Source organism: Daphnia pulex, chromosome 1, assembly GCF_021134715.1.
Source record: "Daphnia pulex isolate KAP4 chromosome 1, ASM2113471v1".
NCBI classification, from domain to species: domain Eukaryota; kingdom Metazoa; phylum Arthropoda; class Branchiopoda; order Diplostraca; family Daphniidae; genus Daphnia; species Daphnia pulex.
In genome coordinates this window covers 2,300,465-2,803,033 of record NC_060017.1, presented here as the reverse complement: position 1 = coordinate 2,803,033, position 502,569 = coordinate 2,300,465, and the positions used below count along the sequence as shown (strand labels likewise).

Genomic DNA, 502,569 nt, shown 5'->3' with positions numbered 1-502,569 from the left:
TAAGCCTCTATTTCAAACAAGTATTGCTGCGGTAGGTTTATGTGTAGGGTGGTAAACTTGGTATATTGGCTATGGCGATGGCTCGTGAGTAAATGTTCGGTGGTTCATATGCGTTTACCATTACTGGAAGTTTAGGCAAAAAATATACTCAGCCAATAATTTTGGCATGTCGCGAATTCTTTTGAGAAGCGAAGAACAACTTTTTGATCCGATTCCTCCGATGTTTCCGCACATCAATATTTCTCTTATGCAACATTTAAGAGAAAAATAAAAGTTACGCAATGAAACCGCCAAAATGAACACGGTGACGGTCACGTGGGGCTTCTATAAGTATCGATTCGAAGAAATCTCACCGCCCAGCATCCAGCAGCAAACAACACACAGGCGACTTTTGGGAGACACTGTTGACGCAATCCCTGCAGCAACAGCCCCACCCGATGTTGTGCTGCTCCTTTCCTTGATATTATTACAGCACAGCATATGCAGCTAAAGCAGCATCCGGCCCGCAACTTTTAATATTCTTATACGACTTCCTCTCTGGTACTATAAAAGTAATGTCACAAACGCGGGAGCTAGACTATATACTACTACGTGTTAGCTATATAGAAAGGGTCTGTGTGACAATGCTCAGATGTGTCTGTTGCCTGTCTCTCCGCCTGTCATTTATCTTTTCTCCGATAGAATCTGACGTCTTCTCACCAAGTACTTTTCATCCCATCCCACTCCAGCCGCCGCCATGGCCTATCTCTTTGATATCAAGTGATGGACAAAGCAAAAAGGGTGGGCTGCATGGAAGAGGGGGTCGGACCGACCCTCGGCTTTCTATTTATTTGAAATGACTGCCTGTTTATACGCCTAGTTTGTGTGTCATCTGTTATGTTTTTTCGTACTCTTTCCCCCCTTCTTTTTTCTACCCCCGACTCCTTAAATTCATTATTGGCCGCGACTGAGTGAGCGATTTGATCATACGGAAACTCAAAAGAAAAACTTGTGTCTCAACCGAAAATTGCGCCCTGCAACAGTAGCCTGACAAATATGCGAGTTTATCTGTCTGGACAGTTGCACGCCGAGCGTCGCGTATTTATATATTTATTCTTTCAATCAGATTACTAGCTATAGTATATAGTGTGTAGATTTGGGTAATTTATTTATCGTTGGGATAATATACGTATTCCGCACGAATCTCTCGACACCCCGCAAGACACTTGACGGCGTAATGTTATATTGGCTAATGCGCTTGCGACTATAATAACATTTTGTTCCGCATCATGAAGCTTTTGATTCCTTCGTTATTATTCATTCCAGTCCTTCTCTGCTGTCTAGCGAGTCCCTATCGGCCGGATAAGTCTAGCTGCTGCGAGCTGCTGCGCGTTATACAGTTTTGATGGTGTCGCGCTTCAAAGATTAATCCGACCACGATTTATTCAATTTCCTCTACTAATGAACTTTCGGGGCGGCGGCTGTGCGTGTGTGTGTGTGTGTACAGGATGATGGCGTGAAAACCCTCACCAGCAAATCAGTGTTTCTCTATCGATTGTTCCCTCTTCGAATAGACCATCGATCCACGATGAGTAGCTCAACCGAATAGAACTCACGAAGTGCAAGAGGTATTTTGGAAAAGAGCTAATTATAATGAACAAAACGATGACATCATCTTTTTTTTCTTTCTCCAGGTCAATCTGGAAAAATGCTGCGCCGATATATATAGCGTCAAATTACGTCAAATGTCCAGCGTTGCAAGGCAAATAGTTGATCGGTTTCATTGATATGACGTAATACGTCCGATCTTCTAATTTATATGGGCTCCAGTTGTATTTGTATGTTGGCAGTCGTAATTCCTTTAGTCGGGGATTTTAAGCGATTTTAAGAATAAAACTGGGTGCGATCAATTTTTCAAGGACGTTTCTGTGTATGTATAGGCAAACGCGTTTCCTTGACTATGCCTGCCTCCCCACCCCCCCTCAGTCTATTGCCAATGTAAAGACGGACGGACTGTGTGTACCCAATAAAGTTTTTGACACGCCCTCCCACACTCATCAATCATCACTAACGTCAAACACGACCCCCCACATAAACCCGGGCAGGCCTATATACGCCGGGGCCCATCCAATGGCAGCATTGTGCCATCATGGAGGTTTATAAGAAATTTCACGAATCCCCGTTGAATAACTCACTTTTTCTCCTTGAGAAAATTGACCAGGCTCTGATTGTATGTAACAGTGGGAATGATTATGTGAGTCTACATATTACCAAGTATAGTATAGGCCCGTGTATATATACGCCCTGCAAACACTCTAGTTGATGGAATAATACCGAGAAAATGTCGCCCTAAAAATCCCGTCGCCATTCAAAAAGCAGACGTTGAAAGATCGGTTTGAAAAGCTTTTAGCGGCCGGAAACTTCTCTATAGCTTCTTCCTCGCTGTCTCCTTTGGTTTTTGGCTGTGCGCATTCTATGTGATGACGGGCTATAGGATATATAATCGCTATCTATCCGTCAACTGATTTCTTGTTCTGCCTTCCGAAGAAAAGCCAGTTTCGCCTCCGCCGGCTGCCGGCTGCCGGCTGCCGTCCCAGCAGCAGCCCAGCCGCACTCGACTGAATCAGAAGTGAATCAGCCTACTGTGAATAAGCCGCTTATAAAGTTTCACCGACGACGACCGTATACTACAGGCCTACATTACACTGGCAGCGTAGTAGCGAGTATTATAAAGAAAATGTTTGCAACGAGGGCGTGCCGACATGCGATAAAGATATATAAACTCGGCGGCCGCAGTCGAGCTGCCATGAAAGTGCATATATACAGGGCCCGCTTCTCGGTATAGGGCCAAAGCCTAAACGACCACCCCCCTCCCGTATATATGTACTATACACGTTGACTTGTATCAAGCGGGCCAGAGAAAGTGCTGGTCCAATATTTGCCTACGAGTACCGCCAGCCGCCTGTTACGGACTGATTGAATTGATGAATAAGGGCGGATATATAATATTCACATAACGCGCTGACATCAAATTATATACGCAACGTTTTCTTATTATACGAGCGCTCGCCACTTGTCATCTCCAGAGAGATATTACGCCATCTATGAGACGACGACTTTGTCCTCTTGGCGTACATCCGCCGCCGCCGCCGTTGCGTTGCGTAAGAGCAAGTCAAATGGGGCCAAAAGCGATCCGGCGGTGGGTGGCTGTTGAACCCTCCGGTATAGTTGATCGGCCGGCCGAGAGATGGTCTGCCGATGGCCGTTTGGGGAACGGAATCCATGGAAACCGAGGAAAAAAAAAAACTGCACGCGTGCACGTCTTCACGGATGCACCACTGTGTGCATGTACATACGTAATGGCATAATCGATTGTTATTGAAGTCGTTGTCTTGACAACAGCGATATGTTAAGGCACCGGCACAATAATAATAGATGCGCCGTCCCCGTCATTATTCGTCGAATCGATCGACGTGAATTAGATACGATAATATGATACCGTGTCGCAGATGGACAGCCAATATAAAGCGAAAGCATACACACACACACTACCTATGCACAGGGAATAAGTTAAGAAATGTTTATTGTTGTATTTGGGTTCATCCAAATTCTGGCTCTCGGATGCGGTAACTGTCGACATCTAGCGTTTGCACGAAGAATGACGCGGCGATCACAAACAGGTCCCGCGTTTCAAACGCCATCTGGTCGCCGGACACGCTTGTACTCCTGATAATTGACGAATCCGTCCTTGTCATTATCGCTGTCCTGAATCATCTTATCAATCATGCCTGTAAATAAGGAACCACACGCAATCGTCATTCCAAATCGTTTGCCATGGCGATTTATTTTCTAATTTTTGAAATAATATTCCCCCAGCTTTGCAAATTAAAGTTAATTCATCTTAGCCAAAAAAAAAAAGAAAAACGTTGTGATTTAGAATCTGTTAGAAGAACCCCTATATTCTTGGTAATTGATGAATCCGTCCTTGTCTGTGTCACTGTCTTCGACCATTTTATCAATCATTTCTGCAAAAATTGGAACCATAAATCGTTAATTTCTGATCCTCATTAAACCACCGCATTTCATTTATTCCATAATGGACATTCAGCTTAATTGCTATTGGATTTAACTATTTCAATGAGAAGAAGAGAAACAAAAACTGAACTGATATTCTTACTTGTAAAATGTTCAATCTGGTCGGCTTTGCTTTGCTGGGCCGCTTTTAATCTGAGCTGCTGTTCGGCGGTGAGGATATAGCCTTCTGGCTGGCGGCCCAAGTCCAAATCAGGATCGTGTGGTACGATGTGAGAAATGGCCGCCATGATTTCAATGCCGTCCAGCAGGTTGTTGTCGTCGTAATCGTGCAACCTTCAAACAGGACTGCCAGTCACGCACGAGAATATCATGTGTTGTCTTTTTGAACAACAAACAAAAAACGAGTTTCAACTCAAAGGGGAATTCGATTATACATACTTGAAGTAGTGAAATTCGATCTCATCCGTCGTCATCTTGAAGATCTCCTCTTCTGTATAAACGTCTTTCAAATCTTCTTTCAGATGCCTGTTACAACAAATTACGTCATTCACAAACCGTTCTGCACGAGTAAAAAATGAGAAATGGAACGTTAGAAGAGGGGGGAGGTCGGAAACTTTTCACCGGAATGACAAAACGAATTGCTTTTGTCTTTGAAGATTTTGTTACAGTTGCCCTAGGTTCTGGCTTTTGTATCAAACTACAAAACAATGTCGACATCTAAACTAAAATAAAACTAAACCTGTGCGGAAAAAAACGGACTGGGAAGACTGGAAACTTGGATATAAACAGGACAAACACATTCGCAAGAAATTCCGGAATTTGACGTATAGACGAGTCTTGAGAAAAAATCAAATGGCTTTAGGCCTATATAGTTTTTACTCGTGATCGTGGATTAATTTCTTATCCTGGAGAACCGACTGGACCGGACCCGACTCCTGTCGCTGCGGGACGTGATGTTGGTGACTGTTCTTCATGTGCTGATGGGAGCCATGGCCGCCTCGAAATTGGCCACTGGCCACGCTGGTCCCGATGCAACTTAAAATCAGGATGATTGTTGTGGATATTGAAAACATGATTCCGGCTTTAACACACGGCGCTGATGGCCAATAACGCTCTCGCAATGCACACAAAATCGCTATAACCGTGTCGTGACTCTGCTCGCGTCTAACTCTCTATGCCGTAACAAGGTCGACACACAAATTGACGAGATAAAGGTCTGTTTCTCCTCTGCAGATTAGGCGTCGGGCCTATATATCTCTTTATCAGCGAGAGCTATGACGTGATGAGAAGTCTGGTTTGGGTTCCTTTCAATAGGTTGCCCATTCGACCGAACATTTCGATGCTTTTTCAAAAGCATTATTATGTCATTAATTAACCCCAACTTGTATTCATACAGGCCTATATACTGAAAAAGTTATTACCGAGTTTCTGATTAAATCTGTTACGCGCAAATTTTGTCAGAGATTTTTTCGAATGACTTCCGGAATTTCTTATTAAAACTGTTGGATGTCATTTGATAATAAGCGATATTTCCGGCATAACCGAGACAGAATATGAACGGAGATGCAGTTCCACTGAAGTAAGACATAATACTTCCGGCTTCCTATATAGGCTCGTCTAGGAGGAGGGGGGAGGGGGCTTTCCTTCTCAATCTGTCGTTTTCACGCCAGGATCTTAAGACCCTGAAGTCGATGCTCTCAGGTTTGACGGATTCTATGCAAAGGGCGCTCGCTATACAGTGGTGGCGATTAGGTGTAGGCGCCAAAGATAGTACAGGATTTCCCTTTTAATGACTCTCGGTGTAGTATAGAGGTGACTGGCCCGGTTATGTAACAGGATTTATTATTATGACGGCCCTCTTTATTAATATACGGTCGACAACCTTGAAACTAATATGGGAAGGTAAAAACCTTTAGCTGAAATCGCAGAGGCACCAACAGCAGCAACAGTCTTTTAAATATGCCTTTTGATGAAAGTCCATTATTGTCGTCCGACGAAGACAAATAGCTAAAGAATAGCTCAAAGTAAATATATATGCTCACAGAGACGATAGCCACATACATAGAGCCAAGTTGATGGAAATGAATCAAAAAGGGGGAGACCGTATATATATGGGAGCTCAGCAGGAGTGCCGAATAAAAGGGAGAAAAGGCGATTGATTCGCTATGGGGGGAACGATGATGATGATCATGATGATGAGGTGGCGAACAAGTGCGTCTTTGTCGACACAGATAGAAACATGTCTGCTATATATGCCATGCTGTCCGCTACATCGCCCTCCACCCCACCTACCAGTGTGTTACGTCGGAAGGAAGAAGAAGAAAATGATTGTAGCAAAAAGCGGAATGGATAAAAAAGAGCGACAGATGCACAGGCGTGACGTACATATGCCTCTTTGGTGCGGCTAATACGTCCCCCTGTTGTCAATGTCCATATATGCATCGACCATTTGGGGATAGCAATTGAACTGTGTGTATAGTAGGTACATAGCTCCCCCTCATTTTCTATCAACTTCCCCTCCACCCGACTCGCTTCCAGCCCTCAGTGTCTTTCTATCCTTCAATGCTGGCCCCGCCTCACCGATCTGCTTTGAGTCCGTCCAACAGCCCAGCAGAGGACGCACATCCAGCAGGAGTGCAGCAGGGGAGGGTAAATTTCGATCCTGCTGGAATATATAAGGACGGCGGCTCTGGCGTTTGATCGAGGTGTGCGTATATAGTCGAGCTATGGTACATAGTCGACAATAGCTCTATCAATAAATAGACTCCACTGCCCTGTCTATTATTATATCGTTGAAAAGCTTGGCATGACAACATGCTCTATGGGGATCAAGTATGTGTGTGTGTGTGGAGATACACAGTACACACTTTGCATTGTATCGGCTACCGCAAATGATTTCCTCGTCGTCGGCGATAAATAATAGGACCCTCCTATACTGTATATAACAATTGACGCGTGCATTACTACTCACATCTTTGAATGCTAATTTGAGTCGAGACAGTGAATGATGAAGGCCTAACACTTGTTCGGTTAAACAGGTCAGTCTCATCTATACAAATTGTCATTTACATTCATTAAACCTTTAATCTGTTTTGAGTTGATAGGTTTGAACCTGTTGTACAATCGTGTCTAGGCCAATGTCGATTTCCAACTTGATCCAAAGTTTATTATGCAAGTGCCGGCTATTAAACCAATTCGTCGTTTGTCTCATACATTCTCGTAGTGTGGACGCTTTTGACTTTTGAACGACGGTCTTACCATCTGGGACTATACCAGACGCATGTATATGCAATCGTCACGGAGGAAACGTGGACTGTGACGACGTCTCTTTGCGCATTAATTCCGTCCTCTGATTGAATCAGCATCAGGACGAAAGAAAGAGAAAGACAGAACAGCATAGAGAGAGAGAGAGAACGTGGAAAGAACTGGCCGCTGTCGGCGATGAATCCAGCAGTGGACCGAGTACGACCGACGCCCTCGCACATCATTCCGCCGATGACCTAACCAGCACCAGACAGCCATCAGTTCGACAATAGTCTAACAACATTTACCACTTGTATAGAAAAAAATAAAGAAAGAAAGAAAATTCACTACTACGCCTCTTTATACTCTGCAGGAGATGATGGTGTTTGGGTCAAACGGCGAATAAGGTGGGCGGGAGTTTCAAAAAACAAATAAAACCAGGAAGAAAATATAGAGAGAAAAAAAAGGGAATTTTCTTTTTATTTAGTCGCATCTAAAGATTTGGTTTTTCTTTTCTTTTCGTGGAAGAAAAGGGCGAGCCAAGATGGCGAGAAAGAAGGCGTTTCCTTCTTCCACAACCGGGACTGGTTGCCTTGACGACGCCAACGAAGGCAGAGGCCAGCCAGCGGAGCTCGGCAAAAGGCAGCAGCACTTGATCATATCGTCGAGGGACCTCCTCCAGTATTGATTGATGGCATCTCTGCTGGTTATAGAGAAAGAGAGAGACGTTTCCTCCCATATACTATAGCTGCTGTGACTCTACTATATACCCTTGTCTTATGTATATGTATATAATGGCGAGCGCTATTGAATTTCAAACGGGGGGTTCCTCTATTTTCTCTTTCGGAGATGCCAGCATCGCCCTGCCGCCCGTTTGTCTTCTATAGATTTGACTGCCAACAACAGAATAACAAGGACAGCAGAGCGCCCAGCCCAGATAGCCCGGCCTTGCTGCTGCTGCTGCTGCAGTGTTCAACTCGCATCTTTATTGCGTCTATGCAGGACGCGTTCCTCGGGATTTCGTTTGATGCTTCACGCACCTCCCTCTCTCTCTCTCTCTCTCTCTCTCGGCTAATAGAAAAGTTTACATTTAGTTGCCGTTTCTTTTTTATATATACAAGAAAACGTATATTTTTCCTCCTATCTCTGTGTGCTATAACCCATCCGAGTTACACCATTTCCACATTGTCTTCTTTTCTTTTCTTTGATACGCAGCAGCACATGTATACTTGCGCTGAAAATGTCTTTGTCGTTTAACAATCCGCCTGTGCGCTGTGTATTCTCCCATCCGTGACAATTCGCTGTTTATTTATACGACGTTTGTTTTGCCCTAATACATATATACTTATGCATGAAGCACGTTATACAGTAGCAGCCGGAACTTACCTAATTATATCCCCGCTGTCTAACAAGGAAGTTGAACTTGAAGAAGAAATAGAACTTGAAAAAAGTCTTAGAAACTTGTTTTTCTTGTACATAACGTTTGGATTACTCGTTCATTAATGAAGAAATAAAACCCAACGTACGTAATTCGTTTAGATAAAAGAGGCTCAACCCGTTTAATGATGTGAAAGGGGCAAAAGTCCACGGAGGATGTGTACAACAAATCCTGGCCAAATTTCAGAAAACTCTAGAAATGTTATTCGATTATTTTCTTGATTGCCTATACCAGCAGCGCAAATTCCCCCCCGAAAAAAGATAAAAAGGTTTGCAGGCTTTTTTATATTGTTCCGCGAAAGAGTTATACACATCGGATGGTGATATCGACTATACGCGGCGGGATATACAATCTCGAATAAGAAGACACACAGCACTACTGCTGCATAGATATAGACCTGTCTATATATTTAGAGCTAGATAGATAGATAAAAGAAATTTAACCGAAAATATCTAAAATCAAAAAGAAAGAAAATGGGGAAAAGAAAAAGAAAAGAAGAAGATGAAGAAGAAAAGAGAGGACGAGATGATGAAAGGGCTTGAGGGAGAGCGAGGGAGAGATGTTGCGCTTCTGGGAGAGAGCGGGAGTTGGGTCGGGATAGAGAAGAGGAGGAGGGATATGTACTGCCGCCGCCGCCGCTCTGAGTTGTCGGGTAATGAAATTACCTTTCTTCCTCCCTTGCATTTCGCAGCAAAACCTCCCCTCAAGTCACTCGTGCCTTCTCCGACAACCACGTTAGCCTTCTCTCTCTCTCTCTCTCTCTCTCGCCTCCAGCGCTCCATGCCACTCCGATCCGATCCTTCCCGCTCTTGGCGTCTATAGTAGCAGGAACGCTCTCCAACGCAGACAGCATCCCCCCTCTCTCCTTCTTCCGCCGTTCGTTCTTATATTCATCCATGTATTTATACCGTATATAAGAAGACTTTTTCTATTTCTTATTCCCCTTCGTCTTGTTCTCCTGCTGTGTATATACAGACTCCCGCCTCAGACGAATAATAATAACCCCAGCTGTATATAGATCGCAAACTTAAAAGGTTATAGATCTAAAACTATTTGCCATCTCCGCCCCGTCAAATCAACTTGAATAATATTAGTTGGTTTTTGATTATCATTTATGACGTCAAAACATCAATCCTGATACTTTGAGATTTAAAAATAACAAAAAGTGGCGCATTTAAAGGTACTGGCGAGGAGCTATTTAATGTCAACGTCACCACATTAGCCCGGAAAATAGGGGGGTGGGGGACGAGCATCCAGCCGACATACAAATCGGGGTGGGGAATATAGAGTAGTATTCAAGGAAAAAAGAAATGAATTCATAATAGAACACGGGCGGTATAGGATATGAATGTGTAGTAGGGACTGTGGCGTTGCCATGTGTGTGGGCGTGTCGACTCTGCCTTGAATAGAGTTACAGAGTAGCGCGCAGGCAGTATATAGCAACATTGAAAGGAGAAGTGCAGCATAGAGGGGGGCGCGGTCAAAGGTCAGTAATAGCCAACGCTAGTAGTAGTAGTAGTAGTAGTAGATGTGTAATAATAGCCGGGAATTGTGTATACATACATCCACACATTCACGACTATTGCCTATCCGTCCTCCTTATATACTTGACACGGATGCAGGATCGTAGTAGAAGAGAGAATTCGTGTGTTTAATGTCGGCTTGTGCGCCAGCGCGGAGGCGGCTTTGAATCTCCCGCTGAGTTATCAATGGACGACAAGTCTATTAGCCCCCCACCACCTGTCACATAAATTTGTCGCTCTGTACAAACGTCGAGAGCGCCTCTGCTGTATTATTATTGTCCCGTATTTCTTTTTTTTTTTTAAATTCGGATTCAACACATTTCCGGAACGTCATTTCATTTTCAAGTTGAAACATTTATAAACGTACGCGCATAGTACACCTTTAGGGATATGATGTCTAGTCCTATATTGCGTTAGGTCTATAATGAAGACGACGCTTGATGCCACACACGGCACACGAGTTGATGTCTATTACGTCGACGTTTTTGTTACATTGTGAGACGGCTCTGTGTGTAGTAGATAGTAGCAGAGGTCTTTTGGTAAATTGTGTCTATTTCTCTTTCGTTTGACATTGGCTTTGTCCTCGCTCGTGTGTTTGATGTGTGGCACACAAAGCCGTTTCTTTTTCTTTCTTCTTCTTCTTCTTTTTTTTTTCTTTATTCTTTCGTGTCGGATCCATCTCGCGCTCCCATTTCTTATATATTTTCTCTCTCGTCCTCCCCAGTTCTTCTTCTTCTTTTCACTTTCCCATCCTCCTTTCCACTTACCGAGTCTTGATTGCCAAATCGCGCACCGATGGAGCGCACGCCTCCGATGCTCCCGGAGAGTCTCCCCTCCGCACAAAGGGATCCGCCACTCGGGTCCCGTGAATAAAAAAATTGGGAAAAAAAATGAAAAAAAAAATGAAAAAAATGAAAATAAAACACTTTTCTTTTCTTTCTATCGTGCTATTACTATATATCTATATACTCCCACTCGATTCTTTCTTGACGCTTGACGTTTTTATTTTTTTCCTTTTTTCTATATCCTATACAGAAATCCTCCAATCCCTCCTCGATCCCCGCGTTTGTACTGTATACACACTTCCTCCTCCCACTCCGGGCGGGACATTTGAAAGGGAAAAAGGAAACGAGTTTTGATACATTTTTCTCCCTTCGACGTTTCGTCGTTTCCTCCTCAACCAACGCCTTCTACCCACCTTCTCAGAGAAACCCCCCAACCTCCCTTTCGAATAGAGCTCTTTTTATTTTTATTTTCTTCTTCCCTTATTTTCTATCCCTTTGACGCTCCGGATTTTCTTATGATGATGCCGGGACTTGAAATACATATATTAAGGGACACACACGAGAGAGCCGAAATGACATTTGATGATGGGGGGGAAGGTGGGTAGAGAGGGAGACGTTTCTCCCCCCTCCCTTCCAGCAAGTGTGGGCGGCGTGACGATCAAAAAAAAGATAGGACGAATGTAGAACATCGGAAATTGATGATGAAGAACTTAAGAAATATAAAAGCGCAAAGGTACTTATATAAGAACAGCAGGGGAGGGGGTGGGGTTTAGGGACTCATATCAACAGGCGATTTATACTTGGAATCATTGGAACATTTATCGGCGACACACTTTCGCCGATGCCATTTCAGATAGCAATTAGATCAAAATTGGTTCATCCCATATGGAAGCAACACAATTGAGGCAGATTAAAAATGGGAAGTTTACCGCGTGATTGTGTGCAAAGAATAAACAATATTATAAAGGTTACAGTCCTTGACAACTTACTCCATTTATGTGTCAATAGAGGCCTATTGCTGTTTTCAGTAATAAATCATTTCGCTATCGCTGATAGCAGGATTCCCTACGATAATTCCATTTTTGATAGTGAACAATATTAATTACAGGGCGCTGCATCAATACGAGTGTCATATATCGTTATGCTAAATCCAGGCGAGGGAATTTAATTATTTTAAGGATTGCACATTAGTCATGCTAACGCGGGGTATGTTGATCTACTTATTCATTTTATTTTGTTGTTCAAATTAATCTAGTGTTTGTCATAAGATTTTTGAAAAGGTTGGGAGGCTTACTGGCACGAGCCATGATTTAAAATCACAGCGTCGTTGACCCTAAAACCAACAACCTGATTCGAAAATTAAAAAATGTTCGAACACAGAGAATGTAATTTAAGGGAAATACCTTCCCCAATAAAAAGTAGCATATACACTTAAACTACAAACTGTTTCGGATTTCATCCTAACAGATATGAAAGTTCGGCTAAGGCAATATACCTATTTGATTTAATTTATTTTAATCAAATTAGTAACGCTGACAAATGTTCATTTGTAATCAAATCAGAATTATTAGGAGAAACAGCAGTTGGATGAAAGTTAACAGATTTGAACGACGCATAGTTAGACTATTGGAGGGCATCCCATTCATTCGAACGCAAGTAGTCTATAGCTTTAGGGGTGTTATTTATTATGGGGGTTGTCAGTCTATTTCGCTAGCGTTGATAACAGGAACGGTAATAATTCCATTTTTGAAAGTGAACAACATTAATTACAGGGCGCGCCATCGATACAACTGTCATTATTCGATATTCAAATATCCAGGGGGATAACTTACTTGTTACAAATATTGCACATTAGTAACCTTATGTAGAGGTACTTGACCTACTTAATCATTTGATATTTAATGAAATTTTAGAATTGCATAGAGCGCCCCTGCTAATGCTCATAGGATTAACAGAGACCCACAACGTTTATAGTTTCTGCCTGTCGAACTCAATCATCAGACAGAAGAAAAACTTTCGACGCGTCATCTTGTTAAAACTGTCGCATCATTTTAGCACGGGCGCTTCAATAACTTAATTGTAAAAGAATTCATTCCATGTTATAAATTAATACAATCTTTAACTGCTGAGCGTTTCGGCTTTCATGTCAACAGAAATGAATGGTCGACAAATGCCGAAAAACTATATGAATTGTTTTACCTTACTTGAAATCGTTATACTGATAAATGTTCATTTGTTATCAAATCAGAATTATTTTGAAACATAGCTGTTGGATGAAAGTCTTCAGATATCGACGCATCGTTAGACAATTGGACGGCATCCTTTTCAGTCGAACGAAAGTAGGTTAAACGGTAGCTTAAGGGTTGTTTGGGGGGGGGGGGATTGTCAGTCTATTTAGTATTTACGTGTTTCGTTTACATTTTTACTCGTATCCTGTCCGTTCAGGTTGGGCTTGATGAAACTTGTCGAGAAAAACAATGTGATAACGACCAACCGCTTTTAACGTTTTTTGCGGCTTATTTTAGCAGGTTTTAGGGAAGGGGTTTATTTTCCTTGACTTTGGCGGGTGGTGAGAGGCGGGGAGGACGGATTTTATTATCGATATCTCAAATCTCAATCGTGATTAATTAGAAAATTTGTCGTCTGCTGTCATTTGTTTCACGTTCCGTAAAAGTCAAGATTTATTTTATTTTAGGAAACGTGTACGTGGTTGCAAGAGAACTAGATAAACATAATAAAATGTGGTCGGCGTGTAAACTTTGGTGTCGTGACTCCCCATGCCATTCCATGCTGTTTCTCAGGTAAATAAAACTAAGAATGTGAATGGAGTGATTTGGGGAGCTTATACAGAAGAGTTAAACCTGTTCCAAATTTGTGAAATGTTGGTGCCCGACAACAGTGATCGACTAGCATTTATCATGTATGCTCGTTGTCAATGCTTGGTAGAGTTTGTTTGCTCTATGTAACCTTTATACCTTTGTGCAGATTTCAGGCCTGAGCCAGCCATCGTAACCACAAGATGTGCAAGTTTTGATTCTGACCTGTCATCACCAGCAATTTCAGCATCATCAATTGGGTAATTTACAATAATTGATTTTGAATACTTTTATTAACCTCTGACTTGCCGTATATTTTAATGGTTCATGAAAGGGTAGGCTATTACACATAGACCTTGAGTTATCCTGTGTATTAACAATAAACAAAGGGGTTACTCAGCAATGTCTTCTTTCCAACTTTTCCTTACTTGTGTTGTCTCTGCAATATTTTTTTCGTAACCTATTTTTTATTTTTTGTTCAGATAAACAACTCCTTTTCTAATTGAAAAAAACTCTCTCCTCGTGTAAGGTGTATGGATATCCACGATTCCCCTCTTTTCCTATCCTGCCTGGCATCAACTTTATTCAGAATGGAGCACTGGCGGTGGCGGTGGATGCCTTGCTGTGGATTGCCCGTGCTTAAAGGTAGGACACACGTCTCTCTATTCTTCCTTTTTGTAACTATTCGGTGGCGTTGGTTTTAAAACGTAAGATAACAGGATCCACCTTGATAATTTTTGCAAGTGAACAATATCAATTACAGGGCGCTGCATCGATACGAGTATCATTAATCGTTATTTATACATACAAGCGATGTAATTTTCTTTTTTATGGATGGCACATTAGTAGTCCGATTGCGGGATAATTCGACCTACTTATTCACTTGAAATTAATTAACTCATCATTCAAGCGCTCGCCATTTGAGATCTGTGCTTATCTATAGCATCGATGTCTGTTGATCAGAATATCTCGCGTTTCGTATTAACGAGTATGACGTGATCGACATTCACAGCCCTGATACTGAAATTACTGCAAATAATGAAGAGCGCCTGGGTAACGTAATGAAATGGAAATTCCATCCATAATATAAAACAGTTTACACCCCTTAATTGAAAAGGGTATAGGCTGTCATGTTATCAGATGTGAATTGTCGACATTGACCGAAAGCATATTTTGTTAGAAGTATCTTAATGGATATTGTTACGTTGATAAATGTTCATTTATTGTAATTAAAATCATTTAATTATTTTGAGAAACAGCAGATGGATATAGATTATAGAAGTCTTCAGACTTGTACGACACATCGTTTTAGACAATTGACTCAGAGGGTATTCTTTTCAGTCTTACGAAGGTAAATAGTATAGCTTATTATACACAACAGCGGAACGTTAGAACCAAATATAAATAGCTCCCGCTTAGAAATTCAAACGGAGGCCATCATATCGTTTTGGCGTAGTTCAGAAATGTCAGCTGATGAGTAGAGAGTAAAAGTAACGAAAGAGCAAGGTCCTTAAACTATTACCATCCATTTATTAAAGAAGCACCGAGAAGCACATCAGTTACGTTAATTGACTATTCAGAATGCCGTGAAGGATGACACTTAGGCCTAACTGTTGTTAGAATCCATTTCACGTCACGACACTTGCTTTGAAATCTCTCTTGGTTAGTTTGAAAATCTCAAGGCAAGGCAATCTATAGGAAACGCACGAAGAAAATTGTGTATTAAAAAGAAAAAAATTAAATTAATGTCAAATAAGCCTCGCATGAAGCACTCCGATAAACTTAAGAAATGCTGTGATTGTGCGAGCCTGCCTTTATTACACAGACTCAAATTTTATGAAAACGGTGTGCACAGTGAAACCACAATGGGCCAATCACAGCACACACACTCGTGTTGCACGATGCGCCGAGTTATTAATTGTTAGTTGCGTCGTTGTTGTGACAAGGGAAGTCACCGCATTCAACACACCCCATGCACACTCCCTCTGCAAGTGTAAACACACCCCAGTTGTCGCGTGCCGTCATTTAAAAGATGGAGTGGGGGGGCCGGCACGGCACGCGACCGACACACTTCCAGGTTTCCAGCCACATCCGTTGGTGAGCAGGTGCCCATTTATGTACAAGCCACTTTGTATAGATCCGCAACTCTTGGTACCGTACAGGCCGCAGACAAACCCAGATTGTATCCGCAATCCACCGATCCATTCAAGCCCCGTGGTAAAGGGCCAATCAGAGCTGATAAATTTGGCGCCACATTTGAGCTCGTTTGTATAGGCTGAAATCAGGACAATAGTTACATCCTAGTGCTCGCTTATCAACATGTCAGTTTTGATTGACACGGCGGTAGATGTGTGAGCGCAGCAATTGTACAGAAAAGTTGGACAAATAAGAGCCAATGACGCAATAGGCAACACTTGACTTTTAATATATTAGGCTGCGTGTACACACAAAAGAGGCCATTATTAAAGACGCTTTTGTTATGAAGGCTGACGTATTTAACAACGTCGTTGAATACTCGTCAGCAATTCCATTCGATTAGGATTGATCAAAAGGTGATTTAGATGGATGACCTATGATGAAACGAAGTTAGCCATGCATGGCAGCAGACGCCTGCTCCTCTCCTCTGTGGATGAACGCCATTGACGTCGCTCTATGTTCTACTTTTATTTCTTCCTTTTCTCATCTTCTCTCCGCTTGACTATCGTGTGTCTGAGTGTGTGTAGAGCCGCTGCGCATATATACAGGAAGGATTTCGCGCGTCCGTCCAGCAGATGTAGTGTTCGGAACTAGGCTCTACTTCCTGTCTGCTGACGACTGATGTGTGCAGTCCATATATTTATAGCCCCGGCTACTACTACTAGAGTCTACTATAGAGGCTAGCCTATAACCGTTGCCTGATATATCTACTACTCTACACTCGTCTACATACTACACGATGACGCCCTGGTTTGATGCGATTTTCAATAGTTTGTTAGGTCCCTAATTGTGTAATCGCGTTGGAGGCGCGGGCGGCGTGCTGCGGAAAAGCGAATTTCATCCTTGCCGTTGATGGAATGCAGCAGCTGCTGCAGCATAGAGACACACGGGCGTCTCTTCTCAACCGGATCACAGCGCAGTCAATTTCATCCTTAATGCTCTTATGCAAACATCTGTGTGTGTGTATTTATAGGATTGGCCACCACATCAGCACGCTCCAATTATCATCGCAGAAATTCCCAACGAAATTAGGCAGATACAAAAAAACGAACTCCAAACAAACCAGGGCAGACTCTATTATTATTAGACCCTAGCTGATTCGATTATTATATTTATAGGCTACTTAGACTGTTCCGAAATAGTGTGTATAACGGGTAAGTTTTTCTTTCCTTGAAATCAACGGGATCTTATTACAGTCCATCTCGCCTTTTCGTCTATTATCTGGTGATTTTGACTTTTTTTGTGTTTTATGTATGTGTGTGCATCCATGACTCATTATTCGTTATAATATTACACACTGCGACTATAGAGTTCACGGAATCTCCTGCAAGACAAAAAAGAAACAGGTTCCACACACTTATTGATTCGGCCAGAGGAGCGGACGAGATGGGAGAGAGGCGCGGCATCCGATTTCGATCCATAGTTGTACGTGCAGACGATCGACGTCTGCGCCCGTCGTCGTGAAAGAGGAAGCGGATGCTGCTGCTGCTGCTGCTGCTGCGGAAGGGAGGAAGAAGGGGAGACTGGGGGAGCCTCCGCCCCTCTTGCACGTAATCAGCCACTGGGGGTCGGTTTGAGCCCGGCTGGTGGCTGGAGCGCGGGAGGGTACGGACGGCGGCGGTAGCGTGAATTCGTCGGAATCATCCAATCGGATGGGTCGGCTCCTCCCCCTCGGCTGGAGCGAGGGGCCGTTCCCCGTAGACCATCCGAGTCCATCCGAGTCACGGGTCCCGTCCTCTGCGCTATAAGACTTGAGCCTGACGGGCTAACTTTGTTACTTATCATTGAGGGCATCGTGTGTTCAGTGATTGTTTTGCGCGATTTGGAGCGGACCGAGTTGGCTGAACTTTTGTGCCCCGCATAGATCCCACACACGGCTGCTGTTTCGTCCTCCTTTCATTGCCCGCTGCTGACGAAGATGAAGTTAATTTGAGCCGCCGCAGCCCACAACAAGAGTCTAATACGATTGGACAGGTGTTACACTAGATTCCGTACAGCCTTTGCCTGTTTACCGTGCGTCTTTCCAGCCATCAGCCATCGCGCTATTTTCTCGCCCGGAAAGGAAAAGAAAGAAAGAAAAAACAAGAAAGGAAAGTCGTCATTCATTTCCTGGCTCCGGTTTCATCCCAACTCGAGTTATTCCTGGCCTATACTCTTGGTGGAACGTCTTGCTGATTAGACTTGACGAACCGCATCACATCTCTCCGCTTTTTTACCCGCTGGTGTCGATCGGTCGCCTGATTTTCGCTTCCCGTCATGGAGTCGTATTCTTCATCATCCAAGCTGGAACTTGGTAACAGTTTGCTGCATTCCGTTTCGGCCAGCAACGAGTCGTCGCCGCAGAGCTCCAACAACGGCGAAATGAAACGCAAGACGTGCAGTGGAGGCAGCGGCAACAACGGCAACAACGGACAGCAGCAGCACCTGATTCCGACCTCGGTGACCGGCCTAACATCTGACCTGAGCTCACTCTACGCTCTGGAGAACCTGCACCATCATCATCATCACCACCACTCGGCCGGCTTGTCCCATCACCACTCGCACCACTCGTCTCACCATCACAATCTGATCGGCGGAGGTAATTCCTCCATTACCAGCATCGCGCCGTCGACATCCAGCTCGCAGAGCATTCAATCCGGAGGCGGAGGCCTGCTGAATTCCGGAAACCCGCTTGGACTGCCTGGTAAGTTCCCAATTCAATTGATTTATACACCATATTCAATGTACTCTCCCCTCCAGTACTCCTGTTTTTTCTTTAAGTTTAACAATCGTGCCTAATCCTTTCGAGATTTGTATGGAAACAGCTTGGTCAATTTTTATAATCCGATAAATGTAAATCAGGGCTAGGCTGATAGTCTTTTACTGCATCTGCAAGGGGCGGGTTCAATTTGAATGAATGAATTCGCTGGTATTAATATCCGATTGCAAAAGAGTGTCGAATTTTCAATTCAACTATGTCAAAGACAGCAGGCCGATATTCGATAAACCCCATTTTTTCAATAGCTCACCTCTTTTTTTTTTTTTAAATAGCCACGCGTTACATTAATGCCATTCAGATGGTCATTCCGTGTTCCATCGGATTTACTGGTAATAATGTTACTTCAAAGAACTAGTCTGCCATTTTTAGAGTTTCTGTCATTTAACTGCATCAAGCGGGTGCTTGACTGCGATTCGGAGAAATATGTTCGTTGACAAAACCTTTTTTGTGTGGATGAGTTCTGACTTTTGATTCGTTTTAGATATTTAAGGTTACATCAGAAACTTGTCTGAAGCTTGTTAGAGGAGCGGTATGAGGTGGATGAAGCCTAAAGTTTGACACGTTTAAAAATAAAGCACAGGGGGATTCTTATAGGTACAAAGAGAGAAAGTGAAATCAAACAGGCCACACGCATCTGCATGCTGCTCTGCTGTGTCGTCCCTGGCTATATCGGAGATATAGCTGATCTTTATGGGAATAAGATCAAAGGAAGCGGAGAGCGAAATTCAGACACGGCGGTGAGCCGTGTAAAGTGCTCCGAGAAACGTGGAAAACTTTTTGTGCCCAGCATCAGCCAAAGTCATTAGATTGGCTACTCTATGCTGCACTTACAGGCCTTTCTGAAATAATATAATTGAGTTGATGGATGGATGGAACAGTTGAGACCCTTTCCAGTTATAGGTACCGAAAGTGTGTGTGATGTTGACATTTTACGGTTTCACATCTTTTGTCTTTCGGGTTTTTTACATTTTGCACATTTTATTTTGCTGTCATGTTTGGGTAGAGTAAAAGAATTCTTTGGCATTCATTCCACGTTGATAAAATTATTCCTCGGGAGAAAAAGATGTGAATTTTTATTTATATTTCAGTTTGTTAAATTTTATCTGAACGTCAAAAATCGAATAGCGTAATTCGTTTTCTTGATAATCGTTAAATAATCCGTCGGGATTGGTTGTTAACTATTGTAATGAAAAGTGTGTGGGCATTCATAAGAATGAGAGATTTGACAGCGGGTTCGCTTATAAGTGCCTAGGCCTACGATTGAACGTGACCGAAAAACTAACGCGACATTTCTTACGGTGATTGAAACTGTAGCGCGAATTTCAAAAGAGCGTGAACTATATTTGAAAAAATCATTAACCCCTTTGCGCAACAGAACAGGTTGTCAATCAGCATTCCGCCATTCGGCCTAATGAGCGAAATTGTCGCTTTCATTCAGTGAGGCAAAAGAACAAAGGTCTCTTTTTTTTTCCATCAATAATTCTTTTCATAGACGGCTGATAGTTAGGTTAGCCCCCGAGGCTTGTCAATTCTTTTCGGAAGCCGTTTCAACACTTCTGCTGTATAGCAACTTCATTAAATACAATATGTAAAAAGGGCGCACTGCGGGATTCCAGTCTTGTTCGATAGCGAAAAGAGTTGTTCAGACCGAACCATCTGCCGACCTCTGGGGTCAATTCACGTATAGTCTCTCTCTTTTTTTATTTATTTTTTTTTAAAAAGCTCCATCAGATCCAGTAACCCTTTTTGAGGGGGCTCTTTGAGCTGTTATATACTCACTCTTACCGATTTTCTATTGAAACTGGGGAGGATTAAAGAGGAGTGAGGCTCTCGATCCCCCTAAATACGTACACAGAGATGGGTCGTATAGACCGACGGGCGGCAGTCAAGTACAATCCGTCAATCTGCTTTTATAGAGGATGTTACATGTGGAGAGGGTAACACCAAAAGCTGGGCTTAGACAAATAAACGACGCTCTCTTATGTAACTATATATACTGAGTTGAATAGAATATCGAGCTTCTATTATAAATTTGCTATTGACGAGTGTAGAGAGAGAAATAGACCAGCACAAAAGGCGAGCAAATAAATAACAAGTGGCCAGCATATTGCCCATGATGGGACACGGACTCTCAACTCTTTTTGACTCGTTTCTCGAGTGTACTGCGACATCAAGCGTCACATATAGTCTTGAAGTACACACAAAGAGACCGGTTGCAAAATTCAATGGTTTTCTCATTTAAAATTCAATTTGCGTGTGAAAAAAAAAGGATGAGACTCTCTCCAGTGTTGCAGATGCGAGTGTCCATGAATAGAAATGAGAGCGGGCAAGAGAGTACCGTCATCTTCTTTCTCTTCTCACTTGATGATCTATTTGCATATTGTATACGGAGTGTGCTGTGTTAAGCGATTCACTTGCGATGCAATTCCCTGCAAGTAGATTCCATACACGCGCATTCAGTTTATAGTGTAAACAGAATTTTCAACAAGAAAGTCTTCATAAATGATTATTTCGCAGGTCCTGAAGGCGCTTTCAAGAAACTGAAATCGGAAAGTTCGTCGCTGGGCGGCGTCGGCCCTGGAGGCGGTGGGGGATCCAATAGTTGCGTCGGTAATTCGCACCTCCACAACCCGTCGGCGGCTTCTTGTCCGACTCCGGCGCGTCGCCGACATCGCACCACCTTCACTCAAGTAAGTTTCCATTTTTTCTCGAATCTCTCGTGAATTTTCAAATATTTTCGAGTAAGAAAATACAGGCCAGTCTGTAGAATTAGCTCTATAATGTAATATGAATTAGTGTGTAGACGTGAATTTGAATACGTCTAGGCCTACGTATGCTGTGTAGGCTGTATCGCACTATTATGTTAATCTGTTCAACGTTAATGCTGTTAGAAATAATTTGTTTGACAAAGCATTTACTTGCCAAATTCAAACGAATTAACCATGCAAAACGATGTGGAATGAGTCAAATACAATTTTGAGAATCGCATCATTCGTAATGCACAGTAAATTTTATTCTACACGACTTGTAATGGCATTGAAACACTGGGCTTGATTTCATTTTATTTGACGGGCGTTTGATGGCTACAACCAAATAGGCCTAATGGAATCTAATCTGGCGAAAGTTTATTACACATTAATCTCATGTATGCTCATATCATCAATTGTCTCTGTAAACCAATAGGAGCAGTTACAAGAACTGGAGGCCGCATTTGCCAAGAGTCACTACCCGGACATTTACTGCCGTGAGGAACTTGCCCGCGTCACCAAACTCAATGAAGCTCGTATTCAGGTAAATAAAAGCACAACACGCTTGTATAGACTTGAGTAGATCCTTAATACGGCTAACTGATTCAATCGGTCCTTCATCATCATCTTATACAAGTGAATATCGGCTGCCACCAATCTGTATTACATAATACCGGGTCTTGTAAATGCTGGGCGTGTAGAAGCAACGATCGATACTGGACGAAAATGTTGGCCAAAATTCGTTATCTTCCTTGTTGCTGATGAAAGACAGACCGAGACCGAGTTTGATATATCGATGGAAGTTGTGAAACTCAAGAACCGGATACGAACGCAAACTGTCAAAATGACGCCAGAAGGTGGAGTGGATACGGCCCGGCTCCCAAAAGGGAAATGCACGTGCAATTTGATGGGATGAACACAGGAGAGAGAGACGACTCAAATTCACCGTACACAAGTACCTCCTCGGCGGCGGGCCGTCGATACGACAACAGCAGGCAGATTTGTATTAGACGTGCACTGTGTCAGATGACCGCCGCCGCCGCTCGATCTGTGGTACTTGCTACTGCCACGTATATATTGTTTGATTAGGGTGTCGGGCATCGGCTTGAAATACAGTCATGTGTGCTCTGCGGGAGGGCATTTTTCACTTTATTAAGCAATTCGGGCTCGGCGAGCTGTAGATGAGGGGACTTGCTTATTCCCTTCCGCTTCCGCTGGCAAAGTACAGCGAGGGGACGACACAAATCTAGACATGTAGAAAGTCTATAGGATCTATAGAGAAAGAAGATATGTGTGGAGGGGATCATCATCAGCAGCAGCGAGTCGTGTGGACAGCCACTTGAATGAAGTACATGTCATGAATATTATCGATGCATTACTGGATAGATAAGGAGGATAAACTGGATAAAGTTATTGAGATCTTCCAAATCAATTTTAAACTTACATTTTTATTTAACATGACAGGTTTGGTTCCAGAATCGTCGAGCCAAGTACCGCAAACAGGAGAAACAACTGCAAAAAGCTTTGGCTCCGTCGGTTCTTCCGGCCTGCAATGGAGCGGCTATGATGCGGAACATTTATCCGACGGCTAGTCGCGGATATCAACCCTATCCACACCCCAACACCTTCCAGATGAACAGATATCCCCAGGTATGTCATATCTCAGACGATTAAATAACACCTGACTGCTGGGACGAGTCAATAAAAAGAAATTCAACTCATAGAATGAATTTTCGCAGTACTTATCGGATTTGACCCAGATGAACCACAGCGCTGCGGCTGCTTACACGTCGATGGCGCAACCCTTCGGAGTATCGGCTCATACTCCGCCTCACATGCCCACCGTTCGTCAAGATTCTATGAGTAAGTTAATGTTCTTTGGCAATAATCTATAGACTAAATCTCGTTAACAGGATTGAGTGCAGTCTATATTCTTTTAATCGAGTTATTACTTTAAAATTACAAAGTTCCATTTAATAGAAACACTGCGGTGATTATGTTCGCGAGATTGCCGCGCTTTTTAAAAACTAAAACACTTAAAACAAAATTCGAGAAATTGTTCAAGGGATAAAAACGATATTTCTTTCTAACAGCAGGCATGACCTCCGAGGACGAATGGTACAACAAAAGCTTGACTGCACTGCGCATGAACTCCGCCCACTCAGCAAACCTGACCACGCCCGTTCTTCAGTACCAATCTTAATCGCCTCACTTATTCGCTTCAAAAATTCAGCCGAGATCTCCAGTGAACGTAAGAAATCGCTCGTTCGTTCACTTTTCATTGACTGTGTTTTATCAGGGGCTTAAGACACAGTCAGTTCATGGCTAATTAAAAGAAAAGAAGAAGAAGACGTTAACTTGTTTACAAGTCAAATCCATCAAATACGAACTCGTTTAACATGGCTGGCTTTCGCCTCTCTGACGTGACTATTTATTGATCGGATTGGCGAATGGATGCAGTCGTGATTTCTAACACAATTATTTCGTGCTCATAATGTAATCAACAAGCGCGACCGTTTCTGTATTATAAACTCTCATTCTCAACGTAGCTGCCGACTTATTATTTCTGTTTCCAATATTTCATTTCTCCGTTTATTATATATTAATTGTGCAATAACCCTCGTAAAATTGATGAATGACTTTGTTTTATCCCTTCACTAAATCCTTCTGTGCGTTTGATGGTGTAAAAAAAATCCCTAGAAACTCTTCTTATTTGTCCCTGTCATTTCAAGATGATATTATTTGACATTTACACGTTACAACTTGACCTATCTACTGAATTTTCTTACATGTAATCTCTTATGGCAGCGTTTTCTATTAAACATTCCCCTGGTTTGTACTTTTTCATTTCTTTGTGACACATTTCGTTTTTTTTTTATCGCAACATTCGCTGTCCTACCAATTTGAATTTACATAGTTACACCGAAATTGTTCCATGACTACCAAAAAAAAACCCAAGTGTTTGTACTCTCTTTCTTGTAATGGCGAATACAGTAACAAATATCCCATCACGTCTTTAAATGTCTAGGTTGATTGTTTTCCTCACGTACATAACTATACACTTTAAAGAATTAGGATTTTCATTTTTATTTTATACGTTGGTTATTATACCTTTTTATAAAATGCAATCGATATAACGTTGGAGATAAGTGACGACAGATGCAACGTGATATTACAAGCTTAAAAGTAAATTAGGATAACTTAGGATAAGAATAAATTGGAGTTGTTACAAATGAATTGTTTTTAAATTAGCAAAAGGGAAGGTTGTTTAGAGTGGAATAGGCTACGAGTATACGACCTAGGTTGTCAACGCCGAGACACCAGTGTTTTATGGGTTACGATCTTTATTATAGACGTCCATTTTAGTAACAGGACGCCTATAAAATGATGAGTTTAGAAGTGAGATATATATTGCTACAAAAATCGTTGAGCGATGAGTGCACATCTCTAAGTGAATTTAATCGAGTCCCAATATTAGAATTATCCCATGATATGAGCAGCGTTTTCCCCTACAAATGGGAATACCCAGTATCCGAATTCCACACCATTCTAAATTAATTTGTAGATTAAAATCATATCATATTCGGGAAAGTCTTTATGAGAATACTATGAGTCTCTATATTCTCTAATAATAACTCCCGTAATTTGTAATACAATCGATTCCGTCAATCCGTCATCCTCATCCGGTTCATTCCGTTAGTCCGAAACATTTTTCTACAACCGGCATCATCGCAAAACTATACCACAGTCCACAGAGCACAGACATCACGGTGCAGACGAAATGGTTTATACAAGTCGAGTGGGTAGAACGAGTAAAGTGCTTTTGCTTATTCTTTCATTGTTTTTCAAAACTTATTAATCATGGCTTCAGTTATAGCACGTTCGATTATTATGAAGCAACATTCTGGTGCTCATCGGCTAAGTTTTGCAACATCTATTAAAGTAAGAGCCCATACAACTCAAGATTTGTCTGTATGTTGGAAGCTGTCGTATTTCAATCTTGTTGAGTCTTAATTCCTTTCATGTTATGTATTTTCTTAGATTAAATCATGCTATAGTTCATATGCAGCAAGTCCTAAAGAGAAATCTCCAGAAAACTATACTCGATACCATGAAGTTTCGTCTGAAAACTGGAAGTTTGTGGAACGATTAAGACCTCATTTGCTTGTGCCTTCTTATCCAACAGATGGAAACTATGCTTCTGATTGGATTCCCCCATCAGGTAAAGCCAGTTTGCTTTAAAGAAATGTTTTCTGCGGAGAAGATCAATTTAGATGATGAATAGATAAATGCAAAATAACCTATTTATGTTGTAATTCATCTTCACTACATTTGTTATTATTTAATTAAAAAAATTTACTTTAAATTACAGATACACCACCAAACTTGCCATATTTTGTGAAGAGAACTAAAAATTTTATGGTCCCTGTTTATTTAAATTTTGAAGAAGTAAGGAATGCAAGAAAAATCACCATCATCAGACATATTGAAGGAGACATTTGGGTAATTAATCTTTATTGTGTTGTTTTTTCTCTCTCTTTAATTAAAAGAAATTTATGTTTGATTAACCTTTCTTCTTGCTAATTAATCATTTAAAATTTATTTATAGGCATTAGAACAAGCTATCAAATCACATCTGGAAAATTTAACAAAGAAACCTGTGGTTTCTCGAGTACATGAAGTTGCCATGCATATTAAGTTTAGAGGTGACTATGTGAATGAAGTGAAAAAATGGTTAATGAATGCTGGTTTTTGAATAGCAATGAACAGTAAAAATACAGAAATTAGTAAAAAATATTAAATATGTATTGCATTTTTCACAGATCCATTAGTCCAAGCATTTGGTTAGCCAACATGAAGAAAAAGTGTACTCAGGGTGTAAAATCAAAAGAAAACTTGTGTTCCATGCGTTTTTTTTTTTTTTTGTTAGGTCAGTGTTAACAAAATTTCGGCATTAGTTCTTGTTTTAAGCAAGGGAACTGGGATTTTGCATTGATTCACCTGCAAGACAGACGCATCGAGTCTCATCTCAAAACGGGAATATACTGATCTTGAGGTGTTATTGCCATTCCTGACATTCGATTGTCCATAACGGAAAATCGGCAGAAGCATTGTGGGTCTGGCTGAATCTTTATCATTATTTACTTGGCCTTAGTTCTAAGGACTTTCTAATACTTTCTGCGAAACTAAAACATTCAGACGTTAACTGAATCGTCATCTTTGGTTCCTAAATCTTAAAAAAATCTTTCATTGAAAAATTGTCTCAGATTTTCATAAAAACTTTTAATTTTAAAAACACAATAAATTTAGAATTTGATGTTAGTTTAAAAGAAAAGTAACTGAAAAGGTAAAATACATTTATTAGTTACAAGTTACAACTTCAATCGTCTTGTCGTTCCACTGACCATGCCCACCCAATTCCAAGCAACGGAGGAATTATGTACAAGGATACAAATTGATTGGACAACCTACTAATGAGGCAGAAGAACACACAAAAAGGGTACAACCTAGTAAATTTTTTTCAGATAGACACCCTTTATAATTAAATATAATTCCTTGAAAATCGAACAACATTCAATTTTGCTCCCCAGCATTCATGAATCTCTGTACACGTCGGCGTCTTAATCTCTCTTGATCACTCAAATTTGTCTCTTCTTCAGGAGTCAAAACTTCATTTTCCGTTTCTGGAGGAGTAACGTTGATAATGGGCTCTTGCTCATTCGTCTGTGGAGCAGACGTCGCTGAAGCCTCTTCGCCTGCGCTCCTTAGAGTTTCAGTATTATTATTAGCCTCATGTTCTAAGCGAGACACTAGAATTCCATATTGATTCATCTGCAAGACTGCTGCATCGAGCAATACTTGAATATCTCTCAGAACACGAATTCTGGCTTCAAGGTGTCGTCTTTCCTGCCCTTCCATTGCTCGCAACTCAGCGTCACTGAGTGCACCAAGATTAGCAGGCGGTCTCGGAGGTGGAACAACTAACAAAATAAAAAAAAACAGAGATGACGATATTTCAATATCCACTTGATAAATTAAATACATACCAAATGGCATGAAAGGTGGGAGGGAAAATGGCGGAGGCATAGCTGGCCTTTGGCCATTTGCGTCCGGTGCGTATCGAGCGTCGTTTGCTGCAGCTTGTTGGGCGATATTCGGCAGGGGAAAAGGAAAAGTAAAAGGATGATGAGGGGGGATGAAAGGCTGTAGTGGTGGCTGAATCGGAGCTGCCGGGGGCATATTTGCTGCAGCCTAAAACATAATCATAAGTATAATAAAACATAAAAAATAAAAAATGAACTATAAGTTTTTGCGTTTCATTAAGTGCATTCATTAATACCTGAGGAGGTGGTGGCGCAGCTTGTGGTTGAGGTGGTCGCATATTAGCAGCGGCAGGTGCCGCTGCCGGGTTCCCAACTGGATTGCCCGGTGCACGCAGAACTTCAAGTCGGCAAGTTGGACAAGTTTGTTGTCTCTGGAACCAGGATCGAAGGCAAGTAGCATGGAAGATGTGGTTGCAAGGCAATTTTTTAGCTCCTATTGAAAGAATAAAAAAATTATCATTAGAGCCAAACAAATGATTTGTTGTGATGAATTACCAGTAACCATTTCTTCTCTGCAAATAATGCAGACAGTATCGGTGTTAGCCAAATCCTCTGTTGTGGCGTCGGGATACAATGTATTCAGATTGCGAATGGCTCGCCGAGAAAGGATTACGTCACTTAACGCTTTTTTGAATGACCTATTTCACAAGGCTAAAATTATAACACTATGACAATGAAATTGATCAAAGTTAGCTACCTCATCGCTAGGTACATCGGTCGGACAGCAAACAAGGGTAGAGTGTATACACGAATCATAATCAACATGAACATCATGTATAGAATGACTTTGATAAAACCTAAATTTTTTATAAAATTATTAAGCTTTTTACTCAGTAACTTCTCAGTGAAAAACATTACCAATGGCAAGTTCAGCATACAGCAAAAAGACTGCTTTATCTTCCCAAGGATTTTCACGATTGATGTCATAAGTGTGGAGAGCATATTTTACTGTAACCATTGCTACCATGGTCAACAGAATGGCATACTCAAAACCAAATACCAGTTGAACTGAAGCTCCTTGAGTTAAAGTAGCATAATATGCAACTTGGATAAAATGCCAGTCCAGAACCCCCAAGACCAAAAGTAATGCTGAATGAAAGATATTCAACATTCCTGTTACAATTCTATGTAGAAAGGTTATATATACTCTAACTTACATGTCACTCTAAAATGGAACAACCAAGATATTATGGGGCTTCGCTCCATCTAAAATTCAAATATACAAAATTATTTGAGATCATTAAAATATTTAAATAAAACAGTGAAGCTCTACGTACATAATCAACTCTGTCCTCAACAAGCCAATGGAAAGCTTTGAGGAAGAGTAGAACCGTGAAGAGGGCAACAAACTTGGTTGAAAAGTCTTCCCTAAACACAGTAAAAGCCAAACATGTTTCTGTGATTGCATACCATGATCGATCAATAAGATGCTGTAATTGGAATAATGAAAATTAGAAGTTGAACAAGATTATGCACAACATTTTGTAAATACATACCTCAACTTCTGCAGCTCGCAATTGGCCAAAAAACACTTTTTTCATCAATTTTCCCAGCAAAACCACAATGACTAGGGCTTGAATGTACATCACCTGTTGTAAAGTTTGTTTGTATTATGTGTTTTTATAACCAATATTTTTATGTTAAATGGTTACCATCATGCTAGGATTGGATTTAGTTATATGAACCACTGAAGGATAAAATTGCTTCTTTTGGTAATACGCATTTCCCACGACTGACGTAGACAAAACAAGACTGCCTAGAATAACTAATTCGATACGCATTTTCGATTACTTTCATTAGCCGTTTCAGAGAGAACTTTACATCACTTCTGTCGTTGACTTGAGTTGATGACGTGACGTTGAGGCTCGAAGCCTTTGAGCTTTGAGTGAACAACATCCCTTAGGCAAGAGTCATTTCTCTCCATCGTGTTTCGTGTCTTTAAATGTTTTGATCAAAAATTAAAAAATTTATTCGATATAAATTAGCCATTAAACATTTGAAAAAAAAAATTAAGCATAGGTATTTAATTTTTGATTTATTTAAAGTTTTTAACATTATATTCGGCGTTTTCTGATTGGACGACGGATCAGCGCGGTGTTCTACGACTTTCGAACAGGAAATGAAGGCAGCACATGGAGTGAAAACTGTTACTGAGGAACTGACCGTCGAGACGGAAAGACGTTGATTTGGTTCGTTAAAAGTCGTACCACCAAAGCTAAGCATTTTTGTTCTGAAAACAAGGTGAACTTAATTATTTTGAAACATGGTTATTGCAAATGTTGCCGTTAAGCGAGAAGAAACTGGTGTGTCTCCCTACAACAAACAGTACCATGCCGTTTCAGAGAGAAACGTAGGGCAGAACGAGTTTCGACTTGCTGTTGAAACAGTTCTTCCTCGATTGTTAGGACATTCCAAGCCTAAGCGAAAACACAATTTTCAAGATGAGGAGAATGCTTGCCCTAACACATACGTTGAAGCAGTTTATGATTTTGGTCGGTGGCTTGGCAGTGTAAGCAATAGCTTTCATCGTTATTGGACAAGGAAAACAAAGGTTGCGGAGGTCTCAGTTACTGCATCCCGTATGAAGGATTTCTTCATTTTGTTGGGTAAGTAACTGTCTATTTAATCGTATTCCTCACATACAAATTACGTTCGTGGAGGAGTTACATACAAAATATTGAAATTGCAGAAGATGGTCGTATTAAAGGCTTTCTGGAACAAGACAAATGCAAGATATTTGCTGATTCATACCTTCTGGCTATGGTGTTCACTTACTTTCTTCGAGCTGGTTTCGCTCACGAAGAATACAACTTTACAAACTTCTGTACCGCTTTGTAATCGAAAAATTCTTGCCTACACTTTATACCTAAGCGAATTAAGTTGTAATTGACAAAAAATTTTATTTAGATTTCTTGCCCACGAAATAGAAGAAGAAAACTTTTTGATTGAAGAATTGGTGGTGCAATGGGAGATGAAACAGATTGAAAACGACGACGAGGAGTACATTCCCATGCACCGTTTACGTTACGAGCTTTTTGTCCGTATGGATTATCGGGCCCTTGTCCCACGAAAAGTCTGCGAGGAAGTAATACTATCCTAGTTTAACCGCTTTTCAAATTGTTGTAGTTTTTTTGTTTTGTAGATAATGGCGATTTGTCCTGAGCATTGGGCATGGAAACGAAAGAGACACGAACGCCACTCTGGGGTGTACCAGGACAGACGTTGTAAGTGCAAAATCTGAACCCAGAAATGTTTAACATATTTTAACGAAGCCTTTAATTCCAGACCCTGCTCAGCATCCTCGCAAAGTTTCGCCATGGACATCCTTTCCTACTTTTTTTCGCCCCTGTGAACCATGTTTAAAGTATGGTCATTTGCTTATAATTTTACAGATGAAAAAAAAGTGTTAACTATATTGTTTTCATACCTAACTAGACTAGAACAAAAGAGCACAGCAATCACGGCCAAGAAGGAAGCAAGAAGCGCTGGCAATAGACTTACTCTTAGAAAACGCCAATACTCTCCCCACACCGATTTAAAGGATTGTTTCATGAACTTTTAAGTTTATATCGATAAAATCCTTCATTCAACAATCAAAGCAACAATGTCAAATGCAAACTTTTCAGTTAACACAACCAGAATTTAAGAGATTTGAATTTTTGCCCTTGTTTACCATATGTATTTTCAAGAACTATCATCTTCACTATCAAAGTCTTCATCTGAACTACCTAAACCATCCCAATCATCATCTTCATCTTCATCTTTGCCCTCTTTTTCTACTTGAAGCTTCAAAAGCTCAAGTCGCTTTTCAGCCTCTTCCATCCAGCTATTTGATTTCGGTTTTGTTTTTGTTTCCCCTGATGTTGTTTCACCATCATCATCTAAGAAAATAAACAAACATGGAAAACAAAAATTCGATCAAATTTCAGTTAAAATTAAACCAACCTTCATGCTTAACTTTGCCAAGTCGATCTAGATATCTCATGAATGTTCGGCGCTTCCTTTCAGACAAGGATTTCAATTCCATTTGGAATTTTGCCTCCATCTGTGCTTTTTCAGCTACAGTTGGTTCTGGTCGACAAACAATTTCTTCTTTTTTTCCACATTTGGCACATAACTAAATCAATAAAAACTGTAAATCATTTGGTTACAAAACAAGTAAGAAACCTTAAGACCTCCAATTTTTCAGCACAAGGTTGACAAAGAATCGAGTAGGCCTGCTTCACTGTCTTCTCTAGACATTTTGTGCATTTTGCAGGAGCACTCAGTATCTTATATTTGTTGTATTTTATCTTCCATTCCAACACATTCTTGCAATGAGAACAAACATTGCAAATCTATTCAACGAGTTTTAAAACATAATTTAAAAATTGTTCGTAACCGTAATATAGAATAGACTGACACGAATACCTGTAAACCATTTAATGCTTTCGTCTTCGGTGTTTCGCCATGCTTATTGTTCTTGAAGCTTATTGTGTTAGTATGCTTTTGCTTTCTTGTTCTAGACACATTACCTCGTTGAGAACTCATTTTATTCTTGGCAATTCAAAATTGTAATTTGTCCTTTCAATGGAATAACGACGTGCAACAAAACACAACGTGTTTGGACATGGACTGCTTACCAGTTGTCGTCTGCTCTCCCCCTTGTTTGCGAACGCACTCTTGCGGAATTCGCCGTTTGTTGCGACTTGCGAGTCCGTTCAGCAGTGCATGCCGGCCGCACAATGAATGACTGAAAAGTAATAAAAACATGATTTCTGTTTTCTAATTTATTTCGTGTACTTTCTCCGGCAGCTCTCTAGTCTCTAACCCCGACTAACCGACAAGAATTACCTAATGGGCTATAATGGCTAATGCATATAAATGCACACATAAATATGCATCACATATGTCTGCTTTTAAAACAACAATGGCCACCTAGGAATAGTTAAACGAACCGCCGTAACGAACACGGCGCACATTTTTGAAATGAGCAAGGACCGAGCAAAGAAAATATAACCTATAAACAAAATTCATAGTAAAAAAATGTTAAAATAGAGATAATTAAACAATGTGTGTGAAATTGAATTAAAGTCGATACAAAAGTAATTTCTAATGAATGAGAAAACAGTCGAAAGGTAAACGCGAAATTCTTTGCGAGAAGTGAGTTGCTCAACAAACATATCCTAACAAAGTCTATATATATTGGACTGAATTATAAGACACATATTGTCATATCGAAGATAATTTCAAGGAATTAGTTCAAAACCAAAATGGACTTAAATAAAATGGACGACTGCACTTCACCGCTGACTCCAGAATTTTACATCTTCCTATTATTCGGTATGTCATTGCCTTTGATTTTTTTCTTCCTGATAACCAAAAGAAGCCGGAATCAATCGAATGCTTGCTGGAGACTTTTGCAACACGTCTTCCAGGGAGCAATTAAATCTGAATTTATACCGGAATTACAAGAAGTACTTGCCATTCAAGGCCCAGAAATAACGACACTACCGGCAACTTCCCGCGACGAACACGAAACTACCCCCATGTTGACCGCCATCCAAAACGGATCTTGTGAAGTCGTCGTCTTTCTAAGGGAGCTTGGAGTTGATGTTAATCTCCATGGGACTTTCGAGTGGAGGGGAGTCAAGTATGACAATGTTTCACCTCTGTGCGCAGCCATAATAAGCCGTCAGGCGGACATTGTCGACGAATTTGTCGTCGTCGAAGAGGAGCAGTTGGATAAGGTCACCGCCGACATGGAGGGAATAAAGGCAAGTTCAATCCCTACGGAGCAGAAAATCGAAGCGCTGGAATTGATGGGAGCAGCCTACGTTTTTTACAGATACAGCCCAAGCCTAGTATCATCGAGTTACGCCATTTCTATCTGGAAAGAAGCCACGAGACTTCGTCTTTCGACTGTCGATGGAGAACAGGCGATTCCCAAAACAATTTCGCCTCCGTCTGATCTTTTTGTCAAGGCGATGGGCTTCACTTCCGAATTCCTGACATTGGAACACCTCGAGCAACTCGAAGCCCAGCTTGACTTTGATGATGACTACCCTGAATTGAATCTCTACACTCAGGCCTTGTTAGTCATTCAGAGGATTCTTGATCAATCAGATCCTGAGCAACACAAATATATTCTCCTGCAATTGTGCAATCATGCCGATCGATTGCACTGTGAAGACCACTACAATAGAGCCATAAACATCGGCATGTTCATGTTGGATGAGTTTCAAGGCTTTGAAGAATGGGATGACGAAGTTAACGACATAATCATCAGGACGATTGGAATTTTAGTTGAAAGTTTCGCAAAACTCAAAGACGTGCCCAGCTCCGAATTTACATTCACTAATGTGATGACCACACTCGAAAATACCTTAAAGGTCAATCACAATTTGGTTAACATCAGCGAATATCAAGAATTTGATTTGTTGATTTTTGACTTGATTGACTTTTTAACCGAAATGCTTCCAACATTAAGCAAGGAAGAAAGTCACCAATTCAAGCAGATCGTTTACGAGTTCATTCGCGCCGATTACAGGTTTGACAGAGTAGACAAGGGAAATATTCTACACCTGGCGTGTTGTAACTTATTTGCAGACTTGATAGGACCGAAACGCTTTCGGATCAACCTAATGAAATTGTTACTGGAACTCGATGTTGATCCAAATTTTACCTCTACCAATGGAAAAACAGCACTACATATTCTAGCGAACAGCTTCCAATGGGAACGCTGGTCGGAGACAACGAATATCACGGATGCAGTTCAGCTGCTGTTGGACTCGGGAGCCAATATCGATCAGCCAGATGGCAAAGGAAAAACATGTTTGGATCTTTTCAAACTCAAAGAAAAAGATTTGAATGATAAAGGAAAGCCAAGTAAATATCTTCAAAAGCTGATCAATAGAGTGCGGCTACGGCCACTTAAATGTTTAGCTGCTCAGGTGATTCGTCGAAATCGAATACCTTTCGTCCCCGGCGACCTGCCAAAAAGTCTACTCACGTTTGTAAACCGTCACTGAAAGATCACTTGTTAAATTGTAATATGCAAATCTTCTTGATCGAATTGTCTGAATAAACTCGTTTTCTAATATCTTTTCTACTATATTTTTGTGGATTACTATATCTAATAGTGGATTGTGTTGTATCCCGTTACGATATGAAAGCTTAGTTGTATATCAAAAACGTTATTACCAAATATTAATAAAGTGCTCTATAAATGATGAGCTTCAACAGAGCCAGATTACCCAAGTAACCCAAAGTAAAGCACACGCAACAGCCAAAGCAGACGAGAAAAAGTACGCAATAAGATATACTCGACACGTCACGGGGTGGTCACGTTCATACTCGTAACCAGGTAAGTAGAGCTTCACACGTAACTCGTGTGCTATTAGGTTATGTTTCCAGCGAATAACTTTCGCTCCTTTTAATACAGTATGAGACGAGAAATATTTTTCCAAAGTAACAAGAGCTGGAATACTTTTAACATGTTTTACCAGTCACAAAATAATATGAGTATAGGCATTGAATGTTTACGGAAAAAATTTTTGTATGGAAAAGGAATTAAAAATTGGAAGATTCAAAATAAATATCTAGGTTAAAGTCCCGAAGACAACTTGGCTGAAAAATTTTTCAATTGGCCAAGACGTAAGTAATAAGAAATAAGATATAACAGAAGATCACGGGTGAGCACCTACAATAAATCTTATGCAGAGAAGAATACTTACCGTATATTTTTTACGCAGAAATTGACTTATTTGAAAACAGAACAGGGCAGATACTTTCAAGTTTCACCTTTCATTAATGATGGCTTCATCGAAAACTTATAGATAAAGATCAAATTGATTCACCTGATCATTTACCTATGATATGAAAAGCATATATATATTTTTTTAAATTTGGGCTTGAATAGCCGATTTGCGCTAGATGGCTGTAGTTGTAATGGTCATCTAGCGAGACAATCGACAACTAATCCTTCCCACACAAAAAAAAAAAAATATGGCACTAGCTCCACTAGCACACCTACCTACTATTTTAAGAATCAAGCAAGTGAAGCAAGCAGTAACATCTTCATACAAACACATCGCAATAGACGACAACAACATTTTTTTGGGTCGCCATAATTCGTCATCGTCATCGTCATCGTCATCGTCTTTTAGGGACTAAACTGCGGAATGTGTTGTGGAAATCATGAATCGGCCACCAGAGGGAGCCTCTTGACTTCTACTTGGCATTTCGAACAACCACTACAGTTTTTTGTGGTTCGAACATGGTAGTACAAATATCTTTGAATGTCTAGCTCTATTAGCGTAATGCTAATGCAATTGGTGTAATGCATTAAATACTTAAAACTATATATTGACATTATGACTTATGAGTGCGATGATGTGATCCGTCCAAGATAAAATATACGTGGTGCTTAGTTATTATATTTTCATGTCACCTCTGGAAAATTATCTGTCTTTAATTTGATAGGAGAATACCTTGAATACGACTATATATTTATATATAACATTATATTGTTACATTATATATTAAAATATATATAATTATATGCAATATTATATAACCGCATATAATAATATTTAATATCACATGTTTTCATGGACGTGACCGTTCTACGTGCATATACGACTTTATATATTTATATATACCATTATATATTAAAATATATATAATTATATGCAATAATATATATCCGCATATAATCATATTTAATATCACATGCTTTGATGGACTTGGCTTTGACGGACTTGCTTCCGTATCTTGTGTACCCTCTTATATAAACGTATACACATGTATAAGACCCTATTTTATTTGCGAAATCCTAATTATAATTAGATTCTCAGAGGTTCTGATTGAAGCGTGGTTTTATAACTTGTTATAGGATGTCTAGTTATCTACGACAATCCGCCGACTATTTTTTCGGAATTAACGTCTATTTTTATTTTTAACGTTAGTTTGATGTTTTCTATGCGTGAATGTTTCAGAATACAGGAAAATTTTCTTCATTTTTTTGCATACAAAAATTCGATTTAATTCATTATTGCCTATTTTTAAAATAAAACAAGCATAAAAATCTAGATAAACTTGCACAACTTTAGCCTATGACTATTTGAAATCCAGTGGTGCCCCCTGGTGGCATCCACAGCGGATCCCGCATTTTAGCCCCCTATGGGCAGACGATGACGATGACGATGACGATGACGAATTATGGCGACCCCATTTTTTTTGTGAATTTGTATTATGTAGCAATGAGCTGTTTTTAAGTGCTTTGAAAAATAAGGTAAGAATCCTTACTGCATCTCTTGAATGAAAAATATTATGAAAGTCCTAAAGTTTTTGAGAGAAAATTTCCCGTGAAATCATTAGCTATTTTTGGTTCCTTTACGAGTTTTGGTTCCTGTTTCGAATTTACGTACCACTTGGATACATAAACTAAAAAATTCTCTGGATATTGTTGGTGCTTTTGACAAAAAAGAATCAAAAGATTTGTTTAATTGGTTTAATTCACTAAATCTGAAGTTTACTTCTGTTATTCTTTTCCTCAAATTTAGTAGTATTATTTCTGATAAAGTGAACAAAACAAACTTCACGTAACTTGACCTAAATAATATCTGAATTGCTGAAAAAATTGTTTATTAGTGAAATTGACATAAATTTTTCAGACATTTTAGTTGCACTATTTATAAATTTATTGGTTTATAATTTAAATTCAAGAATTTGTAAAATTGTGTAACATTATTTTTCATCTTTTAGAATTTAACAATGAGCAGTCAACAGCAATTAGGTCTTGTGTCACCACCCCTTGGATTAGGAGAAGTTGACCATGTACGATCTTTGTCAGACAATTTTAATGCCCTTCTTTTGAGTGACAATTACCAGGACATCACTCTCGTTGTTGAAAACCAGAGAATCCCAGCCCATAAGATCATTTTGGCATCAAGAAGTGAATATTTCAGGTATATGTCACTTGTATTTTGAAAGAAACGTCTCGTCCTTTTCGTAATGTGTACATTAAGGTTAATGCACCTAAATGCATGCGTGAGAGCGTGACTGATTTTTTTTTTTTTTAATTTTTGTGTTTTCCCTCTTGTTTCCTGGGGTATCTCAGTTAACATTTATTTTATTTTATTTGACAGGGCTTTACTTTTTGGCGGCTTATTGGAAAGCCAAAAAAGTGAGATTGAGCTGAAGGGTATTAGTGCTGCAGCTTTCCATGCTCTTCTTAAATATGTCTACACAGGATATGTCAGTCTTTGCAATATGAAGGTACACAATTAATGGTTAGCAAGAGTTAGTTGTTTCTGTTGATTTTCATCTTCATATGGGTCGTTTTATATAGGAGGAACTTGTCAAAGATCTGCTGGGACTAGCGCATCAGGTATAATAATATTTGAAATTTTCTTAACATCATCCATTTTACTCAGCCGTGTGTTTCGTCTGGATAGTATGCTTTTCCCGAATTGGAACAGTCTGTGTCCGAGTATTTGAAATCTATTCTTAGTCAAACCAATATGTGTTTGGTGTATGACGTGGCAAATCTGTATCAATTACGCGCCTTGATGGAGGCTTGCAGGCAATATGCTGATCGACATGCAACAGATATATTGCAGAGCGATGCTTTTCTCCAGCTATCCCCGGTAATGTTAAATATCACCGTTTTAATTAAATTTATGTATATTTCTAATTGATATATATATTCAGGGGACATTGTGTGATCTTCTTCAACGCGATTCCTTCTGCGTCACTGAAATTGAAATTTTTCGAGCTGTTTCGCGTTGGTGGCATCATAACAGCTACGATGACTCCGTCATTAAGGCAGATGCTACCAGTGAATTGAATGCCGTTCTAAACTCCGTGCGGCTACCATTAATCACGCTGTCTGAACTATTAAACGAAGTACGTCCTAGTCATTTAGTTTCTAGCGACGTTATCCTTGACGCGCTGAAATTTCGAACTGAGTCTCGAGATTCAGATCTTCCATACCGCGGCCAATTAAGTACGGTTCATCGCCATAAGTAATTATTTCTTACAAATTATTGACCTAGTAAATTTTATTTTTAGTGCCTGAGGTCAATGTAGCACATTCTCGACTTGGGGCTCAGGTCTTGCAAGGTGAAATGCGCACGGCCCTTTTAGATGGTGAGACTACTAATTATGATATGGAACGTGGTTTCACTCGACATCCAATTGAAGATGGCAATGTCGGTATTGTCGTTCGACTTGGACAGCCTTCTATCATAAATCATATAAAAGTTCTCCTTTGGGACCGAGATATGAGGTATTCAATTTGAAGAATAATTCTTAGAGCACCGCCTAAAAACGTTGTTGTTGAAAGGTCATACTCGTACTACATTGAAGTTTCTATGGATCAACGGGATTGGTTGCGCGTCGTTGATTATTCAAACTACCACTGCCGCTCGTGGCAGCGTGTCTATTTTCCCCAACGAGTCGTTCGCTTTATCAGAATAGTTGGTAAAGAAATTAATTTTTAAAATGAAGAAATATGAAACTTATTCACTTTTCTCTCCCCAATAGGAACTCATAATACCGTCAACAAAGTATTTCACGTTGTTTCTCTTGAAGCCTATTATTCTCCTACTATCGTCCGACTCGAAAAAGAGCTAATCGGTATTGCTATAACGTTAAGATTTTTTTTACTTCATCATCAGCAATAGTTCAAGAATTGTTCTTTTTTTCCATTTTCAGTGCCAAAGCATAATGTTGCTACAATCCAATTGTCCGCTTGTGTAGTGGAAGGTGTTAGTAGAAGCAGAAATGCATTGCTGAATGGAGACACAAAAAACTATGATTGGGACTCCGGTTATACTTGTCATCAGTTGGGATCAGGAGCGATTGTCGTTCAGTTAGCACAACCGTATATCGTCAGCTCAATGAGGTCCTCAATTCTTTTTATTTCTATAAATTTTGGGTTAACTGAATCTTACGATCAAATTCAATTACCACTTAAAGAATAGTTTTTCGCATAGCTAATCAACAGACTAAATTTATTACATTTTCTTCTACAGGCTTTTGCTTTGGGATTGTGATGATCGCCGATACAGTTTCTACGTGGAGGTATCAACAAATAATCGTGACTGGATTACGGTTTGTGATAGGAGTCGGCAGCCATGTCAATCTTGGCAAAGTATAAATTTCATCCCGCAGCCAGTTGTATACGTAAGAATTGTTGGAACTCAAAACACAGCGAACGATGTAATTACATTATCATTGTACTTCATCCGTTTGGAAACCTTACATGTTTTTGTTTGCTGCATCGGTTAGGTTTTTCACTGTGTTCACTTTGAATGTCCTGCTCAAGAGGATGGAAATGGATTTGAGGAGTTGGTGGGTTCAACTCCTCGCTTACCTATCGACGCGCCTTTGCCAAGCCCAAGTCTTTTAGTCGACGCCACTGCCCCACCTGTCCCACCTCCATTACCTGATAATTTTAATAATTTTAATCCAAGGCCACTTGATCGGGAACCTCGCAATATAGAGGAGGAAGAAGGAACCAATCTTCCCATCAGATTCACATCCAGCGTTGATGGTTCACACACTTCACAGCGTAGCCCTCGTCAATAATCTTCGTGGTTTCTGTCAATTGCATGAACCTTTGAACAATTTTGTTTGCCTCAAACGAGTGCCGTGTAGCCAATTATGCAGACTTTCATCGTGAAATATCTAAAATTCTTTTTCCGTCGATACATAACTACAGTCGTGCGCTACTCTTGATTGCTCGGATACAGTGCAATCTAAAAAGTTAGCCCCTCCCCCCGATATTGCCTATGTAGAAATAGAATTTATAATACTCATTGTGATTATTGAAATCGATTTGTTAGATTTTATGCGAGAGCTTGTTTCGGCACTAAGCGAAATGGCTTTAATATGAAAGCTATCCAAATCGATATGCTGGTCTTTTTGTTCATATTATTGGTTGAAAATTTGGTGCTGATATTAAAATATTTATACATGTAGAAAGGCTATTGGTTAACAATACATCGTTTGCATAGTGATATCCACTTTTTCCAACTCAGTTAAAGCTGCTTTTTACACGTCAATTTTTGTTTAATTTCATGCGTCAACAACTGCCTGCATGAACTCCCAAAGATTTTACGTGGACTTGCATTTTACGCGGACTGATGCGGGAGCACCAAAATACAACTTTCTCTAGCTCGGAGTCGAGAGAGTGAATCAATACTTGCGTACCTCTTTTCCACTACAGTGTACAGTCACGAGTCACGAGCAGAGTAAACGGGATTTTCACGATTTGACAACTCAGCGCTACTCTTGGGGCTCTCGCAGTTTTTTCTCTTGCAGTTGATTTCAGCTACTCTTCTATCCTTACACTTGACTCAGTTACGATCGTGTTTTCATTCTCATTCTCCAAATAACCACCTGAATTAACAGAAAATGGTAATAATCTTCTTAAACATTTCTTTACTAGCTTTCCCATCGTTCTACCAGCTGAGTTTCCGCTATTAAAATATTATTCTATCGTCTGATTCATTACATGGACTTCTGCTAGTTCATTGATCTAGAGATAAACATTGTCTCTAATTAGTGTTTATCATAGAACGCAGACGTTTAATTGTGTGATACTCGATTTTCATCAATTTCAAACGATGCTCTGCGAGATACAAGGATTATCTAATGATTTGATTTTTGAATACAGGGCAATGAAAGTTCACTTCCCATGGAGATGTGCTCAAACTGTAAGCTATATAAATCAATATCATAGTACATACTAAAATTTATGCATGATTACTAGTTGATGCTGATGAAATCCGAAGACTTGGGAAGCGTTTTCGGAAGTTAGATCTTGACAACTCCGGTTCACTAAGTGTGGATGAGTTTATGTCTTTGCCGGAGCTTCAACAAAATCCACTTGTTCAGAGAGTTATTGACATATTTGACCAAGATGGAAATGGAGAAGTAGACTTTAAAGGTAATTAATTGTTGTTGTAGTTAAGCAGATTTCAAATACTCTACTTTAAAGCTTATTTTTGTTTTAAAAACAGAATTCATTCAGGGTGTTTCTCAGTTCAGTGTCAAAGGTGATAAAGAATCAAAGCTGCGCTTTGCTTTTCGCATTTATGATATGGATAATGATGGAGCCATTTCAAATGGAGAACTGTTTCAAGTAATCTTGTCTTGTATTCTTGTATTTCATTTTTTAAGACTAAACAATTGTTTTCCTCTAGGTTTTGAAAATGATGGTGGGGAACAACTTGAAAGACACTCAGCTGCAGCAGATTGTTGACAAAACTATTCTCTTCGCAGACAAAGACGAAGACGGGAAAATCTCTTTTGAGGAATTTTGCGCTGTAAGTTGCGTCTAAATTTTCTTATTTTCACTTTCGCGATAGAAAATGGATAGCTAATTTTCCTGTGAAACTATTTCTCATTCAGGTGGTTGGAAACACAGACGTTCACAAAAAGATGGTTGTTGACGTATAAGAAATTAAACTATACTTCAACCAAGCGATATTTTTCATGTGTTGCACCGAGAGTTCCCTGTGGTTAAGCAAGAATTTTTTTATTGCGTGTCATATCTCGTCTTCGTGTTGCATGAGATAACTTCGATTGGATTGTTCATTTTTGCCCACTAGTTCTAGCAGGCGGATCGCCCGGAAGTATTATTTTTTTTTAATTGTTACTACTATGGGCGATCGACTGCGGATGTTTTCTTCTTAAGAGAAATCGCTCTTTTTTTGCGCGCGTCTGGTCCCCTAGGTTGTGTCTAGAGCGAATTTCGACTTTATCATTTAAAGTACTGTTTGCCTGCATTTGCCGTACTTCCTTTTTCCGTTGTGTATTTCAAATTGAAAATTTATAATTATTTTTCCGATCACCATGAAACCAGTCGATCCTTTTTCTGCTCTTCACGCCCGCTTTGACCCAGTTGGCTTTTTTTTTGTGTGTGTTATAAGAAATAGTCGGTGTATGGGGTTTTCAATCCCGTCCTCCATGACGTAACTTTTTTTCTTTTTTCAATCTATACATTTTTTAACCTGTCCATTTTCTCCTTTATATTCAATACTTACCTCTCCCGTTTTTCGATTTCAAATAAAATACACTTCGATTTTCTTGCAGAAAATGTTGACATGTTTTTTGGAAACTTTGATTGCCACTAAGCGATAATGAGTTATGCCAAAGCGGAGATTCCTTAGGTAAAATAAGATTTAAAGAGCTCGAGGATATCCTTGCTAAAAGTATCACGAATGAATCAAACATGAATTGCATTTTTAAAGCCATTGACTGAAACAGCAAAGGAATGTAAGGAAAAAAACATTAATTATTGAACGGGAATCGAACAACGTGCGTGAGTCGTGAGTTGTTTTCTGAGCTATTCTTTATTCATTTCAAATCGTGGAATCGATTGGTGCACTATTTCGGTTTTATCTTAAATCAAATAACATGGTAACGTTCCCCTCTAACGCTTCTAGTACCGTACGATCTTTCTAGTACGACTTTCGCGAACATCCTTCAGATTAATCCATAGAAACTTTATACGATACGACACGACAATAGGAGTTAGCCTCTTGAACAATGAAAAATTTTTTTATACACTTCCGCTCTTCAAATTTTTAAATAGTCAACGCAAATTATTTGTATGAATACTGCTATCGATTTCTACGCAATATATTTTTTTCCCGTCTCTTGCCTAATATCTTAGAACCTTCGCACGGCTTTCTGCCTCAAGACTCCGACAAGCCTATCCGCTCATTCTTTCAGCCTTTCTTCTTTGAACGTTGGATCCAGCAGTTCTAGAACATGCAATATCGTCACATAAACAGCAATACTATTTTGTTTTGTTTTTACATTCCCCTTGTATTGGCCAATCATTTGTTCAGTCGAGACGGACAGACTTGGGCAATATTCATCGCTCAATGCAGAACAACTGGAACAGCAACAAGCGAATTCATTCAGCTTTCATTCAGTTTGGCTTCCAGCGAAAAAAATAAAATAAAATAGCAAAACTTTGTTCGTACCTTCGTGCTTCGGAGACTTTATTATACATATATACGATGTTACCCCATCACTGTCTTTTATTTTATTACTCAGAGGTCGATAAACGATAACGCGTAGAACGGAGTGTAACCCGTAGCACGCAAACTGTAGATATACAAGTCTTATCTATACTCTTTTGTCTTTTGCTACTTCCGTGTGCATTAAATTCTTGCTTTTATTTTGTTTGACGAAAGGGGAAGAGAGTACCGTAAATACCGGGAATTAGCGTCTATAGAAAATTTTTACAAACACATTTTGCTTTGATGTAAAACGTTTCCTGATGCGACTTTTTTGTTCTAATTTGAGCTATCTCAAGATTGCCAGCTTCGAGCAAAAAGAGGAATAAATTGATTTATTTTTATTGTCATTAAATTACTCAATACAGTTTTACTGAGAAAAGGCACACGATCACATACAGCGCGAATTAAACGGGAAATCTCCTATGTACACTATTTTTGCTAATACTGGATGACGTGTCCACGCATAAACGTTTTACTTCGTCAGTATAGTAGTTTGTGTGTCGCAAGAAGTGGGCTCTGTGATTAACCTCTGAATAAAGAGCCGCAACATTATGGAAAAGAAAGATAACAGAGCCCGCTTTGAAGCCGTAAATGAGGTATCAATGCCAGCTCTAATCGATTCAAACAGGACGAATGGGGAAGACCGAATCGAAAGAGCTGACTTTGTTAGCTCATTTGCACCTCAAATTGTAGAGGGAAATGTAGCAAAAAGGGAGAAAGGAATTAATCTTTTGATAGAATTGCGGGAATAAACGAATCATTTTGCTTAGATAAGTTGATCATGCGACGAATTGTGGAATTCATTCCATCGGCTTGCAGGTGTATTGTTTGTGGCACACACCACTTCCTTTGCGGAACTCGATGGCCTCCTGAACGCCGTAGATGACATCTTCAAAGTCCGCATTGTAACCAGCAATTTCACTATAGAAAAAAAGCAAGCACAACGTTATTGAAAGTCAGACATATGTCAGACATTGACATAACAAGCGACAAACAAATAAAAAATGAGTTGCTTTGCACAAGTACATTCACCCGCCGCGTTCCCACTTTTTCACAGGCATTGCATTTTTCCGACAGAGATGGACAACTCCTCTAGGAAATTTCCATTTTTCTTTTTCCTTATTGCTTCTTTCCGTCATCCCTTAACGCAAACAATGTTGCTATCTAATGCCGTGGTATGCTGAGAATGCTGTTATAGGCCGACTTGTTGCAGGATGTACAAATGCACAGGTATTCTTTATATGCGATACCCACCGGGCTTTGATTGATTGAGGATAAAACAAAGATGACATGGATATTCAATCATTTCAACCTACTTTTTGAAGAGCTTAGCCCCCTTCACCAGCATCTTGGTGGCGGTCATGTATCTCTGCGCGGCTTCTGGCTCGTCACACGCCGTACGGTAGAGGCAGCTGTAGTCGTCGGTGGCCGAACCCAAGGCGTAGCTCATCACCATCATCAAATCGTTACGATCGATAAGGAATTCAGAGAACGACGGTGGCGACGACCGACGTCCGAAACTGCCCAGAAATCCAAAGCCAAAGATGATGGCTTTGATGACCAGCAGGACGACCAGATTTGTGATGTTGAGCGTCAACACCTCGCTGGTGGATGTGGCACGAGCTACTTGCTCCATTAGAAGGGCTTTGGTCATCTCGAGCATCGTTATCTTGTTGCTGGTCTTCCCGGAGCCGGTTAGATCGATCTCGTTATCGTCCTCGAGACTCGATTGGTGCTGAAGTGAAGCACTCATGGCACCGGCAGCCAAAGCCAGCAGGGCAATAGTTACGATGAAAACCCGTTTTGTCATTTTCCTGTGTAATTATCAAAACGAAATAGATGACATGAAAAAAGTTTGCCTTCTTTTGGTTCAAAAAGTTTCAACACCCACCTTGAGTAACTTGAGTAAATTCCTTAGTGACGTGCAATGCGAATAGACGAGAGTGATTGCACGAAAGGCTTGACGCGGGATAATCACGTGTTAAAAAACGAGGTGTTTAGTTTCGCACTCGGAGAAAGAAAATTTTAAACTTAATTTTGTTTCACTGACAAGTAAGTCGAAGAAGCATCTAGAGGACGGCGAACAAGTCAATGCATGCAACTGTGGAGTGTCACCGAGCTTTTTATATCGCACGTCTTCCTCTTATTTCCTTCTTTCTGTCTCACGTAGTATAGTAATGTCCATATAGCCTCTCGTCATCGCTAACGAATACACACACAACACCTGGCAGTATATTTCATTGCACGGTATTATTGACGCCCTCGTGAGTTTCCAACTCCAGCCATCCATCCGGACGGCAAAAAAATCATTCGCTGAAGGAAAAGCGGACAATAGAAACTCAACCACCGTATCATTTTCACAGTTTTCTCCCGAAACATTATAGAAACTGTCGAACGAATCTTTAACCTAGAGACATAGAAGAATATGAAAAGAGTATTCTTACGTTGAATGTTGACGCCAGAGGAAGGGTGTGGACGGATTCTTCCAAGGTTGAAGGTGTCGATACGTGACGAATCTTATTGTTTTTACATCAGCGACGCTTTCCCTTCCGCTGGATTCTCTTAGAGTCAATCGAATATTTCGTTTAGTCTGTGTTACTTGAAAAGGGGCCGGGTAGGGCCGGTAGTACAACGGGAAAAGGAAGCCGTTAAGTACTTTGAAGTGAATATCCAATTTTAAATGTTTGTGTCATACCACTGCGTGTAATATAGCCTATTAATCTGGTGGTACATCAAACGATGAAAAGAACATTCCATTTACTTCCCTTTTGTTACGCAAAGTGGTCGACGTCATAACACATTGGATGGCTAAAGGCTAATTGCTTCCGTTTGACAGACAGACGTGGTCTCTCTCTTGTAAAACTACAAAGTCATCTCTTTTAACGTACATACGTCAGTTATGTGAATGCAAATTACACACATTTATGTATTATTTTCTTGCCTACACTACCCGAAAAACCTAGCGTGATAAAAGTATTCAATGATTATTTGAATTTCTGTATCATCCGTGATCACGGGATTCGTGCAGAACTCCAATCAGTTTCATCACCTCTCATTCTCTCACGGAATTGACACAACGGTAGCGTTATTCGTTTGCTGCACAGAACGTTTGTTTCCTTCCCTGCCTTTTTTTTCTTCTCCCTAATATAACGGGATAGCCATCTATGACCATGTTACGATGTGGCGTTTCAGCAGGACAACAGCATGCCAAAAAAAACAGGAGAAGCGCATAGGCATTTGTTGCACACAAGGAAGAATAAGCTGCTGGAGTTTCTTTATTTTATTTTTATTGATGAAGGGTTTCGAACCTGCCAACCGTTAGAGTCGAACAATATTTTGTATTTGTCACCCCTCTGCTTGTTGATTCATTCGCCAAGTTTTGGGTATGTGTGTCACCTATTGTCTTTTTGTCAAAGTTATACGGTATGCCGTTCTATTCATTATTTCAATTATTCAACGTCTGTCAGTGTGCTTGCCATTATTACTCGTTCCATTCCATCAATTGATGGCTCACACTTTTGTGCTACTATAGCCGAATCTTCTTGATTTTTCGGTCAAAAAGTGGACAGTGTAGTGTTGGGAGGAAGAATATCGGTGGGAAGCAGGAAAGATGGTTGACTGACGGAAAACTTTTGCGACAAGCTCGAAACAGAAACAGAGGGAGAGATACCTATATACATAAGACGAGAGAAGAAACAAAAGTCTCTTTTACACCTTGGTGAGTTGTATAATATAATCAGGTTCGTTAGCCACAGCTAGAAATTATACGGTAAAATCGTGAAATATTTATTTTTCTTTCCTTGTAAGAACCGATGGTTGGAATACAATCTAGCAGCCATATACACAGGAAACGAAGGGAATAGAGGTTTCCGTAACAGGAAATTTCCAAGCAATTGCCGGCCTAATTATTTTCCTGTAGGGAATTCGTCTCCTTGGATATTATTACTTAGTAAAGTTGCGACAGGAAAATGACAGTCGTGCTGGAATAAAAACTTTGTGTATTGCGGATAGATCATCATAACCGAACGCGTCGTGAAAATTACAGTGTGTATATATTGACTCGAGACCTGCTGCGAGTTTTCGTTACATCCGATAAATTCCTGTGTGTTGTTTCTTCTTTTTTCTGCTGGCCTTGATTGTGGTAACAATAATAAAACGGGATTTAGTCACATAAAGGACAATTGCGGCATTTTGAGATAATGAAATGAAACACATGTTGATTAGCTACTTTAGTTCGTATACAGACACTATATGATAATAGAAGTACAGAAGGTTGTTGTTTAGAAATTAAGCAGCTGGCGACGGTCCTTCAGCCTCTGGATTGTGACTAACGGTTGTGTCATCAGTCGCAGTTGTGTCGTCGTCGATCTCCGCACCGTCCTCGTCTTTCGTGTCCGCCGTTTTCGTGCAATAAAATTCGCTGCACTTCTTCTTTTTGGCGGCAGTCAGCGACTGTTGCAACCATGGGTTTTTGTCCGCTTCAGGTGACAGACTGTAAAAATAACCCGTTAAATTAAATCGTATTCCCGGTTGATTTTATACATTTCAGAAATGAAAATAAACCAAAACAAAAGTATCGCTAGTCTAACTGCTGCTCTCGTTTGGCATAGATATATTTTTTGTTTGGTCTGTTTCCCAGCGTTATAAAACGTGCTTCTGTACATCCAACTTTGGTAATGCAATCGGCAATTCAATCGATCGAACCCGCCATGGCCTTGTTTGGTTTCTTAGGGAACGCTTGTATCCAAACTTTTGTTTAGCGTGATAATCCTAGAGGTAGTCGTGGTTTCAAAAACAATGCGCCGCTTAGTTGAATACGAATTTAAATTTATTCTTCCTCTATTGGACCGAATAAGTCTATCAAAAGAGTTCTAATCGCCAAAGGGTCAACAATTGGAAAACAACAAGAAAATCGCCTTCGAGTTGGATCGATTTGGGCGCGACAGCGCTGATGCCTTTATGTCGAGCCAGACCTTGATTCTCTCAGCATTCAGCACGTGATACCCTCACAAGGTTAATCTACAAACACACCCGTCCCGTGATTTTTCTCTGTTTCTCGGGACGTAATCTCATTGCTCGTGGCGCTGCACGATAGCCGCAATTGTCGTACTGGGGGTCGTTACGTGATTTCAACGGAATGCGAAGCCCATCACTTGGAGTTTGGTAGCCAAATGCGCAGCAAGCCGTCCGCCAACACGCATTTCCGAGTTCTATCGATGTGCTGTCGTGGGTGTCATATTTCATCATGAAGCAAAATAATAGGGGCTAGCGCAATATGTAAGGCATTTCAACAATCCTATACCGTATACCTATTGTCACGCAATGTGCAATTGTACACACACAGACGCGTTGCAATTTCTGTCTCTCTTGAATACGCTGAGTGGAATACATTTTTATGTTTCCGTCTCGATATAGCGTATACATATGCATCACAACGTTGCGACGCAATCAGGCCCGCCGCTTCCAAGGGCGCGACTGCAAATATAGACTGCGCTCAGCCGGTCTGGAGTCGGTTTGGGAATTTCACTCCGCCGAAGGCGTGCTGCACGCACGCCCCTACTGTGTGGCAATAAATAAAGGCGGTCTTCTATTTATACTGAGGACATATTTATAGTACGAGTATGTGCATTGCTTCAAATGGCGATCTCATCGAAGCAATAATGAAGAATAAGAACTTAAATCTACAGCACGACTTTGTGAAAGTAGGGCGCGATCGATTGGAAAGAACCAGGAGGTTATTGTCTACGTGACGTACATCAGACGGTGTTATTAGCGCTGTCAATAAGGACAACATGAAATGTTGCCTATAGGGGGAAACCGATGGACTTCAAAGGGTCATCCAACTCGGGTCCAAGCCTCTACCACAGTATTTTTTCTTTCTTAACCTGTAATTTGGTATTGTATCGATTATTGGAATGGTTGTGCATGAAACGGATGTCTGACCTGGAAAATTTATCGACTATATGGAAGTTTCCTAATCAGCCCATCGACATTTAGAAAACAAAAACTTTTAAATGGGTCTTTTTAAAAAAATAATCCCTTGATTTGCCCTGATTACTTTTCGTGTTCTAGGAATAACATTATCGACCTGCATGACTAAATTAATCCGATGCATCACTCGTTCACCATTTGGCTTTCAACGCAGATAATCTACTTATTCAGTAATTTGACCCCAAACCCGTTTTAATCGCACACTAAAATTCGGAGTGCTTTTTAATGTCCTTTTTTGTAAAAAAAATAAATAAATCCTAGTTCTCCTTATGTGGAAATTTCTTTACCGAACGCATATTGAAGACATCTGCTGGCCGCAAGAATGAACATATTGTCAGAACAAGACTGAAGACTTCGCGTGCTCGCAGGCGAATTCTTTCCTTAAATAATGTTTCAGGTATCTTAACATTATCCAATAGTTTTATTTTGGGGATTTTGTACGTGACTCAGGTTTATTCTAAGCCCTTTTCACCGTTGATTTCCGATAGGAGTTTTGGGGTTTCTATCGGGTTTCGAGCTAATATATTGATTCGAATAAATTAAGTATCAGATTTCGCCAACTACAAGCCACTAAGGAAAGAATGCTTCACGTCTGCGTTTATAAACGACGCAACCGACCGTTTTCTCCGTGAAAGCTACCGTCTATTCACCTCGGGGGGGGGGGATCACCTGTTGCCGGTGAACGGTGACACAGTTGCAACTTGGGAATGGGGAGTTCAACAGTTCACGTCACTCTATACATTATGGATGGACTTTGCGCACTTGGACCACTTGGCATCTTTACTTCGGTCAGCTGACAAACCGTTGTATTGTTTCCCTACTTGGCTTCAGTCTATCTAATCTATTTTTACCCGAGCTTGATATTGCAACATCATAAGGTTTCAAATAGAAAATGCCAATGAGGCACAGACACCTAAACTTTTGTGGAATCCTGCCGCCGAGATCCGCCCAATCCGTAAATGAATGCCTCGTTCCACATATACCGCGACGAATTTAACGCTGTCTCACGAGACTCTTCAGGTGACTGGTCATTCCTGTTTTCGATTGCATCATTGCGTTGCTCAACAGATTTTTTTTTTCTCACCAGAATTCAGACATAAAAAAAAAGGAACGACGCGATTTCCTTCCCATATCTGAGATCTTAGATATCCGCACAGATATGTCGGTAAAGCAAATCGAATAAGGAATGAATTAAATAAATGCAGATACTCACGCAGCATAGAAGAAGAGAAAGCTGTCCTGGAAAGGTGAGTCGTTGAGTTCAATCAAATTTTCACAGAAAGATTTCTGTAGGCATTCAGCATCGTTCATGGCTTCGGCAGTTGGTAGATAACGAGCTAGTTCCTTGCGCAATTTCTTGGGGATCGGGGCACCTTGAAAAGGTAGGCTATCAAATAAAGATGTGCTGCTGTTGCCCATTTGTAGAGACTTGTTCTCGGCGGCCACCGATGCTGACTCCAGTTTCGGATTAGGAATATACGAATCTTGCATCAAATCAGTCGATGGAATCAGTGCTAAATTGGCTACTGCGGCGTCGTTCGGTTGTCGGGTATCACGTTTTCTTCGACCTATTACTCCGGGAACGATGGGCGCTGCCGTAATAGCTCCTAATCCGCCCAGCAGGATGGCCCCCTTGTAGAAAAGTTTCTTGAGTTTCTTAGAAGCTTTTTCACCGCGCCCCATGATGGGTGGCCCAGAGTATTTGTACTGATATTGAATGTCTAGCTGAGGCTGCAAGACCTCAACGACGGTGTCAAACACTGGGTCATCTTGAGCCGGTGGATCGTTTGCCGGCGGATCGTTTGCCGGAGGTTGGTAGTAATTGTTGGACGGTGGAGCTCCGTAGCTGTTGGACGGGGCTGCGTAACTGTTGGACGGAGCTGAGAAACTGTTGTTGGATGGACCCTTACCTTTGCTCTTAAACTTGTCTTTTCCTTTTCCTTCTTTACCTTTGGCTTTAGCTTTGTTACCCTTTTGAGCTTTGAATCCCGGAACGCGCAAGACTTGCGTGGGATTAGCTGGCCGGTAAACGGGATCGAAAACTGCTCGAACCGGCTGAAGGACTGTTTGGACGACGGGCTGTAGAACTGGCTGTGCGGCTTGTTGGACCACCGTTTGGTAGGCAGGCTCGTATGATTGCTGGAACTGAACTGCTGGCTGTTGATAACTATCATAAGTATATTGTTGTTGTTGTTGTTGTTGTTGAACGTATACCGGTGCTTGTTGTTGGACGATGACGGGCCGCTGCTGCCGGACAATAACTGGTTGTTGTTGAACTAGGACAGGCTGCTGTTGCTGGACAAGGACGGGCCGCTGTTGCTGGACGACGATGGGTTGCTGTTGAACGAGAACAGGTTGTTGTTGCTGCTGAACGAGAACAGGCTGTTGTTGCTGAACCACAACTGGCCTCTGCTGCTGGACAACAATTTGCTGTTGCTGCGGCTGCTGCTGGACAATAATGGGTTGCTGCGGCTGCTGCTGTAGAATAATGGGTTGTTGCTGCTGTTGCTGGACAAAAACGGGTTGTTGTTGCTGTTGCTGGACAAAAACGGGTTGTTGCTGCTGCTGTACGTAAGTTACAGAAGGTGGTGATTGTGCGGCTAGCTGATAAGACGGACTGGATACCGGAATGGCATCCTGGAAAGTTTGTGCTGGAGGACTCGAAAAAGAAGAGCTGTAACTTGATGGAGGACCCACTGGGGGTGCTGGGGGTGCTGGGGGACTAGCCGGAGAAAGAACATAGCTGGGCAACTGTTGTTGTTGCTGCTGTTGTTGAGAGTTTGGTCGAATGGGGACACCAGCTAATCCAATGGGTTCTCCGTACGAATTAAAAAGACTTTGGGGTGGCGCAGGAGGTTGAGGAGGTGCTTGAGGTTGCGGCGGGCTAGAAAATTGTTGATTTGCTGGTGCGTAGTTATTGAAGTTTGAAGTTGCGGGTGGATTAAAAGATGGACTGAATGAAGGATTAAATGAATCGTAATTTAAAGAAGGCGGATTCGCTGGAGGGGCTGCGGGCGGACTACTGAAGGATGGCTGGTATGACGGCGGATTAGCCGGAGGATTGCTAAACGATTGCTGATAAGACGGTGGATTGGACGGCGGTGCTGCCGGTGGGCTACTGAAGGATTGCTGATATGACGGGGGATTCGCTGGTGGATTGCTAAAAGACTGTTGATAAGACGGTGGATTGGCTAGGGGTAAAGCGGGAGGATTACTGAAGGATTGCTGATATGACGGTGGATTCGCTGGTGGACTGCTAAAAGACTGCTGTTGATATGACGGAGGATTGGCTGGAGGTGCTGCCGGTGGGCTACTGAATGATTGCTGATATGACGGTGGATTAGCGGGAGGATTGCTAAAAGACTGTTGATAAGACGGTGGATTGGCTAGAGGTAAAGCGGGAGGATTACTGAAAGATTGTTCATATGATGGAGGATTTGCAGGAGGGGCAGCAGATGGACTACTAAAAGACTGTTGGTATGGTGGATTTGCTGGTGGACTGCTAAACGACTGCTGTTGATATGACGGAGGATTTGCAGGAGGTACTGCCGGTGGGCTACTGAAGGATTGCTGATATGACGGATTCGCTGGTGGACTGCTAAAAGACTGCTGTTGATATGACGGTGGATTGGCTAGAGGTAAAGCGGGAGGATTACTAAAAGATTGCTGATATGACGGTGGATTCGCTGGAGGTGCTGCTGGTGGATTGCTAAAAGACTGTTGATAAGACGGTGGATTGGCAGGAGGATTGAAAGAAGGTTGTCTACCGTAGTCTAATCCTGAATCACTTTGTTGGCCAGGAGAAGAGGGCGATCCTGAATATATAATGATCGTTGGCCCACTTGGTGTGTTCTGTTGCTGTTGTTGTTGCTGCTGAGGACTCGAAAAAGATGGGCTGTAACCTGATGGAGGCCCAACTGCAGCCAAGGGACTGGCTGCTGAAAGAACATAACTGGGAAACTGTTGTTCTTGTTGTTGTGGTTGTGGCTGCTGGTAAGATTGCGGCTGGGCGGATTGAGTTCCACTATTGGAAAATCCATAAGAGTCGGAATTAGCACTAAACAACGAAGGTGCGAATGTGAGAGGAGGAGCAGGAGGTTGTGGACTGAAAGGAACAAGTGAGCCGATCGTTGATCCAATCGTTGATCCTATCCCCGAGCCGATTCCGCCCGGAAGCAGTGAGCCTAACGTTGAACCAATTGTTGACCCTATCGTTGAACCGATCCCACCTGGACGAGTCGGACCGACGACAGGAGGAGCAGGAGGTCGGATTCCAGTAGGAGGAGGAGCTGGAGGGCCAACAATTGGAGGTGACGGAGGCCCCACTGGAGGAGCGGGACGTGATCCGCCGCCGCTAGTAGTGGCGTAATTGTTGCCACTATTGGTGATGGAAGAAATAATACCTGCGGCATCTGTCGATGGAGTCAAACTGGCGTGAAGTTGTGCCCATGTCAAGTGAACTTGATTATAATCTCCGTCGGATTGAGCATAGAGCACTGGAGCAGCCGGGCCAGGATTGGCAGGAGGAGAAGCCAAAGGAGGAGAAAAAGGAGGAGCTGGCGGAGCAGGAGAGTCAGGAATGTACCCCGGAGGTGCTGCTGGAGGATTCGACAGTAGTGAAATAGATGGCGGTGATGGTTCAAAATTCGACGATGAAGATGCCACGGGATATTTAAAATCATCCGAATTGGAGGGAGTGTCAAACAGCGATGGAGTTTTGGGGCGTTTAGTAGTGGCCGGCCATCCGTACGACGCACTTGGCAAACCAGGATTCTGCTGCACAGCTTTATTATCTTCGTACTCGGATTCCAAGTCGAAAAGACTGTCGTCTAATCGATCATAAACGGGTGGACTTGGCGGTTTGGGTTCGTTCGATACTCTGCTCGGGATGGTGTAATAATTCGGTTGGGCTTCTTGTCTGTTCTTGCTGTTGTTGACGACGATTCTTTGGATAACGCCAGCAGGAGGAATGACATTATCGTCAAATAAGGACGACGGGCCGTTGTTCACGCTCAACGATTCTTCCTTCTTTGGCTCAAAGGAGAGCGGCCGTTCATTGGCATCGAAAAGGGAACGATTGGCCGCATCGATTTCTGGATTTCTGTCAGGCGGAGGGAAAAAAATGGTTGGATTTTTCTTGGTGGACTCCCTTGGTGGTGGAATCGATGCAGACTGAGGCGGAAGGTAGTCCAAGCTGGGCTCTTCCACCGGTAGAACGAAACCAGGTGTAAAAACAACTGGAGCTGATTGTTGCACGGGCGGGGGTAGGAAGTTGGTGTCGAGTGCCGCCGTTTGCGACTCGTCGACCTCTTTTACAGTGTCCACAATTGCATCATCGGCAGGGTTTTTGTAAATGAGAAAAGAATGAGTCAACAATTGCTGTTGATTAAATTGCTTACGATTTGCGGGGGGTCGTTTGTTGCTGCCGCCGCTTCTGCCTCTTTTGACAACAACAATGCGAGACTCGTCATTCGTCTGATCCGCTCCCGCACAGATGGCCGTGAGGATTACCAACGCCGTTATGAAGTGGCAAAAGTTGCGTGTCCGCCACTGGCGATGCCCAATCTTCCGCATGATCCGGCGCTGCAGTTTGCCTTAGAAAACAACCACCTTTGTGCACCTTGCGGTTGAATAAATCAGCCCTTGAATAGACTTGAAGCTGCTGAAACACGAAAATAATAAGACTCTCGAAAGAAAAACTACGACGAGATATGCAGAAGCTGCAGCAATGTCTGTGGGATGATGCTGGCTATGACACTGAGAGATGAGAGACTTCTCCGGAGGCTGAACTGACTGGGTCCAGGGTTGACCTCAAACTGGCCCACTCGAGGTAGAAGAGAGCCCACGCTACTCTTTCAAAAAGTCTCCTCCTCGGTTGCTCGCTCGCTCGTCGCTTGGTGAATGCCATGCGAACCCGTACGCATTTCTTATTAAGAATATGTTAAACTCAATTCGACGTCTGCTCTCTCTCTCTCTCTCTCTCTCTCTCTCTTTCTTTTTGTTCTTCACTTCATTTTGTTTTTGTCAAACGTGACCTCATAACTTTAGTCCAATAAAGCCGAACGAAATGTAGACCTGTGAGTGTGTGACTATTATCAGAATCAGCACCCGCTTTCTGAAAAGAAAGTGGTGGCCAAAAAACAAAAAAAAAACTCTGAGAATATTCCATCAATGGACTGGTAGTATTTTGTATCTTTTTGTTTGAAACTGTAAATTGATATCGACCATACAGGTTCTTCTATATAAACCATTGATTGATGTGGGCCAGGAGTGGTTCTTGTATAGTGTGATTTGGCATTTCCTAACCGCATCTCTATCTTGGCTTGTTTAACATTGTGGAGCTGTAAAGCGGTCGGGTAAGTTTTCTCACTCTTTCACAACAATCTCTAATCAACTCTCTCCCGTCAACGAAGGTGGAGGGGATCACGCGATTGGCATTTCCTTGTGAGTTCATTGCGTACCTATGCGGGTTCTCGTAAATGACATCGTTCCTTCATTTATATAACTCGAATACGCAACGGCATTTTAAGAGAAAGGCGGAAACAATTAAGGGAAAGAATAAAAAAAAAGTTGTTTCGATAATAACACCGTATGCAAAATACTGGGATGAGTCTAGTCAGTCGTCCATCATCGAAATCGTAGAAAGCTAGCTCTCCTGCTCGTCCCTCGCATCTGTTGGATACAAGTTCGAATCCGAAAAGAGAATGGGGTCAGAAGGCTTCCAACTAATTCCATATTGCTAAGGCGGAGAGGCTGAACGTTGAATGGAGATAGAGTTCACACCCATAGAAAGGTTGTGCATAGGATATATATGGCAAAGGGGAGGTCACTCCCGCATACACACGTGATGGTAGATGAATACGGCACGGTAAATACATAAAGGTCGATGCTGAGTGACATGGACACAAAAAAGGATATCATTAGCGACCTTGAAATGTAGGTCAACAAATCGGTTAAAGGTCCGGTTAAGCCGTTTTTGGGTCTGTAATAAGGATGGCCCCTTTCATTTAAAAAATTCTTTCTCCGCATCTTCCTTGTTCTCTATATCTTCCTCTTTCTCTGTTTTCTTCTTATTTTTGAATTTCAAATAGAAAGCTTTAGCCCCAAACCCCTGTTCATAATTCAATCGCCATATCCGATCGGGAACCCCTCGGTGGTACGGCCACAAACCGATGAGGCACGAGGAGGTACGGGGAGAAAAAGACACACTGACCGAGTTTCCCCAACGGCGCAACGGAACACAGAAACATTTCTATGGACAAAAAAAAATTCCCTCGATTACCATCTTTTTGCTTCGAGGAACCAGCAGCGGAGAAAAAACGAAGGAGATGATAACGACAACTTGGTACGCCTGCAGCAGCGCCGCCACTCGAAGAATTCACGTGTACCTTGTGCGCTGCTGTGCGTATATAATCGTAAATTATTTATAGGGCCGCTAAATTAATCACAGATGTTAGATAGTGGCTATCTTTTACATTAAGGCGCTGTCAAACATAACGGATGATTTCTTGATGGCAGCGAGACAATTAATGCGCAGAGATTATTGCGGAGTATCAAATTCCAACAACCCAAAAAAAAAAAAACGAAAGACACTTTGGCACCGGTGATGATGATGCGCTCACGCAACTGCATCGGCGGGTGTTGACGCCACGAAACGCTGAGCTAGCGAGAAGGGAAAAAAACAACAATCTAAACATCGTCTTCATTGCCTCTGGCTGTAGGTTAGGGAGTTAACAGCCAGTTATCATTTTCTGTAACACGACAGCCATGATCACATCACTCGACGGGATCTTGGTCGTCTGATTCTTACGACCCAATGTGTGGAATAACAGCCATCACGCGATGTTTAATAATGATAAGAAGACCCTTGTCTTGATCCAACATAAAATCCTATCAGAAACTACCAAGGCCGGCAAAACTCACGGTGTTTTATTAGTAAAGAAAGGCCTTTGGCGAATTGCGTATGGTGTCGAAAACTGTAGGCACCGTCTGGGCGGTCCCACCATACATGCACTATGGATGAAGATTTAAAAAAAATAACGCCACTGGAAAGAATAAAAAAGGGATCTGATCGGTTATTCGTCATTGACGGAGCTTACCCGTACCCTCGGCCGCATAAGGAGCACTTCAATGCGAGATGAGGCTGACTGCTCTCTGATGGGGGATCCAAAAGAGTTATTCAATGTCAATGAAGTTCCCAGTACCATAGTAGTAGGTGGGACAGATGGAGTTCACCAACTTCATCAGTCATTTGATTGTCCAGCTGCCGAGACTCCGCCTTCTTTCTATGATGATTTAAATATATAATCTTGTCCAACGACTGTGAAATACAGCCATGAGTTGGATTGTCAAATTTCTCTTTGTTCTTCGGTGCAGCTTTCACATTTCACGCCTCGGCGAATCACGCGGCAGCGCTGTTGAGTAATGCGTCCAAACGTTGGCAGATGTATGGGATTTGTGCTCCTCAAATTCTTGTTTTACGGCGCGATATTCTTTGATCATGACGCAACAAAGAGCGGAAAAGTGGGCTTCGTACAAGTTATGCACTTCGTTAACTATTTTAATGTCAGCTTTGATTCAGCAACAATGGCCATTCAGTTCCCGAATTGCTAGCATTCACCTCTGCAATGAACAATTTATGTGCGCCCAATCCAAAACTTTAATACCAACTGGGAATTATTATTATTTTTTCTTGTAAAACATCCATTAAATCGCTTTGTTTTTGATTTGCCGAGTTGAGAACATTTATTCGTCCGATGAAATTGAGCGGAACCAACGGATTGAATTCTAGATTGTCTTGTCAGTAAAAATTGAATGGAAAATTAAATTTATGGTACGTGTATGATTGAAAGATATTCACCGTTGTCTCAGTAAAGCAGCAGTTGTTTCAAGTGAATGGTTGCGTCATGCTTTCTTGTGATAACGACTGCGTTCAATGTATGAGATTGAAACAGCGCTGAGTCATTCTTGCCCTATTGATGCGCTGCGCCTTTTTAGAGGTTTGATCCAAGTGTTTGACATATTTTCTATCCTTCCAACGAATAATATTTTAACAGCCAGCCATATAGCCTACTGCCCTAAAGAAGAAGACTCGAAAAATAAAGTTGGACATTTGTATTTTCAAACCGTTGTAAATATAGCGTTAGTAAATAAGTAGATCGGGCTGACGAACGAGAAAAACGTGTGCGGGTTACGTCGATGCAAAAAAATGAAGCAACAACCTTTGAGGCGACACACGAAACAAAACAGCACGAGATATAGAGGCGTTTTTTTTTTACTATAAAGTTAACTAATACTTCAGTTGCCAATTGCCGAAACCAGTTCGGAAATTGCGTTCGTATAATAAAATGGTTCTCTGACACTTTTGCTGTTTCTTCCAAGCTTTTGATGATAGTCCGAACTATAGAGAATTAGTCAATAATAAGTAATATATCATCAATAACTTATTAACGAAAGGCTTATTAAAAATAAGAAAAGAATGCACGCTGGAGACAAAAAACAAAAGTAATATAAGACCGAGACGCCGTTTGGGCGCTAATGTAAAGTAGCAGGTTGGAATTGCTCTTTTGTCTCTCGTGAATGTCGGCCGTTTTTACGGGGCGTATCACTGTTGTTGGGGATGGGGTTGAGCGCTACCGCAAACGAATGCTCGACAATTCCTACGGCGAATTCCATCCATCACGTCAGACGTCAGAGCTTGCAAATTGCGCGCCACGCCACTGTCCAGTCTGCAAATAAGAAAATAAAAACGAGACGTTAGTGTTGCCAATATCTTTGCTGACATTGTGACCGAAAACAGCCGCAAGGCTCGGGAGCCAACTTACAGACTGAGGAAGGTGGACATGCGTTTCTCCATGAGATTAATGGCGTCGTCATTTTGCTGGATCATGACGTCACAAAAGATTCGCTTGGCGCACGGCGTCTTCTGCCATTCGTCAAAGCCCGTCTGTTGCATCTGAGCCAGGAACGACTTTTGCGGGCCATTGAGGGCAGACAGGACGTGATTGAGGAGGTTCTCCTTTTCGTCGTCGACGAATTCGGATGCTGCCGGATAGCCTTCATCCTCATCGTCAGCGGAGCGGGCGACTCGACTAGTATTGCGGAACGGATGCAAAGCAGTGGTGATGCGTTCAGCCAGAGTCGAGTTGTCAATCTTGAGGGTCTTGAAGACGTTGTTCTTGGTGTCGGGATTGCTCAAATGGATGGCCGTGCCGAGACCGCCAAGGGCCAGAGCGGCGCCACCGACCATGGCCAAAGGGACGAGAATACCGGGAGTGGCAACCTTCTGATTGATCTGGTTAACGCGATCTGGCAGACCCAAATTAGTTGAGATCTTTTGTCCAGCTTCCATCAAAGGGTCGACCACCGGATCAGTAATTCCGTGCAACTTGTCCTTAGCTTTCTGGACCTGCTCCTTAAACTTGGCGCCAAGGAAGTCGAGTGGCTGCTGGGTCTGTTGCTGTTGTTTGTAATATTGTTGAGAGAACTGAGGAGGATACTGCTGGAAATTGTACGCGTACTGCGGCTGCTGTTGTTGAGAAGCATACTGCTGTTGAGCAGCATACTGCTGCTGATCGTATTGTTGTACGTACTGATCCCTGGGAACGGGAATGGGTACAGAGAAAGTCTGGCCTCCACTGGTGTAGGTCTGGTCTCGAATGACGAATGAATCTTGAGGTGCCGGAACAACGTTACCGGGCACAAAGCCATTTTGTTGGTAGTATCCAGTACGTTGTGGGTTGGCTTCCTGTTGATACTGCTGCTGAGATTGAGCTAATTGAAGTTTCTCTTGCTCCTGTTGTTGTTGAAGAAGAAGTTGCTGTTGGAGTTTCAATTGCTGATCCTGTTGTTGCTGGAGGAGTTGCTGTTGGTGCAATTTCAATTGCTGTTCTTGTTGGAGCTGAAGTTGCTTTTGTTCTTGTTGATGTTTCAATTTCATCTGCTGTTCCTCTTGCTGTTGCAGTTGCAATTGTTGCTGTTGTTGCTGCTCAAGTTGTTGCTGGTAGTATTGGACGTCTTGTTTAGAGACGGATTCCTGAGTAGAATAATCACTGGTGTAGTAGCTAGTCTGGTGCTGGGCCGGTTCGTATTCGTAGGGACTGCGGTCATCGTGGATTTCCTTGGCCTCTTCTGCTTTGACGTAGTAGGTAATGGGTCGAGCGCCAGAGCCGTATGAAGATCCTGGTTTCGCCTTGACGATGCCGGTGTTTTTCTTCTTAATGTTGAAGCCTCTCCCGTCGACATTGGGGTCTACTTCCGACACTGACTCAACGGCTTCGCTGGGATTGCTGGACGAATCTTCCTCGTCCGTCTCGACAGCCAACGAATCCGGAAGTTGGGGCTGTGCCGAGCTTTTGTCCTGGTAGAATCGCTGGTAGTAGTAAGCCGGGTAAGGCAACGACGGTGAGAAAGACGAGGTATCGGCTTGACTAGGCTGGAAATCGTCATTGAGAATGCGGACGGAGCTCGCAGGCCTGTAGATGAACATGTCTTGTTGTTCTTGAATGGCAGAGTTGTTGTCATCTCTCTGTTGCTGCTGCTGTTGTTTGTCGAGCAGGACGTTGTTTAAGACGCGAGCATTGCGCCAGGTTTTCGTGTCATTGGGGTCATCAGGCAGAACGACTCCGTGAACAATTGGGACGCCATCAGTATCAATTTCGACGCGGGGAATAACACCTTCTCCGTCGCCTTGTTCTTTGACGCCAACGGCGAAAGACACATCGACTGGCGCCGGTAGTAAAACGGTGGGTTCATCTCCTTGGTTCACTTCCTTGTTATTAGAAGCGACCGTGCTGGTGGCAATTAGATTGTCGTCGGGATGAAGCGTCGATTGCTCGGACGGGACGGCCTCTTGGCAAAACGCGGCTCCTACGAGGAGGAGCGCCATTATCAAGGCTTTCATCATTTTATAGATCCTGAAACGTCATAAAAAGATAAAAATGCGATTAAATTTGACATTGTTATAGCAGTTGTAAAAAAGAAAGTATCTATTGATCTTTTGCCCTGGAAAACCAATTCACGCAACCGCTGCGTGAAATGCTTCGATGAGCTTTCAGCCAGATTAGAGCCTCGAGGTAAAAACGTTACTAAAACAAACAGAGCGACTAAAGTAAAAATACTGAAGTCACACAAACTTGGCAATCGGCCTGCCTTTATCCGAAACGACATTGCGCTTCTATTTTGCCCAAATGTTGCAATAGTCTAAAATGATGAAGTATGGAAGTCGATGTGGAATAAGATGCTGGTACTCCGCTATTATCTGTCGGAATCTGCCACTCTGTTAAAAAATCTCAGACTGAATGTCGTCTAACCACTTGTCGAGTTCGAAACTGGTAGACTATCTCTCCGTTGTGTGAACTGTTATGAATAGAATATCCTTCTATCGCCGTGTAATATCTAATTGAATCAATCTTTGATTAAGAAGACGACTTACCTCTCTTTGTTTTCCTTGTTCTGTCACAAAAGATGAACTATGAATGAGGAATAAATAACTTGAGTTGTGCTTTGGTGGCTGGATGGCCAGTGAATGACTTGATGCAGCGACTGCGCCTCCTCTTTAAAGTGGCCGAGCGGAAGCGAAAAAAGTTTCTCCGATCTGGACCGCCTTCTCTTTCTCTTATGTTTACTCCGCCTGTCGAAGATGAATGTTGCAACGGCGGAACTCGAAAATGAAATTTTACGAGCAAAAGTATCGTTTTTGATGATTCCTTATTAGTTCTCCTGCGGCTAGAGATCGTTTCAGGCGCTGTTGGAAGGGGTTCCCGGCTGGCTGCTGGCCGTGGAAGCGACTGAATTCTGACTGCTGATCCGCTGACGCACGGGTTCCTTAAAATTGTTCAACCAGCCAACTTTCCCGGACCTTGTTGCCGGCAGTTGACCTACATTTTCTCTTCCATGGGGTGGACGAGTAGGTGGTGTGTGGGGTATAGCGAGAGGAGAAAAGGAGAGAAAAAGGTGAACAAGAGGAGAAGGAAGAGGAGGTAAATGATGAGAAATACGAGAAGAAGAGGCCACTGCGCATTGCCCTTACAGAAACATAGAAAATAAAGAACTTATACCTTTACACAGCCGTCCATCAGCGGAAGAAAAACTCCCTCCTACAGACACCTCGTTTCCCCCTTTAAAAAATAAAATAAAAAAGTAAAATTGAGGGGAAAAAACTTTTTTCTAGTCTTTTCTTTTGCATTTAGTCTTCCGCGTCGGTCACCCGCACAGCTCGCCCTTTCTCCAGCGCATTATTATTATCCTCCACTCAAATTGATAGCCATCTCCCGGATAGGCCCACGTTCGGCGAGGGCTGAGTCTTTTCTAGGCTAGGCGATCATATTCTGTCCTAGTTTCTATAATTTCCTTTCATCTCTCCTGACCTGAACATGTGTATGAAAGATACCAGAAAATATGAGTCAAGAGGGGAAGAAGAAGGGAGGTCGAAAGAGTGAATAAACATATGAAAGATAATCTTGTTTTTAAAAGTATGGGGATTTCTGCATTCACCTAGAGCGACTCCCACCTCGCTCTGTAATTCCAAGACCTCTTAAATAATACAATCTATTCATACTTGTTTGTACAACATTCTTGCTCTACAATGCGATTTTCCTGCGGCAAGGAGACGAATAAAGAAGCTGATGACCATATATGCACAACCGTTACGATATACGGTCCAATGTCGCATGGAGTAAACATTTCCAGTCAAGGCAACGCCCATTCAAGCGCCTTTTATTTATTTTTTGTCACGTCCACATCGATCGATTTACAGAGCTTTCGAGACTGAGATCCTGGGTTTTTTCTTATTCATTTCCCCATAAGAACGGCACAACAATAGCACATCCGTGAGAAACTCTGCCGACAAGTTTTGTATCGTTGGTTAGACACCAGGAATTAACTTTCACTTCTAGACTTTCGAGGCTTTAAAAAAAATACGAGATCCGGCTTCAAAACAGATCGTGTGTCAACTCACGTATAATGCAGCATCGCATAGCGTATTGTTCATATTTCTTATGGTTATTAGTCTGTTGGAATATTTAATTAAAGAAACATTAAAAAATACGAAATTCGCCAAAATTAAAAAACAAAACAAAAACAAAACGTTTGTTTGATAATTTCATTGGATGAGTAACCATTTGGGTGTTTTGTTATTCTTTTTATGACACGACCACGGAGAAAATGTTCGATGGTGAACTGGAGAAAGCAGCTAGTCTTCTTTTGTCTTTCTACTTCTTCGCCTTTACGTGATGGACGACGTTATTAACCTGAATGACTGAATAATTCTGGTCTTTTCCCTCTTGAAGCAGTCTTTTGGATTGCTTCCGATAGTCCCCTCATTTCCGATGACTAATTCAGACTTTCTCTCCCGGATAGGAGTAAAAGAATCGATGCCAAGCTCCCGCTTGGCATCCTCGCCGGCTGTCGATTCCGTGACTATCCCCCCTTGGTATTCTTGTTGTATTAGATATCGCATGATTTGATTTCTCCCAGTTTCCCGATCGTGGTTGAACAATTTTCTGGCAGATCAGTATAAGCACTCCACCATGTAACCATGAAATAACATCACCTGACACTACTTCCGTTACCGTCTTAAACTAATAAAACCAATGACCCAGTTGACGTCATCAAATCAGGTGATGTTAAGAAAGCACATCGGATCTATACAGTTCCGATTGCAAATTGTGAAAATGGAGAGTTCTTTTTTGGTTTTGTCAGAAAATTGGAATTTGGATTCGTCATCGAGGGTCGTTGTCCTCTCGGAGAAAGTGAACAAAGGTTTGGTGCTTTCGCAGGTAGAAAGAAAGGAGAGAAAGTTTTCACCACGTATTTCGGATGAGGTGTATTATTCCCTCCTCACTTCTTTGTGTCGGCCATTTTGGTGCCCTCTGTTATATCCTGGAGTTCAGCGTTTCCTCCTTCGTATTTTCCCTCTTGCTTTCTTTATTATGTCTTTGGAAGTTTGACCTCTCTTTCTTCTCGAGCTTTCCGGCACGCATTGGTAAACATGACACTACTCCCTTACTAGTTACTCAGGCTAGGAGAAAGTTGCTCGCAGTATTTTTCCCTTTTTCTGGAGAAAGGTAAAAAACAAGGAGAAACAAAGCGGTAGAAGGACCGAAATGTTGTTTTATATCTAGTCTCGAAAGATTGACGAAGAAAATACAACGTCGCCTTGCGCATTAAATTATATACAACGGGCTTTCTCCTCGGTTTCTCCGTTGGACCAGAATACGTCACGAACAGAGAGTCCTATAATGAACTATGAAACGACATTTCAAACCGATTTCTTCGCACGATATATTATTGCTTTTTATCTGCAATGCCATTGCAAAATGACATCGTGCCTCGTGTGTGCCAATTACACGCCAACTCAAATCGTTACGAAAAAATTCCCCTCCATTCAGCCGTCAGCTATTTTGAATTGCTGACAGCTAGCCATCGCATCCAATTCATCTCTCAATTCAATATTTATATGGGCACGATGATGCAGTTGGAAGCCTAGCGAACCATCTTGACGGCTTAAAGACGTTAAGATGACACATTTGTGATGTAGTGCGTGAATAAAACAGAATTTGTGTTGCGCTAGCGCAACGCTGCCAGTGACGTCCCTTATTCAAAGATAAGAATGGATCTACTTCTGTAGGCCAATTTAGCGGCCAACTTTTAGCTGTATAACATTACAAAATTAAATCCTCTATGCTTTCGATGTTTTCCTTATTTAACTGTGATTTAACCCGGTTTTCTGCGACTGTTTACCTGTTCAAGATAGTCACAAATTTATTTGCCGCTTCAGATTTCATCTGAATAAGGCGCTGTGAAGCCTCACAATTATTTAGGAAGACAAAGAAGCGATAAAAACCTGCTGTAATATTTTTCAAATTTTTCAAGCTAATGCTTAGAAAACTGGTTCTAAGTAGGTCGGCCATCTCTCGAGCTTTCACCAAACAACTCTAAGAACAGGCTTAGTTGCCTGATGTATCGCTAGATGACTACCAGACTACCTAGACAAACTACAAAGAAAGGCTTTTTAGTTTTAGATGAACCTTCCTAGGCAAGCTTGAACGGTAAAAAAAGACGAGTTAGAGCATGTTAGAGTTCAGTTACTTGACGACAAAAGGGAATCTCCGGATGTAAGAAAAACGATACCAGTTTCTGGACTTCTTAATTACTATCGCAACAGACAGTCTTATAGTGAAAAATTTTTGATATTTTTTAAATAACTAAAATGAGGAACTCTTTAAAAATGCTAGGCGACAAAAACCGGAATAAACTCCCGCAACATCGCACAATTTCAATCCGTTTCGCATGATTACCACTTAATTAAAATTCTTTCTAGTACGGAATTCAAATTCTTATTTTCCAACTTAAATACGAGGCCTACACGAAGTGGTGGTTAAGACATGCCGAAATGGATATGGTTGCTCAGAATTTATCAGTTCATTCAATTCTTATCATCAAATGACAAGCCTACCGACCCATTCGGACCGCAGTCCTGCTGTTTCGCATCTTGATGGTGTTTGGAATGAATATATATATATATATATATATATTCCAACCGATTGTGAGAATTGCAAACAATACAAGAAGAACAATGCTTCAACTTGTATGCAGCCTATACGATTATTTACAAATAGGCTTTTCACTGCCACTCTGCACCCTCTCTTAGACTATAGGCCATACAGAGAAACGCCCATGTTGTTTTCTTAAAAAACACTATCCACCCAATCAGCACGACTACACATACCCGTTTCGTCATTGTGTTGACCATATCCGTTTTCTTAAAAGAAAATCTCAAAGTAGATTCAATCAACAAGACAAATAACCCCAAACCAGCATTAGAAATTTAAGGATTGTGAGCTGACATTTTTTTTTTCTTTTCGTCATCAAACCCGCACCCATAAAGTGAACATCACGGTGAATACAAAGAATACACCTGGAAACAATAGGCCTAAAATGGACTGCTGGAAAGCCTTACAAGACAATATGAAAAGTAATAGAAAAGAAAAGAATGAATGAATGAAAGAACAAACAAAACTCAGAAAAATGCAGAATCGATTTTTTTAAACTAAGGATGACTGCATTTTTATGCATGGATGGGCGTGTTGATAGTTTTTATGACTAATGATAATTTGATTGTCGTTCTTACGAAAATAAGGACTAAGAATATCACAAAATAGAATAGCAATTAATTTTCGTGAACGTCATGCAATAACAAAAGTTGGCAACGAGGAGGTGCCGGTGTGGCGTCAGGTACCTCTTTACAATTTTATAGACTTTGATTATGTTTACCCGCAGACAAAGTTGTGAGGTATAAAACAAGCCTAATGTGCAGTCGCTCTACAAATGAGTTATTAAATTAACCTTGATTGAGATAACAGAAACGGCAAGAGAAAACTTGCAGTCAACTGTCTAGCTCAGGAATAATCGTACTCCGTAACGTTTTATAACCAACGCCACCAAATATAATTACAAAAAGGAAGAACAGAGAGACGTGTGTCCTGTGTCCTACCTTTAAGCACGGGAAATCCACAGCCAGGCGTCCACCAGTGCTCCATCCTCAGTAAAGTTGACGCCAGGCAAGATAGGAAAAGGGGGTCATCGTGAATATCCATACACCTTACACAGGACAGAGTTTTTCGATGAGCTGTTTATCTTAACAAAAAATAAAAAATGGGTTACGAAAAATATTGCAGAGACAAAAAGGAAGGAAAAGTTAGAGAGAAGACAGTGCTGTGTAACCCCTTATTGGTAATAAACAGGATTACTTAAGGTCTATGTGTAATAGCCTACCATTTCGTGCAAGTTTCAGGCACCATTAAAATATACGGCAGGTCACAGATTAATAAAAGTAATAAAAATCAATTATTATAAATTACCCAATTGATGATGACAGGTTAGTATCAAAACTTGCATATCTTGTGATTATAATGGCTGGCTCAGGCCTGAAGTCTGCACAAAGGTAAAAAGATTACAATATAATCAAACAAACTCTACCATGCAACGAAAACGAACATACATGATAAATGCTAGTCAATCACTGTTGTCGGGCACATACATTTCATGAATTCACAAATTTGGAACAGGTTTAACAAGCTCCCAAAATCATTCCATTTGCATTCTTAGTTTTATGTTTTATTTACCTGAGCTAGACAGCATGGAGTGGTGAGCATAGGGAGTCACGACATCAAAGTTCACACGCCGACCACATTTTATTATGTTCTGCTAGTTCTCTTGCAACCACGTACAAGCGTACAAGTTCCCTACCTACCAGTGATCCGTTTAGTTTCCTGTAATAAAAAAAAATCTTGACTTTTAGTTTTACGAAACTGTGAATCTGAAACAAAAACATAGCAGACGACAATATTCTACCACGATTAATAATAAGATATCGATATTGAAAATCTGCCCTCCTCGCCTCTCAACCGCCAAAATAAAATAAAATAAACCCCTTTCCCAAAAACCAAGCCGTAAAAAACGATAAAAGCCGTTTGATCGCCAGTGCTCACTGCTCAAGTCCGTCCGCTAGAGAGATCAGGAGTTTTTAATTTCAAATTGTTTTTCTCGACAAGTTTCATCAAGCCCAACCTGGGTGGACAGGATACGAGTATTAGAACGAGATTTAAACGAAACACGTAAATAGACTGACAAAACCCTCCCTGATAACACCCCTAAATAAAGCTACCTTAGACTACCTTCGTTCGACTGAAAAGGATGCTCTCCAATGGTCTAACCTGGTCTAACGATGCGTCATGCTAATCTGAAACTTTCATTCAACTGCTGTTTCTCCAAATAAATATGATTTATTAACACATGAACATTTATCAGCATAACGATTTCAATTTAGTGAAATCAATTCAAATAGTTTTTCGGCCACTGTCGACCGTTCATGTCTGTTAACTTGAAAACCGATACGTTCTTCAGTTTGAGGATATTAACTATTTTATAACATGGTTGGAGGTTACTTTAATTTATGTCATTTAGACGCACGTGCTGAACAATTGCATCAATTTGGCCAAATTTATCCATACCTGAGAAAGATTATCATGTGTCGGACGGCTATGTAGGACAGCATGAGAAATTTCGCATGGGAGGATTTCTTTACCAAATTTTTGGATCGACCAGCGTGCGTCAAATACACTTTAAAAATTATTGTAAATATCAAATGATTAAATAAGTCAAGTATTACCGAAATGAGTGACTAATGTGCAAACTATGCATCAAATAAATACCCTACCCTGGATATTTGAAAAACGAATAGAGATAGTTGTATCGATGCAGCGCCCTGTAATTAATGTTGTTCACTTTCAACAATGGAATTATTACCGTTCCTGTTATCAACGCTAGCGAAATAGACTGACAACCCCCATAATAAATAACACCCCTGTAGCAACCATAGACTTCGTTCGCCTGAAAAGGATGCCCTCCAATTGTCTAACGTCTAACGATGCGTCCTTCAAATTTGAAGAATTTCATCCAACTGATGTTTCTCCAAATATTCTTGATTTGATTACAAATGAACATTTATCAGAGTTACAATTTTGATTAAAATCACTCAAGTAACCTAGGTGTTTGGTCATTGTCGACCATTCATAAATGTTATCTTGAAAGTCAATACGTTCTTCAGTTGAGAATTCTAAACTAATTTAAACTAAACGAATTTTAATATTAATTTACGTTGTTAGACGCTCGTTCTCCAATACGTCAATTACGTCAATTGCTACGCTGACGTCATCGACGAAACCCCATTCCATTTTTTTCCATTTGTCTTTCCATTTTCTTCATTGGGAAGAGGCAACAAAAGTTTCCTGGGGATAAGCCATAGGACGAGCGTCAGAACGGCTCTAATTTTGGATGTTAATTTCAAAACTTATATAGGACAATAATTCTGCATTGGGTCAATATTTGGCGTTCACCGTATCAAGTAAATATCCTCGCCTAGATAGTTCGATAACAAATAATGACACTCGTATCTTTGCAGCGCTCTGTAATTGATATTGTTCACTTTCAAAAATGAAATTATCAAACATATTTCAAAATGATTGAACATGGTTTTCAAAATCTGCGCTGGAAAGAGGTTTTTTTTTGTGTCTGTGTGAAGCGTCTTGTCCACTCTGTCAATACAATAAACGGCCAATGGGCTGAATGACTCGGCAATCTAGCCCTCAATTACCAAAGCATTCCACTCATTCGCCAGCATCTATACACACAAATGACTATTTAACTCCTGGGTGTTGATCATCTTTACGATTTGAAGAATTATCAACCTAAGCGAGGGGTGGGAGCGAATCAACAGTACACGATAAGATGTCGGACAAAAGCCAGAAAGGGACCATAAACGAATAAATTTTGTGTTGTGTGTGTATATAGCGTTCTCTGTTATCTCCGGTTCTTCTTCGATTGATGCAAAGTGACGGTCTCAAGAGGTTCCAGCTGGCCTTTTACGACTCTGTTGTATGAGGAATGTGCGCAATCATCGGCCGGTTGTCTAATAATGTCCAAGTCATGATTGTCCATCCCGAGTTGTTTTCTTCAAGCTGAAGATGGGCCGAGAGCTCAACAAGAGAGGCTACAAGCTGCTGCTGCAACCTACCCATAGCCCCTGTGAACAGCCGTATAAAAACCTGCCGGTCAATTCAATTGCCTCAACTTATCGCAACAGAGCTTCTATCTTTACCCCATTTTCCATTCCATTCGCTAATGCTGTGTCGTCATCACTCAATTTGTCAACGGCACAAATAGTCGTGAACTTCAAGATTAATTAAATCCAAGCAAGAAAAATCCGTCCGCAATATTCGTTACTTTTATTCTTTTTTAATACTAAAGACGCAAAAGTTCTGCATGAATGTGAGTCCATATAATCCTAATTTGACATTAATTGAAGTGTATATACTAATTTAAAAATGTAAGGTTGAACAGGCTCACAAGAGTTGACACTAGGAGCCATCATTAAGACAGTAGATTTTTTTTTGCAGGAGCCCGTGCTTGGCAGAGTATTGCACTTGTACGGTCCGCAGGCGAGGAGCGAAAGAAGGTGATTAAGAACTCTAGAAAAACATGCATCTAAGATGTTAGCTACCGTGCAATGAAGTGTTGCTGGTGGACTATACACCCAAGAACCTCGGAGGATGATAATTTAATATCTCTCGGAGCGCACGACAACACGAATATACGTAGACGGAATAGACTTTTTTAAATGTAATACACGTTCGATGAATGCGTTATTCTCCGCGCTGTCTCTTTCTTCTCTCTCCGACTTACCCCATTGGTAGTCGTAGGGGAGCGAATCAGCAACTAGCGTCATATGCGAGATAGGCAAAGGAGCGACCCCAACACCACCCCAAGCTGAGTCGATTACGCATTCAGCCCAGCCCTCGATTTTTTCCTCCCCCCTCTCCCTACGCTACATGGCTGAATAATATATATATTTATTGATGAAAAAGTGTGAACGTTTTCAGCTCTTTCCACCGCGCTTTTGTGTCGGTTGAATTTTTTCCTCGTCTACATCTGTATACGTATTCATGTGAACTTTTAGAGAGATTGATAAGAGCAGAGAGCTAAAGGAAGAAGAATGGAAAAAAATGTTCCTCGTGCGAGTGGATGCGTGTGTGTGTGTGTATACTCTATGTGGCTGTTTGTTCGGTTGCAAAGTTTCCAGTTTCGACGTCGCCTCCCTCTCATTTCCATCACAAATGCAGTGGGAAGCCATACTTTTTTTCTTCTTCCTCTTCCATATATTTATAAACAACCCTGGCTTTGTGTGTTGTACGTCTGTGTGTGTTTGTGTCAGATGAACAAAAAAATAAATAAAAATGCCACTCTTGATCGTCCATCTTTCCCGCAAAATCTCGGGGAAATATCTAATAATGATATCGATTATTTGCGCATCGCGCTCTCGATCGGAGCCGAGCTGGAAATTGGACGACAGCAGCAGCCTCCATTCGACAGATTTCTGTCAGTTAGATGTATATATACTTGTGAAATGGGACTTCTTCTATACTTGGATGGTGGCTGAGATATATTGATGGGATGAGAGACTCGAGATGACGCCCGGCCGTGTTAACACAGGGCCAACTGTAAACAGGAAAAGCTCGTGGGAAATTTTGTCGAACCAATCGCCACCGATAGATCCAAGAGGAGAGTCGAGTGCCGAGCGATCCACTTTTCCTCTGGCTAACATTTTATAAATAAACTCGAAAATTGTCCTGATGTCCAAAGTGTGTTTTTTTTTTTTTAGAAATGATCAGCCGGACAGCTTCTTTTCTCGTGACGGGCGTCATTGTCAAGCGCGGCCCCTTCAATGTTGGCCGTCAACTCAGAGTCCAAACGATTCCAATTGATAGACTTCTTTGATTGTTTGCTAATGGCATTTTTATGTGGAGATGCTGCTGCTACGCAATTCCATTCGCTTCTTTGCCGTCCTGATGGCTTCGTGCCAAAGTCATTTCACGACTTAAGCTTTTCACTCGTTCGCGTGAAGATCGGTGAAGATTTCAGTTCTATTGAAGTAGCGGGGGAAAACGATTTTTACGGTGGAACTGAATCAACTGAATGGACAGCCATCTTCGCTGTCATTTTGTCGATGAACAGTCCAGCATATAATATGTAGGGGATGAACAGAGTCAGACAAAGCGTCCCCCCATAGGATCAATATAGTACGTAGTTTTTTCGTGAATTTGCAATCGTCGTCTCAGAGTAATTATGGCGTTCGTTCGGGCTAATCAGATTTCAGCCATTCCAGCAGCCGAACTCATGCATTCAGTTCAATATTCCGAGACCATTGTGTGCGGCCTGATTAAGGTTTTTTTGTCTAATAAAACGGAAGGGCCGTCGTCGTCCCGTTCACCTCCTAAAGATTAATGAAGACTCTATGTGCTGCCATGGGAAACGATAATTAGTGCGGCAGTTGACACACCCATGAGTGCCAAGATGGGGGGATGCGTCACAGATCCTCCAACGAATCAACGGCGCGCTGCAGTAGAATCCCACACTCGCCTGATTATCACCCATTGTCTCCCCTCTCTCTCTCTCTCTCTCCTCATTATATTTCAACTATGTGTAGTAGATGGATATATCTAAAGAGAGAGAGCAGTGTAGTGTGTGCGTGCGAGTGTGAAACACGCTGCGCTCCAAGTCTCTCCAAGTTGTCGCGATTGGCTGGCGACTGACAAGTCAGCTCCTCCCTCTGTAATGTCCATCCGTCGTCATCAGCAGCTTGACTCTTGTAGCTCCGTGTTGCCACTTGAAATGTCATTGCAATTTTCTACCCCGTATAGTATATATAGGCTATATAGTAGGAGTTGTATAGAGTAGTAGTAGTCGTAGTAGTAGTAGCCCGCCTGCCCGCCCCTCCTTTTTCCCTCATCACTCACTTCTTTTTCCCTTTTCTTTTCTCCCAAAAGCCCAAAAGCTTGTTTTGTGTCTCTTCTTATTTTCTTTCTCTCTCCATCCATCGCTGCTGCTGTGCCTTCCAATTTGGAACTCTATTTAGACGATGGGGGGCCTAATAGACTGCTAGTCCGAGCCAATGAACGTCTCAACGCCCAAAGTCCATCGTCGCCAGTCAGCACGGCACAGCAGCACTCCACTATGTATTCTCTCTCGGCTGCCGGGCTGTGTGTTAAGATAATATATATAGATGTCGGCCGGCTTATTCGGCTCCTCGTCCGCGGATGTCGCCCTATAGCGTCGGTAGCAGCTCAAGTCGGTTGTTAGGCCATTAAATTGGGTTTCCGCGATGCGCCCAGACGCGCCCTCTTTCCCTTTATTGCATCCCCTCAGCCTTGTAATTACTATTTTATATTTTATAGGCGGTCGTGAATGTGTTGGACTACATAGTGAACCAGTGCTTTATGGACAAAGGCTTGCTGGCAACATATAAATATAGGACACGATGAAAGCGTTATATTATCTTTCTTTTATCTCAAAATATTTTCCAACTCTAAAGGATCTCCCATGACGACGTCGCCCAATAGCGACATCTTCGTAGAATATGTAGCCTGACATGAATTACATCAAATCCGAGGGTATTATATGATGACTCAACCGTCTTGTGTATGGCTTCTCACACATGACGTATGACTGTATCTACGCGAACAATACAGAAGATGAGCGCTAACAAGCAAGGCACTTCTTTCGCACTGGACAAAGTCAATTGAACTATTCTATTCACACAAGTGCAGAAGCAGCAGCTGCTTTCATCTTTTTGGAGAGAGAGAAAAAATATGTCATAAAGTTTGAAATGTCAAGCTCGTTGGGATGTGAATCACGAATCTCTCACATATTACGCCAGCGCTATAACCACTACATCATTATTTGTCTTTGCAGTTTAACCATTATTCCATTGAAATGATTGTTGTGCGTCAGTGTCGTGTTGTGAAAAAAATTTCTTTGTCCAGATATTTTCTCCAATACCGAGTATTTACTATACATTCCCATTCAATTTCATGCAAATGATCACGATAAAGGATAAGGTTGAATGTAGGCTCGATTTACTTGACCTCAACTTGGGAAGCCATGGGAATAACCGGAATATATATAGCCACTATACCAGTACCAATCAAGGATATAAACCATAACATGAGCCTACCCTAGCATGTATTTGTTAATAGAGGCTTATTATTATTTTTAGTCATCAGTCATTTCGCTAGCGCTGATAACAGGATTCACCTCGATAATTCCGTTTTTGAAAGTGAACTATATCAATTACAGAGCGCTGCATCAATACGAGTGCCATTATTCTTTATTCAAGTATCCAAGCGAGGAAATTAACTTGTTACACGGATCGCACATTAGTTATCCTAATGTGGAATATCTCGCCCTATTTATTCGCTTGTTTTTTTGATGTAATTTAAGCCAGCGTAAGGCATGCATAACAACAGCAGCATTTGCAGCATGTGTAGCATCTCCTGAAACTTGTTTACTCAAATATCATATGGGTTTTAGACTATAGAGCCAAATCAACTATAGAGTCTAATCATTCCTATGACTATTTAGCGTAAGTTCAGTTGCACGAACGCCTGGATGTAGTAATTAAAATGGGAAAATAATCCATAATATAAAATAGTTTAAATCCCTCATCTGATGAGTGTATCGGTACTCATTTCAATAGATATGGACGGTCGACAATGGCCGAAAATATATTTAAAATTAAGTAAATCAATGAATATTGTAACGCTGATAAATGCTCATTTAAAATAGAACGAGCAATCGGTTGGTCGGTCCGTGATCTCGCAGACATACGCGGAAAAACTGAATGTCGGTGACTGTAACTTGGCATAGTGAATCTTATTCTTAATTTAAAGGACAAATTATGTTTTTTTATCTCGCCAAGATTCAACCTTGGCCTATGTTAGACACAGGAGGCAAAGAGTTTGTTATCGGTTTCAAAGTGAATATTGATCGAGTAATATTAAACAGGCCTAAGCCTGTAAACATTGTGTTTTACAACAACCCGAGCAAATTCCAAACGCAATCGATTTCTATGGACGTGTAAGTGTGTGGCGAGCTGTTGTGTTGTTCATTTTGAAAATAACATTTTTCATTGTGCGGAAGGAAAACGACCTCTTCTTTACGCCGTCGGTGTTTACTCCTTTTCAACTGGAAGCGAAATGTAGCATCTGCAGCTTACCCCATCAACCAACTGTAATCTGATTTTAACAAAAGAAATTGCGGTGATAAACAACCCAAAAAGTCCAGTATTAACAAATTCAACGTCATTCATTTATCCAACTAGTAACAAACACGAAACAAAATCTAGCCGACCAACAAGCAAGACAAAACTTTAACGGCGAAAACAACTAGGAAGCCTTATAATACTGTATGCGCTAGAAATTACCCAAGACAGTAAAGAATTAGCGACTTGTGAGTAGCTTAAATCAAGTCAATACACTTCAAAGACGGTTTTTCCCAACGTCGACAAACAAATGGTATTTTAGAATGTAGGCGAATTCCGTCCCCAGCAACTGTTGTGCAAAGCTAACTGGCATACACTTGAAACTTTGTTCTTGGTATCTCTCCTCTTGTTATCCTGACGTAATAATAGTTGGCTAGTGGCTCTCTGTCAATATGTATTTTGTCTAGAAGCCACGAGTTCATAGCCTCCGATTCCCCCAAAAAGTTCCTGACTTGACGAGTTGTGACTTGCAACACGGGCGACGGCCATCATGTTCCGCCATCACATGATGGCCTATAGCCGGGCACGGGGTTTTCGTAGGGACTATATAGACGCAAGAGTTCACGAGGGAGAAGCGGAGGGGGAAAAAAAAGATGGACGTATGTATAAGCATAAGGATGTACGACGAAATCCAGCTGGCGTGTTTGAGGACGTGGCAACAGCCAGCAGCAAGTAACCATCATGGACAAGCAGCATCAGACTTGTCAATCAGGAAACACTAAAAAAGAAGAGAGAGAAAAAATAGGAAGCGCATTTATGGTTGGAAGGAAAAAAAAATAAGATGACGACATTTTTCAGGAAAAAAGGGAAGAAGCCGACTTCCGCAGAAGACGAAAAACGGAAGTCGGCGAGGTGTATACTCACGAGACGCACTAAGGAGCGGACGGTTCAAAATAAAAAACGAGAGTTCAAAAGGTGATTCCTCTGTTTGCCGTACGTGGTCGTTATGTATCGGCGCAGCAGCATTTCCTTCCGGTAACTATGATGGAAAAATAGAAATAAAATTTCCTCCAATAGACTTGCGAAGACGCAAGTGTCACGGGCGACCTCTGCTGGGCAAACACGGTGAAACCCTGTTTAACTATTTTGACGCATATCCGGTCTGAGTTTCCTACGTCGTTGCGGAAGCCAATCGTCGTGAAAACTTGATTGAAGCCATCTCCAGTCGACATGCAGTCGGCAGCTCCGACTGGTGTGCCAATTAGTTTCACAAACCGTCGGCATCCCGCCGGCGACTCCGCCCATTGAATCGACGCGTGAGCGGAGACGTGTAAAAACAATACCAGTTATAAAACAATAGGACAGCACACGCCAATTGTCTTTCATTCCAGCCCAGGCCTATAACTATATATAACATGGGGCTTGATTGATTCGATCGCCCTTGGCTATTTGGGCAAATATGCCATGACGTAACTTCCTGTCAATCAACACAATTGAATGACAGTGTCTGATGTGAAAGCCGCGTTGTTGAAATAACAATCCACAACACTGCTGGGCCAATCAAGTTGACAGCGCTCATCGCTTATTAAACCTAACTAACGTGTATTGTATAATCCGACTAAAGTCGCCACAGTCTAGACGTGTGGGCGCGATTAATCAATAATTATCGCACTGTCATCGTTCATGTTTGCGCGGACATCAAAGTCGAGGTCGGTGAGAACTCTGGGAACAAGTAAAGAAGGCTAATAAAACAATAGTTCGACAATGGCAAACAGCGTGTCAAACCGTTGAGCCCAGAAGAACCCGTTGTCTGGTGACTGGTGGCAAATTTTGTTATTGGAGACACCACACCAACTCTATACGATGATGATATGGCGATGATGATGATGGGGGCGACGCCGTGACTATATATCGTATGCGTGTTCCTTTATTTCTTTTGACATTTTCAAAGCGTCAAGTCAACGACCAACCAGCACGGAACGGACATTCTATCGATTTAATTATCTCACCCTGTGGTGTGAAGTGGCACCTTACACGCACAAAGAACTGTACAATTCTCGCTATCTAGCTATCTGCTGCTGCCAAATACTTGTATGACGCCTACAGCAGCGTGAAGCTCAGCAGAAGCAGCTCGGAGAGGAATATGAAAACAGGAAAACGGATAACGCATGACAATGAAAACTAGCACCGCTGCACGAGAGCGTGCTCTCCTGTCCTAATAAAAATTATTATTCGGGGCTTTGAGATTCTCTTCAACAGAGGAAACGGAAATCTATTGACTTCTATAATGGCATTAGTCACATCACGGCCAGTAAGCAGCAAAATTGAGCACAGAAAGAATGATTGTTAATAACAAAGAATATAAAAATAACAGGGCGTGATGATGAGCTTTTCCTTTTTTTTTTCTCTTTCTCTTTCAATCAATTCGGAGCCCACCACAATTGCGATTGAAAGGTTTGAGTTGCAATACTATCAAGGTGAAAAATCAGGCTTTTATAAAAAGCTTGGAGCCATTCTTAAGCGTATTATTGTTTTAAGTTGTACAGCGCGCCTTGAAAGAGTTGAAAGGAATTTTTGTCGGTTTTGTTTCATATTGTTTGATTGTTATCGTCGTATTTAGCGAGGCAGGTGCTGTTATTTCATTCGAGTCGAATGGTGGTGTTTAAATTAGTGGGGGGTTACTTTGTTTTCGTTTTTTTTTTTTACAACGCCAAGACAACTGGGCGAGGAACATGTCGACTACTGTCGCCGTCATGTTGCTGACATCACGATTGATGGCCGAGATAAGATAAGTGCACACGAACTGGTAATATAGGACATCCGGCCGTAATATTCCTCACTTCCATCCAACAATATTAACGCTTGGAAAACACAAACGCACAGCAGACACACAAAAAGAAATGAAATTGCCTGAAATTCGGTTGAAACCGCCTCATTGCTGCCACGCAAAAACAAAGAACGAGAGCTGACTGTGAATAAACTTTTAAGATGAGGCGATACGGCAATGTGATGAACAGCCGAGTGCACAATGTCTCACCTCTAGGCCTATTTGACTCTCGTTTGTAGTTCCTGGCGGGCCTTGATTGCTTCTTTGACGTTATAAGGGAATAGTTAATGATTTGCTTGTCAACCAATCCTCTCTGCTCGTTACGGACCGTTTCTTTCCTCGTCCAACTCCTTTGAAGTGTAGCGCGAAAAATTTGGTTCGACATCAAACGCCATTTAGTAGCACAATGCCGAAGGAAAAGGCCGGAGAGAGAGAGATGAAACTGAAATACTTTTCAAACTGCTCCCACACAAAATGAGAAAATATTCTTACCCGCTCCTTATGCAAATGTTGGCCATCGTCGTTGAATCGAGCGCAATTGGGTTATTTTCTCGCGTTTTAAAATACGCGCGCTGATGAAATTCGTCCGAACTCGTCGAGGGACATTTTCGAGTCTCTCGTTTAGACCATACATTCGATCGGATTCAGGCGCATTATAGGCCGTTGAAACGAACTACTATGGAGACATTTTGTCCAAAGAATGTAGCTCATCATCGACTTCCGAAATTCGTTTTCCCCTTTCAACTTGTAGCTAGGCGGCATAAATAACTTGCGCGGACTCTGGAAAAGTATTGCAACTTTGATAGAATTTCACTTTGATCGAACCAAGACGTCGCGATGGGAGGAAAACGGGCAGCAACTGATGATGGGAAATTGTTGTCGAAGGGGCGCCAGCAGTGTCCACTCATGTGTGTATACATGGCGATCGAGTCCTTGCTGCTGCGTTGACACAAGTTCTCTCTCTCTCTCTCTCTCTCCATGAGCGTCAGAGTAGACGTAATTGAAGACGGACATCATCCAGGCGTAGTTTGATGGAGGGTCAAATTCTCTCATTGGTCGGCCTTAAACGCATTCAGCAGTTACATGCCCTCCAGAGTCTATAGCAGCAGCTACTGATTCTTCACAACATTTCCCAGCTCCAATCGTCGAATTTCAACGGACATTTTGAAGAGACAAAATTCCCGTCGATGGTGGCGCGTTGTGCAGTGATACGACCGACATTTCAATACGAGAAATAACGCCTAAAAATATTCTTTGTTTTATTTTCTAGTGGCGTTGAAGGCAGCAAAACAAAAGAAATGCGGAGAACTATGGGGAAACAACAACAAAAAAAGCAGCGGGCACCAAACGATTTTTTTTGTAAATGCATTATTATATCACCAGCGTGTCATACGAGCTCCGGTCGACACCGATTGCGGTTAATTACGACACAAGAAGAAAGAGAACTGAATCTTGGAAGGGTTATAGCAGCGCAGATGTCGTCTTCATTAGCAGTTTTTCCAGGTTTGTTTCCCTCCTTTTCCTAGTTTTTTTCCATGAAGGGAGAGAATAGATCGGCAGTTCCACGTAAGACAAATGACATTTCTCGAAAGAATAGGCTCTAAAAACGCGAGAGAAAAATAAAAGTGCGGGTCAACAAATGATATAAAAGAATAATAAATGAATATCCAAAAGAATAGGAAAGGGAGAGAAGGAGTTGACGACAAGAGGCCATATATGGTATCACCGTTAATAAAGACCGGATGACAATACGTGTTAACACGTGAAAATCGCGGCTCAAATAACCTCAAGGAGCATATATTACACGATTCGAAATCCAGCATACATCAGCATAGGATTTGATAGGAATTGCTTCATCAGCTGTGCGCAGCAGTTATACAGGCTATAGGCTGCAGCTAGTGCCATCGTTTCTCATCACATTTTAATTGTTCTCCCCATTCATCGTTTTAGGCTTGATAAGATGGCAGAGATACTAAGTCGATTTCATTCGTCAGCCAAACCGGATGGCCCAGTGCACTGATTTATACAGACACACACATATATATTTTTTAAAATATCTACTACTACATAAGCTCAAATGAAACAATCAAATCATTAATGACGACGCTCTTCTATAAAAGATGGGCGCGACATCTTGACGGAAGACTTCTCTCGCCGTCGGCTTGCTGCCGGGCTGGCTGGGCTGCTATACAACGTCGTCTTGGAAGGCGAACAAATTCTTCATTCTCGAATGAAGAAGCTTTTAATTATTGGATGCTGCACTGCTGCGCTGTGCCGTATATAGACGAGAGAAAAGACTCGACGTGATGATTATTGTATATGGTCGAGTTAGTAGAGTGCTGCTTGATGGCGAGAAAGACGCGAACTTTTGGTACTTTACTAAATGCTGCCCTTGTTCACATTAGTTCATCAGCAATGTGACGCGGCCAAACAGCCGGCTATAAGCTCAGCTGTGCAAGAAGGCAGCACATACACACAGGCCTATATGCATTTGATGGCGGGCAGATCGTGGGGGGAAAAAGCCGAGCAGCAACCCTCATCGTGATGGCCTCAACTTCAACTGGATGTTCTATAACGAGGCCGACTCGGCCCCATCGTTCGCCTATTGTCTTTGTTCTCTCGCCAAACAAGATGCAGGCTCTTTCTTTTTTTAATTCTTTCACTATGCCTTTCTTTCTCCTTAATGAAATGTCGCCCCCAGTTTTTAATGAATCTCAGGGCTGATTATTAATCAGCAACTTCCCAATTTCAGACTAGCTTCTCGACGATTTTTAATCACTGTATAGGCCTGCCGTATTACACACAAGAAGCGGCGCAAGAGATTTAACGAGAGAAAAAAAAAAGTGTTGAAGAGAGGCTTCGCATTCACTGCTGATTGTCGCTGCGGTTTTTAATCATTTTAGGACAGTCGTCAGCGCGCGTCATACAAACGAGATTCGGGAGGGGGAATGTCGAAAATTTTAGATTTAGTCATCAGTTGTGAAGTGACGTAGAGGACTTAGATTTCTGAGAACACGGATTGACAGCGTTGTGACGTGGTTGTTGCGGTTCGGTTGGAAACGACTTGGGTTATTATATCCAGCGGCAGCCTAAGGATATGGAATGATGGCCTATAATATACACACAAAATCGTACTCGTGTCAGAGATAGGCGCTATAGCAACCGTACCGACATGTGCATTTAATGCTGATTGGCTTATTATTATTCCACATTCTTTCGTTGTCGCGAACGCAATTTGTAATAGTGTCAGTTATTGACGATCTACTACTGTATGTGTGACCCCCCTACTAAGATGATATATAGGCAATGGGTATACGGGCTGCATCAATAAGGGTCTGATCCGAGTCTAATTGGTTTGGTTATGTCTACGTATAGTCGCCGGTTGTGCGAGAAGGAAATCCTATTCGGGAGAATACACACAGCAACAGTGAGTGATTTTCATGTGATTTGACACATCGGCGTCCGCGTACGTGACGTGTGGCTTCTCCACCGACTTGAAAACAAGACGATCCGCCAACACCCCCCAGCTCTGAAACAAGCTCCTCTCCATCCCTCACTACCCCCCTACCGATGATCTCTCGTCGTCTGCGATGCGATCCATTTATAGCTTATATATCCTATGTACTATACGTCGCTATATATAAATGCGGATCGATCGCTCGTTATCTCCGACGCAATAATAAGGAATGATGCTGTGCGCCCGAGTAATGAGGCAAGCGGAGAGATAGAGATAGAGAGTATATAATGATGCCGATTGGCTTGATGAACTCGCGGCATTGCCTCGATCGTCCCTTGGATACACACTAACCAGTTTCACTTATACTTCCTGTTATACAGTTCTTCCAGCAGAGAGAGATTTGATTCCACGAAGCCTAACAAAATTTCGACGAGAATAGTGTCATAATATCTACTTGATGATGCGAGTTAAATCATCGTTTTGTCACTTGATAATAATTTCAACGGCGCACAACGTTTGGTCTTGTCCTGTACCTTCTGGAATGCCGTGCTGCTGCTGTGTGCTGGCGTGGGAAAATGTCGTTAAAGTGGTCGAATAACAAGCCTAATACTTGTCCCATTCTCTCCTTTCCCAATTTCCCTTCCAGCCTTCGTTTACCATACGGCGCTGCTGTGTTATACTGCAGCAGGAGCGCCACTGTATTTCAATTAAAGTAACAGCCAGCAGTTGCCCTGGCGCGTAAGTGCATAATAATCAGAAGAAAAGAACGGAGCAGCGCTCTGTCCGTCTCTGTCTTGTCCTTGTAAAGGTTTCGTCTTGACCGCGCCACCCAAAGTAGGCCCAATCAACTCTGGCGACACTATATGTGTGGGATGGCAGCGACTAAAAGAAGACGAAGAAGAAGAAGAAGAAGAAAAGTATAGGAGGGAAGAAAAAGAAGGTCCAGCACTCCTCGAAGGAAAGAAGAAGAAGGGAAAAAGCAGCAAAGGGGGACGACGATCAATAGGTCTCAAGTTAATGGACGTGTCAGGTTTTTTATTTTATTTTGGAAAGTGTCGAAAATATGGCGCGTCATTCGCATCAGTTGGAGAGCAGCTCTATATATTTCTATTATCAATGTGTATACAACACAGCAGCGCTAGAGCTCCTTTTAAGACCTTTGCGAAAAATATAAGAAGAGTCGTCTTTCCCAGCAGCATGATGAGCGGTCTATTTCAATATTAGAGGCCATTAAACGCGTCCATCGTGGGTTCTGTGGCGAGAAAAAAAGGAAAGATTAAAAGGCAGGAAAAGGAACAAATCTCTTTTTCTTCTGTAATTTCCGTAATGTGTTGGTGAATAATCTTGTGCATTCATCCGAGGGTGTCTGTGGAAATGACCCAGCAACTCGACTGATTTATTAATGCGTCCGCATGCGGAAAATGACCCGAAGGAATAAGGCGAATAGTAAAAAAAAAAATTTCAGTTAAGAAAGAAAAGAAAAAAAAAATCTCTCTTCAATTGTGTATTTTATTTTTATTGGCCGTTTCGGACGTAATTATTACCCGCGCGTGAATGCCGAAATAGCTCAAAAGATGGCCGGCCGATTATTCTTAGTGGTGGATCCCTATATTTAACCCCTAAACATTTTTCTTTTCTTTTCTGTGCTGTCGTCATCGTTTGTTGTTGAGGAGACGCAGAAAGATTTCGGGAGCGCGCGCGTGCTGCGGCATTATTATATTCACGGGACTTTTTTTTTGTTTGGGTACTATATATATGCAGCGCGGATGGACGCAGCAGCAACGTCAGATGATCTCGGCCTGATATGGAAATTCTTTCCCCTCGGTTCTTTTCATGTTATATTCTCTGTATCTCTTTTTCTAATCGGCGTCGTTCAGCTGATGAATTTCTGGATAGGATATTTCCCTTCCATTTGCGTTGTGTGGCTGGCCGTCTACTATTACCGCATGATACAGTCACCGCTTTGAAACCCGCATGACTCTCATCTTATTCAACCAATTTAGATACAATCCCAGCAAAGGAAAACGAAGATGCTGCGCTGAATCAGCATTATTTTTCACATGCCAAAATAAATAATTCAAAATTTTGTAATTTCGCGCGAAAAGAAAAAAAAAATAATGATATCTGTGTAATAAATGGAAAATGATTGATGTATTACCGTCAAAGTCAATGAAGAGGAAGGTTGTTACTTAAGCCAATGTATTGAAGAGTCGGTTCGGGAGAGAAAACCAGCATCATTGATGCGCTGCGCGCCTTATACACGATTGGCTGTTAGCGGGCGGCCTTGTGTAGACCCCGGGCCGGAGCCGCCATTTTGGATCCAATGAAGAGCCGATTACATTCGACGTCACGTCGGCCTCGGGTCGACACACACAGGACGACAGGCGGGTGCCAAAAAGAAAATCAACGAGCTCTTTTCTGATTGGCTGAAACACCCTCCTCTTCTTATTTCTTTTCCCTTTCACCACCCCATCAGCCCCCGACCATCCCACCCACCCACCACCCCTACGTAGAGAGGGACCAAGTGGGGGACCGAATTTGGCAGTCCCACCGTGCGTACCCCGGACCCGAGAGAGTAGCGTCTGCAGTGCCACAACGAGTCCCACCACCGACCCTCCCCCTTGCAACCCTCCCACCCGCCCAACTTCCAACCAGAGAGCTCCGTCATTGGCGTCGACGTCGTGCTCGTGTTCCAACCTCCTCTGCACGTTAGAGACGGGCGAGGTACACGGGCGAGCAGATATAACCCATATATAATTGCCGTGGCTATATAGCAGCAGCCAGCCTTTGCCTAGCTGCTAGGAGCCCGAGTGTCAGGAGCGAGTCGTGTGTGCAGTCGACAGTCGATGGGAACTGGGCAGAGCGGTCGGAACCTCAGAGATTTCTTCCCCTTGCCATTGCCATTGCCCGCGCGTCGTCTCACACGCTCGCAGAAAGTGAAAAAAGGAGGAAACACGTGCGCGCGTGTTTTTCCCACCGCCACCACCACCAGCGTCGCATTCTCATTTCGCATTCACAAAGGCCGGCCGAGAGTCGGTCCGTCTCAGTCGCCAACGGGCATCAGTCACATCATCAGCGTCCGTCGATGCCACCACCACCACCAACAGTTTATACGATTATTCTTTCATGTTACGCAAGTGAATTGCCGCAGTTATTTATCATCCAGTGATTTGATAATTCCCGAAACGGTTGATTTTTCGTGACTCAATCGCCCCCGGCCAAAAAAAAAGTGTTGAATGATGAACTTACTTCAGCACCCCGATCGTAACATTCACATGTCCGCTCCAGGATTGCTGGGCGGCTTGTTGGCCGCATCCAGCGGCGTTTCGGGCGTTTCGGCCAACTCGTTGCCGCAGCGGTCGCCGTTTGCCATTCAGGAGCTGCTGGGTCTCAACACCAGCGGCTCTTCGGTTGGACATTCGTCGTCGCATCACCAGGGCGATCACGGCGTCGGTGGCGGGAACAGCCAGCAACACGTTTACAGTCACGCCATGATCGCCGCCGCTCACCATCACCACCACCATCACAGTCATCAGCACCCGGCGGCCGCCATGTTCGCCCATCCGGCCCATCAGCATCAGCCGCATCACCACAGCCATCACGGCAGTCCGGCCTCGGTGACCGGCGGGAGCCAGCAGTCGGGACAGGGCTCTGAGCTGGCCGGCCATCACCACCACCACAACAGCCTGCAGGCCCACCAGGCCCTTTCGGCCCTGTCGGCGGCGGCAGCGGCCAGTTACGCGTCGGCAACAGCGGCGGCGGCGGCAGCGGCTTCGGGCAGTCGATGCAGTGCAGCGGCGGCCTACAATTTCACGCACCACCACCAAAATTTCGCGGCGGCTGCAGCGGCTGCGGCCGCAATGGTCGGCGACCCGCTGAGCTCCGCCAGCCGGATGTATTTCAATCCGGCGGCTGCGGCGGCGGCGGCTTTCCTCCACCAGCCGACGGCGGCGGCCGTGGCGGCCGGAAGTATCGGCAGCGTTTCGGCCTCGGCTCCCGGTGCGTCGACAGCCGTCGGCAACGGCACGAGTGGCGGCGGCGTTTTCCCGTCGCCAGACAGCGCCGCAATGCGATCTGATACCAACGCTTCAGTCGGTAAGACAAACATTTTCCCCTTTTATTTTATTTCTTTACACGTTATGGTTGCCCGCCGTACTCTGCCGGGTTATTTTTTGGGTCCCGCACGCGACTGTCAACCGCCAGGAAATTCGAGTCACCAGTTATGGGCCCCATAAATGAGGCCTAAAGTCAACAGACTTTTTTCCGTAGTGGGGTGGTGGGGTGTCTAGTCGTCGACTTCCGACAATGTCTCGCTCGTTTCTTATATTTATCGGCTGCTACATCTTCGCCTCTGTTTTTTCATTAGGACTAAGTGTTGAGTCGATAACCGATGCGCGCGTTGGCTTGACCATCAATTCGTAATTCGTCGATGATTCGATTACGTGTGGCCGTTTGTGTGGGCTGAAATTGTTTGCCCGGAATATCATTCGTCCGACGAGAATATGAATTTTTTAGCGCTGGAACTTTTGGCTATTTTGGGACCGCAATTATTGGTAAAAGTAATAGGAATCGGATTGAGGTATAGAAATTTACTTTTAGAAAATAAGAAAATCCAGGGGGATTCGTTTTGTCAACGTTTGCCTTGAAAATGCATAGAAATTAAACGTAAGAAAAATTGTCGAACGCATCTCATTTAGGCCTTACATCAATTCGATCGGGCCTATAATGAAATTAACTGTCAAGTTAATCTCATCACCCCCAAACAGACGGCCTGATCCTTCTAGGCCTATCAAAACATAAACATGTATAGGGTGACCTCTTCTTGACCCTCAGCGTCGAGTGTTTACCAACAGGCCTATATACGGCCGAATATTGTCAATTGTCTGAATCGATCCCCATTTCAATTCCAAGAATTGTTTTCCCCCCTGACCTTTTTCGCCGACCGTTTGAAGGTTTCCAATTACTCATCACCGCCCACACGTAGCCCAAATTTTCCGAGTGAATCCTCTTGGACTATATCAGAAAAAGATGATTGAATTCAATTGAATCGCAACGACACTGCACCTACCGTCTTGGAGAATTTCCTACATTTCTTTTGATTCATCTCTACTTACTCGTCCCATGTATATTCGTTGCTGTCCCTGTTCTTGTTGAGGATTGAGGGCGTGTCGCTCATCTTTTCTTCGATTTATATGTCTGTGGCTCAATGCGACGATTGATGACAGTCCATTCTCGTTGTGATGACGTGCGGTTGTCTTTCCTCCCTTTTGAATTTTGATTTCCCAATCTATAGTTATTATTATTGGGTTTTCAGCGTTCAATAACATCCGCACATTCACACTGGCGGCCGCAGTAGTAGAGGCTTAGAGCGGCAGCTTATATAGATGGGCCAGCCTAGTAGTCCGAAACAGGACTACAAAACGCCCACATTGGAGCCACACACACACAAGCGATGACTCAAATCACAGTCGAATATATTCGAATCAAGAGGGGGACAATATGATGGGGGGGCCGGACGAAAGGTCCACCAAAAATCTGTCGATAGAATATATATAAAAACGGAAAAAAATGAGTATAAGCAAAGAGAGAGAGATAGGAGGAGGACAAAGTTGGTGGCGCTATAGTTATAGTAGGTATACATAGTAAGAGTCTATTGCTTATGTGTTGGTTTGTCCTGGATATTTGTTGTACACAGACATGTGACGATGGACCGGCCGGGCCATATAGAGGACCACAACAACAGTCGTAGTAGCTTTTGTTGTCCGTGCCGTTTCCGGCTATGGCCTTAGACACAACTCCCTCTTTCTCCGAGAGGACTTCCTATATATATATTTCTATCTATACGTGTGTGTGTGTGTGCTGTGTACATCCATAGGGTACGACTATAGAGTAGAGGATGTCCTGAACATGTCAGCACTTGTCAAAACTATTTCCCAGCAGCGCAGATCGCCTTTCAAGTCCGTCCAGCGCCTCTCTTTCTTATTCCCTTTTGTATTCCACCACCACCACCACGGGCAAATTCGTCTATTTACTATTTGACATGTTTTAGGCCGGTATAGACAGCAGACTAACGCCCGCTCTATTTATGCATCTATTTGATCATTAACTCTATGTCCAGCTGGCTATTTATGATGACCATTTGACTCAAATGTGATTTGTTTTCCAAAAGTAGCCGATTAAGAGATTATACTTTCCCCCGCAGTGTATAGTTAAATTTGATAGGCCATGGGTAGGAAATTATTCACCTCATTTCTGTTCTGTGCCTTTTTCCCTCGTACCCCATACACACGGTATACATATGGTGTGTGTATCGTGTGTGACCACTTAACGTCTTGAAGGGTGGAGTACACATCACATACCAGGGGGGGTTGAAGGGAAAAAAAAAAGGTGCGATGATTCTATCAAAGAAAAAACTTGGAGAAAACCCACATCGCCTTGGAGCGCATAGCACAACGGTGGGTGTGAAGAACCATAACACTACTATACTATCCTATACTATACACACAGAAGACGAAAAGTCTTTTGTCCTCAATATCATCTCTCTTCGCTTTAACTTGACGACGCCAAGACGAGAGAAGAGGAAAGAGAAAAAAAAAAAAAAGTTGAAGAAGAAAAAACAAGAAAACAAAAACTTGAAAGCAATCGAGCAACTCGATGCTCTTGTGCGATACGCTCGAAGGAGGAGGAGGGGGCCAAGACGCAAACAATAATAATAAGAAGAGAGAAGCGAAGAAGAAAAAACTCGTTGCCGTTACAGCACAGAGCCACAGAGGTGTGCAACATGACACGCTTGCGGGGTAACTCAAGAACTCGACGGGGTCGCTTGGCGTCGCCGTCCGTACCTTATTCCCTTGTGTGTGTGTATTATTATTTGATTTTTTTTTCTTCTCCCATTTATTTATATACTTGGATATTATTCACAGCAGTATATGCTACTCCTCCCTCTTTTCTATTTGCTTCCAAGTGTGTTTGTTGGTATACACACACAACAATCGGGCGCCCAGGAAAACCCACAACAATATTCGAAATCATTTTTCTTTTTTTTTTCTTATTCTACGCGCCACTTTCGCTGAGAATTCCTGCTGACGGCCAAGGGTTGAACGTCTTTTTAAGTTGGAAATTATAGGCCCTTGAATTTCTAGCCCATGGCGCAATTAAGTCGACGGGACTAGAGGCGACAGCCAGAATGAGCAAACTGAAAGTGATGACTGGATAATGACTACTTTTCGCCAAAATTTCTTATCAAATGTAAAACTCGAAACGAAAAAACTAATTTGTCATTGTGGCGGAGAAATAATGTAATAAATTCACCCGACTCATCGTCGTGACGATAATGGAAAAAAAGTATAGGAGGCTGAATATGTTGAAGACGGACCTCACATGACGAGGGAGTCAAAGTGAAAGGGGAAAATGGCTGCTGGGCCGCTTCCATCCATCGCGGATGATCATCTTTAAGTGATAAATTCCTTGTGTGTCCGGTTCGTCTGTCCGGTAGATATAGTATACCGCTTCATGTGTGTGTCTGCAGTCGGTACTAGACACACGCATGTCGAGGGTTGGACAAAATGTTTGAAAAGGAAGAAAGAGAAAGGAGAAATGGCTGATTGGATTGTCCGGTTTTTATCTTAATCGACTGTCACACAGCGCAGCTCGACATGGGCACTTGCTCCGGAGGTGGTCCTCCCACACTCTCCTGGATATGGACAGGACCCTGCTCCTGCCTGCTGCTGGATATATAGTCTACATACAAATGAAGACATTGTACAGTTTTTAGACTCTAACGGGCTGTATAGGCGGCCCATTTTTCTTTAGTTCTCCGACAATGTCAACATCTAGGCAGCAGCAGCAGCAGTGGCTTCAGTTGAGTTATTCTTCTCTCTCTAGCAGCAGCTACTGTCCATTGTAAGCCATTAAGTGTACACATATGGGGTGGACAAAAAAAGGAAGCGTCTTTAAAAAAACCAGCTAGGGGACGAAGAAAAAAAGATGACAGGAAGAAGAAGGGCGGTGGTACTACAAATCGCCCCGTGCGCCCAGAGTACAAATGCCCTGCTGATGTTTAACGTACGCTCTCTCGTCCTGGAGGTGATGGAACAAATCTATAAAGGCAGCCAGCACATTATTGTGTCTCCTGTGTGTCTCCATCGCGTACAACAATAACAGCAGCACGGGGACGCCGGTGTTGGCCGCCGCTGCTGTGTCCGAGGCCGGACACGCCTTTATAATTGTTTGAAAAATAATAAGAAAAAAAAAGAAAAGGGAAAATGTCGGATGGATGTAAGCGACGCTGTGTGAAGGGAGAAAATCTTTTTCTTTCTTTTTTAAATTGAATGCCGTGCTGCTGCGCAGAATCGAGTTGATACGATCGGCTTGGCATTGTGTAGACTATGGGTGTCCCCTTTTCATCACCTGGTGGAATCCTTGCCAGTTGTCTGAGCATGTGTAAGAATAGCTTATTAGTTGGCAGCAGCACTCGGATGCCCATCGATTCGTCATTAAGGTTCGCGGGCTAATTATTTTAACGGAATTTCTGGAAAACGACGCCAGCAGCGAGAAATTCGCTCGGATTGCCAGCCAGCCAGCAGCCATGGATGGCCAATAATCTTTTGCTTTTCCAACCGGAAAGGAGAAGACCAATCACTACATCTCACTACACAGAAAACTCGGAAATTTCACGTCCCACTTTGGCAGTGTAGCTCTAGGCCTATCGAAAAAAAAAAACTAAAAAACAATTTCTTCACGCACAATAGCCGAACGTGTCGTTTCGTTCGTTTACAATCGTCAATCCTTTGATACGATTGGTTCTTATTTTCAAAGCCAAACTCTATCGGATCTTTTTTTAAGGTCGACTGGAACACAAGCGCTTAAATGTCAAGCTGCCATCATTTTTTAGATTTAAAAGAAAAAAAGTATAGATTCAGCGCGGGGGTTTATGTATAGTACGAAGTAAGAGAGGCGGCCTAGTTCTATGGAAATGGACCTTGTATAAAGAGAAAGAGAGAGGCTGACTGCCATTGTTCCCTTTCCTTTTTATCAACATACAGGAGCCCAGCTTTTTTATATTTATTTCGGAATTATATTTTGATTGTTCTCTCTCTATCTCTTTCGGCTGGCAGCCATTTTGAATTTGACGCCATCTGCGTGATGCGCGTCCCTTTCGAATACATAAGAGGAACGCCGTTCGTCGTCTTGTGTATATGTACACAATAATAGAAGAGCAGGAGGAGACAGTGGCTGGCCCTTACCAATCGATTTCTCGCGTTCGAAATATCTGAGAAACGTTCGATTTGTTTCGGAATGGCTGGAAGCCATTTTCGGCCGCACACCCTTTTATCTGCCATCAACCCATCGGCGTGTTGGTGTCGTAGGTCTTTTCAATTTTAAATTGGCGTCCGACTGAAGTTTTTTCTTTTAACTGAAAAATCAATTCGTTTAAAAGAAATTGATAAAAATAGGTGGAATTTCTGTCTGCAGCGCTTATTGATAGGCCTATATACGCTACGTGAGTTTGGCTGATTGTGGCCCATTTCCTGTGTTTCCTCGGCCCCACTAAATAGGCCGGTGGATTTTCGCGAGATATATAAAGTGACGATTGATTGCACGTCGCCGTGGCTGTCTGTTGTGTGTTGAGCGTCAAGACTCGATATTAAAGGGAAGAGGCCAGGAAATGTCGATATCAAAGCCGTTGCGGAGCTGTGCTGTGCTGGCAAAGCTCAAAGAAGAAGGGAAAAAAAGAAAAAAAAAGTCGCGTTGAGGAAGTCGGGAGTTGCGAGTCGAGAGGGCGAATTGTCGTCTCGACCGGCCAATTGCTCGTTCACCCAATTGCTGGCGCGCGTTGGTTCGTGCCGTTGACTAAGTGGCGTATTAGGAAGTCGTTTTCACGAAAATTGTCACTGGCGTTTCCTCTCTCTCTCTCCCACCCTACTTCCAATCGCTATCCCACCTCCCTCAGAGCCAGACCACCGTCTGCTTTATCTCTTTCTCCGACGGCAGCAGTGGCAGCCTCTTGCCCAGCAGCAGTTCGATAAATCCATACGCGTCAACTCTCCACAGAACTTCGTCTCTTGGCTGCTCATCATCACACAGGCCTACACAGCCAGAAAGAGAAAAAAGACACCAGCATCTGACAGTTCTAGAAATATAATTTGTTTAATCATTTAATCAAAAGGACATAAATATAGACACCAGAAGCCGGGAAGAATTTTTGGTATTTATTAGGATCAACAGCAGCTTGGGTGAGGGAGTAAATAAGGGGGGTGAGCCCGAACTATGCGGCCGTTGCGTTGAAAATGATAATAAAAAAAGGTGCAGACAATAGGTGATTTATTGGCTAACAGGCGCATATTTGAGAGTCTGGTTCTTGCCAGACGGGCGCGAACGACGTTATAGGCTACATACCATTTTGATAAATATCTAGGGAGTGACGCCTGCCGTCCTACTGTGTACATCATTCCGTGTGATGTCTAAGGCCGTCATAATAGGCTCCATGCATGTACAGCAGCCAGATCCATATATTGCCTCTTTGATATCTCTCACCATCGCCACCACCACTCGATTGGGATCATTTGAATGTCAGGCATATTATAGCTAGATATAGCTACGACATGGCCTTATACATTTCAGCTTTTTAATCAACTGCACAAATGGGTTGACGGCTGCATACCGACGTCGGCGTCGTCCCCCCCCCCCTCCCTTTTCATCTCTTCTTCCAACCGACGACGACTCCATGAATCATATAATCTTCACTCTCTCTCGGTTATATATCCCCGGCACCCCTGCATGTGTCATCCTTTGCGGTGGGAAGTGCGTCGGGCGTATATTATAGAATGCACAGACATTCTCCGCGAGGGATTTGATTATATTCAATAAGCCGGTGAATGTCGTCGGCCGGGTCAATAATAATCCCCGACAACTCGATATTGGTTTCTAGTACTTTTTTATTTTATTTTCTTCTTAGCTCTCTCTTATTATTATTTTCGATTTTGTGTGATGTTTGAATGACGAATGACGAATGGCCCGTTTTGTTTTAATTGTGTGTTGGTTCAATCTGCTTAATAGGCCTAGAAGGACGTGGCGTCGGCGGTGACGGCAGCCATTGCAACAACTCGAAACTGGACGAGCTGAACGTCAGCGGAGGCGTCGGGTCCAACAGCAACGGAATCAACGGCGCCAACAACCCCAACCGGAAAAAGAAGAAAAAGAGAAGGCACAGGTTTGATTACGTATTTCAGCACCAAAAGAACAAACGCCAAAGCCAAAATGAGCCAAATGGTCTCGACTCCATCCGCACTCATCCATCAGGCGCAATATTTGAATGTTGCACAACAACCGCCGATAACAAACAAACAAAAAATCTGGCTGGCATTCCTCACCTTTTCCCCTTCATTATTCCCAACTTTATTTCAATCCTGTCAATTTGCCAGTTAATCAGCCCATTAAGGTCCGCTACTAAGGCCTAGAGGCTCATCAACTAATGATGCAATTGATCTACATACCTTATCCCTCCCTTATTATCAACCCCCGAGCACGGCACCCAAATTTCGAAAATGTTCAACTCAAAACTGACTGTCCATTTTTATGTTGCGCTTACAGGACCATCTTCACGAGTTACCAGCTAGAAGAGTTGGAAAAGGCCTTCAAGGAGGCTCATTATCCCGACGTCTATGCCCGTGAAATGCTCTCACTCAAGACGGACCTGCCCGAGGATCGCATTCAGGTCAGTCTGCACTCTGCAATTCTCTTTCATCTTGTAACAAAAATTAATGTAATAACAACTATATGGGTTATCAATATGACATTGTAAGCGCGACGGATTCAATCTTATCTATCCCTTTGGAGAGTGTCATTCATCTATAGGCTTATAGAAATATGGGACTGATGATGATTAGGTCTCGATTGAGCAAGAGCTTTGCGTGAACAAGTACTTGATTATATAGCAGCGCCTACAACTAGTAGTAGCACAGGCCTTTATGGCCCCTGCTATATCACAACACATGTACAGTATTTATCTCTGATTGATGAAGCACATGCTGCTCCCCCCTACATCAGTCCCGGGAGACTTTTACATACTACAGGGAGAGAAAAGAGGATAACTGTCAGGGTATTAGCAGGACGACACATAGATATAGGCAAGCAGAACAACCCCATTTAATAAAAGCAATATAGTCTAGCTTGCCAGAGTCTCTTTTGGCTCTTTTGTGTACATCGCCGTAGAGTGTATAAAGGGAAGCTACTGTATATCATCCAGGCCGAGATTCTAGGGAGAGTGGAAAATCCCGCGGGATCCATATTTACCCTGATTATGCGCACTCTACAACGACAGCTTTTACACCGCGTTAATTCACATGCTGAGGATGTCGTATAGATTATAATAGACTTTCTCATTTGTATATACGTGCGTAAGGGACCCGCACTATTAATCTATTACCATTATACCGTTAACACACACATATGTGTGATGCGGTCTATATTTAGGCTGCTTTATTGTGTATTGGCACAACTCTCGAGTGTTGATACCCGTTGATACCCCTCATTTACATAATAAGGGTTTATTATGATGCAATCTACTACGCTCTCGGTATGTGCGTAAGCAGCACTCGACATTTTCCCCGGTTCTGAAATTCATTTCAGTAATTATTACGCGCCACACAAAAGAGTCCAATCAGCCCCGGTTGGTCGTCTTTAATACAAGCGACAGAACTTTGTGGATAGCTGCTCCGTCCAATTTCTCTCTTTATTTGGTTAGCATTGTCGAGAAGAGATTGCAAATCTTTTTTTTTTCCTCCTCCGGGATGAGCCCTCGTTCGTCTAATATTGGATATTATATACCATCTCTATAAGCCTTCGGGGTGCAGTGTGTATAAAGCTGAGCTGCTACATTCTAGCAGTCACAACAGGAAATAAGTTCTGAAAGAGAAGAATCAATGTGCGACTCTATATGAAAGAAGAGGCCAGCCAAGAAAAAAAAAGGAAGGACAACAAAAAAAAATTGTTGTTGGGGAAATAAGGAAACGGAAGCTGTTGGTCCTCCACCCTAATACGAGCTGGCGGAGGGACCAGCAGAATAAACCTTGTTGTCATACACGTAGGTGACACAGAGCTTTTGTGTCTATTAAACATCTCGTCAGTGCCAGTCTCTCTGCAGATGGTTTCATGTCTATAGGCCCCATCTTCCTAAATCTATTTGTTAGTTACTAAGGGAAACATATTTTCCACTCTGTTTCTCTCACTGAATGGCGACTGCAAGTCTCTGACAAGAGTTTCGATTGTGCTCCTGCATCTATATGTATACAAGCACTTGAATCGCGTACTTATATATACAATTATTATATAAGGGAATCTATTTGTATCTAAGCGCGGGTTATATACATGCATGTTGTCTCTAGTAGGATAGCCAAAGCGGAACCGATCAAGCGCCAGTCCCCAAGCTGTATTGGGTATTCATACAGGCCACTAATGCCCACTTTCAATGACCGCCATCAATTAGGGATTAGACGAGAGAAATATAAGTCTCTAACCCTCCGTGCTGCTGTGTACGTTTGTACACAGGCCAAGGGGGGACCCTTTTTTGATCAATATTGATGGGCTCTTATCCGCCTATGCACTGGCTGCAATATCCATTTCTCGATTTAATCGAATCAAGACAAACAACAAAAAGGCTTTCAATTTTCCCTTTTTTTTTTGTTCTTTCTATCTATCTCCCCCCGTTGACGACGTTACAAATTTCTTGTCCTACATACAAAAGAAATTACTTTTTTTTTCTTTCTTCCTATAAAGCTCATCGATCCTTTTTTATAGTTGGCTGATGGCTTGGAACGGTCGTTGTATACCAGCAGGGACACCCAGGGCCATCCGCATTTGGATCTAATTGAATTACAAGCGTAACAGTTAGGCAGCCGAGCAGAGCGGTTAAAAACGAGCCATTGTTATACGTCGAGTGATGACTACTAGAGTAGTATCCCAAGTCAGAGGAGGGAATTGTGCGGTCCGCTCGATTGACCAGCCAAACTCGCTAATATTCAAATTCTGGCGCCCGCCCATTTTTACACTGTCTACTGATCTACTGCTACCAGACCATCGTCTAATATCCTCCTATCGATCGAGATGGAAATAATCCATGCGACCAAGAGCGGGGGAGAGCTAGTTGTACTACTGTACGATGGCAGATGCATTCCACACGAGATGGAAGGAAAAAAAAAGGCAACCGTCGCCTACCAGTCGTAGATCCATCAAGTAAAAATTCGTGTCCGAGTCATTGGCTTTTCTCTTTGGCTAGACCAGACCCTAGACAACGTGTAACTCTCCCCCACTCGACTCCTCCCTTGCCTATACCTTATATTCCTAGGCCTATATGGACTAGAGAGAGAGAGTCTATGGCAGTAAATTCTGGGTGATTCAGGACGACTCATTCGGGGCGAGCCGCAAAAGCCCCAAAAAGCTGAGCTGGGAATATATGGTGAACGGCCATGATGATGGCCGCTCTTGACGAGCCAAAAGCGAGCCGTGCAGCAGCAGCCAGCCAGCCATAGTCGCCCGAGAGAAAAGCCGTTCATCTTGATTATCTGTCAAAGTGGTTTGTAACCGGGAGCATCCCCCCGCCGAGCGCGTCAACGGCCAAGTGCTCGGGTCACGATAGGACATTGGGGGGAGGTCAGTGATTTTCTACCCGTCGTTTTGGTCTCCCCCCAAGCACCGCTCTCTCTCTCTCTCCCACAACAAATAATATTGCTGTATACATGTAACCATCATCGTAGGCCGATTAATGGATTGTCTACCCCCAGCACGGAGTGTATAGACCAGCAGACGACGCTGTCCCCCTCGCATAGATTTCCCTCTTTATTTTTTATGTTTTTACGTGTTATTATCAAGTCATTGCTTCTCGTTATCGTAGGAGCGGCTATGCTGTTCCAAAACATGAATATACGTCTAGTAGCACGCAGTAGCATCCCCCCTCTCAGCCGAGCAAAGAGAGGGGGCATACTGTGCGCCACATCAGAATAAGGAGATCCATCTTGTTGTTTGGCTTCCATTCGATTGTCAATTAGACGAGATGCCACAGTTCGACACGGTCCTCTCTTGTAGTACACCGAGAGGAACTCTTGCGCTTGTTTGTGTGTGTGTGTGTGTGTAGATGTTTTTTCACTGGCTGGGAGAGATAGATAATTGAAGAAGCTTCTTCTTCTCTGTTGAGGGCGGTAGCGATTCTTTGTCAACGACGCGTCTGATGTTGTTTACAAGGAGATCGCTTCTATTAGGACGATCTTGTTTGTTTTTTTCTTCTTCTTCTTTTCCTTGTTTGTTTGTTTTTCGGGGTGGCTGATCCTTGTCTTTTCATCGCGGGCGGGGTTTGTGTGTGTGTGTTTTTTTTTCGAAGGAAAAGGGCATCATCATACGAGCCTATTATCGCCTTTGCATCTTTTCTACTCTTTTGTTTCGACAATACCTAGACGACCCGCGCTCGCTCGGTGAAATCCGTGTGTGGATATTCAACAGAAGGGCAGCAGAGAAAAAAACGAGTGGAGACACTCGAGAATCTAAGACTTGTGTAAGATGTCGATTCCCGTGTTTGGAGCACTCGACGTACAGAATACCCAAAACATCAGCCAGCATCAGTCAGTCATACTTGTATTGCGTATAATTTACGCAATGCATACGACACACACATTTGAATGAACCGCGATTAATAAGATATCGATATTGAAAATCCGCCCTCCCCTCCCATCTCACTACCCGCCAAAATCAAATTTCCCTTCTCAAAACCAAACCGCAAAAAACGGGTTGATCGCCAGTGCTCAAGATCCGCTGGACAGATCGGGATTGTTTTCATATAAAATTGTTTTTCTCGACAAGTTTCATCTAGCCCACCCTGGACGCCGACAAGATACGAGTGAAAATTTAAACGAAACACGTAAATATATAGACTGGCAATCCCCCCTTATAACACCCCATAAGCTATCTTAGACTACCTTCGTTCGACTGAAAAGGATGCCCTCCAATTGTCTACCGATGCGTCGTTCAAATTTGAAGAGGCTTCATTCAACTATTGATTCTTTCAATAATAATTCTAATTTGATAACAAATGAACATTCATCAGTGTAAAATTCTTGAATTAGACAAATCATATCAAATAGGTTTTCGGCTATTGTCGACCATTTGTATCTTTCGACAGAAGAGCCCAGACGCTTTTCATATCTAAGATTTTAACTAATTTATATTATGGATGGATTTTCCATTTATTTACGGTAGTTCGACGTTCGTCACGTTTACTCGTCTCCAAGAACAGCTGGGATTTAGCCGGACTTGACTGATGAAGAAGCCCTCGTTTCTTGCATCCTTGGCCTAATTCTTCAGACGAAGAAAGAGGTGACGAACCTCCGAATAATTCAATCTCTATTTCAAGTGGATAAAGTGGCCAAAATATTCCGCATTAGGATGACTAATGCGCGATCCTTGTATCAAGCATAGATCTTCGCCTGGATATATCAATAACGAATAATGTTATTTATATCGATGCAGCGCTCTATAATTGATATTGATCACTTTCAAAAATAAATTTATCAAACATATTTCAAAATTATCGAACATGGTTTTCAAAATCTGCGCCGGAAAGAGTTTTTTGTGTCTGTGTGAAGCGTCTTGCCCACATCTGTCAATCCCAAATTTACTATAAATTTACCGATGAAATCTGAAGAATTTCATTCAACTACTTACTTCTGTTTCTTCAAATAATTTTAATTTGATAACAAATGAACATTCATCAACGTAAAAATTTCGTTCTAGACAGATCAAATCAGATAGATTTTCGGATATTGTCGACTATTCGTAACTATTGATATGAAAGCCCATACGCCTTTCATATTATGGATTTTGACTGATTCATATTATGGATGGATTTTCCACTTATTCACATTGTCTGGGTAACCGTCACGTCTTTACATCTCCACCGAACGAAGCGGATCAATTTGGTTCTGGCAGATGATATAGCTTGACGCATTGACCATCTTTAAGTTCAGTGCCTCATGACAAGGGACGAGGTGACGTGCCCCATATAAATCACAACTTAAATCAAGTGAATTAGTATACCAGAATATTCCGCATCAGGCTGACTAACATGCGATTCATGTATCAATTTAACTCCTCGCCTGGAAATTTCAAAAACAAATAATGTCGCTCGTATCGATGCAGCGCTCTGAAATTGATATTGTTCACTTTCAAAATGAATTTATCAAACATATTTCAAAATTATCGAACATGGTATTCAAAATCTGCGCTGGAAAGAGTATTTTTGTGTCTGGGAGAAGCGTCTTGTCCACATGTGTCAATCCCAAATTTCCTACAAATATACCGACCAAATCTGAAGAATTTCATTCAACTACTGTTTGTTCATATAAATGTAATTAAATAACTAATGAACATTTATCAGCATAATATTTTCGAGTATGACAAATGTAGTCAAAATGTTACCGGCCACTGTAAACCGCTTATGTCTTTTAACATGATACCCGGTACGCTCTTCGGTTGAGAGATCCGAAGTAATTTAAAATATGGCTAGATTTTTCTTAATTGCACGTTTCTTGACTCTCGTTCCCTTTACCGGAAATTCTAGTTTTTTGCAAACGACAAACAATTATTCCAATTGATTGTTATGCAATTGTCAAAACACAGAGAAAATACCGGCATTCCTCGAGATACGAGTGTCAGCAAAACTGTCATTCTTTAATAAAAATTCAAATGATTATATAGAACTTTTTCTTCTGCATTGGATGACTACTGTGCGTTCCTTGTTACAAGTAAATGCCCTCACCTAGATATTTCAATATCGAATAATGACACCCGTATCGATGCAGCGCCATGCAATTAATATTGTTCACTTTCAAATTGAGATTATAACACATATTTCAAAATTATCGAACATGGTGTTCAAAATCTCAAATTTAACGCCGGAGGCCATTGCATTCTTGCAAAAGTTGTCATAACTAGTGAATAGTGAGACTAATGAGTATAGTGGCTATGGTGCTGGCTTCGTGAAATAAAGTTGTGTGGTGTAAGCCTACTTTCCGACACTATCGTTTATCGTGATCATTTCCGTGTATTGGAATGTGTAGCAAAGGCTTGGTACGGACGAAATAACAAAATATCGTGATAAAAAAATTTTCACGCTAAAACACGACACTGACGCACAAATATAACCATTTCTATCGGAAAATATGATAATACATAAACAATAAATGGTGAAGTAGTTATAGCGCTGGCGTGATTCCAGTCAATTGCCAAAAACAAATTGCTCACAACTTTAAATGAATAATCAAAAAAATTAACAAAAAAAAATAGTTCACTCTGGCAAGATTCGGTTTGACAGGTTAAAGATTAACGGGCAAAATGAGACCGACGGGAAGCAGAGAAACAACAAAAAACCGACCGGAGAGACACTCGACAATCTCAGACTTTGCGTGTGGGGCGTGCGTAAGATTTCGATCCCGGTGTTTGGAGCACTCGACCAACTCCAAAACATCAGCCATCAGAGAGTCATATACTACTTGCAATGCGTATAATGTAGGCATGTGTAGTGCGGATGATATAGTCAAATATATAAGACACACACACAATAAGCTTCGGAATATGGCTGTGTCGAAAATGTACTTGTGCGTCAGGTAAAGGACCAAGTATCGAGCAGCGACTTGACGGGATACTTTTGACGCAATCGTCAACCTGTTCTATTATATTTTACTTTTTGTGGATATGCCAATTTACACCTTTTTTCCGGGAACTGCTTCTCTTCTCTTCTTTCTTTGTTTCTCTCAACAGTTGCGTGTTGGCGTCACGCAACCCTGTGTCGACTCTTGTTCTTTGGTCGAGTTATAATTAACAGAGACAAAAAAAAGCGACGTGGGTTTTGCTCGCCCTAATTAGCCATTGGCTTCTTCTCCTCTTCTTTTATACACACATGGCGTCGCCACTCGAATCGTTATCGAGATACTACACAATTTTTCAGACCGAGACAAGTGGACGAATATGCGATGCAGAGGATCGAAATCCTACGTGGGCGTACGTGGGAATTATAGATGGACTACATTCCTATCATGTTCTTTTTTTAGTTTTAAAAGATTGAAATCAACCGAATGACTTGGCTAATTATCAATTCAGAATTTAAAAAAAAAAAGTTGCTCAAATAATCCAAATGTCCAGGAATGAGCAAAACAAAATTTTTAAAAGTTCTCTATACACTTATTATTGGTCCCTTTATTACAACAGGACCAAACTATAGTCCTCCATGCGTGTATGACAGGAAAAACTTAGACAAAGAGTTGAATCATCGGAGTGACGCCATGGCGTTACATGACGGCCCATTGGATAAATTTCCGAGTATAGAATCAAAAATCGAGATGGGGGAGACGAGTTTCATGCTGCACACATATGAAATTATGGGGACGAAAATATTACGCAGAGAGAGAGAATAGTAAAATAAAATGAGCTCTATACGAGAATAGTATAGCGCTGGGGGTACATTAAGTTGCTGTCGAAAGGGAGAATGATATAAAAGAGAGTAGTCGGGAGCCGGGAAGTTCGAATGGGGTTCTCTTTTCTCTCTCGTCTATGTGTGCTCGTAATCGAATTATGAACAACTTTTCTTCTTTCCATGGGTTGGAGGGTGAAATTTCCCACTGCTGCGCCCGCGCAAGCAGAGGAAGAAGAAGGACGGACACACATATAAGAGGGATGCTGGTGAACTCAAAAAATAGAAAGAAAAAAGGAACGGGTTAGCTGGATATGGGAGGAGGCACTTGGCGGAATGGATGAACGCAGCCATTCGTCCTGTCGTTTTGCTGGCCGCTATTTTCTCCTTTTCTTTTTTGTTCCCCCCTTTTTGGCTCCGTTTGGCTCCTGTTTAGCCCGTCTCAAATTGTACCCTCGTCCAAATGGCTTGTAATAGACTCGCAGGCATCCATCAAGCGGACCCAAGTCTGACATTCTTTCGGCTAGACAAACTTTCTCAGTTTGTAATTGATCAATTGCCCTTGCCGCACAAAGAAATCGATTTCTAGCCTCTTTTTTTATTTCTTATTTCCATTAAAAAAAAAAGAAAATATTTCATACGTGTCATCGTGAAGAGTTGCCTCTCTCGATCCAATTTCTCGGCCGCCATCATCAGCTGGTTGTGCCCAGCAATCAACCAATCCTAGTTCGACCTCGTCTAGCCTCTCGTACTCCCTGCTGACTTGACTGTGCTATATGCGTACGTATAGAGTCGGTGAATCGGCATAGCCAAGCAAAATGAAGCACTCACGTACGACAGAAAACGTGAGATTTTCATTTTTCCTCAATTGATTTAGCCGTTTGCCGATTAACTTGGAAAGAAAAAAAAATCAAGTGCCGGCACATTCAATTCATCGGCCTCTTCTGCATAGACTTTGATGATGGGGAAAGTACTCCAAGAGCGCTCATTCAACGTCCTATATGTATGCGCGCACATTTTTCTTTTTGTCGCATTTGCCGCTAATATTTTCATTAACTTATCGGAGCGAAAAAAGTTAAGAAAGAAAAATCAGATTCCCCGTGAAATGACAGTGGGCGACAGGATTTTTGTGCACATGTGGGTGTGGCTGATGAAGAGTGAGTGAATGGGCGTTGGCATGACGACGAATCTAATCAGCCGAGCCGATCTGATTTGATGGAATATGTCACTGCAACATCTGAAAATCCAATGCGGAGGAGCCGGAGCACATTGGGGAGAAAAAAGTCCATTGCCCACATCAGTAGATGACGGGCTCATATAAAAGAGGCCATTCATCGTCATTTAATTCGACATCAAAAGTATATTAAGACGCTCGCTCAGACTCAGACTCAGATTCCGTCAGTTTGCCAAAGAAAAGAAATCAAAGGAAAGATGAATATTTTACTCTTTTAATATTATTATCATTAAATATGAAAGGTGGGTGTGGAATAAAAAGGTGTAATATCATCACAGTGTGTATGTATGCGAACGGGAATAAAAAGGAGGTGGGGGGGACGTGAGAGGTGGGTGTGAAATAATCAGCGCAGATTGAATGAATAGGGAATTATTAGAGTATTTTCTTGGAAGAAGAAGAAGAAGAAGAAGAAAAGAAATGCGCCGTTAAGGAAGCAGCAGCGAGGATGGATAGAAATACGAGATGGGAGATTGAGCTTGGCAGTTCTCACCTCGTTCCTCTGAATAGGATCAAAGAAAATAAAAAGTGGGAGAGATGTAGACGAGATTTTTAGAGAATAGGTATACATATAAAAGTACGAGATGGATTGCTGTTATATACACACACAGCGCGGTAATATCACATCCTGTTTGAGGGTGGGGAGAGCGAAAAAAAAAATCTAAATCAAAGACCGCACATATATCAGCAGCTCCACATAACGGACCATATGAAGGGGAGAGAAAGGATTTTTTTTTTGTCCATTTCAAGAGAAAACAAAAGTCCCTCTCGACCTCCTCACCTTTGCACACACACACACCCACACCCACTCAGCTAACCCCCCATCCTTTTTTACCCGTTTCCAATGATACAAAATACTTCACGATATATAGCTGAGAGAGAGAGAGAGAGTGTGGGGTGCGGCTATTGTCACTCGCATCTCTCGCCCCATGTTTTTCCTTTTTTCGGTGTGACGACGGAATAAAATAAACTCAGCGCATGTATGTATATTGTATACTACCGCTATAGCTGTGGGTTATTATTACGTGTCTACAGATTGTTTCGTGTGTCCTCGTCACATCATCACGCGCTCTGGAAATGAGTGGAGGATCATGTGACAAGTGGAGAGAGAGAGAGAGGGGGGGGCCACCAACCTTTTTCACACCCACCCTCAGTATTACTCTATTGAGACTCATTACTCTTTTGAGTTTTGTTAGAGGTTCTGTGTGACTACAATCAAGAGATATGAGATCCAACCGGAGCACAAAAATTGAATTAAAAAAAAAAAAAAAAAAAACGTTAAAGAATTATGCATAATAAGACGTTTGGGGGGATTTATATTAAGAAGCGAATAGTGCGGTGAAGAAAAACACGGATGAATGCCAAGGGATTTTTTAATAAAGAATTTCTAGATTTCCGTGTCAAATGAATTGTGTAGAATTTGAGAAGGATTTCCTCCTAGCTTTATTAATAAATGGAGTAGCATTAATGAATAATGAAGCTTCGATATAAGACAAGAGCCGGTGGATTTCCGATGAGTCGCCGGAAGAAAAAGAAAAGAGCTGCTGGTCATCAAATTGTATGCGGTAATAAAGTCGAATGATATGAGACTCTGACTCTGATGGCGCTCGCGCAGATATAATAATGTCACGTATAATCCATTATCACCTAGTTCCCTATTCTTTTTCCGTTCATTGACAAATCTGTAATAAAGTTCTTTTCTGCTGTCCGGGTAGGGAGAGAATATAAATGATAAGACGAGAGGAAGAAGGGGAGAAAAAAAGAGCTGATGAACGAGCGATTATGTCCCGCGAACCGATCAACCAATTGCATTCGCTATCCAAAATCTAATCGACACCGTTGTCTGAATTTCGCTGTTCCATTGGCAAGCAGCGCGCACGGGACAGATTAATAGGCGAGTTTGGTTGAATGATATATCGCCCCAAAACTGAAACTGGAGAATATATGAGCTGCGTCATCTTTTCAGTTGTGTCATCCCGTTCTGCCATTCGTCGACACTTTCTAAATTCTAATTTTCTTTGGTTGCGCGGATGCTGTGAGGTTGTTTCGGTTCATCGGCCACTTTCGTCGCGTTATTCGTAAATGACGAGCGTGAAATCTCATGATGTCGGCACTTTTCCCGACCAGAAACCCCCTCCTCCTCACTACATAATCGGATTTCATCTTTTCCCTAACATCTTTCGACCGAGATTATTTAAATTCAAAATCTAGGCAAATTATTTCCTCCAGTTTTCCGTACAACAGTTCCAAATTTTTGTTGTTGAAATATTTCTTTTTTAATAATTTTGGTCTAGTCTACTCATATAGTAATGACATGGGCACTACACTCCATGCAGAGCCAGAAGCTTTTCGAGATTTCAATAAGTCATTGCATAATATTCTCTCTCACTCGGCAGTCTGTAAATCCCGTCGTTTATTGTACGTACGAGTGAGGAGGAGTAAAAAGGAACATAAAGGAATTGAAGGGGGGAAATGAAATCAAAATTGGAGAGAGGGCGAAAAGGCGAAAAGCTCTGGGTCTTGACAATTTTTTAAAAGGCTGATGGCAGCAGCAACTTTGCGGGGGCAATCGAATTCATGGGGTCTTTCTCTCTCTCTCTCCCTTCTACAATATCGTTCACTCCTCCCTTATTCGTTCTATTATGTCTCCATCGTGGCCCTTTAGACACTACTAATGCACCATCCACACAGTGCTTCGGGGGGATCTATTCGTTCCATTGTTTTCTGGCTTTTCTATTGGCCATCAAAAGGATGATGACGTCAGGTTCCCGATATTTCTCCGCTCCACGCCTCGACACACAGAGCAGAGCAGAGCAGAGCAGCCAACGTTCTGTTCATTCTTTTTCTTTACCCTGGAAATGTGTTGGTGGGCAGCCAATCAGCGACGACCGAAATGCCACCAGCAGCTCATCTCCCGCTCCTGTTCTCTACTGCAGCTGACAGCAGAGAACAGTCTCTCCTATTGTAGACGACGATAAGAACTGCAGTCACTGATGGTGAACACAAAACTCTTGTCTATAGAGAATTCCAAAAAATCAAACAAGAAATTATATACACAGCAGCAGGAGCAGCAGCAAAGTCTATATACGTGTAGACGAGTAATCCCCCCTTCGAAATATACTATCGTGCAGCAGGAGAAAGACAATAAGCTCCTTCGTCCGAATGACGGAGAAGAAAAAGAGATGACTGGCGTCTTTTTTCCTTTTCTTTCTCTCCCACTCTGATTGCTTATTTCCCTCAAACATTCCCGTTAACCCTCTCTGCGAGCTGATGGCTCCTTATAGGAGCTGCTGCTCTCATATTGTTCTGCGGTCTTGATGGCTCATATATAAGCCATCAGCAGCAATAGACACGACGACATATTTTCCCTCTCTCCTACATCATCCGCCCTCCGCAGCGCTGTATCTATCTATATTACTCTGTCAACATGAAAGGATTCCAAATTAAAGGGAATGTAAAGACCCTGGAGTTGAGTCCTCCGTCTTTTCTCTTTGGTGTATATCTAGATATTATGGTAGAGTTAACATGGAGCCTAATTTGTTAGATCCTTATCACGTAGAAAGATGGGAGCAGCTGTGCGAATAGGAACGGACACAACGAGAAAGAAAGAAAGAAAAACAAAGAAGAAATATATGTGGGAGAGAAGAAGAAGCAAAAGTACATGGATATGTATGTAAGACAATACATCTGTGTGTAGTATGCGCTGCCTAGCTATATACAGTTCAGAGCGACGACTCTGTCCGGGCGGGCTTATAATGACCAATCAGAGAGCACGAGAGTTACACACAAGGTCCGTCTGTGTCGAGTGTGTAGGGCTACACTACACAAGAGCATATACGGGAAAGTGCCGGCTGTTTGAAGAGGGTTCGCAGAGTATCGTGTTGTAACGGACGGATCTCTGGCTGGATAGAGAGAGATGAAGAAAAAAAGGAGCCAAAAGAGGAGGAAGCGCCAAAAGAACAAACAGACGGACGTTAGGATATAGGAGCACAGAGAAAAAAGGGGCCAACAACAACAACAGCCGACGAGAGAAAAAAAATAAAATAAAAAAGAGAAGGAGCACTTGTGAGGGACCATCTACAGTTTCACGCGGGGGATCTCTCGCCATCCGCGGCTGGAACACAAAAAAGGAGTCACTGCAGAAAATGAGAGACGGCTGTGTGTGTGTATAAAGCCTACACGCACTTATTATATGAGAGTAGCGCACACTACTAGAGGCACACTACGCCAGTCTACAAGCTAAGAAGAGCCAAAACAACAACAAGAATGTACAAGAGCAGCACAGTGTGGCAGGCGGCCAGCAGACGTTGTCGTTTCTTAATTAAGAACCAATTAGTAGAGACGTCGCTCTCTTCTGGTCCTATCTAATGTGTGTCTGTGTGTGTGTGCACAGCCTTTTTTTGGGAGAGGGGGGTCCTTTCGGGGCCGGCCGAAATCCGAGTCGCACCCACCACCACCAGTGGACTGACGTCACCCAAAAGAAGAAGAAGAGAAGAAGAAGAAGAAGTGGTGTCTATTATAAAGTGAGCGTAGAGAGAGAAAAAGAAATGAAGTACATATAGGAGATGGAGACTTATTTCTTCTTTTCTTTTTCCTGAGCAGCACACATTGCTGATTACTTTTCTACACGCTACTTTCAACGCCCCTCCCCCCACCCTCCTTACAAACCAATTAATTGATTACAGTCTTCCCAATTTTTCTTTCTTTGGCTTCTTTTATTATTAGATAGCCAGCAGTCCAGCAGCGCAGGGTAGTATACGATACAGCGAGGGCCTTGGGAAATTGGTTTCCGCATTAATGGCGCCGCGCCTTATTTCTTTCCTGCTGTGTGTAGACGATTACTACCTACTACTCTGTACTAGCTATAGATGCGTATCCACGTATTTACGTGTAATGGGCGCGTGCCTGGCTGCTGTATTTCGCCTTTAACATCGATATATCGGAGGGGGTGCGAAAAACAAGATGGCTATGAATAAACATGAGCTGAGCAAATAATGGCCACACCAGGAAGGAAAAAGGAATGAATGAGGCTTCGTCATATGCCTATTATACTGTCTCCCCTTGTAAATACGCAGATAAATCCTCACCAATATTTGGCACAAGTTTACTCGCCATCGTACATCATCCCCCCTTCCAACGTCATTCGGTTGCGAATATACACGGACCCAGGCGTATAATACAAAGTGTCGGATTTGCGGCAATGGTGACACGCGACTGTCATTGCGTCATCCATTTCTTGAGAAATTCTATTAGGCCGTTAAATATATAGTCGCAGAAAATTCAATAACCTTTTGAACTGCGTTGTAGAATAGAATAGATTTTCTGTATGTGTATAGACCTATAGGGTATCGATGTTCGTGGTGTTACGTGCGTTTGCTGCCTGGGAAAAGAAAAGGGCCGTGTGGATGATGAGCCGGCCCTCGAAAGAATAAATCTCGACTCCTCCCACGTACATGTACCAGCAGCACTATACCGCAGCCGAGTTCACACACACTAGACGCGCCGGCCTCGTTATATGCGTTAGGTTATACAATAACAAGCCGGGCGCCAATTACGAATGCTCCCCGCTGAGAATAAGCCTTCCTCCGCCCGCTGTTACGCACTTGGCCACCTACACACGTCGCATTAAAAGCCCACAGGGTTATAAATATCATTTTTTTTATTTTCCCCCCGTGCACGGCATTTCACCGTTGTTCTGGGTGTTAGATTCGCTCCCCTTTTTTCTATATAATATCCGATAATGATATCCATTTTGGAAATGCGATCTACTACAATCAATCGTATTGGGCTCTAATTTTCTGTAATTTGTTTCCCATCGAAACTCACAATTTGGTGTCTCTTACGATTTTCAGGTGTGGTTTCAAAACCGACGGGCCAAGTGGCGCAAAACGGAGAAATGCTGGGGTCGGTCGACCATCATGGCCGAGTACGGACTCTACGGAGCCATGGTCCGCCACTCGTTGCCATTGCCGGACACGATCGTCAAATCGGCAAAGGAAAACGAATGCGTCGCCCCCTGGTTACTCGGTACGTTCCATTTTCATCTCGTTTCTTATCCATTCAATTGCTCATAATATAATTCTCGATAATAAGATGGACAACATTGGTAAGTGGACACAAAGAAATGACTTTTGAAATTATTTTTATATTTTCTCTCTCCGCCTTCAGGTATGCACCGGAAGTCGCTGGAAGCGGCGCATCAGCTGACGAGCGGCGACGAAAGTAATAAGGAAGACGACGACGAGAACGGCGGAGGCGTCGGCGGCGGAAGCGGCGAGCGGACGAGAGATTCGGGAAATGGGCCCAATGACGGCGGCGATCACTCGAGCGGCGACGAGCAGCAACAGTCGGAGAAAAGTGGTCACATCATCAGGGAATCCATCGGCGGCAATCATCACAATAAGCGCAACAAGCTCTCGCCGAGTGGCATCCAATCGGCGGGCGCGGTGGGTCAGCATCATCACGCCGCTCACCTTTCCCACCTGCACCCGCAACACACGTCGACGTCGTCGTCGTCGGAGGCCAGCACCTACATGGCGAGTTACGCCGCCGCTCAACTCCATCACGCCAACCGCTCGCCCGTCGACGACTTCCGCATGAACAGCGTGGCCGAATTGAGGGCCAAAGCGGCCGAGCACCAGGCCCGAATCGCCGGCGGATTCTCAGTCAGCCACCACCACCAGCAACAACTGCAGCACTTGCAACAACAACAACAACAACAGCAGCAACAACAGCAGCAGCAGCAAGCGCAGCAGCGGGACGGCGAGTTCCTCATTTCATCCGATTCTTCTTCCTCCTCATTTTGAAGGACTTGCCAACACCCAAACCCTGGACGACTTTGATACCTAATACGCAGAGATATAGAGCCAAAATAAAGAAAATCCCATTGTGTTTTTTTTAGAGTCTATAAATAATGCGACGAGTCAATAATTCTCGGCCAACCAGTTTTCAGCCGATTGGTTTCCGCGCCATTTGATGGGCGCAATGAAACAATTCGTCAATGACGAATGAAGGAACACGGAGAGGATTCGCCGTTGTTCTTGTTTCCTTTGATATTTGCCGATTATTCCCTGCACGCATTTATATGCGATACGTAATAGTGTGTGTGTGTATATATTGATACTATACCGGGAGAGTGAGTCTGCTGAGAGAATATCGCTTTGACCTTCTCTCGGATATATGTTTAACATCTTTCATGTCCTTTTTGTATGGAACGAGTTTGTTTTTTTTTTACTTTCATTCCTCCCCGCCGTTTTTTGGATATTCCACCACATTCGTATAATATTCGGTCAACCGAACGCGACCCCCATTGCATCCCTCACTCGATAGAATATGAATTCAAATTCAAATATTATTACGGGACTATATCTGCCCATCGCGTATATAGCAACTTTTGTACATACAAATATTATAGGCCTTGGGTACTGGCCAAAAGAGAAACAGGTCGAAATAATAAAAAAGAAAAAAAAAAAAAAAAGAAAGTGGCAGGATCGAAGCGAAACGATCGTAAAGAGACAACAAAATGGATTTCCCCTGTCTGATTATCTATTCCTTTTCGTTCGATGACGATTCACCACAAAATAATGGCGAAGAAGAATTCTTTGATGTTGTGTAAAGTTTTTTTTTCCCCCTTTTGTTTTGACGGTTGTGCCATGTTATATTCAATAAACCAAGACAGCCCCCACCATTAAATTTATATTATAGTGCATACATAATAATCTATTTGTGTCACTCTTCCGCGAGTGACCGAGTTTCTGAAAAAAATCTGGAAAATTGTTCAATTGTTTCCTCCCCATCTCAAAAGATTGCCGATCGATTGATATTAATTTCTCATGGGTCTTATTCATTTCTCAGTATCCTTCTAATTCTTCAAGACCCGCTGCTATAAATATTTCAAGAATCCGCAAAATGCCAAAGTCCAATTTTATTAATTCCCCCAATCCCATAAAAAAAAACTTTTTTTTTTAACGTGCGTGTTTTATATTTACAACCAGAAAATATGTATGAATGTACAATTAAATATTATAGAGAGAGAGAAAAAAAAAAACAGATTTTGTTTGATGTTGTTTGACAGTTCTTTTTGGTGACCGCGTTTTCCCCACCCATCATACAAATTCATATCCGAACATTTTGATGACATTCTTCACTGACAGACTCTCACATTTAATTTAGACTATATTACACCTATACCATGATTGTGTAATTGAGAAAAGCAAGTGCGAGGTTTAGACGGGAATGTGTCTGATATGTTTCCTTTTTTTTCTATATTTCTCATTATATAATATGATGTGATTCATCTGTTACATCGTGCTGTACATCGTGTTCACAAATTTGTTTTTCTGTTTTTCCCTTTTTTTTAGTTTCCAAATTGTTTGTTTGTTTTTGTTTGTATTTTTTTCCCCCCCAAGAAAACTCTTATTATTATTGGTCGATTCTTTTGTTCCTAGCGATTGTATCACGCGTGTTTGGTCTACAATATAATATCGTTCCACCGCCGCCACTTCTCTAGATATCGGATTGATAGTTTAACGATTCATCGGGCATGTCTCGTCTATACAGCTGCGACTGCCTTGTTATAAATTGACAGACAAATAATTAGGGCCAAAGACACTACCATATCCTAGCTAGTAGCTATATGTATATAATGTCGGATGGATGTCATATACAACGACACTCTTGTTGTATCCCGTCTTGAACGCCGTCAGTGTGTATATATTTATCACGGGCCTCATTACAAGCCAACTAGATATAATACGTTGACTATTCAACGAGGTCAATTTAAATAAGTGGGTTGCTCCTGAAAAAATAAAAATACGTGAAAACTGAATATAATAGGTCGTCGACACGGTTTCAAGAGGCCAGGCAACAGCAGCAGCAGCAGCAGTGCCGCTCAGGCTGATGTTGAATGTGTGTATAGACGCAACGCGGCATATTAGCTCTTCGGGTTCGTCTCTTTCTCTCTCGCTCTATTCCCGCGTGTAGGTGTACACGTGGAAAACTCTTTAGAATTTATAGTGCTAGAGACAATAGGAAGAGCCAAGAGGCTCGCAGGAAAGTCATGATTCCTATTAGCGAGTGAACAACACACAACAACAACTGCGTAGTACTATATCGCAGCAGAGTAGTTATCGTACGGGAAATATATATATACTCTACTACTTTTGTAATAAGCTAATAGTTTCACATAGTCTTGTTTGTTGGCTGTTTGGTCTTTGCTGGAGGACTGAGACGAGAGAAGGCAGTTGATATATTACTATACATCCTTGTCAACTAGAAATGTTCTCTTGCCTCCCGATGAAAAGTCGGACCCACTTTGACTTTTGAATTTGTTAAGTACGACGCGAAAGAGAGAGGAACACTCGGTTCCACGGCACTATCCCTATCGTTCCCCCTTTTTCTTTTCGTAGTGAATTTCAGTGAAACTTTTTTTTTATTTTCCTCAGAGGCGATGATGACAGTCCCGGCGCCACCATAGAGGAAGGAAATGAGAGAAAAAGGAGCCAGCGCGAACTAGAGCTCTTCAATCAGCCATTTTTCACACCCTGGCTGTTAGACGCGAGGCCTACTTTGCTCTCGTTGGTTCATCATCAAAGAAACTTGGCTCTCTATATTATCCCCCCTCCCTCTTCTCCCGTATACACACACACAGCAGAGAGAGTTATATTCGCCCTTTTTTCTCATCTCTCTCTCTAGTCTTTTCTCTTTCTGGCCTCACACTTCAACACGACTAATCACAACCATCTTACGTGGCGAAAAAGTCTCACTCTTCTTTTTTCTCTTTCTCTCTTTTTCCTCTATGCATGGCAGTGTCGGCTATATAGTCGCTCTCATGCATCCGACACTCCTCCCTCTTTCCCTTTTGGTTCATTGAGTTGTTATAGACGGATCGGCTTCTTCGATACGTCACGTTGTTCATCTCAGATCTAATGAACCCATCGCCTCGCCGCCACAGACGTCGTCGACCATATCAATTCATCACCAGCACCACCACTACCAGTCGGATCCAAAAATCAATCTTCCTCCAGCGCTGCTGGCAAAAAAAGAAGAAGAAGGAATAAAAGGTGAACTCGCACACACACAAAAGCCGCGATCATCATCTGTCGACATGATGAGAAATCGCATCAGTACCCTGCTGATGTCTTATAATGGATACATTGGAATGTTGTTAATGAAATCCTCTGCTTTCTTTTTCCTTATCTCGTCCACAGCAGCAGCCGCATTAGGTTATTTTCCTGCGGCTCCTAATATACTATAGTTGGAATATTAGTAAATAAATCTATACGCCATGCTGGGAGAGAGAAAGAGAAAAGGAATGTGTGTGCTGTTGTTGACTTGATAATTACACAGTTATGGCGGGACAATAACAGCAGAAGCGCCGCATGCAGAGTGCAGTGCCAGCTGCAGTTTTCGTCGCGTTTATCATGGTAATAACATCACTGTTGGTTACTATGTGCTGCCGATTTTTTCGCTTCACTCTTTACACCAGAATGTGTGGACACAGTCCTGGTAAATGTGTAATGTCTGCTGATGGGGATGTCTGGCTGAATATTTATTTTCCTCGTTTTTAAGGCTAATCGGAAAAGATGCAGATGGTCGGAATGAACAACCGCAGCCCAGATATTTAGGCACGGTATTCTACGTTGCGCCAGGGCTATAAGATCAAGAGGATGCATTAGATGAATTCACTTTCTTTCATAACGCCCACTACATTTCAATCTAATGATGGTCGTATTCACGGTGAATATTTATCGAGAAATTTTCACGTTGGAGAGTTTGTTTGTTATAGATTCAATCCTTCGAAAATTCTCGGATTTTGTTGTTCAAATATTCTTCTCGTTGCTCTCTGATTTTGTGGAGGATTCCGTTCATAACTTTTTAAAAAGAGAACCTGATTTGATGGGTTTGTTATGAAATGACTGCCCCAACTATTCAGTGAGATGTTTAGCAGTTTCTATTCAGAGCCGAGTTCTTTACATAACGCTGCCGTGCAGGCGTTCATGAAACCTATTGGCAGTCGACGTTGGCTGAATAGGGGGGTGGGCAATGGTGGTTGAATACACATCAGGAATCACGCACGCTTCACGACCGCACTCAGCAGAATTATTACACAACTACTACCAGAGAACCGGGTTGGTGAGAGCTGTGCTGCTGTGTGCAGGCACTTGGAGGCCATTCCCAACTCTCCTCCTTCCCCAATCCTATAGCCTTAGGCAGCTCCAATAATTGGCTGCTGCACGACAACGAATAGAAATTCAATCTCACCGGAGTGATTGCTTGCCAGCGTGAATCCGAGAACCTTTTTCTTCAATTCCTATTTATGATGTGCTCTCTACTTCAACTTTTTTTCACTCTCTCTCTCTCCCTTTCTTCATCCCTGACATGTTTAGATTATGTTGAGTGGTTTCCCAAGCATTTTAGCTTCATCCGAATCATTCCTTATAATCAAACTTCATTGTCGATTATGTTGAATATGTTGCAGTAAAAAAAAAGATATTAATAAATCTGATTAAATTTGAAATAGTCGTCAGACTTAATTTCAAAACAGTAAAAGTAAACAGACAAGGATATTACGCATCAACGCGTGTGTATTGTTACTTAGTTATATCCTTAACGTATTTAAAAGTTTGCGGCAGATTTTTGAATTGAAAGAAATTTTCACACTACTACCATCTACCGGTGTACAAACTCATCTCATTCGTTTCGGAATTTTTATAATGGTGTCGTCTTGTTGTTGACAAGTCGATTCCGTTTTCTGTATCAGAGTTCGCTGGATTTATCAGCAAATCGAGGCAAAGTCTTCGAGTTTTTAGTCTGAATCGTTCAACGCCATGGCAGCTCCATTAAAGCCGTGGGAAAGGGCTGGTGTAAATTCACGAGCTTTTGGTGGCGACATTGGCAACACCTTACCTACACCCATCGTCAGGTGCGTAATACATGTTGTGTTTAGTTCATTTGTTTGGTTTGTTACCTTCATCAATATCTGTTTTGATTATTTTAGTGGGGGTGGAGGAAGTGCTTTTACAGCTTCAGGGCCTGGCGTCCCACCACTGCCTCCTAGAGTACCCGGGGCAAACCCAACAAACAATGATTATGGTGCAGTTTCAAGCTATTCTCCATATCGAACAGGCATTTCAAGTTATTCAAGCCCTTACGGTTACAGTAGTGGATATGGGGGTTATTCGGGACTTTCTAGTGGCTATGGTACTAGTTATGGAGGCTATGGTAACAGCTATGGTGGATATGGAAGTTACAACTCTTATGGAGGGAGAAGTTATGGAGGGACAAGTGATAACAGGTAAAATTTTAAAAATTAAAATAATCATACTTACAACAATTCAACAATTTCATTATTTTTTCTCAAACAAGGTTTATTTCCATGGCAGAAGAGAGTTCTCAACCTGCATTTCAGAGCTTGGAATCAATTGTCCATGCATTTAGCTCCATTAGCATGATGCTGGATTCAACCTTGAATGCTGTTTACAGCTCTTTCAGAGCCGTATTGGGTATGGCTGATCAGTTTTCCCGAATGCGAACACATTTAAGCAAGGTGTTTTCTGCATTGGCCATATTTCGTACGGCAAAATGGGCTCTACACAAATTATTCTACATATTTGGTATGTCTGATTATGCAAATTCTCGACGCAGTAGTTGCAGCCATTGTTATCAACTAAACCCCCTTGTGTTTACAGGTTTGAGACGAGAAAATCCAATCAATACGGCATGGTCCACTGCCGTATCAAATTCGGATGCCTTATCTGCGGGTCTATTGACTGAAGCTGATATTAAAAAGTCCAGATCATCATGGCCCATCACCTTGTTCCTTGCCATAATCATTTCTGCCCCATATTTCATATGGAGGATCATATCTTCCCTAGACAGTGCTCCGGATGCACTAGGTGCGTTAACACACTAACTTTTGTTTCATAAACTCGCTTATTCAAATTATCTAATCTTTTAATGCTCTAGGAAAAAAGTGGGCTGATGGCCTAGGAGAATATTATACTGCTCAGGCAGATTATGATTTCAATGCCGGAAACGAACAAGAATTAAGTTTCAGAGCTGGCCAATCCCTACGCTTGGCTCCCCGTTCCCTTCAGCCTCGCATCAAAGGCTGGATGCTTGCCGGCACCGATTCACAACACACGGGCCTCGTACCTGCGAATTACATCAAAATTTTGGCCAAACACGAAAGTTCGACTCCCAAATAATTCATTTGACTGATATACAGTAGCTAAACCAAAGGAATAACCTTGTCCAAAAGTAAATTGTTAGCTGTTTGATGCCATTCAGTTATTTCGAGCTATATTTTTATCAGTCATGGAGTTGGGCCACTACTCATATTCAAAGCCTCAAAAACATTTAAGGCGTTTGAAATTATTGGCGGCCTTTGTGAAATTATTCAAATTTTTTTTACCCCAATTTTTAGAGGCTTGTGAATAGGAAACGCTCAAATGTTGACGAAATCGTACGATTAAGTGATGATGACTCCTTTTTGTTATGCTGGGTTTGTTTATTTGTAATTCAACAAATCAATATATATTGTGGGATATTAAAACTACTACTAATTGCTATGGATGATTTTTTCTTCGGAAGGTTATGTTCATGATCCTGTTTCGGTCCTTGGTCAAAATAATTAAAGGCTATGCAGATTTTACGAAGAAGTTTCCTTGGAGACACCAGACATTTCTGTCGTGGCCGAACCGACGCTCGAATCGTCGTTGGTAGGAACAGGCTCGTGAATGCAGAACCAGGGCATTTTCTTCTGCAGTTCCATGCTGAAAGGATGAAGAAAAATGTGGTAAGAATGACTGTCATTTCACTATGAATAAGATGTGTTACCGATAACGGGGATGGTTGATTGCATAGATCCATGGGTTGATGCAGGATACCAATTTACAACAACAGGCAGGCACCGTGCTCAGAAGTGGTGTCAGGACGGACCTGTGAAAAGATGACGATGGTGATTTATTTGAGAACAAATTTGTTGAAAGTATTATCTCACCTATTTCCAAAAGCGGCTGTGAGAGCCACAAAGGCATAAGGAGTCCAAGCGAAAACGAACAAGGTGGCGAGAGCAATTGCAACTTTAGCAATGCGAACCTCAGCTGATTTTTCATTTTGATCGCGGTTGCTGCGCAGGGAAGTAACGTTCATCTTTTTGGCCTGGTCACGGAGAGTCTTCTCGTGGTCACCAACGGATCTCACAATTTTGGAATAGTAGAAAATGAGCATTGCCAGCGGGATGACGTAGGAGTAGACGAAAATGGAGCCAACGAAGAACCTGGTCGAAGCGTCCTCCGTCATGTAGTCGAAGGTGCAAGTGGTCAGGAAACCCTCTTCAAATGTAATCAAATATTAAGAAACAAATTCCGTGCATTCTTTGATTCAGTACTAACTGACCAGGTACATATCTGCCCCAAATGCCCAAGAAAGGCATCACCGAAAAAGGTGTGGCCCAAGCCCAGATGGCCACAATCATCAAAGTAACTTGCTTGCGAGATAATTTGCCATCCAATGGACGAGAGATAGTACTGTGAAAACAACAGAATAAATTTTTTTGACTAACGATTTAACACTTTTTTAAAAAGCTTACCGGTGGCGATCGTAAGCAATAGCGGCGTTGTTCACTGCTGAACCAATTCCATTATAACTTCCCATAAGACCGAAAACGTCGCAGCCTAATTTTCCCCAGATAGGTCCTTCATTGTAGGAGTTAATGATCATAACGGGAGATTTCAACATCATGAGCATATCCAAAATCGCAAGATTGACGACCAGCATATTTGAAGGAGTCCGCAAACTCTTACAACTTTATAAGGAAACGAAAATTCTTTTAAAATAATTTTCAAAGTTATTAAATGAATTGATTAATCACTTCGTAAAGATCCAGATGACGACTCCATTTCCAGCGACGCAACAAAACATAAAAATGGTGTAGAGAAATCCAATCATGTAGAGAAGGAACGGGTTTGGGGCCTCGAAAGTCTTCCAATAGCTAAAATGGAATATGTTTCGCTCACATTACTTTCTAATCACAAAAATCTATTAAATGTGTTTATTACGGGTGAACGTAAGACATGTAGTCTTCTGGAGTATTCCATCCCAACATACGCCTTTCCGAACTGTCAATCAATTTACATGGTGTTTACTCTAGCTGCTATTGCACTTTTTTATTTGCTATACGAACCGAAACGCGTCGTAGGTGGAGACAAATGTGCTGTTTTGGGCCATTGCTAGGAAATTTGAGAAAATTGCGAGAAGTGCTAAGAAAGTTTATAAAGAAGTATAACTTTGCAGAGGCCAGCTGGTTAGCCGCTCCTCACTGAAAATTTGTAATATTTAAATACATTAAACTGATCGAATAAATTATGATAACTCTGAATACCTTGGTTCTTTTTCAGTAGCTGAACAGACTTCAGTCAATTGCGAATCTTTGGACATCAGGACGTTGCTTTTATACCACAACTTCATGTTTAATCCAGTTATCAAAGGGTATTCGCCTCGACGACTGTGTATTAAACAGAAGCTGTAAATGTGTATTCGTAGATGCATTGAAATCAAAATCCACGTAATTGGCTTATCAATTGTATCGAAAACCCAATTCTGTGATTTTACCACAAGACTCACAAAGATTTATAAATAAGATTAAACAGATGCAGACAGCGCTGTGTATTGTATATTAGAAGACTTCAGCCCTCATTTGGATCACCGTAGCAGAGGTATATGCCACTATCGCGCGTCAGCATTCGAAAGTGCATGGGATTTACAGTACATCGGGATCGGATAAAGTATCGTACACGGAAGTTACTTCCGCAATCAATCGCAACTATTATTAATATATTAATCTAATTTCGGCAAAATAACCCTACCTACGTCTTCGTCATTTGACATTTCATTCAAGATTTCATTATTTTCATACCATTGTACACAAAATTGCTGTATTTTTAACCTTGTATTTTTAATATCATTGATTTTTTGTTGTTGACGCGATATTTACAGCAAAATTCTTTAATTTGATCTTGATTAAAACAAAATTAAAGTTACTTAAAAAAAATAGATCGGAGCCGCGGAGCGCGGACGTGAGGGGCGTGACTGGGTTGCCTTATTTGGGTATTTGGCAACGTTGTGGAAAGGGAATGGTTAAAGCAAGAGCAGGTCTCAACGTGACTTCGACTTTTTACAGTAGCCCACGAAATCGAAATGTCCGGACCGATTATTGTTCTTAGTAAGTACTGTAATTTAGAAATAGTCTAAAATTGAAGTTAAATAACGTATTGTACTTACTTTGTTAAAGGCCAGAATACCAAGAGGGAGAGTGGAAAGAAGGTTCAGATAGATAATATCACAGCCGGCAAGGTAGGCCCATTACCGCATGGAACTTGTCAAAAATTTGTTTTAAGATTTAATTGTCGATATTCATTATGTTCTTTAAACTTTTTCACATTTTGACGTAAAGTTTTTAGTTTGCAAGTAGAGATACTGTTGGTATGAGAAGGGAAACTATTTTGACATATTCAATGCATTTTTCCTGTCAGTTTCCTTTGTTACGACATTTTTACTTCAACCAAATCTTGTTTAACAGTGTTATACTTAAATTGATTTTCTTAGACTGTGGCAGATGTCATTCGAACATGTCTTGGACCACGAGCAATGCTGAAAATGCTGATGGATCCTATGGGTGGTATTGTTTTAACTAATGATGGTAATGCCATTCTTAGAGAAATCACTGTCCAGCACCCAGCTGCTAAGTCTATGATTGAGATCTCTCGCACTCAGGATGAGGAGGTACCTAATTAACCTACCTGAAAGGCAGTATTTTTCTAGATGTTAAAATGTTTTATTCTTAGGTTGGAGATGGTACTACATCAGTTATTATTCTAGCTGGAGAAGTTCTTGCTGTTTCAGAACCCTTCTTGCAGCAACAAATGCATCCTACTTTAATCATTTCTGCCTACCGTCAAGCCTTGGAAGATGCTGTTACAGTTCTAAGGGATCAAATCAGGTATGATATCACTGGTTGTAAATATTAGGCTATTTTATTGAACAATTTTTTATTTAGCACGCCTGTGGATGTCAATGATCGGTCTCAGTTGTTGTCCATCATCAAATCATGCCTAGGAACTAAATTTATTAATCGCTGGTCTGAGCAAGCTTGTCAAATTGCTCTCGATGCCGTGAGCACAGTCGTAGTTGACGAGAATGGACGTCGGGAAATCGATATCAAGCGATACGCTAAAGTTGAAAAGGTCAGTTACAAACTATTTGTGTCGACGCATCTTCAAAACTAATTTTTTTAAATATTTAGGTTCCTGGAGGTACCATGGAAGATTCTTGCGTTTTGCGGGGAGTTATGTTGAACAAGGATGTTACTCACCCAAAAATGCGTCGTCATATCGTTAAACCACGCATATTATTGCTAGATTGCAACTTGGAATACAAGAAAGGAGAAAGTCAGGTATTGACTAAACCAAGATGTCTTAACTTGAAAACATTATTTTGAAACATTATTTGTTAGACAAACATCGAGATCATGAAAGAAGAAGATTTCACTCGTATTCTAGAACTTGAGGAAGAGTATGTCCAAAAAACATGCGAAGATATCATCCGAGTAAAGCCTGATGTCGTTTTCACTGAAAAGGGTGTATCAGATTTGGCTCAGCATTACCTGGTCAAGGTAATTTTGTTTTCTCTGATCCTTTTTGGTTGATAGTACTTCAAAATTGGATTTAAATTTTCAATGAAGGCCGGTATCACTGCTATCCGTCGCGTGAGGAAATCGGACAACAACCGTATTGCTCGTGCCTCTGGAGCTACAATTGTTAACCGTACTGATGAAATTCGCGAGGAAGACATCGGCACAAAAGCTGGTCTTTTTGAAATTAAAAAGGTAAACCTAAAATTTAAAAGTGACTTATCGACACTTATTTGACATACGTTTTCTTTATAAATAGATTGGCGATGAGTACTTCTGCTTTGTGGTCGAGTGCGAAGATCCCAAAGCTTGCACGATTCTTCTACGTGGAGCTTCAAAAGACGTTCTGAATGAAGTGGAGCGAAATTTGCAAGACGCCATGAACGTTACCCGAAATGTTCTTTTGGAACCTAAACTTGTTCCTGGAGGCGGTGCTTCTGAGATGGCTTTGGCATACGTATGTCAATTCTTTATTTCAGAATAGTATGTGTTTATTCAATTGATTTTACTGTATAGGCTCTGGCTGAGAAAGCAAAGAGTTTGACTGGTGTAACTCAGGCGCCTTACCGAGCAATTGCTCAAGCCCTCGAAGTGATTCCTAGAACTCTGGCACAAAACTGTGGTGCTACCGTCATTCGAACTCTGACTGCTCTGCGAGCCAAACATGCTACTGGCGAATCAACTTGGGGTATCAATGGCGAAACCGGTGAACTGGCTGATATGAAGGATCTAGGAATTTGGGATCCTCTTGCCGTTAAACTTCAAGTCCTTAAGACAGCTGTTGAGGTTAGTTAGTTTCAGACTTGCACACTATTACTATTGTACACAAATATTTACCAATTCTTTGTTTGTTTTAGACTGCAATTCTGCTTTTGCGTATCGACGACATCGTTTCGGGATCCAAAAAGAAGGGTGCTGATAGTTCAGCTCCTGCCCCCGGCGCCGCAGCTGATCAAGAGGCCATGCGTGAATAAGAAGCCAACATGATCCCGTGATCTTGTGGAACTCTCATGGCGAACGATAATAATAATACAATGGCTTCAATCATTCACGCTTCTGCTATGCGACTAACGTTTGGCTACATTTCGTTCTTGTCAACTTCCTGAGTAATTAATTGATCTTCTGTTGGCATAGTATGTCACGCTTGCATCATCTTCGTGAACAAAATACACCATTTTTGCTCATAGTAGATTTCGTATACGAAATAAACAATTAGCTTTGAAGTGAATTGAATGCTAGATTTGTTAGACCGTATATGTTGAACAAGGAAACATGCAATATGGCCTGAAAAGATGTCCCGTGTCCGAATATTTTGCAGTGTAAGTTAAAAGATAGCGTAGTAGTGGATTAAAAGCAGATTTCAAAGCACGTTGTTCTAGAGGGAAACGCGCGCAGCAAGGCGTGCACGTCGTTTTCGATAGAACATTCGCGAACCACCAAGGAAGACACCAAGTAAGGTAGCTTTCGTAGAATCGGCAATCACCACTCTTTAGTTAATTAAAAATGAAATATTTGTAGATAAAAATTTTTTAGATAATATGAAATAAAAGCTGAAAGGTTACAAACTTGCGATTTACGAATTAAAAACGAAAGACATTTTTTTTAAAGGTTGAATATTGCCAGTATGGCAACGTTTTGCTGAACCAAACAAAAACGTTACTTTACGAATTTGTCGTCTGAAGTCTAATGCGACGACCGGTCACAACTAATGATCAGCCTGTAGAAGCAGAATTTAGAATTTCTGATGGCGACAAACGTAAGATTTGTTTGAATTAATCAATTTTTTCCTTAACGTTCTATTGAAATGCCAATCCAAATCTTTTACGAAATCATTACCTCTTTATCTACCAATGCAGGTTAGCTTACCGGCTGTGTGCCCCTCGTGTGCTGCCGGCGGAATTCGTTCATCAGTGAAGCTGTACCAGATAAATCTGGAACAAGCTGCTGTTTTCTGTGAAAATACCTCAGTAAAGTCTTTATTTCATTTGTTAGCTATATGTACTAATGTATTATTTATGTTTTCCAGTGTCCCTTTCCACTGTTTTCACAGGATGTCTGCCCGTTAGTAGTGTCACATGTTGCAGCACCCATACCAGCTGCAAACTCTAAATTCAAAACAAGAAGCATGGATACAGAATCTATGACGTCAAGTTGCTCTGGTTAGTAATAAAAGAATTTTTTCAACTACTTCAACATTTGTAGAATTAGGAAGTGAATAAGAATTTCTTTGTAATTTTTTAATTTAAAGACAAATTTTCACCAACATTGTTGTGGAATGTAAATTTAAAAAATACTAAAATAATCTCTGGTTGCTTTGTTGTTTACCTAACCTTTTTGATTAATATGTTACTTTTAGAATTGCCAAAAATAATTATTGGAATTATACATTTTTTCCAGTTTCCTCTTGGGCGTCACATGGAAGTACTATAAGCAGTCTCTCAAGCAATGTAGCTACTCCACCACCATCAATAAGCAGCAAGCCCTTTACCTGGCCATCGAGTCAATATTCAGTTTACCAACCTAAAGCAACCATGGCTCCAAAGCAAAATAATGTTTTTGATTGGATAACTCCAATTTCTTCATCTCAGTCCAGTCCTGCGTCTTCCGTATTCAGCGTCAATGACAGAGAAGTGGAGATGGTAATGGACAAGTCAGCATGTCCTACTCCTAATTCTGGACTAACCCCAAGCCCAAGCCCTACTTTATCAGATATTTTGGAAGCTGTGGGAAGCCAACCATCAGATAACAATGATTCCTACATTGAGTCACTGTGCTCATTCTTTGATGAAGTGAGCGAGGCACCAACCCCCACCATCAACTCTCCTGCCAACGAGGAAACAACTTACACGGTGACAGAATTAGTCGGTGTGCAAAGTGCTACGGTTACGGATCTGCTGAGTCAGCAACTTCAAGAAGCTGCAACCCCAGTTCGTCAATCAACAAAACGAGTGAATGAAGGGAGTGATTTAGACGAATCTAACTCTCAATCGTTGGATTCAACCTCACCAGCCGTGGCTGCATGGAAAAACATTGAACTTCCGAAAAAGAAATCGTCAGTTATTCCGAAAAAGAAATCGTCAGTAATTCCGAAGAAACCTCAAACACCTCGAGTGAGAAAACCCCGCGCCAGATCTGGTTTAACTAGTTCAGACGAAAGCACATCTTCCTCAACACCTACTCCACAATCGCTTGTTTCTCAGCCTCAAGTAGCTGTAGCCGTGAATGAAGAAGGAACTACTGTCTTTACTATTAACTCCCTCGCACTCCCTTCAACGCCCCGACCACCATCATCCGCAAAGAAAGTAAAAGCCACCGATAGCCGTTCTCGCAGTCGTCGTCCTAGTAAATCTAGCAATCCTCCTAGAGCCGCCACTGTGAAACCTGCCGAAAAACATACTAAAAAAGATGCCTTCTGTGTCCAGTCTTTGGTTAACAAGTTTATTCTAGCAGCCAAAAACAAGAAACTCCCTTAGTCTGAAGCTCCATGACTTTCGATCAGAATTAAAGGCAAAGTTTTAATGCATTATTTAAGTGTATTCGAGATCTCTTTTCAACTGTTTGCATGATCAACTTGAACCTGAATGTTGAGTGATGACTAGATGGAATCCCCCATTTTTTTTTAATTCCTTTTTTTTCTCATTGATTTTCGTTCTGGCTTTCGCCACATTGCTCAAGTAGCCTCTGTTTCACAAATGTGTAGAACATGTATTCCATCGTCAAGTTATTTCGCAGAACCATTTGTAAGTCCTCGCGCAGCTGCCTTGGACGCCCGTAATTTTTATTTTTCTTTGGTTCTAGTAAAGATGAAACTATTTTACAAGGAAAAGTGCAAATTTTTGTTCGTTTGCCTTACCCAGAAGTTCGTTAAAATACAACTGTTGAACACCGCTGAAAAAAGTCCCGATTCTTTTTTCAGCCACCCGTAGAGTGCAGTTGAGTTGCTCCAGAACACCAACGACACGGAAGTGAAGCTCCACGTTACTCTTGGCCTGTTCCAGCGCTCTGGCATTGTTTAGTTGCCTGAAATTGCAAAGTAAACAAGAAAATCTAATATCGTTAAAGAATCGACTGTATCAATTTCTATTTTTACTTACGTGCAGTGTTCATCGTGTCCACAGAAGTAGGGAATTTGCAAATCGTAATGCTGACCTGTCACGAACGAGCATTCGGGTTCAGCTGCTTCTAAACATTCTTCCATTGTTTGAAACCGGTCTGCGTGATGAAGAACAATTATTGAAAAAGCTTTCCAAAAAAAGTGAGTCATCGGTATCGATCATCCAAAGTAAATTCCATTCCGTGAAAACCAGAAAAATATGCTGTGGTAACCTACAAGAAGTCGGTGGTGGAGTCGATATGTGGGGAGGAAGCTTAATGTCTGGTCTTGGGGTGGCTCGAGTGTAGTAGAATTGGGACACAATTCGATCTATGGGGTCACGTAGACTGCTGAAATAGTTCACCTTGATAGCCTCAGATGTCCTCTGAATTCCAGAGTATAAGCGCTCCAAGTCGGTGAAATATACGTGGCGATCGAAAGCCACAGGTAGTCCCTCGCTGACACTCAAAACTCCCAAGACTTCTTCACGCAAGTTCCGCTGTAAAATTTTGCAACAAATTACAAAATGCGTTCAAGTTGAACGAGTTTTTTCGGGATTGTCTTGTAATTTAACTGTTTCAGAAACCAGCGATGCAAGCAAACTGGTTTATGGCAACAAACTATTTTTATCCTTAATAATGATATATCCTACCGAAGCTTACCTGCTCGAACGTATCGAGGCGCCGATGAACGGTATTTTGCAAACGTACGTGACGAAAGCCATTGATGCCTTGGAGCCACTGTAACAGCAAAACTGTCATTTCACTACCAGTTTTGGGCACACGGAAAAAGAACAAAATTTCTTTGACTTTTTCTGGTTGGTCCAAACGATGGTGATTTGAGAGTCCGAAAATGCAGTTCCCATTAACCGAATGATAATACCAGCCAAGAACTGAGCACACGAGCATAGCCAGAAACAACATCCACTTGTTGGTCGCCATCATCGCATCCACTACTAACCAAACACCCACTCTTCCCTATACCTTAGGCAGGTAGCAGCCGAAGAAGATCCGTGTCAACACGAGTTGAAACGGGTCTATGGCGCGCCACGATGACCTACTTGTAGGGCGTTCGCTGGATAGAAAAAGCCCCATTATTCTAGTCTTTTTCCCGATAGGGGTCGTGTGGGTAGAATTTGCCTTTTCACTTCCGTCTTTTCCGATTTTACCCGCATGGAGAAGAAAAAAGAAACAAGAAACTTCGTGGTTTAACCGGATAATGCATGATTCGTTATTTCACTGGTGTTAGTAATGACTTTACGCACATCTTAGTTGTTTTAATCCAGCGGAACCCGTGACATCACGTTGTTATTATTTCTTGCTTTCCAAAGGGAAAAGAAACTCATTTTCACTTGCATGAGACCAGTAGAAAATTAGCTTTTTGTCACAGACATTTCGTAATGCATTGTAATGAAAGTTGTTTTTCCCCCCTCTTCACTTTCTCCTCCATATTTGTTCGGTCCTTCGTACCCACACGCTAAACTGACCGGAATATCCACAACTGAGTCCCGGTTTGCCTTGACTCTCGGTTATTCATCATGGGGTTTTCCCATCTATTTTTCCCTGCGTGGGCACTTGTATAGGGATGATTCGGCAAACCGGATTCGTATGTGATCCACTAATTTCTTGATGTCTATGGTTTGGCTCATCAACCAATAATGGTTTGTTAGCTCACTTGTTATTTGTTCAGCGATATGTGTCATTTATAATTTAAAAAACTGATCGATCGATATTTACCGAGTATTTGAACTCCATGTCCAGTTCAATTGTTTATTCACTGTTGGGAAAATCGATACTGTCAGCTGAACGTGAAGCCTAATAAACGACATTCACTGGGACAGGTATATTTCACTCTTTATTTTCTCGATTGCCAAGAGACGGAAGTTTGCGAAGGAGAAAGTTTAGACTACACGGTCCCATCGTTCTGAAAGTTGAATGTTCGTATGGGGAGGAGTTAGAGGGCGTCATGTATAAAGAGAGCAGGTACAAACTCGCTGGATCACAGTCCGTGTTGGAATTTCAAGACGTTCACTCTTGCTCCTTTTTCTTTCTCTAAGACACTTTTTCCTCGTTCTCCTGTCAACGAAAAACAAAATTTCCAGCAGTATTATTATTTGAGTGAGAATCGCTTTAGTTGACATTAAAGTGACAACGCAAATGGATTTCGAAACGATTGTGTAATTACTGATTGTTGCGTTACATGCGTGCCAGGCAAACCCACGTGCAGCAATTCAAGATATTTTGAAGTTTACCGAAACATAATATCTGCATTACGGTTAGTTGCTTAGAACTTTTTCTCACTAACTAAAGCGAAGAAAATATTTACTGGAGGCCTAGATATTTAGTCATTGTATTCCGACACATTTGTTTTGTAATGGTGCTTCGTTTTTTTCCGTTACATAAAATGTCTGTTGGAGCGCAACTTTTCGATCTCCCAAACTGTTACGCTTTCACGATTGAATGATTAGTTCACCGATTTCACTTTTGAGCTAAGATTGCAGATAGCTTTTTATTGTGTCAATTCCAGGTGGATATAGTCAAGCGAGAGAAATCTTGGGAAAAAAAAACCCGAAATAAGTATATAACTTTTAGCGCAAAATGATGTATCCTCTCGTTTTTTACGAGACGAAGCGGAACGAGCGTGGCAATGTGAAGGAAACTGTCGGCGTCGATTATTTGAATGGGAGTAGAAATAAAACGCCGAAAAAATATTACGCGTCATCAAATGGGACGGAAATTGCGCTCCAGTTGTGAATACTCTGGCGCTCCCGATCGCTTTTTTTTTCTCATAATCATCAATCAAAGATTCGGAATACTTGAAGTTCAATTTACGCTAGGCTCTTTTGATTTGATTTTGAACGTCATGATGAGAACGAGTTCACATGAGCGCCTAAGATATATTGATGGCCTTAATTTCCCCGACACATTTCATGCGCACCACCGTTGTATATTAAGAGCACATTGTTCATTCGTGCAAAACTATCGTTATCATCTCTTGAATAAATTAGCCTCCAATTTTTTTAAGTATATAGATGAGAACGAAATTTCTTGAGGCTTGACGCGAGACTACCATATTGTGAAGCTCATATTCTCGTTTACCATGTGACTTTATTCCCTCCAGGCAGTGCAGTTTGCATCGGACGAAAAAAAGCAAGTTAACGATTCGTTATCGACCAGCTATTCGACACGAAACCATGAAAGTCATTATTGTAGTTTTCCTCCTTTACCTAGTTTCGGGTAAGTAAAAACCTTCCAAGAGTTTCAAAGAAAAGTTGCAAATTCATCGTTTGACTTTCGCTGTAAATCGACAAATGAAATTGTCGATTGTGTTTGGTTTCTTTTGCGCACAGTCGGCTGTTATCAGGACACAAAGGAAGAAGGTGGTCATGCTTCTTTAGACACGCCTATGAGCGAAGAGTCTGATATCAGTAACACGACACAGCTGACAAGTGAAGAGGAGAAAGAAAATGACCGAAAGCTCATGGAACAATGGACCCGGATGTTCTTTAACATGGGTAGAACCCCGCAACAGGGAGAGCAAATTCTCATTTTCCCGGGGCTCTTCAGTAAGTAGTCGCGTCTATAATTACGTCTATCCGAGTGAATTATTAATCACACTGCCATACTTAAAACGCAGACGGTTCGACGACGGTGGAAGTGGCCAAACTGAGGGAGTTTCGCAGTTTCGACAATTAAACGACAACTAATAACATTACCGTCCTTCCTGCGTACTTAATTGATGGGCAGCCAGAGTTGTCAGAAGTCCCAACTCCAGCGAGTGCGACATCTCCAAGCTTTATTGTCCTTTCTAATGACAGCCGCTTATTCTTCCACGACGAGGAATACTTTTTTGAAGATGTCGAATCGCAAGACGAGGACCAGAGACAGCGACGACGTCTGCGCTCAGCACGCAACGAAATGAATCTTCTGAATGCCGATCACGAACATATTACTACCATGATCACGACCGTATTCAGTACGGCGAGGAATTACCTGAATAACGAAACTGTGAGATCAAATGTCGTGCAGTATCTGACGCACAAGATGCGCTCTTTTGGGCTAGTCACGGGCAATCAAATATTCCACCCCATAGAATTCGCCGCATTGGTACGTAGTACAAATTAAGCTTTCTAGGTATCAACTAAATGACGTCATCTGTCCAACTTTCTTCGTGTGACACACTTTCTCAAACATAATTGGATCGTACAGTTTTCAGAAGGGGATGAAGGAGACGTTCCTAGTGGGACGAATGTGATTGGCATATTGCCTGGTGAACTTTGGGGAAGTCAAGAAGATGAAGTCTTAGTTATTGGAGCCCATTGGGACACGGTTCCTTTCTCAGGTGGAATGGATGATAACGGGAGTGGGGTCACGGCTGTCCTGGAGGTGAGCACTTATTGAAAGAGATTTTCGATTAAAAGTGATGACATGTGTAATCATCTGATTAGGTTGCGCGAGCCATGACAGAAGGTGGTTGTCGCCCCAAGCACAGTGTCATCTTTGTTGCGTTTGATTTAGAAGAAGTCGGTTGCTTGGGAAGTATTTTTTTTGTGCGTGATTTTTTGATTCAACAAGTCCTTCAACCGCACGGGGCTAAGCTGAAGGGCGCTTTCATTCTGGATACAATAATGAATTATAATGAGACCCAGTTTTCACAGACACTGTCACCTGAATGGCAATCCGCCCTCCCTTTCTTTTGGGAAGATATACAGGTATGTGACGTCATCAACGTGATTATATCTTGAATTATTTAAATTAAACCTGCTGTATACCTGAATCGACAGGCCGAAAACAATACTGGGGACTTTTTAGCAGTTCTTTACAGAAAAGACGTAGATGCTTCGTTGGCAGACACTTTGGCTTCCAACTGGAAAAGTGATGGAAAACCAAGCAAGAAGAAATCTCAAAGAGATAATACGGTTGACAGAAATCCAAGAACGTTTCGAGTTAACAACAAAGAAATAACAATAATGAAAACACAAGGTTTATTTTTATTTTCTTTCATTTTGACATAGTGGTTCAAATTGGTTTTTGTTTCTCATAGATAAACCAATAGAGACAGTAAAATCAAGCAGCAGTAAATATCGCTTGAAAAAGGTACAAATGGACTTGGTAGCTGAGGTGGGAGAAGAGCTTGAGCTTCTGACTGGCTGGATTGATCTTTTGCGAAGCGACCATAGGTAAAAATTAAGTATAGTCTGATGCAAATTTTACCCAATTACTAAACAAATTGCTCATTTGTAATCGTAGTCGATTTTGGTACCACAACATCGAGAGCTATTCCCATTCCTTTCCAGCGGTACTCATTACAGATACAGGTAACGATTTCAGAAAATATTTATACGCTAAAATCGACATTTTGATTTTATGCATAAAAAAAAAATCCATTTTCAGCACCTTACCGTGGGATCATGCAGGAATGTTATCATCAAGAATGTAATGTTTACTTAGTTGGAAACTATTATAAGAGTGATTTTAATGAGTTTATTATTTTACAGGTGACTCATCATCTGCGAATGAGAATTTGAAATTTGCCAATATTCCATTCTTGACCAAAACGTGCCAGGCATTGATAGATACCATGGTAATTTAATTTCTGATGTCTACCGTAATCGTGCGATTGCTTATTTGCACCTTTTATTTTCTTCAGGTGAGCCTAAGTGAATCAAAGTGCCTATTCCAGTCTCAACAACAAGAGGGAACTAAAGGTCGTCGACAGGGTGCCAGTAAACAAAAAATTTCCTCTTATTCCTCCGGATCCCGCACAACATTTTTTCCTCAAATTCTTATGGTCACAATTGCATTATTGTCACTCAAATGACAATCATGTTAAGAAAGTGGTTGTAGTTCCTGTATTTTTCCATTGTAATTACCATATTTATTCCCAAGCGCCTTGACCCAAATTATTTTTCCAGACTCAAGATGCCAAAGGGCTCATAAAGATTTATCCGTTTTTAATCTAACTGTACAGTGTGCAATCTTGAAGATATGTGACTGTCAGTTTTCTCATGCGTTTTTCTTTTATTTCGATTTTTTTAAAAATTTTTGTTATAACCGTTACCTTACAATAAGTAAGCTACTAACTGTTCACCTGTGATTTATAAAGAATAAATTAGAATGTGGTTCCTATAATTCATTGTCTGTACCAAGGATTTAAATTCTTCACTTAATTATGCAACGCCTATGAAAGTTTATTATTCTTAACTGGATAAAAACACACAGTAAAAAGAAATACATAGACGGAATATTGGAAAAAATTCCATATCAAATTGAATTCGATGGCTGGTTTTCAACATTAAAAGGCATGCGGACATCAATCAATAATGAAAGCCCCAATCCCGACTAGTAGTAGGCACCTGGCCATGTCAACTAATTTTTGGCCGAACTCTTGAAATTCTGTACGAAAAAAAAACACCGAAATTCAAGTGGAAGATTCAAGATTACATCAAGAACAATGAAACGTTGACATCGAAAGAGAATTCAGGTAAAAATGCATTGTATGAAATTTGCGTCTATTGAACGACATGTGATCCGGCTAAGCCCTTACGGCGGCCAGGAGTTGTACCAAACCAAACCGTTTGTGAGAGGATGGCCAAATCTACGGCGATTTGAAGCGCTCCGCAAATGGAAAACTGAATCGGAGATTGTCTGGTGAGAAAGTAGAGCGTCTTGAATGAATCTCCGGCAAGCCACAAAAACACCATTGCCCGACTGCAATGAAACAAAATAACAGTTGTGATAAGAATAACACTTTCCGATCCAAAAGATGAATGAGCACATAATACCTCATTCCAAGCGTTGATTTCGAAACATAATTGTCGTAAAACTGCGGTATTCCCAGCATGGCTTCAATGAACAACGAAGTAAATCCAAGAGCTTCAACATAAATTACGTATCCGACCAACATATAGGTTAGTACAGAAGCCGAAAGAGTGAATGCAGCAATAAATTCCAGATAGCTTCGGAAGTCTGTCCATTTCCAGAAGAATCGCCAGTCAAAATCTAGTAAGATGAAATTATTTAAAGCACAATTATGTAATGTTTTAATTTTTTCCTAAAAAGATCATGCGTTACAAAAATATATAATTCCATAAAGAATAATGAGAAGAATTTTCCATGAAGAATAAAGAGAAGGTTGAAAGCGTCACGTGCACCACAGTGGAACTAAAAACCACCAAAACATTTATAGCTGCGAACTAACAAGTGATTTGGTGGCGATTGATTTTTAACGAATGAAATTGAAACCCAACATTTAAAATCTTGAAAACCATGTGCAATAATAAACATACCCCTAATAGTTACAGAGGAAGGAGATCCTGTGTCATCTGTTAAATTAGATTGCAAAGAATAAAATTCTTAAAAATGTTTAACAGCATATCGAGTGAAAAGATAGCTTAACGCAATGCCGCTGCATTGTTCTTAACTACAGGAACAGGTAAGTTTGAAAGAAGTGAAAACATTTAACATATCACCAATAAACCACCACCACCACAAGGGTTCAATTCACCAACTTGTTTGTATATGGTTTCTGAATTTTTGCCAAATAGAGTCCTTATAATGCAATTGAGTGGGTGTAATTATTATTAAAATAAGGTGGGAAAAATATAAAAACTCGAATTCTTACCAATGAACAACTTCTCCTTTCCACGAATTATTTGCTTGCTTTGCTTTACTTGAACACATAGTTGGATGATAGCTAGCATGGCAAAATTCATGAAAATCGATTGAATCAGCAGTGGTATTTCGTAATGATTTCCAAACCTAGAAAAGAATTTAAAAATAAAATTTAAAATGTGGAATGGTAATGTATAATAAAAAATTACCAAAAGAGAATTCTCAAAATGTTGGCAATTAGAAGTGTCAAGCAGACATAAAGAGAAAATCCATCAGCATTCTGTGTCTTTTTTATCTTTAAATACTGTGGAATGTATGGTAAAATACCGCCAACAATCATAGCAAGAGACGAAATCCAATCCAAAACAACCCATATTGTTACTTTCCCAAACAAACCTACGTCATCTTGGCCTTCCATCCCAAAAATCATAAAGCGAAGGACGTCTAAAGGATTTAACAGCGGATTTTTCAGCAATGGTCCAAAAGTCATGTTCTAACCCTCATTTCAATCATGAAAAACTGAATAATAGCAAACTAATTGGTAAAATATGGTAAATGACTTGTCGAATGCTAGAAAACAGTGTCGAAAAACTGATCACAACGAGAGCAGACGAAAAAAATATCTGCATTGCAGTCGAATCTGTCTGCTGTGGGCCGGCATAATTCGTCATCGTCATCGTCATCGTCATCGTCGTTTCGATACTAAATTGCGGAATGTGTTGCGGAAATCACGAATCGGCCACCAGAGGGAGCCGCTTGACTTCTACTTGGCATTTTGAACAACCACTACAGTTTTTTGTGGTTCGAACATGGTACATGATAGTACAAATATCTTTTAACATGCTAATGCAATTGGTGTAATGCATTAAATAATTCTTTTAAAACGAAGTGCGAATGCAAAATTAATTTAGAAAATGAACATTAAAGTAAAGAAAACACGGGGAAATGCTTATTAAAGCATTGACATCTCTTTTAGAAAGCTCAGCTTCTGCGCGCCAGAGTTTTAATAAAATCAAAACAATTAATATTCATGTTTTTAGTTAAAAAATGTTCGGATGTTTGATGTATGCTTATTGATGGTGGGTTGAAATTCACCGTATACAATTATGATTCGTTTTCTCATGACGAGAAAACCAAACTTCGTGGCTTTTCCAATGCCACCTGCCGCAGCAAAATATTTCTATCACGTACGTACATGAATCGATAAGTTCCATGATATATTGACATTATGAGTGCGATGATGTGATCCGTTCAGGATACGTGGTGCTTTGTTATTATCTTTTCATGTCACCTCTGGAAAATTATCTGTCTTTAATTTGATAGGAGCATACCTTGAATTTATATACGACTATATATTTATATATAACATTATATTGTTACATTCTATATTAAAATATATATAATTATATGCAATATTATATAACCGCATATAATAATATTAAATATCACATTTTTTTCATGGACTTGACCGTTCTACGTGCATATACAACATTATATATTTATATATAACATTATATATTAAAATATATATAATTATATGCAATAATATCCAACCGCATATAATCATATTTAATATCACATGCTTTGATGGACTTGACGGTTCTATGTGCTTCCGTATCTTGTGTACCCTATTATATAAACGTATACACATGTATAAGACCCTATTTTATTTGCGAAATCCTAATTATAATTAGATTCTCAGAGGTTCGGATTGCAGCGTGGTTTTATAACTTGTTATAGGATGTCTAGTTAGCTACGACAATCCGCCGACTATTTTTTTCGGAATTAACGTCTATTTTTATTTTTAACATTAGTTTGATGTTTTCTATGCGTGAATGTTTCAGAATACAGGAACATTTTCTTAATTTTTTGCATATAAAATTTTGATTGAATTCATTATTGCCTATTTTTAAAATAAAACAAGCATTAAATTCTAGATAAACATGCTCAACTTTAGCCTATGACGATTTGAAATCTAGTGGTGCCCCCTGGTGGCATCCACAGCGGATCCCGCATTTTAGCCCCCTATGGGCAGACGATGACGATGACGATGACGATGACGAATTATGCCGGCCCGTCTGCTGTCACAGTCAGTAGTTGTGTCAGCAGATGGTGACAAAGTAGGCTATGGCAAAGAACAAGAAAAACGACGACGAATTCGAACCTGGAGCTGCACAGTTTGGGAATTTCATCAATTATTATGAGTTTAATCCACCCAAAAATCGCCTAGCGTTATTTGAGGGAAAGTTCTGTGAATGTTTCTCATCAGACAAACGTAAAATACTTTGCCTAGATGTAGGCTGCAACACAGGGGTAAGCTTCTCAGTTCTCACATTAACCGTACAATTTTTGTTTATGTTTTTCGTTATTGTTGTAAACAGTTCCAAGTTGCCGTTTTCCTGGTAAAAATATTTTTAATCACTGATTCGCTTAAAAGATTATTTTTAGACTTTTTTCAGTAGGTTTTAATTTTGGGAATTTTGTGATCATTACAAGCAGTCGACTCGTTAAAATGTAAACTGCAGAGTGTGGACTGAAGTGCGTTCGTAAATCGTCAATTTACCAATGTTGAGAAAAATGCCGTGTTTTTTACTTATCTGCTTTTTCATCGTTAAAAATGCTCTCCTAATGACAGGAAACAACTAACTTTACTGTTAGACTTTGGTCATTAGTCACTAGTCAGAGTATTTGTTGGAATGTCGTTCAACAGATTTTCTACTCGTAATTTTGACATATAGATTGTTTATAATAACTAACTATCGGTCGGAATCGGCTGGCGGATAAAAATCATTTCCTAACCTATACGTTTACTAAAATACCCTTAACGACATCGTTGTGAATATCCGGCACGTTTCCGAGAATGAGAACCACATTATTTCAAACAACTGTTGACACAGTTGAACGCTTTTTAAAGAAACCAAGGAAAGAATGAGATGATTGCGAAGCACTCGATGTGGTCGACGTGATAGGCGAACGCCGATCAATTGGAACCGACCACCGAGTTAAGTATATCCAAGGGTTTTACACTAGCTGTTTTTAGTGGGAGCCTCAGCCTTCTATGGTGACATGTTCAATCCTCCTCCTAAATAACAACGGAATAACACGAAATCCCCCAAAAAAGCAGACACACGCAACTCTCCCCCCACTGGTATGTCCTTAAAGCGGGATCTAGCGAACTGGTTCCGGTTGGTCAAGCGGACACGTATCGCTCGGATAGGCGACTAACAAGTCAACAACTGCAGAGTTCTCTTTCCACACCATCTTCCATACTTAACGATTATTATTTTTTCTTCTTTGGGCAGCGTATCATCAGCGGATTATCAACCCCAACAGCGTCCGCGTCTGGAGACGTTCGCTGCCCTTAACTCAGTTATAAAAGAAAAGAAAAAGGAATGCCGTATTCTTTTCCCATCGGAGCTTGGGTTACACAGTATTCGAATGAGATTGCGATTCAATCGAGCATACAAAGAGACGCATTTGCACTAAACTTAAGCCTCATGTTACTTTACCGTTGCATTTTCTAATTCCGCATACTTGAAAGGTCGTCGAAATGAGTAACAGATGTACATAAGAATATTCCCGCATCAAAGACGACGTTTTATGTAAATCTCTGTATAATGACCATGTTTTTTGTTTGATAGGAACTGACTAGAGGATTGCACGAGATGCTGTCATCTGGCCAGGCTGCTGTCCGCATGATGGGCGTCGATCTGGACCCACAGCTGGTGCAAAGGGCCAAAGAGACGATAGCAAACGAACCGGAATCGGATGTGCAATTCCACGCGTTGAATGTAGTGACGCAAGTCGAGGAGCGCGACCAATTATGGAATCGATATTTGGAAAGTCAAGAGCCGGAGCGGAAGCGTTTTGATATTGCATTTTGCTTTTCAACGACCATGTGGATTCATTTGAATCACGGAGATGCTGGATTAGAATCATTGCTGGCCTGTCTCGCTACTTGGGCAGACAACGTTGTGATTGAGCCACAGCCTTGGAAATGTTACAGGAATGCGGCACGTCGTCTTCGACGCGCCAATCGCCCACCTTTTCCCTTATTCGATTCGTTAGTTCACCGCAGCAACGTGCAAGACCACATCGATGACATCTTTCGCAATCGACTGGGCATGGAGTTGCACACGCATCTGGGTCACTCGGAATGGCAACGGCCGGTCTTGTGGTACCGCCATAAACCAACAGCCAATTTAGCGATTTCAAACCAGGAGGAAAGTGGGCAGAGGAAATGAAAGAAAGAAAATACAACGCTCTTGAATTTTTACTGTTACTCAGAAGATTTTTATTTTCTTTCTCTTGAAAACTGCTCTGTACAGTCATTTTTCATGTGTGTCCCGTTGCTTCCCCCAAAAGAAAGAAAGAAAGGAACAACCCCCTAGCATCTGGAGGTAAGCGCGGATTTTTTCGATAACCATAACATATATTATTCAACAGGCTACGGGTTTTCAGCGGTTCGTTTTGCCCCAATGCGCAGTTATTACTAGTCTCAAGCTTCCTTCCAGCTAAACGTCCGGATCCCTGACACCCGGTAAGTACTTTATGGATAGCCGAATAAGGAGATCCAATTTCTTCTACTTTGAATCTGGTTGTTTAATCGAGTAGAAAAATGAGAGTCGAAGAAAATCTTGTCGTGATTTAAGATAATTGATCTTGTGATATGCAAATTTTTTTTAAGGATAAGGCCAATTAGTCTAGCCAGTGCCATTGATCGCAGAGTTGAAGCGGACATCAAGGGCCGGAACCGTAAAGGTCAATAACTGGTAAATACAAATTTTGGCGTCTCGACTAGAAATGTTTTCTGAACCGTCTCTCATGAAAAGGGAATTTAATAAGTCTTATCTTCTTTCTCTAGCAAATAGAAAAGAAAAAAATCTGTTCCCATCGCTTAGCACCTGTCTTACAACTTGCGCCGGTGACGGCGCGTGTGTACTTTCTCGCACCGAGCCTCTCGATTCAAACGGGTAACAATTCCTTATTTTTCTTTCACTCGAACGTGGTGACGCTGTAAGCCAAAAAGAAGGGAGCTGGGAGCTCTGTGTAACCACCTGCGAGTGTCCAGCTCCAGTGCAATGCACCTTCTCTGCTCCTGGGGAATAGCGCGGGTGAGTGAACAGGTAGAAGAATGGACAACGGTATAATTTCCTTGGCTATCCGACGCGCCATAGCAACACTGCAGCTTCACATCCGTGAGAGGTGGAATTGGAAGTCATCGCCGCTCAAGTTTTGGCTTTGTTACAGGAACAGTGATCGAATGGTCCCGTGGCGGTCCTCGAAGCTCTGCTTCTCTCTCCAACACCAAGATAAGGGCTCCTCCTCCACCTTCTGCTGCCCGGTCGCTCCTTGCCAGGTTTCTTCCGGCTTTCTGGCTCCCAAGTACTGCTGTTCTGGCCGATTTGACCAACAGTCTTTCGCCCGTCTTCCGATCGACAAGTCGTGCAGTCTCGAGTTCAAACATTGCAGAAGTGTCGCTTTGATTCTACTGGCTAGATTATCGTGGCCTTCGTGTTTTTAGTTCGTTTTGTCTTCTTCGCCAATCAAACGACATAAAGTGTTATTACATCATCTGAAGATTTAACGGACAACCATGGCGCGGAGCAGTTTCTCCTTCCTGTTCCTGTCCACTCTGATGCTGATTCATTCCGGTAAGTTGATTTCCCTACACATTTTTTGATGGGGCAGATGACGGATGTCATGTCCGGATGCCAAGGATGCTTATTGTCGATAAAGTGAAACGCAGCGTGATTCCGCCTCCAAAAGATTGCTCTAACAAGCTGCTGCCGAAGTTTCTGTTATATTATCAAGAACAATGACAAGAAATAAAGGAAAATAAAAGAAAAATTCTTCGTGGGCAGAATGGCGTTCAACGTCGTTTTTAAACCGTCAGCCTCAGGATTCCTTCTCTCGGGGGGCACTATAATCTAACGGTGTCGTCTAGCTGTACAGTCTTCCTCAAATTCTCATCTTCTTCTGCTCCGCTTAACACGATAGTATAAAAAAAAACTGTAAGAAAAGAAGAAGAAGCTCCAGGCAACAAAAGATAATTTCATCTCTAAATCGCGCATTTTTAACCAAGTAGATTTTAAACCGGATTCATCCATATTAGTAGCGACTAGACTGCCAAGGATCAAAATTGTCGACCATATTTCGCGCAAGAGGTGTATCATTGTGAAAAACAGAAATGTTTACCAATTAGTATGCAAGGTAGTGTTGTGACAGCAATCAGCCCAGATTATGGCCGGCACCCTGCAGCTTCGCACTGTCGATAAGTTTCTACCTGCCGAGGGCAGCGACCCCTCCTGTTTCGCATTATTCGTATAAGCTGTTGTGAGATAGAGAAAAAGTCGATGAGAATCAAAACTCTTGGCACCGAGACTAATATCTCTGGGCGTTTAACCTACTCAGATTGCCTTGACGTTGTTTCCCAATTTCCTATCCGAATTGCTTCACATCACGCGCTCGTGTATACCAAGATGCGCTCCAATGCTTCTGGTTGGTTCCTCCCATCTTGCCCATGCGGGTCGTGAGTAATGACGGTAGCTCGGAGCTCATTGTTCCGTTCTTTGTGACCCGAAGCGTCAAAAGAGTTTCAGAAACACGTAAGAAAAAAAGGATCACCGTCTCTCATGATCTCCAGATTCATAAATTATGGTCAAATGCCGACTCGTTGACGTATATTGCGCGTTGAAATTCAACCAAGCAAGGCACAAAATGTACCGTGTGATCCCGTGTTAAATGTTTTCGCTCTGATGACTATAGCCAATAGGTGTTGCTGAAAATTTGAACAAAATGAAAATTGTTTTCAAATGAATTGGTATTTTTAAATTCTAATATTTTTTTTTGGCTTTTGTTTGCAGTTACTAGCTGCGGGTATCCCGGTTCGCCATCTCACGCTGTCGTAACCTTCACGCCGGACAACATCAGACCCGGAACGGTAGCAACTTATGAATGTGAGCCCGGCTTTGAGCTTCTGGGTCCGTCTCGACGACTTTGCTCAACCAACGGCACTTGGACACCAGCTGGCATACCTTTCTGTGGTGAGTCTTTATATTTTTCTTCGTTCGCCTCTTACTTCCTTCTTTTGCGAAACAAATAGTCATCTCGCATCACCTTATTGTCGACATCATCACATTGTGATGTCCGGCTATGGCTTGACTGATTGTTGGGTCTCTGTGGGACAGCAAATTTAAACACGGAACTACTACGTCTTGTTTCATTCTTCTTTTCGTTTCCCTTGACTATTACTTGTTTAGCGTGTAATGTCGACACACGTTTTGATAGCGTATATGGCTGTGGCGCTGAACAAATTGGCACGCCACTGCGTCATCTTTATCAACAAATTAAACAACAATACAGGATCTGGTTTCCGATGAAAGAGAAATTTTCACCGTTAAAAATTGTTTATGACAATCGGCTCTTTGTCAATAGTTTTACGCATCAATTTTCCTTTCTCTCTATTTGAATTTCTTCCGTGTCTTTTTTTTTTCCTTTTCGAAATCATTCGTCTGTTACTTTAATTATCCAGCAAAGTAAAAAAGAATATAGCATGAAGATTACACTGCGTCACGAGATGGTAAGATTGGTAGCTATTTGATTGTTAGCGTTCGTTGCTTTTGCTCAAGTAGAGCAAACCGTTTTGATGCTGTGTTCTGTTTTCCTGCTCGTCGCCATGAGCCTGCGCTTATTCCAAAGTAATTCATAATTCTAGTCTGTTGTTAGTCGAACGTGAAACCACCACATCACAATGTTAGGGAAATGAATTAAGACCACAATCATACATCAACCAAGTAAATCTGTAACACGGGTATTACCGCTAGTGAAGCTATGCCCTCTTTTTTCTTCCTTAATGATTTCCAAGTGAAATAAAAAAAAAATACCTGGGCAACTAAGAAGGAACGAAATGCCACCACTTTTTTCTTTCTTTCATATTTACGGGAAACACGAGTATCACCGCGTTAGGGAAAGTAACGGTTTTAGAAGGCACGTTTGATTTCCTCTTCATTGCTGGCCTGCACTCGACCGCATACAATGATTCTCGGAACATCTGTCGTCTTCGACAATACCATCTGGCAGCCACCAACCGTACGGCCCCGCCGCATATCTTTCTCGGCTGCGTTCAGACGAAATCACGATGCATAATCTTATATTCTTTTTTCCACGGGGCATGTACAACTGTAACTGTTTTATCTACAGCAGTCAAAAATATGCGATTAACTAGCTGTGTATTCTGCGCATTTGTATATGCAATCCTTATTCCCGTTAGGTCACATATTCTCTTGTTATAATGACCACTCACGTTGCCATTTATTTTATTTTATGCACGCCGCCTTATATACAAAATCCCCTGAAGAAGATGACCTGATCTTTTTATTTTATTCATTTCCAGTTTTGAACGTGGCGGCTGGTAAGGCGCCAATGCAGTCTAGTGTCGCTGGAGGCGGTGTTCCCGAGCGAGCTGTCGATGGTAGCACCAGCAATTTCTTCACGCCGGAAACATGCAGCTTGACCGAAGTGGAGCGTGCACCCTGGTGGTACGTCAACCTTCTTGAGCCTTACATGGTCCAGCTGGTGCGACTAGACTTTGGCAAACCCTGCTGCGGTAAGAAAACCTATTTCTATCCGTGAGACAATAACCTTGTGTAAACGTAAAATCTTTTTTTGTGAAAAGTGACAGACTGTGCTTCTAATTCTTTACTTTTTGTGAAACCAAACAATAGAGGATGGTAAGCCTGCCACGATCGTTGTCAGAGTAGGCAACAGCAGGCCTGATATGGGAGTCAATGCCGTCTGTAACCGCTTCACTGGATTCATTGAAGAGGGCCGCCCACTCTTTTTACCGTGCAATCCTCCAATGGCTGGCGCTTTTGTTAGCGTTCACTTGGAAGGTCCAGCGGGCAATAGCCTCTCTATCTGCGAAGCTTTTGTCTACACCGATCAGGTAGGCTGCTGATTAATTATTTAAAAGATGTCTTATTTCATGGGAGGTATTGTCGTTTATGCTCATTCTTTCGTCTTGTTCGTTTCGTGAAGGCGTTGCCCATTGAAAGGTGCCCACAATTCCGCGACCAGGAGCCCGGCAGCAGCGCCACATACAACGGCAAGTGTTACCTGTTTCACGACAACCAGCCGCTCAATTTCAACGAGGCCCGCCAATTCTGCGAAGCTCGCGGCGGATCACTGATTGATGAAACCAATCCAGCCCTACAGGGATTCGTCAGTTGGGAATTATGGAGACGTCACAGGTTCGTTCGGTTAAATTCGTGAGTTCCCGTTCTTGTGTAACATGTCTAAACGCGTTGTTATTTAATTTTGTTTGGCGCCGTAGCCGCAACGATCCAAGTGGACAATATTGGTTGGGACTTATGCGCGATACAACCGATCGTTCGAATTGGAAATGGCTTTCGGGGAAAGATGTGAGCGTCTCGTTCTGGAATTTACCTGGCGGCGGAGAGAACTGCGCTCGCTACGACGGAACCAAAGGCTGGCTGTGGTCAGATACCAATTGCAACCGCAAACTCTTCTTCATTTGCCAACACCGTAAGATTTTATTCTATCCCAATCATTTCAACTTGTCGTCGTCAATTGAAGTGGCATTTGCTGAATGACGTTTAACTATGATTGATGGTAATTTGAAGGTCCGAAATCGTGCGGTCGACCTGAACAACCGGCTAACGGGACTGTGATCGCTGATAATTTTAACGTGGGCAATCGAGTGGAATACCGCTGCGACCCGGGTCACATGGCCGTCGGTCCAACCTTCAGGACTTGTCTCTCATCCGGTTTCTTCGGCGAATATCCGCCCGTATGCAAGTGTAAGTTGAAAATGCCTATACTATACGTCTTATTCATCGATCTGATGTATATAATCAACATCCCCAGATGTTCAATGCGGGATGCCGGCCAGAATTCCCAATGGCGGTTACCTATTGGTCAACGACACGCGTCACTATCTGAGCATGACCTCATACTCTTGCAACGACGGCTACCAACTCATCGGTCGTGGAGATCTGGTCTGTGATATCGACGGTCGCTGGAACGGACCTCCACCTCGTTGCGAACGTAAGTAGTTCGTGACAATGTCTTTTTTTTATTTTTTCTGCCGAGAAAATTTGGTTTATATCACGCGCGTGTTCTCATTTTTATTGTTTTCTCTATCGACAATACCCCACAAAAACAGCCGTGTATTGTCTCGAACCACCCATCATCAACAACGGCGGTTTCCGGCTCTCGACCAACTCAACCGTAGCCGGCACGGTGGTGGAATACTATTGCTTGAGCAACTCACGCTATCGTATGTCAGGCCCGAGCCGCATCGTCTGTCAGTCGGACGGCCATTACGACCGAGACCCACCGGTTTGCATAGGTATGTAATCTTTTTTCTTACGTATGATGATGACTGTATTATTATTGAAACGCCCTTTTAAAAACGTTTGACTTGAGCCGTTGTCTGTGCCCAAAAAATTATCTTCTTTATGCTGTTGTTGAACACGAATAACTTGACTTGCGTGACCGTGACTGGAAGACGAAACTTTATGACTCTTTTTCGAGCAACGGAACCACACTTGGTCTAACATTTCAAACATCTCACAAATCACATGCAATTAGTCGGCATTTTTTTTTTACAAGTGGTGTCATGCTAAGCCTTCAGCCATCTATCCTCCTTTGCACTATAGTGATTTCTTGGTAAATAGAAGGGTGGGAGCTAGCTAACAGTACCAAATTTTCTTGGTTCGACTTTGAATGGAGCGATGTCTCGTTTGAAATATGAATTTTGATAGGCGCACCAAACTTTTTACAAAAGAACTTGTATCCGATACAATTCGACGTGTTTCCTTTTTTCGCTGTTCTCTTATTTCCCATTCAATTTTTTGGGGCGGGGTCAGTTATTTCTTTTGATTATTTAAATTTCCTTAAACGAAACTAAAACTACGACAAAACCCTTGGAACTATTGAATTTCAAGACGGGGGAGACGAGGACGCTCGGCAGCCGGAAAAGAATGTGGTGCCGGTCGATCGTAAAATTGATCAACCACTCCAATCACACGAGACCGAGTACGTTGATGATTACGAATACTACGACGAGACGAGCCAGGAGGGTTTCATCCCGCCTAATTTTGCCAACAAATTCAACCCAACCACTAAAATCAGCACTACGCTTGCGCCCACTACCACCAGCGTGAGGCCCGTTAAGACTTCGAGCAGCACAGTATTTAGTACGACTAGCACTACGACACCGGCACCGAGCACCAGGAGCACTTCTTACGCCACTGCTCGCGCAACAAAGGCCACAAAAGTGGAGAGTACGGTTCGTTCGACTACTACGGTACGATCGAGAAGCACTACACCAATTTCTATGCCGACTGTACCTACTCGGAGACCATTCGACCCGACACGATTGACCAAGCTTAACAACAGACCCACTGGCACCAGCAATAGCCGGGCAGGCGTCTTTAACAATGACAACAACAGAGTTAAACCTGACGTTGCACTTAATGTTCCCAACGGCCCTGTCTATCTGTCTCCTCAAGATAACGAGATTGCCGACAGTTCCAATGTCAAGAACAACGTGCCACCCAATGTCAACGAGCCACAGAACACGGTCGAGTCCGAAAGCCAAGGATTCACGCCCAAACTTAATCTAGGTAAGCTATATTAAATGATTCGATTGTTCCATTCATTCATTATAAATATTGTATTTCGGTTTCCAGGGGGTATAATTGCGCTGGGAGTCTTTGGAGGTTTCGTCTTCCTATCGGCCATCATAACCACCTTTGTCATCGTCCTCCGCCGGTAAGTCCTCCTCATTATTTTTACCTGATTGGTTCTAACATCACCTAGTTCCTTCACCCATCACGCATGCTTGATTTCTGTAGAATTTTTAGATGTTTGCTTGAGTTGTCATTGACTGTAGTAAGTTAGTTTTATCAAATAAAAGCACCGAATCATTTGCTTTTGCCACTGTTTCGCCCAATTGAAAGCTGTAGTGCGGGAGAAAGTGGTTCTAAAGTCAATGCATCTTTCACTATTCTTCATAGACGTATTAATTAATTCGCAGGAAAGATACCGACTTTAATTTTTCAAGTAGATTTCTGTCATTGAAGTAAATATCTATAAAAACAATAACGACAATTATGCGAAAACATAAATTTGTGCAGTGTGTACTTCTATTCTATCGACGTATGTAAACTAATTCCAGTTGACTTATTTCTTGTCTGACTCGCTCCTGTACCTCTCCTTACCGCCCCATATGTCTCTCATATGACACAATGTAACAAATCAGTCTGCGACTACGGGGTGAGCCGATATCGCGAACGATCGAGAGCCAAACTTCTTCACGTTGGCTCGCCTTGCCTTTCCCGGACCAGACAGTCGGACGCGTTGACAAGTCTCTCTCGTCCAAATGCGGACCAAAAGCCGGACAATTCTCTGACGAAAAATCACCCATTACTACCACCGTTGCTGCATCAGAATCCTAAATTCTATTACCTTATTATACTCAACCAGAAGCCATAAACCCATTTTTATCTCTCTTTTCCTTATCGTCATTTCCCATCCAACAACCATATACGCCTCTTATATATCCCGTGCCTTGTTTCCTCGACGACCAAAATCCCAATCTGCTCCCTTGCTATCATCCTGAAAACGTATCTAACAGAAGACGACTGACGCTCTCTACTCAATATTATCCTCTTCGTCAACTAGTCGATTTCCAGGGTAAATAGCCAACTTAGTTTTCCACACCAACGACTTGATATTTCCAGATTGAAAATATCACGATCGAGATTCTATAAAGATCAAAATGCCCATTTGTGTACGTAGCATGCCTGAACAACATATGGACGGAAGTGAATCCGACAGTTGATATTTATCGATCCGGAAAGTCCGGTTTATGTTTGCAAAGAAAACATCTATACGACCCGAGTGCTTTTCCTTATTCAAAGAAGATTACTCTACGGATGCCGGCTTAATATCTATTACCTAAATTGTGCACCGCTAATAAAATCCAAAAAGGAGACACAGAAATGGACAGTAGTTTTTGAAACGCGCATGAGCTTTATCCGTACCTTTCCAATCATTTCTTCTTTAACACACAAACTATTTCGTCGTGAGTGTGGTGGAGGTATTATTAACATGCTAAATCTGACTGGTGGTCTGAGACAACACATTTCAGAACGACATACACGGTGATGGATCAGTCCTTCTTCTTCTTTAATGCTTTCACAGTAGCGGCTGATTAATTGCTTGGATTTCTAATTGCAAACTTTAAATTTTCGTTTCTTTTTTTTTCGATTTTGTAAAGCATACGTAACGATAAACGCTATCGACGACGAGGGGCGTCCAGTGAGACCCAAACAGCTGCTACATTCGATTCTTCCAGCGTCGATGGAGGAGCCGGAGGAACAGGAGGTGCTGGCCTAAGCAAATCTTACCGTCAGGCCTGGGATAACTTACGCGATCCTGAACAACCGAAGCGCAGCAAGAGTCATCACCATCACGCTCAAGCATCTCGCAAGGAAACACTCGATGACCCGAATTATCGAACACGCCACACTGAAGTCGTTCGTGAAGAGGGGGAAATGGTCGTCTCGGACGTCTACCCCAAATCGGGAGGCAAACACCACCACGGCGAAAAGAAACGCCATCACCATCATCACCACCACAAGCACAGCAAGCGTAACGCTAGCGGTGATTGGTAAACCAGAAGACGAAAGGTTTTGATGGAATTTTTTGCGAAACGAGCGCGTAATGTTGAACTGAATGGGACTGATTCGAAACAAACTTGATCCATTCACCATTGGGATAAATTACAGCTGAAATCCAAAATGTGTATTTATTCTATTTCCATAGTTATGTCGCCTTCTGTTTGACGATTCGTCTTCCCTCGTTTGCTCTTATTTTGATTCCTTTATCCCCCAATCCAGTTTTACCCATGAATTTACAGTAATGTGTTGAAAATACCTGCGTCAGGAAGATTGTTACAAGAATCGTTACAAATTGTCGTCATTTCAAATCAACTTTGGCGGTATAAGATTCGCCACAGTTTGTTAAGCTTCGTTTGTAAACATATACTATATGAATCGCTCATCAATTCAGCATCATTATACGACTGTGACCACAAGGGCATTGGCCGATTTGTCTTGCGTTTGTGGTGGACTCCTTCTGTTGTTATTTCCTTGTACATAATGCCATTTTCCTTATACCCATCTCTTACTACTACATAAGTGACTTAATATTTAACAACGATTGCTCCCCAGGCACTGCTGCACTACACTGCAGAGCAATTCTCTTTACGTTCGATTCTATAGTAATAACTTGCACACCATTTTATAGAATTAGTTTCCTTTATTGATTCCATTACATTTTATTCGTGTCACCTGTGTATTTAATTTACTGATGCTTTGCGTAAGAAATAAAATCATTTGGAAATTTAAAATGTTGCTTTGATTCAGAAATGGGAAATTAGTGTTTTTATATCATACATAGTTCTCGTGTGCATGAATTGAATTCAGTTTTTTGTCAATAGGAGACTTCCCATGTTGTGAATAAAAAAACATAGCTCAGTATTTCATGGATAAGAGTAGTTATTCTTGCGTGACTTAGATTTGTGAAGTAGTCACGCTACAATCGTTTTGTAAAGGAATTAATTGTATGAATTGCGACAGCATTCTACCGTAAAACGTTTTCATGTGAAACCATTTTGAAATCCCTGATTTCTTCTAAGAAAACCCACTCAAAATTACCACCTGTTACGTCCGAGTTTGAATATAGACTCGATACAAACCTCAGATTCTTTCAAGATTTATTGTGTACCATTTAAATACTGACATATTGTCTGTAATTACATCAAGGATTCAAGGCAGTAGCACCTCATTCTGGTTTCTAATCTAACAACGTTCCAATGGTGTCAAGAGGAAGACTTCCCTGCTCCAGTATAAAAACAAGAACAAATTTCACCATAGTAAAGAGAAAAGTAAATCCACGGAGAGTAGAATAAACCGTTTGACACATTGATGTGGAATTGTGGATTGACCTAAAAAAACAAACGCCAAAAGCGCGAATGTGTATTTTAATCCTTTATATAATGTGCGCTTTCCATTTTTGAAATGAAGCAGTGTTCGTGTTCGCCACACTTTGGCTGATAATTTATTTTTGTACGTGACGTATATAGAGACCCTTTCACAGAAATTGTTTTATGCAAGACCACCACTGACTTTTATTTGATGTGGGTTAATTCGTAACTTGTCGGTTTCTTTTCATATAAAGTACGATTGCGGAGTCACACTATGTACAGCAACAAGTGACGCGCAGAGAAAATTGCTTAGCTAGACTAGACCATCCTAGATTCAGCAGAGAATTAAAATAGCTATGATGAAATTAATATCAGTAATTTATTGTGTGAACCGGCGATTAGGCTACGGCTTCGCATCCGAATAAAGTTTTATGTTCAAGTCTAGGCTTTTCGTATGAACTACTATGTATGTTGATTTTGTATATAGTATATGTTTCACTCGTACGTTATTAGGATTATGGCTGCTTGTGCCGAAATTAAAAGGTTAGCGGTAAAATATGGAAAAATATTTTGCCTCCTATTTTGAGTCCGATTAAAATATTATCTAAAGTGGTACGTGATTTTATCGTTTCCGGTTTCTAGTATAGTGTCACGATGATACTAAATATCAAGATTCTGTTTGAACTTGAAGATAATGCCGACAGTTTGTGCCATAGCAACACAGACATAAGAAAACGCGTTATATCTTGATTTGAAATGTTTTTGCGTCACGAAGAAGCTTTAAAAACGTTGAAATATCAAAGTACTGGTTCAGTTCTTGGTTACAGTTCACCTAAAATAGTGAGTTTTACATTCGTTGCGTGTAACAAAGGCATCCAACACAGGCCCACGCTTTCGCATTTCAGCAAGCAATGAAGATATACCTGGTGCTCTTCTTAACGGTATTTACGGTAACTGCTACAGGTGAATTCAGTTTTGCAATGGTCAGGGGAGTTATGGTGCAATATTTTATTAACAAATACGTTTTTTGAAAGCAGCCAGCAGTCTCGCACGGTTTCCCTTGAGTGTTTTCCTTGATACTGAACTAATAAGAACTAAACGTGATGGACGCATCATCGGTGGAGCCGATGCGAAAGAAGGAGAATTCCCCTGGATGGTTCGTTAATTTTCTCTCGCTAAATTTGAAAATGTTGTCGTTATTTCTAGTATTGTGACTCATTGTTGGTACGTAACTCTTTTCTTCTTCATCCTTTAAAGGTTTCGTTGCAGAGAAATGGCTTTTTCGGGCGTTCTCATTTTTGTGCCGGTTCGATAGCAGATGCGAGCAGTATCATCACTGCGGCTCATTGTTTAGAAGAGTATAAGCAATACGTTTTAAATTTCACCAAGAGAAAGTTTGAATGATAATAACCGCAAGATTCACGTACTATATAGGCTTCATCCAATTGGAGTTTGGGCGGTTGCTGGCGAACACAGGTTAGATCTCGTTAGTGGTTATGAACAAGAGCTGAGAGCAGTCCAATTTGTTCTTCACGAAGAATATGACCCAGATTACCTGAGGAATGATATTGGAATAATTCGATTAAATGGAGCCTTCGTATTCAACTCTTACTTGAAACAAGTTAAACTTCCTAGATCCGGCTACTTTACTCATCCAGACACGGCCGTTACGGTCGCAGGTTGGGGAACCACAAAAGTACGCGTTTAATAATAAATTCATTAATTTAAGGCTCATCTCTTTTGAGAACTTTAAGCGCATGAATAATTTAAACTCGAGGATGCTGAAATAAATTCGCTTATGCAGGAAGGAGGGAATTTATCTAATGTGCTACTAAAAACGACAGTTCCTGTGGTATCCGACGAAGACTGCCGCTTAATTTATGGTGCAGGGCTAATTGTTGATTCCATGCTATGCGCTGGATATACATCCGGAGGCTATGATTCGTGTCAGGTATATGCAGAAAATTTAATTCTGATAAGTTAATTTAAGTCTGATATTAAATAATGACACCAAAATTTTACAAAAATATAGGGAGATTCTGGTGGACAGCTCATGTTGGGTGACAAAACTCTTGTTGGTATTGTGTCTTGGGGTAAAGGCTGTGGTCAACCTGATTATCCCGGTAAATTACAACACTTTGCAATAAATTTATTGAATGATCTTGTTGATTTTTCGCTATCTTTTAATAAGGTGTTTACACCGAAGTTTCGGCTTATATCGGATGGATTAATATGAAATTATCAACGGCGGAAGCTTCCACAACAACACAAACATCTCGTAATTGAATAATTAATAAAATGTGGCTAAATTTTAAAATAAAAAAATGGGCACGCAAATCTAACGATAAACATACGTAATTATTTTTGTACAATATTGAAATATCAAATATGAGAGAAACTTTGCTATCTGAATAAAATGTATGTAAATCAAATTTTCAAAAGGCAACAAACTTTCATTTTGCGTTACTAGTGAACACATGGTCCAATCCAATCCAATCCAAGGAAAACATCTGGTGGGGCGTCCATAATCCTACTTTTTTGCGTTATCGAAAAAAGGTAGCGTGGATGAATTTTGAAAAGTTTATTCCCCAATACTCCCAATAAACCCGTTTGTGTAGGCCTAATTAGAGAAAGCGAGAGAAAGAAAACGTACGGTACTTGATCGGACATTGGAGATCAAGATCCACATGAAAACGTATGCAAACATATTGATATCGTTGCATTTTGATCGACTGACAATATTTTGCCTTATTTATTTATGATATGGGAATATCTGCGCGATTGTGAGTTGATTGTGGAAGAAAAAATTGAAACACTTTATCCGTTTACCAATAGATGTCGAAAAATACGTCGTCTGCAGAACGTTATTTTCAAAACACGGCGAGACCTGAACCGCCTGAACTTCAACATGGCAAGGATCGTTCGCATTTTCAAAACCCTGCGAAATAATTGGAAGAAATCAACCGTTGGTTTTCTCCTCGTTTCTTATGGAGTAAACTATGGCGTCACAAAATTCAGGTACTCATAGAAGTGAAATGTATTTTACCAATGATTATGTCTTAAAATATTTCTCCCATTGGTGCAGGACTAAAGAGATGTTGAGACTTTATTGTGAGGAAGCTAAAAGCTATGGGGATGTTCCACTTCCTATAGGACTACCTGCTCGCCAAATAACTGTAGTGTTGAATCCCGCTTCAAATGGAGGGTGCTGCACTTAATATTTTCTCAAATCACTTTGACGTTTTTAAAAGTTAATTTTAAATGTGTATAGGAAAGGCAAATCAGAATTTGAGGATTATTGTGCTCCATTACTTTATCTTTCTGGAATGAAGGTTTGAGTCTCATTATTTATTTTTGTTTGACCTTAATAAGTTCTCATTCTCTATTCCAGGTCAGTGTGGTCAAAACTGAATCTGTTGGAGAAGCCAGGGGATTGATGGAAGTGATGGATAACTGTGATGCAGTAGTTGTTGCTGGTGGAGATGGAGCCATAACAGAAGCTGTAACTGGATTGCTGAGAAGGAATGATAGTGGGTTAGCAGTCCAACGATTTCCTATTGGTATCACAATGAATTATATATTTCCCTAAACATTTTGTTTGAAAATATGTTTCTTCTCCAGGTATCATCCCTGTAGGAAAACTCAATAACATTGCAAAATCTATCTTTAAAGAACATAAAGGTATGCAATATTTTGATGGTTTAAAAATGCAGCTTTTAATTGATTCTACTATTACCCCTTGGTCTCTTTTCAGATGATAGAATCAAACTCATGGCTGAAGCAACTATGGCAATAATAAGAGACTTTCAAAAACAGGTAGATGTTATGAAGGTAGAAATATTGGAAAATTCAGAAAATCCTACTGGAAAACCAGTTTACGCACTTGGTGAACTGAAATGGGGAGCATTTCGAGATGTCGAGGAAAGAATTGGGAAATACTGGTTGTGGGGACCACTGAAGTCATATGCCGCCTATTTCTTTGGAGCTTTCAAAAATCTCACGTGGGAGTGCAATGCACAGTTTCACTATACCGTACCGTGTGAGGGTTGTAATAACTGTATGAGAAACAATTTGCAAGATGCAAATGAGCTGAAATTTGGTTCGCAAGTACAGAATTCTCGATGGTGGCATGCTTTTATACCACGAACTAGATCCGTCAAAGGTAATTGTATTCCTTTTATCAGGTCATTCACGTTATCTTAACATATTATTTACAAATTTCTCTAGATACAAAACAAGTCAAAGATTATTCAAAAGTTGTTAATCCCGAATGTGGGGTATGGCATCAGAAGGATTTCTCATCCGTAGAGTTCCAAGTTCTAACCGAAAACAATGTAAATTTCAGTCCTCCAAATCTACCGAAACATTTGGAAGTCAATCTTGGTAAAACATCTTTTAAATAGCTGAAACCTGTGAGTGATAATTAAAAAAAAAATTCACTCTCTCACTTAGGACCTGAAAATATAAGTGGATTTGAGTTCGTGAAAGAGGGTTGGTTAAGGACCAAAACAGAGACCAGTCAAAATAATCGCGAAAAGATTCTCGTACGCCAATTTGAAATGATCCCTAAAATTGAAGAAAGTTCGATAGCGGAAAAGGAAACAACTGAAGAGGGAAAAAGTGTTGAAGTTGAAGAAAGGTGGTATTCGATAGACAATGACAACTACGAAGTTAAACCAATTCGAGTCACCGTTTTACCAGACGCCATTAAAGTTTTTAGCGCATCTACCAGTAGATAAATTGTATTTATAAGAAAATAAAACAATTTATATAGCTTTCACAATTCATTTTTTAATCTTGATCCCGATAAAGAAGGACCTTTAGATATTTTCTTTCTCACTTTCTTCTTTTCGACATTTTCGGGTAAAGGATCTGGTTTCTTTCGATTTGCCTCTGCGTATGGATTAAAATAATTTGATTCTCGTTCGACCAAATTTAATTCTTGCGCAACCTGCAATATTTTCAAATGTCAAGCATTAAGAAGATGAATAACACTAGAATGGTTTGATTAAAGAAACATTGAAATTTACCAAGTGCAGCATTTTCTTTGTTGCAGTGCTCAAAAAGACAGACTGTTGACAAATACTTAAACTCCATTTGAATATGGTATTCCATTCATTATTTTTAAGAAACGCTTTTGTTGCATCAGGTAAATAGAGCACAAGATCCCCCATAAATGCAGTATTTTCTATCATGCTTGACAGAGCTATTTTAAAATGCCTCATCATCATTAGCTATAATTTCAGAATAATAAAACCAATAAATAATACCATCACGAAGAGATTCATCTTGAGGAAAATCAGATTCTGGAAGATAGCCAGAGCTTTCCAGCTTGATTCTACTATGAGTTAGAACCTACAAAAACTTGAATTAATTACAGCCTTTTTCCGTTTTCTGAAATGTTAGTCTAACAACCTCCATGATTTTGGTTATGACAAGTTCCAGAAGCTTGCGTTGTTTTTCAATTGATTTGACTTCTGCAATCCGTTGAACTGCATCTTTCTGTTCACTTCTTTTAAGTTGGAACAATCTATCAACTAATGGAGACACAATTGAAAAGGCATGAATAACCAAGAAACTCACACTGGTGGGTACAAGGCTATTATAATGAGAGGAAACGTAATACTTACACAGAGCAACCGCGTTAGAATTTATATTTCCCCGAGTTACTGGAACAGTTTTCGTTTGATCTGAGGGACTTATTTTGTCGCCAGCACTTACCAATGATGCACAAAACAACAAAATGTAGCAAAAATTGTTCGAATGCCCCGCCATGTCAGAATTTTCCCAAAATCGCAGGTTGTTGTGAATTGTATGTCGTCTGCATTACTCGATTGATTTCTTTCCTGCAGATGGCGTCCTGTACTCCTGTTGCTTGCAGCAAGTGGTAACTGCGAGAGTGCGAGTGCGATCGAAGTAGTTGAATCACAAGCACGTGTGGTGCTTGCCAGAAATCGTGAATAAAAAAAAACTCGTTTGCTCTGTAAATTTGGAATATCCATTTACAGTTTCATCAGTATCCACCATCACTCGTCCCTAGGTGAGTTCTGATTACCAGATAATTACGTAGAGTTGTGTGTAGAGAGTTAAAACAATAATGGCGGCATGATTGCTTCATCGATCATCCATGAACACATTGATGTAAGTCACGTAACTTCTCTTGTAATTGTTTTTTTGTGACCCCCACGCTTTGACATTGAAACATAGTTATTAGACGGTTGGTTTTTTTAAATGTTACGTGTTATTTGGCAAGATCACAGAGCAAAAAGAAGTGTTACGCGAGTTGTAAAGTGTGAAAGTTCTCATCTTGAATGGTGATTCGAGAACGATTGCTGATGCTGTTGGCGTTCCAAAAATGTCTTAGGAAATATTTTTAGAACTAGTATGTCTTTGGCTCTTTGCAAACGAGCTGTTGGCTTGATTGATCGCGTTGTCTTTATCTGTTGAATCCAAAAGAAGGTAGCAAATGAAATCACAGAAATTCAAGAATCGCGAGAGATTTTCGAAGAAATTAGTCCGGTGTGTGTTAGCCAGCTGTTGTTGTTTGGACTGTAGACAAAGTAGAATGACAGTTTGATTTATGAATACGCATTACATGTAAAGCACGACGGTGGAGAACATTAAATGTGTGCGTTCGTATTCTGCTGGATTTGGGTACGGTGGTCACGACTCGTGTGAGTGTGCCGTACCCTGGCCAGCACGCAAAGGTCGAGCACGTCAAAAGTCTGTTATACTGTCGGCGAAGGACACCCGCCCGTTTCGTGGCCAAGTTCTTGGCAGCCGCTCTTGCGTGAGTCGAGTCCACCTTTCATTATATTATTGGGCCGCGATCAAGAGTAATAGTCTGCAGACTGCAAAGTCAGGTAACTAATGCATATATAACTATATAAAAGCGTTACCGTGTTGCTGCTCGGCCAGATGTGACACTGCTGTGCCCAGACTGCCCGAGTCGTGACGATAAACATCGACTCCATTTAATGTCTTTGATGGATGATCGCCGATCTTCACGGTTCTATACTTTGATTCAATTACGATGATAATGGCGGGATCTCATGAATGAGCTGGCAAGCACGCCATTTTAGTTAGGGCACCTTATATCTTTTTCTCTGTAGTTTCACATGGCACACCGAAGGTCGTAAACTTCAAAAGCCGTAAAAAAACAAAAAACTGCCCCTCCAGTGATGCTGAAAAGTGGTCAAACTTGATCTCCGCTATTATTCCGAAAGACTCTCTTGTTGCTGTCCGTTTTTTTTTTTCGTTCGCCATGCCACTGCTGGGTGTCTACTATTGAGAAAGGACGAATCCATCCATCGGGTTCGTTTTGTGTGTCATTTGAATATGCCCACAAATAATAATACGGAGCAAGGCCTTGTTCGCTATTGCTACTGTGCGCTTGATTCATGTCTTCATAATCGTCAACGAACCCAACTGTGGAAAAAGCAATCGCCCCAGCCGGGCATCGATTCCCAGAAATACGTCAATGCGCATTGCCCTGCCAGCCTGCTTTTTGTTGCTTCGGCGTGTCCCGCTACTTCACGTTCGTGACGCCGTCACGACAGCTTGATCGCGGGCAAATATAGTATAACTGCCGACAGCAGGGACCACCACTATGTCAAGGAAGATGGCGTGTGTTTGCGGCCAGTTAATAATATTTTATTTTCCATTTTTGTTCGCCCCTTTTGTGCTCGATAATTTAATTCACCGAGTTGTGAATTGCCGAGTTCTACTTATCGTCCCCTATTCTCCGACACGTGGATTAAATTTCCTCCTCTTTTGTCGATATTAATCTTGTTTTATAGACTGTTCCAGATAGCAGTGGAAACTCTGGTTTGGGTTGATCGATTTCTTGTTTTCCCGCCGTTCTTTTCGTGAATTTATGATTTCAACAAAAAATAATGAAGCGAAAAATCCGGTTCTTATCAATTCTGTGCGATGTGGTAGTAGTGAGACACTGCCACATTCTTGAGAGACTATGGCTCTCGAATTAAAAGAAGCGCGACTCTACTATAGGAGATGAGGAGGAATCGATGAGACGAACAAGTCAGTCATCGCTCACGGTACGGCGGCGGACGCCTGAACGCGAATAAGTAATAAGAAGGGGGGGAAGGCGTAGATGGAAGAGAGGAACGAGTGGCCTCTGTGTGTGTGTGTGTACGTACGTCATCACGTCGATGGGGACCAGCAGCAGCAGCGAGAAACTCTGCGCCTGCGTCGGGCTCGAGCGCTGCAAGCAGCACTGTGGCGTTCCAGATTGCCTCCGTTGCTTGCAAACTCTCTCTCGTACCTCTTCTATCCCCCCCAACACCCTCCCACAACCTCGCCCCGTTTCCCTCCTCCTTTTTTTCGTCCCGGGAGTCTATATAGCGGGGCAGTCGGTACCGGGACTGGGTTCAGTGTCACCTGAAACCTCCTACAGTGAACACAGGGAGGCGTTTTCTCCTCTCATCTTATCGTCCCTCATTTTGGTCTTATTCAAACATTTCCAACACGTCGATATTTTCTCCCCACACTTGTTATCGCTTATTTTCTGGGGGGGTTGGGGAGTTTCTATTAAAACGTCGAACGGGACGAAAATGACGGGTCAAGTGCCGCCACTTCAAATGTGAAATAATTAAAAAAGAAAAAAGTTGTTGTGAATTTTTCGCTGCCCATTTTCGTGTGTCGGGACGAACGAGGGGGGTCATCATTTGAACACGTCGCAAAAAGAAAAAGGTCACCGTCATTGGCCCGTTCTCTCGCACACCCTCGAACCGCCTCTTTTCTATTGGTCCTACCTCCTGGCCCGTGTACGTCTGATCAGACGTCACCTGTTTGGCTTGGCGTCAAAATCAGCGCCAGTCGAGTCGACGGGCTTCAGTGGTGTGGCCGTCGCCTGTACGACACAACGACACAATTCTTTTGTTTATTTTTCGCCCGTTGATAAGTGAAGACGTGAGGAGCCGTGGAGAACGGACTGGACCGACCGAGTCTTCTTATCGGATTCCTCCTTGTTGCGAAGTGTGTGTGTGTATAGAGGAGCGAATTTTTTCGGTCTGCAATCACGCCGTTCGTGAGTGCATTGTGCACGTTGTGACGTCTGAGCGGTGTGGGTGCGTGTTTGCGAGAGAGGGGGCTCGTAAATACTGGCGCAGATGTCCTCCTCCGTGACTGTGAACAAATCATGTGCAGCTGGTTTGTCGTCAGCCCGTCCGCCGTTGTTGTTGTTGTCGCCGCCGTCGTAGTCGTCGGTGCGAGCGCCGGAGCTATCCCTTTCGATTAGCCGTCGCCCGTCTCTTCTATTCCTCGTCTCTCTTGTTATTTGACGGATGCCGAATGAGATAACTAGACCGCTCCGCATTTGGCCTCCCCTACTGTTCTCTCTCTTGATTCGAGTCGACTGGCAGTGCAAGTTCATTTCCTGATGGGCAGCAAAAAGAGACGAAGACGAAGAAGAGAATAAAAGAAGGAATCTCGAGAGAGAGAGAAAAAACAAGAAAGAAAAAGAGGCAAACGTGTCGCGTGCACGCGGCTGTGCAACTCTCCTGTCCCGACCTCGGTCGTGTTATTCAATCTGCAGTTTGTGACATTGACTTGGCTGTTTGCGCCAAACAACTCCGCTTTTTCTTTTTTCTTTCTCTTTTTCGATCCCCTACATTTCCCATTCTGTACGTCCTATACCTCTCCCGTCGTTGTCGTCGTCGCTGTTGTTGTTATTGGGTGTCAGTGTGCAGATCACGTCGCCCTACGGCCACGAACCAGTGGCGCATTCGAGCGTCTTATCTCCCGTGTAGATCCATTCAATTCGAAACATCAGAAAGCGGACGCTTTGGCACAAACACACACAACTGTCGTCTGCCGTATAGCATACGGAAGCGGGCGAGATGGGCAGTTTGACAGCAGCTGGAGCCGGGCGGAGGTCGAGCTCTCGTCGCGGGAGTCGTTCGAGCGAATATCAACAGCAGCAGCAGCAACAGCAACTGAATCAGACCCCGAATCACAATAATAGAGACAATAACTGTCAAATCAGTGCCAGCGGCGGCGGCAGCGGCGGCGTTAGTCCGTACGTTTCCGTCGCCGTCCGCGTCCTGGAAAGCGGAAGCAGCCGCATCTTTGGATTTCGTGACGCATGCTCTTGGTGTCGCGACATTTGGCATTGGATAGAAGCGGCCGTGGAGCGGAGATGCCCTCCAAGATGGACACCTTGGATCCTGGCGGGTGGCTCGGTCATGGCCGGATCCTTCCTGGCCATTTTATGGGTCATCATGGACGTGGTGTGGATTTATTCCCAACTCTGCTCCCTAACTGTCCCCTTTTTCGCTCTCATGTCCGGATACTTGCTGCTAGCACTCGGCTTCCGCCATTCCTGGACACCCACCGGCATTTACTTGACATTTTGCGGCAGCATCATTGGAGAAACGCTCGGATTCTTCCTGTCGTCGGCACTAGACGCCCAGGTAGTAGCTTAGTAGTACTTTAATTTTTTCCCGGGACACGATCAAACTAGTTTACTCGTCCCCTCCTTGCCTTTTTCGTCCTTTGCCCTTGGTTAGAAATGCATCGGGTCCACGAATATCATTTGAATTTGTGACACCTAGTGGAATATAAAACAGGCTACCGTAGTAGTCGTCCGTAGAGTGTGGAATAATCAACGCAATCCAGCGGGTAGGGGGCCCTTTTATAGGTGTGCTGCGGTGGTGGTGTGGTAACGGCGGCCAGCTGGCGGTTCGGACGTGTTTGCGATCGATACAAAACTCTCACATACACTAACGCACCTTGTGACATACGCTGTACACATCCAACACGTCAAGTCGTTGACTTTTCGACCGTGAAAACGAACAGCGAAAAAAAAAACAAAATTTGGTTGGAAGAAAAAAAAGGTACAACACGCACGCAATACATACACACACACACAGAGAGAAAATCAAATTGGCCAGCCATGGCAACTGGGTGGCGAGATCAGCGCTATCGTCAACAAAACAAAGTCAATCTCCATAACAATGGGGGAGGAGGGAAAAAAAAGGGGAAAGTGTTATTATAATGTTGATTATGGGGGGCGCCGCTTAATGTTTCAGTTTATTTAATTCGCCGCAATTTATTCAGTTTCGTGTTTTTTTACTAGGATAGAGAAAGTCGATACAGAAACGGATGTAGAAATTCTCCAAGAAATAATCCGTCATTTTTTTTTGTATTTAAAAAAAGAAAAAAGAAATTCAAGAAAAGAGGATTTCTGGGTTATTTAGTCACCTGCATTTCCTTGGTGATGGAATGACGTTTGGCCGTCGCTCCATCACTCTTTTTTTTCTTGTCGGTGCTGCAATCGCAAAAATGACGTGAAACTGTTCATCCGAAAAATGCGGTGCGACGAGATTCCTCCCGTGGGTTTGTAGGACGTTGAGTCGTCGTGTCGCTTGGCCAGTTGCTGCTGCCGTCTTCTGTATAGCCCCGGCTAGTCCACGTTTGCCGGACTGGACAATAGTTGCTCAATCCGGAAGGAGCTGATTCCACTTCTGCTGGTGCAGCAGAAACAACAACAACAACACTGACGTTGCGATCCTGGCCCGCAGCCCAGATCTCTTTTTCTCTCTCTCTCTTGACCTTTTGAAATTTTTCTTTTCTGTCACTCGTCTTTCTCTTATTTCACGCTGGACAACCGCACACTTATATGGCGGTCAGAGAGTGCTTTTCTCTTTAAAGAAAAAAGCGAAGGGAGGATACCGTAATAGAAAAGAACGACAGTTGGGGTTGTTTTATTGATTTTCTAAATATTTGAATATTTGTATTTCTTCTCTTTTCGTTTTTTATTTTTTTGAAATTTAACTTGTGTTGTGTTTTGAACGTTTTTATTGTCTTATAATGGGCGGGTGAAGACAGTAGTAAGTATACATCTGAACTATTTTTAGCGGGGTGTGTTGTGGTTCCGTCCATCACAGACAACGAGCGCGGCCGGTCGTCTATTTTCGTCAGCGGGAAGCCCAAAAAACGTCGGTTGGACGGCCGCACGCCTATAGCTTTTTTTTCCACCCCCCTTCTTTTCTTTCCCTGCTTTTCACCTCTTACTGATTGATTTATACTGTCAAACAAAGATCCGTCTGCCGATATCGATGCGTGAGTGATTCAAAGGCGACGGTCAACTGTTTGTTTCTTTTTACGACTCGGCCCCTGCTGTTGGTCCGATGTCCGAGTCGTGTTTTACGACCAGCACTCTTTGCCGATCCCAGAACTTTGTGATGATTATTCAATTGATGCCATAATTCTTCCTTGCGTCCTCCTCATCCCCCTCCCTCTCCTCCCTTGGCTGATTTATCGCTCGAAATTCCAATGAATCACACCGGGGTTATACTATTTTTGAGTCCCTCAGGTCTCTTGTTCAAACGTGCAGTCGAAGCGTTTGCTTTGCCGACGATTGATTGCGAGCAATGGCAACAGGAGTGTAAACTTGGCATTGAAGAATGATAATTAGAAAATAGGGGGGGAAGAAAACCTTGGCCATAAACAAACAGGCTGAATCTTAATTTATACGACCAATGTCTCTAGATAACTTTTTGCGTAAGCCGACTATCAAAGAAGGAAAATCAAAAACGTGGTTTCAAAAGCGAGGTTGAAATTAGTGATGCCATTCACGGAGCGGTTCGGTGTCTGCTGTCGATTGGGTGTGTCTGTTCGGAATTTATTCGTCATGCCGCCGCCTGTCGGCAGCTGCTTTCATTTCTGACATTTAAAAAATTAAAAAAAAAGAGCCAAGTTGAAAATTTGACATTAAACGACGGAGGGAAATAACTTGGCCGCCTCTTAAAACTGAACTAGCCGAGAGATTGCAGCTAGCTAGCGTCTAATATCGTGTCGCGGCGAATATCTTCTTTTTTTTTCTCTATTTCTCTCGCAGAGAGGAAAAAGTGTGACGACACGTAAGTAGTAAGTCGACGAAGGAGCGTGACGAGGACGACACATTGCCATTTGTTGCATCACTTGAGGCCGTTAGCGACCCGTAACACATTCCTAATCGGACACGCGGAGCGCAGGTCCGTGTTCAGCAGCGTGTGATGGGGGGGAAAAAATGGAATGAAACCATTAGGAAATGTTGATGTTGGGTCAGTTTTTATTTTGTTTTCTTCGCGTCTTCTTTTTTCTTCACGGTGGGTGCTAACGATCCTGCCAGAAAAAACGAAACGAGGAAACAAGAAGACAAAAATGCGGGTCGTTTGCGTTGATTCTGTTTTTGTATTTCGCGCCAACTTGACGTGTCGTCCTTTTTCCCTTCCGTGTCGTTTGCGCTCGGTTGATCTCGGTGATGCCAGGGGGGAGGGGGGCCTAATTTTGGCAATGGCAAACGCAATAGAAATGGCTTGGGTTTTATTTTGCGCTCAGAGTTTAGTGCGCAAAAGTGGAGCATGGCTTCTATTTGACAAGGAATTCCTTGGACGGCAGCGAAAGGGAAGAAAGAAAGAAGAAGAATCTTTGAATCACCATATCGGAATGGCAATAAAGCGGATGGAATTGCAATGATAAATTTCTGGGAAAATATCCAACGTTATAGGTCATCAAGTTCACTTTGAGAGCCGTTACGACAGCCAGCTTATTGTATACACACACGTGCAGTAGTAGCCCAGAGTACGATAAATATGACGATGCGTTTCGGAATGAATTCTTCCTTATAAGACGGAATAACCAAACAACAAACGTCATATTAGACAATTTTTTCGCTCTATCCACATCGCAGCACGACGTCCGTGTGCTGTTTAACTGGATTGATGGTGCAAAAGTCCATTTCGTGACGTGGTTTCTCTTCTCTATTTCTTTCTTTAAACAGAATGGATGGGATGCCAGAGGAGCAGCAGCTGCTGCAGCTTCTGCTGTCCATTTTAACGAAGCTGGACATCATCAGCAGGAGAGCCGGCACCAGACGGAAGATGAAGGAGCCGCTGCTGCCGCGGTTGGCATCCAACTGGCCGGAATGACTCTGCCGCGCAGAGAAACGGCCCAGTTTCTCCTCCATCCACTTTACTTGCTGGCCTACACTTTGACGTTGGCGGCCACATCAAGATTGACCGACACTTTGTCCAGTTCGCAATCAACTTTCATCGTCGTGTCGGTCGTTCTCCTGCGCAGCGCCGGCTGTGTCACTCTGCCGTCTCTGCCGATCGTCCTCCGGCCGGCCGTCACTTACCTAGCCGGACTGCTGGGCATTTTGGTTGCCAAATTCACCGAGACGTCGCTGATTCAGCCCGACGTGGTGCCCATGTCATCAATGATCATCAACAGCAGCAGCAGCCTTCCCAATCCTCAATTGCCGTTGCAGACGGGCAGCAACGGAGGCAGCGGTGGCGGCAGCTTGAGCGGGAGTAGACGGACATCAGCAGTTGATCACGAATCTCGAGTTATGGCCGCCCGTCGTCGAAGGACATCGAGCGCCGCTTTGACGTCGACCCAGGCGTCGGCGGCCAGCTCAGTTGCAACCGGCCAGTCGGGCGCCAGCTCTCAAGGTGGTTGCAATACGACAGGCAACAACAAAGTAAGAAGGACATCTCTTCCGGCCTTGCTGGCCAACAAGAAGGACCACCTTTTGGTGTCGGTAAGTCCCCCCCCCTTCCAAATCAACTCGATTCGTTTTGTCACCAGTAAATCAACAGGCTCCTTTGCCTGTCCGTCGTAGCGCTTACAGACGAATGAATCAGTCAGGATCTTAATTATTCACCGACAGCAGTTGCCTTTTCTCTCTCAAGTTTCGCCGTCCTCGTATTTGTTTTTCGCCTTTTTTTTTTTAAATCTGCCAGTTGCCTGTATAGGAGCTCTATAGTGGCTGGTCGCCCCCCTTGTTTGGCAACTGGCATTGTCCGGCCCAGATGATTGGGCGCCAGTCAGTCTTCTGGCCTCCTCGGCTCCTATTTGGAATTGTAGACGCAACCTTGACGCTGGGCTGTCGCACGATGGCGACTTGATATCGACATTATTAATGGCTGGCAGTCAACGTTTTTCGAACGGGCTAACACAGATAAGCGCCTTCTGCTTCTGTCCTCCTCTTCATCGACACCAAAAGTCCTCAGCGCTGGCCGCTGGTCGAGTGGCGACGACGAGCTGGAAGCAGCCGTCGCCGAATCTCGTATTGTTATTGCTGTGTGTATGTAGCTGCTGGGCGATTGATGGAACGACACCTGTCTAACTGACGGGGCACATGGCCGTTCCAACAACAAAGGCGACGACTGTCAACAGCGTGTCAATTTGTCCGGTAGATCGAGGACCCGTTTGGAGGTCGAATAACCCGGTAATGGTCCCGCATATTGTTTCATCCCGTTCCTTGCACGTACGGCAGAAACAACACGCGGACCTGCTTTGGTATATAATAGGGACTAGAGAAAAATATCAAAGAAATAACATAAATAAAAGATAACAGCTGATGTAGAGTAGATGTAGAAAGGAGGTCGACCCAGCCACAAAAAGTCCCAGTTCATTGAGCAGCCATTTAAGGCACGAGCCTCGCTTTTCTCTCAATCTCCATCAATCTGTTGGTGCATTTTTTTTCTTGCTTCTCCATTTTCTTCTTCTTACCCGACTTTTTGATTTTTGCCATCCATTGGACTTGTGGTTAAGACGTTTTTTCTTTTTTTTTTACTTTTCGTATATCTGGTCAAACATGTGATGCCCGGTATATCCCTCCTTGTTTATTTGTCCATCGGTCATGCAAATATGGAGGTGCCCGACATGGTTCGAAGAAAAAAAAAACAACGGTCACGAATTTTTCTTTACAAATGTAATCGCGAAATTCCCCCCCAGAATTTGAATTTTTTTGTTGGGGGTATTCGAGGTTTTTCTCTTTTGGGAAAACAAAAAGTATTGACGCAATCACGACCAAGAATCGACACGATTTCCAGTCAATATTACAAACGGGAGCTGCTGCTGCGTGCTGTCGCGGTAAATTCTTCAAAAAAAAACAAAAAACGAAAAAGAAAAATGAACTGAAGTAAATCAAACAAAAAAAAAACAGCTAAAAGGCAGCTCTGGACGTTCGTGTTTTATTGAACGGCCGAGAAACACGCTCAGAATACACACGGTCCGATTGTCAGTGAACTGCTTCGCAGCACGCCTGGCGAATATGTGATGATGCTAGTAATGTTGGGAGGCAGGCTTATAGTGGAGCTATAGGTGGATTTTTTAAGAAACATCGACTGCCTGCCACTATACATAGACTCTACAAATAATCTTAAAAAACACCACCAAGTTTTCGACTGTTGGAGTTCATCCAGCAGGTTCTTCTCTGCGGGACCTACGTATAGGCCCGGCCCATTTTACTTTCTCCCAATAAACGAAAAAAGGGTGAAGATTAAAAAAAAATCCAAAGCTCTTGGACATTTTGAACCAGAGAAAGAAAATACAATTCACAGGAGAGAGTCTGGAAGTTTTCACGTCAGACCAACAACAGGGCAAGGCCGAAGGAACTCCGGGATTCTTTTTTTCCTTCCTTGCCGGCTCCGCTCTCTCTCTCATCCGCGCTATAAAGGGAGAGAGAGAGAGCAGCTCTATCGATCCGTTATAAGCGCTTTGTCTTCCTGAAACTATCCGCAAGTTGTAGAGAAGAGTATTTCGATATGTCAACCTTAATACGATTTTCAACTCGGAAGCCGCCGAGAACCGCTCGTTTATACTTTCATGTTAATGACAAATAGCCAACAGACGCATTCACACGGCTGGTTATCGCGGCGGAATCTTTGCTTACCAGACTCACTTGGACGTTCTCGTTCACCCCGTCGTGACGATGTGCAAACAGGGCGGATGACATTTCACCCGAAATTAAATTGAAAGAAAGAAATAAAGGTGCACAAGAAGAAGAAGAAGTTGCGCAATCGATTGATCCGACCCCCCTTTTCCTTTCATTCGTTTTTTCTTTCCCCCGGGTGACGTACTACGGGTGCAGTGCAACTCACATCACGTACACGTATATCGGATTTCGATTCCTTGCTGCTCTTGGTGCACGCAACAGTAACGTTCGCTTCTTTGTTCTCGGTCGTGCGGCCTTTTTCTCTGTCCGCTTGTCCAAGAGCTTTTGCCCTTTTTTCCTGCTCTCCTTCGATTGGGACATCGATTTCGCTGGTGGCTAACCGTCCGTTTCATCCGGCGGGATTTGCAATAAAAAGCAATTCAAAATATTAAGGCTCCCTATGAGAAAAAAAAATGAAATGAATAGGGGCCAGGCTTTTAAACCCTGGCGGGATTAAGAGGGGGGCCGACGGTGAATATATAAATTCACGCCAACTATGCAAACAACGTTGTAACCACCAGCTGTTACTGTAGGGGAGGAGGGCGCAGGATTGTCTTGTTTGATTAATCACGACCGGGAAGAAGTGGAAGAAGACGAAAGAATTTGAAATGGCCTGCTGCCCGTCCTGTCGGGGGCTATAGACAACATAGCAATAGCATCCGTGGTTTCGGGCGGGTAGATTACATCTCTTGCCATTTGTTCCCTTCTCTTGATTGCTTTGCTTATACTTTTTTTGTCGGGAACCTCCCTGATGCTCTCTCTCTCTCTCTCTCCGTACGTACATCAACGGTGGAATGGCCGGGCGTCTGGCGATGACGTCAAAGCACGAGATGGACCACAGCGTGTGATGGCTGCCAGTAGCAGCAGGCAGGCAGGCAGGCAGGCAGGCAGGACGAGAACCCGGAAAAAGAAACACTATATAACTACATGGTAGAAGTAGTAGTAGGATACTTTGCTATGCTATACATCCCTCCCTCCTCTTCTTTCCCACCCGCTAACCAGTCCCGGACCCCGTCGGCTCGCCCGCCTGTTCCGCTGAGTCCAGCCATAAATCCTGGCCGTCCAAGTTGCGCCGTTTCAGGCTTTTCTCCATTTAGTCTAGTGCTATTACGTACGTACATATAGTATCTATTTCTTTTTTCTTATTCTCCTTTTGCAAAACTTTTCTTTTTTTGATTTTTTGGAAGCGGGAAAAAAACAAAAAAGAAAAGTTTCGGGACGGGCCAAACGCAAAGAGAAAAGAAATGCTGCCGGTCTTTCTTGCCGGCTTTTATCGGTTGCGCATCCCGCGGACATCAAAAGACATGCGGAAAACTAACAAAGGGTGTCGTTTAAAAAGCCCAATTGAATTTGAGCGACATAGTAAACGCATTTGAGTATAGTCTGAAATAGGCGTCGGATAGTCTGAAGAAGATGAAACGAAAAGAGAAGAGTCAATCTCAGAGTCTAGTGATATGATAGAAGAGGAACCGAAAGCACAGTCTCTCTGAGTTCAGCTGGAGTATAAATGGCCAGACTGTTTGCTTGTCCTCCTCTTAGCTGACAGGCTTCGTCTTTGTTGATACAAAGGGACGGACCCGGAGTTATTGGCTGACTCGTTAGTGACTCTTGGGCAGATTTTTGTTTCGTTTTATCTCGGACTGGCTGGGCAATGGTGCGCGACTCTTTGACATTTTTCCGTCCAGGAAAAAAACACGCGAGAGTTTGAGAGGACGTCGTCCAGTTTGTGATGACGTCATTGGGACAAGAGGAAAAGAGATTGCATTACCGTCGTCCCCAGCACTTGTGCCGCTGCTCCCCCACCCAAAAAAAGTGGCTGGCTATTGTTCCTGCCGTCGGTTGGTCCCGTGAAGATTGGGATTCCACTTCATGCGCCGTCCGCTCACGCAGAAGCTAGCAGCAGCTAGATTATTACTGCTCCCCAGTGGACAATTAGTTCCGTATTAGATGGTTATTCTCTTAGAAACGAAATGCGTTCCCATGTTTTGGCTGGTAATTGTTTGGCGGTTGCTCTATGATTAGCTTAATGAATAAATATCGTCCCTCCCTCCCTCCCTCCTCAGCAGCAGCTCGTTTTAATTCCTCGTCGGCCGGCAAAATGTCAGAGGTGGAGGCTGAGCCTTAAGCCCAGCTCCCCCCCCCCCTTGGTGCACGCAGTGTTACATTGCACGACAAGGTGCAATGGAATACCTTCCCGGTAGTCAATATCCGGCGCTACTAACAATAACGTGCACGTAATGTGGGGGTTCGGTTGCTGTTTACTTGTTTCCCAACTACGGCTGTTATTATTAATTTGCTCTTCTTTTCTCACACACAGTGCGCCCACACACTAACACACACACATACACACTGCTACCGTGTAATCCCGGGTGTGCTGGTAGTGCATTTATGGTTCATTAGAAGTGTTAGCCGTGCGGCTTGGCTGTTCTCTCTCCGCGCGGTTGTCATCGATCGGATTTCCCCGGGCCGACGCAGTTGTTCAGCAACAGAGTCGTCGACAACCGGCAGATGAGAAACGCGTTGATGAAAAACTCTGATCGTACCTAATAAGTTGGATGCTGCAAGGATTAACTCGGTTATTATCTTTTTATATCTCCGCCGTGACGGAGGAGAGAAAGAGAAAGAGTTTCTGATTTCATCCCTTTCTTTTTACTTTGGTGGAGATTCTTCGTTTTCCGATAAGACTCTTGACGAATCCGCCAACCGTCATTCATTGTACTACGTGTGTGCGTCATCATTCAAGTCATCTGTCGTCAATTCCGTAGTGCCAGTCGGTTCTTCGCAACATCCATTATCGACTGAGCTGGCAAGTAATAAGTCTTACGCTCTAATCCCCCCGTAGATCGAAAATGTCGTGTGAGCGGGAATCGGACAAGTTTCAGGCTTAGTGTAAAGCTAAATAATATTAATATCCCGCGAATTGTGGGCGGCACTCGTTGCGAGGGAATTCGTGCCCGCTGCCTCCCACTTGAGATTCTAAAAGCTTGCGCTCATTCTTGTTCTCTCCCCCCTTTTTAAGTAAATATTTTCGATAAATCAAAGTTTTGGTTATTTAGAGGTAGACGCTGGCTCGTAGTCGCTTCCATTATTTTTATTGCGTAGATACGCCGGTTCGACCGCGTGCCGTTACCAAGGGAACCTGACCTGACCGTTGATATTCAATTCTTGCATTACCTTCTGACGCATTTCGGGTCAATGAATGATGCACAAGTGAAATTATTCACTCCCACTGGCAATCGTAAAAAAAGGATAATGAACGTCAGTTCGCGTTGGGGTTGCGTGAAGCCACAGCCAGTTGTGTTTTCTTGATGATGACATCTTGAAAAAACCAAAAAATCCATCCATCTTTTTGAAGCCAAAATTGGAGTTGGCATCATCCCATTTACCTTTCAAATGGGCTTTTCGAATAATCTCGACTTGTTTCGCCTTATGTCCTTGTTGAATTATTACCGAATCCGATTTCTAAATGCTGTTGTTGAGCGGTGATTGCCTTAACCGAATGAGACGAGAGTGTGTTGTTGCCTGCCATCTTCGGCCCTCTCCAAGCCGGAGAGCGGAGCGGGAATTTGCAATTCTTTTTGGTGTCCTCATTTTTGGACATTCTAGCAGGGGCTCACCGGGCCACCAGTGAGTAATGATATCCATCATCAGCAGCGCCAGCAGCAGCAGCAGGCTTTGGCAGACCTCTTGTTTCTTTAGCCATCTTCTCTTTTTCTTTTCTTCCTTCCTTCCTGCTCCCCAGTTTATAATGTGCGTTAGTTGTAGTAGGAGACCCGAGCCGGCAAAAGTATAGAAAATCGGAAGAGGAGAATAATGATGACCTGGGCTTATATAATGATGGTGGCGTTGACAGATCGTCAGTTGACAGATGATGCCGGGGACAAGGACGAGGAGCAGATTGGATCTTGGCATCCAACGCCGAGGGGAAAAAAAAGAAAAAAAAAATTCCCTCCTCAACGTGAAAAACACACAACACTCCGTACATTGTGCGTGTACGTGCGTGCCCGGCGTAGGAGGCGTTTGTTATCAAGGTATACACGTCTGCCATGCATCCATCGATCGCCCGTCGCCGTCCAACTCTACAACAAATCATTACTTTTGATTTCTCTTCCAAAAGTCTTGTTCCAATGGGCGCAGACCGGGGCCAGCAGCAAGTCTCGGTCGTCGACGATCGTGTCCTGTGATGGGCGAAGGAAAAAGAAGCAGCGAACTTGTTGAATTTCTCTCGATCGTATTCCGTCCTGCTCTTCTGCCGTATCTTCTTTCTTTCCCCGTCTAAATAGCCACGAATAGTTATTCCACCTTTTTTTTTTATTTTCCCGACTTTTGAATGTCGGAATCTACATTCTCCGTTTTCCATATGCATTTCTTTTGTTCCAGGCTCATCATCTTTTGTGGCTCTCGTTTGATTGTCTAAGAAAACGACAACGGCAAATTTGGCGCCCATTGTTTTTACTTGGCCATATTGCAATGTGGAGGACCTCACCACCACCACCATCGCACTCCATTCTTTTGGCCCCTTTTAGACGTTCGTTAAATCCAAACGCAGACACTTTGTAGACTTTTAAAAGGGACTCTCTTTCTCTTTCAAACTTCTCCGTAAAACCGTCCTGTCATAGGGGAGCCATCAGCGCATAGTCTGCGCATTGTTTAGCTAACGATAATAATAATAATAATAATATATTGCATTTCTATGAGGCGCACTTTTACATAAGCACAGATGATCAAAGGCGCCTTTTGGCTCACGACTGAAGCAGGGAAGTAATTATTTATACGCAATACAGAAAAAGTGAGTTTTAAGTGCAGTACGAAAGCGAGGAAGAGAAGAGGCTGAGCGAACAGACACAGGGAGTTTGTTCCAAACAGTAGGTGCATAATTAGAAAATGCTCTATTGCCGTAAGATTTTACATGAATCGAAGGCGGAACAAGATCATAAAGAGCAGAGGGGGCAACGGAGGACCTCAGAACACGACCACCTCGACCGTCGACTACACGGCGCGATATTAGGCTGGACAAGTAGGAAGGAGCACAACGATTGAGGCAGCGGTACGTCAGCACCGCGATCTTGAAGTCAACCCGATAAGGGACTGGCAGCCAGTGAAGCTCCCGCAGATGAGGGGTCATGGCATCGCGACGTCGGGCTCCGGTGACGACTCGAGCAGCAGCATACAAGACCTTCTTTATAGGTTCCAACCGAGATGACGGGAGTCCGGCGAGAAGAGAATTCCCATAGTCAATGTGAGACAGGACGAATGCGGAGACCAGTTGGACGGCAGCCGATCGTGAGAGGAATTTTCGAATTCTTGCAATCCTACGGAGGTGGAATAAGGCACTTCTACACGTCTTGTTGATCTGCAGATGCATAGTCAAGTGCTTATCAATGGTGATCCCAAGGTTTCGAACAGAATCGGACGGAGTGATGGACGCATCACCAATGGCAAGAGGAAAATCAGCAGGTTTACATCGGCTGGTCTTCGAGTACACGACGATTGCATCAGACTTTGAGTCATTGAACTTTATCCGATTTTCTGCCATCCACTGCTTTGTTTCACCAACGCAGGCGGAGAGTGTGGAGAAAGCCCGACGCTGCTCGGAGTAGTCAGGGGTAAGGTGGAATGAAACATACTTCTGGTCGTCGTCGGCATAGTAGTGATCCGTCACACCGTGCTTCAGCGAAATGGAATGGATAGGGCTGTTATACAGAGTAAAAAGGACGGGGCCAAGTACAGATCCTTGGGGCACGCCGAATGAAAGATAAACAGCAGCAGAAGTTACTCCAGAGATAGAAACAGATTGACAGCGATCGTAAAGATATGACCGAAACCAGGTAAGTACAGAGCCAGTAATCCCGAATCGACACGTGAGTCTACTCAAAAGGATTGAGTGGTCAATGGTATCAAAGGCTGCGCTCTGGTCCAGCAGGGCCAAAACAGCCGCATCACCACTATCCACACTCAGCAAGAGATCATTAAAAACCTTGAGCAATGCCGTCTCCGTTGAATGATTCGGCCTGTATGCCGACTGGACAGGGACGTAGAGATCACCGGCCAGTAAGTGACTTGAAAGTTGCTTGGCAACCACACGCTCGACAAGTTTAGATAGAAAAGAGAGCAGAGATACAGGTCGATAGTTATTAAGATCATCCACACAGAGGCTCGGTTTCTTCAGGAGAGGAGAGACAAAAGCAAGTTTCATTTCACCAGGCAAAATACCGGAGGACAGCGACAGATTCACAATAGAGGCAATAGGAACAGCAAGTACATCTGCAAATTTCTTTAGAAGAGAGGTGGGAATCGGATCACGAGAGGAGGATTTGGAAGGACATTCTTTAATTAGAGCAGCAATTTCACACACCGAAACACATTCAAACGAAGAGAAAGAGGGGACGTCGATGGACACATCAGCATCAGCAGTGGCAGTGGCAGAGGAGCAAAAAGCAACGTCGTCAAGGCTGGCCCTGATATCGGTCACCTTCTTCAGAAAGTGATCACTGAAACGGCTGACAAGATCAGGAAGGGAGTCATGGCGAGGAAGCTTAAGACCCGGTTTCTTAAGAAGAAACGAGTCGACGATATTGAAAAGTGACTTTTTTCCCTCAGCCTCCGCGATCTTTTCGTTGAGGAACGACGACTTCTCTTTCTTGAGCAGATGGCGTTTTTCTTTTAGCAGGTTACGGACGATCTCCCTGTCAATCTCGAGTGCTAGACCCTTTTTCTTCCGATTTCTCCATCGACGTTCCGATGCTCTGCACCTTCTTCTGATAGCCAAGACATCTGTAGACACCCAAGGATTTGCCGGCCGGACAGTTATCACCTTCGAACGCTCAGGCGCATGTTTGTCGAGTAGTAGTGAAAGGTCAGCGTTGTATTGTTCAAGCAGTATGTTGAGGTCATCAGATGGATCAGTAAAAAGAGAGAGACTGAGCAAATCAGACATGAAGCAGTCGGCATCAATTCGGTCTAGCTCACGATACGTAATTCTTTTCTGTGGGCGCACAGGCCGATGGGCACGAATGAGCGTATGAATGGCAAAATGATCTTCTATTAAAGCAGATATCATGCATTCACAGACGACGTTGTCGGAGATACGCGAGATAACGAGATCGAGAGTGTGGCCATCAAGATGAGTGATGCCTCGGATGTGTTGGGAGAGGCCAAAAGAGTCAAGAAGGGTGAGAAACTTACAGGCAGTGGAGTTTCCCGCCACGTCGACGTGAATGTTAAAATCGCCAACAATTAGCAACTTGCCGCTGGATACCACGAGCAATTGAAGAAAGCCGGAGAAATCCGACAGGAATTGGCCGTCGCTGCATTTCGTAGACTGAGAAGGGGGGCGATAGACGATAACGAGACGGATGCAGGTAGAATTGCACTGGAGAAGAACCATCAAGTACTCAAATGATGTGGCAGTGTATCCAAAGGAGACAACATGGGTCCGATAAGATTCACGGTAGATGAGAGCTACTCCTCCTCCTCTCCTTCCACCCAGTCTGGCGGAGTGAACGGCGCTGAACCCAGTGGGGCAGATGTTCAGCAGGTCATCGTCACCGTGGCGCTCGTTGAGCCAGGTCTCAGTGACGGCAAGCAAATCCAGATCATAAGTAATGAGATGATGAGTGATGACGTCAACCCTCTTGAGTAGGGATCTTGCGTTAACGAGAGCAAAGGGCACGAATTTCTTCGCCGCTCTTGCCCTCCTCGCCGCCTTGCCAGCTCTGACACCGCGCTTACCCGGACGTTTGACTCGAGAGTTGTAAACAACACCCAGGCCCATACCCGGTTCACGCGAGATACCAAGATTGCGGATGATATTAAGTATAGCATCATCGAGTTTTATCTGACTAGAAGTGGACGGTCGAAGAGAGAAGAGGCTTCTCCGAGACAATGCCTCAGGCACTTTACGTAAGTGACAGGTACAGTGGGTATGGAACAACAACACCAGCGAAATACCGAAATATTTAGCAAGATGGGGGCAGAAGCACAGCCAAATAGATTAAAACAGGATCACGACGAATTAACCTCACCAGAAATGTAAAGCACACGAAACTAGAAGCACTTTTTCACGTATAAACAAGACAAAAAGTCGAGAGCCGAAATCGCCGCAGCCACTAAGGGCGCAGGCGAGCAGACGACGTAAGTGACAGGGTAACGATCTGGGTCTCTCCGCTAAGATGAGGGTCGCAATGGTGGATGGGTGCAAAGCGAGTGGCCGGAGCGTGAAAAAGATCAACTTTTCTTCTTCTTCTTCTCTTCTTTCGATCTTCTGGCTAACATTTAGGATAAGATTTGTCCAGGGCTTCCTCCTTATAGAAGATATGATTGATATCAACTTTTCTTTCAATGGAAGTGACGTCCGTCAATTGAAGAGTAATACAAAAGAAAACAAAGTAACAACAACAATCCGGCCAAAGTTGGAGAGATTAGTTGTAGCAACTGCAATCGATCGATATTGAGACTCGAGAGAAACTCACAAAAAAAGGGGTGCTGGTAGTATCTTTCTTTCCTTCTCTTTAAAAACTTTAGATTCCGTTTGGCCTTTCTTATATGTATCGAACACCATCCAACACATCATTGGCAGACAACTTGAAGCTTTAGTGAATCATTGGTTGGGTCCTTTTTCCCTTTGTTCTATATTCCTCTTACTTCTTAGACATTCTAACAGCGAAACAAAAAGAAGGGAAACTTTGTCTCTTGTCTCTCCTACTACATTCAGCGCGTACATTTTCTTTTCCCGGCGTGAGTTTCTCTTCAATTGAATCTCCCCCAAATTCTAGGAGAAAGAAGTTTGACGAATTTTCGACGGCAAGGTGCTGGAAAACTATCATTCCTCTCTCTCAACAAAAGAGGAACGGCACGCTTGCGTGTTCAATTTGCCAATCTTTTTTTTTTCATTTTTCTTTTTATTGCTATAATTTCAATTCAACTTTGAAACATTTGATACGTTAACGCTAGATAAGTATTTTTTGGCGAATTCAAGAGAAGAATTTCCAAACATGGCACCGTGCGTTTGCCAACTTAAAGTTGACATTGCTACTCGCGTAGTATGGTTATATTCGCCGCTAGTTTTTATTCGAAAAAAGAAATACCCCTAGTGCCTCGCCCTTGATGTGTACGTAAACATCCACACACACTCCGTGATGGACGTGTAATGAAAAGGAAACAGCGTTCATTGGAGGGTCGCGAGAACAAAGAAGAGCGTAGGTTAAACAACGGAGGTTATACGGCGGAGAGTCTAAGCGAGTCGAGAGAACAATAGCGGGGGCAACTGCTGCGTCTACAGCAGAGCGGTGAGAGACTGCGTAGAGTCTTGCAGCTCTCCAAGAGAAGGTAATCAGCTGAAAATGTCTCGGCTCCCAAATGGTTCTAGCCCCGCGTTGGCCGAGTAATGCGAGTCAGCACGACGTGCATAATTCGATCCCCATCGGGCGGAGAGAAACCGACGGCCTGGCATATACTGCGTAATATGTCTAGACTTTGCCACTACACCACTACTAAATATACATCCCATCCTCCCCCCCCAAAAAATTGTATGCATATTTATTTATGTATAAATATATAGGTGTAAGATATACGACGTACGGCGTATACATCTACTATGTAGTATATTACATGTTGTGTCCGTGTACGTATATCTATTGCTCGGATGGATCGATTTTTTTTTTATTATTACCCAGCCAGGGAGAAACCAAGGAGAGAAAAAAGAAAAAAAATGAGGAAAACTTACTTTGGTTTACGTGCGGGTTTTTACTGCCCCGGCTGCAGACATTAAAGTTAAAAGGACTGGAGAGAGAAGGCTTCTATTATTCAGCCATTGGGTCAAGAAGGGAAGTCTGTTTGAGGGTCGATTTATTGTCTGCCGTGTTTTGTTTGGTTTCCTTTTTCCCCTTCCAGCTCAAAGTATTTACACTGGTCGTCGTTGTTTTCATTTTCTTTCTCCACTCACCAGCACCGCTGATTCGATTATCGTGGCCCCGTGAATGGCATAGCCAAATTAACGGTGGCCAACTGTCCATCACTTTTTTTTCTTTCTGGGAGGGTGGAATCGATACTTGTATAGATGAAGAGCACAAATAACGGATGGGACCTATTCTGCATTGTGAATGAATACATTCGAGGATAAGAGACACGTCAGAGGATAGAAACTGAATCGTCGCAGATGCCAACGGCGGCATAAAAAATGGACGGCGACACTGCGGGGAATCCGGCAGGGGACCACCTGTGTGACGCACTGTTGTGTGCGCTAGCTCCTCTCTCCACTTTATATGTATGCGCATCCAAAGAGAGAGAGGGATGGAAAAGAGCGCACATATAACAACAGCCCGGAATCACAAAACGAAATCTCGGTGATATTCATTGCCCCTCTTGGCGTGACGTCGGGCCTTTTTCCACAATGTACATACGGCAACTTTATTAAAGAGTTGCTGCTGCTGCTGCTGCTGCCATTGCCGGAGTTGAGGCTATATAGCCTCCTTGACTGGTCGCTAGGAGCAGTCAGGCCAGGATTGGGGTCGTTCCCATTTTGTCCATTTTTCTTGCCTTTTTCGCGCTGGCACATTTTCTCTCTGTGACTTTTGATGGGACAGGATGCCCCTGCCATCATGGAAAGGCATAATGCTCGCAGCGAGCACACAGCGATCCAAAGTACGACGATGACAGTAATAATAAAAAACAAACAAATGTGTGTACAAAAATAAAAAAAAATAAGAAAAAAAAAGACGATGGCGCCATTGGATTCTGTGGAATTTCGCGGCGACTCGCCTATTTCAACATATGCAAATAGAAAAATTGTTGATCCATGATTCAAAAGGAATGTCACTTTTGGAATTGTTTGTGACGTCCGCCCGGTCCGTTCTTTCTCCCCCCCCCCCTCCCTATACAGCCGTCACGTTGGGTTCAAAACACGGAGGTGAGATTTTTGACAGATTTGGCCGAGACTTGCAGAAGACATTTCTTATCGCGCAGATGTCGCCGTGTCCTAATCTCCTTCCCTGGCAACGGGCAGCAAAGAATTCAATTACGCTTAAGCTACACGCAGAAGGTCGGAACAACGCGAAGGAATTTCATTTACGACTTGCGTCTTTTGACTTTTGTTTTCCAGCGCCGAGTGATGGAATAAATCGTCTTGATTAGACTTGATGCACCTGTTGATCGGAACACACATTGTTGTTGTCGTCAGTTGTTTTTTTGTTTGTTGTTTTTGTTGTTGTACTGAACGGAAATTAATTACCCATTGTGTATTTTTCTTTTTCTTTTGTTGCGAGCAGAGTGCGGCTCTTTGGGGATTGGACGTGGCCCTTTTGTCCGAGGCTCACGGCCTGGTGACGGACTTGCTTCTCGAGTCGTCGACGATGCCGCCGCAATTGGCCAGCGGCTTGAAAGCTTTGGCCAGTTTGCTGAGTCCGCCGCTTCCCCATCAATCGAGTGGCGGGCCCATCATGGACAGGAGACCGCGCCACACGTTGCCTCACGTCGCCCTGTCGGACGTCCAGTACGCCTCTGACACGGAGGAGATCCCCTACACGGGCGAATCTCTATTCCAGCACCTCTCCAAGGTAAAATTGAAAAACAACAAATAACCTTAGATACCAGCAGTCCTCCTGTGTGTGTGCCCACGTATCCATCCAGTGACGTCTAGTTGTTGATGTCAAAAGTGAAATTTTTGGTTCCCCCCTCTATCCGCAACCGAACCATCCATCGTCGGTGCGACTGGCCTTATTGGGCCGTCCCTTGTGTCGTCTTAAATCTTTTGGGAGAGCCAGTAATGCTGCTGCTGCCTCCTTGACTCGTCGTCGTCGTCGTCGTCGCTGATGAATAAGATAGGCAACTGCTGCTGCTCGAATGAATAGGAGCCCCTTTTTGCTTCGTGCGTCATCGCTCTTTTTTCGGCGATGGATGAAGGGGACCCCATTTTATTCTCCAGGCTTCTGCCTCTTCTCTCTCTCTCTCTCCTGTATAGATTCTCTGTGTCCGTGCAGCGCGTTGACAAAACGGAGCTGGTAAAAATCATTTTCAATCATTTTGACGTACTACTCCCCCGTCTCTTTCTCCAATCACGGGAGATATTATATTAGTTGACTTCAAAAGCTTTTTGACCGAACATCATCCATCAAGCAGAAGGCGTCGTCGTGGCGCATCCAGTTTATATAAGAGTCGCCGAGACAATTTTTTTTTTGTAAATTGAATCAAGGGAGGCCGCAAACTTCGTGCGGAAATGGAGACTTAAATGGAGGAGGCAAAAGCGAATGGGAGAAGCTCATTGAAGCAAATTTGAAGACCGGTGATGGACTTGGGTGATGAATTGTATTCGCCGGATCGGCGGTAATTGGGTCCTTGCTCTTGGGGGTATTCAAGAGTCGCACAGCTGACGCCCATCCACAAAAACAGGATCTCGAGTGAGAGCAAACGTCCCTTGTCGTCGGCAAGCCCGGAGCCTTTTGCCTCTCTGCTCCAGTTGTCGTTGCATTATTCAAAGAGAATGTCATCTGTTCTCTCTCCCTTTCCATATATTTTTTTATTTTCAATTTCCATCCGCAGCGCTGTATGTACAGCTACACAGACAATTTGCATAAGCAATTTAGTATCACTTTCATGAACTAGGTTTCCCCGGTGGGCTCAACTGGCGAACGGATGGGGTGGGTGGCTGGGATTCTCTGTGCAATCAATCGAGAGTCGTCGGCCTCCGCTTGGTTTCATTCCGCAGAGATTGGATTCTTAAGTATTAAACAGTTGTGTTAAACGTATTTGCGCTAGAGTAAAATCATATTAGCCGACTAGCGTTAAACCAATCGACATGTTTTGTTGGTTTTTTCTCCCTTCGATGAACCGAAGATTTTCTTTTCTACGATTTGGTTTTTGAGCATTTCGCCTGTCATCTGGTCGGCGTTTCAGGGAATTTTCCTCTGCGCAGCCGACTGGATGGGCAGGCACGATGTTTGGCTGTCTTGCGATGCAAATGAGCCTGGCGCTGAGCTGGACGCCTAAAATATACGCACGATGCCAGTGACACGGGACAAACAAAAGCAAACACAAGCCCCCACTCCAGTGGGAGTAGAAGACTAGCTAATAGAAGAAGAACAACAACAAGTCAAGATAAAGAATGTCTTCCATGCTAGTGGTTTTTGGCTTTTGTCAAAAGCAACGCCCCTAAAAGACGGCCACGGGTTCAAATCTCGTCCATCAAAGACTCCCCCCTTTCGGCGGTCGTGATGAAAATTTCCCCATGACCTCCCAAGTGGCCTCCGAGAAAAAGAAAGAAGAAAGAAAAGAAATGCGGAAGAAAAAAAGGCGCAGACATCGATCTGTGCTCCGCTTCTACCCCGCGGTGCAGCAACGGCTGCCTCGCTGCCGATACTATTTATCTTGGGCGCGGTGCTGGCTGGCTCTACGCAAAAGCTTTCAGCACTTCAATTAGCATCTTGCGGTTGTGGGGGGGGGGGGGGGGAGGTATACGAATAAGAAATGGGAATCAAAGTCGGTGAAAGCCCGAGAAGAAGAAAAGAAAAGGACTAATAATCCGAATAACAACCACAACAAAAGAAATGTACCAGCAGAGCTGCAGAGCTGCTGCACGGGAGGATGTAGTATATGTATACATACATAGTAAAGAGTCTGCGTGTATCATCATCAGCGTGCGCTGCAGGGTATTACTAAATAGTGATCAAGGCATTCGCGCGTACGTGGGCAATGCAAGCCTCTTTATTCCCGTCTCTCTTTCTCTGGCGTATATATCGAGCGGTCGTTGTGTCCGCCCTCAGCTGCAGGAGCCGACAGCAAACAAGCACTATCAAGAGGAAGAAAATGGATATGAAAAGGGAAAAGAGGATTGCGCCGTACTTGTAACGGTCGGACGAAACTGCATGGGCGATATTGGCCGGCTGATGTAGGAGCTAGAACAATCGACGGAGCGGAGAGTTTGGCGGATGAAGAAAGTATATATCCGAGTCGACATTGGATTTGGCTTTGTTTCGTGTCCGCTACAACGACACGCTTCCGTATATATGTAGACACAGTTGGAAAACACTCGGCTGGATTGGTGTGTGCGACGTTACTGGGCTCGGTTTCGACCGTTTGAGACTTTTTTCTTCCTTCTCGCGTGGGCTCGTGCTGAACTCAATCGCTGCACCCCCTCAAAAAATAAAAAATCCGATCCTGTCTGTCTGTCTGGCTCGCTTGCCTTTGTAGTAATTTTATTGCCGCCGGCAAATGGATATCATCGGTCTCTTGTCTCTCTCTGTCCTGACGTAAATGCTAAGAGGATTCAATAGTTGATTGACGATGAATGACGGTTGAACTGATTGCCGACAAAGATGAGCCACCACGCCGAGTTCTGCGAAAGGTCAGTGCTGCTCTGCGATCCCGTTTAATAGACAGCTCGCCGAGACAGAGGCAGCGCCAGCGGCCCTTCCCCCTTAAAACCTTTCACGTCGCATGTTGAATGAGCATATTGATTTGTCGCTCCTCGGGAGGTGGTCCCCCCTAAGACGCGGATCGATGACGTCGAAATGAAACGTCCGTCAAGAGGTTCATTCGAGAGCAAAGGTGAGGAGAACAAGCCCGGCTCGAGAGTGTATTATAGAGATCTCTATTGGGGAAAAAAGAAGGCGAGAAACGCGATCGGAGAAAAAGATATCGTGTCTGCCAGCAGGCAAATATTATTAGGAAACGCCCACCAGGTTCGGAGAACACAGACGGCATGGAATATAATAGAGGAGAGTGGGGCGGAATCAAAAGGAGAGCTAGGCGAGTCGGAGAAAGATGGCCGATATCGACAGGAAATTGGGTAGCGCCCGGGAGATGATGCAACGGGAAAAAAAAGGAGTCGAATCATTGAATGAACTGAACCCTGGTAGTGTACGTGACTCTGTGTGTGTATATATATATTTATACACTGCTTCCGCATGGATAGATTTCCCTCCGTAAGCGACGGAAGCGGAATCAGGCTTCTGCCACTTTTTCTATCGTTGTAACCAGATTCGCAGCACCGGTTGATGATGATGGTACAGGGCTCGATTATATCGTTAAAACATAACGCGAATCTTGGAATAGTTGGACGCCAGTTGCTTGATGTAAAAACCCGTGGCCCAGCGAGGCGTGAAACGGCCTCGTTTTCTTCAGTCGACAGTTTTTGTGTGTCTTATCCCAACTATTCCGTCTTCTTCTTTCGGGAAGCGGAAGTGTGTGACATTTTCCACGAGGACGTATAGAACAGACGAGAGTACACACCTGCCGCCGTGATATTTCCTTTTTGATCTATTCTGCCTGTCGCTTCGGTTGCCGAGCATCCAGCGTGACATGTTAGACGCCATGCGAGAATTTCCCTGGGACGCTTGTTGGTTCTCGCTTATTTGTTTCCTCGAAATTTTCGCCCAGTTTCTTTTTCTTTTTTGTTTTCACGGTGGCAACGGCGCACTCATCCCAACGCGGCAATTCCAGTCTGTCGCCTCCTTCCGATATTGACTCTGTCACATCCTTTTCTCGCGATTCTTTGAATCTAATCTGTATTCATACATCATCATCATCAACATCATATGTGTGTGTTTGCCTCTTATATCAAACGCCAATGAACAAACACAAAGCGATGAAAGCCAATCGAGCGACGCCGACTAGGATTCCTTTCCCAATATCAAGTTGAGGCCAATGCACAGCAGCGTTATTGCCTTCTCTTTAGATGTCCTGTTTGCCGACGAAGAAGACGCCTTTTTCCACCGAGTAATCGTTTGCTCTAACAGGGAATGTCCGGCCGTGGGTTTTTTTTGTGTTTGTGTCTCCTATTTCCTTTTCATCCTTTGAAACGATATCCCGCCGGATTATATTTTGGTCGATATCTTTTGAATCGCTTATTGACTGGCGAATAACGTACAAAGGGAGAATTGGAAGGACCAAATAAAAGAAAGCCGAAGCGACCCACGTATAACAAAAGAAAAAAAAAACGAGTGACTAGAGGATAAACAATCGAAATAAAAAGCATCAGTTGTTTCCATTCTCACGGTCTTCTCTTTCTTTCTCTGTGTGTGTGTCTGTCCGTTCGTCATCTCCCCCCTCGCCCTCACTACAGTATGCAATGTATTCTCTCTATAAATAATACGGGAGATCTCTTTTATCTTTACTTGGGAGATTGATCCGAATCCTAGGAGACAACGGAGGAGAGGAGAAGATGGAAAACAAGAGAATTTGAGAGGCGTGGTCTTGATTTAATCCACGTTACAACTGTAGACGGTATAATACTATACACTGTAGAGCCGATCAATCGATATTGACGCTAGTCGCCGATTCGTGGTGCGTCTTCACTCGCATTCAGATTCGGAGCGGCGGACGCCCGTTCTATTTCCTCAACGCGCATTCTCTCCAGCAGCTTTGGAGAAGCAACTGTTAATATAAATCAAGGACTCGGATGTGCCATCTGAATGATGGCAAGGCACACAGCACACGAGTAGTCGAATTTTGCAGTCTGGTCGCTCGTTTAATTGACTTTCTAATGACTAGAATCGATGCCCTTCGCTGCGGACTATGTGAACCCTAAGAAAGAAAAAAACAAAACAAAAGAGTTTTTCTATAGAGTAGATCAGTTGGATCAAACTACTTTTGGGTCGTGTTGAATACAAGGCCGGGAGTGTGATGCAACACTCGGCTTATCGCATGCGATTTGAATTCGTCGTATTTTTAGGAGATAAAAACTATAGAAACATGACGAGGAGGTCCTACCATACAAAGGACCATTGATCCATTGTGTTGTCGAATCTGTTGTTGACCGTTCGATCCTGTTTCTTTTGTACGGGGGAGTCGAAAGTGCTTTCAATCCGCAGGAGCGACAGCAACAATGTTTATTCTTCCTTTTTTTCTTTTGATATTCTCGAGTTGAGTTGTGCATACAAACCCCTCGGCCGCTCTGTGTGCACTTTGTATAAGAGTGCGACGACGCTGTTTCAGACTTGACTGGCGTCGCTGGCCTTGGCCAAATTCAATTTGCGCGCCCTTTTTCGCGTTCCACTAACGGTCAATGTTGGTGTAACTTGTTAGCAACCCGGTGGACGGAACTGGTCTACACACACGCACACACACAAGAGTGTTCAACTGGGCAGATAAACCAATAAATAGCACCGACGTGGGACACACGTAGTAACACTTCTCCGAGGCTGTCATTTGGTTTATTGATTACTGATTGAAAATATTTCGGTGGTAGAATCGAGTCAGAAAAAAAAAGTTACTTACTATAGTTATGTCGTCGCGTCGCCTGTGAAACGTGACCGTTTATTCACTCCGTTTTTTGTTTTATGTTTTATTTTTGATAGAAAGGAAAACGTTTCGTGCCTCCTAATCTCTTGCGGAGGATGTCGACCAGCACGTGGACAACGACGACATCAGCCACCGGAATGCCGACCATTGAGCCGGAGCCTTGCCGGAAGCGCACCGCTAGTTTCAGGAGTGGATTAGGTAAGTTTGAAATAAATAAAAAAAAGTCTTACGACGCACGTTCCGGATTTTTCCCCCTCACTCCCGGTCTCACACACTCTATTCTTTATGCTACACCCGTATTATATAGCGAATAGCCTTTTATATCACCTTACGTACTGGGCCATTTTCCTGATAATAATATCCTTCGCTCCCGCTGTTGATGTGTTATTTAGACGGCCGTATAGTCCTAAACGCGTCCAAAATGTTTTTCCCCTTCTCCGCAACAACTTCCCCAACGGCCGGTCCAGCCCAAACGACTGCGGTCGTTTTGTCTTTGATGCTCCCTGCTCGCTTTCGTTCTTTTCATATTAGAGTGTTAAGTTAGGAAATAGAGGAATAACAGTAGGCCATACATATTATATTGTCTTTTCTCTTCCCCCTCGTCTACACCGTACACCACACACACACACACTGGGCCTTATTATATGGCCAGATAAGAATTTCGTCGTGCGGTGTGCGTCATGACGGCACCCGCTGCCGGTCTTTTTTTCTTTTTCCCATACGGGTCGCCGGTTATTGCTGCATAATATATAGCCCGAGACGCACAAAGTAAATAGTAAATAGAAGAAGAGAAAAAGGAAAAAGAAAAACGAGAATCCCACTGGATGAAGCGTATAGCCCTACCGCACATAGCCGTTAGTGTAGTAGTTGATCCGTTATTCTTTTATTTATTATTTGCCATTTCCCTTTTTCTTTTTTCTTTTTCTTTTCCACCTACCGGCGACTATAATATGTCTGATATTGCCCCTTGGCCCGCTCGACAGATTCAAAATGTAATATTCCTCCCGGTGTGTAAAGAGAGAAACGACTCTGGTAGAGCCTGCTGCCTGCTTCAGTTACATCCTCACGCACATCTAGACTTTATGGTGGAGCCGAGCTGCTATGGTAGTCATCGTATATCGTGCACGGAGCAGCATAGGAAAGAAAGAGAGAGGAAGGGACTATGACCGATCCCCCTGTGCATGTCCTCGGCACATTGTGTCTTTTTCCCGTCTGCTCAAACCTTGTTATCTCTTCAGAAAATATCGCCCATACTTTATGTAATGGAGTGAATTTTCTCGTCTCGCCCGGTCGCTGGCCGATTCAATAGAGGACGACCCCCCACTATTCCTCACCGTATTGACCTATATTTCTCCCCTCCAACTTTGATTACATGTGTTGCGTATAAATTTAGAGATCCGGTTGCGTCTCTCCACTCTCCCGCCGATACAAACGAAACTGAATTTCCAGGTAAAACGCGTCGGGCCTTTCACTACATCCATTGTAGCAGCGAGTTCATTAAGTCGGGCTGTATTATTTATCAATTGACTAATAGTACTTTGAGCTGGAATTTTCCGTGTGAGTGTAGGACGAGAAAGAAGGGTTCAATTTAATTAATTTCGTTTCTCTTTAGACTCTCTCTCACCCCTTCTCCGCCTTAGGTTCTCTTTCCACTTGAGCTTATTAGACATAATTCCATCCTGTTTGCATTCGGTACACGACGGCAGTGCTTTGTCGTGGTCGTACCCACACGAATTTTTTTTGTTGAATTGTGCTGCTCGACGCTCAAGTGTATAGAACGTGGGGTTGGCGTTATTTTTGAAACGCCCCGAGACCCAGGGCAAGTAAGTCGGCGGAATTTTCGGCACGAGCCGGAATTCATCCCAGGACGACGGTTCGAGAGAAGGGAGGCGGGGGAAGCGAAAAATCAGAAAAAGGCGAAGCCAATAAAGAAAGAAATTGGAAGGATATGAGAGGGGAAAAAAAAAAGAATCGTTATTGAGTTTGGATCATATAAGAGACGACGCCAGCGACGCTGTCGACGACTAGAGACGAATAGAAGGAAGCGAGGCTGACAACGAGGAGGGTTTGATAACTTCATTTCGGCACGCCATTGACTGTGTGCGCAAAGTGCTCACGATAAAATAGGCAAAGGCGCTCCCTGCAGCAGGACGACCAACGCGCGTGTAGGAGCAAGAAGACGACGAAGAGAAGATGCAAAGAGAAAAAAGGGTTAACAGCACGAGCGCATGTATATGCGCCACAAAATAGTAGATCGGCGGGAGCTCGTTGGCCGTGCGCTCTGGCGTGAACGCAAGTGCGTCTGCCTCTTTATTTTCTTCTTCTTCCTGTACTATATATTTAATCCCGCGACAATCCTAGTTGCCGCGTGAAATTGCCCTCGCATTTCTCTCTCGACTTTTTCTTTTTTATCCAGCTCGCAACTATTAGGCGCCCACTCGAGTTTCTCTCTGCGCATTTTGAGATGCGCGTTTTCTTTTCGTGATTTCATTTTATTTTGTTTTTGTCGTCGCGTTTATATTCCGCCTCAACTTCTTTTCGTTTCTTTCATTTTTTCCTCCTCCTCCGACGCGACGCCCGCTCACTTTATTATGTTTCTCTGAATTCCACAAACAGATAAAAATATGGAGGGGAGTGCATTATGGTGCCAGCCTGTTTTTCTTCTCCTATTTATTACGCGCCGAGCTATACACAGACGATTCAAATTCTTTTCCCATATAGATTCTCTCTATACATTGAGTTACTGCCATCGCGCGTATGTAAATAAGAGGCGGGCGGGGAAGAGATATCTTGCCATCAAAATCCCGGCCGCCGCCTTCGCAAGGAATCGACGACTTGGATCCGGGAGTCAAACGTTGATTGTATTCACGCTTCTGCGAAGAGCTCTGCATTTATAGATAATATACTATTCCGCGCTGGCGCTGGTTATTTTATCCGCATCGAAATAGCGAGCCAATCCAAAGACGAAGCTTATGTCTATGTCTATTTACGTGTGATCAGAGTTAGCAGTCTAAACGGGCTGGCGGCCCGATACCGAGAAAAACGGGAAATTTGACTCTTGGGAGCTGGAGTAATGCTCTTTGCTATACTCAACTGTCGCATGAAGGCAACCGTCAAAGAATAAAGTTGCGAGTTCCCAGCATCTCAGACGAATCCATTTGGCTCTCTTATTCAAATTGGAATCAGTCGTATAAGTGGTTGTGAATTTCGGGGGCTGTCGCGGGCCTCTACACGGACATGACCCTTATTTCGCGATCCAATATCCATCCAGACTTGACTGTCCATCATTTCGCAGGTTTTATTAGCCGCGGAGAAAATAAGCCGCCAGGTCTTGACGGTAGAAAGCGGCAGCTGATTGGCAATGACGACAAGAAGTGACGGCTCAATTTCCGACTTTTTGAGTGAAGGATTTTTTTTTTATTTTTCTACCCAGGCTCAAAATGTCGATGACGTCAATCTCGTCTTGCGTCAGGGACGCCGGCGATTCTCGACAATCTTGAGGGTTTCTTTTTCAATGAATAATCAAAAATCGCGCGGGCCTCCTTCCTCCTCCTCTAGCACTCTCGACGATAGAGTTTCGCTCGCTTTTTTACGCTCTCTTGATCTTATTTTTTCTCCATTTCATTTTGACTCCAAGGGAGACTGTCTAGTCTATACGGGACGAGAAACTTAAGTAGATAATGATTATGGACCTTGAAGACAGGCAATACATCCGGAGATGTTGCATATACAGTGAAGGGGTAGTAGTATATATCTACGGATATACTGTCAAGGTGAGTCATCCATCACGAACCCCCCCGTTATACAATCCCCCTGATGATGAGATGTGTGTACGGACTCTAGTGTGTGCGTAGGTCCGCATATAACACGAGTATAGTTGCAGGCTGCTGCGATATAGATATATATTATAAACATGGCGTGGTCTCTCTCTCTACTCGACTGGTAGAACTCGTCGTCCGTATAAGATGCTGGCTGCTCCCAGGCCATTATGGAAATGAGGAGGAGGATGAAAGGGCCACAAGGGGCATGGCCATATTATAGGGGCTGGATGGGAATTGATGGGCGATGAGCAAAGAAAAAGGAAAAAAGAAAACGAAACGAGTCCTGTATAATAATAATAATAATTCCCAAATGGAGCCGAGTAAGGAGCAGCTTTGCCCTGTCCACATTGTGTATATATACTTTAGGTTCGCGACGTGCAGCTTCATCATCTTTTCTTTTCCCGTTGCGGAGAGAAAATGAGAGAGAGAGGGAGAGATGTTGCGCACGAAAATGTGGATAGTCTTCAATTCATCCATCACATTCACTCGTTGGCATGAAAGAAGATCTCGGCCGTTGAATAAGCTCTTTGCTTGTGTGTGTATGTGTGTAAGTGTGAGTGCGTGTGTGCAGCCTCGTCCATATCGATTTGGCGACCGACGAAAAGGAGAGCAAGGACAAACGGGCGGATGGGCATGTAACGGACAGAGGAAATGGAAGGCAAGAGGTCGAATGACGAAACCTTCCTCTCGCTCCTTCTATATACTTTCTCCCCCCCCCCTTATTTCTTACTATACAGTATACACCAAGCATTGTGTGCTTGAACTGTCCTCAAAGACCTTTATAGTAGACGTGTCGGAAAAGGTGTTGCCTTATCGCCTCAACAGATTTACCGGCAAAATCAGATCTTGCGCGGTTGTTATCGAATCGAGAGAGAAATAATCACATTTAGTCCCATGGCCCAAGTTAATGAGTAACATTTCGGGTATTCCCCCCTCTCCGAAAAGCTGCGCTGGGTAGTAACAAAAATATCTAATGATTAAATCAGAGATGGTCATACGAGTATATGAGGAAGCGGCTCGGCAGCGACGGAGGATATTAACGAAATCCGATCTCCCATTTTCTTCTTCCTCTGTCATTTTTGTCTTTTCTTTTCTACGACCGGCCAGTCGTCCTTGGGCCGTCGTCATTTGGTTGACTAAGGCGGGCAACAGCGCGGCGATGGGTGCTGTGTATGGGCCGAATGGACTATTATCGACCGGGCGGTACAACTCGTGACATTAAACGCAAGTTTACACAACCGACCATTGCTTTTCTCTCTTTTCGACTCTAACCAACAATTGTAAAAGTGTTAAAGTCTAAAGCCTTAAGCAATCTCGTTACCATTTCGGGAGGGATTTTCTTCTCTGGCAAACAAGACGAGCGAAATCTCATTTGACAATCGACAAGGATTCTCCCGGACCTTCTTATTTCGACTGTGGTGTTGTGCGTGGTGTTGCGACAACAGCCCGCCGAATTCCCGACGCCCTTTTCGGATCAGTTTCGTGTGCTGGAGCAAAAAGGCAACCCAATGATTAAACTTTGCCACGTATATAGTAGTCTGTGCTGCTGCTGCTGTGCCATTGCTGTGTTAGGGGGGGGGGGGGAGAAGACGATTCGAGTGTCGGATCGATCGTGGAAAATGAAAACTAGGAAGAGGCGGAGGGCGAGATAAAAGGAAGGAGAAAGAAGAAAGTGAAAGATACTATGAAAATCTAGACGCATTCATCCACTTTTCTTTGCTCACGGTTCGTCATGTTTGCCAGGGCCTGTATGGCTGATTACAATAGGCGTGTGCGAATACTAATTCCACACAGTCGACGTGCCTCTGTTTTCTTTCACCGGGACTAGCACGACTCTTCGTCCACAACATGAAATATTGATATCACACCACACACACACACAGAAAAGGAAGAATATATTTTTCTTTGACTCTAGGATTTCTTTGTTCTTTTATGCATGACCTTATCCGAATCGTTGTTATCCAACTGACGTAATGATGTTTCGTCATTTTGAACGGCCGAGTTATTATTTAACCTTCACGCTTCGGTCGATCGCTAACGTTCTAGCGAATCAAAGACAAATCTGCATAATTACAGGGAAGTGCTGGGAAATGATTATTTCTGGAGTTAATTCAAATCCCCGTCGTTTTCTAATCTCTTCCAATCCCGCAACTAACTTTACGTACGTTTGTGTTTCATTTCTTTTTCTTTCTGTTTTTTGCTTCATTTTTTTCCTTTTTTTTGTAATCCAATCACTCAGTCAGATGTGGGGGGAAATTGTATAATACGAAGAAGTAGAACCGTTCAAATAATAACAAACAACTCGACAACTTCAAAAGTCTTACATATTTTCTTTTTTTTTCCAACGAAAGATTTTGATTCGTTCTTGATGACGCCAGCGCATGCTTGGTTGGTTTTCAATTAGCTTGAAGAGATTTCCCAGGAATCGGCATGTTGCTTGGTGATCATCGGTCACCCCTTTCCAAGTTTTCGTCTAATCAAAAACGTTGGAGCTCTGTAGCATGTATACACAAGTTGTAATTTTCTTTTGCTTTGATGTCGGTTCATCTTCTTTTCTCTCTCTCTTGCACCACCATCTCCCTTCCGGCTCCCTTCACAATTCCGTTGATCCTTGTGAATTCCGACAGTAGTCTTTTCATCATTCCAACCCCCCTACATTACTGCTACTTAAAATCCTTTCCACTCTTGCTCGTTGTAAATCTTTAAGCCAGATGAGAGAGAGGATCCGAGTTTACTTTTATTTGTCATTTTCTCTTTTTCCCTTTTTTTCCCGCTGGCTGTGTGCTCAGTACTTTTTTCGTCGGGATTGGGCGAGTGTGACGTCATTTAAGATTCGAACAAGTTCCTAGAACCCTATTATAAATGCACCATCGCCGAAATGAAATTAACATTCCGAACTTAATCCTCAATTCCTACTGTGTGGTGTGTTCTCGTTTCGCCAGTTCAGAGTTTCTTTTTTCTTCGCAGACGAATTGTTCGGCCCGTCTTTCTCCGCCCGTCAAATTGTGGGCCACCGTCGCACGTAACACGCTCTTCTCACGCGCGCTCCCTTTCTCTCTTGTTTGCTCTTCTCTTCATCATCTTCTTCTTCTTCTTCCAACTCTTGGAACTCATATAGGGTCGGTCCCTGACAGAATTGGAGAGTGAGTGATGCGACGCATTGTTTACAGTGTCTCACCGCGTCAGAGTCTATCCCCCCCTGCCGCTGTCGTTCGCGTGCCGATTCGTCTTTCTCTAGACGCTCCCGTCTCCTTGTCTATTATCTGATTAGAGAACGGGTGAGAAGAAATATACAACCTTGGGAGAAATGGGATAGGTAGCTAGTGTGGAGAGGTATAACCCTTCAAGTTAGCGAGTGTACACGTAATACGACAGGGAAGAAGGAGCGAATCTTATTTCTGAACACGCAACTCCATTACCCAAAATAAGCGGAAAAACAAAAGAGATGAATCCCATTTACGCCAAACCTTCTGCTGCTTTGTTACACATGCGTCACTGCTGTGTTGATCGATTCCTCGGCTATATTTTTCTAATCTTGTCTGTCGGTCCATCCGTTTTCCTTCGCCATGTCTAACGTGGCAAAAGGAGGTGAGGGGACGCCCCGCGAATTGGGTCTTGATAAAAATCCCAGGGCGTCGTCGGCGGACCGATCGACCGGGTGAAACTTTGGGTCGACCACCGACCGACCGACCGACGCCTGGGTTGTTTCTCTCACGATTCTGCCGATCGATTTTCTTAGCGGGAAATCGATACTAAACGAATGAGACTCGAAATGTGATTGCAGTGTCGATTGTTACGTCATTACGTCGTGTGTTGTTATATATTTTATTTTGTATATTTTTCTTTTTCTAGACGGGACCTCGGCGACGACGTCATCATCAAGTCCGAACCAAAGCCAGCTCTCGCTTCCGGGCCTGGTGGCTTTCAGTGCCAATGAGCCAATGAATCCCAACAGCCTCAACAACATCAACAACAATAATTCGGCCTCGACGCCGTCGGGTAGCAACAAGAGTCGGAGCCACTCGACGACTTCGCTCTACAATCAACATCCGAACGGCAAGCGACTGATGCGCGAGCGGAAGACGGTCTGCAGTCTCCATCCGCTGTCGTCGACGACGCCGACGCCTAACGAGTACTCATCCTCCACCGGCCTCCTCCTTCCCGACAATGCGTCCAATTGTCCCGGACTCGTTCCCAACGATTCAGAGGCGCTTCAACAGCAGCAGCAGCAGCAACATTTACGGGATCGGGACGATTCTGAAAATGAAGCATTTAGTTACTCGTTGCCCGGATCGGCGGTCGACAGTCGTCGAGGATCCGGACTCAGCACTAGGTACGATCACGACCGACGACCCGAAAATTCAATCAGTCATCTTCTCGTTCAGTGACATCTTCTTATTCGATCGGTTGGCCCTCGTCAATCATTTCGTTCGCTCCTCATTTCCTGGGCGCTTCACTTCTAACGATTACGGTCGATAGACGTTCAGCAGAGATGAAAGATCCTAGTTGAGACGATCATCTGAGAGCTGTTAATAACGCTTCTTTGCACCGACGGAATCAAATGGGTGGGAGGTAACATCTAATCCGTAATGGGTCACAAAAAGAAGAAAAGAACTAGAACATACTCAGACACACGTCACGTCATCCAGAGGCAACAGGATCCTTAATGCTCCAATGTTGACAAAATGCTTCCATTGTCAAACAGCGCGAAAAGAGTTTGATCGAACAGTCTGGACGAGAGAGGGGGGTTCTCTTTTTCCACTTTGAGGCTTTCGCTTTTCTTTTGTCTAGTAAAAAGGATATGAAGGGCCAAACACGTCACGGCGTTCTGTAGTTGCACATCTTGAAATTAAGGGCTCAATGTTCAACTCGAGGGGATGTTAGTTCTTTCCGGTTACTGGGGAAACCCTCAAAGATTGAATTTTCCCGAGTGGGAGTGAAATGATTTGGTTAGAGTCCTTTGATATTTCAAGTTTGTGGCATAAAGAAGGCGAAAAAGTTCATTAAAAAAACACATTCTAAAGAAACGCTTGTGCCTCATTCCGAATGAGCGCAGAAAACGTAAAACGTAGCGGAAAAATTGTACAAATGTAAAAGTTGAGATATGAAGAAAACTGGTTTTTTGACGAGCTTCTTTCATCAGTGTTTCTATCAAGCCTGGGGGACTATAATTGATCCCTCCCTTGAAAACATTGAAGAATTCTGTTTGTCAGTCTCTCTCCCTTTGCCTGTATCTGTGCCGCATTCGGAGAATACGGTTTCCCGACACGGCGGCTTCACCTTGTCAACCAATTCCTTCCCACGGTGGATGATTTGAAGCTCATGTACTATATCTCCTCGGTCGTCGCTGTGCTCGCGCTTCTAGTTGGGAGTCGCTGGTCCTTGGTTGGGCGGACGCGCGGTACATTTATGTGGACGATAAAGTTTTGGGTCAGTTGGAGATAAACTCACAGACGGACGGACAGAGAGGAGAGGGAGCGAGAAGTGTATGACGGATGGCGGGAGGGAAATGGAAGAGAATGGGAGAGTTTTCGTCGGATGTCGAACGAATGACAAACTTGATAGTGCGACCGTTCCCAAGTCGCAACCATTTCTAACTTTGTCTTAATTACGCTTTTAGGCGGAGTTCGGGAGCCGGAAGCGGTGCTGGCGGAGGTGGAAGTGTTGGGGGAGGTGGAGGAAGCCGCAGAGGATCAGCCCAGCAACCGATCGCCGTAATCGAAGATCAGCGATCCACCGGTGCTGGATCGGATTGCGAAGCCCCCGAATCTGGTAGCTCGAACGTGTTGCGGATCACCGAATACGTCACGTCGCGAACTTTGGCCAGCAGCCGGACTGGAAGCGCCAACCGGCAGATATGCAGCTACGAGGATGACGAGAACGATGGCGACGGTGAAGCCGGAGATGATGAACTGGAAAGCGGAGATGCGGCCGACAGCGGAGAAACAACAACTCGACAACAGCAAATCCGTCCGGGTCGGCGCTCCGGCCATCTCAGCGGTTCTGCATCTGGACATGGCAGTATTAAACCGCGCACTTCCGATTACGAGAGTTCCGATTCACCGAACTCGAGTGATCATTGCGAAGAAATGCCCAGCAGCCGAACGTGCAGCGCACTGGAAGAAGCGGAATCGCAACAGCAGCAGCCTCCAGTGGTCATCCGCACCGAAATCGAAGACCCTGATTGCCCTCACGCAATTCCTTCTTCTGGCATCGAAGCGGACGACGAAGATTACATCGACCACCGGGTAATAACAAACTGCACTATAAAAATAAACACCGAGGTTTAAAAAAAGAGAGAGAGAAAGATTGGGTTTGAAAAACTTTAGCGTGATTTCACAGCTGTAGGCTTAGGGTCTTATTGCATTTATCTTGATATCTCAGCAAGCATTATTTACGGGAATGGGTAGTGCACTTCAGTCAAAACTTTTATGTGGTTTGTTCCGCTCCACGTGTTGTGGGTTTGTGTTGGATCGCATCACGTCGTTATAAAAGTGAATGTCGAATCCGGCCTGGGAAATAGATCGTGATTGGAAACAGCCGCCTCGGTTGGTGGAGCGATAACGAGGGATCGAGGTGAAATAGAGGGCGGCCGACTTGTGGGGGTTGTTATATTGGGGTTGTGTTTGATGGGGCCGAGTTGCGAACGTGGAGTGTGATAGAATTATGTCTTTGATATTGCGAAATAGTAGTAGGAGCGTTGCCATGGCGACATTGATTAGAGAGTTCTACAATTGTTTGACACTTTTGAAATCAGGAGTCTTTAAACAAAAAGGAAGTGAATCCATTCGTTGGCGAGTGCTAACCTTTTGTTTCCTTGTTTCTTTTGAATTCGGTCGCTCCCCACCACCTCTGTGCAATCACTGGATCTGGCGGAATTAGGAATCGTTCACGGCGCTTGAAGAAAACGAGAATTGCAGACTAATTTCGCTGGAAGATGGATCTCGTTTCGATCTGGACCAATTGGAATCCGACCAACTATTGAGCGACCTCAAAGAATGGGACTATCCCATCTTCGATCTTCTGGATCGCTACACTGACACAATTCTCTCGGCGGTAAGACCACCCCTTTGCTTGTTTATTCATTTTCGCAATTGTTCAGACAGCGCTACGAATGTCATCTCAAGTTGTCACATCATTTGATCGCCAACTTTACTCTGGGTTCACTCGAGCGATCAAAGTGGTGAATCGAATCACTTTCGGCGAGATACGACGGGGAGGTTACCGAGGATACGGCTGATGGCGATAAGAGTCTAATACTTCAACTGTATCGCCCGCACGTCTCATGAATAGCCGGGCGAAAAACTAAAACTAAAACTAAACACAAGCAAAGCAACAAAGAGGGACTCGATCCATATACTGCTTGGCCATAAAGTCGGGTAACAGCTCATTTCCATCGGATGGGGCTAGAGGGAAGTTCTGACGTCACGGGCTGACGGGATCGGCCTTGAATGACTCAAACGGCGTGCCAAAACAATCCTCGCTTCTTCCTCCAAGAATAGTCCGTTAAGGAGGAGATTTTGCAAGGCCGACGCATTCTTGGCGGGACGCCTGATAAGGCGTATAAATACGGCCGCGTCTGTTCCCCAACGACCAGCACGTGCACCCGAAGGAGGACCAACCGCACGATAACAGAATAAAAAAAAAAGATGTGTCGGAAAATTTCAAATAAAGAAAACAAAAATACATATATAAGATGGGATGAAGGGCGTGGGTGGTTGATTGTGACGACGGCGACAAAAGGTCCTTAATAGCGCCGAATGCCGCTAATCTTTGAGCGACGCCCCGTTAAATTCTTTGTCTCTGTGAATAGATAATAAGAGAGGACTGAGTGGGACCAAGTCTCAGATGAATAAAGAGCACGTCGCTTGGAAGAAAATCGTCACGCACTTGACTGTAAATCGTCGACGGGGAGACCGAAGCGAGTCTTTTAACGGAGGTCGGTCACGCACCGTTTCACCTAGCAAAGTATTTTCCCTTCATCATTGATGGCGTCTGACAAGGAAGATGAACTCGTCGTACAACGTACTGTACAACTGCTTATTTCGCAAGTAGCCTACAGGGAGGCAGCACAACCCGAGAGAAAAACGAATACAAGATTTACGATCTCGTCTTTTGGCCCTCCAGAGCAAACACTCCACTGGAATGATGTAGTCTATTTCATTTTCTTCCATCCGCTTCCTTGAAATGTTCTACTGGCTGTGCTGTCTCCTCGACGCTGGCGGGAATAAGCAACGACGCAGTGGCAGCAGCACCAGAGATAGTTTCCCTATTCTTCGACGCCCTCGAGAGATCCGCAATGATCAATATGGCGACGCTAGTGTGCTGTGCTGTGTTCCCTCCGGCGCCTGGTTCTCTTTCTTTTTCTATCACCCTTGTCCATTCTGCCAGCGAAAAAATAAAAGACGGCGGATGTAAGGAATAGAGTAACAGAGCTCTCCCAAAGGGGGGAAAACATGTAACAACACGGGCCCCGTTCCAACTTCCAAATCGAATCGCTGGTAATGTCTAAAAGTTACGCATATTCAAAGTGGCGAAAAAAAATAAAACGAAGAAGATGAAAAAAAAAGAAGAAGATGAAGGCGATGAGCGAGTGGTACCGGAAGGGCATTACTGCATCAAAGGAAATAGCACATGGCCGGAAACTAAACTAAACGACGACGGCTGGTATATATATATCGCAGCCTAGCATATGCGATAGCGTTTGTATATATATTAACGGAAAATATCATCAACACAAATCAGGAACTGGAAGGCACCCGGGCTAAGGATGAATAGGAAATGGATGACTTCCCGTTCTGTCATCTTTTGAGATGTTATTTGTTTGTTTTGTTTTCTTTCTTTGGTACGTTCTTCAATGACGTATACATTTTTTGTGCACTATTCTTTATCAATGAAATTGAATCAGAAAATAAGCCTATTAATGGATTAGCCCATATGAAGACTCTTTGCTACGATTAAAATGGATTTGATCTGTATTTCCTTGATTTGATTTCCAGACGTGCTACCGAGTCTTTGCCGAAGTAGGACTGTTTGATACCTTCAAGATTCCCGTCCGGGAATTCTTCCACTTTTTCCACGCCCTTGAACTTGGATACCGAGAGAAACCATGTAAGTTTTGACATTTCGTGGTTGTGTTTTTTCCTTTATTTGATATACACACTGGAAGCATTCATCCGTCAAATTGAATTAATCGCCGTCCGTTTCCATCTGATAGATCATAACCGAACGCACGCCTCGGACGTGCTTCACGCCGTCTTCTATCTGACATCACAACCTATTCCGGGATTTACCGTTCACTCGCTGGATTCCGATCCCAGCTCGACTAAAATGCATGGTGAGTTCTCCCTCCACCATTACCGCATTCTTCAATCTCTCTCGGTCTTTTTTTCATCCAGACTTCGATCACTCTTCTTTTCTTCCTCTTCTCTCCGCCCGTCTTGATCTCGTACGTAAGAATTGGGGGGCCCTTAGGCTGCTGGAGAAAGGGAAAATAAAATAAAAAAAAGGGGGGAGGGGGATAGATCAATAATACACGCTGCGAAGTCTTTGAAGAGCGATGTAATGGAATACTGTACAGTTTTTTGGTTGAACGATTTCTGGATGCTAGCTAGCTAGGGATCTTTTCCATCGGCAACAGCAAGTAACGAGTTGTCATGTCGAGGTTTTCTGAACATGATCCGGTCGGTGGTACCCATGGCTTGGCCAGCTTTGATTCGCCTTCACTAATGGCTCCCGCTTTACGGGTGAGTGATATGGACCACTCATTGCATCTGCCAACCGTTGGAATGAAAAAGAATAATACCAACGACGCTATCGAAGCAGAAGAGGCTAACATTTTTATTAACTTGTTCAGGAAGCGTATAGTGCCCACTTCTCGAAATGCCGTAGTCAATAAATATTACGCCTTTTACGGCCTCCAGCTCGGTGCTTTACTTTTTAAAGAGTTGCGGGGATTGATATTAAAGCGGTGGGTGATTGCCCGATTCTTCCAGAGTATAACACAACACATGAAGCTACAGCGCAGCGCAGTTGGAGGGCAACACACAGAGAAATCGGATCGCAACTTGCCGGTTTTTTCAGATTGGGTTGGATTGTACGCAAATCCTCGAGTTAGAGAACAACAATGCGCAGCGATGAGGAAAAAAGGCCTGTAAAACCTCTCGAGGATATGGAAGACCTCCGTAACCCAAGTGTGAGGCGAAATCTCGAAACCGATGAGATGATGCAATCATTCAACCTGACGACTCGGAGGGGTCCTATTAGATCAGTCGACTGCAAACAATTCGTCCGCCGGTGTATTTAGCGGAGAATAAAGTGATTCGTCTCACGTTTTACTGGAAAAGTCTCAATTCTGATTGTGCGTGCTATTTTATTGTGGACAAAAATTCAGGTGTGGATTCAGCCAGCCCAAGTCCAGCGTTAGTGCAGCGAGCCTCGTTCAATTTCGAAGACTCTTACGGAATCATGGGCGCTAATTTCCCGGCCTTGGAGCTGATGGCTCTCTACACGGCGGCCACCATGCACGACTATGATCATCCGGGCAGGACCAATGCTTTCCTCGTCACTACTCTTGCACCTCAGGTAAATCAAATCTTCCCTCATCAATAAGAAAAGATAAGGTCATAATAGACAAAGACATTTCTTTGATCCAAGTTTTAGTCAGTGGAAGATTCGTATCTTGTCTTTAAATAGGCCTCATTGCAGGAAGACAACATTGTCCAACTATAGGAAAATTGATCTAATTTTAGTTTTGGGACAATGGACAAAAAATGTTATTTATCGACAAAAGGTTTTTCTGTTTCATCAAGTCTTGCTGTTGAGGAACCCAATTTCCGACAGCACTTGACTCGATAGATATAGACGAAAGTTGCTCATTATTTCTGTCATTGTTCGGAGAGCTGGGAGGAGGAATTATCGATCTGAAACGGAAAAGGAGGGAAGCTTAACACAATGTTCTTTTGTTAGAATCCTTCTTTTTTTTTGTTCTTGTTTTATTCATGTCGTCATAATGCATGACAAGGTAAAAGTTCGGAATTCATTAAAGTGACATATGGTCTGCCCGTCTGCGTTCAATGAGGATCCGTTTGACTGGATTGGCTCCAACAGAAAAGAGTTCAAGAAACATTACGACATTCATGAACTCGTCGCATTATTTTCGGAGACAGAAGGATAATGATCTCAATCTTTTTTTAAAACTCTAGGCCATCTTGTACAATGACCGTTCGGTTCTGGAGAATCATCACGCAGCAGCCGCTTGGTCGTTATTTCTTTCCGATCCTCGTTTCAATTTCCTTGTTCACTTGGAACGAGCCGAATTCAAACGTTTTCGCTACCTAATTATCGAAGCTATTTTGGCCACGGACCTGAAACGCCACTTTGAAATCCTGGCCGAGTTCAACGCAAAGATGAACGACACCGACGCACCTGGCATCGATTGGACCAATGAGACGGATCGGCTTTTAGCCATGCAAATGTGTATCAAATTAGCCGATATCAACGGCCCGTGCAAGATACACAACATTCACGTCCAGTGGACCCACCGCATCGCCGAAGAATTTTATGAGCAGGTAAATTATCAAACATTAAAAATGTTCCAAGTTTAAACTCGATAATTCATGCGACTGTCAATGAATATTTTTAGGGAGACGAAGAAGCCGCTCTGGGCATGCCCATTTCACCTTACATGGACCGCAACAATCCACAGTTGGCCAAATTACAAGAGTCTTTTATTAACCATTTGGTGGCTCCATTGTGCAACGCTTACGGAGAAGCCGGCCTTTTGCCCGGAGAATGGGACGATGGTGTCCAAGACGACGATGACGAAAGCCTTCCGAGCTCTTTTTACAGCGACGAAAGTGGGTGCCATGATGATAGGAGAGCCAGTTCTGGGGACAGTTCGTGTTTGACGGAACTGGACAGAGATATCGGGCCATCGGCGGGTTCCGGTAGTGATTCTGACACGCCCGTTCATCGAAAACGGTCCCCAACGGGAAGAAAGATTCTCTGTTTACAAACGCAACATCTGCAAGAGAATCATCAATACTGGGTGACCCAGATAAAGGTGATTTTTCTTTTCAATGTTGGTTTTGTCTTTTTTATTTTATCAACCAACTCTCTCTTTGTAGGAGAGTGAACTCCGGCCATCTGCTGATGCCACGGGTGTATCGTGTTCCGGCGGAGGGCGATCCGGCGAAGATTTCGGTGACAATAATAGTTCAGGAGATTCCAGTCCAATAAGCCTCAGCGAAGACCGAATGGAACCCATCGCGGAGGAAAATAGTCCAAAATCATTTGAACGCAGTTTTAGCTTTGTAAGTTTGTGTTTTTTAGTTTGTTAATTACAGTATTTAAATGTTACAATAACAGCCTCTATATCATTTTCCTTTTTATAGGAGAAGGAAGACTCGAAACTTTAAATACCGTCGACCTGTGTGTGTGCCATCCCTTCTCTTTGGCTTGATACGGTGTGTTTCATTCATCATGACCCAATGGCGTGTCTTTTATTTGACACATCGCTAGACCACCATCCCTACTTGTCTGCGTGTATGTTCTGTTTGGTTCCCCTTACCTGTGATAACTCGCACCGACAATGACCCTTTTACGCTTATTGAGTGGCCGACCGGTAATGTAATGGAGCGTATCGCTTGGTGGTTAACGCCGTTTGCTTGCCTCACTGCAGCATTGCAGATGAGAGTGGGAATGGTCGTCAAGTTTTTGCGCAGGTTCCAAAATTCGTAACTGGCCAATTCTGCAAGTTTCTTTTTCCCTCCCTGACACGATTTCATTATCTTCGTACTGCTGTCATCAGTCGTCGTGCACGGACTGAGAAAAAGGAAGTCAATTACTTTTGTACACTTCCGTCAATACTTCATGATCAAATGGCGGAAAGACAAAATGGCCGAAACTACAGCGACGAGAGTTATATCCGCTCTTTCAATAGATTGGCCCAATAGATCATATCACATCATTATACGGCCTCAGTGAGTGCATTTTTTCGGAGTTCTGGGTTCTGCTAAGTAAACTCTATTGTTCATTCAGTACCCTTTTAACCGATTGCTTTCATTCCAATAGCATTATTTGACGGGCTTTGTAGGTAATTTTTGTAGAAGCCTTCTCTTTACAAATTTAAAGCTAGCATTTACAATTTGTACAGAATGACTTTGACGCTTACGGGATGGGCAATCGACATGGTTCATCAAAGATGATTGATCAGTAAAAGAGTTATTTATGACGAGTTTGAATTTGGGCCGTGCCGGTGATTGTATGCAATCAGGAATGATTTGTCTGTTGACGAATTCGCGTCATCTTGACATCATTTCGGTTTCTTTCACACATATTCTAAATGATATTTTAAAAAATTCATTCTTGTGTATATCATAACGAAAAAGTGACGTACTTGTAAATATTTGAGGGTTTGTCCTTTTCCCCTCGTGCTATATATTTTGCCGCCGTTCCGTGGTCTCCAGAATCCCTCTCCGTTCGTCCCACATGTTGCATGCTATTATTCTCTAAATAATTTTTCATTACAATATGTGTGAATTTATACAACCGTTAGTGTCGACCTAGCAAACCGTACAAACAATTCCATATCCACATTACAGAGACGAGATGTAAGAGCAGCTGCACAATGATAGGGCCGACGACTGACCATATTTTATGTATAAATTTGAATGATATACCAAATACATTTGCCGTTTACCCGTGTTGCAGCTTGGTAATTAGTTACGTCATGCTCATTAACCCCCCCCAAAAAAAAGCGGACGCTGACACACAAGTCTTCAAAGAAAACGAAATCACAATTTACTTTCATTTTATTATCAACATTTTCCGAGTAGTTAGTACCTCTGAGAGGAATTTCTGAGAAGGAAACAACATGGAGCGCCACAATTTTCTGTTTCCAGAATGGCACACGTAATCTGATTTAAACATTAAAACTATAGCTGTATAGATACTCCGACCTAACGTTTTTACAGCACACAATTTGAAAATGTAAAATGAAAGAATCCTGGGTTTAAAGCACGGTAGAATGTGACAACGGTTAAACTGGGTGTCACCTCTGTTGGTCCGACAAAAGCTGGCTTAAATTCGCCTGTAAAATTTTAGAGAAAATGTAAGAGCTTGCTTAGATCATTTCATATAAAAAAAGGAACAATAACCTCAAGTTTAGCGTTTCATCCGTGGAACTCCTATGGCCTTCTAAGGCTAGTTCTTCGCATTGTGGTTCGAAAATCGTACACTCCACACTCCTGTCTAAAAAAACGAAAGATTAAGAAAGGCCATCATTCAATTAAACAGCTTAGCAAGATCGAAAAACAACGTACAGAAACTTTTGGGTAAATCAACTAAATCCGCGCATAGTGGGCGTTGTTTTGGAAAAATAGAAGCAGTTGAAGGCAAGCCCAGAATTATGCGCCGAATCTCATAAAGGTGACCTATTAGAAGTACGTAATTAATCCCTTACATGACTTTTAATATTTATTTCTTATAACTTACGAGTATTCCATTCATAAGTAGATAAAACCAATTCATTAATACCCGAGTCTATTTTTATTGAGGAAATAGATATGTCCATTTGTCGGGCGATCGATCGAGCCCTTTCAGTAATTTCAGACGATGGGAGTTGGAACTTTAAATACAATGGTGTCACGCCCTAGAAAATCCAGTGATTCACCTAATGAGCGTTGAATATAATTTAAAAAAAATCTTCTTACGGTTATCATTTCACTGGCGAAATACGTGGCTTCCAGTGATCCTCTAACCAGGACTAAACTGCCGTTGACGGGGCAGCAGATTCGTGCTCCTGATTTTTTCTCTATCAATGGAATGCAATTTCTGACTAGACTAATATGTAAACACGAAGAATTTATTTCCATTTCGACCGATTCCTAAACACAATTTTATGATTAATAGTGAAATAAATAAATTACATGACCGAATACCGAAGGAGTTTGGACGAGATGACAAAAATGGGACACTGCTTCCTTCAGAAATTCAAATCGATAGTGGTGCCCTCGGATATTCACCTGATAGCATGCATCTTCTTCAACCAGATTAAAGACTAGTTTGACTCCAAATGTAGAAGAAAAGTGGGCTACAAGAAGGTTTATTCCGAGAGATTGGACTTTATCCGATCGACAGCTGACGACAAACACGACTGGCACACATTCCTTTCAATAGAAACGACACGTTATGAATAACTCTGGTGAATGAATGGAAATATAAAATAAATATTGCTTGAACCCGTATAGATAGACGAGCGGATTCAACAGCAGCCAGAGATCCTGAAATAGTTATTTTGGGAATACGAGTGGTGATGTTGAGATTCGTGTCGCTAGTAGGACAGAAAATGTTTGTGTCAGTTTGTTTCATCAATTTCGACAAAACACTTTCGTAGCGACCGTTTAAAATTCTTTTGTTTTCCAAATGATGGCTCAATTCCATCGTCAAATGGAGCTCCATATCCTAAGTACCAGAAATTACATTGACTTGTTGAAACGATTGAAAATTCCACACGAAACAAAACAGTCTCACAATAACGTAGACTCAATACATAAAACAAAAATAATTTCACTGTTTCAGTCACTTTTCCACTTACTTTACAATGGTTACGTTCGCGTTTCATTTGGGTATCCAATTATCGTATTCACTTCTAGCAACTGCAACACAAAAACTTCAACTCGTGTTCTCTCTTTCTTTGAACACCTATTCACCACGTCAGGTCAAAGAATAAGAACCTTGTCATCTGGCACTTTCAAGGTCGGTAAAACAGCAGCCGAAACAAAATTTGCCGCGCGAAACTTTATTGAAAGTCACCGCCATCTTTGGCACAAATTTGTCTTTTTGGAAAAAATTGCTCGACAATGTAGAAAATTAGAAATGTAGAACATGTGAACTGTTAATCAAGAGAAAAATATGATAATTTTACAAAATTGGTAGATGATAAATGCACTTTTTATATGCGTATTACATTATGCTACACTGTCTAAGAAACACATTAAAATTTGTACTTCTTTCTTTTCTTTTTCGTCTGAAATTGCTTGAACTTGTTTGTTGCAACGTGTGAGCTGTTGAGTGGCCTGGTGCGAATTTCGGATGATTTATCAGAATCTCAGTAAACTTGGGTCACAGATGTGCATGTCCACTACTTTTAACAGAAAGTATAATTCATTTTGTACCTAAATTTGCTTTTAAATTAATGTTAGTTGCTATTCCCTCACTGTAATTTAAGTTCTAAAACAAATTCCACTAAGACAGTTTTTTTCCATTGAATCAAAAATTGAACAAGCATGACAGAAATGTAAATTGCTCAATTTTTTTGTTGTGTTCCTCTTTAAAAATATATTGTGAATACCATGAGATAATTGTATTAATCAACAGCAACGAAAAGTTAAAACATCTGAAAACAAGGCAGCAATAGTTATAGACTACTTTTGAAAATCTTAAGGGAATGGCACAGGATCTTTAAGATTTCTTGGGCCTTGAAATTTGGCTGAATTAAAATTTAGGTAGTTAACGAGTAAAATGTAACAGATCGTGGTTTAAAATGCACTTAACATTTTTTTTTTTTGGTTTAAGACTGGGGTATATCGGTGACACCTTTTGGAGCCCACCCTCCTGGATAATATCCAGCTGCTGCTGCTGCCAGGTGACGAGCTGCATCCAGTGTAATCTTCAGATCACTTGCTGAGCCTAGTAGTGGATTTACTTCTACTATATCAACTGCAGAAAGCCGACCGGTGCGATGCACACTTCTTAATAGTTCGGTTCCTTCTCTCAACGTCAATCCTCCTCGAACTATTTGAAAAAAGGGGTAAGTTTCCAACTTTCCGTTTTTTTTTGTTCTTGTTCTACTACCTGGAGTTCCAGTTGATGGTGCTTCAAGGGGATCGAGGGCGTCAATATCGAAACTAACGTGTATGTGTCTAGTATTGCGAGGATCAATTCGACTTAGTGCGTACTTGACAGCTTCTTTGATACCTATCCCGTGAACTTCTTCCATCGATAGAGCACACATTCCCAATTTCTCAATTATTAACCTAAAGAAAAAAGAAGGTTTTCAAGAGTAAATAATGTGAAAGTCAAGTTTAGATATTTTCTCATACCTCTCATAAGGTTCTACATCACGAAGACCAATAAAAGCAATGTTTCTGGCTGAAATCCTATTTAAGACAGGGTTTAATATTGAATCTACTTGAATCTAATTTAAGTAAATCAAGTATTATTTACATAGGGCTATGCCATTCGAAACCGGGTATCTCTGGTTGGTATTCCGTTAGCTCCTTTATATGAAACGACAATGGCATACCGTGTGCATTTCCACTATTGCTTGTGACCGGAGTGTTTATATCAGCGTGAGCGTCGACCCAGAGAAGTGATGTCTCTGGTTGAGCTTTCAGGTGACCATGAACAGTACCTACACCAATTGAATGGTCTCCTCCCAAAGTTAGGCACATACGACCATCTTTTATTATCTGGCTGACTTTTTGTGAAAGCTGTGAAAATAATTATTTAGAAAAGGGATTTGACAGATAATTTGAAACACATAATTATCTATTCAAGGATCTTACTTTCTCATTGAAGGCTATTACATCTTTCATGTTTCGAACATTCTTTACAGTCCCTTCCTCTCGAGTGGGTTGATAGTCAATATCACCAAAATCATGAACATCACAACCTGTTGAAGTATGGCTATAATACTAGTCTGTGCAATCAGGAAACACAGCAAGGAAATTTCAAGTCACCAATTGACTCCAAATGCTTAATTAGTCCAGACTGGCGCAAAGAACTTGGTCCTAGGGCAGCTCCTTCTTTACGCTAAAATAAACAAAATTGTCAAAGTTGATATCAATATCGATACAATATGGCAGTTACTTGTCCTTTGTCGAATGGTGCTCCAATAACTCCAATTTTCGAGTAGTTTCGAGAGGAGAAAATGGAAAACCATTGCTGGACGTGAACGAATGGTCCCCTCTTCAACATTTTTTGTCAGTTAATAATGAATCAACGTTTGATCAGACATTTGCGCAACAGTGGCCTTGATATTTGAGACTTAGCCCGAGTTGTTTTTTAATTGTGCCCAGCAAGTTGCCTAGCAACAGCGTCATAAAATGTCGTCTGCTCGATCTTTTTTTGTTCTCGATCTGTGTGTTGGTGTTGACCGAGTCGGTTGATCGTCGGAAAAACAACCGCAAGAATCTCCTGGATTGTTATTCTTAAAATATATAACTGAAAAGTAAATTTGATCTCAACGTGATAGGGTGTTTAGTTTCTGTATAATCGCCATTTTTCTTCAATCCTGGAAAATTTAATAGTCAAACATTTTCAAGTAAGTTTTCTCGTTGTTTTACCAATTTTGTCATCCATTCGTTGCAGATAAAGAGTTGTTTTTTTTAAATTTAATTGAACCAATTAAATGGCTTTTTTGTTGTATGTCAGGCAGAATCGCACTACTAGAATCGTACATGAACGAATCTTTTGGATCGATCGAGATGTTTCTTTTTTTATTGGGGGGGGGGGTCCTGTAGCAATTCTTTTTATGTTCGTTAGATGGCAGAAGGGCGTCTGCGTTATGAGAAATTTGGGAAAAGAATAAAATGCTGGAGGTTAAATATGCTGAGTTTATTACAGCTTTTCAACCTACTTTGATCGATTTACTTATTATAACGTTCATTTTACCTGCGGCTGTTGAATCATCTATCCAGTTTTTTTTTTGTTTCGTTATTTCGGAAGCTACCAAGATGAACAAAGAAAACTTTGAACGGTATCGAAGCCCAAAGCATTTGAATGTGTTATTAGACTGAACTGTATTTCTCAAGGTTTCACCGGGAAGGATGAGTTTTAGAAATTGCGGAGGAAGCGGAGGTCATGGAAGTTGGAAAGACCTCCATTTCCTAAGCGAACTTGGGCAGAATTACTGGTGTCTGTGGTTCAGCAATTGGAAGAAGTCGAGAAAGAAGAGTGAGAACGAATGAGAAAAAGAAAGGTTGTAGGTGATGCGGTTTTGGTGGGGTCATAGATTGCGGCCGCTCGGAGGTGATTAAGAAAATTGGTTGAGGTCCTTGTTCATATACCTTTAGGAAACAATCACCATCACCCCGCGGTCAAAAGCCTCTAGAAATATTCGTCGGTTCTTTTCATTTCTTTTGTTTGCTGCCTTAGATAATTAAGAATTCCTATAAAATTGCCCAGATTAATTGTGCTGGTAGATGTCGTAGCTGTGAGCCGATTTTTCTCTCTTCTTTCCCATGACCAGAATAGAGAATTACCCGCAGTACAGAATGACATCTACAATTTCTTCCCGGTTTTCAACGAAGGTTTTGGTTTTTTGATCAATTACAAGTCATTTATTGCCTTCGGCAAAGAAGTTTTCTACTACCCGAGGGAGATGCAAATAAAATGTTAAACGCCGATGAGGATGATTGAAGAGTGGTGGTATAGAGCCTACTGCCTACCTATGTAGTTGTGTTGGGAAATGTGTCGTTTTAGTTTTGAATTCAATGTTCTCCGAGGTGGAAAAAGTAGCGCACATCGCACATGACTATTGGTTTACCACTTCGACTTGTGGCTGTAGAAATTTTATACCTTTCGGAACCACAACGTTTTTCTCCGTTTGAATTTCGAAAAAAAATAAAGAACTATCCTTGGTTCCTCGCCTAATTATTTTCTGTTATAGCCTTTCCTTGTCTCTTTTTTGGCTTTGAAGGTTAGACAGACAGTGAAACCGGCAATCAAAATTGATGGTGGCGACACTATCTTGTTGCTAGTTAGACCTTGGTGGAACTTCTCTTGGTTTTTCATGTTTTAGTTTTCAAAAGTCTCTTCTTCCTAAGGTTTTCAGAGGTTAAAAAGTTTTCGTTTGGCAATCCGTCATCACGTCTCCCGTAATGGTGATACGATCATGCCATCAGAAACGGTATTCGAGATTACTATGCATTTTGTCTCTTAGGCCAGGTATTCACATTCACCTTTTAAACACTTCCAAAAGAAAATTTATTTTGGGTGCAACATATTTACTTGGAGTTTTAATGGTTTATAAAATCAATTTCCAGCTGAGAGCTTGAACAAAGAAAAGTAGTAGCAATTTGCGTTTTTGATTAAATAGATAAGAACAATGTAATAGCTATTTAACTTAATCATGTTCTCTCTTTTGGTTTTGTTATGCTAATGTCCCGTCTGTCCCCGTTTTCTCGTGTTACCCTGACCGACCAAAATAGATTTTCTTTCAATTGTTACTTTTCCCTTATAAGGTCAACCACAGAAAGTAAGCGTCAGTTTCTTGGTAAGGTGTGTGTGTGTGTACTCCACCCTCGTGTTTGGATGATATCATTCATCTGATACGGAAAAGAGAAACACCCGACAGGGGGGGGGGAGCGAAGGGCAGAGCCTATCTTGGACCTGTATCCGTCTGCAGTATTTCTTCAGCACCATGACGAATTTCTCTTTCCACCCAAGTTTGTCTTCCTTTTCATGTGTCCTCCATCTGTTGCTATTACTTAGGACAACGCTATCCGGCTATCCTATGGCGACGGTTCTTTAAATTAAGCTGAACGAATCCGCTAAAGTCGAGAGCGACAAAATAAAATGAAGTCAACATCGACAAAAAGTACCCAAAAAGACAAGAATCAACATTGACTCTAGCGATCGTGACTGGCCAACAAACGACGGCGATTGCGAGACACATTTTCATATGAATTCATGGATAAATGACGTCAGCCATTTTCTTGTCTAGTCGGGGGAAAACGAATTCTATCCGTGGAAAACTTTTTTTTTTCTACAACTACAACTAATGATGCAATGACGTTACAAATCGAGTGCACCTGGATATTCTAATGATCGATCGTTCGTTCTGTTTTCTTTTTGTTTTTATGTGATAAGGGCAAGAAATAATCGAAATGGTGGATCCAGCATCAGGATCACAGCAACAACAACAGCCTCCGACGCTTTCCATTACAGTGGTGCCGCTGAATGTGCTGGACGATCCACTTGAAAGCGTGCAAGAGCTTGACGGAGACGAAGACTTAACAGGTGGCGGTCGGTTACTTCATCCGTTGAGCGAGTCAGCTATCCTTGAAGCGTCTCAATCGTTCTATGAGGACATAGTCGATGACGTTATTTTAGGCATCGTGTTTGAAGTCCACCGCGGTGCTAAATTGGGACTCACCGCTCTCCTGGAGGACGGTGTGACCGGTAATGAATTTGTTAATTTTTTTTTTCTTTTTCTTTTTTTTTTTTTGAGAATGAAACGGAAATAATTAATTTTTGAGAAACGAGTCATCATCAAGCGTCATCATTTTTCATTGCCGGTGTAACTCAAGCGTAGATTGATAGATGCCTTTATTCACTTGTGTTGCGATAGACATTTCCTGTAATTTTTTTATTATTTATTTCACTTGATTCGTTGCCTTCAAAAGAGTTTTGAATATAGTTGGACTTCTTTAACCTGTTCCGCTATTCGGTTTATTCTTAGTCAAGAACCGAGTCGAATCTTCATTTCAACCGGTTTTTATTACTTTTAGACCATTACGTGTGGACTATAAAACACAGGTCGTAAAAGAAACGAATTCAATCAACTTGGATCGTTAAGTTTTTTTTTTGTGTTTTCCTTAGGAATTCTGGGCGTATCCTAATGATCGGCATCGTAACAATAAAAGCTTGAACTTTCCTTTTATTTTTTTTTTAAGGTGATACACAATGTGATTTCGACGGAGACGAAACGACCCGTTCATCTACCGGCGGCGGTGGTGAAGCAATGGATTTCGATGCAGCGTCAGAGATGTTATCATCGGCAGCGGTCAATAGCAAAAAACCGGCTGAATGCGTCTGTCCTAACTGCCAGCGCAACATGGCCGCATCCCGTTTTGCTCCACACTTGGAAAAGTGCATGGGCATGGGCCGGAACAGTTCACGATTGGCGTCGAGGCGTATTGCCACCTCTGCTAGTAGACAGGTCCGTTTCCCTCGTTCAACTTGGCTGATTATGATTCAACTATGCACCTCATACGGTATGCGCGTGATGATTCATTCATTAGGCTGATTTGGTAAGCGATGACGACTGTGACGACGACGACTGGACGGCGAGTGGAGCCAGTGAAAGGCAGGACCATCGAATCATGAGCGGCGAAGGTGGAGGAGGTGGTGGCAACAAGAATAAACGCCGCCATCACTTGCACAAAAAAGACAAAAACTCGCCGAGACGCAAGAAATGGAAGAATGGCAGCAATGGCGACAACAACCATAGCAACAGCAACAGCTCCAGTGGTCATCCGTCCATTGCGTCATCGGCGTCTGCAGTTCCGGGTAATTAAACCATACCGACGAATTATTAACGGCTTGTTTCATTGAGTCTTTAAGACTGGACTTAACGATCCTTGTCAACGAGAATGGCGTGAAAATGTTTTACACGTTGAAACTTTCACTTTTCAATTGCCATCAGCGGAATTAATGAATTTGTCTGGCCTTGCCATCCACTCGTGATCTTCACTTCGTTATCAACGATGACTAGGCGTTACCTGGAAAGTGAATTGAACCTTTTTCGATGCAGGAGCTGAAGATGGTTTGCATACTGGATCAACTGGAGGAGGTAATACAATGGAAACAATGGGGTTGACTGAGCGCCGGACCCTTTTGACCACCATGTGCGGCGTCATCTCGGTATGTATACTCATCCGTCTATTATAACCCAACACAAAAGTCCCTGCGTCGTGCAAATTTCAAGCTGCTTGGTTACTTATTTAACGCTCTTGTTCGTATAGGAACATACTGGCCGGATGTGTACACGTTCTCTTCGTTGTCCTCAGCACACGGACTCTCAACGAAAAAATGTCCGACAGGTCATATTGGAGCATCACACAGAAACGGAAAGTCACCTTCTGCCCACAATTGGTGGAGACAAGGACAAGGAGATGATTGACGTGGATACATGGGAGGAAGGAGACTCGCTTGCTTCACTCCTAACTGCTCAGGTTCGGTGGTTTTTCAATCAAATTTCGATGGCGCCACCGCAGAAAAGTGTGACTCAATTCATGTTTTATTTATCTTTATTTTGGTTTGAGCAGAGTCACGACGTCCCGACGCCCGGCGCCGAAGCTTCGCCTGCCGAATCCACCTCAACATCGGCCAGCTCCACTTCCTCATCGGCTAGACGCCGAACGGAGCAACAACCCAGCGTCACTAATAACAAAACCAATAGCAAGAAGAACAATGGCAAAAAGTTCAAAGGCGAGGCTTGATTGACGTCTTTATTTATAATTTTCCCTTTCCCCCCTCCCCCTCTTTTTTTGTTTGGTCTCTTTTTTGTTTCAGACTTAATTCATTCATTCCGATCGATTTCTTTTTTTCCGCCCACTCCTTCCTGTTCTCTTCACCGCAACCTTGACGTCTCTCCGCCACTCAAGCCCGCAATCAGAAGGTATAAATATCCAATGAATTGAGCTTGAAAAGGTGTACTTTTCACCTGGGGATATAAAACAAAAATACGAAAACAACATTGGAAGGCTCCAACTTGACGATCGGACGTATGATAAAGTGTATTATTATTGACATTCTTGCGGATTGAATTGTGTAATTGGCACATTTGAAGGAAACGAATTAAATCACTTGCTCCATCTTTCAGGAATCACTGTCGACTGCATTATAAGTACAAGTTCTATTCCATAGTCGATGAGCCAGCCGCGGCCATTCCGGTCGACTGGTGTCCAACTCGGAAACGATAAAAGGAAGTGGGTTTGAAGGTAGGTTCGTTTCCAGCCACTGGACGAGGTCATCTTGCTGGTGAGTATAGCGAAGATTAAGGTAGAAATGTCGCACGTTAACACTGGCAGCCAATATTCCCGTCACGAAAACATCGTCTACCCACAAAGCTGGAACTTTACTGGCTGAGCGAAACAGTTTACTGGCCAGCTGAGGACGCATCACGTAAGCAAGACCGGAACAGAAAGCGGGATAAGTATTTGAAGGATATTCTTCGCGACTGACGGCCCATTTTCCCGATCGTTGTACCAGAGCGTCTTCGTGGACGTTGCAGATCAACGTCTCGGACGGCGGACCACCCGGCCAAGTCCTGTCGATGAATTTTTGCAGCTGGAGAACGTCGATGAAAGCATCATCATCACTTTTGAGAACGAAACGCACTGACGGACAATACTGCCCAATCCATTTAAGGCCCATCAAGTTTTTATAAGTCAAATTCCGGTAATGATCGACAAAATCCCCCTGGACCAAATCACTATATTTAGCATTTTCAGATTCCAACAGGCTCTGGATGTCCATGGTGCCCTCCAGTCCAGTTTGGTCGGCTAGGCCGACGAGAAAGACGTGGCGGATGAGATCGTGCTGAGAGGCCCATGTTTGTCGGATGACCTGTCGCTGCCGGAAGTGATTGGCTTTGGAATGAACCAGCGCCAGGAAGAAAGGCTGCACGGTACTTTCAGCACATATTTGAGGATTATTGAGTCGATAATCAAACTGATGCACATTTAACAGTTGGCCCGTCTTCAGCAGTGCAGCCTTGGTAGATTCTTCCGGCGGGTTGGTCGTCCATCCTACGAAACAAAGGCCGATTGTGACCAGAAGAAAGAAGGTCGCAATCAGTTGGATGGTTGTTCCGCCACTGCGGGATTGTGTTGCGGGGTTCGTAAGGGGGAGTCCCGCTCCAGCTGGAGTCCACCAACAGTTGTCCAACTGCTTCTGTTTGTTCCAAACATAAAAGAAGAAAACTACATTTTATGTCAAGGTAATTTTAAGAAACAATTCTCTTTCTTTCGGCTGCATCTGTTGAATGCCACCCATGTGTTGTCGTCATATCGAGTCGTTGACAGAGTTTTGGCGATTTAAAACTTTTCTTACGACAAGGCAAGAAACTGTTGACGAATGATTCAGAAATACCTGGCGCGTCATTGTTCTCGTGCTAGTGCTAGTTGGCAACGGCAGCTGACAAGCTCAGCTCTACACACGACTATGGCGCCGCCGTCTTTTTCTCCTTTCATCTCCACGGATGGAATGAACAATTTACGAGGCAGATTTTTTAAAATGACAGGGTCCTACAATCCACAGTCCCCCGGCGTAGTGCAAGGGAATTGTAACGATTTTTCTTTGTTGGAATTTCTGTTTGTGTATTTTTTATTCTTCGCCGAGAGGCTTCACGGATGGTCAGTTTATAAGATATCCCGTTGAGAGCGAGAGAAGAGGAATAACCGAGTTTATGTAATCAGATGCTGCAAGGAAGACTTTAAAGCAGCGGCGGGGGAGAGTCATGAAAGTCAGGAGGGAGAAGGAAAGTAAGGTGTTTCTATCCGAGCCATTAAACTTCATGTTGGATAGACTACTTTTGAAAATATTACAAGCCGAGGCAAGGTCGTCTTTTAATAACTGCGATACATGGAAAAGTCAGGCATCTAAAAAAGAGCCTTTCCTTAATGAAGAATGTTTAACTGGAAAAATTGCGCACTAACTAGCTACAACAAAGGATGAGGCAATTTGAAATTTTATACGCGCCACAACGCTTCAATCCGGTTTATATAGATCTCTCCTCAAGAGTTATCCATTTTTTTAGAAGAACGGCATAAACCTGTTTTATTTTTTTGTTTCTGATGTTTTTTTGTTTTTTTTTGTTTTGCTTAAAACAACAAACGAGACTGGGCACCCGCGTCGTTGTTTGTTATTTCTCTTTCCATATGTCCGTTTCGGTGATCAATGGCTGTATGCGATTTCGAATACCAGTGGCGGCTTCTTTTTCGTCCTCCCCCAAAGGCGAGCGAACAAGTTTTTCCCCCTATCCTCCTCACGCTGCACGGCTATTTTCACTAATTTACGCGTAACACGAATTTAGCCTCACCGTTCTGTCGGCGTTTTACCTCCGTGAGAAAAATTGATGGCGACGATTCGTATTACAGCGATACAAAGATCAAATGAATCTTCGGAACACCACCAAAGAAATGCGAAGGGAGAAAAAAAGGGGGATTCGTGAAAAAGTGAATAAACATGGAGGGAAAAAGCACCGCTCAGGAGATAATTAACGGTCACGCCATCCCTCCCAAAATAATACGGGAATGGTAGATGATGTTCTATCGTGTTTGGGGCTGTTGCTGGTGCGGGCTGTCTTCTTTACTACGCGCAACAACAACGTGAGCACCAGAAAATGATGATTTTTTCTTCTCTTCGTTTTTTTTTTCTTTCCATTTCATTTTCCCTCCGTACAAGAAAAACACACGCCCTGTGAAAGAGAGTCTAAGGTCATGTGCACGGCAATCAAGTGAAGATCGTCGAGCAGGGCGGCGTTCAAAAGGGGGCTTCCAACTGTTATTAGACTTTTTTTTTTTTCCTTTTCAACAAAAGAAGATCGTCTGATACTTTTTAAAAAGGGCATCAGGAAAAAGACACACACAAATGGCGAGAGAGAGAGAGAGAGTAGGAAAAAGCCTTGCGGTTGTGAACTTTGTCCTTTCTACACGATCCCGGGCGGCTGACCTTTGAGTACAAATTTCCATTATGCACATTCACTTTGGTTCGCTCTTTCGTTTGTTTCTTCTTGAGTTGGAACTTGAAAGCCGGAAGCCTGCACGACCGAAACAATCTTTATCTTTACATTTCGATGACTCTTCTCTCTGAGCGAACTTTCTTTCATTTCGATTTTACTTTTATTTATAAGCAATTCACGAGAAGCGGTTACTTCACGCTCGGTCGACTGAAGGCAACCGGTTTTATAGGCGCGCGCGTGCGGACGACCAAACTCCCGATATTGCGTGTTTTTTTTCTCTCTCGTTTCGTTCGTGGGATTTAATGATCGGGAAAGAAACCAACAATTTTTTGGTACTTTTGCTATGGAAATTATTTTATTTGAATGCCGAAGAAAACCTAGTTTCTAAGCGGGGGGCGATAGATATTACGTGTGCCGCGCTACGCATCGTCTACGTGATCGAACTATTCAGTCACAATGCGTGCACCTGTTGGCCACAAAACTCACCGGACTCAAGGAGCCAACGAATAAATCGAGCAGAACTGAACTGTTGGTGGGCGACATTTTCGAGCAAAATTGTAGAGGGGAGAGAAAAATAATAGTCAGCTCACCATTTTTGCGGGTTTGGTTAAATACTCCATCTCGTTGCGCTAATATCCATGTTTTTTCGTTTGGTGGTATGTTAGCGAGAACATTGTGTCGTCGTTTGTCAGCAAACTCGCCTATGCCTTTTCTCTGTATGTTCACTGGCGGGTGGCGCGCAACTGAGCTCCGCACCTTTCGATTCTTCCGCTTTATACTTGGGAGTATTTCGTGAGGGCGGGGCTTCTCTCTTTCTCTTGCCTCTTGAGGGTTCCATCGGTGCTGAGGAACTTGCAGGGTTTGTTCGGCCGTTTTCTCCTAGCCGTGGCGTTCATGTATTTTCATAGACGTGAATGGTAGTTGTCAGTCCCAAAGGGGGGCTCTTGAAAGATTAACTGCCTTTCGATCGGCATCCTTATGCATGATTCTTTTTTAGCTGCAGACGTTATTTCCATTCGTCTGACGTTTTCATATGAATATGTGATGAACCAAAATAAATACAAACAAAACTGTTAGCGCTCGCCTTCAGGAATTCCCCTCCAAAGATTGAGCCTAAAAGCATAAAAGTAAACACGTACTTTATTAAGTAACAAAAAAATAAAAAATTATCTTTCCAGAAACGAAAACAGGGGGTTTATCTGGGAGTCTGTTTGGAGTTTTGCTTTAACTCTGTGGGAACTTTTACGACGAAATTTATGGGACAGTCGGGCCAAGTTGGGAGTTGTACATTTCAACCATGTCGTCTATAGATGGGAAGATAGTGTGCACTACCTTACCTGACTTAAATACCATCCCAGAAAAGGGTCTCGTGGAGCTTCTCCGCTCAATCGATAACAGAATATTTTTGCGCAAACCCTTGAGTGAGTAATTAGTCGTGAGGTTAAACTGTATATATTTTTAGCGAGTTGCTGCTGAGACCTTATAATTAGTCGACCAGGAAATTTCGGTTAACGGCCTATTATTACGAAAATACCAAAAAAAGATTAATGATCAAACTGTTTAGGGTTCGAGAAGAATTGAGTTGCTACTTTTCTGTTTCAAGATAAACAGCATGCGATCTGATTTTTCCTTTTCCTGTTGATGCATTTCCTGCTTATTATACGCCCGTCACCGTTACAAAAGAGAAAATAACTTTGGCTACTGCACAGTGACTGAGTTTCCTATTAACAGGATTGACAAAATCCTCAGTCAAAACTGTTGCGTGTCCAAAATATTTTCTCTCTCGCCGTTTCCGACGGCTACGTTGCATTATCTCGATTATGAATGGAACGATAGACATTAACGGTATCGAACTTCGTGTTGCTTGACTATTAACGGTTCATTCGTCCACGGTCAGTTTACGATTAATGACACGGCAATACCGCAAATCCCAGGAGAGGATGAAATCCCGCCGATCTCAAGTACAGTACGTAACGTCAAGCATTTTGTCTTGCGTCTGTGTAAACAAACTTCAGTTGTTTGAGTTATTATTAGAGAATACTCATCGATCACAAAATGGTAATGGCACGTAACCAAACTACGCTAGCGGGAGGTTGTTTTTATTTTTCCTTTCTGAAATTTCATCCCCGTGTGAAAATCGCTGTTGATTTACCGGGATTTTGCTCCCTCCACTTGGTCTCTTTCTGTGGTTCTTCTCTTTGAATCACAATGGAGAAAATAAGAAAAAGATTACGTTAACGGGAAACCATCGCGGAAGAAGTTCGTGAAAAGTGACGGACCGTGATGTTGAGCAGAGACTACCGGTGATGGAGACAGTAACGACTACTCCATGCTGCTGCTGCTGTGCGGAATCTCGCGGATCACGAGACCGTGACCGAGTCTCTGCTTTCCCCCGCTCTGCCTAATGTGCCGCGCGCGTGTTTTTCCCGCACAAAAATGGTCTCTTTTCTCTTTTCCCACTAGACCGTTCCGTACATTTTTCCCCTTTAATGGACTCCTTGTCGGATTCTCTAACTATACGGAATCCGAATTTCACGTGCTATCCCCATGCCGACCGCGAGACGTAATCGACTTTTCTCGCATCTTTTTGTTCTACATACAAAAAGTATTGCCGGCATTGAAAAGAAAAAGTCCCTCCAAACTCGGAATACGTAGATTAGACGAATCAGCTTGTCGGCACAGCGAGCTTGAGCTATGAGCTCATTTCCGTAATTACGTATATATGCTCATTAAATGAGACGGCTTTACTAGACATTACACGGAAATGCCGGACTGGATGGGCTTCGTGGGAGTCGACATCCGGTCTAGGTAACCTTCAAACTTGTTATTGTAGTGTGTTGAGAGTCATTTGACTCGCCACTTCACATTTTCTTTTTCCCTCCATTTGTGTCCTGTCGTCAGCGTCTGCAGTGGCAGCCAACACAACACGTTTCTACATTATGTGTACACAGGAGAAGAGGAATTATCATTTTATGGACGTCATCTATGCATTGTTTATAAAAGGCTCAGTCATGTACCCACTAATGCAGCGGACCTCCAGCAGCTGCTGTATTGTTTGTCGTTATTTATAGGATCAATTAGGCAATATACGAGTGCGGTTGTAAAGTCCGCCATTGCGCCAACCATTCTACAAGGTTGTTCTTCTTTTTTCGTAAGAAGACAGCGGCTTTACTCACTCTACCAAGAGTGCTGATGGTTGATTACACACAGCCCTTTACAGTTGAGAGAATATACATGTCTTCATTGGCAATAAAAACTAGGCAATCAACTTCAACCAACTCATTACAATCGCTCGCTTCATTAATTTATTACCATGGCTTTAGGTTTATTGATTTTCAAAGCGTATAATGATCAATCGTTAGAAACACTGCAACGTGAATGATGTGAGACGATGATAATTAGGGCATTACTAATTGGTTTACTTAATTGAATTTATTATTATATTAAGGTATAGATGTATGCTTCAATTATTCCCTGTCGCAGGGCCTTCCGTTTCTCCGCCTGCCATCCCCGCTGATTTGATATTCAAGACTTCGAGGATGATCTTGGCGCTGAAAGGGCAGTGATTGAAAACTTGAGCGCAAATTTTCAGATTCTTCACCGACTTGGACCCAACAAATGCGGCGTACTGAAAAGCTGCTTTTGGCTCGGTGCGCAGCTGCTCGAAGTTGGGCGCTTGTTGGCCGCTAGAAAACACGGAAAGGACAGTTATTTTTCAAAACTTACTGGACTGAAAAATCATGAATTGTACTCACTCGAATATTTGAACAAGTCTCCGTGAGATGGTTCCATTCAACTGATTTGGTTCTTCTTGATGTAGTTCACAGAGAAGACGGGCACCGCATCCTGACTCGTCCGTAGCGGCCACTTCGAGGACCATGGCTTCATCGATTTCAAATCCCAGTTCGGATCTCTTTGAACGGAAACCGTGTTGACTTCGGCGGTTTCTGATGGGCAATCCCGTCACGAAATCAACTGATCCAGCCAAGGCAGTTAGTCCAGCTGCTCCGGATAATAACTTTGCGCGCGAATCTAATTGACGGACTACACGCGTATCACTCGATCGAAGATTTTCAAAGGCTGCATCGCTGCTCTGCACGTTGATAAACACATGGATCAAAACAGCCATTAACCCCCACCAGGTAAACAGAGAATTTGACATGGTACTATCTATTTGGGAATCTGAATTTTGGATAGAGGGTGATGGAATGGGCACCGAAGTTGATCAGAAACTGAGAGTGTGTGCTATGTCGTGGAACTCAGTCGGGACTCTTTATATAAGCTCAAGACCTTGTCCAATTTTTAATCCTCTTCTGGGTGCGCAAAATTCATTCTCATGTTGTGGTCTTGTGCCAGATATTCAGTCGCGTAACTTGAGCTTTTTTAACGCGACCTTGCCTGATTCGCCGCGTAACGTGAGCTATGATAACAACGCACCTCTTCGGAGTAACGCACCGTAGGCTAGCCCTTTATGAAACCCGAATCACTCGAGGCGCTTGAAAGGAATTAAAAAAAAAAAAAAACGCATTCAATTCGAATTTCTCAATTCTATTATTGGTTTTGTCATCGTTGATTTAACCCAGCCGTCACCTTGTGCGCCTAAAATACTTTTGTTGATTCTTATGAAAAAGATAAATACTCTGAAGAAATTAAGAGAGAAATAACTCGCAGTGGTGGGAATATTTGATAGCTCTTGTGGCCTATTGCGTTTCGTTATGTTTACAAGCCATTCCAACCGCGTACTCTGCAAGGACGTCTTTTTCGTTGTACATTCGACTGGATAAAACGTCATTACTCGTCTTCGTGGATTTGATTTGTGGTTATGTCTAAGCCTTGATATTTAAATACGGCATTGATCTCATTACGTTCCTTTGTACACTTCAAATATGTTCGAATGCGATATCAAACAAAAGGGGATTTCCCATTGCGTGCGCTTCGGCCTTGGGTTGCTCATTGCATTACGCCGTTTACTCTTTCCTCTTCAAAATTGTTTGAGAACCATAAATAACGGCGTCATTGGTCTGTGTGCTTCTTTCACGTCCGTCGGTCATCGCAAATTATCTCGATCTAATATCAGGTAGAGACTTTCTCATCAGATAATGTAATTACCCGATAAATTTTTTCTTAAATATGGGCCTACATCTGCTGGATGTTGGCACTAACCTATTTTTAGTGTTATCTGACAAGGTCACTTATTTTCGAAAGTTGGGTGGAAAAAAAGAGAAATCGACAGATTGGTAGATGATGATGACGTTCCACGACGCAGAGGAATTCGATCATCCACGAAATCGGTCGCCTGTTGGTCATCAAATTTATAAATTTCAAATGCACTTACGTTGTGGTTGTTGGGCCAAAGAGAAAACTTGTTTTTCGATTCGTTTCGGCCCTTGTCGTCTTAGATCATTCTGCGTAGTTGATTCACCTGAAAGGCTTTTTAAATAGTCTTTCTAGGAGTCGAGTTGAAAGAATGCGTGAATTTGACAAGCGATATGAATTGAATTAATTTCACTCTGTACTTTTTCCGTTGTTGAGATTTTCCAGTCAAGGACTTGGATCGTCATTTGCCTCATCCGAGATAAAGATTTCCATTTTTTATATTGTACTTTCCCTTGTAAGCAGACAGGAACGTCACTCAAAATTATTATCTGGAAGTAAGAAAACCCTCAGGTTAGAATTAAATGAAAAAAAAGGACCGTCTGTTCTACCTCCGGTTTATTTTATTCTCTCCAAGGTACTCATTAGTCTCCTGCAAAAACACTAGCTCAGCTCTTGCATCTCATTTTTTTTTTGTAGTCAGATTCAGATAATTTAAAGGTGCACGCAACCTTACATGGACATCATCATTGTTTCGTAAAATCGAAACAAATTTTCATGTACGCGTCCGCACAGGATTGCGAAAGCAACTCTTTCTATTTCGTGAATGACAATAGTCCAATAATAGAAATGGTGGTGAATCTAATCACTTTTTTAGACGTAGAAGGTACCGACAACCGCCTCTGGCCATTCCACTTAGGATTGCTGCTTCCTTGTCAAGTGCAGTGTTTTGCACCCCCCTTAATTTTCTCACGTCAGTTTGGTACACGTCTGGCTAAAATGTGCACATCCTAACATTTCCTTTTCCCGTGTTGCAAGTATTGCTTTATTACATCATAGCGAGTGAAATCGCGAAATGATGCGTTTCACTATTTCGGCTAGCGCAGACAGTTGGTAAAGCGCAATTTTCACTTTCCCATTTTTGCTAGAAGATGTTCTACTATACACATAGGGTGTATACGATTTTTTTTTGCATGAAATTCTTTTGGTTTTGTTACCATAGTTCATACCTGTTATTGGTTACGTAATCAAATTCCTTTCAATGTCGTAAATTCTTTGTACAAAATAATAAAAAAGAAAGAAGAGCTACTTTGGCTACTTCAAAATGGAATTGTTGTAACGATGACCGAGTAAAGGGAAAATTTAACAGGCAGCCAAGTACTAATTTGAATGCTTGGCTGAATATAGCGACGCCAGGACCAAATTTACTTCGGACAAATTTCTGTAATTTTCAATGGCGTTATGCAGAAAGAAAAAAAAATATGTAAATTTAGTCTGAAGGAAAAAAACCCAAAACAAAACATAGCACAATGTTTGAATCATTCATGATTACGTATATTCGTGGTTCTGTAGCTGCAGGGGTTCGGCCTCCAACAGGTACATACCATAGGTGGGGCGCTCAAACCCACTGGAAAACACAGGCTCAAGTAACCATAATTATTCAAACAATAATAACGTTAACGATCTTTTCGTAAGGACTAATATAACATGAGCTGCATTTAGGAATTGCGGGCGGTCTCGTAGGTTTGATTGTATTAGATTAGGTTCTTTTGTATTAATCTTATCCTGCTATCGTGACGAATACCGATAGATGTTATTAATAACTCTTGTCGCTTTCGGAACCTAAAATTATTATTAAACGCTTTTAACAACAGTTGGATTATTAAATGCATGTGCAACAGCCTCTGTGGTTATGGGACATTTTGGAAACAGATGAGAACAGATTTTCAAATCTTTAGGAACACTTGCTCCGACAAAAGCTGCATACCGGAAAGCTGCTTTCGAGTCCGTCTTTAATTGTTCAATTGTAGGGGGTTGTTTCTCGCTACAAAAACAGATAATTTTTAATTTGTAAAATATTTTGTTGAATTATTTTGTCAAGTTGCATGCCAGAGTTTTTGTTTGGCATTGTTTTAGTAAAAGTTTGAATATTTTTACTTACTCGAATAGTTGAATGATTTTGCGCCCAGTTTCATTGAGATCCTCTTTCCTTTGCTGATGTAGTTCACAGACAAGGCGACCACCACAACCAAGTTGATCTAAAATTTTAGCGGCTCTTAGCAGCTCAGAATCGTCGTATTTCGAAGTGACAGAACCAGTTTCGTTACTGCTGTCACTGATTGATCTCCTTCTATAATGGTGGTGATGACCCCAAGATTGAATGTGATTTTTCTCCCTGGATTTCTTATGGCCAATGATGAGGCCAGCGATTATTCCAATGGCTCCAGCTACAACCGCCGTTTTTACTAGTAAAAGGGATCGGGGCACACGACGATGTCCGATGGCATTTGAATCAACTTTGTCGTTTTCTTGCTGCTGACCACCGACTGTATGGTCTTCAAACACGATGGAAAACAAAAGTAAACCGAAAACTGCGTAAAACTTGAGCTGCATGCTTTCAATTTTTGAATGGTGGCGGAAATATTCAAACTGCAGCGCAATCCTAGAGTTCTAGTGAGTACCTGATGCAATTGCTGATAAGCAGTGACTGATGTTTTTATTCATACAGGAACTACACTTATCTATTTTATATTACTCACAGTAAAGACGGCCTTGCCCACTTACTCATTGTTTTATTTCATAATCCTTCTCTAAGGTTTCTTTTCCCGCCACAATGACGAATTTCCAAACGATGGACTAGTTGATCAGTCTGCGCGAACCCTTTTCGCCCTGTCTGGTTAGGAGTTGACTTCGACAATGTAACCGCACCAAAGAAACCAACACAACCGAGGTAAGTTATATAGTTATTGCATACTAAAAAATATATCTCCGGTTTCAGTTTTGGTAAGCGGAAGTTTCTTCGATAGTCGTAGAAAGCGTTGGATTTGGCTATAGACTAATCACATTTAGAAGTCTGATGTATAAAGAAAATCAAATTGAAGAAAGCATTGATGTAGGAAGGAAATTATCAGCAATAATTGTCGTTATTGTGCAACAATCCCGCTTTGTATTTTCTTAAAATTAAATTCCAGTATTACTTTTATGAGTAGATTGACTAAATATATTTTTGTTCAAAGAACGTAGATACATCTGAGCTTTTAGACTATAATGTATTCCAAAATGCATTGCACGAACACCTGCGAGCTGTAAGCCATGAAGACGATCAGATGCGTTCCACAAATTCTTCTCGGTTCTGCTCGTCGCAAGAGTCCGGTTTTGTGTTGTTCGCTTGGATAAGACGGCAAATATGGACAAAGGGACCGACGTAACGCATTTCCTTATACAACAAAGTTTTCAAATGGATTTATTGAACCCGCCATTTTTCTTTAAATTTATTTTTACAGTTTAATAGATAAAGCATTTGATAGCGAAACGGAATTGGAAAAAAAAGGTTTGGAATTTGAATATGTTTACTATGGCAAAAATCACATTTGTTTATTTATCTATAGTTGGCGTTCATCCAATATGAAAATGATGCGCTTCCATTGAATTGCAGTTTGAATTGCTACAAACTGGGTCAGGAGAAACCAGAAACTGTGTTGTCTGCCTGCTGTGTGCAATCAGTCTATTACACTGCATGTATAACAAATATTGTATACAAACGGCAGACTGTTGGTCGGCCGGAAACGCTATTAATGCGATAGCATAGTAACATCCCTCTTTTTCTTTTTATTTACTAGTTTATTATTAGTGGAATTTATCTTATTTTTTGTTTGATTTTATTGTAAGATGAGACTGTGAAGAGCTCAACGGAGTAGAAAGGATAAATTCGGCAGTAACACACTGACCACCAAACCGTACACATCGTGCCATTCTTGATCGTCTTCAAACAATGGAGGAGACCTCAAAATCTAAAAATGAGCTGTTATTCGGCTGGGCGGATTATTTACTCTTCACTTCAACCTTACTGATGTCGTTACTCATTGGTGTCTATCACGCTTGGCGAGGCAGTAACTCTACCTCCGAATATTTGATGGGAGGGAAGAGCATGGGTATATTCCCCATCGCAATGTCTTTGGCTGCAAGGTAAGCCAATGTGTTAGAATCCAATTAAATCTTATTTTATGGTGTTTCTTCTGTTATCGCGGTCCCACAGTTCCATTTCGGGGACGACATTATTAGGAACTCCAGCTGATGTGTACCTCACAGGCACCATGTATTTTTGGATGCCATTGGCTATGTTCCTTTGTACTCCAGCTACCGGTTACCTCTATCTATCCATGTTTCATCGTCTTCAGGTCGTTTCAGCTAATCAGGTTTTTCCGCTTTATTATTTAAAAAAACAAAAAAACTATACATTTAAAAACCGGGTTAATCCTATTTGAATTTAGTATCTTGAATTACGATTCAATCACATAGTGAGGCGCATCGCTTCCTTCCTTTATATCGTCAAACAGGTACTATAAAGTATAAACTTGTGTTTGGTTTTATATGTTGGAATCACGTCATATCATGATGATTTTAATATTTGAAAATAGTTGTTTTATATGGCCATCATAGTGTATGCGCCGTCATTGGCCTTGAAACAAGGTATTTTACAAAAATGATTGCATTCAATTCTTTTTGAAAAAAAATTCATTTGGAGGATGTTTTTTTTTTTATTTTTTTAATATGTATGCAGTAACCGGAATCAATGTTTACATCTCCGTTGGAGTTATGCTAAGTGTCTGTACCTTCTATACTGCTCTTGTAAATATTTTAGTTATAAATCTGTTTCACTGTAAACTCAAATCTCGTTACTTTTCAGGGTGGACTTAAAGCAGTTGTCTGGACTGACACTTTACAAATATTTGTCATGTATGGTTCCTTTATTACGGTACTTGTCAAGGGAAGCATGGACATAGGAGGACTCGATACGGTTTGGCAGCGCAATTTTAATTCATCTCGCACAGAATTTTTTAAGTAATAGACAAAATTATGTCCATGTCTTTTGGTTCATTTATTAACGAGTTGATATTATTCATTTAGCATTGACTTCGATCCTACGACCCGCCATACGGTAAGGTGGATCGACTCATCTCCCTATCGGATTATTACATTTCTCATATTTTCCCCCCTATTTAGATTTGGTCTTTGGTTATTGGAGGTTTCTTTTATTGGACATCTTTTTACGGAACGGATCAGTCCATCGTTCAGCGTTTTCTGGCTATGCCAACGTTACCCAGAGCACAAATGTACTATACAAATCGACATATCAACTTAATGTGGGTACTTCATTTTTGCTCTTAACTACAGATCCATGTGGTGTAATTTAGTTGCAGCTGCTGGAATCGTTGGCCTTGCTTGTTTCGGTGGTATGATTGTATACGCCAAATACTTTGATTGCGATCCTTTAACATCCAAAGTGAGTACACTTTTATCATTGAGAGTAAGTAAGCCATTTTAATCGTATAACGTTGACAGGTTATTGAGAAAGCTGACCAGATCATGCCTTTATTCGTCATGGACACCGTTGGAAGTTTACCTGGTTTGCCTGGCCTATTCGTCGCAGGTGTTTTCTCTGGCGCATTAAGGTCTTAACTAATTCTCCTTAAATATTGATTTACCACTGTTTTACTTACGCAGTTTTCTTCTTAATAGTTCTTTGTCAAGTGGTTTGAATTCTGTAGCTCTAATCGTGCTGGAGGATTTTATTCGGCCTTTCTTTCCACTCATTGAAGATCAAACTGCCACTAAGATCACTAAAGGGGTAGCAATTTTATTCGGATGTATAAACTTCGGAATGGTTCTTCTCGTCTCACAAGTCCAGACTATCTTGGATGTAATAATTTTTTTATGTTCTAGTATTAAGCGAATTTCAAATCTTATCATTAATACCCGCGAATGTGATAATAGGCTACTCTCAGCTTTAACGGAGCCGTCAACGGAGCAACCATAGGGGTCTTTAGCTTGGGTATGTTCGTTCCGCAAGCCAATTCAATCGTAAGTTTCGCCTATGACGTAATTGATAATTTATGATTGCGATATTTTTTTTTTTTTGTTTTTCTTAAGGGAGCCGGTTTCGGTTTATTAGCATCATTTGCAACGATGATGTGGCTTGGAATAGGATCTCAAATTGCAAAATCGCGTGGACTAAGTCACAATCAATTGAAATTGTTGAGAACCGACAGTTGTCCACTACTCAATTCAACCGCGAGCGCTGCAATAAGCAATGGATCGATGTAAGGGTATTTTTTTTTCTGACTTGAAAAATTTAATATGTTTCTGTTATCCTGATCAGGAATGAAGCCGATTCTGTATTTGTTTTATGGAAGATTTCGTACCTGTGGTACACAATGATAGGAATGTTGATTGTGCTGATCCTCGGGACAATAGTCAGCTTTTTATCCGGACCACAAAATCCTCAAAAACTTGACCCCAAACTTCTTTGCAAATTCAGCAACTGTTTTCGATCGAGCAAAGTAAATACGTGTTCAGTAATAATTGCGGTGTAATTTCATTTGTGGTACGAATTATGAATAACGATTTTTTTTTCTATTTCCAGAAGGCTGGAGAGTTGCCTTCGGACCCCAAAACTGATGACATTGAACTAGAATGAATTTTATAGTTTGACCTTTCAGTGAAACCTTGGATTATGCACTCCTTATGAGTTAACACTTTTGCCCCAAACCATAATTCATCTCCTTCAATCAATAGTGACCTTCACAATTGTCAGTCTAGTCCTTTTGAATAAGGAATGAAGGCTACACTTCCAGTTTTTATGTCGGACCACAGACCTTTGCAACATTTTAAACTCAGCCTGCCAAAGTAAGGCGCTCGCAGCGGCCTTCTGTCTTCCAATATTGAGGTACGCTCAAGAGTAGAAAACCGTAAATCATAGTGATTTTATCCTTAGAAAACGTTTTAACTCGACTTTTATAAACCCGTTTTATTTCTTTTCTTTTCTCTCGCAATTCTTTTTAAAAATAACTGTTTAAATCATCTACGCCTTAATGTGAAAAGATAATTTATTCATGAAAATGGATGCGCTAAGGAAATGGCGAGAAACCTGAGTACTACATTGCGCGTTTTGTATTATTATTTCTAGTGCGGACAGAGCTATTTTTTTTTCTTTAAAAAAAGTTGTTTGTTTCCAAAGCTTTTTTGCTGCCTAAACCAGCTGACCGTGATATGACAAACTCTTTTTTGTGGGACAACTCTTGTGAGCCTCCTTTCTAATCAACACGGTCAAGGCGAACAACAGCGTTGCAAAGAATTGACTCATTGAAGTCTCCATCGAACCAAGTTAACATTTTTGTCCATTTGGTTTGACCATGTTTTACGATCAAAACTCGTACACTATCTAAAACGCAGTTGTCTCGGACTGTTTGATTGTTTATTACCAGTGTTTAAACCGCACTAAAACAGAGTTACGCGTTACGGTGTGGTACGTTCAACGTCAATATTAACTAGTTTGAAAATCGTTACGGTTCGTTGCCGCTACTTTAATTTATAATTTTCATTGCGTTAGAGTGAGACACAGATATGGATCGATTTGAATCTTTCCAAAAGGCAACGTTCAGTTTAGGTGATTACTTGATTTTTATCGCCGCTTTGCTTTCTTCAATGGTGATCGGCGTGTATTACGCGTGGCGTGGCGTAAGCAATTCAACGTCCGACAATCTAATTGGCAGAAAAACAATAGGCATCTTTCCCATCGCCATGTCTTTAACAGCAAGGTGTTATTAAATTGACAGCTTTATTTCTTGACTGATGATTTATCTTTCTTTTCATGCAGCTCAATATCGGCTTCAGCTTTGCTTGGCATACCGACAGATGTTTACCTAACTGGATCGATGTACTGGTGGATAATTGTTGCCGCGGGTCTCTCCATTCCAGTATCCGTTTATGTCTACTTACCATTTTATCACCAACTTCAGCTTGACGGCTCGATCCATCAAGTATAAGATTGTAAACTTGTAATTTATTTAGTGAGCAAGTTTTATACTGTCAATTTTTTCTTAGTACCTTGAAATGCGCTTCAGTTGTACTATACGACAGTTAATTTCTATACTCTACATTTTCAAAACGGTATTTCAATAAGAAATGCAAAATAGAAATAAGGCGGTTGTTATTAATATTTTTTTTCGTGTATGGATTTAAACAGATTTTTTATTTGGCAGTGATGGTGTATGGACCATCACTGGCTTTAAAACAAGGTGAATATAAAATTTTGCCTTCAGAGGACTCGGTTTCCTCTTATTAATTATCATGTATACCTGCTCAGTGACCGGACTCCAAGAGAATGTTTCAATCAGCATTATGTTCGCTGTGTGCATCTTCTACACCGCTATTGTAAGTACAGTAAATTATTCTGATGAGAAATAATGAGTTATTGCTACTTATTTTAGGGCGGTATCAAAGCTGTAGTATGGACCGCCACTTTCCAATTATGCATGATGTACGGATCAATAATTATTGTGTTGGTAAAAGGAGTCATGCTCGTCGGTGGTCTAGAAAACGTTTTTTTGCTGAACGCCAACTCGTCCCGCATTGAATTCTTTAAGTAGATAATTTCATTCGCATCCGACTGAATGTTGGATTTTAATCCTTTATTTTTTTGCAGCTTCGATTTCGACCCTACCACTCGTCACACAGTTAATGCATAAATGCCTTATTATTTGAAATAATATTTTAATTTCAAAGTTTTCAAAATGTTTTAAGGTCTGGTCTTTGTCCATCGGAGGATTTTTCTTGTTCACATCTATGTACGCTACGGATCAAGTGTTTGTTCAGCGATGCTTAGCTTTGCCAACGCTTCATAAAGCACGAATGTACGTGATTTCAAAACAGAACGAAAATCCTTCTCTCAAGTAAATTTGACTTTTGACGTTTATTTTCAGATCGCAGTGCATCAATTTCCTTTTACTAGCAGGAATCATTTCTCTCTGTTGCTTAACAGGCCTTGTTACATATGCATTTTACTTTGACTGCGCTCCTTTGAAAGCCGAAGTGAGGAAGATTTTATTTCACTCAGATGCTAAATGACATACGCTTACTTGAATTTAATCAAACAACCTTACCATTTCTCCACTATAGATTGTTAAAAATTCGAACGAGATCTTCCCTTTGTTTGTTATCCAAACTATTAGGAAATTTCCGGGTTTACCAGGTATACTGGTCTTTCACATTGCTTTTTCCTAAAAAATTAATGACGAAATGTTTATTACGTAGGAATTTTCGCAACAGGAATTTTCAGTGGGGTTACAAGGTTATTTCTTTAGAAAAGAACTATACAGTAGAAGTTTATTCAATAACATTCAATTTCTCACTGTTCAATGTAGTATTCTATCTAGTAATTTACATGCCGTCTCGCTGGTTGTTCTCGAAGACCTAATTCGACCTTCCTTCCCTATAATGCGGGATAGCAAAGCATCATTAGTTAACAAAATGACCGTAATCATCTTTGGCTGTGTCACATTTGGCGTGGCCATATATTTTGCCAAGTTTCAAATTTCACTGGATGTAAGAAACCGCAAAATGAGTAGTTTTGATGTGGCGATTATTAATAGTTTCGTTTAACGATTTCGATTTAGTCTTCTCTGAGTTTTCTTGGCGCTATGGCAGGAATAATTTTAGGGGTTTTTAGTTTAGGTATGTTTGTCCCATGGTCTAATTCGACTGTAAGTATTACATTATTACGTTTCACTTTTATTTTTCTTATTGCTTGTATTGTTGATTATAAAGGGAGCAGGATTTGGAGCCATTATATCTTTCGCAATTATGATGTTGCTGGGAATAAGCACACAAATTGCCAAAACTAATAATCTAATTACGAATGATCAAATGAAACTACTTATCACAGATAACTGCCCGTCGTTCAATTCAACAGACGTTGGGTCACCTTCCGTTCATTTTTTTATTCAAAAGTATGAGTCCGTTTCTAGATAATAATTTGAAACTTAACGCGATATTTCATTCCATTCTAGAGCGGATGCATTTGTGCTCTTACGGATTTCGTATTTGTGGTACACGGTATTGAGCGTGGTGATCGTCTTAATCATTGGTACCATTGGAAGCATTTTGTCTGAGCCGCAAGATCCTGCAAAACTAAATCCCAAGTTACTTTACCGAGTAAATCATAACCGTCTATTAAAGTAAGATAACTTTAGCAAAACATTTTCTACATGTTAGCGAGTTTAGCTTTAATTTTTGAATCAATAATGTTATCATAGTAAAGCGGCACTCCAACCAAGTGATGAAACCGATGGCGCTACGGTTATTCGTAGGCAACGAAACGGGATATTACTGTGGGAACTTCCAAGAAGATTATCACCAATAATAGAAGTAAATTTGCCTGATACCTAACATTTACGTCTTCATTCTATGATGTAAATAACATTTTACTTCGAATGCATCACAAACACTTGCCATAGCAATTAGACATGATCCAGTTATCCGTGGTCATTATGTACCTGATATTTGAATATACTGAAAATGAATTATCCGATGTAGATCCGATGGATTTTAGACGATTTAAGCTTTTATGTTGAAAGACAGACAGAACTGAACCATTTCAAAACAGTTGGAATTAATAGCTTCAGGATAAATTCCGCAGACTGAGTCGACACAGTTTTGAGTATAATGTATCTATTCTAGTAGATATTTAATGAGAATGAAGGTACAGTACATCTTAATCTTGTTTAGCTATCGGTCGATTTGAAATGGTCTTCGTCCACCGTAGAGTAAATATGTCCCTCAGAACAAAGGAATTCCAAAGCAGCACTAATAAAAAATTTAAATTAAAATCAATGAAAACATGTTTGTCTTCCACATCAATACACTTACTCTACATCACGTGGGATCATTCTTCCTCTGACAGAATTGTAGATCTGCGACTTTTCCATGCCGGTTTCCGCTGTTGTTGCCTAAAAATAACATGGTTTTTTATTGTTTGAATTTGATCACATAGATGACAAATGAATCTACCTGAATGATGGTATAAACCATAGATTGAAAAGATGACAGTCCTGACATGATACCGTTTGCCACATTGGAAGTAGCTGAGGATGAAGAAGCTAAAGGCCCAGTCATTCCACCACCCATCACTGAGTTATTCATTGATTGTCCTGTTCCTTCTCCCTTTATAAATAAAAATCATTTACCTTTGTTCAAGCATTCATTTGAGTTGTTCATTACCATTTTTCTCTTCATCTGTCTCAACTTCATACGAACCCATTGCGTCTCTAGCAAGTGGGTTGTTATTTCGTTAGCAGTTGTTAGTTTCGCAACACGAAATGCCATTACGTGACGGCGATCCTGTGTCTGTCTAATAGATCCAACAACTCGACAAAAATTCCCTTCCACAACTTGAAAAGGTGATTGGACATTCTGCAAAAATAAATTGGAATAAATAATGAGTGAAAACATATGCAGAACACAATACATACCCCTTCACCCTCAATCCACTGAACAACTTCAATAGAACCTGTATCATCCCTTACAGTGTACGAAACATTAGTCTGTTTGGATTCAATCTGTTCGACAGTACCTACAAATGTAACCTAAAAGAGATAAGTTGTAAATCATAAGTAAATGTAACTCAAAGTGAAGATAAATATGGATACCATGTGGGCTTCAGTATCTTCTATCTTTAGTTTTTCATCAATTTCATCCAATATATCTTTGATATTAACTGGAATGATATTATGAGCCCGTTGAGCTCCACCCTGTGAATGAAACAAACATGAGAAAATGTCTATGAGATATTAAAAATGTCTTCAAACCTTCTTTTCTCCAGGAGTATTAACTGTGCCTCCTGGAGTTCCAGCATTAAAGAAACCACCGGCCATTGTTCCATTTCCAAAATCGCCTGTAATGGAAAGAATGTAAAGTTAATAACACAAAGCTTGACAAAATTGTATTTATTACTTGCTGATTGATCCCACATTATAGATTAATTCAATTATTCGTTTAAATTTGTCGTTCTCAAAACAAAACGTAATGCACGTGAATCACTTCAATCAGGTATGCAGACGTTGTAACTTGTACTGCGTCTATCCACTGTTTTCTTTTCTTTATAGATGGCGGGAAAACTAGTTTTCGCAATCCGATGTTGACGAGTTGGAAACATTTGATATCAATATTGAATTAAATGGCATCTTTTTACAATTTTTACTACAATTGATAATTTTAATTAACGTTTTTATTAACGTTTTTAAAATTTATTATATGCTTGTAAAAAAAATTAAAAGTTGAACCGGATGACTCTGGTTGAACAAATTGGCAATGCTTGTTTTCGCTTCAAAACGACAGACGTCAAAACGAATGTTTTCGTTTTTGTAAATTTGATTGAAAATAATTTGTGTTGCTTTTCTAGTTTTCTTTTTCAAGTTTTAGCCCATAGAAATAATCCTTTGAAATGTCGATAAATTTTGAAAATTCTAAAGACTTAGATGAAATGAGACAAATGAAACGAGAAGCGAGAGAGGCAATTCTTGCGAAGGTAATACACCATCACATTTCACCAATTTGATTTAATAGTATTTTACTGGTATACATTTGGTTTAGTTTATTTTTCTTTTGTTTTAGGCAGAAAGAGATTATGAGAAAAGGAAAGCTAAAAAAGAATTGGCCAAATTAAATGGTGAAGACAAATGGATGCTGCCTGAGTTGGATGCTCAATTGTCCGGTAAATCCAAAAAAAGTAAAAAAGAAAAAAAACATAAAAAGGATAAGAAACATAAAAAAAGCAAGAAAAAAGACAATTCCTCTGATTCTGATGAATGGGTAGAGAAAACATCTGAAACAACAGAACCCGCTTCATCTGCTCCTCTTGAGAGAGATGAATGGATGAGTGTGCCTTCTTTGCTTCCAATTTTCAGTAACAGTAGCATGCCTCCCAAACGAACATCCCTGAACAAGAATGAAGAAATTGCAAGAAAGACCATGATGGAAAAACCAGGGCAGTCAAGTAGAGAATTAAATCCATACTGGAAAAATGGAGGAACTGGTTTGCCACCTGAAAGAACTGAAGCAGAATCCTCAAAAAGGCATGATAGTCCTAATAGTCATGCAGTATCTTCCAATCCTTCAGAAAGAAAAAAACAAAGAACCTCAGATAGAGATTCCACACATGTTAGTAGCAGAGATAGATCAAGATCCCGAGAGCGAAAACATCCAGAAAACATTAGAAAATCATCAACCGTTCAAGAAAGATTCAGAAGACCAAGTGAGAGTGACGAAGTTGTTTCCCATACAAACAAACGGTTTTATTCTTCGCAACCAGGATGGAAGAAAAATGAAGCCAAATCAAGCAACCCAGTGGATTCATCGACTTCTTCGTCGTCTTCAGAAAGTGAAGAAGAAAAACAGGATACACAGCCACCACAAGAAGATGACAAAATATGGACTGAACAGGAATTAAATGCTCTCGGAGCAAAAATCATCAAAGCCGAAATCATGGGACAAGCGGTTATTTATTATATTTTACGTATTATGTTTTCATTTAATAATATAAATTTGTTTGTAGGATGTGGTCAAATCACTTAAACGGACACAGGCTTCCGCTCAGGAATCTATAGCTCGACGAAAAGCAGAAGGAGCAGCAGGAAGTAGAGAGCATGCCGTTGTTTTGACAAGGACAGATGCCAAGGGTGGTCAACATCCATTGCCTGCTCCTCGTTACGGCGAAAGTTCCCTCCAAGGAAGTAAAGGAAAAGGGAAGAAACTTAAGGCGGAGACTCATCAAAGTGGTCAACGAGTTCGTTATTTTGCTGATGACGACAAATATTCTCTCAGTCAAATGGTAAAATGTTAATATTCAAGTGCTCATCACAATAATCCCTTATGTTTAACTTATTTTATTTACAGTATACACGAGAAAAACAGGACATAGCTGAGGATCAGGACGCCATGTTTTCGCGCTTGGCTGGCAAACGTGTTGAGAATACAAATGACGATTTCGATTTAGATGACATGTTTGAAAGCCGAGCAAACCGAGAAGTTGATGATGTGGCCGCTGAAGCCCGCGACCGTCAGGCTGCGATCGCCCAGCACGAAAAACGGGAAAAAGTGTTGGATTCATGCTCACTTTGTCTGGATTCTCAGGTTATTTTACAATCATAATACGAAAATTACAAATCCATTACTAATTAATTTCCTGTTGCAGGCGATCCAAAAACATTTAATTATTGCCATTGGACAAAAGTGTTATTTGTCACTACCCGTTCATCAATCTTTAGTTGTGGGACACTGTTTGATCGTACCTCGTACTCATGTTACTTGCGCTACACAGTTAGACGAAGATGTCTGGGCAGAGATGCAGGTTCGAATTATTCGAAATTTTATTTGGCAAGTTATTTCATAATTTGTTTAAACTAGATGTTTCGCAAAGCTTTAACGAGAATGTTTGAAGCACGTGAAGCTGACGCTATTTTCTTCGAGACAGCTATGCATCTCAAACGTTTTCCCCACATGGCATTGGAATGTGTTCCATTATCGATATCGGCTGGAGAGACTGCTCCAATATATTTCAAAGTATTTCACTTTATTTGTTTATATTTGAACTTTTAAAAATTAAAAAGAAATTATTTAGAAAGCTTTGTTGGAATGCGAATCCGAATGGTCGATGAACAAAAAGGTTATCGATTTGAAGGGCAAAGATGTGCGGAAAGCAGTTCCTAAGGGAATGTCCTACTTCTGCGTTGATTTTGGGATGCAATCTGGATTCGCCCATATAATTGAAGATGAACAACGTTTTCCACCGGTTTTTGCACAGGTAATTCGGTTTTAATCAACACCTGAGAACGACTTTTAGATAGACATTTATCCTATAAGGAAATCCTGGGAGGCATTCTGGACCTTGAACCACAAGCGTGGCGCCGTCCTCGACGTGAAAACTTTGATCAGCAAAGACGAAAGGTTTTGGATTTCGCTGCAGATTGGAAAGCGTATGATTTCACACCTGCTTTGAAATAAAATAATGAGGGGTGGTAATCAGTCGTTACAGTTCGTTTGAATTTAATCTTAAAGTGAATTTGAAATGACAAAAATACACTACACGCATATTTTAATTTGTCAGAAAATTTTCTTTAAGTTTAATCCAATTAGATAATAAACATTTATATCCAAGTGTCTTATTTCTCTTCCTTTAGCTCTTGGATTTCGCTTCTCATCTTTCTCTTTCGCCACTGGGATGGCATCATCTTTCTCTTTCGCCACTGGAAGGGCAATCCCATCCGTTATTACAGGTTACAACAGCCAATGAAACCACCCCACCCATTATTCCCATGAGGGTCCTGTTGCATACCTTTGAATATTTATTTTTCAAACTGTCTTGTTCGTCTAATTGCAGTTTGTTCGTTGGAGGAGTGAGAGAAATTGAAATGAAGAAATTGAGAAAAGTACGATTACGTCTTGATTCTCGAAGAATGTCAAGTCGAAACTCGGCGGAAGTCGGAACAGTGAAACCATAAGTTGTCTATGGTGAAACCGAAGTGGTTGAAAATTGGAAACCGCCCGAAGCACACCATGCCCGAAGCATTGCCTCTCGTATTTGCAATGCCCCCAGGGGCTATGTTCGAGAATCTAGAGTCTAGACGTTAATCCGGTTTGCGTTATTAAGAGCTTGAAGGCCATGAAAGCTGCAGCTGTGCCGCTGTCGTCGAGTTCTAAAACACTTTGTGTTACAACGTATCTCTATTTTAGGTAATTTTCGTATTCCTATGCAATTTGTTTGATGCTGTTTCAATATGTTATTAAAACTCCTTTAAAAGTTTAAGTATAAACCTTTTAACATTGGTATTTTCTGCAGTCTGATTAGAAAACCAAATATCTCTTCTCATTAATTAGATTATAGAAAAGACAAAAGAGCTGCTTCAACAAAAATGAATACACCATCTCGAAGAATTCTTCTAGAATGTTTTCCTCTCTATTACCCTTTTGGTAACACAGGTGTGCAGGACATTTTCAAAGACTTAAACTTTGAAAACATTGGTGATGAAATCAAGGTATTGGTTTCAAAACAGAGCTTTATAGTGCTATACCTAAAATCAATCCTTTATATAATCTAGGTCCTCTTTCTTGGATGTGGCGACCTGAGAAATGCACTTCAGGCAACCAGTGTTCAAAACAACAAGCATTTGCACATCCATCTAAATGACTCCAATCCATCTGTTATGGCCTCGCAATGTTCTGATACTAAAAATAATTTCAGCAGATGATTTCAACATTGAAGATAAAGAACATGTTTCTTTTTTGTGGGATATTTGGTACAATGCTGAGTGGCCAGAAACAACACTAAAGAGATTCCAATTGATTCTTATAATGAATTACTAAAAAATAATTTGCCAGTAAATGCTGCGATTCCAAAAAGCACTTACCTGAAAAGCTTGAAAGCTGTTTGGTCTGCATGGAAATCTATTTCTTCAAAAACAAAATCAGAATCAAAATTTTTTATGGAAAAAATTAGTGAAGAAAGGTATTTCAAACATTTACATATTAATTTTTTATAATGACTTGTGATTTTTAAATATTTATTTTGCGTAAATTTGTTACAGAATCAACGTTATGTTAAAAAGGACATCAAATAATGAAAAAGGAAAAGAAACAGATTCGGCTTTTTCGAAATTCATCGATTCGGCTGCTTTTTATTTGGCATCAAAAATTGAAGATCTGGATGATTCCAAAAGAAAACAGGTGCAAGAAGAAGCTCGATTATATTTCTCCAAAGGAAACTGTCAACTGGGAAATGGAAGCATCAATGTGTGCGTCAATCCAACTATGCTAAATGCAGAAACTCATCGTTGGCAAGTTCACTACCAGTTGTGTCCTTTCGATGGCTATCTACCATTGACTCGGGGGGAAGAGATGGATACGTCCAATGAAAAGGAAATACTTATCCGAACTTGTCAGAAAATTCTCCAAACTCTTGTTGCTAATTATCGAAGACGCATGAAAACGGTGAAAATGTGTTTCCACGTGGACGACGCCTTGGAGTTTTGCCTCAGCAACGTAAAGTTGTCTTTTGACGTGATAGATTGTTCCAACTTGGCGGATCACGTTGGTTTAATTAACCTTATAAATGCCTGTGAAAGAAGACTAGCGAAAACTCCCGAAGCAATGTTATTTACCGAGACCATGACCTGGACCACACTGGCACCTTCTGTTGTCAATTACATTGAAAAAGCTCTCTGTTGCCCGCTGAGCATGATTCCAACTATTTATGGATTGAGACTGACCAATCACGTTAAACTGGGATCCAGTGAGCCTGCGAACTTGCGCCTTTTTGTAGGGTACCCAGTAAGGCTTTGTTGGCAAAAAGCATTGCCGTTTGGAAACTTATCTCTGGACCCTTCTCTTTCGTTGACTCATTACCTTGATCAACTTGCTAAAAAGTGTTTCCTGGTTACAAGCCCGCAACTTTCCAAAGTCGGGAAACACTTGGAAAGATGCGGAATGTTATGCTACACTCCCCTTACATTCAACTACGTAGTGAATTCAGTAATCCAGCGTCTTGGAGATGGATGTTTTTTGAAAAGTGCCGGTCAACCAACTTCATTTAAACTGGCTCAACGAACATTGGAAGCATGGGAGAAAAATCAAAGAGTCTTAAAAATTTCATCTGATTTCAACTTTAATGAGATGTACAACATGCTGGGTTGGATTTATGGATTCATAAGCACTCCCGTGCTCCGGCTTGTTCTTTATCCCCTAAATAAATTCAACTACTGTTCTCTCCAAATGCCAAGCCAACAAAAGGGGAAGTACACAGCCTTTCAAGACTTATCCGTACCAGACGTCCACATCATCGACAACTTTCAACTGCAAATGAAATATTCGTCTGACGGTGACATTGAATCCTCAATTATTTCATTTCTACTGCCTCCGGATCATGGCCTTGAAAATACTCATGGCGCCTTCGTCTTGGATCTGACTTCAGAGTTAGCAATTTTTAGCCTCGAATTGATGTCAACGATGCACGTGGAAGATTTTCGCCAGTTATATCCGCATTATCAAGGATCTCCACTTCCGGTTAATACGAATGGATCGCAAATGAGCATCAAAAGCTGCACTGAAGACCAGTACCAATATACCTTGCAAATAACAGTTGAATGTGCCGAAACTATTTCAGGTTTGTCTACGATTTAATTATGGTTTTTTATTTTTGTTTAGTTTGCTAACCGAGGCTTATTTTTCACAGGTTTAAAAGTGACAACAAGTCAATGTCTACCCTGCGAGTCAGCCCACGAAGTAACTGTTTCATTGGGACAGCCCATCAAAATCAAGCCGTTGACATTATCTTTTCCTCATCCCATCGGGGTCAACGAAATTAGTGCTACTCTTCACCGCAAAGATCGTGTGATTGATTTAGTTTTGAAAAAGGCGCTCCTTGAACCCTGGCCTTGTGAATTCCAAACAAAGCAGTCTAAATGGGTTGTAGATAACTTTAAACCGTGGAATGATGGAAATGAAGTCAGCTCTATGGGGATTCATCTTGGCACTCAATTTAGGTTGAGTATGCTTAAGAATCCTTCCTTGTTAGATAGATCTGATTTAAACCAAATCCGAGAACTTATAAAATCACTCTTTGTCAACGCCACCATATTGAACCAAAAGTTGTTCAGTGTTAAGAGGGAAGATTCGTCTCAAACCCCTGATTGGTATATCAGAGTCCACAATCCTGTTCGTATCTCTCCGATGGGCAGTCCAATTTTGATGCTGTCAGCTTGTGATCATCGATTGGCCGAAACATTTGCTTCTATGGGGAAACTCGATGCAAGAAAGTCTGCAGAACACTTTTTACAAATCATGGGAAGTAGTGATATAACAGAATTTTCAGTATCCGCTTCAGAGGCTCAACTATTGCGGTATGTCCTGCGACTGAATTCGACGAAGATTTTACCCAGCATCTGGCAGAAAAACAATCTCCCCCAAGACGAAAACAGTCCGTGGCTGGCTACATTTGTTTCACCACTTTACGATGACTGCCCGATGAACAAACAAACTTACAAAGATGACAACTTTACTTTGACCCGAGAAATTAAACAAGATTGCTGTGCCTCGTGTAAAAGAATTGCCATCAATCTTAAGCGCTGTGGCAGGTGCCGAACCGTCGTCTATTGCAGCGTCGAGTGTCAACGTTCAAATTGGGCTCAACACAAAAAAGTCTGTGCTTACGTTGAAAAGTAATCGCGGCTATCGAATATTTGCTGTTGTTTCCTCCAAATTCGTTTTTTTTTTCTTAACGAATATTTGCTTTCGTTTCATTTATATTCGTTTTTCCTTGTTTATTTTCAGTTCAATTAATGACAGATTAACCAATGCTACTGAAATAACTGAGACATTTGGCTCTTCTTAAGGCATCATTTCTGCATAAAAAATTTGGTTTCACATTCACTAGAAAGAAAACTCGTGCTGTACCTCGTACTTTGAGCGTAAAGGGCGAAAGCATTATTCAATACATAATTATAACCAAGTCTACTTTTTTTTCTTATTAGAGTTGATACATTTTGAAAATTAATTTAAAAAATAATTGCAACACTAGATGGCGAAGGGTAGGTTATTGTTGTCGTTCTCATGGCGAACAGAGTGGAGTTCTACTGTCGGGCACTGGAGTTCTATTGTCGGGTATTTTTAATATATTTAAAAAAGGAGTTCTTATCATCTTATGTCTTTGGAGTTCTACTGTCGCATACAAAGAAATTTTTTTAAATTTAAAATATTGAGGTTCTATTGTCGGTGGAGTTCTACGGTCGCCATAACGGCGGATTGTTCCCCCATCCGCCAGGTGGCGCGAGTGTCTTCGTGAGGAAGAAATAATTTGCCATTTGTTTGACCTGGTTTGACTTGAAAGTGTCTTCCAAGTTGATTGGTGTCGATCTACATTTTTAGCCATTAAATGTAATTGGTAATGCTAGTTTGGATTTCTTAAATTTAATTAATCTTTGACATCTCTGTCTGAATTTAGAGGCAATCTGGCATATAATTTCACTTGGCCAAATGTGATGACGTGGGTCGAAACTGCTGTCCATTTTGTCGAAATGTCGGCCATTGTTAGCTGTACGTCTCATCTCGTGCAGAAACACTTCAGACCTAGTAAAATAATTTTGTTCATCAATCTCCCTGCAATAATGCAATAGGTTTTACTTTTATTAGTTGATTTTCAGGTCGGAAATGGAGATCCCTTTGCTCAACTGTTGCAGAAATTTAGAACACGACAAAGTCTGAGCTTCATGGATGTAGTATCATTAATGTGGTTTTGTTGCAGCCAGCTGGTGAAAGGTGTGATCGAGTCATGGTTGAGTTGCAGCTTCTGCATGCAGTTTACCGAGCTGGTGCTATCCCAAGTGTAACTGAAGGAAAACTTCTTGAATTGGTAATTTGATTGAAATTATTGGTTGTAACTTGGGAAATCTAGTGTTTTGTTTTTTTTTATTTTGTATTTAACTGATAGTTGATCGCTACAGATTTAGTTAATGACTAGAGAGTAGACCCCTTTGCTTCTCTGTTGCAATTATGAGTTAAGACCATTATGGAAATGGGATTACATTTGTTGTTTTCAAGTTGGAAAACTTGACAACTACAAATTCCTTTGTAAGATTTATCAAGGTAATTCTGAGAGATTGTAAAGTTTAACTTCATACTTCTGTCGTTTTGTTATGTCATGTGAGATTCTGTTCCTTGTTAGTAACTTGTTTTTGTTTTTCAATAGCCAGGTGAAGTCTGCGCTTTTTTGTTGCAGTCTAATGTGCGCATGGATTCGTTGCAGTCATCCAGTGAAAGGTGTGATTAAATTGAGCTGTTGCATGCAGTCTTTGGTGCTGATGTTGTCCTGGAGTGTGGGAGAGTCCCATGCTTCAAGTCTTCTGGGATCAGCCATATCTTAGTTGACACTGGATCATGCTGCATTGTGGTTGCCGAAATGTTGGACATCTAGTAGAACTGCAAGAAGACTCCTTGAAATGGTAATTTGATAAAAATTATAAGTTCTAACTTGGGAAGTAGGCCTATCATGCTTGGACTACTATAATTGCTTACATTGTTTAATTTTAACATTTGGGGATTTCATCATGTCAACAGCTCTTTCCTTTGATCATATGTAAATTGAGTTATGGATTGTTTAAGGGGAATTGGTTAACAAGATAGGCAGATACTGTAGAGTAGAAGAATGTTTTTGTTTCGCTGCAGAGCACTACAAATTTCAAATGAATTTGTATTGAAATCTTAATTGAGTAATCCAGTTTCATGTCAATTTTTGTTTAAACTATAGTTATCAGATAATGTTGCCATATAATATTTGGGTGAACTTAAACTTAATCTCATTTTGGTCATAGGTTTATGTTTACTTAGCAGTGATATTGCTGTCCAATATGGCATGTTGTTGCACGTTGCAGCCTATACTGGTGAAAATTTTCTGCATCGAGTTATGGTGTTGCTGTTCCTTGGGTGTCGGACTGCTGGTGTTGTGCACAAAAGTTACATCCAGTTTTAATTGTTATTTGTGTCTATGCAGTTAACCGTTTATATGTTGAAAAGGAACAGAAAAGTTCCTTAGTGTTGAATCGCTGGTGTTGTGCTACATAAGTTACAACCAGTATTTTGTTTAATTGCTATTTGCGCCTATGAAGTTAACCTATGTGTTGAGAATGAAAAAAATAGTAATACGGGGAATTTTTACGTTGAACAAATAATAAACATGCCTTCGCGCTTGGGAAACCAGCGAGGAGGAGATGGGGGGGGGCAATTGATTTTCATTAACTAGAAGAAGTTGTGGTTTGTTTTAATAAGGTAGAAATAAAATCCTCTATCTATCACATCCATATACCTACCTATATAACTACATCTATTCCTCAAACCCCATAACTTCAACAAACATCCATTCCTTAAACCCAATAACTCCCACCAACATCTATTCCTTAAACCCCGATTTCCCCATAAATATCTGTAATATGTAAATGTTATTGTTGAATAAATGAACAATGTAATATATGTCAAACTCATTTTTAATTTGGAACACTTAAAAAATAAAAAATTCATTAAACAGAGCGTCTGGTTCAAGTCAATTTTTTTTGTGCGAGGCTTTTTAGCAAGTAATCAGCCACCCAATTTGACAAAAAGTTATAGTTTGTTTTCACGGAAATTGCGTCAGACGGTTAAAAAACTTCTAGTTCAACAATCTCATGTAGAAATTTGCATCTAGTCTACTGGTGCAAATTGCGATTCTTTCAGCTTGATTATTTAAGACATTTGTTAAAAGCAATTGTGGGTAGCCAATAAATTGAACTAATTCGCTTTTAATATTTTGAAGATAGATCACAAGAAAATCTAAAAACAACAAAGTGATCTTAAACCAAAATATTCAGAAAAAGTGGATTAGTTCAATTGTTTAGCTACCCACAATTGCTTTTAACACATCACCTAAATTAATCAAGCTTAAAGAATCACAATTTGCACCAGTAGACTAGATACTAATTTCTACATGAGATTGTTGAATTAGAAATTTTGTAACCGTCTGACGAAATTTCCGTGAAAACAAACTATCACTTTTTGTCAAATTGGGTGGCGGATTGCTTGCTAAAACTCGCACATGCAGTGTCGGCGTAGATCCAGGGAGATTACCTGGAAATGGAAGAGGAGAGAAGAGTGCGAGGCAAGTTTTACTGGGGAGCGATTAGTCATACTAGGCTTCCGGGTTAGACTCATGACCCTCTAAAAGTTTTCGTCGGATCATGCGCCTTCCAAGTCCCCGTTCGACCAGAGCCCTCCCCTCCTCCTGGTTTCACAGCGGGTGAGTGACCACCGGCGGGCGTTGGTTAGTGGTTAGTTAGGGAAACGGGGCCACAGAAAAGAAGGGAGCCCAGATATGCACTTGTAATTTAATCTAAATACACAATTTATCAGTCTTGGATTACAGCATTCTCTCGTCGGTTTTCAGTTCCACCAATGGAGTCCATGATTAGTAGCGAAGGATTACCCTGTAAGCAGAATGACCATTTAATTGGGTGACAATAATTTTCAATAAGATTGTATCGACAAAAAGCAATACCTCAAATCAAGAGGGACTATGTAAAGAGCTAAATAGGGAGATTCAAGGGTAGCAGCCATTTGGGTTAGCAAACAAGGGAGTAAGGGACCTCGTTGACTTTCTTGAAAGAACATTACTTTTCATATTTAGGAACCTGAAGGTTAGAACCTGTAAATGAAAAAAAAAAAAAAAACCTTTTTAAAATAAGTAAAAGAATAATTAAACAGTTTTAAATATATTACTCACGCAATATTTTTCTCGCCAAATTCATCATCTCGTCCAAGGAAACGCCATCACACATCGCGAACAGCCAAAAATCTAAGGATAAAACTCCGTGCTGTGTTGAGAGCAGGGTAGTAGAAGCCGGTTGGGTAGTCGAATGATGCTGGCCGCCTAAATGATGTTAATGTAGGCCGCATCTTCTCGGTCATTACCTAAATGGCTAAATCAAGAAACAAAATGTAAACAACATTTAAATTCAGTGACAGACAATGAAGTTACACAGGTAACACCAATCAGCTTTCCTAAGCAATCCAGAAGATGGAATGAGTCAAGTTCGATGACAAAGCGAATGATCCGCGTTGAACGTGTGGTCATTGCCTTATTTTGGAGGGATAACCAGATGCCCCACATTTGGTCTTATAGGCAACAACTGGCAACATCGTTAAAATAGCTATTAGTATGACAACTTCTCTAAATTCAATGTAAACACAACTTACAATGATGATCGCATGATCACAATATTTAACCTCCTTTTTTGTTGTTGAAAAATAGGGAGATTCATGGGTAGCAGCCAACGGGTTAGCAAACAAGGAATCTTGTTGACTGTAAGTCCTTTTCTTGGAAGGACATAACTTCTCATATAGGGCTGTTCGACATCTTTTTTAACATTTGTTGCCATCGTGGCAACGCAGCAACTCATGTATTTTTGTCTGCTACGAGTGACTTGTTTATTCTGTGAAATTTGAAAGTTTGTATTCAGATTAAAACAATCACAAAATTTTAAATGATCTAATTGATAGGTATTCTGCATAATGAATACTAAAAAAGGTTCTGTGAGTAGATGGTGCAAAGTGTCAAATTGCCGTAACCTGAAAAGTGCAAGTGTAAAACTGTATAGTTTACCAAAGGAGGGTGTAAGGCGAGACTTGTGGTTGGAGAGAATGAATTACATCATCCACGCCAACTTGAAAAATATCTATGTGTGTTCGGATCACTTTGTTACAGGTATTTGTAGGTTAATACAAACAATTATTGATTATTATCTTACAATTTGTGAAATGCTTACAGGAAAGCCGATTGGAGAATTCCACAAAAAACATGTTGATTGGGCACCCTCTATAAATGTGGGATCAAATAAGACGAAACAATTTCTAGGTATTACATTATTCATTTCATGTGTAAAAAAACATTCCTATATGTTGTTTTTTAAAATGAATGAACTATTTTGTCATTACAGATGGTGATCATCAAGTACGTAACAATGTTGCTTTTGACAAGGCTGATACACCTCCATTGATAGATGTTGAAACTGCAACTGAAGATACCTCAAACAATATCGATGAAGATGTTGCATTAATTGAAGATACACTTCTAATAAGTGATTCTCATCCAATCCCATCCTTGAACGATGTAACAACAAGTACGGAAACTTTTGACATGACTTCAACTGCCGATGATGAAACTATCATAACGGTTGAAACCACCTTTGATGCATTGCGTAAGTAATGTTTTAAAATGTTATTTTGTAATTATTGAAAGTAATTTTTTGGTTCATTACTTATAATTTTCAGCTGCATTAAATAATTCAAGTCAATCCATCAGGGACGTCGAATTTACTTCCGGTGATTCATCACTAACAACTTCAGTTGATCAAGTAACAGAATTAATGTTGCAACTTACTGAAAAGAAAAACTATTTCTTACTGAAGAAAAACTCGTGTACGCTAATGAAATTATCTGAGCTTCAGGGAAATTTAATTACGTCCCGTGACAGAATAGCAATTCTGTCACGGGTCTGTTGCGCTCTTTACAATTCGTGTTCATCTGTTGTACCCTTACTGTAGTGTGTTTAGGTGAATAATTGTCATAATAAACCACAAATTTTCAATAAATACTTGATGTATTAACCTTGGTTAACAGGGGCACAAACAGATTACCATTTTCTTCGTAATAATTTAATCAAACACAACATTTTCACAAATGGAGATTTTCTTTTTTACAAAGGAAGGTACACAAATTGTATCTTTTCACTCACTAGGGCCTACTGATTGAGGTTATATTGGAAAGTGGCAAGTGCTGTTCTCTGAACTTGACTGTTACTAGGAACGACCGGTAAGTTATTTTTCTTTGCTTTTGCCGCTGCGGCTGCTACGACACGAGCAGCTTTATTGCAAGTGTCACACTTCCAAAGCTTTGTTATTCTTTTTGGGGGATTAGTTTGCGACTTGATGCACGATTCGTGGAATGTTTTTCTCTTGAAATTGTTGTCTGCACAAATAACTTTCCCAAATAACGTGTTTTGGCCTCAATACTAAGTCCACTGGCATAATTAGACAGTGACATAGTTAAACACTAACACTATAACGAACTAATATATAAAGAAAACACATCACAACTTCAAAACAACCCCCTTTTCTATCACTATTTTTCAAAAAAATTCATATTTCGCAGAACTACACAAGTCACTCGTAGCAGACAAAAATACATGAGTTGCTGCGTTGCCACGATGGCAACAAATGTTAAAAAAGATGTCGAACAGCCCTATAGTCAGTCATGCCAATTTAGAAACCTGTAAATAAAACAAAAATTCATATTAGACTGCAATTAATAAAGTTCAGTAACATGACAAGTGAACTTTTATACACATGAAACCACAAATCAGTCATCCAAGATTCTCTATAAGATGGAATGAGAGATTGTTCCATGCTGGGGTCAGTGATCTAGCAAACTGTTCAATAGAAACAGCCGATAATTAAGATTAATCCTAATAAAACATGAGAAGAATATATGTTTTAGCATGAAATAAAGCTAGTGTTGGTTTTTACCTGTATCATTTTGATGACACATTCAGTAGAATACAATGAGTTTGAACAAAATAGTTGACGGTAGGTTGCATGACTTTCACGTTTACTCTGACTGTGACTGTGAGTTGATGAAAAACATTAAGGTTATCCAACATATACACGGAATAGAACACATCACCGACAAGTTATTACAGACGAAATCACTCGAGTTTACCTATGAATCATTGGTAATTTTCGAAGCTAGCTTAATGTTGATTGTTGACTCATCAGATGAAATGATTTACCTATGTTACAACTTCTCACGCTCTGACGAAAATAAGCGAAGAAATTTTCGCGTTAAAGGGAATTTTGCATGCAGTTCTATATTTGACCGCTAGGTAGCGTTGTGGTGAAACTTTTTTTTAAAATTTAAACATTTTGTTTGTGACTCTTTCGGTGTGCCATAACTGTTTCAAGTTATGTGTGATGGTTTCTGACTTTCTGTTAAGTTTCTGTGTTTTTACCGGACAAATTTTACGCCACAATTGTAGGTTAGTAAATTTGTAACTGTTCTAGTCAAGCGCTATAGTTAATTACTTACACTCATCTCTTTATTCTACTTAATTATTATTGTATTCCAAATGATGCCACTTAAGTTCAGCACACCTTCTGAGCTTTATTGATGCTTCGGTTCCGGTAGACTGTCTTTTTAATGTACTTTTTATGCAGAAAGAAGAAACATCAACCAAGAGAAGGATAAAAGATAAGTTATTGGATTTGGGTTTTAGACTTAATTCTTTATCGACAAACGAAACGTAGTTAAATTTTGACTGGGCTGGTGAAAAATCACAAATGTAACGGCAGCAGCGAAAATAACCGCTCATGCGCTCTGTTAAAGTAAAATAAGGACAAGAAGGGGAAACCCTACCGATAAAGTCACAGGTTCGCAGAAATGCGCATTTATTGGTTAGCAAATCCTACAAGCGGCTTGGTCGTTTTCTTTGCATCATTATGATCGAAAACAACCTCGAAGGGCAAACTCTTAGAGTGGGTATCACTGAGTCTTCTATGGTATGATTACATTTCTTATCATGAAATTGCGATATTCTGTCAACCTTTAATTGAAATACAGTTGACTGATCCTTATTATGGAGCGACTGATCAAACCGTAAAAGTGCTAAAAATTATCAACTTACTTCAGTCCCAGTTGAATTTCACCTACCAATTGATCTCTTTACCTAAAGCTAGCGGGATCGGTATCCGCCAAGAAAATGGAAGCTGGAGTGGTTTAATTGGATTACTGGAGAGAAAAGTGCATTTCCTTATCCGACTTATTTTTTAAAAAGAAATAAATTACGCGATTACTGAGCTTTTCTATTTAGGAGATTGATGTAATAGCAGAACGTGTTCTATTTTTACCTCACTTTCGAGATGCTGTTGATCTGTCAATTCCACTCGGACAGGACGAATGGGTTACACTACAAAAACAGCCATCTCGCTTGAATTCGCTTACCGCACTTTTATCTCCATTTGAAATCGAAGTATTATAAGTATACAGATGTTTAAATAAACCTGTAAAACATACTTATGTTGAAACTGATGACAGGTTTGGTTGTTGGTGGCTCTATCAATTGTTGGCATGATCCCAGTCATGTTCATCATATACCGACTCCATTTAAAGTTCCATCCTCAAGCAGCAAATTATTTCCGCGGAAGACTAAGCGACTTTGTTCTTTTTGTCGTGGTTTCACTGTAAGTTAACCAAACTAATTAACACAATCTTTGGCATCATGATATTAGAAAATCAGCATTAGTAATAATCGGTAAAATTTTTCTATATCAGGTTAAAGCAGGATCATAAACTTCGCATCTCTATTCGTAAAAATTTTACTGATTATTCACGCTGTTAAAATATTTCTAATTTTAAATATGTACATACAGATTCACAGAGGGTTTTGATGGCCACTTGGTGGATAGTTGGTCTTCTTTTAACAACCTTCTACACGGCAAATTTGACCGCTTCCTTGGCTCGTCCTTACCGAGAGCGATCACTTCAACATCCTCGAGAGCTGTCTTGGCCGGCATACAAGGATTCGAAATGGCTTACTTTAAGCGATAAGCTAATGCCTAAGATTTCGAGTCACAATCAAGAATTTATCAAAGTTTGATTGTTAAAATAGTCTAAGTTCATTCAAGATTCGCAATCACTTGTGCATTACACATTTCAGCCAAATCACACGGGAGCGACTGATTTCGATCTGCTGAGTCAACATCTAAAAACTGGTCGAGGAAATCTAGTGAGTTCCATTCACGCTGCGCTAAACCTGACAAAAAGAGGCAATATTAAAATTTTTTTATGTAAACGTATAAATATAAACGCTTTTTATTTTGTATCTTTAGGTTACATTTGGTTCGGTCCATATGAAATGCTTCTGGAAGTAATGTTGGTGAATTATCGTCTCAACCAAGCTAATAATGGAACGCATGAATGCTCCTTCTTGATAACTGACAAGAGACTGAGTTACTTAACTGTAGAATACGGGCTAGCCTTTGCTAAGAACTCGTCACTCACTCCAATTTTCAATCAAGCGTAATGACCATTCTACCTGTTTTGAAATAATACGAATGATAAAAATTAATTATTTTGCGATAACTCATATTATAGAATAAGGTTAATTGATCAGTCAGGAATTCTAGAGTTTTCACGACGGGCTAGTTTTACTGGCAAAAACCCGTGTTCCATAGGCAATGGTATATAACTTATTCATGTCATGTGACTCATGAGTATACTATGCCCTATCCATATCCTAGGTTATACGTCAAGAGCCATGCAGCTTGGCGACTTCCTCGGACTATTTTGTATCACCTTAATTGGATTATCTACCGCTACCGTTACCTTTATTTGGGAGAGGATCCCAAAGTATTGCAAATCGTGGCGTAAGAAGACAACGAATACGGCTGCAGTTTCTCCCGTATCTGCCGTCTGCAAACCAGTGGTCCCCAATCAGAAAATTTCGAATGCAAATACCTATCAGCTGGAATTGGAAATCGAGAAATTAACAGAGGAGATTGATCGAATGCTTTTAACTGACAAGGATATTCGAGGTATTCTGTATGAATTATTTTATACCAAATGATTGTTAGTACATTGTCTCCATAGGCGATTGCGCATATTAAATTTGAATTTGGTACTGTTTAACAGAGTACGACATTGTCCCAATTTCGTCTTCTTCGTCGAACAAGTGCTTATCATAGTCACAAGCATCGCGGACAGATAAAGCCTTCGTTGGCTCCTGTAATGGTTTACCTTAATAGTTCGATAAAAATGTCCGCGCTCACGATTGTCCTACTCACACGCAAAATGTCACCTTTAGTGGCTTCATTACTCGAGCATGACTACGCCTAATCGTGAGAAAGCGCCCAGCTTCGTCTAATAATTTATTATTTAAAACATATGAATCGATAAATATCACACATAAATAGAAAGATCGATCTTTGATGCTATACATTTAAAAAATGGGTAGGTTCAAGGTAGTGGGTTGGGAAATTTTCTCGTTAGTGGAGTTTTGCTGCTGTGTGATTAAGGTAGAAGGTCGATATAAAACGTTGACGTTGACATTCTGCAATGTTCCCATATATGCCGAACCACGAGATGAGTTCCTAGATAAGCAGCTGGGAAGAGAACAGTAATCAATCAGGCATTGAATGCCCAAGGATGTTATCATGTAAATGACGGCCAAAGAGAAAAGTGCCAGACGGAAGTCGAACACGGGCGGGGTTTTCACCCCCATAAACATTTTAAGTTGTTCAGATGGTTCTAGAACAATGACAGAGCAAAAGATGGCTAACGTAAGAAGATAGAATGTAAGCCCTAGATTAGTCCAGATTCTACGAAGATGAGGAGCTCCGGAAGAGAAAAGAATAAACAGGTTTAAATACTGAAAGAGCGATAAAGAGTAAACTGCGTAGTTTTCGTCCGACAAAGTAAAGGAATCATCGGTCCAGTTTGTTTTTTGCACAGTTCTTTCAAACCATGGCTGGTGTTCGGCCATTATGACAGCAAAGTATTGAGTGACTACAATAAGTAAGAGTTGAAACAACATGGAGAGCAATTCTTTCGGACGGGCGATCGATTCAGATGGTACTTTTTTAGAAAGGGGTTGATTATTCGGTTGTGTACAACCAAAGAGCATCGCAGGGGTCATTACTAAAACTAGGTCGATGAAAAGCGTCTGAATTGCAGGAGATGGATTATCGTAAAGCAGAAGAGAAGAGGTCAACCGGGCAGCCGCATAGCAAACCATGAGTTTGCTGATTCCAAGGGATCTCGCAAGCGATGCTCGACTCTCTCCCAATAAATCTCTGATGCTGTTGATGGACTGATTGCTGCACAAGTCACGATGTAGTACCTGGCGTTTATCATGAGGCGCTAAGGTCAAGCATGTTAGAGGTACTGAGAAGCAGTAGTCTTCATCATCTTTGCAAACAACTAATCAAATGGAAAATGTTATCGTACTATAGTTTTGACCATAGATTAAAATAATTAAAAAAACTAACGTATTGTACGATTGAGTCCATCCAATTTCTCAAGAAAACAGTTCGTTTGAGCTGCATTGGCAGAGGCAAAAACAGTTACTCGACCAATAATCTGATCAATCATTTCTGGAAATGATTCTAGCAAAGAGTCGAGCATATCGCCGGTTAAAACAACGTGAGACTGACGTTGAATGCCGATTTCTACTAGATTAGCTCCAGAACCTGATTAAACAGTAGCTGTTATGTTTACAATAAAAGATGTCCCAATTCATACCATTCATACCAGTTTCGGGAAGATCGATGACACTCAGCGAGGGAGGATTTAATTCTTCTATCGAAGGAATTTCTATCTTAGCCACAGGTTCTTTGTTGAAGATGATTCCAGAACTACGGGCTAGATGGACGGCTTCTTCCAGTTCTCGATCTGAAAGGATGTAGAATTTAATTTTACGCAAATTATCGTCGTGTACTTGTGATTTACTTGAAATTATCAAGGTTCGAATGCTGGCCGATCGAAGTTCAGAAACAACAGCGCAAGTTTCCTTTGAGACTTTGTACTCGACTGAAGCAACGCCCAAAAGATGAAACTTGCGTAGTAGAAGATTTAAATCTGGATCTAGAGTCGACGATTTCTCTGATTCCGTCAGTGGTCGTCCAGCAAATGCCACCATTTGCGCTTGATCCTCTTTGTTGTGATCTAACGATGGCGAACTATAAAGAGGCAAATCTTTATACGCTATTAGATGCGGTTTATTTACCTGTAAACTCTTCAGCGAATGCCGCGACATCTGAATAGGATCCTCGGAGAAAGTACCACGGCACAGCATTAACTGATTCAACTGGGTCGGCTCTGACTAGAATTAACGGTAGGGAAGAGTGTGTTTCATCAGCGTAGATTTTAGTTATGCGATAGATTTCATGTTCGTTGCTGACTGATTGCACGTTGTGATGGTTTTGTCCAGCAACAGTCTGCCAAGCAGAATTTGAAAACATCTAAACACAAATTTCAAAATAAAAAATCGTTCAGATGCCAAATGGTAAAAATAGTATACCTTTAAGTCATCTAATGTATGTTGGGTGACGCAACTAGCCATACATAATGTGAGCTGCGGATCACGTGCCCACTCATCGTATCTACAAATAATTAATTAATTGATTTATAAAATTCTTATTGTCAATGTTGTTTCTACATATTGTATACCTTGTTGACGAAACTTTCAATATTGCGGCATCTACATTTCGCATAACTACGTTCTACAAATCGACATCCCATAAAGAATAAAATAGTATAAATAATTGCTCTCGAAAATATATTACCTCTAGCAAACAAACGGTGTCGGTAGCACCTGTGTGATTTAAAACTGAACTTGGTTCATCAAAAGAATTAAAACGAAATCCATTCTGATAAAGACGGACAAATGAGCAGAGACTGGTCACAAACAGCGCTGGAGAAAACAGCGGTGGAAGACAGATGAAGAGAAAACTCATTCCTTCAGGAATGAGCCCAAGCACATCAAGAAATGAGTACTAAAATACACGAAAAACACAAGGTTATTCTTTAAGATTAGAATATAGGCATACATTATCGTTGATTTCCTTACTCTGATGTAGAATCCATAAGTAGCAGCGCATATCCCAGCGAACGCGAGAAATAAAAACAGACGGTCACAGTGGCGATCAAAAATCAATGGGCGACTGACAGCGTCCAGTTTGGCTGCAAGGGCAGCACCGTTTTCCGTACTCCAACCAGTTCGAATAACCAGAGCAATTACCTATCGGAACAAAGCTATAGGAATTTCTGAAGCAAAGCTACAATACGCCAATTTACTTTTTCAGTATGTAAGACAAGCGAAGATCCTCTGAGTAGGGTGTGCTGACGATGGCTTTGTGGGTTGTATACTTGTGTTCGCGACTTGGGAAGCTGATACTTGTGCTTTGGTTTAGCTGCATCTGCAATTTTGAATAACGATCAGAACTTTACTTTACATACTGTTTTTGTTTTTGGTACCTGATTCACGAGCGACACAGCTACCAGATAAAATTACGGCATCACACGGCATTACAATGTTGTCTTTAAGCGTTATTTGAATTACCGATCCTGGCACTAGATCATCAGACATTATGATGCGCCTGTCATGTCCAGGACCAAGTACGGTTACTTCACAATTAAAAAGCGACATTTGATGTAATCGACGTTGGTGCTACAAAAAATTAACTGTCAATACGATAGTTAAAAAGTATTGAAATCAGAAAACACCACCTGATATTTGAGGATAATACTCGACATCGTTTCAGCAATGACAGCTATTCCAATAAGACCGGCATAGATGTAGTACTTTTGAATGATCCAGATAGTAATAGCCATTACTTGATATAGGCGGAAAGGTTTTATCCACGCAAAGGCAAACAGATAAATGAAACTGGGTTGAGCAACATCTGTGACGTTGCTTCCATAGCTATCTTGCCTACAAAAAAATAACATTTAAAATTAGCATTAGGTCTAAATATTGTAAATTGCCATGGTATACCTTAAACGATGATTAGTGGGATCAAGTCCATTGCCTAGTCCATGAATGTCGGAAAACCGAAGTCCTATTTCATCCACACATCGCATACGTTTAAATTTACCAGACTGGGCACACCAAGTAAAACGGTGGTGTCGCCAAAGGAACCATCGGCGACCATTACTGTCGTGATGAACATTAACAAATGATTTTGGTGACAACATGACTTTCGTTGCTCGAGATAAAGCTGAACGTCTGTAAAACCATGGCGTCAATCCTCCAGGGCGAATACTTGCAATAAGCAAGGCAGTAAAAAATGTAAATAATGATACCATCACAATTATAAAAGAACTCATGTAACTTCTTTCATATCCATAAATAACCTGCAGTTTAAAGTTATGAATCAAATGGCGATGTCAAGTTTAACGAATAAACATATAGATTATCTAGTTACGATGGAATCGCCGTTTGGTAATTTGAAGACCTGAGACTGCTCATCTTTCAAGTTATCTGTCAATATAAATCGAACTAGTACAATCTATTCACAATATAATTTGTAAGATTGACTTACCGTATCTGCAAAAACACGTGCTACTCGAAGACCTGCAATACAATCGCTTAAAAAACTTCAAAATTCTGCCCATGATTGTGTTCAATCTAAACTGAATTGATTAATGGGATAATTAAAATGGCCTCCATGTGCGTTGACGAGGGGCCAGATGTATTGGCTTCGTTCAATCGAGTGTTTCACAGTATGGGAGTTGAAGGTAGTCAATCACTTTACATATGTAAGTTGTGCTAGGGGGAGTGTGAAAAGGGCGGGAGAAAAATCCAGTGTTGCAGGATGTCAAACTCGAAATTGTTGGCGAACGTCAGGTGATGGCCGCAGGCTCCATTCTCGATGCGGGAAGTCCCAATATGCTGTCATGTGGAATGCCATATTACAGAGAATAACCAGATACTCACACAAGGCAAACCATGTGTACACTAGATAGAAATAATCAAATTTTTGTTAATGTTTACACAAGTGCCTCTCAATCTGGTTAATTTGGTTAGAGGATATTACTTACTCATTGGTTCACAGTAGTTGTTATGACGAGCAAAAAAATATACGGCTCCAAAAACAGCAAGAAGCGTTGTAACAAACAAGCGTTTTTTATATCGACCAGATTTGACTTCTAACGCGTTGGGGGCCGTTATCCGATGTCCCAGAAGACAGATTGATAAAGCCATGTAAAATGTCGAAGTAAGGAGGAATGTGATAAAAAAAAATTTGTGGATAGCTGTAAAACAAAAATAAAATGTAACATTTAAAATTATAAAATTCAAATAAGTTACAAAAGTCAACTTCTACTGTCTATACTACTTACTGTAATTGTCAGTGGAGGATATGAAAGTGAGACCAAAGAGAGACAAGATTTCAACTAGATTCAATATGCAGTTCAATAACACAGAATTCTCATGCCATTTGGCAAGAATAGACATGAAGTATGCATAGTAAACAAAGGCTATCTGGATCCTGGGAATTGTATGTAATGCTATAACAAATCTCCAAATATATCTTTGAGGGAGATAGTCCCCAATTGCAGCTGATACTGATGGCAGGTAATTGTGCACCTATGTACAAAACATACACAACGATGAGCAAAATTAAGTGGAAAGCAACAAAAAATATCAATTACTTACTCCACAATGGGTAGCAGTTGAACTTTTGAAGTCAAAAATTAAAGACCAAGCTACACATACAATAAAGCCAAAGAGTGGCAGCATAACTGTTAACACAGTAACAGTTCTAAATAGAACACGATCACCTACTTTTGCCATGGTATCTTATTGAAACACAACCAAATAGTTAATACAACAGAATGAAAATGTTGAATATTTATATGATTTGATGTTTTATGTAGAACATACATGTAGAACTTACATGTTTGTTAATGTTTTAGTGAAAGATCATGCCACTTAGTTAGAAACCTGCAACATGTTAACTTAGTTGGGCAACAGTTTATCTCTGTAGTTGTTTCCGAACCAACCCACATCAACTCGACATGGATTCTAGAGTTTACGACATGATAAGAATTGATAGTACGTAAATAAATAAAATTTCTCTTGTTCACAAAAAAAGTTTGATTACACCCAGTAAATTGCACATGCACAAAAATAACAAATTGAATTTATCGTCTAAAAGATCGTCTGCTTTTTTTTTGTTGTCTGCTAGCTTCTGCTGGCTTTTAAAAAAGAGAAACGATAACGATTGCTACCTCGATTACTTCATTTTCTTCCCTATGTACTACCTGCTTCCCCGCCCTCGTATAGCCTTTCCGGTCATCGGCCTTTTTTTAAACAATGGGTAGTTTTGGTACATGTCAAATAGACGTCAAATTTCACAACACTGCTCCACGTATACACAAGGACAAGACTCGCCCACTTTGTGCTTCGTTATTTCTTCTTGTCCTACTTGTTGATCTCTATTTGGTGTGGTGATATCTTCATTTCCAGTTGAACTTTTAAGGTTTGTAGATCAAATAAAAAAGCTGCCTTGTTGGTTTTAATTTTGCATTTATGTTTGCTTCTTATTATGTGATGGATGTAGGGTTTAGTGAAGTTGGAATCCCTCTTGCCATGATAACAATTTTAAAGCTAATTTATATTTTTTATTTTACTAAATAGGTGATACAAAATCTGTAGGTTATTAGAAAAGGATATGGCAGCTAATACAACAGCCGAAGCTCCTATTCGCAAGATATGCTGCATTGGTGCTGGTTATGTGGGTGGCCCTACTTGCAGTATTTTGGCTCTCAAGTGTCCTGACATTCAAGTGACTGTAGTAGACAGGAATGAGCTACGAATAAACCAGTGGAACTCTGAAAAACTACCCATTTTTGAACCAGGACTTGAAGAAATTGTAAAGCAATGTAGAGGCAAAAACTTGTTTTTCTCTACTGACATGGTTCCTGCCTTGAAGGAGGCAGACTTGATTTTCATTTCTGTCAATACACCAACCAAAACTTTTGGTTTGGGCAAAGGCCGTGCTGCAGACTTGAAGGTATTAATGACCTAATTAACTGTAGTAAATTAATCATTATTCTATCACCAATTCTTTAGTTTGTCGAATCTTGCGCTCGACTTATCGCCGAAGTGTGCGACCGAAGCAAAATTATCGTGGAAAAGAGCACTGTTCCCGTTAGATCAGCAGCATCCATTGTAAATGTATTGAAAGCTAACACAAAACCTGGAGTTAGCTATCAAGTGCTTTCAAATCCCGAGTTCTTGGCTGAAGGTACTGCTGTGAATGATCTTACAAATCCCGATCGTGTACTCATTGGCGGCGAGGAGAGTGATGAGGGAAGAAAAGCAATTGATGCCCTGTCTTGGGTGTATCATCATTGGGTTCCGGCGGAGAAAATCATTAAAATGAACACTTGGTCTTCGGAGCTTTCAAAATTGGTAAATTTATAAGATTTCACAGTATGACGAAAATGATTAATTATTTAATTCTGCATGTGACGTATAAGGCTGCCAATGCATTCTTAGCGCAACGAATTTCAAGCATCAATGCCATATCTGCAGTTTGTGAAGCGACGGGTGCTGATGTCAGTGAAGTTGCCAAGGCCATCGGACTCGACTCCCGTCTTGGCCCTAAATTCCTCCAGGTACTGTACTTGATTGACATGGCGTTTGGTACATATAATATTCATACCGAGAACTTCAATATCACGCAAGGCTCCGAGAACCGTGCATCTAATAATCACATATTCGTGTAGGCTTCCGTTGGATGGGGTGGGAGTTGCTTTCAAAAAGATATTCTCAATTTGGTCTACATCAGCGAATCCCTCAACTTGACGAGTGTTGCAGCATATTGGCAGCAAGTGATTGACATGAACGAATACCAAAAATCGCGGTTTGGCCAACGAATCGTTCAAGCCATGTTCAACACCATTACGGATAAGCACATTGCAATTTTGGGATTTGCATTTAAAAAGAACACTGGTGACACTCGCGAATCGCCTGCGATTTACGTGGCCAAACATCTCCTAGAAGAAGGAGCTTGTCTTCATATTTTCGATCCTAAAGTAAGTTAGCGTTGTTACAGCAAATTGCATTTTCAATTTACTCAGTTAATACTTTTGGAATTAGGTCGAAAGAGCCCAAATACTACTGGATTTGGATCAATCGGATGAAAAAACTGGTGTCACTATTCATGAGGACCCCTACGAGGCTGCCAAGGGCACTCACGCACTCGTAATATGCACGGAATGGGATCAATTTTCCGTAAGTGTTGGCAGAACTTTTTTTTATTTGAATGATAAATTATGCAAAATGTTTCTCTGAATGAAAACAGACTTACGATTATCAACGAATGTATGATTCGATGTTGAAACCAGCATTTGTTTTCGACGGACGCAAGATTCTTAATCATTCTGCCTTATCTGAAATCGGTTTCCATGTCGAGACGATCGGGAAACGCCCAGGAGAGAGCTTCCAGGTTTGTAAAAACAAATTGTTTTATCCGGTGTGATTTGAAACAGGTTTCCAATGTTCATTTACAGGCACAAAACTGGGGTGGAGCAAATAACGTTTAAAAAAAAGGAGAAATGACCTTTTTTGGAAATTTAGTGCAATGGCCAACCCTAAAGGAAACCAGTGTTGACGATATTATACCATTATTCAATTATGTGATTTACTCATTACTCATACTTAATTTAAATCACTAGATTAGACTTTTTTTTCCTACCAAAATTTCACGGTCATCATTGAGATAACCAATCTTGTTTTCTGCCAATACAACTCTTTTGCATTATAAAAACAATTGAAATCGGACTTTCTGCGGAGCACTACACTATTTTCCGTTCCGCCTTTCACCTCCAAGTTGGACGTCCCAGTGAGAACAAGAAGACCTTTGAATAGTGGTGAGACAACTTGTAATGGTTATTGTAACAGAACACAAATCAACAGATCTGGCACCGACGGTCAGAGAGGAACAGAGTTAAATCTTGTCATTATGTACGTGCAACTATGGCCACGACGAATTATTATTTGGTAATGTTTAACTAAAAGTGGCGATGAAATCAAGGATCTTTTCACCAGGATCGCCAACCACACACAAAGTGTTAGTTGCGGTTATTTACAAACGTTTAAACGTATTGTTTCCTTATTATTATTATTTTTTTAAGAAGACAGTGACGCTAATGTGTTGTATACCATTAGACCAGTAGTTGTTTTACGTTATGTTAGTAACTATAAAGGAACCTGAAAGAACATGAAGTCGTTAGCGTAGAGAGGGGGAGATGAGAGCGCTGGTGCGTCGGGCCAAGTCGGACAGATCGGTGGTCCGTGAACGGTTGTAGACGGGCGTGGGTCTTGATCGTTTGACGCTATTTCCAGCGTTAAAAGAACCGTTCCGTCCGGGAATCATCGGAGCTCTTCCGAAGTTGAAGCCAGTCGTTTTGCTCAGCTCCGGTGTCAGTGCCGTAGGTGTCAGACCCGTAGGTGAGAGAGTCCCTTCCTGCTATGATGCAGCCAAAAAAAAAAGATCGATCTTTAATCATCAATCATCATGAGCGCATAGGCTCTTCGAGAATACCTTGTAGGCTGCTGTCAAGGTGGACAGCTTGGTATGCGTGGTGAAACTCGAAGCCGAGTTGGAGGTTGTGGAACTCCGTCGGCTCGTTGGCGTCGTCCCGATCGAATTCGTGCTAAAATGGGCGTTGATTTGCTGATTTAGATCCATAGTGAGACTGCGACCGACGTACCTCCTGCGACCGTTGCTTCCGACGTTGGTCGTCGACGTCGTCGGCGTCATTATAATTTTCTCCGGTGTCCTGCCCCTCGCCTTGGAAACGAATTGAGCGAAATCAAGTGAAATCATGTAAATGGGGGCTCATTAAAAAGGCAAGGCTAAACGTATACCTCGTGTGACAGACAGGGAGTGGAGCTGGTCATAAGCGGTGGGCCCACCGGACTGATGGTTCCGTTAGACAGCCTTGGCCGGCCTCCGCACTCTGGAGTAGGGCTGCGGCTGTGGTCATGGCCGCGACGGCATGGATCGTGACGGATGAGATAGTGCTCAAGCGTGTCCCTATTTTGTATTTATCAATTGACGTGTACCAAAATAATGTAAGCAATAAATCTAATATGTTCGTATTAACGGTAAATGCCATACCATCCTCCTCCAACGCGGACCATGACGTGACGATCCTTGAATAACTATGGAAAAAGAAACAAGTGAAGGGGAAACAAACAAACAAACAGAAAAAATGAGCCTCAAAAAAATAATAATAGCAGGTACTACTGGAAAAATTCGTTAGGGAAAAATGTCATACACGGATGAAGACGTTCCGGTCTCCGATTCGATAGAGCCCTTCGGATATCTTGTAAATTTTGAGACGATCGCAGTACTTTTCCGCACACCGGCACTCAGCTTGGGATTTCAACAAAAAGTGCTCCACCTGTCAAGACAATAAAATTGGGAATCAGCAAGACATCTCAATCGAACCAGAAAATTGTTCTTCAGGGTAAGCGACCAGCAGGTAACTCTAACGGAAGCTCGGATTGACAATCCCGAAATGAATCAAAAAGCCAATTTAATTTGGTGCATTATGTATCGAAGCCTCTACGAATGTTTGGATTGTTTTTGGTTTGTTTTTTTGTGTGTGTTTTTCAGCTGGGAGAATGGCGACGACTCTGACCTTTTTGTCTAATTCGGATGGATTTTTGATGGGCCGGCTGAAGGGCAATCTGCCGTAGCTGTTGGTCGGAGAAGAAGGAGATGAACTCACCTCATCGGCTTGTCTGCAAACAATCGAAGGAGTTTGGCTGGCGTTAGTCGTGGTGGTAGAAGTGGTTGAGGTTATGGACGGAGACGGTGACACGGGAGAACGACAGGCTGGATTGTCGTCAGTCCGGATCACCGGAAGAAGTGTAGGGGAATCGTCACTCGTAGGCGGCTCGCACCGGGTTAGTATTGACTCGTGGTCATGGCCGTCCAATTTCGCATTCACCGAGTACGTTAGAGATCTGCCAGTTAGAATTCGTGAACAGGTCCGATTTTAGTCAGGAGTTGTTTGGCTACATCCCAGTGGGTGAGATTTTTATTTTTATTATTCAATTTCTTTTATTTATTTATTTATTTTTTGTTTTGTTTTTTTTTGTTTTTCTGTTTAGCATTAATCTATTATTCAAGAGCTGACTGGTATTTACATTTGCGGTTTTAAAAATTACAAGGCCCGTTTCACGTACTGTAAACAAACGATTGTCCAACCGACTGGATTAAGTGATTAGATTAGAAACATGTAGGCGGTTGCAGGCATTTTCTTTTCTGCTTTTTTTAGAGAGCTGTAGGATTAGAGACCCGCTGCGTAAGAAAAGCAGAGTCCAATGACTTTGTTTGCACGTGTGAGGAAGTCATAAAACAACAAACAATCGGAGAATTATACGTGAAACGTCCGTCATCATCCACCGCTGCCAAGCAAAAGCCAATGAAAAACTAGTGAAGAAGTCGAAGTAGAAAGAGAAGAAGAAGAAGAAGAAGAAACGGACCTGTTGAGGTGAGCTACAGGATTTTGTTCGGCTTCGTCGTGGCCCATCACGTCGTTGTTTGACGGCTCGGCGATGGCCTTTCGATCATCAGAGGGGGTTAAAGGTTCGTTGGTGGTTTGAGGAGCAGAATGGTTATTATGATCAACATTATCAACGTGATCATCGTCATCGTTATCATCACGCAGACGAAGGAGATTGGCCGTCATCTGTTCCAGACCGCATTGGTACCGTTCGATTTGTAGGTCCACCTCGCGTTCCAGTTGCACCAGTCCAGGGGGCTCCATGCCCAAGCGACCGGCCACCCGCCCCAACTCCAGTAGGCACAGGATCACATTCCTCGGCTGTCCGTGCAGCACTGTATGGGAGCACGCGCAGCAACAACACCACCAACAACCAAGACAACGCAAGAAAAACAAAAAAAAAAACAAAAAAGAAGGAAAACATGTCTTTAATTCATATTTCATAACACGCAACCGCGATCCATCATCGTTACAGCTCAGAACCCGCCTTGCAGCCAACATAGGGTAGATATCTATCCTAAAACAGCAACACACTCGGCTCCATCATCAGTCATACGAATGAAATTTTTCTCCTCCATCTCTTTTTCTTCTCCTTTCTCGCTCCCACACTCACAGAGTCGAGCATAAACAGTTATGCCAGAATGATAATCATTGGGCTGGCTTTTTTCAATGCATTTGACCGTGCAAAAACTATGCTAATCTCCTGACGCTAGACATCGACTCGTCGACATTGATCCATTTCGGAGCTTGGCGAGAAAGTTGTAACAAAAATCAGAGAGACTAGAGTGCGAGAGAGAGCTGTCTGCGCCCGTCGAAATCATTTCCAATTCCAGCCACAAAAAAGAAAAAAGAAAAGAAATACAGCAGTAGGAAAGTCTGCGTTTTTAATGTGTACTGTCCGTCCGTCCTATAAGGCGATGGATGGCCGCATCTCTTCGGCGCAGGGCGGTGGCGCATGAATAAAAGAAATGAAAAAAGCCACAACAAAACTCGGGCCGATTCTGGCTCTCATATACATGTGGGAGATGGAGCGACGACGGAGCTAGATAAAGAGATTCCGGCCCATCTCTTTCTCTCTCGACACCTGACGACAATCGACCAGCCAAACGCGGGTTACATAAATAAATCTCTTGACGTTGAAGGGAAATTCCGGTGCTTCATCAAACGGAAGACCCGAGGAAACAAACAAACACAACAACGGCACACACACACACACATTATAACATCAAGTAAACTCTGGCACACGCAATCTAACCTAACGTAACCAACGATGATATTGACGTTTCAAAACGAAGGTACGGAAAGAAAAGAAAAACAAAAAAGATAGTCGAAGACAAGGCACCATCTATCTACAGAATAACGTCAGCCTTCCCCCCCCCCACGCCTTCAATCATGATGATGTTCTCTCTTTCTTTCTCTGCAGCGCAAGTTTTGTGTGTCGTGAACAAACTAAACAACACATCACGGCATCCGCACGCATGAAAGAATTTAAGAGAATTTTGGACTTCATCTCAATCTTAAAATCCTTTTTTTCTTCTTCTTTCTTTTTCGGATGTTTTTTGCCTTTTTTAGAAAGGAACTTGACGAGTTTCCAACCGATGAAGGAAACACACACAAAATAATAAGATAACGGGAGAGACTACACAAATCACATTCGCTCCGGATATGGCTATACACAGTCTGCCTATAGCGTGTAGGATGTGTAGCCCGCAGAGTGCGGATAGGATCCGAGGAAAAATAACAAGAGAAAAATGGTGGATTCGCTGCAAACTTGGGGGATTCCACTAAAAAAGGACCTTTATAGCCCATTAAAAAAATGAGAAAAAATGAAAAAAAAAAAAAAAATATATATATATATATAACTGCCGTGATTCTTCTCTCTCTCTAGCGTTATGCTGTTGAGGAACAAGAACTGCAATGATGATGAGTGAAAAACCGCCATTGTTCCGCAAGGCACGCGCTGGTCAGGAGGAACCAAAAAAAAGTGAGTGAGGCACTCGGTGGTTTTCTGGCCCATCATCACTCATACTATTTGAAATCTTGCAATTTCAGATAAAAGAAAGAAGAGGAAATGGCAACGGGCTTCCCGTGTCGTTTTCACTATCGCATACGAGAACAATGGATCGGATGGGTTCGGTCATTTCCCATTAGCTTCCTATCGCTTATCAAAACGAGCGGTTCCTTCAAGCCGGACGTTACTTACAATCAAATGTTGTTGTTTTTTTGTCGTAACTTCTTTAGCTATCATTTGGGAAGGGCTCGAACGAACCAAAATTACAATAAAAAAAAAGCATTTACGGGCACAGCACGTCAGTTTGATGGAATTCATCAAAAATGGGAGATGAACAAAATTCTAAAATAGAAGGCAAAGAAGAAAAAAAAAACACATAGGACGTACCTAAATCTTCGCTCTCGAACAGGAGATTTTCGTGGATGCCCAGCTGTCGACAAAAGTTCAAAAAATTACAGGCGTTCTCGCGAGAGAAGAAGCTGCCCTTGGCCGCTCGTTCCCAGCACCGGACCCTCCCTTGAGGCACAGCCTGTGAAAATGTAATAATAACGAGGAATAGGTTAACAACATCAACAGCAAGACAATGGCGACAAGACATTAACAAGGGGGGGAATCTTATTAATCAACTCGCTGACTCAATCATTCTACTCTTTTAGTCGAGTCCTGGTGAGCTCTGTAATTTTAACGGCATCACCAAAACCGGCTTATTCCATTTTCCCATTTCTAAGGTGCCATTGGTTTATTTTTCCATTAAATTTTTCTTTCATGATCTTTTTTGTATTCACCTTAAAACTCCCCTCATCATTTTACCATTTTAATCATAATGGCAGCAGCCTTGAGAGTGAGAGAAAACCTGCGTGATTAATCTGCGGTAGAGTGGTTTTGTATCATCTTGGAAAACCGAGTTAAACATTAGTCATCGGAGGACAAGAGGAACCAAGTAAATACAACGAAGAATAAACATTATAGATACAAAGTAAAGTGTATGTGCGCTAAGAGAATCGCTCAGCTGGATGGTGCTATCTTGGCCGGGTAGATACCAAGAAAAGCCCGAGCCCCATCTATAGGACCATATTCGGCATTCAAACTATTATTTAAAGTTGGAAAGATACACAAAAAGAAGGCAGCAACTAGACGTAGTAGTACATGAAAAGAGAAATGGCCTTTTCTCTGCGTCTTTTCTTTTTCTTACGGACCAGACACCCATCAAGTCTAGGGAACAAATCCAAGTCATTGATCAATTCAAACTCAAACAGAAAAAGAAAAACGAGTTCTATTCGCGGAAAATGTCAAATTCATCAATCTTGAACACTTTCAGGGTGCCAACGCGTTTTGTAACTGTTAGACGAAAATAAGAAGAAGAAGAGGAGGATGAGGAATCTAAAGGTACGCAGCAGCAACATGTTCGACAAGATGATTTTTTGTTTGGTTTTGCAAATATGGTTCTTTCTTCTTTTCCCTTGTACTACTCTTTTAACGGATTCGTTGCCATCACAGTCATTTCATATTCGTGTCTATTAAATAGCCTAGCTGCTTACGTATTCAACCCCACGGCCAGCAGCCCCGTAATTTTTTTTTTCGCTTTCTTCACCAAAAGGCAAAATAATCACCTAGCTGGGCCACACTTTTGACTACTTTGGCTGGCCATATTTTAAGTATCTGTATTTTTTACGATACAGTGTCTATTGACATAAGTAGAGAAAAACGGCCCAGAGTCGGAAAAAGGAGACGCGAATACGAAGTATATAGAGACCTTGGCTGCGGCTAGGAGATTTGCTTGATTGTTGGCACTCCTGAGGAGCGCTTGGAGGTATTGTTGTGCCTGTTTCACGTTATCCGACGAGCCGTTGAGGAGAGCGGCCGCACTAGCACCGTCATATTTCGAAGTAGCGTCGGCGGCGTCACCGCCGAACAGGGCCCTCGAGCGGCTCGTAACGACGTCCTTGGCTATGGCTTGAATGCGTCGCGCCAGGTGGCAAATCAGGACGCCAGTGTCCAGCATATCCATAAAGTTGGACGACGTCAAGTAATCCAAATCTAAAATAAACATAATACCGTTAGATCAAATACGAAAATGGAGATTGATAAAACATCCCAAAGAGAAAAGAAAAAGAAAAGAAAACTAATATGGTAATAGTTAAAGGGAAATTGCTGCATATTGAAATCTGGCGACCAATCAACCTTGGGGAGATTGGAATCTCTTTTGATTATTCCTAGTCGTCGTCGACTTCCTTCATCGTTTGCCATTCATTTTCTTTTCTTTCTTTTTTCACTTGCAGCCAACCTTGAAATAGCTTACATGAACGTGACTTATGAATAACAGCTGGTCATTTACGCCACACAATTTGTGCGATTACGAAATACAATCTTGAAATAATCGAGCGGTCGGAAATGAGCTTCCATAACCTCGCGTGGGTACGGCCCTTGTTATTCCCTCGTATGCACACATTTTAATAGCACCCGCCAACGCAATCTTGCATACAGACGGGCTAATTAACCTGCAGCCTATCGTCGGATTGTAATAACAAATCACACAACATGGCCGCAAACCACACGGACAAAACAAGAACCAACTAAAAGAACCACCGAGGATGAATCTCGAGAAGAACGCCGAAGAATTGATTGGCACTGTTGCGGCACGGTGCCGATTTACGATCGGGTCGTTATCGGAAAATGATTTACACACGTGCCGACGCTGTAATTAGCATAGAACCTTGAAATGTAGTAATGGTATAATCCAAGTCGCCGCTGCTGCTGCCGCTGCTGTTCAGAATGCAGAAATTGTACATTGGTTTAAAAACGCGGCCGTTTCCAAAGCAATACGAAACCAGATTTCTTTTATTTTTATGTATCGATTTCATTTTATTTCACATTCCGGGTGATGCCGTGGCGATTTTAATGATATGGCCGAGCAGCTATATTCAAACCTTGCTATTGTTATTACTATTTCTTTCTACCTAGTGAGCAGCAGCAGCAGCAGCAGCGAGCTAGTATATCCAATTTCACGCCCTTTACACCTGAGAAAAGCCCACCGGGACCAGGCGAACCTGAAAATCGATCTCCCGATTGTGCATCGCAATCATAATATTTTGTGATGATGGATAGTGTCTGGCGTGTAGAAAGGGGAAGAAAAAAAAAAGAATTCTTATTATTCTGACGACTCAATCAGCTAAACATGAGAGACTGAAAGGTGGGAAAACAATGGGAGGAAAAATGGGAGCCAACCGATTCCCATGTAAAAACACAGAAAGGCAAATGGGGATGATGCGGATGACGAGTTTTCCTCCAGCTCGAAGGTGGAATAATGTTTGAAACAGAAAAAGAAGTTCTCCAAGTTGGGAGATGTGGAAACATTCGCACACAAAAGACTGGCAGGCGGCGTCTTTGCACGAAAACAATTTCATCTCGTAATGAAAAAAAGAAATTTCAACATCAAAAATAGAATCAACACACCACCTCATAACCTCGTAATGGACACGTAATGACTGACGTACACTGCACTTTGACGGTTTTTTTTTTCTTTACTCATTTCTTGACGCAATCCAACCAACGTTCACGCGCTGCGGGTGGGGTACAAGACAAGACACTAAATCGTTGTCAAAAACGAACAGCAAATCTGATTCGTGCGTGGTTAATCAACAAGAGTCTATATATACCATCCGCCCGGATGCAACTGGGAAAACCCTAAGTCCCGGATTGCGTTACATCCTAGCTGGAACATGATAACATTCTACTCGTATTTGAATTTCAATCGTTTCTTAAGTATGTTTTTTATTCGACCTACTCTCTCTTTTTGTTTTTTGTTTGTATATATTTTTTGGTGGTTGCAATGATATGACGGTAACGGCGGCAGCTGTAAGAAGAAGAAGAAGAAGAAGAAGGGCCGAGGGACTTTTTTATCCCGACGCTGGCACAGCGGGGTGACCCGTGGCTTCGGTTGGAGGAAGATGGGAGAAAAAACAAAAACAAGAGACGATCGTAAAAGCAGAAACCTTCTTCTTGTTTTTCTTTTTCAACTTTTTGGCTCAACGTAAATAATACATAATATTCCCGACTCTCCGTTTCTTCCCCTCTATAACATGACCAGTACTTTTGTGGCCTTGGCTATACAATATATGTTTACAATGCTCATACGCTGTAAATACTGCACATAGTACATCTCTATACATCGATGATGAATGGGGACGTGGGTACTTGTTTCGCGCCTGGCGGATGTGTCTTTTATGTCTGTCAGAGACAGACAGGCAGACAGCCAAAGAGGAAAAGGCAAATCCCCTAAAGTCCTATCGTCTTTTGGGAAAAAAGAAAAAGAAGTCTGCAACAGCAACTCAATGCCCTGCGACTGCCCCTATGTATTTACAGCTTAGCTCAGAGTATCACATTTCAAAACCCCCTCTTTTACTTTTGCCTTGATTCTTCCTAACAACTGCGCAAGTAAACAACCGGTCCGGTCCAGTGTCCTCCTCCTAGCTATCAACTCCATCTTCTTACATAAAAATTTTTTCCTACGTAGTTGGAACGTGTACACGAGAGAGAGCCCACCCCCTGCTTGTTTCACTAATCCATTTTCAGAATGGCCGTCGGTTATGAACTACAAGAAGTTTTCAATCCCGGTTGTTGGATGGATGGCCTGACGGACAGGGTCCGTTAATGACTAGCTGTTCTCTCTCGTTTGCCCATCGGCTTACACTCCCACATCATAAAAATAGATTTTACAATTTAAAAAGGCCAAAAGGTAGAAAAATAAAAAAGGAAGGATAAATTACAAATTGATACCCTGATTCGTCAAACGCTGCGTACGTCTTTTGGGCACCTCGTTCGTTCCGCTTTTTCCTCTGAACAACAACAAGACAGGAAAAAAAAAACACGCGTCCATCTCGTAACCGGGAAAGGATTACACATTCACAGCGGCACCCCATCCACCGCCCCATCGTTCTTCGAACAAGCAAATCTCTTGGTCATTTTTTTTTTCTTTTCTCATTTCAAACAAACAGTGCATGTAGAGAGATAAATACTATGAATTTTTCTGGCTATTACTATGCAACGACCGCAGAAAAACAACAATAGCCCAAGCCCTACCCATGTTTCCCAACTGGTCAAAAATGGTTCCAATGGTGTGTGCGGTAGTATTCCAGGCTCTTATCCTTTTCCCTCTCTCTCTCTCCGTTTTTCCTTCCTCTTTCGATGAGTTAACCGTCAAATCATGGTCCGGCCTTCGCTCGTGAATTTGCGAGGCTTTTCATTCATGACACCATAAAGGAGAATTTCTGCTGATGTTAGATCGTGACAACAGGTTATTTGGTTGTTTCTTTCGTGGGAGGAGGATATTCCAAGCACACGACGCCAGAATGATTTTTGATATTCCATAATATATCTATCCTGACCTTTCTGTTTCGTTTAGCTCAGAAAGAAAAAAAAAACGAGAATGAATGACATGTGCTCAGCATACAGAATGAGCAAAGGTCATTTCTATGAATAAACTAAAGCTCGTCACAAAAAAAAATTAGATAAGCTTTTTTGCGCAATGGTCAGCACACACACAAAAAACCACTCGCTGAAATCAACTTTTTTGATTGAGAGGCATCTGCCAAAATTTTTTTGTTGCGAATAAAACGAATGGACAGTCACAAGGAAATGGAATTTTTTATAACAATTCCATCTCGCTGATTTTTTTGTGAGGGGAATATTGACGAACACTTATTTTTTTGGATTTATACTACCATCACTTTTTTTTTCTTTTTTTTACTTGCGCATATGCCCGCGTAGCACAAAGGGACCAAAAGAAACATTCGAGTGCAAATCAAATGCCATCCGAAATAAAAATTCTTGCAAGAAAAAATAACCGAAAATCGCCGCCCGCTGACTTCGGACTAGCACGCAAAAAGGATCCCTATCTTCGGATCTTTTATATGTGCAACGACCGTGAGCCTTCAAGAACTTTCAAGTCACGCCGGCGCGTATCTAAAGTATGTACATATGTAACAAACGACAATGGGGGCTTGGAGAAAAGAAGAAGCGGAAGGAGTTGAAGAGGGGAAACAAACAACTACGACGAAGAGGCCAACAAAATGAAAATCGAAGTGACGAGTAGTATATGTGCAGATGATTGAACTCACCAAGGATTTTGTTGAGCCAATCGGCCAAATCTTCACGGAGCGGTTCCAGGTGCCGCTGCTGCTGATCCATGATGCTGGATTGATAAAATGTGGCCAGCTCCGCTTCCGTCTGCGGCCAGCCAACGTCTGGCTCATCGGCCGAGCGATCCAGCAGGTCCAGCGCGCTCAAACTACCGCCTCGGGGTCCTTTAGCCGCACCAACAGTACCTCCTTCTCCTCCCATCGGTGGCCACGCCCATCGTGATGATGTTTCACCAACCGTTCCAGCTTGTCTGTGCTGACGTCTAAAAGACATTGTAAAGTTCTTCTTCCAGCACGTCTATAGGTTGTTGTTGTTGTTGTTGTTTTTCTTTGGCTTTTACTGGAACGGCAATCACCTTTGACGCCTTCACTGCGATTGCCCTTCGTTTTTGACGATGATCTTCACACCTCTGACCTGAAACGATTCAAAAACATCACATCAATCACGATTCAACTCGATGGCTAGTTATCCACTTATTTAATCATCTCATCATTAGATCACATCACCGGGCCAATTTTCGTTCCTTCCCGATAGAAAAAGCCTTTTCCAGATAAGTAAACAAAAGAATCTTTTGAACGATATCTGCAAAACACCAGCTGCGTTATACCTTTAAGGTAGCGTCACGACATGATAAAAACGGGCTTCTTTACGGTTGCTTTGTATACAATAATTTCCAGCAAATTATACAAAATGGCAGGGCAAAGAATTGGTCGGCGAAAGTTTCGTCTATAACGCGCCGAGGCGATTACCATCTCCACAAAAATATATATGTACGGTCGTAGCATGTTCGGTCTGATTAATAATAGATTTGCCTACTCATTTCACCTCTTCGGAACGTTCGGAACAACGCAATATAAAAGCTGGTAGACGCGGGGCAATACACAACAACAGTAACACAAAAACGTAGACACTCAACTCCGATCCCGATTTGGTCATCTCCAACCGAGTCTGTTCCCGCTGCTGTCTTACGGTGCGTGTGACCTTCCATCAAAAAAGCAAAAAAAAAATACTTTACCGAAAATAATGAGGAAATCTCCCTGCCTGGTGAAAACGGCACATCAAATCTGCACATAAAAGGGAGCACTGTCGTGATTTCTCTTTTCATCCATCAGTTTCCGGTACTATTCTGGGGGGTCATCTCGGGGTTCATTCGGGTCGCTACACACAACAAACAGCGGCAGCAATCTGAACCAATCAACTTCTCTTGACTCTAAAGCGGCTCCTTATCCACAGACGCGTCATCAACCGAAATACCAAAGTTTGGATTGCGATTATATGGCGAGCCACGATCCTTCGCTTCAAGGGAAAACCAATTCCGTGCGCTCAATCACGACTTGGTGACTCCTTTTGACGCGCAGTTATGACGCCATATGCAATCATCCTTTTCCCTAAAGAAGACCAAGTGGCTGAAGAAGAAGAAGACCCAGAAGGGTGTATACCTAACGGCTGGCGTAAAACAACAACAACAACAGCAACAACATAATCATCATCACAGACCGGCAACTACGGAGGGGAAGGAAGATGAAAATTCTCTCGCCGTAGTTGACAGGAGTGTCCCGCCCGCGTGTCATTAGAAGCAAGCATGGAATTTAAATATTACTGTACGCACTCGTTATGTACGCCCCGTCCAACAGCATTGACACACAATGCATATTCATTTGGCCGCGAGCAAACACCTGAATGGGGAGACGAAGAAAACCGGACTAGCCTTCCCGGACGGGCTCGCTAAAATGAACTTACGAGTAAGATATTAAAAGGCAAAAAGAGAAGATGATGGAGGCAAACATGATCTGGAAAAGTTTTCACGATGCGCAGAGCTGTCCTCGAGGCGTGAAGCAACTCGGCGTTCAACGAGAACCAACCAATTTGGAACGTTTTTTAATGGACAAATAAGAGCGCAGGTCATCAGTTCAACGTGGAATTTCGCTGTATGTTTCCCCCCCCCCCCTCCAAAACGAATTGCACACACGAGAAAAGAAATCGTGGCATTCTGTACTTTCAGCCTTTCATCGTAAACAAAAAAGAACACGCCAAAATATCAAAAACTAGTTGAGATTGCGCGCGAGCGAATAATTATACGGGCGACGCCAGCACAGCGATTATGCATGGCGGTGCTAATTCTTACGACATACAAGGCCATCCTATACACTACTCCCTATACTCTCTTTCTTCAAAGAAACGGTAAACATAGTAAGAACGAAAAGAAAAAAAGAAATATATACATACCTATGTACGAAATTTGCCGGCTGTTTTTGCTTCTTTGATGAGGCGTGAGAAAGTTGAAGCGAAATCTCACCTGCACTTCACGGCACCGCCCGACTTCTCCTCGGCCCCCTTCTCGATGATGTTTCCACGCGGAACAAATTTGACCGGCGTTCAATCTCTCCGCCTTGTCCCAAAACTGCATAATAAAAGAGGTAGCTGGGTTAAAGAAAAGAAAAGGTCTCCGTGATTGAATGAGTCGGAATCGGGTAATACGGCGGTACGCACACATGCACATTCCCGAGAAAAATCTTTCAGCTTTTTCAGCCATAAATACATAAAAATAACCGCGACCAACGTAATCATTTACGGTCTGTTGGACCTGGCTGTGACCGAAAGGGGGGGGGGGGGAAATTCACACTTTGCGGACATGGCCGGGACGTCAAGAGTGTCAAGAATAATCGCTAATAAAAAATGGGAAAAAGCCGTTTCGGCCGATGGTAATGATGACTATTGTTGTGACTGAACTACCCGAAACGATCGGTCAATTAAGCGGTGACAAACTGTGACGTGAAATGTTTTGGGTTCGCTTTTTTTCTCTCAGTTGACTTGCTTATACAAACGAGCTGCTAATGTGTATAACCCATCTATCGTTCTATGGTTTTACATATTGCGCAGTAAGCAGACTAGTTTGGGGCTTTAGGCTAGCTCAGACCACTCGTGGCTTTGTGAGGCCCTTCACCATATGACTGGCACTTATCACTTATTTTCCAAGTGTTGAAGTAGGGGGATATTAACAAGGGTGCCCCTAAAGGGAAGACTGAAAAGTTAAGAGGATCCTTCGTCACACATCAAGAGCCGGGAATGAATGGATCAAGGGGGATATCACCTCACTAGTGATGGGGCGACGCAACGTAGAAATCCGATTCCGGATAGAAGCAAACGACGTTGTATAAACTACTAATGCGACTTGACCGAACACCAACGAACGGAAAAAATCCACTCACGATATGAACACGAAGCGCGCATGCTCGATCCTGTCACGAAACCAACCGAAACACAGGATCCATTTCTTTTACGTCATATTTAAATAATGAAAAAACTCCCCGTTTCTAATGGAATAATCTCGTATCTGGACGATCAAACGAATTCATTCAAAAGTAGTGAAATTATATCAAAGTGCTCCAAGAAAAATACACGGAGCTGCCATAAAATTAATTGAACCATAAAAAAGAAATCTGGCGATTCCTCTTGAACGGATTGCAGTGGAAATTTTTTTAACATATAACATTTCAAGGTTAAGAATAACTTTGATACGTACCAATCTAGAATGATGAAATCTGGAGAATTTTTCCTTGTTTCACGAACTTTTTAGAGAGAAGACGGGCGGGGTCTTCTTCGCAGACTTTATAGAACTTTTCCAGCCTCAGGACGGGTCGATAGAAGTGCAGCCATGGCGCCTCTGCTGGACGAGGAGAGAATCCTGTAGCGATGTCGATTCCTAACGTTGACAAAAGGCAATATATCTAGTCGTTAACCGTGGGATTCACAATGCTATATACGTAGTCTCAGGGATTGTAGAGTAGAGATCGAAAGCTTAACGAGACGATCATCGACCACCCAAGACTCTAGTTAGACGACTGCATTGAAAATGACCGTACTGGCTTCAAGAAAGATCCGGTGCGCAACTCCAACGCGCGGAAATCGATTGTCAATGTAAGCTCATTTTCAACTCTCTTCCTGTTTTCTTTCTTAAGCAAATATGGCACTTAAGTTTTATCTTATCTGACGCTTGCTTGCCCCCTTTTTTTACTCATACATTTCTACTCTTTCTATACATACATGATAAGAATTCCCAGAGGTTTACAATATGACCCATTCCAATAATTTTGTGAGACTACAGAATGAACAGAAAATTAAACTGTAGTAAACATATTATCAATTGCAGTGTTGATAACAATGCTTTAAACGTTTAGATTACAGTCCTTGATGAGCACATGTATACTTTGTATGGCACTAGAACAAAAATAAATCTCTAGTGTTGTAAACTATGAATCTACTATGAACATAAGCTAGTACTGGGTTATGGATTGTCAATATCAAGATGCTATTTAAAGTTTCACTTTTTAACAAGCAAATGACTGCATTCAATACAGGAAAATAAAGGATATACCTATTCACATTTCGGCATCTATTATAGGTGACAATTCATTCCAATTTCCAAAGATGGCTAATAAATTCACATAACATCAAATCCACATGTGGCCTGCATGTGGCATCATGCTGTCTTCACACTCAACTTTTCATTTGCCATTTGGAATGTCAGCAGCAGACTACAAAGTGTATGAAAACAATGCTTCAGAAATGTCAAGCTTTAGCTAAAATTATTCAAAGCCATAATCAATTAATTGAACTCAAATTGTTAATATAATTATATATTGAAAAGGATTTGAGTAATTTTTTAAAATTATTTTTCTACTAGGAAACAACGTCGCATTTGATTTGATAAAAGTGCGGGAAAACTTTTCTATAAGAGTTTCGGAAAAGAATTCACAGATGGCGTTACATGCTTGAAATTCGGAAAACAGAATTCTAAGGTGCGCAAAATGGAATCGTGAAATACACTAAGAGTTAACCTTGAATATAGAACTATGAAATAAATAATTAATATCTCTTAAAGTTTTGGTTCGTACCTATTTATTTCCATACACTTGGGAAGTCTATCAAGTATACACTTTAATTTAAATATTCCTTCAATTAGCTCCTCCCTGTTCGCGTTCCCGTGTACGGTGTACCATATGCGATGAGAATCATTTAGAGGATTACAGCCAACACCCTTTTAGACGCTTTCAACATCCATCTCGTTAAAAGTAGATTAACCTTCGCAGTTGCGAAAAGAAAATGATTGGCTTATGAGATCATCTGTAAAATCATAGGGCGAGGAAAAGTAGACATTTGACTTTATTATATCCAAAGTGTGATCTTACATAATTGCTAGTGTTGATGACACCAGGGATCACTTCAAAAGGTGTCAAATGAAAACGCCGTCAAAGTTTATGTTTCGAAATTCTTTGCAAACAAACTCCTTATTAGATGGTTTGCTGTCCTCTTATCGTTTTGGTGTCAGGAACTATTTACCATTTACTTCCTGTTTATAGGTAAATATCTACGAAAGGATATGAGGTTAACCGCAAAGGCATTTTTATAAGACAACCTCAGGAAAATAATCTAATAAGATAAATATAGGAGCACTTCCAAGAAACGGGGTCAGAGATCTTGTTAAATATCGAACTCAGTACTTATTAGTGATTAATGATGACAGAATGGTCGTGCTGGACAGAGGAGAGAGATCGCTCCAACGTGAGCGTTTCCCGATGAATCGCCCACGCACTATGTGCTTAACCGACCGATTTGGTTGGCCAATCTTGATGATCTAGATATAGAGTGTAAATATAGAGGATAACTATTAATATACAGTTATACACAAAGGAAACTTGGAACAATGGGGTATAGCTAGTCTAAAAAGGACGAAAGGAAGACAGAAGAATAGTTGATGGGGAAAATGGACCATTCGTCTTAAAGTAGAAGGTAGTGACAGGACGAGGGGACGCGAGTTTCTCCTATAACAAGCTATTATCACCACCGAATTCTTTCATTCTCTACAAACACACGTGGATAGCCTACATATAAAGAGACATTCCACCTGTAGTTTGGTATCAGCAGCGAAACAACCGTGAAGTTTCGTCATTTATTTTATCAGCTTATATAGTTACGCTTTACTCGGTTGACAATTGCTTCAACATATTTGTGATATTAACTCGGGTCTTTGGGTAAATCATAATCAAAACGTGAAGGAACTGATGAACGTTCTGTTTGTTGTGTAAAAGATGGCGCATCCGTGCAGAAGGACTCTGAAATCGCCGCTGTCGGTACTATAGGACAGAGAAACACACATGGCTGGGAGCCAGTAAAGTATAGCGACTTTTGTTTTTCTTTATTGATTGTCGTTTTTTTTTAATGTGTCGCAATCTCGACCTACACGCTACACCTTTGCGAACTTTTGCACCCACCAACATGTGCGTGGGGGGCGGATTGACTCATTCTCGTGTTGACTTCGATGTGACTCACTGAACTGAGAAGATCCTCAGTTGAAAAATCTTTTGTTGGACGGCGATCAATAAATTGAAGCATGTTTATTTTTTCCAATCATTCACAATACAAAGGTCTGAATCATGAAAGGTGAGTATGCAAATGAAAACAAACAATAAAAAAGCCTCACTGAGCGAAAAGAAAGAAGAATATAATCAACGGTTTTGGAGAACCATAACTTTAGCATAGAATCCGAGTTTTTTTAAACACCACCTTTTGTTAATGTTTTAAAATTCGCACTGTTTGATTTCTTAATAGCACACTTGGAATTTTCAGATTGCTATGTATTTCACGAGGGGTAAGTTAGCCATCTTAGTATATTTGTTAACTAGCTTGATCACAAAGGATTGCCGTAAAGATATATGTATTTATTGCACTGTGTTATTTGAAATAGATAAGAACTTATTGAGCTTAAACCTGACCCAAGTAAATTTAATAATTACACGATAATCTTTACTACCTTATTTTTTTTTTCACCAGTATATTTATTACCACTAAGGTCATGCTAAATCCGCATGTTCAATCGCATATGTGTCCCAGCCCACAATCTTTCCGATCTTTCCTCATCTCAGAGTTTTTTAAAAATGTTTTGTGCAATCTGTGTAACATCTGCTGGAAGAGTTACTATATTATCTGCTTACAAGTCTTGAATTACATAAATTTAATTTAAGAATACCCTTTTCCGCAATAATGCTAAAACGTTATTCACCATTTAAAAAATTAAGTTTTACCAATTATATTAATGAAAGAGATTAAGGTGCTTATTTCATAACCCACAATTAAACAATAAATTGACCTTAGTCTCCCAAGGACAATAAGAATGCGTTTCAGCATGTAACATATTACTATAGATTAAACTAAGCATGGATTCCTAACATCTTCTTTCGGGCGATAGAACCTCGGCACTGGGATCTTAGATGGAGATTGCGAAACTAAATCTTTCCTCGGTGATACGAACATGCGTGTGGGCAGATGTGACAGGCTCGAGTCGAGAGAGTTGCGTCTGCTAAGCTTTGAAGTCCCATTCTTGGCCGGTCGTTGGGTCGGGTCTTCGTTTCGCTGATCGTTGATTTTGATGCAAGGAGTCGCGGGGGCCGAAGGAGAGACCCTGGCCGTGTAATCGTCATTCAACGTCTTTCCTTCAGCAGCAAGAATGCTTTCCACTCGGGCTTTGTACTGATTAACAATTTCTTCCATTTTCTTCAGTATCGAAGCGTCGTTGTCGAGTTCCACGTCTTTTAGCATGTTGCGCAACAAGGGCGATATCTTGGAGGGATCCGACTGGAGCGGCGAAGTGGGTGGCGGCTGTTTAGCATGATACACGGGTTTTTGTGATTTCAAATTCGGAATGGGTTTAATCTCTGGTGAGGTAGGAGCGCCATATCCCGACGAAGTAACAAAGGCATTGCGTCTTCTGCTACTTGGTGATGTGGAAGAAGCTCGAGAATGTTCACGCGACGCCGCGCTGTTGACCGAACGGGATCGATAACTCGATCCTGGAGAATTAACCGGATTTCTGTTCTTAATGAAAGTTGATTCGGTTTGAATGCTGGGGCGTTGTCGTCTGTTTCTTCCGCTCCAAGTGAAAGTGTTTTTAGATCCGGTCACTGGCTCGCCAAAGTCAATATTCGTTCTGACAGTTAACTTTTCGCCGTCGTTGGTGGACGATCGCGCTCGAAGTGAATGCCGGCCGAACACTTCACGCCGGAATCCCAGATTTGTTAAATTAGGCGATACGGCGTTGCTGCTGTGACCGGGTGAGCGGCAATCGAGTTCTAATGACGATTTCCTTGACAACGAGCCGATGGATTCCGTCGAGTAATGGGAGTTGGCCCTTTTGCCCATATTACGCAAACTGCCCAACAGGGGGATTTTGCTGTAATTGTACTTGTTTTCCAGTTTTTCCTGTTTATAATTACTAGAAGCCGGATCGGAATCATCTAATGGTCCGGCAGAAGACACACCTGATTCTAAAGAGCTTGTCTGCGACACTTGAGTGCAACTGGAATCGGGTCGCTCATCCAGTTCTTCGCTTTTGATGTCTCCGGCTCCAACTCCGGTTCGATAGCCTTCATCGGATATTTCGGAGCTGCTGTCAGTGTTATTGATCGACGTGACTTTCGTCCGGCTACTTTTAGTCCCAAATTGATCGTCTTGTCCACGAGAAAGCTTGGACTGCTGCGTATTACTTGCATTGGTCGAACGTCGATAGCTGGGGCTCCAAATTCCTACACAAAAACAAATAAAATCGATTTTTAAATTCTTTCTTCAACTTTTAAATAAATTAACTTTTAGGACACTGCAACAACATCTGCTGTTGCAACATAAATTCTTTATAAGATAGCGCCCGTGGGGTAGATAAGAGACTGAAGTTTCACGGTTGTGTGGATATAATCTACATAACAGCGATAAATTTCACAATTTCACTTGACCTCCACGAAAACAAAGCGCTACACAACAAGTACTCTTTTTTTTAATGTTTGAAAATTACGCTCTTTGAATGACCTTAAACGATACAAATTGCGTCAAAGAACAATTAGTAATACTCAATATTTTAATGGCTGAATTGGGAAAGTTTCTGGCGAAGGCAAAGCCGAGTCAATTGTCGGAAGACTGAGCCCTATTTAAGTCATTACGATAATTCGAAAAGACCAAATGACTCGGGTAAATTTTGCGTAAATTGTTCAGTGAAATTATTTAAAGCCATTGACGTGAATCACGAGAAAGCTGTCCATTATTTTAAAAGATGTCTATATTTGTATGCCATTTGACTTATTTTTCTACGAAATTTTGTCAGCACTTACTTTTGGCTGGCAGACATTCGTCCGACTCAGGGCAATCCGCATTCCCTGGTGAAGATGAGACAACTTTGTGATTCTCTTGCTGATAAGCCGGCGAAGTCTGGCCGTAATTGTATGAATTATTGGCACTGTAGCGAGCAGATCCCGACCGCTGGAAAATTGGGCTGCTCCCCAAGGCCCCTGAAGAGTAATGCCTGATAAGAAACGGCATTAAAAGTTAGTACATATCACTTGATCGATGTAGACACGTCGTACACTGACTGTACATCAAAATTGATTCGAGTCAACTTCAATATTTGAAGAAAGAGATTAAATAAGAAGCCATTTCGTTTGATCGAAATAATTCGATCCAAACGATTTAATAATAAAGAAACTTGTGCGGAACCTAATCGAGGGAGAGGGACTTCGGTGGCGAGCATGAAACCGATTCGAGGCCGGCGCTGTTTCGGTTGAAGAATCGCATGCTGATGAATATGGCAAAGTCGTCGTCGTTCCGGTCACTGAGTTTTTGCGTGATAGAGTTGTCCCAGTAACGGAGGCACCGGAGGAGCGGCGTGAATTCGGTGGCGATGTTCCCCGTTCGTAGCTCACCTCCATCTGTGTTGTACCGCGGGAATTCTGACTGACGCTTAATTTGGACGTGATCGGTGTTCGATGCCCTAGATATGAACCAAAAGTTGATATTTATAGACGTATACGGGATTCATTATTAAGGCCTCATTGAATCACACACGAAACTAGCTAAAAATGGCGTGCAAGTACAGTTAGTGATAGCGAGAAAATGATTCCGCATTGCTACAATTATGACTTAATTCCAATTCAATTCCAATCGAGACACTTCAATGCCGGAGGTAAATGCGCTATTGCTAGTAGCGATAACCAGTTATTTTAACCATAGTTGGGGGACTCGTTGCGTGCGCACTTCTCATCAGATAAGAAGCGTGTTTTTCCAACGTTAAGGGAGGAAAACTATTTAACTCCCAGGTAACATGCAAAAGTCTTTGGGAGGATCCTACATTTGTTGTCAACGTTTCCTGACTTGAAACCAACAACAACAACCAAAAATCCCTTCTGGTTGCCGCATTGCAGCTGCGTAATCGTTGAAAAATTAAATCTTTTGGCAACTGGTAATATTTTCTTGTTGTTTTGGGGAGAATCGTATGTTCTTTCTTGACATGGAATCGAAGAAAACAAAAAATAAAAAAAGAATCGCGTGGCATTGTGGAGCCGTAAAAGGTAATGCACACAAAAGCAGCTCTCTTGAAAAAGGAAATCTTCAATGCAACTATTCGTCAAAATGTGCATGTTCGTTTGTATCCAGTTGCACATTACTCAAAGCTTAATGATCAGCAGAAAGAAGAAACAAAAAAAAACTGTTTTGCATCCGGGTAATATTCAATAATAAGCGGCTGTCCATCTCAAACTCATTTGTACAATATGCCTTTTTCGTTTCGTTGAATTTTACATAAGGTATATAAAAACAAAGAAATCATCCAGCCATTGCACTTGGTTACATAAATTGTTTGTCATTTGACAATTTCAAACAATGCAGGATGTAGCATTGTCCCTTCCTTGATTATTCCTTCCCACGACTTAATAGGGAAAATGGGGACGGTCCGAAATAGAAATTTGAGAACGAGTTTCATCATGTTACGAATATTTATATAACCTTGCGAAATACAATTCCGCACCGAGCGTATCCATAACACCTCGTTGGGTCACAATTCTTGCACGCGCCTGTAAGCATTTTTCTTCTCTCTCTCAAATCTCATCGTGATCTGTGAAACTGGCCTTGCGTTTGCCAATGCATCCCGTTTACCTTGACCAGTTTGACCGGCAACTTTCCTTACCTACTCGAATGCCGCGCTTCACTCTTACACGAGTTAAGTATATATCTGTCCTGCCGTTGGGTTTTGTTTGCATATACAGCAGACAAAGTCTTTCTTTCTATTTTTTGTGATCGCACACAGAAAGGAGACCCGTATGGACTGTCAGCAAAAAGGAGACAAGGCTTTGATTACGGATAGAGAGAATCCTGTTTTTCTGTCTGCAATGATGTCATAGAATACCAATGAGCTTCGGCCGGTTAGAGAGAGAGAGAGACGAGGAACACACTAGCTGCGACTGTTCCGTGAAACAAGACGAAAAAAACCTATAATAATACGGCCTATAGCATGAGATGCTGATTAGATCTGAGAGGTTTCCCTGATAGGCCTCCTCCCATCTATTTGTGTTTAATAGCTTTCAAGCTTCGTTACCTCTCCTATCTTTCTCCGCCAGCCTTTTTGTTTTGTTTTGTTTTTCCCTCCCCGAACGATAATAGACGTTCGATTTCAGGATGTCCTATATAAGGAATCTTTTGCGCTTCTCATTGTTTCATAAGTTTTCCCGGTATTTCACTGGCGAGTTCTATATAAGGAAGGGACTTTGGTGAGTCATAATCATCAAAACTATGGAAATCGTCTCTAGGCAGCAACAATCTTCCGCAAGTCATCAGCCTCGAGAAATCTCTCAACACTCTCAAGAGCAGCCTGGGTTCGCACTATATTTACAGTAATGAATTGAGCATTTTGGAAAAAATGAAAAAGCAGTTACAGCAGCCAAATTTCTAGATTATTAAACAGGTTCCAAAATAAGCGATATGGCAGCCTTCACCGATAGAAGGCCACCAGCAATTAAAATTTCTTCCTACCTGCTCGACAGCGGCAAGGGTCGTGTTTCTCTAAATAGTGCGATAGAGTGTCCTAAAAATCGAAGACACAAAGAAAAAAAAAACAATTTGGAAATGAAAATCGGTGCCACAGGGTCGTTTTTTGGACTTATTTTAATCAGATGTGGCTAAAAGACAAAAAATAAAAGCTCTTACCCAGCCTCCTCCAACACGGACCATGACGTGATTGCGTAGAACCTGTTTTTTTTTTGTTATTCGAAATAAAAGTAAAAAAATAAATAAAACAAAATCCAAAGAAGCGCTTAAAATGCAAAACAGTGATCAATCAGGGTTCATTTTAGTCAATGGTAAAACAATGACTATACGGACGCTGTCTTGAATACATAAGAACCCATTAGAATACTTAAGAAAACTTTTGGAAAACCAAAATATATAGAAACACACAGTCTTCGACTCATAAATATGTATACGATATCTTAGCAAAGACTACTGCTATTTTTACTTTTAGTATTGTACTTACTGTGTGTGGCAAGTAGTATTTTCTTAGCTTAAACAAAAGAACAATTCAAACTTCACATATATTTACTTTTCTACGGAAAAAGAGGTTTTTAAACGTGGGGAAATTGAACGCGGCTCTGTATACTTAAATAATTTTGTCATACCGGAGGCGAGTCATCTAGGCATACCAATCCGCCGTTTTATTATGCGCAGGCATGCGTTCACCTTATACAGACTTACCATATACATATAGCCTAGCTTTTGTGTATGTTACATACGTTCACCTTCCCATGTAATTTTATTATATTTAATAACAAATAAAATCATAAAATATTCGTTTGTTTGTTTTTTCGTAAAAAAACAAACAAACCAAACAAGAATAAAGTCATAAAAACTAGCGAGGCGGAACAGACACATACGCACGTCAAATTTGATTATATCAGAGAGAGAGATATATACGTAAAAGTGTGAATGTAGTACTGTCTAACTTACTCTGACGAAAATGAGCATTTTGGTGTCGCCGATCCGGTACTTGCCCTCTGAAACACGAATCATGGGGAATTGAGTCGGGCACGAACAGTTTTCCACGAGATCTCGTACCTTGAATCGTAATAATAAAAAAAAAGAAGAGAGATATTATTATAATGTAATCAGCAACAAGTCGGCTATAGAAGCGAGCGGGAAAGACATGGGTCTGCCGCCAAATCCTGTCAACGCAGACAACACACAAAAGTCGCGCATTATTATTATTATAAAACCTGCGTGAATTGACAGATTTTATCATTTTTTTCTCCCCCCAACTATGGCATCACGACCATTCTCGGCGTGAACAACTTCTACAGGACGCCTTCATTTATTTACACGTGTAGGGGAACCATCGAACCCGCGCCACCACGACCAGAAAGATCAGCTCTATAGTCAGCCAGCAGCAGCGCGGATGGACGATGTGAAGCAAACCCAGTTCAAGGTCTTCCCCCCTTTGCGTGCGTGAGAGAAAGAGAGAGAAGCAGACCCCTGAAATCGCATCCATTTAAGGCCTTGCCGGTGGCATTTAAAGGAGAACGATTGTTTCGACATTGAAGTCGACTCGCTTCTCAATCCGCCGTGCGTCGGATTTGTGGGCCAGATCCAATTCGAACGGTTTTGATTTGATGGGAGAGACACAACCGACACGAACAAGTGTAAAGAAAGAGAAGAGAAGAAAGATCAATATACTACAGCAGTCTCCTTTCAAACTAAACTATATCCTATACTATAAAAGAGATGCTTGAGGAGGACAAGTCAGTCTCACGCAATATCTCTATCAAAGGGCGAACATAATGTAGCGGAATTCCCACGAAATGAGCATCAAGCCATCATCAATGAATCAAAGTTTGAAAGAACATCATGTGGCAGGGCATGCGTATGTTCTCCTCCGCCGGGCTCTCTATACCTCCTTAAACTCCTCCAAAAAGAAATTCGCTCATCGCTCACGGTTCTCGCACAGCAGCAGCAAAAAAACCCATAAAGAAAAATACACACAATGAAGAGGAAGAATGGCAGGTGGCGTTTACACAAAACAAGCAAAAGAAGAAGAAGAAAAGGAACAAAAAAAATTATGACATTCGAATAGAGTTCGTTAAAATACAAATCCAGGTCGGGAAAAAAAGCCACCGTTTCCTAGAACAATGCCAACCAAACATATTCGGTGCTGTTATTCATGTTGGTTTTCCGAGAAAGAGCTATAAAAATAAAAGCTAACCCCCTCCTGGATACGTTCATTTTTTCACGACATTGCGCCGAAACAAAGATGTCACTCTTTCATATAAGAAATTTTTGTGTCAACTCATAGAGAGTCGACTGACTTTGCTGGAGGAGGAGATACGGGCCAGGTCAAATGTGGCACGAGCGAAATGAATTGTAGAAATGATTGGTGTCAAGGATTATTCAGCATCAGCTCACGGCACACACAGAGAGAGAGAAAGAATGTAAACTCTGCTGCTGGCTACTTATTGCGCCAGCAAGTGGACATTTAATACTGTCGAACCTTCAAATTCGTTCGAACGTGATACTCTTAAAGGAACTTTATAACACAATAGAGGAGAGAAGCTCTTGAAGTATCTGAACCTTGTCCCACTTTTGCAAAGGAAGAATTAGTTGACGTGTTACACGAAAAACCGTGCACTGTGTGTGGTTCATCCACGTCAGCATTAGCCAACCAATGAAGATAGTACCGACCAACAAATACCCAGCCCTATACTACAACATGTCTCATTCCGTGTTGAAGGTCAAGTTAGTTAGATTTGGGAAACCATAACACGGATGAATAGCAAAAAGGAAAATAAAAAACATTTTCAAATCGGCATTGTTATGATTATTTCATTATAAAAGCCGAAAAGGCTAGAGAAACTTTCACGGTCGTGAATTTTTCTTTTCCAACAGTACAAAAGCCCCTGCAGGGAGGTCGTTTTACGGTTTGCTCTTGACGTTCCAACAAGCGAATCTTGTCCAAATTTTTAACTATATATTAGAATATTAGAACCTGCGATAGTCCAAAAAATTCTCTTTGCTGGAAGAAAAAAAAAAACCGGTCGGAATATAAATCAGATAGCCACAAAATTCGGACGTCGGGATCGGACCATATTGGGAAAAGATTGTTAAAAAAATTCAATAAAATTGTCAATCAAATATTCGCAACAAAAAAAATAAAATAAAATAAAAATAAAATAAAATGCACACTGAAAGATGGATTGTTTGGGGGAACTGCAGATATCTTGCTTTTACTTTTCATCGCTCCAAGATCGATACGATGCCATTTATATGCAAAATGGTTAGAAAACATTCGTGTGTCCGTCATGACTTTGATGTTTTTATAACGCGTCCCGGTAGAACTGCATGAATAACACAATCTTTTCTCTCACCGCGATACAAAAGACGTACGTATCCGCATCAACGGTTTTGACTCATATTTTTGTTATGGGAATTTGATAGCCACCAAAGAGGGAAATTAGCCGCCAACTGTTTTGATCGCCGGTCGAGAAGAAGAAGAAGAAGAAGAAACAAACATTTCGATATCAAAAGGCGGACAAGTAAACGGCTTTTAGATATAGGGGATTGACTTCATCTTGTTGTCCATTCTGTCCACCAAATTTGCGGTAGGTGCTAAAAAGGACGATAGCGGGAGAGTTTATATATCAGGGAAAAAGAAAGAAAAGAAACTCTTTTGGGCTAGGATTTTCGGTCTTATCTTTTCCATGCCGCTGCGCTCTCACGCCCCGCTTTCCTCACCGTGTTCCAGTAACGGTGCCCACAACACACACACTATAGTGCCCATGCCCAGTGTGTGTGTGTGTGTTTAGTTAGATGCTCCCCCGCCCTCGTTTGTTTTTCATCCGTTACGTTGTAACGTGAGTGTGGCCGACCGAACTGCGACTGGGGTAAATCGATGCGCCTCAATGGGATGCGGCAAACTGCTGACCAAACTTCCAAGCGTGAAAGATGAAACACTAGACGGCAGATCTACTTATTTTTCCAGACGATGGCGAAATCTAATGTTTATTATTTTCAGCTGGTCTCCGCGCGTCCATGAATCAACGCGCGTCTGAATAAAGAAAACAACAAAAACAACCGAAGGGAAATCGACGAAATCTTTCGAGTTTGTTGCGTTATTGAAGATTTCTCCTCAATTTCAAAAAAAAGTAAGGGGGAGATGATAGGGTGGTAGAATGGAGTAAGAATGGAGATCGTGGGAATTAGACGTGCAGACGACGATTGTTTGCCATGGTTGGATTGACTTGGTTTTAGCATCACTTGGCGCGACGCTGCGAGATGTCATGAGACGCCTTAGAATAACCATCGCTGCATCTGCCAGCAGCAGCAGCAGCAGCACTGCCACACATACGAACGTCCCTGGCCCCGGAAATGAGCTCAATTGAAAGGCTTCTCTCAAGCACATCTTTTTCTTCTTTTAACAATAGTCCACGTACGTATACACTGTGTGGTAGAAAAACTCACAGAACAATAATAGCGACGCCTATAGTTGCGCAAATCTATAGTGCCAAGTGTACCCCCCACCTCGTCGCAATCACATTGAAAGTTCTTTTGGGAAAGAAAAAAAATCGAACGGACAATTGGACATTATACTTTCTACCACCGATATAAGAGAAATCACATCGTTGCAAGCCAATGAGCTCGGCTCCAAACGACTTTCTATGATCGTTGGGCGACGAAGCTGCTGCTGCTGCTCTTTTCCGAAAGAAGAAAAAATAGTAACGGCCTATACAACAACGAATACATTTCGAAAGTCGTCTCTATACGTACACAAACAAAGAAAGAGAGCCGAAAAGTCGCTGGGGCCAGACCACTATCTTATTTGGACACCGCTATATCATTACACTCTCTGACTGGACGCTCAAGTCGGACATTTGAGATGAATTTTTGTTTTTTCCCACCTCCAAAGGAAAAGCCAATGTGCATTCTGGTAATCCATTAGAACCGTCTGCTTCTTTGTATTCTCGGGTTCACTTCTTCACGGATGTCCGCCAAAAAGCAGCGCGTCAGAAAGGCGATAAAAAGGAATTCCTATATGGACATGTTATAACTATCTCCTATACACACACACACCCATGCTGAGCAATACAACACCGTGGCCCACAATGGAAGATGGATGGCAGGTGGACAAGAAAAAGTGACAAATCGAAACTTACCATTTCATCGAGACTTCGCAGATCGTTGGTAACTATTTGCGCCTGAGGCCCGTATTCAATCAATTCCATCATGTCAATTCCATCTTCTTCGTCATAGTCATTGCCGTTTTCCAAGTTTCCCTCTTTAGCTATCTCCCGATCGATCTCCTTTTCGAACTGGACCAAAACTGGAGCGGGCATACCGAAATTGGCTCCTCGTCGGGCGACCTAAATTTAAATAACATTTTGGAAACGAATATTCAAATAAAAATCATTTCAAATCCACAAATAATGATGGGATTATACCTCGAGTAAGCAGAGGATGAAGCTTTTTTCATTTTTGCGTAGAACCAAGTCATCCGTTTCGAATAAAAGACACTCGTAAATTCCGAGGAGTCGACACCATTGGATGAAATTGTGAACGTTGTCGCGGGCGAAGAAACTCTTGGGTTTCACCTATAACAAATGACATCGTATCGAGACAACTGCGGTTAGCACCAGAGGTCCTTTATTTTCTTTCTTATGCACGGGTCATCTACCAGACCCTTCAAAAAACGTAATGGGAAACCGCCGAGTACTCTCACGACAGTGCAATAACATGCACTTAAATATGGCGCTCATACAAGTCCCCCCTCTATACGCTTCAATGGAATGCGTACACACCCTCAGACACCCAAAAAAGTTATTTATCCATTGGCAAAGTGAAAAAATATTCTTTGCACTGCTACTATATAATATGGCGAAACCTCATATCTATGAAGGAAAGAAAAAAAGAACTTTGTTTTTAACGGATGTGGTAAAGTTTGATACCAAATGAAATTGGTTCATTATTATCTGCTAGTGATAATAGTATAAGGAAAAAAATACATATACATGTAAGTGTAAATCTGGCGAAGAAAATCGCGTTTTATATTAAATCACGCGACCTTGTAAACTTGTAACTGGCGCCTGCCGACCTGGCGTGTAAAATTGACTTATCGCCTATCCGAATCGAATTTTTCCCCTTTTAAAAAAAGTAACGCCCAAATGTCCCTCCAGAGTGTAAAAACATTCAGCTGGAAAACAAAAAAACACGTTCCCCGTGATTTCTCAGCTGCTGTTATAGCCCCGGAATCATGTAGCATATCCAAAACTGGAAACCTTTTTGACTTGTATAAACAATCGATGTTTGCTGTGAGCGGGCGTTGTCGAAAAAATTTTTCAAAGGGGGAAGTCAAACCTAACGGATTGCGTCTAAAATAAATATTTCTACTCATAAAAAGTCGCTTCGTTCTCTCTCTCCTCTATCGTTTTTTTACTACCGAATTTTATTTACTTACAAAACATGTCCCCTTGAAAGAAAAAACAAGAGTCTCGAGACCGCGCGCAAGCTTATTTATTTGTTCGGGAAGAACAAAAATTTATTTCTCAGGCTCTTGATAATTTGAAAAGAAAACAAAAAACTTGGACGTTAAAAAAATTATTGTGGACTTTTACATGTGTGAAAAGTTCGCATTAACCAAAGTTGAATTACATCATTTGATGTTGTGTTTTTTCCCGCAAATGGTCACCAATATCCGGGGCTTTACTTGGACTCCCGGATCTTTTTTTTTTTTGCTTTGACTTTTTCACCCGACAACGACGTACCCTACCCTACACACACACGTAGGTCGTTTATATAGGAGCGCCCCGTTTAACTGGGCATCCTTCCCATTTTGTTGGTGCGTGACTCACGCTGCTGAACGACATCAGCGCGGCCTACTTGTGTGTGCGCAAGAGCGGACTCCCTGGCTAGTGGGTCGAATTTTCATAATGATCGAAAACCGTGATGGCTTTTTAAAAAGAAACGGTATTATAATACCGACGACGCCGCCGCCGCCGAACCAAAGATGCGAAGTGGAAAGTTTCTGTCGTGCTGTCTTTTTGATATTAAAGAAAAATCTAGGCTCCAGGTGTCTTTCCTCCCGCACGAAGATCCAATCTGCGGAGTAAATAAGGCGGACAAAACAATCGCCATGCTAACAATCCTGCAGGCACACGCCCCACACACATTCGAGCTATTACGGATAATGGCCAATGAATAAAGGCGCCAATGACGGAATTATCGCTCGAGCGCAGTCCGCGCACATTTGGTATACATGGAATCATATAGTATGAATACGGCTTTTCTTTAGGGCAAGGGGTTTTTCTTCTTTCTGTGATAACCATAATAAAACGGTATACTAACCTCAGACCGGAAGAGAACATCGCGATCAGGTATGTCCAAGTGAGTGCTGAACTTGCGGCGACGCTGGCTGTCTTGCTGCTCCAGTTTCTCCTTGTAGGCCATCGCCGTCCGCCTCACATTGTTGGCATGCTGCGGAATAAAAAGAGGAGAGAAACGTCATCAACAATATCGTCAAGTGGCTTGTTTATTCTTTAATTATTCGTGGATGCTCAGATTAATTTGGCGAATCGAATTCGAGAAAGGGAAAATATGTCTTGGAAACTTTTATGATACCGTCTAGAGCTCAGTCGTTACATGTTTCACGGTACACGTAAGAGAAATCCACCAACGATGGATGCATGAATGACGCAATCTTCCTGGCGTGCTTTTGTGAATGAATAAAAAGTAAAATTATTTCCGCAATGACTTCTTTTCTCTGTTGTTCCACATGCGTGCAAGACACTTCCCGACCGAGAAACTTTCTCTTCTATGGCATTTTATTTTTTGGCCAATAACGTCTCTCTGCCCATTTTTTTTCTGTCGAAGAAAGTAACGCAATTCAGCAGACCGTGGCCTTTTAACAACGCAATTTCCCTGTTGTATCTTGCGTGCTCTAATTTATGTTGTTTATCACGCGTCAAAGTCAAAGTCGTTCATCTCTTATCAACTTGGGTAACTATCCAAAAAAATATTGCACGAACATACAGCCAGAAATGATAACTGCCATGAGAGTCGGCATTTTCAAGTTCTCCTTGAAAAAATATAAAAATTTTTTGTTTGGCCCCGAGACCTTCAAAGTGACAAGTGAAATAGCGGGCGGCGAGAAATGTCAAGAATGTGTTCATTAACTTCACTTTCGGCGTTATATGTGGTAAAGTAACGACCCAAATAAATGGTTCAAGCCGAGACTTTTGACCTCCCCAACTAACAAATGGAATAGTTAGCAAGAGAAACAAGTGTAGCGTGCGTATACCTTGCAAAGTGCGACGCCGTCTTCCAGGACATCCATAAAGTTGTCAAAGTCAATGTTGAGTTGCGGGTGGTAGAGACGATGAAGCCATTCTGCTAGATCCTCTTTCATGGCTACCAGATACTCTTCACTCGACTTGAAAGGCCTGAAAGGGCGCGGCTCCATTAGGACAACTTCTTGTCCCTCGCAGTCCCCACCGGCTTCCACAGCGATGCACTCCAATCGAGACATTGATGATGGGCTAATAAACTTGTCGTGTGTGACACGGTCGACGAACAGCAACAAAGCAGGAGACGAGGAAAGGGTTGTCGTCTGGAAAGGATATAGTACAATGAGGCATATAATTACTTGGGGTGATCCTTTCAGTGCATGCCAAACTTATAGTCTTCATTAACCAACACGCTCAAATGTTTACTTTTTCGCCACTTCACTTGTTTCACACACGTCAACTGCCTTTTGGGGATTTTAGAAAAAAAAAGGTTTTACGGTCAGATATATAAAAGAGTTTGTAGGAAAAAGTACAAGGATTTCCTTATCAGATTTGATTTCTATGATTTATGAAAGCTTGATAACAGTGATAGACTTTCAACATGGACATGATTAAAACATTGCCCAAAACGAAGGAGGGGAAAAAAAACGAAAAAATCCAGTAAGACATAAGCTAGAGAGGGACAAAAATGCGGGGGGAAGAATGATATATGGGACGCAATATATAGAAGATCATCATCTTAAACGTTTCACCGTACAACGAGAGTCATAAGATAGATCGTTTCTTTCCCCCCTTGATGCATATTTTCTTTCTCGGTATAACCCAAAAAGAAAAAAGAACACAAAAATACACATTATATAACGGACTACTACTACTTGAATCTGTTTTCAAATAACGATAAGCCCCAAAGGAAGAAGACGAAAATGGAGCTGGGGATTAAAATCCGATACGTCTTGTCAATAATCATCGGATAATTCTAAATATAGTGTTCGCAGTTGTTCACTCTAACTATTTCTCACGAATACGGTGTCAAAAAAGGCTGATTCTTCTCTTCCTGGAAAAGCAGATTGTTATTATTAGTTGTGTACCCGGTACTTAGAAACCATTTTTTGGCGTAAAAATTTTCCTCTTCTCTCTTCCCAAGTGAAAAATCCTGAGCCGAAATACGTTTTCTTTTAAGCATGTACGTAATTCTCTACTGGCTTTTGACTGAATTTTGAAATTTCGTTACCTACGTGAGTGAGACGATGAAAGAAGTTGCAATCTGACAGCTGCCTATGAAGAATGTTTAACTTTAGAATTCTCGATAAATATCTATAACACCATGAGAAAAAAAATTTGTTGATTGTAACATCACAAAATACACACATCTCCGACGTGGTGATGTATACATAAGAATTCGAAATATTTTTTTTAAAGGAAGATTGCACGCGCTTATGCAATTCTTTTATTACTTCATTATTTACACTCATTAATAAAACACGCGTCTCTTGGCAAAGGTCTGGGTTGCTTCTGTGCGTTAGTCATTTTGTTATTTATACTCTATCTTTCATCGAGCAAGAGGGGAGAAAATAAGAATTTCGAATTTTTATAGTGCCAAGTGACGTGAGTAAGAAGAGGCTTCTGATTTTCAAATCGAAAATAAAATAAATTTGCATAAAACGAAAAATGTTTCTCGTTTCATCGTAGGTTTAAAATAAGGAAACGTATGTTATTTGGAGAGGAAAATGGGGGGGCTTTGTATTCCTTCCGCAAGTGTGTAAACTCTTTTTTCTTCTTCTTCCTACTTTTGTGGTTCTATTCTGTTCTTGTTTTAACCGCGAACCATATGCAAAGAAACAGACACGGGGGCCCCAATTCCCATGAGAGACTTTGAAATGTTAAAATATTCCGGCATGTTGTTCAGAAGAAAATTCTAACCAAGGACACCATTTATTCTTTCTCCACCCAAACCCCCAACTCGAGTAAAATGAAAAGCCATTAAAAAATGTTGATCTTACCGGTTAAAGATGACTATCCCAGATGGGAATCATGTTTATCTTAAAGACACGTGTAAAGTTGGAACAAAATAAAAACGAAGATAATCGCCACGAGTTGTGCACACACACACACACTAACGACACATGTTTCACAGCGTTTTCATCTGTTGGCAGAAGGGAGTAGACGAATAATAAACATTTGGCTCTACAACTTGTATTTTCAGCAGTGACTAAAGAGGTATATCCTCGCACGTGAAGTTCAAGAATGTGTCTGAGCTGGGACGGCCTTCCCGTCGTCCTTAACTATATCCCAACACATTTGTATATAACGGGGAGAGACTGGATTCCCCTCGGGCTAGACTTTTGAGAATTCCCATTGGTTGTAGCACATCCCCTCCCATAAAAGAACGGCGGGAACCTGTGATGAAACAGACTGCCGCCTACTAACGTCAGTCTGACGAACTAAAAGCAAGAGAAAATCAAAATAGGAAAACCCTTTCTCAACCGCCGCCACATTTCTGCGTTAAGATTTACCAATCATTAACTTTTTTACTTGTGAAACAATTACTTGACACTTCAAGGTTGTTTGAATAAATTATCTTCGAGAAAATAAAGCCAAAAATTGCTCGATAAGGACATTAATCTTCTTCCGGAGAAAAGTCGAATTCTTTCCTCATTTTTAGGAAATTTAAAGTAAAGAGTAAAGACGCTTGGATTTGTTTCTTGTTCATAAAATTTTGTAACCTTTTATAGTTGGCCACGGTCCCTACAAAGAACCGAAAAAAAAGAGGTATTTATATGTTTTTACTATGTAGCTTTAAAACCAGTTCCCTTTATAGGGCACACATTTTCAGAAGGTTTTCCATATTTATATTATATTGCATAAGTTTGACACGAGGAAATCTCATTCATCGCCCTCATAATTTTTTTTTATTTGTTAATTTCTCCATTTGACCATTTCTCGAAAATATACTGTCCCCTGGTGTCGATGATTGTTACTTCTTGCTTCGATCGTGGCAGACGACAAAGCATTATAAAAACCAAAAACAGTCTAATTAATTGCACACTGTTGGCTTGTAGGTACGGCCAAAATACTGAAGGTTGGCTGTAACTTGAACTTGATTTAAACAATCGTCGACAAATTTCATAAAATACGTCCTGGTTTCAAAAGGGGAAATGTCGTCTAAAGTTGTTTTATTTGAAAGTACCACCCAAGAACTGGAGAAGCAGGAACTCGAGGTACTGTTGTCGTTTTGTTGACGAAAACTTGGAACAATTAATTGCAATGATGTCTTTCCTTCAGGGTGCGAGCGGATTGGTTTTAGCAGATTTGCATAGTCAGTTACTCAGTATATATCTGTGTAATTTTGACTTGTAAGTATATTAGTTACATTGTAATGACTGGTGCTAATAATCAAGAGTTTTTCTTACGCTGATGTAGATGCAATGCTAAATTTCTTTGGAAACGAATCTCAAATGAAGAGAAAACTGCATTCCCCTTACTTGGCCAAATCTGGGAGGTAGGTCAAAAACTATGGTTAAAAGAGCACAATTCAGTGTTCAGCCTTCTCAGAAACACAAGTTGGCCTCCATCAATCGAACCTTACATGACCTGTCTGGAAGAAAATCTTCGGCAAAAATCAATTCAACTCATAGGTATATAGTTCAAGAACATCCTGAAAGAAATTTTCAATGAAAATGAAATGTGTTTATTATTTTTAGGGAAAGCTTATCTGTCCATAACTTCAACCACCTTCACTGAATTGGTTGGTTATGTTGATTATCCAGAGAATGCGGAAAAATTACTCGCGAAGCTACAGGAAGAGCAAGGTTGGACGTGTGATTCTGCTTCCAAATTAATCATACCTAAGCGACAAGCCGCCCAAAACGTTCCGTTGATGCGGAATGAAGAGCAATTGCAGAGTCTTACCCAATTCGTCTCGTTCTTGGAAAATTAAATCAACTGAATACGTTACTTATGTTTATACCCAAGAAAATAAACTTGATCGATGAAACGGAAATTATTTTACATATTATTTGCATACTATTCAATTGATAGCAACCAACACAGCTCAAAAAATTAAATTAGGAACTTTGACCCCAGGATCACTCGGACTCGGCAACGAATTTCAACTCTCAACATAATGAGAAAATACCACGTGATATTTTGTTTCCCGGTTGTATTTTCACTGCTGTTCTGTGTCATGGTACAACATCTGTACAAGGGGCAACGGTTGAATAGGAAGAGAAGCTCAAAAGTTCTATGCAAAGATAATCTTCAGAATCAGAGAGGGAATGACAGATCCCACAATTAATAAGCGATTCAATTCGCGAAGAAAAATTACTAGGGCGCTTGTCATCGTGTCAATAGATCACTTAGTCTGAGAATTAGGGAACACAGACCACACATACAAGGTATTAGTATTAGGATCCCTCATAGTCACTGCACCTAGACCGTCGGTTTCTTGAATAAGTTCGTCCTCATTGATCAGCTGGAGTTGCTGAACTTCCTGCATAACAAAAAACAACCGCAAATGTTTATTAAGTCAATTCATTAGAATATCCATGAAAGAGCTTACCTCATTATCAGCGTTTTCGTCACCATCCATATGGACTTCCATTTTGTTTCCGTCATCATCTTCGTCGTTTTCATCTTGTACGTGAATAGGTACAGCCACCATCTCTCCATCTTCATTGGGCACAATAGTCAGCATAACTGATCCTTCTTCATTTTCTTCATCATCTTGAATTGTTGCTACTGCAGTCGCTTCTTCGCTCTTTAATTGCTAAAAAAAGGAGTGTTAGAACTAAGTTCTGAATCAGAATGGCATTGATTACATACTTTGCGGCCACGAGCTCCCCGAGGAGCAGTTGTTTTAGCTTCATTCGAGTTGGCAGTCTTTTCTCTCAGCGCAGCCAAAGCATCCGGATCTGCAGTAATTGCCTCAAGGGGATCAATCCCTTGTTCAGCGCATGCCAAAAGTAATGAAACATCCGAACCGTCACGTGCATGCATTTGCATGTGGCGCTTCATGTCCGATCGCATTCGAAATGGTTTGAAGCACACAGGACAAGGATGAGGTTTCTCTCCTAAAAGAAAGCGGACGATGATTGAAATCGGGTTAGCGAACATGTATTATTATTGTACTGGTATTACCTGTGTGAATCCGACGGTGGTTGAGGAGGTAGGACGAAGCACGGAATCCCTTACCACAGAATTCGCATTTATAATTACGCTCGCCTGTATGCACGCGTCGATGAACAATTAAAGAATACTTTCTCGCAAATGACTTGCCACAAAATTCGCTGCAAAATAGTAAACCTGGATTAGAATTTTCTACAAACATAAAACATTTCAAAAAGGAATTAAGTATACCATTGATATTGTCGTACGCCAGAATGCAGTGAGGTGAAATGATATTTGAGATCACCCCATTGGCGGAACTCGCGGCCACATTCGTCACATTTATACGGTCTAGCACCTTTTTTTAACCAAATGGAAATTATTTTTTAAATCATTTAGAAAGTCATAATTATTTTTTAGTTTAGTTAAGCTTACCGGTATGGACTCGCATGTGAACCTTCAATGCTCCATTGGCAAAGAAAGACTTGCCGCAGATCTCGCACTGGTGGGGTCGTTCTCCGGCATGCGTTCGAACGTGATAAGCCAATGAGTTCTTGTGCGTAAAAGTTCGATTACACACAGGGCAGGGGAAAGTTCCATCTTCGGCTGTTTCCACCGGAGGATACTTTGGCCGGCGTCCACGCTTAAAGCCAATATGATGATCCTCCTGCCAAGACAAAAATAGACATTGGAGCATTGAAACTTATCTGAATCGTAAAATATTCTCACCTTTAAGTGCTGAATAAGTCGTTTCTTGGCCGAAAAGACTGCTCCACAGAGTTGACAACAGTGACCATCAATGGCTGGATCATATTCAGCTACTCCACTTTCCTACAGTTAAATTGGTAATCGGTTAGTGAAAATTACGACAAAAGTTGTTCAATAAATGGCTTACTTGAAGAGCTAATTCATCGACTTCATCGTTGCCTCCGGGGTCATTTTCATCTCCATCTTCTGAGTCTTCCTCATCTTCTTCCATGCCAACTTCCCCCATAACATTTTCACCCTCTTCTTCTGCCTCAAATTCTGCAAGATCCAATTCTTTTTCTTCGTTTGATTTCCCAGGCTCTGGAGCAGAACCATCTTCTGGTCTATCGGCACCATGAACATTTTCCATGTGGGTCTCCATGGCTTCTTTGAAGCGGAAACTAGTGTTGCATTGGGCGCAGTGGTAAGCCTTTGTGATAGCATCAGGGTGAGCGTTACGTACATGAGAGTCTAATGCCTTTGAGTTACGAAATTCCTTTTGGCATGTTTCACAAGTAACGTTAACAGACTCTTCAGGTGCCCTTGATTTTTCAAGAAAAAAAAATAAGAATGTATCACATAACATTTCGTTATTGAAATATACTTTGAACTGGAAGCGACGGGAGTTAAAGGTGCAGCAACTGATTTGCGCGGTCTACCACGTCCTTTTTTCGGAGTTTGCTTCTCATAATGAGTCTTCAAATGTTCGAAAAATCCAATTTGGTCTTCAAAACCAATGCCACATATATCGCAATGGAATGTTGCTGGATGGATTTCCTTTCGATGATCTTTCAGTTCCTCGATGGACCCAAAATCGAGCTAAAACAGCTGTTATTTAATTTATTCATACTACAACATGTAAAATTATGTACCTCAGGGCATTCATCACAGGGGTAAACTTCATTTTCTCCATCGGATTTCAATTCTCCACGATCAAATGATTCAGCTGCCGGTTCTCCTGATTCTTCCAAATCTTCCTTACTTAACCATAGCTTCTTCAATCCACCCTGTTTGGCGGCCTTCTCCCTCAAGCGAGAGCTTTTTAGATTAGATACTCCTTCAGCCACACTTGCATCAGCCTCTTGCAAAGCTAGTTCAATTAGTTTAGCTTTTTTGTTCGCCGTTTCGGCCGCTGTCACTACGCTAGTTGTTGCTTGGGCTTGCTGCTGTTTAGGTGGACGTCCTCGTTTTCGTTTAGGTGGTTCTATAATTTCTGTTTCATCAGTACTAACTTCTTCCTTTACCTTGCTGAATTGGTGAATTTCTTCGCCATTTTCAGTCATGATTTGAACGTCTTCTCCACCCTGTGATGCCTGAAGGGCTCTTAAAAGCTCAGAGACCTGCTGTTCATTTTCTGGAGTCACAACAATTGTGATACCATCATCACCAATCGAAAGCTGTTGACTTTCATCATTTTGATCTATTTGAGTCATCCCGTCAGGTCCTTCTGCAAAGATGACAAATGAGGCCTCTTGATTGCCATCATCGTTGTTATCAATGACATCAGACATCTTCAAACTGTGAAACACAAGAAAATATTATGAATAAAAGTATTCATTATGCACGTTAACCGATCGAAGTGTACCCATTTATGAATTATATGACTAAAGTATATAGCAAGCAGAACAGAAAGCATAGTTTCAGTGAAATCTACTGGTGAAAAAGGTGTGTGCTTCCACACGTACGAAAACGGTAAAAGCACCCAACACAACTCGAAATTTGCCACACTGAACCAGATCAACAGAATTATTAGACGTCAAAATAAACCGAAGCAATTTGAATGGCAAAATTGCTTTTAATGCAGCGTTGCGTCGCGCTAAAGAAATTCTGAAAAAGACAACCTCGGCAAACCGTGTGCCTGATTTCAGAATATATTCTTAGACGAACATGTTTACTGAGAGAGAAACAAGTTATGCATTACCTTGAGACTAATTTTAATGTTAATTACCTCTAGAAGAGTCCTAAACTCCACGAAAATTTAAGAAGAATGCAGCTGGTGAAAACGTAGCAGAGGCAGTTTTAACGAATTGACTACAAAATGGCTGACTGCTTGGCACTATACGCAATGAAGAAAGGGAGGCCGCTTTGTACCCCATGATGAATCCAGATGGCAGCATGTACTCAACCCAAGCTTCTTTTTTTTTTAAAATAAGACGACCGTTTCTTTCACCCCCATTATTATTCACCTATTTTATATGATGTAGTAACCTGAGCGCGACTTGCTTTTCTCATTTCAATTATTCTATAATGGTTCAAAGTCGGTCTAGTTTCGCTGCAGAAGGTTTTCGTCCACGAAAAAACCGGCGCGTTCAGGACACAGAATATTTATTTGATCAGATCGATACGATCAGAGCGTCCAGGTGGAACGGTGCCCAAATAGTGTCAAACGGTGGAGCAGGGATCAGGTCAAGGAAACTTGATTGCAGGCCAGCATGAAGAAACTCCAGCACCGTCTATTGGGTCCTATAATGCTCATTGCTCATACTAATACCTACATACAACACAATATTCCTCTCGAGCAACACGGCCAAAATCTGGGACTTGTCTCGCATCCTCCCGCAGAGTCAGCAAGAGAAACACGTTCATATCGATGTTTTACTACCAAAACGCACGGATTCGATAAGAATGGAAAAGATCAGGGCTGCGTCAAGAATAAGTCGGCCACCGATTTGACGCTCGTCGCGTGAGTCGACGACAAACGAACAAAAACAAAAGCTCAACAAAAAATCAAGAAATGTACACACGGGTCTCTGTAACATAAAACGCAAAATTTGCCTCCTTTTATTTTTGTTTATGTTAATACAAACAACCATTTTATGATTTTGATTGAGCTTGCTGTGATTTTTTTTTCGCCCAGCGTTCAGACGGTAACTTCTTTTCGCAAGAGGAACACGGGGCGGTTCGAGGCTACGATATCACTTTGTCTTCGATGTCAATGCGTGCTACCTATATGGGCAAATTCTAATCTTCTGTCTCGATATACAACTAAGATTTCATACTGTAATGAGATGTAACACAATCCACTAGGTATAGTACATACTAATCCGCAAAAATATAGTAGGCTAGAAAAGATATTAGAAAACGAGTTTATTAACGAAAATTCAAACAAGACGATTTGCATTACAATTCAATCAAATGGAAACTTGTGAGAATGAGAAGTGCGGAGAAGTGGATCTTCCTTCAGTGACGGTTTACAAACGTGAGTAGAGTGTTTGGCAGGTCGCCGGGGACGAATGGGATTCGATTCCGACGAATCACTTGGGCAGCTAAACATTTAAGCGGCCGCAGCTGCTCTCTTTGGATCAGTTTTTGCAGGAAAATGCTTGGCGTTCCTTTTTTACTCAATTCTTTTTCTTTGAGTTTGAAAAGATCCAAACATGTTTTTCCTTTGCCATCTGGCTGATCGATATTGGCTCCCGAGTCCAACAGCAGCTGAACTGCTTCGGTAATATTCGTTGTCTCCAGCCAGAGTTCCCATTGGTTGCTCTTCGCTAGAATGTGGAGAGGAGTCTCTTCAAAGTAGGACGAAGTAAAATTCGGATCGGCTCCCAGTTCCAGCAAAACTTTTATCACGCTGATTGGAAAGCGTGTCGGTTCTATTAAGTCTTCATAACACTGACGACACGTCAGGTGTAGAACATTTCCATGGTCTACCATGTGGAACCTAAAGTCGGTGTGATTGAAACTGATAAGAGTCTGCTTTAATCGACGACTTTCTTGTTTACTTAATACAGGGAGCATATCGGTTAAAAAGCCAATCAAGTCCAAAGTCAACAAAGCAAAATTATCGTAGTCATCAAGGTAGTCAACCGTATTTTGATTCACTTTTAAGGTACTTTCCAGTGTTGTTATTAGATTGGCGAACGATAGCTCTACTCGGTCGGAGCCGATGGGCATGTCATAGAGGTTTTTGAAATTTGTAACTAGCATCCCAATCGTTTCTATTAATACGCTGTTAAAGTCTTCATCCAAGTCTTCAAGTCCTTGAAATTGACTCAATAGGTACATTCCGATGCTGACGGCTCGATTCCTGTCATTGTGGAAGTTATTCAAGGCGTAAGCGCACAATAGCGCGAGGATATATTTATGTTCCTCGGGATTTGATTTATCCATAATCCTCTGAATGACTAACAAGGCCTGAGTGTAGAGATTCAATTCAGGGTAGTCATCATCAAAGTCAAGCTGGGCTTCGAGTTGCTCGAGGTGTTCCAATGTCAGGAATTCAGAAGTGAAGCCCATCGCCTTGGCAAAAAGATCAGACGGAGGCGAAATTGTTTTGGGGATCACCGGTTGTCCATCGACTGTCGAGTAGCGAAGTCTCGTGGCTTCTTTCCAGATAGAAATGGCGTAACTAAATGGTACTGGGCAAAGAGCGTAGGCGGCTCCCATTAATTCCAAGACTTCAATCTTGTGCTCCTTATCAAGTGAGCTGTTCTTAATTCCGTCCATGTCGGCGGTGACCTCATCCAACTGGTCCTCTTCGACGATGACAAATTCGTAAACAATGTCCACCTGACGGCTTATTATGGCTGCGCATAGAGGTGAGACATTGTCATACTTGACTCCCCTCCACTCGAAAGTCCCACGGAGATTAACATCAACTCCAAGCTCCCTTAGAAAGACGACAACTTCACAAGATCCGTTTTGGATGGCGGTCAACATGGCGGTAGTTTCATGTTCGTCGAGGGAAGTTGCCGGTAAAGTTATTTCTGGGCCTTGAATGGCAAGTATTTCTTGTAATTCCGGTATAAATTCAGATTTAATTGCTCCCTGGAAGACGTGTTGCAAAAGTCTCCAGCAAGCATTCGATTGATTCCGGCTTCTTTTGGTTATCAGGAAGAAAAAAATCAAAGGCAATGACATACCGAATAATAGAAAGATATAAAATTCTGGAGTCAGCGGTGAAGTGCAATCGTCCATTTTATTAAAGTCCATGTTGGTTTTGAACTAATTCCTTGAAATTATCTTCGATATGACAATATATGTCTTATAATTCAGTCCAATATATATAGACTTTGTTAGGATATGTTTGTTGAGCAACTCACTTCTCGCAAAGAATTTCGCGTTTACCTTTCGACTGTTTTCTCATTCATTAGAAATTACTTTTGTATCGACTTTAATTCAATTTCGCGCACATTGTTCAATTATCCATATTTAAAATTTTTTTACCATGAATTTCGTTTAGAGGTATTTTCTTTGCTCGGTCCTTGCTGATTTCAAAAATGTGCGCCGCGTTCGTTACGGTGGTTCGATAAACTATTCCTAGGTGGCTATTGTTTTAAAATCCCCATTTATGTTCCCCATTAATGAGCCCATTACTCCATTAGCCCATGGTAATTCTTGTGATCTTGTCGATTGGTTGTATGTTCAGAAATGATGTAATCCACATGATTGCATCATCTAAAAATTTGTCCCGACGATACATAAATAAATCAATAAATCAGAATTAAGGGGGAAATAAGAATCTCTACTTTTGACTTTTACGTTTAGTGGTTCAGGACAAAAATTATATGCGTAATTTCGACAAATGTAGCTTGTTAAAATAGATATGTTATATAGAGTTGTTCACCCAAGTTTAGTTTTTGTCTCTGTATGATTTTATCAGGATTATAAAACGAAAACAAAATAAGACACAATTTCTCGTGACAAATAATTTGGTTTATTATTACTTTTCCACGTAAGGCTGATTGTTTGAGAAGAAAGATGTTTTGTTTGATGAGAGCGAAGCGAAATAGAGCAGGGGAAGAGGTTAAGAAAGGAAAATTGCTTTTCAGCACATGCCTGATCAGTTGCCGTTAAAGTTGCTCAAGATTGCATCAATTTCAACGCTCCATCTGAATAGAATTATCATCGAGAGGTATATACTTTATATATATTTATATATATATATAGCTTTGTAGGATCAATCCAAATCGGGTTCAATCGTTTCTTTCACGCTGCTAGATTTGGGCGAGTCTATAAAGATTCTGAGCGGGCGTTCTTTGCGAGGTGAAGCGGAAACGGTTGAATAGGAAGTTCCGGAAGCGGTTGAATCAGTGTTCTCTCGGCTAAGAATCTCTCTACGTTCCTGTTCCGTTAGCTTCTTGAGCGGCTCGCCTTTCTCGCGCCAATAGACTACATCACCGTCCGTCTGCACGCTGCAAGGGTATTTGAAGGAGCCGTCGTCATCCGAACCGGTCGTCAGCAAGGGGACCCATGTAATATCATCGTGGATTCCAAGAAGGGAGCCCTCGCAAGGAAAAGTTCCGGGTGCCTTGGCTATCTCGATCTGTTCAGGTTTCAAACCACTCACCTCTGACAATTTTCGACCCAGCACAATACGATTAAATTCGGCAAGAGGCGTGTCGACAAAAGGCTCCAGTGTAAATGTGCTCGGTCGCCACCGACGAGTGAAAATGACCGTTTCAGCTCCTCGATAATTAGACGAAAGTTCGAGGGGGTTGTTAACATCCAACAATTGTAAAAACATTTCCCAATTTTTGAAAATGTAGAGTAATTCAGTGTCCAATACTTCTTCTTCGTCTCCATAGACGGTAGACGGTGTACGCCAGTGTTTCTTGCGCAAGATACATCTGAATCATTCAAAGAAAGAGATTTATTAATATTTGGTAAGAAAATAAACTGTGTGAATACTTTACTTTTCAGGAGGGATTTCAATGCCATGACGACTCTTCATTTCGGCCAAAATGTCTCGTTTCATTTTACCGATTTGAACACCAGTTGAAAGCACCCATTCAAACAGTAACTGTGTACGTTCTTGGGTGTCATTGATTTTCAACTGATAAATTTTGCCACGCACTTCACCCGGTCTCAGGGCTCGACCAAGGCGAACAGATATTTGTGGGTCGTCTCCAAGGGTTTCAAGGGTTTCATTTTGTTGAGCCCACTCCCTTTCCGTTGTTCCAAAGGTAGACGCCGTTGTTGGGGTCTTTTTATAAACTAAAAGAAACTCTGCAGGAACATTTAGAAGCACCTCTAGTTCTGATTTGAAATTTGCCAACGGGATCCGCTTGTCGACCATGGCCGTGCAGCATTTTTCATCCGCATCTTCACTGATTGACATCACCTATAAAGGAAAATATGCTATTTATAAAGCGAGGACTAATAATAATTTTTTTGTTTACAGATTACAAACCTTAAAAAAAAATTTCACGGTCTCCAGTTCCGGTATTGTATCGACAGATTCCGGCTCGACTTGAACCAAAGCATTTCTTCTGCGAGTGGCTAGACCCATTTCAACATCGCAGTCGGTTTCTTCAGCTAAAGGCGGATCACCCAAGAGTGTACGATCACTGTCCGTCAAGCTCAAACTACTGTCCTCACTGGCTGAGGCAGACGAGGTAGAATTAGGAAGTCTCTGAGGAAGTTCTTCTCCTTCTGAATAGCATTCTTGAAAAGTTGCAGAAATGGCAGCAAAGTCTTCAATGTCTCCAAGGCGACGGCGGCGATTTTCTTCTTCTTCTTCTTCGCCTTCCGACAAGGCTCGTTCGCGTTCTAAATGGGACAGGGAGTCGTCCGAGGCTGCATCTTCGGGACTGTACGACTCCATCGGAGAAGTTGTTCTGGCAGTGGCAGCAGCAGTTGCCGAAAGGGTCGGGATTGTGGGAATGGCAATATCGATACCAAGACGATCCAACGTTTCTTTATCGGCTTTGGGTAGTGTCATGCGTACAGTTAGGGCATTTTCATATTGGTCAATCAGATCATACAGGCGTGGTTTGCACAACGATAGGAATTCGTTTTCATCACTGGAGGCAAACACGGTGGCGTAGACTTTTTCTGCCCTTTGGAAGCCTTCGCTCCTTAAACTACGGTCTTTTTGGGTCAATCTATGTAGCTCATTTGAGTAACGTATAGTGACCAGGTGGATATGATCTGTATCCTCGGCAATGTTCATCGTAGCTGAAAAAAAAAGTTTCCAGTTATTTTAAGAAACCGTAAAAACAAGTAAGGTGTACAGTATAAACTTACATTTCATGCTGAGCTTCAGATCTTGGACAGAGCTACTGAAAGGCATACGAATGGACACAGGTAAGTGAAGCTCTCTTGCATCCACATCCACCATAAAAATCTTGGCATTCAGACTGCCGGGAGCATAAACTTGGAAAGTTTGGCCTTCAGGAATAATTTCCAAGAGTAAGTCAAACTTGTAGGAAGATTTGACACCGTCAAATATATCATTGACAGTTTCGTCCATTCGATGATCCCAGCTACATTCTACACTGTCGTAGACCTCGTTATACTTGACTAGCCGACACCGGCTGAGTGGCACACCAATATCGGATAGATCGCCAATTTGCTCATATGCCATTGAAACGGCCTGACGTAGAGTCACTTCTTTGTGAAGTTTGAAAGGTAAATCAACGCGACCGCGTTTTGGATGATGACAGTACAACTGGATGCGGCACGTATTCCTTTCTTGCTCTTCTACAGCTCGCTGGCTCTCTTCTTCTTCTTGCATACGTCGCAGTAATTGCTGAAGGTGATCGGGAAATTCATTCGGAGACATGAAATTTGCATTACGTTCTTTATCAATCTACACAGACGAAAATTTTCGTTCGTTATTAGTTCGCAAAAATTACATCTGTAACGTTTTAAAGTCTTACCCGTCTGTACATAAGCATGTAGGCGTTGGTACTTGAAGTATAGGCACTGGTAAAGTATCCGGCGCTTCGGGAAGGGCCACCTCCATACGTTTTCCGAATATCATCAATGGTAATATTCGATACAGTCTGGTCGTTGAAACAGTGCCTAATTATTATATCAAGAAATATAAACAAAGACGGTTAACAAAAAAGGGCATAACACTTTTTAACACGGTTTATATCTTACCATTCACATGTGAGAAAATCTTTAATATAAGCGTAATAGTGGCCACCGGAAGCACTACCAGAATGGATCATGATGGAAAATAACTCGTAGCTGTATTGACCTTGTCCGCGGTTTTTGCGATTATGATCGCTACCACTAGCACCTGACGCATTAGACGTACTAGAAGTACAATTTTCTGCCCTTACATCGATGCCTTCGTCATCATCCTGCAACAAAAACAGCAATTTTATTAGTATTATCTGTTATTTAATAAAATGGGGTGAATAAACGAACCTGAGATTCGATTCCGTTACTCGAATTGGCGCGTGACGACCCGCTAGCTTCAGACATGGAATCTTCAATCGCGGTATCTTGCGAATCTTTGTTTGAAGAGTTTGGATCACTATTTCGGTCGTCGACGAGCAGCGAATCTAAGTGGAGCTGTTCTGGGAAGGTGACTTTGTCATTTAATTTGATACGATGTAAAGTCGTATAATCAAAGTCAAATCGCTTGAGATGTAAAGTCAGCAAGTACGGGAAACGGGAAAACTTGAGACCCTTGTGGGCGTCACACTTTTTCCCACATTTTTCGCACCAATACTGGTTATTGCCGTCCAGTGTTTCCGGTGCGACGAATGCCTTCAGGGCCTCTTCAATTGAGGCATATGCCGTTTGAGACCCAAAAGGACGAACTGGGAGAGGGATATCTAAAGAAAATAACAGTTAATCAAAATATAATTCTGTTTCTCCGCATTTCAAATGTCAATATACCGAGGAAAGTGTCTTCGCGAGCTTTTTCTGTTCGACATTCTAAACAACGAACATAGTCCATCATTTTCCCTTCATACAGTCGGGAGATTAAGTCTGATTGCTCTGTATTTTTGAATTTGTGCTCGAGTGCATCAAACATGACTCGACAGAGCTCTTGAATGTCATGTTGTTGCCAAGCTTCACTGGAGTCCCAACCGAAACTACGAGTCAAATTTGTAGTCCCAATCGATGATTTGTCCGTCGTTTGAAGCATAAGAAAGAGGCTTTGCAACTGAAAAGGGATTGATTTGGCTTGTTCGTCTTCCGTACCGTCGAAATGCCAACGGTACATTGCATTGCGAAACTCTGGTGTCATATACAACGTCTGAATTAAACTATTGAGATAACACGTCATTGCTTGATTCACCAATCCCACGAATCCTGACAATAATAAATCTTTTAAAATAAAACGTTAATTATCAAATAAATCATTTGTAATACCTCTTCGAGGATTCATTTCGCAAATCTTATCCGACGGTGTTCTATCACCGTCTGGAGAACTATCTGTGATTCGTTTAGAATAAACTGTATTTGACGATTTTGTGTCTGGTACTGCTGTGATTCGTTTTGAACAAAGTGTCCCCAATTCTGGTTTGACGGGTGAGTCCCTTTTAGGGGGCTCAGAACCTGCATCGGCGATTATAAGGTTGTTTCTAGTGTGGCCGTCGTCACACACAAAACCGACAGACTCGAGGGTTTCGTCAAGACGTTCGTTTAAGAGCACCTAAAAAAATGAAAAAAAAAATCCAACTGAAATTTGAATGGAAATTTGACTATACGCTGGTATACTTACAGCACTGGAGTCGGGATTGGCAGGCTGTAGATGCAACAGGAACGTGCCGTTCACGTAATTGGCCGAGGTGGCGACCTGCTGCACTAGCATTCTGACTAGCACAGTCGAAGCCAATGAAAGGCTTACATGACCAACTTGTAGAGTGGCCGTCGTCATATCCTGGACGACTATCAAAGCCATTCGTATCTCTCCTTCTTGACCACTATGGGAACCCGCACTTAGATTACTACTAAGAATCATGTTGGCCTGTAAAAGGGGACATGTTCAAACGGAGAAAATGTACACATTAGCCAAAAATTGAAAGATAAGAATTTTTACGCACAACGTAAAAACAAAAAACACACACACATAGCTAGCGAGACAGGACGACAGTCCAGCCCACAGTCCAGTCTGAAGAAGAAAGTGTCTACTGCTGGAACTATTTTTTTTTCAATATTCAGGCTGAAGGGGAGTCTATTAATAACACAAGAAGTGTGTTGGAAGTTGGCTTTTTCTTGGCACTAGAGACTAAAACAGGATGAAGACTTAGTTCTGCTGAAATAGCACACATCATACAGCCTCTAAATATTCTTATGATAGGCACACTTGATGACAAACTTTCCCCGTCTGATGATCTTCCTTACTGAAAAACCTACCATAACAATCTTTTGAAATACTTCAGAGATTTCATTCTCAGTTCAAACTTTAGATTTATAAGGCAATTTTTAACCCCAAATATAATTTTCAAGTTTATCCTGTCAATAGTTGTTAACTAAAGAGTTTTTGTTGCTAGATTTGAAAAAAGAAAGTAGGCCTAGTACAACCCAATTGACAATCAAATTGTGAATTAAAATGCTTAGAAATGTTGTTGAATTCTACCCTCTTTTAATTAGATTTTTCATTTTGGGATAATTAACTGCGTCATGTATGATCGATTTACGCGACAAATGGCTGATTGGGACAAATTCATTCTTACCGAGTCGTTGACAGCAGGAGTGTTATCGCCTGGCACCATTTTGCAAACCATGAAAGTGCTCTAATTTATCTTCCTTCTCAAGTTCTAATCACTGAAGTTTCGACAAATTATTCGAAACAATGTTTTTAACAAGAATTTTCATAATAAATATCAAACGACGCAAAAATCCACCCTTCTCTGAAAACTTACTGCACTTCACTTCTTTCTTGCCTCGAAATTCATCTGCTCCAACACACGTTGCCAGATGTATATTAAATGATTTCTTCTGATACAATTTTGAATTCATTATTCAATATAAATTTTTAAATGTTAAAAAATCAAACAGAACTTTAGGGTTCACAATCATTAAAATATAACTTGCTGTATTGATGTTATTTAGGAAGACCAATTGTAAAAATTTTTTTATTCAACCTACAAATAATGAGGAGGCAGTTGTTTTTTTCTTTTATACATACACAAGTGATGAGAAAGAAAACGAGATCACAGATAAAGACCACTTGGTCTTTATCTGTGACAAGATGTTGAAGGGAAGGGGACACAAGAAAAATACATTTTTAAGCCTTTTCCTCTTTTTCTTTGTTATATCGTTCAAGCTCCTTAAGAAATTGAGCTTTCGGCTTCATAACAGTAGGTCTGTCACCTCGACAACGTGGACAATACCATTTGCCTTTTGGTTTTGTTGTAAGTTGAACACAAGAGAAATGGAACCACTCAATAGGGCACAAGTCGTTGTCGCAGCCAATCATCTCACCAAAGGAAACCTTTTCAAAAGAAAAAAAGATAAACATTAGATATTTTCAACATAAACTTCGACAATAATCCTTACCTGATCACAAAGACAGTAAGTTGGCTCGTCCGGATCAATGGGCATTTCCTGGGGTGAAGCGCTTCTTTCTTTTTCTCGTTCATTGCCTCGTCCAGATCGACGTTTCTTCTTTTTAGCAACAGCTAAAAATAAATTTGGATAAAGATATATTACTTTTCTGCAAGTATATATAAAGAATAAATTCTTACATGATGCGGCAGTCGAATTAGCGGCATTCGAAGTTTTTCTTTGAGAAACCCCAACATTGACGGGAGTGGTGGGTACTGGAGAATCGCGATCCTAAAATAGTCAAACATATAAAATGAATGCAAAATATAAATTACTACTTGTTAGACTTACATCTGGCCGAGCTCTTCTTGCTCTTTTGGTTCTTTCTCCTGTGTTGCCTGAATTACCTCCAGTTGCAGAAGTGGTCTCTTTTGTATTGGTAGTATTATCCTTTGCACATTCAACTGATTCTCTATCTTTGCTAAACTCTGTAGAAATTAAAAACATTAGGCACTTGTCACTCAACTCTTTTTTAAAATGAAATGGAACCTAAAGCTTTGCAATCTGTTTCCAGTTGTCTTGATTTATTTTCAATCACATCCTGCACTGTTTGCACCAACTGCAGTTTTTCATCTCCTATTTCCAGGGAAGAAATCAGGGCAGATTGTACTTTTTGCAAGAGCCGTTTCCTCCAGTGTCCTGCATTCCCACCAGAAGAGGCTGTTAAACCAGATCCACTTGGTTTTTCATCTCCTGAATCTACTTGGCTTTCTTGTGCCTCTGGACCTCTTTGTATTACATCACTGTAGTGCTCAATATCTCTTAAAATGGCTAAAATGAAACCAGTGTTAGTAACTTTAAGAAAACCAACAAAATTTAGTAAAATTGTAGACCTACCTTGGAAGTCAACGTCCAGCTGTCTCATTCTTGAAATGTGTCGTTGTAAGTCGTTTGGGAGATTCTCGACACTATCAAGGTAGTTTTCTAAATACGTGGCTGAATAAATAGCCTCTACAGCAACCTGATTAAGCATTTTTGTAAAACACAACGGGGGAAATAATCCAAAGCCCGTAGCTTTCTTCGACTATGATTGTAACGACTCCAACTTGATTGAAAAACGAAAATGCTCTCGAACGAATTGTTGACTCTGCGTTGATTAGAGTTTGGTATTTGGTGCTGGTGTGCCAGATTTCAAAATTTGTAGATGTAACCTCAGGGTAAATTGTTGGCTGGTGACGGACTGACGGTAACTCGGTAAGTAACCTACTTTTTGTCGTTCATTTTTTCCTGTTATTATAAGAAAATCGTTAGTAATTATAAAATTTCATTATAAATTATGAAATGTCTAAGAAAAAAGGTTATCGGCACGATTTTCAATAAGTAGGATTAAAATAAGCCAATAATACAAGTAATTGTAAAAGGTGTAACGCTTTTACTCCATTCCTTTTGTTTTTAGATTGATAATTTAAATAAAAACAACCTTTTTTGTACATTTAAGTCTCTTCTTCTCAAATTCGATTATCGCCATATCGATTTAAAAGTATTTTCAATCAAGCAAAATCTGCAGCGGCATTTTTTACTCCTACCCTTGTAGCCCTTGCAGCCTAAACAGCCGTTTTTTGTTAACCTTTTTCAGTTTTTCTAGTACTGCAGGCGATTGCCCATCGGTCTGCTAGGAGTTTTGTGATTAAATTCTATATTCTTTAAAAACAACCAAATTGTTGGTTGACTAAACAAGAAATGATTTCTTCGACGGCAAATAAAATTGGAAGAGCACTGGTTAGTACATTATGCTGTATGGGTATCAATAAGATAATATCAAAATCATGCATGTCCAATTTCTGATGTAAAAGCAGGACCAATTCTGTTATGCAATTTTTTTTTTTTTATTTAGAGCTCACAGGTTAGGAGCTTCACTGTATCCTCTGCTTCTCTCAGTGATAGTTTGTTTGTTCACCGGGATACCCCCAAAAACAATCCTGATGTTCCATTTGCATTCACAAAAGAAAATGTTGAGGTAAGTTTGACCAGGATTTTTTGTGGTAAAACATTTAATTTATATACTCAACATTTACAGAGAGCCAATGCCATCATAAATATTTATCCTGAGGGACACAAGCGTGCTGCAGTTATTCCTCTTCTGGACTTAGCCCAACGCCAAGCTGGAGGATGGCTCCCAATTTCAGCAATGCATGCTGTTGCAGATATGCTTAGTATGCCGAAAATGAGAGTTTATGAAGTGGCTACCTTTTACACCATGTTTAACAGGTTCATTTCTATTAATTTATTATATTTTTTTTATTTATTTATATATTTGTGTTTCTCTAAAGAAACCCAATTGGAAAACACTTTGTTCAAGTCTGCACAACAACACCTTGCTGGCTTAATGGCTCTGAAAAAATTATGAACTGTTTAAAAAAGAAACTTAACCTCAACAACGGGGAGACCACACCCAACGGGGAATTCTCACTATTGGAAGTCGAATGTCTCGGAGCATGTGTCAATGCACCCATGATGCAGATCAACGATAACTTTTTTGTAATTATTTCTCGTGTAAAGTTGTCTTGCTTTTCATTGTTGAAATTAACTTATCCTTACAGGAGGATCTGACTGAGAAGGATACAGAAGAAATCATTGATGACTTGAAAGCTGGACGCGAACCAAAAGCTGGTCCTAGGTATATTTCTCTGCCTTCATTTAAGTTTTGAATTTTGAAAATAAAATGAGCTTGGTTTTTTCCAGGAATGGACGTTTCGCCGCTGAGCCTCGTGATGGACTTACATCTCTTACGGAACCTCCTCCAGGCCCAGGATTTAAAATTCAACCCGGCTTGTAAACAATAAACAAAACTGTAAAGATTACCCATATAGGATTGGTGTATGACATATGGAGGTAGTAAATACATACAAAATTATCACAATTTCTTTATCATTTCGCCAACTATCGGTTTGGGCCGAGTTTTAAATATCATCTTTTTCTTGATAACGGCTGTGACACCATATGTGACGTTATTCTCATCTGGAACATTGTCGTTTTCTTTCGTAATGACTACTAAGGGTTTATCAAGATCTTGAACTTTTCCATGGAGAATGTGGTGCCCAATAATCATGATGGGATGTCCCTGTTCAATCAAAAATGTATATTATCAAATAGTACTGGTGAAATGTTGTCTCAATCTTACCTCATGATTAAAATGCAAATCACCGATTAATTTGCTTCCCAGGGCCTCTTCTGATTTGGTCTCAAGGTCACCTTGGAACTCTATCATTAGATATTCATTGATGTTTCCTGTTCTTAATAGTCAAATAACAACCAGTGCAAAAATATGTAACAAAAGGGCTTAATTATTAGGTACACTAAACGATTCAAGCAATTCAAGATCATAGAGCCAGGCTTGGTTTAAAAGTTGTAAAACACAGCAACCTGATCGATGCTTTAATTCAATATTCCGATGAATGCAAACATTTGAAAAAAAATCTAGATTTCGTGTGTGTTTGGACAACTTAAATCTTACACAGATATCCAGCAAAGAGTAGATACAACTGTCCCATTGACACCATTTTAAAAAAATTAAGAAAGCACAGAATGCATTTGCGATTTATTAAAAACTCACGATTGGATGATGATTTGCATTTTCCTTCGTAAAAGTATTGTAGCCAATAATTGTAAGTAATAGTAATAATTCTTGAATTATAATTCTTGAATGACAGGTTACAAATCAGGACAAACAATAACATGAGTAATTTGCCGCCATTCGGCCCCTCATCCGAGTTTTACACGCGACTCATAGATGGCATTAATTACGGATATAGACAACACTAACACACATTATTCCATCTTGGGTGCCGCATTTATTAAGGATAGCAATCCCTCACACTTTTATGAGAAGAAAGCAATTATTTTGAGTAATACCACATGTGCCCCTCAAAGTCACACCCCTCGAGACTGTCTAAAGGAAAAGCGTTTATATCCGCGGCTACTGATGTCCGCTCACATACGTAACGCCGGCCTATCACGATATCGGGGGGAAAATAGAGGCCGACCCGTGTAAAATAGAAGGTCTGCTAGCCATCAGAGGAAATTGGATCTTATGGGGTGATCGTCGATTTACCCTGACGTCGGCTAGATGAGAAACGGATGTTTATGCCACTTGGTTCCCTCACGTCACCTGTCAAATCTCCTTCTTTTACCTCTTTGAGCAGCATGACTATTGTTATTATGGGTTTCGCATTTCGGCATATGCCCTACTTTCTTCGCGCCCAACATTTTGTGAATCGTGTAACACCTTGGGGGTCCTGGCCAAGTCAATAAAATTTAAGAAACTCACGCTCTTTTCTATTCAAAACTGGGGGGAAAACGATCTGAGCCGTATGGAGCAACCATTGAATCTACATCTCCCACGAAAACTGTACATTTCATGCAATAAAAGACACACACAATAGTTGAAGTGTAAACGTTTAACCTCCTTCGAGAAATGGTCCGGAGATGGATGGTCTTCTCAATCAGTTCGTGCGCGGAGCTCACGTTTTCAAAACTTTCAATATTTTTGTTTGTTTTGGGGTGAAGAAAAAAGAAAAAGGTGGTGGCGGCGGGAGTCCCGAGAATAAATCAGCGCACGCCAGCACACACACGGGCCGAGCGTGCCCGCGATGGAAATTTTTTTAAGGGTCAAAAAGCCTTTTCCAGCTATAGAGGAGGTTAGAGCGTAGTAGTAGTAAGTCATCATCTTTTCAGCAGATCGTATCTTTTCCTACCACGTTCACACATACAACAGTTCCAGGAGAACCACCAGCGCGGTGTTGGGTGGGGGGTAGAGAAAAAAAATACGTTTTTTTCCTTTCCTTTCCTTACGTTGATTTATTGGCGCTTGATTTTTCTCCGTCTTTTATTTTTATGAGACAGGACACAAAACAAAACAAATATACCAAGTGCCGTCACGCAGCTAGCTAGCCAGCAACTCCTCCGCACTCCAACTCTTCCGCCGCTTGCCCCCCACAAGATCCCCCGAGCCATCCATCAGAGTCCCAGTATGGAGGGACGATATTCGAAGGACGTGCATGGGGCACTGCCCAAATACTACTTTTATTTTTTCTCTCTCTCTTTCTCTCTTTGCCTTCTCATATTCTTCTTTGAGTCACTGACTCGGAGACTTTTTTTGTGTGTGTGTTTGATTCTGCTCCTCCTTTTCCTCCCCTTGTCATGACATCCTGTCTATTAAAAAAGGAGCGATCTGATTGAGATCAGCCCATCAAATCTTGAAGAAGAAAACTCCAGCCAATTCTACAGTTACAGAATCATGCTGTAGTATATAGCAAGAGAAGACATTCTCAGGATCGATATCACACACAGTTGAAAGCTGAAACACCGAGAATCGGAATAATCTGATTTGTGCTCTGGAGGGGGGAAAAACCAACCCAAAAAAAAAGACGGGTTCAATATTATATAGCGTATATATAATAAAAGTCCTGATATCAAGTTGGATCCAATACACGTCGACAACCCAATTTGGCTTTCTGCCTCCCGCATATTCCACTTTTATTTGTTATTTGGTAACACGATCGAAGGTAGTACATATTACACCTAACAATATGAGGGAAGAAATCGTATATTATATAGTACGCTCGTACCAAATTCAGGATCGTTACCCTCGCGTCGTGTCGATCATCCCTTGTTTTATTTTGTCGAGTGTTTCTCTCTATACTTGTATTATTCATTTATTGTTTGATTTCCGACTAGTCATTCCACTCGCTTCTCTTTCTCTATGGGTGTATAGAGAGAGAGTTAAAAGAGTCTGCTGGGTTTATATACATATACAGTATGAGTACAGTGCCGAGCAGAGAGTCGCGGACGTGTTTTCGGCACGACGGGCAGTCTTTGGTTCACTACAGTCGCGCCGGCAGGTTCACGCCGGACGGACGTTGTTTGTATGGCGTGACGCTCATAAACATTTTTTTTTCGTCGTTATTATATATTTATCATTGGATCTAACGGGAACATTCCGCCAGGATCAGCAGCCAAAGAAAAACCAAGATATTATAAAAGTGTGTGATAATTATTTAAGTCGAGCGTATTAAAATTCGTAGATAATGTCGTCGACCTGTAGCACCAGCAGGCTCATCTGCTTTCAACTGCTGTTATTATCGTTACCCATCGTCATCTTTTTGGGTAAGTCTTTCTTGTTTGAGTTGTAACACATTTTTTCAAATTTTTATTGCCATTATTTAACGATGAAAAGTATAGACAGACAGTAGCTTTTGGAAGATCTATTTTTAATACTTTTATGGTTCCGTGGTTTTACTTTTGCTCTTTGGAATTGGGTTGGGCTATAAAACGTGAATGTTGTGACTAGAAGGCTTTATTTCAACTCTTTTTTTTCTTTTTTTGGTTTTTTAATTCTTTAATTTGAGATTGAATAAGACTACGCCCAACACTTGACACGCTAAACCCTCAGAAATTCAAACCGAAAAATTTCTGAAAAAAACTGCTCAAATTTTTTCCTCCGCTCCGTCTATAAGAAAACAGAACAACAACGCGCCACTGCTGCGTGATAAATAATCTCGTCGTCAAGCATCTGCTGTTTCTGTGTGTTTAATGCGCTCTTATCTTGGCGCTTTATAATAATAATAATAAAATAAGAGAAGGAGAGAAAGAAAAAAGAAAAAAAAAAGGGAAAATGGTAGTAGTTTTAACTCTACGCGCCAGCCAAAAAAAGCCAAAAAGATAAAGATTGAGTGTCTGATGCTGCTGCTGCTCCTTGGTCAATGGCGTGTTGCGTGATGTTTTATAGCGAAGAGTGGTATATAGAGTGTGCGTGGGGTGGTGGTGTGGCACATCGCGAAAGTGAAAAAGTCCGAGATATAGCGCACAGCATATGTCAGCGTCTGGTAGATATTATCCTCCACATGTCTGCAGCCGAAGAAACGTATTTGTCAGACGACTTTTTTCCTTCTTCTTCTTTTAAATATTTTTGTGGCAATTTTCTCCAAAAAAGAAAAAGAAAAAAAAAAAAGACGAAATTGGACTTTTCCAACGAGCGTCTGACAGCCGCCGCCGCCGCTGCTCCTCATCCGGATGACGTGTCACCTGGCACGGACCTTGGCAAACGCCAAAGCAATTCCAGTTTGTTCTTCTTTTTTTTTCGTGTGTTTTACACACACACACACACAGCGACCGCCAAATAAAAAAAAAACTTGGCCGGGTGATGTTTGACATTTTATAAGAGATTCCCTATATAGGCTTCAATCAAGTCGATTCGTCGACCTTCGTGAAGCTGTTAAACAAAAAAGAAAAAATCACGCTGGAAGGGGGGGGGGAACCTTATATATATAATCGAATGAGCGTTATTTCTTATTTCCTTTTCGAAAAGAAACAGATTTCTGTTTTTTCTTTGTTTTAGTTTCTCAGTCTGAAAAGAACCGAATGAGACACAAAATTAGTTTTGACTCCCAATGCTGGAAAGAAAACAATGGAACACGGTTCTCGCGTGTTTGTGCTAACGCCCGGACGCGGGTCCCAGCAGCAGCAACAGCAGAGAAAAAGAAAAAGAGCTGGAATATAAGAAGTGAAAAAGGCGTTAGCTATTTCTCTATATACACCGTACAATACTCATCGCAATCCATTGCTCATTATCCCTTTTATGGGGCGGTGACCACTTCCAAAATTGGTTTTCTTTTTTTTTTCTTCTTCTTCTCATCTCTCTTTTAGTCTGGCCGCCTTTTCGGGCTGTTAAGTCTAGCACAAAATGATTTAATCTTGATGCGTCGTCGTCCATGTTCTGGCCGTTTCACAGTTTGCCAGCAGGGTGATGCTGCAAGAACGGCGAGCGACAGACAGACGACCGGCCAGCATTGGGCAGCCAACAACAACAACAACAACCTCAAACGGCACGGTCGGAGGCAGCACAACAGTCGGCCGTGTTTCATCTGCCCGGGAAGTTCGATGCTGATTTCTCCCGATAGATACGACGACGCCGACGTGGCGTACAACGGCGTGGACGCCCAACAACACGACGGCGCCGTCCGCATGCCCGAACCCGTCGTCCGCCCCTGCCTCTATTCCAACAAGTATACATGCTGGGCATATACACAAAACTTTGATTGATCACCTTCATAGTCTATGCCACAGCAGAAACTATGTCTAGTCGATTTCCATAAAACAAGGCCAGCACATATTGTAATAAAATGGGCTGGAGAATCAAAAGTGATGATGATCACATCACATTTTTTGTGGGGGGGGGGAGAGAAAATTCTGACCAAAAGCGGAAAGATACGGAGGAGGTAAAAATGGAAAGGCCGGAATAATTTACGATGTTGCATTTTTTTCTTTTTATATATTTGCAAAAAGGTATCAAAAAGGAAAGATGAGAACGCAGGTGGTCCTGGGTCCGCAGCCGGGGACCGTGCTGGATCAGGGAACGCATCGGGTGGTTGTCAAGGTGGCCTATCAGTTGGACAGTGACAACAACATCACTGACAGATCTTTAATAGCCCCGAGACATCACGCTTACTGTCGCTACACCCTACAAGTTATGCCCTCGTCATTGGCTGCAGGTAATATAAAAACACGAAAGAGTTTCGTTCGCACCCACCATCCAAGTTTTTTGGGTTGTTGTTTTCTGGGAAAAACAAAAACAAATCTGATTATTGTCTGATGGTCCGGCCATACTATGTTTGATGATCTGAAACGGGTCAGCAGAGGAGGAGAGTCGTGAACCGGTGAGATTGTGTCGGCCACCTCCGTCGCCCGAACACGGCCGGGTCGCTTGTTCTTCGGTCGGCGATGACGTCAGTGTCACGACCTGCCGTTACACGTGCGACGAAGGATACGTCACGCCCAAAACTGACCGCCATCTCGTCCACCAAGACTGGGACTGCTACAGCGACCCTGGAACCAGTCGACCACCCAAGTGCATCAGTAAGAGACTTAAATGATTTCCCAAAAAAGTTTTGAATTTCGATTCATCTTCTTCCTTTTGGCTCTCCCGGCCGAGGAAGTCAAAACGTCGACTCAGTTTAATGTATTCAAACGATGTCCGGATGTGCTGGAATATATAGAGTTTGAATCGCCCGTTCCATTGGACCCGAGCCAGTGCTCCGGATTGAATTTGACCGTTCCGGATTTCGACCCAGTCCAACTTCCATTACCGAAATTCCAGACTCCGGCCGTCAACAGCGCCGTTTACGTCACGTGCGATCTTAATGTCATCCAGGCGGCGACCAACGGGTCCAGCATCAGTCCCACCGTCTTCAAACGGCTCTGCGTGGCGAAGAACAACGAGACGGACGCCAAATTCAACTGCAACTACGACATCCAAATTCATCGTAAAATAACAAACTCTGACAGAATTTTATCGATTCTCTTTCGTAACTTTTAAAGTTCTTTTTTTTTTTTTTACTTTCGTAATGTATTATAGTTGATCCCACTTCGGGCAGGACCGTGATGTTTGCCGAATTCCGGTTCCAGCTCGGACGTTTGCTGCCAACGAGTTCCTATCCAACTTCCTGGTGCGATGATAGAGCCGTTGTTGAGCGGATCATGGAGACGGCCAAGACGGGTCTACTTCAGAGCAATGCCGAGCCTTGTCAGACTGCCAATTGTAGTCTATTGACGGCCCAATGCCATCGTGAAATCTCAAATAACAAAAGGTCGGCTGGTATATACATACGCCCGTGGCAGAGACGCGGCATTTGATTCGGTGTGTAATTCTCATCTTCTCTTTTTTCGTGAATTCGATCGGATCGCAGTTCTGGCGCCGTGCTCAATTTAGCGTGGACCGTGGCGGCCAGTTATCAACCGTTCAGTTACGACGATTACTTTTACGAAGGCTCAGAAGTTCCCGAAGGCGAAATGCTGATCGAGAAGATCAAAGTATAATATAAAGGATTTTCTTTTAACTGATGCTGATTGCTTTGATAGATTCGGTTACGTCATGTTTCTAATTTGATTCAATGAAAAGGCTGAAACGGAAGTTTTGATTCAAACGAATTTGGATTTCCGGAAGAAATTGGAAACGGCCGGCGGTGACCTACTTGACAAGACTTTTCAGCTGGCCAAACTCGATTTGATTTGCCCTCTGCCGGGTTACGTTGTCAACGCATCCACCAACAACTGCCGTAATCAGTTTTTTTTTTTTTTAAATAAGCCGATCGACTAACTTTCTCTCTCTCATCTTTGATCGATAAAAAGAAAAATGTCCACCAAACACTTTCCAGCAAAAAGGCGTCTGTCAGTTGTGTCCAGAGCGAACCTATCAAGATCGAGCTGGACAGACGGAATGCCGTCCATGTCCGAATCGCCCGTCTGTAACCGTCAAGTCATCTGAGCATTACAACTCTCGGTGTCGACCCAGTCGGCCCGATCACGCATCCATCGTGGCCCTGACAAAGCTGCCAAACCGCAAGTCATCGTCCAGCACCATCCAGACTCGGCAACTTTCTTCTTCTGCTTCCGGGAAACTGGGCAAAATTGCAGCCGCTCACACTCAAACGAGCCCCAATCACAATGATAAATTCACCAGCAGCAGCAAGTACAAAAATCGGAGACATCACCAGCATCCGGTTTCACAGCAGCCGTACCAACTGGCAACCGGACGCTCGGCCGTTTCCCGAAATTCTTTCACGTCGCCAGCAATCAACGACACGGCGGGCATCGTCGACGACGACGAAGATCCGTGCTCTCCTAATCCTTGTCTGGCCGGAGGCACTTGTTTCCGGTCGACGCGCTACGCCGACAATAACCGGATCGTCAGCAGTTTCAAATGTTCGTGCCGAGTCGGAACCAAAGGTAGTTTGTCATTATATTCCGCAGCATTGAAGTCGATCATGGATATAACCTGTTGACAATCGTCGTCGTGACGATTAGAGAGATGAAAGAAATAACTTTTTCCCATTGTATGATTTGAAAAAGGTATTCACTGCGAGACGCCGTACTGTCCCACTTTGTATTGTCTCAACGGTGGAACGTGTCACGTCAACCGACAAGTCAAAGGCCATCTAGGACGTGATTTGTTGAACTGTACATGCCCGCTAGGCTTCACGGGCTCCCGTTGCGAGCATCGGCGCCAATCGAACAACAACAATCACGTCAAGATCCGCCACAATCGTCATCACAGTCTCCACCACCAACCAAACGGTTCCGTCAACCTCAACGTGAGTATAATTATTAGCGGCTGCTATTTTTAGACGAACCAAACTGTTTTGTCGGATTGATTCTCTGTGTGTGCGTGTTGTGAACCGCGTCCGTTCGAGTCTATGCGGCGATTATATGTGTATTGTACAGCAGCAGCTTTCATCACTCCGGTGGTACGTTTCCAGGGCGACGTGACCCGGGCCAACAAAACAATCGGCGCCAGCCGAGGAGCTGCGGGACTAATGGGCACTTACTGCGCTTCCAATCCGTGCAAAAACGGCGGCCGCTGCGTCGACAACTCTCACGCCGCTCCCGGATACTTCACCTGCTTCTGTCCGCCCAATTTCCAAGGTCTCGGTTTTATTGTGTTTAGAAAATAACTCTTCTTATCTTATTATTTATATCTGGTCGATTTACAAAGCGGAAAAAGGAAAAAACAAAAAATCGTGAGAGGATGAACAATGAAAAGTGTGAAACAAAAAATCGTCGAGTTGCAACTGTTCGGTAGGCAACTGTGCGCTGACTGCCGGGAGGGGGTTCGACACAATCAACGGGATTTTCTTGTGCCCATAGGAAAAAGTCCATTCATTGGCCCTTTCCGATGATTCTTTTTCTCTCACAAGTCACAACAATACGTAATAACAGCGGTTAATACGTAGTCAAGTAAAGGAATATAAATGTTAACGGTTCGATATTGAAGGAATTTTGAACTCCATCCTGTAAAATGTCGATAAAGTAATGTTTTAATTCGATTTAAGAACAAATGATTTGACGATCTGAACATTGAAATAGTTTGTCCCCCCTCGTCGAGCAATGAAAATAAGGACATAATATAGATTTTCCAGAAATTATTAAGTAAAAACTGAAACATTAATTCGCCAGACGGTAAGAGAAATAGCTGCTACCTGCATTATAACGTTCTCCGGTGGGAATGTTAAAAATAAAGAGCGGGCGTGAATTATTTAACGTCTTTATTTCCCTCGGAAGGTTAGTTCCTTTAATAACTAGGGGGGCTGGGATAGTAAAAGGCACTTATCGTTAATCAAGGCGGCAAACAGTAGCTCCTGCTTGTATACAATGGTATACATGTAATACGTAATAGTTAGGTGGAAGAGCCGAGTTGCTGGTGAAACACATATTTATATTCTTTCCGCGAGGCGCGCTGATTGCGTGTGGGAAAACTTGGTGAAAAAGTGTTTCACAGCGCGCCAATGAGCGGCGGCGCAAGTTTTGGGTGTGTGCGAAAGACACAAGCGCCGATTGCATAAATCAAATTGACTTTGGCTAATGTCTGATATGCGGTCTGTTGCCGCGGTTCGATGCGCAATTTCGTGACGAGGGGTTTTCTCAATTTTTTAACGGCGAATTAAGTGCGGTCGTTTCGTTCAATGTCCACAGAAACCGCATAAGAAAAAAACAAGAATTAATGAGCCACCAGGTACGTGAAATGAAACATCTGACATCCTTTCTGTTCGGCCCTTTCTTTCTTTTATTTTTTAAATATGTAGGACAAATTTAATTATTTTTCGAAAATAACTTTTTAATTATCGGTAGATTTATGAATTGTGCGGGCTTTTTTATATTTCGTTGTTTGTTTGTTTCGACAGGAGAATTGTGCGATTTCACACCTTGTCCGACCTCGGTCGCTAGGACGTCGTGTCCCATGTCTTTTCATTATCCGTTAACGTCGGCGGGCCGTAGCCGGAAAAGGCATTCCTGTTGGATCCAGACATCAACTGGACGCCGCCAGTGTTACTGGCCGCCACATCCGCCATCGCCAGCGTCGAAACCATCATCATCCCCTGCTGCACCTCTCTACGAAATAGCCTAGAAGGCGCGCGCAGCAGATTTGGTTTTTCCCGGGCTATTAAAATAACAATTTCTATTTGATGTTAATTCGCTTCAGCAGTATAACAATTCCCTCTTATAATATATAAAAGCACAAATTCTTATACATGTTGGACTCTTGCTGGGCATCACGGATGATGTAAACAAGTAAAAAAAAAAATGGATATTGTAGTCGACACTCACGCACCATTGTTGCGCTTTTTTGGCTCTTTGCGTCACGCTACAAGCGGCTGCGTGTCTGCTGGCGTGAAAGAAAAAGATATACGTCTTTTCGTTGTGACATGTCCGTATTTCCTTTCCGTATATTTCTAGAAAATGACGAGAGCCACTCAGACACAACACGCCACCCAACGACAATAACCGCACCGATGGAACGCCCCCCTTCTTCACTTTATGTATGCTGCCATTTCAACAGTTGTGTCTGTTGCGTGAGTTATGTTTGCTGTAAAAGCTCGTAATGCAATTGTTGTCCCTCTCAACCAAAACGTCGTCTCCTTATTATTATGCCGACCCCCACAAAAAAATGGCATCGTTTTAATAACTATAAAAGAAGCTTTTCGTGTGTTACATTCGTTTGTTTCAGCACCGTTGTTTATTCTCGTCGATTGTCTCGCGGTTATTTTTGGGGCAGAAAAGTTCAGTCGACAAACATCTACTATCATCTCATCAAAATTCAGAAAACGCTGTAAAAACCCCAACGTTTGAGGCCAATGTTTTGGGTTCAGTCGGTCAAAACAGCAAATTAACAAAAAACAAAAAAAAAGGACAAATTCGGACGAAAAATGACCAATATTCTAAAAATACATTGAACTGATGTTTATAAATAGCGGCAAGCACAACTCGTCGACAGGCGATAATATTATTTTTTTCTGACTTGAGGGAAGAGAATGTGTCAAAAGTGAGATGACCGATTGTTTGTCTCGCGGCAAAGAGAGTTGCTCAGCATCTCGTGACCCGCTCACGGACAGATTGTCTCCCTGGTAGACGGATCGTCTAACGGTAATTGTGAATGAATTATTTAACAAGTTATACAGAAACGCACGACACAGTCGAGATTATTTTTCAGATGTGCTCTACATCCATGTAATAAACGGCCTTAAAAAAACGCTGGTAACATAAAATGAGGCTCAATAAAAAAGAAGAAATCAAAGCGGATCGAGGTTAGGTCATCGAAAGCCAATAGAAAACGTTGCTAACCGTGAAGAGAGCCCATATCAGCATCATCATTTGTAGCAAGAAGAAGAAACAAACAGGGGATTGATTTATGATTCCTCTTGGGGTCGACACGGCGTCCTCAATCTACATGTGAACGAGGCTATCAATGAATTATTCAGAACAGGATCGAATTTGTAGATAAATTGGGAAAAAAGAGATTTCAGTTAAATGTGACAGATTGCGTGAGTTGATACAGCTTGATGTAATCAGGGAAAAGTTAGAGAGAAAACATGTGTTCGCTGTGACAAACAAGGAAGGAGAGAAAGGTGGAAATCAAGTGACGAGATTAGAATTGAGAAAAACCAACAAACTGAAAAATTTCTATTCGGCACCGTGACGGCCATTTGTGTTCCGTAATGAAAATGTTGCATAGTCACATAAGCTAAATACATGATTTGAATAAGCCTCCCACCAAAAGAAGAATTAGTAAATCTATAAAGAATCGCTGAGCTGTGTACAGAACATACACAATCGTGCGTGGAAGATTGTCTATTCCACCCCGCCCGCAAACAGTCGAGTTCTGTTCGGCTGCCACCGGTAACACTCCGGGATGTTTTAAAGGAGGTGGTGACGTTGGGAGGGAGGCGTTTATTTTTCTAAAAAAAAAAAAAAAAAGGTGGCCACTTGCTTTGACATCAACGCAATTCTAAAGAGAGAAGAAAAGAACTTAAACCGTTACGAAGGGTGAAAAAAAAAGGCGTCGAAGCGGAGCGGCGATTAGATGACGAACCCGAGACCGTGACAGGACTGAAGTTATTCCCCTGTTGTTGGCGTTGGTGTTCATTCAATCGAATCACCGTTTTCTGCCATAATCCCCCTGCCGTAACAGAACACGCTTTATGGTGCCAACCCACGAGACCCTGCTTGGATAGAATTCGTTGGCCAGAGGCGGTAAACCACTTCATTCCACTGGAAAAAAGTGAATTTCAAAATGGTCACCACAGGGCAGAAACTTATCCGAAAACAGGTTCGAATGACCATTGCGTAATCGGCGAGGTTACCGTGTTATTTAGCCCCGATAGTGAGTAAACATACAGTACCGGAATTATTTTATTTAATCCCGACGAAGCAGTATAAAAGTTGGCTATCGGTCATTTTTTAAGTGCGGTCTTATTTTTTAAATAAGCTGTGGTTTAACCAATAAGTTGTGAATAGGTTTACCGCATCAGGATAGGAAGAAGTAGGTTATACCATCAAAGGGAATAAAACTGATAAGTCGAAATTGTTCCCCCATTACAACGGATTTTTTTTTTATTTGATCCATGCAGAGGCCAGGCGTTGGCGCATAGCCGTATCAATAATAAATTATTTGAAACAAGGGTCTCTAAAACATAATATTTGCTATAGCAGCCTGTTTTCTCGCCTATATCTTTCAACTGTGGAGGCAGAGAATATAAGGAGATAATAATTCCTGGAGAGAGATATCGTGAACAAAAAAAAAAATTCGGTAGTCCAGAGTTAGTCCGCTGTTTGAAAACCACCAGTCGCTCATCGGCCGTTGGCTAGGAAAGTCGCCCAACGCTAGGCTCGCTGCATCTCTCTTATTTCTCCGCCTGTGGCTGTTTTTTTGTATTTCGTTTGTTTTGTTTTTTTCCCCCTACGCACGAATCAATAGGAAATCAATCCATATCGCCGCAGTTCTAAACGCGCAGCAAACCCGTGCAAGTGTTGGTGTCCATCGTTATGTAACGCTGACGGAATTCTCATCCAAAATCAATAAAGGTACGTCACACTTTTTTTTCGGACGTTTTTCGTCCTGTATGCAGGCTTGTCCCGAAAAATGTTGTCGGCATTTTTGGACAGTCATGAGGCTTTATTATCGAAGGGAAAAACTTGGCCATTGATAGGTAATCTTTCCGCCAGCTATCGGCCAGACGAATAAAGTTGGGTAATAACGACGACGTGGACCGGGGGATTGCTGGAGATTCTGATAACCTATATCTTACGGGTACGAAATTGTTCATATCGGGGAAATTACAGGTCAAAGATGGCTGATTCAATAATGGATATATGATCGCTCGAACGTCTATGGATTTCATAGAAGAACGTTAAAAAATCATTAGCGCGTAACGGATGTGGTGAGGTTAGTTCGTTGTTGTAAAAAAATCAAAGAACAAAAGCCAGGAAATTCTCATCAGCATTTTCTTATTTAATTGCACAACTCGTGCACTTTTGGCGAAACGTTTCCCGCAGAAATGTGTCCACTTCCTCTTACCTCAAATTTAATCCATTTTCTCCGTTTGGTTATGTCCTCAAGTAAAAAAAAAAAAGAACATTATAACGTTTGTAATTGAATTGTGCGAATCATACAGTTACATTCTCATTCCCATCATATAGAAAGCGAGTCAAATGAGACTCTGAGACAAAGATAAAATGTCATTGTATTGCCCCCGATGGCTGCAATTGCATCTCTTTTCGAAATAATCTGTGTTAAGAGAACTCTTTGGTCTGAGCTGTTGTTGTTGTTGTTGGGTACACTCGGCCAGCAAAGGGACGACCCGTTTTGAATTTTGGAACGAAACGCTTCGATGGTTTCCTCCTCGCTATAGAAGGAAGACAAACAAAAAAATCCCGGCAAATTTCTTTTTATTGATTTGATACTCGATAAGCGACAATAACAATAAAATAATGTCGTCCACGAGAATGAGGTAATATTAATAAAATAAGAGAGCAGAAGATTGCACTCTACTTTCTCTGCGATAGCTTTAATTATAGTCATCAAATATAGGACGACAACAGCAAAAAAAAAAAATGTTTTTTAACGACAACAACAAATGAATAAACGTGTAAAAATGGGGACATATTATTTAAAAATGAAGAACAGCATAAGGCTGGCGATGGATGACTAGAGAAATTGTGCACGGATTTCCCCTTCAACTAACGCAGCATCCAAGTAACACCAGCTGACGCGGTCGCATAATGGAGTCTATCAAAAGAAAATTGTCCGAACATTTCTTGAAATTCAACAGCGGGACTTTCACCTGGACCAACGAATTAAATATAGAAGAATAGGCTGCAACAACAATTTGCCTTTTCCTCTCCGAAAAGGAAACAAAAAAACAAAAAAACGAATACGACAAATCAGGGGGCTGCACCTGTCAGTCATCTTGTCACTCACGGTCTTTCACGTCTAAAGTGCACCAGAAGGCCAAGAAGTTGAAGAGACCCGAAATGGGCGGATTCTCACGCCGAGAAGCAGACGCGATACACAGCAGGATTAAAGTATATGCTAATGAATTCTTCGTCAGATTTGATCTATTGCCACAGCTAGTTACTATCTTTAAAAAAAGAAAAGAAAACTGAATCTCGTTGTCTTTCAGGTTTTTCCGATTGACGTCTGACCATATTATTTGCAAGGTTTCAAACTAGTTATGATAAGTTGATGGATTTCAAATTGAGATATCGTGTAATCTGACCATTTCTAAAAATAGCACATGTGTGCGTACTTTTGGGTTGTGTATTTGTCCGTCCAGCTGTATGGTATCTCTGTTGAAAGTAACTTTTTGGACTTTGTTACCATGTAGCGGCTCTGGAGTCACGCGCCCGGCTAACGCGGAAGTCTTGCGCGTCCCACGTTTCAACCAGCAACAATATATTATAGAAAGAAAGAAAAATATATAAGATCTCTTCTATCTCTCTCTGAGCTCATGTAGGTCTGCTGTTCATTACCTGTATGTCGGCTCTTTATAATTGAGTTATAGCCTCTTCTGACTCTGGGGTAAAAAAAAGAATAAGGTGGAGGAAGAGGGCTGACTGTCTAACGTATTAACGTTCGAAGAGTGAGGGGGGGATCCGAGAGGGTTGACATATTTCCACCTCGTACTGTGAATAAATATGACGGTTCACTGCGTTTGTGTGTATTATTGTTTGGCTTCCGTCCTATTACGTCCTCCCCTTCTTTCTCTCCTTTGTCATCTTTTTCACTTGGAACTGTTGAAAATGTTCGACAGGATTTCAGTAGATAGCCAACAGGGCTCTAAGCCAGAACCTCGTCGCTGGGTAAGTGTGTGTATACGTGAAAACTTGATTTTTCCTGCTGCTTTTCCCGATATTATTATTATTTTTTTTCCTAACTACTTGCAAGTATACTGACGGCTGTTTTACCCTTTTTTTTTAGCTCTTGAGAAAAATGTAGTACACTAGCATCTCATCCGCAAGTTTTTGGGAATAAAATGAAAAAAAAAGGGCGTACCACTTTCCCGACAACAATAAAAACAAAATCTGAATTTTTGGCTTTTATTCACAGCTGATTGCACAAGTAAATTGAAACCACGGGCTATGAGATAAAAGGGAAGAATTAGAAGAGCAAAAAAAAAAAAGGATGCCATCAACAGAGTTGGGTTTCTATTTCCCTAAAACTGGCGAGAGATTTTGCGATGTGGTCATTGAACTTGTGGGTTAGTCGGGCCGCGATCGTGGGGACCCTCAAGTCCTGCACGACAGGCCACGCTCAGTGCACACAGTCTGAGAGAAAATACAACAAACAGCACGTATAATGGTGGTCACATTATTATTATTATTACATATGTCGGTCACGGTTGATGTTCAAATGATTTCTCCCTCCACCTCCTTGTCGTCGTTTTTATCCAAAAGATACGCCCCGCTTCCATTATGCCAATGGAGGAAGAGAGAGGAAAAGAGAAACGTGATCCATCTCTAACCCGTAGTATGCATACCCCCCCTGTAATGATCAGTCAGAAACGTCAGTGTGAACAGTTTAATGTCTCAAAAAATTCGTTCGTGCACGGTGGTGGTTTTTTGTTTGGCCCAGTAGTTTTTTTTTTTTTACCGTGTGTGAATTTTGGCAATAAGAGCTGGACCTCTCTAACTGTTTATATAGCCGTCCATCTTTATAGTGACTACATTTATCGCCGACTGGCCATCAGTCATGGATTCGCCTTGTATAGTTAAACTATTATAAAATCCACAGGAATAATAAGAGCCTGAAACGAGTGAGCAGCCCCCCCGCTGGCCCGTTAACAATGTCCTACTTGGGACTCAGTGAGCACATCGACTTCGAGTCGCTTCCCAATCCGGGAGGCCGCATCCGTTTGGACGAAGTCATCGGCGAGGGAACCTATGGCGAAGTCTTCCGAGCTTTCGATCTCGAAATGGGTATGTTTTTATTTTCGCCTTCTTTCCTTTCGTTTCTTAACGGGATCGTGAATTAGCAATTAGATGCGCATGTCTCTCGCTACAATGGAGGGACTGATCGAACGACGGGGGGTAGGATGAATGGCCGCCGCCCGTTGTACTGCAGCAGCAGTTCCGTTTTCACCAATGAAATGTTTGACTCTATACCTTATAAAGAATAGGTTCGTCAGGTGGGAGAAAAGTTTGACACTTAGTGATACCAGTGCGCCTATAGCGACCGTCTGAGCACACAGCCGAGTCCCGTTGAATTTTCACGGCCCAAAACCAGACGGCTGAAGATAAAGAATTTTCTCGCCGTTATGACGGAAATTCGTTCCGGGGTGGTCCAGAAATGAACGATTTTATCGCCAATTATATGGTCCAGCCGAGTGTACATATTTTTTTTACAGGAAACGAGGATGATTCTATTTTTAATACAGAATCACTGGCCCGTCACGAACGACGGTAGTTCACAATAAAGAATGTTGGATCATGCGGTCTCGTTCGTTTTTACCTTTTTTTTAAAATACGCTCTTACTTGATTTCCATCGTGTGGTCAGGTCAAACGGTGGCCGTCAAGGTGATGGAGCAAATTGCGGATAATATCGAAGAAATTGAGGAAGAATTTCTGGTACTGCGAGACTTGTGCCTCCATCCCAACATTCCAGCATTTCACGGTCTCTACCTGAAAAAGCATGCTACAAAGAGGGAGGAAGATCAGCTCTGGTTCGTCATGGAGGTAAGCCCACTGTCCCTTTTTTTCCTTCGTGAAAAAAACAACTAAATTGAAACGGATTCGAATCGGTTGGTTTGAAAAATAAAATAGCTGTGCAGCGGCGGTTCCGTCACCGACCTGGTTCACGGGCTGAAGCGCTACAATCGCCGGCTGACTGAAGAGCAAATCGCCTACATTCTTCGTGAAACCATCGAAGTAATATTGAATACATTTCCCGATTCCAAACGCCGTACTATATCTCATTTGCGCTGGGCGTTGTAGGGTTTAGTCTATCTCCATAGAAACCACTGCATGCATCGAGACATTAAAGGCCATAATATTCTATTAACAGAAGAGGTATGACTAATTCATTTCATAATTTGTTTTCCTCTTTGAAATGGGTTTTAATTGGTTCACGCAGGCTGGCGTCAAACTTATCGATTACGGCGTCTCGTCTCATACCAGCGCTACCATGGTAACTATCCTAAATTCATTGATAATCGACTTGCCTGTGGCATCTTTTCCCAAATTTTCTATTTATAGGATCGTAAAAACACTTCGGTTGGAACGCCCTACTGGATGGCTCCAGAGGTGATTGCCTGCGAACAACAGCTGGAATATTCTTACGATATGCGCTGCGATATCTGGTATTAGGGCGTTATTCTTCGTAATTCCGTAATGTCTATGTCTGTCTATTTCAATGCCATTTTTTTTATTGCCAATTCAAAGGTCTGTGGGTATTACTGCCATCGAACTGGCTGATGGAGACCCACCGTTGTCTGAACTTCATCCGATGAGAGCTCTCTTCCAGGTAACTTATTGTGTTGAACGTTATATCGTGACTGCTTGATCAAGCATTCAACGGTGTGTTGGTTGTTATTTAGATTCCTCGAAACCCTCCGCCGACCCTGAATAAACCGGGAGATTGGAGCGCTGCTTTCAACGACTTTGTCGCCCTTTGTTTGGTGAAAGATTTTGAACAGCGGCCATTCGCCCGCGCTCTGCTCGATCATCCGTTCATTCAACAAGTGCCACCAAAGCCTGATTCGGTACGATTTGACAGTAACTTGAAATATGAGTCTAAATTTAATCCATTTAAAAATGTTATAGATTCGATACCCGTTAATGAAAGAAGTCAGTCGACAAATTGCGGCCAAAAATAAGAGAAGAGCTCCCGAAATGACGACCAAACAAGGAAAAATGAAAGCTGACCGCAAGGCTAAATTGCAACGCATCTACCTAGACGATTTGGCGTCTTTGGAAAATTTTTCAATTGTAACGAAAACGCTGTTTTTAAATTGTCACTAATTGTTAATGAAGAATTAATTAACAAACTCCTTTCTTTGAAAAATTGCAGGATAGCATAGTGGACCAGTTGGAACAGCGCTATAACAACAGTGTCATTTACACTTACATTGGTGATATTCTAGTTGCCGTTAACCCATTTACGGAATTAAGCATTTATAGCGACAGGGTACGGTTATTATGTCCTTCATAAAATTGTAGTTGAAAGTAGTTAATAATCAGTTATTTATTTATTTATTTATTTATTTGGCTTATTGTACAGGAGGTTTTCATGTACAGGAATCGAGCACGATCGGACAATCCTCCTCACGTATTTGCTATGGCTGACGCTGCTTATCACGCAATGCTGCATCAACGGCGGTCACAGTGTATCGTCATTAGTGGCGAAAGTGGAGCAGGTTCGTTCAAGGAAAACTATTCCTGTTTTCTCTTATCTTGTTTTCTACACGATTGATTTTCTACGATGAACAGGTAAAACGGTGACGGCCAATTATCTCCTTAAACAACTAGTCACCTTGGGCAAGGTATTCGAGAATTTATTGAGCTAATGATATTGAATTAAAAATATCTAACCTGTCGACTAATATGCGCTATAGGCTCCTAACCGTGATCTCGAGGAAAAAATTCTGATGATGAATCCCATCATGGAAGCGTTCGGTAACGCCAGAACTGGCATCAACGATAATTCTTCCCGTTTTGGGAAATACCTGGACGTTACGTTCACATCGGCTGGTATGGTTTCGGGTGCCCGGTTGTCGGTGTATCTTTTGGAGCATTCCCGAGTCGTCCAGCAAGCAGCGTATGGCTCACTTTCTTTTCTAACCTGTCCATAAATCCTTTTTTGATGGCTCTATTTTACCCGCATCCGACTTTCTTCTTTTATATCCGAATAGCAACGAGAAGAACTTTCATATTTTCTACTACTTGTGTGACGGACTGGCTGCTGATAACAAACTAGCAGATTACTTCCTCGACAGTGGAAGGAGAACACATCGTTACGTCACTCTTCCTCCTCTCACATCCCTGGAGCGACAGGTCAGACGAGTTTTTTTTTTTTTCGTTTTTAATTTAGAAAGAAAGTTGGTGAATATGAGTGAAATTTTCAAATTTTAATTTTAGATATACGCGGAAAAGTTCCAGTCGGTCCGTAAAGGATTCGATCAATTGGGTTTCGCTAGCGATGAACTGGATGCAATCTATTCGGTCATGGCCGCCGTGATTCACATTGGTGATTTGGATTTGGTTCCAGCCGGTCCGGGAACTGACAACACGGATCGCTGCAAAATCGCCAATCTCCCTCAAGCGAACATTGGTATCATGAATGAATTTCTTTTTACAGTTTGGAGTAGGGCATTTGAAATTGAGTTGCTTTTTTGTATTACAGTCGCTAAATTACTCGGAGTTGAACCGCAGGCGGTGATTGAAGCTCTGACGTCAGTGAGCGTCGTGACTCGCGGCGAAACCATCACCCGCCACAACGATCTGGACGCGGCTTGCGCAACTCGAGAGGCTATGGCTAAAGGGCTTTACGCACGACTGTTTGACTGGGTCGTTCAACAAATCAACCGTCACTTATCCTTCGGGCGCCTGGTCTAGTATGTTGTCATCTTACATATTTCTCAGTCAATGACTTGGCTGGTGTGTCTATCTATTGAATCCAAGTTAATGGTCCGTGAGGAATACGAATCGCTGGCTGACTTTCCTCTGGCGAATGCTGCAGCAGTCCTCGAGGGGGTACACACTAAATAGTTGGCCGCTTCATTTGTTAAGTCTGAAGCCAACAAGGCAGAACATCTGTATGGAAACCCGCAGATATAAAAGAGAAAGGACCCGAATTTAGCATTCCAACAGTCAGCCGCAAGGGACGCTAATTGAAACCACACACAAGTCGCTAATTACTTATTACGGCTTGGTGGTCGCAATCAATTGTGACGGCAGCTACAACTACAATCAGTCTCAACGATGAAGCTCGTCTTGTATAGGAGAGAAAGAGCATATGTGTTCACAAGAAGTCTTCACGGTAGAGAAGATTTCCATTTTTTTCGAAGACTCGTAATGCGACAGTTTAATCGCTACAACTGTTCGCGGTGAGAGGGACAAAACCAAACTACGAAAACCAGATATCACATGTTGCTTACTTTCACGCTGGCAACAATGGGCCTAAACATATTGTAAAGTGTAGCCTTTCATTCTCAGCATTCTTTTACCGAACCGCAATATATTCAGTCTAGAATTGATCTAGCCGATAAGTAGAGCTTTCTTTCTCCTCTCTTCAAATCCCAGTTGAAATTAGTCCACTTGACTGATCTCAAAATGCTCACTGCTGCCCAAATTAACAACTAGCTGTTTTTTAAATAACGATCCTTGGTTTTCTGTTTCTGAAAAAATGACCTAGTAAGCGTGAAACGATTCCACGACTACTGTTTTTGGTTTGAATAAGAATTTTGTTTATTTTGGAATGTGTTGGTTAACCGTAAAACAAACAAGGGGATGCGGTTGCGAACGATATTTTGTTGACTTTCGATTTGGGCTTGATTGTTTCACTTTATTTTATGGCAAAAATTGATTGACTTCACCAGCGATTCCCAAATCGTTGTTAATTTGAACAGTGGGGAGCCGTTATCCGTTGGCCTGTTGGATATTTTCGGCTTCGAAAATCATTTGGGTCCCGGAGGCCGCAACTCCTTCGAGCAACTTTGCATTAACATTGCCAACGAGCAGATCCAATATTTCTTCAACCAGCACGTCTTCACCTGGGAACAACAGGTATACTAGAAATCAATTCCACCGATAATTGGTATTTATAATTTTCTTTTTTCCAATAGGAATATATGGCCGAAGGGATCAATGTCGACGTAGTCGAATATACCGATAACCGTCCAGTTTTGGTATTTAATTTAAATCAGTACGTTTATTAGACAAGACCTTATCTAATCATTTTTTTAACCACTGCAGGACATGTTTTTGGCTAAACCACTAGGGTTACTTGCATTACTTGATGAGGAAAGCCGATTCCCTGGAGCTTCTGACAATTCTCTGATTGGTAAATTCCAAATCATTCCTACCTAGTTGCCCTAAATGAAATTAAAACTACATTTGCCCTTATATCGTTATACAGAAAAGTTCCAGAAGAACATCAGATCAGACTACTACATTCGCCATAAATCTAATGGTCTGGATTTCACGGTTCAACACTACGCCGGCCGTGTCAGTTACGACGCCACGTCCTTCTTGGAAAAGAATCGCAATTTCTTGCCGCACGAAGTGGTCCAGCTATTACGCAGCAGCAGTAATCCCACCGTCCAATTCCTATTCAACTGCCCTCTCACCAAGACGGGCAATCTCTACTCAAAATCGCCATTCGGATCACCTTCAGCCGGACGCAGAATTCTCACTCCGGAACTACGCGGGAATAAGAAAACTGACGGCAAGGTAAAACGTCATCGAATATCATATTGGTGTTTGATTGGGTGAGATTCAAATCCATTTCATTGCTGGACATTATAGACGGTCGTGTTCAATAGCAACGCCACTCCCGGCACCATACTGCCCAAGGACCTTGCTTCACAGACGAGGGCTCAACAGACCGTGAGCACCTACTTCCGTCACTCGCTGATGGAACTTTTACAGAAGATGATTGGCGGCTCTTCGGCGGGTTTTGATTCGGGATCGAATCGATCCACCGCTGTCATTGGGGAACCTCATTTTATCCGATGCATCAAACCCAACGATTCGCGCCGGGCAGGCTACGTCGACCGGACCAAGATAGCCCAACAACTCCGCTACACTGGAGTCCTAGAAACCGTTCGCATCCGCAAACAGGGCTTTTCTCACCGACTCAATTTCGTTGATTTCCTGAGAAGATATTGCTTTTTGGCGTTTAATTTCGAGGAGCGTGTAGTGGCCGATCGCGAAACGTGCCAGAAGTTGTTGGTCCGTCTCAAGCTGGATGGTTGGGCCGTGGGAAAAACTAAAGTTTTCCTCAAGTACTACCACGTTGAGTATCTATCCAAAATCTATGACCAGCAACTCCGGCGCATTATCCAGGTTCAGGCATGCGTTCGACGCTGGTTGGCCAAACTCAGGCTCGCCCGGCACAACAAAAAAATTGGTAAGTGGCTACACAAGTTGCCCGGTTAAAAATGAAGTCTCAATTTATATCAATCATGCGCAGGTGTGAAAACTCCATTCACTGAAGCCGAGGACATTAAAGTTTCGCAATCGAAAAAACAAATTGAAACGATTGATCCGGATGACGCTGCCCTCGTCATTCAAAAATGTAAAAACAAATTCTAATTATCTTAAAAAAAAAGCGAAATCATTGTATTTAAAATTTACAAAAAAAAAAAATAGCATATCGTGGATACAAGGTGCGATGCAAGTACGGAGATGAACTGATGGAACGTTTCCAGGAGAATTCTACACTTCAGCGCAAGTACGGCCGCCCGCAATATCCGCAAGATCCCACCCAAGAGGTACTGTCGAGTCCGTCGGCCGCTACGCTCGACGAGAAGACTAAAAATTCCATCCGTCGTCGTCGACAAGAGATGGTGGCGTTCGCAGCTCAGGTACAGACAAACAAAACAATGCTTGGTGGTGCTGACCATTTCAGATTTCAAACTCGTCATTCTGATGACCCCATTCCCCTTTGGTGGCGGCCTGCGTCAATATCTATTGTTAATTATGTGCATGTCAGATTACCAAATTAAGCCAGGAGAATCATCAGATATTGCGTCGTTGTAAGGGCAGCATTTCGTCCAGTCAACTGGTTCCTCCACCAGCCAACTACGTCCGTCCCAATGGCTTCAAAATTATGCCGGCCATGTTGGCTCAACAACTGTTGCTTCAAACCCCTGTACGCTTTTTCTCTTTTTTTTCGTGCTTCAAGCTACCGCTCCGTTACCACTTTTTCAACATTGTCCGTCATACTTATCTGTTCATTTTTTCACGTTTCTTTCTAGTACAAGTCAAGCAACCAAGAGGCCAAAATTATCGTTTATCCTGCGGGCAATAATCAACCCAGGTAAGCTCTCAACCAAATTCATTTCATTTTGTTTCGAGTGAAATACCATATAATAAGCAACTAATGTGCAATGAAATGATGTGGACGCAGCGACGGAGAGGAATCTGACGATAGCGCGTCTTGGGATTCTCCGCTCACGCGGGCAATCCGAGGCAAAAATGACAGGTACCCATTATTTGCCAACAGGCAAGATGGTGGTAGCATAGAAAGAGTGAATATATTGAGGCCAGCTAGTAGAATAATGAGTAGTTGTTGGTGCTATAATCTAGATGATTAGCATACTTCCTAGCGGGATTTTACAAATGATTTATTAATCACCGCAGAGATAAAAAGATCGACGTCAATCAAGAAATTCGTAACCAACTGGGAGAGGGCGGCCTGGTATCACAAAATCAAATCAACATTGATCGCGAGAACCAAATGATTGGACAATGGAAGCAACTCTTCAAGAAAGCATCATCCGGTAGTCTCGTCGAATCACAGCAGCCGCTGGCATCATCACCTGCGTATCCATTCAGTTCTAATTATTTTTGACGAATGTTATTTAATTAATGTAATGTAATATTGGCTTCAGGAACAAACCCATTGGCAAATTATTCCCGGAGTCTGGTGGTGGCGATCGTCCCTCTATACTAAAAGGTCCAATGATGGTCAGCCAGGCCAAGGGACGGCCTAACAATGGCAGCAGTAAAGAAAACCTTGTCAGTCCCGGAAGTGCACCTGTCCGACATGTTATATTTCAACGTGAAACGAGCGTCGGTAGTAATCAGGATTACAATCCGTTAAGACGAAGCAGCGTGACACGCCAGACTTCCGTGACGGATTCGTTAATGTCACCCAAGTCGGACGTCAACGCTGGCGACGGTCCGTTCAACTTCCGGCAGCACTTGCGTAAGACGGAATTCGCTCCAACAGATACTTTGAAAAAGATGAAAGAGCGATCCTCTCAGTCGGTTGATGAATGAGCGAATCCTTTTTTTTTTCCTACCAGAAATTTCCATAGATTTGCATCACAGTTGTGTTATCGGTTATCGAAATGATAATCAAGTTGATATTTGACCCCATTTTTCCTGCTTTATTTTTTAGTTTTTCACCTCGATTGACACGTATCTAGTCATAAAAATTTTCCTTCCTCTCTCACCAAGTGCGATTGTTTTGTATAGTACGCGATGTGTTCGATTGAACCATGAAATAGATTTTACATTTGTTACCTGAACCCTGAGATCCCACGACAGATATTCATTCAATCACTTGAAATACAATCGAATGGGGAAATCTCCGTTTCGATCAAAATCTGAATGTCATTTCGTCATTTCTTTCTGCATTTAATTAAGACCATACCACAAAGTTAAATGTTTTAAAGTCTGACAAACATTCCCTGATTAATTCAATATTAATAGTTATTGCCTAGTGTGATGTATTTATTTTTCGAATGATATTATGACACGAACATATTGTCTCATACTCAACACACATGTGTGAGGGGGTGATGGCAAGCGTATATCATAAATTTGTATCAAGGAAATACCGTGGCGGACATCACAATTGAATTAATAGATATGACAGAAAATGCGTAAAAACTTACATATAATGTATCGATAATCGTTTAATTTTAGTTGTTTTTTTCTTCTTTTATTTGGAGGATATGGGTGCCCAATGATGAGATGTTGTGTCGACTGGAACTTTAAACTTTACTCAATCAGCAACCAAAAATATTTCAGATCCAATGGTAGATGATCGAGGCAAAGAAAATTGAAACACACTCGTACATACTATATGATATAAGAAATAATTCAAGACAAATACATCGGCTCGAGACTAGTAGAATAGTCGATGCTCTCTTGCTCAACGTTAGCAAAATGATAGAAAGTGCATTAAAATGATAGAATTTTTTTAAAGACAGTCGTAGACCACAGTGCCCCCTTTACAATGGCCTAAATTTCCCCCGACATTAATTATGCCTCAAACGAAGCGACGTAATGTCCCAACACACTTATAAAAACCGGATGGAGCCAGAAAGACCCCACAAGATGCAAAAAAGAAAGAAATGATAGGAAATTTTTAAACGGTAGACCGTTCATTTTGACACGATATGGCGTAAATTTTGGGAGGGCACGCAACGAGATACGCTTGTGAGCAGAGCGTGAGAAATCAACAACAATTGCTCTTCTTGTCACCGCCGGCAGTTCCTCCCTTCCCATTAAGATCCAGTTTGTCGGCGTCCTCCTCTTTTATGCTGGTACTCCATTGATCATTCTGAAGAATCTGTTAATTACGAAGCAACAAATCAAAATATGGAATTTCTTTAAAAAAGAAAAAATGATTCTGTCATTCCATACCGTTCCGACGAGGAATTTCGCCGCATCATCAATATTGATATTGTCCTTGGCTGACGTTTCAAACCAGCCGGCAAAGCCCTTTTCCCTGCAATATTCATCCATTTTGGCTGGACTTGCGGCAATACCTTCTTTCGGTTGATCACACTACAGTCATTAAAAACCGAGAAAATTAAATGATTCCATAATCAATGATTTAAAAATTCATTAAAATTATTAGTATACCTTATTAGCGAGTAGTACGCAAGGAATGGGACTTCCGTCCGGAAGCTGAACTTTTGTGTCAAGGTCTTGTTTCCATTTGGCTACCGATTCGAATGTGCTACTTCTTGTGACGTCAAATACGATGAATGCTCCCACAGCCTCCTTGTAATAGACTCGAGTCATGTTGCCGAACCTTTCCTGACCTATTTGTGTGCAATGTGCAAGCAAGTAAAGTTTAACTATTAGAAAGCTAAAATGAGTCTGTGAAAATGTACCGGCAATATCCCATAATTGAAGGCGGATGACGGTGCTCTGGTCCCAGTGAACGACTTTAAGGGCAAAATCGACTCCGATGGTGGCTCGATAGTGCTGCGAAAAGAACTGATGGACGTAGCGCTTGATAATGGACGTTTTGCCGGTGCCCAGTTCTCCAATGACCAGCACTTTGTACAAATGTTCATTCTTTGGATAGCCGTTGGCGTCAGTGCCGGCCTGAGTTAAAAATACACACAACAACAAGAGAAAAGCAGTTAAAATCTAGAACAGGAAAATCATTGTTTAAATGCCATGACGGAAATATCGACTTGTGCAAGAAAATTAAAAATACAGATATATCGAGCGGACAAAGAGAAAGTTGCCTTAGAATAACGACGTTCGTTAAACGTTGAAATCTGTTTTGAGTTTTATGTCACGTTCAAAAGGGCAAAGCAAGACAACAAAAAAGAAAACGATAAGATAAGTTAATAAGCCAAGCGCGACCCTGTATCACGCGGAACAACATCCTCCTTTGTTAAAACTGTAAAAAGATCACGAAAGATATGAGCAATCAGCTGCAAGTGCATATAGCGAACTTTACTTTGCTAGACGGCCGACGAACTGGAGAAACAACTGCCCTGTTGCCCGACATATTGCTTCTTACAATATTCCGTAAAATAAACTCACAAGCGGTCCGTAATTTACTGATTCTCCCACGTTCACAAAACACAACTTCACTGAATGTTGGCTGATTTCCCACCACAATCGTAACAACACTGTAATAATTGTTCACGAATAAACAACGTCGCTAGTTTCCCTGTTCACCGTGCGTTCAATGGACGACGTTGACACATTCCCGTCGTCTGAATTGAAGTTTGAACTAGACAAGGTGTGTGACACATGCGATTAGTCCCGCAACCTATTCTAGACTAACAACTGAAGAGTTTTGAAAAGGTATCACCACCATACAGTTGGGTGAGAAGATAACAGGATTAGCAAGAGCGGGACAACAGACATGTACAGCCCGCTTCAAATCCTTCCAGCAAATGGATATGTTTTTTTCCCCCATTTTCCGATTCTATTGAAAGGGCAGAAAGAATTTCGTAGAACGACGTAGAAGTCGAAGCAACAAATAGAAAGTAGCTAGAGGCGTTCTTGTGTTATTACCACAACACCACTCGTTCTAGAGAAAAAAGTTCACAGATTCCAGAGAAAGACTGTAGATATCTCCCCCTAGAGCCCATTGGCCACCCCTCCACTTTGGTCTTATCGGTCTAAAGGGAAGCATTAAGAAGACGAAAAACAAATTCTTTATAAAAAAGCCAGAACTACACACATTGCCTAGGCTATATGTAATGGTCTTGTCTAGTGTTAAAATGTTACGAGCGAGAAAAGGATTCTATTATCGAAGGGGCTGAAAAATAACAAGAAAACATGATTGAAGCGTATAATACCGTATTGTTGGCTGTGTCCATCTTGCTGGAATCGGGCGAGCGGATCAATCCTTTGGTGGGTGACTTGGTACCGTTGTACTCGCTGAAACAGAAGCGAAATTCGCTGGTGGAAGAGGATCGCTCCGGCTGTTGAACTTTCAATGCCTCGGTTGTCTCTTGACTTGTCGAAGTGCAAGGGACCGAGGAACGATGTTGCGACAATAGTGGTATCCTCGACCTTTGACCAGCAGCCGAACCACTGGAAGAAGTAGTCAAAGTGGTGGCCTCTGCTGGGCGGGAAACGGCAAGGGAAGGAGAAGAGGAAGTATCGGCGCTGGCGGAAGAGACGACCGTAGAAACAGGAGTGGCTTCTTCTTGTTGATGACACTCGGGCTTGTTGTTGTTGTTGGTACTACTCGAATTTGCTAGGGTTTCATCAACGTCTACGGGTTCTGTTTCAAGACTAGAAGCTTTGGGACTCGGCTCCGCTAAGGTTTCAGAGGCCATTTTAGCGGGATGAGGCGAAGCAGGTGCAGACGGGGGACTGGCCAACTGAACGGCGGCAACCTGAGATCCCAGTAATAAATTAGGCAAAGCAGAAGGATCAGCTACATTTATGCGACGAAGAGTGGGACCTACAATATAAACACCGCATACCACGCGAGAGATATTGGGTGGAAGGGGAGAAGCACTAAACGGGTTGAAAATTACCTGAGCCGGACTGAGAGACTCTTCCATTGTGGTCGTAGTCACATCCGCCTGTTCCTCGTCTTCTTCCACAAAACTTTCAGTCATCGACGATTCCGGACTACCCACGTTCGACGACATCAACGGTGTCGAGTAGCCGGAACTGTGGGCTCCCATGGCCGTGGCGTACGACGAGAAGGAGTCATCGTCGGCCACCACCGACACTGGGCTCGAAACTTGGTTACTATCCATGCCAGAGGGTGGAGCAGAATGGCTCTTGCGGATTCGGGAGCGGTACTTCAAGTCGTGAAAAACTTTGGCGATGCCTCGATACTGACGAGGCTTCTCTTTGCTGCTGCTGTTCAAGGGGGGATGGACTGGTTGCGACGACGATGGCGCCGAATCAAGGGAAAGACGACGACTGGCGGAATTTGATGGTGAGGCGAGGACTTTGTTGTCAGATAACTCCTCTTCGATCGTAACAACGGGTTCGATATCGCCCTCAGAATTTCCGCTGTCGCGCCGCTTTTTGCTACTACCGGATTTGACGCGCTTCTTCAGAAAGCCGAGAGGACTGCGTCTGACGTTCTCTTGCTGCTGCTGTTGTAGAGCTGGTTTGGTTGGCGACAACTGTTGTTCATCACCTTCACTCTTGTTCCCAGTCTCAACGGGTTTAGTCTCCATCTGGCGAAATGGGAACCTTCAATACAATCTGACATGGCGATGGTCAACAATTATCAAGGACAACTATGACGACGACGACAACGTTTTCCCAAAGAAATGGAAATTCCCCATAACTAACCACGTTTACCAGAGAAAGACTATCCACAGGGAAATGAAATTCTTTCAGATAAGAAAATTTTATAACAAAATTACTCGATTTACCATGGAAAATGGAAAACTGAAATATCCTGAACAATTGAGGACGAGAAAAACTAAAAACACATCAACAATGGCAGCCGCCATCGTGGTTGACGTCGCTCTCAAAAGTTTTGACAGCATGCGATCGAGACGCCACTTTAAAGCAAATAATGTTACGTAAAAGAGAATTGGTGTACTCACAGCAATCGTGCAAGGACATGGGAGATTTCAACGCCGAAGTCTCGTGCAGCCAGAAGATTCGACAGTCAGAAGATAAAACGATATGGGAAGAACTGCCAATCTAAATCACGTAACGTGTTCGTGACTTCACTTGTGTGTCGCAGACTGATTCAGTTTCCACCAGACGTGGGGGCGTTGCTTTTTTTTCAGAAACAAATGAACGTCAGTAATGACTTGAGTTAGGGATGGGTTCTGCCCGAGGTGATTTTTGTACCGACTGACTCGAGCAGCGATCGAGAATTGTTACCGATACAGAAAATTGTCGTTCGCGCAACCGTCGATGGCGAACCCGGGATGATTAAGAACCCGATCTCTTCTGACGCGATTATTACGTGCGCATAGGGTCTCCTACCATCTAGTATACAGTATATACCATGTCAAAGAGGCTTATACAGCTGTTTTTCTTTTGTGTCACATATTATACCGGGGCTCCGGGTTTTCGGTGACGCATACGGGAAGATTACCTATAAGTTACTTCGTGTTATTTACCCGCCCAGTTTGTTTTTTAGATGGAGACCATCCCTCTACTTCTTTGTATTCACAATTTTTACTTGATCGGCTCAACACTCTTATATCATAGCGTTTTTCTTAAGGTTTTCATTCGATCCCAAACAGGATGCATGAAGACGCATAAAAATTAGAGCAGAAACCCTAACTTAGAAAAACTTTTTTGTTGGCTGAAAAAAAAAATATTCGTCCAAGTATTATAAAAATTTAAATTACTGCTCAGTCGACTTTCAATATTTAATAGTCTCCCTTTGTGTTCTTTGCCGACAAAGTCTAATCTAGTTATGTCTTGTCGCTTCACTGCCACACAAGTCATATTGCCTGTGAAATTTACACTTTTAATCTCTCTGCTCTAAATAGCTATGGATCTGATCGACAGACTTCAGACACGCCAAACATGCGCCGAAACAATTTCATGGCTTCGTCGTGAATATGCAACAAAAATTGGGATTGTTATTCATCGTCCAACTCCAACATTACGCAACGAAAGGATTGTTTCGTTGGGAAATGTCAGTTATTGATCACATATATACACAGTGTACTGGGACGACAACCTCTATGACTCGTGACCTATCGACAGAAACTCAACAAATTGTACTCGTGACATTTTTTGAATTTTTTCACGTTCTCAATGTCAATGTTTTATAACACACGCAAGATGTCGCTGTAGTCGACGTAATTTTTCAAAAATACGCAATGGACTAATGTCGAGGTTGCTGCTGCTGTCAAAACCACTTGTATTTGAAGGTTTAAGAATAAGATCTATAACATTAACAGTTTAATCAATCATAGGTAAAGAAATCGCGAACACGTTTCGCTAACAGGTACGTACGTGTTAGATTCGTGAAAATTGGTACGATACTACGATATATTTTCTGGAACGTTTACATTCCGTTTCACTCCTTCACTTGATTGAATTTAAGGTTCTTCCTTCTGCTATTACTTAAGACCACGTCAAGTTTTGCTTGATTCTTTGTTGATGACAGAATTAATGTAAACTTTTTTATCTTATTTTAAATATCAGGCTTCCAAGATAGGCTTTTTACCAGCATTCAGAGCATTCCAATCATTTAATATACAGCGTGGACGGGGCTTATCTACTACAGCTATTCCTTCATTTTATAGTCATCAGACAAGGTTTTTCTACAGGTGATAACTCCGCAGAAAAATAAATTTTTACTTTTATAAACCAATTGCATTAAAACTTGATTAGCCTTAATGAATTCTTTCCATGTTTTCCAAGTGAAAATGAGCAGTAATGCAGTATATTTGAAAATTACTATTTCAATCGATGGAACATTTGATGTGACAATGAATGTGATTTTTTTATTCTTCTTAGAACCACTATGAATGAAGCAGGTTCTAGTCAATCTGAAGATGGTTATGTCCCTAGTGCAAAAGAGGCTACTGATTTAGTAACCAAGTTTGCAGAAGTTACAGGCACAGATACAGTAAGACATGGGCCAACATATTTTTTTATAAATTTGAATTTCATTTATTCAAAGTTATGCTTTTCTTAAATTAGGCATGTGCACAGTTCTACTTACAGGACAGGGACTGGGATTTACAAGTAAGTTTAATTGGTCATTTAATTTATCCAAAAAATAATGTACCTTATTCATTATTGATTCATTTATGTGCAGAGATCACTGGATGCTTATTTTGGAGCAAAAAAATCTGGAGGAATTTCTGTTCTTACAGATGGAGATGAACCACAGATTATTTTGAATATAAAGTAAACACACTAAATTAGATAAAAAAAATTTAAGAAATACTTAATCTCCCTATTTCATTGTGGATACAGTAAAGATGTTGCTAGTCAATTAGCTAAATCTGAAGACGTCGCAAAATTGCTCGATACAGCCACAACAAAGCCACCTTCCGAATTCCGTATGATTTCATGGAATATCGACGGGCTTGATGACCGTAATTTGAAAATGAGAACAAAGTCTGTGGTAAAGATTATACAGACTCACAATCCTGACGTTGTGTTTCTTCAGGTGAATAGTCGTACTTGTTAAGCTTAAACGTTTTAAGCAAATAATTAAGTGACGACGGATTTCAAATTAAATTATAGGAAGTTATACCGAAAACATTGGATTATTTGGAAAATAATCTTCCACAGTTTAAATTCATTCCAGGGAATGTAGATGGGTAACTATCTATAATGCACACTTTAAAAGAGGCTTTCTGTAATTTATTTTGTTATAGATACTTCACTGTTACGATGTTGAATATGTTCACGATACACTATGATTCCCACGAAATCATTGATTTCCCTGCAACGACCATGGGTCGTAATCTTCTTAAAGTAGAGGTGAGTTTGAATTAATGCAGAATTAAACAACAAAAACAAAAATTTCTTATGCCTTGTTATCGTTTAAAGGCGCATATGGGCCCTCTGAAGCTAAAACTTCTTAATACTCACATGGAGAGTACAGGGGAGCACGCTGATGAGCGAATGAATCAACTGAACATCAGTTTTCACGAACTGAGTAGAACCGACAAGTCTGTGAACGTAATCATGGGAGGCGATCTGAACATGCGCGACAAAGAGGTCTCAATATGATATTCTGAAATAATAAGCGGATGTTTCAAAAAATATCTCTTATTATTAGTTGGCTACTGTTGGAGGATTGCCTGATCTCACATACGACCTGTGGGAAGCGTGTGGTTCGCGAAAGGAATGTCAGTGGACGTGGGATATTACGAGGAATACCAATAAGGATTTCCCCGGCAAATTCAAACCTCGATGTCGCTTTGATCGAATCTATTTGCGCCCAGCTACGTCGACGTCCGCTGTGCCCAAATTCTTTGGTCTTATCGGTTTACAGAAAATCTCAGGCTATCAGTGTTTTCCAAGCGATCATTGGGGATTGCTGGCCGATTTCGATGCTAAATAAGAAACCAGCGAATTTTCGTTGAAATTTTGAAAATAATAAATGCAGGGTAACTCCGATGAATTATCGTCTAAATCTTTTTCCCTTGCCTTTGTCATCGTAATAAACTTATCCTCGATTCATTCAAGGAAATTCTGTAATATTTCATGTCTTACAGACGATAGATGCACTACACAAGTTTGTTTAAGAAACAGTAAAGGCTAAAGGGATTTGTATACTATCAAGAGTTGTATATCCTGCATGAAATCAGTGAAATTGTTTTCCAAAAGATGATTGGGGATTGCTATTAGCCGATTTCGATGCTAAATAAGAAACCAGCGAATTTTCGTTAAAATTTTGAAAATAATAAATGCAGGGTAACTCCGATGAATTAGCGTCTATACTGTATATTTTCCAGTTAAATTCCAGATATTAAAAAAAAAGAGAAAAAAATAACAGGCACTTCACGTGGCAGTCAGTGGCTTGATGTGATGGTGCGAAATAATAAGATGGAAGTTTGGTTGATTCGAATCGTTTTCTTTTGATGTATTGGACTTTTAAGGAAGTGACGATCCGCTCGGTGGCAAGATAGCTGGAAGGGTTGGACGGCGCAATGTTCCGGCTAAAGGCGCGTCTTGACTGTGTTATCGACAGGTGCCATTGTGCACGTACCTGTTACCAATTACAAGTAACGAAATTGCAATCACTTAACGGACAACGGGAAGCATCTCCGGATTTTTTTTAAAAAGAGGGTTCACTTACAATCTGCCAGTCTTTCCTCTAGGATGGCCACTTGTTCGCTCAAAGATTCCAAAGATTCATTGTTTGAGGATTCAACGGTGTTGTTGCTGTTTGCAATTAAGATGGTCGTTTCATTTTGCTGTCAGTCGGTCATGTTTATTTAATTAGATTTCTCTCTCTCTGTTTTCTGAATTTTGATGCTGAATTCTACGTTACCAGTTTATTCAGCTTTTCTTCTAATAAGATGATGTGATTCGTCATGTTGGCAATGGTTGACTGATAGTCAATGACGTCCACCTGTGGTGCAGGGTGTGGTTGACTTGGACTACTATTAACTCGGGGCTCCTGCCATCGCAACAAACGAAAAACCGGCGAAAAACGTGAATGGAAATGGATAGAAAAATGGGTGCAGTTCGTTGATGGAGGAGCTTTTTGTTTTACCTGTTCCAGTGCGGCCAATCGTTTAGACATGGACTCGTAGTTTATCAGAAGTGTCTGAAGCTCTGGAACCAGTTCCAGTCGAACTAGGAAATAATTATCAACATTAGAAGATGTAGCACGTCCCAAACCGGCAATAGATAGTCGAATGTAAATTTTGGAAACATAATATATACATTTGCAAGATCTCCCGTCGTCCTGGAGTTGGAAGCCGTCGTGACAGGCACATTGATAACTTCCGGCTGAGTTGATACAAGTTTGCTGGCAAAGGTTGCTGCTCGGCGCTGCGCATTCGTCCAGATCTGCGTACGGCAACAGTTCAGGGAGGAAAAAAGGCGAAGGACAAACGAGAAAATGATTCACGATCTCCTTCGTTTTCTACTTTTTTTGTTCATTGACAGTTGACAAATTGCCTACGATACCTGACTCGCAAGACGGGCCAGTGTATCCCGGAGCGCAGTTGCAAGTGTTGGGTTTGACGCAAGTGCCGCCATTCTTGCAGCCTTTACTGCACACAGCTATGTATACGTTTCGCAGAAAAAAAAAGAAAAAAGTGTCCTGATGGATGGAATTGGAAGAAGAATTTAGAAAAAGCTGATTGAGACCTTGCAAACATCCGTGGGTGTGTTTCTCCGTGTGGGTCCATCCGGGACAGCAGGCGTGTTTCTTCTCCGTGGTGGTCTGGTACTTGACCACCGTTCGGTAGATCGTGTCGTACTGCACCCTGTTGTGAGCAGTATGATTTCACAAAACGTCAGACATGTTTTCACGGTCACTCGGCAATTCAAAAAAGAAAAAAAGAGGCTCGCCCTCCACTCCAGCTGACTCGTCAAGATAAAAAGGGACTTGCGGTCGAGCAAGCCCAACGTTACATACCTGAAGGCCGTGCACATGGTTCCGTTGCTGCAGCGCTGGGTGAAGGATTTGTAGGCCGGTTTGCAGTAAGATTCCACCACTCTGATTGGCCGCGTAATCGTCTCCTCGTGCGTGCAAACATGCCGTCTGTCATGTAAAAAAAGAAAGAGATTTAGATAATCATATAATCTCGAGTAATTTATGTTTTGCATTATCCGGGCTAAAAATACGATCCGACCGGAGGACATTTTCAACGCATTCCAGACAAGTTTTTTTTTTGTGTGTGATGACGGGCCGATCCTCTAGGAAAACGGACGGTTGGGTCGCCGCGATTGTTTTCTTCATCTATTCTTTACTGATTCGATTCGCTTCTCTTGCGCCGATTGGCTATTACATTGCGTCAATGTAACGTGTGACGAATCAGCCGTGTCGCCTTTTAAAAGCCCTTCACGACTTCCCGAGACTTTTGCGAAAAACAAACAAACAAAAAAAGAACTGAAAAAAATGAAAAGAAAGAAAAAAACCTGTTCCATTATTGTTTTTGGTCTTTTCTTCGACTGCTGATTTCTCCTGAATAAGTAAAGTCCCTTGTGCGCAAGTGGCGAGGATAAAACAACAAGATAGGGAAAATGTCTTTTCGACGGCCCAGTTCAGAGGCTAAAGAGCATTCCGGTGTCGTAAAGTTCTTTTGTTGTTGTTTTGCAAACAAATCTTTTTCTTTCTTTTATCTGGCCAACCATGACTGCTGCAACTCCTGGCTGCAACCTCATTGTTTCCTGTTGAATATGTATATGGACAAAGAATGGGGCGTCATCTTGATCGTATACATTTCCTACTAACAGTGAAAATCCCGATATTTTTGGTCGATTCGGTATAATCCGCAAACCCCTGGAAGGATCTCTCGCAATACTGGGCAAACAAAACAAAAAAGAAAGGAAGGAAAAGGAGGCGGAATCTTAAGTCATCCGACTGTCGCCGCTCGTGCCGAGCCTTTTAAACGTCGGCTACTCCTCCCACATCTTTCACGGTGACTCTTTTTTCTCGTTTTTCTTCTTCTTCTTTTAATGTCTCTCAATTGTCGGGAGGGAACTAAAATTCTGGAGAAGGATCTTTGTGATTGCCGATGAACCGGGATGCCGACGGCCTCCTATGGCTCACGCACTTTTTTATTAGCGAAAAGAAACAAGAAAGAAACCTTTTTCCGTTTCTTTTTTGTTACTTCTCAATTCCCTTTTCTTCGTTTTTGAGGGGTGTTTTGTTTCTCTTTGATCCGGTATCGTATAAAAGCGGCACTGTATTCCTTAACGATCGTTAGAAATCGTTAAAAACAACTACTTGGCTAGGACTCTTTTTCGTTTTCCTTTTTCTTATAACTTGAGGCCGTTAAGAACAATTTTGGCATCGATCCATGCGAATGACGCTGCCATACTTTCTGCCGTGGTACCAAAAAGAACGAAAGAAAAGGAGAAAAAAAATGGAGGTCAGAGAATAGGAAATACGAGTTACATGCATCGGGAGAGCAGGAAAACAAAAGGATAAATTGTAATTTACAGATAGTTACGCTTCCACCCTCATGTTGTGTAGTCGGCCTAACAAATATGATGGCATAGGGGACCGTTTGATTTGAAAATTGTAATGCAGAGAGCGGAAAAGAAATCGGACTTGATCGTTACGGCTGTCTAACTTTTTTTTTTATCCTTCTTATTTTCTTCCTCGTATCATTTTTATGGCCCGAAAGTTTTGCTCTGTCTCTATACGCGCATGATGAGGGCTTTTGTTATTAGACTGTCGTCAAAAGCGAACGCGGGAAACAGTTAACGACTGCGGGAGTTCGGGCTGCAGCCTTGTGTCACATTTGTCAATGCCCTGGACAATCCGTTCGAGATATACGGGAGAGATACTTAAAGAATAATAAAATTAAAGCTGTCTCTTCTCGACTATATACTGTGCAACTGCTATGCGGCAGCTATACACACCGAAAAGTCGTATTGAATGGTTTTTAAGCAAGCTGCATATCATATTTTTCTCACGGACACAGAGTCAGACACGTAGACGGGCATGTAAAAGAGTCTAATAAGCCGCCGAAATTTGAGAGAGTTGTGAACGCTAGACCAGCAGACTTGTTTTACTGGCGACACGATCCAGCGATTTCCGTTCTTATTAAGAGCCTTTTTCCTGTCACAACCACATTTGTTTGTTGTTCGTTTTCGTAACTCTCCATTTTGTTGGGGGAAGAGAAACAGGTGATTTTTTTTTTCTTTTTTCAGAGTCAAAAGTCCTCCCGGGGTCTTCGTTCATAATAGAGAAGTCTAATCAAAACAATTTTTCATCACTACAACTAATGATGGGTGTTGGCTCCTTGTTGAGTGATATAACAATTCCGCTTGACTAGTTGCGTGGCCATTGACCAACGTGGATTTAGCACTGTATTTAGTGTCCCTTTAAAAAGACGTTTCCCCCGTACGAAACGAAAACAAACTGGGTCATCACGTGATGTGCGTAAACGATTTTTCACGAGATATTTTTTTTTTCCTTTCTTTCTTCTCGTCTCGTTCACGGTAGTGGGTACCCAGAAAAATCTATAAAAATGGAAATTTCGTTCTCCCCAGATGGAACTGAAAGTATAGTACCCAGCGTGATGCTGACGTTTGGAATGATCCTTTTTGTTGTGTTTCTTTGGCTGGTGGACGGCGTGCCGCCGATCGTGCCTTTTGGCCTCTTCATCACTCAACATGATCGGCATGGCAGTCGACATTGTAGCGATGGTCGGCGGCTGGATCGTCGTCGCTTCGAATAAGGTCTGAGATGATCCGGCCATCCGTAATCGGCTAGCCTTGCCCAACAACTGCTCGAAGGCCGATTGCTTCTCGTCTTCCGTCATGGCATGTCCCACCCGGCCGCTCTCGATACGAGCCAGAAACCAGGAGCACTGGACGATCAGAATCACCAATAATTGTTTCCTCGCACTCGGACGCATTTTCGCTTTGATTATATCTTTTCGATTGATTTTCTGAATCACCAGATGAAATGAAAGTCCAGCCAGTTAGCGACCGGATCGAGCGTTTCAGTTCCGGCTGTTGCTCGGAAGCTTTTTGAAAGACATGGCACCCAACTATAACAGGAACGATCGACTGTGTACAACCATCAACAAGTCAAAGTCAGGAGCGCCAAGGCGTTTGGTTGTTTGTCTTGTGTAAGACGGACGAGCACTGAAACAAGCAGCCAGACAACATGCCCACCATATCGCCTGGCTCTCGCTCACGAACGGGACGGTGCGTGAGTGAACGCGTTCCCCCGGCAGAATGAAGCGCTCGGGTCTTGGCCTGCTTTCTACTGCACTTTTTTTTTCTTCTCCCGAGTCTACTACTACCAAACAACACTAACGCTGTTATATACCACGGCTACTTTACTACGCTATGTGTTTATTTCGGATTCTCTCTTCCGATGATTCCTCCTCCCCCCCCCCCTCTCCTTTTTTCTTTTTTTCTTCCTTGGATGGGATTCTCATTCGCTAATAATCCGCCAAGCCCCCGAAAAAAGAATAGAAAAGAAATGATCAATGTTTTTTTTTTGTGTGTGTGTGTGTGTGGAAAATGTGGAATGGCGAGAAAGAGGGAAGGATTTGGGGAGGGCGCATGGGTTTGTCCTTGATTCTTAGACTCCCGGAGCTACGGTTTGATTCACGACATGCCTTCAATGTTTTGCTCCGTGCATTGCACGAGAATGATCTCGCCGAGTCGCTCGTCGTTTTCGCTTTTCCTCTCCACTCACGCCGTTCTCTATCTCTTGTGTTTTTTTTTCCGTTCGTTCATTCTTTTTCTTCGGTCGTCATCCTCACTCCCACACGTCCGTCGTTGCCAAGATTTAATGAAAAAAAAGGGAGAGGGGGGGGGGGGGGCTTTGCGGTTGTTGTTGCTGTTGTAGCAGACAGGAGTAGTGGCTGTTGTTGACCACCTTGAAACGCTGTCGGGAGATGTTGTTGGTATTCCCTCAGTGCTTCCATTAAAAGCATACGTGTCCGGCGGGCTGGGAGAAAAAAAAAAAAAAGAAGAATAAAATCTCTTTTGTTTTGCAATTTCCGCAGCGGCCTTGTGTGTTTGTTTGCGAGAGACCAGCTGGGCGCATGACTCCGTGGTTGTTGGTTCACACGAATTTGTATTCCTGGCCGACGATTGATTTCGGATTGATAGACGAGCGCGCAAGTGTTGGTTATACAATCCGTGCGCACTAGTCGTCGAAAAGAGGGGAAGAAGAGAGAGATAAGAAAGAACATTTCTGGTGTTACTGATTGTCGACTGACGAAAAAAGTTTGGAGAAAAAGAGAAAAGAGAAAGGAGAAGAGGAAGACAACAACAACCCAAAAAACCAGGTAGGAGAGTGCCGATGAGTGGTGCCCGTCAGCTGTTTGCGTGCTGCAATCCCTGGATGGATGGATGGATGGATGGATGGATGATTGAGCATCAGATCGAATCAAGGCTTTTTTAATGGATTTGTTCAAGGCTGTTGGGGTACCGTATCCCCTCAGAAAGTCAACATTGCATCTCTTTCACTTTTGATTCTTTCACTATCCAGGTGTGTTGTTGTTGCTGCTGCATTCAGCAGCCATCCAACTGCTAATTAAAGATAAATACGGCGGCTGTGATTTTTCTAACTTTTTTTACGTTTCGTTATGGATTGTTTTGACGTCACTGTTTGCATTCGAAATTTTATTGGGAAGTGATTGTCTCGGCGCTGCAGCTCACGGGTTGTGCAATCAAGCGCGTGCGATGACCTGGATCCCCTTTCGCTTGTCACGACTACTTAATCAATCGAGTGATCATTTCCCCCCTAAAAAAAAAAATAGAAATTAAACGGCCGGAGACTCTCGGCCGTTTTTTTTTAACGATTGTATTTATTGGCTTTGAAAAAATGATGTTCTAGTGGGGTCTTTTTTTCTCCCATTTTTTTATTGTAATGAAGTGCCCGTGTGTGTGTTTTCTCCGATGGTACAAAAGCCCGCCGGCCTTGAGAGTATCTATTTAATTAACCACATATGGCTCTTATAATGGCGGCCGAGTGTACACGATGGGGAAAAGGTATATATGTAGATTTATTAGCCTACTGCAGTCCGATTCCTTTTATATCCAGCGATCGTACGGTGTAATATTGCGTTATTTTCTCTTCTTCCAGTTGTAGTTTTTTTTTTAACGATCTAGAACTTTTTCTTCCTCTTCTTCTTTCCTTTTCATAATTTTTAATGGCTCCAGTCATTATTGTCTCGTTCAACACTAACTCAATTTGACGACTATGACTTTTTGTGGTCATCGTTGAACGTCTATAAAATGTCGTCTCTTCGGCGCCCGATCGTTAAAAAATACAAAAGTTACGTACTAAAGAAGAAGAAGAAGAAACAAGTTTTTTTTTTTCTTTTTAATTTCAAAAAAAGAAAGAGAAGAGTTGATTTGGCTTTACGATCGACGACGACACGGTTAAGAATTTTTCGAATTTCTACCGGAAAAATAATAATACTAATGATTATCATCTCCTCCCCTCAAAAGAAATATTTATATTCCCAGTCCAAAGTCAAAATCTCAGTGTCAAATCAATTTGTTTTCTTCCTCTTTGCCTGTCAAATGGCCAGTTGCTGCCGTTTGCTGCTGCACCCATCACTTTGTACCTATTTACCTTGTAGCGGTGTTGGTTTCTTGGAAAGGCGGAAGGGGAAAAACAAAAAAACAAATCAAACTTAACATTGAATGACCAAGCCTTTCTTTCTCTCACGGTCTAGTGATGACCACTGACGACTTTTTATTACGACTTTTTTTTTCTTCGTCATTTCCCCCTAACAACTATTAGAAATTAAAAACAAAAAAAGAGAAAACAAATTTTTATAAGATGTCATCTGGACTGTATTTCTCTCGTTTGATTGTGGCCTCGAACCAGTCAGAGACCACCCGATGTTCCAACACAACAAACGAGGGGGATACATATGTTTATATTTATGTTAATGCAGAGTTATTCTGTAGATAAAAAGGAAAAAAAAAAGACAAAACATTGGAATGAGCCACTGTGGTGGTCTTCCCCTCGTTATTCAAGACAGCCGGACAAAGTGACTCGGACAGGATATCAGAAAACATGGGAAAGAACCCTTTTGACTGGCGTTCTAAATCACACGCAACGTCGCATGATACCAGAGTCCGTGATTCTTTTTCTCAATGACATTCATCGTAATCTTGTCGTGTTGTTGCTCGGCTTGGCTCGGCTTGGCTTGTGTCTTCGGAGCGAACGAGATTTTCCGATACGAGACAGAACCGAACCAAACATGCCAAACGCGAGCCCTGGCTTATTATTGTTATCGTTCTCATTAGATGCCATTCACGCGTTCGCCACATGTTAGTTTCACGGGAAGGCACACGGCACAAGTATGGCGTGATGTATTCACGCTCGACCATTACGCCCGCCACCACCTGCCGTGTATAGACTGTGCGCCGGTTGATGGTAGTCTTCGGCGGCTTCTGGTGTACTCCCTAATAACATCTCGATGATTTATTTCCGTCTCTTGTTGTTTTTCTTGGCCTTTCTTCTAGGAATTAGACGATTGCTGGTGGTGGTTGCGTCGCAATCCAGAGTGATACACAACAGGCAGACAGGGCTAGCCTGGAGGCTGTGTTAGATGGTCATGAAGTCATTACCAATTATGATAAGTAGATGCAAAAAGAAGAAGAAGAGGGCTAGAATTCCGCGAATGGCTCCTAACTCGACTAATTCGGACTGACCTGTTTGCGTGGAGCAGCAAAAACAGTGGGGAATTTTATTTTGCCACATCCTTATTCTTTGCATTCCGATCGAGTGCTGGAAGAAGAAGAATACGAGAAAGAGAAATGAAGACAACGTGATGGATGGCTCTCAAATGTTCGAATTCCTGGACGGCCGCTGGTATTCCACCTGTATGGCCCGACAAAAACGGACCGCCACTCCGCCAGAAGAAGAAAAAAAACCCGGCGAAATACGCTCACACATTCAGCACCGAGTCGCGTTTCGGTTTGCGTCCGTATTTGATTTATACAGCGAAAGGCGCGTGCACGACTCTCTCCGTAGGCGGATTAATCACGGCGTAAATTTCCATTGCGTGACATTCCTCGTCACAAGAGTCATCGAGGCGAAATCGATTTGTACGTAAAGAACCAAATGTGTTTTAGACACACATGAGAGTGTCTGTCGCGTCGTGTTTGCGCGTGGGCGGCTGTCGCCTCGTGTTGGTACACCAACCTGTCGTATAAAACCGGCCAGACGGGGGCCGGCTCGATTGCGACGGATGTCGGCGATTTTGCAATTGTCTGGGCCATCAAAAACCAACTATACCCCAAACTCAAATGGATATTGGGCCACTGTTGCCGGTCGGAATTCAACTGCAAACAGCGTGTTGTAAAACAACGTGAAAGTTCGCTGGGAAAGTTGGGTCGGCCATCGTCTCGCGTACAAAATGTGTCATCGCACCATAAAGGCGAAAGACGCAAATAGTCTCGAGGGAAAATATTTTTTTTCCTTCTTGTTGTCTATTGCGGTCATCGGCGCCCTGCATTTTATGACGCCCAATCAATCACAATCGATTTACATTCTCCGGCTCTTTATGTCCAGCGTATATATCGCTAGCGTGTAATAACGTCTCGAGAGTGGGACTGCTGGGGCCAGGGGGACTGGACACATACGTATGTGTGCATACGGCCATCGGATTTCAATCAAAAGGCATCACCGTTCCAATGTTGGACAATCAATTGACGTCCGACGTTGGCACGACCGGATTGTTGTCATTATGAAATATTGCCCTCCCTTTTCTGTCAGTTCGAACGGCGTGATCTTTTTGCTGGTTTTACTCTGTAACCTGCGTCGCGCCCATTTGACCAAATACAACGTGGAATTGGCCAACGGCCATCCCTTTCGTTCTTCTTTTGTTTATGGACATGCAGTTTTTCTGTGTGCCCATTCCGACACTCCGTCAGTCTCTATTGATTTTACGATATTCTTTTTCCACGGAATAACAGAGAAATTCTAACGTATGCGTATATTTTCTTTTTCTCTTGCTGATGGGCTTTTTCTTTCTGTTTGTTCCCCTGATCTAAATCTTGAAAATTGTGGCCGATTTCAATCCGGAATTTTCATCGTTTCCCACCACCTTAAACGGGGCGATTCCCATCATCCTATTCAAATCAGTTTGTCTACACGGTTACGTACACAAGTTCCAACATAAAGGGGGCATCATAAGGATTCTTCTTGAACACAACAAAGCTCAGAGAAATAAACTCTAAAGTGAGTTACGGCCGAGATCGTCCAAGGCATTAAAAAAAAATATGTCTACGCGGGAAGAGGCAGAAGGACCGGGTCATAAATTCGGCTGGGAAACGATGTATAAGGACATCATCAACGATCTTTAAATCATCACTGTGGTGGTCGGTGATGGTCGAGTGTTGTTTCCTTTTCTCTTTTGTTTTCTGCTTTCTGCTCTTCTTTGGCTTGAGACTATGTTGCCGACTGGACGACTCGCTTTTTTCTTTTTTCAAATTTAAATAACAAGGAAATTCCAAAATGGATGTTTATTCAGGATCTTACAAGTTGGCCGTTGCATAGCGGACAAGTCTTTCTCTCTCTCTCTCTCTCTTTCTGAATGATATATAGTTTTCTGTACGAATATGTGAACTGACCGACGTTGTTGCATGAGAGAGTTTGGGTTTAGCCAACCGAACGAACGAACCGGGGAATGATGTTAAAGAAATACCGCCGCCGCGCCGCCTTCTTAAACGGATTTCTTCAATTACATATAGTTGTGACTTGATACCCGATCTTCTGAAAAGATTCCTTAATTCTTTTTTCCCCTTTATTTTATTTTTTTATTTTGTGTGTATCATTCGATACTTGTAAAAGATGAGTGGACGGGTAATTTGAGATTTTCACTTCGCCGACAAATAAATAAAAAAAAAGAAGGAAACGAGAAGGGAATTTCTTCCTTGTTTGCGGACGTGATCGTCGGGGAGGCCGTTTTGTAACAACTACTGGAAATAGATTTGACGGATGGATCTTTGAGTGAATCCAAGTTGGAAGCTTCCTTGGAAGAGCACCGCGGGTGGTGTCTCGACTCGAGGAAAGATCCAGCCATAAACATCAGGAAAGGCTCCGCTCAGTTTTGTTGTTTCTCTTCACAACAACCAACAAGAAACGAACCAGCTCAAAGGAAAACAAGCAGAGCAAAATCAAGATTGGGAAACGCGACTTTTCGTAGTGTGCTAATGATCAACTCGATCAAGTTGTCTTCATCGTTATCTATAAAAGACAAGAGGACTTCCTTGAGAGAAAAACAAAAACGCCCTTGTTTCTCCTATGGTGACGTTACGCAACACGCCTCGCCGAGCGTTTATGAATTACCCTGCCGACTTTCTTAACAAGAGAGATGGCGTAAGTCCGCAGACGAGATTCCCTACACGTAGATTTTTCCTCCTCCTGTCCAAAAAAAACAAAACAAAAAAAGAGTTCCAACATCGAGTTAACAAACCCAAAGAACAACATCAGAAGGAAAAAAAAAGAGAACAACAAAAAAAGAGAAAGATTGAAGTTGTATTGCTTGTAGAAGTAGCAGCTTTATCAAGGGCTCGACTCTTAATGAGCTGCTATAGCAACTTGTAGCCGAGCAGCAACATCCAAAGTTTTCTTGAGAGAGAGAGAGAGACCCCATGTTTTTAGAGCTGCCCATGCCGTCATCGGCCAGCCGGTTTTTTCCTTGATCCCACCCAGAGTCAGTCAAGTCAGTCGTTCACACAACACACACACTCACAGCGCAACATATTTTTTCTCTCTATCTCTCTCTCTTTCCCGTTCTTTTCGCTTATATAGCAAACAACAAAAAAAGCGAACCTGCGAGCAGTTTGAAAAGAGAAATAAGAAGTTTCTTTTCGTTTGTATTTTTTACCCATTTATGATTATTTATTTTCTTTCTAGACGATGGGTTTTCTGGTGCTGCTGGGGGAACCTGGTCTTCTTCTGCACAGGTGGTCTCATTATTATTTCTATCTCGGGAATTAGAAACGTTAAGGCAAAAGGTAAAATTCAAAAGAGCAGAGTGAGAGACAAAAAGAGGGAGGGACCGAGGACTTGTCCGTCAGGACCGGATCGACTTATTGCCTTGTAAAGAGAGAGAGAGAGAAAGAGAAAGATTCAAACATCCGAAATGTCTTGTCTCATGTTTTGCGCGAAAATAGAATTTTCAAAAAAAAAAAAAAAAAAACATGTGACCAAATAGAGCTGCTATATATCGCACAATTCGCTTCGGGCATTCTTTAACAAGAAACTATCGGCGATTTTTATCGCTGTGCGTTAAAAATATCTTGGAAACGGATCAGATATTGAAAATAAAAAAATAAAAATAAAGGGAGACTATGGTAACTGTTTACAAAAACAAATGAAAAAAAGAGAGAGTGTGGTGGCGATTTACCCGGCGTTGTTTGTTGTTTGTTGGGCGCTTGGTGGTCTGATGTTCGTTTCTTGTTTGTTGCTTGTGTGTTGCTGAGAAAGATGGTCAACTTCCTCTTCAGCTGCAACACTTGAAGGAGCCGTCGAAGATGAAAGAAATGAACTGTTTACCGGATGTTGATCTGTCGTCGAGTCCATGTTCCATCCGTTGGCGTGGAGTCTGGCAGTGTGGTGACGACGTTTGTTGTTGCCAATCGCCGGATGATGTTTAGTCGCCCTGTCGTAAATGCTGGCTAAATCCGTCACAGTTCCGCTCTTCTTCGTCACTAGTGTTGTGGCCGCAGTCATCCACTTGGCCTCACTCATCATCACCGTTCCCATCACGGCCAGCAAAGTACCCAGCACGATTTTGCCCATCTTTGATCGAATTTTCAATCGATACCAGTTTCGACCTTTTTTGTTTAATTCCGATTTTACCGAGTCAAATCGCCTGGTGGTAACTTTAATTTGTATTTAAAAAATATGTCGCTGGTTTTCTCATGCGGCCATAACTTCTCCGACCGGCCCTACAAGTCGACCGTATGAAGCGAGACACACGACTGGATCCCCACAGAAGCGCGTGCCAGACCGCCTAGTTTTTTTTGTTCGTTCGTTCTTCCCTTTCCACCCAAACCCCTACATGTAGGGAATTTCATTTCTCTCCCCTTATGTTCTATCTCTGCTGAATATATAAAATTTCCACGGGTCTCCATCTGACAACATCGCACGCAAGATGTATGACTTGCCCGCTCACTGCGTCTTCCCTTTTTTGGTCCGATGGCGATCAAATATCGAAAAAGACACTTTTCCCATGTAAATCCATCACACTCACCGTGATTTTTTTATTTAAATTTCCCATACTAGTTTCCCTTTCTTTGAAGTTGAGAAGGAAAACAAAAAAAAAATAACATTCCAGTGAACTAGTCGCTTCTTGTTATTTCCCACTGCCCACTGAAGGATGTATTTGGGCTCCAGCAATTTTCGCACCTGATGCTCGAGCACGTTCCGATCGCTAAGTCGTGATCCTATAAATTGATAGCCTCCCATATATACATATAGATACATTTATTTTCGTTTCTTTCACGGGGCCCTCTCCATATTCGGCCGCTCTCGTCGAATCATATCTGAAAATCAAGTGGCCTAGAGCGGCCACTTCATTTCCCTTTCTATGTGGTATAGTGGCTCGAAAGGGAAGAGAAAAAAAAAGGGAACTCGGCCGGTTCTTTTATTTTTAGTTTAGTGTATTAAAAAGAGAAACAGCTGGATCCGAAATGCTAAAGTAGGCCTGCAGTCGGAGAGAATAACTGCCCAGGAAAACTTGACTGGCACTCGCACGCATCCACACGTCTCCGCTCCAGAGAATATAATAAGAATGGATCTCACACATAATGTTATTTCCCCCCCATGTGTAGCAGCAGCAGCAGCAGAAGCAGCAGGTCCGTGGGTACACGAACAAGGTCCCCGGCCCACTCAGTGTGTAACTTTTTCTTTTGAATTCAGTGCGGCACGAAGAGCTCGTTGGGGGCTCTTGCTTTTTCCCAAGTTCATGAATGCGTTCGGGAATGTATTCCGGCTCGTCCATCAGTGTCCAAACTGAAACAGCTCACTCTGTAAATGACACATTCTAAATATTCGACATCCGGACGAGGGTTTCCATCACGGGTGTCTTTGGGACTGATAATGGCGACTAACGTCTTTATCATTAATGCTAAGATTTAAGGTCCGTCTAATAAATTTGCTGGGACATAATTTTGGATTTGTACCGTTTGATGTTATTCAGTTTGTCGGGCTAGCAAAGTGTCGCTTAAACCGGGCGGTTAATGACTTTGACGACGCTCGTAACAAATAAGCTTCCTATTGGCGTCGATTACCTTTCGATGTTGGCGACACGATCGTTCGTGACTGAACGACGAGTTTCGGGTTTCGTGGCACTATTGCACTGCCAGCACAACCCCTGGCATGGAAACAGTGGGTTGGAAATAAAATCGAACGATAACGTTCGAAACCCAGCTCGACTGACTTATACGATCGGCGACAATTTATGCGACCACCTCCAGAGACAGCCAAAGCCAAAACGTCTGGCCAGCATCTCTTTCTTATACTTATTTTTCTTTCTGATTTGTAATTCTTTTCCGACGTGAGCCCTGCATTTTTTCTTGTTCAAGTCTCACGACTGTCGTTCGACTCGTGTCGACCTATTGTCACCGAGTCGCGACAAAGATGGAAACTTCTAATTTTTTTTTATTTTTTTATATTGGGAGTGAAAATGAGCACCGAATATGGCCCGATCCTAAAAACTTATTTTCGGCTGTCCAGGATCGATGATGTAAAATGCGCCGGCACCGTCGAGACAGCAGACAATCCGACACGACAACCAAATAATGGACCGTGCTCGCATGCTGATACCGTCTTATCTCTTCTTCTTCTTCTCCTCCATTCTGTCTATCGTTATTTTATTTTATTTTTTTTTTGTTCAATAGCAGGAGAAAACGGAATGTCTCCACAAAAGCGCCGATGTTTAATAGACCTGTTGTACAATCTAACAATCGATGGTAGCTCTAACCTTCTTGTCTCCGCCAGCCCAAATCGACAGACTGTCTCTTTTTATGGTGTACGCACTAAAGGAGCAGCGGTATTTTTAAACAATATATTTTTTAATAAGCATCTTTTTTTTATTATATTACAGCGTCTGTGTCATGTACAGCTCACCATCTGGCACAGTATAATATTTATTCGTTACGATATTACAACGATGTGATTATTGTAGGAGGGATTATGTGAGGTACGGAGACGTATTGTGGTGATAATTCCTTTTATGTTTGCGCATACAGTATTAGGTATACCGGTTGCATATCAATTGCTGGCTGTGTCTTCCGGGGTTGATCGCAGTTGCTTTTCTTTAATATTAACCGCCGTCCTTGGTAGATAACAGCTACGATTGAAGGTGGGTATTAAGCAATTTCGGTGCATGTCGCGAACGCTTCAGGCGACGGCAAAACTCCACTGATCGTGTTCTCTTTTGTCGCTTGTCATGAAGAAAATTTGGATTTGTTCCAGCGTCGCCTCCGGCCGGATATCGGGCACCACCAGGAGAACAAACAGGTAGCCAAACAGACAGAAAATCGTGTAAAACCAGAAAGTTCCCGACAAGTACATGGCGTTCTGCATGTCGCCGAAACTCATCGTAACCACTAACGAAGGGCCCCAAAAGAGGCCAGCCGTAATGGCCGCTGCGGTTCCTTGGCTTCTGATTGGTAACAATTCGCCAAGAATGAGCCACGGAATCGGCCCGAGTCCGAGTGCGAATGCTCCGCAATAGACAATCACGCAACTGACGGGTATCCAGCGCAAGTCTGTTTGGCCCAGTACGCCGATATCCTCGCACAGGACGTACAAGCCGAGCGAAAGCATAGATAGGGCCGAAGTGGCCGCCGAAACCAGCAGCAACCACTTGCGACCTTTACGGTCCACGGTACCAAAACAGATGAGCCCCGTGATCAATTGAACGCCGTAGAGGACCACCATGGGGAAGTTGGACTGGTCGCGGAACCGTTCGGCCGCATAAGTCAAGACGCTATCGACTCCCGAAAATTGGCTGAAGAACATCAGACCACCGGCAATGGTGACGGGTAACATAAAGGGTTTTTTCAACAAACCGCCGTCATGTCCGCTCAATTTGAGTAGATCGTAACCATCGCGCATGTCGGACAGTTGGTCCTTTACACCGAGACGTTTAAGGCCGGCAGCCGCTGAAGGGATTTTCCCTTGCCTCAGCAGGTAGCGCGGCGAGTCGGGCAGGTAGAAGAGCAACAGAAGGAGGTAAGGGCCGGTAAGTGCGACTCCGGTGATGGAAATGTCTCGCCAAGAAACGGCGTAAGACAAGCCGAAGCAGATGAGTGTACCAACAAGTCCGAAACAGGTGGGCAAGACGCCCAGACTTCCACGGTGTCGAGGAGAGGCCAATTCGGCTATATAAATTTGATTGACCACCGTTATGATTCCCGCAGCGATCCCTCCTGTGTGAGAAGAAGTTTACGTCATTAGAAAACACATCAAAACTCGTTTGCTGCCACGTATTGGGCCGGCTTGTTCTTTTTTTTCATTTATAGCGGGTTTTTTTACCGATAAGACGGGCGCCGAAGATCATTGAAGAGTTCTGAGATAAAATAACCAGCAGCCACGAGACTATCAGAATCAAGACGGTAACCATCAACGGCCTTTTCCTGCCTTTAAGTGCAAAACCAATCGACGACAACGTGATGTTAGCAAACCGGTTATTTTGTGAAAATCAGTTAATTACCTTTATTTAAGGCTAGTGAAGAAAGTAAGGCGCCTAACAATCCCCCCAAATTGAAGAGATTCAAGATCCAAGGTGCAGCCCAATTGGGACTGTTGGGCGGCAGATGGTTGGCAGGCGCCAGGCTGTGATATGCCAAAATGAAGCCGATATTCAAATTACCCAATGAGAGTATTGCCGTACACATGAGCTATAGAGTCCATACAAACAAGGTTTTAAATACAAGTTAATTTACATTGGCTGAAGAATGACTTAGGATTTTTTTTTTTACTTGTGGCATGTAACCAGTTGGCAGACAACCATGTTGAGGTGCCTCCTTGTGGCTGGATTTTCTGGATTTCCCGTGTCCGCTCATGTTTAAATGCCCAAGAGAGTCATCGGTACTTATCTCTTCGCTCACTGATGGAGTGTTCAGTGAGTCGTTTGAGTTCCTCAACACTTCTTCCGATCCAGAGGATAACTCGTCGTTCTCCCAAACCTATCCAAGAATAACAAAATTGGACTCGTATAAGAAATAATACGATTTCCCAGCATAACTGGAAAATCAAGTGAGATAATATCTACATTTTCCACTACTTTTTGAAGCTGTCGTTCTCTGGCTTTTCTCCGAGACCTCGCCCTTTCCAGTCGCTGTTGTGACAGATGATGGCTTCGTTTCTGTAAAACTCCACCTTGCGGATGGTCCTGATGGATCGAACTGGCTGCTGACCGAGCACCTCTACTCCCTGCTTGGCTACTCCTTCGACTCCCATGACTTTTCTTGGCCACCCGTGATGTCAAAGTCCCAACGACGTTGGATGCAGCAATCCGCCGATATATGCGCTCCAAGGTGTGCCGTCCGTGATAATTATTCCGGACGCCCGGAACGTATGCGTTCTGTCTAGGGCTCTTCATTCGCACAGTTCCCTTTTCTATCAAAAATTTAGATGACACAAACACAGACACAAGCACTCTTTTTCCCCCGTTGGTAGAACTTTAAACGTTTCCTAGGCCCACCATCTTGTTGTGGAGCGGTCGGGTCCGATTCAGCGACAGAACTGATCCGGACTCCGGCGGACGCTGGCTTCTTATTTTTTTTTTGGGGGGGGGGGGGGGGGATGATGTGCTTGTGTTCCGCTATACACATACGGGCGACTAGCAGAGCGCAACGGTACTATTACCTACAGTGCCAAGCACTCGAGCTCCATATGTGTTTTTTAAATTTCTTTCTTTCCTTTTTGCACATTTATAGTCAGTCGGCACACAACTAGGTACACAATTAAATGTTCCGTGATGCCGTTTAACAGCCGTGTACGACATCTTGTTGCAAATGACATATTTTCCGAGTCGCATTCGTCTTGCATCTGGCTTATAGTGTCTTCTTTTTCATTGAATGACGGTCAATTTTTTCGTTCCATTAATTACTGTAGGGTCGGGAAATTCCAGTGCCGGAAGAGGAGCAATCATCGGTGGAATTTCAAGCTTAATCAATAAGTTTAGATTTCAACTGGTATACATTCCTAGACGTTCTTTCTAGCCTTCAGCGAAGGAAATGGAAATTCTGCATCCGTGACTGCTGACTTTGGAAAATACCTGATGCTCCGCGTGTCTATCGGCGTAAAGGCTCTTAACCGTAACTTCAGCTCTTTTGTTCGAAAGAATGAGAGATGCTTATGTTTGATTTTTTTCACGTACTCCTGTTGAAGGGACACCCCGAGGTGCAACGCCATTGGGTCAAGTAGCGGATCACGCTGTTACTTCATCTTATTACGGTAGACGCCTGTTCATTTTTACAATTATAACGGAGCAAGGCATGTTGTCGTCCTCGTTTATCGTCCGCCAACTATACACGTGTTATCAGCGCGGCAGCTTTTCTTCGCTCAGTGTCTGTTTGTTCAAAACGCTCAAGTCGGCCAAGTGTCACTGCAGTGTTACCAAATAAATCTCTGGCTTCCGCGTGAAACAATCGAGACTATTTTAGTAAAAAAAAAACCGCATGACGTTGGTGGGCTTTTCTCACGAGTGTAAATTTACGCTTTAAATCGAAAGAGGAATGACAGCAAATGGAAGTTCTGTTTTTTTTTGTTTTTTGTCTTTTTTCTTCGTGTTCTTTCTTCATCCACTCCTTTCTAATGAAACCGCAATGTCGCGGTAGACCAACGTTTTACCTGATGGTGAAACATGTTCATTTTGATTTTCGATTAGTGTTTCAAGAGGAAGACGACCAATTTTTTGCCCTTTTTCTTTAAGAAGTGTGAACTCAACGAAATTATTGCTGATGCATATTGTATTGTTTCCCTTCCGTGTTCCGTCTGCCGCGTATGCGTACGAACGATTTGAATTAATGAGAATGAACGGTAGATGTTTTTTTTTTTCGAAAGAGAATACTTGACTTCGTGACGGGGGGAAAAATGTATAAAGAATAAAATGACAGACTAGCGGCAAATATATCTAAATCTCGAAGGTGTTTTTTAATGTGCGTGTAGCGGATCGAGGGCTGAAATGCCCAAGTCTATTTCTAGACGCCCATATTTTGTTGTTCGTGTTTGGTCTTTGCGACAGATGTTTCTCCCGGTTGAATAGCTTAGACGACAGCGCATGTACGGAGCGCGTTACCAAATGCTATTCGTTTCACAACGGGGTTCATTCTTCCCTTATCTGTCGTCGGTTGTCTCTTAATTAACGAATGGCGTTCTAATGTGTCCACTCATTTTACAAATTGTCGTCTTTTTACACTTCTGTTCAACAAATTCGACCACAAATTTACTGGTGGTAAGTCGAGGCTGAACGGGGGCAGTAGGATCTTCGACATTTTTCAAAGTCATGATGAGCATGTTTTCTTTTGGCGCGTTTGCAGCCGACGGGGCATTTCTTATCAAAGATATGTGCCGTATCGGTCATGATGTAACAGCTTTGCGACTAAGTCAAGCGCAAACAATTTGTCCAATTGTTTGGAATTGTTTTCTTGCCATCCATTATTTCGTCACGTTATTATCTTTGCGCTCTTACTTTTTCAAGCTTATCGCACTTTGGAATGTAATAATTTGGAGTTTGAAAAGGTTTTACGCCGGGCGACGACCCAACAACCATATCAGAGAACTGACATTCGGATTTGGGCCACAGAAGCTCTTGAGATGGGAGCCTGAAATGGCGCCTGATCCCAGCTCCCATGAGACGACATTTATCGATATGTGCGCATCCGTGCTTGATAGGCTATTTGCCCACATCGATGGACGGCGATAAGCTTCAGAGTCTAATCAGTTTGGGGCCGACCTATGATGTATGGCCCGTCTCAATGTAGATATGGTGTTGAGATACGACACTTAGGCCTTCGCTGGTTGGATTGTTTAGATAATACAAAAAAAAATCCTTCCAACATTGTCCAGATTTATGGTAGTTGGCCGATTCATTTTCTCTAGTCAAGTTGTGCATTTATTCGCTTCATCTACTCTAGTCTAGTTCTTTAAAAAAACTCACAATCCGTCCAGAATGGGCAAAGTCAAGAATAAGAATAAGTTGGAAGAAGATGAGAAAGACACTCAGTGTGGACTTGGTCCTTTCCAGGGGAAATGGCTTCAAGGATATGCCAACAAGAAATCTTACCTGTTGACATACAGCTTCCTAGGACTTTTTCAAGCCATGTTTTTCAGCTATTCCATCGCTACATTGACCACGCTCGAGAAACAGTTCAAACTCAAAAGCCAAACCACAGGTAATTTGCAACAGTGATGCAGCTCATGTGAAACCATACTCTCGTGCATTATATAACGAACACTGATTCTTTGACTTGCTTCTTACAGGTATTCTGTTGTCGGGGAATGAGGTGAGCCAGATCTTGCTCTCGCTCGTGCTGACGTACTTTGGCGGGCATGGACACAGGCCTCGATTGGCGGCATTGGGAGTCGTCTTCTCGGGTGTCGCTTCAATTATCGTGGTTGTTCCTCATTTCGTTTACGGCCAATTCGCAACAGCCACTAACGGTAGTACCGTAGTATTGTAGCGTATCACTAGGCACCAAAGCTTACGGGTCAAAGTGTTTTGTAATCAATAACTGATTATTGATTACATAACTGTGGGAAAATTAATGTTTACCCGGCGTACTATTCGACCAGCTGTTGATTATGATTTGTTTTACATCTTTTAATATGCAATTAGTGACAAGAAGTTTTGATGTTTGCTCAACATCAACGGATTCAGTCATGCCCACCATGAACCCGGAAGATAGTTGTGACGAAACGGCACCCATCGGTAAAACCGAGATAGAATTACTTTATGTTCAAGCAACGCTTTTTTTAACGCTCTTTGTACACGTTCAACAGGTCCAATGATTTACATCTTCATGTCACAATTTGTTTCTGGTATCGGTACAACCCTGTTCTCTATCCTTGGAATCACGTACCTGGACGACAATGTAAAGCGAAAGCAAACTCCAATGCTCATTGGTAAGTTGTACTTTGTACCCAGATTATTTTTGAAATGAACCTCCACGTTTCTCTATAGGACTCATGTCAAGTCTTCGGTTGATCGGCCCAGTCTTTGGATACGGATTGGCTGCCATCTGTATGCGGCTGTACGTCAATCTGAGCGAAACGACGACACTTAAGCCAAGGGACCCCTCTTGGATTGGCGCTTGGTGGCTTGGTAAACTAATCGACATTTTCCTGTTGAATTTGTAGGAAATTTATATTGTTTCCGTATTTTTCTCAAGGCTTCATGATCATTGGCATAATTCAAATTTCCACTGCCTGGCTGCTGGCTTGTTATCCACGACGGCTACCAAAGAAATCAACTACTGCTGTAGGTTTCATGACAATTGCAGCGCAAAAATCTACTCAGCAGCCCAATAAACCCAAGGAGCGAACATTCAAAGGTATATTGTTTGGTTCGTTTGTTTGTTTTTTAATTGATAACGTTCGTACAGTACTGATTGATTATTATCCAAACTTTAGAGTTTCCGGCTGCATTGCGTCGATTGTTGACCAACAAGATTCTGATTCTCAATAATTGTGCTGGCGTATTCTTCGTATTCGCTCTTAGGTATTAGTGATGTGTCCATATCCATAACCATTATATACTAGTAATAGTGTACGCAGAACACCTAAAATTTATGTATTTTGAAAGATAAGGGCGATGAAAAAATTTAAAATAATCATTATTATAATTTTAAAGTGGATACATTACCTTCTTGCCCAAGTACATGGAGACACAATTCCAGCAGTCGTCCTCAATGTCTGGGCTCGTTAACGGTACATTTCTTTATCACACAAATAAAATTTGGATTAATCATTATTGTTCATATTAGGGCTCACTGGCATTTTGTTCATGTGCACTGGACTGTTGATGGCTGGCTATCTGATTTCGAAGTTTAAATTTCATGCTTGGAAGCTTCAAGTATGGGATGTCATTGTTGGAATCATCTGGATCATAATCCTAGTCGTATTCGCGTTCTTAGGATGCGATTCAAAACCTATCCACGGTCTAGAAAATGCAGAAAATGGAAGCAACGCCATGTATATTTACATCAATAGACTGGCCTTGTGCTAAATTGTCAAGAAACAACTGACATTTCATTCTGAGTATAGGCTGGGCATTCCAACAACATCTTGCAACGAGGAATGCAATTGCCAAGCAAATCGTTTCGCCCCGGCCTGTTCTGAGGATGGACAAGTCAATTTTTTCTCCGCTTGCCACGCTGGTTGCACCTCGATGAACTCCACTGGTGACCGAACAGTAATTTACATTAATCAAACGTCCCATTTTTAATTTAGCAACCGACAATGATTTCTCTGTTACATAATTTTCAGATTTTTTCCGACTGCAGTTGCATCAAAGAATGGATTAATACCACCCAGATTTCAAACTCGACGTTGGATTCTGGTGCTTGGTATAACGGCAAAGCCATCGGTGGATATTGCCCTTCCAATTGCTTCCAAATGTTCCTAATCTACATTTCCGTCATGGGCATCATCAAGTTTCTAAGCTCATTTGGGCGCGTTAGCAACATACTTATTACTTTCCGGTAGCTGTTAACTTACTTCTGGGTTATAGCTGTTGTTTACTTTACCTTATCTTCGTTTACTTTCTCAGATGCGTCCCGCAAGAAGACAAGTCTTTCGCAATAGGTCTTGGTTATCTCTTAACTAGCCTTTTTGCTTTCATTCCCGCCCCCATCGTCTACGGAGCCGTAATTGGTAATCAACGAATTCAGTCATCTTTGAAATATTACCACTATCTAAAATATTTAGTGCGCGTGCAATTAACATTATTGCTTTTGAACCACGGGGGATTTTCAGATCAGGCGTGCATTCTATGGCGAACTGACAGTTGCGGTGTGCGCGGTAATTGTTGGATCTACGACCAGGAAAAGATGCGACTTTACTTACATCTGCTGACAGCGGGTACTACCGAGAAACTATCGCTAATGTGAAACAGACTGATAAAACTAGTTTAACACTTGTGTCTCCAACAGGTGTGATTGTTATTGGGGTGATTTTCGATTTTTTCACCTGCTTTGCCGTCCGCAATCTCGATCTCTACGCGGAAGATCCGGTGGAGGCAGGAGACAACGGAATGGTAGCTTCAGCAAACAACAAAGAACTTCAACCCATGCTGACTTCCCGCCCGTTGCCACCGACAAACAGCATCAACGAGGAAGGATTCATCAGAACGTTGGAGGCATAGGGAGGAATATTTTCATTTACATACAAGATCACTCGATTATTAAACTTGTTCGTTTTATTTGCTGCGTTTTAATAAATTCTTAAATCAGATTTGACGCGAGAGCATTTGCTCTTGCTATAGGGCAGCAATCCAGACACTACAGGAATTACAAAGTGAAAAAGACCATGGCCGAAATTGGTCGAAAAGTTGGACCATGCAGTTAGGATTTGTTGACTTTTGGAAACGTGCGTTTTCGAGTTAAATTCGTGCCAAGTGACGCTTTGTGACAAAAGATGAACTTGAAGTCCAAACATGTAGATGCAAAACATTCCGATCGTCGCCGACAGATTGTACACAATCACCATGTATGCGCTCGTCAGAGTTGTGGTTCTGGCTAGCGAAAAAGCGTAACCGAACGGCATGAACAGCTCCAAGTAATTGAACCAACGATTAAAAACCCAATCAGAAGTGAGAAAGATTTGAAGGGAGAGGTAGAGGGAACCGACACCAGTATATAGACACAAAATCACAAAATAACGCTGGTTATTCAAACCGATGCAGGTACCTAAAAAGAAACAATGGTGGTCGTGCCGCAAAACACAGCATTCACACAAAGGGCAATGATGGGATTTCTTGTTCTTGAAGATATTGCACTCTGGACAAAAATTCTGGGGATCTTGCTCCAAACCTTCTTCTAATTGTACTCCATAGTCCTTATTAGAGTTGACAAACATTGCTCGCCAGTTAGCACAAACTTGGACATAACAGTAGATGGCTATGGTAGTTACTGTGAAGCTCCTCTGCAACACCAATATATAGATGGCTGTGGCAATTGAAAGACATAGATAGGCTAAGCTAAAAAGCATGACACCATATCTCATCAATCCAACTCTTTTACTAATAACAGGGGCCATAACAACGATAAGAATACCTATTTCGTGTTACGAAAAATCAGATTATTACTTTCATCTTTGTGCAACTTACTATGTTAATCTTACCACATAACAATCAAAACTTCAACCAGGTAAATCATTGGTACGCATACTGAGTCGAAGATTCCGCCGGCACAGTTTGCCAACGTCTTCTATCTCGATTCCTGTCAGATAAGATTTTGGTAGATAAGAATGAGTCAAACAAAAGAATTCGTTTTAATCAATTTCTACTTACCTCAGTTCTTGGTCTTTGTAAGCCTCATTTTCTCGATTTATTCGTCGAATTCAAATAGGCAAGAAAACTAAATAACAAGTAATATTGTGGCATCAGATCTCGTCTCGATCCCACTCCTCTCAATCCTGAATTGTTTATGTGTTGTTGTTTGGGTTCAACGCCATCTGTTATTGAAACATTTAAGTTTTTATGTTCGACGCTAGATGTCATTAATGACTGATTTCAAAATTAAGTAGAAGAAATACAAACCGTACCTGAACCGCACAAACTGTTGAAAAAATTAAGTTTTTTAAAAAACTATAATTTCAAAACAAATTAATCGCGTTAAAAATAAATAAACAACGCGACTTAAATCTTGATTCATCTTGCGTTATCTTAAAGCTCTCATAACTCATCTACACAAACGCAAGTAAATCTCTACAGTATCAGGAAAAAAGAAACTAAAGCTGGGGAATAAAAACCTGGCAATTTCCAATCAAGTGACGCAATTCCATTAATTTTTTTAAATTTAGAATTTCTAATTCCCCACCGCGGAATCCAACGACGACCATTAAATCGCATATTGTGTCGGCCAAATTCGAATGAGTATACATTACCTGTCAGCCAGCGCCAGCTCATTATTCACCTGTCAAAATTCAAATTTTTTGCATCTTCATTAGAATGCACTACTTCGAAACTCTTGGATCACTTCCATGTCAAGTTTTCACAAATTAAAGATCTGCAAAAAAAATAAAGAATATTTAATCACCTCCACAAAAAGCGATGAAGGACATTCTGCCGTAAGGTACCAAACTCAGATCCGACTATCAGCAGCTTTAATGACTCACAGATCGTACATTATACATAATATTATCTTTTCTATTATTATTATTTCTTATTCCTCTGCAGTCTGCACGCATGTATTACCCAAAACATTTTTCAATAGTCGCTCCTGGCGAAGCGGTGAACCATTGCAACAGAAGAAAAGAACATAATCGCACCGAAAATAAGAAAAATCTTTGACTTGGAATGTTTTGATTTTTCTTACTCAGCAGTAATGGCTTATATAGACAGTAAAGTCTGAAACAGAGACGGGAGGGAAGTATAGGCGCTGTGTGGTGAGCTGATCACGCGATGCTTCGATAATAACACACCTCTACGCGCACCCAGTAGCAGTGCTGCTCAATTAAATTCAGATAATCTTACGGCCATGTGAATTGGTGGGCCAATCTGACTGCTATACTGGACAATAATCAGTCAGTCTTTTTCTCTCTCTCTCTCTTACTTGGCGCGCGCGCCAGTAGAATCCCAGATAAAACGCATCGTAATTTACTCCAATCGCTCAAGTCTCCTATTTTATTTTATTTAAATCATTTTTATTGAATCCCATTTGAAATATAGATTCCTGATTTTGAAGAGAACAATCTAACCTTGGACGTGCGCTGACAATTTAGTCAAATCATTCATCACCGATGTGATGTGAGAAATTGTAAACTTATTTCAAGAATGTGAATGAAAAACGAAACAATTGGCAGGCAGCAGCTCGCATTTGGTATATATAGAATATCTCTCTGCTCTTAGAGCAGCAACAAGAATGTTAATGATGCACAATGATGGCCGATGGCAGCAGGTTTCTGACAAGTCTCTTGGTTGATATGTTTCCAACGACTCAAGATTAAAGACCCACAGCTCTAATGGACACCCTGGGTCCAGATCGAGCTGACATATTTCGAACCCCGGATGGATTTTTAGCTGCGCACGTTATTAATATTTCAGAATAGAAAAGGACTGACGAGCTGAAATTCTGCTGGCCAGGTCTCCCTCTTCATGGCTATATAGCATGTTCATAAAGATCATCACCATTCAAGAGGGGCTTCTTCTTTTCTGCTCGGTCATTTGTCTTTGGCTATATACACTTTCTTGGCAAAGCTGATGGTGGTGGTGCATTGCCTGTATTTAATGTCTGCGGTGCCTCCACAGCAGCAGTGTGCTACTCGGTAGCCCCTTCTCTCCTTTCCTCTCAATTGATGGATCATAAAAATGTTCGTCCTCTAGAAAAGACGAGAGGACTGCAAACTGCACCGACCCGATCTGTGAAGGGGATGGCCTTGTGTCTGTTATACAAGCGACTCTGTGTATAAGATATTACAACAAAAGCAAGGCTTCTCCTCTTCAGATATGGTCAGCGGCAGGCGGAGCCGGACGACAAAACACGCATTCACATTTAAGCCTCTCACAAAGTCGATCAGCGCTCGGCTGAGTTGTGCTGACTTTGATTCTATACTGCTGTACACAAGTCCAGCACTCTTTTCGCCGGATTTTTATTGATATTGCATTTCTTATTCTCCAGGGCAAAGCAGTTCAGAGTCCTTGTTCCACGCAACTTCCGACAAAGTCCGCGCCAACATAATGGGAACTGATGGACGCCGCGCACGCGCAACTATAGGCCTATGTGGACTGATGGGGCCTTTAGCCAACGCACAATGGGGAAGAGGGTAAAGAATATACGACAAAAGACTTTTTGGAAAACTCGCTTTCCGGTTTCCAGTTTCTTTTTCCCTTTTTTCTTGTAGCTTCTCTGTGTGCCTATGCGGCCATCGTTGGGCGGCCCAATGACTTCCGGAGCCGACGACTATACTGGCCATACATATGAACTATAAGCACAAACTTGGTCGTTACACAACAACATGATGACAGATAGAATTGGCCGCCTCTTGTTGGCTGAAAGAAGAAAAATCCGACCGCGACTTTCGGCTCAGAATGGAAACATTTGGATTCGAGTGTGTGGTCGCCGATATTATGAAGGGCCAGAGAATTTGCCAAATTGCCTTTTTAAAAGCGATGGACCCTCTGCTGTGCGTTGGTTTCATTCTATTGGGAATATAAGTTCCCCCCCTGGTTATTCCTTCATCGGCGTTTGTTCAGGTCTTGTACAAATGTCTCCATTTTCGCAGCTGGAAACTAGATCGCGGTTGGACTTGCGGCTTCCTCCATCCAGCGACAATAGACCAAAAAAAGAGCTGAGAGAAAAGAGAGAGAGAGAATTTGAGGAAAATGAAGACATTTTTACGACTGGACCTATCTTTCAAATGAAACACGGTTCATCCTGTATATACTATGTGTATGAAGCTATAGGCGAGAGAGAGAGAGACCCACACACTAGCTGCTCTCCTTATATTCTCTCTTAATGACGTTGGAAAGGAGTATTTTGGAAGTCAAAGTCACACAAACGACTCTTTTCCCTCCTCTTGCCATCTGCATATGTTCAGCCTGTAGGTAGTATATACACACGCAGTTTGTGCACGTAAAGGCAAAGATATGCAAAGGTCTTTTGTGACTTTGTCCGTCCATGTGCCCTTGTTCTCCGTATATGTATACACACACCTTGATTGCACGTCCTAATGGTCTCTCGTAAAATCTATTCAATTTTCTGTTTGGCTTTGGACATGCATTTCCGGGGATTATACTATTCCCCTGGCCCCAAAAACTAGACAACACATCTCGAGCGCTTTTCTTCACCAAGGAAAACAGTTCATTATTCAGATTAATTACATTCGGTGTATAGCGTTAGCCGAAATGCATTTACAAAATTCAATAGCCCTTCAATATAGGTGGTAAGTAAGCAGAATTGGGAAGGTTGAAGAGGCCCGTTAAATGTGGGCGGCCTAGAGATGATTTTCTCGAATAAATGTGGCGCCTTTCACACTTTTCTTGGCTCTTTTTACCTACCCAAAAATCCCCTAATTTGTCTGGTTCCGTCTTTCGCAGTTCCACACACTATACACCATATACTGCCGGGCGGGTGGAAAACACCACATCGATGAGTCTATCGATTGTTACCGTACGCCATCACGTCGGCCGTCTGTGTTTCGGACCGGAGCGCCGCCAAGGTCTATTAGCATACGTACACGGACGCTTACGGAGAGAGAGAGACGGAGGGACTTTTTAATATTGTATGAAGCTATAATATGAGAGGGAAACGAAAAACAAAAAAACCTGAAGGGTCTTCTGTCTTATAGTAGGCGCCAAGGTGGCCATTAGTTCTCTCACCTCCAACAAACAACCGCCCTCAAACGCCGGGCAGTCGCCATTGCAATGAGCCACCCTCTGTTAAATGTAGTTGCTTTTCCCTTCAATTTCATCCTCCCTAAAATCTTACATATACATCTTTACTCATTGCGTGTAACTTAAAGAATTTCAAAATTTGGTCAGATCAAATGGCATCGAAATATTGATTTAGTCAAATGCGATTGCATTTGATCGAGTTGTGAATCCATCCGGATTGGATATTTTTGGGGGCTGCTGCTCTCTCATGTACCTCAATCGACTCCCAGCGTTAATACACCATTTTCTCTCGTGTTGGTATGTAATGATTGCGGTGCTGCAAGTTAAAACTCTGAACGTGAATTGAAACTCCGCTGCTGTTTTTTTTTTCGTTCATTGAATGGCTGTGACTTTCATGTGGTGGTTGAGATATGTTTTCCTTTTTGGTGTGTTTATATTCACAGAGCGCTGGAGCAAGGGGGTCTGCCGAAACTGCCGACATCATTTTATTATCATTATTATTAGTGAGTGAGTGAGTGCGAGAGGAACACGAGCCCACCAGGAGCTCAGACTGTAGGGTCCACCCGCCCATCGGCACCCACCCAACTGCGTGTTTGATCGACAAATAACCAGCAGATATAATACATATATTAGATAATGGAGCTAGCTCGTGTGTGTGTCTGTGTTGCCAGCACTCCCACGCATGCACACCCCCCTCTCTCCTCTCCATTGTTATTACACGTTATATAGGCAGGAGTTTTCCATGTACTACAAACACGTATAAATCCAGACAAAACACCAACAAATACATCATCATGAATCCCAACGGTTATTCCGCTCTCTCTCCTCCCCCTCCGTCATGTAGAACACGGATGGTGACAAAACGATCCGGCTACCGCGATTTCCATTCCATTTTTGCGGACGTCATTTCAATTCAGGTGAAAGTGAAAGAAAGAAAAAAAATTCTCTCAATTCCAATTCAAAAGCCAAAAATACATTCAACATTTGATATTAGTTTAGGCTATAAAAGAGGTCGAAATGAATACTCCATCTGACTAATTAACTTTGTCGGTCTCGGTCAACTGCCGCCCAACTCTTATTAGGTCCATCCCTATGCCCTATACATATCTACATACACTGACCGCATTGAATTGAATTTGGAAGTCAAAGCCCATTGAAAAATAAGAATAAGAATAATGAGGAAACAAAGAGAAATGGAGAGAGAGCTAGTAGGGTATATCTACAAGAGCATTGTATCTTCTCTGATATATTCAAGTCGAGACAAAAAGGGAGAAGAAGAAGAAGGCCCGGCCCGGCCGGACGATTGGGAATGAAATGGGCGGGGTTCGTTGGAGGTCGTTAGTCGAGGCCCATCAGCTCTTTTCGGCCGAATAAGTGCGTTAGATGTAGAGCACAGCAGAGTGTAGATGGGGGGAAAACATGACCTCCGCTGCTCCGGCCGACAGACTCTGTACGCGCCACATGATGAGGGAGGGGCGTTTTGTTGTCTGCGGTACACCAGCGCGCGCCGCTTCTTCTTCTTCTTCTTCCGGCATCCTCCTCATCATCGACTGGCCCCGGATTACAGCGCAAAAGAACTTCCGAGTGCGGCTCCTACATGAGGTTGGCCCGACTTTTTCGGGTTCGGCCAAAAAATCCTGGAACAAGAAACAAACTAAACAAAAGTTCATTAACCAAAAACCCCCCCAAAAAAAGAAAGAAAAGAGAAGAAAATGTTTTAGAAGCGGGTCGAGTGAAATGGATGGAAATGAGTGGAAAGGAGAGAACTCGATGTTGTCGCTGTTGCTCCGCCGCCGCCACCGCCTCCGCCTGCGAGGGAGGTGAGGGGCGTCGCGTTTTGTCGAGCTCATTAAGTCGAAATGTGACAACACGCGGACAACGACCGACGAACCATCGCACGTGGAGAGCTCGTCTCGGCTCTTATTCGTTTGAAACAACGAGCCACGATAGATGAAGACGCGCGAGACACAGAGTATAACGTCAGCATCTTCGAGAGGCCTTTTTTTTCCTGGGCACATGTCGACCACGCCCCTCATCATTTCACGATTTTGTTCCCCCCCTCTCTATATACTCTTCACGGGGGCAAAAGGAACAAGTGAAAATATGCCCACAAGAAAACCATCCACAAGGCGGAAGGGAAATATTTTACCCGAAAGAAAACAATAAGCAGTTACGTGCACACATCAGAGTGCGGTTCGTATACCTTATATAGCTAACATTCTTATTTATTTGACTTTTTGTATTTTTGTTTTGTTTTTTTGCCTTGAATGTTTATTACTGTGGGCCGAGCGTTCTTAAGTATCTCATAACGCATCATGTTACAAGACTGGGAATAGCTTATTCGCTCATTTGTTTAGGTTGTATGCCCTGCTGCTGCTGCTGTTGCTGGCTGCCCTGCTGGATGTCTAGTGTATAGTGTGTACTAAATACACGCCCACACAACTGGCCGGCCAGCCGCCGCTGCCGCCGTCAAGAACCCCATCATCAACCGACAAGTATAACATTATGCACCCGCCATGAGAATTGAGAAGAACCGAAAACGTGCTGTGTGCAATGGCCTGTTTATGACGTTCTCAACAGTCCACTTGGTTTCGTTGTTTTCCCTTTTTCTTTTTTCTTCTTCGCCTTCTTCTTCTCCTATTCTCGTGAAAATGTTTTTTAGGAGAGTCATTTTGAGGTGAACTAGCGCACACACATGAAAATGTCTCTTTGAGAAATAGGAAAAGAAAGAAACCAAGGGCCATTGAAATAATTTTCCCGGGCGTGGACTGTAGCTGTTACGCTGTTGGCTACACTCATCACTGCCAGCAAAGAGCTAGCTCTCTCTATGGTGTGCCATATAGTGTGGGTATACACACACACATACGTGTGTATCCCGACCATCTATATGTGTACTCAACGTCGTCTAGTGGTAGTTAATGTTTGTTGTTGTTGTATGAGAGAGAGAGAGAGAGAGCACAGCGCATCAGCGCCAAACACTGTAATTGTAGCGCAGTTTTACTGGCCGTTAAAAAGTTCTTCCGCGGCTTAAATACACACATAACATGTAGACTTACAATAAGCGCAACTATATAGCTCCACATAGATAGAGACACACACTCAAACAAGCCCCGGCTGCCTCCTATCTCACTCTCAATGTCCGTGACTTCCAACTCAATAACAATAGACAATATGGCGGCGGTGGCGGCGGCGGTCGACGTCTCGAAAAGTAAATTATATTCTACCATACGTGGTTGTATATTTTCCTACGAGACTATCTCTCGATTGTGTATAGCAAATATAGTTTGGCTGAACTAATTGAATCCGGTCGATATGTGATAATATTCCCTTCCAATTATTTGATTCCGTTATTGCGACTCGACTCGACTAGTTTGAAAAGTATATAGTTTGAAAAGGTCCTGGCTTTTTTTGTGTATAATCACCCGCTTGTGATTTCATTCTGTGACTAGCAAAATATCTTCTACCAGGAAGAAGAAGCGAAATTTTGTTTCTTTTTTGGGGGGAACCGGCAGCCCGGGACTGGCCCTGCGGTGCGAATTTCCTATGCGCCATGATGAACGTTTTTCGTCCGTCATCCGCTGTTAATGATAGTAATAAAATAAACTATATGCACCGGAGCCATCATAATATAACGACGCAGTTTTCACCTCCATCATCGTCAGGGGTTGGTACGCACATAGTGAGACGTTGTGAGTGCATATTTGCAATAATAGGCGTATATAGTATAGTTATAGTTAGTAAATAAGCAAAGAATGTGTGTGTGTGCTGCTGTGTCTGGTATTATAACTGCATCAAACAGCCCAGTCAAGCGCCGCTAGTTTGTTCCTGCCAGTGAATTGCACCAATTTTGGAAAAGTCCAGCATCACTATAATTTGACGAATCAAACTGAGCGCTGCTCTGTTGCCTCTGTAGCTGATAATATACTATGAGTAGTTTACATTCAAAAGATTCTTTTGGCCAGCCAAAAAGTCTCGCCGATTCCACCATCACGACAAACGGTGGAAAACGAAAACTGCTGAGTTTGTCGGGATCGAAACACAATAGGGAATTTTTCTCGCTGTGGAAGGCATGTAAACTTAAAGGTCATAGATCTGTCTGATCCTTTCAACGTATTTATGGCTCTAATGCAGCGAGTTGGCGGGTCAGCTGGTCAGGTCAGGACCAGTCAGTCACGCCCATTTCTTTTCCCTCTGTGTAAGGTCGGCAGGAGCCGGGCAAGAGGGCCATTCTTCTCCGAATCCATATTTATGTGTACGTACGCGTCTAGTATATTTGTAGATATATAAAATGTATCCAGTCATCGATGTTATATGTGTGGCAAAATCCGGTTATGTGACACATTCGGAGGGTCATGAAGAAGAGAGACTACGGTTATACAGCAAAAGTGGGTGGTGACCGAGTCATCTGTTACAAGAGCACCGGAGCGAAGCATCAGCAGCAATAACAGAAAAATCTTTTCTTTTTTTCTTTCTTTCTTTCTCTCTCTGTTCTTGTTCTCTCCATTCTATTCTTTATACAAATGCGGCGAAAATTCTTTTTTTGACATTTTTCAATTGAGCAGTCGTTCAAGCTTGGTGAACTTTGCTCTCAACTGGCTCCCATTTCTCCGTGTAGACACTAGACAAATTGTTTTCTTTTTCAAATAAGGGGGAACTTGTTGCCGCGGTTCTCATGAATACATCGCCAATGATATGCAACTTAATTTTGTTTAGAAATAAAATAAACTAGCACAATTTAGGCAGTTCCGTTTTCTATTAAATTAATCCGATCTGCAACAACTCCGTCAAATCGGTTTCTATTTCCATCGACTAATATCTGATGGAAAATAAGGCAAAGTAATGGTCTGGATCGCTGCCCAACTCTCTCGATTGTACTGCCCATCGCCCGTGCTCGATCCGTCAGTCTGGCACAAATAAAAAGAGTCCAGCGGATCACCCCCCGTAAGATAATCGAATTATGACAAAAGGTCACCAGTTATTCCGTGCAGTATTTATAGCTGACCACGTCTTCTCTCTCAAGTTGGGCTTAGGCAAACATTGTATGGTTACATTTGATGATAACGAACGCCATATACACACAAGTTATATATTACTGCTCCAAAAGAAAATAGAACCGTATACAGTTATGGCTGGATTGCGGTCGAGAAGAAAGAAATGTCTTTCATCCGTTTCCACATCAGAGAACAATAAGCGTGGTCCTTTTTATTTTTTGGGGTGGGTGGGTTGGGAATTATTTCTAAAACAATTTCTGCTCCGATCTTCACTTGGCAGTCTCGTCAGCTCTGTCCGTCTCCTTCGGCTCACCCCGGTGCGTCTCTGCCCTTTCGACGTTGGTTGTAGTTGAAAAAGAAGAAACATGGCAGCATAGATGATGGGGATTGTTTGGAGCAGAAGAGAGCGCGCTACTGCTGATGGCGCAGACCTGTCATTATGATTTTTCTAGTTTTTTTTTCTTCTCCTTCTTTTCCTTCCAGAGTCTGACTGGTAAATTGGCCTTTCCCAAAAGGGAGACCAAGTCCATCAGCCCCTCGGTCGGCTGTAGGTATACAAGAGTCCAACCTTGGGCAGGTTCTGTTTGACTTCTGGGAATCTAATCCATCGCACGCAACATCACGACTTGAAAGGCTCATTGCGGAATTGACCTCGTCTTTTGTCCACCATCAATACGAATAACAACAAAACACGATGGCCTCTACGACCTTTCTCTCCGTCAATTTTGGACTCGACCAGCAGCAAACGAGTGTCTTTTTCTCATGTTTTGTTTGATTGAAAAATACATTCACCGTTAGATTCGTTTTTTTTTTCTTCTTTAAATAAATATTGTTTTCATTGTTGGACGTTTTGATTGCTTCTCGTTATTGTAGTGTGTGTATATAATAGCAGGGATCTATAATCACGGGCCCGCGGTTTTCGTTCGGTTTTCCCCGTTTCTATATTTGTTTTACAAATTTCAAATGGAAGGATGAAAAATCAGCCCATCCCATCAGCGCCAGACTTTTTTTTGGTTCTTTTTGCCTAGAGGTGAGCTACGCGCGCGAGCGGGTGCCGTATCGTCGCGTCACAATCACGTTCGAATGATGGATAGGCTTTCTTGCTCTGTTAACAAAGCCGTGATGGATTGGGCAAGCAAAGCCTCCCCCCCCCCCCTTCAATAGGTGGGGGAGGAGATGGGATAATCCTTCCTCTATAAAACTTGCTGGTTGAAAAGTCTTGAAGCGCAGCGACGTGCCGAGGAACCCACAATAATGTAATATAATATGCGATTCGAGCAGCGGACGAGGCAATCGCCTATCGATCGCATCGATCAGACGTCTTGATTGAGTTTGATTTCTCCTGATGGGCTTTTATTTGTGTTTTGTTATTTATTTATTTATTTATTTTGCTTTTATTTTTGGGATTTCCTTCGGCGCCGACTCCCAATCATGTATGCACCCCCTTTTTCTTTCTCCCTCGTGTAGTAGCCGTTCAGAACGGGTCGAGATTAAATTAGCATCACAATAGGACACGATAGAGTAGCTGATGACAATGGCATCCAATTGAATTCACTTACACGAATTTGTCTGATTGAATTCGGTTGACAAACTTGCCGTATTATAGCTTCTCATCGATTTATTTATTGCAGTTCCCAGCCAAAGAGTCCTGCTGGCCAGTCCAACGGAATTCCAATCATATCTGACAATCGAATGAAAATTTTGTTTTCAACTACTTCCGCATGGAAGCTGAAATTAAGTGTTGGATTACTAATCTACCCAGGTGAAAAAGTACTTAGAATGTACTTAAGTAATAATATGAAAAACTCAAGTAATACTGAAGGATTTTGGGACAAATACTATATATATATAGGATAAGTACTATACGCTACCAGTGATATAGCAGTGTGTCTTTAGTAATATTGACATTGAAACAAAAAAAAAAATACGCCCACTTAGTGATACTTCTACTTTACTAGGTCCACTACAATAAAATGATAGTTTACTTAAATAAACTATCATTTTATTACAGTGCAAGGCAGTACTTTTTTACCTGGGTATTTTGTGTCAAATTGGATTTGTGTGGCGCATGATAGAATTCCCCACCGAAAAGAAAAGATGGGGAAAGCGAGCTATATGGGGTCATCCGGTTTGAGTGCTTGTGTGTATAGTATTGCATCGCTAGGGTGTATCAACAAGGGATGATTCCTATAAGGATTGGACACCGTTTTACACTCCCACTTGACTGGTATATCCGCCGCCGTGTAGAAAGAAGAAAGAAGAAGAAGAAGAATAAAAATAACAATGAAAAAAGAAGACGAAGAAGAAGAAGAAGATTCACTGTATACAAGAGGGAGGGATGTTTCACACATCATTGACCCCTAATATTTCGAATCATATGTAACCCAACGAAGCTGGATCTGAGCGGCATAGCCTTTCGAGCATTAGAAGAGAATAAATAAATAAATATTTTTTTTTTCAATCTTATTTTTATTTTTTTGTTCAATAGAAATTTCGAGTGTTATTGCCCAGGATCCGATCCGGTCTACCGGAGGGGGCACCCTTCCTCCTTTATATTTTTGGCCCATTAAAAAATCGAAAAAAAAAAGCGAAAACCTGACACATCCGCTTCGATTCGGTCAGCTGGAATTGATTCGAAAAGAGGCTGTCAATACAAAGTTCTCTTCCAGCACATGTACATAAGAAGAAGAAGAACCCCCAAAAAGTCTATAGTATTACTGCTGAACTTTATTCCCTCGTCGTATCGCGTTTCATTCGAAAATACTTAACAATCGGGGGGAGATTTCACCATTATACATCGACCGTGTGTGTGTGTGTGCGTGTGAGAGAGTCACGATGAAAAATAAATAGATGCAATGAAAATGGTGAAGAGAGGGGAGGAAAATCAGCAACCGATTATTGACTGTTGTGCTCTCCATGAAGCCTCTTTATAAAATCACAAGTGTATCTAAATTTCTACCCTATCTAAGAGGCCTATGTTGCGGGTGTATGCGATGCTTAAGTGAATGGATTGAACTGCACTCGAAACGACGCCCGCTACGCTGCTGTCGCTGACGACGCTCTGAAGCTAATTGATGACGACGTCGTCTACGACCGAGGGAAAAGGGTTGCAAATGCATCCGCAGCATCCCGACGAGACCAACACAATGATAGGAGAGATTCCGGCTTTTTCCCCCCTCCGTCTATTGTGTTGGCGGTCGTTTTAAAAGTCTCGAAATGCTCTCCTCTTTCGCTCGGAAAATATGGGAGAAGAAGAAGAGGAAGCGTCAAGGCCCAGCAGGGCATCCTACCAAGGATCATCACCAACTGTGCTGTTTCTGTTGTTATATGTACAGAAAAGAATAACCCGCGGAAGCTGCTGCTGGATACATAGGAAGGATGGAGTGTATCTATAGCGCCCCATAGTTCCCTTTTGCTGGCCCGTCCATAGTTGCTGTGTGGCACTTTTCGGCTCTCAGCGGGTGATGACGTTGACAAACGACGTCCTTTTCACAGAACCGAACCGAAACGTAAAATCGACGGTAGTTTTTCCGTACTGGTGTCTGTGATGGTTTCAATGCTCTTTTATCGGTTCTCCTTATTATTGTGCAAAAGGAGAGAAGAAAAAGAAAAAAAATCTCTGACAAAAGCGCAAAACTATCAAATATTTTTGGATACATATTTCTTTTTTTGAGGGGCGGTTAAATGTACAAGCCCTCGGTTATGTTATGATGGATAAATATGTATCCGAATCGACTCTGGCTTATAGTCGGTCACCCCGGCTCTCAATAAAAAAATACAAAAAATCGAAAAGAGCCTTGATGATGGGAAAACACAATGAACTGGATGTCGGTTTAATCGGACGGAAAAAGGAAATCATAACACACACACAGCGGCCGGGGGTATTTATTAATGTAGCCTATACCACAAGAGCGAAAAAAAGAGGGAAGGAACAATATAATGCTTTCAACTCCATTGGGCGACAATGGATTATGTAATAAAAACGTTGATCGTACGCGAAGAAAAGAAAACGAGGATACATATTTCATCTAAAGAAGAAGAAGAAGCGAACGCGTTTCCGGTCCAGTATTATTTTGCGCGTTTAATAATATTTTCACCGCGGTGACAATTTGTTTCTTATATTCACTGCGAAGGCACAGACTATAATACAGCACACATCACCGGACACGGCGTTGTATACATTTCTGGTCAAAATGTTGTGTTTTGTGTGGGTTGTACATTTTGAGTCTTTCAACATTATTTATAGCGCCACCCGCACACACCGCTATCCAAGAAAATATCACATTCAAATAACACGGGGGTAGGTATAGCTTATATATAGTATAAGAAGGAAATGACCGAAATTGTCGCCAGACGTGTCCGCAAGTGCGTGTAATCACAACAATAACCAAAAGAAAACGGCGGCACCCTGTTGTGGGAACAAAACCAAAAATATTCGTTCGAAAAAGTTTTCCTATAATAATAAAAGACGGGACGCGTTAGTTTAATGGCTTTTCCCGTGTGTGTGTGTTTTTCATTTGAAGGAGGTTTTTACTTTTTTCTTTCTTTCTCCAACAACAACCAAAAATAAGAGAGGAAACAGATAAACAAAGAGTTTCGTTTTATTTTTTCGGAGCTTTTTTTCGGGGAGGGAAGGAATCATTTTGTTGGCGAGTCGGTCACCACCCCTCACGTCCTTAAAAGCCATGATTGGTTTGTTTTCGGTCGGCGGCAACTTGCGAGGCAATGATGAGCTTTCTATGCAAATATTCAACGGCACGAAAATGACTCTCCTCTCTCTTTTCTCGTCTTCCTCATCGGCGGAACATCACAGACACACACACACACGCTGTGTGGTTTTCTTCTTCTTCTTCTTCCTCCAGCGACTGACTCGAGTTCACATCTTGGCAAGACGAAAGAAAAACTGTAAAGTTCTCGTCTTGTCTATCCGGGCGCCTATAATCAACGGTTATGAAGCGCCGGTAACTGCCCCCATCATCATAATCTATACTATGCACACACACACACACACACACACGGATGGTTGGCTCTATGGGTATAGATATGCGCCCTTTTTTTCGAGTTGTTATTTAGCTGGAAGATGTTTGTTCGTTAGAGTTGTACACAGCAGAAGGACATAATGGTGTGTATGTTCTATGTAGATGTAGCCTATTTTCGATGGTCGTAGACTGTGGGCCCTATTTGTATATTACAGACATTTAGACGTCCGCTCGGCACGCGATCCATGCTCTCAACAGTCAGTCAAGTCGTTTTCTATTTTCGTTGTTGTTGTTTTTTTGTTTTGTTTTTTTCCGAGCTGAGGGATTTTGGAGAGCACGCAGAGAAAGAAACAGACACGGTATAATATATATAAGGGACTACTAGGAGGCTATTAGCTTTCAAAGTCAGCGCTAATGTTGTATTTATTTAAAATAGATGGGCAAAGGCAATGGCCTGTTGGTAGATTTACTCGGCGTCCATAATCGGACGGACGGTTGGATGGATAAGGCACGGCGCCGAGTTGAGCATCCATCCTCCGACTAATACGCGGACGATGAACCGCTCCGACAATATTTAACCGGCCAAACCCATCACGTTGAACGATACATATGCCGTGGAGAAGGAGGGAAATCAATAAGTCAACCCGATATTTCGCATGCAGAGCTCTTCTGTGGAACGACGTTGTTATCATATTGTTGAGGTAATGATGAAAGGAGACGGTATACATCTTATTGCATCACGTCGAATTAAAGGGACGTTACCAATAGAGAAATATGGGTATGGCCTTTAGACCGTAACGGCCGTTTTGTACAATTTTCGATCGAATATAAAAATTGGTTCAAAATGGAAACCAATGGATCAGTCCGTACAATATGAAGAGACCATATTGTATTTTATTATCAGAGAAATAAAATTTTTTTCTTCAAATTTCCAAATAATGGAGCGTCTCGACCACAAGAGAGAATTGCAAGACTCGGAGCAAAGGATGTCGAAAGTAAGGCGATATGTGACTCTCTCTCTCTCTCCATCATCCCCGAATAGAAGCAGCACACGTGTTGATTGAATGGGATGCACACATCACGTATATATATAGTCAAAAATCGTCCTCCCCCCCCCCACCCACTCCTACAACATCAGCAATTACACACACATTTCACGTTTGAATGAATGGATGAATGTATAATACAAATATCTCTGGCGAAAAAAAAAAGGAAGAAGAAAGCCAAAAGGGAGGAGTAGGAGGGTAAAGTTGGGGAGGTAGTCACTTCTGGGTTGTTGCCGGTCTTTTGTTACTCCAACATTTTTCTTTCTCTCTCTCTCTCTCTAAAAAAAAAAATAAAAAGAGATTTTATTCTTTTCTTTTTTCTTATTATTACATTTGAGCTCTGCATCCGCCCCGGCGCAGTTCGCAATGATCCGAGCGCGCATAGCGAAAGGGAGAAAGAAGATGGGAGTGGTCGGACCGGTAGAGCAGCAGCCGATTCTCTTTCGTCTTGTTCCTCTTCTTCTTCCCTTTTTCTTCTCCAATGTGCAGTCCACGTGTTGTAAATAGAGCGATCCTATGTGAATGTGACGTCGAGATGGAAGGGAGGAAAGAAAAAGGGGGGGGGGGGCCCCGGCGCTCCTTTTCTCTCCTATTCCAGCCAAACTCCTTTTGATCAAGCTGTTTCACTCGCCTGTCATACGCTCTAGATTGAAAGCTGTGGCAACCGTTAAAAAGTTGATAGCACGTGCTAAAAACTCTATCCTTGCCTCCTATATGTGTTTCTTATGTGTGTGTCTGCCAGCCGAGGAGGAACTCTGGAAGAAAAAGTTCTGAACCGGTTGCTGGCGAAAAGGAAATTCGACACCGGCAACGGTTTCATCATTCGAGAAGGAGGAAATCCTTTTTTCTTTTTTATTTCTCTCTCTCTCTTTTTTTCTTTTCTTATTCTCAGCCATTCTTTCGATTTCCGCTCGTTTTCATTCCGCGCGCTCACCGGTCTAGATCCAGACGTATCAAACTGAATTTGCAGCCCATCAGCATCAGAATCTCTATTTAAATTCGAAGATGCGGTCTTTAAATGGAGTAAAATCGACCCCAACAGTTTTAAAATGTAGACGCAAATGTGTGGGGATCGTGTCGAAGAATGTCGACTCCATTTATCAGCGCCGGAGTAAGTATAAAGAAGGGGAACACATTCTCCAGCGCTGATGTCGTTAAATATATCCTCCCCTCATCTGCGAGATTTCGGCTGGTTGATGAATGTATTCCAACTCTGAACTCTTTGATCCCTATTAACCTTTTGCGCTTCTCTCAACTCAGCACAGGGGGGCTGTGCTGAGTTTCTCAATACTTTTTGCCCCGTCTGTTGGCCGCAACGGCTGCTGGATGAGTGCCTAGAATAGCGCCAAAAGTTCTATTGAAAGTTATTCTGGCACCAACGCCAGCGTAATGATTACAAGCAAGTATATAGAAACCTCGAATGCGGACCGGTGTCTCGTTACAGCATTTAACTTGTCCTCTGTGCTGTGCACACGGGAGGATAGATATATATATGTAGGCGAGGGGGTGTGTACGGAGACATGTATTCGTGTGCCGGCCATCTCCGGGCGCATATTTCTGTCCTACACGTCGATTTAGTCGGATGAAATGAATGGGAAAAAAAAAGAGGAAGCAAATTCATCCGCCCCCGCGCGCGCGCGCGCTCTATTAAATCACAGGGAGCAATAGCTTCGGCTCTTTCTCTCTCTGTTGTATTATTCCAATGCTATATACATACGACAGCTCGAGTTTAGCACATATGGTCTCTCTCTCTCTCGCTCTGTATAAAGTGGTGCGTAGGAGTTGGGTCTGTTATAAGTATAGACAGAAGCCGAGCTGCACACCGAGCGATGCAGCATAAAAGGGAGAAAAGGTTTGCATTGTGCACCGGAAGATGAGCGACAAGAGAGAGCCGGCGACTTATTTGTGATTTGAAAAGCAAATCACAGCTCTCCTTTTCAATTCATCAACAGTTCGGCGATGGGCGACATCAGTGGAGAGAACGAGGAGCTATATAGCTATAAATATCAATAAAAGGGGAACAAACGCTCCTGTTATTGCAGATACAATGATGGGCGATACAAAGTTGAAAGGGAACTCTGCAGTCTGCACGCTGCTGTTATATAGAGGTGGGGAGGGGGGGGGGAAGAGTCTCCGACATTAACAATCGCTATTCATTTGACGAGGAAGAAGGAACGAAAGAGCGGCTGTTTGATGCCCTGGTCTGTGTGTCGTTGGACTTATCGACGCGCCACTGATTTTTCATCTCATTTCAAATTCGAGGCCTCCACAAATTGCGACTATATCAAATAAGTGCTGACTTGGCATGTGTCATCTCATTCAGGTGGCTCAACGTTTCAACGTTTCAAGGCGATCCCGATGCTGCTGCAGCGGATTAAATGAGTCAGCAGTCGAATTAAATCTCAAATTTGGTTAAGTGTCTCAATCTCGCATGTTCGTCAATGATGAGCCCCTATTCTTTCGCTGTCAAACTTGTTGCTGGTTGTCCTCAATAGAGGAAAAATGGAGCCCACTATCAACTTTCTTCACGGTATATTATATCGACTATCGACTTGATTAGCCGGGATTCTCTTCTATTGGCTAGGCTTTTAATGATTCCATCCATACGTAGGCCAATTCCCGACCTATTTATACTCGACGTTCAACAATTTCCAATCAAATTGAATAGCGCAATGGCTCCACATCAACTGTAATTCATCCGATTGATTGTAAGTGGTGGAATTATATAACGAGTCACCGAAGCCACTTGCCAGAGTGAATTACGGGTATATGAGTCATGCTATATAAGTGAGCAGAATTTATCGTTCAACGCATACGAGAATAATCGAAGAGTTGAATGACGACAGTCGATAATTTCCTGAATTTCCAAGTTTAGACGAATAGTACATTTACTTGAGTTCTTTTTTTCCCAGGTACTGTATGCGTATAGACTAGCTATATGCTAAAAACACCAAGAAGGAGGAGGATGAAATTTGGCTGCCGGACGACATGTCCAGCCGCCCCCGTTTTTCCTTCTTGTTTTTCGTATTTTTGTTCCCCCCCTTCAAAAAACCTCATCATCTTTTCTGCTGTTTTCTTGTGTCTACTACGTAGGTATACCCTTGAAAATTTCGACTAGAAGATAATTGAGGTCTATTTTTCCCTGGTATAATCAACATGCAAAACGATGATGTGCCGTGTCTGTGTGTGACCTCAAGAAAAGAAACCGATCGATTTCCATAAGAAAAAACGAATATGAGCGCCTATATTTTTAATGGCCCTCATTAGAGCCGCCAGTTGTGAAAATGAGACCCCAGAAACTTCTTCTCCGTATTTTTATCTTCTTCTTCTTTTTTTTTCCACCGGAACCCGGGCCGTGTACATGTTAGAGGGACATGGGGGAGGAGGACGAGGAGGACGGATTGGGGTGGGAATAAGGTTCAGTAGCTTCAAATTATCTCTCATTCTCTATTCTGCCTTTTTTTTTTTTTGCTTTTTAAACGATGGGAATCTATTGATTCTTATATATATATAGCCTTGTGCTTTTTTTCTGTACACACAGTGATGCTCGTCTGCATAGACACAAACTTTCAAGTACATTTCCTCCCACCTCGAAATTGCTCACCTATAATATGTGTGTGTGCGTTCTATACGACCCTTTAAGTCCTCTAAGTGTTTCCGCTCTTTAAAAATGAAGCAAAAAAGGTTTCATTTCGGTCTATACACACACAAACTAATCTGCTACCTACCTTCTATACTGCACGTATACACAGGATAGTCTGCGATACGTTTGACTTTCTTCGAGCTCTCTCCCACAGGCAGTTCACTCTGTCGTCTATTTATGTTCTCTCTATACGGCTACATATACACTGCTGCCATACAAGGAGCTATTTATATGCATAAATACGGCCGCGCTAAATTACTTTAGTTTTGTTTTTATTTTTTCTTTCCCCCACCAAACAAGTTCCAGCCCGCCCATCATTTTCAATTTCTTTTGGGAACGTCCAACAGAGTCGCCGTTCAGTTATTCTCGATCTCGATAATGGCGCGCTGTTACAGTCATCATTATAACTATTTACACAGCGCAGCGGAGACGATACGCCATGCTCCGATAAGCTACTAGCCCCATTTTCGGATCATTATTATACACATCTAGCCAGCGCCGATATGCCATACAATTTTAATGGCTTTTAGGTTTAGCAAATGTTCATTTTTTTGTTTCTTGTTTTTTGTTGCTGATGTTGGTCGTTGTTGTTTGAACGTTGTGTTCGTTTTTTCTTTTCCGGAGGAGTGATGGCGGAGTTAGAGAACATCGAACGTCTCATTATGCGCAGCGGGTGAACGTTATCTTCAAAGTTGTGTGGCGGGAAATGATTGGAGAGAACACGGAGCAAAGCTCCTTAACGACCTGTCCCGCTGATGATTTGTGGCACTGGCACCCAGTTTTTCGGTAGGGGTTCACTCTCATTTAGGAGGAGCGTAACAGCACCGTAGCCAAAGCCATTACAATACCAAAAAAAGAAATATAATTTCGTCGACGAGTCGAAGTTGAACCGAACGAGAATGATGTCACCTGTACAAGAGACAGACAGGCCCAGCAGCAGCATGTCTGGTGTCTGTGTACACACGGCCCATTAAAAAGAGAGTTATAGTAGTCAAAATTAGTTGCAAGTGCCGATAGAATAGAATAGTCGAGTCGAGTCGTGTATTGCGGCCGGGCCTTGGGGTCGGGAGAACCAATAAGAACGCCCGATATGATGTGCTGGTGCCCGTTCTAATGGCGTGTCATCTTTACGACCCGGTAAGACTGCCCACTTGTTTCCCAATGGTCGGGCGGCGACGGCGGCGTTCGTGACGAAGCGCCGTTTTTGAACGCTCCGTTTGACTTCCTCTCTCCCCATTTCCCAACTCTCTCTCTCTCTCTCTTCTAGTAGAGCTAGGGGGACTAGGGACTGTCTATGGCTCAAGGTGCGTGTGATGGGGCAATGATTTTTTATGGCCCACACCTGGCGAACCGCAGGTTTGATTAGATGAAAGGGGTTGGACTTGTTTCTCTCCTCCGCGCCGCCATATCCTAGCACTTCCTATCAGAGGCCAACATTTATTTTTTTTCCCTTTTTTTTCCAAGAGGGGGAGTGTTTTGATTATCGTTTCAGACGAGCAATTTTTCCTTTTCTTTTTAGAAATACAAAAGTAAAGCTGAAACAAAGTTGCTTCATTTTTGGCCTGACTGGACTGGATTGGCTGCGCTCCGGATAAAAAAAAATGGGGGTTGGTTGTTGGGATCCATCCAATCTGAAATGTGGACACACGAACGAGAGCAAAAGAAGAAGAACAATAGAGGTGTTGTTTGTATTTTATCATTATTTATTATCGAGAAAGAGGAGAAAAGGCGGAAGGGGAAAAAAAAAGAGTTATTACAACACGATCGGGAGACAAGTGGGCGCGGACAATTATGAAACGCTCACCAATCAGATTTGCGGCGAAATGGGTTTCGTTATTTTTTTCTTTTCTTTTCTCTCCCGAACCGAAACAAGAAACGAATTAGTTCAGGTAAAACTACGCTCAAGAGATGGCTCTCTCCTATTTTTTTATTCCTTTCGGGATCGGTTAGAAAATAGCGCTCCAAGCCAAATAAAAGAAAAAAAAACACACCTGATCAAAGTTTCTACTTTCATTCAAAATGTGGTCAAAAGGAAAATCCAAATGCTTCGTCATCTCCACGAGCTGCTACTGAACAACTAAAGTAGCAAACGATTCATGTAACCAATTTCGTTTCTATCGAAGATAAAAAGCTATACAGACAACTTTTGTCAGATTATATTCGCTAATAACCAGCACTTTTTTAATAACACCTTTCGCAGCTGTGAGAGCTAATTTTCATCACGTCTAATAATAATTCGTGTCTTATTGTGTTCGACTTTCTCTCATCGTATCGTTCGGAAAAATAACTGCTAGGCACTCTCTTGTTCTCTTTTCATTAGACAATCAACCAGCTCAAGGTGTTGTGCGTAATTAGAGCATATTAACAAGTGGAGAGATAATCTAATCTCAGCCGGAGTGTGTCAATTCCGGCCGCTACTAACTTCTTTTGTGACTGGCAGTCGAGTGTAGTCTGTCAAAGTGTAATAATGTGTAAGTCGGTTTTTATTGCGCGTTCATTTACGCGGCGGCGAACACGGTAATAAGCCCGGCGTTATCTACTGCATACAAGAAGCGGCGCTCGGAAGAAGAAGAAGAAAAAAAAACAGCAGCAGGAAAAGGAGATGAAAGAGTTGCCTACTTTTGTGTGTGTGTGTGTGTGTGTGTGTGCTGTGATGATAATTATATGGCTGAGACCGAGGCAGCGGCGTAGGAGCAAGTGGGAAAAAAAAAGAATGAAAAATAATAAAAATAAAGAAATATGCTATGGGAAATGAGCGCTGTGGAGCTGTTGTTGTTGTTGTTGTTGTTGTTGCTGTCGGACTTGATCGCGCCGTCGCGGTTCATTTTCCTTTGTTGCGTCTTGCCGTAAAAGTAACACGACGCCCGAGAGAAGAGAGACAGTCGACGGGAAAATGGAAAAGAAAACGGGAAGATATACAACGCAAACACACGACAGCGCACACAAACAGGCAGACAGGTTAAACACTATATAGACACTATAGGCGACTACCGGTGGATTGCCGACGCTATATATCGCCATTAACATCAAATCTAATCGAAAACAACAGCAACAACAAAATAACATTCACAAGTTTAAACCAAGCGACGCGTAATAAATATCGAAATTTTAGAAGAGCGCAGCCCGCCGGAACAACTCCGGATTATAGATGAAATTCAAATTACATAATATATTGGTTTAGATAGGTTTTCTTTGTTATTTTAGTTATCGTTCACATTTTTTATATTTCTATTTTTTTTTTTCTATTTTAGGGCGGAAAACAATGGAATTACGATAGGAACAAGTAGAGGACACATGTGCAGATGTGCCCCTGTATATAATAAGTCTTTTCAGTTTTCACTTTTCTCTTATTCGACGCGCGGCTTTTTGTGGATGAGGAGCGAGCGCAACCGTAGCCGCGGCATTTGAAGGACGTCCTGTAAAAAGAAGACTTACATCCATATAACGCCCAGCTCCTCCCACTGTGTACTTAAATACAAAAAAGAAAACCTTTCGATTCTCTCTCTCCCCTCTTTGTCGCGCAACATCACGGATAACCCACTGGTATAACAAGAAAAGAATTATAAATTTTTTTATTTTTTCGTTTTTTTCCGTTTTTTTTCTTCCCCTATTTTTTTGAATATTTTGAAATGAAAGAGGCCGAACAGCAGAACCACACGGGCGGCGTCGGTCCGAGCGAAAGGGCGGACACTACCTTATATATACCGTATTATTCATCTTGAAAAAAAAAAGAAAGAAAAAAGCTCAGAAGCAACAGCAGGGGCAGCTCAATTTGACTGCGTTTTTATATACGTGTGTATATACGTATAGGCTCTGTTGGACATTATGAAACAGAGAATATGAAGCCGATGCTGGACTTTTTGAGGCTTTTCTCAAATGATTGGCCATTTCTTTTTATAGAAATCAACCAGCCACAGTTTTTAATACCTTTCATGTAATGGCAGTTGCCAGTTGGAGTCTTTTATCTTGTGCCTTTTCAAACTGGGAAATTTTCTATTGGAAAATGGCGTTTTCTCTTATTCCTTTTTTTCCTTTTTTTATTTAATGGAGGCCGTGACTATTATAATATCAATTCGTTATGCATGTCTAGCCATTTAATAGACGCCAGACAGCAGGGAGCTAATAACACTCGTTATATTACTACGCAATATGCTGAAGTTCATCGAAGGCGAATACATGAAAAAGAAAGGTCCAACATCTAATCACTTTTTTCAAACGTCTACATGCACACGGAAAACAACTTTGGTCTGTTTTTTCTCGGTCCAACGGCCATTCCAAATTTGGTTTCACTCTGTGCAAAATCTCGTTGGCTTGGCCCGAATCTCCTAATCAAATTTAATTAAAATTTCTTTGTGTTTAAACCACTATGTGTAAGAGCAGATGAGACTATAATATCGGCTCGACTTGTAAATAGGGGGAGAATGAAAAAGAGAAGAGCCAAAAGTTCAATGAGGCCGAGATCCTTCCGGAGTGAGAACACGTCGTCTAGAGCTGCTAATAGTGTGGTGTATATTGTGCTAGATCTGGGGCTATTAAAGTGAGAATATACACACACACAGACACCATCACGCACTTCTAGATTGCTGTTGGAGTTGTTGTTGTTGTTGTTGTTGTTATATAGACGCAGACACACGCTCGTAAAATAAGCCACCACCGCCGAGGGAGGAAGGAGGAGGAGGAGGAGGAGGAGGAAACGTGGCGGAGCTATGCGGCACGCAGCCAGTCAACGTGTCACGAGGCCCGAAAAACCACTCACTAAAATTTCGTGTTTTTCCCATCGTCGGAGATGATGCGCAAGGCAAACTGAAGGCAAAACCGACGCCATCACGCCGCCGCTTCGTTTTCTCTGTTTACACCAAAAAACACCATTTCGATTGCGCATGTATACATTCACTCTACAAGTGTAGAGAGAGAGAGAGAAACGATCAACCGTATACATATAGAAAACATACGAATTAGAAAATTATTTCGAAAAAAAAAACGAGCGGCCCAACTAATCAAATTTTTTTAAAATTTCGAACTGCGAGGAGGGCGACTCATTTTCTATTTCCAAACGAAACAAAAAAACCTACTACTACGTGGCCTCCGAATTGTGCAGCGGAGCCCGACAGAAAGGCGAGGAATGCTAATCGAACCAATATCATCAGAACTCGCTATACATACATTGCGGTTGGTTATATATTTTTGATAAGTGTGGGCTGCGGTCGGCCGGTTCGATGTTCCTTTAACAACTCTTCTTGTTATTTTTCTTTTCTTTTTTTCTTTTTTTTTTTTATGTCTGTCGTATATTTTTCTTTCTGTTCTTTCTCACACCGTCGCGGTGGCGGCGACGTGGCGGCAGAGGCGTCGATCTTGCGTCCCAGAAGAGACATGCAATTGGCTAACTGATGCGTCCAGCCCCCACCATATCCACTCGAGTCCTTAATAAACTGAACGACTCTTGTACACGGACGCTTTGGCTGTATACAGTCCCCGGCCTCTATGTGTCGTGTATTTGAATGCGGTGAAAATAAAAAAAAATTAAAAAAAGCAGAAAACAAAAAAGGCAGCAACTCTCACACTCTTATAGGACACGTCAAGGGAAAAAAGGGGGCCCCGGCCCCATGCTGCCAGCCGTTATTATCTATGGCCTACTCACACTATATATCTAATCTAATAACATACTGTGTTTGTTGTAGAGATATATTATATATATATATATAGAAGCGCTACTCGTCGGTTTATTGCGCCTTTCTTATGGGAATAATAATAACGAAAAAGAAAAAGAAAAAAAAAGTGTGTTGGTCAACTGCTGTGATGGCTGCCGTCCGTTTCTGATAGAGAGAGAGTTGTGTGCATTCGTTGGCCACCACTCGTTGGCCACCACCGGCACATGTAATTTGTTTGCATAACTAAAGGCGAAAAACGTCCACATCGAGCTGCAAAGACCCTTCAATTATCGGCTTTTTTTTCTTCTTCTTCTTCTTTTTCCTTTTGATGTATTTATCTGAAATTTCTTTTATATATCTCTAGCTAGCTGCTTGTATATGTTCGGGTCTTTTCCTATAATATTATGTCTACCTACGCGTATGTCTATTATACACAGTTACGCACACAGGAGGGAAAACATACAACTGAATTTGTCGGAATCATCCAGTTTGATGGCGAGTTAATAGCAACCCTGAAACTACAGTCTAAAATATACGCCGCGACTACGTCCGACTACCTATAGCATTAACTATATCTATATGCATATGTGCGGTGCTGTAATAACACCAAAATGAACTTGTCGTCATCGTATAAATGGCGCCTATTTTTAAAACATCTTCAAAGTCTCGTCGTTTTTTTTTTTTTTATTATTAGTTTTCCAGATTTCTTACACCTCTGCAACGGCAATTCTCTCGTTCCCAGACGAGGAAAACCTGTCGGCAGACTCTCAGGTGGGCTGGTCCGAACAAAAAAGAAACCAGGGTGTACCATTAGTCGCTATCAAATAAAACCTTGTAGACTATAGCTATATTTCCCGGAACTTAATTTTGAATACGACGTGGATTGGACATTAAAACTGGACAGGAAAAGAAGAAAAAAAGGGGGGAAATGTGGCGTCGTCGACCCGGAGAGAAGATTTAAAACTCGTTATCAAAGAGTTTCCCTATGATATGATTAGATGATTATTACCGGACGGGAGTTGCGGGGCCGTCTCTGCTGCTGTTTGTTTTTTGTAATTTCCCTGGCGTTCAATACATCTGCATACATATTGTATAAATGTGGGTGGACTATCGTCTTATGCATATACATAAATACGGGACACGGACACACACACACACACTGTATATCTACGAGGAAAAAACAAAACCAATAAGGCAATCATCTAATAATATGCATTAGAAAAAATGGAAGGGGAGAGAAATAGAGAAGAAAAAAAAAAGATAATCAAGGAGACTACTCTTTCCTTGGATGATCATCAGCTGCCCTACGATAGTTCGATATACACAGGAACTGGTTATGTATACAATACTTATACAATATTATGTATGGATGTCGAACTTGGCCCCGACTCTTCAATCTCTCGATCCCTGGCTATCCTTTTGTTAATCACCAGCATCGATTTTTTTTCCCTTTGATTTGGTTTCTACATTTAAGGGTTGATGTTTGCGTTTATTTCTGGCGCGCTGGGAACGGAGGAGAAGATGACGGGAGTCCAGCGCCATCGCCATACGGCCATGATGAGAGCAAATGAGTAATCAACTCTCCCGAAGGCGATCAACAGGAAAAGAAAAGAAAAAAAAGTAGAAACTCATCAAGCAGCTGCTGACGATGCCCAGCAATAAGATTCATTCGAATAAATACAGACACACACACACAGTGTGTCGTGTGTGTGTTGCGAGTGTGTATATAGCCTATGTCTAGATGCATATAGACTCTGCTGGGAGAGCCGGAGACTTGGTCTATTATTGCCTTTTGGGAACTGGGCAGCACGGGACTGCAACACGGCTATATAGAGAGAGAGAGATGGAAACATCGCATGATCCATTCAAATGAGGTGTTTCTTTCTATTCTTTTCTTATTTTCTTTTTCTTTTTCTCAAAATATATTAGAGTCTCTCTGTTCTGTGTTGTTCCTCTGGGGGGCTGCTGGCCATTTTCTTCAGTCTTTCTTTTTGGTGCGTGTATATTGAAATTATATTCCCGTATCACATTGATGCTGATATTCCATGCTCTCCTTTTTCTTCATTCTTTCCCGGGCTGGCTGTAGTAACCTCGTATAATCCAAGAGCGGCCATCTTTCCTTATAGCTCTGCATTTTGTTTAGCCTCGAAATAAAAACCAAAATCATAAAATCCACTGGAATAGTAAGAAAACGATTTTCTCTATCGTGAGGTTCTTTCAGATTGCGTCAAATTTCGTGTGCTCGGAGTATAACACGCGAAATAATAAAATAAAAAAAAAAACACAAAGTCGGCGGATTTCCCCAGAATCGAGAAAAAAATGTGTACAGCTGCGGGCAAATTAAATCCGGAACGTTGATTCGCGATAATATTTTTTTTTATTTTATTCTTTTTCACTGGGAATGTTTGCGTTCATAAATGGCCGCCAACTCCTCTGGAAAGAAAATTGTTGGCCAACATCCACTCGTAGTAGATGGCAAGAAATGACGTGCCGGAATCCAGCCATCGCCGTCTGGATGGGCATTGTGTTACTTGATGTGGCAGTCAAGTCTCAACAATCAAGCAGCACATGACGTTCTACGTTCCTATCTAAATATAATAAGACGACGGAGCGGCGACGTGCGTCTTCATTGCCAAAATGAAAAAAAAAGAATAATCCGAAAGAAACAAAATTAATTTTCTTGTTCGTTTCTTTTTTGTTTTGTTTTTTGCTGTTGTTGAAGTTGTTGCGGTTGTTGTTCTATTGCGGCGGCGGCGCTTTCATCCGAGTTGAAATTGACGATACAAGCGAATCCGAACAGGCGAAAAGAGTCGAAGAAAAAACCCAAACAAAAAAAAACAAGGAGAGAGAGAGAGCTCATTATCCGGCAGACACCCACACAACTGCACGTCACGGCCAAGACCATCACATCACACGCGTCTAAACGGAAACCTTTTGATTATACATCGACGAGGAGGAGCAGCAGCAGCAGCCCAGCGCAGTATACTATATAGAGAGAGTCGACGGGCTTGAATCGCCTTCCCGGTGTAAGCTCCAGCTGCGATTCGATTGGCGAAAAAAGCCATCGGGAAATCAGAAAAAAACAAAAAATCCAGGGAGAGAAATGACTGACTGACAGGCGAAAAAGAAAGGGAAACATGAAAACAAGAATACAAAACACGGATCGAAAACAAATGAACAGCTAAAGGGCGCGTGGATCGGCGAGCAAACCAGCCGCATAGTTATAATAAGGAAAAGAAGAAAAAGAAGAAGAAGAAGAAGAAGAAGAAAAGAGAGAGCCATTAGCAATAAGATGGATCGGCCGTTTTCCCAAACTGATGAGGCTGACGGTTCGTATAGCTCAGCTCACCCATCTGCTGGCTGTGGCTGGCTGGCTCTGACTCCTTGTCCATGTATCTTTTGATTACATCACAACAATAACAAGAAAATGGAGTAGATGTATATGTGTAGCGCGATCTATTTTTCATTTCGAATTTTTCAAAGAGAATCGTGTTTTGGGGTTTTCTTACGGGGGTTGGTCCATCACCTGATAGGCCTCCAGCATTACTTAGCGCTTGTGTCGTGTGGCCGTCATTCTGCCGTCATTTGGCGATGGAATTTCACCATTGGCCCGTCAAGAGTCATTGGATATCATTCGTCTCTCATCGAGTCATGGGAATTCGATAGTCCACTCGCGGTCCACTCACCCGTGACAAATAAACACACATTTAACAAACAAGCGCGGATATCCAATAGCTTTAAAACAATAATATTCCATATAATAATAGGTTTTTTTCCGCTATTTTACCAATTGATTAATTTAGCGGTATTCGATTTCTCGTCCAGTCGCAATCATTTTATTTTATTTTTTTCTTCCTGTGGCTGCGGACCTGTCCAGGCCTATACGTATGTGTGTGCACAACAGATCAGGTTATAAAGGCCGACCCGTACACCACATCCAAATGTCTACGTTTCGATTTCGAGAAAATGGAAGAGGACGATCGCCCCTGTTATTGTTGAAGAATAAAGAACCAGATAGCCGAGGGAATATCCCAAATAATCAAGTCCATAACAACAACGTAAAAATGTGATTAGAAAATGAAGCAAAAAGGCCCAGTCGAAATCTCCGCCCCCGAATTTCGACTTGATTGAAAAATTTCAGGAGAGAAAAAATAAAAAAAATATGTGGATCCACACCACACACACACATAGGCCATATGTGAGAGTGTTTATATTTTTTGGTGGCCTGGTTGTCGACCTCTGTCCGATGAAAGAGGAGAAATGTTGTTTTGTTATTGTTGGTCAGAAGTCGAGGGAGTTTTTATAAGAAAGAATGGCGCCTGCAGCGGTTGACCCATGCCCAAACGATGGATGTCGAGTTGACGGACGGACGGACACTTGCAGTTACTTTATTCTTTTTCCCGTCTCACAAAGGTTTTCCTTCTTTCTCTTGGGATATGAACTCGTCGTCGTTGAGTGAAGTGCGTTTATACATTCGTCCCCTTCTCTCTCTCTCTCCCAAAGACTCGTACAAGCTCTCCTCCGGAGTAATAATAACAGCTTCAAGAAAATAAAAGGAGCTAGGGCCTTATATATTTATTCTTTCCTTCCCTTCATGTAGAGAGATGCGTGCTGATGCCAAAGCGGTGAATCTCTTTTCTCTCTCTCTTTCCCCTTATATGCCGGGGCTTCTTGACGAACGACTGACAACCTCAAAAGAAGAAGAAGAAGAAGAGAAAAAGAGCGGCGCTCCTGCTGCTCACAGAGGTGCCTCACCTTTTTTAGCTCCTTTTTCCCCTCCATCGTGACGTGCGGCCTATAGCTACAACAAGTCTAGATCCACTCTCCATTAAACTCGTCGTCAGATTTTCTTCTTCATCTCTTTTTTCTGGTGATGTACGCTATTCAACTGACCGCCAGCACTCTTTTTTTCTTCTTCTTCTTCTGGCTGGACGTGTTTGGAGTAGTCGTAGTAGTAGTAGTAGTATATGGGCTCTGCACCGGTGTGGAGTAGGTGCATTTACACATGCGGGGGTCCCCACTATGTTGTGTGTTTATGCGGACCGCTGTAGGCCTACGCGCTGGCTGTCTAGTAAAGAGTGACCCCCCGACGAGTGGAACTGACAAGCAAATTGCACCGCAATGAAATCTGTCATCGCCCCGCTGGGCTTGGAAATTTGTGTTCTCCTTTCATTTTCAGTTAAATTCTTATCATCATTTGACCTATGCGACGAATGATCTAGACCCCCCGAATGTTATTATAACACTTGTGGGGGAAAAAAAGAAGAAAAAATCTTACAATCGAAATTTAATAGTCGTACAGTCAGGTTGTAATATTGAAATGAAATAACCCTGTAGAGACCCCACTAAGTTATCGAATCGAATTCATCGGTTCTATAAATAAAAAAGGCCTACTCTATGCGCTGCATATTTATTGTCTATATGCAGCCCATTAGACATGCATTTAGAATATGATTGCCCTGATGGCGTATATAAAGGAGAAGGTGGTCGGTGCTGCCTTGTTGTTGGAATAAGAAGAAAAGCCTCGAAAGAAAAAAAACGAAAAAAGTTCTACATGTATAATATGCATAGCTAGAGAATATATGTCTATGTAGCTATAGAAGAGCTGCGGCGGCCGGGAGCGGCGACGGCCAGTCTACTGCCCTGAAGGGCGCTGCTTATATGTTGTGTATATGTTTCTTTCGAGAAGAAGAAAAAGAAGAAAAAGAACTTGTATTAATGCCCTGCCCCGGCAGAAGAGCGGCGATGGATGGCCGGCCGCCCGTTCCTTTATTTTTTCTTTCCCTTCAGCCCTGGCAGCAGAGAAGAGGATAGAGAAAAAGAAGACAGACAGAGGAGAGCAACACGGACAGCACAACTCGGAACACGACCGCGACCGGTTCGTTCTAGGTACGCAGGGTGGGGAGGGAGGAGGCGTGGGGTTGGAAAAAAAAAGTAACAAAAAAGAAAAAAAGAAAAGGAGAAATGAATATTTGGGACCGAGTTTAATTTCCTGCCGGCCTGCAGTTGTGCACAACAGAGCCTATAGCCCTGGCCTTCTTCTGCCGCCGCTACGAGGTAAAAGAAAAAAAGAAAAAAACCTGTGTGTGTGTGTGGGTCTTATAGTAGATGGAAGAATGGCTCTTCTTATATTCTTCTCTCGTCTGGTCTGACATGCTGATGCTTCATGCAACTGCACGCTATGCATAAGAGGGGGAACGAAATGAGGGGGGAAATGCGCCCGCGCCTATGGCCGCCGCCGCCGCCACTTCTTTCTCGCTGGAGAGCCCCAGCGCACAAACGGCAGAAAGAAGAAGAGGAGAAAATAACGTCCAAGACAATTGGCTCTTGCTTGACTTAATGTCCAATTGTCTGCCGATGGTGCATATGGTGCACCGTGCACCCCAGCAGCAGCAGCAGCAGCCAAACTGGATGGGCTCTATTATATGCACACGGACCGTGTGTGTACCGGTGGTGGTCTTTTATGCTCATTTTTCTAATAAGAAAATGTTCGCTTTTTTACCTTCTCATTTCGTTTCGCAGAAAGACCATTTGAAATTTGGTTGAATGAATAATCATCATTCATCCGCTGTTAAATTGAAATGTCGTCCGCGAGTAGCAGTTGGGGGTCCGCAGCTGTGTGAGCTCTGTGATGTAACACATCATCAATGAATATGTCCTTAAATAGAACTCTGCTGATTGACGTCATATATACGAGGCAGCAGGTTCGCCGAATTCGTTTTGGCCGCTCTCCCGACGCCAAACGTATATGGCAACAGAATAAATTACATCCAAATACGAAAAGCAAAAAGTAAAAATCAGCGCGCCGAATATAATGGCCGTCGTCGTCCATATGCATTTTTTGTTTTCTATTTAGTCGGAGCGGGCGGCTTTTTTTTCTTCTTCCCCCAGAGTCAAGAGATGCCGCCGCCGATGAAGTGAAAAAGGGAAACCAATCGAAGGAATCAGTCAGACAGACAGTCACTCAAATGTTATTCTTTTTTTTCTTCTTTCCTTGTACGTATCTACGTACGTAGACACGAGTAGTATACTGCGCGGCGATTGTATATGATGACGTTTGAATCACTTGGCGAGCTGCTGACAGCATCAGGACATCAAAAGAAGAAAAGTGAGTGAAAGAACAAGAAAGAGCTGCATGGAAATGTTGGCCCGGCTCTCTAGCTCTCTCCCTCATCATATGCAAAAGGCCCAGCCAACACGAGAGCGTAGACAGGTCGGAAATCAGTCAGTTGTTCATAACAATATTGTTGCCAAGAGAAGTCCTGATGCTCTCCAGCTAGCTGATAACTGGCCCAACAGGTCATCATCCAAGCCGTCCGAAAGCCCCGCTCGAAATCTCGAAAATATACTTATAATGCCAGTGCATTCATCGTCAGTTCGACCCCCAGATGATGTGAAGGGGGGCATGGACTTTGGGCTTCTCTTTCTCACCTTTTTCGTCTTTCTCAAAAAAGAGACGAGACCATCAGGTGAGTTGCGAGCTGATGCCCCCCTTCTCTCTTATTCCATTGGCATGCTAATCAGCTCTCCAACGGTCCTCTTCTGTTCTCCAACCTTTGGCTCTTTGCTGGTGTGCTCTGTCGTTTTTGCTCGTACGAATATCATACAGCGGGGCCCCAGCAGCTTGGAAAAGATCTCAGCGATTTATGATGTCCGGTCGTAAATATTCGACGGGCCTTTTATATACGTACGTCGCCATTAGCAACATGTTCATCCAGCGCACGTGAGTCGATACGTACGTCGTTGTGGCGCGAGCCAACGGAGAAGAAGAAGAAGAAGATTTAAATATCAAAAGGCAGTTCATATGAGAGGCTGCGGATGGGGCCTTTTTCCTTCTTATGTATTTATATACCTCTAATCGGCCATGTTTGTGTAAGCCTCTCTCTCTCTCTCCTTATTTCTACATATATATACATACGGCGGAGCTAAAAACGAACGGTTTAACAGCTTATTAATGACTGATGGTGATCATTCGTCGTTTCGTGTCTGTTTTCTTTTTTTCTCTCGTCTCCTTATCGAAGATTTTTTTTCCCCCCACTGTTTGTGTTTGTTTATCTATTCACTTCAGTCCCGTGAATTATGACGGCCGGTTATGTTGTTGCTGTTGTTGTTTTGGTTAATATTTATTCATTTCTCTCTGTTTGTATCTTTTTTTTTTTGTTATTTCTTCCCCCCTGCGCGCGATGTGTTCGTGTTGTGTTCCGTTTCCTGTTTTCGTGTGCAGCTGCTGCTAGCAGAAAACACGGGGCCCGTCTGCTTTTCTCAGACTAGCGCGCGAAATATATTCAGCCAAACGCACACACAGAGAAGAGTATACATAATACCCCTATAGAGTGTTGTTGCGCAAAGGCAAAGTACCGCCGCCTTCTACAATTTTTTGACCACAGGAATAACCCACGAAAAAAGACACAAAACAAAAAAAAAAAACAAAAAAAAAATTCAAGCCAGAAAATGCGTAAAAGGTTCCGCACTGTATCACGCGAAGCCCCAGCACCGTATAATTCTCCATATGCGCGCTGAGTGTAGTGTAGTATATATAGAAGAGAGAGGCCCGGCTTTGAAATACAGTAGTAGCTATAGTATATAATAGCAGACACAAAAGGTGTCGTCTATATTCCCTGACGCCGCCGCTGTCACCGCCGCCGCCGCCGTTGGTCTTCGACTCTGATATCAGCGACAACTTCCGCGCGGCTCCGATATGAAAGTTGAGATCCTTTGCGCTACAGCGGAGACAAGGGTGTAGAATAAAAAATTTCTAAATACAAAGAAGGGTGAAAGAGAAGCCCACAATATTACTCCATCGTCGGGGAAATTAAAACGAAAAAGTTTCGCGCGAAAGACAACCATTTTTTTCCACGAGAATTCAAAAGTGGTAGGCGATGATTTTAATTACAGGCTCTGCGGTCTGACAGCCAAGTCACTTCCCGTGGACGAACTATATATAACTGGTTCATTCGTATGTATAAGCACAAACAGCTACTTTAGAGAAACACTTTTTGAGAAGTGGAGATTGACTGGGAGGACAAACGGGCGTCCAAACGAACTAATTGACACGGACAGGTGAACCGATTAAGATCGATTGACTGCTGGTTTACTTGTTCATAAAACTGTTTCCCCTTTTTACAGTTTCGTCGAATAAGTAAGACTCACAGTCGAATCAATCGAAGTGGGTTCAAACTGTACAAATTCCGTTTTGGAGACGCAACAGTTGCGGAGGATAGAAACGATTGCCGGTTTGTCTTTGTTGGTTCTTGCGCAAATGTCAAAAGTGCGATGGAACCATAAATAACAGTTCCCGTTCCTTTTTTCGGAAACCTCAAAACGGATTATTCTCCAAATTGCTACACTGTTAGATGTAATAGTTGTCGACAAATTTGTCTGGTTCCGTCAACCATAGAGACGCAAGCTGGACGCAAGAGTCTAAGTCGACAACACAGCCGTCCGCACCTTTTATTCACAGCCACTGGATTGCGAGGGTTATCATTAAATGATTGTCTAGTCCTTGTGTGTAGCGAATAGAGTGTACCGACCAATCACCGTCACATTCTCCGCCGGAAACGCACGAACGTGTTGTTGCGTCATTACTCATCGCGACACGTATCTAACAAAGTCTATATGTATACGACTGCTGTATATAGTTACGACAGCCATTTTTCAAATGAAATTTGAATGCGGTTCCCTTTTTCTTTTCTTTTTCCCCCGAATGATTTCATAACTTTGCGGGGATTTTTTTTTTCTTCTGGTCTTGTTCTTGTTCTTCTTTTATTTTGATGTACATGTGCGAGACATCAGTTTGGCCTTTGGAAAAACAAAAAAATAAAAAAAAGTAATTTACCAGTGCCGTTTTCATGTTTTACGGAAGCCTTACGGTGAGTTTCCCCAGGTGCTGTCTACACAGGGACAGCTTATGTGTCGAGATGCCGACCGTAAGGTGGACCTGTTTTTTTATATTATTATTTCGTTATCAAGAGGGGGGAGGAAGGGGCTCGAAATAAAAAAGACATGGGACCGAAAAGGGCGTGTTTCTATTGGAAGACCGGGGAAAGCCTATCCGAAAAAGTCTGTCGGGATTATTTGAACCGAAAACTCTCCTTTCTCTCTCCCCCCTTGTGGAATAGTGTTTTTTTTTTAAATTAAGAATTTCAGAGCCGCAGGCACCGTCGTGATGTTCAATGGCCGCCGCTTCTTTTCAAATGGCTCACACAAACCGACGACTGTGTCTACCAAGAACTCGAAGAAAAAGAAGAAAAGTGCTGTAGATGAAAATGCCGTGGTGTACTGGTAGACCTTTTGAACGGCGCGCGCGCCGGGCCTCTGAGAAAAGGTCTGCGGCGGGCGGCGCCGTTAAGACGCAACCACCGAGAATATATATTTTTTCTTTCTGGGTTTCTTCTGGTGAAGAGAAGGGGGGAGAAAAGAAAGAAAGAATCAAAATAAAGAAACAAAAGGTTTTCTTCTTTTTTAAAAAACTTTTATTTTTCTATTTCCCTGGACCTCGAAAGAAGAAGAACACGTGAAATATAAGAATCTCTCCCTTCTTTTTTTTTGATAGGGAAATTTCTTTTTCTTTCCACCCCATTTGAAACGAAGAAGGAAAAAGAGAAAAAAAAGAGTCTCTTTTGGGGAGTTTTTGATCTTCTCTTATTTTGTTGTTTTTCCCCTATCCGAAGAATTTTGTTGTTGTTATGTGTGTGGGGGGGTTTCATTTCTTTTTTGGCGGGGCTTCTTATAGCTCGTGATTTGCTCCGGAGTCAACAAAAGGCACCGCCCCCTTTGGTCGGCCTCTTCCCTCTGCTGATGCCTTGTGTTTGTGTGTATTATAAAAACTAAAAAAAAAAAACTAAAAAAAAAAACAACTAAAGGGGCAATATGGCCGATGTTATAGGCGATGTCTATCGAGTTTTCCCATTGTCTCTGAACTGTTTTCCCTTTTATTAGTTCCCGAACACCAACATTACGGCCGCTATTACATTTCGATAATGAGGGAGAGGACAGACAAAGAAAGAGAGAGAAACAAAAGAGAATAAATGACGTAATAGTCCTCTTATCATCATAATTTGCTAAGAATTCTATTTACAAAATACGCGCCTGCCTCTTCATTTTAGTCAAATTCTAAATTTTCTTTCAAAGCATTATTGCGTGTTTCGTACGTTGTTGGTCACGGGTGCGCCATTTTGACGGGTCTCCATTTGATCGGAATCTTTTTCATTTACAAAATCAGCGCTTTTCGATTCGCCGCCGCCGAAAAAATCAGATAAAAAAGTGTGCAGGGCTATTAGAATGATGAAGTTATCTAGCGCTCGGTACGATTTACATCCGCACGGAGATAATAGTTAATTTGCTAGCGCAAAAAAAAGAAAAGAAAATTAAAACTAAAACTAAAAACAGTTGATGGAGCTATTGACGAACGATGTTGTCTTGGATGCAAAGACGAGTCAATCTACTCCAATGTGGTAGTACTACACACTTAAACATCACGGCAAAAGTGTTTCTCCCAACGAATACCTTTTTAGGGTGTATGGTAGTGTGTATACTACGTACATAGGTGAGTTGCGCTAACACACGGCCGCGTGATTATCTGAAAACACGCAGAAGATCCAAGACAAAAGCGCTGGATGATGGATGAGACCCAGGACCGCGATCCAGACAAAGTTTCTAATCTCGCCAACATGACATTTGTCGGAGATCCAGGCCACCACACTAGGCCCCTCGAGAAAAATTCGGTCGAAAAAGTATAACGAGAATTTGGATGTTTTTCGAATGAAAAAAAAACCGTGTATATAACAAAGCTCAGTTGATCGATATAATATTTAAAGAATCATCATATGTGTGTATGTACTTTTATAATCAGAACAGTGGGAAAAGAGAGAGAGAGAGAGCGAAAGAGGAGTCACAATTTGGGGGTAGATCAGGGCAGTCAAAAGGGCACAGATGTGTAGTGGGTGTAATGAGGAGGCGGGTGATGCAATATAGGTACAATAATAATAACATGACGATGGTGTGACGGCCTAAAATATCATGTCCAAAAAGGAAGAAGGGGGGGGGGGCAACCTGTCGGTGCATATGAAAAAAAAAATAACAGTTGAGGAGGATGTTGTTGTTTTAATTTTTAGTCTCGGGATAGTAAAAAATTGAAATAGGAGCAGCTGAATTGAAATCAGGAGGCGGCCGAACACTGGGAGAGTCATCGCATTTCGTCAGTTGTGGTTTGATGTCCATCACTGCCGTGAAGAAATAAGAATATAGGAAAAGAAAAACAAACAAAAAACTTACAATGGGGAAATTGACACTTTGACAAAATGAAAAATCAGCTTCGCGAAAAATGTAGGCGCGGCCTCGGACTGTACAGAAATGGGTAAGGGGAGAGAAATATTAGAGATAATGGTCGAGAAAATGAAAGAAACAAATTAAAGAGGAAATCGTTTCATGTTTGACATCACATCATCAATCATTTCTCATCAGACACACACACACAGCACACACACGTACGCACACACACTCGCTCACTACAGGAGTATATTTTACACAATACGCTGCTGGGAGGGCCATTGTCGACGATCGGAGAAATTGGACTATTACTCGTCCAACTGTCATCATCGCATCTACCATGAACAAAATATAATGTATACAGTAATAATAATAATAGGCTGATTCATTTGTCACTGTCACGTCGGGTATAATTTTTTTTTAAAGATTTTTGTCAATTTGTTTTTTTTTTATGTCGCGGTCGTGAATCCGATCGCTCAGTGTCCGGCCAGTAGAAAAGAAAAAAAATTAAGAAAAAGCGCAAACCGAAAAAAACTGATCGACACGGACGATTAAAAATAAAAATGAAAAGTGAGTCCGTACAGAGACACACGCACAAATTACGAATTGTTTTCGAAAAGCAGACATCACACACTCAGAGTATATAATAAGAGATATATATATAGTTATTATCCAGCCAGTTGCAAACCTTCACAAAGTTTGCCGATTGTAGAGAGTCAAAAGTGGGGCGATTTAAAAAAATTTTCCTTTGGCGCCCGCACAGATAAAACCGCCCAGTTCTTTAGATTATATGTATAATACGGCAAAGAAAAAAAAAAAAAACAGAAAAGAATTTCATATTCACATTGAAAGGGAATCGGGAAAAGGTGGGGAAAAAAATATTACGATAAAATGCGGGCGCGGGATTTTCTTTCTTTTTTTTTTAAGGGAGCAGCTTTAGCTTTTCACTTGGTTCGTCAACTCTAGTAATTTAATTCTCTTTTTAATGATTTAAGAAAAAAAAATTCAATTCGAAATTTGGCGCGGCGCCACATTTTTTGATTAATGGCCTGATTTGATGTGATCGCCAACGGCGTCGACAACGCCAAGGTGGTGGTGGTGTCCGGCGTGATGGTGGCCGCCAATGCCCATGTGGTGGTGGACCGGATGATGGAGCGAGTGCATGACCTGCTGGTGGTGGTGGTGCATGTCCGTGTGGTGTTGCAACATCATCATGTTGTGGTGGTGATGGTGCGGATGGTGCGGATGGTGACCGACGATCGGCAAGTGGTGGGCGTGATGCAAGTGTTGCTGCTGCTGTTGCTGCTGTTGTTGCTGCTGCTGTTGCTGTTGCTGCTGCTGTTGTTGTTGCTGCTGTTGTTGTTGCTGCTGTTGAATCGGAGTGGGACTGTTGACGGATGAGTTGGCGCCCGGCGAGCTGACGCTTCCCGGATTGCCCGGCTCCGACTGGCTATTGCAATCGCGATCATCGGCTCCTTCCTCCGACTCTGAACAGGATCCGCAACTGCTGGATCCTCCCTTGCCGCTTCCTCCGCTTCCGTTGCCTCCGCCGCCGCTTCCGCCTCCTCCGGCGCTGTGGGTTTTGACGTGCTTGCTGAGGTGGTCGGAGCGCATGAACCGCTTGTTGCAGACGGGGCAGGCGAACCGCTTCTCGCCCGTGTGGGTCCGCAAGTGGCGCTGGAGCTCGTCGGAGCGGGTGAACCGCTTGCCGCAGAAAAGCCAATTGCAGACGAACGGACGCTCGCCCGTGTGCCAGCGCAGATGGGCCTTCAGGTGGGACGTCTTGCCGTAGACTTTGCCGCATCCGGGGATGTGGCAACTGTGGATGTTGCGCTTGCGCAAATGGGCGCCAGCCGGGCCCAAACGGTCCGCCTCCTGGCAGTTGGGGCAGTCGCAAGTGGCCCGTCCCGTGTAGCGGCGCGATGAACGAGGCGATGGCACCTGATGGACCAATCAGAAAAACGTTTAGAAAATACAAATCGGATGGGAAACAAAAAAAAAAGATGAGAGCGGGAAAGAACCCGGAAGAAATCTAATTTACCTGATGGGCAGATGTGGCAGCAGAGGAAACCGAAGCGGCGGTGGGCTGGTGTCCGGTTGAGCCTAGACCGACGCCGAACGGAGATGCGGTCACGGACGTGTGATGCTGCTGCATCGATTTGTACGTGTCCTGCAGAAGGTGTTGGCCGGTGGTCAGCAAATGGGCCGTGCTGCCGGCAGCGGCCAAAGAGGCCGAGTAGTCGCTGGCCGAGTAGGCGGCAGAAGCGGCCGCAGCGGCTGCGGCTGCGTGCATGGCGGACGCCGTGTGATGGGCGGACGGCATGTTGACCGTGGCTCCGCTCATGTCCAGCCAACCGCCGGCAGCCGCCGCTTGGTGCATGTCCCACCAGCTGGACCCGTTGACTCCGGCCGCGGCTTCCTGTTTGACGTGCTGCTGGAATTGCCACGCCTGCTCGTACGGATGGTGGGCAGTGCGCGAGTACATGTCCGGCGCTTGGTGCGGATGGCTGAAGTAGAGGTCGCCGCCGTACGATCCGGCGGCTGTGGCTCCCATTCCGGGTCTCTGGTGATAGCCGGCCATGCCCAATCCGGTGGCTGTGGCCGCTCCCAAACTGGTGACGGACGAAGTGTTGGTGTTGGTGGTCGTGGCGCTGGCCTGTCTCTGCCCCGACTGCCCGTTCTGAGAAACGCCGTTGAACTGGCCGTTGTTGTTGTTATTGTTGTTGTTGAGACCGCCAGTCGAGGCGGAAGAGGTGGCCAGCGTGTTGTTGCCGCTAGTGGCCGTCGCCGTCGTACTGGAAGCGCTGGTGTTGTTACCGCCTCCCGATTTCTTCCACGGATGGAATCCCTTGCCGACTGCGGCATCCGCCAGCGGTGGCGGACTCTTTGACGACAATTTGCTGCATTGGGCGGCCAACATGGCCAAAGGCGTGCCTCTCAATCCTGGATGTTCCTGCAATAACCAACAAGTAAAACATTCAATCAGTTGGCTGCTGCAACAAAATCATCGAACTATGGCGGGTGGAATGACAAATCATTTTATTTTTTTTTTCCTTAGCAAACCAACTAGCAGTTTAGGCATCGGTAGCATATCGTCTCATTATCTAATGGCCCGTGTTGAAATAGCAGAGAAGAGGGTGGTGGTGGTGGGGGGAATGAAGGGTCTTTAGCATTTTAACGATGTTATAACTCCCATCCATATAGAGATATTGACCCATCTCTTTTCAAAAGAATTTATAATACCATCACATGGACCGCCAACAGCCGAATAATAAGATGGTCGTTTTTTTTTTCTTTTCCGGCCTCAACAAGATCCTTAGCTCCATCAGTATATATATATTTTTTTATCCTCCTAACAGTTTCAAGAGAGTCTAAGAGGGTCGTAAAAAGAGGATGAAGAAAAGGATCTCGAGAATGGCCCCCCTGAACAAAAGGAAAAAGCCAAAGTTCAAATATTGGTTTGTCCGCCTTTTGTGCCCTTTTCCTCATTTTCATTCTTTCTCTCTCCGCTTCTATTTCTGTGTGTGTAGCATATACACAGCACCTAAACTTATGTACATATATATACTCGACTTGCGACTATCGGTGGGTCTCACATCGACACAGGACCGGACCAAGGGGGGGATATGCCAGCGGTTCTTTTTTATAAGGGCCACCCCCACGCGCGCTATAAAAATTTAAAATCGAAGTCGAAAAGGTAAAAAAATAAAGGAGGGCACAATTTCCTAGAGAAACGGAATCGGACTGATGTGTACACCCCCGCCCACACCTTAGCGCAAGTAGAGAAGAAGAAGAAGGAAATTTAGCCGCTGATGTGACGACATGTTTGTAGCTCGGGTCTCCAAGGCCTATTTATTCATCTATAGTATACTTGTGTGTGCATGTTCATTGTGCTGTGGGAAATGAAACCGAGTTGGTGTTTGTCTCCCCGGAGACGAGTGGAACGAACCTCTTGACCGAAAGAAAAAAAAAAGTGCATAGCTTTTTTCATTATCGAAAGGGAAAGAAAGAGAGAGGCATTCAAAAAGGGCACCGCAGGGTCTATAAAGGTAAAGAGGAAGACGGAATATGGGCGGAGATGACGAGATGGAACGGAACGAGTCAGTCAAAAAAAGGGGGGAAAAGATATATACCTCTCTAAATAGGTCCTAGAGGATATTCAACAAAAAAAAAAAGCAAAATGAAAATGAGCTATATACATGTACAGAAAGAGACCACCCCGACTGAATTAAGTTTATACACATCATTTGTGTCGATGCAGAGAAAAAAGGGGATTATTAGCCTTCTACCACCAGCGATAACAGTTACAAGAAGGAGAGCACGTATCCCTTTTTTCTTCCAGCTAGTGACATCAGATGGGAAAACTATGTGTGTCACTGATGTATGCAAACTACCAGCCAAACAAATCATGTCGAGGAATCTTTTGTTTTCCCTTCCCTTTTTTGTTCCAGGGGTACTATATATAATCACGGTGGTCTACCGGCAATCAACTCCGAGTTGGGAAAAAAGGAAAAAAAAAAGAATCAAGCTGATGTCCTTCGCATCATCGCCCATCATTGACAAGTGTCAATCATCCCTCCCACCGAAAGAAAGTCGATTTAACTCTGCGGTAGGTCTCTCGCTCGGAAACTTTGTCTTTGAAAACTGTCCCGTTTCAATTGTTTTGCATGTGACAAGTCAAAAAGACAATGGGACAGAAACGGACGGTTTTTTCGACGGGGGGGGGGACAATGTGAAATTCTTTTTTTTAGAGTTTTGTTGAGGGGATATGACAGAGAGACACGTGACGAACAATAACTCGTCCATCACTGTTCATCACTCCCCAACAGAACACACGAAACGGTACCTATGATTATTATTATTACACGGTAGAGCAGGAACAGGAGAGTGCCGATATATTATGGGAGTGGCCGATTGAGGTTGAGGTGTTGGATAGAACCGCGACACGTATGTAGGCCTATCTAAAAAAATACCCGGCAGACTTGCTGAACGACGACAACACGAAATGGTTGTTGGATGTCAAACCGACACCGCGCCTTTTTTTTTCCTTCCCCCCATTTGAAAAAATAAAAGATAAAAAGCTTTTCTGTTTTTGTGGTCCTTTCCCTATAATAGATATACTACTAACGTTCATTTTTGATTGCGCTCTATCGTGCTCGTGCAAACGACAGGCGCGGCTGCACCACCTTTTTTGTCACACGACCGGTGGGTGGGAAAGTCACGCAATCTTCATCATCGTTGGCTCATTCCATCACCAAATCGGCCGTTGTCTCTAACAGATCAAGTGGGTTGTCTAAATTATTGATACTTCATGCGGTTGATTCGGATGATCTGATTGATGCTTAGTCTATAACATTTTGTAACCCATTAATTTACATCTACCACCAGCAGTTTAGGCCTGTCACCAGAAGAGAAGAAAAAAACGATGGAAAAAGGAAATGAAAAAATGAAGAGGAGGACATACCAGAATGTCTTTCTCCGAGTGCCACAGCCTCGATTTGGAGTGGAGAAGACCGTGGACGCCGGCAGTCAGACCGGCCGCCGCCGCCGCCGCCGCCGCTGCAGCCGCCGCTGCCTGAGCCTCTTGTGCCTAATGTGCCATAATTCAACAAATTCCAGTTCATTAATCAAATAAAACTTTCCTATGCTCAACTTATTGCGATGTCTTGTTCCTTCCACCACTTCCACCAAACAACCACAAAAAGAAAAACAAAAATTCGAACGAAGGATGAGAATGAGAATCGAACAATTAAAAAAAAACGAAGAAATGCACACAATAAGAGTGTCTACGCAACAAGAGAATTAATGATGATGAGCAGCTCAAAAAAGGCAAAGGAAAAGTGTGTGCCGGAACGCGCGCCCAGCACAGATCGAGCGCGGGTTTTTATTTTTCGGTGTTCATTACCGTTAATTGCTCATCGAGAAGAAAGGTCAACTTTGGGCGAGCTCACTTTGTGTCTGATGCCCTGATCTTTTTTTTTTCTTTTTTCTTTAGGGAAATTGTGCGTCTCTTTTATATATAAGCAAGACGGAGGAAAAAAGATCGACTCTCTCGTGCCCGGTGCCTATTTCTTCTAATCCCTTGAAGAAACCCAGCCGGGAAAACGATGGCCCATCAGACTGGCCAATGGGATTCGTCGAGACGCTCGGTTGTCTGTTGCGTGATCGGCGGGACACGCCCTGGCACAAGCAAAACATTTCCACCCTTCACCCCTCTCCATCCTTTTTTTTTTATTTTTTGGAGAGAAGAAAAAAAAATGGAATAGAAGAAGAAAGAAAAAGGAATCAACATAGAAGAGCGATACATATGTAGACTCTGTCCATATCATAGAGAGACCCGCCCAACTGCTCAACGGTCATACATCTCACGATGCCTTTTCATTCCTAGTTCTCTTTTTTTGACTTGGATCATTTAAGGACTTGTCCCGCGGTTATAATTGGACCAGTGATGAATCAATAAACGTTTCCAATGGTATTATACTATTCACTTTAAAATCCGGCTTTGTGTCTATATTGATCGTTCCATATCAAGGCATTTTCATTCGCGGCGTGATGGCGCCGCGATTGAATTTGATCCGCTCTCGTCGTCTTATATAAAGGCCATCGGACTCTGTCCACTACAGGACATTTTCTCATTTGTGAAATGAGATTTTGAAAAAAAAAAGAATATTATATCCTCTAGTCTCGGATTACGGCGGCCACATAATATCAGCTCGCGCCGCCGACTCGCGCTCTCCCGTAAGAAAACAACAAAAAAATGGATGCGCATCTCGGGTTTCTTCAGTGTCCACTTTTGGGTTGGGGACACACAAATTTCCCAGAATAAGTGAGGGCAGCATCTTTGTGCTGGGAATTTTTTTTTTTTAGCTCAAAAGGGCATATCTATACTGCTGTGTCCATTCTTGGTGGGGTGAAGGGAGAATAAGAAGAATCGAGCTGTAGGAGAATAATGTTGGAGAGCGCACAGCTAGATGATGATTAGGATCATTGCCGGTTCAACAGCACTCGACGATGAGTCGTCGGCTCAGCAGCTTCTTTTATTCATTTCTTTAGAATTTTATTTTCTCTATTTTCTCTATTTTTTATTTTCTTCTTCTTGCCTGAACGGCGACGACGACCGGGAGCCGCCACCGCAACTTCTTTTGATGATTGTACAAAAAGCGACACATTTAGGTAATTGATCAAGGAACGGCGCCACTGCTGTGTGAGGAACGCGTGTGACCGGACCCAACACATATAAGAATGACCCAGCCACGCCGTCATGACTACTAGTTTTTATTTCTTTTCTATATATCTTTTTATCCCATCTTCTTTTTTTTCTCCTTCCAGGAGATGGACGTACAATTGGTGAACTGTGGCGGCGATGTCTTTGTATCCATTTTGTTTTCATCCCCCCAGCATAGACATCACCACCAGGACGGTCGGTTCTCTTATCTTGTACGTACACAAACAGTTTTGTCGCCAGGAACCCTGTACATACACAAGTTCCCGTACATCACTCTTGACCAATTATGTCCACTGAGGAAAAGGTGAAAAAAAAGCTTTTTTCTCTAACGTCTTTTCAATAAGATAAGAGACCGAAAGAGCCCTAATGGTCGTCTGATGACGGGGCTTGATACCATCGACTATATATAGTCAACCTTTTTTTTTTAAAAAAGGTATCTTTGAAATTTTTTTATTTTCTAGGTAAAATTCTTCCTTAAACACCTTCCTATATGTCACTTTGTCTAGTGGCTATGTGCTTCTGGCTTTTAAAAGAATTTAAACGAGTTCAACTCTGGTCGATGGAGTTAGAACAGAAACTTTTTTTTTTTCTTTTTTGTTTTTGTAATAAATTCGTCCCTTTTCTGTTGGATGGAAGCCATTGGTCCGCGATCCAATTATGTGATTAGATCGTCGGCCCTTCTTGCCCAATCCCATTCTTTTCTTCTTCTTTGTGTATCCATTTTTTTTTGTTTCTTCCTTATACATCTTCTGTGTGTGCTTCATTGTCTCGGCCCTTTTTTTTATTATTTCGAGACATTTTTATAACGAGACGAATTTTTTTTCTGTTTCTTTTTATTTTTTCCTGGAGTGCGTGGGGTTGTCAAGACAACGGCGAGCCAATGGCGTTGGCCTGTTTTCCCTTGGCCGCTCTTTCATCCCTCCTCTCTATCCACTTCCCAGTTGGGGTTGAAACATTTATAGACACACACGAAAGAGAGAGAGTGGCACGGCAACATAAAAAATGTTCATAACCATCAAGGAAAGCCGGTTGGAGGAGAGCAAAAACCACCAAAAAGTCGTAAGTTTCGTTAATGGTGACGTAGAGAGCCCATAAAAAAAATAAATTTTTGAGAGGGGGGAAAAAACAAAAAATAAAATTATGATTTTTTCCTTTTTCGGGGCTTTTTTTCTTCTTTCTTTTGAAAATGTAAACACATAATACGGGAATGATGATGTCAGAACAAGAGATTTTCATCTCAAATAAAAAAAAAATTCCTTTTTATTTATTCCTTCAAAATCTTTCATCGCTAACAGCCCTCCAGGCGCTGGTGAGAATACCTGACTGGAAATTCTTATTCATTAAAAATCTATCTGGATTCAATTCTTTTGAAAAGCCATTCAGCGTAAAAAAAGAAAAAGGGGAAATTTTCTTTTTTCTTTGGCTTATATTTCCCCTGAGCGAGCGGTCGATCGTTTAAAAGAAATTTGTCGGTTGGCCGGGCCAAGGGACATTTGCGCTCCGTGTGACTGCACATATCGACCGATGACGGCGGCCGTTTATCGGAACGTGCGAAAAGGAACGACACGGCCGACAAAAAAAAAACCAACAAGACGCAACAAGGAAAAAAAAGGCAACTTAACTTTCAAAAAAAAAAAATTTTTATTTTTCATCGCGATGTGAATATGTAGCAGAGGTAATGCTCAAGTGACCCACATAATTAACGGGCGAAACGGTCACATGATTCGGGCCCATATCACCGGTCTCGTCATTTTTTGACCAAAATTTTGACACAAAATCCGGTCGACTGCATGTTCCCAGTCAACATGTCTACACACAGAGTTTGAGTAAGGGAAATACATAATAGAAGAGGTCACACATCAGCGGTGTATAAACCCCCGGCTGGCAGCTACTAAAAGTCCCCGAGCATTATTATATCTCAAAAATACACACACGGCGGGGTTATTCGTCCAAACAGCAGCAGCAGCCAAAAGGGAAAGAAAAGAAAGTACACCACTACTACTACTACTGCTGCTGCTGCTTACTAACTCGGCGGCACCTAACGACCAAATGTCACGGTTTCCGGAGGGATTTTCAAAAGGTAGAAAAATATAAAAGTATTATAGTATAGTGGTGGGTGATGCGAGCAAAAGCCGTGCATACTATATGTACATATAGGAATAGATGTGTATGTGTGGGGTGGAAAAAAAAGAAGGAGGAGCGCATTCGTTCGTTCATCGCCGCGGTTTTTTTTTTATTCCTCCCCACCAGCACCTCTTTCTCTTATTCCCCATTTTCTTGTTTTGTCGGTGGTGTGGTTGGGTGGTGGTGGTGGGGTGTCGTAAAGCGGAGCATTTTCAACACGCAACACACGCAGCTCTCCAACAACAGCAACAACGGGCGCTGGGTTGTTCGCTTATATGCGACTCGTTATTTAAAGGGGACCTACTAAAAATTTACGAATGGCCTAGACTCTACTTCTCTCCTCGGTAGACCCGACGAACAAAAATAAGTCCATACACGGAAGGAGATGATGGAGATTGGAGGAGAGAGAAAAACAAAAACGAGAGCGAGTTTTTCTTTAACACACATTCTCCTCGAGTGGCATCATAATATTTTATCGGCTTTAATCGACGGGAATAAATGTCGCCCTCTGTGTACTGGGCTGCTGCCGCCGCCGCTGCCGCAACAATCGCAATATCCCGTGAAAATCTCATTATGGAAAACACAAAAGTTTCCATTCTTTCTTGAAATTGCATTGGTTCAATTCTCTAGTTAAAACGTGTAATGTCATCTAATAAGTAGATACGCACTTGCAATCTACGACAATGAACCGATTGGCGATTCAATGTCAAATGAAAAAAAAAAAATCTGAAATTTATATTGCGATTGTTGTTTGAACGCAGCGTGAACTGCGATTTTCCTAGCGGAGGTGAGCGGCCCTGCGCCCCTGCTATATAAATAATGAACCCTACTAATCCGTTTTGGCACTTTGGGCGGCCGGTGTTGTACCAAACGGAAGAAAATTTACGACTGCAATGCCAACATTTTCCATCCGATGCTGCTAACAAATATATATAGATAGATAGGTAAGGTACACAGAGAGAGAGAAAGAAAAGGCAGGTAGCGCTAGAGAAATATATAACCAATCGACCGCCTGCCGCTCTCTATAGGAAAAAGGAGCCCCAGCGCAGTTGGGGGCCACACTTAAAAGAATAACGGGGGGTAACCGAAACGGACACATTTAGCTCTAACGGTTGCAACTACAGTATATAGATAGGTTATATATATATAGCACAATTGGATTGGATTGCAATTAATACCCTGATCGATTTTTTGAAAATAAATTTTCAAATGTATCCGATCCGACTACTGATTGATAGACGAGAAATGTAATAATAGCTCATTCGATTTCTTTTTCTTCTTTATTTATCTAAGCCATTTTGAAAAATGTTATTTGACGGTTGCACGCTTGAGAACGGCCCAATATAATTTTTCAAACAGCGCAAAAGACGGAACGCTGAGAGAGAGAGAGAAGCGGCGCTAAAACCACATGATGATGGCCTGTAAAAAGCTGTTACTCATCGGATATAGAGGACACACACCATCATCATCACATCGCCCAACTTTTTCTGGTTGTTCCTCCCCTCTCTACCATTTATCTGTCTATATTCTCTACGTGAGCTGTCATGTCGTGTTTGCTTAGCAATCTAAAACCTGCGGTCGCTAAAGTTGCGGACGACGAGCCCAGCAGAGAAGAAGAAGAAGAAGAAGAAAAAAAAGAAACGAGCGCGCGACATTGGCTGCCAATGGCAGAGAACACGGTAAAAAAAATAAATAATAATAAAACAAAAGCGGCCGGGAATGACGACATATTTTTCCGCAAGTGCCAGCCGAAATCGTGTAGCGCGTGTGAAAAATTCGAAACGGCTGGCGAAGTGAAATTCAATCAAAAATTCAAAACAATTGAATTGATCCGGTTGCAGCAGCAGCAACAGCAGCGAGAGAGTTTCGATAGGATATCGCGGGCGGTTGGCGTCAGTTTAAATCAGAAACCCCACGGTGCGCCGTTGGTGATGGATGAGCTTTTCTCTTATTCCCCTTGATTGTTCTTCTAGTTGCACTGCTGCTGTCTTATATCTAGGCCTATGCATATGGAAACTTCACCCCTCAGCACACACCCAGACTGGATGACGGTGAAATGCAAATGACCACACGGAAAGAGAAGAAGAAGAAGAAAAACGAACGAAAGAGCTCGAAAAAGAGAAGAAGAAATTTTATTTTTTTTCCCTTTTCGTTTTGTGGTCTTGTAGAGAAGACAACTGAACCAAGATTGAAGATGATTTGATTGGTCTCGCCGCTGTGTACTGTTCCATTCTAAAGAGGAAATCAGCAGCACCGCATCTACCTATAAATAATTCTATTCTTATACACTATTTCTTCTTCCTTTTTTGAGCTTTTTGGCCGTGTTGGATGCCGGCAATCGCCGTGCGTTATAGACATAGGCCTATAGAAGAGTCCAGCAGTGCGCACTGCACACACAAGAGAGTGAGGAGCAGCAGCGGAGATGGTGGCAGCAGACAAGGCGCCAGTTGGCCTCCTCCTAACTTCGACAGGTGACTAACTTATGGGTTTTTTATATAGCCCGCCTTCGCCTTTTTGACTCGGTGCTGCAAGTCTATATACCTCCGACGGAGCGGCGGCAGAGAGCCCCTTTTTTCTTCTTCTTCTTTTTTACAAAAATATAAAAATAAATGTTTTTATATTATTTCTTCTCCTAGCCTTCTTCTCCCCCCTCTCCATTCGTAGGTATACATAAAATACATTCGGTTCTTTTATTTTTGTTGTTGTTGCATTATTATTATTATTTCTACGTTTCTTCTTCTTCTTTCTTTCTTTCTTTTGACTTTTGCCAGAAGCGCGTCCAGCCCAGCGGGGGCTGCCTAACTTCTTTTGCTCCCTGCTGCTAGCTGCTAGCTGCTGTGTTGCCGTTGATGATGATGATGATGGTCATGATGATGATGATGAAGGCCAATCTTCTTCTTTCTACCTTCACTTTTCTCCGGTGTACAAATTCTTGGCCCATTTCAAGGTGAATCGCAATTCAATCGACCAACTTTTTCCTTCTTCTTCTTCTTCGTCTTCGTCAATCACAGTAATCCAACACAGTTGTGACAACAATTTATTTATATACCAGCCAGTCGTGAAAGAACAATACGTTTTTTCAAAAGACAAAGCGATAGTTTTTGCTGGCCTATAAAGCACGGGGTTGTGGTCTGACACGTTTCTCTCTCTTTCGTCTCTGGTGTTCTCCTTGTTGTTTTTTCAACGATTCAGGAAACAGTTTTTTGTTTTATCTGCTGGCGGCGGTTTGGATGAAAACAAAAGAAGATTGTGCAACTGTGAAAGAAGAAAGTTGTGTCATCGTTGACTTCCGCGGTCGCGCTATTTTTATATTTTTCTATGCACAACTGAGATAGATGGGAGCCAAAAGTAGAAAGAAAAAATGGATTCGATTGGCAACTCACACACATACGGCCTATTACGTCATAACAATGCCAGCGTTGGGCCACACTGGAAAAAACTAAAGAATTAAGAGATATAATGATTGCCACTTGTGCGTTTTGATGCGCTTGTGTACATTAGCTCTCCTAAACAAAATGGCAGTGTGCTCAGGCAGTAGTAGCGTAGATTTAGTGAATGACTGAATGATGAGATGTTGTTTGCTGCTCGGATGGCACGGAGGAAATAAGGAGCCACTTGAGTACAAAACCAACAAAGATGTCGGGGTCTCCATTCAATAGAAAAGACATAACACACACACACACACACACACACACAAACTTCAAGCTGATGCTCAGACTCTTATTTTCAAGAACCGGTACGATACCTGGCGACTCCGCCTCTTTCTCCCTCCGCCATTCTTCCAGTCCAGCTCAAATCCCTTTTGTGCTGCGCATAGGCCTAGCTGCTGCTTATATATCTAGGCCTACACATGTCTCTAGGCCCCTTAGCAGAGCGTCGATGACGGAATCAAGTGATGAAAATCGGCTTAAAAGAGAACAAACATTATCGTAGCGGAACTATTAGAAGCACACTCATGTCGCTCAGGCGATTATGGCGACAACTGTTTGCTCGCCGATGACCCTCCTAGTATAGCTCTCTTTCTCTCGCCCTTTTTTTCCTTATTTGGTTATTGTGTTCTTCTCTATTCTTTGCAGACAGCATATAAGAGGGGGGCTTTACACACCCCATAGGTAGGTGTCAAAAGGTGCGGTCTGGTTGGTGTCCATTTATCGAGGCAGAAGAAGCAAAGAGGGATGCTGTTTGACAGTTGAAGAAGAGAAAGGACAAAAAAAAAAGAGAGCCAATATAATGCCGGTAGCACAGCAGCAGCAACTAATACGCAGCTGGTTTGACGCACACAATGACCGCCGCCGCAGTTGCTTTTACACTCAGAGTGTGTGTAAATGCATGTGCTATAATACTGGGTCGCATTAGTGTATAGGTTGTTGGTTGGCTGCTTTTGATTGTCTCGATTCGCATTATTATTCTGTCTAAATAGAATGTAAGACCAGGGTCCAGGTATAGAGAAAGAGAGGCGGATGTTATCCGAGCGTCAAAAAATAAAAAAAACCTCCTCCCCCGTTGACATTTCCGCTAATCCCGTGCTCCTACATGTGTCATCGCGGATTGTGTCCCTCTATCTGATGTGTGATGTCACTCTCAATCGAAACAGACGTGTCTATTCTTTTCAATCAAAACTCTTGCGCCCGGCTTCTCTGACGAGGATGGAAAAGAGAAAAAGACGAAAAACACTCACCGGCTTTTTTACTCCTATACCCCAGCGAGAGGGAGAGAGAGAAGAATATGGGAGACTTCATATATAATAACTAACGATAATAATACTAGAGCTTTAGGGATAGATATATAGCTCTTGTTTACGGTTATAGGTCCCAGCGCTGGTGTGTCGAGACTGGCAAAGCTTCGTCGTCTCATCGATCACCATCCAACAGCCCTTTATATTCGAGGCCCTTGAGTCGGCCGCAGAAGGTTAGGTTAAAAACGTATAGATCATCAGCCGCAGCTGGGAATAAATTTGAATAACCCAAACACAGTCAGATGTATATATATATATACACTAGCTAGAGCTGCTAGATGTGTGCTGTAGCCTTTAGGTTTCTTCTTCTTCTACTTCTTGGCCCCCTTTATGCACAGTTCAGCGGTGGCAATATATTTAATATACATCTCTCGACTTCCAACTCGCAGACGGCCGAACGAATAGAACGAAAACTCGAGCGACCATGAAAATGTTTCACTGCGAGTCTCTGACTGTGTGTAGAGCCTACTATATATAATATTAGCTGCATGCTATAGTAGGGTATAGGCCGCGTGCCAGGGCAAAAGAAAGGAGATGTAGCCGCCGGTTCATTATGCATTTCGTTCAATTTATTACACTAACCGAAAAAATAGGCTCTACCGTATGCAAAAGCCTAGACACGGCGCAGCGTATGCGCTGGAGTGGATCGAGTTTCTATGTAGGCCTATATCGACAAATGGATACCGTTCGTGACAGATAGTCGGGAATGAATAGCTCCAATCATGCCACAGGGGCCGGCACATATAAAAGAAATGTGTTGAATCGGGTGATGGAACTGATTGCCCAGCTTCGAACACCGCTCGGCTTTTGGGAGATTTTCAAACCGCGCTAATAATATCGGAGATATATAGGCCGACCAAATCGATGGAGGGAGCACTGTGTCTACGTAAACGGAGGGGGGTCTGCTGCTGTATAGGCCACATGTGCATGCATGGGCATCATATGCTGGCTGTGTAACTGTGGCGACTGGCCACGGACTAATCCAATATTCAACAGTCGAGCGACGACCCAAAAGAGGGCCGGTTCATTCTACTGTGCTCTAATCGCAAATGAGCCGAATAATCAAAAGAACCGGACAAATTGCCATCGCCACGCGGAATGCATCCGCAATTCTAAACAGGGGCGCCGCAACTTGCACACCAGCACCAAATAGAAAAGGTTAAACTCTCTCTCTCTCTCTCTAATAGATAATGCCCTTGGCTGGCCACCGAAAACCATCCGACAAATGACGCGCGAAAAAAGAACCTTTTTCAAATTGTGCACTTTTCAACCGTCGTCACACGGTCGATGTAAAAACCTTTTCACCGCGGACTCTCTCATGACGTGGTGCCGGGCCCCCGCTGGCTTCATTAATATCGATCGACAAGGCAGCACTAATGCGAATCAAAATTATTCTCACTTGGCGAGATCTCTACAGTTATAAAAAGTAGCTGTAGCTGCCGAGCCCTTTTTTTTTTCAAAAATGAATTCGATAGAGAGAAAAAGAAGCCAAGTTTAGCCTAATAAGGCCTATGTGTATAGGCTCTGTGTGGCGTGTCCAAACGGCGTTTATTATTCCGAAAAATCGGAATTCTTTTTGAGTTAAGGGGAAAAAAAAGGCCAAACAAACCACCATCACCTTCTATTATATTATTGATTGTATAGAATAAATATTTCCCTGCGCCATAGGGTGGCGGGTGGTTTACACACATATGGGAGGGGTGCTAGATTTTTATGGCGACAAATTTGCCACTATATACATCGCATACACACACAACGAGAAGGGGACACACAAAAAAAAAAAAACACGGTCTGCGCACCCTACGCATATACGCACTCATCGAGGCCGCAAATCACAATAGGATAACATGCGTGTGTATTGGCACTGGCGCACTACACACATTTTTGTATGTAACCAACTTTTTTTTTATCCTCCTCCTCTCTTTCCCACCCCGCTTTTGTGTAGATATATATTCCCCTTCTTCTAATAATATCTATCAATGGGCCTTATTTGACACTTCATCGACCTGGCGCTGTGTTATGTTTCACATATTATTCAATAATTTTAAAGAGAAACCGTTTGGATTGTTACCTCCATTTTTTTTCTTTCTCTCTCTTCTTATTCTCCGGTCGCCAGAAAATTTCCGAACAAAATGGAGGTTCGCAGGGGAGAGAGAGAGAGAAAAAAAATACACACGCTAGAGCACTAACATGGAAATGAACATTCGCCGCCCAATACCATTTTTATACGCAAGTTGTAAAAAAAAACAAATTTCGGGGAAATTTTCTCTTCTCCTCGGCGAAGCGCTCGATTGCATTTCACTTCCAATTATATTATGTACTGTTAACACATCTACTATCAAAGGTGTTAAATATTATCAAAACGAAGCCGAACGCTTCGTTCGAAGAGAGAGAGAGAGAAAAAAAAAAGTCGGGCGTTTCATGTGCCATTAAACGGGATTGTTTTGGGTGTTTGTTGTTTTTTACTTTTTTGGTACCTTTACACTCAATTTGTTTTTGTTTTTTATTTTTATACACTGCAGACCACTTGTAAAAATGGTCTACTGTTTTTTCGTCATGAAAAGAATCGGTCGTTTTCCAGCCTAGCGAGAGAGAGTGGTAATATGTTTATAAAAGCGGAAACGGCGACGCGGCGACGAAGGTCCCGGTGTTTCATTTTTCGGTGGAGGGGAGAAATAACCGAATTTCCCATGGATTTCTTACCCAGTTATAAATATATATACGGAGGCGTTATCAAAAGGTAAACCTAATATGCACGGGATAGTCTCGACGTAAGATTTTCGACGGTCGATTCACGTCTTTGATGGGAATAAGAAGGAAAAATCTATAAAAGATGGAAATAAGAGGCCGGTGTGCTGTTCCTTATTGTTGGTCAATCTAACGCTAAGCAGTCGACTGAGATTACACACCGCAGTATACACACACACACACGAGGATATCGAATGCGATAAAAAGATATCAGAGAAATTTTTTTTTTTTCCTTTTTTTTAAATAAAAAAGATAAAAAACAATTTTGATACGTTATTATCGACTGGATAGTTCATATGTGCTGGAGGCTTTTTTTTTTTTTACCGGAGGGAAACAAGAGAAGAAGAAGAAGAGAGAAAGAAGGTGGACCCCACAGGCTCATTCACATGATAATAGAAGGAGAAAAGAATGAAAGAAGAAAGAAAAAAAGGGGATGAAATCACCCTCCTCAGGTAAAGCACAGCCGACACAGCCCACGTTCTGCTTGGAATACGAGAATAACAGAATATAAAGAAAGAATAGATATATAGAAAAGAGACACGCAATCTCTTTGCATCGCATCCACTATTAGAAAGAGATGCGGATGGAAGAGGAAATCTGGTTAGATGGAAATTTTCGTTTTCTCCGCGTTTAATCTAAACGAATTGATGACATAACGCCGGGAGATTGTGTCTACTACGGAATTGGACGGATCACATTGCATTAGCCAACGAATGAGTCGCTTAGTTTGTCTAACTTGGCATATACAGGAATTGTACACTGGTTGTTTCTTTTTGTTTTGTTTGGAGGAGGCAGGACACATGGAAAAAAGAAAAAGAAAAAAAGAAGGGGGGCGATTGTTGGAGGGTGACCGCCCCCTTCCGGTTGGATATATCTGCGTTACACACGGCACGAATAAGGAGCTCCGCCGTGTGTTGATGCGCCGCCCGGGCCGCCAGCTCTCTATCCCCGGCCATTTATTCACATTTGTGTCGGTTCGAATCGGAAATTCCGAGCGTGATGGAGAAATATTCTCAACTCTTAATATAGCGCGGCGGCACGACCGACGCGACGAATAGTACAACACACGGCCATTTTAGACTCCTGGATAGATTTGGTGTGTGTACCTGTGTACAGTGTAGTACACCAAGTGCGCATACCCAGGGCCCAGCTGTCTCATTAGACTCTCTCTGGGCGCCATCCAACGGTTTTTACCTCGGCTACGCTCCTTCCGCCGCCCGTAATGAGTTTGAAAAAATAAAATAAACTTTTCTCTTTCTTTTATTTTTTTTTAGCCGTAAAAGAAATAATCTCGTTTTTTTTTTAAATTTTGGACGGACGCCATTGTCTTTCGGTCCCTTGATTGTGTCACAGTTGAGAGAGACACACATATTATATCAGACGTTTTACATTCCGTCAATGTTTGAAACGGGAGACTTGATTGTGTCGTCATCTGAAGCCTTTGATATTTCATTTTTTCCCTTTCTTTTTACTTTCCGCCCGTCTTTTTTTATTTTTATTTGTGTGTGAGCGAGCCGCTCTCTGCCGACTTGTTTTCACTTTCAAATTTGATATGACGTGAGTGAGACAACGTATCCGCTTCTCGGCTGGCCAGCGACTTTGATGCGACCGGCCGACACCGCGTCTGTCGATCGAATTTCCAGTTGCAAAGTTTATCATTGTGGTCAATTCCACAAAAGAGAGAGAAAAAAAAACAAAGTTTATTTCCCGACATAATAAAAGAAAAAAAAAAGATGATCCAACTCCAAAAGAGATAAAGAATAAGAGATGATTATTTAATTGCCCAATTCTCTTATAGTCCTAGTAGACGGCCTATATCGTCGCTCATGGAACTGGAACACGTACAACTTTTTTTTTTCTCTCTTTTTCTTTCCTGATTGAACCCGTGCTGCTGCTGCAGCTACTTTTTTTTTGTTGGTTACTTTCATGGCCTTATTGTCTTCCCGTCTTGGCTTGAGGCCATCTATCGACTATGAGGCTATTAGTTCGGCAATAACTGATGGGAGATTTACAGACCGACAGTTCAACTCGCCGTTTCTTCCTTTTATTTTTCTTTCTTTCTTTCGTTCCCTTTGAGCTTTTCGTTTCTTTTGACTTTCGTCTGACGGTGCCTCTATGGGAGTCAAACGGAGACCTTGATGGTTTATTTTTTACTTCTTTGAAGGCTGAGCAGCACATTTGCCCTTCTTTCTTTCTCTTTCTGTTGCTCTTGCGTGGTTGTTGTTGTTGTTGTTGTTGTACCTGAGTTATCAGCTGGCACGCAATAGGCGACACAAGACGACGCCGGTGGAAAATTCCTTAGGCCCCCGCGCAATTATTGTTTTTAAATCGCACAGAAGAAGAAGAAGAAGAGACCGACAACTCTTTTTTTGACACAGTTTCTTTCGGCTTCGGCTCGGCTTTGCAGTGTGTCAAGTGCACACCATCGTGAATTTATTTATACATGCCGACGTCTATCAAACAGCTGGAGGCGATGGCACGCAAACGCGTTGAAAGGGAAACACCAACAGCAACAACGAAAAATAGAACAAATCCAGCAGGAACTTGCGCTATGTGTGTACGCATTCACATCAAAGATAATTAGATGAACTCGGTGCTGTTGTGTGAGAGAGAGGGTTTTTCCATCAACGAAGAACAACAAAAAAAAAAACCCCGTCAAAAAACCTCAAAAATTGAACAATTCTTCAACGCCGAAGAAGAAGAAAAAACCCCAAAGAAGAAATGGAAGATGATGAAGAGGAAAGAGAAAAGAATCAACTGTGTGTTGCTGTGGTTCGTCGAAAGACAAGGCAAAGAAGAAGAAGAAGAAGAGGAAGAAGCATCAACTGTTGATAATGGTGTGCCTGTTTGTGACACGCTGGCATGATCGAGTGGCAGAGGCACCGAGTCTTCAAACGAAGGGAAAGATGCGCTCAGAGGGCAAGAAGAAGAAGAAGAAGAAAAATAGAAGAAGTTCGGGAACGAAAGAAAAAAAAAAAAAAAAGAAGAAAACGAAAACTGGAGGACCCATGGGCGCCTCTAATAAGCGGACTGCAGCCCACGGCTGGCCAGCCAGTCCACTACACAGTGTTCTATTAGACGGGGGGAAAAAAATTTATTCTGTCCGTGAGTTAACTAATTTGGCTGTGTCCTTTTACAATGGAATAAGTTGAAAAAATTTTTGGCGACCGTTTAAAAATTCTTTCATCAGATTATTATATGGGAGGTAGCAGCTCGTTATAACAAAGTCCCAACTGCGGCGGGGTGGTCTTCACCGTTTAATTATTTAACTGTAAATTAAGGAGAAAAATTCCAGCCAATTGGAGAAAATGAAGGAACAAGGAAATATTTCAGATAATAAGAATAAGATAAGACCACCAGAACCGATTCAATTAGGAGATCAGCAGTATGTGTGTTTGACTATATTTTCCGATTGAAATCTCTCGGCGCCTATCATTTTCGTGGCTGAAGGAGGAAGAAGAAAAGGTCATGGTGGAGGATGCGCATCCATCAGCGAACGAAAGCGAAAACCTTCCGCTGTTTAGTTAGCGCAAAATAGAGCGACAAGTCAACGAGCGCATACCCAAATAGATTGAGATCGAAAAAACGAAAGGACGACTGACGAGCAGGAGGAGGGTGCTAAAACTAAAAGTGGAAAGTATTTGGTGATAGATCCTCGGTCCCTTGTTATTATCTTTGCACAAAAATCGTCTTGTCCCTTTTTTGGGGCCTCTCCTTACAAAGGTGACAAGTGGGTCTCCTTTTCCCCCCTCTTCTAAATACCCGACGACAAGATCTTTTTTGACAATCTTGTTAAAACAAGGATGTAGCTATATAGACTCTGCACTTCCAGTCTTCCACCGAAAACAAACAATTTACGGAATCGGCATCTGGTTAACATTTTGTTTTCGGCTGGATCTCTCGTGTGCTGCATATATCTATAGCTTGTGCTCGGTAATGATCCTCACTCAACGGAAATTATCCGCCGTATACTTATTATAGGAAGATGGTGTGTTTTGTCGAACTTAAAAGATTTTTTCTTTTTGCGGTTCAAATGCTTTGCGAGAGGAGAATGAATGCCACCCGCAATCATTTCTTTTTCTTTATTTATTTCTGGCGTTTGATCACGCAACGAGATGACGGATGGAAAAAAATTATTTTATCCTCACGCGTCCGATTGTAATTTCGTTATTTGTCTTCTTTTCTCGTTTTCCAACATTACGGGTTGTTGTTGTTGTTGGTGTTGTTCTTTTCGATCGCCTGATTTATTCCCCGTCTCTCTCGTGATCAGTTCGATATTGGATAACCGGGGGCCTATAATCAAACTGACGTATCGGATCTTTTGATATATGCGAGAGACCTGATTCTATGCATTTGCCTACCGTTGATCACATCAATATAATATAATCAACTCAAAACCGGCCATTCGTGTATAGATTTCCCCCCATTATGCATCTCGTATATTTCATCAAATGTATATGCAATGGCTCTACGGCATCTCGGACTGTGGCTAACTAATATCAAGTCATTAGAATGTAAATCAATGAACGAAGGCTGCTGGTCCTACTCCTCGAAAGAAAGAAAGAAGAAGAAGAAACCTTTCCAGACTTCTTCTTTTTCCTTATTTTATGTCGGATAGCACGAGAGGTTTTTTCTTTCAAAAAGAGGAGAGGGCCGACAGTCGAGAAGGTCCAGAAGGTCTGAGGTAAAGAAATAAAAATTGGGAAGAAGAAGAAGAAGAAGAAGAAGAAAAAAAAGGAAAAGAAAAAAAGGTGTTTGGAGCCGGTGATGATTATACCATCGCGGCGAGGTCAAATCCTCATCTTCCTATATTCCTTTTTCTTTCTCTCTCTCTCTCTCTATAAAAGATATATACAGGCTACTTTTTGCTGGATGTGAAGAACCCCGGCCCTGCAGTCTATATACTCTCAACACAACACACAGCGCACATCGCCACCCCTTAGAAGGAAGCGGCGGCGCCGAGTGTAGAAGGAGGCGACCGTCTGTCTCACCCCGGACCAAATGAGTTCGTCTGCGCGCACAGGGCGAAAGAGGAGAAAAAGAGAAAAAATCGGAATCGCTCCGTTCGGTTTCGGCTGGGTGAAATTTTCCGGTGAGTTCGGGCAGGCCCAATATTCTCTCAACACACAAACGAGCAGAGTCAATTATTAGACGCACGGCGCGCGCACTCACACACACACACACAACGATCGTTTAAAAAGAAAAGGGGGAAAAATAAAATCAAAAGAATCGTAAAATAAAATACAAATATTTTTTGAGGGAAAAAAACTGAGAAACGACCGCACATTCTTTTTTATTTTATTTATTTATTCCCGCGGACTATTTCTAAATTTATTGGGCGAAAAATAAAAAAAGTGGCGCCTATTTGATGATTTGTTCCCCCACTTAAATAATCACCGGGTACTATATAATAAACGACGACAGAATTGTAATTTAAAAAAAGAAAAAAGGACTTACCGATTTGTCGTGGATGACGGCAGCCGTCGGCTGGCTGTGAGGGTACAAGCCGGCACGGGTCAACATTCCCGGTACGTCGGTCAACATTGTGGAAATGTTTGGCGGGGCTGCGCTGATGGATTTCGATAAAATGACAATTTTCAAGTTTTCACGACGGGATCAATTCCCCCGACGGAACTGATTCGCTTGAATTTCGTGAATCGACTCACAACGAAAAACAAATTCGGTTGGATGAAGAATAAACACAACAATTCAAAAACTGCGTATTCACGTAATCGCGTCGCAACGGATCAATCGGATCAAAATGCACTTGATGACGAAAGATGTGTGGATGGATGATGATGTCACACTATAAATCGCGTTCGGGTCAAAGTTGACACAATGAATTTTTTCTTCTTCTTCTTTTCACAAATCACAAATCACCGAAAGAACCGACACAGTCCGATTGGGTACGGCAATGCTGAGCACTTGAGAGTATGTGTGTGTGTGTGATGTTGTGAAACGGAGATGAGGAGAGAGATAGAGATAGGAAAGGATGATGAACGGAGAAGAGCAGAGAGTGAAAAGAGCTGCGGCCCGCACTGGACGCCGCTTCAGCAAGTTCTGACGAGAGTTGCACTGCTGGAATCGCTGGTCTTTCGTTCGGCGAGCAACAGCGGCAGCAGCAGCTGATGGAACGAAGGAAGAAGAAGAGCAAAAATAAAAAAGAGAGAAAAGGGCGGTACCTTATCCACCTCCTCTGGCCCTTTTTTTCCCCCTTTCTATCCTCCCAGACCCGGCAGGGGGTGGCGAGGGGAGGCAACGAAAGAATTGGAGGATGGCACCAACACAACAAGACAAGAAAACAAAAAAGAAGAAGAAGAAGAAAAAGAAGAAGAAGGAAAAATCAAAAATGGTGGAAGAATAAACCCAGCCCACCCCACCACCCCTTCGGGAGGTGTGGCGAGGAAGAGGGGCGTTCGCTGGGCGTCACCCACACGCACGTACGGCACACAGCACGGGTTCCTGGCAGAACCGAACCTTCCACCCCACCCGAGCCACCCAAAAAACACCAACGTTTTCCAGGGGGGAGGTAGTGGGTGGAACTGGATGGGCACTGGCGTCATAGATGCGACCTTACGGGCAACAATTGGAGGAGGGCTGGAACCAATGATGCCGAGAGGACGGCCCCACTCGTTCACTCCTCCTACTCCGCCCATCCATAAGGAGGGAAAAACTATCCGAAGAAAAGAATACCCGATTTTTCTCCAATTCTTCTTCTTAATTCTTATACTTGTTATAAGTTCGATATGAATATAATAAGCTCCTCCTTCTTATGTACTATAAGAACCAAATAAGAATTTGTTTTCTTTTTTTTTCTTTTGGGGATGATCTCTCTTATATAGATACACTTTGCATACGAGGTGCTGGATGATGATGATTATCCGGGCAGCAGCATCTTATAAGACTCGTCCACACCATCTCCATCATCATCATCTCTCCGGTCGAAAGGAGATGATTGACACTCGCCATCAGTCCAGCGCCCAAAAATCATTTCGAATCGAATAATAAAGGTAAAAAGAATAAAAGACGGCCAATGAAAAAATCAACGGCAGAGTTTTCTTAAGCTAGATTATTTAGCCGAGAGCTTTTGCCGTTTGCGGACGGGCGAAACTGATGGGTGAGTGTATGTGGCCGGCCGATGACGAGAAACTCACGCGCGCGCCCGATTTCAAGTGCAAGCTGAAGCACAGCCCGAGCTGTCACTCGGGCCCGTCTCAGCAGTAGGAGGAGGATCGGACCACACCTTCTTCGACTCCCACATCCTCCCCCGAACCCACCCTATTTCTTCCCCCTTCCCCTCCCTCCTCCTCCTCTTTCACGAGAGAGAAAAAAGGAGAAGGAAAAAATAAATAAAAGGCAGAGACTCTTTTTTTTTCTTTTTTTTTTGATATCCTTGTCACCTTTTTATATGATGTGTGTGTTGTTGCTGTTGTACAACAACCACCAGGAGCCATATTATAATGGACGAGGTGTGGTGGAGCGCTACTACCGTCTAATACCTACCTCCCCGCGCTTGATGTAACCGGTGCGGCCGGCCAAAACTGTCATCTCGTCAATCGCTACATTTGCTCGTTATTATTATCATTATCGTCATTACATTATTATTCATGCCATGACGTCTCCGATGCCTCCCTCCCTCCCACCCTCCTCCTTGTAGTTGTGTCTGTTTATTTGCATATGTGCGTATTCAGCAGCGCAGACATATTCAAACTGATTCGATTTCACGGGTCGTCCGGTTCATTGTCGACTGGCTGTGGGCCGCGCTCAACGACAAATACATTTTTTTAGCCGCTGTGCTTTTCTCAACTGGTTTATTTATACAACCGCCCATGAGATTGATGAAAAACCTACTCTCATACATGTAAAGAGAGAGAGAGAGAGAGAAAGAAGGGAAAGAAAGTTGTGAGGAATATAAGTGAAATGTGATCCGCTTGGCGATCCGTTTTGGCTGTTGAGACTTGAGACGATCGGAGGGGGAATAAGAAGAAGGCGGATATGAAGAATAATCCTCTAAGGTATACATTATTCTTGTATATACCAACAACAAAAGGCAAATCGTTTGAAACGGATGTTTGTTATATAGAAAAAGACTTGAATCAATACATTTTCTTCCGCCGTCCCTATCAAAGTGCTATTTTTGCTTCTTCATTCGAACGGAATTTTTGGTGTTTTCTTTTATTTTTGTACTTAAAAATGTTTTCTTGAAGAGATTCGTCTGCCGACGAGCGTGAGAACCCGCCAGACCGGAAAAAAAGGACAAAGTCATGTTGCGGGGTCCGTCCTCCCAATTTCCAGGGAATAATGCAGCCGACCCGTCTTCGTCGTCTTATTCGTCGTCTACACATTTTGAGATTTTTAACTTTATTATATATATTCCTTTTTCTATTCAAATTCTCTTGTATAGACAAGGCGATATATTTTGATAGCGAGTTGTTAAAAAGAAGAAAAGAGCGACTCTCGACGGGCGGCGCGGCGGTTGTATATTACACAGTTGCTGGAACAAGACCAACAGCTAATCATCAGCCAAAAAGGCGCACGGCCATAATCCTCTTCTATATGCACACACAAGAGTTTGTTCTTTCTTTATTGCATTTTCCTTCCTTTTTATTTTTACAATGCGATTCAAAAGAGGAGAGAGAAGAGAGTCTAGCTGAGACATCGCTGGTCACGGTCCGGCAAGAAGGCCCAAAACAGCTGCTGCTGCTGCTTTTTCCCCAGTCATTCGTGTGTACACCGCGTGAGTCGAAAATTTTCCCCTTTTTCTTCTTTCCTTTTTTCAAAAGTTAACGACTAAATAACGATGGAGGGATTCTTGGAAGGCGGCCGACAGATGTCACTCTGCAACGACCAAGTCTTAAACTGCTCGTCAGTTGTTGCTGACTGGCTGTCCGACTCGCACACACAAAAGCGCCAACAGCCGGAAAATATGACTCGGAACAAAATATGACAAGTCCAACAATAAATTCTATGGGCTCCTTTTAAGGTTATCGCCTAAAACTCTAAACGCGGAGATGAAAAGACGACGATTGTACGGCACAATAGTTCCTTTGATGCTCATCGTCTTCAACTGTTACACGCGCTGTGTACTTGATTGTGCTGATTTTGAGACCTTTGGATATAACCTTTGCGTGATGAACTGCGTGTGACCTGACGAAAGCGCTGGGAGAATTTTCGAAAAATACTTTTTTATAATTTCTTTAAAAAAAAAAGCCATTTTCATTTTGATTCTCTGCGTCGCTCACTTAGGTACTACTGCCAGTCGGGCCTACACAGCACTCAAGTTTAAAGGTCTATGCGAACATCTTGAACTTTCTGAACATAATAAAAGGTCGCATCAGACTTGATTCCTTTCACATCGTTTCAAATGTCATTAACCGGTGAGAACGAAGAAGAAAAAACAATCAAAACCCAAAGAGAATAATAGCGTCAATTTTTAAATGCATTTAATCTAATCCTTTTCAACTCGTATAGAATAGACGCATTGGAATTCGGCAACAGTGCCGGCCTTTCACGTACAAGGACTGGCAGCATACGTGAGGTTAATTATGTCCCGCGTTCAGCCAATACGACGCGAGGAAAACGGAACACGCCGTACGTACGTGGCGTCCAATTTATATTTCTAAACTTCTCCTTTGTTCCGTCTCGTCGTTTATTACATCCACGTATATATATAGTATACTCCCGCTCACGGTGCGCACCGAGTAATAATAACTATACAGTGCGCGTCGGCTCGAACCAATCACCGAGCGAGGTGAACCAAAAAGCGGCGGCGGCGGAGGGGCAATAAATTTGTTCATCCGCCGGCGCGCGTCTATTTGAAATTACCCTTTAATAATACTGTAATACTTTATTGCAGTGTACGTAGTACTACTATATACACACCGACTGTATACATATACAAGCGGCATTTGACGCTATTACAATCATATACCAGCACAAGTAGATGATCATAAAGGACGATGCGCGGAACGATATATAGAATACACGAAGCGCGGCAACCCAAAGTTGTTCTCTCTCGCTCCCTTGCCATTGGCAGTTTCGGGCGAATGGAAAATTCGAAAATTCCGCAGCCGACACGCCACATAGATCTACTTTTGTGTTTGTTGTTTTTTTTTTTTGTTTTTACTTTGGTCGTAACTGGTTGGTTCCCAGCAAGCGGGGCTTGATGGCGCCGCCGCCACCATGATTATCATTTTCAAAATATAACTTGGCGTCTTCTTATTCTTTTCTTTGACTTTTTTTTTTCTCTCTCTCCCTCTGTTGATTCTCCTCCTTTTTTTTCTTCTTCTTCCCGTGTGGATAAATATGTGAAGTTCTTCCTATACTGACTCCTCCCCGTGCTCTTCATCCACAACAACGACTCGAAAGAAAAACCAAAAAGGAGAAAACGCTTTAGCGCTGCGTCGCAATTTGACCAATAAATCATCGCGCGCATGACCGCCAACCAACTAACTCGCTCGCCGTTGCCTTTTTTTTCTTTTTCCTGCTTTACATTACGGCGGCGCTCTGTAGAGCAGAGCCGAGCATCTCACGTGCAATAAATTGCTTATAATATTCTCCGCTGCTATGCCGTCATGCTCCGTAAAATTACGAACGAGAATGGCCGCGCCACTATCAGCCGGCAACCGCGCAGCTCTCAAATGGATATAATCACGACGATGGGGAAAACTTAAAAACATGATTTATTATTGAGTAGAATGCTGGCCTAGCCATTTTCTCGACATACAGACAAAAATGTTGATATCAACTCTTAAGCTTATTATAATTTCGTCCAAAAGTTATTTGGAATTCGTCTCGTCCCCCCCCCCGGTAGAAAAAAAACGCCAAAACAAAAAAAAAGTTTTTCGAGAGAGAGAATTTAATTAAAGGTTTGACGTTGGAAATGTATAAGAAAGAGGCTCTGCTGTGCCATCAGTCTCTAGTTTCAGGCTGAAGTTGAATGACACTGCGGGACCGTTTTCGTTCGTGAGCGGGCGCCCATCACGCGACCGTCGAAACTTGACTCGAAAACGCTCTAGACACGGTCGTGTACGACCGGAATAAAGTCGAGAAATAAAACTGACATCAGACGCGGAGCTGAATCAAATTGTATACGGAAAAGAAACGGCGAAGAAGGAGACGGGGAGAGAGCAATGATCCAGCAGTCGCTTGATGGAAACCAGGAAATCAACAGAGTTGCAGGGTACATACGTAATATACGTACCATAAGGAGATGAGAATGAAAAGAGAAACGTAATAAAAAAGCAGAGAAATATATCTGGGAGAAAAAAAAGAAACAACACTGAAAAGGAGGAAATTGACATGAGAAAATCCGCAGGCAATCCCAGACAACTGTTCGTGTTGTTTTCTTCCTTTTGATTTAAATTTGATATTAGGAATAAATCACTCGACTTTTGTATCGTTACTAGAGGCGGGAAATTCAATTCGCATTAATTTTTCTTCTTGGAAGTGTCTGATTCTTTAGATGTTTAGTTTTGTCTGTTATCGGGTTTGTCCAAACAGCTGCCTTCTAAACTAATAACACCAATTCCGCGTTCATCAATTGTTGAAAATTGTACTACTTAGATCGAATTAGCCGAATGTAAACTGGAACAATGTGGTATTTACTCTTCGTCGAGGCATTCCGGTGACAAATAATTCGACTATATTTAGACGTACAGCCGTTAGGGTTCTCTTTGGTTAAAAAAAAAAGAAAACCGTATAGGGCGGCGATGGTTCAAAGTCGACGCTGGCTCACGGTCGACCGACATTCTCCCCCCCCCCCCCCCCCCTACATTTTTGTTTTAACTTCTTCTTCCTGTCGATACACAGAAAGCGGAGACACAGTCTTGTCTATACAGCTTAGGCCTATACAGTGGTACGGTCCATATATTCTCAGTTGTCTAATATTCTTTTCCCCTTTTCATTTCTCTCTCTGTCCAGGGCTCTTAAGTTCGGCGCGTGTCGTTTTGGGTGGGATCGATATATTACGTCCACAGAGGAAGAAAAAGAAAAAAGGGGGGAGACAGACCGCCCACTGTTCCAAGAAGATGCCGAATATTCGTCGGCTCTTTTTCGTCCATCACCTCCGAACGGAGAGTGAGTGCCACAGTAGCCGGCGCATATCAGTCAATTTCCATTGTAAAAAAAAAAAACGGAGATTGTCTGCCTCTGTCGTAAATGCAGGAGCCCACCTCTTAATGATATTACGCCAATGGGTTGTACAGGTGTAGGCTCTGTAATCTTGGAGGACGCGCGATGAAACGAGTCGAAAGAGGAGGGAGGTAGGAGGAGATGAAGGGGGTTTGACTCCTTTGATCATCGGGTTGGCAGCAGGCGACAAATTGGGATGATGCGATCGGCCGCCGATGAGAGTTGACTCCGCTCACCGCACAACAACCTGACTGTAATAACGCATACATAGTCAACTATCGGCAGAATACATCAGTCGAATAAAAAATAAAAGGAGCAGACGTCGCTATTTATTATTTCATTTCATAGACCGACAGTTTCGTCGAAAACCACTTCCTCCGCTCCGACGTTCTGTTTCTCACGAATCAACGACCTTTACGTCATTCACAACTTGATATAATTCGTCACGAGCTTCCGAACGAAAATATACACTGAGTTGGGGGGAGGGGAGGAGGTTCCAAAACAAATCAGCACGTGCAACAGCCCTAGCGAAAAGAAACAAAAAGTTGATCCATTTATAAGAATTTCGAGTATATAACTATTATACACAGCCATGTCTGTCTGCTGTCTGTAAGCACAAACAGGATTATAGTAAAAAAAAAAGGGGGCAATCTTTTTCCGAATATTCCGTCAGAGAATTTTGTTTGTTTTTTTCAGAAAAAAATCCGTCGAGTTTCTAATTGGATTTGAAATGAGCCCGCGCTGTTACGAGTCATTGAACGGCGGGGGGAGAAAAGTTGTCACGTCCGCACCGGCTAATGATTTATATAACAACTGGCGTCTGACGTGAATCAGTATACACACGGGGAAATATTAAGCTTATTCGATGAGAAAAATGAGAAAGGAAGAAGCCAGCCAGCAGCCAGCAGTTTTGGTTGTTTTTAAAAATCAAGCACATAAAGATAAATTACCTTTGATCCCGTCAGCAGCTCTAGCAGAAAGAACTATATAGTGAGGATTATGATCTATAATAGAGACAGAGGATCGAACGGTGGAATTGGGCGTGTCCAGGAATGATACACACGCACCATATTGTCACTCTTATACATTTGCTGGTTGATGTTATTTGATATTTCTGAAACAACCCCCAACTGCTGTGAGCTGCCCTTTCACTTCCTGCGCTTCTATGCGCACAATTTCCTTTTTCCCCCGTGTTTCATCCGCCCAGGACTAGACGCAGAATAACAACGTCCGCGTTAATAAGACTAAACTGATAGACACCCACGAAGGGAATGTATAGGCTGCATCTACTATAGTAGTTAAATATTCTATGTTATCATTTCGAGCGGAGGTTAGAAACTGGAGAGAATTTCACATCGGTCAGCCGAGCCGTCACGGAGCGCATCCGCCTCGCCCACAAGGTTCGCTATGAAAAATATCGAACCCGGTAATTATTTCATCGATATTTTATTTTTGCTTCCCTTGATTTTTGTGTTCCTTTTTGTTTCACCCTCGTTCCAGTGAGAGAGAGAGAAAAAAGAAAAATGGCCGTCGGTTATTATAGAGGCGTGTCCCCAAGCGGTGCAACCCATGTGTTATTGCAAAAATATATAAGTTTTGGAAAAAAAAAGAAAAAAAAAAAAGGGAGAAATAATAACAAATAATATTTAGGTGAAGTGGAAGAGAAGAGAAATATATCACGGAGAGACCGGCGACTGTAATACAACGCTGGATGATATGACGAGGGATATATCTCTCTCCCTCCGAATGGGAGGACCAAAAGGGGGTGGTTGATGGATAACTCCCACTCAACAATTATAAGGTCGGCCGTGGAACTCTCGTCTGCTGGTCCGGCATATCACAAACCCCCCCGCCATACGTGTATGTACACGTAGTATATACATCCCAATGCGATAATAATTCATATAGTAGATGGCCGTCGATCGCGGGCGTAGTATAGCCTACATCCAGCAGTAGACGGCCTATACCTTTTAGCTGGATTGGCTGGGATGGCAGCCCAGCGGATGGAAAAAGAAAGGATGATGTCTATAATTAACGTGTGCGTTGCCCTACCACGTCTGTGCACAAGCGCACGCGAATTTGATATACATTTTCCCTATAGTGTGTAGGCGATGGATGGTGTTGGTTGGAATATTCATAGACATGTATACATAATATACGCATCGCCCGGCTGTATACTACATCCAGTCGTCTCGTTTGGTGCTGGAGGAGGATCCGTCCCATCATCTATCCCGAAAAGGGGGTTTGATCGATGCTGCCGTTCCTTGCGGCTCTAAATATTTATCAGACAGAACAGCACGAAACGAGAAAAAAATAATAACAAGCAATATATAAGAAAAACACCTCGCCGTCCGATTGGATGGAAGCCGATGCTGGATGCTGGGAAGGAGGACAATAATAAATCTTCGATCTCATTATTGTCGCCAAAATACCGGACAACAGCAAATGTAATGTTCAAATGAGCCTTGTCCTAAATTATTCTGATGCCATAAATCTGCGCGCGATTCATTTGATTTGTGTGAAATCTGCGCGCCGATTGTTAAACCGCCAGAAGGGGAAAAAAATAGTGGCGAGGAAGAATGTCTCACATGTGATGGCCATCTCTCCGAAAAGAGAGGGGGGAGAACGTCAAAGACCTCATTAAAAATCCACAAGAAAAAAAATCTTTCTCCGCTTTGCCGCTTGCGCTTAGTTAGTTGCACTTGCCGCCCGATGATAATCTTGTTGTTGACTACTTAACTCCTCATGTGACATCACCAAGACGCAACTTTCGCCTGGCCTTTTCCGACGAGCCCCGCAAGTGTCCCTTTAACGGGCATCAATAAGCCGCCATGTATACGGACCAGCAGCTCCTGTGTTGTTGTTGACGGCCTGTATACGGTCTAGTGTTGATGACGACGGTTTGCATGGATGTTGTCCGCTGTAACCCGAACTCTTTCATATGCGACACGACGACTTTGGAAATTATTTGGCCCAGTGCTGGCTTATCTGTAAAACGAAGGTCTCCTTAATCATCTGCCGCCCATTTCGGGTCCTCTACTCTCTCTCTCCTTGCCCAGCAATGGCGTGTACACCGCCTTAGATAATAGTCTATCTCTCTCTTATGGCGGTGCGGTTTCTCGTGTGTCTTCGGTATCATATCCTCGTCAAAAATGTCCATGATGCGGCACCCACACAGTCAGGCAGCAGCAGCAGCACTTGGAAAAACGCGCCATCCATCATCAGCTGATTGGATTATTATCAATTTTACTCTCGGCGTTCGCTCTCAGTGACAGCCAAGCGAAGAATTTCCATGTTTCTCTCTTCTCTTTTTCGCCGCAACGTTCAAATGCGATTTTAAAAACCTTTTTTCGGGTAACGCGTAATCACCTGATGCAGTGATGATGCCCCTCTCTCTCTCTCTCTCTTTCCGTTGTAAAAGTTGTTTCAAATTAAATTTCAATATTCCTTACGGTGTGTATCGGCCTTTCATTAGACGTTGCGTTATAGTGCTGTTTTACCGTACTTATTCTCTTTCTATGGAAATTTGATTGCAGTTTATTGGTCCGCTTATTTATTATACGGGTAAAAGTTACATCAACTCTGAGTACGGTTCTTTGCAGTGTAAAAGGCTAGACATTAAACTGCTCTAACTGGAAAACCGCAATACAATTTCGAATTTGATGTTTTTTTTTCCTTTCAAATAAATCAAAGAGAATTATAGAGAGACGAGATGGTCGGCCGGGTTCTGCTCTCTGCGTCTAATTTCTGGGTTCCTCAACTAGACCGACTAGTCAGAAAAAGAGAGTGATTGGTACATTTTGATAAGTATACACGGTAGATACATACACCTTGGCTGGAATATATAGTAGTACTGAAACTCAACTAAATACGTGTACGGCACAACAAGTTGTTTGGCTGGCGCAGACCAAGCACGGGCGGCAAAGTTTGATAATATGCCCAATGAGTTTTCGTGGGGGAGTTTTAAACACCATGTTCCATGGAGAGAAGTTCCTTTTTTCTTTTTTCTTAGCTCTCTTCCCGACCGAAGAAACACACCCCCTAACGAAACGAAAACAGAAATAAGGGACAACTATATATATATATATATATAGATTGTACTACATGGGAAATAATAACTGAGGGCGCAAAAAAGAAAAGAAAGAAAAGAGTTGTTAGGTTGTTGTTGTTGTGTTAGCCCTATTGTTTTCCCATCTATACATGTGTACCGTACACACCTACCGAGGAGGGCCCTCTTCTTTCGCGGCCTCTTCTATATATTCCTCCGAGACTGTCACGCCCGCTCTAATTAGACGGTACACTCTCAGTGTCTAAAAAAAGGCCGATTTTCCCCCCCTTTAACCTCTTTCTTTTTTTTCGTTTTTACCCTTTTTTGTCTTCTACTGAGAGTCCAGGGCTGGTCCAGGGTCTTTTTTTTTCTTTTCGGTTCTGATAATCTTAGATGTTTACCAGGGCCGGGGCTTTTTGCCATTTTGTTTTTTTCCGCCTGTGATGTTTTGATGCTGGCTGCGTCCATCCAACACAACACATAACCGCCAATTAAATCAGCATTTCTACATTGGAGTCGAGATTCTGTTGGACATGAGTTTCGCCAGCCTATATGGATCTGTGGGTGGGTCCGGTTCGTCCTTCTAGTCCGATGTTGTGTGTTGGTTACCTTGTTTCTTTCACCCCTCCGAAAACACGTCGATGGATCTTTACCAAATCTTGGCTCTTTTATACAGCTGTTTGTGTGTGCATGCGCTAGCTGTGTTCCTGGGTTGGATGGGTGGGAAAGAGGAGGGACGAAGATGAGCTGGACGTGAGGACGAAAAAAAAAAAAAATAGGCGCGAGCCATCAGCTCTTTTTGAAACAAAAAAACCGCACACGCCGGCGGTCGCGGCTATTTTTCTTCTTTTTTTTTTCACGCCCCTATCCCCTCCCCGCAGCAGCACCTCCCACTTGATCCTCGCCGAGAGAAGAGAGAGAGAGAGTCAAAACAAAACAAAACAAAAAAATACAAACACAACAGTCCAAAACGACGCAGGGAAAGGTCAACAGTTCTTGCCCAGCGAAATAACCCAAAAGTTGCACAGCACAACTTATATGTAAAATAACGCCTGTGAGACTAAATTATATTTAAGTTGAAATAATGGCGTGGATTAAGTCAAATCGCAAGATTATCCGAGTAATAGCATTTGATGAGCGATCGCAATCATCACCTGCCATCAAACTGAGGACCCACAATAACAACCTCCCATCCAGCCCCATCCAGCCCCTCAAAACCCATCATCATCCCATTCTTCTTTCTCGCCTTCTTCTTGTGCACACACAGGCGGACGTGTCACATCATCGGAGTGTTGTGTAATATGCGGCAGACGGCGAAGGGGGGTTTACTCGTCATCCTGCGGCTTTGATGCGCTTAATAGACCGTGACGTTTTTCTTGTTGACATTATTTGACTCGACAGGAATAACACAACCAAATTGAGTTTCGTGTATTGGAAATCGTTACGTTGGTTGGCGAATAACACGACTGCATATACCGTGTCGAACGAAACTTGAAAAATTGTGCGGCGATTAAATCGGCAGATCCTGTTCGAGTACCAACAAAAAAATTGAAGGATAAATCCATCGATTATTGCCATGTGAAATTTCATTTCCCTGTAAGGGCATGCGCGCAATACGTGGCGTATGATTCCGCGCGGATCCAAATGAGAAGCCGCTGAATCATTTTGATGTTAGTGTGTGGGGTCCACGGTGATGATGATAGCGCGCGCAATCTCATCATTTTCTGATGCGTCGATTTTTTTTTGTTTTTTGATCAAATGGAAATGATAGGAAAATCCGAAAATATATACAAGAACGCTGGAAAGGCTTCAAGTCAAAAAAATTAAAATAAAGAAAAGATGGGCGCCATTGTGTTTTTATTTTCTCTTCTTTTTCCTTGGGCTGCTGGCCCGGCCCGCTCCTCCCACTTTTTATATATTCCCGCGCGCCGCGAGCGGCACTGTATCATTATGAACAATTTAACCTACCCTCCGCCTATCCACTCCCCCTCCACTCCTCCTTATACTCCTTCAAATTAATGACCGTGTGCTGCACTGCAGAGCAACACACACGAACCCCCTCCATCCAACAGTCCCAAAAAGAAGAAGAAAAAGAAAAAAGGAAAAAACCTCCGCGGCTCCGCTCCGCCCCGACTCTTTCCCTCCCACCTCCCCACTCGAAACCCAAAGAGAATCCTCCTCCTCCATCCACGGCGACCGCACGACGACCAACCTCCCTTCCATTGTTGTATTATCAAGTCGATAGTTTTCCCGCACCAACGCCACAGTATAACTAGAACAACAACAGGCAACAACATATTATAATTCTACAACTATTGTCAATCACATAAGGAAATTTTTCGAATCGAAATCACCGGATAGGCAATAAAAATAAGAATAGTTCATTTTCCGCCGGTTGTATTAGTATATATCATTTGGCGACGACTATGTATATGTCTATGCGGCGCCAATCATTGGTTTCGTTCATCGAACATTAAATCCGATAGTATTAGCCTTTGGGAAGAGCTGGACATGGTCCCTATATATAATCCCGCTGGCCAATAAGGAATCCATCATCATCTGGCTGATGTTTTATTTTTTATTTTTTTATTTTTAGTTTGAACTAGATGCGGTTGGATGTCGTTCAACTTTCGACGAGTGATGAAGGACTGCTGGCAGCAGCAGAGGCTCTGCTCCGCACATGAGGACGAGGTGGTTTCTAAGGATATCTAAACAATAATCACAGTCTGCGGTCTCATGTGTGTGTTGGGCTGCCGAGCGAGGAACTGATGCGAGCACCTCAACAACTTTTCGAGCTGATGGTGAATTTCAACCTTCCGCTTGCCTTATCTTTTTTTTTTTATTTTTTATTTTATAAATGTAATAATTGACCGCATTATTCCGTCCGCAGGGAACGCTGGAAAACGTGTCCGTGTGGCTCGTCGGTTCGTTCAAAACGCAAACCTGCCTCCGAGAAAAAAACAAAACAATCTTTAAGTATATAGATTCAGCGCCTATAGACCTATACTACTACACGGACGTATGTGAGACGAGCTGTTTGCTGATTAGACGTTCCTAATTCTCCCGATGATTGAAATGGGATGTAATGAGGCAGTTATACAAGTGGATGCGGGTTTTTCGGTTATTGAATCCTCCGTCGCCCTATAATGACGTGCTGGCCTCGATGCTCTCGATCTGTGAGGCACATCACAGTAGCCGTCAATATGGAGATTATTACTCCCTGCGCCAGGGTTGTTGTTGTTGCAGCCACACGAAAGCACACACAGCACGCCCAGTGGATGTCGTTTTGAATCTTCTCTCCCCCTTTATTTTTATTTTTACACTTGTAGAGAGAGAGTTCTAGAGACAAAAAAAAACAACCGAAAATGTAACGCTGTCGGTTATTTTCGGGGCGGATGAATGACCGCAACCGAAGCCTTTGGTCGGCCATCGTGGCATCGGCTGCACGTTGCATACAACCGTAATGAGTTAGATATGATGTAGTCCGTACATCCAAAGTTAGAAAATATGTACGTTCACGTTTGAATTTCAAGGTTACGGACGTAGACTTGAAATGCTTTATGTTACAGCAGGCGAAGAAGGGCGCCTATCAGATCAATTATAATCATATTAAACTACAATCCTACTCGCTGAGGTATTTCATATTTGATATCATATTTTTATCCTTTGCTTCAATCTCTCCACATGAAGCTCCAAAACACAAATGCATTTGGAAATCTAATTCGTAGTGAAGCAGCTCAGTGGCTGTGGCTGCATCCGTCTGGAGATGAAATAAGGATCACGTCATCCAGCTGGGAACATCCATTATCAACAGCGTACGATCTGCTGCTCTCGATCGATTCATCATTCTTGATTCTTCGACTTTAGTTATACGGCTCGACTCCTTTCTTTCGAAACTATATAGCCAAGTTGATGACTGGTCTACCGAGTTAAACACGTTCATTTTTTAAAACAAACATCATCAGCTCGTCGTAATGTTGTGTATTTACATCGAAACCCGTAGATGTATTATGTTCAGTCTTCCGTTTCCCTGTGGAGAGAAAAAACAAACAACAAAAAAATAACACAGTTCAAACAGACGTTATATTGTATTGCAACCGCCGGAAATTTTACGGTACTAAACAAGTTTACAGAGGAAAGAGTTTGAACGGTGCCATTTCCGCCCGTGTTTCCTATAGGCCTTATTTCACACGGAATATACGAAAATCGGCGCTCTTAAAATTTTTATGAACCGAAAAAGAAAAAAGGGGAAAATAAAGTTACGGGGTTTGAAAAAAAAAACGGTGTTTTAAAAATAACAACAGTCAACAGTGTAATTTCATTAAAAAGAATAGTATTCCCATTGTAGTACTGCAGAGACGCATTTTCAACGTCAGTAGCCCATCTGCATCACAAATAGAATTTGTGCTGCATTCAGTGCTGTTTTTTTTTTTTTTTCGTTTAAACTGTGTAAAAGTTTTTGTTCTTCGTAAAGTCGGTGCCTTTACTCGTGGAATATTTCAGCACCCAGACAACAAATCATTTGGAAACTTCGCTGTAGGCCTAGACATGCTTTCAGCCTAGAAAAGCAGACGACAAGTAAGTTCCCCTTTCATCTTGAACTGTTTTTCTGTTTGATTTTTTTTGTTTGGAAAAATATGCCACCGGTTTCAATTATGAGTGTAAATCGTTGACGTACAGCCTAGAGGAAAAAGTGGAAGCCATAAAGACTTATTTGGACGTTACGTAAAAGAAACATGTCATGTTCAAAGTTAAAGGAATTGGCGGCGGTCAAATGAGATGCACGTGACTGAGGGTTTTTTGCTTTTATCTTCGCCCTTTTTTTCCTGAAAGTCTGACTGCGTCCTCTGTTTTCCAATTGTCACGGCTCCCCCCTCCCTTCGACAGACGGAGAAATTCCTGTAGGCCTGTCCGTATGGCGGGCGACGGGCACGGGCCGGTGACAGCAACCGGCAAACGCTCAGACATCTAAATTTTCTTCGTCTTAGTTGCGTCTGTTTTTCTCTCCTGTTCGTGTAGCTTCTTCTTTCTTTCTTTCCGCCTTTTACAAGACAGAAATCTCCCCCCGCAATAATCCGGATGATTCCGCCGGAATGCCGGGGTAATCGATTACGCACCTAAAGAGAGAGAGAGAGGGGGGAGAAGGCGTATTCCCTTACACAAACTTTAAAAGAGAATAAAGATTAAGCCGTAAGTTTTTATTGTCGTCTGAAATGAGCTTCATCATTTATCCATCCGGAAGGGAATGCCTTTTTTCGTTCTGTTACTGGACAAACTTACAACCGACGGGTATTTATTAGATCACATCAGCAGCCGTGGCCGTTTGTGTCTTTTATCAATGATACAATAAGGTTTATACATTAATACCATTAATCTCTAATCCAATCGGATTTTAAAAGTACATCAGCCTAAAATGTCTCCGTATCGAAAATTGTGCGTATCCATTTGAATCCGATAAAATCGGAATGCTAGTCGAATGTGTCTGTCTGTTAGGCCTTGTATACCCATACGTCTAGGCAATTTGAATACTTAAATTTTCTTTATAAAGAAATATTAATGCAACTTGTTTTATTATTAATTATTATTCCTTGTATGCGGATCGAATCCATTCTCAAGTGTAATACGATTATAATAGCCCCGGAATATAGTTGATGGCACTGCTATTCTTTTGTGACGGTGTGTATCAACAATTCCGATGCACGGGCTTGGCCGTCGTGCTTGTAATATGATTGATACGATCGTGCAGCGCGTCTACGTCAAAGGCGCCAACGTTGCAGCTCACTATTTTATTCTCTACAGTATCACATGTGTGTTGTGTGCTGTGTCTCTGCATATGGGTTGGACGGAGAGAGAGAGAAAGGGCCGTCGCTCCGGATCGATATTATTAGGTATCCAGCGTTGGATCGGAGCCCCATGCATCACAAGCGGCGCAGGGGCACATGTTCGCTGTCTAGATGGATAATGACAGTTCTCCGGTCTCTCCTCTCTCTCTCTCTGTTGCTAGCTGGATATTTTTGTTTTCCAAGTCTTGTGTGTTCAATTCATTCAAATCTCATTCAGAAAAGAAAAAGAGAAATCGTCAAGGCAATCATCAGTCTGCCAAACAAGGAAAAGGAATCAAATATATCGCGGTAACCAGGAGGCGGAATCTCATCACTTTTGATCATTTCGAGTTATGTGTTGACGTGCACATACAGGAGCTATAGACACGGGGACGGGTTGTGTGGTTTCCTTTCTATTGGGTCCTTTTCGTTTGATTCCTTTTATATTTACTCACACGCGGAGCCAAAGAGTTCTATTCTTTCTCCCTTTTGTGAGTCAAGGAAAAAAGAAACTGTTTTCAACTTTGTTTTGGGAAGTTGCAGGGATCGTTAAGCCCTCCGCCGCCGTCGCCGCAAAAATACTATTTCAGTTTTTAGACGGGGGGAAGAAAGAAAAAAGAGGCCACGACGTTATTTTTTTTTTTTGAGGGCGACCTCCTATAAATAAACTGACGTTTCTTCTTCTTCTTCTTCTGCGCTGCTGAGGGTCGAGTCACCTCATTACCGCCACGATCATTGACTTTTTGAACTTCTCCTCCGACTGCGTGTGCTCTCGCTCTTCTTCTTCCTCCCGCGTGCACAATAATGGCGCAGTCACGCCGCTGCCACCGAGTTATAGAAAATAATCAAATAATCACATCCGAGGGAAGAGTATCAAGGAAATCGTAACAGTCAACATGTTTGCCCCTGTTGAATCAATAGCCTTCCCGCCGTTGCCATGGCATTTCAACCCGCGGTCGTTAACATTTCAAGTTTGATCCGAAAAATAAAATAACCCCCAAATAAAAACCGGAAACTTGGTTCGAAAGCGAAAATTCATAGAAGATTGGCGGCGCTTTTTTCTTCGAAACTTTTTCTGGTTTCCCTTTTGAGGATGGTGGTTCTCCGTTGCTCCGACCATCGTTTTTATTTTTTTCGAAAATAACATCAGGGACTTTTTTTGTTGTTTCTTTCTTTGAGCTGCCGTGCATTCGTCGCTCCAATGATGATGGCACTGCGGAACGCATTTATAATTGAGCTTCCCCCCCCCTCTCTCTCTCTCTTCTTCCACTCACGTCCCTCCAGCGCGCACCGCCGCCATGGAACCGAAAAAAGTTTGGGGAAGAAAAAAACAAAAAAAAGTAGAAACAACAGACACAATTATTTGTATACCCGCAGCGACGAGCAACGAACAACGAGCAACGCTGGGAGTCTAGACGCTCTGATTGGTCGGCCATTGCCACTGCGTTTGCATGCGCTCTTTATTATACCTTGGCTGTTTCAGGTGCGCCGGCCAATCGTAAGCTCCGGCGACGCCATCTTCTTTTTTGTTTTCCTTTTTATTTTCTTTTTCGTTTCCTCCCTTTCTCCCCTCTTTTCCCGACGGCACTGCACTGCACGAAAAAAAACCATACACACACACACACACACACACATCATAATATAATACGTGCACACACGAAAATATTTCCTATAGTACCGCGGAGTCAAATGTATAGCGTCGCCGTTCGTGATTTCCGCGTGCGTGCGTTTTTCATTCTCTTTCGGTCCTCTACACATCACGTCACATTCTTCGGATTTCCTCCCCTCAAAAAAAAAATATAGGTGGGTGGGGTGAGGGAGAAATAACAACGAAAAAGGAAATTTTTATGATTTTTGGATCAGAGATAAAAAGAAAAAAAAAACAAAACTGAATAGAAAGAAAAGTTTTTCTCTCCATTTTTTAAAGTAAATCGTTCGGGGAGGAGTCCCCTCGCGGTACAAACAATAGTTCCGTACTTTTTTTTCTCTCTCTCTCCATGGATTTTAGGATTTGTTGTTTATTGATCGAAAAGGACAATCACGCAAGCGATGTGAATACATAAAGACCCGATAAAATCTAACGGCTTCACTTATTCGATTAAAAACACAGAGCTAAGGAAAAGTTCTTTTCGAAACAGTCTGATGGAGCAACAACCAATTTCCAGTTGTTGTTGTTGTTTCTTTTCCCATGAGCGGGTTTGTTAATATTTTTGCGGCGCAACCAATGAGAAAGCCCAAAAAGAAAAGGAAACACAATGAAAAAAAAAAAAAAAAAACTGGCGAGCGTGACCTCGGCGTGAATGTGCGATACATTCACACAGGCTCAGACGTAAAAGGCATTAGAGGCAGCAGGTAACGTTCTCTTAAAGTGAGCGGTGCACCGAGAGAAGTTAGCATTTTTCAACACACAGGCCATATATATACATACTATAAAAGACAATAACTTTTGATTGTTTGACGATGGCGTCGGTTCGTTTTGAATTCATCGGGAGCTGGGAGAATGATGGCCGTGGGTATTTGACGGCCATGTTTTCCCGTAGCTGTGTGAACCTTCAGACAAAATACAATGGGGAGGCCTACACACACACACACACACATAGAAGGAAACCATCAGTTAGTATTATTATGATTACTACTACAGTATACGAAAATTTCGGTTACGTATTCAAAATTTGTTTTTTTATTTCTTCTTCTTTGGTTATAGTTGTCCTGCGGTCGTTTGTGTGTGTTTAATTTTTCAGACTTTATGGCTGTTTTTTTGTCTGTTGCATCCGGCCTTCCATCTCTCCGACTTCCCATTCTCCATCAAAACGCAGTAAAGTTTCGGGTTGTTAAATCGGCTTCCATCTAATCAAAACAAAGTAATTCTTTTCAAAATTAATTTTTTAATCCCTGGGAAAGAAAGTTTTAAGCCTTTTTAACTTTGCTACCAAAAATCTATTCACTAAATGTTTAAGACACAAACGTACATTTACGGTTCGATAAGATTTTAGAAGTAAGATGTTTCATCCACTTTCTCATCCGTCCCGTCGCGTTCCGTTTATTTCTCTCAATTTTTCTTCGAAATCGTTTCCAAAACTTTTGATCTATTTTGTTGATTATTACTGTACAGTATCTTCAATTAAATACCAGGTTGTTAGAGATCAGATCGATTCTCCCAAAATCGAATCCAAAGTCTTGTTATTCGAAAGTAGCGTCATAATAGACCTTATTACTGACAATGCAGTAGATATAGGCTTGTATAGTTTTCCTGGCACATCCCGATTCTTACTTTTCTACGTCGCTTTCGTCTTGGTTTGACGTGGAATCAGAGCGGAACGATGGTCGAAATTGTCGTCCGAAAACAAAACAAAAAAAAAATCAAGAAAAGAAGAACGAAGCCTCTGAAAAGCTAAAACCTACAGGTCTAAATTTTAGTTTTTCTCTCGGCGGTCTTCGGCGGATCAAAATATGTATAGGCCTGCGTGTCTTTGAAGACGACAGCGGACACATCCATCAAACGAAAAATGGCCATAGGCACATAGGACATTGAATAACTTTTGTGATAAAAATAGGGAAAACACGATAGAATAAGACAAGATTTTGATTATGTGAAATCAGTTTTTTTTTCTTCAAAATAATTCGATAGGTTGTTGTCTGGTGCGGTGCGTGCCGAAAGAAATAAGTGACCCATCGGTACATGATATGGCGAAACCGGCTGCTACATTGATGACTGTCGCCGTGCTGTAGTGGGTGAGCGCATGACCAGTTGAAAAATATTGGCGAATGGTCAGCCGATAGGGGCGCGGGATATCTCCGACAATCAATAAACACTATCGCATTTATTGCTTTCCCCTTTTTTCGGGTCTCTTTTTTCAATGGCAACTCCTTGACAAGGACAATAGAACCAGCCACGCCTATCGCCATCCATGCCGGTCATTTTCTTCTATTCGTTTTTCCGCTCGTCTTTTTAATGTCGTCGTCGTCGGCATCGATCGATAGGATATAGACAGAGCAAGTGCTTGTCCTCAATGGCTTCTACTCTCACAGATAGGCTTAGACACAACCCCAAAAGCCAATAAGGCTCCATGTGCAGCATGTTTTGACTGGCTGCCAAGTTCCTCCAAAAAAGCGGAACTTTTTCGAGAGCGGAAAAGTCTTACGTACATGGCCATCCATCTTGGACGATGCTGTCCATTCAGCAGATAGATTCCCAGTTCGACTGTATAGCTCCTCTGCACAGAAAGAATGCATATGCTCACACACAGGATAGGCCATACATCAGCAGGGTATGTATAGGAGTCGGGATGGATCATCGTGCAGCACTTCCCCCCCAAAAAAAACGACATTGGGTGCCCATCATCATCTACTGCTCCATCATCCGAACTTCACCATCCCCGCGATGATACAGGGACACACCCCGACCGACGGGCTAAGATGATTTTTTCTTTCTTTTTAACTTTGTATTATAGGCATCGTATAAACCCATAAGAATTAATATACCGTCCACGAAAAAGGAAGGGGGGGGGAGGACTTCTCTTTTACATTCGTTATCCGTTTCTCTTTTCTTTAACATACGCGTGCATCCTGTTTGACTGTGAAGATGAATGATAACCGTCCCGATTGGAACGTACAGAAAACCGGTCATTAAAAATACATAATCCAGCATAGCGGACTGCTGTAGGATTTTCTTTAAAATTTCGAATTAACAATGCTACAACTGTTCCCCCACATCAAAAGTCTTGATCTTTAAATTACTTTTGTACACTCTATAGGGATCTTTAAATTTGTGTAGGCCTATAGAGCCCAGAGGCTATAATACTTTTAAAGATAATGGTGAATCCTCAGACAGAAATCAGTCTAAACTATTTCTTGAAATTAAAATTGAACTAAAGTAGAGCAATGAATGTTTGCTATTTTGTATTCCGTTTTGGCTGTTGTGTTGCGAGGGCAGAGTCACCCTCTTGCGATGCTGCGGTCGTCACTTGACGAGGTGGGAGGAAACTATCTATCCTCGTCGGGATCGAGATATATAGGCTAGAGACTGACTGTAGCATAGTAGCAGCTTCGAGAGTATAGAGCTGAGAAGAAGATAAGAGAGCACTCTCCGACTTGACACGGGGAGGGATGTCCTGTTGGGCGTTGCCCATCTCTCAAAAGAAGGTGGTGGGCCCCGACGCATTTATGTATATGATTTGCGCTACACCATATGTGTGTCTTGACGACTACCTATATCTACTAGCTTGCTACTAATATTATAGACGGGTTGTGCATGTATCGTTACTTGAAATCATTCGTTTCTGTGTCAATAGCCGTAGGCGAAATTTATAACGACCGTCGCAGCACTTGAATGGATCTTGATATCGGTTCCGATACAACTAGTATATAAGGGCCCATACTCGATCGTCTATAACGGTTAACGGCTTATTTTTAGGCAGAAATAAAAGGCTTAGAGAGTTCATTTGAAAGAGAAGAGACCCCCCAAAAATCGTGGAACCGCCTAATAATGATTGGCCGCGATGGCTTTTCCCTGGTTACCATATAATATCAGATATAACGCACGGAGGGGAGTGTCTCAATTTATCGTGAAGATTGAGAGCTGCACTGTTTTTTTCCCCTGTAAATAATTATTATCATCGAAACATTTTTTCCCCCCTACCATTTCACCTGACATTGTAAGTAACTGGGCTCCACATTTCTTTTTTGTCTTTTTCTTATTCCGTTTCGCCAACGAGTATTTTTCACGAAAAACACATAATTTCGTGCAGGCGGAGATAACCTCAAATCACCGGGCTCGATATAAGGTATAAGGCACTGCTGCAGAAATTAGAAAAGAGAGAGAGAGAGAAACCACACACAGAGGTTCGAAATTTGCAGCATGCCATGACGATTAAATAGATGAAACAGGGACTGATACTTCGGCTGTTTTTTTTTTTTTCAGTTGAAAATGAACAGTCATCTCGAAGATGAGGTAGAAAATGGGTTCTCCTCTTATTCTACTACGTAGTACACTATATTGGCTCACGGATATAATCACAGTCCTTAACTTCTTTCTCTCATTTTCCTTTAGCTAGAGTGGTATTAGAGATGAGGCGGAGGTCAATCAAGGTTTTTTGTTATTTTTTTTTTTTTAGATGGAATAGAATCTCTGGTATATATAATCAGTCCGTATACAGTACCTATACACAAAGCAGATGAAAAACAAAGCTCTGCTCCGTATCTCATCATCTTGTTGTTTTTGTGGCGGAATCAAATATTCGCGCTTGACGCTGACAAGACTCGGAGGCCTGGATGGCGGACTTTTGAAGAAAAAAAAATAACATTCACGTATAAGTGCAACCCCTCACGAAGATGATGAAGTCCCTTGTTAATATCATAACATTTCTCAATCTCTGTGAAATTAAATACAAGAATCAAATTGAATCTGCTTATTCATGTGCGTTTGGCATACCACCCAGTCGCATCAAAGAATTCCACAGCAACAAAAAACGAAGAAGTAGAGAGATTATTAATATGATTCTAGAAAATAGGCGGCCATCTCTCAAGAGATTGAGCATAGTCTTTTAAACAGCAGCAAAAGGCATCTAGCGTGTATCTATCATTACGGCGTATAATCATTTTGAAGAATGCAATAATTAAGATTCGAAAACTTGGGTCTGCTGTGGGAAATGCGTTTGTTTGTTTTTCGGCGGAAAGAGTTTTGAACCGTAAAAAATAAAATCAACATCTTTTGTCTGTTTATTTCGACGCACTCTGTCGGTTGGCTGTTGCAATGGATTTGGGTTGCAACACGCCGAATCCAATTATGGACGAGAAGATTTTCTATTATACAATGTATAGTAGCACTAAAAAAAAATCCCTAGTATGGGTTGATGTAGGATATCTCTGGAGTAAAAAAAAAGGATTGAGGAAACCTTATCTCCTTTTCCGACGTGTGTTGTGGGCGCCACAGAGCACCTGCAGAGTAATACGAAACTGCTGCAGTGCCACAAGAACTGACTCATTAATACCCCTTCCGTTGTCACTATATTTGCGCCTGCTATTTTCGCTCGTTGATGGTCATCTGATTCCGTAACTATAGTTATAACGAGCAGCTGAACGCTCCTCTTCTACAATCTATTAATATTTCCAGCTAGTGTCCATCAGGTATATCATATTCGAGAATCAATAAGCCCCGCATCTGCCATAGCCCATCGTCAAGATAATTTTAGGCCTATGCGCTTTTGTTGACTAGTCATTCCCCAAAGAAGGAAGTTTCACTGTGCTGTGACATAATAGATGAATATATTTTCAGCTGGTTGTCAGTTTGCCACCCCATCTAGAAGGGGAACTGTCTATAGGCTATTATGAATGGGCCCGCTGTGACAGTCTCAACACCACAACACTGCAACTGAAGAGTTAAAGCCACACGAATGGGGATGTGAAGAGAGAGATTGGCTATTTATGCTGGTGACATGTTCCAGCTTGATTAGCTACTGACTTGATAGCCACAAGACCCCCATAGACCCTTATAACAGAATCTGAGCTCTAACAGGAGAGACAACACACAACAGTGCCATCAAGTCAACTTGTATTCTCTCATCCCCATTGCGTCATCAGATCTTTTGTGCATCCGATCGACTCCCCTCTATAGTTTACCACTCCGACGGCAGCATAAGGTCTCTTGTGTTGTATAAGAGGTGAATAAGGTTATATAAGCGACATTGCTGGTGTGACAAATAGAGAAGAAAGAGAGCGATATTTATTCACTTTATTCATTCTTGTCACTTCAGAAGCAACCATCTGTTTATGCAGTACTCTCCAGGCCTATATAGGCCTATAGAAACAGTGGCTCATTTGCATGTCAGAGTTAACAATAAATCCAAGTTTTTTTTTTAACTTTTATTTTTTTTTAAAGATTATTGTCGACAACGTTGTCGTGTAACTGCTTACAGGCATAAACCGTCGGCTCAATTACTGGCTCTTTATCGAATAAAAGTCGAGCGGGCTCTACATATGGGGGGCTGGCTCTGCTCTCTATCCCAGAAAATATCCATATATAGCTGTGTTGGTGCTGAAAGAAAGATATCGTGATCAAACCGATTTAAGGGGATGAACCCCAAAAGCCATTTTCTTATTTTTATGAGGAAAGAAGGAGAGAAAGCCAAAAGAAAAGGATGAGGGGGGGATGATGATGATGAGGGGTGAGAAAATTGAAGATACTTTATAGGAGGGTCAATATATATCTATACGCGTAGCTCGCGATCACTGCAGTATTATACTTATCTATAATACCGCTCGTATACACTGTGTCTAGATAGACTAGAGTTTTATATAAGGGGGGCTGCTCAATAGCTTTTTATAATGCTATAGATACCATTAGATAAACTCCCGCGCGTGGGGTCAAATGGTTACGTGGCGAGTTCAACCGGTTCGTGTGTGCTGCGCCAGCCATTTAATCACATAGCCATGTTTCTTTCCTTCTTTCTCTTCCGAAATAAGACGAGGAACTCTTTTTTTTTTCTTCTTTTCTCCCCACTCAATCTCCAATTTGTTTGTTAGGAAAGACAAGGGGGGGGGGGGACGATAGATTCTCTTTTCACTGATCTTATTTTTAGCCTGGAAGAAAGTTGATGGGCAAAAGTTTCCTCGATCTCTTTTGGCGGCGGCAACCAACTAAAGAGATTAACAAAAGGATCTACACACAGGCCTATATAAGCGGCAATAAACCCGCTAGATATCAGATCAAATTACAATCTCGTGAACTTTGTGGCAGGTATCCAAACAAATCGCTAATGCGCTATAAAACTTGGCTCTTCCAGGTATAATGCTGATTGCGTCTGAAATCATTTTCTAAAGCTCATCATCGGGAGATGAACGATTCAGATGTGAATAAATCAGCTAAAAAGAAATGTCTGGGTGATATTTACGTGCAATCAGGATGAGGCGAACGTGACTTACGCAATTGCCGATTGGCGTGTCGGTGGAAAGGCTCGGCTCCATTCACGGTGAATACAACAAAGTTAAATTTCAACAGCCAATTCATCTTCGCCAGGCACTTGGCTTTCTTCGCTGCAACATGTTGACATTGTGTGTGCGATATTCGTCCTACATTTTCTAATCGTAGGAGCGCGAAAGAGAATTCATAACGCCCATAGTTCACATGTAGGACAACTTTCCCTCGTGGACGATTGCAGCTCACGATAAGAAAATTGGCAACTAACTCGGAAACTTGATGGAATCAAGAGGTTGCATTCCCACGAACTACAATCCTGGCACTTGCCACTGCTACTGGAACGGCAGTGAAACATAAAGGGAGAGGGTTACTGGCTGACTGTTTTGTGTACAGGTCAAAGCAGAAGATTTTCAAGAAAAAAAAAGGAAAATTAAAAGAAGAAAATCATCGAGCGCTGTCTCTTGTCAGTGGGCACCGCAACATATGTGAATAATATAAGTCTCGAGACTGTTTTCAACAAGGCAGAAAGAAGAACAGCAGGTGAAATCTTCACCATCTCTTTCACTCCTATATTATTCTTATCTGTTGTTTTCGCCCCTAGAGTCGCCCTTTCTTTTTTCTTATATTCTTTCCGACCTTCAATGGCGGCGGCGGCGACGCTGTGTCACGCCGGGCTTTTTATAATTTTGTTTCCCCCACCAACTGTATGGAGAGGACCACCTCCACCACCAGACCCAAAAGATCCTCCCTCTCTTTTTGATGGTAGTAACAATTTGACCAGCAGAGTTGGAGTAAATTACAGGCCGAACGTGGTGGACTATATCGGCCGGTAATGACAGGACCGCAAGAGCGCGGGCATCTTCTTTTTCTTTTTTTATATCTATAGACAGTTTGCATTGTAAAAAGAAAAGGAAAAAGAAGAAAGAGCTATTCGTCCGACGCGACCGAACAATATAACTAGCGCCAAGATGCACAAAACCTTATGTTTACCTTATCTGTTTGATCCTGTAGACATACTGTGGAATCATTTGAACCCAGTCACTCATCAAAATAAAAAATAAAAAATGTTGAAAGAAAAATATTCTTTCGACGCCGTCGAAGACGGAAATGTTCGCTTCCAAATCTTCCCTTTTGGCTCTTGGTTTTAAATCGAAACAAATTGGTTTGTTGATATCCGATTCGATTTCTTTGTGTTTCTACTGGCGCGTAGGCTATACGGTATACATCCCCCTAAAAATAGCCGACACGGTCAATTACACACATGTATATAGGCCTATAGGCGCGATAGACAGGTTCAAAACAATATCTTTACCGGAGCCTTTGCCGCCGCTATATAATTGAGTGTTGATGAAGTACCACCAGCAGCGCTCGAGCCGCGTAGCACGAGTCAAAGACTTTTCAAAGGGGGTGCGCTTTTGATCATCTTTTGCCGATGAGACGGCGGCGGCGGCGCCGTATGTCTCATGAAGGAAAAGAAAATAGGGGAAAATAAGGCATAGAAAATATAATCTACCAGGGAGGTAGTATAGAAAATATGAAAAGTCTATATAGATATATAAACGCAGCTAGCGCCGCATACGTGTAAAAAAGCTTTATGTTTTTTTTTTATTTTTTGTTGTTTTTTTTAAGGGACTCTTTTGGGGTGCGGGCACGCGGTTTTCTTGGGAGGCGGATCGAGATGTTTCTTGAAAGTGTGAGCGGACAAGTCTCTAAAAAAGAAGATCAAAGGAAAAACAAAAGACTTTGGAGTGGACTGGAACCTCCCACCTGATCTAGCCTGGCCTCTTTCTCTTCTCTTCTCTCTCTATAGGTGAGGTGTGTGTGTGTGTGTGTGTACACATGTATGTGTGTGTTGTCCATGCTTCAGTGTGCGGGAAATAGGCTGCACATCAAAAAGAGCTATATATACTGTGTCGAAAAGAAGCGGCCTGTAATTGCTGACAAGTATCGGCGCCTATATACATACACAAACTGAAGGCAAGAAAGAAAGAACCGACACTCTCCGGAGAAGAAAGAAGAGTTCACTATACGGGTTGGATAAATAAGGGAGGAGAGAAAAGAGAGAGAGAGAGGGCACCGCGTCTGACCCGCCATATATACCGCCATGGAGGAGCCGAGGTTAGAGATACATAGGTCTATGCGCACTATATCGTTCAGACAGTGCAGCAAGCATGTAGGGAGAGAAGGGTAGAGTGTACAGATCTATCTGTCTGTTTGTAGAAACGTTTGAAGGCGAGAAAGAACAAGGCGATACACATACACACCATTTAATGACCCCTCAAATTACCGACGGCCTCACAGCTCGGCACAGAGACCCCCCAAAATAGAGAAGAAAAAAACCCTTCCATAGAGTCGGAGGAACAATCGTAATAACAGATGTATATGTACGTGTACTGAAAGAGATTGAAAGGGGGGCAAACACAGAGAAAGTGCCGCACCTTTAAGAAATAAAACCCAAGAAGAAGAAGAAAAAGGGGTAGAAAATACAAAATCAGTAGAAACAAATACAAGTGCTTATACCATACACATGTAGTGACGTCCAGTGTTCAAAACAAAGTATTAAACTTTGTTTTATGTCCTCTTACCTAAACACAGAGTCGAGACATTTCGACTCCGCCGTGTTTGTCTGCGAGACCATTGCCGCCACAGCCTCAGTATAATAATGAGCATCGCATACACGCCCGGGACCTAGCTGAATGGACTGATTGCTTTCGGACATCAGTTGGGGAGGGGTTTTAAACACACCTACCTAGTACACCTACACCTTTGTATATACATGCATAGTGCATACAGCAAGCAGCAGTACATGTTGTTCATGGATATAGTGATGTACTCTATGAAACGCCTTTGAAGTTGACCGGCCGTCTTTTCGATGCGGTTATTTCTCGGCTCCGGTGTGCAAAGTCCGTCACACCCTTCAATTTCTTCTTTTCTCCCCCCTTCTATGTCCCTTTTTTGTTTTGTGTTTTAATGATTTCATTTTAATATTTAAGGTTTCCAAGTCTTTTAAGATTTACACTTCGAATTCATGTGGCTTAGTGAGAGATGAGATCCACTTATCGTTTGTGATTTAAATATGAATTTCCCCATCATCGTTATCATCATTTGTGGTTAGCGCAACAAAGAAGACGAGCAACGACACAAAAGAAAATTTATTATTATTTTTTTCTTTCTTTCGGGGTTGGGCTGCGACAGCGACACATTTTCTACGGTGACGAGACAGAAATTCGCTGTGCAGTTGCACTGCACTTACGTTCCGTCTTGTGCGTCAGTGTTGCCCCGCTAGGAAATTGCCACTCATTTCATCCCGCCGCGTTCTCCGAAATCATTTGAACATTTTCGCACCGTTGCGCTTATTATTTGTCGGTTAGCGCTACGACATTTTGTGCTGGGCTATATTGGTACTGTCTGATGTCCCTTAGATTTTTAACGACTAACTATTATTGGGCTTGACTTACGGTGCAAGTAATCCTTAACGCAGCTCAAAGATGGAACTGCTGATTATTCACAATTCTAACAAATTTTTTCACGGGGATTTACTTACTTCTTTTTCGTAATACTTATTGCGCTTCTTGGCTGTTCAAGGCGAAATAAGCTAATTTGTTTCCATTTGTACAAGCAGCAACTCGCGAAGGTTGCATAACACAGCTCAGCGATACAAGATGAGACTGAAATGTTTAGAGTGCAACTCCAAAGGTGGCGGCACTCGCTGGTCAAGAAAATAAAAATAAAACCCAAAAGTTTAAAATGCCTATGAAAACCAACCATATAATAAGAGTAAGCTACGAACTAAGCGATCAGGACCATTTCTTTTAGCCCATTACCCTATGGGTTCTAACGGGCCTTGGACTGAGTAAAAAAGAACTCGTGAGACAAATTATAAAAGGGATTCATCCTTCATGGGAAGTGTAGTTCAGAAAACGTACGACAAAGAAAAACGATATACAAGCTTTTTTGGTGCCATTTGAGTCTCACTGATCAATTATTAAACCCATACTTGACCACAATATTTTTTTACTCATTTATAGCAGCTCCAGGCATTTATTTTATACTAACTGGTCTGAAATATTTTTATCTGGTCGTTTTTTTTTTTTTTTTTTTTTTTTTTAAATTAATTACATCAGTCTGATTGCGGGTTGTTATTGATTGAAATTTTCCCACACGGATGTGTAAATTCAGTAGCGTACATGTAGCCTCGAGCTGCCAAACCGAAACAAGTACTACTAGAGCGCTGTAGTTTCGGTGGGGAGAAATGTAAAACAGTTAGAATAGCTCAACAATGTTAGGGAAACAGGTTTGAAGGCCATGTGTAGAAGAATAGATGCAACGATCAAATAGTTTGATTGTGAAGAACCCGAGAGCAGTGAAAGGTTCAAAAAAAGATACGGCAAACAAACGGAGAGAAATGCGCATCCAAAATCCCCGGCAGTCGACTAAAATAGGTGAAAGAGGCAGTTGCAGTTCGACTCCGCGTCCAGTCAGTGTAACAACGATTTCATCCAGGTGTTTTATTGAATTAAAGCGATTAATTTATTAAATTTTAATTCCGTCGAAATTCCAGCAAGCGCAGAAATCATGGCAACGTCCGATTCTTGGCCGAAACTGTTCACCTGGGTGGATTATTTTCTGTTTGCTTTGACTCTCGTCGTGTCTTCGCTAGTCGGAATCTATCACGCTTGGCGTGGCGCCAGCGGTTCGACCTCTGACTACCTGATGGGTGGAAGAAAGATGCCCATCTTACCCGTAGCCATGTCTCTTGCCGCCAGGTATCTACTGCATAACAGTGTATTTTTTTACTTTGTAGTCCTTTACCGATTATTGACCGATCCGACTCAACGGTGTTGCTATGCCATTTCGAGATTGCGCAACGAATGAAAAGAAAACATTTGCCTATAAACCGTCTTAAAAAAAACAACTCCTTAATAAAAGAAATCCTGCTACCCATCAGAGAGAGATGGAAGTTTTAAATGTTTTTGTTTTTGCGCGAATGATTTCAGTTCATTTTCAGCTACGACACTACTCGGCGGACCTACAGACATCTACACGAATGGGACTATGTATCTGTGGTTCATATCTTCTGTTCTTCTTTGCACTCCGATTGCGAGTTACATCTATTTACCTATATTTTACCGATTGCAACTTGTTTCAGCAAATCAGGTATAATGAAATCCTGTTCTTATTAGATTTTTTTTTCATCTTATTGTATTTTATGCACAGTACTTGGAGATACGATTCAATCTTGTCATTCGACGCATTACTACGATACTCTTTGTGGTGAAACAGGTAAAATAAACCCACTGATAATAATCAAGACATTTTATTATGACATTTTCTCGACAGTTGTTGTATTTATCGATAGTGGCGTATGGACCTTCGCTGGCTCTTAGCCAAGGTAGTGTAACTAATTAAATGTCAAGTACAGTACACTGCATAGATTTTTCTGTTTTTGATATTGTGCATCTAGTCACGGGAATTAATGCCTACGTATCAGTTGGTATTCTGTTCGGCGTTTGCACCTTCTACACAGCAATCGTATGCATATCTATATACAAGAAAATGATACATTTTTAATTACTCATTAGGCTACTCTACAAAAATAGTTTATTGGGCTTTCTTTTGACAGGGAGGAATCAAAGCAGTTGTCTGGACAGACACCATACAAATTATATTGATTTATGGATCAATCATCATGCTACTAATCAAAGGGGTGTCGGACGTTGGCGGTCTGGGAATTGTTTGGGAGCGTAATTATAACTCTTCCCGCATAGAACTCTTCAAGTATTATCTCCTTAGTGTTCCGATTTATTCAAATTATTATATTGTTTTTCTCACAGTTTTCATTTTTATTTTTAGCATCGATACCGACCCTACAACTCCACATACGGTAATACATTTAGAGAATATGCGCTCGTAGCTGATTCAAAATTGGTGAAATGTGGGACGCTACAGGTTTGGTCGCTTGCCATCGGTGGCTTATTTTATTGGTTGAGTTGGTATGCAGTGGATCAGACTGCCGTACAACGATCACTCGCCATGCCTTCACTACGCAGCGCACAGATGTAAAATGGGTACTTGTGGAGACTGTTAATGTCGACGAATATTGATCACATTTTTCTTTTTCTTTGGGACACAGATCGATGTGGATTAACATGGTCTTTGTGTGTGGGATCATTTTTCTCTGTGGATGTGTTGGTTTAGTCATGTACTCTAGATATTTTGATTGCGATCCTTTGACATCCCAGGTACGTAAAGCTTGGCATCCTTTTCAAGTGTATGTACAATAAAAAGTCACGATGAATTATTTGTTTTCTAGGTGATTAATAAAGCAGACCAGATAGTTCCTTTTTACGTTATGGATGTGCTTGGTGACTATCCTGGTCTTCCCGGACTCTTTGTTGCAGGCATCTTAAGCGGCGCTCTCAGGTTAATTCCATTATTGAAAATACCGATGATTATTTATTTTGAAGAATCCTGAATCTAGCTTTTCGTGCTCCCCTTACAATGACAATGACAATGATGCGAATAATACAGCACAATTTCAAGTGTCATGAATGCGGTGGCCCTTGTAGTTTATGAAGATTTCATCCGGCCTTACTTTCCAAATATGCCGGATCAAACCGCTACTCGTCTCGTTAAAGGAGTGTCTCTGCTATTTAGCGGCCTCAGCTTCAGTATGGTTTTCCTTGTTGCTCAAGTGAAGACCATATTAGACGTAAGCATATTAAATTACAGTTATATGTGCTCCTCCTAATAAATGACCATCTCTACTGTACCCCGCTATTCTGTGCAGGCAACGGTGAGTTTTGATGGAGCTGTGGCCGGATCGATCCTAGGTGTTTTCACTCTCGGTATTTTCGTTCCGTTCGCCAATCCTGCCGTAAGTATCTTTGCCAATGATTTATGTAATGATCGAAAGTCGTACGGTCTGTCGAGTCAATTTTAACGTCATATATTATTAATCAGATCCATATTTTGTTATTAGGGGGCTGGAGTGGGTATACTAACTGCCTTTGGATTGATGATGTGGCTTCTACTGAGTACTCAGATCGCCAAATCCAGTGGGGTTGTTCATAACAGCCAAATGAAATCTTTCAGCACCGACAATTGTCCTGCTTATAATGGGACTTCAAATTCTTTTCAACTGAGCACAAACTTGCACAATTTGACAATGGCTAATGAGTAAATAAATTTCAAAGGGCAGATTCAACATTCTTTTTGTAATTTTTCTTACTTTCTATACAGGCAAGAAGAAATGCCTTTCATTCTCTTGAGGATTTCATACTTATGGTACACAGTGATTGGAATGCTGATTGTCCTTACTCTTGGAACATTAGTGAGTCTCGTAAGTCAAGCCATTAACATTATTAGAAACAGTACACAACTCTCTACCGAGGAACTTAACGACGGTGTCGCTAATATTAAAAACAACTCGTCCACTGAGATGGTAAATTAATAATCGCCGAAATTATCTGCATTAAAACAAGAAATAATTTAATTGAATGTTTCCTCATTATGATTTATGAATTGTCGACTGGAATCGTGTTTCAGGCACAAGTGAACCAAGTCTTCGCCATGAATGAATTTTCTCAATAGACTCGATTAGCGTCTTCAATTTTTCAAAAAACAACTTTTTCCTTGAAGATGCCGTCGACGTGTAAGGCAATCAATTTAACGTGACTGTTGACAATACAATAGGTCGACTGCTTTGCCAATCGATAAATGTCGGCTCCCGTTGCTGTGATCTTCGTACGGTATATATCCCGCATTCATATAGTATTAATCTATTTATCAGTCGATCGTGTTCGTCTAGTTTTTTTTTTCAGTCGCGAGATTTATTCATCTTTCTTAGATTCTCTTATCTTCCTTTATAAGCCAAGTCGATACATCGATTCAAATTCCAACCTACTGCCATGATAAAACTTCGTATTACTTGACGAAAGTATCGATTATAAGAAAATGAGTGCCCACTCTGCCAGTGATTCGATATATAGATATAGCTATAATTGTCCACCGCAAATAATTTCCTCTCCTCCTTTTTCTGTGACCTGTTTATTTTAACATTGTGTAATGGTTGCGTAGTCGTACACATCAGTATTTTTCTCAGATAAGGTTTTTTTATCATAACAGGCGTTTATGTTTTTGTTCTAACGCTAGCCGTCTTCAAATTAATTTAGGACTTTACCGCGTGTGTGAAACCTACACGTTAGTTTTTGAATTTTTGAAAACTTGTTCTAGCTAGGGACTTACGGATGCGAGAGAGCACTAAATTTTGAGCACTTATTTTTGGAGAGCACTAAATTAATGCTAACTTTGGAGCAGTTAATTTTTTGTCCCTATGGGCTTAGATAAATTAAAGCCAGTTTTATGAAGGGTGGATAGGTTTGTTGGATAAGTCGTCGCCTACTGATCCAAAGGTATCACGATGAGATCCGTCATCGAGTTCGATTCCCGCGTTAGGAGAAACTTTTATTCGCCAATTCCGCCAGTTGGCGAAACGAGCTAATCTAAAGTTTTTGACCATTAACGGATAAACATCCTCAAAGTGATGGGGGGCAAGCATCCAGCTTCGATCATTAATTCGAGTTGCCTGGAATTGTGCGTGTAATGATAGCTATACGAGTTCAACTAACAGAATTGTTGTTACTAACAATATACCAAAAGCTGGGTTCTTGTTCTGCGAACAGACATAAAATGTAAAGGACTAGTTAGCTCGTATAGTGCGTTCGCATAGTATGTACTGTTGCACGCAAGATAAGCAATGGTTATTCATCATTGTAGGATTTCGACTCCCGAACTGTGAACAAACCTTTCTCTACTTCAAACACATTTTTTATTTCTGGAGAAATCACGATATTGTCATGAACGAATTTTCTCAATAGATTATCGAAGGACGTAATTACATTTTCTAATTTAAAAAAATAAAATCGTGAATTAAAACTACATTTCAAATTTTATTACACAAAATAATAAGAATTTAAGATGAGAAAAAAAAGAAAAGTCTCAGTTAAGGCGAGAGGTCATAGAGGACACGAACAAAATACAAATAAGGAACTAGATGGGCGTTTCTCTAAAAATGGAGGTAAGGTTAAAAAAACTATCTCGAAAAAAAAAACGAGCAGTAAAAAACAAACTCAGTATTCTTATCTGTGCTGAGGGAAATAGCGGCATTCAACTGAATCAGGTTCTTGAGAAACGGTCAAACTCAAACTCGACTCTCCTTCTGCGTCCAAGCCAAAGTTTAAAGCGTTGATTAAAAAAATTTATTTGATCTAAATTCGTGATCCGTGTGCATTTATAAATTACTGGCTTGACTCCACAGAAAATCCAACAAGCGCAGAAATCATGGCAACGTCCGATTCTTGGCCGAAACTGTTCACCTGGGTGGATTATTTTCTGTTTGCTTTGACTCTCGTCGTGTCTTCGCTAGTCGGAATCTATCACGCTTGGCGTGGCGCCAGCGGTTCGACCTCCGACTACCTGATGGGTGGAAGAAAGATGCCCATCTTCCCCGTAGCCATGTCTCTTGCCGCTAGGTACGTTTTGTAGTTTTTCATTGTGCCACAGCTTTCCATTTTCCACTGCTTCAAAATATCTCGGGATTCGGAAAACATTCCAGTTTATACTTTGACATTTTAGGGAAAATCTTCCTGCTTCGTTTCCCATTATTTTACAAATTTTTACTAAAAGCCTTGAATGAAGAAGTAAAATAATTAAACCCCAATCACGGTGCGAATCAAACATCCGTGTTTAAAAAAATCCGCTAATGTTGTATGCTATTCTCTAGTAAGCACTTGTGACTTGTTAGCCTTCGAACTGCTTCTTGTGTAGCTGTAACAAAAAATTAATAAATAAATCAGACGAGAAAGAATAAAATAATTCAACAGACGGTTCAATTTTCTTATTTTTTTTTAGCTCAATTTCAGCGACGACATTGTTAGGTGCCCCGACAGAAGTTTACCTAAACGGAACAATGTACATTTGGTTAACCGTTTCTGCCGTCCTTTCCATAGCCGCAGCGACTCAATTATATTTGCCTATTTTCCATCGTTTGAAAATTGTTTCAGCAAATCAGGTGTGTTGTTGTACATTGTGTACGTTAATCAATGATTGGATAACCATAATTTGTTGCGATTTGCCTTTGTATTTGTCCTGAAGTATCTCGAGATACGATTCAACCCTGTCATCAGACGGCTTGCGTCTATGCTGTTCGTGGTAAAGCAGGTAACATGAACGCAATTTATCTGAATCCCCGTATAAAGTTATAGTTAAAGGCTAACGTTCTTAATAGTTATTGTATCTATCGATTGTTGCCGTCGGACCTTCTTGGGCGCTGAGACAAGGTAGTATTTACCGCTTTTACTAGACATAAACCATTTCATTTATGTTATTACGAAAACTGTGAGGGTATGTCTTATTTTTTTTTTAACTTTGTTTAGTTACAGGAATCAATACCTTGATTTCAGTCGGAATTTTATTCGCCGTCTGCACATTCTACACAGCACTCGTAAATTAAAAGCAGAGTCTAACTATATAGGACTGCTAATTTATGATTATTGCAAAAACTGGCTTTGATATGTTACAGGGTGGGATCAAAGCTGTTGTTTGGACCGATACTATACAGTTCTTAATGATGTATGGGTCCATTATAATTTTGATCGTCAAGGGGGTGATAGACGTTGGCGGCCTGAGAACTGTGTGGGACCGCAATTTTAACTCGTCTCGCATTGAACTTTTGAAGTAAATTTGTTCAAGAAATCTAAATTTGAACTCGCTTTGGGTAAACTCTGCACTTTGATATGTAGCATCGATATCGACCCCACAACTCCCCACACGGTAAATATTTTGTTTACTTGTCTGTTAATTATGGAAACTAGATTTATTTTAGGGGTCTTGTAGGTATGGTCTCTTGTCATTGGAGGCTTCTTCTACTGGATGAGTTGGTATGCAGTAGACCAGACCACTGTTCAACGATTTCTTGTGATGAAAACACTCCGCAGTGCAAAAATGTACGAATCGACTGAAAAAAAAAAGTTATTAAAAATTTACAAATTTTGGTACCTACATTTTTCCAAACCAGATCCATGTGGAGTAACCTGGTCGCTGTTTGTGGAATAATATATCTTTGTGGATTTGTTGGTTTAGTCATGTATTCGAAATATTTCGATTGCGATCCTTTGACTGCCCAGGTAAGCCTCTGAAATAATTTATGCCCAAAAAATGTGTTGAATTATTTATACGGTATCGTATAAATATACGTTATACTGTATTTTACGGTGCATCGCTTCTACATACGCTAATGTATTGAGTATGTATCAGTATTGATGCATAATTCCCGAATTTCTTTTTAATAGGTAATTGATAAAGCTGACCAAATAGTTCCATTTTTTGTCATGGACGTGCTTGGAGATTTTCCCGGACTTCCCGGATTGTTTGTAGCCGGTATTTTCAGTGGTGCTCTCAGGTTCACTGGCTAATTAGTTATTGCATTTTCCCTGAATATTAAATATCAGAAATACTTTATGTTTGTGTGTTTCTTATTTTACCACAGCACTTTATCTAGTGTCTTGAATGCGGTAGCTCTTGTTATACTGGAAGATTTCATTCGACCCGTATTCCCAAACATGTTGGACCAGACTGCTACTCGCCTTGTCAAAGCAGTGTCTCTCGTATTTGGAATTCTTAGTTTTAGTATGGTTTTTCTTGTTTCTCACATTAAAACCATTTTAGACGTATGTATCAAATAAGAACCTAATATGGTTAAATTGCGTATTTTACTTAAATTTATTTTTATCACTTTTACGCAGGCCACGTTGAGTTTCGACGGCGCTGTAGCTGGATCGATCTTAGGGGTTTTTACTCTTGGAATATTCGTTCCTTGTGCAAATTCTGTCGTAAATTGTTTTTACTAAATTAAAAAAAAAAAAACGTAGAAAATATGAAGTAACCGTAACGTTTGCTATATTTCTCTGAAAAGGGAGCTGGAGTGGGCATGTTAACTGCCTTTGGATTCATGATGTGGCTAGGAGTAAGCGCGCAAATTGCAAAATCGAGTGGAATCGTTCATAACAATCAGATGAAACCATTCAGCATTGACAATTGCTCCGCTTACAACGGATCTACTGAGAGCTCTTACTTTTTTACCAATTCAACATCTGATTATAAGTATTGATAATACCATCTTTCACTGCTTACTCTTCTCGAGTCATAAAAATTAATCAATTTAGAAAAGATGAGCCGTTTATTCTTTTAAGAATTTCATATCTTTGGTACACGGTGACTGGTATGCTGATTGTTCTTACTCTCGGAACTATAGTGAGTATTTTTACTAAAGCAATTGGAAGTATTAGAAGTTCTGCCGAACTCTCTGCTGTGCAACTTAATAGCAGTACTTTTCGTCGTAAGAATAGTTCCACTGATGAAGTAAGTCAATATCAGACATTTGTTTGTAAATTTGTACAACACACCGTTGATTTTATTTATACAAAATTTGCTGTTATTTACTTTTCAGGGTCCAGTGACAAGCTCTTTACTCTGAAAGTAAAACCAGATTTTTCAGAAAAATTCTACAGCCTACAAGTTTGAAAAATCGGATAAAAGTTGACCATTTTTTTAACCATACGAGCGGTGTGCATTATTTTGAAAAAAAATACCGAGTTTTAGAAAGCTCAATTGATATTTAGGCTACAGTCTCATTTGCTATACGCAAAGTTTTGGAATTGTAAAAATAAACACGGAGAAATAAATCTTTCTTTTCCGTCAACAGGAGGAGTCACCGAAGATGTAAAAAATAAACACATTGTGGATATTAACGGCTGTGTAATAATGGTTCATGTATTTTCCCTTCTATGAAAAATAAAAAATAAAAAATACACATATGATGCATTATTACGTGAAAGTAGCAATAGGATGTATGCCCCGACACAATTTTTGTTGAAACAATTATATTTTTAATAAAACGACCGTCGAGTAGCGCTCCCACCCGAATTGCGTTTGATTCGAATCGATTCAACTTGAATTGCATTTTTTGAGATTTTTCGAATATAGTTCAACTCGAATTGGAAAAATTAAAATTCATATTCATTTGAATTGTAATATTTTTGGGTAAATATTCATGGAAATTTACCTGAATATTCATTTCCGGATTCATGAATATCCATTGTGAATATTCACGAATATTTGGGTCAATTCGTGTCAAATTTGACAAAATTCTTGCAAAGTTGGAATATTTTTAGTTTCAATTTCGAACGCTAGATGTGCCTAGGGTATCCCATTTTTATCGAATTTTTGAATTTCATCTTGGGGAACGAGATCGGGGTGTGTTATGACCTTAAAAAAGGCAAATTATTTTTTCTTCAAAAATTTTTTATTCAGGGGTGCCCCCGTTGCCCCGACTCAAAAAAAGATTTTTTTGTACCGTTTTAGCATTATTTAATTTATTTATATATTTAACGAATTATAATTACACTTTCGGGGTTTAAACAGGAAAATGGTGATTATAAGAAGAGCTTATGTTCAAAATTTGAACAAAATCAGAGCTCATTGAAGGGTGCCCCTGACTGAAAAACCTTACTTGCTTACAGTATACGCTCGTATAGGGCTCTTTCACATCTGTTTTATTTAGCCGATTTATCTGGCAACGCAGCATGGCGCCGTCTCTTGGTAGGGCAAAACGGGGAGAAGAGGGAGAATGGGAGTCCCTCCCATTCCTCCCATATTCCCTCTTCTCCCCGTTTTTCAAACAACGTCTGTCAAACAAGCGTTTGAATTGTACGGACCCTAATCCCAGAACACCGATGAGATTGACTTGTGGAAAATAGTTCTCCTTAGCCACGCAAATCTACGCATTGTTGGCTTGGATTAAGTTTTCCGCTTTATGAATATCGGGTCTTTTCAGTAACTTGGAAGGTAAAGACGGCACTTTCCAGGCTAGTTTTTTTAAGGGTGTCAAAGGATCGGCCGCGTGGAATTTCTTGAGGATTGCGTCCCAGCAAAACGGAAAGGGCGTTTTCCTTTTGGGCGATTTTTTTCTAAAAGAGGAATTTGCCCGGCTGAAAGGGCTGTTTCTGATTCTGCCTGCTTTAATTCAAGATCTAAGTACAAGCCAAACCGAAACCTGTATCAGTTTTTCATGTTGGATTCTGGATTTTTGAACTTTCAGTTCTTCGATTGGCTTGAACCTCCCGCACAATTTGTAATTGATGATAAAGAGCCAAAAGACCTATATAGGACTGGGGCACTGGGCTACATTAGCGAATAAGGAAAAAGAATCAGGTTTTGGCGGTTTTCTTCTTGCGCCATCAGATATGCAAAAGCGACTTCTCCTCCTTGGCGGCGGATCTTTCCCCAAAAATCAATATCATAAGATAGCAAGCCCGTCACTTGGGAAGCGTTGTAACTAAAGGAATTATAGAGTCATCTTAGGAAGACAGTACTCCGGCTTCTGTCTGCGCATTTTTCTTTAAATAATTATGGGTTGCATTTCCTGAAAGGTCTATGGCGGGTAAAAGGGCACTTTCCTTGACGCCACGGCTCGGTGTTCTTCAATGCGTGCAACAGCCATTTTCAGGTCTTGATTTTCACGAAGGACTGTCTCAATCACTTTATTAAGCTGGGGATCTTCAAGAGATTTCCACCATTCCAAGGAAGCATAAGTGCCCGCTTCCTTCAAAGACACTTTCGATTGAGAGGGAGTCTCCACAACCGGAGGGACATAATCAGGCCCTACAGTGCAAGCACTTAAGAGCATCACAGATCCTAAAGAAAACGTTCCTCAGATCATGGGGCAGAATCCTTATGGACTAAAAGACGGAAAGATAGATTTCTGATGAATTCACTTAAATGCTGAACTCATCACTTATAAAAAAGCGGAATAAAAAATATGGCCATAAAAATGGCGGCCACCATGCCTACTGAAACACCTGTTCCAATGGAATTCCGGCTGGCAGCACCTGCGCCATGACTGAGACAAAGGAGAAGAACTCCCAGAATAAAGGCAAGAGAGGTCATTAAGATGGGTTGTAAGCGGATTCAAACGGCGTAGATCGCAGCCGCCACAATCGAAAGCCCCTCTTTTTCTCACCCAAGAATCGCAAATTTGACAATTAAGCTGGCATTTTTAGCACACAATCTGATGAGGGTAAGAAGGCCTATTTAAAAATAAATATCATTTTCAAGACCCCTTAAAATGACAGCAACTAAAGCTCCCAGCACACCAAAGGGAATCGACAACAAGACAGAACAGTGTAGGAGAATTTTTTCGTATTGAGCGGCCAAAATCAGCACCATCATAATAAAGCCAAAAATAAACTCAAAAACCGCTTTCGATTAAAATTTTGTTGATTGTTTAACATAACCTGTCTAGAAGAGGTTCATTTCAGAGGGTAAATTTTTGAGAGCTAGTTTTTTCAAAGACTCCACCAGTTGACCAAAGCTATACCCTGCTTAAGGAGCAATAAAACATTTATATAGGCTGCTGTATAGCCATTGAAATGATCGAATATTTCTGGGCCTGTCACTCGCTCAAAAGTACACAGGCTATACTGAGGGGGATCATGACCTGTGTTGTTCGAGAGCGCAACACATACACTTCGAGACTCTTAGCATTTGAACGGAAATCTTCTTCGCCCTGAATTTTGACTTTTAAGATCCGCCCTAACCAGTTAAAATTATTCTCATAAAAACCCCATCAAACAAGCATTTAAGGTCATAAAGATATGGTCCAACACCCATGCTCTTAGCTTTTTCACGATTAACGTTGGCAAAAAACTGAGAAACATTGCTTTTAAGGGTTGTCGACACTTGGGCTATTTCTGGAAGGTATTGTGCTTCTTGAAGATATTTTTGAGTCGCTTCTTGGAGGGATTGAAGGAGCCCTGTCCCTCCGCGAGAGTCGATATAAAAATTCTGCGCCCGCCATTTCTCCAAGCCCTGGAATGGACGGTGGATTAAAGATTAAAACAAGTCCTTCGTGAATCTGAGAAACTTTGGATGGAATTTTTTTAAATTTTTTTGTGTGTTCTTTTTCTGGAGGATTCTTCCAATCTTTGAGTCGAATAAAGCAAGAGGCAAAGATTGGCTTCAGCTGTCCCGTCAAGAAATAAAACCCAATCAGGCTGATGGTGTGTTCTACCCGGGAATATCTCGTGCCATCGCTTCGAGCCTTTCCGTTACCTTAAAGGAGTGGTTGAGTGAGGAAGCCTCAGGCATTTTTACAAGAGCCACAACGTATCCTTGATGTTCTTCGGAAACGAAGCTAATCAGGGTATTTTAAAACAAGCCCAACCCCACAACAATCAGCCCACCAAAAAGCAAAAAAGTGATTCAAGAACGTTTGATTGTATGGACAACGGCACAACTATAGTGATGGACTGCTTTTTCAAAATAGGCATTAAAGGTTTGGAATAAAACATTTGAATGCTTGGATGTTGGCTTTAAGAGAAGAGCTAATAAAGCAGGGCTTAAAAACCCTGAAATAACCATCGACACGGCAATGGTAATGGCAAATTAATACAATTTTCCCGTCAAGCCTCCCCAAAAAGCAACAGTAATAAACACAGAACATAAAACGCACACAATGGCTATCAGCACATGGCTGATAACGTCTTCCATGGCCTTGATGGTGGCCTTGGGGGTAATTTTTCTTGGTTGGCTAAATAAATCTCGTCAAAGTGGCCGTCGGGGGATTCGAAACAAATTACTCAAGAATATTCGGGGTTTTTTTACTGATGGAAAGGCCTTTTTTATCAACTCAGATGGCAGAACTGCCAGATTATTCCGCGTCAGGATATTGACGACCGCCATTTCGGTCTTGGACCATACATCAAAAGTGACGGTCGTTTCGCTGATGCCGTTAATTGTAGAAACGGAAGACATGTAAATCATGTCCTCAACTCCATTTATTTTTGTTTCCATAGGGACTGTCACAGTTTTTTCTCCAGCCTCAGCAATATCGCTCCTAGATAGGTTCCACTGCTGATCACCACTGTTGGGGGTGAAATGTCTAGAAAATGGGAAACGGTCATGGTGTACATTAACCCAAGACCTGTCATGGTCAGGATGATAAAGATAACCACCGAAAAAAATAGAACGATGAATATATAAATTTCGAAAACATCTGGACCTGATTCTTCACAAAAAGAATAAATTTAAGAGGACATCCCTTTTGAAATTTCATCACACCATCAACGACAACCTCTTCTGCATTTTGTGACGAGAAAAAATTGTCTCCCCAAGCTCGTCCCTCCACAATTCGCATTTCGGCTTTATTGTCGTGAGTTTTCACAAAAACAAATTGTCCTTTTGCCCCTTCAAATACTGAACGTCTTGGAACCAAAAGAGCGTCCGGGATTACCCTTCATTGCAGATGAACGCGCACAAATTGACCCACTTTCAATAGATTATTGGGATTAGGAAAATAGGCTTGAAGAGGGGAGGTTCCCGTTTTGGGATCAATCAGCGGATCAAATAATGTCAGACGACCGACGCAACGATAAAGAGAGTCGTCTGATAGGGAAATAAAGACTTTCGTCTCCTTGTCAGAGATTTCAAAGTTAATCTGAATGGGGTCTAATTGGACAATTTTTTTTTAACAATGAGTTTTCTTTAGGGATCATTCAATGAGATAAGCATCGGATGCAATACCTATAATGGGAGCCATGGGAGAGTTTTACTTGGATGTTATCAGCCTGTGCGGATTTTACAGCCACAGAAGGCGGAAAGAAAATTTCCTTCTGCGTCATCAAAAATTTTTTTTGCTGATGGCTTTTGTGGGTAGAAGTTTTTTCATCCGCTGAAATGCCTCTGCCTGCCTGCCTGGAGGTTAGCCCGGGCTTTTTGGAGCTCAGCTTCACGAAGGGAGAGGGTCCATTTTAAAAGACGCTCTCATTGGAAAACTCTTTTTCCCTCTTTAAAAAGTTGCTCCAGCAAATGCCTTCAACGCGTGCCCGGACTTCCACCATAAGGGAACCATCGGTTTCGCCAGGAAAATCGAGAAAAAGCGGCGCTGTTTGGGACTCTAATTTGAATATTGAGACCTCTGGAACAAAAGGAGGTGGTGATTTTTTTTCTTCATTCTAGCCAGATAAAAGAATCAAGTCTGTTGATAAAAGACCTCTCATAAAAAAATATACCGATGATAATCAATGGATTTTAAACAGAAATCCAGCAAAAGTTCTAACATTGTCGAATTTTTGGAGGCAGATGACAGGAAGAAATCCTCATGAAAGTGGAGGAATCGATTTAAAAGTTGCTCCTAATTTTCCACATCAAGATGAAATAGAAAAAACAAGTCAAAGAGGTAAAGGAAATTTTTAACAGAGTAAAGGAAAGTGTAGATCTTAATTTAAAAATCACACTTTACTCACAGGACTTCCAAACAATGTCGTTGAAGATGCTAAGTTTTATCTTGTGACCCCTAACGAAGGCATCATCAGGTACCAGACCCATAATCAAGAGAATCCGGATCCGGAAATATTTTTTCAAGGGTCAAACTAAAACACAACAGAAGAAAAGATTCACTTGTGACCCTGAAAAATCTCATTCCCAATACGCCGGAAATTTATTCCCTGATACTGCTGATGATGTAAAAGGATTTTTTTACGTTAGGTGAACAATAAGTGAATGCCTCCGGTCCTAAAGAGTATCATGTCATCACATTGAATCAGGGTATAGTCCTGTGGAAAAATTGTTCAAAGGATACAATCCCGAGAAATTATTGCGTAAAAATTTAAGAGCAGAAGCAAACCAAAACAACTTGTTCACTCAAAAGAAGTCAAAGCTGTGAAAATAGCTGACTCACCAGATTCTCAAAACAATGAGAAGATGGCCGATGCTCATTTGTTAACTTCAACAAATCATCCTAATCGTAAAAAAATTAATCGCTCTATTTAACTATTTCAGTCCTAAATAGGAAATAAATTTATACCTCGGGGGTGAAGAAGTCGCTGCAAATTTTGCAGAAATTATGGCAAATGACAATCCTGAAGAGGCTTTTGATGCATTCGTCAGGGCTCGTGAGGATCAAGCTAATTCAGTTATAAACGCCAGCGCTGCGGGAACGTCTGCAGAAGAATTAGTGCAGACACCAGAACAAGAGGAATTGTCATGCATCGAATCAAAATCGAGCGATGAGGGAGACGCTTCTGCAGAAGAATCAGAGCCAGAGCTACAGGAAAGAGCAAAGTACCAAACACCTCACAAAAAACTTCAACAAAAAGGGGGGCTCAGCATTCATAAAGATATCCCACAGAATCAAAATAAAATAAATATTATGGTTTTTGGAAAACCATAGCCCAAGAAGCTACAAAAGCTCTCCACAAACCACAAGCAAAATAAAGACAGCATTTGGCAAATCCAAAGTCTCTGAAACTCAAAAAAGGAATGGAAGAAAATGGTTGTTCCCATGTTCCCATGTGATTTATGCCTTAAGTCAAAAATTTGTCCACACGAAAACGTTCAGTAGCGTTCAGTCCCCTATGTTACAGTTTATGGACCACCCCATGCCATAGTACCGATCCGAATAATTATAGTTAACATTACATTACATAAACTTAAAATCATGAAAGTACCTCTGACCGGAGGTGGAAGTGGAGGTCCACTTTGATTAAATCAGTCCTGGTGGTGTGGTGGTTGAAATTATGGTCTATTAATTTAGCCCTGATTATGACTTGATCATTGTTGAGGATTTTAGCTGCAATCTAAAGGGACCACTGGTAATATTTACTGTTTTTAGTAGGTAAAAGAATGTTAAAACAAGAAACTCATTTTAGGTGCTTCTTTTGTCATTGTCTGAGTTGGTTTGAACCTCATAGGAGGCAATCATGCTTATCATCAATTCTTATTCAATTCTCATCAATTATCAATCAATGCTTGTTTATTTATCTTTCTTTCCAAAATATCTAGCGGAAAGACCCATCATACCCTTTCCAGGAACTTCTGGAACTTTGTCTAATTTATTTGCAGTGAACGGGGTAAATCTTGCGTTATTTATTGTTTATCTTTCGTTTAGAACTCGCATTCATTTCCTTTTCATGTGTGATTGCCAATTATCCAGAACAACGGATTCCGATCGAGCTGTAAAGCCCAGATCTATTTTGAAAGTTAAGCCGAACAATGTTCATGACGGTCATGTCGCGGCCACATCAATAAATGATACCTGCCTGAGAGTGACCCCTGCTACGGCCATCATGCAAAGTGCAGCAAATGCCGGCTTGGTTCCAATGATTCGGTCGCCAATGGATTCAGTTACTTGTTCAGGAAATAAGTCAAAGATTAATACACTTGACATCAATGAAGTAAGTTTTTAGTCATATTATTCTCCTTTTATAAATTTTGAAAATATTTTTGTTTAATATCTTAGGTATGTAAGACATTAACTGACGGAAGAGAAGTCCAAAAACCTGAGGCAGACAAACTAACCGAACTTTCGACAAGTTCCGGCGAAATTCCTAATATGACTCCATTTTCAGCCGAAGAGATGGCATCTGCCGTTTCTGAGCTTGCAAAACTCAAGAAAATACCCATCACAGTATACATGAAAGACGGAGGAGCTAAACTTGAAGAAAAAATTCGGGCGCTATCTGAAAGAATTGATTTCACTCGTAAAAATGGATTTGCCCCATCACAACTTTCACTGGCTGTGAGCTCCCCTGCCATGGCTCGACTAAAAATTCAGAAGCAGTTGCAAATCGATCAGGTAGCATATCAAGCTAAAGCAGAGGTTTTTCTTATTCTTTTTTTAAATTTATTGAAATGCAGCATCGGGAAAAAATGTCTGCGGAGCAAATAGTTTTCAAAAATTTTCATCGGTCCTTGGCGAACCGTCCCAAACCATCGGACAAGGAAGTCACTACAGCACAACTAACGGTTTCGCTTTTGCCGCATCAAGAGACGGGATTAAAATGGCTTTTATTCCGTGAAAACGAAGATCCCGCAGGTAGATCATAAATATTTAACAGAAATTTCGCACTAACTAATTTATTAAAAATTTTGTTAGGTGGCATTCTGGCCGATGATATGGGCATGGGGAAAACCATAATCCTCATTGCGTTGATCCTTCGACACAAGGAATTAGCTGTAACTTCACTGAGTGAAACATCTTACAACACAGCTGCAATGAATAGATGTACAGGAACATTAATTGTTTGCCCTCCTAGTTTCGTAGGTAAGCGAAAATTCCCTTTATTTTTGAAATAAAATTGCATTGAATGCTGTTGCATTCAGAACATTTTTGAGGTCCTATATCAATCAGAACCGTGTTATCAATGTGTTACCCATATAAATTAATTACGTATCGTCAATCTAGCATAAATGAAAATATTTGTATCAGGGATTTTTTTTTATATAAGGTATTGATTCTGTGGAGTTAAAACAAATCGTTGCCAATTCAAATACTAAATCCCGTGATGACAAGTGAAATTTAACATTTTTTTTTCTAATCAATCGTGAAAATGTTTTTTGTTTCGATCAAACGTTTGCAGGTCAATGGGAAGATGAAATCCATCGTCGCTGTAAAAAGAACTGTTTAAAGGTTGCCATTTATCACGGGTCTTATCGCAACCAATTGGATTCTAAATTACATCAGTAGGTACGATGTAGTCATAACGACTTATCAAGTAAACTGCCGTTAGCATTTAATTTGTAATTAAAACTAAAATATTCATCCTATATTTCAATTTAGACAGCTCAACGGGAAATAGATGGTGACGATGTCGGTGGTGCTAGTTCTAAGAGTGTGTCCGTTTTATTGAAGTTCGAATTTGAAAGAATAATTCTGGACGAAGCCCATACGGTGCGGAATCCTAATGCTGCGATTTCGTTGGCAGTATCTCGAATTCGCGCTCGAAAGCGTTGGGCCGTAACTGGGACTCCAGTTCAGAACAATCAATCAGACTTCTATTCTCTATTACGTTTCATTGGTTTTTCGCCATTGAATGATCTCTCGGTATGCATACATATTGTTTCAATTGTGCCTATAATGTACAAAAGCCGAGACAAAAGCTAATTTTTTTCAATGCAGGTATGGTAAAAGTGGATAACAGCTGCTGACGTTACCAATGATAAAAGGAAAGAGCGTCTGAAATTGATTACTGAAGCTATACTCTTGCGCCGGACGAAAGGCCAATCCAAGGATAGTAGCAATACTCCGCTTGTTGACCTACCCGCCAAGTATATGATTAAATAATTTCTTAGGTTTTCTGTACTTATTTACTATTGCCTTTTAGAAACGTTCATAACCATGAAGTAATTTTGACGCGAGAAGAAGACTTAATCTACCAGAAGATACTATTACTGCATCTCGCAAGGCCCTGAGCGAAAAGAGGGACATGGAAAAAATCTTCGTTCACTTATTGCGACTTCGACAAGTTTGTTGCCATGCTTCCCTTGCCATCACGGAAGTTCCCGTTTTGGAAGACGGAATTGACATCGAACCCCAGTCACTTGTTGGAGACGTAAATTTGCGTAAAACAATTTTGGACCTATCCACAAGCAGCCCAAAAACGTTTGACCAGAAAAATCAAAGCACAAAAATGCAGCATATTGTTGACGGGGTGACTTGCGCAGTCAAGAGGAAAGAAAAGGCAGTAGTAGTCTCGCAGTGGACCAAACTTTTGATTATGATTTGTTTATGAAGCACTTTGAGCGAAATTCTATTAGATGTCAATCCATTAACGGAAGCGTTAATATTCAAGAACGAACAAACATTGTTGAGGACTTCAACTGCAATTTAAAAGGACCACCCGTAATATTTTATTGTTTTAATTGGTAAACGAATGTTTAAACAAGTTACTCTTTTTAGGTGCTACTTTTGTCATTGTCTGCTGGTGGAGTGGGGTTGAACCTCATAGGAGGCAATCATATTTTTTTAGCCGACTTGCATTGGAACCCACAACTGGAGGCCCAAGCGGTTGTCCGAGTTTATCGTATCGGACAAAAAAAAACCGTTCACGTACATCGCTTTGTAACAAGAGGAACTGTGGAAGATGGTCTAGTCAAAATTCAAGAGAAGACGTTGAGATTGGCTAACGAAGTTCTCTCGGGAAATTTAAGTAATGGAAAGTTATCTATTGATGACTTGAAGGAAATTTTTTGATGTGAAGAAACTAGTCCAACTCGAAAAAAACTCATTCGACAAACTCAAACATGCCGTTATAATTGAAAAAAAAGTTATCTTTGTTCAGCTGGCAAAGCCCAGGAATTCTTGATTTTTCAATGATTGTATATTTTCACAAACATTTAAATTTTGTTTCTATTAAAACAACACACTTGTTTAAAGATTGACCAAATTCGAATAATTCCGTCACTTAGTTGGTGTGAGGTAAGCTGGACATGCCCGTACTGCAGCATCCAATTTGATCGAGTATTTCATAATTTTTCTTGTGAGACATAAGACGTCTATCTAAAGCCCCAAGCTATCCAAGCTATAGTTGAACCTCCAAATCCTCCCGATGTTTAAATCTTGGATCCTGATGTTGTTGAATTGCTGAGGCGTGAAATGAGACGCGAGAGGAGGCACCAGTCAAGGCATAGGCGGGCGTCAAGAAGCAGGCGTGAGTAAAGGGACCAGGCTCACTAGTTGTAACTAGTTGTCTTACTTAAAATTTACTGAAAAAAATCTTGCTGTTTTGTTGAAATTTGTTATTTCTCTTACTTTCGGTTGTTCCTTATTTCTTCCTTTCAAAAGCAAAAAACTTAAGAAAAGCAAAAATGTTAAGAAAAGAGACAGCAAACCCTCCAAAATCAAGCTTATGACTACCTATGACATTAAAAATGGCTGAAAACAGGGTCGTGTTAGAATTCGAAAGGGGATTATGTGGAATATGTCTTGATCAAACGGATGAAACACCCTAGCACATACGGAAATGTTTTTTTATTTGTGCTTGCTAAATTGGTGTGAAATAAGTTGGGCATGTCCATATTGTCGCTCCAAATTTGATCAAATGTTTCATAATTGTTTGGGGAAACATTCAATGTCTATCATAGCCCGACGCAATTCAAGCTGTTGTTGAACGAGAAAATCCCCCCGATATGCAAATCTTAAACCCTGCTGATATTGAAGCGCTGAGACGTGAGAGGAGACGTGATAGGAGGCGCCAGTCAAGGCGTGAGTCAAGGAGCCGGGCTCGATTAAACAATTTACGTGACCAGCAGGAAAAGATCTCTTTCGGGCTACTCTCGGTATTTAAAGTAACATTAACAAATTTAAGGTTAACGTAAACGGAAAATGTTGACATTTTTATTGGAGTGACCCCTTATTTTTATTTTACCGACTCGTCTATTGTTGAAATTCGTGGTAAGTCTAATATAAACACCTGATTTTTAATACCAGGTATATACCATACTTTAATAAAAAAAAAAGTATAGTAAATCTTTTACAATAGGTAATATTGTCTGAACATGTTATTATGACAAGTCGGAATCAACTGAATCCAGTACCAGAAAGTAAGCGTTGCCAAATAACCAGACTGCCAGAAATCAGCAAAAAGTCGTGCAACTTGTCGACCAGTGGCCACCTAGTGGTGATTGTTGGGACTGCTGCTGCAAGTTCGTCTTGTTTCGGAGTTCAATTGGTTTGTTGTCATTGACAGACTTTTTTATTTTGAAGCTACTTTCAGCCATGCATCAAAAGCTGGGCTGGACATACATTACATGTAATATTAATATTGTGGGACAGGGAGGAATTTTTATGAAATCGAAATGGCTACAGATAATATAAAAACAACACCAAGCAGCGCAATAAAAAGAGGGATAACCAACTTGATAAGGAATATTCAAATTCAAAGAATTGAGAAATCCTTGATTAGGTGTCGGTTCGACCCCTGAAACACACACAGTACGAACGATTCATTGTCATGTCACCTCCCAGTGCATTCAGCATGATGGGAGGTGTTTTCCTATTCAGCATCCTGTTCCTTCACTACCGCACGAATGAGGAAACGAAAAAGAAGAGTGAATAGTACATATTCAAAGAGTCCTTAAGTATAAGTGGTATGTAAGAAACAAAAAAAAATTTAACTTGGTCTGTCAGTTGTTGAAATAAAATTTGTATTTTCGACAAAACAGCGGTACACGCATTCTTTCAGGAGTTTCTTGTTATGAACTTGTGATGGATTCCACGAAAATGTTAGGAAAGAAAACTGGATTGATATACGAATTTTTTATGGAGTTATTGCACCACGTCACTAGCTGGTTTGAGGCTTTGAGCTGCTGGACCATGATAATTCTTTTCTCTCATATTTTTAAAAGGTAAAATAAATCTACGGCAGAAGAAAAAAAGATGACGTAAAAACAACCAGAGGCAGGAGTTAACTTGTAAAAAGTTAATGAAAGAAGTTTGGGAAGGAAAAGAATTCGTTCACAAGCAGCAATTATTTTAAAAATGTAATAAATGCAAGAAGACAACAATAAACCGCCCGTATAATATGAAAAGCCTTGGCCGTACAGAATAGCTATCAGAGGGAAGGGCACGATTTATTACACATTAATATTTGCATTATTAATTCATGTAACCATTATTATATATTCATTACGGACATTACCCAGTATTAAACACATTATCCCTAAAACATTTTCATTCACTCGATTCTCGAGATTGTTTTAAACTATGCACGACTTGACTGTATTTCCAAAAAAATGTACTTCAGCTTAATTTAATTTTGTTTATTTCTTAGAACCAATTAAATTTCTCTACGATAAAAAATCCTCTACAGTTCAAACAAATAAGAGAGTCAACAATTTCCCCTCTTCAAATAAAACCAGTGAAATGGGTGTGGTGGAAATTGTCATCATGCAAATACGCTCCTGACGAAAGGTGAGAAATTTGTACTCAGACTCACTGTATCGCATTTTTTTAAGTTTATCCTGCAGGGTCACAGGACTTCATTAATTACCGGCGACGCTGGAATCTTGAACCGATCCAAGTTTAATTCGTTCGCCATTCATATAAAGAGAGACTTGTAAACCAAAATCATTTTTAACATTATATATATATAATAAACAAGCAGGAGAAAACGCCAGTCCCGTGAGGGAGAAGAAATAAGTTCCCTTGACGAGCGCGTTAAATTTTCCTGATGACAGGCTCATAGAACTTCTGGCGTTTACAAGCGCAAAGTTGAATGTATAATTGGAGTATTGATTTCAGTAAATTTTTGGTTTCATTGAACTTAAAAATACGTTAGCGCCGACTTGACGTCAATGTATCCGATGAATTTCTGGAAACCTTTTCGTAACAGAGTGGCGTAGTCAATTAAGTTTGTATGAATAATTAATTAACTAATGACTTAAGTTTATATGAATAATTAATTAATTAATGCAAAAATCGGCAAAAATCAATTGTAATCTGCATCGTTAGAGAGTTTAGTTAAATTGCAGTACACAGATTCCGTCATTCTAGGTCTTTATTTGATGGAAAAGAAACCGCTCTGGAGGTAGCCCATTTTCCTATTCCAGGAGCAATTTCATCTACTTATAATTGTTGAAGTTCCAAAATTAGCTTAAATATGCTAAGGATGGAATGAAAACTGAAGCGGCGGTGCTTGCAGAGAATAAAATGGTGTAAGAAAGCTGCGGAAAATTCCATCAGAGAGAACAGAATGTTATCCACGTCTAGATTTTCTTCTTCCGAAGAGGATTCGAAATAAAGATTTTGTTTTTTATGTTAAGCCAATTTTCTTGCGTCAATCTGTTTTGCTACACATGTTTAATGTTTTCAAATGTTCACGACTGTACAGTTTTGTAAGTTAACAATAACAAGAAATGGAGTTAAAAGCAAAATCTTTAATTGTTATTTCTTTTTTCTATTTACATAAAAAATTATTCTAGGACCCATTGCAGTCGTATCTAGGTCTATTACATGCCTATTCAAACATTGTAAAGATTTACCAGGGATGTCAAACTGGAGTGTAAATTGGACTTATCCTGGGTAGAACATTTGACCTAAATGAAATAAATAAATTGACCTAAATGAAAATGATATAAACGGGTTTGTTATTTATCGTCCTATGGACGTCCGAATATCTCGAAAAGAACCTCCTTGAAACGTCCCTAGGACGTCAGTGTGATATCTTGCATTGTCTAAACTGGCTTGGGATGTTCTTTACCTTGTAAAAACTGTAAAGGTTTAACTTGTACAAAATCAGAGAAATGTATTGAAAATGAATTATCAGGACAAAAAGTCGAGCGATGTTGTAAGCAGAAGTGAGCAAAAAAAAGTCGGAGGAAAAGGGGTGTGCCACGGGCGAGAGAAAGGTTGCATAATCTTCAAACCTTAAAAAATCCTGAATAGCTTAAGTCGACACCCTTAAAATGCATTCCGCTGAACAATGCATCCAAACTGGGTATCCGTGCTTAAGGTTTTCACGATTGTGGTTGTACGTGGTACATTAAAATAATTTAGTCATGGAAAGGATTCAGAGTTTAACTTCCCCATTTCAATGTTGAATTTAATAACTATTAATGGGGGAACAGATGTTGGAGAAAAATTCAGGAGTTCAATTGAAAACCGACTAGTATAGTTAAAACAAATCTCGTTGCTTAATATAATTACCAGTTCCCATAATGAAGAATGAAACATTGCATTTTTTTTTTTGTAATCAACCGTGGCATTGTTTTTTTTTTTTTTATTACATTTTTGCTGGTCATTGAAAACAAGAAATCAAGCGTCGCTGTAAGAAGGATTGTTTGACTGTTGCTATTTATCACGGGCCTTATCGTAAGCAATTCGTTTTAGACTTACACCAGTACGATGTAGTTATAACGACTTATCAAATAAACTATCATTAGCATTAGTAATTAAAACAATACTATCTATCCTCCATTCCAATTTTGGACAATCGGGAGGTCAATAGATGATTTAAATGGCATATGATTGAAATCACGATTGAAATCAACTTACGGTGATTTTGATTTTGATTTAAATCATTTTTCTTTCGACTTTGATCTTGATTCTTTCAATTTTGTAGGTATGAAAAATGTGGATAACATCAACTGAAGTTACTAATGAGAAAATGGAAGAGCGTCTGATATTAATAAGCGGACAATTTTAAAATTAATTTAACAATGTTCCACCAGTTTTCAACAATGCTCTAGAGGAAGATGACGTGCCTATATATTTAGTATTCCAGCAACTTCCCGGATGAATACTGAATCCAAAATCCAGCAAGCAATAGTTAACACCAAAAATATGGAAGAGTCGCCACGTGCATCAATTCAAGTAATGCCCGTTGTGAATGTGATTGGATTTTCCTTTGCATTTTATTGGGAAATGACGTTCTTCCAAGTTTCCAAATGTTTAAAAATCCAGATCGAACTCTTACTCATCTTGTTCGAATTTGTAAAGATGCCTACAACAAAAATGTGGTAAGCTTTTTTTTGTTTTAGAAAAATGTTTTGTGTTTAAAGAGTTAAGATGTTATAATGCGCTTCTCTTTTTTATTAGCAGGATTGGCTAACCCATAATGGATCTATTAACTCGGTTCAAGTGAAATATGTTCTGTCTGAACTTGGTCGGATGGAATTAGCCCACCATAACAAGAAGTAAGCTTTAACAGTATTATAATTGAACGAAAATTCCTAATTTTGTTTTTATAACAGTTTCGAACCGAGCCCTATGAAAAGATCCGAAAGAAAAAGCAAAACGGTTACATCAACAATCAAACCTATGAAAGGTCCATCTACCAGGGAGGGAAGTTTTGATTTAGAACCCTTAAAAAACGACATCCTGATTCCTCTTTTAGTACTGAACCGACTACTAGAAAAAAACCTCGATTGAATAGTCGCACAGTTACTTCAACGGTTGAACCTCAAGCGGGCCCGTTTTACCGCGAGGAGATGTTCGACTATGAACTAGATGAAAGACAAACTGATTCATCTTCTAGTAACAGATTTGTCTTCAAAAATCGTTACTACGAGAGCAAGTCTGGGCAGCCACTAACCGATGAGGTACTATCCCACATCACTCAGGAGTACGCCAAAGGACTAGGCTGGATTTTGTCATATTACTTTCAGGTTGTCTGTAGTTTATTTTCGTAGTTAATTTTAAAAACTAGCCATGAATGTCGTTCTTTTTTTTAAGTTGTCCCATCTTGGAATTGGTTTTATCCATATTACTATGCCCCGTTCGACTTACCTGAGGTTTCTGCATTTGCTACTCATTTTGATTCTGGGACTCAGTCGGTAATTTAAAAGTTAAAGCGCTAATTAAATTGTTTTCCTCCATATCTCATTTAAAAATGCAGTTACTTCCGTTGGAACAATTGATGAGTTTGTTACTTCCGTGGAGTTCAACGCTTGTTCCTTTGTCGTGGGGAAATTTGATGTCTGATTCGGTTTGTAAATTATTCTGTTTTCCATATCTTACCTTAATTATTTAAATCTTAGAATTCAACTATTGCCAAGTTCTATCCATCAATGTGCAAAGGATCCGCCTTGCCGTTTCTCGACGAGGATTTGATGAAGGATGCCGTTAAGGCCGTTTATGACCAGTTGACCGATGAAGAGAGTAAGTTACTTTAATTCTATTGAAGAATCTTCAAATTTACTTAAGTAGATCTTGTAGGCTCGTTGGTATGACGTCATAATTTCAAATTTGGTATTCAAACATTGATTTTAATCATTTTATTTTCAGAAGAGAGAAATACAGATACAGAGAAATACAGACAAGTGACAAATTACTTGTTGCTGGGCAATACCATAAGGGCTACACCTTTTTGCGTCGTTTACTAGCTGGGGACTTTTGCATTGCAGCCCAAACTTTTTTCTGGCATATCTGGAGAAGTATCTGCTTCAAAGAATTACGTTCGACCTGATACGTAAGTACAGTGCTGGTTCACTTAGAGAACCGCCCGATTATAGAACCAACCCGGTTATAGAACCGAAATGGCTCTGCCGTGTTTCAGCGCCACCATCGGCGTACTGATAAAACAGATGTAAATTTTTGCGGCGGGAACTTAGAACTTACAGCAAATAAGACAGAAAGGGTCGTCAGTTTGGACTCTAGGTTAGTGTCTCAGAAGCTGAGCGGTTCATAAAGAAATGTTGGGACTCATTTTTTAAAAAATCTGAGTTTATAGCCTGTTTCATTCACAATCGTTGCCTTCCTCATTTCCCTACTGAAAAAAGCGACCATGCTCGTGACTATTGAACCCAATCTGACCATTTAGTTGCTTGCGTCATCTCCAGCACTGTTTTCTTTATATCATATTAAAATAAAGGGGATAAACTTGGCTTATTGTCAGAATAATCAAAAGCCGTTAAAAGCGATCAAAAGTTTTTCATAAAGCGGGTGTTTCATATGGGAAAAAGATAGTCAGAAAATAGTTACATGGAGAGTCAGATTCCAAAGTTAGACTTACTTAAAACTCATTAAGAAAAAATATCATCGAAATATCTTTAGATTTGTCTACTTATAGTGAACAAAAAGCAATTTCCATGATTATGGAAATGACTGTCTTTATTCTGTATGGGCTTTAAGTACAAGTGTAATCCCCCGTAGATGGCGCTGGGATCAAGTGCGTGGTTATAGAACCACCCGGTTATAGAACCGCGCAAAGGTCGGTTCTTTAACTGGACCACTACTGTATAGTATTTTTATTCAATATAAGTTATTTGCATCAAAGTCAGTTCGGTCAGTTCTTTTTTATATTCTTTTTTTATAGAATGTTTGCATCACCTTTGCAAGAGTGGGAAGACATTAAAAACTGCAATGTTCTATGGTATTTCCACGATATAAAATTAAACGTATACATTCTCGCGCTATTCCAGTCTCTTGGAAGAAACGGCGGGTGTTCAATAAAGGGTCCCAAGATTCCCCGCCAGGTTCGCTAGGTTAGTGGGCCCCTCGCCTCTCGTGGGTATAGCAAAAATAGGGGTTTTTCGTTCTTAATCATATAAAATAATTAGTAAATGAGGCCAGAAATTGATTTTATTTAAGCTTTATTTCATTCCCTATCCTTTAATACCTAATTCATGTAGAATAGGCAATTATTTATATGTTTAATTTGTGATTGAAAATCACAATTTTTTGAAATTTGCGCCAAAAAATCAAATCATATGTATTTTTTATTACTTATTTTTGTTTATTCTATTTTAAAATATTAAATATGAATTTGAAAATATTAAAATGAATTTGAAAATTCATTAAAATAGAAAAGCCAGAAATTGATTTCATTTAAGCTTTATTTCATTCTCTATCCTTTAGTACCTAATTCGTGTATATTGGGCAACTATATATTTATATGTTTAATTTGTGATTGAAAATCACAATTTTTTGAAATTTGCGCCAAAAAAATCAATAAATCAAATGTTTTTTTTATTACTTATTTTTGTTTATTCTATTTTAAAATATTAAATATGAATTTTAAAATATTAAAAATATGAATTTGAAAATTCATTAAAATAGAAGACTTAAAAGAAGGGGGACTTACGATCTTATAATTATAGCAATTCAACAAGGGTTAATAATTTACTGGAACTAGCAGCTGAAGATGATAAGGAGTCTAAGGTTTCAGGCTCTTTTGATTAAGGCTCAGATAAAAGAGAGTCGGAGTACTTTGAAGAACAGTCTATAGTAAGTCATCAGAAACATATTCTAATGAAGTGACCACTTCATTCAATGAAAACCAAGGTGATATAATATTTTCAGAGTATGAAACAAAATTTTAACATTAAGTGTTATATTGTTCACAGAACAAGACAAAGTTGAAAACTTAAACCCTGATGAACTTTCAGTTTTAGCAGTGAAGAAGATTATGCCTACATTAGTTCTGGAAGCACCTTATTCAGTCAAAAAATTAATTTCTGAGTCTTCAAAGGCCTCAGATTCTATACAGTGCTATAAAACTTTGAAGAACGAGTAGGTCATGGAAACATATTTTGATGAAGTAACTACTCCATTAAATAAAGACCAAGGTGAGATAAGATTCTTTGTGTTTTAACACTGAGTCCACCACTCAATGAGGCCAAAATTGGGGGTTTTGGGGGTTTACAATTTTCGGAAAAGGGTGACAAAGGCATCGCAGCCAGTCCTCGTATAAACCATTTTGTGCAGAATTTTACGGATTAGTTAATTATAAGTTATTTAATAAAAACTAAGAAACCCCCCAGAAATTCTAGCGTTTTTACTGATTTTTGACATCAGTTTTCGGACAAACCAGGCCTTTAAAAAAATATATAATTTTTTAGAATGAAAGATTTAGCCCCCCTCCAGAGACATCTCGCCCCGTTTTTATTATAAACGGTTATTAGCAGAGATATTGGAAATTGAAAATCTTGAAAATTTTTCGTCATTTTCTGAAGATTTTCGCCATTGACAGACGTCATTTCGCCACGTCATCTAGCGGCCAATTTTGAAAAAATCAAAGGAGATCTAATATTCTTTTGGCCAATCCTCACCTCATCTAAAGGAAAATGTTGGACACCGTTATTGATGATGCAATAGCAAATTTTAAATGAAAGTATTTCGTCGACTTCTCGGAAGAAAACCATTAATTAAAAAAATTAATTTATCATCGCATAAAACCAACGTTAATAAGCATGTCTCGAATCCAAAGAAATTTAAGGTAATGTAACTAAGGGTTTTTTTTGTCAAATTTCACGTTTTGATTGTGGTCAGATCTTACCATTTTTAAAATTTCACTCTTAGAATGAATACATGTTTTTTATTTCTTTAAAATTCGATACTTATTTTCGAAAAAATAAAAATTCCGAGACTTTCATTTAGCGATTCGCAGTTCATCAGCAGGTTCAGTTTCACCAAGCTTGTTATTTACCACCATTTTTCTGAATACGAAGTAAAAGCTCTATAGGGTTAATCACATTCAACCATATAAATCATTGAAACAATCATATACAACCGCTCGCTTTTCGGGTTTCATGATATGCCATTTATAGCAAGTTTGTATTTTGAAATCGAGAACACCATCAGGCACCATTGTTCAATAGCAAGTCTGAAGGAAAAATTTAAAAAAAAAATCGAGAAGAGGAAATAAGAAAAAAGACACGCAATGTACAACGGGAAAGAGTGCGGAGGGGCAACAATCGAATCACAAAAGAGAATAGAGGGAATATTATCTCCGAAACGGAAACGAAAGTTGGAACGCAGTGGACGAACCCACCAAAGTCGGAGTCTCCTTGACATTGGATCATAAAACACCCACACAACAAGAAAGGAAAAAAGCAAATTTATAGGTTTTCAAATCTCTGCGAGTCCTCGTTTGGATCTCGTGATGTGGCACCCGACGTGATTCTTTTTGTTTGTTTGTTTGAAATTTGTTTCAACACATCACGATATCAAACAAATTATGCAAAAAAAAAATACACCAATTATATATATAGAATGCCGACATTATCATTTATCGTAAAAAAATTTGTCAGTTTATTTTATTTGCTCTCTTTCGTTTTCGAGTCGAGGCTTAGTTCATGCTGATGCAACTTCGTTTTCTCCGTAGTGGTCGAGGAAAGGATTTCTCACTCCGGTTTTGCCAGTCCATGGGAAGACCTCCGGACAAGGCTGACATGTGCGCATGTAGCGGACGCCAGATTTATGCCAAGCGTTGCACACTTTGGAGGCATTGCACCGCTTCGGCCTCTCCTGGATGTGTCGAATATTCAATTAATCATCAAAACGCCAAAAAGTTAGTGCCTTATTTTAATTATGTTTGAAGGGATTTCTAACTGACCGGATAATCACAGTTGAATGGCTTAAAGGTCTTGATGCGATCCAGCGGAGTAGGATCTCGTACCCATTGAATGGCTTGCCAATTCGTGACCAACCAGACGTCGTCCATGGAGACGATAGTATCAAGGAAAGCTTCGAAACCTTCCTTGTGGTGGGCTGTCGTGAACCAAGAAGCGTGATAGTACAGTGGGAAAGGTGCCCTGTAATGTTCGTTAGGATTAACTCGTATGTAAGCGAAAAGAGGAGCAAATGACTTATACCTGTTGGTGGTGTAATGACGCTCAAAGTTCTTGATCAACATCTTGTACACTCCCTCGGCATCTGGTGGGTTGCTGCAACCGTCACCCATGGAGCATCTTCCTCCGTTCAAGTCTTGCCACATAACCATGGGTACTTCCCAAACACCTGAAAATATTTGAAAACCATATCGTTGATCTATGGCCTGTACTTAATTGAAATCATTAGAAATAATTAATTAATTACCTGGATAAGATTTGGTTGGGCATGGTGGAATCATGCAGTCATGGAAGATCTTGTAATCCAAAGTGTAGGGCCATGAAGGTGGTTTGTTCTCATAGACGGGCATCGATGAGTCATAGGTGAAGTTCATGTCGTAAAGCATTTTGAACATGCGGTTTCCTCCGACCTGTGAATGGGTCAAATCAATCATTACACATGGAGTCACGTACGATAAACAATGGAAAACACTATTACCGATAAGAAAGGCGCTCTCAGACCACGGATATCTTCAGCACGAACGCCACCATAAGCGGCCATGATGTCACGCTGTCCGGCAGCTTCTTTGGCCCATTTCTTGGCAGACATTTGTTCGCCGAAACTATGCCTTTTTTGGGCGTCGTTCAACAGAGAATAACATTAAATTTTGAAACCAATTTTGAAAGCGAAACCAGGAAAAATATAAAAAAACCGCCACGTCCAAGTTTATCCAAACCATGTTGCCACAAAAAGGTACCCGACCACTCTTTTAACCATTCAACCGACCAATTGCAGATAGCTTTTTCGAAGTTTAGTAGACTCGACACCAGGATTAACCAAAAAATGGACCGAAAAAAAAGTGGAGGGATATGAGGATTTCGTGAACAAGTAATTTGAGAAACAGCAAAAGTAGTAGTAGCGAAGGTTTGTATAATGCCGATTCCGAAGGGAGAGTTTTTATATTTTTATTTTTGGGATTTTTTTTCCCTACTTAGGACGGTGACTTACGAGATGGTGTGAGAAGCAATCTCGTGCCCATCTGCGTAGAGGTTCTGCACTTGGCCGTAGTCGGTCCACTCGTGCGAGACGTAAAATGTGCCGGCGATGGGGCAGCCGTTGGGGTTGAGTCGGCCCTTTTCGAAGAGGTCGCTGAAGAGCTTCTTGTTCAGGTCGTTGACGGAATCGTCAAACGTCAACAAGACAATTTGCGGCGTATCATTTACTCGAAAGCCGCCTAGAAAAATGACATTGCGATACAGTAAAATAAAGCTGACGGGAGGGGGAAAACCGGGGAAAACACTGGCCAGGATTTGCTTGATAATCGATTTGCTTGTTAATATCGCCTGATCTATACCGTTTCATCCCTGCCTATAACTTTGACGTTAAAAGACTGGCTGATTTTTGTTCGTTTGTTCGTTTTTAGTTTGTCGTTGAATTTTTGTTCTGTCGGATTTTGTAACACAAGGTAAAAGGAGTAAATTAAGAGCAACGTCTTTTGGTTGAATGGTTAGCGGGATCACGTTAAACCGGGCAAAGAAAAACTTTGGTGTTGGATGTCTCTCGGACGGAGCGGTGGAAGCGGAATGAATCCGGATCATCCGTCCACTTACGAAATGGTGTGCGAAGCAATTTCGTGTCCGTCGGCGTACAGGTTCTGGACCTGGCCGTAGTCGGTCCATTCGTGGGACACGTAAAAAGTGCCTGCGATCGGACATCCGTTGGGATTGACTCGGCCCGTTTCAAACAAGTCGCTGTAAAGTTCTTTGTTTAAGTCGTTAACTGCGTCGTCGAATGTCAGGAGTACCAACTGTGGCGTGTCGATCGCTCGTAAACCGCCTGTTAGTTAATTGACGGTTCAGAGCAATCGCGTAGAAAACGGAACAAAATACCATCTCTTTTGATTAGATTCGTTTGACGATGTGCAATGCGTGATTGAAACTATTTTAGAAATTTTTTCTATCTACGCTTCAAAACTAAATCATCGATAAGTTACCTGGAATGTCTTTTCCTCCGCAGTTACAGTCGGGAAGACGGCAAACGTCGGCGTTACATTTAGCGGCAGGCTCATCCGGAGTCGGCTGAGGGAAGATGGGCTCCAATCTGTCAAGAATATTAAAATGTCACGTTTTATTAAACTAGAAGTTCTAGCTCACACAAAAAGAAACTCACCGGCGGGGAGGATGCTGCATGATGTCGATCGGTTCAGCTGGAGTGTTCCGGACCAAGTCAGAGACGGGCTTCAGTGTCGGGCGGCGTCTACAAAACAATGAGAAACGTGTTTATTTCAGTTGTTTTATTGTATGCCAAAAGATGATAAAGGTATACTGACTTAGTTCCCGATGATGATGGAGCAGGTGCGGATTCTTCTTCGCGGTTGGAGTCGGATGGGCGGAAACGAGAAGATCCTCTATCACCTGCTGGTTTGCCTCTGTTGGCTCCTCGCTGAAGAGGTTTAGGAGTTGTAGTTGTAGTTGTGGTAGTTGTGGTAGTAGTGGTAGATGTTGTGGTAGGGACGGTCCTGCAAGAAAAAACAACAGATATAGTACGAAAGGCGATAAGATGATAATTAAGAATATAATAAATTACCTGGTGACGGGGGCTTCGAAGAATTCTTCTTCCTGAGGACGGACTCCAGTGGTCGCTGCTGTTCAATTACAATCGCATTAATTTGATTAAACTCTCAATTTCAAGTTGTTGGAATAATAAGCAACTTACGATCGTCGAAGATGTCGTAATCAGCAAACTGATCGGCAGAAGGCTCGGAAGTGGCCAACTCATCGACGGGGAATCCGTGATAGTCAACGTCGGTCTCGCTGAATTGACTGGAAGATTGAGCTGGTGCTCTTACTGGGAACTCTGTAGTAGTGGTAACAGGCCTCTCTGGCTGACGAGAAGAACTGCTTGGTCTCTGCTGGACGGGCTGCTGTCTTTGAGGAGCTGGAGCTTCCCACTGGTCGGCAAAATCAGCCTCGGTTTGAATAGGTTCAGTCGTTGGTTGGCGCACAGTGGTCTCTCGGTGGAACTGATCGCTGCTGGGCAAACTGGCTCCAGTTGGCACTCTGGAATCAACTCTGTACGCAGAAAGTAAAAAATGTTAAACATCGTCGAGTCGTCTTCAATCTAAAAACTTTTGTTGGTTTTGTTTGGGTTTTTTTTCCGGAAAACTCGCGTGCACATTGAAGATAAAATGGAAAAGACCTCAAAAGAAAACGTGCAAAAATGTAAGGAGAATCACCGAGAACCGAATTGTGTCAGCCAGCAAGTCACAAGAGAACACGGACAGCCCAAAAGTCAGAGAGGAGAGGAGGAGGTCTAGAGTAGTGTATACAACAACATGTCCTTATACCTTGGCGGGCCTGGTCGTAACGTTTGCTGTGCTTGTCGTTGTGGTTGTTGATTCCAGTCTAGTGTGGGTGATTGTTGTTCGTCATTAGAGCCATCAAAATCGTCAGTAGTAGTGGGACTGGTTTGGAATTGTGAGGCAGTTAGAATAGGGGGCCGATTGTTACTGGGTAAGCGAGTGTTTGGTTGCTTTGCGAACGCGGTGAAAGGAACTGGGCGCTCAGAGAATGATTGCTGTTGTTGTTGTGGTGGCTGTGTCTGTTGTTGCCGGAACAATAGTGGCACAACGCCGTGAGAGGACGACGACGACGCTGGTTGGTGGCGCAATTCAGCGGAACCGTCGCCCTGAACACGAACCTGCGGTTGAAATTGACCAGCGCTGGACGGTTCGTCATTGAATTGACTGTCTGAATGTGGGCGCTGTCCGCCCTGGAATGGACGAAAGGATGTCGCACTCTGCTGAATGAAATGCCTCGACTCCATCGACGGTGACTGGGCACTACTTCTGTGCTGTGAAGCACCGCGCACCGGCACCGGGCCGTGATTCGTGTGCTCAAATACCGACCGCTGAGAATTGGCGTTGATTGGATTGAAATGCATTGAAGGGATGCTCTCTTCGTGGAATCGTTCCTCCTTCTGCTGACCGTTGTGATTAGGGTTCCAGAATAGCTCGTCGTCCCTTTAGTGTCGGATTTTCGTGTCGTGTTTGTGTGTTTGTTTCGTTTGTTTGTTCGTATTTTTTTTTGTAAGTTTCCATGGACCAATAAAACAAAAATAAGTCGCGTTATTATACAAAAGAAAAAAAAACGCGTTCTACCCGGCAGAAAAACATTAAAAAAAAGCTTTTAATAATGTTGCGACAACAATACAGCCTATTTTATCACCAAGTTCATCAGTCATAAAAATGCTCAATCATCCATTATATATTATATGCCCCTCGGACTGTTAATTTTCTTTTTTGAAATTGGTCATGACAGAGAAAAGTGGGTATAAACTTTAGAGAATGGATGTGGCAACCTTTGACTGATGAACTTCTTGCCCGCCTCGTAATTTTTCTTTCATCTACCGTTAGATTTATTTGGTTAGTATGTGTATCGGGTGTGACTGTATTGCTGCACGCAATCTTTTACATAACGAAAAAAAAAGCGTTTTTTTAATTTTTTAGTTTTTGTGTCTGATGGCAACGTGTGTGATGGATTCCATCTACCTGTCGGCGAATTTGCCCCTCGTCTTCACGCTCACGTCCTCATCGTTACGATCGAGGTTGTGATTAAAGATTGTGAAACCAGAGGAAGAAGTCATTGTGTCGTCATCGTCGTCGTCATAGTAGTAGTAGTCGTTGTCGACGTCATGACGATGGCTGATCAACCGTTCGCCAGGATGTTGACGGCTCCGGAAGGCCATCGAGCGACTGTACAACACATAACCCCAAAAGAGTGCGCACGTGTATCAAATACCAAGTGTTATCATCTAGTTTTTTTTCTTTGTATGTGTTTTCTGATTTTCTTGTTACTCGAGGAATGTAATCCTTTCTTTTTTTTTTGTTCTTTTTTCGTTTTACAGTCTTACCTTTTTTTTCTTTGAGGTAGGAGTGCGGTGAGAATTTAGGGTATAAGGAATAAATTTGAATCGAGTGAGATGGATTGTTTACCTGTGGGGGAAGCGGCCAGCTGTAGGGTTGAATGTGGTGGCTGGAATGAAGTCATCTGGGAGATCTTCGACGCGCTACAGACACGTTGGAAATAACGGGAAAATTCGTTAAGGTATAACAGCCTGGTAAAAGAATCGTGAGTTGTGTGACATACGGGAGCTTGAGAGCGTGCGTTGAAGCTGTTGGGTTTGGGGTTTTCACCGGCGAGTGTGTTTCTAGAGGTGCCACCAATCTGGGCGTTCTGTCCCTGTGATCTCAGTGGCGTAGTTCCCTGGAAATCCCGTCCTTGTCGGTTGTCAATCGTGGCAGCAACGTCACCCAATAGCTGTGCGTCATCAAATGTCAATTATAAAGTTTCTTAATTGTTCGTCTTTTTATGCAATTGTGTCGCCATACCTCAAACGTTAGTGGCGCCTTGGACCGAGAGTTGGTCGATGAAGTGGTCGACTGGGTCCGGCTGGAGGATGGTTTATTGCTACTGTTACGTTATATCAATCAATGAGTGGATTTAGAAAATGTTGAGAGTGAAGCAAGACTTACTCGGAGCTCAAGAATTGCGTCAATGGAGAGTTGGTTTTCTGGTCAGCCGAAGGTCGGGCAGGTGGTTTGGGCTTGTTAATAGCCATGGCTTCCGCTCCCGTCAGACATCCGACGTTACGCGGCCAATCGCATGTCTGCAATTCGTGACTGCGCCGTGAGAAAAATTACAAACAAACATAAATTGACTGTGGCTAATGTTTTTCTTTTTCTTATTCTCGCGCTAAATGACGTAACAGAAATCAGCAGCGGTGAACAGTTGCCATCACGAAAAAGCAAAAGTGTGCGAGCTATATTTATAAATACATGTCGGGATGGTCGGTTGCCCGTGTGCAGACAACTGAAACGAGAATCATCATTTGAAACAGATTCATTTTTCTTTCCATTTTTTGTTTTTGTTTCCTACGAGGAAAGGAAATATTGTTGATGGCGAAACAATTCATCTGTCAAGAGAAACCTGCATCCTTCTGTCCCCCTCCCCCATTTGGAACGACGTCGTGAGAGTTTTTCCTTGCCTTGGCGGACAGTCAAGCACGTAAGGAAAAGCATACGGAATTGCGTAAATTGCGTTTAAGATATTAAAAGAAGAAGGCAACGAAACTGGGACAGAGTGATTGTCTAAAAATGAGAGCATTCACGTTGTTTTACTGACCGTGCAAATCGGATGATATCGTTAGAAAAAAAGAAACGGAACGAGCGCAGTCGTCGAACAAATCTCGACTCACGGCAGAACGTTTGCTGAGACAGTCTTGATTGATTTACGGCGGCACGGAATTCACCGAATGCAACAATGTGTTTGGCAGGAACCGTAAAAGTCGATTTTGTTGAAACTGCCAATGGACTGTGGCACGAACTCGATTGTTGGCCATTCTTTTCTCTCGCTCTGTGTTTGTTTGTTATTCCTCGCATAACGCAATATAGGTCAAACGCTGGAATGTAGGGTTTTAGAGCATCAAACAGGACAGAAGGCAGAAATTTTTAAAAATGAGAAAAGCGTGTCAAATTTCAGACAATTAATTTCAAACGCTTTTCAGAATAAAAGAATTCAGAAAAGAATGAACTAATGTTCTGTCAGATTGTGCCATTTCGTGAGCTTTCACTGCTTTTTTCGCACACAATTCAAGGGAGGTTCTTTTTTTTGTTTCATGAGTGGAAGAGTATAAAAAGAAATAAGAAGTGTGTGACAATATAGCTCCTAGGGTAAACTATAAATTGTGAACTTTACCTGTAGACCAAACCGCCGGTGCAGCTTTCTAATAAGGCGCCACCAAATACGCAAACGTAGTAACTGTAAGGCGAAAATTAAAAAAAAAAAGAGACCGGAAATTAGCAAACAAGGAAAAGAAAAAGGAACATTAATTTTTTTATATTGCTACGGTTGTTATATATATACTATACACGACCGTCCAAAAATCACGTCCAAAAAGAAAAAGCGAATTTCACTTGTTTGTTTTTTTGTTGTTTTTCTTGTTCTTACCGAGTGCAGTCGTTCGGCGCCGGGTAGTAACCGAATTCTTCGGGACATTCAAAATCAGGCGCCATTTCAATCTCGCTACCGGCAATGCTCGTTCCGACTTTCGTCCGTTTCTGCCCAGCAGTCCAGCCTGTTTCATTCGATCAAGAGAAAAAAAAATAAAGAAAAAAAAATAAATAAATGTGTGGCAATGAAAAATCTAGTTTATAGACCAGTAAGTATGTGACAAGGGATTTTGTGTTGTGCCTGTACAGAAAGTGCGTCTCTCTCATTATCCCGTTTGATTCGCTAAGACGCCAAATTAATGGAACAACCTGAAAATTGATCAGGTAATCCCCCCAAAAACCCACAAATGCTGTCATTCATGTCTTTATACGGCTGTTTATGGTATTTGGCTTGCGCACGATCAAATTCAAAGAGACTAGAATTAAAAGAGAAAGAGCGTGAGTCGATTGTTTCTATCTCTCTCTCTTTATGCACAAACGGCCATGAGAACACACTCACGCTTGAACCTTATTCCACGAATCGAGAATTATAGTAGTATAAGTTCCCTTCACCAACAGCACCAGCTGCAGCCAGAGCAGCAGCAGCAGCACCCAAATGTTCAGCCGTGAACTGTGTTGCTGGCCTGCGCTGCTGAAATCACTTTGGGGATCATTGAGCTCAATAGCCGGGCGCCGAGAGTCGCCTGTGTACTCCGCCATTACTGCTGGTGCTGGCTCATGGCCTTTCGTTCTATTCGCTATTAAAAAGGAGAAGGCCGTTGCTGACTGCAGAGACAGTATATAAGACGCTTTGCACGACGGTTACTTTCGGATGGCCGTTTGCCTTTCTCTCGATGCGTGGGGTTGGATGGATGGAAATAAAGTCGTCACTATGCATTCAATTAGACACCGCTTGTAGTGTTTAAGTTTTCTGTGGGAAAACGGTGAAGAGTTATGTAGAAAGAAACGAGAGAGAAATGACGAAAGGCCGTGATGATGATGATGTCGGCACTGTGTGTTCCATTATTAAATCGTTAACTCTTTCTAAGGGAGAGAAGAAGAAGAAGAAAAACTTTCCTTCCGAAAAAAGTTAAACACACAGGGGCGTTGCGAGTTCTCTCAACCATCAAGTTGTTGTCGGCCACATTTGTGTGGGAATGTCTGCACAGAATATACAGTCGTGACTGTATATCCATATAGTATGCGCAACAGAAAAGCGATGCGGTCGAATTTGTTCCGATGAGGATTTACGCTAGCGCTGCAATACACAATCGATTGAATCGAAAAAAAAACGAGAGAAGAACGAGCTCGGGAGAAGAATGAGGTGAAGAAAAAGGCATCGGTCGTGAAATGGATACGCCTCACCGACGGTTTGAAAGTTGCGACGCGCACACGTCGATATACTGTGTAGATATAGATATGTGTTATGGCCACGCATGGATGGATGTAAAAGGAAGAAGAAAAGGGGAAAAAAAGTAAAAGTATGACAGTCGTGTGCGAACACGACCAAAGTGACGCCCTAGCGCAACAACTGTGCACAACTACTACACGTATACACAAAAATACACAAAAGCCAAAGCAAATAAAAATTGACTTTCGCTTCCGAACTTGAAAAGAAAAAAAATTCCCCGACCGAAAAGGAGAGAGCCGGCACGAGTTATTCTATACACCCTCTGGATTATGGCACAACAGCATCAAAAGAAAAATCCTTGTGAAAAGAGCGAGCTTGACGTGAACAACTTCTCGAGTCCAGCAGGGAATACGGAACCGAATCGACCTCGAAAAATCTCACGGAAAATGAGAAATGATGTGAAAGCTCTTTTTTTTTCATTTCGATGATGTTGACATCGGGAGTGATGCATGGACGGAGCGGTGACGGTCATATAGCGACGCACCAAATCCTCATGGAAATCTTCTTTGGGTTGGCTTCCAAAGACGGACAGATAGAAACAAGAAAAAATAGAGCTGGAATGAAAGGGTAGAATTTTGGTACCAAGCAAAAATACCCAAGGTAAAAAAATTGAAATCGATCCGGGAAGTCGTCGACTGACGCACTGTCCTCGCCCTGCCTTGAAGCTAATGGGCGCGGTTCGCTCGCACTCGCCGACCTCCAAATCAAAAGTGTCTGATTGTATAATGTGATGTAGATACTATGAAGTTGCTCTCTCGATTTCTTTACATGCAATCTAGTACGTGTCGACCACAAATAGGGGGAGGGGCTACCATTCCGGGTTTAATAATAATAAAAAAAGAATTCACAGCACAGCTCCCGACATAGTCAAAATAAAACGAGGGCCAGATTTCAAAATTCACGCAAACAAGAAAAAAGAGAAGGTTCTTTTATTCTTTATTTTTATGTCTATGAGTGAGTGTAACAGGATCTGAGCTATATAATACCGTGGCAACTGTTATATACTGCTGCCTCTTTTCGTCGTATTTTTGGGCTTTGACGGTTCGTGATCTGCTCGTAAAGAAAGGGAGGAAGCGTGAGTACCTTTCGCTCACGTCGAAGGGAAAAGCTAGCGCGCAACTAGACACCAAACAGAGTTTGAAAGATAAGTATATCGTTGTCGACGAGCGTCTCCTCCTTTCTCGCCTCTCTCCACTCCAAGGGGGAAACTTTCCCTTTTTGTCTTTTACTTTTTTAGTTTGAATAATGTTTCTTTTGATTCTCAGCCACTTGATCTCATTCCAGCACATATCACGTCAATAAAATGTCTAGTCTTCTCGTATACATGCAATCGTCGTGATCTCTTTTCTCGCGTAATCATTGGTGCACTTTTACTTTTACTTATTCCAAATGAATTGGCTTCTTTTCATATTCAACAGCCTCGACAGCAGAGTCTGACTGCTGGCCGCCAGTTTTTTCCAATTCAATTTGGAGGGGAGCAAAGTGGAAAGGCCATTGATTATCAATGCGGCCCAGATGGATATCTTTTATAGTCTTATAGTTTCAACAACTTGTGTGTTGCGTCTTGTGAAATGCGCCATCCAGATCCTCTTCCTATTGATATCGACCTTGACATCATTCAAGGGCACGTGACCAAAAGAGATGCAACACAAGGAGGAAATCTCCATGGAGACGCAATTGATATACACCAAGGCGCTCCAGCAGTTTCAGGAAGAGAACACGACAAGAAAACAACACCTGAGAAAATCATTATTTTTAAAAAAAGAAGAAAGAGAAGACGAAGGAGAAAAAAAAAATTGTTCGAGAGAGTGTCGGCTTTCTTCTTGAATGTACAAAAAGCATAAATCAAATGCTGAAGGAGGAAAACAACAACAACACCCGGATACATTGTTTTGTCCGACCTAATAGAAGAACCATAGGCTCGCAGCTCATAGGCCAGCAGCAGCTCAGTGTCTGCATATAGTCAAAGAAACCCACTATAGAATACATTAAGTCAGAATTTCCAGCTCGTAGAAAAGGCAAGCAACGCTGTAGAGGGTCCAGAAGAAGAAGAAAAAATTTGTCCGAGAGAGAACAATGGACCGGTGTTCAGCGGAGCTGAGGCCCAAAAGACCATCTCCGGAGAGGGGAGTTGTTTCTTATATATCAAGGGAGAAAGGTCAAGAGAAAATGCAGGTCTTCTCTTATTCTTTCTTTTCTCCTCTTGTGCACTTTCTCCCCGTTAGCATCTTACGGAAAAATATATAGTACACACACACACACAGACTTTATACGTAAGCCCTTTGGAGTGAGGAGAAAGAGAGAAGCTCATCAAACAGGTCCGTCTTGGAACAGGTCCTATCTTTTTTTTTTCTCTTCTTCTTGTGTCCTTTCTATATATACTATCCATCTCTCTCTCTCTTTCTACCTTTCCCTTCTTTTTTTCTCGTTTCCATATAATCCCGCGAGTCTATCTAAAACATAATCACCGTCATTATCGCCATCATCATCATCAAATACAAGCAACTCCTTTGGCGAGTGGGCAAACCACAGGGGGGATTTGGAAATCAAACAAAAAAAAAACGAGTAAGAATACCCTTTAAAAAATGTTATAATACCCCGGCCCATCTGCGACAAGTGGTGTACATTACACAGATATCTTCTTGATGATATGTGTATCGTGTCAGGGGGAAAATAAGGTATGACAATCCAGGGATATAAATATATATTTTTTTTTATAATAAAGAAAAGCTTCTTCATTTCTTTCATCCCCCTTTTATTCATCCCCTGTAAAAGTAGTTTGAATTATTACCCTAATTTTTATTATGTTGTACGCAATAAAGAATGAAGAACATGAAAATCGTAAAAAAGATTGAATGGCGTTTTCGGGTTCAAAATCAGACAGATAATGACAATAATTGCGCGGATTTTTTGTCGGTGAAAGTTGGTGGATGTTCCAACCTTCGTTACAATTGTTTCTCCGTGTCCTATTGACTCTCTTGTTTATGCTCAGGTCCCCTCCCTCTCAAGAAAAGAAAAGAATTAGAACACTAATAAACAAAACAAACAAGCGACAGGTGTTGGATATTATTAAATACGCCACCGAGACCAGCAGCAACTTTACGATTTCCCGGCCCCTATTTGTGTTTTACTACTCTTTTCTTTCCCTTTGTCAAAATTACTATTATCCTCCTTATTCGACGTGTTCCTTTTCTATTTTCCTAATTGCTCCGCGTAAGAGTGCCAGAGATTGACCGTACATCATACTTATTGCCGTATTCTTTCACCTCTGACACTCTATACAGAGTGTAGATTACTCCATAAACAATCGCCCGGTTTTGCAGCACACCTTCGTCCTCGAGCCATGCAAAACAGCGGGGGAAAATAAAATCGCGCCCAAAAGTCGCGGAATAATGCATAATCTACCATAAGAGAGAGAGCGAGCGCGCGCACGGATCGTTAGTTTTGCATCATCTCATTTATTATTTATGCCCTACGAAATGTAATACCTTACATACTTTATCTCACACTACTGCCATCGTGATCACGACTGCTCCGAGTGGAATAATAAAATGTGCGAGATAATCACATCGCATAGAGATGGATATTGCGCACTCCGTCCACGCTAATAATGCCACACCGTATACATAGTATAAAAGTAGTAAAAGCTGCTACACGTTGGACAAGAAAGTGAGTGAAGGTTATTTTGTGTTGAAGTTTTGTTGCAAGCAGTGGCACACTCGACTGATTTGTTGGAGCACAGCAGAGGAACGTCCTTCGCTCTCCTTTTACTTGTGGCGGGATTGCGTCACGTCACCGGTCGGTTCTCTTTCGCTGGCTTTGAAACGGTAGATCCCGACTTGAATAGAATCAAGTCAAAATATCAATGCGAATTGGATTGCAAGTCAAATAGAAATCTAATGCAGGGAAACATACAGTTAGAAAGAGGAGAAAGAGAAAATGGACGAGAATAAAAAGAGGGGGAAAAAAAGAAAGTTCTCGTGTGCTGTTCGTTTCGGCCATCCGGGCTGGATATCTGCGCATCATTGTGTAAAGTGCGATAGTACGTATATAGCGGAGAAAACCCAGAAGAAGAAGGAAGAACTCGAAAAAAAAAAACACCCAAAAAACCCTAACCGGTTAGACATCATTCAGACGACGGGGAATCATTCTCTCTTTATAGTTTCTCTCACTCACCTTCCTTCCCATGCCTTCCTTATATACTTGTATAACTATTCGATGTTATTGATTACGACACTACTCGTTTGTGGGTCAAACGGGAGTTGTAACCATTTTTTTCTTCTTCTACTGCCCCGGTGCCCTATCAAGAAATGATAAGACCGACCGCACATTTTTTTTTTCAGCCGGCGCAAATCACCCGTTAATATCATTTGCTTGGATGTCCTTGTTATACATTTGATGGGGACTGTAGGAATGCCCTATAGCCGACATCAAGCCTCTATGTATAACACGACTAAATGATGCAGCGTCTCATCAATTCCCCAAATTTTACGCATATTCTCTACAACATTTCTTTTTCTTTATGTTTGACCCGAACGCTTGTTTTTTTTTTTCCTCCCAAGACTCTGCCGAGCCGGCCGAGAGAGAGAGGGGGACAGGTGAGATGGCCGAATGACCAACTAACCTGGATCAACCGGTGTACTGCTGCATATATACACTCGCTATACACGGCAGCGTGGACCGGAGCCCGGAGCTAGCTGGGCGCAAGCCACCCGCCGCCACCACCACCACCCGTGAGGTCCGTGAGTTCTCTCACATAAAAAAAAAAAAAGAGAAAGAAGAAGAAGAAGAAACGAAAGAGAGAGAGAAACGAACAAGATGTACAAGGGGAGGAATATGTATATCGACTGTTTATCTGTGATACTATACAACTTTGGAGCTAAGGAGTTTCCCAAATCGTCGAACGGCGTTTCACCCAGCTGCCCCCACAAACAACCCGTTCTGGATCACGACAACACGCGGGGCTCGAATTCAATAGACCGAATCACACAGAGTCCGCACCGGCCGTCCACTCGGATGCGGATCACCCGTTCTGTCGCCTTCATTTCATTCGATGTGAGGACGGGGCCGAATTAAGTAAACTGAGCAGATGCGGTAGTATACACTCAGCATACAATTTCAATGCCGTCTCGGTCGTGAGTTTCTAAGGTGGCGGTCTAGAATAAGGATGGACAGCAACACGACAGACGATAGAAGAATGGCTTTATATAGGATAGAGATAGACACATACCGTTATGTTTTTGAAAAAAAAAGACCTTTCATTGTCGGTGGCAAAGGCGAACTGAGCGATTGAGTTACTACAGGAAATTCCCCCCCAAAGAGTTTTGCAGTTTACCTATAGCATTTGTACGATCTTTTTTGTTTGTTTGTTGAGTGATTGAGATCTGAGACGATTCAAACAAATGATATAATAATTGCATCCAGAAAGAAAAACGGCGATGAAAATGATTTTGAACATTTTTCAAAAAGTGGAAAATTGACGTGACGCTTGCCTTAAAATTACAAATAAGCCTGCCCCGAGTCTTTTTTCTTTTCTGTCTGCCATATTTGGATGTGTGACGTCGTTTTGGATGGTAGCTTCTATTTTCGTAACTGTATTACAAAGCATGTGGTGTCTATTAGTGTATCCAAAATTAACCAAACAAAAAACAACCAAATAAAAAAGCATTGCAGGTTGAATTTTCACGGACGATTGGGAAAAACCCGAAAGCCTCAATATTTCCTTATCCTCGAAACGGGTGGATTAACATGCCACCAATCGATCGGCCGGAATTCCAGACAAAAAAAAATATTTATACACATTTGCCGGATATGGTAACCGAATTATTTCAGTTGATCGGCCGATTAACGGCTTAGATTGGGCACAAGTCCTGCTGTATCAATTCGTGCGAGAAGAGACACCCAAAAAAGCGCCTAAATGGTCGGCTGTTTTGGCACAGTGATTTTTTTTTATTATTATTATTTTGTTTCGAGCTCCGGGAGAGAGTTTCAAGAACAGTGGACAGCATGCGAAACCCAACTGGCATCCACACAATTCAATAAAGCGGAAAGAAAAGAATGGGCGAAGAATTATTTCCAAAGCTGTCGCAATTGAATCGGACCTTTTTCTTTCTTTGCGGAGAAAGTGGAATGAAAATCCCTCGCAAAATTTTTCAAAAGGAAATATAACTGGGAGGGTTCAAATGGGACGTTGAGAGAGAAGACGGCTGTGACAGGCCAACATTTATACGGTGAGAGAGAAAGCCCAAAAGACAAAAAATTGTGAAGTTTGAAGTTTGGACTTACCGATAAGAGCGGACGCGAATACCAAGTATACGATGGCTTTACCGGTGGCCATGATGAAATATCAAAACAAAAAGGCAGGAGAATCCCAAGACAAAATTTGTAATTGTTAAGACAAAAAAAAGGAGTAGCAGTAGGTGCTGTTGAACTTCACTTGGAATTGGGTTCGACTGCCCCAATGCCCAGCAAACGAACGAACAAACAATCAAAAATGATTTTCAAATAGGACGAGTCGGAACGGCGTGGTGGCTGTGCGGAGCGCTGCTGTTCCGCTGGCGCGCGTGAGAGTAGTTATCCAGCGACTGACGGGGAACCCACAGAGACCGCCAGGTGATATGGGCCTCTGGACACACTTGGCAGGAGGCGGGGAGAAAACATAAGAGTAAGAGAAGGGGGGGGATAGGTAGGAAAGAAAGAAAAAATAAAATCGCCTTTGCGTAAGTTTTCAATGGGTGGGTGGAGACTTGTGTGCGCGCATATACCTGTTGAGCTGCTGCAGCTGGAGGAACCGCACGGAAATCTAGCTACCTGGCCAATTTGTCGTTTGATCTCCTAGTAACTCGCTCTTCTTGCTCTGGTGGAGGTCAAGCAGTTCTAGTTGTTTTTTAAAATTTCCTTTTCTTCAGGGTGTGCAGCAGTGCGGACGATAGACGAATTAGGAGGCAAACGTATCGATCCTCTTTTAGTTATCACAAGGCGAAGACCTTGTGTTGAACAGATTGACAGAGAAGGAAAAGGAAAGGAATCTCTGTGAATCGTTTGGTCGACAACCGGCATAACCCAGGGTGTGGTCGCATATGATCGTTGCTGGTCTGCACATTGGCGTTGGAAGAGAGAGAGGAATGGGCAGGGCAGTGATTTTTTCAACAGAAGGGCGAGGACTCTTGTTTTGTTTGCAACTTGTTGCTCTTGTACGAATGATCACCTCCAACAGTGGAGAAGGTGAGCATTCAACAAGAGCCTATAGGAGATTCAACAACAATCGACTGCTGCTCGCTGTCGAACAAATGAAAAAAACAAGTTCTCCTTGAATAAGTTCGCTTTCGTTCCCAACTATACACAGCTCCTATTATACACAAACACGAAATCTCCAGCTCTTCACGACGGATTGCCTTTTTTTTCCTTTTCTAGTTTTATTCTTCCCTATTTACCAAAAAGCAATGAGGAAGTGGCGCAACGCTGGCTGTCCTTCGAATCTATAACTGCCTTTCCACTTAAAGCTCGAAATATTTTTTTTTTGTTGTTGTTTGTTTCTTCTTCTTGGCCCTTCTCTTTTTGTCCCGGCGCTTAATTTTTTTCTTTTGCCGAGTTGATTGATGTTGCTGACGGACTTCGAGTTGGCACGAACATTCCGTTCGTCCTCCAATGATAAGCGGTACTTCTCTTAAACTCTGAGTAATATATTTTTTGAATCCAATTTGCAGATGATAAATTGTTATTCAGCTCGTTATTATCAGCGAGTCTATAAACAAAGTCAGACGACTCATTGTCGTGTGTGGTGTTGAGAATCCAATGTCCCAAAATTGCCGAATTAACGAGACGCTGCTCCACTTTCCATTTAGACATTCAAAAGTGGTTTGACTTCCGCCATTCGAAAAAATGTCCATCGGGACAGTTTTGGACGTTGCATTTTTGACGTGTATTATCGATAGTTTTATTGCGTACCTTTCACAGGTCATCCCAGAGAAAAAAAAAAGTTGCGGGATAAGCTTTGATGGAGGTTGGATCATCATCCAAATTAGCTCGACTGCAAAGTTGTTTGTTGACTTCGCTTTTCGTTGAACAAAAGTGGTTTAATTTCTTCTTCTTCTTTTTTATTTAGGTGACTTTTTTCGAGTTCGTTGGTCGAGAACCGCCGGTTTCTCCTCATCGCTGGTGAGAAATGTCGTCGTTGCGTCCCATCCCGGCGATACAAGGATCGAGATAAGCATTTATTAGAAGAAAACCCCGTAAAATGACATAGCCCGGGATATATACAGCGAAGAGAGGAGAAAGAAAAAAAAATGAGGAAGAAAGAGAAACGGTGTCGACACGAAATCATCATCATCACGGATGAATTCGCTCTCTCTATAAAGCGAACTTTTTTTTGTGTCCACCTCGCAAGTCTACTCATCCGATTAGCCTAATCTATTACTGCACACACGTTGTCGCCTTCATCTGGACGTACAACGAAGCGTTATTAGACGATACCCTACACTACTATAAGAAGAGTAATATGTAGGACTCGCACATTGTGTGTGCTGCGTGTGGGTCACCTCTATTTTTTTCTGGGGAATTTTATTTCTCGAAAATTGTTTCCCCCGCTTTACCTATATACAGCCGCATAAATATATCCCGTACCATTGGACACATATGCCTTGTAGCTATTTCATGCATGGATTAGAATGTTGAGTGGATATTTCCGGATCGGGCCACACAGCAGCTACGCAACAAACGCACATTCAAGGATTTTTGTAAATTCTTAGATTCGAATGGAGGTGATATAGTAGGCGATCGATCAGTAAGATTTACCGATGGCATTTTTTTCTAACTTAATTAGTCCGCTATTGAGATCTTCGATAAACGCACTGAAAGGTTTTATTTCACTCCGCTAAAATAGAAAGTGTGTTGGCGTTGCTGTCGTATAGTTGAGACTAAAGATACAGCGAAGATAGTACAAGATTTTTACCGATGTGGACCAGAACGTTATTTATTTCTTCTTGACACTTTGGAAATGTCACCTCCATTTTATTGGCAGGAGATTGGCCGAGCCGATAGCGAAAAGTGAATGTCTTTTTGGGGTTGAAATCGTGTGCTGTTGCTTAATCGTGTCCCTTTATGTATTTCCAGTTGATTCAAATCAAATTGCAGAACGAAATTCTGCGTATAATTAAAATTCATGGACATTTTTGCTGCGCAGCCAATCGAGTGTTGCATTTACATTTGTTAAATGGTTTTTCTTTTTCAGCGGTCGTCAGGTGGTCAGTTAGTGGCGGGGGGAATCCAGCTCCTGGTTTCTTTAATTTATCCTCTTAACGTTATTATTCCTACTTTTTGCGATTGCCTTATAATTTCCTTACAAAAAATTAACGCTAAGTGCTGCGGCCCGCTTTCCACAATAGTTTCGGTCGCAATGGAGACACTGTTGAAGTCATTTCAAGAAAATACCCCTTCCTTCCCGCAACAAATGGAGCGTGAAACATTGTCGGGACTAAACGAGGTCGCCACCGCCATCGATCGCTTCCGTTTTCGGTGCGGCGATGAACCAATCACCTAAATTTTTTTATATTTTTACTTGTCGTTGGAAGAAAAAAAAAACAACAACAACAAAAATTCCGATAAGACGTCACCGCCGTGCGTTCCGTCTCATTGTTCAATTCCGCTCGGTAGGCCGGCAGCACAGCGGGCTGGTTGCTGCACACTGCGTTCCATCCGTTCCGTCAGGGCTTGCTGTTATCTCCAATGAAGCGAATATATGAAGCTGCTTCAAACTTTCTCGTTTGACACGGTCCCGCAACAGAAACTGTGTACTACCAAAGCCAACAAAGAAGAAAGAGTTAGAACGATGCACGGACTGGGTTTGAAAACGTAAAAAAAAAAGAACCAACGAACGATTGCGGCCATTAATTATAACCACGCATTAAAAGATGAACGTTATCTGTCTGCTCCGTGTAGGAGTGACGTGTGTTTTGCTGCGTGTTTCGAAAATTTCGGGATTGAAAACCAAAAGGGCATCAAGACATCAGCAAGCGAGAGAGGTGAAAGGCGACAAAAGAGAAAGAGGACACACCACCAATTCGTCGCTGCGCTGCTGATTCATCAAGCGAGATGTTTTGATTTGTGGCATCGCGGGATATTCAAAGCGAGAGAGATAGCAGGTTTTATTTTACCGTTAATTCTTTCTTTCTTTCTTATTTTTCCTATTTAGTTTTCTCACTTTTGTGTGTGCCATTTTCAATCAATTAGCTTTTTTTGGCTTTTATTTCTTTTTCGAAATTTCAAATTCATCAAGGCTACGCTGCTCATAATCGTGGGCATGCACACACACACAAGGAGAGCTGGCAGGGCCGTCGAGGTCCGCGAGAAAGTTGATGCGGCGGTCGTCCTCCCTCAACAAACAAACGAAAAGACACGACACAGCCCGGCAACATCAATATACCCGCAAGAAACAAAAAGAAACCTGTTTAACAAAATTGCCAATCTGTTTAATTACAGGAACTGGCACTGCCAGGTCTCCCGTAGAGATATAATACAAACAATGTCGATATCAGACAATCCCTCTCAAATATAATTATTATTTGGGGGCCGTTAATGATTGTCCACTGTCACTTATTTCTCTCCTTCTCTCTTATACTCTCTCCCCTTCTCTCTCGAGAACGCAAAGGAAAGGTTTCGATTATGAATTTGTATACACAGCGCGCGGCCTTCAAGGTCCAACTAATAATTCCATCCAGCGGATCAGCAGCAGCACTCGACCAAAACAGCCGAAAGCCAGGTCAAGGTGATGAGAGGTCGTAGTACTAAACCAGAAGGAAGAAGAAGAAGAATAAGGCAGTTAAAAGATGCGCGACTGTACAGTGCGACCCAATTTCTCAGCGATTTCTTGACAGGGCGAAAGAGAGAGAGGAAAAGGAGACAATGAGAAAGAGAGAGGAGATCCTTGGAAAATAAGAAGAAGACAAGATAAATACCCTCATTGTGCATGTTGTACACAGGACGGTAGACTGCGCCTGTATAGTGCCGCTCGCGTAAATACAGCTGAGAGCTTCTTATTCACGTACGCGGATCATCCCATCACGCGTCACAGTCGCCAGAGATGAGAGCGCTCTTTTCAAAGTCGTCTTTTTTAACTTTTCAGCCCACCTCTCTCTCTCTTTCTGGTGTTCTCTGACAATGCGGTGACTGCCTTTTCTAATAATTCCACACACACGGCCCAGCACCAGCCCTTCTTTTCGTTCCATCCCTAACGTTCTCTTGTCGGCCGTGAACAACCCAACGCAGGACGACACTCTCGTCGGCTCACGGGGCTCATTATATTTGGTTGCGGAGGAGGATTGTTCGGCACATATGACGTTTCCCATCAAATTTCCCCCCCGCCGCTCGTCTGTTTCGTCCGTGATGAATGGGATTGGCTCACACACACCAGCAAGGCAGCAACCACCTCCACCGCCGAGCTGAGGTTTCCCAACCAGCCAAGACTTTCCGCAAGACTTCTCCAAAGTACTACTACCTTTTGCGCGGTTGGAGAGGTTGTGACCCATCCGACCGGATGGAAAAAAAGGAATAAACAACGTTTTCTTTCTTTTCTGATTCGCTTTCAGAAAAAATGAAAAGAAAAGAAGAAGGTGAAGAAAGCCAAGTATATATACGACGTTCGTTTTCAGCGGGTGCTCGCAGTCCCATATTTATTTGAATCCGAGGAATATCGAAATGAGAGATAGAGAGAGAAGAAGAAGAAGAAGAAGGGGGAACAATCAAACGAGCGACCAACCGAGTTCGTGTGTGCCCTTCACTTCACTTTCTCTGCTATATATAATAAGGACGAAGCGACGGCGGAGCCCAACGCGGTGTCTGCGGTGTCAAAAAAGGGAAACCAGAATTGGGGATATGCCTTGGCGCCTTCTGCTTACCAATTTTATGACCGCTCTTACTTCTCACTTGCAACCGTTTTCCCAACCGGCATAACCTTTTCCACTGTAACCTCTCTGAGAAAAAAAGAAAGAAAAAGAAAAACCTGGAGATGTATGAAGTGTAGACACACGCGGGTTCATTCGTGTACAATGTCTACGTCTAATGTATATAGACTCGGAAAGGGAACACACGTTCCGTTACCGCTATAACAGTAAAATCATACGTATAGAAGCTCAAGATTCATCAGATTGTGTACGACTGGTATTGCGTCAAAAAAATAAATGGGATAGTTTCGAAACAAATCAAAAACCTGAAATGATACCGTCGATAATTCGATTTGATTTTTTCCCCGCGTTTTTACAATCACTTTGGCGAGACCGATTTGTGTGTCATTTTCCCTTTCGACTTGATTATCGTCACAGGCACTTTGGATTTGGTTTTGTTCTTTTTAAAAGTTTAAAAGACAAACAAACTGGGTTAGAATTTATTCTGGTACGCCCTATTCAGCATTCTGACCATGTATGGACGACGAGATGTAAAATCAAATTTATGCCTTGTACTCTGCGCTATTATATTGTCTGCTGTACACGCATATAAAGAAACCTAAGTTCGTTTGTCATCGTCAGCAAATAGCAGCAGACCAACGACCGCAG

The 502,569-nt window shown here is 41.8% G+C and overlaps 63 protein-coding genes and 2 long non-coding RNA genes across 156 annotated transcripts; 35 read left to right on the top strand and 30 right to left on the bottom strand.

Moving 5' to 3' along the window:
* Window positions 1-3,545: 3,545 nt before the first annotated feature.
* On the bottom strand, window positions 3,546-5,203 carry LOC124188595 (multiple coagulation factor deficiency protein 2 homolog). 2 transcript variants are annotated; one of them, XM_046581330.1, is made up of 4 exons: window positions 4,894-5,203; window positions 4,453-4,539; window positions 4,157-4,347; window positions 3,546-3,767 (listed from the first exon to the last, which is right to left on the bottom strand). In XM_046581330.1, the coding sequence occupies exons 1-4, from the start codon at window positions 5,085-5,087 to the stop codon at window positions 3,670-3,672; spliced, it is 570 nt and encodes a 189-aa protein (XP_046437286.1). In that variant the 5' UTR covers window positions 5,088-5,203; the 3' UTR covers window positions 3,546-3,669. The 2 variants fall into 2 exon arrangements, with proteins under 2 accessions (XP_046437286.1, XP_046437295.1); XM_046581339.1 differs by lacking the exon at window positions 3,546-3,767 and adding an exon at window positions 3,806-4,004 and having other exon boundaries at window positions 4,894-5,201.
* An 8,452-nt stretch (window positions 5,204-13,655) lies between these two features.
* Window positions 13,656-24,535, top strand: LOC124208187 (homeobox protein unc-42-like). 3 transcript variants are annotated; one of them, XM_046606033.1, is made up of 9 exons: window positions 13,656-13,804; window positions 13,989-14,079; window positions 14,302-14,464; window positions 17,325-18,698; window positions 21,291-21,463; window positions 21,957-22,064; window positions 22,985-23,170; window positions 23,245-23,383; window positions 23,617-24,535. In XM_046606033.1, exons 4-9 carry the CDS (start codon window positions 18,272-18,274, stop codon window positions 23,721-23,723), a joined length of 1,140 nt encoding a protein of 379 aa, XP_046461989.1. In that variant the 5' UTR covers window positions 13,656-13,804; window positions 13,989-14,079; window positions 14,302-14,464; window positions 17,325-18,271; the 3' UTR covers window positions 23,724-24,535. The 3 variants fall into 3 exon arrangements, with proteins under 3 accessions (XP_046461989.1, XP_046461925.1, XP_046462049.1); XM_046605969.1 differs by having other exon boundaries at window positions 13,657-13,804; window positions 23,614-24,535; XM_046606093.1 differs by having other exon boundaries at window positions 13,658-13,804; window positions 23,260-23,383; window positions 23,614-24,535.
* A 733-nt stretch (window positions 24,536-25,268) lies between these two features.
* On the top strand, window positions 25,269-26,317 carry LOC124190753 (39S ribosomal protein L49, mitochondrial-like). Its single transcript, XM_046583634.1, has 4 exons — window positions 25,269-25,462; window positions 25,562-25,742; window positions 25,893-26,023; window positions 26,130-26,317. The coding sequence occupies exons 1-4, from the start codon at window positions 25,382-25,384 to the stop codon at window positions 26,274-26,276; spliced, it is 540 nt and encodes a 179-aa protein (XP_046439590.1). The 5' UTR covers window positions 25,269-25,381; the 3' UTR covers window positions 26,277-26,317.
* A 543-nt stretch (window positions 26,318-26,860) lies between these two features.
* On the bottom strand, window positions 26,861-32,319 carry LOC124190830 (E3 ubiquitin-protein ligase synoviolin B-like). The gene is given in 14 exon segments (XM_046583728.1): window positions 26,861-27,501; window positions 27,568-27,772; window positions 27,861-28,057; window positions 28,120-28,262; window positions 28,322-28,421; window positions 28,483-28,713; window positions 28,782-28,830; window positions 28,902-29,054; window positions 29,121-29,213; window positions 29,277-29,418; window positions 31,325-31,505; window positions 31,570-31,741; window positions 31,800-31,961; window positions 32,035-32,319. Coding segments are annotated over 14 exon segments (2,355 nt in total). The 5' UTR covers window positions 32,155-32,319; the 3' UTR covers window positions 26,861-27,094.
* LOC124190672 (speedy protein A-like) lies at window positions 29,775-31,326 on the top strand. Its single transcript, XM_046583536.1, has 6 exons — window positions 29,775-30,230; window positions 30,314-30,458; window positions 30,532-30,709; window positions 30,767-30,848; window positions 30,910-30,988; window positions 31,060-31,326. The coding sequence occupies exons 1-6, from the start codon at window positions 29,888-29,890 to the stop codon at window positions 31,184-31,186; spliced, it is 954 nt and encodes a 317-aa protein (XP_046439492.1). The 5' UTR covers window positions 29,775-29,887; the 3' UTR covers window positions 31,187-31,326.
* Window positions 32,320-32,876: 557 nt separating the features above from the next.
* On the top strand, window positions 32,877-34,634 carry LOC124192600 (protein fem-1 homolog A-A-like). The gene has a single exon (XM_046585995.1). The coding sequence runs from the start codon at window positions 32,877-32,879 to the stop codon at window positions 34,632-34,634; it is 1,758 nt and encodes a 585-aa protein (XP_046441951.1).
* Window positions 34,635-35,602: 968 nt separating this feature from the next.
* LOC124200521 (BTB/POZ domain-containing protein 9-like) lies at window positions 35,603-40,631 on the top strand. 2 transcript variants are annotated; one of them, XM_046596793.1, is made up of 13 exons: window positions 35,603-35,717; window positions 36,838-36,898; window positions 37,372-37,574; window positions 37,755-37,884; window positions 37,958-37,996; window positions 38,064-38,255; window positions 38,320-38,614; window positions 38,680-38,896; window positions 38,954-39,090; window positions 39,154-39,246; window positions 39,325-39,514; window positions 39,645-39,831; window positions 39,901-40,631. In XM_046596793.1, exons 1-13 carry the CDS (start codon window positions 35,611-35,613, stop codon window positions 40,198-40,200), a joined length of 2,151 nt encoding a protein of 716 aa, XP_046452749.1. In that variant the 5' UTR covers window positions 35,603-35,610; the 3' UTR covers window positions 40,201-40,631. The 2 variants fall into 2 exon arrangements, with proteins under 2 accessions (XP_046452749.1, XP_046452754.1); XM_046596798.1 differs by having other exon boundaries at window positions 35,610-35,714; window positions 36,836-36,898.
* A 174-nt stretch (window positions 40,632-40,805) lies between these two features.
* On the top strand, window positions 40,806-42,715 carry LOC124200547 (calcineurin subunit B type 2). The gene is made up of 6 exons (XM_046596819.1): window positions 40,806-41,031; window positions 41,291-41,330; window positions 41,387-41,563; window positions 41,637-41,758; window positions 41,820-41,942; window positions 42,028-42,715. Exons 1-6 carry the CDS (start codon window positions 41,029-41,031, stop codon window positions 42,073-42,075), a joined length of 513 nt encoding a protein of 170 aa, XP_046452775.1. The 5' UTR covers window positions 40,806-41,028; the 3' UTR covers window positions 42,076-42,715.
* A 1,257-nt stretch (window positions 42,716-43,972) lies between these two features.
* Window positions 43,973-45,757, bottom strand: LOC124200533. 2 transcript variants are annotated; one of them, XM_046596812.1, is made up of 3 exons: window positions 45,541-45,757; window positions 44,966-45,471; window positions 43,973-44,570 (listed from the first exon to the last, which is right to left on the bottom strand). In XM_046596812.1, exons 2-3 carry the CDS (start codon window positions 45,457-45,459, stop codon window positions 44,450-44,452), a joined length of 615 nt encoding a protein of 204 aa, XP_046452768.1. In that variant the 5' UTR covers window positions 45,460-45,471; window positions 45,541-45,757; the 3' UTR covers window positions 43,973-44,449. The 2 variants fall into 2 exon arrangements, with proteins under 2 accessions (XP_046452768.1, XP_046452762.1); XM_046596806.1 differs by having other exon boundaries at window positions 44,966-45,463; window positions 45,541-45,756.
* Window positions 45,758-47,630: 1,873 nt separating this feature from the next.
* LOC124198333 (proline-rich protein 36-like) lies at window positions 47,631-55,647 on the bottom strand. 2 transcript variants are annotated; one of them, XM_046594256.1, is made up of 3 exons: window positions 51,855-55,539; window positions 50,854-51,797; window positions 47,631-48,141 (listed from the first exon to the last, which is right to left on the bottom strand). In XM_046594256.1, the coding sequence occupies exons 1-3, from the start codon at window positions 55,212-55,214 to the stop codon at window positions 47,937-47,939; spliced, it is 4,509 nt and encodes a 1,502-aa protein (XP_046450212.1). In that variant the 5' UTR covers window positions 55,215-55,539; the 3' UTR covers window positions 47,631-47,936. The 2 variants fall into 2 exon arrangements, with proteins under 2 accessions (XP_046450212.1, XP_046450151.1); XM_046594195.1 differs by having other exon boundaries at window positions 50,854-55,647.
* Window positions 55,648-58,739: 3,092 nt separating this feature from the next.
* On the bottom strand, window positions 58,740-67,991 carry LOC124198074 (putative mediator of RNA polymerase II transcription subunit 12). Of its 4 annotated transcripts, XM_046593756.1 has the most exons (7): window positions 67,766-67,991; window positions 67,502-67,574; window positions 67,135-67,277; window positions 62,699-62,758; window positions 62,074-62,518; window positions 59,465-61,555; window positions 58,740-59,368 (listed from the first exon to the last, which is right to left on the bottom strand). In XM_046593756.1, exons 6-7 carry the CDS (start codon window positions 61,543-61,545, stop codon window positions 59,245-59,247), a joined length of 2,205 nt encoding a protein of 734 aa, XP_046449712.1. In that variant the 5' UTR covers window positions 61,546-61,555; window positions 62,074-62,518; window positions 62,699-62,758; window positions 67,135-67,277; window positions 67,502-67,574; window positions 67,766-67,991; the 3' UTR covers window positions 58,740-59,244. The 4 variants fall into 4 exon arrangements, with proteins under 4 accessions (XP_046449712.1, XP_046449688.1, XP_046449694.1 ...); XM_046593732.1 differs by having other exon boundaries at window positions 62,074-62,758; window positions 67,766-67,979; XM_046593738.1 differs by having other exon boundaries at window positions 62,074-62,758; window positions 67,135-67,269; window positions 67,766-67,967.
* Window positions 67,992-84,317: 16,326 nt separating this feature from the next.
* On the top strand, window positions 84,318-110,701 carry LOC124209093 (homeobox protein B-H1-like). Its single transcript, XM_046606994.1, has 5 exons — window positions 84,318-85,616; window positions 92,580-92,733; window positions 93,114-93,237; window positions 108,058-108,232; window positions 108,374-110,701. The coding sequence occupies exons 1-5, from the start codon at window positions 84,758-84,760 to the stop codon at window positions 109,009-109,011; spliced, it is 1,950 nt and encodes a 649-aa protein (XP_046462950.1). The 5' UTR covers window positions 84,318-84,757; the 3' UTR covers window positions 109,012-110,701.
* Window positions 110,702-113,903: 3,202 nt separating this feature from the next.
* LOC124190270 (peroxisomal membrane protein PEX13-like) lies at window positions 113,904-115,763 on the top strand. The gene is made up of 5 exons (XM_046582923.1): window positions 113,904-114,128; window positions 114,204-114,500; window positions 114,572-114,819; window positions 114,895-115,101; window positions 115,172-115,763. The coding sequence occupies exons 1-5, from the start codon at window positions 114,034-114,036 to the stop codon at window positions 115,411-115,413; spliced, it is 1,089 nt and encodes a 362-aa protein (XP_046438879.1). The 5' UTR covers window positions 113,904-114,033; the 3' UTR covers window positions 115,414-115,763.
* LOC124190207 (opsin, ultraviolet-sensitive-like) lies at window positions 115,695-117,701 on the bottom strand. Its single transcript, XM_046582813.1, has 9 exons — window positions 117,591-117,701; window positions 117,393-117,527; window positions 117,268-117,327; window positions 117,081-117,200; window positions 116,799-117,014; window positions 116,606-116,736; window positions 116,208-116,541; window positions 116,045-116,146; window positions 115,695-115,980 (listed from the first exon to the last, which is right to left on the bottom strand). The coding sequence occupies exons 2-9, from the start codon at window positions 117,434-117,436 to the stop codon at window positions 115,857-115,859; spliced, it is 1,131 nt and encodes a 376-aa protein (XP_046438769.1). The 5' UTR covers window positions 117,437-117,527; window positions 117,591-117,701; the 3' UTR covers window positions 115,695-115,856.
* Window positions 117,702-118,275: 574 nt separating this feature from the next.
* LOC124199724 (T-complex protein 1 subunit gamma-like) lies at window positions 118,276-121,083 on the top strand. The gene is made up of 11 exons (XM_046595682.1): window positions 118,276-118,430; window positions 118,500-118,561; window positions 118,814-118,990; window positions 119,053-119,207; window positions 119,265-119,451; window positions 119,511-119,660; window positions 119,721-119,879; window positions 119,949-120,092; window positions 120,157-120,354; window positions 120,414-120,683; window positions 120,755-121,083. The coding sequence occupies exons 1-11, from the start codon at window positions 118,406-118,408 to the stop codon at window positions 120,869-120,871; spliced, it is 1,644 nt and encodes a 547-aa protein (XP_046451638.1). The 5' UTR covers window positions 118,276-118,405; the 3' UTR covers window positions 120,872-121,083.
* Window positions 121,084-121,510: 427 nt separating this feature from the next.
* On the top strand, window positions 121,511-123,784 carry LOC124199929 (flocculation protein FLO11-like). Its single transcript, XM_046596018.1, has 4 exons — window positions 121,511-121,653; window positions 121,754-121,864; window positions 121,924-122,056; window positions 122,295-123,784. Exons 1-4 carry the CDS (start codon window positions 121,642-121,644, stop codon window positions 123,368-123,370), a joined length of 1,332 nt encoding a protein of 443 aa, XP_046451974.1. The 5' UTR covers window positions 121,511-121,641; the 3' UTR covers window positions 123,371-123,784.
* LOC124200471 (heparan sulfate 2-O-sulfotransferase pipe-like) lies at window positions 123,520-125,688 on the bottom strand. The gene is made up of 5 exons (XM_046596763.1): window positions 124,653-125,688; window positions 124,228-124,489; window positions 123,992-124,109; window positions 123,751-123,917; window positions 123,520-123,691 (listed from the first exon to the last, which is right to left on the bottom strand). The coding sequence occupies exons 1-5, from the start codon at window positions 124,932-124,934 to the stop codon at window positions 123,534-123,536; spliced, it is 987 nt and encodes a 328-aa protein (XP_046452719.1). The 5' UTR covers window positions 124,935-125,688; the 3' UTR covers window positions 123,520-123,533.
* A 182-nt stretch (window positions 125,689-125,870) lies between these two features.
* On the top strand, window positions 125,871-130,404 carry LOC124199878. Its single transcript, XM_046595898.1, has 12 exons — window positions 125,871-126,264; window positions 127,111-127,226; window positions 127,340-127,555; window positions 127,627-128,096; window positions 128,199-128,375; window positions 128,438-128,701; window positions 128,774-128,972; window positions 129,034-129,169; window positions 129,240-129,307; window positions 129,384-129,425; window positions 129,488-129,573; window positions 129,640-130,404. Exons 4-12 carry the CDS (start codon window positions 127,908-127,910, stop codon window positions 129,808-129,810), a joined length of 1,332 nt encoding a protein of 443 aa, XP_046451854.1. The 5' UTR covers window positions 125,871-126,264; window positions 127,111-127,226; window positions 127,340-127,555; window positions 127,627-127,907; the 3' UTR covers window positions 129,811-130,404.
* Window positions 130,160-132,264, bottom strand: LOC124200551 (solute carrier family 66 member 2-like). 2 transcript variants are annotated; one of them, XM_046596847.1, is made up of 5 exons: window positions 131,813-132,254; window positions 131,614-131,750; window positions 131,279-131,314; window positions 130,775-130,991; window positions 130,160-130,700 (listed from the first exon to the last, which is right to left on the bottom strand). In XM_046596847.1, the coding sequence occupies exons 1-5, from the start codon at window positions 132,091-132,093 to the stop codon at window positions 130,502-130,504; spliced, it is 870 nt and encodes a 289-aa protein (XP_046452803.1). In that variant the 5' UTR covers window positions 132,094-132,254; the 3' UTR covers window positions 130,160-130,501. The 2 variants fall into 2 exon arrangements, with proteins under 2 accessions (XP_046452803.1, XP_046452867.1); XM_046596911.1 differs by lacking the exon at window positions 131,279-131,314 and having other exon boundaries at window positions 131,813-132,264.
* A 1,414-nt stretch (window positions 132,265-133,678) lies between these two features.
* LOC124200833 (pre-miRNA 5'-monophosphate methyltransferase-like) lies at window positions 133,679-135,885 on the top strand. Its single transcript, XM_046597201.1, has 2 exons — window positions 133,679-133,916; window positions 135,245-135,885. The coding sequence occupies exons 1-2, from the start codon at window positions 133,731-133,733 to the stop codon at window positions 135,845-135,847; spliced, it is 789 nt and encodes a 262-aa protein (XP_046453157.1). The 5' UTR covers window positions 133,679-133,730; the 3' UTR covers window positions 135,848-135,885.
* LOC124199567 (seizure protein 6 homolog) lies at window positions 135,244-146,046 on the top strand. 3 transcript variants are annotated; one of them, XM_046595431.1, is made up of 15 exons: window positions 135,244-136,143; window positions 136,291-136,375; window positions 136,468-136,576; window positions 136,854-137,257; window positions 138,470-138,649; window positions 139,999-140,211; window positions 140,330-140,550; window positions 140,643-140,854; window positions 140,938-141,149; window positions 141,248-141,424; window positions 141,492-141,671; window positions 141,790-141,975; window positions 142,574-143,254; window positions 143,321-143,402; window positions 144,913-146,046. In XM_046595431.1, the coding sequence occupies exons 4-15, from the start codon at window positions 137,200-137,202 to the stop codon at window positions 145,307-145,309; spliced, it is 2,799 nt and encodes a 932-aa protein (XP_046451387.1). In that variant the 5' UTR covers window positions 135,244-136,143; window positions 136,291-136,375; window positions 136,468-136,576; window positions 136,854-137,199; the 3' UTR covers window positions 145,310-146,046. The 3 variants fall into 3 exon arrangements, with proteins under 3 accessions (XP_046451387.1, XP_046451545.1, XP_046451479.1); XM_046595589.1 differs by having other exon boundaries at window positions 136,029-136,143; window positions 143,141-143,254; XM_046595523.1 differs by lacking the exon at window positions 144,913-146,046 and adding an exon at window positions 143,893-144,264 and having other exon boundaries at window positions 136,029-136,143.
* Window positions 146,047-147,401: 1,355 nt separating this feature from the next.
* Window positions 147,402-148,938, top strand: LOC124200689 (trypsin-1-like). Of its 2 annotated transcripts, none has more exons than XM_046597022.1 (7): window positions 147,402-147,585; window positions 147,657-147,778; window positions 147,880-147,980; window positions 148,057-148,318; window positions 148,427-148,573; window positions 148,655-148,745; window positions 148,814-148,938. In XM_046597022.1, exons 1-7 carry the CDS (start codon window positions 147,534-147,536, stop codon window positions 148,906-148,908), a joined length of 870 nt encoding a protein of 289 aa, XP_046452978.1. In that variant the 5' UTR covers window positions 147,402-147,533; the 3' UTR covers window positions 148,909-148,938. The 2 variants fall into 2 exon arrangements, with proteins under 2 accessions (XP_046452978.1, XP_046453033.1); XM_046597077.1 differs by having other exon boundaries at window positions 147,404-147,585; window positions 147,660-147,778.
* Window positions 148,939-149,294: 356 nt separating this feature from the next.
* Window positions 149,295-151,400, top strand: LOC124199798 (acylglycerol kinase, mitochondrial-like). The gene is made up of 9 exons (XM_046595788.1): window positions 149,295-149,317; window positions 149,458-149,640; window positions 149,708-149,827; window positions 149,894-149,954; window positions 150,014-150,182; window positions 150,244-150,303; window positions 150,377-150,784; window positions 150,850-151,005; window positions 151,075-151,400. The coding sequence occupies exons 1-9, from the start codon at window positions 149,310-149,312 to the stop codon at window positions 151,359-151,361; spliced, it is 1,452 nt and encodes a 483-aa protein (XP_046451744.1). The 5' UTR covers window positions 149,295-149,309; the 3' UTR covers window positions 151,362-151,400.
* LOC124200910 (coiled-coil domain-containing protein 134-like) lies at window positions 151,349-152,491 on the bottom strand. Its single transcript, XM_046597319.1, has 5 exons — window positions 152,253-152,491; window positions 152,038-152,159; window positions 151,893-151,977; window positions 151,653-151,828; window positions 151,349-151,573 (listed from the first exon to the last, which is right to left on the bottom strand). The coding sequence occupies exons 1-5, from the start codon at window positions 152,395-152,397 to the stop codon at window positions 151,400-151,402; spliced, it is 702 nt and encodes a 233-aa protein (XP_046453275.1). The 5' UTR covers window positions 152,398-152,491; the 3' UTR covers window positions 151,349-151,399.
* A 1,645-nt stretch (window positions 152,492-154,136) lies between these two features.
* Window positions 154,137-198,111, top strand: LOC124199416 (cGMP-inhibited 3',5'-cyclic phosphodiesterase A-like). 2 transcript variants are annotated; one of them, XM_046595262.1, is made up of 14 exons: window positions 154,137-157,058; window positions 160,409-161,170; window positions 174,616-174,903; window positions 180,640-180,781; window positions 188,257-188,737; window positions 190,025-190,652; window positions 191,287-191,460; window positions 193,404-193,515; window positions 193,622-193,741; window positions 194,798-194,988; window positions 195,609-195,974; window positions 196,049-196,468; window positions 196,533-196,718; window positions 196,800-198,111. In XM_046595262.1, the coding sequence occupies exons 1-14, from the start codon at window positions 156,483-156,485 to the stop codon at window positions 196,821-196,823; spliced, it is 4,470 nt and encodes a 1,489-aa protein (XP_046451218.1). In that variant the 5' UTR covers window positions 154,137-156,482; the 3' UTR covers window positions 196,824-198,111. The 2 variants fall into 2 exon arrangements, with proteins under 2 accessions (XP_046451218.1, XP_046451287.1); XM_046595331.1 differs by having other exon boundaries at window positions 154,138-157,055.
* Window positions 198,112-198,200: 89 nt separating this feature from the next.
* On the bottom strand, window positions 198,201-200,157 carry LOC124200214. Of its 3 annotated transcripts, none has more exons than XM_046596473.1 (9): window positions 200,003-200,157; window positions 199,648-199,869; window positions 199,517-199,574; window positions 199,347-199,447; window positions 199,119-199,292; window positions 198,901-199,057; window positions 198,729-198,839; window positions 198,564-198,657; window positions 198,201-198,496 (listed from the first exon to the last, which is right to left on the bottom strand). In XM_046596473.1, the coding sequence occupies exons 1-9, from the start codon at window positions 200,027-200,029 to the stop codon at window positions 198,487-198,489; spliced, it is 954 nt and encodes a 317-aa protein (XP_046452429.1). In that variant the 5' UTR covers window positions 200,030-200,157; the 3' UTR covers window positions 198,201-198,486. The 3 variants fall into 3 exon arrangements, with proteins under 3 accessions (XP_046452429.1, XP_046452497.1, XP_046452369.1); XM_046596541.1 differs by having other exon boundaries at window positions 199,347-199,444; XM_046596413.1 differs by having other exon boundaries at window positions 199,347-199,574.
* Window positions 200,158-200,755: 598 nt separating this feature from the next.
* LOC124200391 (arginase, hepatic-like) lies at window positions 200,756-202,417 on the bottom strand. The gene is made up of 7 exons (XM_046596652.1): window positions 202,279-202,417; window positions 202,149-202,221; window positions 201,975-202,081; window positions 201,634-201,899; window positions 201,510-201,566; window positions 201,262-201,443; window positions 200,756-201,201 (listed from the first exon to the last, which is right to left on the bottom strand). The coding sequence occupies exons 1-7, from the start codon at window positions 202,384-202,386 to the stop codon at window positions 200,978-200,980; spliced, it is 1,017 nt and encodes a 338-aa protein (XP_046452608.1). The 5' UTR covers window positions 202,387-202,417; the 3' UTR covers window positions 200,756-200,977.
* On the top strand, window positions 201,086-208,014 carry LOC124200005 (ataxin-7-like protein 3). 2 transcript variants are annotated; one of them, XM_046596116.1, is made up of 7 exons: window positions 201,086-201,217; window positions 205,282-205,593; window positions 206,088-206,353; window positions 206,436-206,703; window positions 206,948-207,057; window positions 207,159-207,368; window positions 207,462-208,014. In XM_046596116.1, exons 2-7 carry the CDS (start codon window positions 205,299-205,301, stop codon window positions 207,633-207,635), a joined length of 1,323 nt encoding a protein of 440 aa, XP_046452072.1. In that variant the 5' UTR covers window positions 201,086-201,217; window positions 205,282-205,298; the 3' UTR covers window positions 207,636-208,014. The 2 variants fall into 2 exon arrangements, with proteins under 2 accessions (XP_046452072.1, XP_046452144.1); XM_046596188.1 differs by lacking the exon at window positions 201,086-201,217 and adding an exon at window positions 202,595-202,732.
* LOC124200137 (beta-1,3-galactosyltransferase 5-like) lies at window positions 207,915-211,634 on the bottom strand. Its single transcript, XM_046596302.1, has 2 exons — window positions 211,471-211,634; window positions 207,915-209,091 (listed from the first exon to the last, which is right to left on the bottom strand). Exons 1-2 carry the CDS (start codon window positions 211,498-211,500, stop codon window positions 208,015-208,017), a joined length of 1,107 nt encoding a protein of 368 aa, XP_046452258.1. The 5' UTR covers window positions 211,501-211,634; the 3' UTR covers window positions 207,915-208,014.
* Window positions 211,635-214,171: 2,537 nt separating this feature from the next.
* Window positions 214,172-215,142, bottom strand: LOC124210573. The gene is made up of 2 exons (XM_046580782.1): window positions 214,636-215,142; window positions 214,172-214,566 (listed from the first exon to the last, which is right to left on the bottom strand). Exons 1-2 carry the CDS (start codon window positions 215,040-215,042, stop codon window positions 214,344-214,346), a joined length of 630 nt encoding a protein of 209 aa, XP_046436738.1. The 5' UTR covers window positions 215,043-215,142; the 3' UTR covers window positions 214,172-214,343.
* A 2,370-nt stretch (window positions 215,143-217,512) lies between these two features.
* Window positions 217,513-218,680, bottom strand: LOC124210503. Its single transcript, XM_046608646.1, has 2 exons — window positions 218,136-218,680; window positions 217,513-218,018 (listed from the first exon to the last, which is right to left on the bottom strand). Exons 1-2 carry the CDS (start codon window positions 218,585-218,587, stop codon window positions 217,829-217,831), a joined length of 642 nt encoding a protein of 213 aa, XP_046464602.1. The 5' UTR covers window positions 218,588-218,680; the 3' UTR covers window positions 217,513-217,828.
* Window positions 218,671-222,758, top strand: LOC124207202 (sodium-coupled monocarboxylate transporter 2-like). Of its 6 annotated transcripts, none has more exons than XM_046606928.1 (19): window positions 218,671-218,924; window positions 219,211-219,398; window positions 219,478-219,524; window positions 219,583-219,781; window positions 219,863-220,159; window positions 220,230-220,389; window positions 220,465-220,530; window positions 220,612-220,663; window positions 220,755-220,822; window positions 220,881-221,035; window positions 221,102-221,132; window positions 221,198-221,307; window positions 221,369-221,477; window positions 221,537-221,646; window positions 221,714-221,894; window positions 221,969-222,055; window positions 222,125-222,294; window positions 222,354-222,534; window positions 222,618-222,758. In XM_046606928.1, the coding sequence occupies exons 5-19, from the start codon at window positions 219,966-219,968 to the stop codon at window positions 222,669-222,671; spliced, it is 1,728 nt and encodes a 575-aa protein (XP_046462884.1). In that variant the 5' UTR covers window positions 218,671-218,924; window positions 219,211-219,398; window positions 219,478-219,524; window positions 219,583-219,781; window positions 219,863-219,965; the 3' UTR covers window positions 222,672-222,758. The 6 variants fall into 6 exon arrangements, with proteins under 6 accessions (XP_046462884.1, XP_046461564.1, XP_046463600.1 ...); XM_046605608.1 differs by having other exon boundaries at window positions 222,354-222,549; window positions 222,618-222,742; XM_046607644.1 differs by having other exon boundaries at window positions 219,583-220,159.
* A 42-nt stretch (window positions 222,759-222,800) lies between these two features.
* On the top strand, window positions 222,801-226,557 carry LOC124205645 (sodium-coupled monocarboxylate transporter 1-like). 2 transcript variants are annotated; one of them, XM_046604152.1, is made up of 16 exons: window positions 222,801-222,920; window positions 223,851-224,013; window positions 224,078-224,143; window positions 224,220-224,271; window positions 224,340-224,407; window positions 224,464-224,618; window positions 224,679-224,709; window positions 224,777-224,886; window positions 224,956-225,064; window positions 225,152-225,224; window positions 225,287-225,323; window positions 225,397-225,577; window positions 225,649-225,735; window positions 225,800-225,981; window positions 226,042-226,209; window positions 226,288-226,557. In XM_046604152.1, the coding sequence occupies exons 2-16, from the start codon at window positions 223,909-223,911 to the stop codon at window positions 226,418-226,420; spliced, it is 1,557 nt and encodes a 518-aa protein (XP_046460108.1). In that variant the 5' UTR covers window positions 222,801-222,920; window positions 223,851-223,908; the 3' UTR covers window positions 226,421-226,557. The 2 variants fall into 2 exon arrangements, with proteins under 2 accessions (XP_046460108.1, XP_046459430.1); XM_046603474.1 differs by lacking the exon at window positions 222,801-222,920 and adding an exon at window positions 222,938-223,791.
* Window positions 226,558-226,577: 20 nt separating this feature from the next.
* Window positions 226,578-228,145, bottom strand: LOC124210433 (replication protein A 32 kDa subunit-like). The gene is made up of 8 exons (XM_046608529.1): window positions 227,984-228,145; window positions 227,839-227,924; window positions 227,680-227,781; window positions 227,503-227,616; window positions 227,252-227,443; window positions 227,042-227,194; window positions 226,901-226,980; window positions 226,578-226,837 (listed from the first exon to the last, which is right to left on the bottom strand). The coding sequence occupies exons 1-8, from the start codon at window positions 228,000-228,002 to the stop codon at window positions 226,756-226,758; spliced, it is 828 nt and encodes a 275-aa protein (XP_046464485.1). The 5' UTR covers window positions 228,003-228,145; the 3' UTR covers window positions 226,578-226,755.
* A 199-nt stretch (window positions 228,146-228,344) lies between these two features.
* Window positions 228,345-231,133, top strand: LOC124192462 (CWF19-like protein 2). The gene is made up of 8 exons (XM_046585792.1): window positions 228,345-228,557; window positions 228,644-229,525; window positions 229,584-229,859; window positions 229,925-230,161; window positions 230,223-230,378; window positions 230,435-230,590; window positions 230,649-230,831; window positions 230,891-231,133. Exons 1-8 carry the CDS (start codon window positions 228,474-228,476, stop codon window positions 231,029-231,031), a joined length of 2,115 nt encoding a protein of 704 aa, XP_046441748.1. The 5' UTR covers window positions 228,345-228,473; the 3' UTR covers window positions 231,032-231,133.
* A 481-nt stretch (window positions 231,134-231,614) lies between these two features.
* LOC124192384 lies at window positions 231,615-235,530 on the top strand. Its single transcript, XM_046585662.1, has 5 exons — window positions 231,615-231,760; window positions 231,905-232,062; window positions 232,126-232,532; window positions 232,612-234,185; window positions 234,255-235,530. Exons 3-5 carry the CDS (start codon window positions 232,510-232,512, stop codon window positions 235,241-235,243), a joined length of 2,586 nt encoding a protein of 861 aa, XP_046441618.1. The 5' UTR covers window positions 231,615-231,760; window positions 231,905-232,062; window positions 232,126-232,509; the 3' UTR covers window positions 235,244-235,530.
* A 284-nt stretch (window positions 235,531-235,814) lies between these two features.
* Window positions 235,815-238,042, top strand: LOC124188262. The gene is made up of 5 exons (XR_006873272.1): window positions 235,815-235,961; window positions 236,024-236,149; window positions 236,210-236,429; window positions 236,766-237,018; window positions 237,388-238,042. It is a non-coding gene; the product is annotated as an uncharacterized LOC124188262 (long non-coding RNA).
* A 1,902-nt stretch (window positions 238,043-239,944) lies between these two features.
* On the top strand, window positions 239,945-241,191 carry LOC124196207. 2 transcript variants are annotated; one of them, XM_046591092.1, is made up of 5 exons: window positions 239,945-240,305; window positions 240,369-240,455; window positions 240,538-240,731; window positions 240,786-240,798; window positions 240,872-241,191. In XM_046591092.1, the coding sequence occupies exons 1-5, from the start codon at window positions 240,113-240,115 to the stop codon at window positions 241,141-241,143; spliced, it is 759 nt and encodes a 252-aa protein (XP_046447048.1). In that variant the 5' UTR covers window positions 239,945-240,112; the 3' UTR covers window positions 241,144-241,191. The 2 variants fall into 2 exon arrangements, with proteins under 2 accessions (XP_046447048.1, XP_046447040.1); XM_046591084.1 differs by having other exon boundaries at window positions 239,949-240,305; window positions 240,538-240,798.
* Window positions 241,192-242,679: 1,488 nt separating this feature from the next.
* Window positions 242,680-245,238, top strand: LOC124196190 (glutamate receptor ionotropic, delta-1-like). Its single transcript, XM_046591065.1, has 10 exons — window positions 242,680-243,153; window positions 243,215-243,394; window positions 243,465-243,623; window positions 243,689-243,834; window positions 243,926-243,960; window positions 244,024-244,244; window positions 244,311-244,419; window positions 244,483-244,672; window positions 244,748-244,833; window positions 244,894-245,238. The coding sequence occupies exons 1-10, from the start codon at window positions 243,094-243,096 to the stop codon at window positions 245,217-245,219; spliced, it is 1,512 nt and encodes a 503-aa protein (XP_046447021.1). The 5' UTR covers window positions 242,680-243,093; the 3' UTR covers window positions 245,220-245,238.
* Window positions 245,239-245,507: 269 nt separating this feature from the next.
* On the bottom strand, window positions 245,508-249,832 carry LOC124196115 (polyamine-transporting ATPase 13A2-like). The gene is made up of 15 exons (XM_046590937.1): window positions 249,694-249,832; window positions 249,577-249,632; window positions 249,147-249,505; window positions 248,879-249,083; window positions 248,627-248,819; window positions 248,447-248,568; window positions 248,220-248,390; window positions 247,936-248,145; window positions 247,820-247,872; window positions 247,671-247,752; window positions 247,377-247,611; window positions 247,100-247,315; window positions 246,902-247,042; window positions 246,640-246,840; window positions 245,508-246,571 (listed from the first exon to the last, which is right to left on the bottom strand). Exons 1-15 carry the CDS (start codon window positions 249,764-249,766, stop codon window positions 245,592-245,594), a joined length of 3,297 nt encoding a protein of 1,098 aa, XP_046446893.1. The 5' UTR covers window positions 249,767-249,832; the 3' UTR covers window positions 245,508-245,591.
* On the bottom strand, window positions 249,794-251,293 carry LOC124196218 (post-GPI attachment to proteins factor 2-like). Its single transcript, XM_046591104.1, has 5 exons — window positions 251,050-251,293; window positions 250,809-250,951; window positions 250,493-250,739; window positions 250,193-250,405; window positions 249,794-250,109 (listed from the first exon to the last, which is right to left on the bottom strand). Exons 2-5 carry the CDS (start codon window positions 250,944-250,946, stop codon window positions 249,970-249,972), a joined length of 738 nt encoding a protein of 245 aa, XP_046447060.1. The 5' UTR covers window positions 250,947-250,951; window positions 251,050-251,293; the 3' UTR covers window positions 249,794-249,969.
* Window positions 251,294-251,336: 43 nt separating this feature from the next.
* LOC124196196 (UDP-glucose 6-dehydrogenase-like) lies at window positions 251,337-253,932 on the top strand. The gene is made up of 8 exons (XM_046591076.1): window positions 251,337-251,634; window positions 251,793-252,168; window positions 252,228-252,569; window positions 252,638-252,775; window positions 252,887-253,195; window positions 253,260-253,394; window positions 253,465-253,608; window positions 253,673-253,932. Exons 2-8 carry the CDS (start codon window positions 251,827-251,829, stop codon window positions 253,703-253,705), a joined length of 1,443 nt encoding a protein of 480 aa, XP_046447032.1. The 5' UTR covers window positions 251,337-251,634; window positions 251,793-251,826; the 3' UTR covers window positions 253,706-253,932.
* A 95-nt stretch (window positions 253,933-254,027) lies between these two features.
* Window positions 254,028-269,344, bottom strand: LOC124196127 (GAS2-like protein 3). Of its 15 annotated transcripts, none has more exons than XM_046591043.1 (13): window positions 269,206-269,344; window positions 268,354-268,533; window positions 267,057-267,231; window positions 264,809-265,244; window positions 260,446-260,729; window positions 259,080-259,221; window positions 256,890-257,016; window positions 255,812-255,914; window positions 255,446-255,571; window positions 255,286-255,329; window positions 255,033-255,201; window positions 254,707-254,955; window positions 254,028-254,628 (listed from the first exon to the last, which is right to left on the bottom strand). In XM_046591043.1, the coding sequence occupies exons 4-13, from the start codon at window positions 265,101-265,103 to the stop codon at window positions 254,392-254,394; spliced, it is 1,776 nt and encodes a 591-aa protein (XP_046446999.1). In that variant the 5' UTR covers window positions 265,104-265,244; window positions 267,057-267,231; window positions 268,354-268,533; window positions 269,206-269,344; the 3' UTR covers window positions 254,028-254,391. The 15 variants fall into 15 exon arrangements, with proteins under 15 accessions (XP_046446999.1, XP_046446921.1, XP_046446900.1 ...); XM_046590965.1 differs by having other exon boundaries at window positions 254,028-254,631; window positions 255,812-256,139; window positions 256,662-257,016; window positions 269,206-269,340; XM_046590944.1 differs by lacking the exon at window positions 269,206-269,344 and adding an exon at window positions 268,595-268,725 and having other exon boundaries at window positions 254,028-254,631; window positions 255,812-256,139; window positions 256,662-257,016.
* Window positions 269,345-271,210: 1,866 nt separating this feature from the next.
* On the bottom strand, window positions 271,211-287,228 carry LOC124200346 (GAS2-like protein pickled eggs). Its single transcript, XM_046596557.1, has 11 exons — window positions 286,960-287,228; window positions 284,974-285,282; window positions 284,022-284,150; window positions 282,122-282,271; window positions 281,837-282,043; window positions 277,644-277,751; window positions 276,849-276,890; window positions 276,675-276,726; window positions 274,368-274,641; window positions 273,986-274,176; window positions 271,211-273,409 (listed from the first exon to the last, which is right to left on the bottom strand). Exons 2-11 carry the CDS (start codon window positions 285,199-285,201, stop codon window positions 272,034-272,036), a joined length of 2,757 nt encoding a protein of 918 aa, XP_046452513.1. The 5' UTR covers window positions 285,202-285,282; window positions 286,960-287,228; the 3' UTR covers window positions 271,211-272,033.
* A 740-nt stretch (window positions 287,229-287,968) lies between these two features.
* On the top strand, window positions 287,969-288,959 carry LOC124189593 (COP9 signalosome complex subunit 8-like). Its single transcript, XM_046582062.1, has 4 exons — window positions 287,969-288,177; window positions 288,242-288,312; window positions 288,380-288,594; window positions 288,661-288,959. Exons 1-4 carry the CDS (start codon window positions 288,115-288,117, stop codon window positions 288,894-288,896), a joined length of 585 nt encoding a protein of 194 aa, XP_046438018.1. The 5' UTR covers window positions 287,969-288,114; the 3' UTR covers window positions 288,897-288,959.
* A 142-nt stretch (window positions 288,960-289,101) lies between these two features.
* Window positions 289,102-292,913, bottom strand: LOC124189228 (zinc finger protein 724-like). Of its 3 annotated transcripts, none has more exons than XM_046582029.1 (11): window positions 292,758-292,913; window positions 291,682-292,327; window positions 291,414-291,628; window positions 290,958-291,351; window positions 290,792-290,893; window positions 290,498-290,729; window positions 290,315-290,420; window positions 290,096-290,244; window positions 289,781-290,028; window positions 289,518-289,724; window positions 289,102-289,448 (listed from the first exon to the last, which is right to left on the bottom strand). In XM_046582029.1, exons 2-11 carry the CDS (start codon window positions 292,318-292,320, stop codon window positions 289,311-289,313), a joined length of 2,430 nt encoding a protein of 809 aa, XP_046437985.1. In that variant the 5' UTR covers window positions 292,321-292,327; window positions 292,758-292,913; the 3' UTR covers window positions 289,102-289,310. The 3 variants fall into 3 exon arrangements, with proteins under 3 accessions (XP_046437985.1, XP_046438002.1, XP_046437993.1); XM_046582046.1 differs by having other exon boundaries at window positions 292,731-292,880; XM_046582037.1 differs by lacking the exon at window positions 292,758-292,913 and adding an exon at window positions 292,395-292,698.
* A 1,076-nt stretch (window positions 292,914-293,989) lies between these two features.
* LOC124192597 (protein fem-1 homolog A-like) lies at window positions 293,990-295,744 on the bottom strand. Its single transcript, XM_046585981.1, has one exon. It carries the CDS (start codon window positions 295,742-295,744, stop codon window positions 293,990-293,992), a length of 1,755 nt encoding a protein of 584 aa, XP_046441937.1.
* A 701-nt stretch (window positions 295,745-296,445) lies between these two features.
* Window positions 296,446-302,426, bottom strand: LOC124198008 (ubiquitin carboxyl-terminal hydrolase 47-like). Of its 2 annotated transcripts, XM_046593625.1 has the most exons (12): window positions 302,179-302,398; window positions 301,572-301,730; window positions 301,224-301,469; window positions 300,872-301,154; window positions 300,392-300,811; window positions 299,915-300,327; window positions 299,642-299,847; window positions 299,416-299,560; window positions 298,781-299,345; window positions 297,945-298,711; window positions 297,448-297,875; window positions 296,446-297,381 (listed from the first exon to the last, which is right to left on the bottom strand). In XM_046593625.1, exons 3-12 carry the CDS (start codon window positions 301,461-301,463, stop codon window positions 296,712-296,714), a joined length of 4,137 nt encoding a protein of 1,378 aa, XP_046449581.1. In that variant the 5' UTR covers window positions 301,464-301,469; window positions 301,572-301,730; window positions 302,179-302,398; the 3' UTR covers window positions 296,446-296,711. The 2 variants fall into 2 exon arrangements, with proteins under 2 accessions (XP_046449581.1, XP_046449572.1); XM_046593616.1 differs by lacking the exon at window positions 301,572-301,730 and having other exon boundaries at window positions 302,179-302,426.
* Window positions 302,427-302,523: 97 nt separating this feature from the next.
* On the bottom strand, window positions 302,524-304,170 carry LOC124198016 (inhibitor of growth protein 1-like). The gene is made up of 6 exons (XM_046593636.1): window positions 303,890-304,170; window positions 303,542-303,823; window positions 303,344-303,480; window positions 303,193-303,283; window positions 303,005-303,126; window positions 302,524-302,939 (listed from the first exon to the last, which is right to left on the bottom strand). The coding sequence occupies exons 1-6, from the start codon at window positions 304,023-304,025 to the stop codon at window positions 302,733-302,735; spliced, it is 975 nt and encodes a 324-aa protein (XP_046449592.1). The 5' UTR covers window positions 304,026-304,170; the 3' UTR covers window positions 302,524-302,732.
* Window positions 304,171-304,211: 41 nt separating this feature from the next.
* Window positions 304,212-305,912, top strand: LOC124198022 (NADH dehydrogenase [ubiquinone] flavoprotein 2, mitochondrial-like). 2 transcript variants are annotated; one of them, XM_046593660.1, is made up of 7 exons: window positions 304,212-304,246; window positions 304,638-304,771; window positions 304,887-305,009; window positions 305,070-305,260; window positions 305,323-305,530; window positions 305,593-305,669; window positions 305,735-305,912. In XM_046593660.1, the coding sequence occupies exons 2-7, from the start codon at window positions 304,733-304,735 to the stop codon at window positions 305,826-305,828; spliced, it is 732 nt and encodes a 243-aa protein (XP_046449616.1). In that variant the 5' UTR covers window positions 304,212-304,246; window positions 304,638-304,732; the 3' UTR covers window positions 305,829-305,912. The 2 variants fall into 2 exon arrangements, with proteins under 2 accessions (XP_046449616.1, XP_046449606.1); XM_046593650.1 differs by having other exon boundaries at window positions 304,629-304,771.
* LOC124198036 (chromosome transmission fidelity protein 8 homolog) lies at window positions 305,593-306,768 on the bottom strand. 3 transcript variants are annotated; one of them, XM_046593672.1, is made up of 3 exons: window positions 306,606-306,768; window positions 306,174-306,280; window positions 305,593-306,113 (listed from the first exon to the last, which is right to left on the bottom strand). In XM_046593672.1, the coding sequence occupies exons 1-3, from the start codon at window positions 306,727-306,729 to the stop codon at window positions 305,907-305,909; spliced, it is 438 nt and encodes a 145-aa protein (XP_046449628.1). In that variant the 5' UTR covers window positions 306,730-306,768; the 3' UTR covers window positions 305,593-305,906. The 3 variants fall into 3 exon arrangements, with proteins under 3 accessions (XP_046449628.1, XP_046449637.1, XP_046449643.1); XM_046593681.1 differs by having other exon boundaries at window positions 306,174-306,253; XM_046593687.1 differs by having other exon boundaries at window positions 306,174-306,285; window positions 306,606-306,695.
* A 2,049-nt stretch (window positions 306,769-308,817) lies between these two features.
* LOC124197784 lies at window positions 308,818-316,534 on the top strand. 5 transcript variants are annotated; one of them, XM_046593579.1, is made up of 12 exons: window positions 308,818-309,157; window positions 310,782-311,055; window positions 311,336-311,541; window positions 311,687-311,905; window positions 312,046-312,312; window positions 312,405-312,636; window positions 312,736-312,859; window positions 312,948-313,104; window positions 313,178-313,774; window positions 313,898-314,139; window positions 314,305-314,470; window positions 315,727-316,534. In XM_046593579.1, exons 1-12 carry the CDS (start codon window positions 309,079-309,081, stop codon window positions 315,948-315,950), a joined length of 2,787 nt encoding a protein of 928 aa, XP_046449535.1. In that variant the 5' UTR covers window positions 308,818-309,078; the 3' UTR covers window positions 315,951-316,534. The 5 variants fall into 5 exon arrangements, with proteins under 5 accessions (XP_046449535.1, XP_046449383.1, XP_046449615.1 ...); XM_046593427.1 differs by having other exon boundaries at window positions 308,858-309,157; window positions 313,898-314,122; window positions 314,270-314,470; XM_046593659.1 differs by having other exon boundaries at window positions 308,858-309,157; window positions 311,684-311,905; window positions 313,898-314,122.
* A 2,126-nt stretch (window positions 316,535-318,660) lies between these two features.
* LOC124196382 (myosin-IIIa-like) lies at window positions 318,661-330,657 on the top strand. 7 transcript variants are annotated; one of them, XM_046591442.1, is made up of 29 exons: window positions 318,662-318,904; window positions 322,113-322,297; window positions 322,876-323,054; window positions 323,142-323,246; window positions 323,313-323,387; window positions 323,452-323,505; window positions 323,574-323,677; window positions 323,760-323,841; window positions 323,915-324,079; window positions 324,141-324,305; window positions 324,388-324,504; window positions 324,598-324,733; window positions 324,807-324,859; window positions 324,932-325,134; window positions 325,229-325,370; window positions 325,455-325,647; window positions 325,720-325,930; window positions 326,945-327,101; window positions 327,161-327,223; window positions 327,291-327,378; window positions 327,454-327,767; window positions 327,843-328,446; window positions 328,510-328,614; window positions 328,689-328,903; window positions 329,032-329,190; window positions 329,297-329,358; window positions 329,449-329,523; window positions 329,682-329,864; window positions 329,933-330,657. In XM_046591442.1, exons 2-29 carry the CDS (start codon window positions 322,165-322,167, stop codon window positions 330,321-330,323), a joined length of 4,533 nt encoding a protein of 1,510 aa, XP_046447398.1. In that variant the 5' UTR covers window positions 318,662-318,904; window positions 322,113-322,164; the 3' UTR covers window positions 330,324-330,657. The 7 variants fall into 7 exon arrangements, with proteins under 7 accessions (XP_046447428.1, XP_046447398.1, XP_046447414.1 ...); XM_046591452.1 differs by lacking the exon at window positions 318,662-318,904 and adding an exon at window positions 321,045-321,181; XM_046591458.1 differs by lacking the exon at window positions 329,449-329,523.
* Window positions 330,658-330,758: 101 nt separating this feature from the next.
* Window positions 330,759-335,610, bottom strand: LOC124196416 (ras and EF-hand domain-containing protein homolog). 3 transcript variants are annotated; one of them, XM_046591510.1, is made up of 7 exons: window positions 335,336-335,610; window positions 334,298-334,957; window positions 333,608-334,153; window positions 332,174-332,390; window positions 331,920-332,101; window positions 331,698-331,841; window positions 330,759-331,623 (listed from the first exon to the last, which is right to left on the bottom strand). In XM_046591510.1, the coding sequence occupies exons 2-7, from the start codon at window positions 334,955-334,957 to the stop codon at window positions 331,510-331,512; spliced, it is 1,863 nt and encodes a 620-aa protein (XP_046447466.1). In that variant the 5' UTR covers window positions 335,336-335,610; the 3' UTR covers window positions 330,759-331,509. The 3 variants fall into 3 exon arrangements, with proteins under 3 accessions (XP_046447466.1, XP_046447467.1, XP_046447459.1); XM_046591511.1 differs by having other exon boundaries at window positions 334,298-334,985; window positions 335,336-335,604; XM_046591503.1 differs by having other exon boundaries at window positions 333,608-334,957.
* Window positions 335,611-336,721: 1,111 nt separating this feature from the next.
* Window positions 336,722-338,844, top strand: LOC124196436 (tyrosyl-DNA phosphodiesterase 2-like). The gene is made up of 10 exons (XM_046591516.1): window positions 336,722-336,804; window positions 336,906-337,030; window positions 337,221-337,332; window positions 337,407-337,451; window positions 337,525-337,616; window positions 337,686-337,881; window positions 337,959-338,035; window positions 338,093-338,198; window positions 338,268-338,438; window positions 338,500-338,844. The coding sequence occupies exons 3-10, from the start codon at window positions 337,228-337,230 to the stop codon at window positions 338,782-338,784; spliced, it is 1,077 nt and encodes a 358-aa protein (XP_046447472.1). The 5' UTR covers window positions 336,722-336,804; window positions 336,906-337,030; window positions 337,221-337,227; the 3' UTR covers window positions 338,785-338,844.
* A 298-nt stretch (window positions 338,845-339,142) lies between these two features.
* On the bottom strand, window positions 339,143-351,827 carry LOC124200499 (epidermal growth factor-like protein 7). Of its 3 annotated transcripts, none has more exons than XM_046596776.1 (9): window positions 351,254-351,827; window positions 340,816-340,941; window positions 340,545-340,663; window positions 340,362-340,457; window positions 340,116-340,241; window positions 339,943-340,025; window positions 339,718-339,846; window positions 339,523-339,640; window positions 339,143-339,432 (listed from the first exon to the last, which is right to left on the bottom strand). In XM_046596776.1, the coding sequence occupies exons 1-9, from the start codon at window positions 351,646-351,648 to the stop codon at window positions 339,383-339,385; spliced, it is 1,242 nt and encodes a 413-aa protein (XP_046452732.1). In that variant the 5' UTR covers window positions 351,649-351,827; the 3' UTR covers window positions 339,143-339,382. The 3 variants fall into 3 exon arrangements, with proteins under 3 accessions (XP_046452732.1, XP_046452736.1, XP_046452724.1); XM_046596780.1 differs by lacking the exon at window positions 351,254-351,827 and adding an exon at window positions 343,425-344,058; XM_046596768.1 differs by lacking the exon at window positions 351,254-351,827 and adding an exon at window positions 343,425-344,021 and having other exon boundaries at window positions 340,362-340,663.
* A 2,076-nt stretch (window positions 351,828-353,903) lies between these two features.
* LOC124200483 (facilitated trehalose transporter Tret1-like) lies at window positions 353,904-356,627 on the bottom strand. 2 transcript variants are annotated; one of them, XM_046596749.1, is made up of 5 exons: window positions 356,132-356,627; window positions 355,839-356,045; window positions 355,571-355,757; window positions 355,393-355,497; window positions 353,904-355,286 (listed from the first exon to the last, which is right to left on the bottom strand). In XM_046596749.1, the coding sequence occupies exons 1-5, from the start codon at window positions 356,459-356,461 to the stop codon at window positions 354,253-354,255; spliced, it is 1,863 nt and encodes a 620-aa protein (XP_046452705.1). In that variant the 5' UTR covers window positions 356,462-356,627; the 3' UTR covers window positions 353,904-354,252. The 2 variants fall into 2 exon arrangements, with proteins under 2 accessions (XP_046452705.1, XP_046452712.1); XM_046596756.1 differs by having other exon boundaries at window positions 356,144-356,627.
* A 2,287-nt stretch (window positions 356,628-358,914) lies between these two features.
* Window positions 358,915-362,316, top strand: LOC124200477 (solute carrier organic anion transporter family member 74D-like). Its single transcript, XM_046596740.1, has 14 exons — window positions 358,915-359,258; window positions 359,347-359,526; window positions 359,702-359,794; window positions 359,866-359,988; window positions 360,047-360,187; window positions 360,255-360,416; window positions 360,496-360,583; window positions 360,716-360,792; window positions 360,849-361,056; window positions 361,129-361,276; window positions 361,351-361,565; window positions 361,634-361,737; window positions 361,840-361,944; window positions 362,016-362,316. Exons 1-14 carry the CDS (start codon window positions 359,036-359,038, stop codon window positions 362,225-362,227), a joined length of 2,079 nt encoding a protein of 692 aa, XP_046452696.1. The 5' UTR covers window positions 358,915-359,035; the 3' UTR covers window positions 362,228-362,316.
* LOC124200513 lies at window positions 362,260-363,540 on the bottom strand. Its single transcript, XR_006877335.1, has 3 exons — window positions 363,374-363,540; window positions 363,205-363,302; window positions 362,260-363,137 (listed from the first exon to the last, which is right to left on the bottom strand). It is a non-coding gene; the product is annotated as an uncharacterized LOC124200513 (long non-coding RNA).
* A 35,973-nt stretch (window positions 363,541-399,513) lies between these two features.
* LOC124195585 (transcription factor Sp9-like) lies at window positions 399,514-422,937 on the bottom strand. 2 transcript variants are annotated; one of them, XM_046590102.1, is made up of 4 exons: window positions 422,281-422,937; window positions 405,456-405,581; window positions 402,033-402,944; window positions 399,514-401,932 (listed from the first exon to the last, which is right to left on the bottom strand). In XM_046590102.1, the coding sequence occupies exons 1-4, from the start codon at window positions 422,365-422,367 to the stop codon at window positions 401,033-401,035; spliced, it is 2,025 nt and encodes a 674-aa protein (XP_046446058.1). In that variant the 5' UTR covers window positions 422,368-422,937; the 3' UTR covers window positions 399,514-401,032. The 2 variants fall into 2 exon arrangements, with proteins under 2 accessions (XP_046446058.1, XP_046446129.1); XM_046590173.1 differs by lacking the exon at window positions 405,456-405,581.
* A 28,932-nt stretch (window positions 422,938-451,869) lies between these two features.
* Window positions 451,870-455,740, top strand: LOC124207225 (sodium-coupled monocarboxylate transporter 1-like). 4 transcript variants are annotated; one of them, XM_046604764.1, is made up of 16 exons: window positions 451,870-452,222; window positions 452,301-452,505; window positions 452,737-452,896; window positions 452,957-453,022; window positions 453,080-453,131; window positions 453,204-453,271; window positions 453,363-453,517; window positions 453,593-453,623; window positions 453,689-453,798; window positions 453,873-453,981; window positions 454,053-454,162; window positions 454,271-454,451; window positions 454,530-454,616; window positions 454,722-454,918; window positions 454,982-455,183; window positions 455,288-455,740. In XM_046604764.1, the coding sequence occupies exons 2-16, from the start codon at window positions 452,315-452,317 to the stop codon at window positions 455,330-455,332; spliced, it is 1,764 nt and encodes a 587-aa protein (XP_046460720.1). In that variant the 5' UTR covers window positions 451,870-452,222; window positions 452,301-452,314; the 3' UTR covers window positions 455,333-455,740. The 4 variants fall into 4 exon arrangements, with proteins under 4 accessions (XP_046460720.1, XP_046460650.1, XP_046460580.1 ...); XM_046604694.1 differs by having other exon boundaries at window positions 451,870-452,242; window positions 452,310-452,505; XM_046604624.1 differs by having other exon boundaries at window positions 451,872-452,242.
* Window positions 455,741-456,869: 1,129 nt separating this feature from the next.
* Window positions 456,870-460,608, top strand: LOC124207448 (sodium-coupled monocarboxylate transporter 1-like). Of its 2 annotated transcripts, none has more exons than XM_046604943.1 (15): window positions 456,870-457,272; window positions 457,652-457,811; window positions 457,895-457,960; window positions 458,028-458,079; window positions 458,176-458,243; window positions 458,322-458,476; window positions 458,542-458,572; window positions 458,636-458,745; window positions 458,817-458,925; window positions 459,091-459,200; window positions 459,288-459,468; window positions 459,544-459,630; window positions 459,714-459,901; window positions 459,964-460,159; window positions 460,248-460,608. In XM_046604943.1, the coding sequence occupies exons 1-15, from the start codon at window positions 457,082-457,084 to the stop codon at window positions 460,272-460,274; spliced, it is 1,731 nt and encodes a 576-aa protein (XP_046460899.1). In that variant the 5' UTR covers window positions 456,870-457,081; the 3' UTR covers window positions 460,275-460,608. The 2 variants fall into 2 exon arrangements, with proteins under 2 accessions (XP_046460899.1, XP_046460973.1); XM_046605017.1 differs by having other exon boundaries at window positions 457,271-457,522.
* Window positions 460,609-467,764: 7,156 nt separating this feature from the next.
* LOC124206443 (transcription termination factor 2-like) lies at window positions 467,765-469,350 on the top strand. The gene is made up of 4 exons (XM_046604156.1): window positions 467,765-468,431; window positions 468,494-468,671; window positions 468,732-468,899; window positions 469,216-469,350. Exons 1-4 carry the CDS (start codon window positions 468,189-468,191, stop codon window positions 469,320-469,322), a joined length of 696 nt encoding a protein of 231 aa, XP_046460112.1. The 5' UTR covers window positions 467,765-468,188; the 3' UTR covers window positions 469,323-469,350.
* Window positions 469,351-476,874: 7,524 nt separating this feature from the next.
* Window positions 476,875-477,457, top strand: LOC124192587 (5'-3' exoribonuclease 2 homolog). The gene is made up of 3 exons (XM_046585970.1): window positions 476,875-477,060; window positions 477,113-477,233; window positions 477,360-477,457. Exons 1-3 carry the CDS (start codon window positions 476,965-476,967, stop codon window positions 477,455-477,457), a joined length of 315 nt encoding a protein of 104 aa, XP_046441926.1. The 5' UTR covers window positions 476,875-476,964.
* Window positions 477,458-480,592: 3,135 nt separating this feature from the next.
* On the bottom strand, window positions 480,593-496,655 carry LOC124193398. 28 transcript variants are annotated; one of them, XM_046587223.1, is made up of 20 exons: window positions 496,310-496,646; window positions 488,633-488,759; window positions 488,381-488,443; window positions 487,159-487,305; window positions 487,015-487,096; window positions 486,773-486,943; window positions 486,619-486,692; window positions 486,175-486,378; window positions 484,972-485,646; window positions 484,341-484,696; window positions 484,212-484,269; window positions 483,955-484,143; window positions 483,795-483,881; window positions 483,619-483,725; window positions 483,236-483,461; window positions 482,124-482,253; window positions 481,893-482,055; window positions 481,670-481,814; window positions 481,411-481,609; window positions 480,593-481,322 (listed from the first exon to the last, which is right to left on the bottom strand). In XM_046587223.1, exons 1-20 carry the CDS (start codon window positions 496,359-496,361, stop codon window positions 481,149-481,151), a joined length of 3,429 nt encoding a protein of 1,142 aa, XP_046443179.1. In that variant the 5' UTR covers window positions 496,362-496,646; the 3' UTR covers window positions 480,593-481,148. The 28 variants fall into 28 exon arrangements, with proteins under 28 accessions (XP_046443179.1, XP_046443209.1, XP_046443199.1 ...); XM_046587253.1 differs by having other exon boundaries at window positions 484,212-484,266; window positions 496,310-496,623; XM_046587243.1 differs by lacking the exon at window positions 483,236-483,461 and adding an exon at window positions 482,634-482,859 and having other exon boundaries at window positions 484,212-484,266; window positions 496,310-496,623.
* Between the last annotated feature and the right edge of the window lie 5,914 nt (window positions 496,656-502,569).

Excerpts from the sequence above, each read along its gene's own strand:
- LOC124200551 (XM_046596847.1), bottom strand. The coding sequence starts at position 132,093 with ATGACTTTTGGACCATTGCTGAAAAATCCGCTGTTAAATCCTTTAGAC. Across the intron at positions 131,751-131,812 it reads ATTTTGAGAATTCTCTTTTG|GTTTGGAAATCATTACGAAA; the intron begins GTAATTTTTTAT and ends ATTCTTTTCTAG. Across the intron at positions 130,701-130,774 it reads AAATCAACGCTTGGAATGAG|TCGGGCAATGGTGTTTTTGT; the intron begins GTATTATGTGCT and ends GTTTCATTGCAG.
- LOC124198022 (XM_046593660.1), top strand. The coding sequence starts at position 304,733 with ATGATTTCTTCGACGGCAAATAAAATTGGAAGAGCACTG. Across the intron at positions 305,531-305,592 it reads AGATCAACGATAACTTTTTT|GAGGATCTGACTGAGAAGGA; the intron begins GTAATTATTTCT and ends TTATCCTTACAG. Across the intron at positions 305,670-305,734 it reads GAACCAAAAGCTGGTCCTAG|GAATGGACGTTTCGCCGCTG; the intron begins GTATATTTCTCT and ends GGTTTTTTCCAG.
- LOC124192600 (XM_046585995.1), top strand. The coding sequence starts at position 32,877 with ATGGACTTAAATAAAATGGACGACTGCACTTCACCGCTGACTCCAGAA.
- LOC124200477 (XM_046596740.1), top strand. The coding sequence starts at position 359,036 with ATGGGCAAAGTCAAGAATAAGAATAAGTTGGAAGAAGATGAGAAAGAC. Across the intron at positions 359,259-359,346 it reads ACTCAAAAGCCAAACCACAG|GTATTCTGTTGTCGGGGAAT; the intron begins GTAATTTGCAAC and ends TGCTTCTTACAG. Across the intron at positions 361,057-361,128 it reads GAAAATGGAAGCAACGCCAT|GCTGGGCATTCCAACAACAT; the intron begins GTATATTTACAT and ends TTCTGAGTATAG.
- LOC124200499 (XM_046596768.1), bottom strand. The coding sequence starts at position 343,771 with ATGCGTCCGAGTGCGAGGAAACAATTATTGGTGATTCTGATCGTCCAG. Across the intron at positions 339,641-339,717 it reads AAGAAAAGCTGAATAAACTG|CAAAATGAAACGACCATCTT; the intron begins GTAACGTAGAAT and ends ACCGACTGACAG. Across the intron at positions 339,433-339,522 it reads AGAGGAAAGACTGGCAGATT|GTACGTGCACAATGGCACCT; the intron begins GTAAGTGAACCC and ends AATTGGTAACAG.
- LOC124199878 (XM_046595898.1), top strand. The coding sequence starts at position 127,908 with ATGAATCTTCTGAATGCCGATCACGAACATATTACTACCATGATCACG. Across the intron at positions 128,702-128,773 it reads TCTTTTGGGAAGATATACAG|GCCGAAAACAATACTGGGGA; the intron begins GTATGTGACGTC and ends CTGAATCGACAG. Across the intron at positions 129,426-129,487 it reads GGAATGTTATCATCAAGAAT|GTGACTCATCATCTGCGAAT; the intron begins GTAATGTTTACT and ends ATTATTTTACAG.
- LOC124198008 (XM_046593616.1), bottom strand. The coding sequence starts at position 302,229 with ATGGTTTGCAAAATGGTGCCAGGCGATAACACTCCTGCTGTCAACGAC. Across the intron at positions 301,155-301,223 it reads CCAATCCCGACTCCAGTGCT|GTGCTCTTAAACGAACGTCT; the intron begins GTAAGTATACCA and ends TCATTTTTTTAG. Across the intron at positions 299,848-299,914 it reads GTAACGGAATCGAATCTCAG|GATGATGACGAAGGCATCGA; the intron begins GTTCGTTTATTC and ends TTTTTGTTGCAG.
- LOC124199798 (XM_046595788.1), top strand. Across the intron at positions 149,641-149,707 it reads TATGGCGTCACAAAATTCAG|GACTAAAGAGATGTTGAGAC; the intron begins GTACTCATAGAA and ends CCATTGGTGCAG. Across the intron at positions 150,183-150,243 it reads AGTCCAACGATTTCCTATTG|GTATCATCCCTGTAGGAAAA; the intron begins GTATCACAATGA and ends TTTCTTCTCCAG.
- LOC124199724 (XM_046595682.1), top strand. The coding sequence starts at position 118,406 with ATGTCCGGACCGATTATTGTTCTTA. Across the intron at positions 118,431-118,499 it reads CGGACCGATTATTGTTCTTA|GCCAGAATACCAAGAGGGAG; the intron begins GTAAGTACTGTA and ends ACTTTGTTAAAG. Across the intron at positions 118,562-118,813 it reads ATAATATCACAGCCGGCAAG|ACTGTGGCAGATGTCATTCG; the intron begins GTAGGCCCATTA and ends TGATTTTCTTAG.
- LOC124200547 (XM_046596819.1), top strand. Across the intron at positions 41,331-41,386 it reads CATGGAGATGTGCTCAAACT|TTGATGCTGATGAAATCCGA; the intron begins GTAAGCTATATA and ends CATGATTACTAG. Across the intron at positions 41,759-41,819 it reads CAAATGGAGAACTGTTTCAA|GTTTTGAAAATGATGGTGGG; the intron begins GTAATCTTGTCT and ends GTTTTCCTCTAG.
- LOC124200214 (XM_046596413.1), bottom strand. The coding sequence starts at position 200,029 with ATGAAACGCGAACGTAACCATTGTAAA. Across the intron at positions 199,870-200,002 it reads GCGAACGTAACCATTGTAAA|GATATGGAGCTCCATTTGAC; the intron begins GTAAGTGGAAAA and ends TCTGGTACTTAG. Across the intron at positions 198,658-198,728 it reads TGATTTACCCAAAAGTTTCT|ACAGGAGTGTGGAGTGTACG; the intron begins GTACGTTGTTTT and ends TCGTTTTTTTAG.
- LOC124196218 (XM_046591104.1), bottom strand. The coding sequence starts at position 250,946 with ATGGCAAAAGTAGGTGATCGTGTTCTATTTAGAACTGTTACTGTGTTA. Across the intron at positions 250,740-250,808 it reads CAACTGCTACCCATTGTGGA|GTGCACAATTACCTGCCATC; the intron begins GTAAGTAATTGA and ends TTTTGTACATAG. Across the intron at positions 250,406-250,492 it reads ATCCTCCACTGACAATTACA|CTATCCACAAATTTTTTTTT; the intron begins GTAAGTAGTATA and ends TTTGTTTTACAG.
- LOC124207202 (XM_046605608.1), top strand. The coding sequence starts at position 219,966 with ATGGAGGAGACCTCAAAATCTAAAAATGAGCTGTTATTCGGCTGGGCG. Across the intron at positions 220,531-220,611 it reads TCCTTTATATCGTCAAACAG|TTGTTTTATATGGCCATCAT; the intron begins GTACTATAAAGT and ends ATTTGAAAATAG. Across the intron at positions 220,823-220,880 it reads GTACCTTCTATACTGCTCTT|GGTGGACTTAAAGCAGTTGT; the intron begins GTAAATATTTTA and ends GTTACTTTTCAG.
- LOC124195585 (XM_046590102.1), bottom strand. The coding sequence starts at position 422,367 with ATGTTGACCGACGTACCGGGAATGTTGACCCGTGCCGGCTTGTACCCT. Across the intron at positions 402,945-405,455 it reads ACTCGGAGAAAGACATTCTG|GAACATCCAGGATTGAGAGG; the intron begins GTATGTCCTCCT and ends TGGTTATTGCAG. Across the intron at positions 401,933-402,032 it reads CTGCCACATCTGCCCATCAG|GTGCCATCGCCTCGTTCATC; the intron begins GTAAATTAGATT and ends TTGGTCCATCAG.
- LOC124198333 (XM_046594195.1), bottom strand. The coding sequence starts at position 55,214 with ATGCGGAAGATTGGGCATCGCCAGTGGCGGACACGCAACTTTTGCCAC. Across the intron at positions 48,142-50,853 it reads TTTCTCTTCTTCTATGCTGC|TCTGTCACCTGAAGCGGACA; the intron begins GTGAGTATCTGC and ends TTATTTTTACAG.
- LOC124200391 (XM_046596652.1), bottom strand. The coding sequence starts at position 202,386 with ATGTTGAAGAGGGGACCATTCGTTCACGTCCAGCAATGGTTTTCCATT. Across the intron at positions 202,222-202,278 it reads CACCATTCGACAAAGGACAA|CGTAAAGAAGGAGCTGCCCT; the intron begins GTAACTGCCATA and ends TGTTTATTTTAG. Across the intron at positions 202,082-202,148 it reads TAAGCATTTGGAGTCAATTG|GTTGTGATGTTCATGATTTT; the intron begins GTGACTTGAAAT and ends ATACTTCAACAG.
- LOC124196196 (XM_046591076.1), top strand. The coding sequence starts at position 251,827 with ATGGCAGCTAATACAACAGCCGAAGCTCCTATTCGCAAGATATGCTGC. Across the intron at positions 252,776-252,886 it reads TTGGCCCTAAATTCCTCCAG|GCTTCCGTTGGATGGGGTGG; the intron begins GTACTGTACTTG and ends ATATTCGTGTAG. Across the intron at positions 253,395-253,464 it reads CGGAATGGGATCAATTTTCC|ACTTACGATTATCAACGAAT; the intron begins GTAAGTGTTGGC and ends GAATGAAAACAG.
- LOC124200521 (XM_046596793.1), top strand. The coding sequence starts at position 35,611 with ATGGCACTAGCTCCACTAGCACACCTACCTACTATTTTAAGAATCAAG. Across the intron at positions 36,899-37,371 it reads TAAGTGCTTTGAAAAATAAG|AATTTAACAATGAGCAGTCA; the intron begins GTAAGAATCCTT and ends TTCATCTTTTAG. Across the intron at positions 39,247-39,324 it reads ACTCGAAAAAGAGCTAATCG|TGCCAAAGCATAATGTTGCT; the intron begins GTATTGCTATAA and ends TTCCATTTTCAG.
- LOC124198074 (XM_046593756.1), bottom strand. The coding sequence starts at position 61,545 with ATGATGAAAGCCTTGATAATGGCGCTCCTCCTCGTAGGAGCCGCGTTT. Across the intron at positions 59,369-59,464 it reads ATGTCCACCTTCCTCAGTCT|ACTGGACAGTGGCGTGGCGC; the intron begins GTAAGTTGGCTC and ends TCTTATTTGCAG.
- LOC124192462 (XM_046585792.1), top strand. The coding sequence starts at position 228,474 with ATGTCGATAAATTTTGAAAATTCTAAAGACTTAGATGAAATGAGACAA. Across the intron at positions 228,558-228,643 it reads GAGAGGCAATTCTTGCGAAG|GCAGAAAGAGATTATGAGAA; the intron begins GTAATACACCAT and ends CTTTTGTTTTAG. Across the intron at positions 230,832-230,890 it reads TTCCACCGGTTTTTGCACAG|GAAATCCTGGGAGGCATTCT; the intron begins GTAATTCGGTTT and ends TTATCCTATAAG.
- LOC124190753 (XM_046583634.1), top strand. The coding sequence starts at position 25,382 with ATGGCTTCAGTTATAGCACGTTCGATTATTATGAAGCAACATTCTGGT. Across the intron at positions 25,743-25,892 it reads TGATTGGATTCCCCCATCAG|ATACACCACCAAACTTGCCA; the intron begins GTAAAGCCAGTT and ends TTTAAATTACAG. Across the intron at positions 26,024-26,129 it reads ATATTGAAGGAGACATTTGG|GCATTAGAACAAGCTATCAA; the intron begins GTAATTAATCTT and ends ATTTATTTATAG.
- LOC124206443 (XM_046604156.1), top strand. The coding sequence starts at position 468,189 with ATGACTCCATTTTCAGCCGAAGAGATGGCATCTGCCGTTTCTGAGCTT. Across the intron at positions 468,432-468,493 it reads AGCAGTTGCAAATCGATCAG|CATCGGGAAAAAATGTCTGC; the intron begins GTAGCATATCAA and ends ATTGAAATGCAG. Across the intron at positions 468,900-469,215 it reads TTGCCCTCCTAGTTTCGTAG|GTCAATGGGAAGATGAAATC; the intron begins GTAAGCGAAAAT and ends AAACGTTTGCAG.
- LOC124196382 (XM_046591442.1), top strand. The coding sequence starts at position 322,165 with ATGTCCTACTTGGGACTCAGTGAGCACATCGACTTCGAGTCGCTTCCC. Across the intron at positions 323,842-323,914 it reads CGATGAGAGCTCTCTTCCAG|ATTCCTCGAAACCCTCCGCC; the intron begins GTAACTTATTGT and ends GTTGTTATTTAG. Across the intron at positions 327,768-327,842 it reads ATAAGAAAACTGACGGCAAG|ACGGTCGTGTTCAATAGCAA; the intron begins GTAAAACGTCAT and ends TGGACATTATAG.
- LOC124210433 (XM_046608529.1), bottom strand. Across the intron at positions 227,195-227,251 it reads GACAGATGAAGAGAAAAATG|GGAGAAGGAACAGGACAATC; the intron begins GTAATGAACAAC and ends TTATTTATAAAG. Across the intron at positions 226,838-226,900 it reads ATGATCCCACGTGATGTAGA|TGCTGCTTTGGAATTCCTTT; the intron begins GTAAGTGTATTG and ends ATTTTTTATTAG.
- LOC124196190 (XM_046591065.1), top strand. The coding sequence starts at position 243,094 with ATGATCGAAAACAACCTCGAAGGGCAAACTCTTAGAGTGGGTATCACT. Across the intron at positions 244,245-244,310 it reads ACAATCAAGAATTTATCAAA|CCAAATCACACGGGAGCGAC; the intron begins GTTTGATTGTTA and ends TACACATTTCAG. Across the intron at positions 244,673-244,747 it reads ACTCCAATTTTCAATCAAGC|AATAAGGTTAATTGATCAGT; the intron begins GTAATGACCATT and ends CTCATATTATAG.
- LOC124210503 (XM_046608646.1), bottom strand. The coding sequence starts at position 218,587 with ATGCAGCTCAAGTTTTACGCAGTTTTCGGTTTACTTTTGTTTTCCATC. Across the intron at positions 218,019-218,135 it reads AAAATCATTCAACTATTCGA|CGAGAAACAACCCCCTACAA; the intron begins GTAAGTAAAAAT and ends CTGTTTTTGTAG.
- LOC124196115 (XM_046590937.1), bottom strand. The coding sequence starts at position 249,766 with ATGGGCAGAATTTTGAAGTTTTTTAAGCGATTGTATTGCAGGTCTTCG. Across the intron at positions 249,084-249,146 it reads CCCACTAATCATCGTTTAAG|GCAAGATAGCTATGGAAGCA; the intron begins GTATACCATGGC and ends ATTTTTTTGTAG. Across the intron at positions 247,873-247,935 it reads ACACCGTTTGTTTGCTAGAG|AACGTAGTTATGCGAAATGT; the intron begins GTAATATATTTT and ends GTCGATTTGTAG.
- LOC124199567 (XM_046595431.1), top strand. The coding sequence starts at position 137,200 with ATGGCGCGGAGCAGTTTCTCCTTCCTGTTCCTGTCCACTCTGATGCTG. Across the intron at positions 137,258-138,469 it reads TCTGATGCTGATTCATTCCG|TTACTAGCTGCGGGTATCCC; the intron begins GTAAGTTGATTT and ends TTTTGTTTGCAG. Across the intron at positions 141,425-141,491 it reads ATATCCGCCCGTATGCAAGT|ATGTTCAATGCGGGATGCCG; the intron begins GTAAGTTGAAAA and ends CAACATCCCCAG.
- LOC124196416 (XM_046591503.1), bottom strand. The coding sequence starts at position 334,957 with ATGGAGACTAAACCCGTTGAGACTGGGAACAAGAGTGAAGGTGATGAA. Across the intron at positions 331,842-331,919 it reads GCGTACTACTCGCTAATAAG|TGTGATCAACCGAAAGAAGG; the intron begins GTATACTAATAA and ends TAATGACTGTAG. Across the intron at positions 331,624-331,697 it reads CGAAATTCCTCGTCGGAACG|ATTCTTCAGAATGATCAATG; the intron begins GTATGGAATGAC and ends CGTAATTAACAG.
- LOC124192597 (XM_046585981.1), bottom strand. The coding sequence starts at position 295,744 with ATGGACTTTAATAAAATGGACGATTGCACTTCACCGCTGACTCCAGAA.
- LOC124205645 (XM_046603474.1), top strand. The coding sequence starts at position 223,598 with ATGGATCGATTTGAATCTTTCCAAAAGGCAACGTTCAGTTTAGGTGAT. Across the intron at positions 224,272-224,339 it reads ATCACTGGCTTTAAAACAAG|TGACCGGACTCCAAGAGAAT; the intron begins GTGAATATAAAA and ends ATACCTGCTCAG. Across the intron at positions 225,578-225,648 it reads AGTTTCAAATTTCACTGGAT|TCTTCTCTGAGTTTTCTTGG; the intron begins GTAAGAAACCGC and ends ATTTCGATTTAG.
- LOC124196127 (XM_046590965.1), bottom strand. The coding sequence starts at position 265,103 with ATGTCTTTTAGACGTCAGCACAGACAAGCTGGAACGGTTGGTGAAACA. Across the intron at positions 260,730-264,808 it reads TTGGCTCAACAAAATCCTTG|ATTTGGATTACTTGACGTCG; the intron begins GTGAGTTCAATC and ends TGTTTATTTTAG. Across the intron at positions 256,140-256,661 it reads CCTGTAGCTCACCTCAACAG|ATCTCTAACGTACTCGGTGA; the intron begins GTCCGTTTCTTC and ends TCTAACTGGCAG.
- LOC124210573 (XM_046580782.1), bottom strand. The coding sequence starts at position 215,042 with ATGTCAAATTCTCTGTTTACCTGGTGGGGGTTAATGGCTGTTTTGATC. Across the intron at positions 214,567-214,635 it reads AGACTTGTTCAAATATTCGA|CGGCCAACAAGCGCCCAACT; the intron begins GTGAGTACAATT and ends CGTGTTTTCTAG.
- LOC124190270 (XM_046582923.1), top strand. The coding sequence starts at position 114,034 with ATGGCAGCTCCATTAAAGCCGTGGGAAAGGGCTGGTGTAAATTCACGA. Across the intron at positions 114,820-114,894 it reads CAAATTATTCTACATATTTG|GTTTGAGACGAGAAAATCCA; the intron begins GTATGTCTGATT and ends TTGTGTTTACAG. Across the intron at positions 115,102-115,171 it reads CAGTGCTCCGGATGCACTAG|GAAAAAAGTGGGCTGATGGC; the intron begins GTGCGTTAACAC and ends TTAATGCTCTAG.
- LOC124200910 (XM_046597319.1), bottom strand. The coding sequence starts at position 152,397 with ATGGCGGGGCATTCGAACAATTTTTGCTACATTTTGTTGTTTTGTGCA. Across the intron at positions 151,829-151,892 it reads AGATGAATCTCTTCGTGATG|CTCTGTCAAGCATGATAGAA; the intron begins GTATTATTTATT and ends ATTTTAAAATAG. Across the intron at positions 151,574-151,652 it reads CAAAGAAAATGCTGCACTTG|GTTGCGCAAGAATTAAATTT; the intron begins GTAAATTTCAAT and ends AAAATATTGCAG.
- LOC124198016 (XM_046593636.1), bottom strand. The coding sequence starts at position 304,025 with ATGCTTAATCAGGTTGCTGTAGAGGCTATTTATTCAGCCACGTATTTA. Across the intron at positions 303,481-303,541 it reads AACAGATTGCAAAGCTTTAG|AGTTTAGCAAAGATAGAGAA; the intron begins GTTCCATTTCAT and ends TAATTTCTACAG. Across the intron at positions 303,127-303,192 it reads TAATTCGACTGCCGCATCAT|CTGTTGCTAAAAAGAAGAAA; the intron begins GTAAGAATTTAT and ends ATTTATTTTTAG.
- LOC124196436 (XM_046591516.1), top strand. The coding sequence starts at position 337,228 with ATGAATGAAGCAGGTTCTAGTCAATCTGAAGATGGTTATGTCCCTAGT. Across the intron at positions 337,617-337,685 it reads CAGATTATTTTGAATATAAA|TAAAGATGTTGCTAGTCAAT; the intron begins GTAAACACACTA and ends TTGTGGATACAG. Across the intron at positions 338,199-338,267 it reads GTAATCTTCTTAAAGTAGAG|GCGCATATGGGCCCTCTGAA; the intron begins GTGAGTTTGAAT and ends TATCGTTTAAAG.
- LOC124193398 (XM_046587184.1), bottom strand. The coding sequence starts at position 496,361 with ATGGCCACCGGTAAAGCCATCGTATACTTGGTATTCGCGTCCGCTCTT. Across the intron at positions 482,254-483,235 it reads ATTGCTTCGCACACCATTTC|GCATAGTTTCGGCGAACAAA; the intron begins GTAAGTGGACGG and ends CGCCCAAAAAAG. Across the intron at positions 481,815-481,892 it reads CCCAACCAAATCTTATCCAG|GTGTTTGGGAAGTACCCATG; the intron begins GTAATTAATTAA and ends AAATATTTTCAG.
- LOC124207225 (XM_046604764.1), top strand. The coding sequence starts at position 452,315 with ATGGCAACGTCCGATTCTTGGCCGAAACTGTTCACCTGGGTGGATTAT. Across the intron at positions 453,518-453,592 it reads TCCCGCATAGAACTCTTCAA|CATCGATACCGACCCTACAA; the intron begins GTATTATCTCCT and ends TTTTATTTTTAG. Across the intron at positions 455,184-455,287 it reads ACAACTCGTCCACTGAGATG|GCACAAGTGAACCAAGTCTT; the intron begins GTAAATTAATAA and ends ATCGTGTTTCAG.
- LOC124200689 (XM_046597022.1), top strand. The coding sequence starts at position 147,534 with ATGAAGATATACCTGGTGCTCTTCTTAACGGTATTTACGGTAACTGCT. Across the intron at positions 148,319-148,426 it reads CAGGTTGGGGAACCACAAAA|GAAGGAGGGAATTTATCTAA; the intron begins GTACGCGTTTAA and ends TCGCTTATGCAG. Across the intron at positions 148,574-148,654 it reads GAGGCTATGATTCGTGTCAG|GGAGATTCTGGTGGACAGCT; the intron begins GTATATGCAGAA and ends ACAAAAATATAG.
- LOC124200137 (XM_046596302.1), bottom strand. The coding sequence starts at position 211,500 with ATGGAGTATTTAACCAAACCCGCAAAAATG. Across the intron at positions 209,092-211,470 it reads TAACCAAACCCGCAAAAATG|AAGCAGTTGGACAACTGTTG; the intron begins GTGAGCTGACTA and ends TGGAACAAACAG.
- LOC124199416 (XM_046595262.1), top strand. The coding sequence starts at position 156,483 with ATGGGCAGTTTGACAGCAGCTGGAGCCGGGCGGAGGTCGAGCTCTCGT. Across the intron at positions 193,516-193,621 it reads TGGATACCGAGAGAAACCAT|ATCATAACCGAACGCACGCC; the intron begins GTAAGTTTTGAC and ends TCCATCTGATAG. Across the intron at positions 196,719-196,799 it reads TTGAACGCAGTTTTAGCTTT|GAGAAGGAAGACTCGAAACT; the intron begins GTAAGTTTGTGT and ends TCCTTTTTATAG.
- LOC124189593 (XM_046582062.1), top strand. The coding sequence starts at position 288,115 with ATGTCGTCTAAAGTTGTTTTATTTGAAAGTACCACCCAAGAACTGGAG. Across the intron at positions 288,313-288,379 it reads TATCTGTGTAATTTTGACTT|ATGCAATGCTAAATTTCTTT; the intron begins GTAAGTATATTA and ends ACGCTGATGTAG. Across the intron at positions 288,595-288,660 it reads AAAATCAATTCAACTCATAG|GGAAAGCTTATCTGTCCATA; the intron begins GTATATAGTTCA and ends TATTATTTTTAG.
- LOC124200346 (XM_046596557.1), bottom strand. The coding sequence starts at position 285,201 with ATGTCTCGATTGGAGTGCATCGCTGTGGAAGCCGGTGGGGACTGCGAG. Across the intron at positions 284,151-284,973 it reads ACGGCGTCGCACTTTGCAAG|CATGCCAACAATGTGAGGCG; the intron begins GTATACGCACGC and ends TTTATTCCGCAG. Across the intron at positions 273,410-273,985 it reads CGAATGTCTGCCAGCCAAAA|GAATTTGGAGCCCCAGCTAT; the intron begins GTAAGTGCTGAC and ends GTTTTTGTGTAG.
- LOC124209093 (XM_046606994.1), top strand. The coding sequence starts at position 84,758 with ATGATGAACTTACTTCAGCACCCCGATCGTAACATTCACATGTCCGCT. Across the intron at positions 92,734-93,113 it reads AAGAAAAAGAGAAGGCACAG|GACCATCTTCACGAGTTACC; the intron begins GTTTGATTACGT and ends TTGCGCTTACAG. Across the intron at positions 108,233-108,373 it reads CGTCGCCCCCTGGTTACTCG|GTATGCACCGGAAGTCGCTG; the intron begins GTACGTTCCATT and ends CTCCGCCTTCAG.
- LOC124197784 (XM_046593361.1), top strand. The coding sequence starts at position 309,079 with ATGTCGTCGACCTGTAGCACCAGCAGGCTCATCTGCTTTCAACTGCTG. Across the intron at positions 311,542-311,683 it reads GCCCTCGTCATTGGCTGCAG|CAGAGGAGGAGAGTCGTGAA; the intron begins GTAATATAAAAA and ends GAAACGGGTCAG. Across the intron at positions 312,313-312,404 it reads CTACGACATCCAAATTCATC|TTGATCCCACTTCGGGCAGG; the intron begins GTAAAATAACAA and ends AATGTATTATAG.
- LOC124189228 (XM_046582029.1), bottom strand. The coding sequence starts at position 292,320 with ATGTCTGATGTCATTGATAACAACGATGATGGCAATCAAGAGGCCTCA. Across the intron at positions 291,629-291,681 it reads CCTGTGATGAATGCCCTGAG|CTCGATTTTGGGTCCATCGA; the intron begins GTACATAATTTT and ends CAGCTGTTTTAG. Across the intron at positions 290,421-290,497 it reads TCACATGCGAGTCCATACCG|GTGCTAGACCGTATAAATGT; the intron begins GTAAGCTTAACT and ends GGTTAAAAAAAG.
- LOC124192587 (XM_046585970.1), top strand. The coding sequence starts at position 476,965 with ATGCAGTTACTTCCGTTGGAACAATTGATGAGTTTGTTACTTCCGTGG. Across the intron at positions 477,061-477,112 it reads GAAATTTGATGTCTGATTCG|AATTCAACTATTGCCAAGTT; the intron begins GTTTGTAAATTA and ends TTTAAATCTTAG. Across the intron at positions 477,234-477,359 it reads CCAGTTGACCGATGAAGAGA|AAGAGAGAAATACAGATACA; the intron begins GTAAGTTACTTT and ends TTTTATTTTCAG.
- LOC124207448 (XM_046604943.1), top strand. The coding sequence starts at position 457,082 with ATGGCAACGTCCGATTCTTGGCCGAAACTGTTCACCTGGGTGGATTAT. Across the intron at positions 458,573-458,635 it reads ACCCCACAACTCCCCACACG|GTATGGTCTCTTGTCATTGG; the intron begins GTAAATATTTTG and ends GGGGTCTTGTAG. Across the intron at positions 459,902-459,963 it reads AATTCAACATCTGATTATAA|AAAAGATGAGCCGTTTATTC; the intron begins GTATTGATAATA and ends TAATCAATTTAG.
- LOC124200471 (XM_046596763.1), bottom strand. The coding sequence starts at position 124,934 with ATGATGGCGACCAACAAGTGGATGTTGTTTCTGGCTATGCTCGTGTGC. Across the intron at positions 124,490-124,652 it reads GCCTCGATACGTTCGAGCAG|CGGAACTTGCGTGAAGAAGT; the intron begins GTAAGCTTCGGT and ends AAAATTTTACAG. Across the intron at positions 124,110-124,227 it reads GACTCCACCACCGACTTCTT|ACCGGTTTCAAACAATGGAA; the intron begins GTAGGTTACCAC and ends TTCATCACGCAG.
- LOC124196207 (XM_046591084.1), top strand. The coding sequence starts at position 240,113 with ATGAATACTAAAAAAGGTTCTGTGAGTAGATGGTGCAAAGTGTCAAAT. Across the intron at positions 240,306-240,368 it reads TTCGGATCACTTTGTTACAG|GAAAGCCGATTGGAGAATTC; the intron begins GTATTTGTAGGT and ends AAATGCTTACAG. Across the intron at positions 240,456-240,537 it reads TAAGACGAAACAATTTCTAG|ATGGTGATCATCAAGTACGT; the intron begins GTATTACATTAT and ends TTGTCATTACAG.
- LOC124200005 (XM_046596116.1), top strand. The coding sequence starts at position 205,299 with ATGGTGGATCCAGCATCAGGATCACAGCAACAACAACAGCCTCCGACG. Across the intron at positions 205,594-206,087 it reads CCTGGAGGACGGTGTGACCG|GTGATACACAATGTGATTTC; the intron begins GTAATGAATTTG and ends TTTTTTTTTAAG. Across the intron at positions 207,369-207,461 it reads CTTCACTCCTAACTGCTCAG|AGTCACGACGTCCCGACGCC; the intron begins GTTCGGTGGTTT and ends TGGTTTGAGCAG.
- LOC124192384 (XM_046585662.1), top strand. The coding sequence starts at position 232,510 with ATGGAAAAAATTAGTGAAGAAAG. Across the intron at positions 232,533-232,611 it reads GAAAAAATTAGTGAAGAAAG|AATCAACGTTATGTTAAAAA; the intron begins GTATTTCAAACA and ends AATTTGTTACAG. Across the intron at positions 234,186-234,254 it reads ATGTGCCGAAACTATTTCAG|GTTTAAAAGTGACAACAAGT; the intron begins GTTTGTCTACGA and ends TATTTTTCACAG.
- LOC124199929 (XM_046596018.1), top strand. Across the intron at positions 121,865-121,923 it reads TTTTCTGTGAAAATACCTCA|TGTCCCTTTCCACTGTTTTC; the intron begins GTAAAGTCTTTA and ends TATGTTTTCCAG. Across the intron at positions 122,057-122,294 it reads TATGACGTCAAGTTGCTCTG|TTTCCTCTTGGGCGTCACAT; the intron begins GTTAGTAATAAA and ends CATTTTTTCCAG.
- LOC124208187 (XM_046605969.1), top strand. The coding sequence starts at position 18,272 with ATGGAGTCGTATTCTTCATCATCCAAGCTGGAACTTGGTAACAGTTTG. Across the intron at positions 18,699-21,290 it reads AAACCCGCTTGGACTGCCTG|GTCCTGAAGGCGCTTTCAAG; the intron begins GTAAGTTCCCAA and ends ATTATTTCGCAG. Across the intron at positions 23,384-23,613 it reads CGTTCGTCAAGATTCTATGA|CAGGCATGACCTCCGAGGAC; the intron begins GTAAGTTAATGT and ends TCTTTCTAACAG.
- LOC124188595 (XM_046581330.1), bottom strand. The coding sequence starts at position 5,087 with ATGTTTTCAATATCCACAACAATCATCCTGATTTTAAGTTGCATCGGG. Across the intron at positions 4,348-4,452 it reads ATCGAATTTCACTACTTCAA|GTTGCACGATTACGACGACA; the intron begins GTATGTATAATC and ends TCCTGTTTGAAG. Across the intron at positions 3,768-4,156 it reads CCAGATTGAACATTTTACAA|GCATGATTGATAAGATGATT; the intron begins GTAAGAATATCA and ends CCTTATTTACAG.
- LOC124200483 (XM_046596749.1), bottom strand. The coding sequence starts at position 356,461 with ATGAAGAGCCCTAGACAGAACGCATACGTTCCGGGCGTCCGGAATAAT. Across the intron at positions 356,046-356,131 it reads TTCAAAAAGTAGTGGAAAAT|GTTTGGGAGAACGACGAGTT; the intron begins GTAGATATTATC and ends ATTCTTGGATAG. Across the intron at positions 355,758-355,838 it reads CAACTGGTTACATGCCACAA|CTCATGTGTACGGCAATACT; the intron begins GTAAAAAAAAAA and ends TGGACTCTATAG.
- LOC124200533 (XM_046596812.1), bottom strand. The coding sequence starts at position 45,459 with ATGACAAAACGGGTTTTCATCGTAACTATTGCCCTGCTGGCTTTGGCT. Across the intron at positions 44,571-44,965 it reads GGGGCTAAGCTCTTCAAAAA|TGAAATTGCTGGTTACAATG; the intron begins GTAGGTTGAAAT and ends TTTTTTCTATAG.
- LOC124200833 (XM_046597201.1), top strand. The coding sequence starts at position 133,731 with ATGGCAAAGAACAAGAAAAACGACGACGAATTCGAACCTGGAGCTGCA. Across the intron at positions 133,917-135,244 it reads ATGTAGGCTGCAACACAGGG|GAACTGACTAGAGGATTGCA; the intron begins GTAAGCTTCTCA and ends TTTGTTTGATAG.
- LOC124190672 (XM_046583536.1), top strand. The coding sequence starts at position 29,888 with ATGGTTATTGCAAATGTTGCCGTTAAGCGAGAAGAAACTGGTGTGTCT. Across the intron at positions 30,231-30,313 it reads GGATTTCTTCATTTTGTTGG|AAGATGGTCGTATTAAAGGC; the intron begins GTAAGTAACTGT and ends TTGAAATTGCAG. Across the intron at positions 30,459-30,531 it reads ACAAACTTCTGTACCGCTTT|ATTTCTTGCCCACGAAATAG; the intron begins GTAATCGAAAAA and ends AATTTTATTTAG.
- LOC124198036 (XM_046593672.1), bottom strand. The coding sequence starts at position 306,729 with ATGTTATTGTTTGTCCTGATTTGTAACCTGTCATTCAAGAATTATAAT. Across the intron at positions 306,281-306,605 it reads ATGCAAATCATCATCCAATC|GAAACATCAATGAATATCTA; the intron begins GTGAGTTTTTAA and ends TATTAAGAACAG. Across the intron at positions 306,114-306,173 it reads ATTTGCATTTTAATCATGAG|GGACATCCCATCATGATTAT; the intron begins GTAAGATTGAGA and ends TTGATTGAACAG.
- LOC124190207 (XM_046582813.1), bottom strand. The coding sequence starts at position 117,436 with ATGGCCCAAAACAGCACATTTGTCTCCACCTACGACGCGTTTCG. Across the intron at positions 117,328-117,392 it reads TCCACCTACGACGCGTTTCG|TTCGGAAAGGCGTATGTTGG; the intron begins GTTCGTATAGCA and ends ATTGATTGACAG. Across the intron at positions 116,542-116,605 it reads TTGGGGCAGATATGTACCTG|AGGGTTTCCTGACCACTTGC; the intron begins GTCAGTTAGTAC and ends TTACATTTGAAG.